Source organism: Aegilops tauschii, chromosome 1, assembly GCF_002575655.3.
Source record: "Aegilops tauschii subsp. strangulata cultivar AL8/78 chromosome 1, Aet v6.0, whole genome shotgun sequence".
Lineage (NCBI taxonomy): Eukaryota > Viridiplantae > Streptophyta > Magnoliopsida > Poales > Poaceae > Aegilops > Aegilops tauschii.
This window is the reverse complement of record NC_053035.3, coordinates 303,303,261-303,879,976: the sequence shown is the minus strand read 5'-3', so window position 1 is coordinate 303,879,976 and position 576,716 is coordinate 303,303,261. Positions and strand designations below refer to the sequence as shown.

Sequence of the window (576,716 nt, the reverse complement as noted above, 5' to 3'; positions counted from 1 at the left end):
TATGTTTATTTTTAGTATCGGGTCTAGCAATTCTAGCAGCTTCATCACAGAAGTAAATAACATGCCCATCAATATTATCAACCGAGAGATCTTTAACCATAGCAATACTAGGTTGAACTTTAATTTACTCAGAGGGTTTGGGTGTTATAATATTACTTTTGTTGATCACAGTTGAATCTTTAGCACGATCCTTTATTCTAGCAGGGAAGGTGGTTTCTCAATATAAGCGGTAGGAACAATAGGATCAACATTATAAGTGATAGTCTTTTCTTCAACTTTAATAGGTTCAACTACTTTTACTTCAATGGGAGGATGATATTTAAACCACTTATCCTCGGGAAGATCAACATGAGTACCAAATGATTCACAGAAAGAAGCTACTATCTCAGAGTCAAGTCCATATTTAGTGCTAAATTCACGGAAAACATCGGTATCCATAAAAGATTTAACACAATCAAACTTAGGCGTTATACCTGACTCCTTACCTTCTTCGAGTTCCCAATCTTCAGAGTTGCGTTTAATTATTTCCAATAAATCCCATTTAAATTCAATAGTCTTCATCATAAAAGAACCAGTACAAGAAGTATCGAGCATGGAGCGATTATTGAGAGAAAGTCGAGCATAAATTTTTTGGATAATAATTTCTCTTGAGAGCTCATGATTGGGGCATGAATATAACATTGACTTAAGCCTCCCCCAAGCTTGAGCGATGCTTTCTCCTTCGCGAGGCCAAAACTTATATATATAATTACGATCACGATGAACCAGATGCATAGGATAAAACTTCTGATGAAATTCCAATTTCAATCGGTTGTAGTTCCATGATCCAGTATCATCGCATAGCCTAAACCATGTCAATGCCTTTCCCTTCAAAGATAAAGGGAAGACCTTGTTCTTGATAACATCCTCGGGCATACCTGCAAGCTTAAATAATCCACAAACTTCATCCACATAGATTAGGTGCAAATCGGGATGCAATGTTCCATCTCCTGTAAAAGGATTAGCTAGCAGTTTCTCTATCATACCCGAAGGAATTTCAAAGTAAAAAATTTCAGTAGGTTCAGTAGGTTGAGGAGCAACTCTTTGCTCTACTGGTCGGGGTGAAGATACCCTGAACAAGCCCCTCAAAGGATTATTTTCCATAGTAACAAGTGACAGTAAATTTCAGCACACTATATAAATTTTTCCTTACCAAATTCCACTTACCAAAGGCGCTTCACTCCCCGGCAACGGCGCTAGAAAAGAGTCTTGATGACCCACAAATATAGGGGATCTGTCATAGTACTTTCGATAAGTAAGAGTGTCGAACCCAACGAGGAGCAGAAGGAAATGACAAGCGGTTTTTCAGCAACGTATTCTCTGCAAGCACTGAAATTATCGGTAACAGATAGTTTTGTGATAAGGTAATTCGTAACGGGTAACAAGTAACAAGAGTAAACAAGGTGCAGCAAGGTGGCCCAATCATTTTTGTAGCAAAGGATAAGCCTGGACAAACTCTTATATAAATGAAAACGCTCCCGAGGACACATGGGAATTATCGCCAAGCTAGTTTTCATCATGCTCATACGATTCGCGTTCGTTACTTTGATAATTTGATATGTGGGTGGACCGGTGATTGGGTACTGCCCTTCCTTGGACAAGCATCCCACTTATGATTAACCCCTCTTGCAAGCATCTGCAACTACAAAAGAAGTATTAAGGTAAACCTAACCATAGCATGAAACATATGGATCCAAATCAGCCCTTACGAAGCAACACATAAACTAGGGTTTAAGCTTCTGTCACTCTAACAACCCATCATCTACTTATTACTTCTCAATGCCTTCCCCTAGGCCCAAATAATGGTGAAGTGTCATGTAGTCGACGTTCACATAACACCACTAGAGGAAAGACAACATACATCTCATCAAAATATCGAACGAATACCAAATTCACATGACTACTTATAGCAAGACTTCTCCCATGTCCTCAGGAACAAACGTAACTACTCACAAATCATATTCATGTTCATAATCAGAGGGGTATTAATATGCATAAAGGATCTGCACATATGATCTTCCACCAAATAAACCAACTAGCATCAACTACAAGGAGTAATCAACACTACTAGCAACCCACAGATACCAATCTGAGGTTTTGAGACAAAGATCGGATACAAGAGATGAACTAGGGTTTGAGATGAGATGGTGCTGGTGAAGATGTTGATGGAGATTGACCCCCTCCCGATGAGAGGATCGACGGTGATGACGATGGTGATGATTTCCCCCTCCCGGAGGGATGTTTCCCCGGCGGAACAGCTCCGCCGGAGCCCTAGATTGGTTTCGCCAGGTTCTGCCTCGAGACAGTGGCGCTTCTTCCTGAAAGCTTCCTTCTGATTTTTTCCAGGGAGAAAGACTTCATATAGCAAAAGATGGGCATCGGAGGCCTGCCAGGGGGCCCACGAGGCAGGGGGCGCGCCCAGGGGGGTAGGGCGCGCCCCACCCTCGTGGACGGTGGGTGGCCCCCTCTGGTGCTTTCTTTGTCCAATATTTTACATATATTCTAAAACTGACTTCCGTGGAGTTTCAGGACTTTTGGAGTTGTGTAGAATAGGTCTCTAATATTTTCTCCTTTTCCAGCCCAGAATTCCAGCTGCCGGCATTCTCCCTCTTCATGTAAACCTTGTAAAATAAGAGAGAAAAGGCATAAGCATTGTGACATAATGTGTAATAGCAACCCATAATGCAATAAATATCGATATAAAATCATGATGCAAAATGGACGTATGAGACTCCCCAGTCCAAGTAGGATTCCCTCCTCTTTCCTATTGCTACTAGGAGAAGGAGGGAAGGAGGAAGAGGGGAGAAGGAAAGAGGGGGGCGCCGCCCCCTCCTAATCCAATTCGGACCAGCCCATTGGGGGGGGGCGCTGCCTCCCCTTGTGGTCCTTCTCTCCTGTCCACTAAAGCCCATTAAGGCCCAATACTTCACCCGGCGAATTCCCGTAACTCTCCGGTACTCCGAAAAATACCCGAATCACTCGGAACCATTTCGATGTCCGAATATAGCCTTCCAATATATGAATCTTTACCTCTCGACCATTTCGAGACTCCTCGTCATGTCCGTGATCTCATCCGGGACTCCGAACAAACTTCGGTCATCAAATCACATAACTCATAATACAAATCATCATCGAACGTTAAGCGTGCGGACCCTATGGGTCCGAGAACTATGTAGACTTGACCGAGACACATCTCCGGTCAATAACCAATAGCGGAACCTGGATGCTCATATTGGCTCCTACATATTCTACGAAGATCTTTATCGGTCAAACCGCATAACAACATACGTTTGTTCCCTTTGTCATCGGTATGTTACTTGCCCGAGATTCGATCGTCGGTATCATCATACCTAGTTCAATCTCATTACCGACAAGTCTCTTTACTCGTTCCGTAATGCATCATCCCGCAACTAACTCTTTAGTCACATTGCTTGCAAGGCTTATAGTGACCACTACAAAAAATACACTTCCGTGATGATACATGTTTGTCATAGTAGGTCACGTTTTCTGTCATGCATGTACATCCATGACAAATTTATGACAGAATCAAGATAGTCATACCTATGCTGTCGTAGAAGTGTTCCATGACATTACCAAAATTATCATCACGGAAGTGTCCACTTCCATGATGATAAATCGCGCGTCACAGAAGTGCTTTCGTCAAAGGTGACCGACACGTGGCATCCACCATAACGGAACGCCATTAAGCTATCGGGTCCGGTTTTGGATCCGATAACCCGTTAACAGCCCCAACCAATGGGGATTTTCTCTGTGTAAAATCATCATTGGCTGGAGGAAACACGTGTCGGCTCACCGTTGGGACAGATGTCATCCCCTCATTGGACCCGAAGGGCCTATGATACGTCGACACGTGGCACGGCCCAACAGAGGCCCATTCCTGTGAAAAGGCCGGCCTGTTTGACTTGGTCAAAAGGTGGCGGGCCGGCCCACGACAAGCCTGTTAACGACCTGTTCGCATATAGCCCATTTACATCCCGCTAACCCAGGGCCTGTTTACGGCCTATCCGAATTAGGCCCAGTAGCGACATCTGGGTCGTCCAATATAATTCCAGCCCGTTTTAACTTCCGGCCCATGTATGGCCCATGACGTCTTTCGGCCCATATGAGGCCCTTTGTAACTCTCGGCCCATGTATGGCCCATGACGTCTTTCGGCCCATATGAGGCCCTTTGTAACTCTCGGCCAATTAACGGCCCATGGTAAAACTGGCCCGTAATGAACAGTGTATCACTTTATACCCATTAACGGCACGTGGTGAAACTGGCCCGTAATGAAGAGTGTATCACTTTATACCCATTAACGGCCCGTTATTCCGTTGGGCCGTTTCCAGCCCATGTTATCTTTCGGCCTTCTCAGGGCCCATTTTTCTTGGGCTCGTTTCCAGCATTCGTTTACTTACAGCCCGTTACTGTCATTTTCTGCTTGTGGGGCAAATTCAGCCCGTGGTTACAGTCGGCCCGTTTGTGGCCCGTTAATACATTGGGCCGTTTTTATAGCATCATCAAATACGGCCGATTAACGACGGCCCGTTATGGTCGGCCCATGAACGGATGATTTCAACTCTAGCCCATTTGCGGCCGTAATGTGGTCTGTTATTGGCCCATGTTTGGCCAACCGATCATACGGCCCGTAGAAGGCCCATTGATGATACGACCCGTAGAAGGCCCATCGCGTCTACGGCCCGTATAGGCCCATTGTTTCTACGCCTCGTAGAAGGCCCATTGTTTCTATGGCCCGTAGGAGGCCCATGTTAACTACAGTAAATGTGTAGCCCATGGTTATTGTGGCCTAGTTTTAAAAAATAGGTTATTGCGGCCATTAGCAAACCACGGAAAAATAATTGCACTGACTACAAGAAAACAAATAAACAAGACAATAAGGAAATAAATTAGCAAGCAACTTATGCTAGGCTATCACGGCTATTACACATATTACATCCACTGGGCATCACAGTCCGCCACCAGTGCAAATATAGGAACAAAGCAGCATATAAACGCCGCAGCAAAACAAGTCCAGAACTGAAACCACTTCAGAAGAGCTCAAGAAACAATATCCTGGGTACCCATAATGCTGGCAAGATGCTTAGCAAGCTTATTAACTTTCTCTTGTTTGGCGCTTAAATCCTCCAGCACTTGCTGTTGCACCAGAAAGTATGCATCTGAATTCTGCAGGGACTTCCTCAGTCCTTCGGCTTCCTGTCGCATAACATATGATCGATGTCTTTCAACTTGAAGTTGAGACTCAAGAAGCCGAACTGATTCAGGCATCTAGTTCGAAGAGCTGGTGCCAGCAGTAGTAGCCAATAACTCGAACACTACATCAAGATAGGACTTTGGGGTTGTCTCAGTGTCTTCAATATAGTTTTTATCAGCTTTCTTGGAGACCAACAGGGATGTCTCACTACCTTGAACCTTATCTGCATTACTTCCTTTACCATTGCATAATGGGGTACTCTTCTCCAATATTTTATCCGCGTTCTAAAAGAGAAACAAAAAACACATCACAGGTTTACAATGTAGTATATGAAACTCATTTTGGTAAACCAGTTCAGTAGTAAGGTGGACAGGATAACAACATGAAACAAACATATATCTATGTAGTATGGTCATTGTATGGTCTATATCATTCTAGTTTATGTTGCCAAATCAAGATAGATACAGTTCGAATCATATCTATTTAAGACAAAGCAGCATAGACAGAATATAAGTGTGGGAAACTACATAGCAATAACAACACTTGTAATGTGCATGGCATGAGAACATAACTGTTTATTCAATTGAAACTGAAATCAACATAGAGCAAGTTACAACAGCAAACACGTTAAAGAAACAGGTTTAAAACATAACTGTTGCGCCACTGGAGTTTGAATTGCATCCTTCAAATTTGAAATTAGTTGGTATGAGTAAATACAGTGATGCAAGAGCAAAGTAGTATGAACCATAGCTACGGAACCTGACCTGAGAACAATTCTTCTTCTGCTTTAAGCGTTGACTTGGGGTTCGGAGTGGTGGTCCTCGTGCTTTGGGCACTGCAGTTGCCTTACTAATTGCTCATGTTTGGGTTCTCTGTGGTGGAGACGGTGCTGTGTCAACTGGAACTGGGTTACTATCTGCTGGGGTTGGGGTTAGAAGGGGCGTAGCTGGTTCTCTGTCCAACTAGGTAGGGGTACAATCTGCGTGAGTCTGGGTTATGTGTGGTGGGGCTGGTTCTTGGGCAAGTACAACCGTGGTTCTATCTCCATAGACAGGTAGCACGATCTTTTCTAAAGACCGTGTGTTTACTCCCACAGATATTGCCATCACCCCCTCCAATTGAAATGGCTGATAAACAAGAAAAGTAATTGAATGTACAGACATTGTAAGATAGACAGGTGCAATGGATAGGAGGGAAGAAAACAGTGCATGAAATAATTCACATTTATGTTGTCTAACCAAACAGAATAGCAAGACATAATTTCACATATATGATGGCTAATTCAACAGGATAGCATGACACAATTTCACATGTATGATGGCTAACTAAACAGGATAGAATGACATACTTCAAAATATGGTGACTATGTAAACATGATGACATGATATAACTATACGATGTGTCTATTAAAGTGGTTGGCATGCCATAAATCACAAACATGCCATCGATGGAAACATGATGGCATGATATAATTCACGGATAGAATGACATAATTCAAAATATGATGACTATGTAAACATGATGAGATCATATAACTATATTATGTCTTTAGAAAATGGGTTGGCATGCCATAATTCAGATACATGCTGTCTATGTAAACATCATGGCATGATATAATTCAAATATATGATTTATGTACTAAGGAAGTGAGCAGAGGGCAATCGCATATATGATGTCAACTAAGGAGATGGCATTCAATATCGTGTATATGATGTGAAAACTAAGCATTGCAATACAACATATGCATGATGTGAGTAATATAACCCTGCCAAGTTTGATCATACACCTCAGGGGGATAATAGGACTGTTCATCTCCCTCTGAATCCTCCTCTGAAGAGCTATCTGTAACCAGTAAGATATCTGCTTCAGCAGGTAGCATTGTCTGCTCTGAAGACCTTGTTTTCACTCCAGATTTCTCCATCACCAATTCAAATGGCTGATGCACAGGAAGAGCAGTTGAATATACAAACATTACCGACAAAAGCAATGAGAAATACAAAAAAAGGACGGCATGATATAATTCACATATATGACACTTGGCTAAACAGCATGGCATTGCATAATTCACATATATAATGCCTTGCAACAAGATAGCATTGCATAATTCACATATATAATGTCTTGCAACAAGATGGCATTGCATAATTCACATATATGGTAATTAGACACTGAACAGGTGGCATTCACACAAACCATGTCTAAACTAAGCAAATGACATAGCAATGCAAGATACCATACACACGATATGAGCAACATAACCCTGCCAAGTTAGAGCATGCACCTCGGGGGGGGGGGGGGATAGGACTGGTCATCTGTCTCTGAATCCTCCTCTGAGGAGCTATCTATAACCAGTAAGGCATGCGCTTTGTCAGATAGCATTGTCTGCTCTGAAGACCTTGTTTCCACTCCAGATTTTTCCATGACCGTGCCGAATGGCTGATGCACAGGAAGAGTAATTGAATGTACTAAAATTGTTGACAAATTTAACACGTAATAAAAAATGATGTCATGATATAGTTCACATATAAGATGACTGGCTAACCAGGGTGGCATTGCAAAATTCACATATATGATGCCTGGCTAAACAAGATGGCATTGCATGATTCACATATACGATAAAGAAACTAAACAGATGGCATTGACACAAAGCACGTCTAAACTAAGCAGATGACATCTTTGATGTATACAGTAAGCAATGCAAGGCACCATATGCATGATACTACCAACATCAGCATGCCAAGTTAGAGCGAAGACCTCATGGGGTAAATAGGAGTGGTCTTCTGCTTCTGAATCCCCCTCAGAACAGTTATCTTCCTCTTGATTACGATCCGAAATGGGTGGAGGGAGGCTGCCTTTGCGCCCACCATGGAGCGACGTCTGCATGAAATTTTATTGCCACACAAGGCTCGTCTCTTTTGCTATGCATGTTCAGTTCCATTGTGTACAATAACTGACATGCATAGGAATAAAACATAGTGAGATCATGTAAGGAGTGCATGCACAAATCCAGAGTGATGGTAGCAAACTGTGGATACACCTAAAACCAATGATAGCAGGCAGATAATAGCTTTAGTTAAAAAATACAGATAATGGCTCCTTTAATGTTTGTTTGCACCCAACATGAAACTCATAGTAGACACCCGAGATTAACCAGATAGTAGACAGATAGTACTGATTGCTGCCCCAATATGTACCCCAGAACCATTTAAAAACTCAAGTTTCAGCATAAGTTTGAACCTGACTCGGAGTCTAATAGGTGAACACGACGATAAAGTAGCATGTCATCATATTAAGCGATGCATAATGTAAGCAGACACGGAAGAGTGCAACCTCTCTTGCGGACTCGTGTAGTCCTCAAGGTCATCTACTCAGTTGATGATGGTAATGCAGTTGTCGTGGCTGCCGGCGGCGGGGAAGAAGATCTAAGGCGGCGAAAGACAGTCTGGAGAGCGGATCCCTGCTGTGGTGAACCCTTCCGTCGTTGGAGCAGCTGAGCTGGGGTGGAACACATCACTGCAGGAGCAGGACAAACCACACAAGGTTTTCTTTGACACATATCTGTAACAAAAGTAATTGTGCAAGGGCTTGTTTGAATTTGAGGATTCTAACAATGTAGGGATAGGAAATAGACAGGAATAGGATAGGAATGCACGTGCAAAACAGAGAATTTAAAACACAGGATTTCTGCCAATCTGGGTGTTTGGTTCACAAGAATTGGAAGATCACAGGATGCAGAGAAGTATGGTGAGATTAAGTCAAACCACAAGAAGTGTACAACCTCTTTGGCGAAGCCATGCCGATCTCAGCGTGATTGGGTTGGCCCATGAGGATGCTCCGGCTGACTTGGTTGTCGGAGGAGGGGAATAAGACCTTAGGCGTCAGGAGATGGAGCCTGAGGTACTACTCCGCTGTGATGGAGGGTTTCGTCATTGGAGCAGCTCCGGTGAGTTGTACGACGCCGAGGCTGAAGCAGGACAAGAGAGACAACGTTAAACTGAGTGGAATTCTAATAGCATCTCCAATAGATGATGTAAAATACATAACCACAAAGTGCTAGATGTATACATCAGTCGCTCATCTCTGAACTTAACTGTCAAAACTGAATTTAACTTTCGAAACTGAACTTAACTGTCGAAACTGAATTTTGCTGAAGAAACTGAATTTTACTGTCGAAACTGAACGCACTAGAGGTGAGGGTACACGCCAGTCGACTGACTTTTTCATCTTTGGTCAGTCGATTTTGCGGCCGTTGGATACGAAATCAAGGGCCTGCAGTTCATCTTCAACCTCCACCCCCTGAGCCGCCAGCCACCAGCGGCCAAACAGCCGCCCCCCGTCGCCGGCGGTGCGCTGCCCCGCCCGCCTCGAAAACACTCCCCACCGCCGGTCCGCCGCCGCCCCGGCCATCCCTCTAGGCCCCCCGTGCCGAGCTTTTTCTCCGGCGATCCCCACGCCACCGCCCCACCACCGCCGGTGACCACCGCCCCCATCCTGAACCCTAAGATAGATAGTGGGGCACCTCTCCGGCGAGCCCCCCTCCCCGCTGCGGCTAGTTCTTCCTTAACTCGGGCAAGCCCCCCCACCCCCTGAAAATCGACTGACCCAAAAGTCGATTCAGTCGACTGAAGTGTAGCTAAATCGGAGTAGCATCGAAAGCAAGAGCAAGAGCGAGAGCAGCAGCGCGAGCAAGAGCAGACCAGGCAGGGGACCGAGAGCAAGAGCAGAGAAGCAGCGCAAGCGAGAGCTAAAGCAGCAGCAGCTCCTACTGATGTGGACACCGCCGCCGAGGGAGCGACACCATGGAGGAAGTGGCCGGCGACGCCGCCGTGGATGGAGCCGCGCCGTGTCGGGTCGGGACCGAGCGCCGGCAGCACCGTGAGATCGAACCAAGAAGAAAATGCCGCGATTAGTGTACAACCTCTTTGGTGGCGCCGATTAGGCCGCAGCTTCATCCGAGGAAATGGTGATGATGATGCTCTTCCGGTGGTGTAGGTGAAGACGGCAGTGTGGGAATGGAGGTGGTGCGAAAGACGAGGGGAACATCGGGGCAGCTGCTTGGGGGTGGAGGACGGGGTGGCTGAACCGGCGGGACGACCAGATTGACGACGGATCCTCATCCGGTACGGTGGATGAGGGACGTCGAGGTGTTGCTGTGGACGACATCGTCGGGGAAGAGGCTCCGGCTGGGTGGCGGATGGAGGAGAGTGTGGGGCTTCGCAGGTTTTCCCGGCCTCGGTTTACGAATGGGTAGGCGGATGGGATGGGAGTGGGGAACCATGGCTTAGGGACGCGCTTGTCCGAAATGTGGGGTAAGTTACGAAAGTACCCCCACCGATTTGAGGCGGTTCTTTCGGTTCAGGGGTATCACGGGCATTTCGCATGTCGGGATTTCACAGGAGGTGGGAGTTTTTGCGCGCGTTGTAATTTTGGAATAGCAAGGCACGGGTTGAGATGGAGGGTGTTGTCGGAGCACAACTAGACAAAGATATATCTTAAATATTTCGAGCTAACAAGGCGCGGGTTGAAATTTCCGGAAAAGCCTAACGTGTACTGTACCAAATCAATTCGCACTACAAATGTCATTCAAAACTTTGAATTCATGTTATGTTCAATTAAAATATTTCGCTACGTGTATAATGCATGCAACCTACTACTCAAATAAACGTTTTAGTGCATTCCAAACATATATACTACCGCTTCAATATGAACTAAATTTGAATTCGTTTCTCTATTTGGATAAGATCTACAATAATGATTGTTGTGAAGTCAAAGCATTTGAATTCGTTTCTCTGTTTTAATAAGATCTAGAATCATCATTATTGTCAAGTTAAACCATCGATTATGTATTACCTTCATAGCACACCACATGATTAGTCTCGAGTTACATATGAACTATGTGTACTATATGAACTCGAACTCGATTTTTTGAACCCAGTTTATGTTGTTTCAAATCACAGTACATTTCAAGCTCTAGCTAGATCTTCATAATCTAAACCATGTCTCATATGTATAATGTGTTTATCACATTATGTATGGTGCCCCGCCCCCTACGCCTACAAGTATTTAGATGTGAGTTGCAAACACCACACATTACCACAAATTCAAATAAAATGTGAGAATGTTCTATATATAGTATTGTTTAGATTGTTTGATATTTAGTTGTAAGCTGCAAACGCCACACATTATCACAAACTCAAATAAAATGTGAGATTGTTCGATGTATATATAGTATGGTTTAAATTGTTCGACATTTAGCTGTGAGTTGCAAACGCCATGCATTATCACATTATGGTATAACATGTGCAAAACCACAACACGCGTATCACCTCTATATTCATGCATGCATATGTTTAAAACACGATGATATCCTATTCAAATATATGAATCCACTTCCATATCAAATTATGATCTTTGTTAGTCTCTTACACCCACACAATCCTCTAACCTTTGTAGCTACCACTAACTTTCTCTTGTGCATGCACACGCCCTCCTCGCCCTCCCCCTCCCTCAGCATTCTATCCATCGCGCACATTCGTTTTTTTCTTTAGGTCGTTCTCCCACAGTCTCCACAACATTTTTCCGACACACACCGATCGATAAACCTCTCCAGCGATGTCTGCCTACAACATACACATGCACCTTCAATCTCCTCCTATATGTGTCCTTGCCTCGTGTCTCTCATACGGTCCCACACACGTGTAAACTCTCGCCCCTCTTTTCATCGGTCTCACAACCGCACACTCCTCCCCTATCTAGCTAGTAGCTGGGCCTCTCGCACCACCTCCTAGCTCCATTCTCTCTGTCTATCTGTCTCGCCGGGCCTTATTTGCCTCTAACAAATGGACGTACACCGACCGATCTCCCGCTATACATATAGCTAGCTTGGTCCTTATAACTCGTTTTCCCCACGCGTCGATCGATCTACCTCATTAGTTATGTCTCTCCCTTCCTCCGAAAAACAACACTTGATCTACCGATCTAGTTAGGTTTGCTTACCAAACACATGGTTTCCCTTCATCATCCATGGATGCGTCCCGACAGATCTATCACGCACGGGCACACATAGAAACACATCCCCACTCTTATTGATAATATTGCAGTTCTACCCTCAGTTTGTCTAGTAGGCCTCTCCCACCATCTTCGAGAAGCAACTCCATCACCCATCCAACACTCTACCCCTCTCCCTCCCTCCCTCCCTCTCTCCTCTCTCTCTCTGTCCCATCCTATTTCCCATCCTTCAGTTATGTACGGATGTCGACCGATCTCCCTCAAGACATAGCTGGGTCTCTCCTTCTCAACACATATACGAGTCGTTCTACCTCTATAGTAAGGCCTCTGCCTACCCCTCTCCCCACCCCCTCCCACACACACACACACACACTGATACATCGAGCGCTCTAGTCATGTCTCCCTGCCACACACAAACTTGACCAGTGCCCTCTGACGTTCCGATAGGTCAGTCGCCCTATATCTTTGACTTCCACACACAGACAATTTCGATGGCTCTCTTCATCGATCTCGCACCCACCCACTTGATCCTCTCTTCGACTCTACCGATACCTATGACCCTTCCCTCTCTTCTCGTGGATCGCCCGACCCTCTATATATGATATGGATAGGCCTCCATTTCACAGACGACATTGCATGCAAAATTTTGTTTGAGATGTCATCGACACATATTCCCACAAATACATTCACGAAATCAAACCCCCCCCCCCCAAACAAAAAATACTCACGAACGCACAAGCCATCTGTCTAGGTTTGTTTCTCTCACACACACCCACATAGGTGGGGGACGTGCACGAAGAGAAGAGGTGCACGCACGGCGCACGTACTCCTGTCTCTTTCCCAACCACACCCGCGCGGGTACACGGTGGAGCTCATTTCTGTACGAAAAGGCAGCCCACGTGGTAATTTGACACGTGTACTGGTTGTCCACTTGATGGAGGGAGGATCGTCTATCATGGGTGAACAAACAAATTGAGACTTGACGCGTTATGTTAAAAAAGAGGCAAACCATGTGGGGCCTACCTTAGAGGCAAGGCTCTATACTCTGGAGTACTTTTGATGTGTCCCGTCAACTCGCAGAACGAGGAGAAGCTTGCTTAGTAAGCCATCTCCCCCGCCCAAGGGCGTGGTGGCTCGCAGGATGAGGTGAAGCTTGCTTACTAGTAGTAGTACTGTACGCCTTACGCCCGCTCCCTCACCCACGCGCGCGGTGGCTCGCAGGACGAGGAGAAAATTTTACTACTCCCTCCGTTTACTCCTTGTCCCTACAACCTTTGTTAGAGAGATTATCATATTGTTTGGAATATATATGTCCTTTAGTAGATTTCAATATGAACTACTAGTACATACTCCAAACACTGATGTATATAGACATATTTTAGAGTGTAGATTCACTCATTTTGCTCCGTATGTAGTCCATATTGAGGCCCTGTTTGGTTCATAAGTCCCATGACTTTTTCGAGTCCCAACTAAAAAGTCCCTACTCCTTAAAAAGTCCCTCCCTGTTTGTTTTCAGGGACTAAAAAGTCCCTAATCCCTCCCTAGAGGTTATTGAATGACCATGTTACCCCCAGTATACAGAAAAATAACAACCAAACAACACCATGGGGCGGCGGGGCAATGGGTGCAGGGAGGGGCATTGTTGGAAAAGTCCCAAGAAAGACTCTCCTTGAGAGTCTTCTTCATTAAGTCCCAAAAAGCAAGTTTTAGTCCCTAGTAGTCCCTCCTGTTTGGTTAAGAAGTCTCTAAGAGGGATTTTTTCTAGTCCCTACACTAAAAAGTCCCTGGAAACAAACACCCCCTACATAAAGTTGAGACACTTATTTTGCAACGGAGGGAATACATATTTGCTATGATCTTTTTGAGGAACCGATATTTGCTATGATCTGTCAATCATTGAGATGCAATAGCATGCATGTTAGTCTCCTTTGTATTTGATGAAATGTTGCAACGGGCAACCTTGGACGCAAGATACATGTAACAGAAGCTGGAAGCTTCATAGCATTGTACTATCTCGCTGATAAATTACAGTACGTACTATACAAGTACTTCCTCCGTTCCTAAATATAAGTCTTTGTAGACATTTCACCATGAACCACATACGGATGTATATAGATGCATTTTAAGTGTAGATTCATTCATTTTGTTCCGTATGTAGTCCACCTAGTGAAATCTCTACAAAGACTTATATTTAGGAACGGAGGGAGTACTATGTAAAGAGTTAGGTGTCGCACGGTGTCTAGAAAATATGGTGATAGTGTGAGGTGGGCCATGTAATCACTGAGCCTGCGTGTTTTCACTTCTCTTGCACTCCTCCACCGTAAGAATGGAGAAAATTGTAATCTAGTAGTACCTCCTTTCGCCGAAAGCGTGGGACATCTAGTAGTCCTACCACCTCAGTAATAATGACCAATGAGCCGTCAAATCACATAGACCCAACAGTGAGTTGGACGGACGAAGCAACCATCACTCTCGAATCCGCTTCTCCCTTCAACGCAGGTGCCAGTGAGAGGTCACATCCGCTCTGCCCGTGTCGGATGTGTGGTTCCGGCAAACCCTTAAGGTTCGAACACTGGGGTGCGCGTGAAGTCTTTCCCTCCTAGCGATCTACGCCCTGGCTCGCTAAGATCTCGCGGACGAACTCGACGAACTCACGGCATAGAAAGGCACGAGATTTATACTGGTTCGGGCCACCGTTGTGGTGTAATACCCTACTCCAGTGTGGTGGTGGTGGATTGCCTCTTGGGCTGATGATGAACAGTACAGAGGGAAGAACAGCCTCCTGAGGTTGAGGTGTTCTTGTGCTTGGTGTCTTAGCGGGTGAGAGCTGGATGAACTGCCCCATCCCCCCTACTATGGTGGCTAGCTCTACTTATATAGGCCCTGGTCCTCTCCCCAAATATTGAGCGGGAAGGGAGCCAACAACGGCGGGCAAATTTGAAGGGGGACAGCTAGTACAAGCTATCCTGACAAAAGTGGTCTTCGCCTGCAAAAGGCTCTAGTGATGACGCCGTCTTGGGCTCCACGATGACCTCCGTCTTGCCGTCCTCCTAGTCTTGGTCTCGTTGCACCGATATAGCAACCTTTGCCTGATGCCTCGGTACTCCTCGCCTGCGCTGGCTTCCTTAGCACCAAAGAGGAAACAAGGATGCTGCGCGCTCTGGTGCCCGCCTGGCGCCCGCCTGGTGTCGATCGTCATGGCTCACGTCATGAGAGCCTCGTGAGGTTTGCCCTGCCTTGATATCTCCGCTCCTCGTGAGCTTGCCTGACTAGGCCACTCCTGAGGAGGTCTTGCATCGTCCGCCTCGCGAGGCTTGGCCCCTCGCGAGGGTCTTGGATGCCTTGTTGATGAAGATGGGCCGTACGGCCTGCTGGCTTAGCCACGCCGCGGGCCGCAGGTAGGCAAGTCTGGAGACCCCCCTTCCCAGAACGCCGACAGTAGCACCTCGGGCTCGGCTTCGCGGCGAAGCCAAGGGTCAAGTTCGGAGCGCTGCAGGCCCCAAAAGCCCGCGGCCTCGGTTGACGCGTGGCGGTTGATTGGACGAGGGCGTCTCTGCTTCCCCATGCTGCCTCGGCAACTGCTTGACTTCACAAGTCACTGCGACATGCAAGGAAAACCATCATTACCTGTGATCGTGGGAGGCGCTGGCTGGCCTTCTCTTGCTATAAATGGGGAGGGGGCGGAGCCCCCGTTCCCCATCTCTTCCTTCCTTGCTTGCCCTTCCTCCTCGCTCTGTTTCTTGCTGTGCCACCAATGGCGCCACGAAGGAAGGTCTCTGCCGAAGAAAAGGGGAAGGCCCCCCGGGATGACCCGGGGCCACTTCCGCCGAAGAAGAGGTCGGTCCACCGCCGTGACGAAGCGGCGATGCAGGTGGTGACGAGGCCTTAGTGCGAGGGGCCTTTTCCAGGGTATCCGCTACCCTTGTATGCCCGAGCCGAGGGCTCAGGAGGACGGAGCAACGAGCAGCGTCGCACACGCCACGCCCGTGGTCGCCGCGCCACGGCGATATGCGCCGTCGCCCCTGGAATCCACGCCGCGGACTCCTCGCGCGAGCTGGTGCTATGGGCGCCGATGCCTCCAAGCTCTTGGATCCGCTTCCTGCGGTTCTTCTCCGACGTGATGCCGCTGAGGGGGCCTCTCGAGCTCTGGTTGCAGCACGCCGACTGCAGCGCTCTGGCGACCGGAGCAGAGATCGAAGCGGTCCCCACCGACAAGATCTTCATGACTCGCGACTGGGCGAGATCACGCGGGTCTGCCATGCGAGGGGCGCCCTCGCGATCCACTTTGAGTACGACGGCGCCTTCACGCTCTTCTTCAAGGTCTTCGATGCGGAGGGCCGCCGCCTGGAGTGCTGCTCCGGAGAGGAGCGTGAGGCTGACGCGTGTTCCGCTCGCGGCCACTCCAGCAGCTGCAGCCCTTGGGAGTCCAGCAGCTCTCCTGAGCTCTATGAGACTCCAGAGACGAGCGATGACAGCTACGTGCCCCCGAGCTCTCGCCGCGCTCGGAGTAGAGCTACGGTGTCCGGCCGTCACCGCCGCTAATCTGGATGGGGTCGGCGCCGGCCTCCCGTGGCCCACTGTTGATGATGGCGTCCGCCACGGGTGGGTGTAGATAGGATCCCCCTTAGTTTTAGCTTTTGTTCCCTGCGAAGAGTCATGAAGTGCCCCGTGGAGGCATGTAAGGGTCTGTAATGTCTTTTGTGCTTATCTTCCCTGTTATGAAAATTTGGTGAACGCATGTCCCGTTAAGGCTCGGTCCCCCCTTTCTTTCCTCGCGATAGCTTGTTGCTCTACACTGACGGGTCCCGGTCCCCAGGCAGGCTACAGCCATCACTGGTATGCCAGGTCATGTGCCGTGGTCAAGGCCAGGAGGTGTGCAGCCCGAGGTCCAGTAAGAGCCCCTGAGGCGCGACGCTCAGGAGGTCCCCCTTAGCACCCAAACATTTAGCCGATCCGAGAGCGGGACTTATCTTGTTGACTTCGTGGCGATTCCTGACGTTGCGCTAGGGCTGCGCGCCAACTTGTGCGTCATAGCTAGGCCGGACCATACGAGTTTCCCTTCTCCCGTGCTCTCCTTAGTGCTCTACGTCCTCAGGTCCCGGCCCTCGAGCGAGCTCAGCCGCCGCTGGTATGCCAGGTCGCGATGCCGTGGTCAAGGCCAGGGGGTGAGGGCTGGAGAGCCAGTAAGAGCTCCTGAGTCGCGATGCTCAGGACCCCCCCTTTAACGCGCAAGCGAATTGCACGAGAGAAAAGGAGACTCGCGGTGCCGCCTGCTATGCTCCCCACGGGATCCCTGTGAACAGGCACAAGAAGAACATGGTTTGCCGTTATAGCTGCCAGCCCGCCGCTGGTTGTTCTGGATGAAGTGAAGGCACTGAGGGCCTGGTGAGATGACGTGCGCGGGGCGTGCCGCGAGCCAGAGCTCGACCGCTCAGATTTGTCGACGTGGCAGGGACGAACCCATGCACCAGCGCCGTGCCTGTGAGAAGGCCTCGTGGGAGGCGATGGTCGAGCAGGCGATAGCCGTAGGCAGGTTAAGCATGGAAAGAAGATCAACTTGGGTAAATGCAGGAAAATACATGCGACTGGGGTCCGGCCCGAGCGGCTTGGGGATGATGCAGCCCAAGGGGCGCTCCCAGCTAAACGAGCTTGGAAGATGTCACCTGGTTCTGTAGACGAAGCAGAGTTGGTGCAGCTGAAGGCGTGCGTCGAAGGAATGACTCTTCACGAGCCACGGGGGCCCTGAGACTCGGGAGGCTCTGGGGGCTCGGGAGGTTCCCTAAAGACCGTCTCCATCTCTTCCAGGACGGCATGGTACCTGGCCTCCTGAGCCGCCAGGACACGCCGCATGTTGCGCTGATAGGCTGACGTCAAGCTCGGCAAGCCGAAGGGCATGCGAACGTAGATGTGTGGAGGGCCCTCGCAGCGGCCCACACGCGAAGGCCAGAAGCGCTCCTGAGATGCGGCCCTGTTGAGCCCTGGGACGTCGATGCAGACACGCAGCCCAGCATCCTCGCCTGGATGGGGAGCTGCGCCTCGTGAGCGGCCGTCGCCGCATGGCTCTTGCGTCTTGCAGCTCCTGAGTGGTCTTGGTGATGAACTCCTGAGTGGTGGGCACTCCTTGCCCTATGCTCTCCTAAGGGACACATGCCGCGAAGCACGCCTCCAAGTGGTGCCCAAGCGCCTCCCTCGTGATGTTGGCAAGGTCTGAGCCCTCCAGAAGAGAGCCCCCGAGCCCTGCCCGAGGAGGGCGCCGGGCGCGCCTTCCTATGCGATGGAGGGAGGCGCCCCTGGAGCGGTCGCTGACCCGGACGTGGTTCCAGTTACGACGCCATCCTCCTGAGATCCTGCATGGTGCAGCTTCTTCTTCTTGGGGAGGGCCTCACGAGGGCCCTCGCCTTTGCTGTCGGGGTCGTTGATTGCTGCAACTTGGAAGGCGCGCTCGAGGGAGCACACTGCATCTCTCTCTTCACATGGGACCGTGATGATTCCTCCGCTTCCTGGCATCTTGAGGACGTTGTAGCCGTGATGGGTGACTGCCATGAACTTGGCCAGGGACGGATACCCGAGGATGGCGTTGTACGGCAGGCGGATGTGCACGACGTCGAAGTCGATGAGCTCGGTGCGGTAGTTCTTGCGCTCTGCGAAGGTGACAGGCAGGCGGACCTGCCCTATCGGTGTGGTGGAACCGTCGGTCACCCCTGATAAAGGCTTGGTAGGCTGGAGCTGCTCATACGGCACTTGGAGGTTGTCGAACGTGTCGATGGATAGGACGTTGAGCCCTGCGCCGCCGTCGATGAGGGTTTTGGTAACCTGCACATTGCTGATGACTAGGAGCACAGCATCGGGAGGGCGCCAGCGGTGGCCGCGCACTTGAGCTGATCTGCCGAGTTGAAAGTGATGGCGCATTGGGACCACTTGAGCGGGCGCGTGGCCTCGAGCTTGGGGAGCACCACGTTCACCTCGCGAGCGAACTGTTTGAAGATGCGCTGAGAGGCTGGGGCCTGGGCGCCGCCCAAGATGCAGGCGATTGCACGCGGCGCCTGGAAGCCCCCAGCCCCCTCGTCCTGATGGTGGTCGTCGCTCCTTCTTGGTGGCGGCAGTGAGGGAAGACCAGCGTTGCTTTGGGGGCGATCCTCACGAGGCTGGTCCCTCCAGGCCCCCTCGCGAGGATGGTCCTGCCAGCGGTCCTCACGAGGCCTGTCGCGCCACTCCTGGCGCGGGCCACGGTCGTCCCGACGTCCTCCTCCACGGCCGTAGCCCCGGTCGCTGCGCTCGGGGCGTCGACCGAAGCGTCCTTCTCGTATGGCTCTGAGCTCTTGACAGTCACTGGTGTTGTGGGTGTTCAGGTTGTGGAAGGCGCAGAACGGTCGACTGTTCTTGGATGACTCGGGCTGATCTCTGCCCCGCTTGGTGTCGGGCTCCGCTCCGAGCACTGCCGCTTCCTTGCGCTTCACGTCCTTGGCCTTGGCTTTCTTCTCCTCCGCTCCCGTAGCTGGCAGCTCGAGGAGGGAGAGGCGCCCCTCCTCAGCTCTTGCGCACTTGGTCGCCAGGTTGAACAGCTCCTGAGATGTGCAGAGCTCCTCGTGGATAGAGAGCTCTTCCTTCATCTTGACGCCACGGACACCGTCGGAGAACGCGGAGATGATGGCCTCATCCGTGACCTTGGGGATCTTGAGGCGAGTGCTGTTGAAGCACTGGATGTACTTCTGGAGGGTCTCTCCTGGTTGTTGCTTGATGCGGCGCAGGTCGCCCATGGCCGGCGGGTGGTCGTGAGTGCCCTGGAAGTTGGCGACGAAGCGGTCGCGCATCTCGTCCCAGGAGGAGATCGAGCCGTGCTGCAGGTTAAGGAGCCAGGAGCGGGCTCCATCCTTGAGAGCCATGGGAAACCAGTTCGCCATGACTTTCTCATCGCCGTTGGCGACTTCGATGCTCAGCTCGTAGAGCTGCAGGAACTCCGCGGGGTCGGCAGTGCCGTCGTAGCGAGGAGGCAGATCCGGCTTGAACTTGCCTGGCCAGGCGACGCTACGCAGCTCGGGGGTGAAGGCGCGACAGCCAGCCGTGGTTGCTGGGGCCCGCTTCGAAGGTGGAGCTTGGTCTTGATGAGGTCCGCGCGGCGCCGCTGTGGGCGGTGCGCGGTCTTGACGAGGCGGCGTGGAAGCGCGGGTGCAGCTTCTCGTGGCTGCGGGATTTCTTGGCAGCTTCTCTCTTCGCGCGCGGGCGCCGGGCGTGGCGGATCACGCCGCCGGGCCACGCGCCTTGGTGCCAAGGCACCGTCTTGGGGCAGAGGTGGTGGAGGCACGCCATGAGCCTCGTCGCCCGTGGCCGGCTGAGGGTGAGGAAGAGAGAGAGACGACGCTAGGGAGCCCCCTGCGGCACGGACGAGCTCGGCGACGCGGTCGAGCCACTCCTCGTAGAGGTCGTCGACTGGGCGGTAGCACAGGAGTTCGTTTGCGGTGAGGAGTGCGGCCCGCGCCTCCATGGGAGCGCGGCGTGCATGAGACGAAGAACCGGCCGGGGTCAGCGACGGAGTGGCGGTGCGACCGTCCTGCCGCACCGAAGGATGCAGCAAGGACGCCTGCTGCTCGTTCCCCGCTGGGCCGGTGGCAGCGTTGGCGGCGGGAGATGGAGAGCGACGAGGTGGCCCACCGACGGGAGTTGTCTGAGCAACGTGGGCGGTGAGGGCAGCCCGGCGCTCAGCTCGAGCTCGGCGAGCGTCCGCCATGGAGACGACGGAGCGACGGATCGACTGATCGACTAGAGGGAAGCTACGGCGCACCCCTACCTGGTGCGCCAAATGTTGGATGTGGGGTTCCGGCAAACCCTTAAGGTTCGAACACTGGGGTGCGCGCGAAGTCTTTCCCTCCTAGCAATCTACGCCCTGGCTCGCTAAGATCTCGCGGACGAACTCGACGAACTCGACGAACTCACGGCACAGAAAGGCACGAGATTTATACTGGTTCGGGCCACCGTTGTTGTGTAATACCCTACTCCAGTGTGGTGGTGGTGGATTGCTTCTTGGGCTGATGATGAACAGTACAGAGGGAAGAACAGCCTCCTGAGGTTGAGGTGTTCTTGTGCTTGGTGTCTTAGCGGGTGAGAGCTGGATGAACTGCCCCATCCCCCCTACTATGGTGGCTAGCTCTACTTATATAGGCCCTGGTCCTCTCCCCAAATATTGAGCAGGAAGAGAGCCATCAACGGCGGGCAAATTTGAAGGGGGACAGCTAGTACAAGCTATCCTGACAAAAGTGGTCTTCGCTTGCAAAAGGCTCTGGTGGTGACGCCGTCTTGGGCTCCACGATGACCTCCGTCTTGCCGTCCTCCTGGTCTTGGTCTCGTTGCACCGATATAGCAACCTTTGCTTGATGCCTTAGTACTCCTCGCCTGCGCTGGCTTCCTTAGCACCAAAGAGGAAACAAGGACGATGCGTGCTCTGGTGCCCGCCTGGCGCCCGCCTGGTGTCGATCGTCATGGCTCACGTCATGAGAGCCTCGTGACGTTTGCCCCGCCTTGATATCTCCGCTCCTCGTGAGCCTGCCTGACTAGGCCACTCTTGAGGAGGTCTTGCAACGTCCGCCTCGCGAGGGTCTTGGATGCCTTGTTGATGAAGATGGGACGTACGGCCTGCTGGCTTAGCCACGCCGCGGGCCGCAGGCAGGCAAGTCTGGGGACCCCCGTTCCCAGAACGCCGACAGCCCGGGCATGAATGCGGCACTAATTCTTTGGAGCGGTGCTGACCATTTCTGGCGGGAAGTGCGCGCGCGATGGAGGGGCTTTGGGTGGGCCAGGCTGGTCAGGAGCGGGCGTGGCAGCTGTCCGCCTGTCCCTACGGGACGCCCGGAAACGAGAGGATGCACCGACTCTCGCGGCTAAAATCATACAGTACACACCATCTCTCTGTAGAGTAGGTCAATCTGTCGCTCTCTCTAACACACACATGTTGTTAAACACACACACGCACACATAGGTTCATAGAATAGGAAAATCGTGAGAGTGCGAAGCCACAGGAAGTGAGATAGAAATGGACTACGTACAAGAAGGGAAGAGGTGATGAATATTCCATCAAACCTGGACTGAGGAGTAGTACTCCCTCCGTCTAGGTGTTAAGTCATCATACGGAAATAAGATATTCCCAAAATGTTTAGGCGTCGTCCATTAACTTTGCATCTCAATCCCCTCCTAGCCTCGTTGCTAGCGAGCGTTGTTACTTAGGGAGCGTTTGGATCCTTAGCAAGAACAACTTATAGCAGAGCCGGGCAAGGTTAGGCGTTTGGAAATGTTAAAATATGTTAGCTTTTGTGGGCCAGCTAGCTTGGGTGGGCTAGAAAAACCTTGCTAGCTCAGGAGAGCCAGATCGGCTCGCTTCCGACGGCAAACTTCGCGTAGTAGTAACATAGACTAGTAACATATGCATGTTACTAGTCCAAGTTACTCACCACTATGACCAGCCTAAGCAATGTAACCAAACGCTCCTTACTCTGCCTTGTTATCTCCCCCGGAAACCCAATGCATGGAGCGCAACTACGCGTTGATCAGTCAAGAAATCAAAGTCGGCTTGCATGTGAGTTAATACGTGGCCCTCCATGGTAGCTAAAACGGAATCTCTTAGTTGTTTGGATTAATTGTTGTGTTTAGAGATAGAAATCAGGGCTTTGATTGGAGGAATGACCGGTCAAGTTTCTCCTTCTCCTCCAATCTGCTTGCACCTTGGTCCCGATGCACCTTCTAACGTGACTTATTACACCTAGACGGAGGGAGTCGTACGAGATACGGTGGCACACTGACTTAGGTCGAATACAAGAGCCCAAAATTGTGTGCATGTTATAATAAGGATTCACTTAAAATAGTACGTGAGCGAACAGAGGGATCAATTGGATAGTGTTCCCGAGCAGTAGCGAGATGTGTGAGGTAATATACACTGCTGGCGCTTCTAATTTTTCTTATTAATTTGTTTGTTTCACCCTCTGACTGGTGGGACCCAACATACTACGTGGAGTGAGGTTAGGTGACTAAGGCTACATTATTTCTGCACCACTGTGGATAGTCTTACCACCAAAGCCACATGACACGATTATGATTTAAATCCCAATGACTCTCACACACACAAAAAAACACGGCATGCTTGTCACACGAATGCAGGAATGTATAAAAGGTTATTTTCCTCTCGTTGAACATAATGAGAGGGTTGTGTAGCTGGTTAGCCTGTTCGCTCATCAAACTTGAGGTCTCGGGTTCGATAACTACACTTGAGCATAATTCGTGCCAGGAGGATTCTTTGACTGGTCAAAATGGATGGATACGGAGCTATACGATCTCGTAGTGACCGTATAATCACCTCATCACGTATAAGCTGCAGCCTCGGCGCTTGTTTTCTAGGGTTTGCACTCTTCACACTCTCTCCAGTATATATATACACGCTGGAGCCTCAGCGCTTGTAGTTGCTCTCTTCACACTCTCTCACCCTCTCCAGATCTAAAAAAGACTTCGTTGGCCTCTCTCTCTCCCCTCACTGCTCGTGTGCTTGTAGTTGCTCTCTTCACACTCTCTCACCCTAACCAAATCTAAACAAGACTTCGTTGGCCTCTCTCTCCCCTCACTGCTCGTCTGCTTGTAGTTGCTCTCTTCACACTCTCTCACCCTCTCCAGATCTAAACAAGACTTCGTTGGCCTCTCTCTCCCCTCATTGCTGGTCAAAGAGCTGGCAGGATCCGTCCACCGGGAAGGGAAGGAGGCTTAACACTGTCACCGTCGGCGAGGGAGGGAATCCACTACCGGCGCAGCTGTTCACTTTCACCCAGCAGCGGCGCGGGAGGGCCTCCGACCCCTTCTTATTCGCTGCCGTACATAGTGTGGGTCGAACGGCCTCCGGTTGCCCACCGAACCACACCCCAAGAACCTTAAGGTATAATTTACTTATTGCACATGCATTGCTCTAGCTGCATGTGGGCCTTTTCCGCTTCTGCACTCGAATCTAGGTGTTGGATCAAACAGGAAAGTAGTGGGGAAAGTTGTATACCATGAATCTAGGACGTGGTTCAAAGAGATAAGGAATGGGGAAAGTAGTGGGAAAAGTTGTGTAGCATGAATCTAGGACGTGGTTCAAAAAGGAAAGGAAGGAGGAAAGTAGTGGGGAAAGTTGTATCGCATGAATCTAAGACGTGGTTCAAAGATGACAGGAATGGGGGAAAGTAGTGGGGAAAGTTGTATAGCATAAATCTAGGACGTGGTTCAAAGAGGAAAGGAAGTGGGGAAAGTACTAGTATAGACTGGCTATCCAGCACCTACGTTGGTCGAAAAGGGAAAACAATGACAAACGCAATATGCATATCTGTAACGAACTGATCTTTTGTTTTGGGGGACAAGGCTGTAGAGTTTGAGTAGGACTAGATTTGCTGCGCTCACATAGGGAAAGGTGTCTAAAGATAACAAAACTGGGACCAACACAAATATGCTCCTTGGTTGTTTGTTCTTTGTTGCAACAGACTGTGCATCACCCCAGTACATCGGTAGATGCACATGCTGCTGGTGCGTCCACTGTCCCGTGCAACTCTTTAGCTGTTGTTAATCTAAGGCCCTGTTTGGTTAAAAACTCCCTAGTCCCTACCTGCTTGGTTCCAGGGACTAAACATGGACTAGAGGTTATTAAATGACGTGCTAAAAGACCATGTTACCCCTAGTAATGAACTAATAGAGAGAAGGTGCGATGCATGGCAGGGGTAACTGTTGGAAAAAGTCCCAAAAAGACTCTCCCTCGGGGTCTTCTTTCTTTAGTCCCAAATGCCCACTTTTAGTCCCTAAAAGTCCCTCCTATTTGGTTTAGATGGGACTGACATGGAGTTTTTTTAGTCCCTCCACCAAAATGTCCCTGAAACAAACACCCTCTAATAATGCCGCTGGAAAATTGATGCAATGCCACAGTTAAAAGAAAATTACATGTTTAACGAATTTTATTGTTAATATAATCTCTCTGTTAATATAAATCAATGCCACCGTTTGAGAAATGCTACTGTCTTGCTTTCTTTCCCATTTAGATAAGGTAGATGCTTCTTTTTGTTGGCTTCTGTGTCATCCACCATTATTGACCACTAGTTGTTTCTTTTGCACCTCTGTGTAAACAAGGTTATCTACTTCACCTCGTTGCCATTGTGACCTTTTGTTGCACTGCACAAAACACTTTTGTTTTAAGAGTGTTTTGTGCAGTTCAACCAAAATGTCACACCGACAACGTTGCTTGATTGCTTGATCTTAGTGGAACAACACAAGAGGAGATCTTACTTCCTATCCGTGTTGGAAAATTTGGTTCAGATCTTCTTCTTGTGAGTTGTTTGAATTCCGCGTCATGAGAGGTCAGTACTAGCCTTCTTTCACATGATTCTGCATTGTGCTTTCATATGTTGTGCTACTTGTATGGTAATGTTGCTTGATTTTAGTGAACTGCACAAATGGAGACAAGACTTCCAATCTGTAGGTGCACCGTAATATCCCATTGAGGTAAGATAAGGATATTTCACAACTGTTGGCCTGTATTTTGCCACTTTCATCAGAAAATTAATGTCATTGTTTAGTGCTATACTTGTGCAACCTAATTGACATGCCAAATCTTACATTGAAGGCGAAGCTTGTCTGTTATTGAACCAAGTGATGAAGGGGAAGAACAAGCGGAAGAAAAACAAAAATCAACTCCCGGTGCTGTAATGAAGCACTGGAATTGTGATGACACAAGTAATGATATAGTTTTGCATCTTAATTTATTGCTATGGATGGAATGAGAAATTGTTTTGCCACTGATTTGATGCCACTCTTAATGTAATATGTAATTATCTCTACTTGTGCAAACAGGGATCTTCTTTGAAGATACCATATATTTTAGTCGAACTACACAAGAAGATGTTGGAAACATTAAACTAATCGAGGAGTATATAGTAAGCATGGCCACCACAATAGATAGCAACAGATGGTTTCGGAGAAGTGCTTCATCTGTATGCTCTACACAATAAGCCTCTTGACAAAGGTTGGTACTCGCCCACTGATTTCATCCATATGATTGAGCTTTGTCATCTCTATTGGTGTTGAGCTACTGTTTAGATACTATCATCAAAAAGTGGTATTGTCCTTGAGAAGTGCTTCATCTGTGTTGTTTTAAATATTTCCTTTCCTTTTTTTTCGAGCAAACAGGCATGCTAGCATTTAGTTGTCCTCTTGTCTTTGCACAACAGGATCATCCTCCTCTGAAGAAGAATATGGAGTACGTGAAGTGAATAGTTCCGATTATGCCAGGATGAAGAAGCCCTGTCTATCTTCTCATCAGAAGGAGCAGTTGAAGGATGGTTACATTACTCCCCACAAGACCAAACTAACTTCATCTTAGAAGGACTGGCAAATCTCCATTTTCTTGCTATGATGCGCGAGTACAATGTTGTTCTAGGATTCTTTCCCGTGAGTTCCATTTTTCTAAAAGTGTGCTCTACATGGACCATGTAGGTGCCTGTTTAAACTGTCAATTCATAGTACAATTTGCTTTATACTAATCACTTTTTTTGTATTTTTGCAAACAGGGGTGCTCAGCTTGATTTCAATGGGAACTGCACAAAATGTTCATGAATACATCGAATCATTCATTTCCACCACAAGAAAGGAGTTCAAGGCGTTGCAACATATAAGGGCGAAATCATACAAGCTACGCGCGAATTTGGTTGATTTTGGTGGAACTGCACAAAAAGAACAGCTGGTTTATTTAGCACGAGGTGCCATGTCAATGTCAGAACTGATGGCAAACCCTACCCATTCCACAATCGTAGGCATTTGATATTTTGGAATGGGAAAACCTTGTCAAATTTTGCTCATTGATTTTAGCAAGAAGACATGTGTTTGGTATTTTCGGATGGGACGCCCTTTGCTGTCAGCAGCGTCGATCGATTTTTTCTTTATTCTTTAGTTGTGAAGTAAATATTGGCTCTGACATGTGAATCGCTAAGATGCATAATCATCGATTGTTTTGAATGTTCTCTATGAATTGCCAGGCCTCTGTGTTTGATTGCAATGTACAGGAACGCTAAAAAGCTGTTCAAACTCTTTGTACTCCTTCTGTTCCTTTTTACTTCACACACTGTGAAAGTACATACTTTTTTCTATAAGATTGGTCAAAGTAGAGATACTTTGACTGCAGACAAAACTTGTATGCAGACTAGAAAGGACCGGAGGGAGTACATGTGAAACTGCTACAAACGAGGTGATCACCCTGGGAATAATGCTAGTACGTATTGTTTTGCATGTTCATCCAATGCCAGTGATACAAGAATTCGAACTAATCGAAATAAATTCATTCATACATGGTCGGATTTCATATAAACATGCCGGATTTCATTACATTTCATACATTCTTCAACTAAAAAGGGGTGCGCTGGAGGTATTATTAATTAACCGAAGCTACCCACCTGTGTCCGGCTGAGCCGAACAGAAGCTTCAGTGACTTAACTGTAGGTGTAGTTGCGTAACTGACATGTGGCCTAGATGCCTGTTGGGCCCACGTGTCAGTCAGCCAACTGCACCAGCAGTTAAGTAGAAGCACCATCCTTCTCCAACATAGCTCTCCGACTCCACGTCGCCGCCAAGAAGCTAACCGGCCGTCAGTGGTCAACCCGCCTAGCTTGGCTTCAACCGGAGGGTAGCAGCGGTGGCCTTACTTGGACCCGAGCGGCGGCGACCTATTGTGTTCCTCTTCCTCATTTTCTGTGTGGCGCGGCCTCGCTGGCAGCGGGGCAGGGCCTCGCCGGAGCCGGCGATGTCCTTTATCTCTTTTCCGGCGGGCGGCGCCTCGGCGGAGTGGGGGAAATCCTCCCCCTCGTTGCCGGCAGGGTGGGGCCTCAGTGGAGCCGGCGGTGTCCTCTGCCTCGTTGTTGGCGCCGTGGGGCCTCAGCGGAGCAGGGCCTCGTCGACGCCAGCGAAGCGGGGACTCGTCAGAGCCGGCATTGTCCCCTGCCTCGTCCTTGGTCTCGCCAAACAGCGCCTCGCCCGCTTCATCGCCCTCTTTGTAGGCGGCCCTCGCGGGCGGAGCGGTACAAGTCGAGCAGCACCTCCTGCTCTGCCCGCTCTGCGGCGATCTGCTCCTCTGCCTGCAGGTGCTCCTGGAGGAGATGGTGGTTGTAGGCAGCATCGGCCTGCGCCTCCCGGAACTGCTCCTCATGCTTCTGCCTCACCGTGTCCATATATTGGGCACAGGCCTCGCCGATGGTCATGGTGTAATGCACCGGCGAGGATGGCGCGGAAGAGGGGGTTGGCGCCGGATCGTCGACTACCATGTTCTCCATTGGGACATCGTCGTCCTCCGGCTGCCTGCCGGCCAGCCAGTCGGCAGCAACGGATGCCATCTCCTTGTGGTCCGTTGTCCGCCCGTCCCGAAGAGCGCTGGAGCGCGAGGAAGCCATGGTGGGCAGTAGTGGTGTGGACAGGAGAAAGGGAACGGATGCGGATGATTGCGGCTATGGCCGGCATAGCAGTTTAGCAATGGTGGGCGGCAGAGGGACGGACGTGCGGTGCCGGACTAGCCACCTCGGCAACCGCGTATCATTAATGTGGGCGGCAGAAGGACGGACGGACGACACTTGTGTCGTTTGAAGGCGGAGCAATCGCCTGCACCGGGAAGCGGGGCGGGCCGTGCTGACCGTTTCAGGCGGAAAGCACGCGCGAGCGAGGGAGGCGGTCTGGGTGGGCCAAGGCAGTCAGACTCGTGCTTGGCAGCGGGTCGGTCCAGCAGCCGGACATGCTGGCTCGCCAGCTAGCTTGCCAAGCTGAGCAATGACAATCAGACGATGGACGTGGCTTCCGACCAGGAGCCGGCGCCACTGTCCAGGCCGGTTCATGCCGTGTTCAACATAGAGCAGGTGCGGCCGAACTTCGACGCCCTAATGGCGGAAGAGCTACCAGCGCAGGAGGACCTGTTTTGCAACCTCCGTCTCCTCAACAAGCACCGGTGAACAAGCGAATGACAATGCCGTCGCGGACATGTGGCCCTATGATCCTGGCTTCCCGAATGAGCAGCGGGCGCTGTATCAGACCATCCGCAGGGCTCGTGAGGCCCTCTAAGTCATCCTTCGAGTTGTTGCGCTCGCCGTGGCGCCGCCGTCTTGCGTTGTCAACATGGTCAACGGACATGAGGATGAAGAGATGACTTCACTTGGAGAGGATGACAGTGGGGGCCCAGCAGGGCCATAGCCGCACGTACGCAAGTGCCTCCTTATTAGTATATAAAACTATAATTTTTGTGCTTCCTCCTAGTTTCCTGACATCACGGTCCCACACCATTGTCAACCTATGTAGTCAATAAACGAGAGAATTGCACAAGAAGCGGCCGACAGCTGGGACCAAGCAGCTCGAGCACTATTTGTGTTTTTGAGGTGTGAGCACTTCAGAGTTTTTCTTGAGCGATGTTTAGCCCAGATATTAATTTTTCTCCTCTGAACAACAACGAAAACATCGCTGCAGGTATTAACTGGGCAGGCTATGGCCCGTCTAGCCCAGACCAGATATCCAGCCCAGATATTAATTTTTTTTCAAGCTGAAAATGGCTAGCCAAGCTATACTTTTTTTAGGAATACCCAGGCAAGGTCAAGTTGTTATTCTCCGCTTCGCTGGGTTGCAAATCTTTCCTAGGAGGGATGCATTAGGCTTAATAAGAAAATGGGCTTTAAGAAATAATAAATGGGATGTAATTATAAAAACTGGGCAGTAACTATAAAAAATGCACCAAACACGTAATTACTTTATAAAATATTGTTTTTGGATATTGAAAATTTTAATTTCATTAATTGTTGCGAGCACAATGTTTCGTTGGATTTTTACGTAATATAAATTTATATTGAAATTGTATTTAATCTGACTAGAAATTTCGGGAGAAAAATATTTCGGATCCCATCAAAATGTGGGAAATTTTATTGAATTATGTTTTGAACGGTTGGTTGAAATGGGTTGTACTTTTAACAAACTATAAATGGGCTGTAGTAAATTCCATTAGAATTCAAAAATTGGCTGCACATTCTTACAAATCTCAAATGGGCTATAAGTTCTCCACCACACACTTGTGGCCTTACTAAGTTGTCGCGTCCCTTAAAAAAAAGAGTTGACGCGTATGAAAGGCTTTGTCAACTTATAGTCAACACACGGTTCTAGCAGCAGTGGCCGTTGGATGTCCATCCAACGGATGCCGTGCTTCTTCTTCAATCTCGGATATTCTAGCTTCACCCACCCAAAAAATGATTCCTCCCCGTGACATCTAGGGCGCACTGTTTCAGAAGCTGACATGTGGGCCTACTAAGTTGACGCGTACCAAGGGCTTTGTCAACTTAGTCAATATAAACGATTCTAGCTCCAGTGACCGTACGATGTCCATCCAACGACCGTCGTGCTTCTTCAACCTCTGGTCTTCTTGCTCCAGCCGCCCAAAGCAGCGCCGGTCGTGCCGCCTGCTCCTGCCTCCCGTGGCCGGCTGTACTGCCGTGCAGGCCTCACCGCCCCCTACTACTCCCACCGCTGGCCAGTGCATCCCTCTACTCACCCACACCCCCTGTTATTCTGCGGCGACGGTAGCCTCACACCGCAGCCGAACCAGTGAACCCTCGTACCCCTCTCCGCGTGGGCATCCACTGCCGCGTCTTCCCCGGCTCCGCATAGTCCCATTCCTAGGCCTCGCCGTCGTCCACCGCCCTGGTGCTCTCGGCGCGGCGTGGTCAACGTGGTCAATGAACGACTTCCATCGGAAGAGTACTGTACGTGGAGAGGCTGCCAGCTGGGTCCACGGTAGCCGCAAGGAAGTGCCTCCTTATTACGCGGAAAATAATTATTCCTCCACCTGACAGCAGGGACCCACCGGACGGGCCACCGTATTTGGCGAAAAACGTTTCCCCCTGACTGCTGGGACCCACTGGATGGGCCACCGTATTTCGCAAGAGAAACGTTCCCCCCGCTGTCAGCTCGGACCCACCGGAAGTGCCTCCTTATTACGCACAAAAAAATGAATACTCCCCCTGCTAGTTGGGACCCACCTTTGTGGGAGGCTGACTTGTGGGCCTACTAAGTTGACGGGGACGGAGTGCTTTGTCAACTTAGTCAATATGAACGATTCTAACTCCAGTGACCGTACGATGTCCATCCAACGGCCGTAGTGCTTCTTCAACCTCTAGTCTTCTTGCTCCAGCCGCCCAAAGCAGCGCCGGTCGTGCCGCATGCTCCTGCCTCCCGTGGCCGGCTATGCTGCCGCGGAGGCCTCACCGCCCCCTACTATTCCCACCGCTGGCCAGGCCCTGCAGCGACGGCAGCCTCACACCGCAGCCGAACCAGTGAACCCTTGTACTCCTCTCCGCGTGGGCTTCCACTGCCGCGTCTTCCCCGGCTCCGCGTCGTCCCCTTCCAAGGCCTCGCCGTCATCCACCGCCCTGGTGCTCTCGGCGCGGCATGGTCAATGTGGTCAAGGAATGACTTCCATCGGAAGAGTACTGTACGTGGAGAGGCTGACAGCTGGGTCCACGGCGGCCGCAAGGAAGTGCCTCCTTATTACGCGCAAAATAATTATTCCTCCACCTGACAGCAGGGATCCACCGGACGGGCAAGGAACTGCGCCCGGGCAAAAAAATGATTCGCCCCCCTGACTGCTGGGACCCACCAGCTACATCTTCGCACGCAAGGAAGTGCCTGATAGTCGGGACCCACCTGGTCGAAGCGTACGTAGCGTTGTCATTCTGGTTGCGAACGTGTACGTACATACTGGTCGATGTAGTGGCGCGCACGTGTCATAGTAGAGGCGCGCATGTAGCATGTACACGTACGTAGAGCAGCCAGGGTGCAAGAAGGAAAATACGGCCACGTACGTACATACGGCCGGGGTCTCGAATGCCTACTCGCGCATACGTACGGCCAGCGCTCGTGTACATGGCCGGGTCGGAACGGAGAAACAGCGTCGTCGTGTTCATGGGGAGCCAACCGGCTGGGTCGGAACGGAATGCATCATTGTGTTCATCAGGAGGGCTTGGACGGAACAGTCGATGGAAACGAGTCCTAGCGTACCGCAGAACGGAGGAAACGGGCTTGTGTTCGACCGACCACGGTCGAAACAGGATCCTGTTCATCGAGAGGGGTCTGGCGTACCGCAAAACGGAGGAAGCGGACCTCCTACGGTTGAAACGGGGGTCCTGTTGATCGCGAGGGGTGTGGCGTACCGCAGAACGGAGGAAACGTCCTTGTGTTCGACCGGCCACATTCGAAACATGATCCTGTTCATCGGGAGGGGTCTGGCATACCGCAAAACGGAGGAAACAGACCTCCTAAGGTCGAAACGGGGGTCCTGTTGATCGGGAGGGGTGTGGCGTACCACAAAACGGAGGAAACGGACTTGTGTTGGAGCACTACGGTCGAAACGGGTGTCCTATTCATCGGGAGGGGTGTGGCGTACCGCAAAACGGGACTCCACGGGATACTGTTCATATCCACCGTCAACCCCCTCCAGCCTCCACGGGCTACCGTTCATCCACCGTCGACCTCCTCCAGCCTCCACCCGCGACTGCTCATCCACGGGCTCCTGTTCATCCAGCCTCCACCGTGCGCTACTCCACCGACTACTGTTCAACCAGCCCTCTCCACGGGCTCCTGTTCAACCACCCCTCCACGGGCTACTGTTCATCCAGCCCTCCACCATCTACTGTTCATCTAGCCCTCCATGGGGTGGTCCTGTTCATCCAGCCCTCCACGGGGTCATGTTCATCCAGCCCCAACTGGCTCGATCGATCAGGATCCTGTTCATCCAGAGGAAACACCACGGGGTCATGTTCATCCACCCCCACCGGGAACTGTTCATCCAAACCCCCCAGCAACTACTGTTCATCCAGAGGCAGCATCGATCGGCTTCAGTTAGCTGCAGTAGTGAAGGAATCGCTCGATCGGGTTCAGTTAACAGCCATCGATCGAACGCTCGGGTTCAGTAATGCGTAGCCTGCAGTGCAATCGCTCAGGTTCAGTTGGAGCCCAACGCCTCGCTCGGGTTCAGTTAGAGCCCAATGCCTCGCACCCACGTGCGTGCGTGTACGAGTGAAACACGCATCGCTCGGCCCCGACCACCCGCCGTAACCGGGAACACCCCGATATTTTCCTCGCCCTCGCTTCTACCATGGTTTTTTTCGTCATGGACGGCCTAAAGAATGTCATGCAGCTGCGTCTCCGGCCTGCCCAGGATAAAAAGCCCATTTTCTGTCATGATTTTTTGTCATAGAAGTAGGAGCCCACCACATCTATGATGATACCGAGTTTTGTCACAATTATCGTCATAGAAGTGTCGTAAGTATGACAATTTTTTTTCATTCGGCCCAAAATGTCACGGATGTGTCTTTTTTTGTAGTGGATGTGCATTACCGAGAGGACCCAGAGATACCTCTCCGATACACGGAGTGACAAATCCTAATCTTGATCTATGCCAACTCAACAAACACCTTCAGAGAAACCTGTAGAGCATCTTTTTAATCACCCAGTTACGTTGTGACGTTTGATAGCACACAAGGTGTGTCGGATTTCGGGTTCCGGCAAAACCCTTGAGGTTCGAACACTGTGGTGCGCGCGAAGATTTCCTCCTACCTAATCACGCCCTCAACCTCGCCACGATCTCAAAGGCTAGCTCGACGAACTCGCAACACAAGAGACACAAGATTTATACTGGTTCGGGCCACCATTGTGGTGTAATACCCTACTCCAGTGTGGCATGGTGGATTGCCTCTTGGGCTGAGGATGAACAGTACAAGGGGAAGAACAGCCTCCTGAGGAAGGTGCTCTTGTGCTTGGTGGGTGTGAGGATGGGTTGGATCTAGTCCAAGATGAGATGCCTCCTACTATGGTGGCTAGTCCTATTTATAGAGGCCCTGGTCCTCTTCCCAAATATTGAGCGGGAAGGGAGCCAACAATGACCAATTTGAAAGGGGGCAGCTAGTACAAGCTATCCTGACTAAAGGTGGTCTTCGCCTGCCAAAGGCTCTAGTGGTGATGCCGTCTTGGGCTCCACGGTGACCTTCGTCCTGCCGTCCTGCTGGTCTTGGTCTCGTTGCACTGGTATGGAGACCTTTGCCTGATGCGTCGGTACTCATCGCCTGCGCTTGCCTCCTTAGAACCAAAGAGGAAACAAGGACACTATGCGCGTTGGCGCCCGCCTGATCTTGGCCGTCATGGCTGACATCATAGGAACCTCGCGAGATTCGCCTCGCCTTGATCTCTCCGCCCCTCGCTAGCTGGCCTGGCGAGACCGCTCCCGAGGAGGTCTCGTGTGGCCCGCCTCGCGAGGCATGGCCCCTCGCAAGGGTCTTGAGTGCTTGCTGGTGAAGATGGGCCGTACTGGGCCGCGAGTGGAGCCACGCCGTGGGCCGCAGGCAGCCAAGTCTGGGGACCCCCTGAGGGAGTCCTGGATTAGGGGGTCCTCGGATAGCCGGACTATATACTTTGGCCGGACTGTTGGACTATGAAGATACAAGATTGAAGACTTCGTCCCGTGTCCGGTTGGGACTCTCCTTTGCGTGGAAGGCAAGCTTGGCGATTCGGATATGTAGATCTCCTTCTCTGTAACCGACTCTGTGTAACGCTAGCCCCCTCCGGTGTCTATATAAACCGGAGGGTTTAGTCTGTAGGACAAGGCCAACAACCATAATCATAGGCTAGCTTCTAGGGTTTAGCCTCTATGATCTCGTGGTAGATCAACTTTTGTAATACTCATATCATCAAGATCAATCAAGCAGGAAGTAGGGTATTACCTCCATCGAGAGGGCCCGAACCTGGGTAAACATTGTGTCCCCCGCCTCCTGTTACCATTAGCCTTAAACGCACAGTTCGGGACCCCCTACCCGAGATCCGCTCGTTTTGACACCGACATTGGTGCTTTCATTGAGAGTTCCACTGTGCCGTCACGGTAAGGTTTGATGGCTCCTTCGATCATCGGTAACGATGCAATCCAGGGTGAGGTTTTTCTCCCCGGAGAGATCTTCGTATTCGGCGGCTTTGTACTGCGGGCTAACTCGCTTGGCCATCTGGAGCAGATCGATAGCTACGCCCCTGGCCACCAGGTCAGGTTTGGAAGCTTGAACTATACGGCCGACATCCGCGGAGACTTGATCTTCGACGGATTCGAGCCCATGTCAGGTGCGCCGCACAGTCACGACGAGCATGACTTAGCTCTGCCATCGGACGGTGTTCGGGAGATCACACCTGCGGCTACTCCGGCCCTCAATCCGGAGCAGATCGTGCCATCCGAGGACGGGTGGATGGACCCCGCCGTGGAGGCCGCACACTCAGCGGCGATAGAGCCGAATACTGACTTCACCTCCTACGAGAGTTGTGTCACCGGACCCTTGGATTCGTCCCTGGCCATAGGCTCCGAACCGCTTGCGTTCGTGCCTATCGAATCTGATTGGGCACCAATCATGGAGTTTATCTCCGCGGATATCTTTCAGCACTCGCCCTTGGGCGACGTGCTAAATTCATTGAGGGCTCTCTCCCTGTCGGGAGACCCTTGACCAAACTATGTCCGGCTTGAGTGGGAAGCGGACGACAAAGAAATTCGTTCCCCACCCACCACCCACTTAATAGCCACTGTCGACAACTTAACCGACATGCTTGATTTCGAATCCGAAGACATCGACGGTATGGACGACGATGCAGGAGAGGAACAGGAACCACCGCCCGCAGGGCGTTGGACAGCCACTTCATCATATGATATATACATGGTGGATACACCCAAAGAAAACAACGACGGGGAATGGAAGGATGCAGGGAAGGATAATTCCCTCGAGAAGCAACCAAAGCGACGACGTAGGTGCCGCTCCAAACCCCGCCTCAGCAAAAACATCGATAACAGCGCAAGAAAGAATAATACCCCGGTCGACTCCAAAGAAAACGACGACCACATGGACCCATCGATGGAGCAGGATGAGCCAGGGGACGGCGAACATAGCACGGAGCCGCTGTCCAATCACGGCGATGCCGAGGGTGAAACTCATCAACCTGTCTCCGGAGAGGAGAACAGTCCGGACGATGATGCACACATCATCCCGGAAAGGCACTTGGAACAAGAGAACCTCTATAAAAGGCTTATTGCCAACGCGAGGAGCCTGAAGAAGCAGAAGCAAAGGCTTAAGGCCACGCAGAATACGCTCAACAGCAGATGGAAAAAGGTGCTTGACACCGAAGAAAAATAGGGTGGCAGTCGCCACACAAAGAGCTATCCAAAGCGCAAACTGCTGCCTGAATTCGACGACGGGCTTTAGAGCCCATTCAGCCGAAAAATAAAACGGCCGATCAGCCGGACCGACCACCCAGTGGCCGCGACAGGGCGGCTAACGACATCGCACACAAGTCACGCACGATTTACGTGAGGACATGCATAAAAAAGCCGGTATGGCCAGGTCCATCTACGGATCTAGGAAGCGCGCTCCGGCACAGAATCACGGCCGCCCAAACGACTATACTGACCAAATAACAGCTCGGAATCAAAACCGAACACCACAACCGTCAGAAGAATGCCGTGACACATCCAAATACAGGGGTGCCGCGCACCCCCTATGCTTCACCGATGAGGTGCTGGATCATGAATTTCCAGAGGGATTCAAACCCGTGAACATAGAGGCATACGACGGAACGACAGACTCTGGGGTTTGGATTGAGGACTTTATCCTTCACATCGACATGGCTCGTGGAGATGATCTCCACGCCATCAAATACCCGCCCCTCAAGTTGAAAGGACCAGCTCGGCACTGGCTGAAAAGCCTCCCCAAAAACTCAATTGGAAGTTGGGAAGAGCTTGAGAATGCTTTTAGGGCTAATTTTCAAGGGACCTATGTCCAACATCCGGATGCAGACAATTTAAGTCACATAATTCAACAGCCTGGAGAGTCAGCCCGAAAGCTTTGGAACAGATTTCTCACGAAGAAGAATCAAATCATCGACTGCCCGGATGCCGAAGCCTTAGCGGCTTCCAAACACAGTGTCCGGGACGAATGGCTCGCTAGACACCTCGGCCAGGAAAAACCGAGGGCAATGGCAGCCCTAACAAGCCTTATGACCCGCTTTTGCGCGGGCGAAGACAGTTGGCTAGCCCATAGCGGCACCAGCGACCCAGGCACATTCGAAGTCAGGGATGGCAACAGGAAACCACGATGAAATAAAAGCAAGCGTCGAAACAATGAAGACAGCCCAGACAACACAGCGATAAATGCCGGATTCAGGGGCTCTCGACCCGGTGAATGGAGAAAGCCACTTAAAGGCAGCAGAGATGGACCGTCCAGCCTAAACAAGATTCTAGACAGATTATGTCAGATTCATGGCACCTCCGACAAACCTGCAAATCACACCAACAGAGAATGTTGGGTCTTCAAGCAGGCCGGCAAGCTAAACGCCGAACATAAGGGGAGGGAGACACCAAGTGAAGACGAGGACGAACCTCCCCAGCCGAACACTGGGGGACAGAAAAAATTCCCACCAGAGGTCAAAACAGTAAACATGATTTACGCAATTCACATACCGAAGAGGAGGCGCCAACGCGCACTCCGAGACGTATACGCCGTGGAGCCCGTCACCCCCAAGTTCAACCCTTGGTCAGCCTGCCCGATCACTTTTGATCGCAGGGATCACCCGACTAGTATCCGGCACGGAGGATCGGCTGCCTTGGTGCTAGACCCAATAATTGACGGATACCATCTCACCCGAGTCCTTATGGACAGCGGCAGTAGTCTTAATCTGATATATCAGGACACCATCCGCAAAATGGGGATAGACCCGACAAGAATCAGCCAAAGCAATAATACCTTTAAAGGAGTAATACCAGGCCCAGAGGCCCGCTGCACGGGCTCTCTAGTGCTAGAGGTTGTATTTGGTTCTCCCGACAACTTCCGACGCGAAGAATTAACCTTCGACATCGCTCCATTCCGAAGCGGCTTTCACGCACTACTCGGAAGAACGGCCTTCGCTCGTTTTAATGCAGTACCGCATTACGCTTATCTTAAGCTTAAGATGCCTGGTCTACGTGGCATCATCATAGTTAGCGGAAACACAGAGCGTTCCTTATGTGCAGAGGAGTATGTGGCGGCTCTAGCAGCCGAACACTGAACGGCCTCTCCAACCAGAATGAATGATCGGTCGTCAAGACCGCGGACGTGGTTAGATGAGTCCGGCGCACCACTAGCTGTAGCAGCTCAGATAAACCTGAGATTGGGTCGAGGGATATACCCCCATAGGCGGTGCTAGGGGCTTCCCGCATGTAAAAAGGGCTACAGTTCGGCTTGACCCTATTAATACAATAATAGATCGCATTTTAATGGTTCATTAAGAATAACAAATTTTTCGCATGAAGACTTTCACCTGGGGTTTTCTCTTTTACAGATGATCACCGTGCTACACCCTTCCAGGATACGGCACAACGGAGACACAGGCGCAGACGTGCAGCAGGGCCCCGCTCAAAGGTTTCCTTTTAGATTAAGACCCTGTGTAAACCGTTTTTACTGTCTCTTGTTGCTTCACACCCTCCGGATACTCAACACAACCGAGAGGGATGCTGGCATTATTGGCATTTTTGTCATGTCAGACTAATGCACGTACCTGGAAATGCAGGGCCCATTATCGAGGGCGTTACTCAGCCCAGTATATGTTGTAAAGTCCGAATACCTTAGGGAGTGTTTGGCGTCGTGAGTTTGGCCTTATATGCATCAGCTCCGAATCATGTCTTTTGTCAATAGTTGGGTTTGCCCGGCTCCCGTCTTTTGCTACCTTACGTTCCACTCTATCGGCTAAGGTGGCACCGGGAGAACTACAGCGATTGTGCCCTGGTTCATCTGGATGAGCACCTCAGTAGAGAAAGCCGAAAACCGACTTTCATGATAAAGCGCGAGACTGGTCAACCACTCGATGACTCAGCGGAATCCTCGCGATTCCTCCGCATTAACGAAGGACCGGTTTCCCGGTCATGTATGTACGCGCACCATATTCGGATGAGCGCGAAAGTACCAGGGGCTATATAGTAGCCCCACCATCAAACTCCTATGGCTAAGTGAAAGTGTTAAAGCTATATAGTCCGATTGCCTTGTTCGCTGCACTATCACCTCCTTAATGGACCAAGACGTTGGATAAAGTGTGAATACGTGTTTTTCTGAACACCCCTGCATTATATGCGTGGGGGCTGAAGCCGACGACTGCAAACTTTCAGGTTATATACATACATAAACGGCTGCACAGGAGGCATCATAATACTTTCAGGCAAAAGTATAAACACAGCCTTTACAATCCAAATAGCATTGTTTTTACAATTGGGATACATGTCACTCGAAGATGATACTCTTCGAGCACTGAGCCTCTATTAAACAAGCGCCTTCTCGGACTTCTTCAAAATAGTGCTCGGTCGGGACCTGGCCTACGGCCGGACCCCGGGTTGCAATAGCGGTGGCCTCCATCTCTGCCCAGTATGTCTTAACACGGGCAAGAGCCATCCGCGCACCCTCTATGCACGCCGACCTCTTTACAGCGTCGATATGTGGCACAACACCAAAGAATCGTTGCTCTAAACCAAAATAACTATTCGGCCTTGGTCCCTTTGGCCAAAGATGATCCACGACAGACCTCATGGCAAGTCCGGACAACCTATGAAGCTCGGCCCACTCAGCCATTTGTTCAGCTAGCAGCAGCGGACGCGTTGGAGCACTAAACTGCGACCAGAACAACCTTTCCACTTCATGATCTTCCTGATCTTTGAAAAACTCAGTCGCATCAGCAGCACTCATTGCCAAGTCCAAGTACATGTCTGCAGCACTCCATAATTGATCCAGAGGAGCATACTTCGGATCTCCGAACTTCGTCCGCAACAAAAAGGGCTTCCCAGCCGTGATATCTCTGGCTTGACGGAGCTCCTCCTTCGCCGCTCTGATTTTAGAGCGGGTTTCCTTGGCTGCTCCATGGCTTTCTTCTGGTCAGCTGTTTTCGCTTGGCTTTCCTTTTCAAGAAGCTCATATCGGTCGGCGGCATCTTTCAGCTCAACAGCCATCTTGGCTATTTTATCTTCGCTTTGGCGATGAGCAGCCTGTTCGGCTCTTAACTCTTCGGCCGCCTTTAGGGCGGCCGCATTACTTCTCCTGGCTTGTTCCTTGGCTCGGGCAAGTTCCGCCTGAAGGGTCTCCACGGCGGCAGCCCCATCGGCAGTCATAGCATATTATAGATACTAGCCTCATGCTCCTCTTAATATTTATTGACCACCCGAAAATACATACCCTGTGCCTCGTCAAACCGCTTGTTCACAACCGCGATGTCGGCATCTGCCGCGTCAAGTTGCCGCCTTAGTTCGGGAAACTCAGCAGTCCGGCCAGCCACCGGATCCTCAGCCGCCTGCACATGAAAGCAGCGCGATCATTACCTGGGACTATGATCCTCTGTTTGCTGCCTCTGGACGGCAACCAGAGTCTCAGGGGCTACTATCTGTATAGAGCACACCTAGCGTGTGCGGTACCGTCAATATATATATATACATATATATAGGGATTGACTATTCGTCACCGTGGGTGAGGAATAGTTATTCTTCACCCCCCTCAATTTTACCATCAATGCATCGTAATTTTACGTTTTGTAAGTTTTGTCTTATTTCTGACGTAAAAAGAGACCGTAAGAAAATATATAATCGTCGTAAAAAATATTTTATGTTATGTAAAATTACAAACGTAAAAACATAGTGTAAAATACACATAAACTGCAAATTTTCTTGTCTTATGCCCTATATTTTTTATTTTTTATGTCAAATTTTACGTAATGAATCAATAAGAATGTAACTATTTTAATTCCAAACGTAATTTAATTATGAAATAATCGTAAGATTACCTCGGGTGAAGAATAATTTATTCTGCACCCTGGGTGATGAATAGTAACACTATATATATATATTACTTTGCGTACCTCAAGGCCTCTTAGCAGGCTCATAAAAGCTTCATGCAACCCAATGTTGGCGGATGAAATCCTCTCAACCACCGTACCCATTAAAGTACGATGCGCCTCTGAGATAGCCGCTTGCTCCAGAAGACTCATCAACGTGTCCGGTTGGGTACCGGACAGTCCTAGACTCTTTGTGTTGCTCTCCTTAGGAGCCGAGTACTCCGGACTTCGGGTGGCCAAAGGGTTACCTTCTGGCCTTGGCGGATCAGGAGAAATCCTCCGTGACGACGCCTCAGGGTCGTCCGCCCCATGAGGGGAGGCAGGGGGAGGCGTTTCGCTCTCCATCATCTTCGGAAGAAGATCCCCCGAAGACAAACTCTGTTGAGAAGGGCTATGAGCCGGGTTGCAAGATATATGTCTCGGTTACTGTCCCCGGAGATAAAGCAGGATATATTTACCAAAGTACTCTTGTTCACTTACAGCTCGGTGGAGGGCTGGCCCCCTTGCGGGTGCTGTGCGGTAAGGACGCCCTTCGGGGCAGGGCCCCCTGGCGAAGGTTTCGTCCCTCGTTTGGAAACCCTCGTTTCCAAGTCTTCAGAGGCGGTCCTTTTCCTTCCTTGGGGAGAGGGGATTTTAGATTCTTCTCCCCGACTATCCTCCTTCGCGGAGACACTAATTCCCCTGGTTTGGATGTATAATGTGTGAAGCCCGCTTTCGGCTTCTTTATTCCTCCCTTTATCTTCCCCTGATGGTACTTGATAAGGTGCGTGCTCAAGCATCCTGGCTAGTACAGGATCCGGTGAGCCTTCGGGAAGGGGGGCTGAACACCTGATCCTCTCCGCCTTCCTTATCCAGTCCTGGATGAGAGCGATTTTTTCAGAATGATGTTGTGAATGATAAAAGACAGCATGTTCGGCCGCAGAATTACTTACGTGGGTGTCTAGACGGTTGCAGCTGAGACCCGCATCCTCGGTGGTGTCCGGACACTTTATTCGTGATCTGAAGAATAATCCATACATATCTTCGAGCGTCGCGCCAAAGAATTGTTGAATGGTTCGCGATCCTTCCGGATTGAACTCCGACATACGGAGAGATCGACGTTGGCATGGCAGGACCCGACGAACTAGCATAACTTGCATTACCTTGATAAGACTGACATCCCTCTTGAGGAGATCTCGGATGCGACTTTGCAATGTCAGCACGTCATTAACTGGCCCCAGTCCAGCCCCTCGTTGACCCATGACGCCAGTTGCGCCGGAGGGCCCGAGCGGAAGGCGGGGGCAGCCGCCCACTGTGTACCTCAGGGAGCTGTGATGTAAAACCACTCCCGTTGCCATAAGTTGGACGCCTCCGGGAAGGAACCCTTTGGCCGTAGAGCGTCGGCGCCTTTGCTTATTATGGCACCTCCGCATTCTGTGTGTTGCCCATCGATCGTCTTCGGCTTCACATTGAAGGTCTTGAGCCATAAGCCAAAGTGTGGGGTGATGCGGAGGAAGGCCTCACACACGACGATAAACGATGAGATGTGAAGGATGGAATCTGGAGACAGATCGTGGAAATCGAGCCCGTAATAGAACATAAGCCCTCCAACAAAGGGATCAAGACTAAAGCCTAGCCCTCGGAGGAAGTGGGAAACAAATACGACACTCTCGTTGGGTTCGGGAGTGGGGATGACCTGCCCTTGAGTAGGCAGCCTGTGTAGGATTTCGGCGGTCAGATACCTGGCTTCCCTTAGCTTCTTGATGTCCTCCTCAGTGACAGAGGAGGCCATCCACCGACCTTGAAGGTTGGATCCGGACGTGGTTGAAGGTCCGAAGCGCTTAGCCTGGGCCTTGGGTGTTGGAACTCGAGGTGGGGGAAGACAAGGATCGAGCGTGGGAAGAAAAGGACAGGCCTCGGCCCCCTTTATAAAGAGGGTAAATATGAAGCGTCCTTCGCGTGGCCGTTTGTAACTTGCCTAAAATAGAGGAGTCATACTAACAAGCATTATTGGGTTACCCACGCCCGTATTGATGAGAATCCCGTGATAAGGGGAACACGATCTCTGCTTCGACAAGACGTGCCAATAAAACCACCTCGTAACACGTGCAGTGGCAGGCTGGAAAAAATGGTTCGTATTGACCGGGCCACGGCAGGATGTCACGTTATGAAAAGTTGTCGGCAGATTAGATTTGTGGAATATTATACTCTCTACGGTGGTATGTGGAATTTGTTTTGCAGAGCCAGACACAATCCATGTGTTCAAAATCTTCTATGGAGTATTCGGAGAAGGAACCCGCCTTGCAATGCCGAACACAATTTGCGCGCCGGACTCATCGTCATTGAAGCCTGGTTCAGGGGCTACTGAGGGAGTTCTGGATTAGGGGGTCCTCGGATAGCCGGACTATATACTTTGGCCGGACTGTTGGACTATGAAGATACAAGATTGAATACTTCGTCCCATGTCCTGTTGGGACTCTCCTTTGCGTGGAAGGCAAGCTTGGCGATTCAGATACGTAGATCTCCTTCTGTGTAACCGACTCTGTGTAACCCTAGCCCCCTCCGGTGTCTATATAAACCGGAGGGTTTAGTCCGTAGGACAAGGCCAACAATCATAATCATAGGGTAGCTTCTAGGGTTTAGCCTCTGCGATCTCGTGGTAGATCAACTCTTTTAATACTCATATAATCAAGATCAATCAAGCAGGAAGTAGGGTATTACCTCCATCGAGAGGGCCCGAACCTGGGTAAACATTGTGTCCCCCGCCTCCTGTTACCATTAGCCTTAGACGCATAGTTCGGGACCCCCTACCCCAGATCCGCCGGTTTTGACACCGACACCCCCATTCCCAGAACGCCGACAGTAGCCCCCGGGCCCAAGGCACGCTCGGACTTGGCTTCGAGGCGAAGCCAAAGGGCAAGTGCGGAGCGCCGCGGGCCCCAACAACATGCAGCCTTGGTCAACGCATGGCGATTGATTGGACGTGGGCGTCTCCGCTTCCCCACGCTGCCTCGGCAACTGCCAGACTGACAAAAGGCTGGCGCGGGCAACGCTTGCCTTCATTGCCTCCTTTCGCCTTGCTCCAGATCCCCTTCCTTGCTCCTTGCTTCTGAAATATCCAGATCTGCTCCCATCCCCTTCCGCATCAACGACCAATGGCGCCACGGAAGGTCAAGGTTTCTTCGCCGCCGCCTGGTTCGAGCCGGCTCTGGATGTGCCCAACGTCTCGGAGAAGAGCCTCATCGCCACGTGCCTTCTGACGGCGGGGGAGAGCAACTGTCACATCCCTAGTTCTGGTATGCCTAGTGCTAGCATCTGGTGTTGCATCATGTTTAAATCTCCTAGAAAGTTGAAATGGGGATGACAGAAACCCCCAGCACCACTTAAACCAACTAGGGTTTACTAAAATTCTTTTCAATGAACCTAAAATGCCCTTCTAAAATGTTTATCATCTTTGCCTTGGTCTAGAACGTCTGACAAAAATGGTGCACAATTTTCTAGGACAGCATAAGGTCACTGGTTTAAATCATATGTTATTTGCATTTGGACATTTAAATGCTATAAAATATTTTAAATGTCCAAATAATCATAAACCAAAATGTTTCCTGTTGGATATATTCTATACAGTGGGCATGAGTAGTTTGATGAGTTTTGAAAGTGCTTAGGAATTTTTAGAAAAGCCACAAACCTAGAGAAAGAAAAGAAAAACAAAATAAAAAGGGAAACTAACCTACCTGGGCTTACCTCCTGTGCAGCCCACCTGGCAGTCCAGCCACCTGGCCTGGCACCGTTGGCCCAGCCCACCAGCGCCACCGTCCTCAAGCTCCTGCCAGGACGACGCCAAGCGCGTGCTTGCCACGCGCACGCGCCTCCTCCTGCCTGCCTGTCTGCGTCCCCGACGCCCTGGATGTAGCCACGCGATCCCCCTCGATCCCCTCTCATTTCCCATCTCTCCCTGGACCTCCTCCCCTCCTCTTCTCTCGGCCCCAAGCGAGATCGAGAATCACCATTGCCGCGCCCAAAGCCACCCCCCGCCCCTCTGATGTGCCCATGAGCTCCGCCTCCGTCGTCTACGCCTCCTCGACGAGCCAAGCAACCGGGGACGCGCCGTATCGCCGCCATCGACATCATCTTCAACCTCGGGCATCGCCGATCGCCGTTGCTGATTCGGCGTCCACAGCCCGTCCCCGAGCCCGCTGAGACCGCCGTCCGACTCCCTGTGAGCTCCGCCGTCGCTACCCACTCTTCCCCGCGTCGATTCCTTGCCGTAGCGCCGTTCCCCGCCGTGACCGAAGCTCACCGCTGCCCGACTTTGTCGCCGCCGTGTCCTGAGCTCGAACCACCCGCGCCCTTGCACCGCATCGTGATCCTGGTGCCTCCAGGAGGCCGCCTAGCCCCTCTAGTCGCTCGTCTGCTTGCTCTAGCGCCACGCTCGCACGGAGCCGAGCTCCGACTGCCGTTTAGCTCGCCGCTGCCGATGCCACGCCCCACCCCAGCACTTACCACGGGCACCTCCCGAAGCACCGCAGCAGCCGCTCTCGAACGCACCCATCCGCGCAAGCTCTCGTGGCCGGAGATGGCCGGACGAGGAGCGCCGCCGCGTCTGCTTATCGCTGGCGATTAGTCACCGGATTAGATGATGTGGCACCTACTCAATTAGCGCTAATCACCAGTTAGCTTAACCCCAAGGGTCAATGACAGTCAGGGCCCACCGGTTTAATTAACCAGCTAACAAAATTAGTTAGGATTAGTCTAATTCGACTGGACCCACGCGTCAGTATTGACCCTGCTGATGTGGCCGTTGACCAGGCCCACCTGCCAGCGACACTAACCAGCCCTGTGTCACTGACATGTGGACCCCACACGTCAGGTTTGACCTGGACTAGCACCATTGACCTGCTGACGTCATGGTTATGTCATGCTGACGCTGTAAATAATTTCTGTATTTAAAATAATTCAGAAATTCTAGAAAATAGTTAAAACTTCTAAAATTCATAGAAATTAAACCGTAACTCCAAATGAAATAATTTATATATGAAAAATTATCAGAAAAATCCAATCTATCCATTGGTACTGCTTCCATGCATGTTAGAACAACTTTTGTTCACTGTTTAGGACAAATCTTATAAATGGCATTTGAATTCTCACATATGGAGTTTGAATTTGAACCTTGGCTTCAAACCAACTTCATTTAAATCGTTGCTAGATGCATTAGCTCAAATCACATCATATTGCCATGTCATGATCATGCATCATATTGTTGCATTGCATTGATTGTGTTCTTTCTCTGTTGCCGGTGTTTGTCCCCTCTCAGTAGACATGGTTTCGACGATGAGTTCGATGACACCGATGAAGAGCTATTACTATCTACCTACCTGGGCTTACCTCCTGTGCAGCCCACCTGGCAGTCCAGCCACCTGGCCTGGCACTGTTAACCCAGCCCACTAGCGCCACCGTCCTCAAGCTCCTTCAAGGAGGACGCCGAGCGCGTGCTCGCCACGCGCGCGCCACCTCCTGCCTGCCTGTCTGCGTCCCCGACGCCCTGGACGTCGCCACGCGATCCCCCTCAATCCCCTCTCACTTCCCCTGTCTCCCTGGACCTCCTCCCCTCCTTTGTCTCTCGGCCCCAAGTGAGACCGTGAATCGCCATCGCCGGCGCTCACCGTTGCCGCGCCCAAAGCCACCCCCTCGCCCCTCTGACGTGCCCATGAGCTCCGCCTCCGTCGTCTACGCCTCCTCGATGAGCCAAGCAACCGGGGACACGCCGTATCGCGCGACATCATCTTCAACCTCGGGCGCCACCGATCGCCGTCGATGATTCGTCATCCACAGCCTGTCCCCGAGCCTGCTGAGACCGCCGTCCGACTCCCTGTGAGCTCTGCCATCGTTACCCATTCTTCCCCGCGTTGATTCCTTGCCGTAGCACCATTCCCCGCAGTGACCGAAGCTCACCGCCGCCTGGCTTTGTCGTCACCATGGCCTGAGCTCAAACCACCCGCGCCCTTGCACCGCATCGTGCTCCTGGTGCCTCCAAGAGGCCGCCTAGCCCCTCTAGTCGCTCGTCTGCTTGCTCTAGCGCCACACTCGCATGGAGCCGAGCTCCGACCGCCGTTTCGTTCGCCGCTGCCGACGCCCCACCCCACCCCAGCACTTACCACGGGCACCTCCCGAAGCGCCGCAGCAGCCGCTCTCGAACGCACCCATCTGCGCAAGCTCTCGTGGTCGGAGATGGCCGGACGAGGAGCGCCACCGCATCTGCTTACCGCCAGCGATTAGTCACCGGATTAGATAACGTGGCACCTACTCAATTAGCGCTAATCACAAATTAGCTTGACCCCAAGGGTCAATGACAATCGGGCTCCATCGGTTTAATTAACCAGCTAACAAAATTAGTTAGGATTAGTCTAATTCAACTGGACCCACGCGTCAGCATTGACCCTGGTGACGTGGCCGTTGACCAGGCCCACATGCCAGCGACACTAACCAGCCCTGTGTCACTAATGTGTGGACCCCACATGTCAGGTTTGACCTGGACTAGCGCCGTTGACCTGATGACGTCATGAGCCCACCAGCGCCACCGTCCTCAAGCTCCTGCCAGGAGGATGCCGAGAGCGTGCTCGCAATGCACGCGCGCCACCTCCTACCTGCCTGTCTGCGTCCCCGACGCCCTGGACGTCGCCACGCGATACCCCTTGATCCCCTCTCACATCCCCTCTCTCCCTGGACCTCCTCCCCTCCTCTGTCTCTCGGCCCCAAGTGAGGCCGAGAATCGCCGCCGCCGCCGCTCACCGTTGCCGCGCCCAAAGCCACCCCCTCGCCCCTCTGACGTGCCCATGAGCTCCGCCTCCGTCGTCTACGCCTCCTCAATGAGCCAAGCAACCGGGGACGCGCCGTATCGCCGCCATCGACATCATCTTCAACCTCGGGCACCGCCGATCGCCGCCGCCAATTAATCGTCCACAGCCCGTCCGCGAGCCCGCTGAGATCGTCGTCCGACTCCCTGTGAGCTCCGCCGTTGCTACCCACTGTTCCCCGCATCGATTCCTTGTCGTACCGCCGTTCCCCGCCGTGACCGAAGCTCACCGCCGCCCGGCTTTGTCACTGCCGTGGCCCGAGATCGAACCACCCGCGCCCTTGCACCACATCGTGCTCCTGGTGTCTCCAGGAGGCCGCCTAGCCCCTCCAGTCGCTCGTCTGCTTGCTCTAGCGCCACACTCGCACGGAGCCGAGCTCCGACCGCCGTTTCGCTCGCCGCTGCCGACGCCACGCCCCACCCCAGCACTTACCACGGGCACCTCCCGAAGCGCCGCAGCAGCCGCTCTCGAACGCACCCATCCACGCAAGCTCTCGTGGCCGGAGATGGCCGGACGAGGAGCGCCGCCACATCGGCTTACCGCCGGCGATTAGTCGCCGGATTAGATGATGTGGCACCTGCTCAATTAGCATTAATCACCAATTAGCTTAACCCCAAGGGTCAATGACAGTCGGGCCACACCGATTTAATTAACCAGCTAACAAAATTAGTTAGGATTAGTCTAATTCGACTGGACCCATGCGTCAGCAATGACCCTGCTGACGTGGCCGTTGACCAGGCCCACCTGCCAGCGACACTAACCAACCCTGTGTCCCTGACGTGTGGACCCCACACGTCAAGTTTGACCTGGACTAGCGCCGTTGACCTGCTGACGTCATGGTTATGTCATGCTGATGCAGTAAATAATTTCTGTATTTAAAATAATTCAGAAATTCCAGAAAATAGTTAAAACTTCTAAAATTCATAGAAATTAAACCGTAACTCCAAATGAAATAATTTATATATGAAAAATTATCAGAAAAATCCAATCTATCCATTGGTACTGCTTCCATGCATGTTAGAACAACTTTTGTTCACTGTTTAGGACAAATCATATAAATGGCATTTGAATTCTCACATATGGAGTTTGAATTTTAACCTTGGCTTCAAAGCAACTTCATATAAATCGTTCCTAGATGCATTAGCTCAAATCACATCATATTGCCGTGTCATGATCATGCATCATATTGTCGCATTGCATTGATTGTGTTCTTTCTCTGTTGCCTGTGTTTGTCCCCTCTCAGTAGACGTGGTTTCGATGATGAGTTCGATGACACCGATGAAGAGCTATTACTATCTTCAGAAGTGCCAGGCAAGAAAAAACCCCTTGTTCATTCTGATACAATCCCACTCTCTCGCTCCTGCTCTCTTTTACTGCATTAGGACAGCAACGATTCAACTATTACATGATGCGATAGTTGAACCCCTTTCCTCTGCATGACCTGTCATTGCCACCGTAAATAGATGAAACCCACTAGCATGAGTAGGAGTTGCTTGAGCCCTGATGTGCCTACTCATTCATGCTTGTTGTCATGCCTGCTACTGCTTAGAGTTGAGTCAGGTCTGATTCATCGGGGATGAATTGGAATGTGGTGAACATGTCCTACTATTGAGAGCTAAGTGTGTGAACACGATTTGGTAAAGGTAGCGATGAGAGGCCATGTAGGAGTACATGGTGGGTTGTCTCATTGCAGCCGTCCTCAGGAACTGAGTTGTGATCCATGAACAGCTACTACCACGCATTGGAATGCTTAAGTGCCCCTCTCGACTTATTAATCGCCTTGATCTCTGTCCAGGAGTTGCAACTAGTTTCTAGTGTTTGTAGGATATGTGTTGGGTGCCGTGCGTAGCGCTGACCCTAGGGGTGGGCTATGATGCGGTAGAGACACGAAGCACGGTGTACCGGGACGCCCGTTTGGTGCCTCGGGAACCCTGCTCTCATTGTTTGGTGCCATGAGCGAAACCCCGGCCGGATCTCCTTGCGGATGGAACCCGAATAGGCGATAAACCTGGACTAGAGACTTGTGTGGTTAGTCAGGTCGTGGCCGACTCCCTCACCAGGCTTTCGCTTCAAGGTTGCCGAGATACACGACGTGTACATGGTGGTAAGTGGCGAGAGCATGTGTGAAGAAGTACACCCATGCAGGGTTAACATCATCTATTCGAATAGCCGCGTCCGCCGTAAAGGACTTCTGGGTTGCCTATACAGTTCATAGACAAGTGAAAGTGGATACTCTAAAATGCGCAAGATAAGCGTGAGTGCTATGGATGGCGTTCTCGTAGGGATACGGGAGCGGATCCATAGTGGTGTATTGAAATGGTGAATATGTGGACTCGTGTGCACCACCTCAAAAGAGTTACTTGCAGTAGTAGTTCAGGTTAGCCACTGAGTCGAAGCTGGCTTGCTGCAGTTAAACCCCACCATCCCTTTGTTGATAATGATGCATATGTAGTTAGTTCTAATGTAAGTATTGCTGGGTACAATTGTACTCACGTTTGCTTAATTTATGTTTTTGCGGAGAGACTTCAGTCTCGCTAGTAGTTCCATGTAGACTTCGACGTTTAGCTTGACACCTCAGCTATGATCTTGTGCCCTCGGCAGGATCTGGTAGATAGTCAGGCTTCTCAGCCTTTTTATTTGTAGATGTTTGTACTCAGACATGTTAAGCTTCCGCATGTGCCTTGACTTGTATGCTCTGAATGATGGGTCATGAGACCCATGTTTGTAATATCTCACTCCTCGGAGCCTATTGAATAAATACTTGAGTTTTAGAGTCATGTTGTGATGCCATGTTGTATTTGCACATATTGAGCATATTGTGTGTATGATTGAAATGCTTGGTATGTGTGGGATCCGACAACCTAGTTGTCTATCCTTGGTAGCCTCTCTTATGGGGAAATGTAGTCTAGTGCTTCCACTGAGCCATGGTAGTCTGCTACAGCCCGGTTTACCGGAGTCCTGCTAGCCCAGTTGCTACTACTCCGGAACACTTAGACTGGCCGGCATGTGATCCACTTCGTTCCTGTGTCTGTCCCTTCGGGGAAATTTCACGCGGTGACCTCCGGAGTCTTGCTAGCCTGCTACAGGCCGGGTTCCCGGAGTCCTGTTAGCCCAGTTGCTACAGCCCGGATTCACACGCTGATGACCGATATGTTCGATGTTGGTTCATGTATGCCTGTCCCCATAAGTTAGTGCCACTTTGGGTTCATGACTAGTCATGTCGGCCCGGGTTCTCTGTCATATGGATGCTAGCGACACTATCATATACGTGAGCCAAAAGGCGCAAACGGTCCCAGCCAAGGTAAGGTGGCACCCATGGGAATACTGTGCGTGAGGCTGCAAAGTGATATGATGTGTTACATGCTAGATCGGTGTGACTTAGGATCGGGGTCCTGATAGCTTTGGTATCAGAGCCTGACTGCCTGTAGGATTACCAAGCCAAACTGGTCGAAGTTGAGTCTAGAAATGCTTTAGTTATATGTAGGGGAATTGATTCTGGGATGGAACGTAAGGCTGTTTTTACTCCTTTACCTTATGCCCTTCTGATCAGAGTCATCTTATCTTTCCTACGGGGTTAAGGAACTAGGCCTTCTATTCTTTCTATCAGGATCACGTGTTACTAATCTGTAGACTTATATGATTGTTGGTTTCAAGCCCCAGTTCAGTTCCTACTATTTCTGTGTGTTGACAGTTGATCTCATTACCCTGATAGTGTGATGTTAAGTGGTCATGCCACTATTTTGCAGGATGTCTCCAATCTTTTTGAGCATTTACAGCCGTTATGCTGTCCGAGTCATCCCAGGTCTCAAAATAGTCTGATGCATTTGCAACTCCTTTCTTTCCGTTCCCGATGTTTCTTTGGGCCAGATTAACCACACTAATCGCCAAGTTGAGGTACTCTGTTGCCTTGGTATATATGTTGAAGCCATTATTATGACCCTAGGCGTCCTAGAGAACCACCCACTAATCTAGCAATGCTTTATATTCCCAGTGTGATGATTCTGGCCGTCATTCTCGAAAGCATCCCGTGATGCCATTTAGTTAGTAGGCATTCCATTCCTGGGTTCTTGAACCCGAGATTCACTCTACTCATTCGTGTTGGTAGTGTTTGCTAGTTCCTTTATGATATTAGTAACCTTTGCGATAGTCCCCGAGGTCCGTGGTATCTCACTCTTACAATACCATGAACCATCATGGCAGAAGTTCTTTTGAACAAAAAGATCACAACTAGGGTGCTCTTGAGGAGTACCCCATTCATATTGTGAATCTGCCAGTTCTACCTTTCTGCATGGGTTATCCGGAAGAAATATGTTGAACTCTTTCGACATGCTAATCTATGCGTCCACAACTCAGAAAATTATATGTTCCTTTGAGTTGTTCTCTTTAGTTGTATCCTGACCTCCGTCTATCATTTGATAGTCAAGAGCATGTCATGCATTCATGCTCATCGATACCTCATATTCTTGTGGTCCGCCAAGCCATTCTATCCCGGACTGACTAGGAGAAACAAAATCCAGTACGTCATCCATATCTAGGATTGGGTCAAAGTAGTTGTATTCCGTAGATCAAAATGCCAAACCAGCTTTTGTTCTGTTCTACCTTCGAGTATTAACCCCTTTATGTCGAGAATATCATACGAATTGCACCACCTCTTATGAATTCTTGACGCAGTGATACTCCTCGCCATCATCATTCATTTCTTGGTCCCGTGTTGTTGCAACCGGAATGCTGACAAGTGAACTATGATGTGTGAAATCAATACTCCTAGCAACCCCGTTGCTTGGTAGTTAATGGACAATAAACTCATTCTTAGCGTGTTGGTTATTGGATTATCATTCTAAGATTGATCGTGCTTCCTAGTCCATATTTCTGGTGCACACTTTGATCAATGAGTTAGGATTGTGTAATCCATCACTCTCCTGATCACATCGTCTTGCCCTAAAAAGCAAGATTGTTTTCAAGCTTAATAACATATCGGTGGTTCGTGATTTTCCAGATATCTTCTCAGAAGTATTACCAGGTTGTCACCTGACCGCTATGTTGAGTTCATGACCAAGTTGGTTTTTCCATAAACCACCCTTTCTCCAAGGATCTGTGTTGGTTACCCCTGAACTAGTTGTATAAGCTAAACACTAACTTGGAGAGTTGGAAGATAAAAGCTTTACCCGACTTAGTTCATTTTAGGGGATATCTTGTATGTGTGTTGAAGGAAGATGGTATTTTCATCGATTGACCCTCGTGATCAGTTAATGGACCTATCATGTTATATCTTTTGGGTCTTACCAATGCTATCACCTTGTTCACATAATTGTGGAATTCCACTTATATGGAAGCCTGGATGAATTGTTGTTGAGCCCATCGACAACATCCTTGTCTTCTCCATGATTTTGTTGGATATTAAGCTAGTGTTGGAAACTTGGGTAAGCATTTTCTTCGTGATCCGTTCATGAAGGATATGTTGGTTGAAAGAAGTGAGTTCCTCTAATTCATGTGCATTTGATGCAAGTTTCCGCCATGAATTCGAGGAGGCTTGTTTTTACCTCCTCTGGAATCATTCCAAGTCAGCCATGCACATGAAAAGTATTATGTGGTCTGTTAGATTGATCATCTTTGTTCCATATGAATTCCGTAGCACACCAAGCCACTGATTGATTTGTTCAAGGAAAAGAAGTTCCTTCTTAAGAGCAAGACTTATATAAGGACTTCGATATCCTTGATGATGATTCCCCACCTAAACTCGGTAGTGTTTTGTTGTAAGACTTCTACGTGATCATGCTTGTCTTGGACATCATGTTCACATGTATGTAGCGGAATCAACTCATGTTTTGGAGCTTGCTATCGTAGTTCATTTCCTGAGAATCTCGCAACATCATCCCGTCGGTTTGTGTTGCAAAATTTCTTTTCCAGACATGCTATCTGAAATGTTCCATTACCAACCAGATCTGAATCTCAGGTAGATATGATGGTTGGAGCTATTCCAAGATCTATGATGTAGGTCCCGACAAGGTTGATGTTCTGGCCGACACACCTAGCCGGAAGATCTATCATTGTAGTGTCTTGATTGAGCAATTTTTTCCAACTTCTCTATGAGGACTTCGTGCGACTTATTGTAGAAGTTGCTCCCTAGGAATTCTTGTGCTTTCAGTTCCCTCGATTATACTATAACCATTCAAACAGTGGAACCACTCTCGACTGTTGAGTTTTTCCCTAGTTACTAGAATCATTCCCAACATTTACATTTTGTTCCCAGGATGCACCCGTCGTTGTGCTAGTCTACCATGGGTCCCACCCATTTCCGATGATAAGCAAAAATCATTCCTTGCGTTGTCTTCAACAAGGTAGTCCACATCATCCATTCTAGTCCGGGTATGCCATCCTTTCGTACCCCGCCAAACGATTGTTGGTGAATTGCCTCAGGTTGGTATAGAGAATTTCAATGTTCTCTAAATCAAAATTAATTCTTTTTGCCACTTAAGGGATGATTCTACGGGTCACCCTCCTCCAAGATGTCTCGTTTTGGGGTCATAGCAACTCAACTCCTCGCTATGTTGGCAACCGTTCACCACCCTCTTAGGTGTGGAATTGTTGCCTACCTAGTGAACCTTTGTCATGTGTTTCACTCCATCCCTCTAGACATATGCTTCGTGTCTCAGCTCGAGAGTTGTTTCAACGTCTCGCTCCATGAGTTGATCCTGAGTTGTTCGATCTTCGATAAGATCGATCCTTCCAGAGTTTTCCCTTTCCTCTCATTGTCATGTTAGTTGGAGTTCTCGGAGCAAGACATCGAGACAATGACGGTGATCGAATCAACGTTCTTATGAAGTGCCACCTGGATCATGAAGATTGTGTTAATTTGCGTTCCCCCTTCATCTTACCCTATGCTTGAATCTCGGGACGATATTCTTGTTTAGTGGGGTGAGTTGTCACATCCCTAGTTCTGGTCTGCCTAGTGCTAGCATCTGGTGTTGCATCATGTTTAAATCTCCCAGAAAGTTGAAATGGGGATGACAGAAACCCCCAGCACCACTTAAACCAACTAGAGTTTACTAAAATTCTTTTAAATGAACCTAAAATGCCCTTCTAAAATGTTCATCATCTTTGCCTTTGTCTAGAACCTCTGACAAAAATGGTGCACAATTTTCTAGGACATCATAAGGTCACTGGTTTAAATCATATGTTATTTGCATTTGGACATTTAAATGCTATAAAATATTTTAAATGTCCAAATACTCATAAACCAGAATGTTTCCTGTTGGATATATTCTATACAGTGGGCATGAGTAGTTTGATGATTTTTGAAAGTGCTTAGGATTTTTTAGAAAAGCCACAAACCTACAGAAAGAAAAGAAAAACAAAATAAAAAGGGAAACTAACCTACCTAGGCTTACCCCCTCTGCAGCCCACCTGGCAATCCAGCCACCTGGCCTGGCACTGTTGGCCCAGCCCACCAGCGCCACCTTCCTCAAGCTCCTGCCAGCAGGACGCCGAGCGCGTGCTCGCCACGCGCGCGCGCCACCTCCTGCTTGCCTGTCTGTGTCCTCGACGCCCTGGACGTCGCCACGCGATCCCCCTCGATCCCCTCTCACTTCCCCTCTCTCCCTGGACCTCCTCCCCTCCTCTGTCTCTCGGCCCCAAGCGAGACCGAGAATCGCCATCGCCGCCGCTCACCATTGCCACGCCCAAAGCCACCCCCTCGCCCCTCTGACGTGCCCATGAGCTTTGCCTCCGTCGTCTAAGCCTCCTCGACAAGCCAAGCAACCAGGGACGCGCCGTATCACCGTCATCGACATCATCTTCAACCTCGGGCGCCACCGATCGCCGTCGCCGATTCGTCATCCACAACCCGTCCCCGAGCCCGCTGAGACTGCCGTCCGACTCCCTGTGAGCTCCACCGTCGCTACCCACTCTTCCCCACGTCGATTCCTTGCCGTAGCGCCGTTCCCTGCCGTGACCGAAGCTCACCGCCGCCCGGCTTTGTCGCCGCCATGGCCTGAGCTCGAACCACCCACGCCCTTGCACCGCATCGTGCTCCTGGTGCCTCCAGGAGGCCGCCTAGCCCCTCTAGTCGCTCGTCTGCTTGCTCTAGCACCACGCTCGCACGGAGCCGAGCTCCGACCGCCGTTTGGCTTGCCGCTGCCGACGCCACACCCCACCCTAGCACTTACCACGGGCACCTCCCGAAGCGCCGCAGCAGCCGCTCTCGAACACACCCATCCGCGCAAGCTCTCGTGGCCGGAGATGGCCGGACGAGGAGCGCCGCTGCGTCTGCTTACCGCCGGCGATTAGTCACCGGATTAGATGACGTGGCACCTGCTCAATTAGTGCTAATCACTAATTAGCTTAACCCCAAGGGTCAATGACAGTCGGGCCATACCGGATTAATTAACCAGCTAACAAAATTACTTAGGATTAGTCTAATTCGATTGGACCCACGCGTCAGCATTGACCCTGCTGACGTGGCCGTTGACCAGGCCCACCTGCCAGCGACACTAACCAGCCCTGTGTCACTGACGTGTGGACCCCACACGTCAGGTTTGACCTGGACTAGCGCCGTTGGCCTGCTGACGTCATGGTTATGTCATGCTGACGTAGTAAATAATTTCTGTATTTAAAATAATTCAGAAATTCCAAAAAATAGTTAAAACTTCTAAAATTCATAGAAATTAAACGTAACTCCAAATGAAATAATTTATATATGAAAAATTATCAGAAAAATCCAATCTATCCATTGGTACTGTTTCCATGCATGTTAGAACAACTTTTGTTCACTGTTTAGGACAAATCATATAAATGGCATTTGAATTCTCACATATGGAGTTTGAATCTGAACCTTGGCTTCAAACCAACTTCATTTAAATCGTTGCTAGATGCATTAGCTCAAATCACATCATATTGCCATGTCATGATCATGCATCATATTGTCGCATTGCATTGATTGTGTTCTTTCTCTGTTGCCGGTGTTTGCCCCCTCTAAGTAGACGTGGTTTCGACGATGAGTTTGATGACACCGATGAAGAGCTATTACTATCTTTAGAAGTGCCAGGCAAGCAAAACCCCCTTGTTCATTCCGACAAAATCCCACTCTCTCGCTCCTGCTCTCTTTTACTGCATTAGGACAACAACGATTCAACTGTTACATGTTGCGATAGTTGAACCCCTTTCCTCTGCATGACCTGTCATTGCCATAGTAAATAGATGAAACCCACTAGCATGAGTAGGAGTTGTTTGAGCCCTGATGTGCCTACTCATTCATGCTTGTTGTCATGCCTGTTACTGCTTAGAGTTGAGTCAGGTATGATTCATCGGGGATGAATTGGAATGTGGTGAACATGTCCTACTATTGAGAGCTAAGTGTGTGAACACGATTTGGTAAAGGTAGCGGTGAGAGGCCATGTAGTAGTACATGGTGGGTTGTCTGATTGCAGCCGTCCTCAGGAACTGAGTTCTGTGTTTGTGATCCATGAACAGTTACTACCACGCATTGGAATGCTTAAGTGCCCCTCTAGACTTATTAATCGCCTTGATCTCTGTCCAAGAGTTGCAACTAGTTTCTGGTGTTTGTAGGATATGTGTTGGGGGCCGTGCATAGCGCTGACCCTAGGGGTGGGCTATGATGCGGTAGAGACACGAGGCACGGTGTACCGGGATGCCCGTTTGGTGCCTCGGGAACCCTGCTCTCATTGTTTGGGGCCGTGAGTGACACCCCAGCCGGATCTCCTTGCGGATGGAACCCGAATAGGCGATAAACCTGGACTAGAGACTTGTGTGGTTAGTCAGGTCATGGCCGACTCCCTCGCCAGGCTTCCGCTTGAAGGTTGTCGAGATACACGACGTGTACATGGTGGTAAGTGGCGAGAGTGCAGGGTTAGCATCATCTATTCGAATAGCCGCGTCCACGGAAAGGACTTCTGGGTTGCCTGTACAGTTCATAGACAAGTGAAAGTGGATACTCTAAAATGCGCAAGATAAGCGTGAGTGCTATGGATGGCGTTCTCTTAGGGAGACGGGAGCGGATCCATACTGGTGTATTGAAATGGTGAATATGTGGACTCGTGTGCGCCACCTCAAAAGAGTTACTTGCAGTAGTAGTTCAGGTTAGCCACTGAGTCGAAGCTGGCTTGCTGCAGTTAAACCCCACCATCCCTTTGTTGATAATGATGCATATGTAGTTAGTTCTAATGTAAGTATTGCTGGGTACAATTGTACTCACGTTTGCTTAATTTATGTTTTTGCAGAGAGACTTCAGTCTTGCTAGTAGTTCCGTGTGGACTTCGACGTTTAGCTTGATACCTCAGCTACGATCTTGTGCCCTCGGCAGGATCTGGTAGATAGTCAGGCTTCTCAGCCTTTTTATTTGTAGATGTTTGTACTCAGACATGTTAAGCTTCCGCATGTGCCTTGACTTGTATGCTCTGAATGATGGGTCATGAGACCCATGTTTGTAATATCTCACTCCTCGGAGCCTATTGAATAAATACTTGAGTTGTAGAGTCATGTTGTGGTGCCATGTTGTATTTGCACATATCGAGCATATTGTGTGTATGATTGAAATGCTTGGTATGTGTGGGATCCGACAACCTAGTTGTCTATCCTTGGTAGCCTCTCTTATGGGGAAATGTAGTCTAGTGCTTCACTGAGCCATGGTAGTCTGCTACAGCCCGGTTTACCGGAGTCCTGCTAGCCCAGTTGCTACAACTCCGGAACACTTAGACTTGCTGGCATGTGATCCACTTCGTTCCTGTGTCTATCCCTTCGTGGAAATGTCACGCGGTGACCTCCGGAGTCCTGCTAGCCTGCTACAGCCCGGGTTCCCGGAGTCTTGTTAGCCCAGTTGCTACAGCCAGGATTCACACGCTGATGACCGACATGTTCGATGTTGGTTCATGTATGCCTGTCCCCATAAGTTAGTGCCACTTTGGGTTCACGACTAGTCATGTCTGCCCGGGTTCTCTGTCATATGGATCCTAGCGACTCTATCATATACGTGAGCCAAAAGGCGCAAACGGTCCTGGGCCAGGTAAGGTGGCACCCATGGGAATACCGTGCGTGAGGCCGCAAAGTGATATGATGTGTTACATGCTAGATCGGTGTGACTTAGGATCGGGGTCCTGATAGCAATGAGAGGGGGAAGACTGAGCTCCGGGCTGGCTCTGCCGTGCCGGAGCCCGAGGGAAGCACCTTCTTCCCCTTCTTCATGAGCAGCATCGTCACGGGGCTGGTCCCCCCTTCTCTGACTTCTTCTATGAGGTCCTCGGCCATTACGGGCTGCAGGTGCTGCATCTTCACCCCAACCCTATCCTTCTCTTGTCGATCTTCGCCTTCTACTGCGAGGCGTACCTCGACGTGATGCCGTCCGTGGCTCTGCTGTGCCACTTCTTCTTCCTCAGCATCAACGAGGGTCGTACCTCTAGGTGCGCCAACTTCATCGCGGCCAGCAAGGCCAACTCGATCTCGAAGGCTGGGAAGAAGGCCGACGCCTTCAGGAGCAAGTGGGTCATGATGGATGCCAAGTGCGTCCACCCACGCTTGGTGCTGCCAACGGAGATGCCTCACTCTGACAAGGGGTGGTCTCGCGTGAAGCTCACTGACGACCGGGCGACGTTGGTGCTGGAGAAGATGAACGCCGACCTGAAGCCGGGAAACGCGAAGGCGGCGAAGGTCACAAGGGCCATGCTCCTGAGGGAATTCCTGATGCTGCGCGTGGCCCCGCTTCAGGCACGCTCGCGCCCCTTGTGGAGGCTCGGGGACAAAGAAGACAAGGTTCGCCTGAGCCCGGAAGCCTTGCCAGGAAAAGAGCTGGCCGCGGCCCTCTGCCTCCTGGTCGGGGAAGGACCAGGAATACCCGCCGAGCATCTTCGTTCCCTTGTTCTGCCACAAGGACGGGGAGCAGGTTGTGGCTGCCATGCCATCCTTTGATGGGCGCGGGCTGGTGCCGCCAGCGCCTCCTGTAGCCTCGGCTGTGCTGGTGCCGGTGGAGGTGTCTTCTGACGACTCCCGCCAGGAGGAGGAGGAGGACGACGAGGAGCGCGACTCGGAGGCGACCGTCGAGGGGATGGGGGAGACCTCCCCCCTGAGCAAGGCCGACATCCTGCGCTTCCTTCCTGATGACGACGAGGCTGACGCCCGCCAGGAGAAGGGAGAGCCGCCCGTAATCCCGATGAGGGGCCGATCGGCGCTGATCTCCCGAGATGCTACTTCTGTTCCAGCGCCGCCTGGAGCCGCTTCCGGCCCACCTGCTGCTCCTTCTTCTGCTCCTGAGGCTTGTGCGCCTGCACCCCGGGCTGGGAGGCTCTTGGGCTTCAAGCTTAGCAAGAGGAGGGTGGACTACACCGCGGTGGACCAGTAAGTGTTTGTGCTCTGTCTTGTTCTTGATTATGCCGCTGATTCTTGACATTCACCGTTGATCGGCTAGGCCGCTGCCTGTGGCGAAGAAGAGGAAGGAGGAGGCGGTGGTGCTTCTCGGGACCAACCTGCCTGCTCCGGCTGCGTCTCCCTCCGTGGAGAAGGGCAGCATTGGCGCTCGTGTCTCTCCGGCCCGGTCGTCCTCGCGAGGCATGGGGGAGAATCCTTGGGAGGAGTTAGCCCCCGTGGCCCCGCTAGCTCCGGAGGCACCAGCTTCCGGCCCGGCTGCTGAGGCCTCCAGGGCTCAGGAGCCCCCAGTCTCCCGGGCTCTGGTGACGATACATTCTCCTTCTCCTCCAACTACACCGCTGATTCCAGGCCCTTCTGCCTCCCCTGACGTCTTGGAGCGCGCTCTTCTTGAGATGACCCGACTGCGAGAAGATCTTCAGGGCGCTGACCCCCTCCTGGTGGCCGGGTGCCTGGAGCTGGTCTCCGGCTGGCTCCATTCCGACGTGTCTGTTCGGATGGCGCTGAGCCAAGCCACGGCGACCTCCGAGAAAGAGAAGCAGGCCGCAGCCCAGGCGGCGGCTGCTCGCGAGGCGGCGCTGAAGGACGTCGAGGCCACCAAGAGTCGCTGCCGGGCGCTGGAGGCCGAGCTGAAGACCCTGCGCAGCGAGCGTGCAGAGGAAGCCCGCAGCCGCAAGGCGGAGGAGGAGAAGATGAAGGCTCGGGAAGATGCCATCAAGGGCCGCGACGCCGAGCTGGAGCAGTGGCGAAGGCGCAGGCCACTGAGCGCGGCCGGCTGGAGCAGCTGGAGCGGAAGGTGAAGGCGGAGGAAGCCGAACTTGACACGAAGGCGAAGGTTTTGGCCGAGGACCACGCGGCCTTCGCGCTCCTCGAGGAGAGGTCTCGCGTGGCGCTGAAGACACTCTATGAGAAGGGCTTGGAGAAGCCCCTGACCACCGACAAGGACGGCCCCGCCCAGCTTCTTCCCTACTTGGTCGAGGTGCTCGAGGAAGTCGTGAGCGGCATCGGCCCCATGGCAGAGGAAGAAGCTCGTATCCTTTCTTCAGCTGCGCTGACGCGCGTCTTCAGCCACCTCCATCTTCGTAACCCTATCGCCAACCTTGACGAGCTGCTAAAGCCTGTGGACGATGAACACTGCGCAGCCGCAGCCGCAGCCGTGAAGGGTCAGGTTGAGGCCCTGCTAAAGAAGTTTCGCGCCTTCTCTCCCGCGCCTTTGACCGGCGGTGCTACCGATCCTACAGCTCCGGCTGGTGGTTTATACATCTCCAACGTATCTATAATTTTTGATTGCTCCATGCTATATTATATTCTGTTTTGGACATTATTGGGCTTTATTATTCACTTTTATATTATTTTTCGGACTAACCTATTAACCGGAGGCCCAGAATTGATGTTTTTTGCCTATTTCAGAGTTTCGCAGAAAAAGAATATCAAACGGAGTCCAAACGGAATGAAACCTTCGGGAACGTGATTTTTGGAACGAACATGATCCAGAGGACTTGGACCCTACGTCAAGAAACAAAAGAGGAGGCCACTGTCACAACCTAGCTAGTTCATGCATTAGAGTGTTGCATCATGTTTACTTTTCCAGAAACTTGAAATGGGGATGACAGAACCCCCAGCACCCCCCTGAAAACAACTAGGGTTTACTAAAATCAATTTCAATGAACCTGAAATGCCCTTCTAAAAAGTCCACCCTTTTTGTCTTGGGTTAGAACCTCTGACAAATTGGGTTCACAATTTTCTAGGTCATCTTAAGATCATTGAATTAAATCATATGTAACTTGCATTTGGGCATTTAAATGCTAGTAAATATTTTAAATGCCCAAATAATCCCAAACTCAAATGTTCCATGTTGGATATGTTCCATACAGTGAGCATGTGCAGTTTGGTGAATTTTGGAAATGTCTAGGTATTTTTAGAAATGCCAGAAACTTGCAGAAATAAAAGAAAACAGAAAATAAAATAAGGAAACGACTTACCTAGCCGCAACCCACCAGCCGGCCCACCTGGCGGCCCAGCGCTGTGCTGGCCCGTGCCAGCCAGCTGCTTCGTCCCCGCCACGCAGGCAGGGAGGTGACGCAGGCGTGCACAAGCTCGCCACGGCGCCACCTGCTTGCCGCCCGCGCCCCTGGACACCTGGGGAGCTCAACGTCGCCGCCCCGACCCCCTGGACACATCCATTCGCCCCTGCCTCTCTCCCTCGCCCTCTCCCGCCATGGCCGACGCACCTACCGCCACACCGCCGACGTAGCCGCGCTCTTCGTCGTCCTCGCTCCGCTCCGTCTTGTCCACGAGCTCCGCCGCCGTCCGCTACGCCGAGCTAGCCGAGCCCCGAGCGCTCACAAGCTCTGCACTGCCTCCTTCGACCTCGTCTCCACCGAACACCACCGGAGATCCCCTTCGCCGTCCTCGCCGCACCAGCTCGTCCCCGACCTCGCCGACTGCTTCGACGTGATCGCCGTGAGCTCAGCCACCTCCCCATCCTCTCCGTTCTCGCTCTCGAGCACCATAGCGACCGCACGAAGCTTCACCGCACGCGCCGCCGCCGAGCTCGTCGCCGACGATGCTCCGGCCACCCAACCGCCACACAACCACGTCTAACACACTCACCGCATCCCCAGGAGTCCGTAGCACCACTCCGCACGCCTCGCCGTGCCCCCTAACGATGAGCTCGAGCTCACCCGAACTCTGGCAGCCGCACAGCTCGTCACCGGCGTTGTTTCCGGCGACCCCGAGCCCAACTACCACCCTCACTCGACGCGGCTCGCTCCTAGCTACTCGTAGATGGCCTCCGCCACCCATTTGGTCGCCGGAGCACAAAACCCGCATCACCCCGCCGCGTCTGGCCTCGCCGGCGGCTAAATGCCGGCGAGTTGACCCCGCTGACCGTTGACCGGTGGGCCCAGTTTGACCCCCTGGGTCACTGACGTGTGGGCCCCAGGCCATTAACTAAACTAAGTTAGTATTAGTTTAACGCTAACTAAACTTAGTTAGTTTAACTAACTACTGACAGACGGGACCCACAGGTCAGGGTTGACCTGGACTGTCTCCGTTGACCGCTGACGTCACCCTAACGCTATGCTGACGCAGTAAATCATTTACTGGAATTGTTCTTATATAGGAAATTCCAGAAAATGCTACAAACTTCAAAAATTCATAGAAATTAATCTGTAACTCCAAATGCAAAGATTTATATATGAAATTTGATCAGAAAAGTCCAATCTTTCCATCCGTACTAGTTTCATGCATGTCAGAACACTTTAACCTTGCTGTTTAGGTGAAACAAGTAAATTCACTAATGTGACCTCTTATTTTGGGTTAGCATTTGAATCCTTGATTCAAATGAACTCAAACCAATCTGTCCTAAGTTGCATTAGCCAAAACACACTCATTTTGCCATGTCATTACATGCATCATATTGTTGCATATTGCCATGTGATGATTGTGTTTCGATGTGTTCTTCGTGGTAGGTTCTGCCTCCGAGGATATTCACGATTATCCAACTGAAGGGCAGTATCCCACTACCACTCTGTCAGGCAAGCAACCCCTTTGATCATTTCGATACAAACCCATCTTCTCGCTTCTGCTCTCTTTTACTGCATTAAGACAACGTGTTTCAAACTGCATTGTGTTGCGGTAGTTGAACCCACTTCCTCTGCATGACCTGTCATTGCCACAGTAACTAGATGAAACCCACTAGCATGTGTAGGAGTTGATTGAGCCATGTTCGTGTTTCCTACCATGCTATGCCTGCTATGCTTAGAGTCGTGTCAGGTCTGGCTCATCGGGGTGATGAACTAGAGTGAATGGTTGTGTCGGTAATGAGAGTGAAGTGTTGAACATGATTTAGTAAAGGTATCGACGAGAGGCCATGTAGGAGTACATGGTGGGTTGTTTCATTGAGGCCGTCCTTAAGAACTGAGATCTGTATGCATGATTTAAGATTCAGCTACTACCACACATTGGGATCCTTAATTGACTCTCTCGAATTATTAACCACCCCCGTCCTCTGTCCAGGAGTTGCAAGTAGTTTCTGGTGTTTGTAGTTGCTGGAGGCCGTGCGCAGCGCTGACCTTAGGGGTGCGCTGTGATGCGGTAGGCTCATGGAACGGTGTACCGAGTCGCCCGTTTGGTGTCTCGGGAACCCTGCACACATCGTTTGGGGCCGTTGAGGACACCCCGGCCGGATTTCCTTGCGGATGGAACCCGAATAGGCGATAAACCTGGACTAGGGACTCGTCTGTTTAGTCAGGTCGTGGCCAACACCCTCGCTGGGCTTCCGCTTGAAGGTTGCCGAGTACATGTCGTGTAGCGGCGATAAGTGGTGAAAGCGTGTGTGAAGAAGTACACCCCTGCAGGGTATAAAACTATTCGAATAGCCGCGTCCGCGGTAAAGGACTACTTGGTCGCTTATGCAGTTCATAGACAAGTTAATGGTTACTACTAAAAGACTCAAGATAAGTGTGAGTACCGCGGATGGCCCTCTCGTAGGATGACGAGGGAGGATCCACGGTGGAGTATTGTGTTGGTGATTAGTGGACTCGAGTGCGAAAACTATTTTACAAGTGGTGTCTCGTAGGATAGCTTAGCCAAGAGTCAAAGCTGGCTTGATGCAATAACTCCACTACCTTCTTGAGAATGTGCATGTATAGTAGGATCTGTTGTAAGACTTGCTGAGTACCTTTGTACTCATGTTGCTTTAATTACTGTTTTCAGATGACAACACCGCCCCTCCGATGGGTTCTATGTAGATCTCGATGTTGACGAGTGACTTGCCACCCAGGTGGTGATCTGAGCTTGTGAAGGGCCCTATGTAGATAGACAGGCTTCGTCAAGCCCTCTTGCTTTCTAGTTGTCTGAACTCAGACAAGTTTGCTTCTGCATGTGCTTGTATGTTTGTATGACTTGTGTGTCGGGTCATGTGACCCCTATCTATATGAACATGTTATGTATGGCTCTCCGGAGCCTTTAAATAAAGTACTTTGAGTTGTAGAGTTTTGTTGTGATGCCATGTTGTATTTACACATATCGAGCATATTGTGTGTATGATTGAAATGCTTGGTATGTGTGGGATCCGACAATCTAGTTGTTTATCCTTGGCAGCCTCTCTTATGGGGAAATATAGTCTAGTGCTTCCATGAGCCATAGTAGTCCGCTACAGCCCGGTTCACCGGAGTCCTGCTAGCCCAGCACTACTGCTCCAGAACACTTGACTGGCCGGCATGTGTTTCACTTCATTCCTGTGTCTGTCCCTTCAGGGAAATGTCATGCGGTGACATCCGGAGTCCTGCCTAGCCTGCTACAGCCCGGGTTCCCGGAGTACTGATAGCCCAGTGCTACAGCCCGGATTCACACGCTGCTGACCGACATGCTCGATGTTGATTCATGTATGCCTATCCCCGTAAGTTAGCGCCGCTTCGGGTTCACGACTAGCCATGTCGGCCCGGGTTCTATATCATATGGATGCTAGCGACACTATCATATACGTGAGCCAAAAGGCGCAAACGGTCCCGGGCCATGGTAAGGCGACACCCGTGGGAATACCGTGCGTGAGGCCGCAATGTGATATGAGGTGTTACAGGCTAGATCGGTGTGACTTAGAATCGGGGTCCTGACAGCCACGAGGTAGGGGGGCGCGCCTACCCCCCCAGGCGCACCCTCCACCCTCGTGGGCCCCCTGTTGCTCCACCGACGTACTCCTTCCTCCTATATATACCTACGTACCCCCAAACGATCAGATACGGAGCCAAAAACCTAATTCCACCGCCGCAACCTTCTGTACCCACGAGATCCCATATTGGGGCCTGTTCCGGAGCTCCGCCGGAAGGGGCATCGATCACGGAGGGCTTCTACATCAACACCATAGCCCCTCCGATGAAGTGTGAGTAGTTTACCTCAGACCTTCGGGTCCATAGTTATTAGCTAGATGGCTTCCTCTCTCTTTTTGGATCTCAATACAATGTTCTCCCCCTCTCTCGTGGAGATCTATTCGATGTAATCTTCTTTTGCGGTGTGTTTGTTGAGACCGATGAATTGTGGGTTTATGATCAAGTTTATCTATGAACAATATTTGAATCTTCTCCGATTTCTTTTATGTATGATTGGTTATCTTTGCAAGTCTCTTCGAATTATCAGTTTGGTTCGGCCTACTAGATTGATCTTTCTTGCAATGGGAGAAGTGCTTAGCTTTGGGTTCAATCTTGTGGTGTCCTTTCCCAGTGACAGTAGGGGCAGCAAGGCACGTATTGTATTGTTGCCATCGAGGATAAGTAGATGGTTTTTTTTTATCATATTGCATGAATTTATCCCTCTACATCATGTCATCTTGCCTAAGGCGTTACTCTGTTCTTATGAACTTAATACTCTAGATGCATGTTGGATAGCGGTCGATGTGTGGAGTAATAGTAGTAGATGCAGGCAGGAGTCGGTCTACTTGTCTCGGACGTGATGCCTATATACATGATCATACCTAGATATTCTCATAACTATGCTCAATTATGTCAATTGCTCAACAGTAATTTGTTCACCCACCGTAAAATACTTATTCTCTTGAGAGAAGCCACTAGTGACACCTATGGCCCCCGGGTCTATCTTCATCATATTAATCTTTCAACACTTAGTTATTTCCGTTGCTTTTTACTTTGCTTTTATTTTACTTTGCATCTTTATCACAAAAAATACCAAAAATATTATCATATCATATCTATCAGATCTCACTCTCGTAAGTGACCGTGTAGGGATTGACAACCCCTTATCGCATTGGTTGCGAGGATTTATTTGTTTTGTGTAGGTGCGAGGGACTCGCGCGTAGCCTCCTACTGGATTGATACCTTGGTTCTCAAAAACTGAGGGAAATACTTACGCTACTTTGCTGCATCACCCTTTCCTCTTCAAGGGAAAACCAACGCAGTGCTCGAGAGGTAGCAAGAAGGATTTCTGGCGCCGTTGCCGGGGAGGTCTACGCAAAAGTCAACATACCAAGTATCCATCACAAACCCTTATCTCCCGCATTACATTATTTGCCATTCGCCTCTCATTTTCCTCTCCCCCACTTCACCCTTGCCGTTTTATTCGCCCTCTCTTTTTCGTTCGCCTCTTTTCCGTTTGCTTGTCGTTATGGCTAGTCCCTTATCTACTCCATTGTCCCCTGAGTTTCAAGTCTTTCACTTCAAACAAAGACAAGGAGAAAACTTAAAAGATGCCTGGTTGAGAATAATGGAGTCTTACGTAATTGTACCTTTGAAGTGAACTTGAGAATTTTGCTTCGCAATTTTTATGTTGGATTAAATATGTCTCATAGACAACTCTTGGATTGCGTTGCCAAAGGCAATTTTATTGAAATTGATCCCCATATTGCGCATGAAGTTATTGAAAAAAATTGCGAAGTAACTAAGATTTTACAGAAATCTCTTGAACCTCTTAAGAACGTTAGCAGAAATATTCACCGCATGAATATGTCGATTACTCTTTGCAATAAGCGGTTGGATTCTTTAGATCTAAAAATTTCAGAATATGAAGGGAAACGTAAAGAACCCCCTGGATTCGAGCTTGATTCCGTTAAAAAGTTGAAAACCAAAGATGGCAATACTTAGATCTATCCTTGCTTTTATGCCTAGCTAGGGGCGTTAAACAATAGCGCTTGTTGGGAGGCAACCCAATTTTATTTTTAGTTTTTTTTTGCCTTTTGCTTCTGTTTAGGAATAAATATTTGATCTAGCCTCTGGGTAGATGTGTTTTTATGTTTTAATTAGTGTTTGTGCCAAGTTAAACCTATAGGATCTTCTTGGATGATAGTTATTTGATCTTGCTGTAATTTCCAGAAACTTTCTGTCCACAAAAATAATTGTTAAAAATCACCAGAACGTGATAAAATACTGATTCCAATTGCTGCTGATCAATAAAGCAATTGCCTAGGTCTTCCAATTTTGGCTTATTTTTTGGAGTTCCAGAAGTTTGCGTTAGTTACAGATTACTACAGACTGTTCTGTTTTTGACAGATTCAGTTTTCCGTGTGTTGTTTGCTTATTTTGATGAATCTATGGCTAGTAAAAGAGTTTATAAACCATAGAGAAGTTAGAATACAGTAGGTTTAACACCAATATAAATAAAGAATGAGTTCATTACAGTACCTTGAAGTGGTCTTTTGTTTTCTTTCGCTAACGGAGCTCACGAGATTTTCTGCTGAGTTTTGTGTTGTGAAGTTTTCAAGTTTTGGGTGAAAGATTTGATGGATTATGGAACAAGGAGTGGAAAGAGCCTAAGCTTGGGGATGCCCATGGCACCCCCAAGATAATCTAAGGACACCAAAAAGCCAAAGCTTGGGGATGCCCCGGAAGGCATCCCCTCTTTCGTCTACTTCCATCGATAACTTTACTTGGAGCTATATTTTTATTCACCACATGATATGTGTTTTGCTTGGAGCGTCTTGTATGATTTGAGTCTTTATTTGTTAGTTTGCCACAATCATCCTTGCTGTACACACCTTTTGAGAGAGACACACATGATTCGGAAATTATTAGAATACTCTATGTGCTTCACTTATATCTTTTGAGTTATATAGTTTTGCTCTAGTACTTCACTTATATCTTTTAGAGCACGGTGGTGGATTTGTTTTATAGAAACTATTGATCTCTCATGCTTCACTTAGATTATTTTGAGAGTCTTAAATAGCATGGTAATTTTCTTAAAATAATCCTAATATGCTAGGTATTCAAGATTAGTAAAAACTTTCTTATGAGTGCGTTGAATACTAAGAGAAGTTTGATGCTTGATGATTGTTTTGAGACATGGAGGTAGTGATATCAAAGTCGTGCTAGTTGAGCAGTTGTGAATTTGAGAAATACTTGGGTTGAAGTTTGCAAGTCCCGTAGCATGCACGTATGGTAAACGTTATGTAACAAATTTGAAACATGAGGTGTTCTTTGATTGTCCTCCTTATGAGTGGCGGTCGGGGACGAGCGATGGTCTTTTCCTGCCAATCTATCGCCCTAGGAGCATGCGCGTAGTGCTTGGTTTTTCATGACTTGTAGATTTTTGCAATAAGTATGTGAGTTCTTTATGACTAATGTTGAGTCCATGGATTATACACACTCTCACCTTTCCACCGTTGCTAGCCTCTTTGGTACCGTGCATTGCCCTTTCTCACATTGAGAGTTGGTGCAAACTTTGCCGGTGCATCCAAACCCCGTGATATGATACGCTCTTTCACACATAAACCTCCTTATATCTTCCTCAAAACAGCCACCATACCTACCTATTATGGCATTTCCATAGCCATTCCGAGATATATTGCCATGCAACTTTCCACCATCCCGCTTATCATGACACGTTCATCATTGCCATATTGCTTTGCATGATCATGTAGTTGACATAGTATTTGTGGCAAAGCCACCGTTCATAATTCTTTCATACATGTCACTCTTGGTTCATTGCATATCCCGGTACACCGCCGGAGGCATTCATATAGAGTCATACTTTGTTCTAGTATCGAGTTGTAATCATTGAGTTGTAAATAAATAGAAGTGTGATGATCATCATTTTCTAGAGCATTGTCCCAAGTGAGGAATAAAAAAAAGAGAGAAAGGCCATAAAAAAGAGAAGGCCCAAAAAAATGAGAGAAAAAGAGAGAAGGGACAATGTTACTATCCTTTTACCACACTTGTGCTTCAAAGTAGCACCATAATCTTCATGATAGAGAGTCTCTTGTTTCGTCACTTTCATATACTAGTGGGAATTTTTCATTATAGGACTTGGCTTGTATATTCCAACAATGGGTATCCTCAAGTGCCCTAGGTCTTCGTGAGCAAGCAAGTTGGATGCACACCCACTTAGTTTCTTTTGTTGAGCTTTCATATATTTATAGCTCTAGTGCATCCGTTGCATGGCAATCCCTACTCCTTGCATTAACATCAATCGATGGGCATCTCCATAGCTCATTGATTAGCCTCGTTGATGTGAGACTTTCTCCTTTTTTGTCTTCTTCACATAACCCCCATCATCATATTCTATTCCACCCATAGTGCTATGTCCATGGCTCGCGCTCATGTATTGCGTGAAGGTTTATAAGTTTGAGATTACTAAAGTATGAAAGAATTGCTTGGCTTGTCATCGGGGTTGTGCATGATGAGAGCATTCTTGTGTGACGAAAATGGAGCATGACTAAACTATATGATTTTGTAGGGATGAACTTTCTTTGGCCATGTTATTTTGAGAGGTCATAATTGCTTAGTTAGTATGCTTGAAGTATTATTATTTTTATGTCAATATGAACTTTTGTCTTGAATCTTTCGGACCTGAATATTCATTCCACAATTAAGAAGAATTACATTGAAATTATGCCAAGTAGCACTCCGCATCAAAAATTCTGTTTTTATCATTTACCTACTCGAGGACGAGCAGGAATTAAGCTTGGGGATGCTTGATACGTCTCCAACGTATCTATAATTTTTGATTGCTCCATGCTATATTATATTCTGTTTTGGACATTATTGGGCTTTATTATTCACTTTTATATTATTTTTGGGACTAACCTATTAACCGAAGGCCCAGCCCAGAATTGCTTTTTTTGCCTATTTCAGAGTTTCGCATAAAAAGAATATCAAACGAAGTCCAAACGGAATGAAACCTTAGGGAACGTGATTTTCGGAACGAACATGATCCAGAGGACTTGGACCCTACGTCAAGAAACAAAAGAGGAGGCCACGAGGTAGGGGGCGCGCCTACCACCCCCAGGCGTGCACTCCATGAGCCATAGTAGTCCGCTACAGCCCGGTTCACCGGAGTCCTGCTAGCCCAACACTACTGCTCCGGAACACTTGACTAGCCGGCATGTGTTTCACTTCGTTCCTGTGTGTGTCCCTTCGGGGAAATGTCATGCGGTGACATCCGGAGTCCTGCCTAGCCTGCTACAGCCCGGGTTCTCGGAGTACTGATAGCCCAGTGCTACAGCCTGGATTCACACGCTGCTGACCGACATGCTCGATGTTGATTCATGTATGCCTGTACCCATAAGTTAGCGCCGCTTTGGGTTCACGACTAGCCATGTCGGCCCGGGTTCTCTGTCATATGGATGCTAGCAACACTATCATATACATGAGCCAAAAGGCGCAAACGGTCCCGGGCCATGGTAAGGCGACACCCGTGGGAATACCGTGCGTGAGGCCGCAATGTGATGTGAGGTGTTACAGGCTAGATCGGTGTGACTTAGAATCGGGGTCCTGACAACCACGAGGTAGGGGGCGCGCCTACCCCCCCAGGCGCGCCCTCCACCCTCGTGGGCCCCCTGTTGCTCCACCGACATACTCCTTCCTCCTATATATACCTACGTACCCCCAAACGATCAGATACGGAGCCAAAAACCTAATTCCACCGCCACAACCTTCTGTACCCACGAGATCCCATCTTGGGGCCTGTTCCGGAGCTCCGCCGGAAGGGGCATCGATCACGGAGGGCTTCTACATCAACACCATAGCCCCTCCGATGAAGTGTGAGTAGTTTACCTCAGACCTTCGGGTCCATAGTTATTAGCTAGATGGCTTCATCTCTCTTTTTGGATCTCAATACAATGTTCTCCCCCTCTCTCGTGGAGATCTATTCGATGTAATCTTCTTTTGCGGTGTGTTTGTTGAGACCGATGAATTGTGGGTTTATGATCAAGTTTATCTATGAACAATATTTGAATCTTCTCTGAATTCGTTTATGTATGATTGGTTATCTTTGCAAGTCTCTTCGAATTATCAGTTTGGTTTGGCCTACTAGATTGATCTTTCTTGCAATGGGAGAAGTGCTTAGCTTTGGGTTCAATCTTGCAGTGTCCTTTCACAGTGACAGTAGGGGCAGCAAGGCACGTATTGTATTGTTGCCATCGAGGATAACAAGATGGGGTTTTTGTCATATTGCATGAATTTATCCCGCCGCCGGAGCGCCCGCCTCGCCGGGATCGAGCCTCCGGAGTACGTCTCCATCATCCAGAAGGCCACTCAGCGCATGCGTGTCTTGAAGGAAGGAAAGATTTCTGCTGGTGGAAAGGCGCTCCTCCCAATTCAGCTCATCGACATGGCGCCCGAGGTCTCCTCGCCCCTCCCTCGGCAGGACGTGCTAGAGCTTGCCGCTGCCTGTGACGTGCCCGCCTCGGCTCTCCTTGATGACACCGCATGTGTCTAATGTTGCGTCTTCAACTGTCAGCCCCGGATCCCCTCGCGGTCCTTCTCTGCCATCGCGCTTCGGCTTGTATCAGTCTGTCGTCTGTATCCCATTTTAGTCCTAGCTTTGCTCCGACCATAGGTCTTAGCTCTTCTGAGCTTGGTCGCAACCTCTTTCCTTTGCTACTTTCACGTCTAGTTGCAGCTGTGGGTCTCAACCCGGCTCTACTTGGTCTAGACTTGCTCCATGTATCTGTTTGTAGGTGGCCCTGTCCGGCCATGTTTCGTTATGTATTCGTTGCCCTTTATAGTTTCCATGAATCGTAAAACTCGTTTCATCTCTTGGAATGTTCGTGGTCTCGGTAGAAACAAAAAATGTACTGATGTCAAAGCTGCTCTCTTCGGCCTCGACCCCTCTTTTATTTGCTTGCAAGAAACAAAGCTTGATGATATCTCTACTTTCAAAGCCAGCTCCTTCTTACCCACTAGGTTGAAATCATTCCATTTCTTGCCTTCAAATGGTTCTGCTGGAGGAATACTAACAGCTTGGAATGATCAAGACTACCCCTGCACTTCTGTCACTGCTCTTAAGTTCTCCTTAACCTTACACTTCTCGGCCAGAGCTAGCAACGATGATTTCTCGATCTCTAACATTTATGGTCCTTGCGTTAGCTTTGAGAAGCAAGCGTTTGTTGACGAACTTCTTCTCTTAGGCTCCTTCGTAACTGGCCCCTGGGCTCTTTTAGGCGATTTCAACTTTACTCGAAAGCCAAACGAGCGCTCGAATGACAACTTTAACCATTCCGAAGCCTTGCTCTTCTCGTCTACCTTAAACCGTCTTAATCTTCAGGAGCTTCCCCTTCTCGATAGGCTATTTACTTGGTCTAACCAACAAGACTCCCCGACTTTGGTGCGCTTGGATAGGGCTTTTGTCAACACAGCTTGGAGTTTCCTCCTCCCGGACTCCACACTCACGTCCGCTTGCCGGTCAACTTCTGATCATGTGCCGCTTGTTCTCATTGCTGCGTCCAAAGTTCCCACGCCTTCGGTCTTCTGGTTCAACAACGGCCTTCTGCACTTACAACCTTTCATGAACATCATTTTGCAAAATTGGAATAGTGTTGTCCCATCTACCCACTTGGGCCACTTATGTTTCAAACTTAAGAGAGTGCGCGCAGCTGCTAAGGCCTGGGCCAAGCAAGCTAGATCTCCTCTTGTGATCACTAAAAACTGCCACACGGTCATCACCTTCCTAGACAAAATAGAAGAATTCCGCTCGCTCTCCTCCTTAGAACGCTCTCTTCGCACGCAGGTTTCTCTGTCCCTTCACCGGCACAACGCCCTAGCTGCTGTTTACTGGCGGCAACGGGCTAAAATCAAGGACTGTGTGCTCGGTGATGAGAACACGGACTACTTCCACCTTTGCTCTACGATCAGGCTGCGTAAAAACCAAATTAAATCCCTCAACATAGATGGTAGCGAGGTCTCTTCCCACTCCGGCAAGCATCGTGCTCTTCGTGACTACTTTAAACTTGTCATTGGTACCCCTATAGCCTGTTCTATTCCTCCCAATCTAAACGAGCTAGTATCCGGTTCTCGTCTAAGACCCTCTCAGTCTCTCAATTTGACTCGCCCCTTCTCTCTCGAGGAGATTAAAACGGCCCTCTTCTACATGAACGATAATGCTAGCCCCGGACCAGACGGTTTTGGGCCAGCTTTCTACAAGGCCAATTGGGACCTAGTTAAAAACGACCTTCTATCCCTTCTCAACAGTTTCTACTCCTGCTCTGCAGATCTTAGGCGTATCAACAAAGCTTACATTGTCCTCATCCCCAAAAAACCTGGCACAACTGACCCTGACCAGATGCGTCCGATTTCCCTTCAAAACTGCTCGGTCAAACTCTGCTCCAAGTGCCTTTCTATTAGAGTTCAGCCGGTTATTCGTGATCTTGTCCATGCGGATCAATCCGGCTTTATCAAAGGACGGTGTATCTCGAAAAACTTCATTCTCGCAGCTGATATTGTGCAAGCTTGCCACAAAAGAAAATGCCCGGCCTTAGTCTTAAAATTGGATTTTAGGAAAGCCTTTGACTCTGTCTCTTGGGAGAGTCTTTATCGTATCCTTCAAGCCCAAGGCTTTTCAGAAACTTGGATTCGTTGGATTATGATGCTGAATGACTCTGGCCAATCGGCTATTCTTATTAACGGCGTTCCCGGGAACTGGATTCAATGTAAAAATGGTCTCAGACAAGGCGACCCCATTTCACCTTACCTCTTCATCATTATTGCCGATATCCTCCAACGCATGATCCTAGAGGCCTCAGCTCAGGGGCTGCAGCAGCACCCAATTGTTCCCAACTCACCATGTCCTGTCCTTCAATACGCGGATGACACTCTAATTATCATAAAGGCAGACGAAGATAACCTTGCCTCCCTAAAATCTATCCTGCTCAATTTCTCCCTCGCCACGGGTCTCCACATCAATTTTGCTAAAAGCACTTTTGCCCCAATCCATGTTGACCCTTCTGTGGCCGCTCGCATGGCAAGTATGTTGGGTTGCTCGGTCGCTACTTTCCCGCAGAACTATCTTGGTCTCCCTTTGTCTACCCACAAACTTCGTCTAATAGATTTCCACCCGTTAATTGCTAAGGTTGACAAAAGGTTAGCTGGTTGGCGAGGACACCTTCTCTCTGCGGCCGGTAGGGCAGTTCTTGTCAACTCTGTAATTCGAGCTCTTCCCACCTATGCTATGAGCGTTATGCTGCTTCCTGTTGGTTCTATTCAGGAGATTGACAAGCGGTGCCGTGCTTTCTTTTGGGCTGGCGATGACCACGTGAATGGGGGTCAATGCAAAGCTGCTTGGGCAGACGTCTGTGCCCCCACTAAGAAGGGCGGCCTGGGCTTTAGATGCCTTCGTACTCATAATATTTGCCTGCTTCTAAAATCCCTCAGTAAAATACACCATCCCGGTCTTGGCTCTTGGGGCTCTTGGCTTGCCTCCACGTATGGTTGGGAAGGCGGGCACTACATTGGTGACACTCATAGACTACACACAATTGTTTGGAAGGACCTCCTGTCTGGTTTCCTTTCTTCCGCTCTATTACCCACGTCAAGATCGGTAACGGTGTCTCAACCGCGTTTTGGTTGGATCTATGGATCGGCAACGATACCTTGGCTGCTCGCTTCCCAAGTCTTTTCTCCCATGTTACAAAACCTAATGTATCTGTTGCGTTTGTTCTTTCGGCGGAGGATCTTCGTCTTTCGTTACAACCACGTCTGACCATCGCTGCTACTAACGAGCTTCTTTGCCTGCGTACTGTTTTAGCCACAGTTAACTTGATGCCGCAGGTACCGGATAACCGTTTATGCAGGATCAACGATAAGCCTCTTTCTGTTGCTTCTGCGTATGGAGCTGCTTTCTCATCTCGGCCGGATGATTCTCTGAATTCATCTGGAGGAATAACTATGTGACTAATCGGTGTAGGTTATTTATCTGGCTGGCGCATCAAGGAAGACTGTTTACCAACGAGCGTCGCTTCCGGAGGGACCTAACGGACTCCGATACCTGCCCTTTCTGTTCGGAAACGGAGTCTACTTCCCACATGCTAACTCATTGCCATGTTGCCGCTCAAGCTTGGATGACTGTGGAGTCGCTTAACATCAACCCTTCAGATTGTTCTTCCATCCAAGACCTGCAAGGGCGTTCACCTGCTTGCAACTTTCGCAATACGGTTACTATGTCCATCCTCTGGAGCCTGTGGAATAGAAGGAACGCTAAAGTTTTCAAGCAAGAAGATGAGTCTTTGGGCTGCGTTCTTCGGCGGGCATCGCAAGACCTCTTTCTTTGGGCTCATCGATGTGGAAAGGAGAATCGCAAACAAATTCTGATCGACTGGGGAATCATGTTGTCCCGGCTAGATGTAGCATAGTAGTTTTTATTTGATGTTTCCCTCTTTTCCTTTGCCTCTCCCTCTGTATATATTCTCTTTTAAACTTTAAAATTAATAAATGAGTTCAGGCTGGCTTTTGCCCGCCGTAGTTCCCTCAAAAAAAATACATCATGTCATCTTGCCTAAGGCGTTACTCTGTTCTTATGAACTTAATACTCTAGATGCATGTTGGATAGCGGTCGATGTGTGGAGTAATAGTAGTAGATGTAGGCAGGAGTCGGTCTACTTGTCTCGGACGTGATGCCTATATACATGATCATACCTAGATATTCTCATAACTATGCTCAATTCTATCAATTGCTCAACAATAATTTGTTCACCCACCGTAAAATACTTATGCTCTTGAGAGAAGCCACTAGTGAAACCTATGGCCCCCGGGTCTATCTTCATCATATTAATCTTTCAACACTTAGTTATTTCCGTTGCTTTTTACTTTGCTTTTATTTTACTTTGCATCTTTATCACAAAAAATACCAAAAATATTATCCTATCATATCTATCAGATCTCACTCTCGTAAGTGACCGTGTAGGGATTGACAACCCCTTATCGCGTTGGTTGCGAGGATTTATTTGTTTTGTGTAGGTGCAAGGGACTCGCGCGTAGCCTCCTACTGGATTGATACCTTGGTTCTCAAAAACGGAGGGAAATACTTACGTTACTTTGCTGCATCACCCTTTCCTCTTCAAGGGAAAACCAATGCAGTGCTCAAGAGGTAGCAGTGGTATAGGTGAAGGCGATGCCACCAAGGAGGGAGCACCCCTTGCGGGCGACGGCGACGCCCAGGGGTGACTTGCTCGCGGTTGCTTTCCTATTTTACTCCTGCAACATGCATCGTGCCTCGTGGAGGTGTTTAAACTTGCGTTTGGCATTATGAGAACGATATGTCTTGTAATATTTGCTTGAGATTTTGCGATTTTCTTCCTATTTGCTTTTCGTTCTACGTCGGCAGGGCCCGGCCCTGCGCATACCTCAGCCGCCGTTGGGTCGTCCGGAGACCAGGACGAGACCAAGGAGTGAGGGGCTACGTGACTAGTTAGGCTCCCGAGTCGCGATGCTCAGGAGTCCCCCTTGACGCGCAAACAACTTATAGGAAGGAAGCACGGGAATAGGTTTAGTGTTCTACATCGGCAGGGCCCGGCCGTGCGCATACCCTAGCCGCCGTTGGGTCGTCCGGAGACCAGGACAAGACCAAGGAGTGAGGGGCTACGCGACCAGTTAGGCTCCTGAGTTGCGATGCTCATGAGTCCCCCTTAACGCTCAAACGACCTCCATACCTTTTTCCTCGCCGAGGCTCGGCTCGGGAGGGGCGCGCGACGTCTAGGTCCGGGGGACCTGGCTGGGTGGTGTACACTTGGGCGTGGCCCGAGCGCAGCCCCCGTGCCTAGCCCCCTCGCGCGACTCTCCCGAGGGGAGGCGTGGCAATGGGGCCAGACACTGAGCTCTAGGGCTTCCTGAGGTTGATATGGCAGGGGGCCACCCTCAGTTGTTTATCACCAGCGTGGAGCATAGCGCTTCCGCACTTGCACGGGCATAGCCGCTCCTCGGCAGTGTCGATGGCCAGCGCGGAGCATGGTGCTTACACTGGTGCGTGGGAGGGGACTCCCTACTGCGGAGAGCCCCCGGGGCGTGTACAGCCCCGCCCTGGCACGTGGCTTGCACGACAGGGATAGACGAGGTGTGTCTGGGCACTCGTGAGCCAACGCGGGACTCACGAGGCCCTACCTCAAGGCGAGTTGCACCTGGTCTTGATTCTTGATAGCAGTGGTGGCCCTGCGGGATGGTTAGACAACCTGCACCGAACGAATCTTCTGAGGTTACCGTGTGAGAAGGCCAAGCACCAACGACCCCAGGAGGTGACGTGAACGGGGCTGGCCCGCCAGACAGAGATCAGCCGTTGGATTTATCGACGCTGCAGGGACGGGCCCGAGCACAGACGTCGTGCCTAACCCTCTCACGTGAAATGTCCTGACGAAAGACGATCGGCGCGCGGCTCCCGTGGTGGGTGATAGTCAAGCAGGTGATAGCCATAGATAGGTGATGCATGAAAAGTAGACTAGCTTAGGTAAATGCAAGAAAGATACATGCCACTGGGCTGGACCCGAGCGACTTGGGGATGATGCAGCCCGAGGGGCGCCCCCAGCAAGGTAAGCTAGAAATGTAAAGGGATACATGCCACAGGGACGGACCCACACGACCTAGGAACAATGCAGCCCGAGGGGCGCCCCCAGCAAGGTAAGCTAGAAATGTAAAGGGATACATGCCACAGGGACGGACCCACGCGGCCTGGGAACAATGCAGCCCGAGGGGCGCTCCCAGCTAAACAAACTTGGAAGATGTCACCTGGTTCTGTTGATGAAGGAATGTTGAGGCAGCTGAAGACGCGTGGTGAAGGGGGTCGCTCCTCACGAGCCACCGGGGCCCTGAGCCTCAGGAGGCTCTGGGGGTCCAGGCGGCTCCTTGAGGACCGCCTCCATCTCGGCCAGGACTGCGTGGTGCCTAGCCTCCTGAGCCACTAGGATGCTCCGTAGGTTGCACTAGAAGGTGGACGGCATGCTCGGCAGGCCAAAAGGCATGTGAACGTAGTTGTGGGGTGGGCCCTCGCAGCACCCCACGCGCGTAGGCCAGAAAAGCTCCTGAGATGCGGCCCTGTTGAGCCCTGGGATGTCGATGCAGACGCGTAGCCCGCCATCCTCACCTGGATGGGGAGCTGCGCCTAGAGGGCGACGACCGCCGCACATGGCTCTTGCATCCTGCAGTTCCTGAGTGGTCCTGGTGATGAACTCCTGAGCGCCGGGCGCTCCTCGCCCGGCGTCCTCCTGCAGGAAACGTGCTGCGAAGCACGCCTCCACGTGGTGCCCGAGCACCTCCCTCATGATGTTGGCAAGGTCTGAGGCCCTCCAGAAGAGAGCCCCCGACCCCTGCCTAAGGAGGGCGTTGGGCGCGCCTTCCTATGCGCGGGAGGGAGGCGCCCCAGGCGCGGGCGCTGATCCTGATGTGTCCCCACCTGCGGCGCCGTTCTCCTAAGGCCCAGTGCGGAGCAACTGCTTCTTCTTCTTGGGGACGACCTCAGGAGGGTACTGGGCTGCATTGCTGTCGGGGTCTTCGATTGACGCTGCTTGGAAGGCACGCTCGAGGGAGCACACCGCATCTCTTTCTTCGCAGGGGACTGTGATGATCCTGCCGCTTCCTGGCATCTTGAGGACGTTGTAGCCGTGGTGCGTCACTGCTATGAACTTGGCCAGGGCCGGATACCCGAGGATGGCATTGTACGGGAGACGGATGTGAGCGACGTCGAAGTCGATGAGCTCGGTGCGGTAGTTGTCGCGCTGTCCGAAGGTGACAGGGAGGCGAACCTGCCCTATCGGCGTGGTGGAACCAACAGTCACTCTGAGAAAGGCTTGGTAGGTTGAAGCTGGTCGTAGGGCACTTGGAGGATGTCGAACGTCTCGACGGACAGGACGTTGAGCCCTGCGCCGCCGTAGATGAGGGTCTTGGTAACTTGCACGTTGCTGATGACGGGTGAGCAAAGCATCGGGAGAGCGCCAGCGGTGGCCGCGCACATGAGCTGATCTGCCGAACTGAAAGTGATGGCGCACTTGGACCACCTAAGCGAGCGTGTGGCCTCGAGCTGAGGGAGGACTGCGTTCACCTCGCGAGCAAACTGCTTGAAGATTCGCTGAGAGCCTGGGGCTTGAGCTCCACCCAAGATGCAAGCAATCGCTCGCGGCTCCTAGAAGCCACCAACCCCTTCGTCCTGATGGTTGTCGTTGTTCCTTCTTGGTGGCGGCGGCAGCGGAGGAAGCCCAGCATTGCCCTAAGGACGGTCCTTGCGAGGTTGATCCCTGCAGGTGCCCTCGCGAGGCTGGTCCTGCCAGCGGTCCTCACGAGGCCGGTCGCGCCACTCCTGCCGAGGGCCACGTTCGTCCCAGCGTCCTCCGCCACGTCCTCCTCTGCGGCCGTAGCCCCGGTCGTTGCGCTCGGGGTGTCGACTGAGGAGTCCATCCCGAATGGCCCTGAGCTCCTGACAGTCGTTGGTGTTGTGGCTGTGAACGTTGTGGAATGCACAGAACGAACGGCTGCTCTTGGATGACTCAGGCTGGTCCCGGTCGCGCTTTCTGTCCGGCTCTGCCGCAAGGACGACCGCTCCCTTGCGCTTCACGTCTTTGGCCTTGGCTTTCTTCTCCTCCAGGTCGGCAGCTGGGAGCTTGAGGAGGGAAAGGCGCCCTTCCTCAGCCCTTGCGCACTTGGTCGCCAGGTTGAACAGCTCCAGGGATGTGCACAGCTCCTCGTGGATGGCGAGCTCCTCCTTCATCTTGATGTCACAGACGCCATCAGAAAACGCGGAGATGATGGCCTCGTCCGTCACCTTGGGGATCTTGAGGCGAACGTTGTTGAAGCGCTGGATGTACTTTTGGAGGGTCTCTCCTGGCTGCTGCTTGACACGGCGCAGGTCACCCGCGGCCGAAGGATGGTCGCGAGTTCCCTGGAAGTTGGCGACGAAGCGGTCGCGCATCTCGTTCCAGGAGGAGATGGAGCCTGGAGGCAGGTTCAGGAGCCAGGAGCAGCACCATCCTTGAGAGCCATGGGGAACCAGTCCGCCATGACTTTTTCGTCGCTATTGTCCGCCTCGATGCTCAGCTCGTAGAGCTGCAGGAACTCCGCAGGGTCGGGGGTGCCGCCGTAGCGAGGAGGCAGGTCTGGCTTGAACTTGCCTGGCCATGCAATGCTACGCAGCTCGGGAGTGAAGGCGCGGCAGTCGGCGGTGGCCACCGGGACCCTTAGCTGATGTGGAGCCTGCCCTTGGTGTCCGCTGATACGTCTCTGTCGTATCTACTTTTCCAAACACTTTTGCCCTTGTTTTGGACTCTAACTTGCATGATTTGAGTGGAACTAACCCGGACTGACACTGTTTTCAGCAGAATTACCATGGTGTTATTTATGTGCAGAAACAAAAGTTCTCGGAATGACCTGAAACTTCACGGAGATTATTTTTGGAAAATATAAAAAATATTGGTGAAAGAATCAAGGCCAGGGGGCCCACACCCTTTCCACGAGGGTGGGGGCGCGCCTGCCCCCCTGGGCGCGCCCCCTGCCTCGTCGGCCCCCTGGAGCTCCACCGACCTCAACTCCAACTCCATATATTCGTGTTCGGGGAGAAAAAATCAGAGAGAAAGATTTATCATGTTTTACGATACGGAGCCGCCGCCAAGCCCTAAACTCTCTCGGGAGGGCTGATCTGGAGTCCGTTCGGGGCTCCGGAGTGGGGAATCCGTCGCCATCGTCATCATCAACCTTTCTCCATCACCAATTTCATGATGCTTACTGCCGTGCGTGAGTAATTCCATCGTAGGCTTGCTGGACGGTGATGGGTTGGATGAGATTTATCATGTAATCGAGTTAGTTTTGTTAGGGTTTTATCCCTAGTATCCACTATGTTCTGAGATTGATGTTGCTATGACTTTGCTATGCTTAATGCTTGTCACTAGGGCCCGAGTGCCATGATTTCAGATCTGAACCTATTATGTTTTAATGAATATATGTGAGTTCTTGATCCTATCTTGCAAGTCTATAGTCACCTACTATGTGTTATGATCCGGCAACCCCGAAGTGACAATAATCGGGACCACTCCCGGTGATGACCATAGTTTGAGGAGTTCATGTATTCACTACATGTTAAATGCTTTGGTCCGGTACTCTATTAAAAGGAGGCATTAATATCCCTTAGTTTCCGTTAGGACCCCGCTGCCACTAGAGGGTAGGACAAAAGATGTCATGCAAGTTCTTTTCCATAAGCACGTATGACTATATTCGGAATACATGCCTACATTACATTGATGAATTGGAGCTAGTTCTGTGTCACCCTATGTTATGATTGTTACATGATGAACCGCATCCGGCATAATTCTCCATCACCGATCCAATGCCTACGAGCTTTTCACATATTGTTCTTCGCTTATTTACTTTTCCATTGCTACTGTTACAGTCACTACAAAACCCAAAAATATTACTTTGTTACCATTACCGTTACTTCCATACTACTTTGCTACTATATACTTTGCTGCAGATACTAAGTTATCCAGGTGTGGTTGAATTGACAACTCAACTGCTAATACTTGAGAATATTCTTTGGCTCCCCTTGTGTCGAATCAATAAATTTGGGTTGAATACTCTACCCTCGAAAACTATTGCGATCCCCTATACTTGTGGGTTATCAAGACTATTTTCTGGCGCCGTTGCCAGGGAGCATAGCTCTACTCTTTGAGTCACTTGGGATTTATATCTGCTGGTCACTATGAAGAACTTGAAAGACGAGAAAACTAAAATTTATCCCTCAACTACGAGGGGATGTAAGGAACTGCCATCTAGCTCTGCACTTGATTCACCTTCTGTTTTGAGTAAGCTTGCGACACCTAAACCTGCTTCTGCTATTAATTCTGATATGTCGCATGTTATTGATGATGCCACTTCTGCTATGCATGATACTTATGATGAAACTACTTCTATGCTTGATACTACTGTGCCACTTGGTGAATTTGTTGATGAACAACTTGCTAGGGCTAGAGAGAATGAAATTATTGAAACTGATAATATTGATGAAAGTGATGATGAAGACTCTCCCAATAAATATGAATTTCCTATTGTGCCTGAGGGCTATGTTATGGATGAAGAAACTGCTAGAGACTTTCTTGCTTGCAATGATAGAAGTGATCTTAAGAAATTATTAGCTAAGCTTAAACAAAAAACGTTGAATGCTAGAATGAAATATGATCCTGCTTACGCTACTTCACCCATCTTTGTTACTGATAAGGATTATGAATTCTCTATTGATCCTGATATGATTACTTTGGTTGAATTTGATCCTTTCTATGGCTATGAATCTGAAACTGTTGTGGCACATCTTACTAAATTAAATGATATAGCCACCCTGTTCGCTAATGATGAGAAAACTCGCTACTATTATATCCTTAAAATATTTCCATTCTCATTAAAGGGTGATGCTAAGATATGGTTTAATTCTCTTGATCCTAGTTCTGTGCGTAGTCCCCAGGATATGATTTATTACTTCTCTGCTAAATATTTCCCCGCTCATAAGAAACAAGCTGCTTTAAGGGAAATATATAATTTTGTGCAAATTGAAGAAGAGAGTCTCCCACAAGCTTGGGGGAGGCTTCTCCAATGACTTAATACTTTGCCTGATCATCCTCTCAAGAAAAATGAAATACTTGATATCTTTTATAATGGACTAACCGATGCTTCCAGAGACCACCTGGATAGTTGTGTTGGTTCTGTTTTCAGGGAAAGAACACAAGATGAAGCTGAAATTCTGTTGAATAATATGTTGACCAATGAAAATAATTGGACACTTCCTGAACCAACTCCTAAGCCAACTCCGAAGAAAAGGGGTGTTCTATTTCTAAGTCCTGAAGATATGCAAGAGGCAAAGAAATCTATGAAAGAAAAAGGTATTAAAGCTGAAGATGTTAAGAATTTACCTCCTATTGAAGAAATACATGGTCTTAATTTACCGCCTGTTGAAGAAATATATGGTCTTAATTCATCACCTATTGAAGAAACTCATGGTCTTGATAACCCGACACAGGTAGTAAAGGTAAATTCTCTCTATAGATATGATAAAGCTGAAATCCCTCCTACCAAGTTTGCTAGCCAATGTTTGGATGAGTTTGATAACTTTATGGTTAAGCAAGAAGATTTTAATGCTTATTTTGGTAGACAATTAAAACAAAATGCTTATATTATTGAACACTTGAGTGATTATATGTCTAGAGTTAAAGCTGAACTTAAACTCATTAGTAAACATGCTTCTATGGTTACCACTCAAGTAGAACAAGTACTTAAAGCTCAGAATGATTTGCTCAATGAATTAAATAGTAAGAATAATGACTATGCTGTTAGAGTGGCTACTAGAACTGGTAAAATGACTCAGGAACCTTTGTATCCTGAAGGCCATCCTAAGAGAATTGAGCAGGATTCTCAGAGAAATAATTTAGATGCACCTAGTCCTCCTAAAAAGAAGAAAAAGAAAAATGATAGGGCTTCCCATGCTTCTAGTGAACCTGTTGCTGACACACCTGAGAATCCCAATGATATTTCTATTTCTGATGCTAAAACACAATCTGGTAATGAACATGAACCTAGTGACAATGTTAATGATGATGTTCATGTTGATGCTCAACCTAGCAATGACAATGATGTAGAAATTGAACCTGTTGTTGATCTTGATAACCCACAATCAAAGAATCAACATTATGATAAGAGAGACTTTGTTTCTAGGAAACACGGTAAAGAAAGAGAACCATGGGTTCAGAAACCCATGCCTTTTCCTCCTAAACCATCCAAGAAAAAGGGTGATGAGGATTTTGAGCGCTTTGCTGAAATGATTAGACCTATCTTTTTGCGTATGCGATTAACTGATATGCTCAAAATGAATCCTTATGCCAAGTGTATGAAAGAAATTGTTACTAATAAAAGAAAGATACCGGAAGCTGAAATTTCCACCATGCTTGCTAATTATACTTTTAAGGGTGGAATACCAAAGAAACTTGGAGATCCAGGAGTACCAACTATACCATGCTCCATTAAAAGAAACTATGTTAGAACTGCTTTATGTGATCTTGGAGCCGGTGTTAGTGTTATGCCTCTCTCTTTATATCGTAGACTTGATCTGAATAAGTTGACACCTACTGAAATATCTTTTCAAATGGCTGATAAATCAACTGCTATACCTGTCGGTATTTGTGAGGATGTGCCTGTTGTGGTTGCAAACGTTACCATTTTAACGGACTTTGTTATTCTTGATATTCCCGAGGATGATAGTATGTCTATTATTCTTGGAAGACCCTTTTTGAATACTGTAGGGGCCGTTATTGATTGCAACAAAGGCAGTGTCACTTTTCATGTTAATGGTAATGAGCATACGGTACACTTTCCGAGGAAACAACCTCAAGTCCACATTATCAATTCTATTGGAAAATTTCCATAAATTATTATGGAGGTTTTGAATTTATCCTTCCTACTGTCAAAAAGAGATATGATATTCTTATTATTGGGGATGTGCATATCCCCGTTGAGGTAACATAGTGTTATTCGAAATTTCTCCGGTTCCATGTTATTCGGAATGAGTATGTTAACAAGACTTGATCAACCTTGTTAGTGAATTCCTTTTGATGAGCATGAGATGGATGAAGTTAGAAGGCACAACCTTCTGTACCCTCTTTTTACTTTCTGTTATTTAGTTGAAATAAAGTAAAAATAGTATTTTTCTGTCTGTCTTCTGAATTATCCGTGCAATAAAAAATACCCCGAAAATAAAAGTTCTCCAAATGCCCTGCCAATTTAATATGATTTTTTCTGGAATATTTGAGAATATTTGGCACTGAGAACACAGCAGGGGAGCAAGCACCTGGGCACGAGGGTCCAGGGCACGCCCACCCCCCTGGGCGCGCCCCCTGCCTCGTGGGCCCACGGTGGCTTCCCTCCACTTATTCCTGCACCCACACACTTCTTCTTCCTCCCAAAAAAATCACCATCCAGCTCAAGCACGAGTTCTAGCTCATTTTGCTGCGATTTTCGATCTCCTTGCTCGAAGCACCTCTCACAAAACTGCTTTGGGGGATTGTTCCTTGGTACATGACTCCTCCATTGGTCCAATTAGTTTTTGTTCTAGTGCTTTATTCATTGCAAATTTTTGCTGCCTAGGTAACCATGTTCTTGAGCTTGCATGTCAAATTTATATGGTTCCAAGTAGTTCTAATGCATGATATATTCTCTAGGCACTTGTGGGAGTAGTTGCTATCAAGTTAGTTGAGCTTGGTTCACTTTTATTTGAAGTTACTAAAAATTTCAGAATTTTTTAGAAAATGATGAAGAGATTTTTGAGGGGCTCATCGAGCCGAAGATCGAAGGAAAAGCAAAGTGAAGAAGCAAAAGGCCCAAATATAATCTGCCTCGCACCACGGAAGTTCGGCTGTGTGAATGGCCTTGTGATGATTTCTTGAGAGCAGCCGGGATTTATGATGATTTTTATAAATTGGCTGAGAATGCAGGCCTTACCAACTTCCTCCGTGACCAACGCGAACAGTATCTCTTACTCACCAATACCTTTGTGCAAAATTTTCATTTCCATTCTAGGAGGGCACCACCTACGGTGGATTTCTATTTATATGATGAGTATAAGGAGATGACGCTTCGTCAATTCTGTGAGGTTTGCAAGTTACCTTTTCCGAGTATCATAGAGGAACCACATAGTAACGATGTGGAGGGGTTTATTGATACAATTGCTGTAGGGGAAACGAGGAAAGTTTCCGATGCACGAATCACTAGCATACATTTTCCTGTTCTACGTTACTTTGCTATATTTGTTAGTAGCTGCTTAATTGGTCGCGGAAACTGTGGAAACTTGAGTGTCCCTGATATTATTATTTTGTTCCATGCCTTGTTTCGAGATGACACATTTAGTATGGGCGCTATTGTTGCAAAGCGGTTAAATCTTAACCGTACTAAGGGCCCCATCTTGGGAGGCATCTTCGCCTCGCGCCTCGCTGCATACTATAACATACCTATTAGGCACTATGAGAAAGAAGAAAAGTTGTTGCCTATTGTTTTTCTAGACTATAAGAGTATGGTAGCGCATGATTTTATTGTTAAGAATAGGGAAAGGGAGCTTAAATACAAACTGTTATTTGATAAAAATCACCCTCAGACTATTACCTTGCCTGCTCCTTCCTTGTTTGATTTGTCTGCAGGCAAGTATCTCGTTCCGCTGGCGGCCATCCACGCCTACTGGAACCCTACATCAGCTACAGAGCCAGAGCTGGAACCACAATTTGATCCTGTTTACCAGTGGGATCCGGAGGCGATTGCCAACCAGTGGCAATTCGAGGCTTCTTCTTAGTACGACCCCAACTACAACTATGGATATCCGCCAGGCCAGCCGTGGCAATAGACCAACTTAGGCCAAAAGCCTAAGCTTGGGGGAGTACGTATTTCTCGCCGACATTACATTTATGTTCACACACTCATTTCTAGATGTCGGTGCTCATGCTTTTTCATTGTACTATCCATGCTAGATTATTTTCCTTTTTATGCTTTCTTCTTGTGTGTTTGATTAACCTTAAGAAAAACAAAAAAAATTAGTAGTAGCTTTTAGCTAGTTTACTTTTCTTGCTGTAGTAGTAATAATTAAAAGAAAACCCAAAAATATTTCATGTTCTTCTTTTTCTTGTTGGGGGCTTTCCCATGTAAATAGTTTTTATTTCTTTTCTTTCCTTTGGGGGTCGATAGGAGAAGACCATGATTAAATTGTTAAAGTGGCTCTTATATGCATTATTGTTGATTTAACCAGGAGCCCATATTACCTTGTCTTCTACTGTTTATTGAATGCTCGCAAATTCCAGCTTAGTCCAATGCACGTGCACTATTATTATTATTCACATCATTCAGTCGTGCAAGTTAAAGGCAATAGTGATGATATATGATGGACTGATTGAGATGAGAGAAGCTGGTATGAACTCGACCTCTCTTGTTTTTGTAAATATGATTAGTCCGTCGTTCCTGATTCAGCCATTATGAAAAAACATGTTTGCAATGACAATTAGAGATTATAGTTGCTTATGCCATGCTTAATTAGCTAGGAGTTTATAATGGTTTACCTTGCGTGCCAACATGCTATTAAAATGGTTGTGATGTGGTATGATGGGGTGGTATCCTCCTTTGAATGATTTAAGTGACTTGACTTGGCACATGTTCACACATGTAGTTGAAACAAATCAACATAGCCTTCATGATATTTATGTTCATGGTGGATTATATCCTACTCATGCTTGCACTCAATGTTTATTAATTTTAATGCATGTTCATGACTATTGTCGCTCTCTAGTTGGCCGCTTCCCAGTCTTTTTCTAGCCTTCACCTGTACTAAGCGGGAATACTGCTTGTGCATCCAATCCCTTAAACCCCAAAGTTATTCCATATGAGTCCACCATACCTTCCTATATGCGGTATCTACCTGCCGTTCCAAGTAAATTTGTATGTGCCAAACTCTAAACCTTCAAATGAAATTCTGTTTTGTATGCTCGAATAGCTCATGTATCAACTAGGTTGTCCGTATCTTCCATGTTAGGCGGGTTATTCTCAAGAGGAGTGGACTCCGCTCCTCACTCACGAGAAAATGGCTGGTCACCGGGATGCCGAGTCCCATGCTTTATGCAAATCAAATCAAATAATTGCAAACAAAACTCCCCCGGGACTGTTGTTAGTTGGAGGCACTCGTTGTTTCGAGCAAGCCATGGATTGATGCTTGTTGGTGGAGGGGGGTATAAACTTTACCATTATGTTTGGGAACCGCCTATAATGTGTGTAGCATGGAAGATATCGCCATCTCTTGGTTGTTATGTTGACAATGAAAGTATGCCGCTCAAAATATTATTTATCTCTACTTTAAAACCGAGCTCTGGCACCTCTACAAATCCCTGCTCCCCTCTGCGAAGGGCCTATCTATTTAATTTTATGTTGAGTCATCACCCTCTTATTAAAAGCACCAGCTGGAGAGCACCGCTATCATTTGCATTCATTATTGTTAATTTATATTGGGCATGACTACGATTGGATCTCTTTTACCATGAATTACAATATTTAGTCAGTCCTTGATCTTTAAAGGTGCTCTGCATTTATGTTTTGCGGTCTCAGAAAGGGCTAGCGAGATACCATCTTGTTATATCATATCATGATCGTTTTGAGAAAGTGTTGTCATCCGAGATTTATTATTATTGCTCGCTAGTTGATTATGCCATTGATATGAGTAAACATGAGACCTAAGAGTTATTATGAATATGGTTAGTTCATAATCTTTGTTGAAAACTTGAATGCTGGCTTTACATATTTACAACAACAAGAGCAAACAGAGTTTGTAAAAGTTTTTCTTTATCACTTTCAGTTTATCAACTGAATTGCTTGAGGACAAGAAAAGGTTTAAGCTTGGGGGAGTTGATACGTCTCCGTCGTATCTACTTTTCCAAACACTTTTGCCCTTGTTTTGGACTCTAACTTACATGATTTGAATGGAACTAACCCGGACTGACGCTGTTTTCAGCAGAATTACCATGGTGTTATTTATGTGCAGAAACAAAAGTTCTCGGAATGACCTGAAACTTCATGGAGATTATTTTTGGAAAATATAAAAAATATTGGCGAAAGAATCAAGGCCAGGGGGCCCACACCCTTTCCACGAGGGTGCGGGGCGCGCCTGCCCCACCTGGGCGCGCCCCTGCCTCGTGGGCCCCTGGAGCTCCACCGACCTCAACTCCAACTCCATATATTCGTGTTCGGGGAGAAAAAATCAGAGAGAAAGATTCATCGCGTTTTACGATACGAAGCCGCCGCCAAGCCCTAAACTCTCTCGGGAAGGCTGATCTGGAGTCCGTTCGGGGCTCCGGAGAGGGGAATCCGTCGCCATCGTCATCATCAACCTTCCTCCATCACCAATTTCATGATGCTCACCGCTGTGCGTGAGTAATTCCATCGCGGGCTTGCTGGACGGTGATGGGTTGGATGAGATTTATCATGTAGTCGAGTTAGTTTTGTTAGGGTTTGATCCCTAGTATCCACTATGTTCTGAGATTGATGTTGCTATGACTTTGCTATGCTTAATGCTTGTCACTAGGGCCCAAGTGCCATGATTTCAGATATGAACCTATTATGTTTTCATGAATATATGTGAGTTCTTGATCCTATCTTGCAAGTCTATAGTCACCCACTATGTTTTATGATCCGGCAACCCCGAAGTGACAATAATCGGGACCACTCCCGGTTTTGCCCATAGTTTGAGGAGTTCATGTATTCACTACGTGTTAATGCTTTGGTCCGGTACTCTATTAAAAGGAGGCCTTAATATCCCTTAGTTTCCGTTAGGACCCCGCTGCCACGGGAGGGTAGGATAAAAGATGTCATGCAAGTTCTTTTCCATAAGCACGTATGACTATATTCAGAATACATGCCTACATTACATTGATGAATTGGAGCTAGTTCTGTGTCACCCTATGTTATGATTGTTACATGATGAACCGCATCCGGCATAATTCTCCATCACCGATCCAATGCCTACGAGCTTTTCACATATTGTTCTTCGCTTATTTACTTTTCCGTTGCTACTGTTACAATCACTACAAAACCCAAAAATATTACTTTGTTACCGTTACCGTTACTTCCATACTACTTTGCTACTAAATACTTTGCTGCAGATACTAAGTTATCCAGGTGTGGTTGAATTGACAACTCAACTGCTAATACTTGAGAATATTCTTTGGCTCCCCTTGTGTCGAATCAATAAATTTGGGTTGAATACTATACCCTCGAAAACTGTTGCGATCCCCTATCATCCGCGCACCACCACTACAGGCGGCGCCCGGTCTTGCCGCAGTGGTGCTGGGAGCGCGGGAGCGTTTTCTTGTGGACGGGGAACTTCTTGGCAGCTTCCTTCTTCATGCACGAGCGCCCGACGCGGCGGGTCGCGCCGCGGGGCCGCACGCCTTGGCGCCAGGACGCCGTCTTGGTGCGGAGGTGGTGCTCCATGGGCCACGTCACCCGCAGTTGGTGGAGGGCGAGGCAGCGAGAGGGACGGCATGAGGGAGCCCCCTGCGGCGCTGACGAGCTCGGTGATGCGGTCCAGCCAGTCCTCATAGAGGTCGTCAATGGGGCGGTAGCGCAGGAGTTCGTGTGCCATGCACAACGCAGCCTGCGCGTCCGTGGGGGCGCGATGGGCGTGAGACGACAAGCCGGCCGGGGTCAGCGACGGAGTGGCGGTGCAACCGTCCCGCCACACCGAGGGGTGCAGAGAGGACGCTTGCTGCTCGTTCCCTGCCGGGCCGGTGACGGCGTTGGCGGCAGGCGACGGAGAACGACGGGGAGGCCCGCCGACGGGATCCGTCTGAACGGCGCGGGCGGCAAGGGCGGCCCGGCGCTCAGCGCGAGCTCGGTGAGCGTCCGCCATGGAGACGACGAAGCGATGGGGCGCGGATCAACGGAAGGAAAGCTTCGGAACACCCCTACCTAGCGCACCAAATGTCGGATTTCAGGTTCCGGCAAAACCCTTGAGGTTCGAACACTAGGGTGCGCGCGAAGATTTCCTCCTACCTAATCACGCCCTCAACCTCGCCACGATCTAAAAGACTAGCTCGACGAACTCGCAACACCAGAGACACAAGATTTATACTGGTTCGAGCCACCGTTGTGGTGTAATACCCTACTCCAGTGTGGTGTGGTGGATTACCTCTTGGGATGAGGATGAACAGTACAAGGGGAAGAACAGCCTCCTGAGGAAGGTGCTCTTGTGCTTGGTGGGTGTGAGGATGGGTGGCTAGTCCTATTTATAGAGGCCCTGGTCCTCTTCCCAAATATTGAGCGGGAAGGGAGCCAACAACGGCCAATTTAAAAGGGGAAAACTAGTACAAGCTATCCTGACTAAAGGTGGTCTTCGCCTGCCAAAGGCTCTGGTGGTGACGCCGTCTTGGGCTCCACGGTGACCTCCGTCCTGCCGTCCTGCTGGTCTTGGTCTCGTTGCATCGATATGGAAACCTTTGCTTGATACCTCGGTACTCATCGCCTGCGCTTGCCTCCTTAGCACCAAAGAGGGAACGAGGAAACTGTGCGCGCTGGCGCCCGTCTGGCGCCTGCCTGATCTTGGTCCTCATGGCTGACGTCGTAGGAACCTCGCGAGGTTCACCTCGCCTTGATCTCTCCGCCCCTCGCGAGCTCGCCTGGCGAGACCGCTCCCGAGGAGGTCTCGTGTGGCCCGCCTCGTGAGGCTTGGCCCCTCGCGAGGGTCTTGACTGCTTGCTGGTGAAGACGGGCCGTACTGGGCCGCGAGTGGAGCCATGCTGTGGGCCGTAGGCAGGCAAGTCTGGGGACCCCCGTTCCCAGAACGCCGACAAGGTGTTCCTCTAGTATTCGGGAGTTGCACAATCTCATAGTCAGAGGAACATGTATAAGTCATGAAGAAAGCAATAGCAATAAAACTAAACGATCATTATGCTAAGCTAACGGATGGGTCTTGTCCATCACATCATTCTCTAATGATGTGATTACGTTCATCAAATGACAGCACATGTCTATGGTTAGGAAACTTAACCATCTTTGATTAATGAGCTAGTCAAGTAGAGGCATACTAGGGACATTCTGTTTTGTCTATGTATTCACACATGTACTAAGTTTCTGGTTAATACAATTCTAGCATGAATAATAAACATTTATCATGATATAAGGAAATATAAATAACAACTTTATTATTGGCTCTAGGGCATATTTCCTTCATGATCAACATAGAGATGTTCACCATTGAAAACTGCTGCATCTCACGTGATGATCGGACATGGTTTAGTTGATATGGATCACGTGACCATTTAGATGAGTACAGGGATGTCTATCTAAGTGGGAGTTCTTAAGTAATATGATTAATTGAACTTTAATTTATCATGAACTTAGTCCTGATAGTTTTTGCATATCTATGTTGTTGTAGATAAATGGCCCGTGCTACCGTTCCCTTGAATTTTAATGTGTTCCTAGAGAAAGCTAAGTTGAAAGATGATGGTAGCAACTACAAGGACTGGGTCCGTAACTTGAGGATTATCCTCATTGCTGCAAAGAAGAATTATGTACTGGAAGCACCGCTAGGTGCAAGGCCCGCCGCAGGAGCAACTCCGGACGTTATGAACGTCTGGAAAACTAAAGCTGATGACTACTCGATAGTTCAGTGTGCCATGCTTTACGGCTTAGAATCGGGACTTCAAAGATGTTTTGAACGTCATGGAGCATACGAGATGTTCCGTGAGTTGAAGTTAATATTTCAAGCAAATGCCCGAGTTGAGAGATATGAAGTCTCCAACAAGTTCTAAAGCTACAAGATGGAGGAGAATAGTTCTGTCAATTAACACATACTCAGAATGTCTGGGTACCATAACCACTTGACTCAGCTGGGAGTTAATCTTCCTGATGATAGTGTCATTGACAGAGTTCTTCAATCACTACCACCAAGCTATAAAGGCTTCATGATGAACTATAACATGCAAGGGATGGAAAATACAATTCCCGAGCTCTTCGCGATGCTTAAGGCTGCGGAGGTAGAAATCAAGAAGGAGCATCAAGTGTTGATGGTTAACAAGACCACTAGTTTAAACAAAAAGGGCAAAGGGAAGAAGGGGAACTTCAACAAGAATAGCAAGCAAGTTGCTGCTTGATACGTCTCCAACGTATCTATAATTTTTTATTGTTCCATGCTATATCCATCTAGGATGTTTTATATGCATATATATGCTATTTTATATGATTTTTGGGACTAACATATTAACCCAGAGCCCAGTGCCAGTTTCTGTTTTTTCCTTGGTATTGAGTATCGTAAAAAAGGAAAACCAAACGGAGTCCAATTGACCTGGAATTTCACGGAGATTGTTTTTGGACCAGAAGAAGCCCACGGAGTATCGAAGATGGGCCAGAAGAGTCCCGAGGCACCCACGAGGGTGGGGGGCACGCCCCCTACCTCGTGGCCGCCTCGGACACCCCCTGACTTGTTCCCGACGCCAAAACCTCTTATATATACAGAAACCCCCAGAACATAACCTAGATCAGGAGTTCCGCCGCCGCAAGCCTCTGTAGCCACCAAAAACCAATCGGGGCCCTGTTCCGGCACCCTGCCGGAGGGGGGATCCCTCACCGGTGGCCATCTTCATCATCCCGGTGCTCTCCATGACGAGGAGGGAGTAGTTCACCCTCGGGGCTGAGGGTATGTACCAGTAGCTATGTGTTTGATCTCTCTCTCTCTCTCTCTCTCTCTCTCTCTCTCTCTCTCGTGTTCTTGATTTGGCACGATCTTGATGTATCGCGAGCTTTGCTACTATAGTTGGATCGTATGATGTTTCTCCCCCTCCACTCTCTTGTAATGGATTGAGTTTTCCCTTTGAAGTTATCTTATCAGATTGAGTCTTTAAGGATTTGAGAACACTTGATGTATGTCTTGCATGTGCTTATCTGTGTTGACAACAGGATATTCACGTGATCTACTTGATGTATGTTTTGGTGATCAACTTGCGGGTTCAGTGACCTTGTGAACTTATTCATAGGGGTTGGCACATGTTTTCGTCTTGGCTCTCCGATAGAAACTTTGGGGCACTCTTTGAAGTTCTTCGTGTTGGTTGAATAGATGAATCTGAGATTGTGCGATGCATATCGTATAATCATACCCACGGATACTTGAGGTGACATTGGAGTATCTAGGTGACATTAGGGTTTTGGTTGATTTGTATCTTAAGGTGTTATTCTAGTACGAAATCTATGATAGATCGAACGGAAAGAATAGCTTTGCGTTATTTTACTACGGACTCTTGAATAGATCGATCAGAAAGGATATCTTTGAGGTGGTTTCGTACCCTACAAAAATCTCTTCGTTTGTTCTCCTCTATTAGTGACTTTTTAGTGACTCTTTGTTGCATGTTGAGGGATAGTTGTATGATCCAATTATGTTATTATTGTTGAGGGAACTTGCACTAGTGAAAGTATGAACCCTAGGCCTTGTTTCCTAGCATTGCAATACCGTTTACGCTCACTTTTATTACTAGTTACCTTGCTGTTTTTATATTTTCAGATTACAAAAACCTATATCTACCATCCATATTGCACTTGTATCACCATCTCTTCGCCGAACTAGTGCACCTATACAATTTACCATTGTATTGGGTCTGTTGGGGACACAAGAGACTCTTTGCTATTTGGTTGCAGGGTTGTTTGAGAGAGACCATCTTCATCCTACGCCTCCCACGGATTGATAAACCTTAGGTCATCCACTTGAGGGAAATTTGCTACTGTCCTACGAACCTCTGCACTTGGAGGCCCAACAACGTCTACAAGAAGAAGGTTGTGTAGTAGACATCACTGCTCAAGGGAAGAAGCCCAAGTCTGGACCTAAGCCTGAAACTGAGTGCTTTTACTGCAAAGGAACTGGTCACTGGAAGCGGAACTGCCCCAAGTATTTGGTGGATAAGAAGGATGGCAAAATGGAAAGTATATTTGATATAGATGTTATTTATGTGTACCTTACTAATGCTCATAGTAGCGCCTGGGTATTTGATACTGGTTCTGTTGCTCATATTTGCAACTCCAAACAGGGGCTATGGATTAAACGAAGATTGGCTAAGGACGAGGTGACGATGCGCGTCGGAAATGGTTCCAAGGTTGATGTGATCGCCATCAGCACGCTACCTCTACATCTACCTTCTTGATTAGTTTTAGACCTGAATAATTGTTATTTGATGCCAGCGTTGAGCATGAACATTATATTTGGATCTTCTTTGATGCGAGACGGTTATTCATTTAAATCAGAGAAAAATGGTTGTTCTATTTATATAGGTAATATCTTTTATGGTCATGCACCCTTGATGAGTGGTCTATTTCTTTGAATCTCGATTGTAGTGATACACATATTCATAATGATGAAGCCAAAAGATGCAAAGTTAATAATGATAGTGCAACTTATTTGTTGCACTGCCGTTTAAGTCAATTGGTGTAAAGCGCATCAAGAAACTCCATGCTGATGGGTTTTTGGAATCACTTGATGCTTGCGAACCATGCCTCATGGGCAAGATGACTAAGACTCCGTTCTCCGGAACAATGGAGCGAGCCACTGACTTGTTGGAAACAATACATACCGATGTATGCGGTCCAACGAGTGTTGAGGCTCACGGCGGGTATCATTGTTTTCTGAATTTCACAGATGATTTGAGTAGATATGGGTATATCTACTTGATGAAACATAAGTCTGAAACATTTGAAAAGTTCAAAGAATTTCAGAGTGAAGTAGAGAATCATCGTAACAAGAAAATAAAGTTTCTAGGATCTGATCGTAGAGGCAAATATTTGAGTTACGAGTTTGGCCTTCAATTAAAACAATGTGGAATAGTTTCACAAACTCATGCCACCTGGAACACCACAGCATAATGGTGTGTCCGTCATAACCGTACTTTATTAGATATAGTGCAATCTATGATGTTTCTTACCGAGTTACCACTATCGTTTTGGGGTTATGCATTAAAGACAACTGCATTCACGTTAAAAGGGCACCATCTAAATCAGTCAAAGAAAGGGTTCTTGCCTGTGTTACAAGGTGTGAAGTTGAGTCAGACTCAATGCCCGACCACTGCAGAAGATAGAGAGAAAATGAAAGTCATTCCCTATGCCTCAGTCATAGGTTCTATCATGTATGCAATGCTGTGTACCAGACCTGATGTGTGCCTTGCTATAAGTTTAGCAGGGAGGTACCAAAGTAATCTAGGAGTGGATCACTGGGCAGCAGTCAAGAACATCCTGAAATACTGAAAAGGACTATGGATATGTTTCTCGTTTATGGAGGTGACAAAGAGCTTGTCGTAAATGGTTATGTTGATGCAAGCTTTGACACTGATCCGGATGACTCTAAGTCACAAACCGGATACGTATTTATATTGAATGGTGGAGCTGTTAGTTTGCGCAGTTCCAAGCAGAGCATCGTGGCGGGATCTGCGTGTGAAGTGGAGTACATAGCTTCTTCGGAAGCAGAAAATGAAGGAGTCTCGATGAAGGAGTTCATATCCGATCTAGGTGTAATACCTAGTGCATCGGGTCCAATGAAAATCTTTTGTAACAATACTGGAGCAATTGCCTTAGCGAAGGAATCCAAATTTCACAAGAGAACCAAACACATCAAGAGACGCTTCAACTCCATCCGCAATCAAGTCAAGCAGGGAGACATAGAGATTTGCAAAATACATACGGATCTGAATGTTGCAGACCCGTTGACTAAGCTTCTTCCATGAGCGAAACATGATCAACACCAAGACTCCATGGGTGTTAGAATCATTACTATGTAATCTAGATTATTGACTCTAGTGCAAGTGGGAGACTGAAGGAAATATGCCCTAGAGGCAATAATAAAGTTTTTATTTATATTTCCTTATATCATGATAAATGTTTATTATTCATGCTAGAATTCTATTAACCGGAAACTTAGTACATGTGTGAATACACAGACAAAACAGAGTGTCCCTAGTATGCCTCTACTTGACTAGCTCGTTAATCTAAGTTTCCTGACCATAGACATGTGTTGTCATTTGATGAACGAGATCACATCATTAGAGAATGATGTGATGGACAAGACCCATCCGTTAGCTTAGCATAATGATAGTTAAGTTTTATTGCTATTGCTTTCTTCATGACTTGTACATATTCCTCTGACTATGAGATTATGCAACTCCCGAATACCGGAGGAACACCTTGTGTGCTATCAAACAGCACAACGTAACTGGGTAATTATAAAGATGCTCTACAGGTGTCTCCGAAGGTGTTTGTTGGGTTGGCATAGATCAAGATTAGGATTTGTCACTCTGAGTATTGGAGAGATATCTCTGGGCCCTCTCAGTAATGCACATCACTATAAGCCTTGAAAGCAATGTGACTAATGAGTTAGTTGCGGGATGATGCATTACGGAACGAGTAAAGAGACTTGCCGGTAACGAGATTGAACTAGGTATGATGATACCAACTATCGAATCTCGGGCAAGTAACATACCGATGACAAAGGGAATGACGTATGTTGTCATTGCGGTTTGACCGATAAAGATCTTCGTAGAATATGTAGGAACCAATATGAGAATCCAGGTTTCTCTATTGGTTATTAACCGGAGATGTGTCTCGATCATGTCTACATAGTTCTCGAACCCGTAGGGTCCACACGCTTAACGTTCGATGACGATTTGTATTATGAGTTATGTGTTTTGGTGACCGAAGATTGTTCGGAGTCCCGGATGAGATCACGGACATGACGAGGAGTCTCAAAATGGTCGAGAGGTAAAGATTGATATATTGGAAGATGGTATTCGGACACCGAAATGGTTTCGAGTGGTTCGGGTATTTTTTCCGGAGTACCGAGGGGTTACCGGAACTCCCCCCCGGGGGGAAGTCATGGGCCTCATGGGCCACGGGAGAGAGAGGGGACAGCCCACAAGGGGTGGTCGCCCCCAAAAATGGGAGTCCGAATTAGACTAGGGGAGGGGGCGGCGCCCCCCTTTCCCTCTCCTACTCCCTCTCCCTTCCCCCTTTCCCACTCCGGAGAAGGAAAGGGGAATCCTACTGGGACTAGGAGTCCTAGTAGGACTCCCCCCTTGGCGCGCCCCTCTAGGCCGGCCGCCTCCTCCCCTCCTCCTTTATATACGGGGGCAGGGGGCACCCCAAAGCACAACAGTTGTTCTCTTAGCCGTGTACAGTGCCCCCTCCACAGTTTCCTCCTCCACTCATAGTGTCGTAGTGCTTAGGCGAAGCCCTGCGCGGATCACACGTGCTCAACTCGGAGGTGCCGTACGTTCGGTACTAGATCGGTTGGATCGTGAAGACGTTCGACTACATCAACCGCGTTAACCTAACGCTTCTGCTTTTGGTCTACGAGGGTACGTGGACACACTCTCCCCCTCTCGTTGCTATGCATCTCCTAGATAGATCTTGCGTGATCGTAGGAATTTTTTTGAAATACTACGTTCCCCAACATGTGGATACATAGACAAAACACAGTGTCCCTAGTAAGCCTCTACTAGACTAGCTCGTTAATCAAAGATGGTTAAGTTTCCTAGCCATAGACATGTGTTGTCATTTGATGAAAGGGATCACATCATTAGGAGAATGATGTGATGGACAAGACCCATCCGTTAGCTTAGCATAATGATCGTTAAGTTTTATTGCTATTGCTTTCTTCATGACTTATACATATTCCTTTGACTATGAGATTATGCAACTCCCGGATACCGTAGGAATACCTTGTGTGCTATCAAACGTCACAACGTAACTGGGTGATTATAAATATGCTCTACAGGTATCTCCAAAGGTGTTTGTTGGGTTGGCATATATCGAGATTAGGATTTGTCACTCCAAGTATCGGAGAGGTATCTCTGGGCCCTCTCGGTAATGCACATCATAATAAGCCTTGCAAGCAATGTGACTAATGAGTTAGTTGCGCGATGATGCATTACAGAACGAGTAAAGAGACTTGCCGGTAACGAGATTGAGCTAGGTATGTGATGTCGGCTAGGACTACGTCGGTATTTCCCCAAAGAGGAAGGGATGATGCAACACAGTGACGGTAGGTATTTCCCTCAGTGAAGAAACCAAGGTTATCGAACCAGTAGGAGAACCAAGCAACACAACGTAAACAACCCCTGCACACAGATAACAAATCCTCGCAACCCGACGTGTAAAAGGGGTTGTCAATCCCTTTCGGGTAGCGGTGCCCCAAGATGGGCAAACGGACGTGAGCAAATCGTAGTAGATTGATAGATTGAACGCCAAATAAAATAAATAAGAATAAAATGCAGCGAGGTATTTTTGTGTTTTTGGTTTAATAGATCTGAAAATAAATGCAAAGGAAAAGTAGATCGCAAAGGCAAATATATGAGAAAGAGACCCGGGGGCCGTAGGTTTCCTAGTGGCTTCTCTCGAGAAAAATAGCAAACGGTGGGTAAACAAATTACTATTGGGTAATTGATAGAACTTCAAATAATCATGACGATATCCAGGCAGTGATCATTACATAGGCATCACGTCCAAGATTAGTAGACCGACTCCTGCCTGCATCTACTACTATTACTCCACACATCGACCGCTATCCAGCATCCATCTAGTGTATTAAGTTCATGGAGAAACGGAGTAATGCAATAAGAATGATGACATGATGTAGACAAGATCTATCGATGTAGAGCTAGACCCCATCGTTTTATCCTTAGTAGCAACGATACATACATGTCGGTTCCCCTTCTGTCACTGGGATCAAGCACCGTAAGATCAAACCCACTACAAAGCACCTCTTCCCATTGCAAGATAAATAGATCAAGTTGGCCAACCAAGACCCAAATATCGGAGAAGAAATACGAGGCTATAAGAGATCATGCATAAAAGAGATCAAAGAAACTCAAATACTTTCATGGATATAAAAAGATATAACTGATCATAAACTCAAATTTCATCAGATCCCAACAAACACACCGCAAAAGAGTTACATCATATGGATCTCCAAGAGACCATTGTATTGAGAATTCAGCGAGAGAGAGGAAGCCATCTAGCTACTAACTACGGACACGAAGGTCTAGAAAGAACTACTCATGCATCATCGGAGAGGCACCAATGGAGGTGGTGAACCCCATCCGTGATGGTGTCTAGATTGGATCTGGTGGTTCTGGACTCTGCGGCGGCTGGATCAATATTTCGTTGACTCCCCTAGGGTTTTGGGAATATTGGGGTATTTATAGAGCAAAGAGGCAGTCAGGGTGCACCCGAGGTGGGCTCAACCAACCAGGGCGCGCCTGGGCCTCCTGGCGCGCCCTGGTGGGTTGTGCTGTCCTCGGAGCACCCTCGAGGCACAGCCAGGGCCCATTATGTGTCTTGTGGTCCATAAAAAATATCTGTGAAGTTTCATTGCATTTGGACTCCGTCTGATATTGATTTCCTGCGATGTAAAAAACATGCAGAAAACAACAACTGACACTTAGCACTATGTCAATAGGTTAGTACCAAAAATGATATAAAATGACTATAAAATGATTATAAAACATCCAAGATTGATAATATAATAACATGGAACAATAAAAATTATAGATACGTTGGAGACGTATCAGTGTCCCCAAGCTTAACTCCTACTCGTCCTCGAGTAGGTAAGTGATAAAAACAGAATTTTTGATGTGGAATGTTGCCTAACATGTCATATCATATTATTTTCTTTATAGCATGGATATTTGGACTTTTATGTGATTCAAAGCAATACTCTAGTTTTGACATGATAATTTAAATACTGAAGCATATCAACAAGCAACCATGTCTTTCAAAATATCAACGCTAAAATAAGTTATCCCTAGCCCATCATGCTCAACCATTGATCCATTCATGAAACACACTCGCATATTAGCTACACCCAATACTTAAGTACGATCATATTGCCTCCTAGTTAGTGCTTTTATAAGAGAAGATGGAGACTCAAATTCAAAATAAAAATTGCATAAAGTAAAAGAAAGGCCCTTCGCAGAGGGAAGTAGGGATTTGTAGAGGTGCCAGAGCTCAAAGCGAAAAATTTAGAGATAAAAAGATTTTGGGAGGTGTATCCATCCCACCAACGAAAACGACTTAGAGTTCCCAACACTTTCCATGCTAGATATATCATAGGCGGTTCCCAAACAGAAAATAAAGTTTATTCATTTTCCACCATACTTTCACTTTCCATGGCTAGCCGTATCCATGGTTGCCCTCCATACCAACACTTTCCAAGGAATTTATTATTTGACAACATAAAGTAAATTCATTTTTCATTTCAAGACTGGGCATCCCTAAAACCTTTGCCTTACTCCCGTGCAATGACAAGTGAATAAACACTCATCGTGGGAATAACACATCCAGCATGGAAAATATTAGCTACCCCTCACCGCTCCGCGAGCGAAACGAACACACAAAAGAGACGTTTATTTTGAAAACTAGAGATGGCACATGCAAATTTGCTTAGAACGGAAAAAGAATACCGCATATAGGTACATATAGTGGACTCATGTGGCAAAACTGGTTTAAAGGATTTTGGATGCACAAGTAGAGATCATACTTACTGAAAAATGAAGGCTAGCAAAAGATTGAGAAGCGACCAACCAAGAAACGAATAATCTCATAAGCAAGCATTAAGCATAATTAACACCGAATAATGCACCACACGTAGGATATAATTTCATTGCATGACTATTGACTTTCGTGCTTGCATAGGGAATCACAAACCTTAACACCAATATTCTTACTAAAGCATAATTACTCATCAACATAACTCACATATCACATCATCATATCTCAAAACTATTACTAAGAATCAAGTTTATTTTGTCCAATGATCTTCATGGAAGTTTTTATTATATCCTTCTTCGATATCTATCACTTTGGGACTAACTTTCATGTGTTGCTTTTCATAAGCTCAAACAAATATAAGTGAAGATGATGAGCATAATTTTTTTTCTTTCTCTCAAATGATTTAAGTGAAGCAAGAGAGAATTTCTTGAAAAATACTAAAGCACACCGTGCTAAAAAAAGATATAAGTGAAGCACTAGAGCAAGTCCATAGCTCATAAAAATTTAAGTGAAGCACAGAGAGCAATTCTAACAAGTCATGACATAATTTTGACTCTCTCAAATAGGTGTGTACAGCAAGGGATCAAGACTTAAAATCAAAATAAAACAAGCAAAGACTCATATCATACAAGAGGCTCCAAGCAAAACACATAGAATGTGACGAATAAAAATATAGCTTCGAGTAAAATACCGATGGTCGTTAGAAGAAAGACGGGATGCCACTCGGGGGCATCCCCAAGCTTAGTTGGTTGCTCATTTTTGGATAATAGCTTAGGATGCCAGGGCATCCCCAAGCTTAGGCTCTTCTATTATTCCTTCATCCATCGTAAGATAACCCAAAACTTGAAAACTTCAATCGCACAAAACTCAACAAAACCTTCGTGAGATCCGTTAGTATAAGAAAGCAAACCACTACTATAAGTATTGTATCAAACCAATTCATATTTTGTTTTTTCATTATATCTACTGTATTCCAATTTTTCTGTGGCAAAAACTCATCAAAGAAAACCATAGAGCCATCAAAATAAGCACACAACGCAAAGAAAACAGAATCTGTCAAAACAGAACAGTCTGTAGCAATCTCACATTCGAATACTTCTGTAACTCCAAAAATTCTGAAAAATCAGGAAGACCGGGGTAATTTGTATATTAACCTTCTGCAAAAATAATTGACATTTTATCACGCTCTGGTGATTTTTAACAATTGTTTTCGTGAGCACATAAGTTTTTGTTTTTCAGCAAGATCAACCAACTATCATCCAAGAAGATCCTAAAGGCTTTACTTGGCACAAACACTAATTAAAACACAAAAAACACAATCATAACAGTAGCATAATTGTGCAAACACACAGGAACAGAAAAGCAAAAAGCAAAAATAAATTGTATTCATTGGGTTGCCTCCCAACAAGCGCTATAGTTTTACGCCCTTAGCTAGGCATAAAGCAAGGATCTAAGTTTTGTCTTCCAAAGTTTTGGCAACTTTTGAAAGGGTTTTCTCAAACCCGGGAGGCTCTTTACGCTTCCCTAAATTCTCCGGGAAATAAACCATCTTAAGATCCAAAATATCCAATCGCTTGTTGCAAAGAGTAATCAGGGTATTCATGCGATTGATACTACCATTGAGGTGTTTGAGGGGTTCATTATATTTCTGTATTTCAACCATATGTTTATGCAAATCACCAAGTTTGTCCAACATTTGAGCTCCCTCAGGTGTAAAAGAAAACCCCTTCTTTTGAGGTGGAATTCCCAAAATTCCTTCTAAAATTTCATAGGCAGCATTGGCATCAAGCTCAATAAAATTTCCTTTAGCGGCAAAATCTAGAAGTTGTCTATGATGCAAAGCCAATCCTATGTAAAAATTACGAAGCAGAACCTTAGCATCCCCCTTTAAATTGGAAATACGATACGATTCCATAAGCCTATACCAGGCATCTTTCAAATTTTCTCCTTGTCTTTGCTTGAAGTAAAGAACTTCAAAATCTGGTGACAAAGGAGGAGTAGGAACGCTAGCCATCAAGATTGGAAAGCAGGAGAACGGTGAACGAAAAAGAGGGGTGAATAAAACGGCATTTTTTGTGAAGTGGGGGAGAGGAAACGAGAGGCAAATGGCAAATAATGTAAATTGTGAGGAGATGAGATTTGTGATTAGGAACCTAGTATATGTTGAAGATCCTCCCCGGCAACGGCCCCAGAAATTCCTTTTGATGTCGGCTAGGACTACGTCGGTATTTCCCCAAAGAGGAAGGGATGATGCAGCACAGCGACGGTAGGTATTTCCCTCAGTGAAGAAACAAGGTTATCGAACTAGTAGGAGAACCAAGCAACACAACGTAAACAACCCCTGCACACAGATAACAAATCCTCGCAACCCGACGTGTAAAAGGGGTTGTCAATCCCTTTCGGGTAGCGACGCCCCAAGATGGGCAAACATACGTGAGGAAATTGTAGTAGATTGATAGATCGAACACCAAATAAAATAAATAAGAATAAAACGCAGCGAGGTATTTTTGTGTTTTTGGTTTAATAGATCTGAAAATAAATGCAAAGGAAAAGTAGATCGCAAAGGCAAATATATGAGAAAGAGACCCGGGGGCCATAGGTTTCACTAGTGGCTTCTCTCGAGAAAAATAGCAAACGGTGGGTAAACAAATTACTGTTGGGCAATTGATAGAACTTCAAATAATCACGACGATATCTAGGCAGTGATCATTACATAGGCATCACGTCCAAGATTAGTAGACCGACTCCTGCCTGCATTTACTACTATTACTCCACACATCGACCGCTATCCAGCATCCATCTAGTGTATTAAGTTCATGGAGAAACGGAGTAATTCAATAAGAACGATGACATGATGTAGACAAGATCTATCTATGTAGAGGTAGACCCCAACGTTTTATCCTTAGTAGCAACGATACATACATGTCGGTTCCCCTTCTGTCACTGGGATCAAGCACCGTAAGATCGAACCCACTACAAAGCACCTCTTCCCATTGCAATATAAATAGATCAACTTGGCCAAACAATACCCAAATATCGGAGAAGAAATACGAGGCTATAAGAGATCATGCATAAAAGAGATCAAAGAAACTCAAATACTTTCATGGATATAAAAAGATATAACTGATCATAAACTCAAAGTTCATCAGATCCCAACAAACACACCACAAAAGAGTTACATCATATGGATCTCTAAGAGACCATTGTATTGAGAATTCAGCGAGAAAGAGCAAGCCATCTATCTACTAACTACGGACACGAAGGTCTACAAAGAACTACTCACGCATCATCAGAGAGGCACCAATGGAGGTGGTGAACCCCATCCGTGATGGTGTCTACATTGGATCTGGTGGTTCTGGCCTTGCGGCGGTTGGATCAATATTTCGTCGACTCCCCTAGGGTTTTGGTAATATTGGGATATTTGTAGAGCAAAGAGGCGGTCCGGGGGGCACCCCAGGTGGGCACAACCCACCAGGGCGCGCCTGGGCCTCCTGGCGTGCCCTGGTGGGTTGTGCTCTCCTCGGAGCACCCCCCCCCCGGGACAGCCAGGGCCCGTTATGTGTCTTCTGGTCCATAAAAAATCTTCGTGAAGTTTCGTTGCATTTGGACTTCGTCTGGTATTGATTTCCTGCTATGTAAAAAACATGCAGAAAACAGCAACTGGCACTTGGCATTATGTCAATAGGTTAGTACCAAAAAATGATATAAAATGATTATAAAACATCCAAGATTGATAATATAACAGCATGGAACAATCAAAAATTATAGATACGTTGGAGACGTATCACTATGAAGATACCGACGACCGAATCTCGGGCAAGTAACATACCGATGAGAAAGGGAATTATGTATGTTGTCATTACGGTACGACTGATAAAGATCTTCGTAGAATATGTAGGGACCAATATGAGCATCCAGGTTCCGCTGTTGGTTATTGACCGGAGAGGTGTCTCGGTCATGTCTACATAGTTCTTGAACCCGTAGGGTCCGCATGCTTAACGTTCGATGACGATTTGTATTATATGAGTTATGTGATTTGGTGACCGAATGTTGTTCAGAGTCCCAGATGAGATCACGGACATGACGAGGAGTCTCGAAATGATCGAGAGGTAAATATTAATATATAGGACGATAGTATTTGGACAGCGGAAGTGTTCTGGGGGTGCCGGGTACGTATTGGGTCACTGGAAGGGGTCTCGGGCAACCCCCGGCAAGCTATATGGGCCTTATGAGCCAAGAGGGGGACCTTTCCCTTGCCCTTTTACTAGATGCTTTTTCTTGATTTCTACCTTCGCCGATTTCGGCATCGCGAAGAGCTTGGGAATCGTTTCCGTTATCCCTTGCATATTATAGTTCATCACGAAGTTCTAGTAACTTGGTGATAGTGACTAGAGAACTCTGTCAATCACTATCTTATCAGGAAGATTAACTCCCACTTGATTCAAGTGATTGTAGTACTCAGACATTCTGAGCACATGCTCACTCGTTGAGCTATTCTCCTCCATCTTGTAGGCAAAGTACTGTCAAAGGTCTCATACCTCTTGACACGGGCATGAGTATGTGATACCAATTTCAACTCTTGGAACATCTTATATGCTCCATGGTGTTCAAAACATTTTTGAAGTCCCGATTCTAAGCCATAAAGCATGGTGCACTAAACTATCAAGTAGTCATCATACCGAGCTTGTCAAACGTTCATAACGTCTGCATCTGCTCCTGCAATAGTTTTGTCACCTAGCGGTGCATCAAGGACATATTTCTTCTGTGCAGCAATGAGGATAATCCTCAGATCAGGGACCAAGTCCTCATCATTGCTACTAACATCTTTCAACTTAGTTTTCTCTAGGAACATATCAAAAATAAATGGGGAGCTACATCGCGAGCTATTGATCTACAACATAGTTATGCAAATACTATCAGGACTAAGTTCATGATAAATTAAAGTTCAATTAATCATATTACATAAGAACTCCCACTTAGATAGACATCCCTCTAGTCATCTAAATGATCACGTGATCCATATCAACTAAACCATGTCCGATCATCACATGAGATGGAGAAGTTTTAAATGGTGGACATCACTATGTTGATCATATCTACTATATGATTCACGCTCGACCTTTCGGTCTCAGTGTTCAGAGGCCATATCTGCATATGCCAGGCTCGTCAAGTTTAACCCGAGTATTCTGCGTGTGCAAAACTGGCTTGCACCTGTTGTATGTGAACGTAGAGCTTATCACACCCGATCATCACGTGGTGTCTCAGCACGATGAACTGTCGCAACGGTGCATACTCAGGGAGAACACTTATACCTTGAAATTTAGTGAGATATCATCTTATAATGCTACCGTCGTACTAAGAAAAATAAGATGCATAAAAAGATAAACATCACATGCAATCAAATAAGTGTGATATGGCCATCATCATCTTGTGCCTTTGATCTCCATCTCCAAAGCACCGTCATGATCACCATCATCACCGGCTTGACACCTTGATCTCCATCGAAGCATCGTTGTCGTCTCTCCAACTATTGCTTCTACGACTATCGCTACTGCTTAGTGATAAAGTAAAGCAATTACATGGCGATTGCATTTCATACAATAAAGCGACAACCATATGGCTCCTGCCAGTTGCCGATAACTGTTACAAAACATGATCATCTCATACAACAATTTATATATCATCACGTCTTGACCATATCACATCACAGCAAGCCCTGCAAAAACAAGTTAGACGTCCTCTACTTTGTTGTTGCAAGTTTTACGTGGCTGCTACGGGCTTCTAGCAAGAACTGTTCTTACCTACGCATCAAAACCACAACGATTTTTCGTCAAGTGTGCTGTTTTAACCTTCAACAAGGACCGGGCGTAGTCACACTCGATTCAACTAAAGTTGTAGAAACAGACACCCACTAGCCACATGTGTGTGAAGCACGGCGGTAGAACCAGTCTCATGAATGCGTTCATGTAATGTCGGTATGGGCCGCTTCATCCAACAATACCGCCGAATCAAAGTATGACATTCTAGTAAGCAGTATGACTATTATCGCCCACTACTCTTTGTGTTCTACTCATGCATATAACATCTACACATAGACCTGGCTCTGATACCATTGTTGGGGAACGTAGCATGCAATTTCAAAAAAAAATCCTATGATCACGCAAGATCTATCTAGGAGATGCATAACAACGAGAGGGGGAGAGCATCTTCATACCCTTGAAGATCGCAAAGCGGAAGCGTTTATCAATGCGGTTGATGTAGTCGCACACCTTCACGATCCGTCCCGATCAAGTACCGAACGTACGGCACCTCTGCGTTCAGCACACGTTCAGCTCGATGACGTCCTCACCTTCTTGATCCAGCAAGACGGGCGAAGTAGTAGATGAGTTCCGGCAGCACGACGGGTGGTGATGGTGTTGGTGAAGAACAATCTCTACAGGGCTTCGCCATGCACTAGGGAAACTATGAAGGAGGATAAACTAGAGGGGACGGGGTTGCCGGCACACGGCTTCGTGATTCTTGATGTGTGTTTGGTGCTAGCCCTGCCCCTCTATTTATATGTTGAGCCCTGGGGTCGAAACTTGGAGCAAAAGCCTCCTCAAAGTCGGTTTTGCCCGAAAGGCAAGAGTCCCACTCAGACTCCAGGACCAAACGCCACAATCCTTGGCATCTGGCCCAGACGCCATGGGCCGCGGCGTCTGGCCCAGGGCCAGACGCCAGGGTCTACGGCGTTTGGCCCCCTGGCCTCCGCGAAACTCCTTTTGCACTGACCTAAAGCCTTGTGAGCTTCACCCCTTGGCCGAACCATATCATCCTACATATCAATCTTCACCTCCGGACCATTCCGGAGCTCCTCGTCATGTCCGTGATCTCATCCGGGACTCCGAAAAACATTCGGTCACCAACATACATAACTCATATAATACTATATCATCAACGAACGTTAAGCGTGCGGACCCTATGGGTTCGAGAACTATGTAGACATGACCGAGACATCTCTCTGGCCAGTAACCAATAGTGGAACTTGGATGCCCATATTGGCTCCTACATATTCTACGAAGATCTTTATTGGTCGAACCGCATAACAACATATGTTGTTCCCTTTGTCATCGGTATGTTACTAGCCCAAGATTCGATCATCGGTGTCATCATACCTAGTTCAATCTCATTACCGGCAAGTCTCTTTACTCGTTCCGTAATGTACCATCCCGCAACTAACTCATTAGTCACATTGCTTGCAAGGCTTATAGTGATGTGCATTACCGAGAGGGCCCAAAGATACCTCTCCAACAATCAGAGTGACAAATCCTAATCTCGATCTATGCCAACTCAACAAACACCATCGGAGACATCTGTAGAGCATCTTTATAATCACCCAGTTACGTTGTGACATTTGATAGCACACAAGGTATTCCTCCGGTATTCGGGAGTTGCATAATCTCATAGTCAGTGGAACATGTATAAGTCATGATGAAAGCAATAGCAATAAAACTAAATGATCATTATGCTAAGCTAACGGATGGGTCTTGTCCATCACATCATTCTCTAATGATGTGATCCCGTTCATCAAATGACAACACATGTCTATGGTCAGGAAATATAACCATCTTTGATTAACAAGCTAGTCAAGTAGAGGCATACTAGGGACACTCTGTTTTGTCTATGTATTCACACATGTACTAAGTTTCCGGTTAATACAATTCTAGCATGAATAATAAACATTAATCATGATATAAGGAAATATAAATAACAACTTTAGTATTGCATCTAGGGCATATTTCCTTCATAATACCCAACTCTAGTGTGGTGGGGTGGATTGCCTCGTGGGCTGAGGATGAACTAGTACAGTGGATGAATAACCTCCTGAGGAGAGGTGTTCTTGAGCTCGATGAGCTGGTGAGATGGCTTTGGTGGAGTGGATCCGATCCAAGATGAGCCGATGCTTGACTACGGTGGTGGCTAGTCCTATTTATAGAGGCCCCGGTCCTCTTCCCAAATGTTAGGCGGGAAGGGATCCCACAACGGCCAATTTTGAAGGGAGACAACTAGTACAAGCTATCCTGACAAAAGGTGGTCTTCGCCTGCCAAAGGTTCTGGTGGTGACGCCACCGTGGGCTCTGCGGTGACCTCCATCCTGCCGTCCTGCTGGTCTTGGTCTTGTTGCACCGATATGGAAACCTTTGCCTGATACCTTGGGACTCCTCGCCTGCGCTTGCCCCTTTAGCACCAAAGAGGAAACAGGTACTCTGCGCCCGGTGTCGCCCGCCTGGCCTTGGTCGTCATGGCTCACATCACGCGGACCTCGCGAGGTGCCTCTTGCATAGATATCTCCGCTCCTGAGGAGGACGCCCCTGAGGAGGTCTTGGCATCGTCCGCCTCGCGAGGCTTGGCCCCTCGGAAGGGTCTTGAGTGGTTGCTGCTGAAGGTGGGTCGTACCAGGCCGTTGGTGGAGCCACTCCGTAGGCCGCAGGCAGGCAAGTCTGGGTACCCCCATTCCCAGGACGCCGACAGTAGCCCCCGGGCCCAATGCGCGGTCGAACTTGGCTTCGAGGTGAAGCCAAAGGGCAAGTACGGAGCGCCGCGGGCCACAACAACCTGTAGCCTCGATTGACGCGTGGCGACTGATGGGACGTGGGCGTCTCCGCTTCCCCATGCTGCCTCGGCAACCACGTGACTGACAAAAGGCTGGTGCGTGCCGCAGTGCCTTCTTTGCCTTCCTTCGCCTTGCTCCATATCCCCTTTCTCCTTCTCGCCCCGAGAGGCTCCAGATCCACACGAACCCCCCTCCGAGCCCGCGGCCAATGGCATCCAATAAGGCTAAGGCCGCGAACTCGCCTTCCTGGTATGAGCCAGCCTTGAGGCCTAGCGTCTCGGAGAAGAACCTCGCTGCCACGCTCCTAATGACGGCGGACGGCACCAACGAGGGGGGAAAGACCACACTCCGGGCTGGCTCCATCGAGGCGGAGCCCTCAAGCAGTACCTTCTACCCCTTCTTCATGAATAGCGTTGTTGCGGGGCTGGTCCCCCCTTTCTCCGACTTCTTCTACGCCGTCCTCAGCCACTACAAGCTGCATGCCCTTCATCTCCATCCCAACTCCGTGCTCCTCCTGTCGATCTTCGCCTTTTATTGTGAGGCATTTGTGGGGGTGATGCCGTTCGTGGTGTTGCTTCGCCACTTCTTCTACCTCCGGCTCAAGGGGGGCCATTGCTTGGGGTGCGCCAACTTCGTCGTGGCTAACGGGACCAACGCAATCTCGAAGGCCGAGAAGTAGGCTGAGGGCTTCAGGGGAAAGTGGGTCCTGATGGACGCCAAGTGCGTCGACCCTCGATTGGCGCTACCGACGGAGATGCCCTTGCCTCACGACAAGTGGCTCCGCGCGAAGCACATCGACCCACCGGGCGAAGCAGGTGCTGGAGAAGATGACCGCCGACCTGAAGCCTGATGACCCAAGGGCAGAGAAGCTGATGGGGGCCATGCTCGTGAAGGAGTTCCTGGCGCAGCGCATAGCCCCGCTCCAGGCGCGCTCGCACCCGCTGTGGAAGCTTGGGGGCGAGGGGGACGACCTCCGACTGTGCCTGGATGCCTTGTCCAAAGAGGAGCTGGGCATGGCCATCCATCTCCTGGTCGGGGACGATCTGGGGTACCCGCCAGATTCCAATCTTCCTCTGTACCGCCGCCTAGATGGGGCAAAGGTGGCCGCTGCCATCACTGTCTTCGATGGGCGCGGGTTCGTGTCGCCAGCGCCTTCCGAGGCCACAGAGGTGGTGGCCCCACTACTGGTGTCTTCTAGCGATTCCGGCGAGGAGGAGAGGCCTGACTCCGAGGCGACCCTCGAGGGGGAAGGGGAGAGTTCTCCCCTCGCGGCGGACCTCCTCCGCGCCCTCCCCGACGATGACGAGGCCGGCGACCATCCGGTGAGGGAGTCCCAGGCCCCCGCCGGAGTCACTACGAGGTCCAGGGGCACCCCCCCCGAAGAAGCCATCGGCCGGGGTCCCGACGAAGAGCAGGTCGGCTGGTCTCCCGAGGCGGCGCCCCTGTTCTGACGTCGACCGGTGTTGCCGCACGACCGGCTGTCGCAGCCTCGTCCGCTCCTGGGACTCGTGTGCCGGTGCCCCAAGCTGCGAGGCCTCCGGGCTCCGTGCTTTTGAAGAGGCCGCGGGACTACGCCGTCGTGGACCAGCAAGCACCTCGTCCTGATTTTGTTCTTGCTCCTGCTGCTGCTACTTGACATTCTCCTCTTGCACCGCCAGGCCGACGCTGGTGGCGAAAAAGAAGAGGGAGGGAGCGGCCGCTCCCCCAAGGACCCAGCAACCTAGCCTGGTCGCACCTCCTCCGGCGCGGAAGGGCGGCAACAGCCCACGCGCTTCTCCGGCTCGGTTATCCTCGCGAGGCCCGGTGGACAAACCCCAGGAGAAGGCGACCTCCGCAGCCAAGCCGGCTCCGAAGGCGCCCGCTCTCAGCTCGCCGACCGAGGTCCCACAGGCCCAGGGGCTCCTGGCCTCTTCTTCTGCCGCCATCAATTCGCATGTCTTGGCGATGAAGCTGCCTCCTCCTCCTTTCGTACCGCTAGCTCACGATCCTTCTGCTTCGCCCGACGCCCTGGAGGAGGCTCTTTCTGCGCTGACACGCACTAGTACAGCGAGCTCCTAAACAAACGGTCTTTAACCCCTTTACGCGACGGCATTTGGAACCATCGCCAAGTGAGTGTGGGCGATAGGGGGGTCCTTCCCACACGACCCATAAACCGTCGGGGATATGCCCTCCTGGCACACACGTTCAGCAAAATGAGGTCGTGTGCGACCGGCTAGCGCTCAAATATGGAAATACGTACAGTAGAGCTAAAAAAATACAATTATACGGCAAAATTGTTTCCGGTCGCAAGTACATCCCACACAGTCAGTCCCTGCTAAACGTTTCCGTTCGTATGTACATCCCACACAATCGCTCCAAAGAAAACGTTTTCGTTCACAGGTACATCACACACAATTTTTCCCGTTAAATCGTTTGCGTTATTGAATATATCACAAACGGTCCGTGGAAGAAACTGTGTGGCAAAGGTTGTCCATCACACACAGTTTTCATGTGGTAAACGTTTGCGCAAGGTGGCCTAACGCAAACAGTTTTCAAGGGAAAGTCGTGTGTGATTGTTCATTGATCCAACATGGTTTATTCCTAGAAACTGTGTGCGTTGCCTAAGGTCATCGCCCACGGTATTTTTTCAACAACCATTTGCAATAGCAAAACCCAATTAGCAGGCTAATTCGCCACTACTAGGCTAATTATCCGATTATTCATAATCCATTTATTAATCTAATTGACATTTCATATTAAGCACACAATATATTTCATTTTCATAATTGAAATACATCAGAGTACACCATCATATAGCTTAAGCACTCAGCTACCCCATTACAGAACTACACCAGGACCAAGTTTCACATGCAACATCTATAACCTTTCGAAATTAGCATCATAGACGGTAGATAGACAGATGTATCTCATCTGGAAAACAGCTAAAGCAGAAGGCGAATATTGAGCCTTCATTGATGTTGAAGGTCTTTGTAACTTTAGGCCAGTGCCTGTGGATGATTGACCGTCCATCCTTCGTCCTCTTCAGGAACACTTCAATATTGAACTGTGGGTGTTGTATGAATACCTTCCTTGCCTCCTGACCATACAGGTGGTTTGAGAGGTAATCATCAGTGAACTGCTTTGGAAAGGCCTGAAAACAAGGATGTGCATAAATATCTTCTCTATATTGGAAATGGGGCAAAGGAATAAAAAGGCAAGGTATAATAGTTAGTACCATCCTGCAGTGAACTGATGTCTTCTTCATTGTGCAGACAAAGATCTTGTTGGTTTCTGTCGCTAATTTCTTTATCCTAACAATCTTTCTGAGTTTCTTGACTTGACTGATATTCATGGACAACATAGATTTGCAAATACTATCAGGACTAAGTTCATGATAAATTAAAGTTCAATTAATCATATTACTTAAGAATTCCCACTTAGATAGAAATCCCTCTAGTCATCTAAATGATCACGTGATCCATATCAACTAAACCATGTCCGATCATCACGTGAGATGGAGTAGCTTTCAGTGGCGAACATCACTATGTTGATCATATCTACTATATGATTCACGCTCGACCTTTCGGTCTCAGTGTTCCGAGGCCATATCTGCATATGCTAGGCTCGTCAAGTTTAACCCGAGTATTCTGCGTGTGCAAAACTGGCTTGCACCCATTGTATGTGAACGCAGAGCTTATCAGACCCGATCTTCATGTGGTGTCTCAGCATGAAGAACTGTCGCAACGGTGCATACTCAGGGAGAACACTAATACCTTGAAATTTTAGTAAGGGGTCATCTTATAAAGCTACCGTCCGTACTAAGCAATATAAGATGCATAAAAGATAAAAATCACGTGCAATCAAAATATGTGACATGATATGGCCATCATCATCTTGTGCCCTTGATCTTCATCTCCAAAGTACCGTCATGATCTCCATCGTCACCGGCATGACACCATGATCTCCATCATCTTGATCTGTATCAACGTGTCGTCACATGGTTGTCTCACCAACTATTGCTTTTGCAACTATTGCTATCGCATAGCAATAAAGTAAAGCAATTATATGGCGCTTGCATCTTATGTAATAAAGAGACAACCATAAGGCTCCTGCCAGTTGCCGATAACTTTAACAAAACATGATCATCTCATACAACAATTTATATATCATCACGTCTTGACCATATCACATCACAACATGCCCTGCAAAAACAAGTTAGACGTCCTCTACTTTGTTGTTGCAAGTTTTACATGGCTGCTACGGGCTTAGCAAGAACCGTTCTTACCTATGCATCAAAACCACAACGATTTTTCGTCAAGTGTGCTGTTTTAACCTTCAACAAGGACCGGGCGTAGTCACACTCGATTCAACTAAAGTTGGAGAAACTGACACCCGCCAGCCACCTGTGTGCAAAGCACGTCGGTAGAACCAGTCTCGCGTAAGCGTACGCGTAATGTCGGTCCGGGCCGCTTCATCCAACAATACCGCCGAATCAAAGTATGACATGTTGGTAAGCAGTATGACTATTATCGCCCACAACTCTTTGTGTTCTACTCGTGCATATAACGTCTACGCATAGACCTGGCTCGGATGCCACTGTTGGGGAACGCAATATTTCAAAATTTTACCTACGATCACGCAAGATCTATCTCTGTGATCCATAGCAACGAGCGGGAGAGTGTGTCCACGTACCCTGGTAGACCGAAAGCGGAAGCGTTAAATCAACGCGGTCGATGTAGTCGTACGTCTTCACGATCCGACCGATCCTAGCACCAAATGTACGGCACCTCCGTGTTCAGCACTCGTTCAGCTCGATGACGTCCCTCGTACTCTTGATCCAGTTGAGGCCGAGGGAGAGTTTCGTCAGCACGACGGCGTGGCGATGGTGATGATGAAGTTACCGGCGCAGGGCTTCTCCTAAGCACTACGACGATATGACCGAGGTGTGTTTCTGTGGAGGGGGCACCGCACACGGCTAAGAGAAACTTTGTTGTGCCTTTGGGGTGCCCCCTCCCTACGTATATAAAGGAGGGAGGGGGGAGGAGGCTGGCTTAGGAGGAGGCGCGCGCCAAGGGGGGGCAATCCTACTCCAAGTAGGTTTGCCCCCCCCCCTTTCCTATTCCTACTAGGAGAAGGAGGAAAGAGGAGGAGGGGAGAAGGAAAGAGGGGGCCGCCCCCCTAACCCTAAACCAATTCGGTTTGGGCCTAGGGGGCGCGCCCCACACCTTGCTTGCTGCCCTCTTTCTCCACTAGGGCCCAATAAGGCCCATAGACTCCCCGAGGGGTTCTGGTAACCTCCCGGTACTTCGAAAAATACCCGATACACTTCGGAACCTTTCCGATGTCCGAATATAACCTTCCAATATATCAATATTTATGTCTCGACCATTTCAAGACTCCTCGTCATGTCCATGATCTCATCCGGGACTCCGAACAACCTTCGGTACACCAAATCACATAACTCATAATACAAATCATCATCGAACGTTAAGCGTGCGGACCCTACGGGTTCGAGAACTATGTAGACATGACCAAGACACATCTCCGGTCAATAACCAATAGCGGAACCTGGATGCTCATATTGGCTCCTACATATTCTACGAAGATCTTTATCGGTCAAACCGCATAACAACATACGTTGTTCCCTTTGTCATCGGTATGTTACTTGCCCGAGATTCGATAGTCGGTATCTCAATACCTAGTTCAATCTCGTTACTGGCAAGTCTCTTTACTCGTTCCATAATGCATCATCCCGCAACTAACTCATTAGTTACATTGCTTGCAAGGCTTATAGTGATGTGTATTACCGAGAGGGCCTAGATAATTCTGTATGGAGAAACAAAAAATCTCTCATACGCGTTACTCACCCGTTCGCCACTGGAAACACCACTGGTCTCGCTGCTAAGGGAGAAGGAGACCTCTGTCGGAGCAAGCTAAAGAGCCCTCTCCGACAATTGGAGTAACAAACCCTAATCTTGATCTATGCCAACTCAACAAACACCATCGGAGACACCTCTAGAGAATCTTTATAATCACCCAGTTACGTTGTGACGTTTGATAGCACACAAAGTGTTCCTCCGGTATTCGGGAGTTGCATAATCTCATAGTCATAGGAACATGTATAAGTCATGAAGAAAGCAATATCAACAAACTAAACGATCATCGTGCTAAGCTAACGGATGGGTCAAGTCAATCACATCATTCTCTAATGATGTGATCCCGTTAATCAAATGACAACTCATGTCTATGGCTAGGAAACTTAACCATCTTTGATTCAATGAGCTAGTCAAGTAGAGGCATACTAGTGACACTCTGTTTGTCTATGTATTCACACATGTACTAAGTTTCCGGTAAATACAATTCTAGAATGAATAATAAACATTTATCATGAAATAAGGAAATAAAGAAATAAATAATGACTTTATTATTGCCTCTAGGGCATATTTCCTTCACATCACTGGACAACGGTCAAAATTATCCTTAGAGGACTAAGGAAATATTTCTCGGTTATGGAGGTGATAAAGAGTTCATCGTAAAGAGTTACGTAGATGCAAGCTTTAACACCGATCTGGATGACTCTGAGCCTCAATCTAGATACATATTGAAAGTGGGAGCAATTAGCTAGAGTAGCTCCATGCAGAGCATTGTAGACATAGAAATTTGCAAAATACATACAGATCTGAATATGGTAGACCCGTTGACTAAACTTCTCTCACAAGCAAAACATGATCACACCTTAGTACTCTTTGGGTGTTAATCACATGGTGATGTGAACTAGATTATTGACTCTAGTAAACCCTTTGGGTGTTGGTCACATGACGATGTGAACTATGGGTGTTAATCACATGGTGATTTGAACTATTGGTGTTAAATCACATGTCGATGTGAACTAGATTATTGACTCTAGTGCAAGTGGGAGACTGAAGGAAATATGCCCTAGAGGCAATAATAAAGTTGTTATTTTATATTTCCTTATAACATGATAAATGTTTATTGTTCATGCTAGAATTGTATTAACCGGAAATTTGATACATGTGTGGGAACATAGACAAAACATAGTGTCCCTAGTAAGCCTCTACTAGACTAGCTCGTTAATCAAAGATGGTTAAGTTTCCTAGCCATAGACATGTGTTGTCATTTGATGAACGGGATCACATCATTAGGAGAATGATGTGATGGACAAGACCCATCCGTTAGCTTAGCATAATGATCTTTAAGTTTTATTGCTATTGCTTTCTTCATGACTTATACATATTCCTTTGACTATGAGATTATGCAACTCTCAGATACCGAAGGAATACCTTGTGTGCTATTAAACGTCACAACGTAACGGGTGATCATAAAGATGCTCTACATGTATCTCCAAAGGTGTTTGTTGGGTTGGCATAGATCGAGATTAGGATTTGTCACTCCAAGTATCGGAGAGGTATCTCTGGGCCCTCTCGGTAATGCACATCATAATAAGCCTTGCAAGCAATGTGACTAATGAGTTAGTTGCGGGATGATGCATTACGGAACGAGTAAAGAGACTTGCCGGTAACGAGATTGAACTAGGTATGAAGATATTGACGATTGAATCTCGGGCAAGTAACATACCGATGACAAAGGGAATTACGTATGTTGTCATTACGGTACGACCGATAAAGATCTTCGTAGAATATGTAGGAACCAATATGAGCATCCAGGTTCCGTTGTTGGTTATTGACCGGAGAGGTGTCTCGGTCAGGTCTACATAGTTCTCGAACCCGTAGGGTCCGCACGCTTAACATTTGATGACGATTTGTATTGTATGAGTTATGTGATTTGGTGACCGAATGTTGTTTGGAGTCCCGGATGAGATCACGGATGACGAGGAGTCTCGAAATGACCGAGAGGTAAATATTCATATACAGGACGATAGTATTTGGACACTGGAACTGTTCTAGGGGTACCGGGTACGTATCGGGTCACCGGAAGGGGTTCCGGGCAACCCCCGGCAAGCTATATGGGCCTTATGGGCCAAGAGGGGAAACACACCAGCCACAAAGGGTCTGGTGCGCCCCCCCCCCCCCCCATATGGGCTGGCCAAATTGGAGAAGGAAAGGGGAAGGAGGAAAGGAAAAGGGAATAGGATTCCTCCTTCCCCCTCTTCCCTTCCTACTCCGAATAGGAATAGGAAAGGGGGGAGGTCGAATTGGGAGGTGCCCAAGTAGGATTCCTCCTACTTGGGGCGCCCCCTTGGCTGCCTCTCCTCCCCTCCAACCTATATATATAAGGGGGCACCGCTAGAACACACATCAAACATTGTTAGCCGTGTGCGGCGCCCTCCTCCATAGTTTACGCCTACGGTCATATTCACGTAGTGCTTAGGCGAAGCCCTGCGCGGATCACTTCACCATCATCATCACCACGCCGTCGTGCTGACGTAACTCTCCCTCGACACATTACTGGATCAAGAGTTCGAGGGGCGTCATCGAGTTGAATGTGTGCAGAACTCGGAGGTGTCGTACGGTCGGTGCTTGATCGGTCGGAACGAGAAGAAGTTCAACTACATCAACCGTGTTGTCAAATGCTTTCGCTTTCGGTTTACGAGGGTACGTGGACACACTCTCCCCCTCTCGTTGCTATGCATCTCCTAGATTGATCTTGCGTGAGCGTAGGAAAATTTTGAAATTGCATGCTACATTTCCCAACATGCGTGTGGTACGAGCCAAGCACAAGAGGGGAATGTCAGGAGGTACGGTGTTGCCCCGCACGATCCACGATGTCCGGAATCACCGGCCCTTGCATTGGCTCCTCGTCCCATCTACGCTTGGCTTCCTGGTAGATGTTGTAGATGCCTTGCTCCTAGGCACAGTGCGGTTGTTTGCAGAGATCCCCTTCGGTGCTCCCGCTGTTTGAAGAATGGTCATTGTGCGCATGAGTTTCGCAACCCCTGGCGTCCACTCAGCTCGCAAGCGTGCATGCCTTGTCATGTCGCACCTCGACATCGAGCATCTTCAAGCTCCAGCTTTCTATGAAGGTCCGGTGAAGTCCGGGCTTCCCTCTGAGGCGCTTTGTCGTGGGTCTTGGGCATCTGTTGTCTCTAGTTTAGCTAGCTCGACTGCCATGTCTGGTGTGGAGCTATAGTCCGCTCTGGTAGATCAGTCCAAGTTGTTGCGAGGCTTGCTGGCGCGTGTTTGGAGCTTTCTAGAGCGGGGCTGCTTTGGGAAAGCTCTCCCTTGTGCAGGCTATGTTGCCGACTGCTCCCACGTCGCGTCCTCCTGGTGTTTCCCGTGTCGGTTCTGTGGAAAGGGGACATAGCTCTTCCGTTGTTTCTCCCCTCGTGTTCAGGTCAGTTCTTCGTCATTGTCTGCCTTGCCGCTTGCGCAGTCTACTACAGAGGGAGAGGTCATTGTTGTGGTCGCCGCCCCTGTGCTTTAGATCATGCCCAGGTTTCAACATCTATGCGTGAGACCTGCGTGCTTCGCCTATCTGTGGAGCATATGGAGGCCGACTCGCCAACGACCACGTATGAGGGACATGATTCACCTATGTCATGTGAGGAACTGGATGCGCCTGAGTCCGTCATGTCGGTGGTACATGTGGCTGATGCTATTGAGGCGGTTGGTATGTTGGCACCTGATACTTTGGCGCCCAGCCGACCGCTCACCTTTGTGGACCGTGGAGGTTTCGACGATGCGGTCACCGACTCACACGTGGCCGTTGGACAGGTGGTGTCCGTGCGTGACAAGGCGATGAGAGTCTCTTCCCGTTAGAGCTTCACAGCTTGCTCGCACGTTTGAAAGCGTCTAGCCCTGGATCTAGCAAGACGATTATGGAGGAGGCTCTCAGGAGCAAAAGAAATAAGAGTGAGGCCACAGGAAGACGTCTGCAACTGCTTGATGGATGGTCATCAGTCTCTTGGGTTGTCCTTATGTCCTAGCTTGTCTCCATGGATTTGCTGGTGCATGTGGTCTTCAGCCGATGTACTCCTGTTGGGGGTTTCTTTGCGATGTAGCAGTATGGGGGTTGGTGGTCGTTGCGTCTTGGGTTTGATTGTCGGGCTGATCGTGCACTTATGGAGTTGCATGCTCTGGGAGTAGTCCATATATGATGGGTTTGTATCGGTTTTTGCTTGGTTTTCTGTAATTAACTGGCCAATTCTCTTCTGCTTAATTAATCGATGAGGCAAATCTTTGCCTCCATTTCGGAAAAAAGTATGAGCCTGGTATTTTGTTTTTGTCAGGTAATATGAGCCTAGTATAAAACATAGCAAATCTGCTTTGTGCAACTTCATGCGTTTGTAATAAAAGAACATCCCAAAATTTTAATATGAATCATTTCTACGGAGGACATTGCCTATTGTTATTAAGCTAGTTATAATATTTATCTGATAATCTGTCAAATATGAAACTGAATGCACAATTATAAGCATCATTATGTCCTCGTCACTCTGGATCAACATTTCAGGTGGGTTGAATGATTCTGGTGTGCCATCTCACTGATTTCGTATCCATTACATCCTTGATCATGTCATGTATTACGTTTCTTCCGTGTATTATATAGCGTCGTTTTCACTGTGAAGCCTTTTCCAGTGAACGATACCCTGAGATGAAGGAAAATATGCCCCCTTTGATGCTTATGGTGATACTTGTTTGTTTGCGTACTTTTGCAATAGCCCCAGCTTAGTCATTTTAGTCGCGCGTAACTCGCAATTGTTTTTCGAAAAAGATATGCTTTTCAGTTATGAAGAAACTAGAATGCTCTTGCTCTCTCAACAGAGCAAGAAGATGCTCAAATCTCTCTCATCTAACCCGTACCGTATAAATTTATCGATGGCTCTTCTGAAAGCCCCTACCTTCTTGCAAATATGTGGCTTTGTACTTTGATGTTTTTGTAAGAAATGCTCAGGCAAGGCTTTCGCCCGCTAAATTCGTTGTAAGAAAAAACGATCACACCCATCGCTGCTTTCCAAACTGAAATAATCAATAAAAGTAAGTATATGTAGCTAATCATATTTTTAAAGTCGCCAAATAAAATTTAGCAGTAAAAAAAGTTGCTGAACAAGAACTATATTTAGTAATCATGTAGTAGTTCTGAAGAGGGGAGAACCAGGCCAAGGAGAAAATGCTGAAGCCGGCCAAGGACTTGATCTACTTGTCTCTGCACTACAGACACAGGTTCTGTACTATAAATTCTTCATTCCAATGCCTAACTTTCCTACAACCCCAAGCAAAACGAGCTAACAAACCTTAAACCATGGAGGTATCCACCTTACCCTGCTTGCTACTTGTGTCAACTGCACTGGCACTCTGTCGTGCAGCTGCAGCACGGCCTGAAAGTGCAACAACAAACCTTGATGCAGCCACAATGGCCGCGCAAGAGCGTGACCGTGTCGCGTCGCTGCCGGGGGCGCCGAGCTACCCATATGCGTTCAAGCACTACTCCGGGTACGTCACGACCGATGAGCGCCTCGGCAAGGCACTGTTCTATTGGTTCTTCGAGGCTATGGAGAAGCCTGACGAGAAGCCACTGGTCCTATGGTTAAATGGAGGTTGCTAACTGATTTACTGAATTTTAACTTGGAGCTTCAGAAAACTTTGTGGGTGAAAGATGTACATGTAATGTAGCTGTACATCGTGTGGTTTTGCTAAATTTTCAGGACCTGGCTGTTCTTCCGTTGGGTTTGGGCAGGCGCAGGAGCTCGGGCCATTTCTTGTGAAGAAAGATGTGCCTGAACTTGAGCTCAATCCGTATGCCTGGAACCAAGGCAAGTGCCAACCAAGACTAACATATTTATAGACTTACAATTTTCATAACAATGGAAGCATGCTTAGCTTACTGTCTGGTGAACTTTCAGCTGCCAACTTGCTGTTCCTGGACTCTCCAGCGGTGTTGGATTTTCGTACACGAACACGTCTTTCAAAATAGATCCACCGGGAGACAATTCCACGGGTATGCAACACAGATATATGTTTCCTCTTCTATATAGAAACAAGGAAGGGTTTTCTTTCATCCTTTGCAGCACACGGTTCATACGCTTTCCTCGTCAGGTGGTTTCAGAGGTTCCCCCAGCACAAAATGAAAGAGTTCTACATAGCAGGAGAGAGCTATGCAGGTCTGCCAACTTATTCATAGCTAGCTAGATAGTAGTAGAATGTATTGTACTCAAGCTAGATAGATACAATACATTCTACTACTATCTAGCTTACTACTATCTAGCTTATACATTCTACTACTATCTAACTTACTACTCATGATCTGACTTTTGCTAATTCTGATTTTACATTCACTAGGACATTACATTCCCCAACTTGCCAATCTCATCGTGGACGAGAACAAGAAAGCCTCCAACGAAAACTACATAAACTTGAAAGGCATCCTGGCATGTACATACATGCAGCTATAATAAGCTACCCACTTCACCATCCTGTGATTGCGATTGCCTGAATGTTCAGTAATAACTTAACTAAACAAAATGAATTGCAGATCGGGAACGCGTACATGGACGGGGACACGGATCTGCAGGGGATCGTCGACTCGTCGTGGCACCACGCCATCATCTCGGACACGCTCTACGAAACCTACCTGAGGTCCTGCAACTTCAGCGCGGAGATCCTGTCTCGCGAGTGCGAGGTGGCCCTGGGCGAGTTCAGCGTCCTCAACAACCTCATCGACATCTACAGCCTCTACGCCCCCAACTGCGAGCGCGGGTACCCGGACTTCAACACCTCCTCCTCGCCGCAGATCGGACCGACCACCAGCCGTGTAAGCAAAGCGTCTTCCTAAAAGTTTCAGCCATTTTCGTCTCCTGATTGATCGGTCCGCGTGGTCAATAAATCTGCTCATGCACACACACAAAAACAGTTTGATCTTCTCAGGATACCGATGGGCTACGACCCGTGCACGCAGACGTACGCCACCGAGTATCTGAACCGGGAGGACGTGCAGAGGGCTCTGCACGCCAACACCACGGGCGTGCCCTACCCCTACTCTCTCTGCCGGTAATTGTTCTCCTCCTAGCTGAAATGCTTGGACTCGGGATCATGTCGTTTCGGTGGCTGAGCTGAACATTGCTCAGCTTGTATGCAGCGACTCTATCAACGTCTTGTGGCACGATTCTGACAAGACCGTGCTTCCGATCGTCAGGAAGCTCGCGCAGGAGGGGCTCCGCATATGGATCTTCAGGTAGAGCATCTGAGATGTATTTGGCCTTTAGGTTTTGTCTTCGTCTATACAAGTTCAGGTGGACATAAATACTTAGTGTCATTTTCCGTTGCTCTTTCGGCTGAGCAGCGGCGACACGGACGGAAGGATCCCTACGACGTCGACGAGGTACACGCTGAAGAAGCTCGGCCTGCCCATCAAGGAGGACTGGTCGCCATGGTTCACTCACAAGCAGGTACTACTACTGCTTTAACTAATTGGACAACCCCATCGACCGGTTGCTTCCAATTGGTTGCTAACCAATCTTATCAGATCTTATATAGAGTATGTCATTATCTCACACGTTACATCTGTGTGTTTTTTTGGTTGCAGGTTGGTGGATGGAGTGTGGTGTATGATGGCCTGACATTTGTCACGGTGAGAGGAGCCGGACACATGGTGCCAACCTCGCGGCCCGAGCAGGCGCTTCAGCTCTTCGAGCACTTCCTCGCCAACCACAACCTCCCCTCCAAGCCCTTCTAGAAAAATACTGTATATGCCATGGTTGATTCGCACGTTTCCTGAATAAGGCATAGATCGAGGTGATTGATTTCATGGTTGTGTAGTATACTAGCTAGCTCTGCTCTCTACGCTGCCTCTGGTTTCCAATCGAGCAGGCCGAGGATGGATTTCATTGTAGAACACATCTTGTACAACTTGTGGATTTTGTTGCCAAGATTAGAGGATGGACGGTGTTTCCTGGCTATGATGTAGACATCCGAAACCGAGATTAATAATAACCCCATCCACCATTCCAAGTTTCTAACCATTCATTCCAACGTGCCAAGCTTGGCACAACGGCTAGGATAGGATCGTGCAGCACAGGTGATTCTGCATCCACGATGCCATCGGCCGGAGTCATGTGGCGTCTTACCTGCAAGGGGGAGGCAAAAGAACAGCCGAAAAGTTCCACGCGCGCAGCATGCCATTCGCCACCCCGCCATGCATGCACCATTTGCATTTTTTCCCTTGTTCCGGGCGACGGCAGAGGCAAGCAGAGCGAAGGTAATTGTGCTCACGAGCACGATGCCATGTGAAACGAAAGGAAAGGAATTCTGATTTGACTTTTGGGTGCCAGCTGTTATGGGCATCTCCAACGGCAACCCGTAAATTTCCTCACGCATCCATCGACGGACAGAGGAGAATCAGTCCACGGACACGGATGCGAGAGGACGTCATTCAACACTAGCCGCATACATTTTGACAACAACTCGAACCGAACGAAATTCGATGAAACCGGACGAAATTTGATATAAGCATGGCGGATTTCATTGAAAATAGGATAATTTGTACATAAAATCGGACGATATTTCGTCCGGTAAACTAAAAACCTTAAAATAAAACCCTAACTAGCATATACTTCACAGTGACCTCGTAAGTCATGCCAGGCTGGCCGGCGGCTCCTCCTCCGTCATCGGCGCCTAATCCGGCGTCATCGTCGTCGTCGGGCTTCGGGCGACGGAAGGTGACGGCGTTGCGGCAGGGCTTCCCGACGGCTGCCTGGCGCTCGTGCATGATCCTCTCCGGTTTCTCCTGCGCCGTGCGCACTGCGGCCACGGCCACTGAGGATGTGGGCTGGGGGAAAGGACAGCGGTCATTGGAGGAGGAATTGGTGGCGGCATCGATCTCGACGAGGGACCATTCCTCGCTGTACCTGGCCATCTCCCCGTCGAGGCGGTGGAGACGGCGCTTGGCCGTCTCCGACGTCGTCACCGACCGGTCTAGAGCCCATGCGTATGCCAGGTCTGGGTCCGCCGCGATGTGTGGCGTGGGGACGTTCGAGTTCGCGAACTTGGACAGGCACGCGATGTTGCGACTGTCCCGCCGGCGCTGCTCCCCGTCGGCGTAGTCCTGCGCCGTCATGGCGGTCCGAGAGGACAAACAGCTTCCCCAGGTACCGCCGCTGCCGAGGTAGTGGAGAATGCGACCGCGCACCTTGGGCGGGGGGGGGGGGGGGGGGGGGTGGGGGGGTCACGCTGCGCTCATTGATGCCTATTATGCAACTTTATTCTTGTAGACACGTGTTGGGCCTCCAAGCGTAGAGTTTTGTAAGACAGTAGCAATTTTCCCTCAAGTGGATGACCTAAGGTTTATCAATCCGTGGGAGGCGTAGGATGAAGATAGTCTCTCTCAAACAACCATGCAACCAAATACAAGAAATCTCTTGTGTCCCCAACACACCCAATACAATGGCAAATTGTATAGGTGCACTAGTTCGGCGAAGAGATGGTGATAAAAGTGTAATATGGATGGTAGAAATATATTTTTATAATCTGAATAAATAAAAACAGTAAGGTAGCAAATAGTAAACGGGCACAAAAACCGTATTGCAATGCTTGAAATGAGGCCTAGTGTCCTTACTTTCGCTAGTGCAATCAACAATCCTAACATAATTGGATCATATAACCATCCCTCAAAGTGCGATGAAGAATCACTCCAAAGTTCCTATCTAGCGGAGAACATAAGAATAAATTGTTTGTAGGGTACGAAACCACCTCAAACCTATTCTTTCCGTTCGATCTATTCAAGAGTTCGTACTAAAATGACACAAAGCAATTCTTTCCGTTTGATATATCCTAGAGTTCGTACTAAAATAACACCAAAGCAAATTCATATTCATAATACTCATTCCAAACAAAGAACTTCAAAGAGTGCCCCAAGATTTCTACCAAAAAACTAAAGACAAGAACGTGTATCAACCACTATGCATAGATTACCCCAATGTCACCTCGGGAATCCGCGAGTTGAGTGCCAAAACATATATCAAGTGAATCAATATGATACCCCATTGTCACCATGAGTATTCAATTGCAAGACATATATCAAGTGTTCTTAAATCCACAAAAGTATTCAATCCGATAACAACGAAATCTCAAAGGGAAAACTCAATTCATCACACAAGATAGAGAGGGGAAAACACCATATGATCCGACTATATTAACAAAGCCCGCCATACATCAAGATCGTGCCATCTCAAGAACACGAGAGAGAGAGAGAGATTAAACACATAGCTACTGGTACAAACCCTCAGCCCCGAGGGTGGACTACTCCCCCCTCATCATGGTGGCCGCCGGGATGATGAAGATGGCCACCGGAGATGATTCCCCCTCCGGCAGGGTGCCGAAACGGGGTCTAGATTGGTTTTCGGTGGCTACAGAGCCCTGCGGCGGCGGAACTTCTGATCTAGGTAACCCCGATGGGTTTCGGGATATTTGGGAATTTATAGTGCAAAGAAGGGGTACGGGAGGCCACCGAGGTGGGCACAACCCACCTGGGCGCGCCAGGTGGGCCTGGCGCACCCTGGTGGGTTGTGCCCCCCTCGGGGCACCCCCCAGGTGCAGCTCTGGCCAATTGGGTTCCTTCTGGTCCATCAAAAATCTCCATGGAGTTTCGCGGTGTTTGACTCCGTTTGATATTGATTTCCTGCGATGTAAAAAACAAGCAAAAACAGCAACTGGCACTGGGCACTGGGTCAATAGGTTAGTCCCAAAAAATAATATAAAGTTGCTATAAAATGATTGTAAAACACCCAAAAAGATAGAATAACAGCATGAATACTTCATAAATTATAGATACGTTGGAGACGTATCACTCATCCTTGACAAAGCGCCGGGCGACGGCGAGCGGCGCTCCTCCTTCACGACGCGTCGGGGCGGCAGCGGGAGCCGCTCCTCCTTGACCCCGCGGCTGCGCGGGAGCGGAGGGCGTGGAGGGGACGCCGGCTCCGGCTCCATGGGGAGGAGCGCCCCCGGTGGCGGAGCCGGGCCGTTGATGTGGACGACGGAGTGACGGAGCATTAGCTCCATCTGCTCCTCGAAATCAGCGTCGGTGGCGGCGTAGACCTAGCCCGGCACCGCCAGCGCGGACTACAGTTGCGGCGACTACTGGTCCTCCTCGTCGCCGATGACGATCTCCGCCCATGTCGAGGAGCCGCCAGCCGATGAGGACGACGGCCCTAGAGTTCGAGGGCGGCGTCGCCATGATCGCCAGATCCCACAACGGAACCGCCTGCGGCGCCGACGCCCAGGACTTGCCCATCGCCGGAGATGTGGAGGGAGATGGGCGGGAAGAGGGGAGGAGGAGGAGGATGCGATGTGAACGGCGCCGGAGGGCGGCTTAAATAGCCGCGGCCAGGCCATGCTAAGGGCTGGTCAGATGCTTCAATGCGGGCAGCGGGCGAAGCTGGTTTCTCGGGATCCCGTGTCCGCACTGAAGCGGCTGCTGTCGAGAGATCGCGTTGGTCAGCGCCGCCCTCCCACCTTCCGGTCACATCGCAGCATCAATGCCGGCCTCGTCGTGCTCTGGGCCGGCATGAATGCGGCATGGTAAGCGACGCGTGCATCGAAAGGAAAGCGTGGGAGGGGCGGGTGACGGGTTTTTGATGGGGCAGGGCGGTCAGAAGCAGGCGTGGGATCGGTCCGGACTCCCGTAAACCTTCCCACGTTTGTCTCCGATTTGCGGGAGAAATCGCGCCCATACCGCCCTGAGGACCGATACAGGACCGCAATGGATGCCTTTCGCGATCCAGACAACACGATTCGGACGGTTGCAGGAGATTTGAGGGTCGGGCGATGACGCGGTTTGGACGGTTACAGAGGGTTTGAGGGTCGGATTGGGGATACCCGTACTATATCAATCTGCCATGGCCGAGGTGCGCGAGGGAGAGGAGAGAGACGAGAGTAGGTCGTTCGCAGCGGGGCAGAGAACCGCGCCGGAGTGTTGAATGAGCCCCTGTTCCGGTTGTTCCCCTTCTCCCGTGCAATCATGCTTCTGATCTCTGATCGGCGGCCTGCCTGCCGCATTTGGGCTCCGGTCAGCAGGCCAGGTGCACGGGTGCAGTCGTCTCACATGGCTACAGCCATGGTGGGAAAAACAACGGTCCAGACTGAAGACAGATCACGAATGCTGCACGTATGTAGTACCGCGAGGCGGCTGTGGCCTGTGGGGGCGAACGGGCTGCCTCTCACGCCGGCCGGCCGATTTCACTTAATTGGTGATTTTATTAGATGTCGATCGTCAGACCAAAAAATAAACACCACAACACCTCGTACGACAAAATTCATATATAAAAAGGAAATCAAACAGATTTCAAAAAAAAAATCAAACATGCGAATGCAAAGAAAAAGTGTGCATGCAAAACAAAAGACACGCATCAACAAATTTCTACTACTTACCAACAAACCATTAACATATTACGGAGTACAATACAACATAGCATGTATCGCCAGCGGCCGCTCGTAGCATGCACCAAGCGTTCTAAGGTTTCTCCTGCCTCCCACTGGCGCTGCCGCCGGTCTACCTCGTCTTTTGTGGTTTTAGAACCATGAAGACGCGGTGGATCCCTTTTTTGATATTTTTTTGAGTTTTGCTAGGATTCGTGTCCTGCTCAAATATGCGAGGAGGCGGCGGGCCTCCTGTGTATGGAACATGGTCCTCCCGTCTAGCCCCCGTTTCGGTGGTGTTTCTAACATTGTTGGAGGACGTGTGGAGGTTTATCTCTGACGGATCTCATGAGATTCGGTCGGCGTTTGTCTTCGATGGGCCCACGTGGATCTAGTCTTCGTTGGTCTGTGTTCATTTGTCTACAGGTTGGGTCCCTCGATCTATGCTTCTCTTCTTCGGCGGCAGTTGTTGTTCTGGTGCGCTGGTCCTATGGGGTCTTAGCACGACGACTTCCCGACAGTCTACTACAACAAGGTTTGTCTGACTCCGATAAGGAAGGGGCGATGATGGCGGCGTGCCTTCGGCTCGCTTCAGTGCTTGCAGTCGTCGCTAGGTGGTCTACGGGCCTGGATGTATTTTTTATTTCTGGTGTTCTTTGTACTACCTTAACAGTTGATGAATACTAGATCAGAAGTTTCCCTCGCAAAATTGAACATAGTATGCAACATAATATGTTTACACAGCAATGCAATAACACATTTGCAACATGAAGCAATCCCTTGCAGTGGACACCAACAACACTTGTATTGTTTGTCTACATGCAGCAAAACATATTTGTGCTTGCAACATATCGAAACAACATGTGCAACATAAAACAATCTCAAAAACTGCTAACCTCACACGATCCACATCTAAGACACCAACCTCACAGCTCAGGTTTGTCGATGATGTATTTGGATAATCAAAGCCACCCATCACCGGATCTACAAGTCCAAACCCATCAAACACTCCGGTGCACCATCTTCCGCAAACTCAAATGCAAGAAGAACTCTTCCAAGGCTCAACGGTGCGGGTCTGCTACCTCTTTGTTTATCTACACACGGAGGAGGGGCCCTTGTGGAAGATGAGGTAATGATTTCGTCATAGAGTAAGCGAAGAAGACACGCGAGAGTAGCACCATGACCAAAAGAAGCAGTATTGGAGGAGTTAGGTAGGTAGCATTGCCATTCTATGACATTAACCGAGTGGAGTTTCTCTGAAACTATGTATCGCCACGAGCTTCTTAAATTTTCTCTCTTTACATGGGGTACACGTGTTATTTATATATTTTAGGCCACGTTTGAAGCAAAAAAATGTAGAAATTTGGGAGAACTGGGTTCCTATAGGAAAATTTTGTACGAAGTCATTTGGATCAAAGGAATGGCTCACCCAAATTCTTATGGAATGGGGCAATCAATACATTATGTTTTTCTTCTCCTTTTATCAGTTCATGTGGTTTTTCTTATATGGTATCAGGGATTTCGTTACCGGACAGAAAATTTAAGTTACTGCCCGGTAACCGTGTCTCTTTGTAGCCCATGAGAAAACGACTTTCTGAGCAAAATATACCAATTTTTTTTATTTTGAATGGATTTTGGGCTGATTTAAAATTAACTCAAAAGAATGGTGTGGTATCCTTTCCATTTTTCCGGTTATCGTGCTGCCCCACGAGAAAACACAAAACAGCCTTTGGAAGCGAGAACCTTGTGTTGTATTCAGACGACAGTTTAATTGTTATTGAGCCATCGTACAGGTGCTGTGAGGTAGGAATCCACGAGAGACCCAACGAGAGTTTTTTTTTCTTTCCGGAAAAATAGTGACGGTTAGCGGTTGATGTAACTGAACAAGAGAGAAAAAAGGATATGCGCCTTAGATTATGGAATTGCATGCGAAAACTTACATTATGGGATTGCACGAAGACTTCTCTATGGTCATCGACATAAACAAGCCGGCTCCAGTGAGCGGAGTCTGGCGGCAATAGTGGTCGTTTAGTGGTCTAATGACCTCCATGTAATATTTACTATGTTTGACGTGCTTTATACTTCTGGTGAACTTTTATAATATATTTAGATCATTTTCACGCACAAAAAACTTCATTAAATTTGACCAAGTTTATACAAAAATATATCAACATGTGCAACAAGAAGTTTGCTTCATTAGATTTATTATGAAATATGTTTTTATATTATATATATTTGTTACTGAAGATATTAGCGGACACTCCCTCCGTAACATGATATAAGCCTTTTTTTACACTACCGTGGACTCTACAGAGGGAGTAATTTTTAGACTTGATTAAACATTAAAACCCCGCAAAATAAATTTTTAAAAGTTTGATTTAAGACAACCCTAGAACTTTAGTTATTTTGAAACAGAGGAAGGACTCCATACATTTGCTTGGTCGGAGCTCGATGATGTGTTGCACAGGAGGAAAATGGTCCGGCAAAACCTTTCTCCTCCGGTCAGATTTTCAGGTCTCAAGTAAGCATGTAAGCAGCATCCCGTACGTCATGCTACAAGCACAGTAAGCAAACTGTAGATATGTATGGACGTACGTACGTGGACGGCAAAGAGAATCAGAGCGTGGTAACTGGGGAGTGCGTGCGCAGGTCATGATGCGCCGCATGATCCGCTCGGTTTGCCCTGCACGCCATGATGGTAAGACCGATGTTCTGCTGCTCCACTGCTGGCTCTCTATCCCTGTCAGCAACTGGGGACTTCAAAGAAATCAAACCAGCATATGCGAAAGTTTCGGCAGGATGGACCAATGCTCACCAGGGATAGTTGGATTGCTCTTTGTTTCATACATACAATGAACCACACGAAATCAGGGTTTGTCTGGAATGTAGGAATATTAAGTCTCATGACGTAGTCTATTAAAGGGAATCTGAAGCTCGGGAATGTATGATTCGTGCTCGTCAGCTTGAAGGCTGCTAGTCCTGGGTTTGGAAGGGTGATTGCTTGCCTTCTAATGGGGAAGACAATCAGGAACAAAAGTGAAAAGATGGACTCGGACCTGCATCCTTAAGAAGAAGTCATTCAAGCGCAAAGGTAAAAAGGATGGCGTCATTGGAAAGGCGCACACGACTGCTTGATGAAAGATCTTTGGTCCCTCGGCTCGTCATCATAGTTTGGGTCGCTACTATGGTTTTACTTACACATTGTTTTTTTGTTGAGGGTTTCTCATTAAGAGGATCCTACTGCATCGTGACGTTCCTACCTCTCTGCGTTGTACAAGTGTTAACGGTTGCGGTTGTTGATTGTTGGGAGAGTTTGATGGGTTGCATCTGTAGTCGTGTTGTTTCATACTTTTTGAGTAGTTCGCTCCTGATCAAATTGTACCCATTTTCACATGATTTTTCATAAATTAATTGGACAATTCTTTTGTTAATTAATCGATGAGGCGAAACTTTCATTTAAAAAAAATATTTGGTTACACCTTGAAGAAATCCCAAGAATTTTTCTTTGGTAGGTCCATGCTATGTCTGTTGTAACACAACAGAAAATTTCCAAGATCTCTATCTTTTCTCCGTAAAACCTACATAGACCCAGTTTACAAAAAAAGAACATCTATAGGTTGGTCCCTGCCATATTGCGGTGCACCTTCTTTGCGAAACTATTGCAACATAGTGGCAGGTGTTTTCCCCTCATTGTTATAGTATTTATGCCAATGATATGCCACATCATGTACTCCGCTCCTAAGTAATATTTTAATAAAATTATGATTGTTCATTTCTTTTTGCAAAAACGACAAGGCTTAACACAAACATTTAACAAACACCTTTATAGAAATTGAAGAAAACATTTAAATCTTTTAGGGTGTCAAAGTCTTCTTCCTCCTGCATCCATGGCGTCAAGCCATGAGCAAATCTCATTGTCGCCTATGGGCCTCCATCTCGGCGGAGCAAACTTGTTTAAACCCCCAGAGCTTATAAAACCAATGGCCGGGAATTTGTTGATGTAGACTTGAAGACGTTGGTGGCCGTGATCTACATAAGAAATCGCCGCCCCAAAGAAAAAAAAACTAACGAAGAGGGCCTCTAGAACGCCCCAGTTCTGTCCAAACGAAGTCGGGGAACACAAACTTCAGACGCTCCCATCTTCCACACGTCTTTCAGTGATACAAAGAAGCATCACCGGAATGGGAACGAGGCAGGGATACTTTATTCCACGCCGGCGATGGCATCATCGGAGACCAACCTAATACCCCAAGAGAGGGAAATTCTGGCTCCCATTGGGCCTCCCAACACACCCACACTGGCAAGCCGGTGGAGGAGGATGACGGCTTGGGGGGGCCTATATCACTATTGGGGCTAGGGTTACTTCCGCCCCGTGTAAACTATTGTAATAAGTTTGTATAAAATTATGATTGTCCATCCAAGGAAGTAGATATGGGGGTTTGTGGACAGTCGGGGCATATGACGACAAAGTGGGGTCTGGTTGAGTGATTTTTTTTTCTTCTCTCTCCAGTCCGAACAATGACGGGGTTATCCGATTAGGCGTTTGATGGGTCAGTTGTAGATGCTCTTATGTACGGACTGAAACTTGTAAATGTCATTTAAAAATGAACCACGAAGACCTTTTTATTTGTAGGCGAAAATTAATTTCAATTTGTCAATTCTATACCATATATGCATGGTCCTTAAAGTGTCGAAAATAGATAGATTTGGTATCTTGCTTTATTAAAAGTTATTTTCACAATGACCGATCAACACAATAATTTGAAAAGCGGGATAAGTGAACGAAAGAACATAAAATAAAAATTTGGAGAAGGAAAACATAGGCTTTTGGCCTGCTTTATAGATAAAACAATAACCAAGGTTCATACACCCATGCAAACAAATGTCCGGAAGAAAAAGCATATACTCCCTCCATCCGGGTTTATTAGGCCCCTTTCATTTTTGGCTTAGAGTTTGACCAGCAAATTTAACTAATAAAATGTAAATGACATGTCACAAAATTTATACCTCCAAAAAGCTCTTTCAAATACAAATCTAATAGTGTACCTTTTTAGCATATATTTTATATTTTATTAGCCATAAGGATAGTCAAAGTCTCGCTCAAAATGCTAGGGGGCCTAATAAACCTGGACGGAGGTAGTAGTTGTTGGGATAACGGCACAAGACATGTCCAAAAATTCATGCCCCCCTTTCACCGTATTAAACATTGATATTTGTCATAATTTTAAGTGGAAACTTAAGTAGAAATGAGCCCCCGCCCACACCCTCGCCCCTAAAAAAATAGATTACCCTCCTCAACTCCTAAACACTTGAACAAATTTTTCATATTAGCAAAAGAGCCCGTGCATTGCAGCAGTAGAGAAATAACACACGCTCTTAACCCAATAACCATTACTCAAGACCCTAATAGGTGCACGTCTTCTTTTTCACATGGCATCACATTTATGTTGCCGATGGTGAGGGAGTCCTGGATTAAGGGGTCCTCGAGCGTCCGGGTTGTGTGACATGGGCCGGACTAATGGGCCATGAAGATACAACACAGAAGACTTCCTCCCGTGTCCGGATGGAAATCTCCTTTGCGTAGAAGGCAAGCTTGGCATTCGGATATGAAGATTCTTTCCTCTGTAAACCGACTCTGTACAACCCTAGGCCCCTCCGGTGTCTATATAAACCGAAGGGTTTATTCCGTAGAGGCAATCACAATCATACAGGCTAGACATCTAGGGTTTAGCCATTACGATTTCGTGGTAGATCAACTCTTGTAATTCTCATATTCATCAAGATCAATCAAGCAGGAAGTAGGGTATTACCTCCATTAAGAGGGCCCGAACCTGGGTAAACATCGTGTCCCCCGTCTCCTGTTACCATCGACCTTAGACGCACAGTTTGGGACCCCCTACCCGAGATCCGCCGGTTTTGACACCGACATTGGTGCTTTCATTGAGAGTTCCGTTGTGTCGTCATTAGAAAGTTCGATGGCTCCATCAGTCATCTACAACAATACCGCCCTGGGGGAGGTTTTTCTCCCCGGCCAGATCTTTGTATTCAGCGGCTTCGCATTGCGGGCCAACTCGTTTGGCCGTCTAGAGCAGATCGACAGCTACGCCCCAGATCACCAGATTAGTTTTGGAAATTTGGACTATGTCGCTGAGATCCGAGGAGACTTGATCTTCCAAGGGTTCACGACCCCAACCTCCGCTTTGGCCTTAGATCCGGAGCGCATCGCCGGGTCCGAAGACGGGATTCCTGAGCCAGCCGGACTATCTGCGACTACTAAGCCCAGTACGGGAGAGCCGGAGGAAGTAGTGTCGCTGGCAACCATCATGAAGCCGGACTCTTCTCCGGACACTGGCTCCGAACCCTCGGAGTCAGCATCGTGTGAGCTCGGCCAATGAGTCTCCTTCCCGCCGTACTCCACGGACTCTCTTCTCCCTGGCCAAACCTCGCCTTTAAGCGAGGCCCTGGACTTGATGCGATCCCTCGTCATTACGCAGGAGCAACGTCCGAACTACGCCCAGCCCAGACTAGGGGCTGAGAGCGGGGAATTTTATGTCCCACCCACCACCCACTTCGTAGCCACTGTCGAGGACTTAACTGACATGCTCGATTACGGCTCCGAAGACATCGATGGTATGGACGACGATGCCGGAGAAAAGCAGACCCAAAACCCGCCGTTTACCGTACGCTGGACGGCCACCTCTTCGTATGACGTCTACATGGTGGATACACCCAAAGAGGGTGACGACGATAACGAGAAAAATTAGTAGAGGATAAACCTCCTGAGATACAACCAAAGTGTCGATGGCGCCGCTCTAAATCACGCCGTGGAAGAGACAGCAATACCGGCACGAGAGACAACAATACTCCGGACGATGCCGAAGACCAAGAAAACCCCGTCGAACCAACCTCCGAACAGGACGATCGGGAAGATGGGCAAGTTAGCGCTGATGAACAGGCCGTAAACGAAGACTCGAAGGAAAGCAATTATCTTCCACTCTCCAAGGATGAGGTTAGCCTCGGCAACGAAGACTTTATCGTGCCTGAGGAACCCCTCGAGCAGGAGCGCTTTAAGTGTCGGCTGATAGCCACTGCAAGGAGCCTGAAAAAGAAGCAACAACAGCTTCAAGTTGATCAAGATCTACTCAACGACAGGTGGACCAATGTCTTGGCAGCCGAGGAATACGGCCTCGAGCACCCAACTAAAAGTTACCCGAAGCGTAAACTGCTACCTCAATTCGACGATGAGGCACTTGAGCCCGTACCATTAGCACGTAACGCGACTGACCGACCAACACATGGCCGGGACAAAACGGCAACTCAAGCCGAACACCAGCCCATACTACCTCGCCATAAATGTAGAGACACAACAGCCCGGGGATATACATATGACCTGCGGCAGGACCTGAAAAATAGAGCAGGCCAGACCAGATCGATCTACAGATCGTGGGGGTGTGCCCCGGCGAGCGACGACGACTATCTAGCCGGACGCGACAAGCACAACCACGTCCGGGCCGAAAACCCCAGACGGACTCCATCAGAGCTACGTCACGACTTGGCCCGATATAGAGGCGCCGCACACCCCCTTTGCTTCACTGATGAAGTAATGGAGCACGAATTCCCAGAAGGGTTTAAACCCGTGAATATCAAATCATATGATGGAACAATAGATCTCGCGGTATGGATTGAGGACTTTCTTCTCCATATTTATATGGCCCGCGGTGATGATCTTCATGCCATCAAATACCTCCCGCTAAAGCTCAAGGGACTGGCTCGGCACTGGTTAAACAGCCTGCCTGAAAACTCCATTGGCAGCTGGGAGGACTTGGAAGACGCCTTCCGCGACAACTTCCAAGGTACATACGTCCGACCTCCGGATGCCGATGACTTAAGTCATATAGTGCAACAGCCCGGAGAGTCAGTTAGGAAACTCTGGACTAGGTTCCTAATTAAAAAGTACCAAATTGTCGACTGTCCGGATGCCGAAGCACTCGCGGCCTTTAAACATAGTGTCCGCGATGAGTGGCTCGCCCGCCACCTCGGCCAAGAAAAGCCAAAATCCATGGCAGCTCTTACCGCACTAATGACCCGCTTTTGCGCGGGAGAAGATAGCTGGCTCGCTCGTAGAAGCAGTAGCGCGAGCGATCCTGCGACCTCCGAAGTCAGGGACCGCAACGGCAAGCCACGACGCAATAAAGACAAGCCTTGCAACAATAATGCAGGAACCCTAGACACAATGGTCAACGGGATTCAGTGGCTCGAAAGCCGGTCAACGGAAGAAGCCATTTAAGTCAAACAGAGATGGTCCATCCAGTCCAGACAAGATACTGGATCAGCCCTGTCAGATCCATGGCAGCCCTGACAAACCCGCCAACCATACCAACAGAAATTGTTGGGTTTTCAAACAAGCCGACAAGGTCAATGCCGAACACAAAGGGAAGGGGCCGCTCAGTGACAGTGAAGAAGAGGAGGCTCGCCTACTGAGCACCGGGGGACAGAAGCAATTTCCCCCCAAAGTAAAAACAGTAAACATGATATACGTGACGCATACCTCTGAAAGGGAGCGCAAGCACGAACTACGAGACGACCACGCCGTAAAGTCGGACGACCCTAAATTTAACCCACGGGCGGCCTGCTCGATCACTTTTGATCACAAAGACCACCCAACCAGTATCCGTCACGGAGGTTCGGTAGCTCTAGTCCTCGATCCAATTATTGGCGGATTCCATCTCACGCGAGTCCTCATGGACGACGACAGTAGCCTTAATTTACTCTATCAAGACACTGTCCGCAAAATGGGCATTGACCCATCAAGGATCAAGCCCACCACAACTACCTTCAAGGGAGTAATACCCGGCGTAGAAGCTCACGGCACAGGCTCAATCTCACTGGAGGACGTCTTCGGTTCACCGGAAAACTTCCGATGCGAAGACTTGATCTTCGATATTGTCCCATTCTGAACTGGCTACCACGCACTGCTCGGGCGGACCACTTTTGCTCGTTTCAATGCGGTCCCAATCTACGCCCATCTAAAGAATAAGATGCCCGGTCCACGCGACACCATAACGGTCAACGGAAACATGGAACGCTCCCTCCGCACTGAGGGGCATACTGTGGCAATCACAGCCGAAGTACAAAGCGGCCTCCTCAAGCCACATATCTCATCGCTCATTAAACCGTCGACCTCTACTGCACAGGACCGGCCAATTTTAGAGCTGGATTAGCAGCTCCGCCTCCGTCGTTCGCCTCTTATACCCGCGGAGTTTGCGCCGCGCATACATAATTATGCACTCAAAATACCTTGGTCATCGGCGGAGGCACAATACAGGCAGGCCTACAAAGCGGCTCGTCCGAACTTTAAACTTTTCTCTTTTTCCTAACTACTTTCTTATCTTTCTGCCACAGGTGAATCAATACCTGTCCGTCCTATAGACTTGAAAGGAATCTTCATGAGCTCGGCTTTCCTACAAAATAATCGGGGATTGCTCCATTTAAGGAAGCCTTTTTCGCGGAAGCACACGCAGCGCAGACGTGCGACAGGAGGTCCAAAAGATTTTTTGTAGACAGAAAACTCTATTTTAAACCTGTACAGAGCCTTTTTTTCTCAGCCCTCGACCCCTGGCACGTAAGATGGCCTGGGTGGTGGTGTCATAATCTGTAAAATTACGTTCGACGTATCAATCAGATTTTAGTGAACATATTCCGTCTTCAGCATTTGCTTTTCCGCATACAAGAGTACTGTCGGCATTCTGGGAACGGGGGTCCTCAGACTTGCCTGCCTGCGGCCCGCGGCGTGGCTATGCTAGCAGGCCTGTATGGCCCATCTCCGTTGATAAGGCATTCAAGACCCTCGCGAGGGGCCAAGCCTCGCGAGGCGGACGACGCAAGACCTCCTCTGGAGCGGCCTCACCAGGCTGCCTCGCGAGGAGCGGAGAAATCAGGGCAGGGCAAACCTCGCGAGGCTCTCGTGACGTGAGCCATGACGATCAAGATCAGGCGGGCGCCAGCGCGCGCAGCGTCCTTGTTTTCTCTTTGGTGCTAAGGAGGCAAGCGCAGGCGCGGAGTACCGAGGCATCCAGCAAAGGTTTCCATATTAGTGCAACAAGACCAAGACCAGTAGAACGGCAGGACAGAGGTCACCATGGAGCCCAAGACGGCGTCACCACCAGAGCCTTTTGCAGGCGAAGACCACTTTTGTCAGGATAAGCTGTACTAGCTGTCCCCTTTCAAATTGGCCGTTGTTGGCTCCCTTCCCGCTCCATATTTGGGGACAGGACCAGGGCCTATATAAGTAGGACTAGCACCACAGTAGCAGGAGATCCAAGGAGACCGGGCATCGAATCCTCACCCACACAAGCTCGCAGAGCACAAGAACACCTCAACCTCAGGAGGTTGTTCTTCCCCTTGTACTGTTCATCATCAGCCCAAGAGGCAATCCACCACCACCACACTGTAGTAGGGTATTACACCACAACGTTGGCCCGAACCAGTATAAATCTTGTGTCTGTGTTTAGAGTTTGTCGAGTTCGTCCGCGAGATCTTAGCGAGCTAGGGCGTAGTTCCTTCCGCCGCTCCGCGCCCCGTTGCTCCGTCGTCTCCATGGCGGACGCTCGCCGCGCTCGAGCTGAGCGCCGGGCTGGCCTCACCGCCCGTGTTGCTCAGACGGCTCCCGTCGGCAGGCCACCTCGTCGTTCCCCATCGCCTGCCACCAACGCCGCCACCGGCCCGGCGGGGAACGAGGAGCAAGCATCCTCGTTGCACCCCTCGGTGCGGCGGGACGGCCGCACCGCCACTCCATCACTGACCCCGGCTGGTTCCTCGTCCCATGCACGTCGCGCCCCCATGGACGCGCGCGCCGCGCTCCTCATGGCGAACGAGCTCCTGCGCTACCGCTCGGTCGACGACCTCTACGAGGACTGGCTCGACCGCGTCGCCGAGATCGTCCGCGCCGCAGGGGGCTCCCCGGTGCCGTCCCTCTCTCTGCCTCGCCCTCCGCCAACTACAGGCGACGTAGCTCACAGAGCACCTCCACCTCCTCTGCCCCAAGACGGTGCCCTGGCGCCAAGGCGCGCGACCCCACGACGCGACCCACCGCGCCCAGCACCTGCGCGTGAAGAGAGAAGCTGTCAAGAAGCCCCTCCGCCACAAGAAAACGCTCCGACCACCGCGCCAGGACCGGCTGCTGCGGCAAGACCGCGCGCAACCTGTAGCGGCGGGGCGCGGACCCCATCAAGACCAAGCTCCCCCTCCAAGACGGGCCCTGGCGACCACGGCCGGCTGCGGCGCCTTCACCCCCGAGCTGCGTAGCGTCGCCTGGCCGGGCAAGTTCAAGCCGGATCTGCCTCCTCGCTACGACGGCACCCCCGACCCCGCGGAGTTCCTGTAGCTCTACGAGCTGAGCATCGAGGCGGCCAACGGCGACGAGAAAGTCATGGCGAACTGGTTCCCTATGGCACTCAAAGACGACGCCTGTTCGTGGCTCCTGAACCTGCCTCCAGGCTCGATCTCCTCCTAGGACGAGATGCGCGACCGCTTCATCGCCAACTTTCAGGGCACTCGCGACCGCCCGCCGGCCGCGGGTGACCTGCGCCGCGTCAAGCAACAACCAAGAGAGACCCTCCAGAAGTTCATCCAGCGCTTCAACAACATTCGTCTCAAGATCCCCAAGGTGATGGACGAAGCCATCATCTGCGCGTTCTCTGATGGCGTCCGCGACGTCAAGATGAAGGAAGAGCTCGCTATCCACGAGGAGTTGTGCACATCTCAGGAGCTCTTCAACCTGGCGACCAAGTGCGCAAGAGCTGAGGAGGGGCGCCTCTCCCTCCTCGAGCTGCCGGCTGGGGACCCGGAGGAGAAGAAAGCCAAGGCCAAGGACGTGAAGCGCAAGGGAGCAGTCGTGCTCGCGGCAGATCCGGACACCAAGCGAGGCAGAGACCAGCCCGAGTGGTCCAAGAGCAGCCGCCCGTTCTGCGCCTTCCACAACCTGAACACCCACAACACCAGCGACTGTCAAGAGCTCAGAGCCATTCGCGAAGGACACTTCGGTCGACGCCCCGAGCGCAGCGACCGGGGCAACGGCCGAGGAGGAGGACATGGAGGCGGGCGCTGGGACAACCGTGGCCCGCGCCAGGAGTGGCGTGACAGGCCTTGTGAGGACCGCTGGCAGGATCATCCTCGCGACGGCGCCTGGAGGGACCAACCTCGTGAGGATCGTCCTCAGGGCAACGCCGGTCTTCCCCCGCTACCGCCACCACCAAGAAGGAATGAAGACCACCATCAGGACGAGGAGGCTGGGGGCTTCCAGGAGCCGCGCGCTATCGCCTGCATCTTAGGCGGAGCCCAGGCCCCAGCCTCGCAGCGCATCTTCAAACAGTTTGCTCGGGAAGTGAATCCAGTCCTCCCCAAGCTAGAGGCCACACGCCCGCTCAGGTGGTCCCAGTGCGCCATCACCTTCAACTCGGCAGATCAGCTCAAGTGCGCAGCCACCGCTGGCGCCCTCCCAATGCTTTGTTCACCAGTCATCGGAAACGTGCAAGTTACCAAGACCCTCATCGATGGCGGTGCAGGGCTCAATGTCCTGTCCGTCGACACGTTCGACAACCTCCAAGTGCCATATGACCAGCTTCAGCCTACCAAGCCTTTCTCGGGAGTGACCCACGGTTCCACCACACCGATAGGGCAGGTCCGCCTCCCTGTCACCTTCGGGGAACGCAAGAACTACCGCACCGAGCTCATCAACTTCGACGTCGCGCACATCCGTCTGCCATACAACGCCATCCTAGGGTATCCAGCCCTGGCCAAGTTCATGGCGGTAACACACCACGGGTACAACGTCCTCAAGATGCCAGGAAGCGGCGGGATGATCACGGTCCCATGCGAAGAAAGAGACGCGGTGTGCTCCCTCGAGCGCGCCTTTCAAGCTACAGCAATCGACGACCCCGACAGCCAGGGCAATGGCCCTCCGGAGGCCATCCCCAAGAAGAAGAAGCAGTTGTGCCGTGCCGGACCTTAGGAGGGTGGCGTCGTGGCTGGAACCTCGTCAGGATCAGCGCTCGCTCCAGGGGCGCCTCCCTCCATCGCATAGCAAGGCGCGCCCGGCGCCCTCCTCGGGCAGGGCCCGGGGGCTCTCTTCTGGAGGGCCTCGGACCTTGCCAACATCAAGAGGGAGGCGCTCGAGCACCACTTGGAGGCGTGCTTCAAGGCACGTTTCCCTCAGGAGGACACGGGGCAAGGAGCACCCACCGCTCAGGAGTTCATCACCAAAACCACTCAGGAACTGCGAGACGCAAGGGCCATGCGCGGCGACCGCCGCTCACGAGGCGCAGCTCCCCATCCAGGCGAGGATGCCGGGCTGCGTGTCTGCATCGACGTCCCAGGGCTCAACAGGGCCGCTTCTCAGGAGCTTTTCTGTCCTTCGCGCGTGGGCCGTTGCGAGGGTCCACCACACAGCTACGTTCGCATGACTTTCGGCCTGCCGAGCGTGTCGTCAGCCTATCAGCGCAACCTGCGGCGCGTCCTGGCGGCTCAGGAGGCCAGGCGCCACGCCGTCCTGGCAGAGATGGAGACGGTCCTCAGGGAACCGCCTGGGCCCCCAGAGCCTCCCGAGGCTCAGGGCCCCGGTGGCTCGTGAGGAGCAATACCTTCACTGCGTACCTTCAGCTGCCTCGACAACCCTCCATCAACAGAATCAGGTGACATTTTCCAAGTTCATTCAGCTGGGAGCGCCCCTCGGGCTGCATCATTCCCAGGCCACGTGGGTCCGTCCCTGTGGCATGTATCCCTTTTGCGTATGTCTTTAGCTTACCTTGTTGGGGGCGCCCCTCGGGCTGCATCATCCCCAAGCCGCTCGGGCCTGACCCAGTGGCATGTATCTTTCTGCATTTACCCAAGCTGATCTGTTCTCCATGCTTAAGTTGTCCATGACTGTCGCCTGCTCGACTATCACCTCCCACGGGGGCTACTCACACTGGCGCGGCGCTGGTGCACGGGTCCGTCCCTGCCACGTCGACAAATCTAAGCGGTCGAGCTCTGGCTCGCAGCATGCCCCGCGCACGTCACCTCACCAGGCCCTCAGTGCCTTCATTTCCTCGCGGAGCAACCAGAGGTAGGCTGGCAACCATAACGGCAGACCGTGTTTCTCCTTATGCTGGTTCGCAGGGATCTCATGAGGAGGATAGCAGGTGGAACTGCGAGCTTCCTCTTCTCCCGTGCAATTCGCTTGCGCGTTAAAGGGGGGCTCCTGAGCATCGCGACTCAGGAGCTCTTACTGGCTCTCCAGCCCTCACCCCATGGCCTTGACCACGGCATCGCTGTTGGATATCGTAGCATAATTTTAAAATTTTCCTACGCTCACCAAGATGAATCTATGGAGTATACTAGCAACGAGGGGAAAGGAGTGCATCTACATACCCTTGTAGATCGTGAGCGGAAGCGTTCCAATGAACGTGGATGACGGAGTCGTACTCGCCGTGATTCAAATCACCGATGACCGAGTGCCGAACGGACGGCACCTCCGCGTTCAACACACGTACGGTGCAGCGATGTCTCCTCCTTCTTGATCCAGCAAGGGGAAGGAGAGGTTGATGGAGATCCAGCAGCACGACGGCGTGGTGGTGGATGTAGCGGGTCTCGGCAGGGCTTCGCCGAGCTTCTGCGAGAGGGAGAGGTGTAGCAGGGGAGGAGGGAGGCGCCCAAGGCTGTTATCTTGCTGCCCTCCCTCCCCCCCTTTATATAGGCCCCCTGGGAGGGGGGGGCGCCGGCCAAGATCCATTTGATGGGGGGCGGCGGCCAAGGGGGTGCCTTGCCCCCCAAGGCAAGTGGGGCGCCCCCCACCCTAGGGTTTCCAACCCTAGGCGCAGGGGTGAGGCCCATGGGGGGCGCCCCAGCCCACTATGGGCTGGTTCCCTTCCCACTTCAGCCCATGGGGCCCTCCGGGACAGGTGGCCCCACCCGGTGGACCCCCGGGACCCTTCCGGTGGTCCCGGTACAATACCGATAACCCCCGAAACTTTCCCGGTGGCCGAAACTTGACTTCCTATATATAATTCTTCACCTCCGGACCATTCCGGAACTCCTCGTGACGTCCGGGATCTCATCCGGGACTCCGAACAACTTTCGGGTTTCCGCATACTCATATCTCTACAACCCTAGCGTCACCGAACCTTAAGTGTGTAGACCCTACGGGTTCGGGAGACATGCAGACATGACCGAGACGCCTCTCCGGTCAATAACCAACAACGGGATCTGGATACCCATGTTGGCTCCCACATGTTCCACGATGATCTCATCGGATGAACCACGATGTCGAGGATTCAATCAATCCTGTATACAATTCCCTTTGTCAATCGGTATGTTACTTGCCCGAGATTCGATCGTCGGTATCCCAATACCTTGTTCAATCTCGTTATCGGCAAGTCTCTTTACTCGTACCGTAATGCATGATCCCGTGACCAACGCCTTAGTCACATTGAGCTCATTATGATGATGCATTACCGAGTGGGCCCAGAGATACCTCTCCGTCATACGGAGTGACAAATCCCAGTCTCGATCCGTGCCAACCCAACAGACACTTTCAGAGATACCCATAGTGCACCTTTATAGTCACCCAGTTACGTTGTGACGTTTGGCACACCCAAAGCACTCCTACGGTATCCGGGAGTTGCACGATCTCATGGTCTAAGGAAAAGATACTTGACATTGGAAAAGCTCTAGCAAACGAAACTACACGATCTTTTTTGCTATGCTTAGGATTGGGTCTTGTCCATCACATCATTATCCTAATGATGTGATCCCGTTATCAACGACATCCAATGTCCATAGTCAGGAAACCATGACTATCGGTTGATCAACGAGCTAGTCAACTAGAGGCTTACTAGGGACACGTTGTGCTCTATGTATTCACACATGTATTACGATTTTCGGATAACACAATTATAGCATGAACAATAGACAATTATCATGAACAAAGAAATATAATAATAACCATTTATTATTGCCTCTAGGGCATATTTCCAACAGTCTCCCACTTGCACTAGAGTCAATAATCTAGTTACATAGTGATGAATTGAACCCCCATTGCGTCCTGGTGTTGATCATGTTTTGCTCTAGGGAGAGGTTTAGTCAACGGATCTGCTACATTCAGGTCCGTATGTACTTTACAAATATCTATGTATCCATTTTGAACACTTTCACGAATGGAGTTGAAGCGATGCTTGATGTGCCTGGTCTTCCTGTGAAACCTGGGCTCCTTCGCAAGGGCAATAGCTCCCGTGTTGTCACAGAAGAGAGTCATCGGGCCCGACGCATTGGGAATCACCCCTAGGTCAGTAATGAACTCCTTCATCCAGACTGCTTCCTGTGCTGCCTCCGAGGCTGCCATGTACTCCACTTCACATGTAGATCCCGCCACGACGCTTTGCTTGCAACTGCACCAGCTTACTGCTCCTCCATTCAAAATATACACGTATCCGGTTTGTGACTTCGAGTCATCCAGATCTGTGTCGAAGCTAGCGTCGACGTAACCCTTTACGACGAGCTCTTCGTCACCTCCATAAACGAGAAACATATCCTTAGTCCTCTTCAGGTACTTCAGGATATTCTTGACCGCTGTCCAGTGTTCCATGCCGGGATTACTTTGGTACCTTCCTACCAAACTTATGGCAAGGTTTACATCTGGTCTGGTACACAGCATGGCATACATAATAGACCCTATGGCCAAGGCATAGGGGATGACACTCATCTTTTCTATATCTTCTGCCGTGGTCGGGCATTGAGCCGTGCTCAATTGCACACCTTGCAATACAGGCAAGAACCCCTTCTTGGACTGATCCATATTGAACTTCTTCAATATCTTGTCAAGGTATGTACTATGTGAAAGACCAATGAGGCGTCTTGATCTATCTCTATAGATCTTGATGCCTAATATATAAGCAGCTTCTCCAAGGTCCTTCATTGAAAAACACTTATTCAAATAGGCCTTTATACTTTCCAAGAATTCTATATCATTTCCCATCAATAATATGCCATCCACATATAATAAGAGAAATGCTACAGAGCTCCCACTCACTTTCTTGTAAACACAGGCTTCTCCATAAGTCTGTGTAAACCCAAACGCTTTGATCATCTCATCAAAGAGAATGTTCCAACTCCGAGATGCTTGCACCAGCCCATAGATTGAGCGCTGGAGCTTGCATACTTTGTTAGCATTCTTAGGATCGACAAAACCTTCCGGCTGCATCATATACAACTCTTCCTTAAGGAAGCCGTTAAGGAATGCCGTTTTGACGTCCATCTGCCATATCTCATAATCATAGTATGCGGCAATTGCTAACATGATTCGGACGGACTTCAGCTTCGCTACGGGTGAGAAAGTCTCATCGTAGTCAACCCCTTGAACTTGTCGATAACCCTTAGCGACGAGTCGAGCCTTATAGATGGTCACATTACCATCCGCGTCTGTCTTCTTCTTAAAGATCCATTTATTTTCTATGGCTCGCCGATCATTGGGCAAGTCAGTCAAAGTCCATACTTCGTTTTCATACATGGATCCTATCTCGGATTTCATGGCTTCTAGCCATTTGTCGGAATCCGGGCCCGCCATCGCTTCTTCATAGTTCGAAGGTTCACCGTTGTCTAACAACATGATTTCCAGGACAGGGTTGCCGTACCACTCTGGTGCGGAACGTGTCCTTGTGGACCTACGAAGTTCAGTAGTAACTTGATCCGAAGCTTCATGATCATCATCATTAACTTCCTCCCCAGTCGGTGTAGGCACCACAGGAACATTTTCCCGCGTTGCGCTACTTTCCGGTTCGGAAGGGGTGACTATCACCTCATCAAGTTCCACTTTCCTCCCACTCAATTCTTTTGAGAGAAATTCCTTCTCCAGAAAGGGCCCGTTCTTGGCAACGAGGATCTTGCCTTCGGATCTGAGGTAGAAGGTATACCCAATAGTTTCCTTAGGGTATCCTATGAAGACACATTTCTTCGACTTGGGTTCGAGCTTTTCAGGTTGAAGTTTCTTGACATAAGCATCGCATCCCCAAACTTTTAGAAATGACAGCTTAGGTTTCTTCCCAAACCATAATTCATACGGTGTCGTCTCAACGCATTTCGACGGAGCCCTACTTAAAGTGAATGCGGCAGTCTCTAAAGCATAGCCCCAAAATGAGAGCGGTAAATCGGTAAGAGACATCATAGATCGCACCATATCCAATAGAGTGCGATTACGATGTTCGTAAACACCGTTTCTCTGAGGTGTTCCAGGCGGCGTGAGTTGTGAAACTATTCCACATCTCCTTAAGTGCGTACCAAACTCGTGACTTAAATATTCTCCACCACGATCTGATCGTAAGAATTTTATTTTCCTGTCACGTTGATTCTCAACCTCACTCTGAAATTCCTTGAACCTTTCAAAGGTTTCAGACTTGTGTTTCATTAGGTAGACATACCCATATCTACTTAAGTCATCAGTGAGAGTGAGAACATAACGATATCCTCCGCGAGCCTCAACACTCATTGGACCGCATACATCGGTATGTATGATTTCCAACAAGTTGGTTGCTCGCTCCATTGTTCCGGAGAACGGAGTCTTGGTCATCTTACCCATGAGGCATGGTTCGCACGTGTCAAATGATTCGTAATCAAGAGACTCCAAAAGTCCATTTGCATGGAGCTTCTTCATGCGCTTGACACCAATGTGACCAAGGCGGCAGTGCCACAAGTATGTGGGACTATCGTTATCAACTTTAAATCTTTTGGTATTCACAATACGTGTAACATCACGTTCGAGATTCATCAAGAATAAACCATTAACCAGCGGGGCATGACCATAAAACATATCTCTCATATAAATAGAACAACCGTTATTCTCGGATTTAAATGAGTAGCCATCTCGAATTAAACGAGATCCAGATACAATGTTCATGCTCAAAGCTGGCACTAAATAACAATTATTGAGGTTTAAAACTAATCCTGTAGGTAGATGCAGAGGTAGCGTGCCGACGGCGATCACATCGACCTTGGAACCATTCCCGGCGCGCATCGTCACCTCGTCCTTCGCCAGTCTCCGTTTATTCCGCAGTTCCTGTTTTGAGTTCAAATATGAGCAACCGCATCGGTATCAAATACCCAGGAGCTACTACGAGTACTGGTAAGGTACACATCAATTACATGTATATCACATATACCTTTGGTGTTGCCGGACTTCTTGTCTGCTAAGTATTTGGGGCAGTTCCGCTTCCAGTGACCACTTCCCTTGCAATAAAAACACTCAGTCTCAGGCTTGGGTCCATTCTTCGACTTCTTCCCAGTAACTGGCTTACCGGGCGCGGCAACTCCCTTGCCGTCCTTCTTGAAGTTCTTCTTACCCTTGCCCTTCTTGAACTTAGTGGTTTTATTCACCATCAACACTTGATGTTCTTTTCTGATCTCCACCTCCGCTGATTTCAGCATTGAATATACCTCAGGAATGGTCTTTTCCATCCCCTGCATATTGAAGTTCATCACAAAGCTCTTGTAGCTTGGTGGAAGTGACTGGAGGATTCTGTCAATGACCGCGTCATCCGGGAGATTAACTCCCAGCTGGGATAAGCGGTTGTGTAACCCAGACATTCTGAGTATGTGCTCACTTACAGAACTATTCTCCTCCATTTTACAGCTGAAGAACTTGTCGGAGACTTCATATCTCTCGACCCGGGCATGAGCTTGGAAAACCATTTTCAGCTCCTCGAACATCTCATATGCTCCATGTTTCTCAAAACGCTTTTGGAGACCCGGTTCTAAGCTGTAAAGCATGCCGCACTGAACGAGGGAGTAATCATCAGCACGCTGCTGCCTAGCGTTCATAACGTCTTGGTTCTCTGGGATTGGTGCTTCACCTAGCGGTGCTTCTAAGACATAATCTTTCTTGGCTGCTATGAGGATGATCCTCAGGTTCCGGACCCAGTCCGTATAGTTGCTGCCATCATCTTTCAGCTTGGTTTTCTCTAGGAACGCGTTGAAATTGAGGACAACGTGGGCCATTTGATCTACAAGACATAGTGTAAAGATTTTAGACTAAGTTCATCTAATCAAATTACTCAATGAACTCCCACTCAGATAGACATCCCTCTAGTCATCTAAGTGAAACATGATCCGAGTTAACTAGGCCGTGTCCGATCATCACGTGAGACGGACTAGTCAAGATCGGTGAACATCTCCATGTTGATCGTATCTTCTATATGACTCATGCTCGACTTTTCGGTCCTCCGTGTTCCGAGGCCATGTCTGTACATGCTAGGCTCGTCAAGTCAACCTAAGTGTATTGCGTGTGTTCCGAGGCCATGTCTGTACATGCTAGGCTCGTCAACACCCGTTGTATTCGAACGTTAGAATCTATCACACCCGATCATCACGTGGTGCTTCGAAACAACGAACCTTCGCAACGGTGCACAGTTAGGGGGAACACTTTTCTTGAAATTATTATAAGGGATCATCTTACTTACTACCGTCGTTCTAAGCAAATAAGATGCAAAACATGATAAACATCACATGCAATCAAATAGTGACATGATATGGCCAATATCATTATGCTCCTTTGATCTCCATCTTCGGGGCACCATGATCATCTTCGTCACCGGCATGACACCATGATCTCCATCATCATGATCTCCATCATTGTGTCTTCATGAAGTCGTCACGCCAACGATTACTTCTACTTCTATGGCTAACGCGTTTAGCAACAAAGTAAAGTAATTTACATGGCGTTATTCAATGAAACGCAGGTCATACAAAATAATAAAGACAACTCCTATGGCTCCTGCCGGTTGTCATACTCATCGACATGCAAGTCGTGATTCCTATTACAAGAATATGATCAATCTCATACATCACATATATCATTCATCACATCTTCTGGCCATATCACATCACATAGCACTTGCTGCAAAAACAAGTTAGACGTCCTCTAATTGTTGTTGCAAGTTTTTACGTGGCTTGTATAGGTTTCTAGCAAGAACGTTTCTTACCTACGTAAAACCACAACGTGATTTGCCAATCTCTATTTACCCTTCATAAGGACCCTTTTCATCGAGTCCGTTCCGACTAAAGTAGGAGAGACAGACACCCGCTATCCACCTTATGCAACTAGTGCATGTGAGTCAGTGGAACCTGTCTCACGTAAGGCCGCTTCATCCTACAATACCGCCGAAACAAGATACGACTAGTAGCGGCAAGAAGAATTGGCAACATCAACGCCCACAACTGCTTTGTGTTCTACTCGTGCATAGTAACTACGCATAGGCCTGGCTCATGATGCCACTGTTGGATATCGTAGCATAATTTTCAAATTTTCCTACGCTCACCAAGATGCATCTATGGAGTATACTAGCAACGAGGGGAAAGGAGTGCATCTACATACCCTTGTAGATCGCGAGCGGAAGCGTTCCAATGAACATGGATGACGGAGTCGTACTCGCCGTGATTCAAATCACCGATGACCGAGAGCCGAACGGACGGCACCTCCGCGTTCAACACACGTACGGTGCAGCGACGTCTCCTCCTTCTTGATCCAGAAAGGGGAAGGAGAGGTTGATGGAGATCCAGCAGCACGACGGCGTGGTGGTGGATGTAGCGGGTCTCGGCAGGGCTTCGCCGAGCTTCTGCGAGAGGGAGAGGTGTAGCAGGGGAGGAGGGAGGCGCCCAAGGCTGTTATCTTGCTGCCCTCCCCCCCTTTATATAGGCCCCCTGGGAGGGGGGCGCCGGCCAAGATCCATCTGATGGGGGGGGGGGGGGCGGCGGCCAAGGGGGTGCCTTGCCCCCCAAGGCAAGTGGGGCGCCCCCCCACCCTAGGGTTTCCAACCCTAGGCGCAGGGGGGTGGCCCATGGGGGGCGCCCCAGCCCACTATGGGCTGGTTCCCTTCCCACTTCAGCCCATGGGGCCCTCCGGGACAGGTGGCCCCACCCGGTGGACCCCCGGGACCCTTCCGGTGGTCCCGGTACAATACCGATAACCCCCGAAACTTTCCCGGTGGCCGAAACTTGACTTCCTATATATAATTCTTCACCTCCGGACCATTCCGGAACTCCTCGTGACGTCCGGGATCTCATCCGGGACTCCGAACAACTTTCGGGTTTCCGCATACTCATATCTCTATAACCCTAGCGTCACCGAACCTTAAGTGTGTAGACCCTACGGGTTCGGGAGACATGCAGACATGACCGAGACGCCTCTCCGGTCAATAACCAGCAGCGGGATCTGGATACCCATGTTGGCTCCCACATGTTCCACGGTGATCTCATCGGATGAACCACGATGTCGAGGATTCAATCAATCCTGTATACAATTCCCTTTGTCAATCGGTATGTTACTTGCCCGAGATTCGATCGTCGGTATCCCAATACCTTGTTCAATCTCGTTACCGGCAAGTCTCTTTACTCGTACCGTAATGCATGATCCCGTGACCAACGCCTTAGTCACATTGAGCTCATCATGATGATGCATTACCGAGTGGGCCCAGAGATACCTCTCCGTCATACGGAGTGATAAATCCCAGTCTCGATCCGTGCCAACCCAACAGACACTTTCGGAGATACCCGTAGTGCACCTTTATAGTCACCCAGTTACGTTGTGACGTTTGGCACACCCAAAGCACTCCTACGGTATCCGGGAGTTGCACGATCTCATGGTCTAAGGAAAAGATACTTGACATTGGAAAAGCTCTAGCAAACGAAACTACACGATCTTTTATGCTATGCTTAGGATTGGGTCTTGTCCATCACATCATTCTCCTAATGATGTGATCCCGTTATCAACGACATCCAATGTCCATAGTCAGGAAACCATGACTATCGGTTGATCAACGAGCTAGTCAACTAGAGGCTTACTAGGGACACGTTGTGGTCTATGTATTCACACATGTATTACGATTTTCGGATAACACAATTATAGCATGAACAATAGACAATTATCATGAACAAAGAAATATAATAATAACCATTTATTATTGCCTCTAGGGCATATTTCCAACAATCGCGACCTGGCATACCAGGGGCGGCTGAGCTCGCTCGAGGGCCGGGACCTGAGGACGTAGAGCACTAAGGAGAACATGGGAAGAGGGAGACTCGTATGGGCCCGACCTAGCTACACTGCGGAATCTTGCGCATCAGCCTGGCGCATCACAAGGGACCGACCCCAAACCACCAAGATAAGTCTCGCGCTCAGATCGGCTAATCGTTGGAGCCTAAGGGTCACGCTCGCTGCAATCCTGTTGCGGCCACGTCGACTTCCTTTCCTGCCTTACCATAGCTGCTTGAGCGCTAAAGGGGACCTCCTGAGCATCGCGCCTCAGGGGCTCTTACTGGACCTCGGGCCGCTCACCTCCTGGCCTTGACCACGGCACGCGACCTGGCATACCAGCGACGGCTGCAGCCTGCCTGGGGACCGGGACCTGTCAGCGTAGAGCAACAAGCTATTGCGAGGTTGGAAAGGGGAGACCGAGCCTTAACAGCACATGCGTTCGCAGGTTTTCATAATAAGGAAGACATACACAAAAGACATTGCAGGCCCTTACACACCCCCACGGGGCACTTCTTGGTTCCTCGCAGGGAACAGGAGACGAGAACCTAGGGGGATCCTATCTACACCCTCTCGCGGCAGACGCCATCATCAACAGTGGGCTGCGGGATGCCGGCGCCAACCCCATCCAGATCAGCGGCGGCGGCGGCGGCTGGACGCCGCAGCCCTGCTCCGAGCCTGGCGAGAGCTCGGGGGCACGTAGCTATCATCGCTCGTCTCCGGAGTCTCGTAGAGCTCAGGAGAACCGCTGGACTCCCGTGGGTCGCTGCTGCTAGAGTAGCCACGAGCGGAGCGCGCGTCATCCCGGCGCTCCCCTCCAGGGCAACACTCCAAGCGGCGGCCCTCCGCGTCGAAGACCTTGAAGAAAAGCATGGAGGCGCTGTCATACTCAAAGTGGATCGCGAGGGCGCCCTTCACATGGCAGACCCGTGCGACCTCGCCCCAGCCATGGGTCATGAAGATCTTACCGGTGGGGACCGCTTCGACCTCTGCTCCGGTCGCCGGAGCATCGCAGTCAGCATGCTGCAACCAGAGCTCGAGGGGCCCCCGCGGCGGCATCACGTCGGAGAAGAACCGCGGGAAGCGGATCCAAGAGCTTGGGGGCATCGGCGCCCATAGCACAAGCTCGCGCGAAGAATCCGCGGCGTGGACTCCCGGAGCAACAGCGTGTGCCGTCATTGCACGGCGACCGTGGGCGCGGCGCGGGCGGCGCCGCTCGTCGCTCCTTCCTCCCGGGCCCTCAGCTCGGGCGTACAGGGGTAGCGGGTACCCTGGAGGGGGCCGCTCGCACCAAGGCCTCGTCACCACCTGCATCGCCGTTTCATCACGACGATGAACTAGCCTCTTCTTCGGCGGGAGCGGCCCTGGATCATCACGGGGGGCCTTTCCTTTCTCGTCAGCGGAGAACCTTCAGATCGGCGCCATAGGAGCTGCAACTAGCAATGGAGCAGAGGAGGAAAGAAGCAAGCAGACAAGGAAGAGATGGGCGACGGGGGCTCTGCCCCCCTCCCATTTATAGCGGAAGAAGGCCAACCGGCGCCTCCCACGATCACAGGTAATGATGGTTTTCCTTGCATGTCGCAGGGACTTGTCAAGTCGAGCAGTTGCCGAGGCAGCGTGGGGAAGCAGAGACGCCCACGTCCAGTCAACCGCCACGCGTCGACCAAGACCGCGGGATTTTGGGGCCCGCGGCGCTCCGCGCTTGACCTTTGGCTTCGCCTCGAAGCCAAGCCCGAGCGCGCCTTGGGCCCGGGGGCTACTGTCGGTGTTCTGGGAACGGGGGTCCCCAGACTTGCCTGCCTGCGGCCCGCGGCGTGGCTATGCTAGCAGGCCTGTACGACCCATCTCCGTCGACAAGGCATTCAAGACCCTTGCGAGGGGCCAAGCCTCGCGAGGCGGACGACGCAAGACCTCCTCTGGAGCGGCCTCACCAGGCTGCCTCGCGAGGAGCGGAGAAATCAGGGCAGGGCAAACCTCGCGAGGCTCTCGTGACGTGAGCCATGACGATCAAGATCAGGCGGGCACCAGCCAGGCGCTAGCGCGCGCAGCGTCCTTGTTTCCACTTTGGTGCTAAGGAGGCAAGCGCAGGCGCGGAGTACCGAGGCATCCAGCAAAGGTTTCCATATTAGTGCAACAAGACCAAGACCAGCAGAACGGCAGGACGGAGGTCACCATGGAGCCCAAGACGGCGTCACCACCAGAGCCTTTTGCAGGCGAAGACCACTTTTGTCAGGATAAGCTGTACTAGCTGTCCCCTTTCAAATTGGCCGTTGTTGGCTCCCTTCCCGCTCGATATTTGGGGAGAGGACCAGGGCCTATATAAGTAGGACTAGCCACCACAGTAGGAGGAGATCCAAGGAGACCGGGCATCTAATCCTCACCCACACAAGCTCGCAGAGCACAAGAACACCTCAACCTCAGGAGGTTGTTCTTCCCCTTGTACTGTTCATCATCAGCCCAAGAGGCAATCCACCACCACCACACTGGAGTAGGGTATTACACCACAACGGTGGCCCGAACCAGTATAAATCTTGTGTCTTTGTGTTGTGAGTTCGTCGAGTTCGTCCGCGAGATCTTAGCGAGCTAGGGCGTAGATCGGTAGGGAGGAAATCTCCGCGCGCACCCTAGTGTTCGAACCTTGAGGGTTTTGCCGGAACCCGTGATCCGACAAGTACCTTGCTTCTTCGGTTGTTTCACGTAGACACCTCGGCACAAATCGCCAGGGGCCTTATACGGCAACATATGGGTTGCCGAAAAGAAGTTCGAATAGCTCTATAGCATACTTCGGCGTCACGAGTTTGGCATTATATGCATCAGCTCCGAATCATGTCTTTGGTCAATAGTTGGGTTGCCCGGCTCCTGTGCTTGCTACCCTACGTTCCGTCTTATCGGCTAGGGTAGTAAAGGGAGAACTACTGTGATTGTGTTTCCGGTTCACCTGGTCAAACACCTCACTAGAGAAAGCCGAAAACTGACTGTCATGATGCAGCGAGAGCTGGTCAACCACTCGGCAACTTATCAGAATCTTTTGCGATTCCTTCTGTATTACACGAAGGACCGTCTTTCTGGTCACCTATGTAATGCAACCGTATTCGGATAATTGCGTACATACCAGGGGCTACATCATTGACCTACCATAAAACTCCTATGGCTAAGTGAAGGTGTTAAAGCCCTATAGTCTGATTGCCTAGTTCGCCGCACTGACACCTCCGTTTCGGACCAAGACATTGGGTCAAGAGTGATCAGGTGCTATTCCGAACACCCCCGTATTATATGCGAGGGGGCTGAAGCCGACGACTGGCAAACTTTCAGGTTATAAGAAACGACCGCACAGGAGGAAATAAATGGCAAAGGTATACAACACAGCCTTAATGTATCATAATATTGTTTTCACAATTCTGGTACATTTATTGAAACATAATATCCTTCGAGCATTGACCCTCTATCAAGCGGGCGCCATCTAGGACGTCCTCCAAATAATGCTCCGGCGTGCGATGGTCCTTGCCTCCAGGCGGATCCTTGGTTGCAACATCGGTGGCCTTCATCTTTGCCCAATACGTCTTGACGCGGGCGAAGGCCATCCGGGCACCTTCTATGCACACTGACCGCTTGACGGCGTCAATACGCGGCACTGCATCGACAAGGCGCTGCACCAAACCGAAATAGCTGCTCGGAACGGGTTCGGCTGGCCATAGCCGAACCACGACGTCCTTCATGGCGGCTCCGGACATCTTGTGCAACTCGGCCCACTGAGCCATCTGCTCGTTCAGCAGCACCGGACGCCTTGCCACGTTGAATTGCGACCAGAAAAGCCTCTCCGCAGCACGTCCTTCCTGTGTTTGGAAGAACTGCGCCGCTTCGGAAACACTCTTCGGCAGATCCAAGAGCGCGTTTGGAGAACCCCACATCTGGTTAAGCAGAGCATACTTTGGGTCGCCGAACTTAGTCTGTAAAAGAAAGGGCTTACCAGCCGCTATCTCCCCAGCCTGTCGGATCTCCTCCCGAGCCGCTCTGGATTCGGATCGCGCTTCTTTCACCTCTAGTAAGGCCTTGTCGAGTTTGGATGCCTTGGTTTTGTTATCTTCTTCGAGAGATTGGCACCTGCTAGTGGCATCCTTCAGCTCCCGCTCCATGGTAGATATTCTCTCCGGGCACTGGCGCTGAGCGGCCTGTTCGGCCTTTAAATCCACAGCCGCCTTCTTGGCAGCCACGTCGCTCACTCTGGCCTGCTCCTTGGTCCGGGCAAGCTCAGCCCGAAGGGTCTCAACCGCGGCAAGATCATCTACAGTCATGCACGTCACAGTATATGATTTTCAGCCCAGTGATCATACTAGTATACATGCATAAACAAGCTGCCCCACCACATACCTTGTGCCTCATCGAGCCGCCTATTAATAAGAGTGATGTCCTCATCTGCTAACTCAATTTTCTGCTTTAGATCTGCAACTTCCGTAGCTTGGGCGGTCGTCGTGGACGTAACAGCCTGTGTTCGAATTAATTAGGTTACTTCATGAGCATCTCTTTTTGATCCTCTGATCGCCTCCCTGTGGAATCCGGCCAGAGCCTCAGGGGCTACTATCTGTACACGGGCGCATTGTGCATGTAAAAATAGTTTAGCTATTACATTACATACCTCGAAGCCTCTCAACAGGCCCATGAAAGCTTCATTCAATCCGATTCTCGCGGACAGAACCCTTTCAACTACCGTACCCATTAAGGTATGATGTTCCTCTGAGATGGACACACTTTGTAATGTGCTCATCAGAGTATCCGGCACCTCCGGATTCCTAGAGGCTGATGCGGGAGTATGCATTCCCTTCAAAGGGGTACATCGGCTTGACCCTAGAGTCGTCTTCGGCGGCATGCCGGATAGTTCGGGGCCTTCATTGTTGGCCCCCGTAGGGGCTACGCCCCTGGACCCTTAACAATCGAAGTACCACCCTCGGGCGTTATTTTCATTGTCCCCCACGCCGCTTGACGGTCAGGGGAGATTCTCCGAGATGACACCTCGAAGTCGTCCACCCTAGGAGGCGAGGAAGCATGAGAAGGCGTCTCGCTTTCCATCATCCCTGGAGTTAACTCTCCTGATGAGGATGACTGTCGGGGTGGACTGTGGGCCGAACTGCAAGCATATAGTTTGAATGTTACCCCAGCAACCCGAAAAGAACGAGATATGTCTAAAGCATCCTTGTTCACTTACGATTCGGCAAGGGGCTTGTCCCTGGAGAGGTGCCTGGCGACGACATCGGCTTCAGAACCCGAACCATATGGTAGGGCTACCTTCCCTCTCTTGGGTGCTTCCACCTCCAAGTCTTCGGATGCAGTCCTTTTCCTCCCATGAGGGGAAAGGATATCACCTTCTCCCTCCCCTTCGTCTGTCGAAGAGGGAGCTTCAGTCTCCCCGGACATAGTGCCCGGCATACCTGTAGAGTGGAGGCCGCTTTCGGCCTCTTCGCTCTTCTTCTTGTCCTCTGGCGCTGACACTTGATACGGCGCCGGGACCAACATCCTCGTCAACACAGGATCGGCTGAGTCTTCGGGAAGTGGAGCTAAACACCTAGTTCGTTCCGCCTTCTTTATCCAACCCTGGTCAAAGATAGAGATCTCATCACATCGCTATGGGATAATCAACCGAGTTGCTATCAGAAATTGGGTGCTTACCGGGGTATCCGGATGGTTGCAGTCAAGACCGATGTCCTCTAACGTGCCCGGCCACCGCTTTCGAGTCTTGAAGAATAGTTTCCACATCCCTTCGTGCGTTGTGCCGAAGAATTGCTGAAGTGCCCGCAGTCCTTCTGGATTAAACTCCCACATACGGAGAGGCCGTCGCTGGCATGGGAGGATCCGGCGGACTAGCATCACTTGGATCATGTTAATAAGGCCAACATCCCTTTCGAGGATACTCCGGACACGATTTTGCAGCATCTGAACTTCATCAGCTGATCCCCAGTCTAGCCCCTTATTTATCCACGATGCGAGCCGCAATGAAGGGCCGGATTGGAACACAGTTTCAGCTGCCCATTTGGTGCCGCGGGGTTCGGTGATATAGAACCACTCCTGTTGCCATGAATTGGAGGTTTCCGTGAAGGTGCCTTTCGGCCAGGTAGTGTTGGCAAGCTTGCTCACCATAGCACTGCCACATTCCACTTGCTCCCCGTTAACTAGCTTCGGCTTCACGTTGAAAGTCTTGAGCCATAGGCCGAAGTGTGGAGGGATGCGGAGAAAGGCTTCGCACACGATGACGAACGCCGAGATGTGAAGAAAAGAGTCCGGAGCTAGATCATGAAAATCTAGCCCATAATAGAACATGAGGCCGCGAACGAAGTGAAGGAAATATGCCCTAGAGGCAATAATAAAGTTATTATTTATTTCCTCATATCATGATAAATGTTTATTATTCATGCTAGAATTGTATTAACCGGAAACATAATACATGTGTGAATACATAGACAAACATAGTTCACTAGTATGCCTCTACTTGACTAGCTCGTTGATCAAAGATGGTTGAGTTTCATAACCATAGACACGCGTTGTCATTTGATTAACGGGATCACACCATTAGGAGAATGATGTGATTGACTTGACCCATTCCGTTAGCTTAGCACTTGATCATTTAGTTTACTGCTATAACTTTCTTCATGACTTATACATGTTCCTGTGACTATGAGATTATGCAACTCCCGAATACCTGAGGAACACTTTGTGTGCTACCAAACGTCACAACATAACTGGGTGATTATAAAGGTGCTCTATAGGTGTCTCCGATGGTGTTCGTGGAGTTGGCATAGATCAAGAATAGGTTTTGTCACTCCGATTGTCGGAGGGGTATTTCTGGGCCATCTCGGTAATGCACATCACTATAAGCCTTGCAAGCAATGTGACTAATGAGTTAGTTGCGGGATGATTCATTACGGAACGAGTAAAGAGACTTGCCGGTAACGAGATTGAGCTAGGTATTGAGATACCGACGATCGAATCTCGAGCAAGTAACATACCGATGACAAAGGAAACAACGTATGTTGTTATGCGGTTTGACCGATAAAGATCTTCGTAGAATATGTAGGAACCAATATGAGCATCCAGGTTCCGCTATTGGTTATTGACTGGAGACGTGTCTCGGTCATGTCTACATAGTTCTCGAACCCGTAGGGTCCGCACGCTTAAAGTTCTGTGACGATCGGTATTATGAGTTTATATGTTTTGATGTACCGAAGGTAGTTCGGAGTCCCGGATATGATCACGGACATGACGAGGAGTCTCAAAATGGTCGAGACATAAAGATTGATATATTGGAAGCCTACATTTGGACATCGGAAGAGTTTCGGGTGAAATCGGGATTTTACCGGAGTGCCGGAGGGGTTACCGGAAACCCCCGGGGGTTAATGGGCCTTGTTGGACCCTAGTGGAGAGAGAGAGGGGCTGACCAGGGCAGGCCGCGCGGCCCCTCCCCCTCTGGTCCAAATTGGACTAGGAAGGGGGGAGGGGCGGCGCCCCCTTTCCTTCTCCTTCTCCCCCTTCCTTTCCCCCTCCTAGTAGGAGTAGGAAAGAGGGGAGTCCTACTCCTACTAGGAGGAGGACTCCTCCTCCTGGCGCGCCCTACAGGGCCGGCCGGCCTCCCCCCTTTCTCCTTTATATACGGGGGCACCCTAGAACACACAAGTTGATCATTGATCTCTCCCAGCCGTGTGCGGTGCCCCCTCCACCATAATCCACCTCGGTCATATCGTAGCGGTGCTTAGGCGAAGCCCTGCGTCGGTAGCTTCATCAACATCGTCACCACGCCGTCGTGCTGACGAAACTCTCCCTCGAGCTCTACTGGATCGTGAGTTCACGGGACGTCACCGAGTTGAACGTGTGCTGAACGCGGAGGTGCCGTACGTTCGGTACTGAGAATCGGTTGATCCGGAAAACATACGACTACAGCAACCGCGTTGTCATAACGCTTCCGCTTAACGGTCTACGAGGGTACGTGGACGACACTCTCCCCTCTCGTTGCTATGCATCACCATGATCTTGCGTGTGCGTAGGAAAATTTTGAAATTACTATGTTCCCCATCACGAAGGGGTGAAGAGCGAACCCTAGCCCACGGAGGAAGTGGGAGATGAATACAACCCTCTCGCCGGATTTTGGTGTGGGAATGACCTGCCCTTTAGTAGGGAGCATGTGGGGGATCTCCGCAGTCAGGTACCTCGCCTTCCGAAGTTTCGCATATCCTCCTCGGTGACCGAGGAGGCTGCCCACCTACCTTGGGAGATGGATCCAGACATAACTAGAGGGCCTGATAACAATGGAAGAAATCTAATCCTGGGCGCTCGAGCCTGTGGTTGGGAAGAGTGAGGAAGAGGTAGGCGTGGGGGAGAAAGACGGGTCTGTACCCCTTTATAAAGGCAAAGAATATCGAATGCCCCCTCACGGGCCTTAAAGCTCGCCTATTCCCAAGAAATCGCCAACAGCACGGTTGGATTACCCACGCCCATATTGATGAGGAACCCGTGATAAGGGGACACGATCTCTGCTTCGAGAAGACGTGCCAATGGAAACCGCACCTCAAAACACGAAGCAGGAGGATAAAACACGGTTCGAAATAATGACCGGGCGGAGACGTGGCGTCTCACTACAGAAGATGTCGGTAGATGGGACTTGTTAAATATTATGCTCTTTGCGGGGCTTGTTTTGCAGAGTCGGACACGTTCTCTGTGTTCGAGGGCTATTTTGGATTATTCTGAGGAGGAACCCGTCTTGCAATGTCGAAGACAATCTGCGCGCCGGACACATCGTCATTGAAGCCTGGTTCAGGGGCTACTGAGGTAGTCCTGGATTAAGGGGTCCTCGGGCGTCCGGGCTGTGTGACATGGGCCGGACTAATGGGCCATGAAGATACAAGACAAAAGACTTCCTCCCGTGTCCGGATGGGACTCTCCTTTGCGTGGAAGGCAAGCTTGGCGTTCGGATATGAAGATTCTTTCCTCCATAAACCGACTCCGTACAACCCTAGGCCCCTCCGGTGTCTATATAAACCGGAGGGTTTAGTCCGTAGAGGCAATCACAATCATACATGCTAGACATCTAGGGTTTAGCCATTACGATCTCGTGGTAGATCAACTCTAGTAATTCTCATATTCATCAAGATCAATCAAGCAGGAAGTAAGGTATTACCTCCATTAAGAGGGTCCGAACCTGGGTAAACATCGTGTCTCCCGTCTCCTATTACCATCGACCTTAGGCGCACAGTTCGGGACCCCCTACCCGAGATCCGCCGGTTTTGACACCGACAGATGGTGTCCTAAGTGCTCACACAACGAAAGCGCATTTGAACGCGCGCGCACACACACTCTCTCGGAATAAGATGAGGAATATGTTGTTTTTCCCCACGAGATTTTTTAGAGGTGTGCACACACACAATTCAGATCTACGAAAGAAAAACGGACCGTGCACTATAGATTAAGTTTGCACCAAAAATAGTATTTTATAAATATTTAACAGCTAAAAATAATAACATATTAAGATTATACACATTTTTAATCAAATTTCTTATAGGACATGTTTAAATCGGAGTTACGGTTTAAAAGATATTGATAATTTTGTTTTAGATAAATTACGGATTGATTAACCAAAAATTCAGGGGGTTTTCTGTTAAAACAAAAAAACGATTCGGCTTACTTAAATATGAACAGCGGATTGATTACCTGAAACATCAGAGGGTTTTTGAGAAAATGCAAAAAAAATGGTTCCCTATGATTTAAACGTCTACATCGGGTTAATTTACAGGAAACAGATGAATTTTTTGTAAAATGGCACGGTGGTGAGCGGGCAAAAGCACTCCGTGCTTTAGTATTAGGCAGAGTTGCCCCATCCCTCAAGTTTACAAGGTTTCCGTCTACGTCAGGGTAACACTATCACTAACACATCATCTTCTATATCCTTGGAATAGTCCATGTCACCACCCCAAGTTGTATAAATAGGCTTAATTTGGGGTAGAAAAGTAATCGTGGTGTTTATCCAAAATTGCTTGTCAAAATGATGTCAATTTTTACCATTTACTAAGTGAATAATGAATCTTTCGATGGATGTTTTCAATTTTCATATTTGTCTAAGATTTCTAAATTCATTTATCAACCTTTTTTCAGATTAGCTAACTTTACCTTCTCCCAATTTTTATGTTTTTTTTCTTTTCTAATGACTCATTTTCCTGATTGATTTTTCAATCTTCTATGATGGCTGAGTTGGCACACCTGCGAAATCACTGCCACGTCATCATTAAAACTACCTTGAGTGTGCAAGCCGCTTGCCGAATCTTGAGAATTTTGACATATAGAAGCCAAAAATTCCGTAATAAAATCGACTGTCGAAACCTAGACATTTGCAATAGTGACTAGTGAGGGACAAAAGTTGGCTTCTATTTCATTCCTGTCACTATTTATGCTCTCGTTTCAGTTTTCTACGCCCTCCCTCGTTTTAGAGGACAAGACCTTGGTTTTATTTCATATCTTCTTAATCTGACAATACACAAGGCATGGGAAACCCAATGATGAAGCCAGGCAGATATTACTTGCACCATCATCAATACTAAGTAGCATTGACTGATTAGTTAACTGGTGTCAATGGGGTTAACTTGATCTGTGGTGGTCTCGTTGATCCTTGCTGCACCAACAACTTTTCAGACGATATTGAATGCTGAGAGTGTAGCAGACTGCAATCAAACCGCATCCAACGCAGTGTTTGCCGGTATGTGATGTACTTACTCTCTCTCAGCATTACCATGTAAAAACCCACAGTAACTTCTCCCATATAACCCAGGCTCAAAAAAAGACCAACCAGAGGCGCGCACTGTGGAACTCTGCGCCGAGTCAGGCATGCAAAAGGAATTTTCACAAGCGCCCGCCCAACAAACCCGCACTGTTCGCCGTCCACGAGACCTGCATTTTCTACCACCCACTTGGGATGGATGACAAGATGAGCACCACTTCGGTGGTTCTTAGGGGGTGTTTGGTTCAGGGACTTTTTAGTTCCAGAGACTAGAAAAAGTCCCTAGGAACCAAACGGGAGGGACTTTTTCTACAGGGACTAGAAAAAGACTCTACAAGAGAGTCTTTTTTATTAGTCCCTGGGACTAGAAAAAGTCCTAGGACTTCTGAACCAAACACCCCCTTAGAGCAATTCCAACGGGCCGACCCAAACGACGGCGATTTCGTCCGCTTTTTGTCCGTTTGGGTCGGCCAGACGGACACGGATGCCCGCTTCCGCATTTGGATCGGCGCGTGCGCCCAACGCTGACCTGAGACCCATTTTGACGGCGCCAAAAAAATGAACGCATGCATATTAAAAAGGGAAAAACAACATTAATTAAACATTAAAGCCGGCCACGAAAGCCGGCGAGAGTCCACGCGTCCACATTTGAATTTAAAAAAACAACCTAAACTACGAGGCGGCGCGCTGTTCTAGGCGCCGTCGTCGTCGTCCTCGGGGTCCGTAAGGTCGATGAGCATCGGCGCCGGCCCGGCCCAGGTGAACGCCGTGTTCCAGAGCGCCGCCATGTCGGGCTGTGCCGGCGCAGGCAGTGCCGGGGGGGGGGTGCGGCCGCCTGTGCAGCCGCGGCCTGGCGCGCCTCCTCCTCGGCCTCGCGCTGCTCCTCCTCGAGGTCGTGCTCGAGCATCTCCTCGTACTCGCCGCGACGGCGCTCCTCTGCCAGCCGGCGCTGGCGCCACATCTCGAGATACGCCTGCTCCTGCGCCGGCGTCGCCCCCAGCCAAACCGGTGGCGCGGACACCCACTCGCGCACCACTCCCCTCCAGGAGAAGCGCGCGATGGGCTCGGGCTGCGGCTGCGGCTTGATGGGGCGGCGGGGCCACCGGCGGCACCACGCTGTCGCCCGCCGCGGAGAGGGCAAGGGCCTGCGCCATTGCCGCCTCGTACCGGGCCTCCTCTTCCGCCTCCGCCGCCTCCGCTCTGCGCCGCTCGTCCTCCTCGCTCTCCCGGTAGACGGCCGCAAGGGCCGCCTGGTAGGCGTCCTCCGCCGCCTGGTCCTCCTCGCGGACGACGAGCGGCGTTGGCGGCGACCTCCGGTCGACCTCGCGCACGCCCTGTCGCCTTGCCTCCTCGTGCTCGAAAGCGAACCACCTCGCCCAGTTGGGCGAGTCGGTTGCGTAGGCCTTGTCGAGGCGCTGCTCCGGCGTCAGCAGCGCCCGCCGGCGCCGCCCCTCCTCCGCGTGAGCACGAGCCGTCCGCGGCGCCGCCGGCACTGGGATCCTATCTGGATCCAAATGCCAGTCGTGCGGCAGCGTCACGTCCGGATACGGCAGAGGCTGGCAGTTCTGCCAGTGCCACTCCGCCTGGTGCACTGGCACGTTCACGCGCTGCCTCTGCCGGCGAGGCGCCGGCGGAGGTGGGAGGAACTCTGAGAGGAAAGGGGTGGCGGGGGACTTGCCCTTGGCCTTGCTGCCGCTGGCGCCGGAGAAGAGGCCCATCTCGCTGTGGTTGTGGTGGCTAGGGTTTGCCGGCGACGAGGGAGCAAAGGTGGGCAGATGTGGACGGCGAGTTTAGAGGACGGCCCCGTCGCACGGTCGGCTTAAAAAAGGACGAGCGCTGTCGCTGACGCATGGACCCGTCATCATAAATTAAGCTGACCGCGTGGGCAGTGGGTAGTTGGACGGCCGCCATGTGGGGACGCGGCGGATAGCGAGAAGGCGCGCGAAGCGTCCGTTCGGCGTCCGCGCCGACGCATTTGGGGCGCAAATTTGGGCCGCAAATGCGTCGGCGCGGACGCGACGTGAACGTGATTTGGGTTTGGGTCGACGCGTTGGGCCGCCACTTTTGTCCGCGCCGACCCAAACAGACGCAGACGGATGAAATGGGTCGGCTCTTTAGAGTTGCTCTTAGACGCTTTCTGTTCTTGTTTTGACTACTGAACATCGTCCATGCTCTCTCCCCTCTCAACTTTACATTGGGGAGCATCGGTGTCCGAATCTATTTGCCCTGCACTGGCGATGTTGCGCTCGTGGATTGAGCTCTAAGTGTTCGGTTAATGGCGTGTTAATCCCGGGTACTGGTACTACTATGTACTAGGAACACATTCTGCAGTGAGTTCAGATGGACCGAGAGAGGAGCAAGCGAGGCGAGGCGAGGCGCGGCAGGGCAGGCGGGTGTCAGCGGCGAGGTACTTGGGCATGCAGCGTGCTTCCCTTTCCTCGCGTCCTGTTGTGTGCTTGGGGTCAACACCTCTGCCCCAATCTCATAATTATCCCCCCTCTGCGGCAAATGGCATGATCACATCTGAAGACGCCTGAGCAGCTGTTTTGTCTCCGACCTTTTGTCTCTTCCTCCCCCTCCCCCTCCCCCTCGCTCTCTCTATCTCTCTCTCTCTCTCTCTCTCTCTCTCTCTCTCTCACACACACACACGCACTTCTCTGTCATGCAAGGAACAAACTGCACTGGTTATTTATGGAGAACCTCCTCGCTTTGTCGAGCGCTGGAGTTCATATGCAAGTTTTGGTCCCCTGTGTGCAGGTGCAAGGGTCTGCATAGACTAGAGTGAGAGCAGCGTGCCGGTATAGCATACCTAGCTAGCTCTGAAGAGTGAAGAAGCCCGACTTGTTTCCAAGGTGATCTTGGGACATGACAATGGCGGCCGGAAGGGATCAGAGGGTCGAAGGGGTGAGGCAGTACAACAGGTCCAAGGTGCCCCGCCTGAGATGGACGCCCGATCTCCACCGCTGCTTCGTCCACGCCATACACACTCTTGGAGGCCAGTACAGTACGTATAGGCAGCAAGCATACCCCTCTAAGCCACTTCATCTCTTTGCTTGCTTTCTCTCTTGTTTTTCTTGCGTTCAACTTCAAGCTTGGCTAGCTGTTGCTAACTGCTGGCATTTTGTTTGTGCGATGCGTGCGGATGATTCTTCAGGGGCTACACCTAAGAGGGTTTTGCAGCTGATGGGGGTGGCAGGGCTCACCATATCTCATGTCAAGAGCCATCTACAGGTTTGCATGCGCTTGACGATGCTCACTGGTCTTTGTGCAATGTTATCCTCTCTTGCTGTGTGGTTGATAATGATATACCGTGTGTACTTGTTAAAAACAGATGTACAGGAACATGAGGGGTAATGATCTTGACATGATGCAAGGTATGCGCTAGTATGAGATGACTGATCATTTTCCTATAATCATCATGAAGTTTGGTTTGTGCTTTATCTATAAAGTGGGGCGAGAGCCTGTTTCCAAAGAATCATCGTGAACTTTTTATGAGATTATTAATCTTTTTCTTCGACAGGTTAATTAGGCTACCATGAGCTAGATTAGGCTACCTAACTAATGCTAACCTAATTAACTTGTCAAAGAAAACAACATGCAGTTTTCCTCTCTTCTGCTGATAACGCAACAATAAGCTAGCTGCTACACGGAAGCACGTCATTAGGCCTCATTCTCATGTCATAGATACATGTGCATGCATGCCTGGCACACTTCTAAACAGCCATCTGCACATTCTTTGTGTCCTAAAGAAAAGCCATAATTAATTAAATGGCAAGCAAAAAATATTACAAGAAGGTGGTACTTTTATTCTCCATGCATGCATGCATGCATGCAGCAATGAGCCAAAAGCCTAAGCAGTTCTACCAATCTCTTTTCTTGTGATGGCCAGGCATTCAGCAAATGGATCAGGAGCACACATTCGCAGGAGGAGGCATGGAAGTTTGGACAGATATGCAGCAGGTTCATCATCATAGTGAGTACTGCGACGGACCCTGTTGCCGGTGCCACTCTCCAAAGCATACAAAGGGGTCACTGCTCCACCACCCCCAACTGAAAAGGTCATTGCCTTTCCTCTCTCTTGCGATCCATGTTTTGCCAATATCCCTAGCTCATCAGTCACATCATGAACCATTCCTTGATTCTTTCACCCCCTCTCACATGGCATGACTGAATGAATGCATGCATGATGACAAGAGAACAGCAACACCTGTGTTGACACTGCAGAAACTTTGCATTCCTTTTGCATGCTTGCTGCATGAGGGCTCCATCACATGCATATTCCTACCTAGGATGCCTAGAGATGCATACTGTGCTGATGTTTGGTACATGGGCGTTTGCATGCCTACAAGTAGAAAGTGAGGTAGCTTTCAGAGACTGTAGTATACTGGTGCACTCTGGTAGGAATATCCAGAGTGAAGAATTATTGACCAGCCTACTTTGGTCACATCATCACTACCTCTTTTTTCTCATTATTATTTATCCATTTCCCTTTATAAACTACTATTGGTTTAGCTTACATTTCTTTTCAAAATTTATTGCTTCACTCAACTCCCTAGATAATCATATCTGAGATCCATTTACCCCCAATCCAGTTTTTATAACACAAAAAATGCTTCTGGAATTTTTCCAAAAAACTAAAATATTTGTTTAAATTGGCATCAAGTATTTATACCTATTTTAACGACGCAAGCGAAAAAAAATACTCCCTCCATCTCAAAATATTTGAAGTTTTAGGTTTCTCCTAAGTCAAGCATCTATAAGCAAGTGTCACCCGCGAAAAAAAGCATGTATAAGTGTTAAAGTCTATTGAAAAATATAGCAACATCTGAAACTCCAAATCAGTTTTGTATTTCATTATATTCATAATAAAACTTACCAGGCTTACATGGTCAAATTTAAAGAAGTTTGACTCAGGACAAAGATAGAATTTCAAATATTTTGAAACGGAGGGAGTAGTATTTTTATGTTTACGCACTCGGCAAATTCCTTAGCAGGCTCACCTCACCACTCAGGCATGTAAAATCTGCTGAAAAAATAATGGAATCACTATGTTGGTTATATATATTTGAGCTAGCTTTTCATACAATTTGAACTTAGGGCATTTTTCAGATATGTATCTGTGCAGCTTAATCAACTAGCAAAGGTATCACAGCATTTCCAAATAAAACTGAAGAAAAGTAATTATGCAGGCCATCCGAGATGGAGACCGCACACGAGGCCGGAGCAAGCCCCCAGGAAAACTTGGTCAGGGGCCAAGGAATATGCGAGAGGGACGTGACCTCGGGCACGTACGGCCTCGCCGCTGCAGGCCAAGCATACTACTACCACTCCCACTGCATGCAGACGACGACGACGACGCACGAGCAGGGCCACCACCTGCCGCCGCGCTCCCGGACATGGCAGCGCACACCTGCAGCAGGCGGTGGTGGCGAACAATCCGCTCGCCCCGGCTGCACGCCCGCGCCGCGGGAGCGGGAGCGGGACCTCGCCGCGCCAAGGCGTGGTCGTGGTGGTGACCTCGCACCCTACTGCGAGGTAAGTATAGCCGTCTATCAGCCCGTCTCGTCTCGCTGAGCCCGGCCCACCGCTGCAAAAGCGCTCGGGGCGAGTCGCATGCGCGCGCGGCGCGTGGATCCTTGTGGCCCGTCGAGCCTCGCGTCGCCAATCGCCATGCATGCCCTTGTACCAGTTGGTAGCTGAGTCGATAGGTGGCAGCGTGCGTGCGTGCACTGAGGCACTGACAGAAGTGCTGCGTTTTGCAGGAGCGGAGCGGCGAGCTAGTCCACGGCCACCACGGTGTCGCGCCGGCGAGCCACGGGAGGCCGAGGGGGGCGGCGGCGGAGCGGGCCGACGGCGAGCCGTCTCTGTCGTTGACGCTGGAGCTGGACTCCGGGCGCCTCGGCGGGAGCGGCGTGGGGCAGTGCCGCACCGACGTCAGCGAGCAGGGCAGCTTCCTGACGTCGTCGTCGGCGAGTCTTGGCGGCTCCTGCTCGGGGCTGCGCCGCGGCGGAGTTAGCCTGGACCTATCCCTTTCGCTGTACAACTGACTCCGGCTTTTTTTTTCATGATAATACTGTTGAGAAACCGGGTCAGCCCGGAGGGGTGGCGGCGGCCGCGTTCAAAACGCACGAGCCGGCCCCTCCCGTTTCTCCTCTTTTGTTAAGTGGGTACTTATCCCTTGTCCACCTACCCCCTATATAAAGCAACGAGGAGCCATCATTGTACGACCTGATCATTGATTAATAAAGCTGGTCTCCTCCATCTCCCTGTGTCACTTTTACTTTCGCATACTTCGACTACTTCGACTACTTCGTCTACGACGCTCGCTCTCGCTCCGCAACCTCGGACCGGACTCGCCGGCGGAGTTGCGGAACACGTTATCAGCACGCTTCGCTCCATCAACTCTCCGTCAAGCCTGCGTCAAGCCTGCATCACGCAGGCTTTCGTCGATCCCGCGGAGGTATAAGATCCGATCCCCACTTTTTGCAAAAATGGATCCCTCTCGTTCCTACGTTTCCGTTTTTTGCGATTAGATTATTTTTCGGATTTGATCTACCTATGGTGCGGATTTTCCTCCCAAGAACCGAGCGGACGAACACGTCGCCGACCAATGTCGATGTTCTTGGACTAAGAGGAACTTGTTGACCGCACTATAGGGAGTCGGTACAAATCGCGATCCAGATGATCGTGGTACCGCCGCAAAAGCACCAGATGTGTCATGCGCCGCCGTTTTTCCGGATGAACGCGACGAAGAACGCATCCCGAGGCCGGCGTCCGGATGGCGCCGCGCTGGCCGCGACCCTGCTGGTCGCACGCGCCCCGTCGCGTCCCGCTGACCCCGCCGCCGCAGCCGTCCCGCTGGCCGGCTCGTCGCCGAGGCCCGATGGCCGGCCTGGCAGCTGCCGCCGCCGCGTGCCCAGCTGGCCGCGGCTCCGCGAGTCGCCGCCCAGCTGGAGGTCGCCGCCGCGTGCGCGCCGCGCCGGGGCCTCGCGCCGTGGCCGGGCGCCGCGCGCCGTGGCCGCGCCTCGCGCCGCGCCGGGGCCGAGCGCCTCGCGCCGTGGCCGCGCCTCGCGCCGCGCCGGGGCCGAGCGCCTCGCGCCGTGGCCGGGCGCCGCACGCCGTGGCCGAGCGCCGCGCCGGGGCCGAGCGCCTCGCGCCGTGGCCGCGCCCCGCGCCGTGGCCGTGCGTGCTCTGGCCGCCGCCGCCGCTCCCACACTGCGGGCGCTAGGGGAAACCCTAGCGTCGCCCCTTGGCAAGCAGCGCAGCGCCTGGGCCGGCCCGCTGGCTGTTGGGCCGGATGGGCCGCGGCCGTGGGATCCCTTCTCTAAAAAAAAAGGGGGGCGCCGGCTGTCGCGTAAAAATTGCGGTTTAGCCCCTGTAGTTTTCAGTTTTCGCGCGATTTTTATTCCTGCAGCAAATATTTCGCGTAGACCCCCCTGGAACTGTCTGTTTTCGCTGAAAATGCGTTTTTGGGCTTAAAAATACCTCGGGAATTCAATTTTTGGGCTAGTTTTCACATACTAGATGTGCTTAACATGCTATTTTTTTTGTAACATGATATTATTGTATGATTTTACTGCTGGAGATTAATTGTTTAGCACTCTTAATCATTTAGTAAGTCATATAATAGCATGTTTTAAATAGTGGAACGTCATTTTATTGAATAAGTTTATCAACATCGCTTTGTGCAAAAGATTACCTGCTGTAATCTCATGATTTTTGCATAAATCGCAGATGGCCGGAATTGCCCACAAGGAGTTTCCTGAGTTGGCCCAGACAGGGCTGAACTACCTGTCATGGTCCTCGGACTGCGAGATTTTTCTCCAGGGCAAAACCCTCCTGAGGGCGATCGGTAAGGGGGCCCAGCTGGCCGTCACTGATCCCAAGTTCGAGACTGAGAATGCGCAGGCTCTGCACTTTCTCCGTCATCACCATGTCACCTACTCTGAAAGATGAGTATATGGCTGAGCGCAGTGCTTCTGGCCTTTGGACCGCTCTTAAGCAGCGGTTCGAGCGGCTGAAGTACACTGTGAAGCCACGTGCGGAGGCAGAGTGGATCCGTCTGAGGTTTGCGGACTTCAAGACGGTTGGGGAGTACAATTCGGCTCTGCACCGGATTTGTACGACTCTTCGGTTGTGTGGTACTGAGATTACCGACTCCCAGAAGATTGAGAAAACCCTATCCACTTTCCACCCCGACGCGGTCCAGTCCTCACGGAACTACCACCAGGGGAACTACACGAGGTATTCAGAGTTGATTGACGTCCTCCAGGTGGCGGAGGCGCAAGACGAGGTTCTCAAAAAGAACTTTGTCGCGCAACCACTTGGGGGGAGTTCTCGCCAGGAGGTGAACGCTCTCAAAGTCCGCAAGCCTCAACAGAAGAAGAGGGGCCGGAAGGGCAAGAAGAAGGGCCCTCACCCCCCCCCCGCCCCGGCTAAGCAGAACAAGCCGGGCAAGGGAGGACAACGGCCTCAGGACTGCTTCCGTTGTGGCTCGGTGGAGCATTTCTCCCGCCAGTGCCGCGCACCACCGGAGGTCGTTGCTGCATACAAGGCTCGGAAGGCACGTGAGACGCACCTCGCCTTGGTTCAGGAGGGAGCTCCACCGGCGCCCATGGCGGCACCCGTGATGATTGCTACCCCCCCTGCTGCGCCTATAGATGCGACCCCCGTGGTGCCCATCGCGGCAGCTTTGGCGGTCTCTACCGAGGCCCACGTCGCCATGGAGGTTGACCATATGGCCGCCTCGGCAGCGCCGCCACTAGACATTGATGCTGCCTCCAAGATAATTTCTGAGGAGGATCAGCTCACTAGTATGGAGATTGCGGCGGAAGTGAATGGCTTCTTCACCGAGTCCACTTAGCATACCTCTTTGGTTATCACGATTCCGTGCTTTGCTACAATAAAATTGAATAAATTCGATTTGGTTGTAAGCTCTATGAGAGCATAAACTTATTCTTTACTTTGGCGATTGGATGACATTTATTCATTTATTCCATTATTTATACATGATAGCATGTTATGTTCTGAGATGTGTGCATTTATTTTTAATGTATTTTCTTCCTCATTACATTAATTAGATGTCATATTTTAGAACGCGTGTGGCGCCCGAATGGAGGAAACGTGCCTTGCCGATAGCGCCACCACTCATACCATTTTACGAGAAACTAAGTACTTTGAGTCCATTAAAAAATCTCCGGGAAGTATTATGACAATCGCCGGCTGCGGTTCTCACATAGTTGGCTCCGGACGAGCCACTATTATACTCCCCATGGGAACAACTTTGCTCATTAATGATGCGTTGTTGTACCCGGAGTCGACTCGTACTCTATTGAGCTTTAGAGACATCCGCGCTAATGGTTTCCATGTTGAGACCGATGATGAAAACGGCAAGGAATGCCTACTCATCACAAAGCGGGATGAAGGTGGTAAACATGTTATCGAGAGGCTTCCTTCGTTTGACACAGGGCTATACTACACTAAGATAGTAGCACCGCCCGTGTACACTACCCTCAAGACCGTCTTTCGAAGCTCTGAACTCTTCTGCCTCTGGCACGATAGGTTAGGCCACCCCGGACTTAGGATGATGAGAAATATAATTAACAACTCGCATGGCCATAATGTTAACGTGAAGAACTTCCCGAATCCTGATGATTTCGTGTGCTCCGCATGCGCTAAGGGGAAGTTAGTCATTAGGCCATCACCCCTCAAGGTGAGGGATGAAATCCCCGCGTTCTTGGAACGTATCCAAGGGGACATATGCGGTCCAATTCAGCCCCTCACGGGGCCGTTTCGGTACTTCATGGTGCTCATTGATGCTTCCTCTAAATGGTCCAATGTTTGCCTGCTGTCAACAAGGAAACATGCCTTTGCAAAATTGATCTCACAGATCATACAAATGCGGAATAATTTCCCGGATTATCGTATAAAGTCTATTCGAATGGACAACGCCGGCGAATTTACTTCAAAGGCGTTCGATGATTATTGCATGGCAATGGGAATCAAAGTGGAGCACTCGGTACCACATGTTCATACACAAAATGGACTTGCCGAGGCATTGATTAAAAGAATTAAATTCATTGCCCGACCGCTCCTTCAGGGTTGTAATTTACCAACTACATGTTGGGGTCACGCGGTGTTACACGCGGCTAATCTCATCAACTTTCGACCGTCGGCCTACAACATCCACTCTCCTGTTCAACTTGCGCAAGGGTCGGCACCGAAAATTTCCCACCTTCGTAGGTTCAGTTGCCAGGTATATGTGCCAATACCACCCCCTCAGCGATCGGCGATGGGCCCGCTCCGTAAGTCGGGGATATACGTTGGTTATGAGACTGTGTCCATAATCAGGTATCTGGACCCCATGACAGGAGACTGTCACACGGCTCGTTTTGCCGATTGCATTTTTGACGAGGATCTTTTTCCAACTTTAGGGGGAGAGAATCAACCCCTTGATGCTAAAAGTCGAGAAATCACGTGGCAAGCCACGGGGATCCACGCTCATGACCCGCGCACTGCTGAGACTGAGAGAGAAGTCCAAAAGATAATAGATTTGCAGTCTTTAGCAAATCAACTGCCCGACCATTTTAGTGACTTAAAGACTGTGACAAAATCGCATGTGCACGCGCGCAATGCACCGGAAAGTGTTGAAATACCGAAGAAAAATGATGGTATGCCCGCTCCCGTCCAAAGGCCTAAAAGGACGAGAAATCCGGCTTCTCAAATCCCAAGTACTCGGGGACGCCCGACGAAAAAGGATAAGAGAGATTTATCACAGCCTGTCACCAAAGTACCCCAAATTGAAACGGGGAGCCAGTCGAGACCTGGCACAAGTACGGAAAATTCAGTGCACGAAATTCCGGACTTAAACTTTCCCATAGGGGAAACACCCAGCGGAGATGTGAGCGCACACATCGGCGCGGGAAACCTAAAGGACCTTGCTCCCATAATGGGAAATTTGGTAGAGCAAGTGTTTGCGCCTGATGCGCTCCATGACGAAATGGCCATAAATTATATTGATACGGGGGAGTCCCTAAACCGAGCAACGGTGATTGTCGACATCAACTTTGCTACGAAAATTGCCTCAATCATAGATCTTGACCCTGAGCCTAACACGCTCGCTGATTGCAAGAAAAGGTCGGATTGGAAAGATTGGCAGCAGGCAATTACTGCCGAATTATTATGTCTCAACAAAAGGAAGGTGTTCGGACCAGTTTGTCGAACTCCTCCCCACATTCGCCCTGTTGGCCATAGGTGGGTTTTTGTTCGAAAGAGAGATGAAAATAATAAGGTAGTACGGTACAAAGCAAGGCTCGTTGCTCAAGGGTTCACTCAACGACCAGGTGTCGATTTTGAGGAGACTTATTCCCCAGTCATGGATGGAGTTACCTTTAGATACTTGATCTCGATGGCAGTAAACATGGGCTTGAAAATGAAACTAATGGATGTTGTCACTGCTTACCTATATGGTAACTTGGATTCGAACATATACATGAAGGTTCCAGAAGGTATCCCTGTTCCGAACCATGATAGAGCAAATAGGGGTCTATACAGTGTTCAACTTCAAAAGGCACTGTACGGACTCAGACAGTCCGGTAGAATGTGGTACAATCGCTTAAGTGATTTCCTTCATGAGAAGGGCTACACGAGCAATAAAGATTGCCCATGTGTTTTTATACGGCGATCCCAAGATGGATTCTGTATAATCTCGGTGTACGTGGACGATTTAAACATAATCGGTACACCTGAGGATATTGAGGAAGCGAGTTCCTACCTGATGTCGGAATTCGAGATGAAGGATTTGGGTAAAACCAAGTTCTGTCTAGGTCTGCAACTTGAACATTCCCCTGATGGAATTCTAGTGCACCAGTCGGCCTACACCCAGAAGGTGTTGGAAAGATTTGGATTTGATAAGGCATATCCTTCTAAGACCCCGATGGTCGGAAGATCTTTACAGCCAGACAAGGACCCGTTCAGGCCAAAGGAAGAGGGGGAGGAAACTCTGGGACCAGAGGTTCCTTACCTGAGTGCAGTTGGAGCACTCATGTACCTCGCAAATTGTACACGGCCAGACATTGCGTTCGCCGCCAGTTTGCTTGCTCGGTACAGTTCTGAACCTACCAAAAGACATTGGAAAGGTGTCAAGGACGTCTTCTGTTACCTGCAAGGGACCAAAGATCTTGGTCTATTTTATAAGAGGAATCAAGACCTATCTATTATAGGCTATGCCGACGCTGGGTACCTGTCGAACCCGCATGATTGCAAATCGCAGACTGGCTATGTTTTCCTTTGTGGTGAAACTGCGTTTTCCTGGAAATCGTCCAAGCAAACACTTGTGTCGACTTCCACGAACCACTCGGAAATCATGGCACTATTCGAAGCGTCAAAAGAGTGTGTATCGCTTCGGCGGATGATCGGCCACATTCAGCAGACATGTGGGCTGAACACCGTACAAACCCCTACCATTATCTATGAAGATAATGCTGCTTGTGTTGCACAAGTCCAGATGGGTTATGTGAAGAGTAACCTCACAAAGCATATTAGTCCCAAGTTCTTCTATGTGCATGAGCTGCAACAGTTGAACGAGGTGAGAGTTTTGCATACTAAGTCCTGTGACAATCTTGCTGATATGTTCACTAAATCATTACCGGCATCAACCTTAGAGAGGTGTGTGCGTGGAATCGGTATGATGAGACTTAGAGAGATACAAGGTTCAGGGGGAGAAACTTCACAAACTCGTCGCTAAAATCTCAATCCTGATGATCGAGTACTCAACTTGATGGTTGAGTGGATTGTACTCTTTTTCTCTTGAGTGAGTTTTCCTGATGTTTCTCACACGAGGTTTTTGACGAGGCAATTCGTGCAATACAACAACGTATACTGTGTGCTCTTTCTCCACTTTTTTTCCCACTGGGTTTTTCGGAGTTTTGAGGCATGGATATACGGATAATTACCCAAGGGGGAGTGTTGAGAAACCGGGTCAGCCCGGAGGGGTGGCGGCGGCCGCGTGCAAAACGCACGGGCCGGCCCCTCCCGTTTCTCCTCTTTTGTTAAGTGGGTACTTATCCCTTGTCCACCTACCCCCTATATAAAGCAACGAGGAGCCATCATTGTAAGACCTGATCATTGATTAATAAAGCTGGTCTCCTCCATCTCCCTGTGTCACTTTTACTTTCGCATACTTCGACTACTTCGACTACTTCGTCTACGACGCTCGCTCTCGCTCCGCAACCTCGGACCGGACTCGCCGGCGGAGTTGCGGAACAAATACGTGTCTCATTCATATCATAAGCGAGGGATCGAAAGTACGGATGCGGGTTTCGAAGAGATGGCGTACGTATTGGTGTACCGATCCTCCTGTGTATGTGTACATTTGAACGTTTGGAGCTTCACTCCGATGCAAATTTCCTCACGGGCGGGCCGCGGTCACCGCACGCGTGCACGTCGCGCACCGGTACGGGTTGCGCGTGCTCTGCTCCCCTGGGCTGGGCCTCCCCGCTCCCGCCCGGCGCTGTGGGCACGCTACAGGTGGAGCGCGAGTTCCACCAGCATAGGGATAGCAATGGAAGAGGGGAGTAATTACTTGATGCAACCAACAAGCGGTGCTACCTTCACTAAATTGGCTGGACTATGAGCAACACTATTTTGATTAGAATATATTTTCAGCAAAAATCCCCTCTTTATGATCAGTTAGAAAGTGGAAGAGAGGAGTAATTACTTGGCCTTTCCTGCAAAATCCCCTCTTTATTTTTGTGAGGCCATGAAAGCACTATATAATGAAACAGTAAAGGTACCCCCGATACAAAGGTGAACATGATTCCACGTGCACCCATGTGAATAGTAAATTTGAAAATAATATAAGAAAAAAAATTATAATCCTGAAATTTTGGGATATGAAATTTAGTCGACATTCTACTCACGTGTGAAGTTTCGTGATGTATTGACATCCATGGTATTTTTAGTGAAGAAAATATAATTAGGACTATACTATTCATCAAACAGTATTTTTTAATATAGCTTCGATTTTGTCATTTTTGCTCAGATTACCATGGACGTGGTTTCTTCGTGAAACTTCTTACGTGAGTATACCGGTTGACTATGTATGTTAAAAAAAGTTCAGATTTTTTATTTTGTTTCTAGTATTTTTTTTTTGAATTTACTATTTGTAAGGGGTGCGTGAGGAACCATGTTCACCAAATCCACGTCCAGGTACCCCTTGCAAATAAAGGGCACCCTTTGCAAAAAAAATTAGACAAATGACGAATGACGAATCAAAAGTGGACGACTTGTTGCAATTAGAGAGCTTTGATGAAATTTCTTTTCACGCGCAGAGGAGATTGATGGGTCTACTTGTGTTTTTTTTGTTGATTCGATTTTTTAAACGATCTACCTCTCGAACTGTGCATCCAAATCACAAAACATTTTCAGCTTTGTGTTCCTAGCATCGAGATCTTTAAAACTAGATCTCATGTTGGTAGGTTTCAATGAATTTTTTGACAAACGTTATACTCTAAAATTGTACAAACTTGTTGAAAGATCGTGGATGTCGCCTAGAGGGGGGGTGAATAGGCGCTTTAAAATAATTATGGTTTAGGCTTGAACAAATGCGGAATAAACCTAGCGGTTAATTTGTCAAGCACAAAACCTACAACAACTAGGCTCACCTATGTGCACCAACAACTTATGCTAAGCAAGATAAACAACTAAGTGATAGCAAGATATATGACAAGAAACAATATGGCTATCACAAAGTAAAGTGCATAAGTAAAGGGCTCGGGTAAGAGATAACCAAGGCACGCAGAGATGACGATGTATCCCGAAGTTCACACCCTTGCGGATGTTCTGTTTGGAGCGGTGTGGAGGCACAATGCTCCCCAAGAAGCCACTAGGGCCACCGTAATCTCCTCACGCCCTCGCACAATGCAAGATGCCGTGATTCCACTAAGGGACCCTTGAGGGCAGTCACCGAACCCGTACAAATGGCAACCCTTGGGGTCGGTCACCGAACCCGTACACTTTGGCAACCCTTGGGGGCGGTCACCGGTACCCGTCAAATTGCTCGGGGCGATCTCCACAACCTAATTGGAGACCCCGACGCTTGCTCGGAGCTTTACACCATAATGATTGAGCTCCGAACACTACCAACCGTCTAGGGCGCCCAAGCACCCAAGAGGAACAAGCTCAAGGGTACCAAGCACCCAAGAGTAATAAGCTTCTCAACTTGTAACTTCCACGTATCACGTGGAGAACTCAAACTGATGCACCAAATGCAATGGCAAGGGCACACTTAGTGCCCAAGTCCTTCTCTCTCAAATCCCACCGAAGCAACTAATGCTATGGAGGAAAATGAAAGGAAGAACACGAACGAGAACACCAAGATCTAGATCCAAGGGGTTCCCCTCACAAAGAGGAGAAAGTGATTGGTGGAAATGTGGATCTAGATATCCTCTCTCCTTTCCCCCAAAACTAGCAAGAATCCATGGAGGGATTGAGAGATAGCAAGCTCGAAGAAGGTCAACAATGGGGGAGAACACGAGCTCAAAGGATAAGGTTCAATGGGGAAGAAGACCCCCTTTTATAGGTCCCCACGAATCTGCCCGTTATGTGCAGAAAACTGTAGGACCGGTACAACCGGTGCATGAACCGGTACATCCGGTCAAAGCAGTAGAAAAACCATCCTGTAGGAAAAAGTCCTAAGCGGTACAACAGCCCGGGGAACCGGTAGTACCGGTTAAACTGAACTAACCAGTACAACTGGTCAACAACCGCCCAAGAACCGCTTCAGAACAGAAACTAGTCCGATGGTAGAGCGGTACATGGCCGGTACAACCTTCGGATCAATTCTTGAGCGGTACAACCGCTCCAAACACCGGTTGTCAACCGGTACAACCGCTCTAAGGGGCGGTACAACCTCTGTATGTAAAACATGTAAGAACAAAACAGCCACAACTTTCGCATACGAGCTCCGAATTTGACGAAATCAAGTTTGTTGGAAAGCTAAAGACAAGAGCAAACACAATCTTGATATAAATATCAAGAAATAGAAATTGAGAAAATACCCAATATAAAATGGTGAGAACCCTTTCTCAATCAAGACCGGTAAAAACTCCAACACCGAAAACACAAAAGAAGATGCATACGAAAATAGTTTTCGATGAACTCGAACTTGTCATGAAGATGACCATAAGCTCCAAATCTCACAAGGAGAAGAACCAAACAAGAACCAAGAGAGATGATGCAAGGATGCAATGGTTTTAGCTCTCGACAAACGATACGATCAAGCTACACACTAGAGAGCCCCCTTGATAGTACGGCAATCGATCCTACAACCCGGTCTCCCAACTACCACCATGAGACTAGTAAAATAGAAAACCTATCAAGGGCAAACCTTTGCCTTGCACATAGTCCACTTGAGCTAGATGATGACGATCTTGACTTCCTCAAGTTGGACCACCTTTCTTGATTGCGTTGGCTCGATGAAGATTAGTTGATTGCTTCCCCATACTCCACTATGGGTGAGCCACTCTTCAGCACATCTTCACAAGTCCATTGCCACCACAATTGACAGCAAGCTTTAAGCATGATTGCTCCCCCATACTCCATTATGGGTGAGCCACTCTTCGTGTTGCTCCACTTGAACTTGCACACTGCAAACTTGATGACGAACACCACTTGTCATCCTCCATGGGTTGTATGAGATCTTCCTCTTGACGCAAGCCCATGAAAACATACCTAACCCCACACAGAACTCTCCCGTAGACCATGGGTTAGTACGCAAAGTGTAATGGACAATGCTTACCATACCATGGGATCACTTGATCCCTCTCGGTACAACTTGTGTGCTTTGTGTGTTGATCAACTTGAATCACTCTTTATAATTAGTTTTGATCAACCTTGAATCTTTCCAACTCTCTTCATTAGGATGATGTATTGAAGTTAAACTTGAATGTTCACACAATGTTCTTCTTCAAGACATGCTTGCAATAAGCTCAACACTCACATGACCAATCTTTAGATAATTCCTTAATAGCACCTTGGTCAACACATAAACTCCTTGAAACCAACACATGGACTTCAAGAAAAGCCTATGGACAAATCCTTCAAATATAACTCAATGCAACCATTAGTCCATAGAAAATGTCATCAATTACCAAAACCACACATGGGGGCACCGCATGTCCTTTCAATCTCCCCCATTTTGGTAATTGATGACAATCACTTTCAAGAGAGTTTATATAAGGAATTATGCATCACCATGCAATGCAACAACCAATAGTGCATGTGTATGAGATGCAAATGCTAAGGAACAAAACCAAAGCAAGAGGAGATAACTCTCTAAACTTCTCCACAAAACTCTCTGAAACTTCTCCCCTATTGGAATCGATTGCCAAAATGGGCGAAAAGCTTAGAAGGCCAATATAAAAAGTGTTCCTCCATAAATTGTGTATTTCTCAACAAGAGAGTGGAATGCAATACACATATCCAACAGTAAATACTTGGAGGATGACAAACTGTATTGAGGCCCAAAGATTGCAAAAGAATGATATGCCACAAAGACATAACAAAGAGAGAAATAAGCAATCAAGCAATCAAAAGATACCAATGGAAGCAAGCTATCAAAAGATACCAATTGAACCAACTAGACCAATGATCCTAAGTGCCACATGAATAAAAGATATTATGATATGAGCAAAGGAGTGTTCTAGAGAAACTAGAGAAGCTCCCCATGATTTGTGCATAATTTAGTTTTGTAATTTGATACAACGAGCACAAAATAGGATCGCCACTCCCCCAAGATCAATAGAATCTCACGACAAGTGCAAGAGGGCAATGGAGTGTTATAAAGACACTAGTGAAGCTCCCCATGATTTGTGCACTCCTTAGAATATTTGCATTATGATACCAAGTGCACAAAATAGGATCATCACTCCTCGAAAATCAATAGAAACTCACAACAAGTGCAAGTGAGCATGTAGGAAACAAAGCCTAGCACTTGCAACAAACAAATGGTTGAGCAACATATAAAAGAGGCAACTTAAGAGTAGGCTCGACCAAAATGATGTGTGTGAGTCATGGCAAAGCACTTGAGAAGACTAATGTAAGGGTGAGCATTAAGCATCAACATAGTCTTGAGTAGTGGAGATACAAGGTGCATGACATGTCCTTCCCACACACACCAAGCAAATGGGTTCACAAGCACACTAAATATGAAAAATGAATAACCAACACTTGTGACAACCCATGGTGAAGAAAGAAAATGATAGCTTTGTCAAGAGGAGGGATACCAATCAAAATGGCAAAAGCCTCATCAAGACAGGCAAGGGGAAAAATATCTTCACCACAAAAGAGTGCATCAAGATGCAACGATATAAGATCCGCACTCAAGATAAATCCTTTCACATGACCACCAAGGAAAGGTGGACGTGAAAGAATAAGGATATCAGCTACATATGTAACTTCTCTCAAGTGTATAAGATTCTAGGTAGATGAAAATCATGATGATATCAATCCACAAAGAAGGATATACACACAAAATAGTTACAAAAAGGAAAGAACAAGATATCCACAAGGAAGTCATAAATATACCAATAAGAAATTTGCTTGAGAGCATAGCACATGGCTAGATATGGTCTTATTGTATTTAAATGAATTCCAACCACACGAACATCAAAGACATCACAACTAGCAACAAGAGATCATTGTTGGCATGCTTTGAGAAAGGAAACACGTATCTCAAGAAAGAATGAATAACATGCCATGATGCAACCTACACAAGGTTGATGCAAGAAATGTGTGCATGAAGTATATGAAGATATTTGTTACCGAGTTGACATTGGAAGGATGTAGTAGATACCAACTGAAGGTAGTAGATAGTAGTTCATTGAGCATCCTAGCTTGACTCCAATAAGCACATGGTGACACCACCTTCCTTGTGAGTGAGCTGAGCATCCAATGCATCTCCAATTGTTCCTAGACGAACAACACAAACAAAATGGTACCCGAACTCATTAGGACCAAAGAGTTAGAGATTCAACAATAGATAGGACAAACTCTACATAAATATGTGCATATAGGTATGAAAATAAATATCATGCATATCTCATCCAATTTGAGACTTGGTGAAGTTTCCCCTATATATTGGGTCAAAGAAAGAAAGCATGGCAAAGAAACTACATGAAGTTAATATGCATGCTCAAGACTTTCAAGAATCGATACCAATTGACAAAGAAAAAAAAAGTGAAGAAAAGATACCAAATGAATAAATCAACACTTGGAGGATATCCATAATAGATACATCGAGGAATGAGGTATCCATTGATACACACTAAATAAAAGATATCAAACTCCCAAAAGAGAGAATGGTTCCAAACAAAACCAAGCCCTCTACAAAGTTTCATGATGGCACAAAGTTTCAAAAAGAAACGACTTGCCTTCCACCAACACACACTTGATAAGGATCATAAGATGAGTGTTTTATAGAAAATAGGATAGCTCCCCCATGAGTAGTGCATTATGTTGGAAATATGCCCTAGAGGCAATAATAAAATGGTTATTATTGTCTTTCCTTGTTCATGATAATTGTCTATTGTTCATGCTATAATTGTATTAACTAGAAACCGTAATACATGTGTGAATACATACACCACAACATGTCCCTAGTGAGCCTCTAGTTGACTAGCTCGTTGATCAATAGATGGTTATGGTTTCCTAGCCATGGACATTAGATGTCATTGATGACGGGATCACATCATTAGGAGAATGATGTGATGGACAAGACCCAATCCTAAGCATAGCACAAGATCGTGTAGTTCGTTTGCTAGAAGCTTTTCTAATGTCAAGTATCATTTCCTTAGACCATGAGATTGTGCAACTCCCGGATATAGTAGGAATGCTTTGGGTGTACCAAACATCACAACATAACTGGGTGGCTATAAAGGTGCACTACAGGTATCTCCGAAAGTGTCTGTTGGGTTGGCACGAATCAAGACTGGGATTTGTCACTCCGTATGACGGAGAGGTATCTCTGGGCCCACTCGGTAATGCATCATCATAATGAGCTCAATGTGACTAAGTAGTTAGTCGCGGGATCATGGATTATGAAATGAGTAAAGTGACTTGCCGGTAACGAGATTGAATGAGGTATTGGGATACCGATGATCGAATCTCGGGCAAGTAACGTACCGATTGACAAAGGGAATTGTATACAGGATTGATTGAATCCCCGACATCGTGGTTCATCCGATGAGATCATCGTGGAACATGTGGGAGCCAACATGGGTATCCAGATCCCGCTGTTGGTTATTGGCCAGAGAGCTGTCTCGGTCATGTCTGCATGATTCCCGAACCCGTAGGGTCTACACACTTAAGGTTCGGTGACGCTAGAGTTGTTATGGGAATTAGTCTGCATTTACCGAATTTTGTTCGGAGTCCCGGATGAGATCCCGGACGTCACGAGGAGTTCCGGAATGGTCCGGAGGTAAAGATTTATATATGGGAAGTCCTATTTTGGCCACTGGAAAATGTTCGGGATTTTTCGGTATTGTACCGGGAAGGTTCTAGAAGGTTCCGGAGTGGGGCCCACCTGCATGGGGGGACCCACATGAACGTGGGTAGTGGGGGCAAGGCCCCACACCCCTGGTCAAGGCGCACCAAGATCCCCCCTTAGAAGGAATAAGATCATATCCCGAAGGGATAAGATCAAGATCCCTAAAAAAGGGGGATAATAATCGGTGGGAAAGGGAAATGATGGGATTTCTTTCCCCCATCTTTGCCAACGCCCAAATGGACTTGGAGGGCAAGAAACCAGCCCCCTTCACCCCTATATATAGTGGGGAGGTGCATGGGTGCCGCAGCCCTTCCGCTGGCGCAGCCCTCTCCCTCACCAACACCTCCGTAGTAGTAGTAGTAGTGCTTGGTGAAGCCCTGCCGGAGAACTGCAAGCTCCACCACCACGCCGTCGTGCTGCCGGAGCTCTCCCTCAACTTCTCCTCTCCCCTTGCTGGATCAAGAAGGAGGAGACGTCCCCGGGCTGTACTGTGTTGAACGCGGAGGCGCCGTTGTTCGGCGCTTACATCGGAATCAACCGCGATCTGAATCACTGCGAGTACGACTCCTTCATCCGCGTTCTTGTAACGCTTCCACATCGCGATCTTCAAGGGTATGAAGATGCATTCCCCTCTCTCTCGTTGCTAGTCTCTTCATAGATTGATCTTGGTGATGCGTAGAATTTTTTTTAATTTCTGCAACGATCCCCAACAGTGGCATCATGAGTTTGGTCTATGCGTAGATTCTATGCACGAGTAGAACACAAAGTAGTTGTGGGTGATGATTTGTTCAATTTGCTTACCGTTACTAGTCTTATCTTCATTAGGCGGCATCGTGGGATGAAGCGGCCCGGATCGACCTTACACGTACGCTTACGTGAGATAGGTTCCACCGACTGACATGCACTTGTTGCATAAGGTGGCTAGCGGGTGCCAGTCTCTCCCACTTTAGTCGGATCAGATTCGATGAAAAGGGTCCTTATGAAGGGTAAATAGCAATTGGCATATCACCGTTGTGGCTTTTGCGTAGGTAAGAAACGTTCTTGCTAGAAACCCATAACAGCCACGTAAAACATGCAACAACAATTAGAGGACGTCTAACTTGTTTTGCTGGGTATGCTATGTGATGTGATATGGCCAAAAGGATGTGATGAATTATATATATGTGATGTATGAGATTGATCATGTTCTTGTAATAGGAATCACGACTTGCATGTCGATGAGTATAACAACCAGCAGGAGCCATAGGAGTTGTCTTAATTTATTGTATGACCTGCGTGTCATTGAAAACGCCATGTAATTACTTTACTTTGTTGCTAACCATTAGCCATAGTAGTAGAAGTAATAGTTGGCGAGACAACTTCATGAAGACACGATGATGGAGATCATGGTGTCATGCCGGTGACGAAGGTGATCATGTCGCGCCTCAAAGATAAAGATCAAAGGCGCGAGATGATATTGGCCATATCATGTCACTCTATGATTTGCATGTGATATTTGTCATGTTTACATCTTATTTGCTTAGAACGACGGTAGCATAAATAAGATGATCCCTCATAAAATTTCAAGAAAGTGTTCCCCCTAACTGTGCACCATTGCGAAAGTTCGTTGTTTCGAAGCACCACGTGATGATCGGGTGTGATAGATTCTAACGTTCGCATACAACGGGTGTAAGCCAGATTTACACATGCAAAACACTTAGGTTGACTTGACGAGCCTAGCATGTATAGACACGGCCTCGAAACACAAGAGACCGAAAGGTCGAACATGAGTTGTATAGTGGATACGATCAACATGAAGATGTTCACCGATGATGGCTAGTCCGTCTCACGTGATGATCGGATACGGCCTAGTTGACTCGGATCATGTATCACTTAGATGACTAGAGGGATGTCTATCTGAGTGGGAGTTCATTAAATAATTTTATTAGATGAACTTAATTATCATGAACATAGTCAAAAGGTCTTTGCAAATTATGTCGTAGCTCACGCTTTGGTTCTACTGTTTTAGATATGTTCCTAGAGAAATTTAGTTGAGAGTTGACAGTAGCAATTATGCGGACTGGGTCCGTAAACTAAGGATTGTCCTCATTGCTGCGCAGAAAGATTATGTCCTTAATGCACCACTCAGTGTGCTGAACCTCGAGCGTCGGTTGTGGATGTTGCGAACATCTGACATACACGTTTTGATGACTACATGATAGTTCAGTGCGTAATGCTAAATGGTTTAGAATTGAGGCACCAAAGACGTTTTTGAAACATCGCAGAACATATGAGATGTTCCAAGGACTGAAATTGGGGTTTCAGGCTAGTGCCCACGTCAAGAGGTATGAGACCTCTGACGAGTTTCTTAAGCCTGCAAACTAAGTAGAAAAGCTCAATCGTTGAGCATGTGCTCAGATTGTATGAGTACTACAATTGCTTGAATCGAGTGGGAGTTAATCTTCCAGATGAGATAGTGATGGTTCTCCAAAGTCACTGCCACCAAGCTACTAGAGCTTCGTGATGAACTATAACATATCAGGGATAGATATGATGATCCTTGAGCTATTCGCGACACCGCGAAAGTAGAAATCAAATAGGAGCATCAATTGTTGATGGTTAGTAAAACCACTAGTTTCAAGAAGGGCAAGGGCAAGAAAGGGATACTTCATGAAACGGCAAATCAGTTGCTGCTCTAGTGAAGAAACCCAAGGTTGAACCCAAACTCGAGACTAAGTGCTTATGAAATAAGGGGAACGGTCACTGAAGCAGAACTACCCTAGATACTTGGTAGATGAGAAGGCTGGCAAGGCCGACAGAAGTATATTGGATATACATTATAATGTGTACTTTACTAGTACTCGTAGTAGCACCAGGGTATTAAAATACCGGTTCGGTTGCTAAGTGTTAGTAACTCGAAATAAAAGGCTACGGAATAAACGGAGACTAGCTGAAGGTGAGATGACGATATGTGTTGGAAGTGTTTCCAAGGTTGATGTGATCAAGCATCGCATGCTCCCTCTACCATCGAGATTGGTGTTAAACCTAAATGATTGTTATTTGGTGTTTGCGTTGAGCATAGACATGATTGGATTATGTTTATCGCAATACAGTTATTCATTTAAGGAGAATAATGGTTACTCTGTTTATTTGAATAATACCTTCAATGGTCTTGCACCTAAAATGAATGGTTTATTGAATCTCGATCGTAGTGATACACATGTTCATGCCAAAAGATATAAGATAGTAATGATAGTACCACATACTTGTGGCACTGCCATTTGAGTTATGTTGGTATAAAACGCATGAAGAAGCTCCATGTTGATGGATCTTTGGACTCACTCGTTTTTTGAAAAGTTTGAGACATGCGAACCATGTCTATTGGTTTATACGCATGAAGAAACTCCATGCAGATGGATCATTTGGACTCACTTGATTTTGAATCACTTGAGACATGCAAATCATACCACATGGGCAAGATGACTGAAAGGCCTCATTTTCAGTGAGATGAAACAAGAGAGCAACTTGTTGGAAGTAATACATTTGATGTGTGCAATCCAATGAGTGCTGAGGCACGCAGTGAATATCGTTATGCTCTTACTTCACAGATGATTTGAGTAGATTCTAAGTATATTTACTTGATGAAACACAAGTCTGAATTATTGAAAGGTTCAAGTAATTTCAGAGTGAAGTTGAAGATCGTCGTGACAAGAGGATAAAATGTCTATGATATGATCATAGAGATGAATATCTGAGTTACGTGTTTGGTACACAATTAAGACATTGTGGAAATTGTTTCACAACTAATGCCGCCTGGAACACCATAGTGTGATGGTGTGTCCGAACATCATAGCTGCACCCTATTGGATGTGGTGCATACCATGATGTCTCTTATCGAATTACCAGTATCGTTTATGGGTTAGGCATTAGATACAACCACATTCACTTTAAATAGGGCACCACGTAATTCCGTTAAGATGACACCGTATGAACTATGGTTTAGAGAAACCTAAGCTGTCATTTCTTAAAAGTTTGGGGCTGCGACGCTTATGTGAAAAAGGTTTAGCCTGATAAGCTCGAACCCAAAGCGGATAAATGCATCTTCATAGGACACCCAAAACAGTTGGGTATACCTCCTATTTCGGATCCGGAAGCAAAAGTGATTGTTTCTAGAAACGGGTCCTTTCTCAAGGAAAAGTTTCTCTCGAAAGAATTGGGTGGGAGGATGGTGGAGACTTGATGAGGTTATTGAACCGTCACTTCAACCAGTGTGTAGCAGGGCACAGGAAGTTGTTCCTGTAGCGCCTACACCAATTGAAGTGGAAGCTGATGATAGTGATCATGAAACTTCGGATCAAGCCACTACCAAACCTCGTAGGTCGACAAGGATGCGTACTATTTCAGAGCGGTACGTAATCCTGTCTTGGAGGTCATGTTGCTAGACAACAATGAACCTACGAGCTATGGAGAAGCGATGGTGGGCCCGGATTTCGACAAATGGCTCGAGGCCATAAAATCCGAGAGGATCCATGTGTGAAAACAAAGTATAGACTTTGGAAGAACTACTTGATGGTCGTAAGGCTATTAGGTACAGATGGATTTTAAAAGGAAGACGGACAATGATGGTAAGTATCACCCTTAAGAAAGCTCGACTTGTCGTTAAGATGTTTTCCGACAAGTTCAAGGAGTTGACTACGGTGAGACTTTCTCACTGGTAGCGATGCTAAGAGCCTGTTGGAATTGTATTAGCAGTTACTGCATTATTTATGAAATCTTGCAGATAGGATGTCAAAACATTGTTTCCTCGACAATTTTCTTGAGGAAACATTGTATGTGATACAACCAGAAGGTTTTTGTCAATCCTAAAAGATGCTAACAAGTATGCAAAGCTCCAGCAATCCTTCTAAGGACTGGAGTAAGCATCTCGGAGTTGGAATATACGCTTTGATGAAATGATCAAAGATTTTGGGTTTATACAAAGTTTATGAGAAACTTGTATTTCCAAAGAAGTGAGTGGGAGCACTATAGAATTTCTGATGAGTATATGTTGTTGACATATTCTTGATCAGAAATGATGTAGAATTTCTGGAAAGCATATAGGGTTATTTGAAAACTGTTTTTCAATGGAAAACCTGGATTAAGCTACTTGAACATTGAGCATCAAGATCTATAAGGATAGATAAAAAACGCTTAATAGTACTTTCAAATGAATGCATACCGTGACAAGATTTTGAAGGAGTTCAAATAGATCAGCAAAGAAGGAGTTCTTGGCTGTGTTATAAGGTGTGAGCATTGAGTAAGACTCAAGATCTGACCACGGCAGAAGAGAGAGAAAGGACGAAGGTCGTCCCCTATGCTTTAGACGTAGGCTCTATAGTATGCTATGCTGTGTACTGCACCTGAAGTGTGCCTTGCCATGAGTCAATCAAGGGGTACAAGAGTGATCCAGGAATGGATCACATGACAGCAGTCAAACTTATCCTTAGTAACTAGTGGACTAAGGAATTTTCTGGATTATGGAGGTGGTAAAAGAGTTCATCGTAAAGGGTTACGGTGATGCAAACTTTGACACTAATCGGGATGACTCTGAGTAGTAAACCGGATTCGTATAGTAGAGCAGTTATTTGGAATAGCTCCAAGTAGCGCATGGTAGCTGCATCTACAAGATGACATAGAGATTTGTAAAGCACACACGGATCTGAAAGGTTCAGACCCGTTGACTAATAACCTCTCTCACAAGCGAGATATGATCACACCCCATCGGTGTTGGATTCATTACAATCACATAGTGATGTGAACTAGATTATAGACTCTAGTGCAAGTGGGAGACTGTTTGGAATATGCCCTAGAGGCAATAATAAAATGGTTATTATTGTATTTCCTTGTTCATGATAATTGTCTATTGTTCATGCTATAATTGTATTAACTGGAAACCGTAATACATGTGTGAATACATAGACCACAACATGTCCCTAGTGAGCCTCTAGTTGACTAGCTCGTTGATCAATAGATGGTTATGGTTTCCTGACCATGGACATTATATGTCATTGATAACGGGATCACATCATTAGGAGAATGATGTGATGGACAAGACCCAATCCTAAGCATAGCACAAGATCGTGTAGTTCGTTTGTTAGAAGCTTTTCTAATGTCAAGTATCATTTCCTTAGACCATGAGATTGTGCAACTCCCGGATACCGTAGGAATGCTTTGGGTGTACCAAACGTCACAACGTAACTGGGTGGCTATAAAGGTGCACTACAGGTATCTCTGAAAGTGTCTGTTGGGTTGGCACGAATCGAGACTGGGATTTGTCACTCCGTATGACGGAGAGGTATCTCTGGGCCCACTCGGTAATGCATCATCATAATGAGCTCAATGTGACTAAGTAGTTAGTCGCCGGATCATGCATTACGAAACGAGTAAAGTGACTTGCCAGTAACGAGATTGAACGAGGTATTGGGATACCGACGATCTAATCTCGGGCAAGTAACGTACCGATTTACAAAGCGAATTGTATACAGGATTGATTGAATCCCCAACATTGTGGTTCATCCGATGAGATCATCGTGGAACATGTGGGAGCCAACATGGGTATCCAGATCCCGCTGTTGGTTATTGGCCAGAGAGCTATCTCGGTCATGTCCGCGTGATTCCCGAACCCGTAGGGTCTACACACTTAAGGTTCGGTGACGCTAGAGTTGTTATGGGAATTAGTGTGCAGTTATCGAATGTTGTTTGGAGTCCCGGATGAGATCCCGGACGTCACGAGGAGTTCCGGAATGGTCCGGAGGTAAAGATTTATATATGGGAAGTCCTATTTTGGCCACCGGAAAATGTTCGGGATTTTTCGGTATTGTACCGGGAAGGTTCTAGAAGGTTCCGGAGTGGGGCCCACCTGCATGGGGGTACCCACATGAACGTGGGTAGTGGGGGCAAGGCCCCACACCCCTGGTCAAGGTGCACCAAGATCCCCCCTTAGAAGGAATAAGATCATATCCCGAAGGGATAAGATCAAGATCCCTAAAAAAGGGGGATAACAATCGGTGGGGACGGGAAATGATGGGATTTCTTTCCCCCACCTTTGGCAACGCCCAAATGGACTTGGAGGGAAAGAAACCAGCCCCCTCCACCCCTATATATAGTGGGGAGGCGCATGGGAGCCGCAGCCCTTCTGCTGGCGCAGCCCTCTCCCTCCCCAACACCTCCTCCTCCTCCTCCTCCGTAGTGCTTGGCGAAGCCCTGCCGGAGAACTGCAAGCTCCACCACCACGCCGTCGTGCTGCCGGAGCTCTCCCTCAACTTCTCCTCTCCAATTGCTGGATCAAGAAGGAGGAGACGTCCCCGGGCTGTACGTGTGTTGAACGCGGAGGCGCCGTTGTTCGGCGCTTAGATCGGAATCAACCGTGATCTGAATCGCTGTGAGTACGACTCCTTCATCCGCGTTCTTGTAACGCTTCCACATAGCGATCTTCAAGGGTATGAATATGCACTCCCCTCTCTCTCGTTGCTAGTCTCTCCATAGGTTGATCTTGGTGATGTGTAGAAATTTTTTTAATTTCTGCAACGATCCCCAACACATTATAGAGAATTTGCATTTGAATACAAAATGCACAAGGTAGGATCACCACTTTCACTATCTCTAGAAAACACTAGACAAGATCAAGAAATTAACAAGATCCACAAGTGGTATGGAAGACAAGGGAGTTGACCCAATCCTTGGCAAGAGATAAGGAAAATAAAGGCAAAAGCCAATGTAAAGATGATCAATAATTTCACCACACAAGTGAGTACCAATTGTCAAAAGACAAGAAGTATTTGGAAATAATTCCCGGTGGTAGATAGCAAGGATATCCAACATCGTCTTTACACCAAACACAACCAAATTTGCAGCTTGTAGAGCTAACATGCCACCTAGGAACAAGATAATCTACAATATCAACTCTAGGTGACAATATCTCAAATGTGCACATTTTCTAGGCTAGTAATATACACATAGCATATTACTCCCCCATAATGTGATACCAATTAAAGATAAACAAGAGGCAAATAAAATGATCCAACAAGATATAATTAATGGACTATTTAGAATTTGAATTTCTCATGAGAAGACATACCACATAGCGACTAGATAATCTTGAAATATCAAAACTAGATGGTATTCCTCATGTACACACATTTATAAGATTGTGAGGTGCACAAAGCACTTCACTCTCCCAAAATGGGACGTTCCATTAATCTCTCACAAGAGCCAAAAGGATACAAACAAGATGCAAAAGGCTCAACACAACTCTCACATGTACATGATGTGCAAACCAACATACACATACTTGATTACTCAAGACAAGCAAATTGGAAGCACAACATATACAAAGACATGCAAGGTACAAAACCAAAACATGCAATAGGGGCAAGTAACTTTCAATGTAAAGAATTTAAGTACAAGTTACCGCAAGGAGGCACATTGGATATAAGATAGAAACTTGATAACCCAATTGACTTGGCTTGAGACAATATGAATGATGAAGATCCCTTAATTCTTCATGATGTAGCCAAGTCTCCAATGCCCTCCAACAACACCTATTGATCAAGTTTGAGCTAGTTGGTCCCCAACCAAGTTGGGTGATACGTCTCCGTCGTATCTATAATTTTTGATTGTTCCATGCCAATATTCTACAACTTTCATATACTTTTGGCAACTTTTTATACTATTTTTGGGACTAACATATTGATCCAGTGCCCAGTGCCAGTTCCTGTTTGTTGCATGTTTTTTGTTTCGCAGAAAATCCATATCAAACGGAGTCCAAACGGGATAAAAAATGACGGAGATTTTTTTGGAATATTATTGATTTTTGGGAAGAAGAATCAACGAGATACGATACCCGAGGGGGCCACGAGGCAGGGGGCGCGCCCTAGGGGGTCAGGCGCGCCCTGGACCCTCGTGGCCACCCCGTAAGGTGGTTGTAGCCCTTCTTTCTCCACAAGAAAGCTAATTTCCAGATATAGATCGTGTCCAAAATTCAGCCCAATCGAAGTTACGGATCTCCGGTTATAAAAGAAGTGGTGAAAGGGCAGAATTCAGAACGCAGAAACAGAGAGAGACAGAGAGACGGATCCAATCTCGGAGGGGCTCTCGCCCCTCCCACGCCATGGAGACCAAGGACCAGAGGGGAAACCCTTCTCCCACCTAGGGAGAAGGTCAAGGAAGAAGAAGAAGGAGGGGGGCTCTCTCCCCCTCGCTTTCGATGGCGCCGGAACACCGCCGGGGACCATCATCATCACCGCGATCTACACCAACAACTTCACCGCCATCACCACCGACTCTTCCCCCCTCTATGCAGTGGTGTAACCCCTCTTTTACCTGCTGTAATATCTACTTAAACATGGTGCTCAACGCTATATATTATTTCCCAATGATGTATGGCTATCCTATGATGTTTGAGTAGATCCGTTTTATCCTATGGGTTAATTGATGATCGTGATTGATTTGAGTTGCATGTGTTATTATTGGTGCTGTCCTATGGTGCTCTCCATGTCGCGCAAGCGTGAGGGATCCCCGCTGTAGGGTTTGCAATATGTTCATGATTTGCTTATGGTGGGTGGTGTGAGTGACAGAAGCACGTACCCGAGTAAGTAGGTTGTTTGCGTATGGGAATAAAGAGGACTTGATACTTTAATGCTATGTTTGGGTTTTACCTTAATGATCTTTAGTAGTTGCGGACGCTTGCTAGAGTTCCAATCATAAGTGCATATGATCCAAGTAGAGAAAGTATGTTAGCTTATGCCTCTCCCTCGAATAAAATTGCAATAACGATTACCGGTCTAGTTATCGATTGCCTAGGGACAAATAACTTTCTCGTAACAAAAAGCTCTTTGCTAAAACCAATTTAGTTGTGTCTTTATCTAAACAGCCCCTACTTTTTATTTACGTGCTCTTTACTATCTTGCAAACCTATCCGAAAACACCTACAAAGTACTTCTAGTTTTATACTTGTTCCAGGTAAAGCGAACGTCAAGCGTGCGTAGAGTTGTATCGGTGGTCGATAGAACTTGAGGGAATATTAGTTCTACCTTTAGCTCCTCGTTGGGTTCGACACTCTTACTTATCGAAAGAGGCTACAATTGATCCCCTATACTTGTGGGTTATCAAGATTGGGTCCTAAGAGGTTAGTGACAATAGGCTTGGCAACCCAAATGGTTCTTTGCTTGAAACCACTTTGAGTACCAAGAAACTTGGCAAACACGTTGCCAACCTTATCCTTCCCAAGAGAATAGATATCATCAATAATAATTGGGTTGGATAAGTTACCACTAGTGCATGAGGAAGCAAGGTGACCTTTCTCATGACATAGGTAGGAATGTCTACTCTTCACTTTCTTCTCACTTGATTTCTCAACTTGAGAAGCATTAACTTGAGTTTTCTTGGGAAGTGGCCTTTCTTCAACTTGAGGTTGAGCATGACAATTAACTTTTGGCCGCTTCCCTTGTTGCTTTTCACTAATGGCCTTCTTCTTCAATGGGCAAGATCTAACATGATACCCTTCAATTTGCACTTGAAGCAAATAATCTTGGCCAAATTCTTGACTTGTTTTTCGCCCTTCTTCTTGTCCATCTTGGACTTGTTCTTCTTTTTGGAGTTGAATCCAAGTCCACCTTTGTCATTGGGGGATTTTTGCACACTCAAGATATTGTTGAGTATGGATTTCCCTCCATGACACTTTTCCAAGTCTTTCTTCAAAGAAGTGACTTGGGCCTTGAGCTCTTTGATTTCCTCTACATAGTTAGTTTCAACACAAGTACTAGAGGAAGTATAAGCTTCATCGTTAGAGCAACAAGGCAAGGAAAGCAATTCATCACAAGATGTACCAACATTGTGAACAGATGAATTAGAAGGACTAGCACATGGCAATATAGCATTTTGACTTGAAGTAGTGCTAGTATCCACATGAGGCTCACTAGATGTTACCTTAGCAATCATTTCCTCATGAGCTATCTTTAGCACATTATGGGATACTAGAAGATCATCATGAGAGCTTGAGAGCTTTTCATGACTTTCTTCCAATTTCCCGTAATTGCTAGATAGCAACTCAAGCTGAGCCTGTAGCTCAACATTCTCCTTCAAAATGGATGCTTCACAAGTAATAGAGTTAGTAGCACAAGCATCATCATTAACAACAAGAGGATAGGACAACTTGGCAAGCTCTTTTAAATAAGAATCTTCAAGTTGAGCATGAGACTTGGTGAGTTTGATGAGCTCACCCTTGATGACCCTTGAGCCATTTTTGAGGTGCTCAAAATCCTCAAGGAGTTTAGCATGAGCAACTTCAAGCTTAGCATTTTCAGTTTTGAAATCATTGCCCACCTCAAGTGCTCTATCATGAGATTCCTTTATTCTAGATAATTCCAAAGCAAAGGTCTCCTCAAGAGATTCCTTGGTAGTTTGTTCAAGTTCAAGAGCTTGAGAGAGGTCCGCGATCTCATTAGCGTAATCACGCTCATGACCTTCCATTTTATCAATGGTGACCTCATGCTCCTCAAGATGAGATTCCAACTCCTCAATGCATTTCTTGCCCTCAATGGCAATAGACATGATTTCCATGAAGTTGGAATGAGCAATTTTATTCTTATGAAGAGCTTTAAAAATCATTTCCCCCTTAATTTTTAAGGAGGCAACATTATCATTCTCTTCATCATAATCAACATCATCACCATTCTTGCCATCATCAATATCATCACAATATATATTGGGATTCAAAGTGGGAGATACCTTTGAAGCCTTGGCCATAAGGCAAAATGCAATAGATGATGATGTAGGATCCCTTGAAGCACCATTCAAGACCACATCTTGTTCCATGGGGTGTTGGGTTTCCTCTACATTGTTAGCACAGCAACTCGAGAAAATACATACATTTTTATCATGGCAACAAGATATAGAAAGCATATCATCATGAGATTTAGTCAAGAAATGTATACATGATATGCACGGACTATCAACACAAGCATGTGAAACATGTAAGGTGCATGAAGTGTTAAAGTCCAAAGATGGAGCATTGCAACAAGATAGTGATGAAAAGTCATCAACGATAAGCACACTATCATCATTGCAATGACCAACACTACTCACCATAGCATTACCTTGTGGTAATCCACATGTAGGTGAAGTAGAAGAAGTTGAGAAGGTAACACAGCCGGAGGTGGAGGGAGAACAATCATCCCCACAAATCTTGGACACGCCATATTTATCTTGAAGCTTTGTCCACAACTCATGAGCATCCCGAAATGGCATGAGTTGAAATATAACTACATTGCTCAAAGCATCAAAAAGCACATTAGAAGCTTGAGCATTGAGATAAGAGTTTTTCTCATCCTCTAAAGATAATCGTTGAGGATCCTTTGGAGGAGAAAAACCCATATCTACAATTCGCTCTAAATTTGGGTCCATGACCCTAAAGAGAATAAGCATGAAAATAACCCAAACATCAAACTTTGTGCCATCAAAACTAAGAGTGTCAGAGAATCCTAATCCCCTAGTCGACATCTTTACTCTCTAGGCGGTAAAGCCTAACAAAAAGAGACGAGGCTCTGATACCAATTGAAAGATCGTGGATGTCACCTAGAGGGGGGTGAATAGGCGCTTTAAAATAATTATGATTTAGGCTTGAACAAATGCGGCATAAACCTAGCGGTTAATTTGTCAAGCACAAAACCTAAAACAACTAGGCTCACCTCTGTGCACCAACAACTTATGCTAAGCAAGATAAACAACTAAGTGATAACAAGATGTATGACAAGAAACAATATGGCTATCACAAAGTAAAGTGCATAAGTAAAGGGATCGGGTAAGAGATAACCAAGGCACGCAGAGACGACGCTGTATCCCGAAGTTCACACCCTTGTGGATGCTAATCTCCGTTTGGAGCGGTGTGGAGGCACAATGCTCCCCAAGAAGCCACTAGGGCCACCGTCATCTCCTCACGCCCTCGCACAATGCAAGATGCCGTGATTCCACTAAGGGACCCTTGAGGGCGGTCACCGAACCCGTACAAATGGCAACCCTTGGGGGCGGTCACCGAACCCGTACACTTTGGCAACCCTTGGGGGGCGGTCACCGGTACCCGTCAAATTGCTCGGGGCGATCTCCACAATCTAATTAGAGACCCCGACGCTTTCCCGGAGCTTTACACCACAATGATTGAGCTCCGAACACCACCAACCGTCTAGGACGCCCAAGCACCCAAGAGGAACAAGCTCAAGGGTACCAAGCACCCAAGAGTAATAAGCTTCTCAACTTGTAACTTCCACGTATCACATGGAGAACTCAAACCGATGCACCAAATGCAATGGCAAGGGCACACTCACTACCCAAGTCCTTCTCTCTCAAACCCCACCGAAGCAACTAATGATAGGGAGGAAAATGAGAGGAAGAACAAGAAGGAGAACACCAAGATCTAGATCCAAGGGGTTCCTAGGAGAAAGTGATTGGTGGGAATGTGGATCTAGATCTCCTCTCTCCTTTCCCCAAAAAACTAGCAAGAATCCATGGAGGGATTGAGAGATAGCAAGCTCGAAGAAGGTCAACAATGGGGGGAGAATACGAGCTCAAAGGATAAGGTTCAATGTGGAAGAAGACCCCCTTTTATAGGTCCCAATCTGCCCGTTATGTGCAGAAAACTGTAGGACCGGTACAACCGGTGCACGAACCGGTACAACCGGTCAAAGCAGTGGAAAAACCAACCTGTAGGAAAAAGTCCTAAGTGGTACAACAGCCCGGGGAACCGGTAGTACCGGTTAAACTGAACTAACCGGTACACCGGTCAAGAACCGCCCAAGAACCGCTCCAAAACAGAAACTAGTCCGGTGGTAGAGCGGTACATGGCCGGTACAACCTTCGGACCAATTCTGGAGCGGTACAACTGCTCCATGAAGGAAGTATGCCCTAGAGGCAATAATAAAGTTACTATTTATTTCCTTATTTCATGATAAATGTTTATTATTCATGCTAGAATTGTATTAACCGGAAACATAATACATGTGTGAATACATAGACAAACATAGTGTCACTAGTATGCCTCTACTTGACTAGCTCGTTAATCAAAGATGGTTGAGTTTCCTAGCCATAGACATGAGTTGTCATTTGATTAACGGGATCACATCATTAGGAGAATGATGTGATTGACTTGACCCATTCCGTTAGCTTAGCACTGGATCGTTTAGTATGTTGCTATTGCTTTCTTCATGACTTATACATGTTCCTATGACTATGAGATTATGCAACTCCCGTTTACCGGAGGAACACTTTATGTGCTACCAAACATCACAACGTAACTGGGTGATTATAAAGGTGCTCTATAGGTGTCTCCAAAGGTACTTGTTGAGTTGGCGTATTTCGAGATTAGGATTTGTCGCTCCGATTGTCGGAGAGGTATCTTTGGGCCCTCTCGGTAATGCACATCACTATAAGCCTTGCAAGCAATGTGACTAATGAGTTAGTTGCGGGATGATGCATTAAGTAACGAGTAAATAGACTTGCCGGTAACGAGATTGAACTAGGTATTGAGATACCGACGATCGAATCTCGGGCAAGTAACATACCGATGACAAAGGGAACAACGTATGTTGTTATGCGGTTTGACCGATAAAGATCTTCGTAGAATATGTGGGAGCCAATATGAGCATCCAGGTTCCGCTATTGGTTATTGACTGGAGACGTGTCTCGGTCATGTCTACATAGTTCTCGAACCCGTAGGGTCCACACGCTTAACATTCGGTGACGATTTGTATTATGAGTTTATGTGTTTTAATGTACCGAAGGTAGTTCGGAGTCCCACATGAGATCGGGGACATGACGAGGAGTCTCAAAATGGTCGAGACGTAAATATCGATATATTGCACGACTATATTAGGACATCGGAAAGGTTTCGAGTGGTTCTGGTATTTTTCGGAGCACCGGGGAGTTACCGGAATACGGGGGAAGAAGTATATGGGCCTTATTGGGCTTTAGGGGAGAGAGAGAGGCAGGCCGCGCCCCCCCCCCCAATGACTAGTCCGAATTGGACTAGGGGGATGGGTGGCGGCCCTTCCTTCCTTCTCTTCCCTCTTCCCCTTCCTTGTCTCCTACTCCTACTACTTGGAAGGGGAGGAATCCTACTCCCAGTGGGAGTAGGACTCCTCCAGGGCGTGCCATAGGGGCCGGCCCTCTCCCCCTCCTCCACTCCTTTATATACGGGGAAGGGGGCACCCCATAGACACAAGAATTGATCTCTTGATCTTTTAGCCGTGTGCGGTGCCCCCCCTCCACCATAATCCACCTCGATCATATCGTAGCGGTGCTTAGGCGAAGCCCTGTGTCGGTAGTAACATCATCACCGTCATCACGTCATCGTGCTGACGGAACTCTCCCGTGAAGCTCTGCTGGATCGGAGTTCGCGGGATGTCATCGAGCTGAACGTGTGCTGAACTCGGAGGTGCCGTACGTTCGGTACTTGGATTGGTCGGATCGTGAAGACGTACGACTACATCAACCGTGCTGTGCTAACGCTTCCGCTTTCTGTCTACGAGGGTACGTGGACACACTCTCCCCTCTTGTTGCTATGCATCACCATGATCCTGTGTGTGCGTAGGAATTTTTTTGAAATTACTACGTTCCCCAACAGTGGCATCCGAGCCAGGTTTTATGCGTAGATGTTATATTTACGAGTAGAACACAAGTGAGTTGTGGGCGATACAAGTCATACTGCTTACTGTTGGGGATCGTAGCAGAATTTTAAAATTTCCTACGCATCACCAAGATCCATCTATGGAGTATACTAGCAACGAGGGGAAAGGAGTGCATCTACATACCCTTGTAGATCGCGAGCGGAAGCGTTCCAATGAACGGGGTTGATGGAGTCGTACTCGCCGTGATCCAAATCACCGATGACCGAGTGCCGAACGGACGGCACCTCCGCGTTCAACACACGTACGGAGCAGCGACGTCTCCTCCTTCTTGATCCAGCAAGGGGGAAGGAGAGGTTGATGGAGATCCAGCAGCACGACGGCGTGGTGGTGGATGTAGCGGGATCTCGGCAGGGCTTCGCCAAGCTTTTGCGAGAGGGAGAGGTGTTGCAGGGGAGAGGGAGGTGTTGGAAATATGCCCTAGAGGCAATAATAAATGGTTATTATTATATTTCTTTGTTCATGGTAATTGTCTATTATTCATGCTATAATTGTATTGTCCGGAAATCGTAATACATGTGTGAATACATAGACCACAACGTGTCCCTAGTAAGCCTCTAGTTGACTAGCTCGTTGATCAACAGATAGTCATGGTTTCCTGACTATGGACATTGGATGTCATTGATAACGGGATCACATCATTAGGAGAATGATGTGATGGACAAGACCCAATCCTAAGCATAGCATAAAAGATCGTGTAGTTTCGTTTGCTAGAGCTTTTCCAATGTCAAGTATCTTTTCCTTAGACCATGAGATCGTGCAACTCCCGGATACCGTAGGAGTGCTTTGGGTGTGCCAAACGTCACAACATAACTGGGTGACTATAAAGGTGCACTACGGGTATCTCCGAAAGTGTCTGTTGGGTTGGCACGGATCGAGACTGGGATTTGTCACTCCGTGTGACGGAGAGGTATCTCTGGGCCCACTCGGTAATGCATCATCATAATGAGCTCAATGTGACTAAGGCGTTAGTCACGGGATCATGCATTGCGGTATGAGTAAAGAGACTTGCCGGTAACGAGATTGAACAAGGTATTGGGATACCGACGATCGAATCTCGGGCAAGTAACATACCGATTGACAAAGGGAATTGTACACGGGATTGATTGAATCCTCGACACCGTGGTTCATCCGATGAGATCATCATGGAACATGTGGGAGCCAACATGGGTATCTAGATCCCGCTGTTGGTTATTGACCGGAGAGGCGTCTCGGTCATGTCTGCATGTCTCCCGAACCCGTAGGGTCTACACACTTAAGGTTCGGTGACGCTAGGGTTGTAGAGATATATGTATGCGGAAACCCGAAAGTTGTTCGGAGTCCCGGATGAGATACCGGACGTCAGGAGAGGTTCCGGAATGGTCCGGAGGTGAAGAATTATATATAGGAAGTCCAGTTTCGGCCACCGGGAAAGTTTCGGGGGTTACCGGTATTGTACCGGGACCACCGGAGGGCCCCATGGGCTGAAAGTGGAAGGGAACCAGCTCCTAGTGGGCTGGGCGCCCCCCATGGGCCTCCCCCCATGCGCCTAGGGTTGGGAACCCTAGGGTGGGGGGACTTCCCCCTTGCCTTGGGGGGCAAGGCAACCCCTTCCCCCCTTTGGCCCCCCCCCCCTTGAGATCCCATCTCTAGGGCCGGCGCCCCCCCCCAGGGGGCCTATATAAAGGGGGGAGGGAGGGAAGCAACCTACAGCCTTGGGCGCCTCCCTCTCCTCCTGTTACACCTCTCCGTCTCGCAGATGCTCGGCGAAGCCCTGCCGGAGACCCGCTACATCCACCACCACGCCGTCGTGCTGCTGGATCTCCATCAACCTCTCCTTCCCCCTTGCTGGATCAAGAAGGAGGAGATGTCGCTGCACCGTACGTGTGTTGAACGCGGAGGTGCCGTCCGTTCGGCACTCGGTCATCGGTGATTTGGATCACGGCGAGTACGACTCCGTCATCCACGTTCATTGGAACGCTTCCGCTCGCGATCTACAAGGGTATGTAGATGCACTCCTTTCCCCTCGTTGCTAGTAGACTCCATAGATGCATCTTGGTGAGCGTAGGAAAATTTTAAAATTATGCTACGATTACCAACAGTGGCATCATGAGCCAGGCCTATGCGTAGTTACTATGCACGAGTAGAACACAAAGCAGTTGTGGGTGTTGAGTTTGCCAATTCTTCTTGCCGCTACTAGTCTTTTCTTGTTTCGGCGGCATTGTAGGATGAAGTGGCCCGGACCGACCTTACACGTACGCTTACGTGAGACAGGTTCCACCGACTGACATGCACTAGATGCATAAGGTGGCTAGCGGGTGTCTGTCTCTCCTACTTTAGTCGGAACGGATTCGATGAAAAGGGTCCTTATGAAGGGTAAATACAAATTGGCAAATCACGTTGTGGTCATACGTAGGTAAGAAACGTTCTTGCTAGAAACCTACAAACCACGTAAAAACTTGCAACAACTATTAGAGGACGTCTAACTTGTTTTTGCAGCAAGTGATATATGTGATATGATATGGCCAGAAGATGTGATGAATGATATATGTGATGTATGAGATTGATCATATTCTTGTAATAGGAATCACGACTTGCATGTCGATGAGTATGACAACCGGCAGGAGCCATAGGAGTTGTCTTTATTATTTTGCATGACCTGCGTGTCATTGAATAACGCCATGTAAATTACTTTACTTTATTGCTAAACGAGTTAGCCATGTAAGTAGAAGTAATCGTTGGCGTGATGACTTCATGAAGACACAATGATGGAGATCATGATGATGGAGATCATGGTGTCATGCCGGTGACGAAGATGATCATGGTGCCCCGAAGATGGAGATCAAAGGAGCATGATGATATTGGCCATATCATGTCACTATTTGATTGCATGTGATGTTTATCATGTTTTTGCATCTTATTTGCTTAGAACGACGGTAGTAAGTAAGATGATCCCTTATAATAATTTCAAGAAAGTGTTCACCCTAACTGTGCACCGTTGCGAAGGTTCGTTGTTTCGAAGCACCACATGATGATCGGGTGTGATAGATTCTAACGTTCGAATACAACGGGTGTTGACGAGCCTAGCATGTACAGACATGGCCTCGGAACACACGCAATACACTTAGGTTGACTTGACGAGCCTAGCACGTACAGACATGGCCTCGGAACACGGAGGACCGAAAGGTCGAGCATGAGTCGTATAGAAGATACGATCAACATGGAGATGTTCACCGATCTTGACTAGTCCGTCTCACATGATGATCGGACACGGCCTAGTTAAACTCGGATCATCTTTCACTTAGATGACTAGAGGGATGTCTATCTGAGTGGGAGTTCATTAAATAATTCGATTATATGAACTCAATTATCATGAACTTAGTCTAAAATCTTTACACTATGTCTTGTAGATCAAATGGCCAACGTTGTCCTCAATTTCAACGCGTTCCTAGAGAAAACCAAGCTGAAAGATGATGGCAGCAACTATACGGACTGGGTCCGGAACCTGAGGCTCATCCTCATAGTAGCCAAGAAAGATTATGTCTTAGAAGCACCGCTAGGTGATGCACCAATCCCACAGAACCAAGACGTTATGAACGCTTGGCAATCACGTGATGATGATTACTCCCTCATTCAGTGCGGCATGCTTTACAGCCTAGAACCGGGTCTCCAAAAGCGTTTTGAGAAACATGGAGCATATGAGATGTTCGAGGAGCTGAAATTAGTTTTTCAAGCTCATGCCCGGGTCGAGAGATATGATGTCTCCGACAAGTTCTTCAGCTGTAAAATGGAGGAGAACAGTTCTGTTAGTGAGCACATACTCAGAATGTCTGGGTTGCACAACCGCTTGTCTCAGCTGGGAGTTCATCTCCCGGATGATGCGGTCATTGACAGAATCCTCCAGTCGCTTCCACCAAGCTACAAGAGCTTTGTGATGAACTACAATATGCAGGGGATGGAAAAGACCAATCCTGAGGTATATTCAATGCTGAAATCAGCGGAAGGGGAGATCAGAAAAGAACATCAAGTGTTGATGGTGAATAAAACCACTAAGTTCAAGAAGGGCAAGGGTAAGAAAAACTTCAAGAAGGACGGCAAGGGAGTTGCCGCGCCCGGTAAACCAGTTACTGGGAAGAAGTCAAAGAATGGACCCAAGCCCGAGACTGAGTGCTTTTATTGCAAGGGAATTGTTCCGCTTCCAGTGACCACTTCCCTTGCAATAAAAGCACTCAGTCTCAGGCTTGGGTCCATTCTTTGACTTCTTCCCGGCAACTGGCTTACCGGGCGCGGCAACTCCCTTGCCGTCCTTCTTGAAGTTCCGCTTACCCTTGCCCTTCTTAAACTTAGTGGTTTTATTCACCATCAACACTTGATGTTCCTTTCTGATCTCCACCTCCGCTGATTTCAGCATTGAATATACCTCAGGAATGGTCTTTTCCATCCCTTGCATATTGAAGTTCATCACAAAGCTCTTGTAGCTCGGTGGAAGCGACTGAAGGATTCTGTCAATGACCGCGTCATCCGGGAGATTAACTCCCAGCTGAGACAAGCGGTTGTGTAACCCAGACATTCTGAGTATGTGCTCACTAACTGAACTATTTTCCTCCATTTTACAGCTGAAGAACTTGTCAGAGACTTCATATCTCTCGACCCGGGCATGAGCTTGGAAAACCATTTTCAGCTCTTCGAACATCTCATATGCTCCATGTTTCTCAAAACGCTTTTGGAGACCCGGTTCTAAGCTGTAAAGCATGCCGCACTGAACGAGGGAGTAAACATCAGCACATGATTGCCAAGCGTTCATAACATCTTGGTTCTCTGGGATTGGTGCTTCACCTAGCGGTGCTTCTAGGACATAATCTTTCTTGGCAGCTATGAGGATGATCCTCAGGTTCCGGACCCAGTCCGTATAGTTGCTGCCATCATCTTTCAGCTTGGTTTTCTCTAGGAACGCGTTAAAGTTGAGGACAACATTGGCCATTTGATCTACAAGACATATTGTAAAGATTTTAGACTAAGTTCATGATAATTAAGTTCATCTAATCAAATTATTCAATGAACTCCCACTCAGATAGACATCCCTCTAGTCATCTAAGTGAAACATGATCCGAGTTAACTAGGCCGTGTCCGATCATCATGTGAGATGGACTAGTCAAGATCGGTGAACATCTCCATGTTGATCGTATCTTCTATACGACTCATGCTCGACCTTTCGGTCCTCCGTGTTCCGAGGCCATGTCTGTACATGCTAGGCTCGTCAAGTCAACCTAAGTGTATTGCGTGTATTCTGAGGCCATGTTTGTACATGCTAGGCTCGTCAACACCCGTTGTATGCGAACGTTAGAATCTATCACACCCGATCATCACGTGGTGCTTCGAAACAACGAACCTTCGCAATGGTGCACATTTAGGGGGAACACTTTCTTGAAATTATTATAAGGGATCATCTTACTTACTACCGTCGTTCTAAGCAAACAAGATGCAAAACATGATAAACATCACATGCAATCAAATAGTGACATGATATGGCCAATATCATTTTGCTCCTTTGATCTCATCTTCGGGGCACCATGATCATCTTCGTCACCGGCATGACACCATGATCTCCATCATCATGATCTCCATCATTGTGTCTTCATGAAGTTGTCACGCCAACGATTACTTCTACTTCTATGGCTAACGCGTTTAGCAATAAAGTAAAGTAATTTACATGGCGTTATTCAATGACACGCAGGTCATACAAAAAATAAAGACAACTCCTATGGCTCCTGCCGGTTGTCATACTCATCGACATGCAAGTCGTGATTCCTATTACAAGAATATGATCAATCTCATACATCACATATATCATTCATCACATCTTCTGGCCATATCACATCACATAGCACATGCTGCAAAAACAAGTTAGACGTCCTCTAATTGTTGTTGCATGTTTTTACGTGGCTTGTATAGGTTTCTAGCAAGAACGTTTCTTACCTACGTAAAACCACAACGTGATATGCCAATTTCTATTTACCCTTCATAAGGACCCTTTTCATCGAATCCGTTCCGACTAAAGTGGGAGAGACAGACACCCGCTAGCCACCTTATGCAACTAGTGCATGTCAGTCGGTGGAACCTGTCTCACGTAAGCGTACGTGTAAGGTCGGTCCTGGCCGCTTCATCCCACAATACCGCCGAAACAAGATAAGACTAGTAGTGGCAAGAAAAATTGACAACATCTACGCCCACAACTGCTTTGTGTTCTACTCGTGCATAGTAACTACGCATAGGCCTGGCTCTGATACCACTGTTGGGGATCGTAGCAGAATTTTAAAATTTCCTACGCATCACCAAGATCCATCTATGGAGTATACTAGCAACGAGGGGAAAGGAGTGCATCTACATACCCTTGTAGATCGCGAGCGGAAGCGTTCCAATGAACGGGGTTGATGGAGTCGTACTCGCCGTGATCCAAATCACTGATGACCGAGTGCCGAACGGACGGCACCTCCGCGTTCAACACATGTACGGAGCAGCGACGTCTCCTCCTTCTTGATCCAGCAAGGGGGAAGGAGAGGTTGATGGAGATCCAGCAGCACGACGGCTCGGTGGTGGATGTAGCGGGATCTCGGCAGGGCTTCGCCAAGCTTCTGCGAGAGGGAGAGGTGTTGCAGGGGGAGAGGGAGGCGCCAGGGGCTGTGGTGCTGCTGCCCTCCCTCCCCCCCCCCACTATATATAGGACCCCTGGGAGGGGGGCGCCGGCCTGGATCCCATCTATGGGGGGGGCGGCGGCCAAGGGGGGAAACTTCCCCCCAAGTCAAGTGGGGCGCCCCCCCCCCCCACCCCAGGGTTTCCAACCCTAGGCGCAGGGGGGAGGCCCATGGGGGGCGCCCCAGCCCACTAAGGGCTGGTTCCCTTCCCACTTCAGCCCATGGGGCCCTCCGGGATAGGTGGCCCCACCCGGTGGACCCCTGGGACCCTTCCGGTGGTCCCGGTACAATACCGATAACCCCCGAAACTTTCCCGGTGGCCAAAACTAGACTTCCTATATATAATTCTTCACCTCCGGACCATTCGGGAACTCCTCGTGATGTCCGGGATCTCATCCGGGAGTCCGAACATCTTTCGGGTTTCCGCATACTAATATATCTACAACCCTAGCGTCACCGAACCTTAAGTGTGTAGACCCTACGGGTTCGGGAGACATGCAGACATGACCGAGACGCCTCTCCGGTCAATAACCAACAGCGGGATCTGGATACCCATGTTGGCTCCCACATGTTCCACGATGATCTCATCGGATGAACCACGATGTCGAGGATTCAATCAATCCCCTATGCAATTCCCTTTGTCAATCGGTATGTTACTTGCCCGAGATTCGATCATCGGTATCCCAATACCTTGTTCAATCTCGTTACCGGCAAGTCTCTTTACTCATACCGTAATGCATGATCCCGTGACTAACTCCTTAGCCACATTGAGCTCATTATGATGATGCACTACCGAGTGGGCCCAGAGATACCTCTCCGTCACACGGAGTGACAAATCCCAGTCTCGATCCGTGCCAACCCAACACACTTTCAGAGATACCCGTAGTGTACCTTTATAGTCACCCAGTTACGTTGTGACGTTTGGCACACCCAAAGCACTCCTACGGCATCCGGGAGTTGCACGATCTCATGGTCTAAGGAAATGATACTTGACATTGGAAAAGCTCTAGCAAACGAACTACACGATCTTTTGTGCTATGCTTAGGATTGGGTCTTGTCCATCACATCATTCTCCTAATGATGTGATCCCGTTATCAATGACATCCAATGTCCATAGTCAGGAAACCCATGACTATCTGTTGATCAACGAGCTAGTCAACTAGAGGCTTACTAGGGACACGTTGTGGTCTATGCATTCACACATGTATTACGATTTCTGGATAATACAATTATAGCATGAACAATAGACAATTATCATTAACAAAGAAATATAATAATAACCATTTATTATTGCCTCTAGGGCATATTTCCAACACTTACCAGCATGTCATACTTTGGTTCGGCGGTATTGTTGGATGAAGCGGCCCGGACCGACATTACGCTTACGCGAGACTGTTTCTACCGACGTGCTTTGCACATAGGTGGCTGGTGGGTGTCAGTTTCTCCAACTTTAGTTGAACCAAGTGTGGCTACGCCCGATCCTTGAGAAGGTTAAAACAGCACAAACTTGACGAACTATCGTTGTGGTTTTGATGCGTAGGTAAGAATGGTTCTTGCTCGGCCCGTAGCAGCCACGTAAAACTTGCAACAACAAAGTAGAGGACGTCTAACTTGTTTTTGCAGGGCATGTTGTGATGTGATATGGTCAAGACATGATGCTATATTTTATTGTATGAGATGATCATGATTTGTAACCGAGTTATCGGCAACTGGCAGGAGCCATATGGTTGTCACTTTATTGCATGCAATGCAATCGCCCCATAATACTTTACTTTATCACTAAGCGGTAGCGATAGTCGTAGAAGCATAAGTTGGCGCGACGGCAACGATGCTACAATGGAGATCATGGTATCGCGCCAGTGACGATGATGATCATGACGGTGCTGAAGGAAATATGCCCTAGAGGCAATAATAAAGTTATTATTTATTTCCTTATTTCGTGATAAATGTTTATTATTCATGCTAGAATTGTATTAACCGCAAACATAATACTTGTGTGAATACATAGAGAAATAGAGTGTCACTAGTATGCCTCTACTTGACTAGCTCGTTGATCAAAGATGGTTATGTTTCCTAGCCATAGACATGAGTTGTTTTTTGATTAACGGGATCACATCATTAGGAGAATGATGTGATTGACTTGACCCATTCCGTTAGATTAGCACTCGATCGTTTAGTATGTTGCTGTTGCTTTCTTCATGACTTATACATGTTCCTATGACTATGAGATTATGCAACTCCCGTTTACCGGAGGAACACTTTGTGTGCTACCAAACGTCACAACGTAACTGGGTGATTATAAAGGTGCTCTACAGGTGTCTCCGAAGGTACTTGTTGGGTTGGCGTATTTTGAGATTAGGATTTGTCACTCCGATTGTCGGAGAGGTATCTCTGGGCCCACTCGGTAATGCACATCACTATAAGCCTTGCAAGCATTGCTACTAATGAGTTAGTTGCGGGATGATGTATTACGGAACGAGTAAAGAGACTTGTCGGTAACGAGATTGAACTAGGTATTGAGATACATACGATCGAATCTTGGGCAAGTAACATACCGAATACAAAGGGAACAATGTATGTTGTTATGCGGTCTGACCGATAAAGATCTTCGTAGAATATGTAGGAGCCAATATGGGCATCCAGGTCCCGCTATTGGTTATTGACAAGAGAGGTGTCTCGGTCATTTCTACATAGTTCTCGAACCCGTAGGGTCCGCACGCTTTAACGTTCGTTGACGATATGGTACTATGAGTTATGTATGTTGGTGACCGAATGTTGTTCGGAGTTTTGGATGAGATCACGGATATGACGAGGAACTCCGGAATGGTCCGGAAGTAAAGATTGATATGTGGATAGTAGTGTTTGATCTCCGGAATGGTTCCGGAATCCATCGGAAGGGGTTCCGGATGTTTCCCGAAATGTTTGGGCACGAGAACACTTTATCTGGGCCAAAGGGGAAAGCCCACGAGGTTTTTGGAAAGCACAAAAGGAAGTTTTGCGGAGTCCAGGGGTCAGACGCCAGGGTCCCTGGCGTCTGGCCCTGGAGTCCGAGAAGGACTCTTGCCTTCCGGGTGAAACCGACTTTGTGGAGGCTTTTGCTCCAAGTTTCGACCCCAGGGCTCAACATATAAATAGAGGGGCAGGGCTAGCACCCAAGACACATCAAGAAACACCAAGCCGTGTGCCAGCAACCCCGTCTCCTCTAGTTTATCCTCCGTCATAGTTTTCGTAGTGCTTAGGCGAAGCCCTGCGAAGATTGTTCTTCACCAACACCGTCACCACGCCGTCGTGCTGCCGGAACTCATCTACTACTTCGCCCCTCTTGCTGGATCGAGAAGGCGAGGACGTCACCGAGCCGAACGTGTGCAGAACTCGGAGGTGCCGTGCTTTCGGTACTTGGATCGGTCGGATCGTGAAGACGTACGACTACATCAATCGCGTTGATAAAACGCTTCCGCTTACGGTCTACGAGGGTACATAGACAACACTCTCCCCTCTCGTTGCTATACATCACCATGATCTTGCGTGCGCGTTGGAATTTTTTGAAATTACTACGTTCCCCAACAGTGGCATCCGAGCCTGGTTTTATGCGTAGATGTCATATGCACGAGTAGAACACAAGTGAGTTGTGGGCGATATAAGTCATACTGCTTACCAGTATGTCATACTTTGGTTCGGCGGTAGTGTTGGATGAAGCGGCCTGGACCGACATTACGCGTATGCTTACGCGAAACTAGTTCTACCGACGTGCTTTGCACACAGGTGGCTGGCGGGTGTCAGTTTCTCCAACTTTAGTTGAACCGAGTGTGGCTACGCCCGGTCCTTGCGAAGGTTAAAACAGCACCAACTTGACAAACTATCGTTGTGGTTTTGATGCCTAGGTAAGAACGGTTCTTGCTCAGCCCGTAGCAGCCACGTAAAACTTGCAACAACAAAGTAGAGGACATCTAACATGTTTTTGCAGGGCATGTTGTGATGTGATATGGTCAAAGCATGATGCTAAATTTTATTGTATGAGATGATCATGTTTTGTAACCGAGTTATCGGCAACTGGCAGGAGCCATATGGTTGTCGCTTTATTGTATGCAATGCAATCGCTCTGTAATGCTTTACTTTATCACTAAGCGGTAGCGATAGTCGTAGAAGCATAAGACTGGCGAGACGACAACGATGCTACGATGGACATCAAGGTGTCGCGCCGGTGACGATGGTGATCATGACGGTGCTTCGAAGATGGAGATCACAAGCACAAGATGATGATGGCCATATCATATCACTTATATTGATTGCATGTGATGTTTATCTTTTATGCATCTTATCTTGCTTTGATTGACAGTAGCATTATAAGATGATCTCTCACTAAATTTCAAGATAAAAGTGTTCTCCCTGAGTATGCACCGTTGCCAAAGTTCGTCGTGCCCAGACACCACGTGATGATCAGGTGTGATAAGCTCTACGTCCATCTACAATGGGTGCAAGCCAGTTTTGCACACGCAGAATACTCACGTTAAACTTGACGAGCATAGCATATGCAGATATGGCCTCAGAACACTGAGACCGAAAGGTCGAGTTGAATCATATAGTAGATATGATCAACATAGTGATGTTCACCATTGAAAGCTACTCCATCTCACGTGATCACTTAGAGGATTAGAGGGATGTCTATCTAAGTGGGAGTTCTTTAATAGTTTGATTAATTGAACTTTAATTTATCATGAACTTAGTCCTGATAGTATTTTGCAAATATGTTGTAGATCAATAGCTTGCGTTGATTGCTTCCCTATGTTTTATATGTGTTCCTAGAGAAAACTAAGTTGAAAGATGATAGTAGCAATGATGCGGACTGGGTCCGTGATCTGAGGTTTATCCTCATTGCTGCACAGAAGAATTATGTCCTTGATGCACCGCTAGGTGACAGACCGATTGCAGGAGCAAATGCATACGTTATGAATGTTTGGCAAGCTCTATATGATGACTACTTGATAGTTTAGTGCACCATGCTTAACGGCTTAGAATCGGGACTTCAAAGACATTTTGAACGTCATGGACCATATGAGATGTTCCAGGAGTTGAAGTTAATATTTCAAGCAAATACCCAAGTTGAGAGATATGAAGTCTCCAACAAGTTCTATAGCTAAAAGATGGAGGAGAATAGCTCAAGTAGTGAGCATGTGCTCAGATTGTCTGGGTACTACAATCGCTTGAATCAAGTGGGAGTTAATCTTCCAGATAAGATAGTGATTGACAGAATTCTCTAGTTACCATCACCAAGTTAGTAGAACTTTGTGATGAACTATAATATGCAAGGGATAACGGAAACGATTCCCAAGCTCTTCGTGATGCTGAAATCGACGAAGGTAGAAATCAAGAAAAGCATCAAGTGTTGATGGTTGACAAGACCACTAGTTTCAAGAAAAGGGGCAAAGGGAAGAAGGGGAACTTCAAGAAGAACAGCAAGCAAGTTGCTGCTCAAGTGAAGAAGCCCAAGTCTGGACCTAAGCCTGAGACTAAGTGCTTCTACTGCAAAGGGACTGGTCACTGGAAGCGGAACTGCCCCAAGTATTTGGCGGATAAGAAGGATGGCAAAGTGAACAAAAGTATATTTGATATACATGTTATTCATGTGTACTTTACTAGTGTTTATAGCAGCCCCTCGGTATTTGATACTGGTTCAGTTGCTAAGAGTAGTAACTCGAAACGGGAGTTGCAGAATGAACAGAAACTAGTTAAGGGTGAAGTGACGATGTGTGTTGGAAGCAGTTCCAAGATTGATATGAGCATCATCGCACACTCCCTATACTTTCGGGATTAGTGTTGAACCTAAATAAATGTTATTTGGTGTTTGTGTTGAGCATGAATATGATTTGATCATTTTGATTGCAATACAGTTATTCATTTAAATTAGAGAATAATTGTTGTTTTGTTTACATGAATAAAACCTTCGATGGTCATACACCCAATGAAAATATATTTTTTGGATCTGGATCGTAGTGATACACATATTCATAATATTGAAACCAAAAGATGCAAAGTTAATAATGATAGTGCAACTTGTATGTGGCACTGCCGTTTAGGTCATATTGGTGTAAAGCGCATGAAGAAACTCCATGCTGATGGGCTTTTGGAATCACTTGATGCTTGCGAACCATGCCTCATGGGCAAGATGACTAAGACTCCGTTCTCCGGAACAATGGAGCGAGCCACTGACTTGTTGGAAATAATACATATCGATGTATGCGGTCCAACGAGTGTTGAGGCTCATGGCGGGTATCATTGTTTTCTGACTTTCACAGATGATTTGAGCAGATATGGGTATATCTACTTGATGAAAGATAAGTCTGAAACATTTGAAAAGTTCAAAGAATTTCAGAGTGAAGTAGAGAATCATCGTAACAAGAAAATAAAGTTTCTACGATCTGATCGTAGAGGCAAATATTTGAGTTACGAGTTTGGCCTTCAATTAAAACAATGTGGAATAGTTTCACAAACTCATGCCACCTGGAACACCACAGCATAATGGTGTGTCCGAACATCATAACCGTACTTTATTAGATATAGTGCAATCTATGATGTTTCTTACCGATTTACCACTATCATTTTGGGGTTATGCATTAAAGATAACTGCATTCACGTTAAAAGAGCACCATCTAAATCCGTTGAGACGACACCATATGAACTGTGGTTTGGCAAGAAACCAAAGTTGTCGTTTCTTAAAGTTTGGGGTTGCGATGCTTATGTGAAAAAGTTTCATCCTGATAAGCTCAAACCCAAATCGGAGAAATGTGTCTTCATAGGATACCCAAAGGAGACAGTTGGGTACACCTTCTATCACAAATCCGAAGGCAAGTCATTCGTTGCTAAGAATGGATACTTTCTAGAGAAGGAGTTTCTCTCGAAAGAAGTGAGTGGGAGGAAAGTAGAACCTGATGAGGTAACTGTACCTACTCCCTTATTGGAAAGTAGATCATCACAGAAATCTATTCCTGTGACTCCTACACCAATTAGTGAGGAAGCTAATGATGATGATCATGTATCTTCAGATCAAGTTACTACCGAACCTCGTAGGTCAACCACAGTAAGATCCGCACCAGAGTGGTACGGTAATCCTGTTCTGGAGGTCATGTTACTTGACCATGACGAACCTACGAACTATGAGGAAGCGATGATGAGCCCAGATTCCACGAAATGGCTTGAGGCCATGAAATCTGAGATGGATTGATGTCTACTACGCAACCTTCTTCTTGTAGACGTTCTTGGGCCTCCAAGTGCGGAGGTTTGTAGGACAGTAGCAAATTTCCCTCAAGTGGATGACCTAAGGTTTATCAATCTGTGGGAGGCGTAGGATGAAGATGGTCTCTCTCAAGCAACCCTGCAACCAAATAACAAAGAGTCTCTTGTGTCCCCAACACACCCAATACAATGGCAAATTGTATAGGTGCACTAGTTCGGCGAAGAGATGGTGATACAAGTGCAATATAGATAGTAGATATAGGTTTTTGTAATATGAAAATATAAAAACAGCAAGGTAAGAACTAATAAAAGTGAGTGTAAACGGTATTGTATTGCTAGGAAACAAGGCCTAGGGTTCATACTTTCACAAGTGCAAGTTCTCTCAACAATAATAACATAACTGGATCATATAACTATCCCTCAACATGCAACAAAGAGTCACTCCAAAGTCACTAATAGCGGAGAACAAACGAAGAGATTATGGTAGGGTACGAAACCACCTCAAAGTTATTCTTTCTGATCGGTCTATTCAAGAGTCCGTAGTAAAATAACACGAAGCTATTCTTTCCGTTCGATCTATCATAGAGTTCGTACTAGAATAACACCTTAAGACACAAATCAACCAAAACCCTAATGTCACCTAGATACTCCAATGTCACCTCAAGTATCTGTGGGCATGATTATACGATATGCATCACACAATCTCAGATTCATCTATTCGACCAACACAAAGTACTTCAAAGAGTGCCCCAAAGTTTCTAACGGAGAGTCAAGACGAAAACGTGGGCCAACCCCTATGCATAGGTTCATGGGCGGAACCTGCAAGTTGATCACCAAAACATACATCAAGTGGATCACGTGAATATCCCATTGTCACCGAAGATAAGCACGGCAAGACATACATCAAGTGTTCTCAAATCCTGAAAGACTCAATTCGATAAGATAACTTCAAAGGGAAAACTCAATCCATTACAACAGAGTAGAGGGGGAGAAACATCATAAGATCCAACTATAATAGCAAAGCTCGCGATACATCAAGATCGTGCCAACTCAAGAACACGAGAGAGAGAGAGAGAGATCAAACACATAGCTACTGGTACATACCCTCAGCCCTGAGGGTGAACTACTCCCTCCTCGTCATGGAGAGCGCCGGGATGATGAAGATGGCCACCGGTGAGGGATCCCCCTCCGGCAGGGTGCCGGAACATGGTCCCGATTGGTTTTTGGTGGCTACAGAGGCTTGCGGTGGCGGAACTCCCGATCTATTCTGTTCCCCGATGGTTTTAGGGTATATTGATATATATAGGCGAAAGAAGTCGGTAAGGGGAGCCACGAGGGGCCCACGAGGGTGTAGGGCGCGCCCAGGGAGGGTGGGCGCTCCCCCCTGCCTCGTGCTCTCCTCGTTGATCCCCTGACATGCACTCCAAGTCTCCTGGATTGCTTTCTTTCCTACAATAACTTCTCCCGAAGGTTTCATTCCGTTTGGACTCCGTTTGATATTCCTTTTCTTCGAAACACTGAAACAAGGGAAAAACAGGAACTGGCACTAGGCTCTGGGTTAATAGCTTAGTCCCAAAAATAATATAAAAGTGTTTAATAAAGCCCATAAACATCCAAAACAGACAATATAATAGCATGAATACTTCATAAATTATAGATACGTTGGAGACGTATCAGGGATCCATGTATGAGAACAAAGTGTGGGCTTTGGTTGACTTGCCCGATGATCGGCAAGCCATTGAGAATAAATGGATCTCCAAGAGGAAGACGGACACTGATAGTAGTGTTACAATCTACAAAGCTCGAATTGTCGCAAAAATGTTTTTGACAAGTTCAAGGTGTTGACTACAATGAGATTTTCTCACTTGTATCGATGCTTAAAAGTCTGTCCGAATCATGTTAGCAATTACCGCATTTTATGAAATCTGGCAAATGGATGTCAAACCTGCATTCCTTAATGGATTTCTTAAAGAAGAGTTGTATATGATGCAACCAGAAGGTTTTGTCAATCCAAAAGATGCTAACAAAATGTGCAAGCTCCAGCGATCCATCTATGGACTGGTGCAAGCATCTCGGAGTTGGAATATACGCTTTGATGAGTTGATCAAAGCATATAGTTTTATACAGACTTGTGGTGAAGCCTGTATTTACAAGAAAGTGAGTGGGAGCACTACAGCATTTCTGATAAACATATGTGAATGACATATTGTTGATCGAAAATAATGTAGAATTTTCTGGAAAGCATAAAGGAGTATTTGAAAGGAGTTTTTCAAATAAAGACCTCGGTGAAGCTGCTTACATATTGAGCATCAAGATCTATAGAGATAGATCAAGACGCTTGATAAGTTTTTTTTCAATGAGTACATACCTTGACAAGATTTTGAAGTAGTTCAAAATGGAACAGTCAAAGAAAGAGTTCTTGCCTGTGTTACAAGGTGTGAAATTGAGTAAGACTCAAAGCCCGACCACGGCAGAAGATAGAAAGAGAATGAAAATCATTCCCTATGCCTCAGCCATAGGTTCTATAAAATATGCCATGCTGTGTACCAGATCTATTGTATACCCTACACTGAGTTTGGCAAGAGGGTACAATAGTGATCTAGGAGTAGATCACTAGACAGCGGTCAAAAATTGACCTTAGTGGAATAAGGAAATATTTCTCGGTTATGGAGGTGATAAAGAGTTCGTCGTAAAGAGCTACGTCGAGGCAAGCTTTGACACCGATCTGGATGACTCTAAGTCTCGATCTAGATAAATATTGAAAGTGGGAGCTATTAGCTAGAGTAGCTCCGTGCAGAGCATTGTTGACATAGAAATTTGCAAAATACATACGGATCTGAATGTGGCAGACCCGTAGACTAAACTTCTCTCACAAGCAAAACATGATCACACCTTAGTACTCTTTGGGTGTTAATCACATAGCGATGTGAACTAGATTATTGACTCTAGTAAACCCTTTGGGTGTTGTTCACATGACGATGTGAACTATGGGTGTTAATCACATGGTGATGTGAACTATTGGTGTTAAATCACATGGCGATGTGAACTAGATTATTGACTCTAGTGCAAGTGGGAGACTGAAGGAAATATGCCCTAGAGGCAATAATAAAGTTATTATTTATTTCCTTATTTCATGATAAATGTTTATTATTCATGCTAGATTTGTATTAACCGGAAACATAATACATGTGTGAATACATAGACAAACATAGTGTCACTAGTATGCCTCTACTTGACTAGCTCGTTAATCAAAGATGGTTGAGTTTCCTAGCCATAGACATGAGTTGTCATTTGATTAATGGGATCACATCATTAGGAGAATGATGTGATTGACTTGACCCATTCCGTTAGCTTAGCACTTGATCGTTTAGTATGTTGCTATTGCTTTCTTCATGACTTATACATGTTCCTATGACTATGAGATTATGCAACTCCCGTTTACCGGACGAACACTTTGTGTGCTACCAAATGTCACAACGTAACTGGGTGATTATAAAGGTGCTCTACAGGTGTCTCCAAAGGTACTTGTTGAGTTGGCGTATTTCGAGATTAGGATTTGTCACTCCGATTGTCGGAGAGGTATCTTTGGGTCCTCTCGGTAATGCACATCACTGTAAGCCTTGCAAGCAATGTGACTAATGAGTTAGTTGCGGGATGATGCATTACATAACGAGTAAAGAGACTTGCCGGTAACGAGATTGAACTAGGTATTGAGATACCGATGATCGAATCTCGGGCAAGTAACATACCGATGACAAAGGGAACAACGTATGTTGTTATGTGGTTTGACCGATAAAGATCGTCGTAGAATATGTGGGAGCCAATATGAGCATCCAGGTTCCGCTATTGGTTATTGATCGGAGACGTGTCTCGGTCATGTCTACAAAGTTCTCGAACCCGTAGGGTCCGCACGCTTAACGTTCGGTGACGATTTGTATTATGAGTTTATGTGTTTTGATGTACTGAAGATAGTTCGGAGTCCCGGATGAGATCGAGGACATGACAAGGAGTCTTGAAATGGTCGAGACGTAAAGATCAATATATTGGACGACTATATTCGGACATCGGAAAGGTTCCGAGTGGTTCGGGTATTTTTCGGAGTACCTGGGAGTTACGGGAATACGGGGGAAGAATATGGGTCTTATTGGGCTTTAGGGGAGAGAGAGAGGCAGGCCGCGCCCCCCCCCCCCCCAATGACTAGTCCGAATTGGACTAGGGGAGGGGCGGTGCCCCCTCCTTCCTTTTCTTCCCTCTTCCCCTTCCTGAGGGGCGGTGCCCACTTGGAAGGGGAGGAATCCTACTCCCGGTGGGAGTAGGACTCCTCCAGGGCGCGCCATAGGGGCCGGCCCTCTCCCCTCCTCCACTCCTTTATATACGGGGGAGGGGGCACCCCATAGACACAACAATTGATCTCTTGATCTTTTAGCCGTGTGCGGTGCCCCCCTCCACCATAATCCACCTCGATCATATCGTAGCGGTGCTTAGGCGAAGCCCTGCGTCGGTAGTAACATCATCACCGTCATCACGTCGTCGTGCTAACGGAACTCTCCCATGAAGCTCTGCTGGATCAGAGTTCGCGGGACGTCATCGAGCTGAACGTGTGCTGAACTCAGAGGTGCCGTACGTTCGGTACTTGGATCGGTCGGATCGTGAAGACGTACGACTACATCAACCGCGTTGTGCTAACACTTCCGCTTTCGGTCTACGAGGGTACGTGGACACACTCTCCCCTCTCGTTGCTATGCATCACCATAATCTTGTGTGTGCGTAGGATTTTTTTTTGAAATTACTACGTTCCCCAACACTCCAAACACCGGTTGTACCGGTCAACCGGTACAACCGCTCTAAGGGGCGGTACAACCTCTATATGTAAAACATGTAAGAACAAAACAGCCACAACTTTCGCATACGAGCTCCGAATTCGACGAAATCAAGTTTGTTGGAAAGCTAAAGACAAGAGCAAACACAATCTTGATATAAAATATCAAGAAATAGAAATTGAGAAAATACCCAAAATAAAATGGTGAGAACCCTTTCTCAATTAAGACCAGTAAAAACTCCAACACCAAAAACACAAAATAAGATGCATACGAAAATCGGTTTTCGATGAACTCAAGCTTGTCATGAAGATGACCATGAGCTCCAAATCTCACAAGGAGAAGAACCAAACAAGAACCAAGAGAGATGATGCAAGGATGCAATGGTTTGAGCTCTCGACAAACGATACGATCAAGCTACACACTAGAGAGCCCCCCTTAATAGTACGGCAATCAATCCTACAACCCGGTCTCCCAACTACCACCATGAGATCAGTAAAATAGAAAACCTATCAAGGGCAAACCTTTGCCTTGCACATAGTCCACTTGAGCTAGATGATGACGCTCTTGACTTCCTCAAGTTGGACCATCTTTCTTGATTGCGTTGGCTCGATGAAGACTAGTTGATTGCTCCCCCATACTCCACTATGGGTGAGCACTCTTCGACACATCTTCACAAGTCCATTTCCACCACAATGGACAGCAAGATTTAAGCATGATTGCTTCCCCATACTCCATTATGGGTGAGCCACTTTCGTGTTGCTCCACTTGAACTTGCACACCGCAAACTTGATGACGAACACCACTTGTCATCCTCCATGGGTTGTATGAGATATTCCTCTTGAGACGCAAGCCCATGGAAACATACCTAACTCCACACAGAACTCTCCCATAGACCATGGGTTAGTACACAAAGCGTAATGGACAATGCTTACCATACCACGGGATCACTTGGTCCCTCTCGGTACAACTTGTGCGCTTTGTGTGTTGATCAACTTGAATCACTCTCTGTAATTAGTTTTGATCAACTTTGAATCTTTCCAACTCTCTTCGTTAGGATGATGTCTTGAAGGTAAACTTGAATGTTCACACAATCTTCTTCTTCAAAACATGCTTGCAATAAGCTCAACACTCGTATGACCAATCTTTAGATAATTCCTTAATAGCACCTTGGTCAACACATAAACTCCTTGAAACCAACACATGGACTTCAAGAAAAGCCTATGGACAAATCCTTCAAATATAACTCAATGCAACCATTAGTCCATAGAAAATGTCATCAATTACCAAAACCACACATGGGGGCACCGCATGTCCTTTCACTTGTGCTTCAAAACTGTACAAAGTAGTGCTTCTAAAACTATACTAACTGTGCTTCACTTTTGGGAAAACGCGGTTGTGCTTTTTCACTCGAGAAGCACACCTATGCTTCACTTGTTTTGGAAGCACAATTTTTCTTTTCCATGCGAGGAACACAATTGTGCTTCACATGGAAGTTGATTTTGCTTTTCCATGCGAGGAGCACAATTGTGCTTCACATGGAAGCACAACTATGTTTCACTTTGGGAAAATCACAAAAGTACTTTCATGCAGAAGCACAATTATGCTTCACTTTAGGGAAAGCACAACCGTGCTTTTCACGTGAGAAGCACAATTATGCTTCACACAAAAGCACAACTTTGCTCCACACCCCTAACATGTAAAAACCGAAATAGTCGAACAAATAGATGAAAAAAATGATAAAATTGGGAAAAGGGAAAAACAAAAAAAAAAGTGAAACCCCCAAAAAACTAGAAAAATAACGTTCCGGTGGGAGAAGCGCCAACACTTGATACGTGGCAATGCTGGGACACGCCACTTGGCATCGGGGCGCTCCCGAGCTAGGGAAAGTGCCCCGGGGGGTACCCTCGAGTTAGTTGCTCCCCCGAGGCCACCTCCGAGACCTTCTCTACAAAGCTTCTGACGTTGGATCGCCGACCATCACTCAAACGTAGCTCGATCTATCCATGGGCTGACATTCACGAATGCACGTTCAAATTGAAAATAGTCCATGAATAATAAAGTCGGTGAATTTTAAAAAAAAGTTCACAAATTTGAAACATATCCATGAATTTGAAAAAAATACGAGAATTTGAAACAATAGTTCACAAATTCGACAAAAGTTCATGAATCTAAAAAGATATTTGTGAATTTAAAAAATAATGAATTTGAAAATTGTTCACGCATTTGGAAAACACTTTCACGAATTAGAAAAAAGGAAAAATAAAAATAAAAAATAGGATAAAATAAGGGAAAAGTAATCAAACAAAAAACCATAAAATATGGTCAAAATAGAAATAAAAAAACGAAAACTTCCCAAAACTGGGACGAGCTTCCATAGAAATGTGCCTTAGATGGGCCGGCTAATTGGCGGCACCTCTGCTTATGATTCGATAGATTTTGTGAGCAGGATGGAAATAGGGTAATCCCTATTGGACACCCACTTCATCAAGTAGTCGAGGCTTCGCACAAGAGAACGACTGAGTGATAGAGATTTGGGACGACCATTTAGCAGGTTCGCGCTCTACACAAACTCGGTTATAGGAACTTTCCAAAAGACTAGTTCAAGTTCGTTTTTTTCTTGTTATTTTCTTTTACTGATTTTCTGCGGTTTCATTTTTATTTTTTCTCTTTCAAAAAATTCATTTAAAAAATGTCCTACTTTAAAAAAATATTTGGAATTTATAAAATGTTTGGGATTTTATTAAATTGTGTTCCAAATATTTGTTTGGAATTTTTTAAAATTATTTAGAAAAACACAGATTCATATGTTTGGGGATTTTCAAAACAATGCTCACATTTTCAATTTCTTGAGATTTCATAAAATGTTTCTTTTTTAAAAAATTGTTCGCAAAATCAAAAAATATCCGTATTTTAAAGAAATGACCAAGGATTTAAAAAACGTATTTCATTTTTTGAATTTAAAAATTGAATAAAAACGGTTGCTACTGTGTGTCGTCGCTACAATGTGCGCCAAATTGGTCGGCCCAGTCGTGGCCTCCCGTCCTAGCGCCGGGTCCCTAACTTTTTTTTTTGCGATGATAAGAGAGTTTTATTCCATATGAGTAGGGTTACAATCGAGAGGCACCAACTCCTCAATACAAGGTGGACCTCTATCAAGCCATACGACAGTAGTACTTTCCGTACGGCTATACAATGCCAAACGATGTGCTACCCTATTTTGTTCCCGTTTGATTTTAGACGGAATAAACTCCCGCTCCATCATGTGATGCCGAATCTCCGCTACCAGATGGCCATACGCTGATCTGGTTAGACTTTCGCCCTTCATAGCCGCCAATGCCTCCACGGAATCAGACTGAATGATGACCGGAAGGGAACAATGCTGAATAGTAAGTGCCATACCTGCATTATTGCAAGTAGTTCCGCTTCCAAAGCATCATTGCAGTTGAAGATGCAACGGTATGCAGCAAATAACACGCTGCCATCCTGCTTGCGCGATACCATTCCGGCCGCCGCCGATCCATCAGAAGGTGAGCACGCTCCGTCAATAGATAGTGCAGCCCAGTCCGCGGGTGGGTGCGGCCATGGCAGTGACGGGGCCGCAACCCGCTGCTCGACAGGCGCGTCATGAAACATTGGCATTTTTCCTTTGATAATCCCCTCCGTTGTGAACCTCCTGCTTACATGTATCGACTTCATATAACTCTGAAGATATTCAGCCGTTGCCACCAAGGATGGAGTATCCTTCCCGTGAGCCAGGTCTGACCGCAATGACCAAATTCTCCAGATCAACATTATTGTGCAATCACGCATCAAATCATCACAGTTCGCCAGTATGTTCAAGAGCCAATCTTTCCCCGTGTCCTGCAGCCATTCTTGAGCTGGCAATTTCCAAACTGTACGCATTTGTTCCAAGATGTTCCTTGCATGAACACACGAAACCAAGGCATGGAAGCTTGACTCTTTTTCACGTCCACACAACGGGCAGCCGTCTCTAGTAGAAATATGCCTATATTTTTTGCACGCATTTGTGGCCAGGGCTCCAGAGACAACTTTCCACGCCATAATCCTCATTTTTAGCGGCACCTGGGCACTCCAAATCCGCTGCCAAACAGGTCTCTGGCCCGACGGTTGAGTACTAGATGAGCCCAGGCTTAACGCCAGACGATCCTCAGTTGCCAAACGGTAAGCACTCTTAACCGAAAACTGTCCGCTCCTCTCCGGGTACCACGCAAGAAAGTCCTGGCCGTTCCTTGGTGAGGTGCGGATCTTCAAAATCTCATGTACATCCAAATCCCAGAAGTGCTCTCGTAATCTTTGGACATTCCAAGCACCATGATCATCCAGAAAGTCAGCAACCCAATTGAAGCGGCAATTTCTCTTAGGTGTGACAGGCTGGAAGTCATGTCTCCTCGGTATCCAAGCATCCCTCCATGTTTTGAGCAAAGTACCATCGCCAACGCACCAAATAATACCTTCTTTCAGAAGCTCCAAACCATAAACAATTCCTTTCCAGACCGCAGACGAGTTCGTAGAAAAGACAGTGTCCAGCAAATTTCCACGTGGGTAATATTTAGCCCTCGGTAGCCGCGCACATAGGCTCTCCGGGCTATCCAACAGACGCCGGGTCCCTAACTGACAGATTACACGATCGTATATGAGCTTCCCAGGATGATCAGGACCCAAGAATCTCTGGTTGTTCAGTGGGTTTATAGTAATAAAAATCACCGTAGAAGAATTGCTCTACGGTTCGGGGACTAAAAAATGCGTCAGAAGCACGCGAATTAACATACTTTGCTCCGGTCAGAGCCTGCACTTAAGGTGAGAAGAATCTGGTCAGGGAAGGCCGTGTTCCAAGGAGTACAAGGATAAATTCGATCCCTTATTCCGATTCTTTCTCCCCTATAAAAAAAAAGAAAATTCCGATTCATTCTGAAATGTAAACGAGCACCCAAACAAGACCCTTCAACCCAACGACTCACCGGTCACCAGTCACCAGAGTTGACCTTCGCCACTCATCAAAAAAAAAAGTGCACTTCTGCAACACTGCGTCGAGTGAGACCTCAAGATGGAACGAGGGATTATATGGTTTTGAAGTTCCAAAATCAATGCAGTTCAGGGGAAAAAACATCCCAGAAATGATCAAATTCGTCGCACTTGATCATCGCTGTGCAGCCACACGATCGGCATCGCAGGGCAAGCTGCAAGCAGAGGAGTCAGTGGAAGTGTTGCAATACAAGAAAATATTTGCAACTTTGAGTAGATCTATGTTAAGTCATGGGTCTGGTAGGACTAGGGTTCCTACCGGGCCTCCGGCGTAGATTGTATGGACAAGGGGGAGGAGGATGAGGGCTGGAGCGGGCGCGCCGGTGATGAGGCGCCGTCGTGGCTAGGGTTAGGTGCGGCGGCTAGGGTTCCGGCTCCTTGGGGAGCCGGGCAACAGAAGATTATAATATCTTTATTGCTTGCCTCAAACGGTGTCTTACAACTAGTATTTATAACTTTAGCCTAAGATAACTTGCCTAATATAACTTGCCTAAAATAACTTGTGGGTCAAGCCCCTAATACTAATGCCCGGTGGGCCTCTTTCTGGTATAGACCAAACCGGTCATAACATCTCTCCCCACCTGCGCAAACAGCTCGTCCTCGAGCTGAAAGTCTGGATAGTGTTGGCGGAATTCGTCACGCTGCTCCCAAGTAGCCTCCTCCTCCGGAAGGCCCGCCCACTGAACGAGGACGAACCAGACGCCACGACGGAGCTGCGCCTGCAACACCTTTGCCAGCTCGGGAAGAATGCGACCATCAGCGAGTGGAGGAAGCGCCGGAGGAGCCGCCGGTGGCTCACCACGGAAAGGCTTGAGCAGCCCAACATGGAAGACGTCGTGGATGCGAGCGCGGGCTGGAAGCTGAAAACGATAGGCCACCTTCCCAATGCGCTCCAAGATAGGGAAGGGCCCGACGTAGCGAGGGCCGAGCTTGTGCTTCGCGCGCGGGTCGAGTGACTGCGTAGAGCGGTGGAGGAGACGCAGCCACACCCAATCACCCACCGCGAACTCCGCCTCGCGATGATGATCGTCGTAGTAGTGCTTGGCCAGCTGCTGTGCCTGAAGGAGACGCTGACGAACCTCAGCAAGCATCTCGTCACGAGTGCGGATAAGGTCACCCGCAACCTCCGTCCGAGCCGTCTCCGGGTCCACCGGAAGTATAGGCGGGGGTGGTCGACCATAGACCACCTCAAACGGCGTCGCGCGCAGGGCGGAGTGATAAGAGGTATTGTAGCAGTACTCCGCCCAAGAGAGCCAATCCACCCAAGCGCGAGGCCGATCACCTGTCACACAACGCAAATACATGGCAATGACCTTGTTAACCACCTCGGACTGACCATCTGTCTGAGGATGGAACGCCGTACTCAGGCGGAGTTGGACACCCGCCATCCTGAAGAGATCGCGCCAGACATGGCCCGTGAACACTGGGTCCCGATCACTGACGATCGAAGCAGGGAACCCGTGGAGACGGACGATGCCGTCGAAGAAGGCCCGGGCCACTGACGCCGCCGTGTACGGATGGCCGAGCGCGATGAAGTGGGCATACTTGGAGAAGCGGTCGACCACCGTGAGAATGACCGACTTGCCGCCCACCTTGGGAAGGCCCTCGATGAAGTCCATGGAGATATCCGCCCAAACCTGAGACGGCACCTCCAAAGGCAGAAGTAAGCCAGCCGGCCTCAGGGTCTCCGTCTTGTTGCGCTGGCATGTCTGACAAGACCGAACCCAGTCGCGGACCAGGGCGCAATCGCTAGGGATGTAGAAGTCGGCGCGAAGACGATGGAGGGTTTTCTGCACACCCTCATGACCCGCCGAGTGGGCGAGCTGTAACACCTGGTGACGGAGATCATCATGCGCCGGAACAAAGATCCGGCGCCCATGGAGAAGCAGTCCGTCAGAGAAGCGCCAAGGCTCCTCCAGGTCGCCGGTCGTGAGCTGCTGCTGATGAAGGACGGCGTCGTCGGCCGTCGCAGTGGCGCGGCGAATGTCGGCGAAGAGACCGAACGTCGGCCCGGAGCGGATGCACAGGGCCGCCCCGGCGGACTCGTCGGTGGAGGAAGCAAGGTCGGAGTCGCGACGGGACAGCGCGTTGGCCACGATGTTAAGACGGCCCGGCCGATACTCGACGGAGAAGTCGAAGCCGAAGAGCTTGCTGATCCACTGGTGCTGCGGCACGGTCGACAACCGTTGGTCCAGCAAGAACTTCAGGCTGTAGTGGTCCGTGCGAATGTGGAAGGACCGTCCCCACAAGTACGGCCGCCAATGACGAACGACCTGTACAAGGCCAATGAGCTCCCGCTCGTATGCCGCCAGCTTAAGATGGCGTGGAGCGAAAGGCCGGCTGAAGAAAGCGAGGGGCCCATCGCCCTGATGAAGCACGGCGCCGAACCCGGCGCCCGAGGCGTCACAGTCCACCACGAACGGGCGGTCGAAGTCGGGCATCTGGAGGACGGGGCCCGTCGTGAGGGCCCCCTTGAGGGCCTCGAACGCCGTCATCGCCTCGTCGTCCCAGGCGAAAGCGTCGCGGCGAAGCAACCGCGTGAGGGGCGCCGCGATGAGCCCGAACTCCCGGATGAATTTCCGATAATAGCCGGCGAGGCCGAGGAACCCGCTGAAGGAAATATGCCCTAGAGGCAATAATAAAGTATTATTTATTTCCTTGTATCATGATAAATGTTTATTATTCATGCTAGAATTGTATTAACCGGAAACATAATATATGTGTGAATATATAGACAAACAGAGTGTCACTAGTATGCCTCTACTTGACTAGCTCGTTAATCAAAAATGGTTATGTTTCCTAACCATAGACATGAGTTGTTATTTGATTAACGGGATCACATCATTAGGAGAATGATGTGATTGACTTGACCCATTCCGTTAGATTAGCACTCGATCGTTTAGTATGTTGCTGTTGCTTTCTTCATGACTTATACATGTTCCTATGACTATGAGATTATGCAACTCCCGTTTACCGGAGGAAAACTTTGTGTGCTACCAAACGTCACAACATAAATGGATGATTATAAAGGTGCTCTATAGGTGTCTCCAAAGGTACTTGTTGGGTTGGCGTATTTCGAGATTAGGATTTGTCACTCCAATTGTCGGAGAGGTATCTCTGGGCCCACTCGGTAATGCACATCACTATAAGCCTTGCAAGCATTGTGACTAATGAGTTAGTTGCGGGATGATGTGTTACGGAACGAGTAAAGAGACTTGCCGGTAACGAGATTGAACTAGGTATCGAGATACCGACGATCAAATCTCGGGCAAGTAACATACCGGTGACAAAGGGAACAACGTATGTTGTTATGCGGTCTGACCGATAAAGATCTTCATAGAATATGTGGAAGCCAATATGGGCATCCAGGTCCCGCTATTGGTTATTGACCGGAGACGTGTCTCGGTCATGTCTACATAGTTCTCGAACCCGTAGGGTCCGCACGCTTAACGTTACGATGACAGTTTTATTGAGTTTTGATGTACCGAAGGAGTTCGGAGTCCCGGATGAGATCGGGGATATGACGAGGAGTCTCGAAATGGTCGAGACGTAAAAATCGATATATTGGACGACTATATTCGGACTTCGGAAAGGTTCCGAGTGATTCGGGTATTTTTCGGAGTACCGGAGAGTTACGGGGAATTCGTATTGGGCCTTAATGGGCCATACGGGAAAGGAGAGAAAGGCCTCAAAAGGTGGCCGCACCCCTCCCCATGGTCTGGTCCGAATTGGACTAGGGAAGGGGGGCGCACCCTTCCTTCTTTCTCCTTCCCCCTTCCCTTCTCCTACTCCCACAAGGAAAGGAGGAGTCCTACTCCCGGTGAGAGTAGGACTCCCCCCTATGGCGCGCCTCTCCCCTTGGCCGGCTGCCTCCCCCTTGCTCCTTTATATACGGGGGCAGGGGGCACCCCAGAGACACAACAATTGATCCTTGAGATCTCTTAGCCGTGTGCGGTGCCCCCCTCCACCATATTACACCTCGATAATACCGTTGCGGAGCTTAGGCGAAGCCCTGCGTCGGTGGAACATCATCATCGTCACCACGCCGTCATGCTGACGAAACTCTCCCTCAACACTCGGCTGGATCGGAGTTCGAGGGACGTCATCGAGCTGAACGTGTGTAGAACTCGGAGGTGTCGTACGTTCGGTACTTGATTGGTCGGATCGTGAAGACGTACGACTACATCAACCGCGTTGTGATGACGCTTCCGCTGTCGGTCTACGAGGGTACGTGGACAACACTCTCCCCTCTCGTTGCTATGCATCACCATGATCTTGCGTGTGCGTAGGAAAATTTTGAAATTACTACGTTCCCAACAGTGGTATCAGAGCCTGGTTTTATGCGTTGATGCTATGCACGAGTAGAACACAAGTGAGTTGTGGGCGATATAAGTCATACTGCTTACCAGCATGTCATACTTTGGTTCAGCGGTATTGTGAGATGAAGCGGCCCGGACCGACATTACGCGTACGCTTACGCGAGACTGGTTTCACCGTTGCGAGCACTCGTTGCTTAAAGGTGACTGGCGGGTGTCTGTCTCTCTCACTTTAGTTGAACCGAGTGTGGCTACGCCCGGTCCTTGCGAAGGTTAAAACAGCACCAACTTGACAAACTATCGTTGTGGTTTTGATGCGTAGGTAAGAACGGTTCTTGCTAAGCCCGTAGCAGCCACGAAAAACTTGCAACAACAAAGTAGAGGACGTCTAACTTGTTTTTGCAGGGCATGTTGTGATGTGATATGGTCAAGACATGATGTGATATAATTTGTTGTATGAGATGATCATGTTTTGTAACCGAGTTATCGGCAACTGGCAGGAGCCATATAGTTGTCGTTTTATTGTATGCAATGCAATCGCCATGTAATGCTTTACTTTATCACTAAGCGGTAGCGATAGTCGTAGAAGCATAAGATTGACGAGACGACAACGATGCTACGATGGAGATCAAGGTGTCGCGCCGGTGACGATGGTGATCATGACGGTGCTTCGGAGATGGAGATCACAAGCACGGTGCTTCGGAGATGGAGATCATAAGCACAAGATGATGATGGCCATATCATATCACTTATATTGATTGCATGTGATGTTAATCCTTTATGCATCTTATCTTGCTTTGTTTTGACGGTAGCATTATAAGATGATCCTTCACTAAATTATCAAAGTATAAGTGTTCTCCCTGAGTATGCACCGTTGCGAAAGTTCTTCGTGCTGAGACACCACGTGATGATCGGGTGTGATAGGCTCTACGTTCAAATACAACGGGTGCAAAACAGTTGCACACGCGGAATACTCAGGTTAAACTTGACGAGCCTAGCATATAACAGATAGGGCCTCGGAACACGGAGACCGAAAGGTCGAGCGTGAATCATATAGTAGATATGATCAACATAGTGATGTTCACCATTGAAACTACTCCATCTCACGTGATGATCGGACATGGTTTAGTTGATATGGATCACGTGATCACTTAGAGGATTAGAGGGATGTCTATCTAAGTGGGAGTTCTTAAGTAATATGATTAATTGAACTTGAATTTATCATGAACTTAGTACCTGATAGTATTTTGCTTGTCTATGTTAATTGTAGATAGATGGCCCGTGCTGTTGTTCCGTTGAATTTTAATGCGTTTCTTGAGAAAGCAAAGTTGAAAGATGATGGTAGCAATTACACGGACTGGGTCCGTAACTTGAGGATTATCCTCATTGCTGCACAGAAGAATTACGTCCTGGAAGCACCGCTGGGTGCCAGGCCTGCTGCAGGAGCAACACCAGATGTTATGAACGTCTGGCAGAGCAAAGCTGATGACTACTCGATAGTTCAGTGTGCCATGCTTTACGGCTTAGAACCGGGTCTTCAACGACGTTTTGAACGTCATGGAGCATATGAGATGTTCCAGGAGTTGAAGTTAATATTTCAAGCAAATGCCCGAATTGAGAGATATGAAGTCTCCAATAAGTTCTTCAGCTGCAAGATGGAAGAGAATAGTTCTGTCAGTGAGCATATACTCAAAATGTCTGGGTATAACAATCACTTGATTCAACTGGGAGTTAATCTTCCGGATGATAGCGTTATTGACAGAATTCTTCAATCACTGCCACCAAGCTACAAGAGCTTCGTGATGAACTATAATATGCAAGGGATGAGTAAGACAATTCCCGAGCTCTTCGCAATGCTAAAGGCTGTGGAGGTAGAAATCAAAAAGGAGCATCAAGTGTTGATGGTCAATAAGACCACCAGTTTCAAGAAAAAGGGTAAAGGGAAGAAGAAAGGGAACTTCAAGAAGAACAGCAAACAAGTTGCTGCTCAGGAGAAGAAACCCAAGTCTGGACCTAAGCCTGAAACTGAGTGCTTCTACTGCAAGCAAACTGGTCACTGGAAGCGGAACTGCCCAAAGTATTTGGCGGATAATAAGGATGGCAAGGTGAACAAAGGTATATGTGATATACATGTTATTGATGTGTACCTTACTAATGCTCGCAGTAGCACCTGGGTATTTGATACTGGTTCTGTTGCTAATATTTGCAACTCGAAACAGGGGCTACGGATTAAGCGAAGATTGGCTAAGGACGAGGTGACGATGCGCGTGGGAAATGGTTCCAAAGTCGATGTGATCACGGTCGGCACGCTACCTCTACATCTACCTTCGGGATTAGTTTTAGACCTAAATAATTGTTATTTGGTGCCAGCGTTGAGCATGAACATTATATCTGGATCTTGTTTGATGTGAGACGGTTATTCATTTAAATCAGAGAATAATGGTTGTTCTATTTATATGAGTAATATCTTTTATGGTCATGCACCCTTGAAGAGTGGTCTATTTTTGTTGAATCTCGATAGTAGTGATACACATATTCATAATATTGAAACCAAAAGATGCAGAGTTGATAATGATAGTGCAACTTATTTGTGGCACTGCCGTTTAGGTCATATCGGTGTAAAGCGCATGAAGAAACTCCATACTGATGGACTTTTGGAACCTCTTGATTATGAATCACTTGGTACTTGCGAACCGTGCCTCATGGGCAAGATGACTAAAACACCGTTCTCCGGAACTATGGAGAGAGCAACAGATTTGTTGGAAATCATACATACAGATGTATGTGGTCCGATGAATGCTGAGGCTCGTGGCGGATATCGTTATTTTCTCACCTTCACAGATGATTTAAGCAGATATGGGTATATCTACTTAATGAAACATAAGTCTGAAACATTTGAAAAGTTCAAAGAATTTCAGAGTGAAGTTGAGAATCATCGTAACAAGAAAATAAAGTTTCTACGATCAGATCGTGGAGGAGAATATTTGAGTTACGAGTTTGGTCTACATTTGAAACAATGCGGAATAGTTTCGCAACTCACGCCACCCGGAACACCATAGCGTAATGGTGTGTCCGAACGTCGTAATCGCACTTTACTAGATATGGTGCGATCTATGATGTCTCTTACTGATTTACCGCTATCGTTTTGGGGTTATGCTTTAGAGACGGCTGCATTCACGTTAAATAGGGCACCATCAAAATCCGTTGAGACGACGCCTTATGAACTGTGGTTTGGCAAGAAACCAAAGCTGTCGTTTCTTAAAGTTTGGGGCTGCGATGCTTATGTGAAGAAACTTCAACCTGATAAGCTCGAACCCAAATCGGAGAAATGTGTCTTCATAGGATACCCAAAGGAGACTGTTAGGTATACCTTCTATCACAGATCCGAAGGCAAAACTTTTGTTGCTAAATTCGGAAATTTTCTAGAGAAGGAGTTTCTCTCGAAAGAAGTGAGTGGGAGGAAAGTAGAACTTGATGAGGTAACTATACCTGCTCCCTTATTGGAAAGTAGTTCATCACAGAAACCAGTTTCTGAGACACCTACACCAATTAGTGAGGAAGTTAATGATGATGATCATGAAACTTCAGATCAAGTTATTACTGAACCTCGTAGATCAACCAGAGTAAGATCCGCACCAGAGTGGTACGGTAATCCTGTTCTGGAAGTTATGTTACTAGACCATGACGAACCTACGAACTATGAAGAAGCGATGGTGAGCCCAGATTCCGCAAAATGGCTTGAGGCCATAAAATCTGAGATGGGATCCATGTATGAGAACAAAGTATGGACTTTGGTTGACTTGCCCAATGATCGGCAAGCCATTGAAAATAAATGGATCTTCAAGAAGAAGACTGACGCTGATGGTAATGTTACTGTCTATAAAGCTCGACTTGTTGCGAAAGGTTTTTGACAAGTTCAAGGGATTGACTACGATGAGACCTTCTGACCCGTAGCGATGCTTAAGTCTGTCCGAATCATGTTAGCAATTGCCGCATTTTATGATTATGAAATTTGGCAAATGGATGTCAAAACTGCATTCCTGAATGGATTTCTGAAAGAAGAGGTGTATATGATGCAACCAGAAGGTTTTGTCGATCCAAAGGGAGCTAACAAAGTGTGCAAGCTCCAGCGATCCATTTATGGACTGGTGCAAGCCTCTCGGAGTTGGAATAAACGCTTTGATAGTGTGATCAAAGCATTTGGTTTTATACAGAATTTTGGAGAAGCCTGTATTTACAAGAAAGTGAGTGGGAGCTCTGTAGCATTTCTGATATTATATGTGGATGACATATTACTGATTGGAAATGATATAGAATTTCTGGATAGCATAAAGGGATACTTGAATAAGAGTTTTTCAATGAAAGACCTCGGTGAAGCTGCGTATATATTGGGCATCAAGATCTATAGAGATAGATCAAGACGCTTAATTGGACTTTCACAAAGCACATACCTTGACAAAGTTTTGAAGAAGTTCAAAATGGATCAAGCAAAGAAAGGATTCTTGCCTGTGTTGCAAGGTGTGAGGTTGAGTAAGACTCAATGCCCGACCACTGCAGAAGATAGAGAGAAGATAAAAGATGTCCCCTATGCTTCAGCCATAGGCTCTATCATGTATGCAATGCTGTGTACCAGACCTGATGTATGCCTTGCTATAAGTCTAGCAGGAAGGTACCAAAGTAATCAAGGAGTGGATCACTGGACAGCGGTCAAGAACATCCTGAAATACCTGAAAAGGACTAAGGATATGTTTCTCGTATATGGAGGTGACAAAGAGCTCATCGTAAATGGTTACGTTGATGCAAGCTTTGACACTGATCCGGACGATTCTAAATCGCAAACCGGATACGTATTTACATTGAACGGTGGAGCTGTCAGTTGGTGCAGTTCTAAACAAAGCGTCGTGGCGGGATCTACATGTGAAGCGGAGTACATAGCTGCTTCGGAAGCAGCAAATGAAGGAGTCTGGATGAAGGAGTCTGGATGAAGGAGTTCATATCCGATTTAGGTGTCATACCTAGTGCATCGGGTCCTATGAAAATCTTTTGCGACAATACTGGTGCAATTGCCTTGGCAAAGGAATCCAGATTTCACAAGAGAACCAAGCACATCAAAAGACGCTTCAATTCCATCCGGGATTTAGTCCAGGTGGGAGACATAGAAATTTGCAAGATACATACGGATCTGAATGTTGCAGACCCGTTGACTAAGCCTCTTCCACGAGCAAAACATGATCAGCACCAAGGCTCCATGGGTGTAAGAATCATTACTGTGTAATCTAGATTATTGACTCTAGTGCAAGTGGGAGACTGAAGGAAATATGCCCTAGAGGCAATAATAAAGTATTATTTATTTCCTTGTATCATGATAAATGTTTATTATTCATGCTAGAATTGTATTAACCGGAAACATAATACATGTGTGAATGTATAGACAAACAGAGTGTCACTAGTATGCCTCTACTTGACTAGCTCGTTAATCAAAGATGGTTATGTTTCCTAACCATAGACATAAGTTGTCATTTGATTAACGAGATCACCTCATTAGGAGAATGACGTGATTGACTTGACCCATTCCGTTAGCTTAGCACTCGATCGTTTAGTATGTTGCTATTGCTTTCTTCATGACTTATACATGTTCCTATGACTATGAGATTATGCAACTCCCGTTTACCGGAGGAACACTTTGTGTGCTACCAAACGTCACAACGTAAATGGGTGATTATAAAGGTGCTCTACAGGTGTCTCCAAAGGTACTTGTTGGGTTGGCGTATTTCGAGATTAGGATTTGTCACCCCAATTGTCGGAGAGGTATCTCTGGGCCCACTCGGTAATGCACATCACTATAAGCCTTGCAAGCATTGTGACTAATGAGTTAGTTGCGGGATGATGTGTTACGGAACGAGTAAAGAGACTTGCCGGTAACGAGATTGAACTAGGTATCGAGATACCGACGATCAAATCTCGGGCAAGTAACATACCGGTGACAAAGGGAACAACGTATGTTGTTATGCGGTCTGACCGATAAAGATCTTCGTAGAATATATGGGAGCCAATATGGGCATCCAAGTCCCGCTATTGGTTATTGACCGGAGACGTGTCTCGGTCATGTCTACATAGTTCTCGAACCCGTAGGGTCCGCACGCTTAACGTTACGATGACAGTTTTATTGAGTTTTGATGTACCGAAGGAGTTCGGAGTCCCGGATGAGATCGGGGATATGACGAGGAGTCTCGAAATGGTCGAGACGTAAAAATCGATATATTGGACGACTATATTCGGACTTCGGAAAGGTTCCGAGTGATTCGGGTATTTTTCGGAGTACCGGAGAGTTACGGGAATTCGTATTGGGCCTTAATGGGCCATACGGGAAAGGAGAGAAAGGCCTCAAAAGGTGGCCGCACCCCTCCCCATGGTCTGGTCCGAATTGGACTAGGGAAGGGGGGGCGCACCCTTCCTTCTTTCTCCTTCCCCCTTCCCTTCTCCTACTCCCACAAGGAAAGGAGGAGTCCTACTCCCGGTGGGAGTAGGACTCCCCCCTATGACGCGCCTCTCCCCTTGGCCGGCTGCCTCCCCCTTGCTCCTTTATATACGGGGGCAGGGGGCACCCCAGAGACACAACAATTGATCCTTGAGATCTCTTAGCCGTGTGCGGTGCCCCCCTCCACCATATTACACCTCGATAATACCGTTGCGGAGCTTAGGCGAAGCCCTGCGTCGGTGGAACATCATCATCGTCACCACGCCGTCGTGCTGACGAAACTCTCTTCATCGAGCTGAACGTGTGTAGAACTCGGAGGTGCCGTACGTTCGGTACTTGATCGGTCGGATCATGAAGACGTACGACTACATCAACCGCGTTGTGATGACGCTTCCGCTGTCGGTCTACGAGGGTACGTGGACAACACTCTCCCCTCTCGTTGCTATGCATCACCATGATCTTGCGTGTGCGTAGGAAAATTTTGAAATTACTACGTTCCCCAACACCCGCGGAGAGCCTGCGGCGAGTGAGGCGTCGGCCATGCAGAGACGGCCGCCACCTTGTCGGCGTTCATAGCCACCCCGTCGGCCGAGATGACATGGCCGAGGTAGGCGACGGTAGGTGTCCCGAACGAGCACTTCGAGCGCTTAAGGTGGAGGTGGTGCGCCCGAAGCTCGTTGAAGACGATGGCGACGTGCTGGAGGTGCTCGGCCCAGGTGGCGCTGTAGATAAGAATGTCATCAAAGAAAACAAGCACAAACCGCCGTAAGTAGGGTCGAAGGACGTCGTTCATCAGGGCCTGGAAAGTCGCCGGGGCGTTGGCGAGGCCGAAGGGCATCACCAAGAACTCGAAGTGGCCATGGTGGGTGCGAAACGCCGTCTTGGCGATGTCGTCTGGATGCATGCGCACCTGATGATAGCCCGACCGGAGATCGAGCTTGGTGAAGAAGCGCGCCCCATGGAGCTCATCCAAGAGCTCGTCAACCACCGGTATAGGGAACTTGTCCTTGAGCGTGAGCGCGTTGAGGGCGCGATAGTCGATGCAGAAACGCCACGTGCCGTCCGACTTACGGACGAGAAGCACCGGCGCGGAGAAGGGCGACGTGGAGATCCGAATGATGCCTGCCGCGAGCATAAGGGCACACTGTCGCTCCAACTCATCCTTCTGCAGCTGAGGGTAGCGGTAGGGCCGAACCGCCACGGGGGTGGAGCCCAGTACGAGGTGAATATGATGTTCGTACACCCGGGCGGGTGGAAGACCCCGTGGCTCGTCGAAGAGGTCGTTGTGCTGCTGCAGAAGGGGATCCAGTAGGGGGTGCTCGGCCTCCTGGGACGCGGCGGCCAGCTGGAGGTGTGGCACGGCTGGCGCGGCGCCCCCAAGGCCGTCCCACCGGATGCGGCGGCCCAGCCGCCAGAACGTCATCGAGAGTGCGTCGAAGTCCCACAGGATGGGCCCGAGGGTCCGGAGAAAATCCACCCCGAGGATGAAGTCGAAGTAGCCGAGGTCGATGCCTGCACATGTAATGGAGAAGTGCTCGCCACCGATGGAGATGGGAACGTCGCGAGCGAGCCCATGGCACAGGAGGCGATCGCCGTTTGCCACCGTGATCTGCAGGCGCTCCCCGCCCGTGGTCGGCAGTGCTAGCCGACGCATGGTCGCCGCGGGCAGGAAGTTATGGGTGGAGCCAGTATCCAGCAGGGCCACCAGCCGCTCGCCATGGACCGTCACCGGTAACAACATGGTCCGTTCGCCATGGATGCCGGCGAGAGCGTGGAGGGAGACGACGCACGCCGTCGCCGTGGAATCCGCGGGCGTGTCCGCGGCCGCCGCGGTTGGTGGCTCGTCGGTCGAGTCGTCCGCCTCGGTGTAGTCGACCGTCTCCAAGTAAAATAGGCGGGGGCGGACGTGGGTCGGCGTGTAGGGCTCATCACAGTTGAAGCAGAGGCCCTGACGGCGACGCTCCTGCTGCTCGGCCGGTGACAACCGACGGAAGGTCCGGGTGGTGGCCGGAGGTGCGGTCGTCGTGGCTGGAGGAAGCCGGCCCGGTGATGGTGGAGTCGGCGCTGGTCGACTGGGATGGCGGCCGCCCCGGCCGGCCGGTTACTGCAGCGCCTGAGCCCGCTGTTCGAAGGCCCGGGCGTAGTACATGGCCGTCTGGAGGTCGGGGGGATCCCGGAGCTCGACGTCCACGCGAATATGGTCCGGTAATCCGCCCACAAATAACTCGGCGCGCTGAGTCGCGGAGACGCCCGGCGCATGGCATGCCAGGGCCTGGAAGCGGTCGGCATAGTCCTGCACCGTGGATGTGAAAGGCAAGCGGCCGAGGGCCGCCAGTCGGCTCCCGCGGATAGGAGGCCCGAATCGGAGGAGACAAAGCTCCCGGAAGCGCTCCCATGGTGGCATGCCGCCCTCGTCCTGCTCGAGGGCGTAGTACCAAGTCTGCGCCGCGCCTCGGAGATGATAGGACGCGAGCCAGGTACGATCCGAAGCGAGCGTCCGCTGCCCTCGAAAGAACTGCTCGCACTGGTTGAGCCAGTTAAGGGGGTCCTCCGTGCCGTCGTAAGTGGCGAAGTCCAGTTTGGCGAAGCGAGGGGGTGTCGGGCCACCGTGCCCGGGAGCTGCAGTCAACGGTAGTGCGTGTGCCGGGTCGGGAATCTCTGGGGCGTAGTTCGCCGAGCTGGAGGGACGGTCAAATCGGAGGGAGGGCATTGGGTGTTCCCGCGCCGTAGTATACACCGGGTCCGGAGACGAGCCGGCCGCCCACGCGGGAATCGGCGATGGCGAGGGCGGAAATTGCACCTGGTGAAGGGGCCGGCCAGTAGGGCGGGACGCGGGTGGTGGTGCTGTCGATGGCGGCGGCGCCTGGTGGTCGTGGGGGCCGGCGGTGGCGCTGGGAGGAACTGCTGAGGCGGGGCCCCCAGCGATGCGGTGGCGGTCGGCCACGCTGGCCAAGGCGTTCCCGCGGCCGGGTAGTGCGGCAGCAGGAGCGGCGGCGGAGGCGCCCCTCCGTAGGGCGCCTGGAAGGCCGGGGCGGGCCACTGTAGCGGCGGCGGCCCATAGGCGGTGGTGGCGGCGCTCGGCGGCGGGGGCTGGTTCCCGGCGAGGTAGAGGGTGATGCCCCGGACGGCTTGGACGAGCTCTCGCAGGGTGCCCGACACCTCCTCGGGCGTAAGGAGCGGGGGCGGATCCGCCGTGGTGGTGGTCGTCGCTGGCGCGGTGGTGGTGATGGTCCCGGACATGATCGCCGTCATCGGCGAGGAGGTGGCCGGCGGCAGCGGTGGTGGGGCGGAGGTGGATGGCAGCGGCGGCGGTGATGGAGGAAGCGACATGATCAGCCTGGTGTCTCTGGATACCAAATTGGTAGGACTAGGGTTCCTACCGGGCCTCCGGCGTAGATTGTATGGACAAGGGGGAGGAGGATGAGGGCCGGAGCGGGCGCGCCGGCGATGAGGCGCCGTCGCGGCTAGGGTTAGGTGCGGCGGCTAGGGTTCCGGCTCCATGAGGAGCCGGGCAACAAAAGATTATAATATCTTTATTGCTTGCCTCAAACGGTGTCTTACAACTAGTATTTATAACTTTAGCCTAAGATAACTTGTGGGTCAAGCCCATAATACTAATGCCCGGTGGGCCTCTTTCTGGTATAGACCAAACCGGTCATAACAGGGTCCATCAATGAGCCTCGTACTACTACAGTACTATCTTCCCAAGAATTGATGCAAGCTATGTGCATGGCATCGTTGGACTTGAACTTACAATGCTACCATCAGAGAATACTATATGGAGCAAGGATTAAAAGTTCATTTCTCTGTCAGGTTTATCAACGCAAATATGATCTCATTTATCATCTGAGGGATAAGAGTGAGTTCATAATTTAGACCAGTATAACTCCGGAGTAGAGCAAAATTGATCAGCTATAATAACTGTCATTTGTACCAGAATAAGAATGCCGGGCATTGCCCAATTACACTCTGGACAATCAAACGCTAGCCGGTACAAACAGAGCATTGCCTTCGCAAAATGATTAGCCTACACCTCAACAAAATTTGGAACATGATTCTACACAACTTATTCCGGGACCTATAGTGGCGAGACCTGGGCAAAACTTTCAAGGAACAACAACAAATAATATAAGATCATACAACAAAAGGGTTACGCAAGGGAGGAAGACATGTTTTGAGAGGGAGGTCAGGCATTACTGTCGAGAGCACCCTTTAGCATATGCAACCCTTCCATCGAAATACTTCTCCGTACCCGGAATCTTGGGACCTCAATTTGAGGAGGTGGGTCTGCTGAGAAGCATACAACCACCGCAGTTAGGTTGTCGCAAGTGTCTCGTCTGAGCGCTTCCTGAACAAGTTCTCTTGAGCACCTTTCCGGATCGTTGTGAGCCATCAGCTCTTTCCGTACCATTGACACGGCACATTGACTGGTCATCACATCCCAAAGGCCATCACATCCTATTATCAAGAACTCGTCTTCCTCGGTGAGTCTAACCTCCTGAAATTCAGGTTCTGGAGTGAGAGGGCTTATAGACCCTTTGGAACCTTTGACGTGCCAATCACCGATTGCCCTTGCTACAGATAGCTGACCATTGAGATAGCCATCAAAGACTATGCCACCAAGGTTCTCAATCCTGAGCTTTTCACTCTTGCAGCTGGGTTTGTGATCTTTTGACAGCTCAACAGCTCGTCCTCGCTTTCCTAACACAGCTCGACAATCTCCTGCATTTGCAACAAGCAATGTCCTGTACCATCGAACGAGGTGGATGAGAGTATATCATAAGATGCAAATAACCAATCTAAAGATTGCAAACACAATACAGGTTCTACTCTGGTAATGTGTCAACTAATAAAGGCAAGGAGGCCCAGAGGACAGCTTGGTACAGCAAAGAACCTTGTGTTCGGTTGAGACATTGGGGGTTGAAGCAATAAATGTGAAGTAGCTGTCAGATATAAAGGATATGAAGTAGCCTCTATAATTTCAAAAATAGGAAGGAATAGTGTCCAATTATTTACCACTAAAGTCACAAAAATGCCTAACCAACAACCCAGTGAGTTCTTCTAACCAAGAATAACACAATACCCAGATTCAAATCAGTTTCTTTTCTATGTCAACAAACTGTTTTGATTTAATTCTTTGCAATATTATACAATGAATGGAAAACATTATTACAAACTCCCTCCAGTTGGAAGTCAGGCATGGATTTTTAGGTCTTCAATTTACTAATAAAATATGTGTTATATGTCACAAAATAATATATTTAGAAACTTCATTCGACGACAAATCTAAAGATATATTTTTTGTGGCATTTAACACATGTTTCTTTAGGCAAATTGAAGACCAATACCCGTACCCGACTTATAAACCCAACCGGAGGGAGTACAATAACATTGACAGGTAAACCCAACCGGAGGGAGTGCAATAACATTGACAGGTGTCTTCTTAGGATGCCTTGTGTCAGTAAAATTAAAAGTTTTGGTACCAGCACCAAAACTTAGTAACTTACCTGCCAAAAATAAGGGCCGTCAATGCTGTGGTCCCTGAATTGCGGTCAAGAGAATGGGAATCCGCAATCGCGTGATCAGCCTTTACAAATGCACTTCTGATTGCTTTCTCCATGCTGTTGGGGAAGTGACCATCTTCGATTATGAACTTCAGTAAGTTCTTCCGAACGAAACAGACTGCATCTGTACCACCATGACCATCAAACACCTGCAAATTATGGCAAGAAAATGTATTATTAAACATTAGTTGTGCTATGTAAAGTCAAATGCCACAAAAAAATCCCCCCATAAAACAAATAATTACTGCACTCAAGAACCAGGAGACACCATTCATATGCAAGGCGTGGTTTTTCTTTAACTGAATACAGGGCCCAGTTTAGCATAAAAAACTGTAGAATTTCAATCCACAATACAGCTCTTACTGTTTACAAAGAACTATTTCTCCTTCTGTTAAAAGCATGATTCAAGAAAGACGCTTTTTGTTTGCAGCGGTTTCCATTGTACTAGCAAATAAGAAATGAAACTAAAAGCATCTATCAATGCTTATAATGAACTGATTCGCCTCAACGCAATCATTCAACCACACTAGTACAATCATTTCCACCATCATACGTCCACAACCGACATAATCTTGCATTTCCAAGTTGAGCAAATGAACACATCTAGAAGCTATTATCGCAGCATTAGTGCTACACACAAGTCAGAATGGGTGGCATTATTATCACAGAAAAGTCACACCAGACTAAATCATTGATTCATAATGAGCACATGCATTGTCAAACAGTTAATGGGACAAGAACAGCGAGGAACCGCCGGAGCGAAATTTATGGTAACTGTAATCCAACTCACCCCATAGAAAGCGCCCGGCGCAGGGATAGCAGGAGTAGGCATTCCGAGGTGCTCGATGAGACTGTCGATGCAAACATGCTCGTCCTCCATGTAGGACTTTGGCCCGATATTGGCGCAGCTCCCGGACCGGAAGACCGGCAGGAAGCTGGGACGGATGTCTGCTGGTGAGATCAAGCTCAGTGTCCCCGAATCCAAGCCCTGCAAGAAAACAAAAGAGAAACACATAGTAGTTTGAGGAAATGGCCAGGCAATGAGCTGGAGGGGATAGTCAGTGTGGTTACCAAGTCTGTGGAGGCCGCGGCGATGCGGGCACTGCTGGCGCAGTGGCGTATGGCCGTGAGCTGGTGACGCGGCGGCTTGCGGGCCATGGGGCTACCGGTGGCGCTGCCGCCGCTACTGGGTGGGGTCTCCGGCTCGACGCCTCCGCTCATGATGTCTGGGGCTCTTGGCTACTCTGTTGGTGATCAGAGACAGTACAAGAAACAAAATCATTTGAGAAAAAAAGATGCAACTTTCCGCTCCTGAAAGTGAGGAACGATTAGAGACGAAGAACATTTTCGGATTGCTGAGAGATTAAAAGCAGTCCTTCCGATCGGCCATGATTTGAGCCGTACCAATTACGCCGCCATGATAATAATATCTAATCGAGCGAAAAAAGGAAACACACATAGCATCAATAACAGGAAAGAATTGAAATCCGCTTCCCTCCCGCCCGTGCAACGATTGGAACCAATAACCACGCCCGGAGCGGCGCCATTTCCGCCGCCCCGGCGGGGCCTCCGCCTCCGCGGGCACAGACGAGCAACGCAAATCCCTCCTCCCCCGGCAGCCGACCAAGAACGATCCGATTTTCTCCCAACGACCGCGAGGAATCCGTCCATCCATCAGGACGGACGAACGAACGAACCGAAGATGCAGAGTTGCGGACAAGGCATATCAGATCAGGGAGGTGCCGGGCAGGCAGGGAGGCAGGGAGGCAGGGAGGAGCGCTCACCACCGGAGAAGGGCTGTGGCCGAAGCCGCACCGTGCGACGGGCCGGGTAGGAGGAGGAGCTGGTGGCGACGATGGGGGAGGAGCGTGCAGGAGGTCGTGAAGGGGGGGAGGAGGAGCTCGTGGCGGATTTGGGGACGGGGGCGGGGCGAGGAGGGAGAGGGGGCTGGTCTTTGGGGCGGGCGGGCGAGATGGTTCGTGTGATGTGATCCCATCTGCGGCGCAGCTGTGCACGGCTGGATGTGGGTGGGGTGCGGCTCCGGTGTGCATTCCGTGTCTCTGTCGGGTCCGCCCGTCCGTCCCTTCCCTCGTTTTCTTTCTGCGTGCATAAAATAATGCTTGGCCGTCTACTACTGCTTGGACCTTTTCGCCCCTTTCCCTGCTGTCTTAGATTTTTCTTGTCTCTACTGCCACTGCTTCTTATCAAGATTGGGAAACTGAAACCTTCGCCAGAAAACTAGTCTTTTTAAATCATGAAACTTGTCCTCTCTCTGTCCCAAAATAAGTGTCTCAATTTTATGCTAATTTAATTATAAAATTATACCAAGGTTAAGAAACTTTTTATGAGATGAAGGGAGTATTATTCACCAACATCGTGGCATTACAAAAACACAAGAACGAGCCGAAGTCATATACCGATGTTATCGTTCTTCTTTCATTGGGGTCAAGCAAACCTTTGTTGTACTAGATAGTTAGCCAGTTGTCGTGCTAAGATCTCAAAGGATCAATGCATCAGAATGTCAGTCATCATTGATTAAGTTAAATATAAATTAAGAATCCAACATGTAGACATAAAAACTCAGACGAACAAAGAACCAATCCAAGCAGGTCCATCAAAAACAAATCACGGGAGACAAATCACGGAAGATCTGTCGGAGAGACACCTCCACACACCCTTTGACGATGCTGGACGCACCGCTAGGACATGGGCTAGCTGGGAGAACCTTATTTCATTTTTAGGGAGACGTCGTCACCTCGTTTTTCTGAGCAGGATACAAACCCTGAAACCACCTAAAAACGAAGTAGGAGCCCTCCCTTCGATAAAGAGCGAGGTCCACCGTGCGTCCATGGCACTAAGAGCATCTCCAGCCGTTTGCCCCCCCAGGAGGCATTTTTTTCGCCTCCTGGGGGGCTGCCGGCGAGAACTTTGGCCTGGGGGGCCAAACTTTTCCACTCGTTGCCTCCCCACGAGCAGTGTTGGACTCACACAAACGGAGCGGCATTTCGTCGAGCACCTTGACCGCGGCGGCGTCGACGACCTCCAGCCAGCGGAGGAGCGCGAGCGTCGACGGGGAAGGAGACGCGCCTCCACCTCGCCGGGTCCGTCAAGCTGCACGGGCTGGAGACGCGCTGCTCGCCGCCTCGCCACGTGTAGGAGATGGAGATGCAGCTCGCGGCCGTGCTCGCCACGCTCGCCCTCGGCGGCGCGCTCGTCGTGCTCTTCTTCGGCAAGTGGTGGCAGCCGCTGGCCGACGGCGACAAGCGCGTCAAGGAGCTCGACGACGCCGTCGAGGCCCTGCTGCAGCTGCGGGCCGACGTGCTCAGGCAGCTGCACGGCGCGCCGGAGCCGAAGCAGCCGCGCGTGTGGCTGCGGTGCGTGCAGGACGGCGCGCGACAACCAGGGCGAGGCGCGCGGCGAGCGGTAGCGGCAGGCGGCGAGCTCGAGCTGGGCTGCGTGGTGGCCGGCGAGGGGAGGGCGAGAGGAGGCCGCGGAGGCGCGCCCCCTGGCGTGCGGCGGCGAGGAGGAGGCGACGGCAGCCGGCCGCGCGAGCTCTTCGCTCCGGCAGCGCAGGAACTCGAGGCTCGGCTTGCCGAACTTCATGCAGTTCTGGTGGTCTTCGATGAAGGGGCACGTCAGGTTCGTGTAGTACCAGGACGAGCAGGAAGGCCACCGGCGCGGCAAAAGCGGCCGACCGCTTCGGAGAGGACGGCCGGCTCTTGCTCTTGTGGGACTTCATGGCGGGGCAGCGCGACGGCGCGGACGGGCCGGCGTGTGGGCCGATGCAGGCGCGCGGGGACGCACGCGACACGGCCGAACCAGGCGCGCAGAGCGGGAGCAAAGAAGCGTGGATGCGCTGCCGAGCGCGGCCAGCGCGACGTGGTTGAAGGAGCGGCGACAGGGCCGGGGGCGACAGCAAGTCGGCGGCGACGCGCGGGCAGCTCTGCTGGGCGCCTCTACTCAACGGTGCGAGCGACGGAGAGAGAAGAGAGCTTCTTGCATGCTGCATGCGGTGGGCCTACGCAGGAGAAAGAAGGAGAGAGGCTGGCAGTGGGCCTTGCAGCAGCTAAATACAGCGTCGGCGCCCCCAGCTGAACACCAGCTTTTTGTGTTTCTGTTGCCAGCGCCGGCCGTAGTTTTTGCTAATACCGGCGCAAAACGAGGCCGTGGGAGTGCGGCTGGGACCGTTTTTACCCGCCGGCGCTGAAAATTTGCTTCTGGGGGACCTAGTGGAGATGCTCACAAAAGATGAGGTAAAAGATCGACGATGACACCAATAGGAGATGAGGAAACCATAGTCGGTTTGGAAACCCTCGTGACGAAGGTTTGAGGAGAGTCACGAGACCGTAGATCTACCGAATTGACGCACGCTCAAGTGCATGTGAAATGACCACTATTTCTTTACGGAGGGAGTACCAAATTACAAGGCAGTGATCTGCGCCGGCGCACCGGCCCAACTGTTGGGCCGGTCGAGGCCCAGCCGTCCGATGCGGTTAGCGTGAACCGTTAGATCTGCGCGCGAGTGTACCGAACCAACCGTTGCAGCAAAAAAAGAACAGTTTTGTTGCAACCGTTGTACGAACAGCCACAACGAGAAAAACAGGGGAGCTGGATCCCCCGCGTCTGCCCGTCCCCGATCCGCGGCGGCGGCGGCCGGATCCGCCAGTTTTAAGTTCCCCACGGCCGAATCACGTCGAGGAGGGGCTCCCCCATCTATCAAGCGACCTTGGAATTGCTTCAATCATGTCTTACATCCGTAATGACCTCCTTGCCTCCATGGATTTGGGCTCGAGCTCCGCTGCCGTTCATGGCCGAAGTCCCCTGAGGCGGCAAGGCCCTGGTGGTAGTGGACCGGTGCTGCAACGGTACTACAACCCTGATGTGGTCTTCCAAGATGCAGCACGGCATGGCCGGGATGAAATTGATCTGGTATGAATTCCAATTGCAAATCGTAGATCCTTTTGTTCACAAAAAATGTTGCAACCTTTGATTTCAATTGATGAGCGTGAGATTAAAAAGAGATGTTCTCAACATACTTGTGTTTGATTTTTGTGTAATGTTTCTGAGATGTTGTCAATTAATGCAAGCATCTTCCTGTTGTCTGCTAGTAAAATGTTACAAGTATGTGTTGCACTTGCTACATGCGTCTTGCTGGATGTTGCATGCTACATCCTAAAATGCTGCATGCAGGAATTGTTTTGGAATTGTGATTGACATGCTGCGTCCATTTTTTTTGTTCACGCTTTTTGCGTGTTTTTTCAGGCAGCAAAAAAATGACTTGGGTGCTGATTTTGTTGCAGAATGTTGCTGTGGAGCCATCAATTTTCCTTGATGATGATATGCAAAATGTTGCGCACGAAGAAGATGATGATGGAATTGATCTGAATGGTACTCCGGGAAATGATAGTGACGATTCGTTGCATCTGAACACGGATGGTGTAGCTCCAAATCATGGCAATGCCCGTGTGGCTAGTGACAATGCCAATGGAAATGCTGCAACACTTGTTGACGAACCAGATGAAGAAATATCATCATAGCCAGTTGTCCCTTTTCTTGGAATGGTTTTTGACAATGTTGAAGAAGCTCAGCGTGTTTACAATGAATATGCCTCGAAGATGGGCTTTGAAACTCGCATTGTGACATCAAAGCATAGTAGGAAAAATAGCTCGGAGCATAAGCGCATTCTAATATATAGAGTTTTTGAGTGCGTACACTCACGGAAAAATCCTTCAAAGAATGTTGGTGGTAGCATTTCTGACGGGGCTGCAACAAATCAGTGTGAAGATGTTGATATGAGCTATTCTAGTAACAAAAAATCTGCAAGCAAACAAGCTAGCATCTATATGGATGTGAGTGACAAGAGGATAAGAAACCGGTTGGAGCGGTATGATTGCAAGGCTCGTAGGGGTGTTAACCTAAAAACGGTAGCTGGGTTGTGACAGTTTTTGAGGCCGATCACACACACCAGCTGATTTTGCAAAGGGGGCGTCGGAGATTTTGCCGCTCTCACAGAAAGATCCCGGATGCAGACATGCAGTACATCACTTCACTGCACTATCGCAACATATCAACGGCTAATATGATGGGCTTGCTTGGAGATGCACGGTGTTGCGATCCAAGGAGTTTGCCGTACATGAAGACTGATGTGACAAATGCAAGAGCAAAGCTGCGAAGGGGCCTGTCAGAGCGTGATTTGGAGCTGACAATCGAGTACTTTGAGAGAAGACAAGTGGAGAATCCCAACTTCTTTTTCTCGAAGCTAGAAGAAGATGGAGCTGTTAGGGCGCTTTTCTGGGTTGATGGGAGAAGGCCTTGTATCCAAAGTACAAAGATTGTGTGTTTTTCGACACCACATTCTGCACAAATCGCTACAACTTGCCCTTTGCTCCGATTGTTGGCATTAACAACCACACACATACTGTTTGCTTGGGGTGCGCTTTGTTGCCTGATGAGACCATCAAAACTTTCAAGTGGGTCTTCGAGCAATGGATGTTGGCAATGAATAATGAGCATCCGTTGAACATTATGACTGATCAAGACCAGGCAATGGCTAAAGCCATCTCAATGGTATTTCCATATTCAACACACAGATGTTGCAAGTGGCACGTCTTCCGGGTTGCAAGGACGAAACTAGGGAAGATGCTGGGCAAGGATGAGCCTTTTGCTGAAGCATTCTATGGTTGCATCAATGATTCAGATACCGTTGAGGAGTTTGAAGAACGGTGCAAGCAGATGGTTGAGTCATTTGGTGTGGCTGATAAGAAACACCTCAAGAACATGTGGGACAGCAGGGAGATGTGGGCTCCTGTGTACTTTAGGAATAAGTTCTTCCCATTCACAGGAACAACCGGGCGGTCCGAGGGCCTGAATTCCTACTTCAAGACTTTAAATCATCATGGAGACTCGGTTTGGACATTTGTCCAGCAGTTTGAGCTTTGCCAGGAGCTAATGCTTGATCGTGAAGACAATGTTGGCTTCATCAATGAAGCGACGAGGCCGCCACTCTGGGGAAAGTAAGTCCAAAGTCATGTAGCATTTTTTTTAGTTTTCCAGTACAGTGGGGTTGCAGCATTTCTTTGAAACATATGTAGCAATTCTTATTGATGTTGGAAGCTTTTTTGTTTGCAGTTACAACATTGAAAAGCAAGCTGCAGATTTCTATACCAGAGAGGTATTTTCCAAGTTTCAAAAAATGTTGGCTAAATCAACAGGCTATGGTCTGCAATATCAGCTGCAAGGGTTACACGGTGTCGTCTGGTTTCGCATTGTTGCAAATTATGGCGTCAACCCTAAAGTGTACACGGTGCGTGTTGCCCCTAAAGATCAGACATACATGTGCACCTGCAACATGTTTGAGATGTGTGGGCTGATCTGCCCACATATCATCCGTGTCATGGTGCACCTGAACGTGCAAACGATACCTACGACTTACATGCTTCCAAGATGGTCTAAGAGAGCAACCGACCTTGCGCCTGAACCGGGCGATGGACATAGAGCTATGCATTTCGGCGTCCCCACGACAAACACCCTAAAGTTTAACTCTCTATGCCGGAAGTTTGGGAAACTCGCTTCTGATGCATGCTTCAATGATGAAGTTTATAGTTTTGTCTCTGGGCTAATTGATCAGGGTAGTGTTGGGGTTGCTGCAATAAAAACTAGAGCAACTGATGGGGTTGCAGGAGACGAAGAAGCCCAAGGTCATGCAGAAAAATGCACAAGTCTCAGGGGGTCCAAGTACAGGTCAGCGGGATCCACCCCCCGTAGGACAGCGGAACCCACCAAAGTCAGCAAAGAAAGGGAGGCCAAAAGAGAAAGAGAAGCGCAGGAAGCCACTAATTGAGATTCGAGAAGATGAAATGAAGAAGAAAGCAAAGAAGGACGCAGCGAAAACGAAGAAAGCTCCAAAGCCAAGGGAAAAGAAGACTCCATGCAAATATTGTGAAGATGAAGATCACAACGTGAAGGATTGCCAACTCCTTGCAGCTTTTCTTGCTGTGAGTGCGAGCGCGAAAGCTCCGGGCGTCGAAACAATCCTTACACTTTAGGATATTTTCATGAGGGAAAAATGATGAATTGCCTTGTAACACCCCATGACTTATGATAAAAAGTTGTGTTGACTAGCTCAATGGTTGTTGTAAAAAAAAGCAGAATGTGGGTTTTTCCTTATATATATTTTTAGAATAGTACTCAATGGTTGTTGTAACCACAGCTTGATTCATGTTTATAATGAACATGTTTTAAGCTTTTGAAAAGCATGGGGTAAGCTTTTTGAAAACATGGTTGAAGCTTCTGTAAACAAGGTTGCAGCTTTTAGGAAACATGTTTGAAGCTTTTGAAAAACATGATTGAAGCTTTTGGAAAACATGGTTGAAACTTTTTCAAAATATGGTTGAAACTTTTTCAAAATATGGTTGCAGCTTTAAGGAAACACGGTTGAAGCTTTTTAAAACATGGTTGTAGCAAAATAACAAGTTTGAAAAGGAAAAATCCTTGAATGATTTAAAGTGTTGATTTAGCTGTACAGCAAAAGTTGGGAAAGGAAGCTTATTTACATTATGCTTCCAGCAAAAATATTGTAGGGATGTAGCTAATTTGCATGTAAAAATGTATATTTTGGCTCTGCAACAAATCTAACAGAAGGTTGTAGCTATTTCCTGTGAGCTTCCAGCAATTTAAGTGTGTGACAAAAGTAGCATTCACATATTATTTTTTCAGAAAATATGTTTTGAGGGAAAAAATGCACATAGATTCCCTTGAAACTTCGATGGATGAAGTTTGAAATATTATCATATTTCAGAACCAGCGAAACAAAAAACAATTGTCAATGCATGATCAAGTTGGCAAACAGAAGAACGCATCCATTAAAAACATAAGTGCATCATCCAAAATATGAAGTTGTCATCGGCTTACATACCAAAAGGACACATATGTTTACTGGAAGTATCAACAGTTTACATACGAACGCGCACTACTCTAATCCTATGAGAACGCTACCACCTCGGACATGATCTAGACCTAACGAAGAAACAAGCTTGTTGGTCTTGAACCTTCCAGAAAATCAAGCCGCCAACTCATCCTTGAACGCCCGCTCCTTTGGGGCATTGTTCATTGGGTGACTGAAAAGGTTGTATGCCACATCGATGCGGTATCGCGCCATGTCTTCCTGTAAAAAATGAATACAAAAAGTAAGCAAGTATGATACTAGTTATTCTTGTGTTGCATGAGTATTGAAAACAAAAGGTAAAACAAGTATGATACTAGTTATTCTTGTGTTGCATGAGTGGTGAATGCAAAAAGTTCACATCCATCCACCGCAAAAAATTGATATGGATGTAGCAAAATTATTATATGAATGAAGCAAAAGCAGAATGTAGTTGTAGCACACTAGACATATGGATGTAGCAAAAAAGCCTAGTAGGTACGAACTTAAACCACATATGAAGCAAAAACAACACATGGTATTCTTCTGTTGCATGAGTATTGAAAACAAAGAAAGTAGATTGTAACAAAATGACAAGACAAAAAATTAAAAATGTGTACATGCTTGAACTCTCTCATTGACTTCCCATCATAGTTCTCCACATATTTGAGCCCAAAAAAGCCACAATCACATCTGTGACATAAAAAAAGTTCAAAAAGTTTGTGATCTAGTTTGATGATGATATGCAAAAACATGATTGAAGCAAAATTCAAAAAGAAAACTCACAGGGTATCTTGCTTTGGGTAATCCTCTAGGTCAACACGGGCGAAGGATCCAACATTGACATCGAATTCGTTGCACTCTTGTGCGAGGGTTGTAAAGTTTGTGATCTAGCACCGAAAACACACACAAAACTTTCAAATAAAATAAAATGAGGTGTGTAAAGATGACAACAGGGCATTTATGTAGATGAATCAGAAGGGTAAACAGAAAAAAAAATAGAGAGCATGAGCCTACCAGGTTATTGGCTTGCTTCTTCAAAGGAGATTGTTTTCCTTTTGAATGGATTGAGTCAAATACATTCCACTGCTTGTGAAGCAAGTTTGCGCAGACAACTATCCAATGGCGATCATGCACAATTGTGAAAAAAAGCTGGAAAAAACAAAAGAAAGGCAAAAAGGTACTCAGAACATGTAAAAAATGTTACAGCCGCGTCACATCATTGGATCATATTTGTTAGTATTTTGTGGTGTGGAACAAAAGAAAGCTTCGTGAAACTTACGAGGTCAAACTTTTGAACCTTGAACAATTTCATAGCCCTTTCAAGCTCAGCCATGAGTTTTGCTGGTTGGAAGGTTGATGGGTCTTGTTTTAGTAGGATCTACTTGAAAGATACAACAAAATGGTTAGTGTGTGTTGCAACGAAAATGTGAAAGTAAGAAAGGAATGAAGCATTGCTTGTTTTTACAAAAGCTTACCCCTGCGTGGACTGAGAACATGTATTTCTTCACATCCCTTTCTTTTGCTGCACGGGATGCGAGGTTGTTCATCTCGATACATAGGGACATAACCTCATCATTCATATCCCCGCGAGGCTTGAAGCATACAAGGAATTTCTTGTATCCAATGAAAAATCCACCTAGCTTGATGAAAGGTGTCCTGTTACCATAGATGCAACCGAATGAATCATTTGTTTCGAGCAGAAAAAAATAGAAAGCAAAAACAGATAGGGCTTAGGTAGCTCACACTTGTTCATTGGGTTGTGATTTCCTCAATGGTTTTCCATGCTTTACAAACTTCTCATACATTTCTGCAGCCTTGTCGACCTTTTGCTTCTTTGCCCTGGTATTTTTTATGGCTGGAACTTTGGCCATCCTCTTCTTCCTAGTGTTCTTGTCATGTGTGCTAGGGCCACTGCTTGCATCAGCAAAATGCTCTTCTATAGCGACCATCTTAGGAGTTGTAGCAAAAAAAAATAAAAATGGATGAGTTTGCAAGAGATTGTACAAAAAGAATTTGTTGGAATCACACAAATGTGAAGAAAATGATATGGAGAAAAACAAAAAGAAATGATGCAAGAGGAAGGAAGCATACTTAGGCTGTCATCATCGTCTGAAACAGGAAACACGGGGATGTTTGCATAGATGGGGCTGACTGTGCTCTTCTTAATTGTAGGCTCATCCGTGGAATGCATCATCTCATAGTCTTCGGAGCCCTTTGGGAACAACTCACAAGATGGCTCGCCGTCCCAAATGCCGGCTGTCGCACTCCTGGGTGCATCATAGAAGAGTGGGGGGCTGTGAGGTGAGGCGTTGCCTTCCATCTCGAAACTCACTCTTTGTTGCTCACGAGTTTCCGCAGGCTCTGTTGCCACTTCTTGGTTCAATCCGGTGACTTCATCCTTGTTGATGCTAGGTGTTGTACCTTGAGCTTGAGCTTGAGCACCAATGTCGGCATTTGCAGCTTTAGCATCATTCTCTTTTCCGCGACATTCGTCCATGATAGGTGCTTCAAAGGAAAAGTTGGGCTCATTGGTAGCTGTGATGGCGTCTCCAACATCACGAAGGAGAGCGGCCATCCGGTTGCACTGCAATCCCTTTAAACACTGTCCAAACTTGCCTACTACACCATCCACCTCTGCTGCAAAATACCCTTGTGCTTGTCGTAGAGCATTTGAAACTGAGTTGGTACCTACAAGAAGGCAAGTGTCCAACATTTTTAGTGACAAGTATATCCAGATTTTGAGAAGTATGGATGTAAAAAAACACAAATGTGGGTGTAGCACCTTAGAGGTATGGATGAAGCAAGAAACAAGTAGGTGTGGTGCTGTGTCACTATGTATCAAATAAATAGTGTGATTGTAGCAATTTACTGTCATGGATGAAGCATAAAAAACAAATGGTCTATACCTCTAGGTAGCAAATTATTGATATGGATGTAGCAAAATTATGATATGTTTGAAGCAAAAACAGAATGTAGTTGTAGCACACTAGACATATGGATGCAGCGAAAAAGCCTAGTAGGTATGAACTTAAACCACATATGAAGCAAAAACAGAACATGGTTGTAGCACATCAGAATGAGGGATGCAGCAAACAAAATATACACTTGCAACTGGGTATAGTAAATAATGCAAAGCCAAAGGTAAACAGGAAATGAATACAAAGAAAAAGATAGTGTAGATTGTGAAAGAGTACCCTTAGATCTTGCATGCTAGGGAATGATTGCTGCAGCCAATCGTTGAGCGATGATGATAGGTGTGGTTCAGTATCAACATTTTGTTGAGCCTCGTTTGATTGAGAGTCCTTTGCTTGAATGTCAGCACCTTGAATTTGGCTTCCTTGGCCACTAGTTCCTTGGCCACTAGGTGCTTCAGCACCAACTCCCTGCCCACTGGCTGCTTCAGCACCAACTTCCTGTCCCATGAGTTGTGCTGCATAGGGGGTGTTGCACAAACTCCGGATCTAGGAAAACAAAACATGAGGGGAGACAAATAAGAAGGCCGCCATAACCTAAATGGAAAAGCAAAGATTGCTACATGCAAATTCAGTGAGCAAAAAACATGGGGGTGTAGCAAAATTACTTGGGTGTGTTTCCCGTAGAAAGGTTGGACAAGAGTGAGCTTGTTCTTGTCAACTTTATCCAACCAATCAAAATCCTTTTGGCAAACAAAGCGTATCCTCGGCACGGAATAATCAATGGCATGCTCATTTGGGAGGCCGGGCGGGATATCAATATGATCCATGTATATGATCTGCATGGAATGTAAAAAGGACATTAGCCAACAAAAACATAAATGCGAGCTATAGAAAATGTACAGAAGGTTTCATGCAGCAAAGAAAAAAGATGGAGGTATTTCATAATGTTGCGTTGCATACCGCTAACATGGGAAGGCATGAAGCGATCTGAAACTCTGCTGCTTTTTCTGTATTTGCTTGCATCCTCTTCTTCTCTTGAAAGACTCCAACCTCCTCCATCGCTCGTGCCAACAAGTGCTCATCCCAAGCGAATTCATGCACCAAAGACATATCTTCCAGGGAAGCAAGATACTCGAGATTCACCATATTGCCCGTGCCTGGGCACAAAACTGTTGCCAACGCAAGGAATGCCCAAGTCCTATTTATCATAACCACGTCCTCCTCACTGCAACTAGTGAGCAACTTGACAACATGGGCGGTTGGAGCCCTGTTCCCCTCCTTGTAGATGCTGCGAAGATCATGTTCATCACTCTTCTTTAGAAGCTTCACGGGTCTATCACCGGATGGCACGTTGAAAATCCTTTTCACCATAAGCTTGCTGAAGGTGATAGATTTGTTCTTGTGTTTGAACTCAGAGAGTATGTGATTCGTGTTCATCGCAACAAACTCAATGAGCTCATGGGGCACCTTGAAAGACCAGATGTCCAACAAGTCTCCAAACGGTCCCTCCCTTATGATTCTCTGTTTTTCCGGTGATACTTGCTTCCCAATCTCAGCCAGCCTTTTTGAGTTAAACCTTGACTTAAAGCCACATAGATTGTACTTCTTCTTATTCTTCTTCTTAGCCTTCTTACTCCCCTCATTCTCACCAGAGGTGCCTGCAACATCTACAAAAAGGAAAAATGTATAAGCATATATAAAAATATACATCATCAGTTGGACAGTGCTTAATTTAAGCTACTAACACCACTTCAAAATGCTACTAACACCACTGAAAAAAGCTACTAACGACAACATTTTGAACTTATCACAGGCCACAACATTTTGCATCTAAAAATGTTACATATATGTGGAACAAACAAATCCTAATGGGATCCTAATCCCATCCCAAATCCCTAGCCACCATAACACCACCCCCGCCCCCTCCCACAACCCTGCGGGAACACCACCCCGCCCGCTCCCTCGACCCGCGGGAACACCACCCCATCCCCGTCCGCGCCGGCGCCGGCGGCGGCCCGCGGGAACCTCGCCCCGCACCATAACCCGCCCTAACCCTAAAGCCAATTGGGGAGGGGGAGACAACACAAAGATAGGGAGAGGACGAGGGGAGAGTTACCATCCGGGGGCGCCATAGATCGCCGGAGAATCAAGATCCGCCTTGGGCCGCCGCCGCCGCTCCTGATCTCCAGGCGCCAACAAGCCAGCCGCCCGCCGGTCGCCCTGCCTCCTCGCACCAAAATGACCCCCCCGTGCGGTTGCAGCAAAAACACGGGAAGGGATAACCCGTGCGTGTTTAAAAAAAATAACGGGTCTGGTAACACGTGGCGCAAACAACGTCCTTGGATCAAAAGGGATCCAACGCACGGAGCGCGACCGGCCCGAGCGGCCACCAACACTTTCCATGTTGTTTTGTGTCGCTGGTGAAAAAAATGCGGGGAGGGGGGGGGGGGGGCAATCCGAGAGCGGAAGCCACGGTACGCATGCTTTTCAGGGTGAGATCCCATTCTACATATACACGGCGTTGTTCCACTTCGAACCTAACACTACAATAATATCCCGTCCACGATGGCCTGGCCTGTCCCTAGCGTCCGACGTCGCGCCGTGCCGGTGCCGGTGTCGATGCCTGCCGATGTGTAAAATCTTACCCAGCGTCAAACAACGGACGCAATGGGAAGCCGATCTGTTCCGCAACCATCCATGTCAGGACAGGAGAAGTGCCGCATGCAGCTGCGTGCGTTTTGGTTGCGGGTGGGTTGGCCCCTCCCTGGCGTGGAAAGGGGCCGGAACCCCAGGCCAGTCGGTACGCACGGCGTCGACGGCGACGGCAACGGGATTGGGACCGGAGGCCGCTCCCGGACGCAGTGGATCCTGGATGCGTGATCCATGTGCCTGGCCCGAAACAGCAGCGTCATCCACTCCACCATCCAATTGAACGCCGTGTTTATCGATCTCCCTTTTAGTGGATCGCTTTCTGCCTTCTTTCCCCGCCTCCGCCCCTGTCGGCTTCCTATTGCCTGGCCGGATCCTCCCTCCATGTATGTGCGGATATATGCTTTGCTTTGCTGCAGGTGAAAGCGGCGGATGCGGTGGATGCGACTATGGAGAGTCGCGAAGATGGGTGTTTTGGTTCTTACTGCTGGTTTCTTTTTCTTTTTTGAGATGTCGTATTGCTGGTTTCTGGTTGGATGGAAATGGTCCAAGTCTTGTTTACGGGACTAAAATGATGATCGATGGTTGGCCGACCCATGCTGCAAGTAGAGTGTCCAGGTTGAACTGCTTCCATCTTTACCTAGATTTTAAGTCTCTGTCACCGACCTAACCAAGTGGGAGGAGATTGTTAGAGTAGTCATTATGGTATACGACTTCTAGTCCAAGTCAGTTTTGTACCCCTATCCCAAGTCGGTTTGTACCCTCTTATATATTCTTGTATGCCGCACCGAATCATCAATAAGCAACAGTTTTATTCAGCTTTCATGGTATCAGATACCGGTCCCAGGGTTTAGGGTATGGCTCCGCCGCCGCCGCCGCCCGGCTACTTCGAGCGCCGGGCCGCACTCATCACCAAGGCTGCCAACGCCGCGGCCGCTTCTCTCTCGGCCCTCACCATAGCTCCACAAAACTACCCTGCACCCATCCTCGCCGCACCAATATCTCTTGCTGACACAATCTCCGACGTCAGCCCCTACATCCCCATAGTTCTTGATCTCGCCGCCCACAACTACTACCATTGGAGACATCTCTTCGATCTCCACCTCGGCCGCTGCAACCTGCGCTCGCATGTCGCCGCCAACTGTCTTCCCCGCCCCGACGATCCGCAATGGTTGAAAGACGATCTCGCGATCGTCCAGTGGTTCTACACCCGCATCACCACTGAGATCTTCAACATGCTCGATCACGACGGCGCCACCGCTGTCAACATCTGGCACTCCCTCCGTCAGCTCTTCCAAAGCAACACCGACGCTCGGAAAAACGCTCTCCACACCGAGCTTCGCAATATGGTGCAAGGAGACGCCCCGGTGAACCTGTTCTGCCAGCGCGTTAAGACCATTGGTGATGAGCTCCGCGAACTCGGCGATACAGTTAGCGACTCACAGCTAATCAATATCGTCGTCGTCGGCCTCAGCGAAGACTTTGACAACCAAGCCTCGTTCATACCGATGATACGGCCCCCTCCTACCTTCGCTGAAGTTCGTTCCTTGCTACAACTCGCGGCGGAAACACAAGCTCGCAAGGACTCTCGCCCCAAGGTCTTTCATGCTGCGGCTCGTCCTCCTCTGTCGTCTACACCAGCGCCGCCTTCCATGGCGGCTCCTGCCGCTGGGCCGTCCGCATCGTCATCTGTTCAACCGCCCCCAGGCTGGCGTCCTAGTCCGAACTACCGCGGCAAAAACCCTATCTACAGGCCGCTGTCGACTCGTTCGGTTCCGCCTACGACATCACCAGCACCGAGTCCTGCACCACCCACCAGTGCTCCATCTGCGGTTGCATGGCGGCCTCCTCATGATCCTTGGACGGGGCTTGTTCAAGCATGGCCCATGCCCTGGTCCGCTCCGTCCACCCTCGGTGCTCCGCCGGCATACTCAGGTGCCTGGCAACCCGGCCTTCGGCCGCCTACTGGTGCTCCCGGGGTTCTCAACCCCCGACAGCCGGCCACTGCCTATCACGCCGCCCCGACGTATGCTCCTTATGGTCATTACACCACCGACGGCGCCGCCTACTACACACCTCAGCCGGCCCTGCTCCCGACGCCACCCCCACCACAGCCGGCCAATGCCTACTACACTCCCCAGCCGGCCCTACTGCCTTCACCATCGTATCCGCCGGCACTGCTTCCGACGCCACCCTCACCTGCGACGCCGAGCTGGGATCAAGCTGCCTTTCTCCAGGCCATGAATAACTTTGCTGCACAAGGAAACTCAGGTACGGATTGGATCTTTGATTCAGGGGCCTCTAGTCATATGTCTGCATCTAGTAATCGGTTATCTTCTTGCACTAAATCTCCTTTCCCTTCCATTATCCTTGGAGATGGATCATCTATTCCTATATATTGTGTTGGTCAGGCTCAACTCCCCTCTTCCACCAAACCCCTTTTACTTCGCGATGTTCTAGTTGCACCCGCCCTCATTAAAAATCTTATCTCTGTTCGCCAATTTACTTGCGACAATCTAGTTTCGGCTGAATTTGACCTTTTTGGTTTATCTGTGAAAGATTACCTGACCAAGGCCGAGATCGCTCGCTTCAATAGCTCCGGTGATCTTTATTCTCTTAATGGAGTTCCTGCCGCCACCCCTCCAACATCCATGCTGGCCTCCGTCGATCTCTGGCATCGTCGCCTGGGCCATCCCAACCCCGCCGTCTTAGCTTCTATGCTTAGTGAATTTACCATACCATGTAATAGGGACTCTCATAATTCTGTGTTTTGCGAGTCTTGTCAATTAGGCAAACATGTGCGTCTTCCCTTTAGTTCCTCTAGTTCTTGTAGCACTTATCCCTTTGAATTAATACATTGTGATTTATGGACCTCTCCCATTGCAAGTGTTTCGGGTTTTAAATACTACCTTGTTATCCTAGATGATTTCACCCACTTTGTCTGGACTTTTCCTCTACGCAACAAATCCGAGGTCCATTCTCTTTTCCTTAATTTTCAACGCTATGTGTCTGTTCACTTCTTCCTCCCAATTCGCTTTATCCAATGTGACAATGGTCGCGAGTTTGATAACATTAAAAATCGTACTTTCTTCTTACAACATGGCATCCTGCTTAGGTTCTCATGTCCCTACACCTCCCCTCAAAATGGTAAAGCAGAACGCTCTCTTCGCACCCTCAATGATATAGTTCGCACTCTCCTCATTCAATCATCTATGCCTCCCAAGTTTTGGGCTGAAGCCCTACACATGGCCACCTTCCTTCTAAATATTCGACCTTCTAAAACTAAACCCAACACTACTCCCTATTATTCCCTCTTTCTTTCCCACCCCGACTACTCCGCGGTTCGTGTTTTCGGCTGTCTCTGTTTTCCCAATGCCTACGCCCCTTCTGCAAATAAATTGTCACCACGCTCTATCCCATGTGCTTTTCTCGGCTTCTCTGACGAGCACAAAGGCTATCGCTGTCTCGACCTTCACACTGGACACGTTCATGTCTCTCGTCATGTCACGTTTGCTGAGCACATTTTTCCTTTCTCACAACGCACTACTACACCATCCAACACCCGTAGCTCTGCAAACACCCCCTCTCCCCGTCCTTTCCAACTATATACTCCCCTATCTGCCGAACACAACTTATCACCACCACCATTAACACCCACCATAGCCAATCCCAACCATACACTCACCCCACCCGAGACGTCCCCAACACCCCTGACCCCTGCTCTCTCCCCAACACCCAGCCCTGCTCCCACTCCACCACCCAGCCCTGCTCCCATTCCACCACCCAGCCCTACTCCTTCGTCCGACTCTTCCGCTGCGCCGGACTCACCAGTACCCACCTTACCCCCTCGTGCTATTCCTACAGCAGCCCCGATTAATGATCATCGCATGCGTACTAGGGCCAAATCAGGATTTCATCAACCCCAAGACCGCCTAAACCTTCATACTTCCGTATCTCTCACTTCTCTTCCAAAGAATTACAAAACTGCTCTACTTGATCCCAATTGGGCCGCTGCCATGCAAGAAGAATATAATGCTTTACTTCAAAACAACACCTGGCAACTTGTTCCTCGTCCTCCCAATACCAATATTGTTTCTGGCAAATGGATTTTTCGCCAAAAGTTCCACTCCGATGGGAGCCTCTCACGATATAAAGCCAGGTGGGTTTGTCGTGGCTTTTCTCAGCAACAAGGAATTGATTACGAAGAAACCTTCTCTCCTGTTGTTAAACCTAGCACCATTCGCACCGTTCTTAGTGTTGCTGTCTCCTCTTCATGGCCCATTCACCAACTTGATGTTAAAAATGCTTTCCTCCATGGTTCCCTTCAAGAAACTGTCTACTGCCAGCAACCTCTGGGTTTTGAAAATCCATCCTTTCCAACTCATGTATGTCTTCTTCAGAAATCTCTCTAAGGTCTTAAACAGGCCCCACGAGCTTGGTTTCAATGCTTCTCCTCCTTCATTCAAACAATAGGCTTCACTCCATCTCTCTCCGACACCTCTCTTTTTGTGTATCATCAAACTTCTGACACTGCCTATTTACTTCTCTATGTAGATGATATCATTCTTACCGCCTCCTCTCAAAAGTTCTTAGATCATATTGTCTCTCTTCTTAGATCTGAATTTTCTATGACTGACCTAGGACTCCTTCATCATTTCTTAGGCATTGCTGTTGTTCGAGATTCCACCAGCCTTTTTCTTTCCCAACGCCAGTATATTCTTGATCTTCTTAATCGTGCTGGTATGCTTGACTGTCAATCATCTCGCACTCCTGTCGATACTAGTTTTAAACTTTCGGCTACCGGTGAACCCTTTTCCGATCCTACTCTCTATCGTAGCCTAACAGGTGCTCTCCAATATCTCACCATTACTCGTCCTGAAATCTCTTTTGCTGTTCAACAAGCATGTCTCTATATGCATGATCCCCGGGTTCCTCACTATAATCATGTTAAACGCATTCTTCGGTATTTAAAAGGAACTCTCAATCATGGTCTCCACCTCAATAATTCTTCTCCAAACTCGCTTACCGCATACTCTGATGCAGACTGGGCTGGTTGTCCTGACACTCGAAGGTCCACTTCCGGTTTTTGTGTTTTTCTTGGTAACAATTTGATTTCTTGGTCTTCGAAAAGACAGGTTACAGTCTCACGTTCGTCGGCCGAGGCTGAGTATCGCGCTGTGGCACATGCCATTGCAGATACAATCTGGATTCGGCAGTTACTCTCCGAGCTACACAGGCCTATTGAGCAGGCCACTATTGTCTACTGTGACAACATATCAGCAGTCTACATGACCAGCAATCCAGTTCAACACCGACGCACAAAGCATATTGAGATTGATATTCATTTTGTTCGTGAAAAGGTTGCTCTTGGTCAGGTTCGGGTGCTTCATGTTCCCTCTACGGCTCAGTTTGCTGACATTTTCACCAAGGCACTGCCTACTAAGCCGTTTCAAGATATCTGTTTCAGTCTCAACATCGTCGAGCCTGCCGTTGATACTGTGGGGGGATGTTAGAGTAGTCATTATGGTATACGACTTCTAGTCCAAGTCAGTTTTGTACCCCTACCCCAAGTCGATTTGTACCCTCTTATATACTCTTGTATGCCGCACCGAATCATCAATAAGCAACAGTTTTATTCAGCTTTCAGAGATCAATCCTTGGCCATTCTTTTCCTCCATGCCATTTCCCCGGAGGAAGATAAGAAAAGAAAAATAAAATCTTCGCATTCGTATTTTGCTCATTCATAGCTGACCGAAAAACATTAGAGCATCTCTAGCGGATCCCCTAAAAACAGTTAGAGTAGTAAAAATCCCAATTTGCTCCTCCAAGCGGCACCTGACCGAAAAACGGTTAGACGAGTAAAAAATAATACTCCTAGACACCACAGACCTAAAAATACTCGACCTCCACCAGGCCGAGTAAAAGTCACGACCTCTTACCCACGTCCCCACTAACCATTGCGTCATCACCGGCGCAGCTGCCAACGACTACCCACTGCCTCCGCCGCTACCTCGCCGCCCTTCTGCCCAAGAGCCGGTCGCTGGAGTCAAGCTGAAACGCCACAGCCGCCGCATCGAGCGAGTCGACAGAAACGCCTCAGATCTTCTTCCTCGTCGGCTAGCTGGCACCTCACCATGCTTACACACATTTGTCGGTCATCTCCACGCCTTGCCGATCGCTAGTATCGCCTCGACGGCACCGGCGACCGTTACACCTCCGCCGCTTTGCAAGTGTTCGACGGTTTACCGGAGAGGCTCCTCGTTGCAACTATACGGTCAATGGCCGTGAATACACGATGGGTTACTACCTTGCTGATGACATCTATCCTCCATGGGCCACATTTGTTAAAACAATTCCGCGTCCAAAAGATAACAAAATATCTCACTTTGCAACACGGCAATAGTCAACTAGGACGGATGTGGAGAGAGCTTTCGGTGTGCTTCAGAAGCGTCTTGCCATCCTTCGTGGCCCTGCCAAGTATAGAAACTCCAAGGTTCTATGGCAAATCATGACTTATTGTATCATCTTGCATAGCGTGATCATTGAAGATGAGAGAGGCATGCCTGAGAACTATGGTACATCACCAATTAAAATCCTGTTGCGCAAGAGCATGATGAGATTCCTCGAATCACATCGCATGATCGAGAACCGAGAAGCTCATACCCAACTTGGAGATGTTCTTGTTGAGTGCTACTTCTTGAGCTTGCGTTGGTTTTTCCCTTGAAGAGGAAAGGGTGATGCGGCAAAGTAGAGATAAGTATTTCCCTCAGTTAAGAACCAAGGTATCAATCCAGTAGGACAAGAACGCGCAAATCACCAATACCTGCACAAACAATCAAACACTTGCACCCAACGCGATAAAGGGGTTGTCAATCCCTTCACGGTCACTTGCAAAGGTGAGATCTGATAGAGATAGATAAATAAAACTAAACAAGATAAAATATTTTTGGATTTTTTGGTTTATAGATCTGAAAGTAAAATATTGCAAAATAATAGATCGAAACCTAATATGATGGAAAATAGACACGGGGGCCATAGGTTTCACTAGAGGCTTCTCTTTTGAAGGCAAATAATACGGTGGGTGGACAAATTACTGTCGAGCAATTGATAGAAAAACGCAAAGTTATGACGATATCCAAGGCAATGATTATGTAATATAGGCATCACGTCCGTATCAAGTAGACCGACTCCTGCCTGCATCTACTACTATTACTCCACACATCGACCGACTCCTCCCTGCATCTAGAGTATTAAGTTCATGAAGAACAGAGTAACGCTTTAAGTAAGATGACATGATATAGAGGAATAAATGTTGGGAAACATAGCATGCAATTTCAAAAAAAAAATCCTACGCTCACACAAGATCTATCTAGGAGATGCATAGCAACGAGAGGGGGAGAGTGTGTCCACGTACCCTCGTAAACCGAAAGCGGAAGCGTTTGACAATGCGGTTGATGTAGTCGAACTTCTTCTCGTTCCGACCGATCAAGCACCGAACGTACGTCACCTACGAGTTCTGCACACATTCAGCTCGATGACGTCCCTCGAACTCTTGATCCACCAAAGTGTCGAGGGAGAGTTCCGTCAGCACGACGGCGTGGTGACGGTGATGGTGAAGTGATCTGCGCAGGGCTTCGCCTAAGCACTACGTGAACATGACCGGAGGCGTAAACTGTGGAGGGGGCGCCGCACACGGCTAGGAATCAATGTTGTGTGTTCTAGCGGTGCCCTCCTCATATATATAGGTTGGAGGGGAGGAGAGGCAGCCGAGGGGGCGCCCCAAGTAGGAAGAATCCTACTTGGGCGCCTCCCAATTAGGCCTCCCCCCTTCCATATTCATCCGGAGGCGGAAGGAAGGAGGAGAGAGGAGAGAAGGAAGGGGGAGGCCGAATCCCTCCCCTTCCTTTCCCTCTTCTCCTCTTTACTTCCCCCCTATTTCGCCCTACATGGGGTGCACCAGCCCCCTAGGGGCTGGTCTGTCCCCCTCTTGGCCCATTAGGCCCATGTAGTTGCCGGGGGGATGCCCGGAACCCCTTTCGGTGACCCGATACGTACCCGGTACCCCCGGAACATTTCCGGTGTCCGAATCCTATCGTCCTATATATGAATCTTTACCTCTCAACCATTTCAAGACTCCTCGTCATGTTCGTGATCTCATCCGGGACTCCGAACAACATTCGGTCACCAAATCACATAACTCATATAATACAAAATCATCATCGAACGTTAAGCGTGTGGACCCTACGAGTTCGAGAACTATGTAGACATGACCGAGTCACCTCTCCGGTCAATAACCAACAGCGGAACCTGGATGCTCATATTGGTTCCCACATATTCTACGAAGATCCTTATCGGTCATACCGCAGTGACAACATACGTTATTCCCTTTGTCATCGGTATGTTACTTGCCTGAGATTCGATTGTTGGTATCTTCATACCAAGTTCAATCTCGTTACCGGCAAGTCTCTTTACTCGTTCTGGAATACATTATCCCGCAACTAACTCATTAGTCACATTGCTTGCAAGGCTTATTATGATGTGCATTACCGAGAGGGCCCATAGATACCTCTCCGATACTCAGAGTGACAAATCCTAATCTCAATCTATGCCAACCCAACAAACACCTTCGGAGATACCTGTAGATCATCTTTATAATCACCCAGTTACGTTGTGACGTTTGATAGCACCCAAGGTATTCCTCCGGTATCCGGGAGTTGCATAATCTCGTAGTCAAAGGAATATGTATATGCCATGAAGAAAGCAATAGCAATAAAACTGAACGATCAATATGCTAAGCTAACGGATGGGTCTTGTCCATCACATCATTCTCCTAATGATGTGATCCTGTTCATCAAATGACAACACATGTCTATGGTTAGGAAAGTTAACCATCTTTGATTAACGAGCTAGTGTAGTAGAGGCTTACTAGGGACACCTTGTTTTGTCTATGTATCCACACATGTATCAAGTTTTCGGTTAATAAAATTCTAGCATGAATAATAAACATTTATCATGATATAAGGAAATATAAAATAACAACTTTATTATTGCCTCTAGGGCATATTTCCTTCAGTCTCCCACTTGCACTAGAGTCAATAATCCTGCTCACATCGACATGTGATTTAACACCAATAGTTCACATCGCCATGTGATCAACACTCGAAAGGGTTTACTAGAGTCAATAATCTTGTTCACATCGCTATGTGATTAACACCCAAAGAGTAATAAGGTGTGATCATGTTTTGCTTGTGAGAGAAGTTTAGTCAACGGGTCTGCCATATTCAGATCCGTATGTATTTTACAAATTTCTATGTCTACAATGCTCTGCATGGAGCTACTGTAGCTAATTGCTCCCACTTTCAATATGTATCCAGATTGAGACTCGGAGTCATCCGGATCAGTGTCAAAGCTTGCATCGACGTAACCCTTTACGACGAACTCTTTGTCACCTCCATAACCGAGAAACATTTCCTTTGTCCTCTTTAGGTACCTAAGGATAATTTTGACCGTTGTCCAGTGATCTACTCCTGGATCACTATTGTATCCCCTTGCCAAAGTCATGGCAAGGTACACAATAGGTCTGGTATATAGAATGGCATACTTTATAGAACCTATGGCTCAGGCATAGGGAATGACTTTCATTTTCTGTCTATCTTCTGCCGTGGTCGGGTTTTGAGTCTTACTCAACTTCATACCTTACAACTCAGGCAAGAACTCCTTTTTGACTGATCCATTTTGAACTCCTTCAAAATCTTATCAAGGTATGTACTTACCGAAAGTCTTATCAAGCGTCTTGATCTATCTCAATAGATCTTGATGCCCAATATGTAAGCAGCTTCACCGAGGTCTTTCTTTGAAAATCTCCTTTCAAAAACTCCTTTATACTTTCCAGAAAATTCTACATCATTTCCGATCAACAATATGTCATTCACATATACTTATCAGAAAGGTTGTAGTGCTCCCACTCACTTTCTTGTAAATACAGGATTCACCGCAAGTCTGTATAAAACTATATGCTTTGATCAACTCATCAAAGCGTATATTACAACTCCAAGATGCTTGCACCAGTCCATAGATGGATCGCTGGAGCTTGCACACTTTGTTAGCACCTTTAGGACTGACCAAAAACTTCTGGTTGCATCATATACAACTCTTCTTTAAGAAATCCATTAAGGAATGCAGTTTTGACATCCATTTGCCAGATTTCATAAAATCCGGCAATTGCTAACATGATTCGGACAGTCTTAAGCATCGATACGAGTGAGAAAATCTCATCACAGTCAACACCTTGAACTTGTCGAAAACCTTTTGCGACAATTCAAACTTTGTAGATAGTAACACTACCATCAGCGTCCGTCTTCTCTTGAAGATCCATTTATTCTCTATGGCTTGCCGATCATCGGGCAAGTCAACCAAAGTCCGTACTTTGTTCTCATACATGGATCCTATCTCAGATTTCATGGCCTCAAGCCATTTATCGGAATCTAGGCTCATCATAGCTTCTTCCTTGTTCGTAGGTTCGTCATGGTCTAGTAACATGACTTCCAGAATAGGGTTACCGTACCAATCTGGTGCGGACCGTGCTCTGGTTGACCTATGAGGTTCAGTAGTAACTTGATCTGAAGTTTCATGATCATCATCATTAGCTTCCTCTCTAGTTGGTGTAGGCATCACGTGAACAATTTTCTGTGATGAGCTACTTTCCAATTCAAGAGAAGGTACACTTACTTCATCAAGTTCTACTTTCCTCCCACTCACTTCTTTCAAGAGAAACTCCTCTCTAGAAAGGATCCATTCTTAGCAATAAAGATCTTGCCTTCGGATCTGTGGTAGAAAGTGTACCCAACAGTTTCTTTTGGGTATCCTATGAAGACGCACTTCTCCGATTTGGGTTCGAGTTTATCAGGCTGAAGCTTTTTCACATAAGCATCGTTACCCCAAACTTTAAGAAATGACGGCTTACGTTTCTTGCCAAACCACAGTTCATACGGTGTCGTCTCAGCGGATTTAAACGGTGCCCTATTTAACGTGAATGCAGCTGTCTCTAATGCATAACCCCAAAACGGTAGTGGTAAATCCGTAAGATACATCATAGATCGCACCATATCTAATAAAGTACGATTACGACGTTCGGCCACACCATTACGTTGTGGTGTTCCAGGTGGCGTGAGTTTGTGAAACTATTCCACTTTGTTAAATGAAGGCCAAACTCGTAACTCAAATATTCGCCTCCGCGATCAGACCGTAGAAACTTTATTTTCTTGTTACGATGATTCTCCACTTCACTCTAAAATTCTTTGAACTTTTCAAATGTTTCAGACTTGTGTTTCATTAAGTAGATATACACATATCTGCTGAAATCATCTGTGAAGGTCAGAAAATAACGATACCCGCCGCATGCCTCAACATTCATCGGACCGCATACATCGGTATGTATTATTTGCAATAAGTCATTGGCTCGCTCCATTGTTCCGGAGAACGGAGTTTTAGTCATCTTGCCCGTGAGGCATGGTTCGCAAGTATCAAATGATTCACAATCAAGTGATTCCAAAAATCCATCCATATGGAGTTTCTTCATGCGCTTTACACCAATATGACCTAAGCGACAGTGCCACAAATATGTTGCACTATCATTATCAACTTTGCATCTTTTTGGCATCAATATTATGAATATGTGTATCACTACGGTCGATATTCAATAAAACATTCACATTGGGTGTATGACATTGAAGGTTTTATTCATGTAAACAGAATAACAATTATTCTCTGACTTAAATGAATAACAGTATTGCAATAAACATGATCTAATCATATTCATGCTCAATGCAAACACCAAATAACATTTATTTAGGTTCAACACTAATCCCGAAGGTAGAGGGAGTGTGCGATGGTGATCGTATCAACCTTGGAAACACCTCCAACACACATCGTCACTTCGCCCATAACTAGTCTTTGTTCATTCTGCAACTCCTGTTTTGAGTTACTAATCTTAGCAACTGAATCGGTATCAAATACCCAGGGGTTACTATGAACACTAGTAAAGTACACATTAATAACATGTATATCACATATACATGTGTTCACTTTGCCATCCTTCTTATCCACCAAGTATTTGGGGTAGTTCCGCTTCCAGTGACCATTTCCTTTGCAGTAGAAGCAATCCGTTTCAGGCTTGGGTTCAACTTTGGGCTTCTTCACGGGAGTGGCAACTTGCTTGCCATTCTTCTTGAAGTTCCCTTTCTTTCCATGTTCCCTTTGTCTTGAAACTAGTGGTCTTGTTTAACCATCAACACTTGATGCTCTTTCTTGATTTCTACCTTCATCGATTTCAGCATCGCGAAGAGCTCGGGAATCGTTTTCATCATCCCTTGCATATTATAGTTCATCACGAAGTTCTAGTAGCTTGGTGATAGTGACTTGAGAACTTTGCCAATCACTATTTTATCTGGAAGATTAACTCCCACTTGATTTAAGTGATTGTAGTACCCAGACATTCTGAGCACATGCTCACTGGTTGAGCTATTCTCCTCAATCTAATAGGCAAAGTACTTGTCAGAGGTCTCATACCTCTCGACACGGGCATGAGTCTGAAATACCAATTTCAGCTCTTGGAACATATCATATGCTCCATGGCGTTTCAAAACATCTTTGAAGTCCTGGTTCTAGGCCGTAAAGCATGGTGCACTAAACTATCAAGTAGTCATCATTAGGAGCTTGCCAAAACGTTCATAACGTTTGCATCTGCTCCTGCAACAGGTCTGTCACCTAGCGGTGCATCAAGGACATAATTCTTCTATGCAGCAATGAGGATAATCCTCAGATCACGGACCCAGTCCGCATCATTGCTACTATCATCTTTCAACTTATTTTTCTCAAGGAACATATCAAAAAATAAACGGGGAGCTACAACGCGAGCTATTGATCTACAACATAATTTGCAAATACTATCAGGACCAAGTTCATGATAAATTAAGTTAATTTAATCAATTACTTAAGAACTCCCACTTAGATAGACATCCCTCAAGTCATCTAAATGATACGTGATCCAAATCAACTAGACCATGTCCGATCATCACGTGAGATGGAGTAGTCATCAATGGTGAACATCTCTATGTTGATCATATCTACTATATGATTCACGTTCGACCTTTCGGTCTCCAGTGTTCCGAGGCCATGTCTATACATGCTAGGCTCGTCAAGTTTAACCAGAGTATTCCGCATGTGCAAAATTGTTTTGCACCCATTGTATGTGAACGTAGAGCCTATCATACCCGATCATCACATGGTGTCTCAGCACGAAGAACTGTCGCAACGATGCATACTCAGGGAGAACACTTATACCTTGAAATTTAGTTAAGGGATCATCTTATAATGCTACCGCCATACTAAGGAAAATAAGATGCATAAAAGATAAACATCACATGCAATCAAAATATGTGACATGATATGGCCATCATCATCTCGTGCTTTTGATCTCCATGTCCAAAGCATCGTCATGATCTCCATCGTCACCGGCTCTACACCTTGATCTCCATCGTAGTGTCGTGGTCGTCTCGCCAACTATTGCTTCTACAACTACCGCTAACGCATAGTGAAGAAGTAAAGCAATTACATGGCGTTTGCATTTCATACAATAAAGCGACAATCATAAGGCTCTTGCCAGTTGCCGATAACTTTTACAAAACATGATCATCTCATGCAACAACGTATATCACATCATGTCTTGACCATATCACATCACAACATGCCCTGCCAAAACAAGTTAGACATCCTCTACTTTGTTGTTGCAAGTTTTACGTGGCTTCTACGGGCTTCTAGCAAGAACCGTTCTTACCTACGCATCAAAACCACAACGGTGATTTATCAAGTTTGCTGTTTTAACCTTCAACAAGGACCGACCCCAGTCAAATTTGATTCAACTAAAGTTGGAGAAACAGACACCCGCCAACAACCTTTATGCAAAACTAGTTGCATGTCTGTCGGTGGAACCGGTCTCATGAACGTGGTCTTGTAAGGTTGGTCCGGGCCGCTTCATCCAACAATACCGCCGAATCAAAATAAGACATTGGTGGTAAGCAGTATGACGATCACCGCCCAGAACTCTTTGTGTTCTACTCGTGCATATCATCTACGCATAGACCTGGCTCGGATGCCACTGTTGGGAAACGTAGCATGCAATTTCAAAAAAAAAATCCTACGCTCACGCAAGATCTATCTAGGAGATGCATAGCAATGAGAGGGGGAGAGTGTGTCCACGTCCCCTCGTAGACCAAAAGCGGAAGCGTTTGACAATGCGGTTGATGTAGTCGAACTTCTTCTTGTTCCGACCGATCAAGCACCGAACATACGGCACCTCCGAGTTCTGCACACGTTCAGCTCGATGACGTCCCTCGAACTCTTGATCCAGCAAAGTGCCGAGGGAGAGTTCCGTCAGCACGACGGCGTGGTGACGGTGATGGTGAAGTGATCCGCACAGGGCTTCTCCTAAGCACTACATGAATATGACCGGAGGCGTAAACTGTGGAGGGGGGCACCGCACACGACTAGGAATCAATGTTGTCTGTTCTAGCGGTGCCCCCCTCATATATATAGGTTGGAGGGGAGGAGAGGCAACCAAGGGGGCGGCCCCAAGTAGGAGGAATCCTACTTGGGCGCCTCCCAATTCGGCCTCCCCCTTCCATATTCATCCGGAGCGGGAAGGAAGGAGGAGAGAGGAGAGAAGGAAGGGGGAGGCCGAATCCCTCCCCTTCCTTTCCCTCTTCTCCTCTTTCCTTCCCCCTATTTCGGCCTACATGGGGCGCACCAGCCCCCTAAGGGCTGATCTGTCCCCTTCTTGGCCCATTAGGCCCATGTAGTTGCCGGGGGGATGCCCGGAACCCCTTCCGGTGACCCGATACGTACCCGGTACCCCCGGAACATTTCCGGTGTCCGAATACTATCGTCCTATATATGAATCTTTACCCCTCAACCATTTCAAGACTCCTCGTCATGTCCATGATCTCATCCGGGACTTCGAAAAATATTCGGTCACCAAATCACATAACTCATATAATACAAAAACATCATCGAACGTTAAGCGTGCGGACCCTACGGGTTCGAGAACTTTGTAGACATGACCGAGACACCTCTCGGGTCAATAATCAACAGCGGAACCTGGATCCTCATATTGGTTCCCACATATTCTACGAAGATCCTTATCGTTCGTACCACAATGACAACATACGTTATTCCCTTTGTCATCGGTAAGTTACTTGCCCGAGATTCGATCGTTGGTATCTTCATACCTAGTTCAATATCGTTACCAGCAAGTCTCTTTACTCGTTCCGGAATACATCATCCCGCAACGAACTCATTAGTCACATTGCTTGCAAGGCTTATTATGATGTGCATTACCGAGAGGGCCCAGAGATACCTCTCCGATACTCGGAGTGACAAATGCTAATCTCGATCTATGCCAACCCAACATACACCTTCGGAGATACCTGTAGAGCATCTTTATAATCACCCAGTTATGTTGTGACGTTTGATAGCACACAAGGTATTCCTCCGGTATCCGGGAGTTGCATAATCTCATAGTCAAAGGAATATGTATATGCCATGAAGAAAGCAATAGCAATAAAACTGAACGATCAATATGCTAAGCTAACGGATGGGTCTTGTCCATCACATCATTCTCCTAATGATGTGATCCCGTTCATCAAATGACAACACATGTCTATGGTTAGGAAAGTTAACCATCTTTGATTAACAAGCTAGTCTAGTAGAGGCTTACTAGGGACACGGTGTTTTGTCTATGTATCCACACATGTATCAAGTTTCCAGTTAATACAATTCTAGCATGAATAATAAACATTTATCATGATATCAGGAAATATAAAATAACAACTTTATTATTGCCTCTAGGGCATATTTCCTTCAATAAACTCAAGCAATATGATGTAAACCCCATCTTTTTATCCTCGATGGCAACAATACAATACGTGCCTCGCTACCCCTACTTTGTCACTGGGTGAGGACACCACAATATTGGACCCAAAGCTAAGCACCTCTCTCATTGCAAGAAAAACCAATCTAGTTGGCCAAACCAAACTGATAGTTCGAAGAGAAATACAAAGATATCAAATCATGCATATAAGAATTCAGAGAAGATTCAAATACATTTATAGATAAGCTGGTCATAAATCCACAATTCATCGGATCTCGACAAACACACTGCAAAAGAAGATTACATCGGATAGATCTCCAAGAACATAGAGGAGAACATGGTATTGAGAATCAAAGAGAGAGAAGAAGCCATCTAGCTACTATGTATGGACCCGTAGGTCTGTGGTAAACTACTCACGCTTCATCGGAAGGGCAATAGAGTTGATGTAGATGCCCTCCGTGATCGAATCCCCCTCCGGCAGGATGCCGGAAAAGGCCCCAAGATGGGATCTCACGGGAACAGATGGTTGCGGCGGTGGAAAAGTGTTTTCGTGGATGCTTCTGGTGGTTTGGAAATGTATGTGAATATATAGGAGGTAGAACTAGGTTATGGGGGTCACAAGGGGCCCACAAGGTATGGGGCGCGCCCTACCCCCCTAGGCGCGCCCTCCACCCTTGTCGCCGCCTCGTGGCTCTTCTGACTTGAACTCCAAGTCTCCTTGGTGTCTTCTGGTCCAAGAAAAATCACCGCAAAAGTTTTATTCCGTTTGGACTCCGTTTGGTATTCCTTTTCTGCGAAGCTCAAAAACAAGGAAAAAACAGAAACTGGCACTGGGCTCTAGGTTAATAGGTTAGTCCCAAAAATAATATAAAATAGCATATTAATGCATATAGAACATCCAAAACAGATAATATAATAGCATGGAACAATCAAAAATTATAGATACGTTGGAGACGTTCAAGCATCGCCAAGCTTAATTCCTACTCGTCCTCTAGTAGGTAAATGATAACAACAAAAAATTTGATGTGGAATGCTACCTAACATATTTATCCATATAATTTCCTTTATTGTGGCATGAATGTTCAAATCCATAAGATTCAAAACAAATGTTTAATATTTACATAAAAACGATAATACTTCAAGCATACTAACAAAGCAATCATGTCTTCTCAAAATAACATGGCCAAAGAAAGCTATCCCTACAAAATCATATAGTCTGGCTATGCTCTATCTTCATCACACAAAATATTTGAATCATGCACAACCCCGATGACAAGCCAAGCAATTGTTTATACTTTTGTGTTCTCAAACTTTTTCAACTTTCACGAAATACATGAGCGTGAGCCATGGACATAGCACTATAGGTGGAATATAATATGGTGGTTGTGGAGAAGACAAGAAGAAGGAGATAGTCTCACATCAACTAGGCATATCAACGGGCTATGGAGATGCCCATCAATAGATATCAATGTGAGTGAGTAGGGATTTGATTCGTCTCCAACGTATCTATAATTTTTTATTGTTCCATGCTGTTATATTATCATTCTTGGATGTTTTACAATCATGTTATAACAACTTTATATCATTTTTTGGGACTAACCTATTGACCCAGTGCCCAGTGCTAGTTGCTATTTTTGCTTGTTTTTTACATCGCAGGAAATCAATATCAAACGGAGTCCAAACACCGCGAAACTTTTTATGGATTTTTTATGAACCAGAAGACCACTAGTGGGCAGAGCAGCACCTGGGGGGTGCCCCCGAGGGGGGCACTGAAGGAAATATGCCCTAGAGGCAATAATAAAGTTATTATTTATTTCCTTATTTCATGATAAATGTTTATTATTCATGCTAGAATTGTATTAACCGAAAACATAATACATGTGTGAATACATAGACAAACAGAGTGTCACTAGTATGCCTCTACTTGACTAGCTCGTTGATCAAAGATGGTTAAGTTTCCTAACCATAGACATGAGTTGTCATTTGATAAACGGGATCACATCATTAGGAGAATGATGTGATTGACTTGACCCATTCCGTTAGCTTAGCACTTGATCGTTTTAGTTTACTGCTATTGCTTTCTCCATGACTTATACATGTTCCTATGACTATGAGATTATGCAACTCCATATTACCGGAGGAACACTTTGTGTGCTACCAAACGTCACAACGTAACTGGGTGATTATAAAGGTGCTCTGCAGGTGTCTCAGATGGTACTTGTTGAGTTGGCATAGATCGAGACTAGGATTTGTCACTCCGATTGTCGGAGAGGTATCTCTGGGCCCTCTCGGTAATGCACATGACTATAAGCCTTGCAAGCAATGTGACTAATGAGTTAGTTGCAGGATGATGCATTACGGAACGAGTAAAGAGACTTGCCGGTAACGAGATTGAGCTAGGTATTGAGATACCAACGATCGAATCTCGGGCAAGTAACATACCGATGACAAAGGGAACAACGTATGTAGTTATGCGGTTTGACCGATAAAGATCTTCGTAGAATATGTAGGGACCAATATGAGCATCCAGGTTCCGCTATTGGTTATTGACCGGAGACGTGTCTCAGTCATTGTTGGTGTCAAAACCGGCGGATCTCGGGTAGGGGGTCCCGAACTATGCGCCTAAGGTCGATGGTAACAGGAGACAGGGGACACGATGTTTACCCAGGTTCAGGCCCTCTCTATGGAGGTAATACCCTACTTCCTGCTTGATTGATCTTGATGAATATGAGTTTTACAAGAGTTGATCTACCACGAGATCGTAATGGCTAAACCCTAGAAGTCTAGCCTGTATGACTATGGTAATGAGTATCTCCTCCTTTCCGGACTAAGTCCTCTGGTTTATATAGACACCGGGGAGATCTAGGGTTACACAAGATCGGTTACAAAGGAAAAGAATCTACATATTTGGTCGCCAAGCTTGCCTTCCATGCCAAGGAGAGTCCTATCCGGACACGGGTGCAGTCTTCGGTCTTCGTATCTTCACAGCCCATCAGTTCGGCCCATGGCTAACAGACCGGACGCCCGAGGACCCCTTGGTCCAGGACTCCCTCAGTAGCCCCTGAACCTGGCTTCAATGACGAGGAGTCCGGCGCGCAGATTTGTCTTCGGCATTGCAAGGCGGGTTCCCTTCTTTCCAAACTCCAAGATAGTCTTCGGACGTAATGATTGTATCCAGACCTGTAACACACACCAAACACAACTGCAGAGAGAATATAATATTCCATGGGACCAATCAGCTGACAACTTTTTACCACATGACATCACGTCTGCCCGGTCATAATTTCGGACTGTTTTGTTCTGCCGTTCCTCGTTCCAAAACGTGGTTGTCATTGACACGTCTTATCCAAGCAGAGATCGTGTCCCCTTATTAAGGGATTCTTTTATTGACACGGACATGGGTAACCCAACCGCCCGTAAGGTACATCTCCTTGGGAATAGGCAAATTTTAAGGCCCGGGAGGAGGCGTTGGATATTCTTGGCCTTTATAAAGGGGCATAGACCCGCCTTTCCTCTCCACGCTTGCTTCTTCCTTGACTCTTACTACCTCAAGTTCCAGCACCCAGGTTTCACCCTCCGTAAGCCTCAGTCATGTCCGGATCCAGCCGTTAAGGCCGATGGGTGGCTTCTTCTGTTACAGAGGAGGATATTGCAAAGCTTCGGGCGGCAAGATATCTGACCGCAAAAATCCTCCATCGGCTTCCCGCGGAGGGGTAGGTTATCCCTACCCCTAGATCCAGCGAGAGGGTCGTGTTCGTTTCTCACTTCCTCCAAGGATTAGGGTTTGCCCTCAATCCCTTTGTTCGGGGGCTCATGTTCTATTACGGATTAGATTTTCACGACCTCGCCCCGAACTCTATTCTTCTCATCTCGGCATTTATCGTTACGTGTGAAGCCTTCCTCCGAACTCCTCCACACTTCGGCTTGTGGCTCAAGACCTTCAATGTGAAGCCGCAAATGATAGAGGGGGAGCAGGCGGAGTGCGGTGGCGCCTTAGTGAGCAAGCTTGCCAGCGCTGTCTGGATAAAAGGATCTTTCAAAGAATCTCCCAACTTATGGTAGCAGGAGCGGTTCTATATCACCGAGCCCCACGGTTCCAAGTGGGCAGCTTGCATCATGGATTAATAAGGGGTTGGACTGGGGATCAGTTGATGAGGTGCGGACTCTGCAAAGTCGCATCCGAAGCCTCATTGAAAAGGACATCAATATTGTCAACGTTATTCAGGTAATGCTAGTCCGCCGGACCCTGCCGTGCCAGCGACGGCCTCTCCGCCTGTGGGAGTTTGACCCAGAAGGGCCACAGACTCTTCAGCACTTCTTCGGCACTACGCACGAAGGAATGTGGAAATTATTCTTCTGGAGGCGAAAACAATGGCCGGACACCACCGAAGATACTGGCCTAGACTGTAACCATCCGGACACCCCGGTAAGTACTCATCCGCCGAACACCTCATAGTTAGATATTCTGTGGTAAGATGCTAAGCAAACCATCTTCTTCCAGGGCTGGATAAAGAAAGCGGACGGATTAGGTGTCCGGCCTCTCTTCCTGAAGACTCAGCGGACTCCTTGTTAACAAGGATGCTGGCACCAGCACCGCATCAGGCGTCGGCAGGGGAGGGCAAGGTGGAGAGTGCGAAGACTCAGGATGACCTTCGTTCCGGAGGTAAATCAGATACTGAGTCCGGAGAAATTGACATTTCCTCGCCCGAACGCGAAGGCGAAAGAGAAGTCCGTATCCCTTCTCCATTCAGGAGGAAAAGGGCCGCCTCCGAAAGTTGGGAGGGGCGGTCTCCTAAGAGAGGCAAGATGCCACCGTCGAGCGGCTCGGGATTGGAAGGCGACGCCGGCGAACGGCTCCATCATGAGGACAAGCCCTCAACCAAACTGTAAGTGAATCTGGGATACTTTGATAGCGTCCCGCTTCTTTCTTGTTACCGAAGAGATACGTAATGTGCATGTGTATTTTTTACAGCCCAGCACAGAGTTTTTCTGGGCAATCCTCTTCTTCAGGAGATCTCCTCCCCGAGATGATGGAAAGTGAGATGCCTCCCCCTACCTCCTCGCCCAATAAGGTGAACGACTCCGAAGTGTCATCTTGGAGGGTTGTTCTTGATCAACAAGCTGTGCAGGGGATGAAAGAGGCGGTACCCAAAGGCGGACCTCCGACCGTCCGAGATTTGGGGGCCAATAATGAAGGCCCGGGACTATCCGGCTTTCAGCCAACGATGATTCTGGAGACGGGTGAACGGGTTCCTTCAAAGGATGGACATGCTCCCAGAGCGACTTCCGGAGACCCGGCGACGCCGGATATATTGCGGGATAAGCTGCGAAACGCATCCGTCTCGGAGGAACAACGTACCTTGATGGGTACGGTGGTTGAGAAGATTCTGTCCGCGAAGAGCGGGTTGAATGAAGCCTTCATGAGCCTGCTAAAAGGCTTCGAGGTTTGTGATGTAGTTTTTTAAACTATATTTTATTTGCAAAGATGCACCTGTGTATAGGTAGTAGCCCTTGAGACTCGGGTTGGCTTCCCATGGGAGGCGAACAGAGGATCGAGAAGAAATATTCAAGGACTAACCTAATTAACTTGAACACAGGCTGCTTCCCCCTGGCTACTTCCCAGAGTACAGAAATTACCGAGCTGCAGCGGAAGCTTGATGTGGCAGGGGATGACATTGCGTTAATCAATATGCGTCTTGACGAGTCGCAAGGTATGTATTCGGGGCAGCCCCTTCACATACTTTTTGTTATATAAGCATGACGATGAATGTTATATACTCGAATATGCATGACTGTAGATGGTGCCGCCGCCGTTGAAATTCTTCGGGCGGAGCTGGCCCGGGCCAAGGAGTAGGCCCGGTTTAGTAATGCGGCTGCCGAGAAGGCATCGGCTGAGTTATAAGCCGAACAAGCTGCTCGGCGCCAAGACGAGGAGAAGATATCCACGATGGTGCTCGAATTAAAAAAAGTTGCTAGCCGCTGTGAACTTCTTGAGAAGGAGAATTAAGCCAAAACGGCTGAACTTGACAAAGCCTGACGAGAGGCGAGAGAAGCGCGGTCTGAATCCAGAGCAGCCCGTGAGGAGATCCGGCAAGCTGGGGAGATTGCGGCTAGTAAGCCCTTTTTGCTACAGACTAAGTTCGGCGATCCGAACTATGCTCAGCTTAACCAAGCGTGGAGTTCTCCGGACGAGTTTTTAGACTTGCCGAAGAGTTCTTCCGATGCGGCGCAGTTTTATCAAGCGCGAGAGGGATATGCAACGGAGAAGCTTTTTTGGTCACAACTTGGTGCGTCAAAGTGCCCTCTGTTGCTGAATGAACAAATGTCTCAATGGGCCGAGCTTCATAGGATATCCGGCGCTGCCATGAAGAACGTCATAATCCAGCTATGGCCGACTGAGCCTGTTCCGAATAGCTACTTCGGCTTGGTGCAGCGGCTCGTTGATGCGATGCCACGTATCGACGCTGTGAAGCGGTTGGCGTGCATTGAGGGTGCACGGATGGCCTTTTCCTGAGTCAAGACATTCTGGGGGAAGACGAAGGCCATCGAAGTTGCGGCGAAGAGTCCACCCAAGGGCAAGGACCGTTATGCACCGGAGCATTATTCTGAAGACGTCTTAGAGGCCGCCCGCTTAATAGAGGGTCAATGCTCGAAAGACATAATGTTCGAGTGAGGTGTATGAGAATTGTAAAAGATAATTTTATAGTTAATCTATTTTTATGTTTTGCATGAAAGCTTATGTTCCTCCTGTGCGGCCGTTTTAATATAATCTGAAAGTTTTCCAGTCGTCGGCTTCAGCCCCCTCGTAGGAAGTACGGGGGTGTTCGTGAAAGCATTTAATCACTCTTGATCCAACGTCTTGGTCCATGAAGGAGGTGATGATGCGGCGAACCAGGCAATCAGACTATAGGGCGTTAACACTTTCACTTAGCCATAGGAGTTTCATAGGGGGGACTACGATATAGCCCATAGTATATGTACGGCTTATTCCAGTATGGTGCGCTACATATATGACCTGAAAAAAGGTCCTTCGTGTAATACGGAGGGAATCGCGACAGATTCTGATAAGTCATCGAGTGTTTGACCAGCTCTCGCAGCATCATGACAGTCGGTTTTCGGCTTTCTCTACTGAGGTGCTTGACGAGATGAGCTGGAAGCACAATCGCAGTAGTTCTCCCTTTACTACCCTAGCCGATAGAGCGGAATGTAAGGTAGCAAGCACAAGAGCCGGGCAACCCAACCATTGACCCAAGACATGATTCGGAGCTGATGCATATAAGGCCAAACTCGCGACGCCGAAGTACGCTGTGAAAGTTGTTCGGACTTTGTTGGCAACTCATTTGTTCCCATACCGAGCCCCTGGCAGGTTATGCCGAGGTATATCTGTGAGACAACCGTAGGAGCCATATTCATTGGCGAAAAGACACGAATGATTAATTCGGATAATGTTTACTGGGACCTGAGCGATATGCCGATGATTACTTTATATATATAAAAACCACAACCCCGGCTATTTGACATGCCCGGGGTCGAAGGCGGAGGAAAAAGGCATATTACAGGCTCGAAATAAAGAGTGCGGTCTACAAAAAGTTATTTTGGACCTCCTATCGCACGTCTGCGCCGCCTGTCCTCGGCGAGAGGGAATCCTTGACGGAAGTAGCCCCTGAGGTGAGTGTACGGCTCCGAACTCCGATATAGTCAGTTTGGATTTTTGTCCTTTGCATCACCTGTTTTTAAGACATAAAAAAGAAAGAAAAATGAGAGTAGATAAAAATGTTACGGGAATACTTGCAGGCTTGTCCGTATTGTGCTTCCGCCTATGCCCATGGTATCTTGAGTGCGTAGTGGTGTATGGGCGGTACACTTTTTGCAGGTATACGCAGTGGGCGGCGGAAGCCGGACTGCTATTTCTGCTCCGGGATTGGTCGATCCTCTCAGTCGTCCCTATTGCTTGGCGGCCTCCTCCCCTTGTGTTCGGCGTTGAGCTTGCCGGCCTGCTTGAAGACCCAACAGTTTCTGTTGGTATGATTAGCTGGTTTATCGGGGTGGCCGTGAATCTGGCAGGGTCGGTCCAATATCCTGTCTAGGTTGGATGGTCCATCTTGGTTTGCCTTGAGTGGCTTTTTCCGTTGACCGGGTTTGGGATTGCTAAATCCGGCATTGACCGCTGTGTCGCGTGATCTGTCATTGCGACTGTTGTGTTTGCTTCGTCGTGGCTTGCCATTGCTATCCCGGATTTCGGAAGTGCCCGAGTCGCTGGTGCTGTTACTTCTACGAGCGAGCCAACTGTCTTCTCCCGCACAAAAGCGGGTCATTAGAGCGGTAAGGGCTGTCATGGACTTAGGTCCTTCTTGACCGAGGTGGCGTGCAAGCCATTCATCCCGGACGCTGTGTTTGAAGGCCGCGAGGGCTTCCGCGTCCAGACAGTCGACGATTTGGTTCTTTTTAACTAAGAACCTAGTCCAGAGTTCCCTGGCTGACTCTCCAGGCTGCTGGACAATATGACTTAAGTCACCGGCATCCGGTGGCCGGACGTATGTTCCTTGGAAGTTGTCGCGGAAGGCATTTTCCAAATCTTCCCAGCTGCCAATAGAATTTTCGGGCAGACTGTTTAACCAGTACCGAGCTGGTCCTTTGAGTTTTAATGGTAGGTATTTGATGGCATGAAGGTCGTCTCCGCGGGCCATGTGGATATGGAGGAGGAAGTCCTCGATCCATACCGCGGGATCCGTTGTTCCGTCGTATGATTCGATATTTATGGGATTGAACCCGTCTGGGAATTCATGCTCCATTACTTCGTCTGTGAAGCAAAGAGGGTGTGCGGCGCCTCTATGTTGGGTCACACTGTGACGTACCTCCGATGGGGTCCATTTGCGGTTTTCGGCCCAGGCGTGGCTAGGTTTACCACGTCTGAATAGGTAGTCATCGTCGCGTGTCGAGGCGTGTCCTCGCGATTCGTAGAGCGATCTTGCGTGCCCTGCTCTACTGTCCAAGTCATGTCGAAGGTCGTATGTAAGACCCCGACCTATTATTCTTGCCTTTATAGCGGGGTGGAGTGGTCTGGTGTTCGGCTGAGTTGCCGCTTTATCCGGACCAAGTTGTGGTCGGCCTGCCGCATTGTGCGATGATGTTACGGGCTCCAGCGCCTCGTCATCGAGCTGGGGTAGCAATCTACGCTTCGGGTAGCTTTTGGCTGGGCCACTAAGGCCGTATTCTTCGGCGGCCAGGACCTCGGTCCACCTATCATTGAGCATATCTTGGTCCGCTTGAAGCTGCAGTTGCTTCTTTTTCAGGCTTCTTGTAGTGGCTATTAGTCTGCGTTTGAAGCGCTCCTGCTCGAGAGGTTCCTCGGGCACGATGAAATCCTCGTTGCCAAGGGTTTCCTCCTCCTCGGAGAGCGGAAGATAGTTACCATCCTCCGAGTCTTCGTGTATGGCTTGTTCATCCTGTTCGGAGGTTGTTCCCACAGGGTCTTCATTGTCTTCGGCGTCGTCCGGAGTATTATTTTCTCCGGTACCGGTGTTGTTGTCTTTTGTACGACGTGACTTAGAGCGGCGCCGCTGACGTCTGCGACTGAGCTTTGTCTCAGGAGGTTTGTCTTCAACTGGGTCCTCTTTGTCATCGTTGTTAGTTTCTTTAGGCGTATTCACCATGTATATGTCGTAGGAAGAAGCGGCCGTCCATCGCCCGATGAATAGCGGGTTGTGGCCCTGCTCCTCATCGGCATCGTCGTCCGTACTGACGATGTCTTCGGAGTCGTAATCAAGCATGTCAGTTAAGTCCTCGACTGTGGCTATGGAGTGGGTGGTGGGTGGGAAGCAAAATTCCCCACCATCAGCCCCTAGTTTGAACCGTACGTAGTTCGGCTGTGAGTCCCCCGCCAAGGACAAGTTCTTTACTGAGTTCAGCACATCGCCCAAAGGCGAGTGCTGGAAGATGTCTGCGGCACTGAACTCGAAGATCGATAAACGATCAAGCTTGGTATCCGCGGACTCACATGGTTCGAAACTTATGCCCGGAGAAGAGTCCGGAGTTCCGGTGACACAGATATTGTGTGAGGTTAAGTCCATGTGCGGCTCCAATGCCAGGAAATCCGTGGCCTCCGTGGTGGGGTCGAGCCTCCCATCCTTGGATGCCGCAGTGTGCTCTGGATCTATGGCCAGAGTGGTTGCAGGAGCTATCTCCTGGATGCGGTCTGACAACAGATTTAGGTCATTCTCGTCAAGGTGACCAGGAGCGGTTGCCGCGGTCTCGAATCCGGCGAAGATCAAATCTCCACGGATGTCCGCAACGTAATTCAAGCTCCCGAACCCGACCTGATGGCCAGGGGCGTAGCTGTCGATCTGTTCCAGGTGGCCAAGCGAGTTGGCCCGCAGTGCGAAGCCACCAAACACGAAGATCTGTCCGGGGAGGAAGGTTTCTCCTTGGACAGCGTCACTATCGATGATTGAAGGGGCCATCGAACCTTTTTGTCGACGGCACAGTGGAACTCTCAATGAAAGCACCAATGTCGGTGTCAAAACCAGCGGATCTCGGGTAGGGGGTCCCGAACTATGCGTCTAAGGTCGATGGTAACAGGAGACAGGGGACAAGATTTTTACCCAGGTTCGGGCCCTCTCTATGGAGGTAATACCCTACTTCCTGCTTGATTGATCTTGATGAATATGAGTATTACAAGAGTTGATCTACCACGAGATCGTAATGGCTAAACCCTAGAAGTCTAGCCTATATGACTATGGTAATGAGTATCTCCTCCTTTCCGGACTAAGTCCTCCGGTTTATATATACACCGGGGAGATCTAGGGTTACACAAGGTCGGTTACAAAGGAAAAGAATCTACATATTCGGTCGCCAAGCTTGCCTTCCAGGCCAAGGAGAGTCCTATCCGGACACGGGTGCAGTCTTCGGTCTTCGTATCTTCACAGCCCATCAGTCCGGCCCATGGCTAACAGACCAGACGCCCGAGGACCCCTTGGTCTAGGACTCCCTCAGTCATGTCTACATAGTTCTCGAACCCGTATGGTCCGCACGCTTAACGCTCGGTGACGATCGGTATTATGAGTTTATGTGTTTTGATGTACCGAAGATAGTTCGCAGTCCCGGATGTGATCACGGACATGACGAGGAGTCTCGAAATGGTCGAGACATAAAGATTGATATATTGGATGACTATATTCGGACACCGGAAGTGTTCCGGGTGGTTTCGGAGAAAATCGGAGTGCCGAAGGGGTTACCGGAACCCACCGGGGAAGTATTGGGCCTTAGTGGGCCTTAGGGGAGAGAGAGGGCAGCAGCCCAAGAGGTGGCGCCCCCCAAGGGGAGTCCGAATTGGACTAGGGGAGGGGGGCGCGACCCCTCTTTCCCTCTCCCTCTCCCTCTCTTTCCTTCCCCTTCCCTCTTCCTAGTTGGACTAGGAAAGGGGAGTCCTACTCCTATTAGGAGGAGGACTCCCCCTTCCTTGGCGCGCCCCAAGGGCCGGCCGGCCTCCCCTTGCTCCTTTATATACGGGGGCAAGGGGCACCCTAGAACACACAAGTTGATTGTTCCAAGCCGTGTGCGGTGCCCCCTCCACCATATTCCACCTCGGTCATATCGTAGCGGTGCTTAGGCGAAGCCCTGCGTCGGTAACTTCATCATCACCGTCATCACGCCATCATGCTGACGAAGCTCTACTGGATCATGAGTTCATGGGACGTTGCCGAGCTGAACATGTGCAGTCCGCGGAGGTGCCGTACCTTCGGTGCTAGGATCGGTCGATCGTGAAGACGTACGACTACATCAACCGCGTTGTCATAACGCTTCTGCTTACGGTCTACGAGGGTACGTAGACAGCACTCTCCTCTCTCGTTGCTATGCATCATCATGATCTTGCGTGTGCATAGGAATTTTTTTGAAATTACTACATTCCCCAACAGTGGCATCAAAGCCAGGTTTATGCATAGATGTTATATGCATGAGTAGAACACAAGTGAGTTGTGGGAGATACAAGTTATACTGCTTACCAGCATGTCATACTTTGATTCGGTGGTATTGTTGGATGAAGCGGCCCGGACCGACATTACGCGTACGCTTACGCGAGAATGGTTCTACCGACGTGCTTCGCACACAGGTGGCTAGCGGGTGTCAGTTTCCCCAACTTTAGTTGAATCGAGTATGGCTACGCCCAGTCCTTGTGAAGGTTAAAACAACACTAACTTGACGAAATATCATTGTGGTTTGGATGCGTAGGTAAGAACGGTTCTTGCTCAGCCCGTAGCAGCCACGTAAAACTTGCAACAAAGTAGAGGACGCCTAACTTGTTTTTGCAGGGCATGTTGTGATGTGATATGGTCAAGGCATGATGCTATATTTTATTGTATGAGATGATCATGTTTTGTAACGGAGTTATCGGCAACTGGCAGGAGCCATATGGTTGTCGCTTTATTGTACACAATGCAATCACCCTGTAATTGCTTTACTTTATCACTAAGCGGTAGCGATAGTCATAGTAGCAATAGTTGGCGAGACGACAACGATGCTTCGATGGAGATCAAGGTGTCAAGCCGGTCATGATGGTGATCATGATGGTGCTTTGGAGATGAAGATCAAAGGCACAAGATGATGATGGCCATATCATATCACTTATATTGATTGCATGTGATGTTTATCCTTTATGCATCTTATTCTGCTTTGATTGACGGTAGCATTATAAGATGATCTCTCACTAAATTTCAAGGTACAAGTGTTCTCCTTGAGTATGCACCATTGCCAAAGTTCGTCGTGCCGAGACACCACTTGATGATTGGGTGTGATAAGCTCTACGTTCACATACAATAGGTGCAAGCCAGTTTTGCACACGCAGAAATACTCGGGGTAAACTTGACGAGCCTAGCATATGCAGATATGGCCTCGGAACACTGAGACCGAAAGGTCAAGCGTGAATCATATAGTAGATATGATCAACATAGTGATGTTCACCATTGAAAACTACTCCATTTCACGTGATGATCGGACATGGTTTAGTTGATTTGGATCACGTGATCACTTAGATGATTAGAGGGATGTCTATCTAAGTGGGAGTTCTTAAGTAATATGATTAATTGTACTTTAACTTATCATGAACTTAGTACCTGATAGTATTTTACTTGTCTATGTTGTTGTAGATAGATGGCCCGTGTTGTTGTTTCATTGAATTTTAATGCGTTCCTTGAGAAAGCTAAGTTGAAAGATGATGGTAGCAATTACACAGACTAGGTCCATAACTTGAGGATTATCCTCATTGCTGCATAGAAGAATTACATCCTGGAAGCACCGTTGGGTGCCAGGCCTGTTGCAGATGCTGCTAATGACGTTAAGAACGTCTGGCAGAGTAAAGCTGATGACTGCTCGATAGTTCAGTGTGCCATGCTTTACGGCTTAGAACCGGGACTTCAACGACGTTTTGAACGTCATGGAGCATATGAGATGTTCCAGGAGTTGAAGTAAATATTTCAAGCAAATGCCTGGATTGAGAGATATGAGGTCTCCAATAAGTTCTACAGCTGTAAGATGGAGGAGAATAGTTCTGTCAGTGAACATATACTCAAAATGTCTGGGTATAATAATCACTTGATTCAATTGGGAGTTAATCTTCCGGATGATAGTGTCATTGACAGAATTCTTCAATCACTGCCACCAAGCTACAAGAGTTTTGTGATGAACTATAATATGCAAGGGATGGATAAGACAATCCCCGAGCTCTTCGCGATGCTAAAGGCCGCGGAGGTAGAAATCAAAAAGGAGCATCAAGTGTTGATGGTCAACAAGACCACTAGTTTCAAGAAAAAGGGTAAAGGGAAGAAGAAGGGGAACTTCAAAAAGAACGACAAACAAGTTGCTGCTCAGGAGAAGAAACCCAAGTCTGGACCTAAGCCTGAGACTGAGTGCTTCTACTACAAAGGGACTGGCCACTGGAAGCGGAACTGCCCCAAGTATTTGATGGATAAGAAGGATGGCAAGGTGAACAAAGGTATATGTGATATACATGTTATTGATGTGTACCTTACTAAAGCTCGCAGTAGCACTTGGGTATTTGATACTGGTTCTGTTGCTAATATTTGCAACTCGAAACAGGGACTATGGATTAAGCGAAGATTGGCTAAGGACGAGGTGACGATGCGCGTGGGAAATGGTTCCAAAGTCGATGTGATCTACCTTCGGGATTAGTTTTAGACCTAAATAATTGTTATTTGGTGCCAGCGTTGAGCATGAACATTATATCTGGATCTTGTTTGATGCGAGACGGTTATTCATTTAAATCTAAGAATAATGGTTCTTCTATTTATATGAGTAATATCTTTTATGGTCATGCACCCTTAAAGAGTGGTCTATTTTTGTTGAATCTCGATAGTAGTAATACACATATTCATAATGTTGAAGCCAAAAGATGCAGAGTTGGTATTGGTAGTGCAACTTATTTGTGGCACTGCCGTTTGGGTCATATTGGTGTAAAGCGCATGAAGAAACTCCATACTGATGGACTTTTGGAATCACTTGATTATGAATCACTTGGTACTTGCGAACCATGCCTCATGGGCAAGATGACTAAAATGCCATTTTCCGGAACAATGGAGTGAGCAACAGATTTGTTGGAAATCATACATACTGATGTATGTGGTCCGATGAATATTGAGGCTCGCGGCGGGTATCGTTATTTTCTCACCTTCACAGATGATTTGAGCAGATATGGGTATATCTACTTAATGAAACATAAGTCTGAAACATTTGAAAAGTTCAAAGCATTTCAGAGTGAAGTGGAAAATCATCGTAATAAGAAAATAAAGTTTCTACGATATGATCATGAAGGAGAATATTTGAGTTACGAGTTTGGTCTTCATTTGAAACAATGCGGAATAGTTTCGCAACTCACGCCACCCGGAACACCACAGCGTAATGGTGTGTCCGAACGGAGTAATCGTACTTTACTAGATGTGGTGCGATCTATGATATCTCTTACTGATTTACCGCTATCGTTTTGGGGTTATGCTTTAGAGACAGCTGCATTCACGTTAAATAGGGCACCATCTAAATCCATTGAGACGACACCTTATGAGCTATGGTTTGGCAAGAAACCAAAGTTGTCGTTTCTTAAAGTTTGCGGCTGTGATGCTTATGTGAAAAAGCTTCAACCTGATAAGCTCGAACCCAAATCGGAGAAATGTGTCTTCATAGGATACCCAAAGGAGACTATTGGGTACACCTTCTATCACAGATCCGAAGGCAAGACATTTGTTGCTAAGAATGGATCTTTTCTAGAGAGGGAGTTTCTCTCGAAAGAAGTGAGTGGGAGGAAAGTAGAACTTGATGAGGTAACTGTACCTGCTCCCTTATTGGAAAGTAGTTCATCATAGAAACTGGTTCCTGTGACACCTACACCAATTAGTGAGGAAGCTAATGATATTGATCAAGAAACTTTAGATCAAGTTACTACCGAACCTCGTAGGTCAACCAGAGTAAGATCCGCACCAGAGTGGTACGGTAATCCTATTCTGGAGGTCATGTTACTTGACCATGGCGAACCTACGAACTATGAAGAAGCGATGGTGAGCCCAGATTCCACAAAATGGCTTGAGGTCATAAAATCTGAGATGGGATCCATGTATGAGAATAAAGTGTGGACTTTGGTTGACTTGCCCGATGATCGGCAAGCCATAGAGAATAAATGGATCTTCAAGAAGAAGACTGACGCTGACGGTAATGTTACTGTCTACAAAGCTCGACTTGTTGCGAAAGGTTTTCGACAAGTTCAAGGGGTTGACTACGATGAGGCTTTCTCACCCGTAGCGATGCTTAAGTCTGTCCGAATCATGTTAGCAATTGCCGCATTTTATGCTTATGAAATTTGGCAAGTGGATGTCAAAACTGCATTCCTGAATTGATTTCTAGAAGAAGAGTTGTATATGATGCAACCATAAGGTTTTGTCAATCCAAAAGGTGCTAACAAAGTGTGCAAGCTCCAGCGATCCATTTATGGACTGGTGCAAGCCTCTCAGAGTTGGAATAAACGTTTTGATAGTGCAATCAAAGCATATGGTTTTATACAGACTTTTGGAGAAGCCTGTATTTACAAGAAAGTGAGTGGGAGATCTGTAGCATTTCTAATATTATATGTGGATGACATATTATTGATTGGAAATGATATAGAATTTCTGGATAGCATAAAAGGATACTTGAAAAAGAGTTTTTCAATGAAAGACCTCGGTGAAGCTGCTTATATATTGGGCATCAAGATCTATAGAGATAGATCAAGATGCTTAATTGGACTTTCACAAAGAACATACCTTGATAAAGTTTTGAAAAAGTTCAAAATGGATCAAGCAAAGAAAGGGTTCTTGCCTGTGTTACAAGGTGTGAAGTTGAGTCAGACTCAATGCCCGACCACTGCAGAAGATAGAGAGAAAATGAAAAGTGTTCCCTATGCTTCAGCCATAGACTCTATCATGTATGCAATGCTGTGTACCAGACCTGATGTGTGCCTTGCTATTAGTTTAGCAGGGAGGTACCAAAGTGATCCAGGAGTGGATCACTGGACAGCGGTCAAGAACATCCTGAAATACCTGAAAAGGACTTAGGATATGTTTCTCGTTTATGGAGGTGACAAAGAGCTCGTCGTAAATGGTTACGTCGATGCGAGCTTTGAAACTGTTCTGGACGATTCTAAATCACAACCGGATACGTGTTTATATTGAATGGTGGAGTTGTCAGTTGGTGCAGTTCTAAGAAAAGCGTCGTGGCGGGATCTACGTGTGAAGCGGAGTATATGGCTGCTTCGGAAGGAGCAAATGAAGGAGTCTGGATGAAGGAGTTCATATCCGATCTAGGTGTCATACCTAGTGCATCGGGTCCAATGAAAATCTTTTGTGACAATACTGGTGTAATTGCCTTGGCAAAGGAGTCCAGATTTCACAAGAGAACCAAACACATCAAGAGATGCTTCAATTCCATCCGCGATCAAGTCCAGGTGGGAGACATAGAGATTTGCAAGATACATACGGATCTGAATGTTGCAGACCCGTTGACTAAGCCTCTCTCATGAGCAAAACATGATCAACACCAAGACTCCATGGGTGTTAGAATCATTATTGTGTAATCTAGATTATTGACTCTAGTGCAAGTGGGAGACTCAAGGAAATATGCCCTAGAGGCAATAATAAAGTTATTATTTATTTCCTTATTTCATGATAAATGTTTATTATTCATGCTACAGTTGTATTAACCGGAAACATAATACATGTGTGAATACATATACAAACAAAGTGTCACTAGTATGCCTCTACTTGACTAGCTCGTTGATCAAAGATGGTTAAGTTTCCTAACCATAGCCATGAGTTGTCATTTGATAAACGGGATCACATCATTAGGAGAATGATGTGATTGACTTGACCCATTCCGTTAGCTTAGCACTTGATCGTTTTAGTTTACTGCTATTGCTTTCTCCATGACTTATACATCTTCCTATGACTATGAGATTATGCAACTCCCGATTACCGGAGGAACACTTTGTGTGCTACCAAACATCACAATGTAATTGGGTGATTATAAAGGTGCTCTACAGTTGTCTCCGATGGTACTTGTTGAGTTGGCATAGATCGAGACTAGGATTTGTCACTCCGATTGTCGGAGAGGTATCTTTGGGCCCTCTCGGTAATGCACATCACTAGAAGCCTTGCAAGCAATGTGACTAATGAGTTAGTTACGGGATGATGCATTACGGAACGAGTAAAGAGACTTGCCGGTAACGAGATTGAGCTAGGTATTGAGATACCGACGATCGAATCTCGGGCAAGTAACATACCGATGACAAAGGGAACAACGTATGTAGTTATGCGGTTTGACCGATAAAGATCTTCGTAGAATATGTAGGGACCAATATGAGCATCCAGGTTCCGCTATTGGTTATTGACCGGAGACGTGTTTCGGTCATGTCTACATAGTTCTCGAACCCGTAGGGTTCGCACGCTTAACGTTCGGTGACGATCGGTATTATGAGTTTATGTGTTTTGATGTACCGAAGATAGTTCGGAGTCCCGGATATGATCACGAACATGATGAGGAGTCTCGAAATGGTCGAGACATAAAGATTGATATATTGGACGACTATATTCGGACACCGGAAGTGTTCCGGGTGGTTTCGGAGAAAACCGGAGTGCCGGAGGGGTTAACGGAACCCCCTGCGTAAGTATTGGGCCTTAGGGGAGAGAGAGGGCAGCAACCCAGGAGGTGGCGCGCCCCCCAAGGGGAGTCCGAATTGGACTAGGGGAGGGGGGCGCGGCCCCTCTTTCCCTCTCCCTCTCCCTCTCTTTCCTTCCCCCTTCCCTCTTCCTAGTTGGACTAGGAAAGGGGAGTCCTACTCCTACTAGGAGGAGGACTCCCCCTGGTTGGCGCGCCCCAAGGGCCGGCCGGCCTCCCCCTTTGCTCCTTTATATACGGGGGCAGGGGGGCACCCTAGAACACACAAGTTGATTGTTCCAAGCCGTGTGCGGTGCCCCCCTCCACCATATTCCACCTCGGTCATATCGTAATGGTGCTTAGGCGAAGCCCTGCGTTGGTAACTTCATCATCACCGTCATCACGCCGTCGTGCTGACGAAGCTCTCCCTTGAAGCTCTACTGGATCATGAGTTCATGGGACGTCGCCGAGCTGAACGTGAGCAGTCCGCGGAGGTGCCATACCTTCGGTGCTAGGATCGGTCGATCGTGAAGATGTACGACTACATCAACCGCGTTGTCATAACGCTTCCGCTTACGGTCTACAAGGGTACATAGACAACACTCTCTTCTCTCGTTGCTGTGCATCACCATGATCTTGCGTGTGCGTAGGAATTTTTTTGAAATTACTACGTTCCCCAACAGGCACAACCCACCAGGGCACGTGTGGGGGCCCAGGCGCGCCCAGGTTTGTTGTGCCCACATCGATGGCCTCCCGACCCTCTCTTTGCCCTATAAATTCCAAAAAATTCCAAAACCCTCGGGGTTAACCTAGATCAGAAGTTCCGCTGCCGCAAGGCTTTGTAGCCACTAGAAACCAATCTAGACCCCGTTCCGGCACCCTGCCGGAGGGGGAGATCATCACCGGTGGCCATCTTCATTATCCCGGCGGCCACCACGATGAGGAGGGAGTAGTCCACCCTCGGGGCTGAGGGTTTGTACCAGTAGCTATGTGTTTAATCTCTCTCTCTCTCTCTCTCTCTCTCTCGTGTTCTTGAGATGTCACGATCTTGATGTATCGCGGGCTTTGTTAATATAGTCGGATCATATGGTGTTTTCCCCTCTCTATCTTGTTGTGATGAATTGAGTTTCCCTTTGAGATTTCGTTTTATCGGATTGAATACTTTTATGGATTTGAGAGCACTTGATATATGTCTTGCATATGAATACTCATTGTGACAATGGGGTATAATATTGATTGACTTGATGTATGTTTTGGCACTCAACTCGCGGATTCCCGAGGTGACATTGGGGTAATATATGCATAGGGGTTGATGCACGTTCTTGTCTTTGTTTCTTCGGTAGAAATCTTGGGGCACTCTTTGAGGTTCTTTGTGTTGGATTGAGTATTATGAATCTGAAATTATTTGGTGTTATTTTAGGACGAACTCTTGAATAGATCGATCGAAAAGAATAGCTTCGAGGTGGTTTCATACCCTACAAACAATTTCTTCTTATGTTCTCCGCTAGATAGGAACTTTGGAGTGATTGTTCATCGCACTTTGAGGGATGGTTATATGATCCAATTATATTAGCATTGTTGAGAGGTTGCACTAGTGAAAGTACGGACCCTAGGCCTTGTTTTCAAGCATTGCAATACCGTTTGTGCTCACTTTTATCGATTGCTACCTTGCTATTTTTATTAATTCAGATTATAAAAATATATTTCTACCATCCATATTACACTTTTATCACCATCTCTTCGCCAAACTAGTGCACCTATACAATTGCCATTGTATTGGGTGTGTTGGGGACACAAGAGATTTCTTGTATTTGGTTGCAGGGTTGTTTGAGAGATACCATCTTCATCCTACGCCTCCCACAGATTGATAAACCTTAGGTCATCCACTTGAGGGAAAATTGCTACTGTCCTACAAAACTCTGCGCTTGGAGGCCCAACACGAGTCTACAAGAATAAAGTTGCATAGTAGACATCAAGCGCTTTTCTGGCGCCGTTGCCGGGGAGGCTAGGTAAGCGGCACTCACATCCCGTCGATGAAGCTCTTTTCTGGCGCCATTGCCGAGGAGGTGAGTGCTTGAAGGTATATCTTTAGATCTTGCAATAAAATCTTTTAGTTTCTTGTTTTATCACTAGTTTGGTTTATAAAAGAAAACTACATAAAAAATGGAATTGTGGTTGCATCATATTATTGATCATCTTTATAATATCTTTCTTGAAAATGATGGTTCAGAAAATTGTGCTCAATTGTTAGAAGAAGAAGTCAATAAAATGTTTGGCACAAAATATTTGAATGATGAGCATGATTCCAATGTTGTTAGTATGAATTCTTTGAATATCCAAAATGCTAATGATGATTGCACAAGTCATGACAAAAATGTTTCTTATAAGCATGTCAATTTTTGTGGAGTGCATAAAGTTTGTGAAGACGTGCCTTATAGGGAAGATAGATTTTGCAAGAAACATAAACATGATAGAACCAATTCTTTGCTCAAAGTGATAGATGAATTTGCTACAAAATTATGTTCTCTTTGTCCTATTACTTGAGAACATTGCAATAAGGTTGGTCGTCTTAATTTCCAATGCAAACTCTTTCATGATCGAATCGTGTCCAAATATTGCAATAACTTGATCACCCTAGAACTTTATAATGAACTTTGTTTATTTTTGGGGAGTGAAGAGTTGACACATAAAAATAGTTGGTTTGAAGTATTCATTCTCACGGATGCCATTGGAACTAAACTAAAAAATATCTATATGTTTTGCATGGTAAATTGCAACGAGAATGCTTATATTGCCAACTATAGAAAGATGGAAAAACTAATAGAATATAACGGGAATACTAGTGAAAGGGTAAATATTTCTACTTTCCCTCCTGTTGTCTCTCATGATGAAATAGGTAACGAGGAGGAGCTTCCTATCCAATCAATCTCTTCAACAAGAAGCTTGAAAAAATTAGTTAAACCCACACATGATGTGGTGAAGAAGAAGGGGAGAAGAAATAATAGAGGTAAAAAGGTATCTCCCCCAAATAGTGTTTCTCCTATTATTGTTGTGCCTCATGAAAATGAATCAAAAATAATTGTGGAAGATGATGAACTTGATGATGATATTGCTTTTTTGTCTTATGGCACAATGTCCGAGAGCACTATTGATGATGATTTTGTTATGCCTATTGCTTGTTGTGATGATTATGATTGGGAAGATAATGATACTTCTTATAATCTTGGAAATCATTTTGGCACCAACTTGGAAAATTATGATGATAGCAATTGTTATACCGTTGGTGCTATTCATACTATTAATGATGAGAGTGATTATGCTTATGATATGCCAAGCCACAAGCTTGGGGATGCTATGTTTGATGATAATGACATATTTGAGAATTTATTCGCTGCAATTAATGTTTTTCTCAGCCTTGGGGATGCTATGTTTAATGAAGATGATCTTTTTGGTCCCATTACTTTGAATGATCAAATTTGCTATGATGATTGCATGCCTCCCACTTATGATGATTATTGTGATGATGCTTATGTTATAAAAAGTAGTGATAATTGATAACCCACAAATATAGGGGATCAATAAGTAAGAGTGTCGAACCCAACGAGGAGCTAAAGGTAGAACAAATATTCCCTCAAGTTCTATCGACCACCGATACAACTCTACGCACGCTTAACGTTCGCTTTACCTAGAACAAGTATGAAACTAGAAGTACTTTGTAGGTGTTGTTGGATAGGTTTGCAAGAATATAAAGAGCGCGTAAATAAAAGCAAGGGGCTGTTGTAAGTAAAGAAGCAATAAACTAAATATAGCGAGTGTGGAAAAGTGGTGGTAGGAGTTGCGAAATTGTCCCTAAGCAATTGACTACCTTACTAGACCGATAGCAAGTTTCATGTGGGAGAGGCCACTGCTAGCATGTCATCCCTGACTTGGAATTCTATGCACTTATGATTGGAACTATTAGCAAGCGTCCGCAACTAATAACGTTCATTAAGGTAAAACCCAACCATAGCATTAAGATATATTGGTCCCCCTTCAATCCCGTATGCATCAATTTCTATGCTAGGCTGAAGCTTCTGTCACCCTTGCCCTCCAATACATAGTCCTATCAACATACAACTAACCCTAAGGTGTGATCCACACGCGCGCTCATATGATGGGCGCCAAAGGACAGCAACATAACCACAAGCAAATTAAATCAATCATAGCAATTCATCAACCACCGATAGGACAACGAAAATCTACTCAGACATCATAGGATGGCAACACATCATTGGATAATAATATGAAGCATAAAGTGTTGGAAATATGCCCTAGAGGCAATAATAAAAAGGTTATTATTATATTTCCTTGTTCATGATAATTGTCTATTGTTCATGCTATAATTGTGTTATCCGGAAATCGTAATACATGTGTGAATACATAGACCACAACATGTCCCTAGTGAGCTTCTAGTTGACTAGCTCGTTGATCAACAGATAGTCATGGTTTCCTGACTATGGACATTGGATGTCATTGATAACGGGATCACATCATTAGGAGAATGATGTGATGGACAAGACCCATTCCTAAGCATAGCACAAGATCGTGTAGTTCGTTTGCTAGAGCATTTCCAAATGTCAAGTATCATTTCCTTAGACCATGAGATTGTGCAACTCCCGGATACCATAGGAGTGCTTTGGGTGTGCCAAACGTCACAACGTAACTGGGTGGCTATAAAGGTGCACTACGGGTATCTCCGAAAGTGTCTTTTGGGTTGGCACGGATCGAGACTGGGATTTGTCACTCCGTGTGACGGAGAGGTATCTCTGGGCCCACTCGGTAATGCATCATCATAATGAGCTCAATGTGACTAAGGCGTTAGTCACGGGATCATGCATTGCGGTACGAGTAAAGTGACTTGCCGGTAACGAGATTGAACAAGGTATTGGGATACCGACGATCGAATCTCGGGCAAGTAACATACCGATTGACAAAGGGAATTGCATACGGGATTAATTGAATCCTCGACATCGTGGTTCATCCGATGAGATCATCGTGGAACATGTGGGAGCCAACATGGGTATCCAGATCCCGCTGTTGGTTATTGACCGGAGAGTCATCTCGGTCATGTCTGCATGTCTCCCGAACCGGTAGGGTCTACACACTTAAGGTTCGTTGACGCTAGGGTTGTAGAGATACTAGTGTGCGGTAACCCGAAAGTTGTTCGGAGTCCCGGATGAGATCCCGGACGTCACGAGGAGTTCCGGAATGGTCCGGAGGTGAAGAATTGTATATAGGAAGTCCAGTTTCGGCCACCGGGAAAGTTTCGGGGATCACCGGTATTGTACCGGGACCACCGGAAGGGTCCCGGGGTCCACCGAGTGGGGCCACCTATCCCGGAGGGCCCCATGGGCTTAAGTGGGGAAGGGAACCAGCCCCTGGTGGGCTGGTGCGCCCCCCTTGGGCCTCCCCCGCGCCTAGGGTTGGAAACCCTAGGGGTGGGGGGGGGGGGCGCCCACTTGACTTGGGGGGCAAGTCCCCCCCCTTGGCCGTCGCCCCCCTTGGAGATGGGATCTCCTAGGGCCGGCGCCCCCCCAGGGGCCCTATATATAGAGGGGGGGAGGGAGGGCAGCAACACCCAAACCCCTGGCGCCTCCCTCTCCCTCCCGTGACACCTGTCCCTCTCGCTGTGCTTGGCGAAGCCCTGCCGAGATCCCCGCTACTTCCACCACCACGCCGTCGTGCTGCTGGATCTCCATCAACCTCTCCTTCACCCTTGCTGGATCAAGAAAGGAGGAGACGTCTTCCCAACCGTACGTGTGTTGAACGCGGAGGTGCCATCCGTTCGGCGCTCGGTCATCGGTGATTTGGATCACGACGAGTACGACTCCATCAACCCCGTTCACTTGAACGCTTCCGCTCATGATCTACAAGGGTATGTAGATGCACTCCTCTCTCTCGTTGCTAGATGACTCCATAGATTGATCTTGGTGATGCGCAGAATTTTTTTTAATTTCTGCTATGATCCCCAACAGTGGCATCATGAGCTAGGTCTATGCGTAGTTTCTATGCACGAGTAGAACACAAACTTGTTGTGGGCATAGATGTTGTCAATTTTCTTGCCACTACTAGTCTTATCTTGTTTCGGCGGCATCGTGGGATGAAGCGGCCCGGACCGACCTTACACATACGCTTACGTGAGACAGGTTCCACCGACTGACATGCACTAGTTGCATAAGGTGGCTAGCGGGTGTCTGTCTCTCCCACTTTAGTCGGAACGGATTCGATGAAAAGGGTCCTTATGAAGGGTAAATAGAAATTGGCATATCACGTTGTGGTTTTGGCGTAGGTAAGAAACGTTCTTGCTAAGAAACCTATAGCAGCCACGTAAAACTTGCAACAACAATTAGAGGACGTCTAACTTGTTTTTGCAGCATATGCCTTGTGATGTGATATGGCCAAAAGGATGTGATGAATGAAATATATGTGATGTATGAGATTGATCATGTTCTTGTAATAGGAATCACGACTTGCATGTCGATGAGTATGACAACTGGCAGGAGCCATAGGAGTTGTCTTTATTTTTGTATGACCTGCGTGTCATTGAACAACGCCATGTAAATTACTTTACTTTATTGCTAAACACGTTAGCCATAGAAGTAGAAGTAATCGTTGGCGTGACAACTTCATGAAGACACGATGATGGAGATTATGATGATGGGATCATGGTGTCATGCCGGTGACGAAGATGATCATGGCGCCCCGAAGATGGAGATCAAAAGGAGCAAAATGATATTGGCCATATCATGTCACTATTTGATTGCATGTGATGTTTATCATGTTTTACATCTTATTTGCTTAGAACGACGGTAGCTTAAATAAGATGATCCCTCGCAATAATTTCAAGAAAGTGTTCCCCCTAACTGTGCACCGTTGCGAAGGTTCGTTGTTTCGAAGCACCACGTGATGATCGGGTGTGATAGATTCTAACGTTCAAATACAACGGGGGTAAGCCAGATTTACACACGCAATACACTTAGGTTGACTTGATGAGCCTAGCATGTACAGACATGGCCTCGGAACACGGAAGACCGAAAGGTCAAGCATGAGTTGTATAGAAGATACGATCAACATGAAGATGTTCACCGATGTTGACTAGTCCGTCTCACGTGATGATCGGACACGGCCTAGTTGACTCGGATCATGTTTCACTTAGATGACTAGAGGGATGTCTATCTGAGTGGGAGTTCATTGAATAATTTCATTAGATGAACTTAATTATCATGAACTTAGTCTAAAATCTTTACAATATGTCTTGTAGATCAAATGGCCAACGCTAATGTTGCCCTCAACTTCAACGCGTTCCTAGAGAAAACCAAGCTAAAAGATGATGGCAACAACTATACGGACTGGGTCCGGAACCTGATGATCATCCTCATAGCTGCCAAGAAAGATTATGTCCTAGAAGCACCGCTAGGTGACGCACCCATCCCAGAGAACCAAGACGTTATGAACGCTTGGCAGCAGCATGCTGATGATTACTCCCTCGTTCAGTGCGGCATGCTTTACAGCTTAGAACAGGGGCTCAAAAGCGTTTTGAGCAACACGGAGCATATGAGATGTTCGAAGAGCTGAAAATGGTTTTCCAAGCTCATGCCCGGGTCGAGAGATATGAAGTCTCCGACAAGTTCTTCAGTTGTAAGATGGAGGAAAATAGTTCTGTCAGTGAGCACATACTCAAAATGTCTGGGTTACACAACCTCTTGTCTCAGCTGGGAGTTAATCTCCCGGATGACGCGGTCATTGACAGAATCCTTCAGTCGCTTCCACCGAGCTACAAGAGCTTTGTGATGAACTTCAATATGCAGGGGATGGAAAAGACCATTCCTGAGGTATATTCAATGCTGAAATCAGCGGAGGTGGAGATCAGAAAGGAACATCAAGTGTTGATGGTGAATAAAACCACTAAGTTCAAGAAAGGCAAGGGTAAGAAGAACTTCAAGAAGGACGGCAAAGGAGTTGCCGCGCCCGGTAAGCCAGTTGCCGGGAAGAAGCCAAAGAATGGACCCAAGCCTGAGACTGAGTGCTTTTATTGCAAGGGAAGTGGTCACTGGAAGCGGAACTGCCCCAAGTACTTAGCGGACAAGAAGGCCGGCAACACCAAAGGTATATGTGATATACATGTTATTGATGTGTACCTTACCAGCACTCGTAGTAGCTCCTGGGTATTTGATACCGGTGCGGTTGCTCATATTTGTAACTCAAAGCAGGAGCTGCAGAATAAACGGAGACTGGCAAAGGACGAGGTGACGATGCGCGTCGGGAATGGTTCCAAGGTCGATGTGATCGCCGTCGGCACGCTACCTCTACATTTACCTATGAGATTAGTTTTAAACCTCAATAATTGTTATTTAGTGCCAGCTTTGAGCATGAACATTGTATCTGGATCTCGTTTAATGCGAGATGGCTACTCATTTAAATCCGAGAATAATGGTTCTTCTATTTATATGAGAGATATGTTTTATGGTCATGTCCCGCTGGTCAATGGTTTATTCTTAATGAATCTCGAACGTGATGTTACACATATTCATAGTGTGAATACCAAAAGATGTAAAGTTGATAACGATAGTCCCACATACTTGTGGCACTGCCGCCTTGGTCACATTGGTGTCAAGCGCATGAAGAAGCTCCATGCTGATGGACTTTTAGAGTCTCTCGATTATGAATCATTTGACACATGCGAACCATGCCTCATTGGCAAAATGACCAAGACTCCGTTCTCCGGAACAATGGAGCAAGCAACCAACTTATTAGAAATCATACATACTGATGTGTGCGGTCCAATGAGTGTTGAGGCTCGCGGAGGCTATCGTTATGTTCTCACTCTCACTGATGACTTGAGTAGATATGGGTATGTCTACCTAATGAAACACAAGTCTGAGACCTTTGAAAAGTTCAAGGAATTTCAGAGTGAGGTTGAGGATTAACGTGACAGGAAAATAAAATTCTTACGATCAGATCGTGGGGGGGAATCTTTGAGTCACGAATTTGGCACACACTTAAGGAAATGTGGAATAGTTTCATAACTCACGCCGCCTGGAACACCTCAGCGAAATGGTGTGTCCGAACGTCGTAATCACACTCTATTGGATATGGTGCGATCTATGATGTCTCTTACCGATCTACCGCTCTCATTTTGGGGCTATGCTTTAGAGACTGCCGCATTCACTTTAAATAGGGCTCCGTCGAAATCCGTTGAGACCACACCGTATGAATTATGGTTTGGGAAGAAACTAAGCTGTCGTTTCTAAAAGTTTGGGGATGCGATGCTTATGTCAAGAAACTTCAACCTGAAAAGCTCGAACCCAAGTCGGAAAAATGCGTCTTCATAGGATACCCTAAGGAAACCATTGGGTATACCTTCTACCTCAGATCCGAAGGCAAGATCTTTGTTGCCAAGAACGGGTCCTTTCTGGAGAAAGAGTTTCTCTCGAAAGAAGTGAGTGGGAGGAAAGTGGAACTTGATGAGGTGATAGTCACCCCTTCCGAACCGGAAAGTAGCGCAGCGCGGGAAGATGTTCCTGTGGTGCCTGCACCGACTGGGGAGGAAGTTAATGATGATGATCATGAAGCTTCAGATCAAGTTACTGCTGAACTTCATAGGTCCACAAGGACACGTTCCGCACCAGAGTGGTACGGCAACCCTGTCATGGAAATCATGTTGTTAGACAATGGTGAACCTTCGAACTATGAAGAAGCGATGGCGGGCCTGGATTCCAACAAATTGCTTGAAGACATGCAATCCGAGATAGGATCCATGTATGAAAACGAAGTATGGACTTTGACTGACTTGCCCGACGATCGGCGAGCCATAGAAAATAAATGGATCTTTAAGAAGAAGACAGACGCGGATGGTAATGTGACCATCTATAAGGCTCGACTTGTCGCTAAGGGTTATCGACAAGTTCAAGGGGTTGACTACGATGAGAGTTTCTCACCCGTAGCGAAGCTGAAGTCCGTCCGAATCATGTTAGCAATTGCCGCATTCTATGATTATGAGATATGGCAAATGGACGTCAAAACGACATTCCTTAACGACTTTCTTAAGGAAGAATTGTATATGATGCAGCCGGAAGGTTTTGTCGATCCTAAGAATGCTAACAAGGTATGCAAGCTCCAGCGCTCCATCTATGGGCTGGTGCAAGCATCTCGGAGTTGGAACATTCGATTTGATGAGATGATCAAAGCGTTTGGGTTTACACAGACTTATGGAGAAGCCTGTGTTTACAAGAAAGTGAGTGGGAGCTCTGTAGCATTTCTCATATTATATGTGGATGACATATTGTTGATGGGAAATGATATAGAATTCTTGGGAAGCATAAAGGCCTACTTGAACAAGTGTTTTTCAATGAAGGACCTTGGAGAAGCTGCTTATATATTAGGCATCAAGATCTATAGAGATAGATCAAGACGCCTCATTGGTCTTTCACAAAGTACGTACCTTGACAAGATATTGAAGAAGTTCAATATGGATCAGTCCAAGAAGGGGTTCTTGCCTGTATTTCAAGGTGTGCAATTGAGCACGGCTCAATGCCCGACCACGGCAGAAGATAGAGAAAAGATGAGTGTCATCCCCTATGCCTCGGCCATAGGGTCTATTATGTATGCCATGCTGTGTACCAGACCTGATGTAAACCTTGCCGTAAGTTTGGTAGGAAGGTACCAAAGTAATCCCGGCATGGAACACTGGACAGCGGTCAAGAATATCCTGAAGTACCTGAAGAGGACTAAGGATATGTTTCTCGTTTATGGAGGTGACGAAGAGCTCATCGTAAAGGGTTACGTCGATGCTAGCTTCGACACAGATCTGGATGACTCTAAGTCACAAACTGGATACGTGTATATTTTGAATGGTGGGGCAGTAAGCTGGTGCAGTTGCAAGCAAAGCGTTGTGGCGGGATCTACATGTGAAGTGGAATACATGGCGGCCTCAGAGGCAGCACAAGAAGCAATCTGGGTGAAGGAGTTCATTACCGACCTAGGAGTTATTCCCAATGCGTCGGGCCCGATGACTCTCTTCTGTGACAACACTGGAGCTATTGCCCTTGCCAAGGAGCCCAGGTTTCACAGGAAGACTAGGCATATCAAGCGTCGCTTCAACTCCATTCGTGAAAGTGTTCAAAATGGAGACATAGATATTTGTAAAGTACATACGGACTTGAATGTAGCAGATCCGTTGACTAAACCTCTCCCTAGAGCAAAACATGATCAACACCATAACTCTATGGGTGTTTGATTCATCACAATGTAACTAGATTATTGACTCTAGTGCAAGTGGGAGACTGTTGGAAATATGCCCTAGAGGCAATAATAAAATGGTTATTATTATATTTCCTTGTTCATGATAATTGTCTATTGTTCATGCTATAATTGTGTTATCCGGAAATGGTAATACATGTGTGAATACATAGACCACAACATGTCCCTAGTGAGCCTCTAGTTGACTAGCTCGTTGATCAACAGATAGTCATGGTTTCCTGACTATGGACATTGGATGTCATTGATAACGGGATCACATCATTAGGAGAATGATGCGATGGACAAGACCCATTCCTAAGCATAGCACAAGATCGTGTAGTTCGTTTGCTAGAGCTTTTCCAAATGTCAAGTATCATTTCCTTAGACCACGAGATTGTGCAACTCCCGGATACCATAGGAGTGCTTTGGGTGTGCCAAACGTCACAACGTAACTGGGTGGCTATAAAGGTGCACTACGGGTATCTCCGAAAGTGTCTGTTGGGTTGGCACGAATCGAGACTGGGATTTGTCACTCCGTATGACGGAGAGGTATCTCTGGGCCCACTCGGTAATGCATCATCATAATGAGCTCAATGTGACCAAGTGTTTGGTCACAGGATCATGCATTACGGTACGAGTAAAGTGACTTGCCGGTAACGAGATTGAACAAGGTATTGGGATACCGACGATCGAATCTCGGGCAAGTAACGTACCGATTGACAAAGGGAATTGTATACGGGATTGATTGAATCCTCGACATCATGTTTAATCCGATGAGATCATCGTGGAACATGTGGGAGCCAACATGGGTATCCAGATCCCGCTGTTGGTTATTGACCGGAGAGTCGTCTCGGTCATGTCTGCATGTCTCCCGAACCCGTAGGGTCTACACACTTAAGGTTCGGTGACGCTAGGGTTGTAGAGATACTAGTATGCGGTAACCCGAAAGTTGTTCGGAGTCCCGGATGAGATCCCGGACGTCACGAGGAGTTCCGGATGGTCCGGAGGTGAAGAATTGTATATAGGAAGTCCAGTTTCGGCCACCGGGAAAGTTTCGGGGGTCACCGGTATTGTACGGGGACCACTGGAAGGGTCCCGGGGGTCCATCGGGTGGGGCCACCTATCCCGGAGGGCCCCATGGGCTGAAGTGGGGAAGGTAACCAGCCCCTGGTGGGCTGGTGCGCCCCCCTTGGGCCTCCCCTGCGCCTAGGGTTGGAAACCGTAGGGGTGGGGGGCGCCCACTTGACTTGGGGGGCAAGTCCCCCCCTTGGCCGCCGCCCCCCTTGGAGATGGGATCTCCTAGGGCCGGCGCCCCCCAGGGTCCCTATATATAGAGGGGGGGAGGGAGGGCAGCAGCACCCAAGCCCCTGGCGCCTCCCTCTCCCTCCCGTGACACCTCTCCCTCTCGCTGTGCTTGCCGGAGCCCTGCCGAGATCCCCGCTACTTCCACCACCACGCCGTCGTGCTGCTGGATCTCCATGAACCTCTCCTTCACCCTTGATGGATCAAGAAAGGAGGAGACGTCTTCCCAACCGTACGTGTGTTGAACGCAGAGGTGCCGTCCGTTCGGCGCTCGGTCATCGGTGATTTGGATCACGACGAGTAGGACTCCATCAACACCGTTCACTTGAACGCTTCCGCTCGCGATCTACAAGGGTATGTATATGCACTCCTCTCTCTCGTTGCTAGATGACTCCATAGATTGATCTTGGTGATGCATAGAAAAAAAATTAATTTCTGCTACGATCCCCAACATAAAGCACCATGTTCAAGTAGAGGGTACAACGGGTTGCGGGAGAGTGGACCGCTGTAGATAGAGGGGGGAAGGTGATGGAGATGTTGGTGAAGATGGCGAAGGTGTTGTTGTAGATCGCGGTGATGATGATGGCCCCCGGCGGCGTTCCGGCGCCACCGAAAGCGAGGGGGAGAGAGCCCCCCTCCTCCTTCTTCCTTGACCTTCTCCCTAGATGGGAGAAGGATTTCCCCTCTGGTCCATGGTCTCCATGGCGTGGGAGGGGCGAGAGCCCCTCCGAGATTGGATCTGTCTCTCTGTCTCTCTCTGTTTCTGCGTTCTCTTCTGCTACCCTTTCACCGTTTCATGTATATATGGAGATCCGTAACTCCAATTGGATTGAAACCTTCGCCGTGATTTTTTTACCAAAAATTAGCTTTCTTGCGGCCGAAGAAGGGCATCAACCGCCTTACGGGTGGACCACGAGGGTCAGGGGCGCGCCCAGGAGGGTGGGGCGCGCCCCCTGCCTCGTGCCCACCTCGGACACCGTTTCGCGTTGATCTTTCTCCCATATTTTCCAAATATTCCCAAAAAAGCTCCATCCGTTTTTATTCCGCTTGGATTCCGTTTGATATGGGGTTTCTGTGAAACATAAAACATGCAACAAACAGGAACTGGCACTGGATCAATATGTTAGTCCCAAAAATAGTATAAAAAGTTGCCAAAAAGTATATGAAAGTTGTATAATATTGGCATGGAACAATCAAAAATTATAGATACGACGGAGACGTATCAGCATCCCCAAGCTTAATTCCTGCTCATCCTCGAGTAGGTAAATGATAAAAAAGATAATTTTTGATGTGGAATGCTACCTAGCATAATCTTGATCATGTATCTAATCATGGCATGAATATTAAGACACGAGTGATTCAAAGCAATAGTCTATCTTTTGACATAAAAACAATAATACTTCAAGCATACCAACCAAGCAATTATGTCTTATTGAAATAACATAGCCAAAGAAAGCTCATCCCTACAAAATCATATAGTCTGGCTATGCTCCTTCTTCTTCACACAAAATATTCACATCATGCACAACCCCGATGACAAGCCAAGCAATTGTTTCATACTTTTGACGTTCTCAAACCTTTTCAACTTTCACGCAATACACGAGCGTGAGCCATGGACATAACACTATAGGTGGAATAGAATATGATGATGGGGGTTACGTGGAGAAGACAAAAAGGAGAAGATAGTCTCACATCAACTAGGCGTATCAACGGGCTATGGAGATGCCCATCAATAGATATCAATGTGAGGAGTAGGGATTGCCATGCAACGGATGCACTAGAGCTATAAGTGTATGAAAGCTCAAACTGAAACTAAGTGGGTGTGCATCCAACTTGCTTGCTCATGAAGACCTAGGGCATTTGAGGAAGCCCATCATTGGAATATACAAGCCAAGTTCTATAATGAAAATTCCCACTAGTATATGAAAGTGATAACTCAAGAGACTCTCTATATGAAGAACATGGTGCTACTCTGAAGCACAAGTGTGGTAAAAGGATAGTAACATTGCCCCTTCTCTCTTTTTCTCTCATTTTTTCGTTTTTTTCTTTTTTTGGGCCTTCTCTTTTTTTTGGCCTTTCTCTTTGTTTTTTATTTTTTTATTTTTATTTTTTCCGTCCGGAGTCTCATCCTGACTTGTGGGGGAATCATAGTCTCCATCATCCTTTCCTCACTAGGGCAATGCTCTAATAATGATGATCATCACACTTTTATTTACTTACAACTCAATATTACAATTCGATACTAGAACAAAGATATGACTCTATATGAATGCCTCCGGCGGTGTACCGGGATGTGCAATGATCTAGCGTAGCAATGACATCAAAAAATGGACAAGCCAAAACATCATGCTAGCTATCTTACGATCATGCAAAGCAATATGACAATAAATGCTCAAGTCATGTATATGATGATGATGGAAGTTGCATGGCAATATATCTCGGAATGGCTATGGAAATGCCATAATAGGTTGGTATGGTGGCTGTTTTGGGGAAGATATAAGGACGTTTATGTGTGACAGAGCGTATCATATCACGGGGTTTGGATGCATCGGCGAAGTTTGCACCAACTCTCGAGGTGAGAAAGGGCAATGCACGATACCGAAGAGGCTAGCAATGATGGAAGGGTGAGAGTGTGTATAATCCATGGACTCAACATTAGTCATAGAGAACTCACATACTTATTGAAAAAATCAATTAGTCATCGAAAAAAAGTACTATGCGCATGCTCCTAGGGGGATAGATTGGTAGGAAAAGACCATCGCTCGTCCCCGACCGCCACTCATAAGGAAGACAATCAATAAATACCTCATGCTCCAACTTCGTTACATAACGGTTCACCATACGTGCATGCTACGGGACTTGCAAACCTCAACACAAGTATTTCTCAATTTCACAATTACTCAACTAGCACGACTCTAATATCACCACCTTTATATCGCAAAACTATTGCAAGGAATCAAACATATCATATTCGGTGATCTACAAGTTTTATGTAGGATTTTATGACTAACCATGTGAATGACCAATTCCTGTCATCTCTCTAAATAGATATAAGTGAATCAAGAGAGTTTAATTCTTTATAAAAAGATATGCCCACGCTCTAACAAGTATAAGTGAAGCAAAAGAGCATTCTACAAATGGCGGTTGTCTAAGTAAAGAGAAACAGGCAATCCAAACTTCAAATGATATAAGTGAAGCACATGAAGCATTCTATAAAGCCATACTCAAAGAATATAAGTGAAGTGCAAAGAGCATTCTATAAATCAACCAAGGACTACCGCATACCAGCATGGTGCATAGAAGAAAAATGAAAACTAAATGCAAAAGACGCTCCAAGATTTGCACATATCGCATGAACGAAACGAATCCGAAAACATACCGATACTTGTTGAAGAAAGAGGGGATGCCTTCTGGGGCATCCCCAAGCTTAGACGCTTGAGTCTCCTTGAATATTTACTTGGGGTGCCTCGGGAATCCCCAAGCTTGAGCTCTTGCCTCTCTTCCTTCTTCTCACATCGAGACCTTCTCGATCATCGAACACTTCATCCACACAAAACTTCAACAGAAAACTCGGTAAGATCCGTTAGTATAATAAAGCAAATCACCACTCTAAGTACTGTTGCAAAGCAATTCATATTTTGTTTTGGCATTTTGTCTACTGTAGTATAACTTTTTCATGGCTTAATCCACTGATATATATTGATAGTTTCATCAAAACAAGCAAACTATGCATCAAAAACAGAATCTGTCTAAAACAGAACAGTCTGTAACAATCTGAACATTAACCATAATTATGATACTTGAACAATTATGAAAAAATTAGGAAAAATAAAAAATTTGTATAGAAAGACATTGCAAAAAGTTTCAGAACCATTTGATGTTCCAGTAAAAAATGTAAAATCGCGCACTACAGCCAAAGTTTCTGTCCTGCACCGTACAAACCAACAAGCATTGTAAACATCCTAAAGGCAAACCTTGGCACATTATTTTTATTTCTAAACTTTATAAAAGCACACAAAAGAAATAAATGACTCTCTAAAACTTCCGGGTTGTCTCCCTGGTAGCGCTTTCTCTAAAGCCATTAAGCTAGGCATATAGTGCTCAAGTAGTGAATCCACCCGGATCCCAAGGTATATCAAAGCCAATTTTAATTAGCAATGATTTGGCATTTAGTAGTGAGCACAAGGCAACATATATCAAACAATGACGAAGTCTAACTCTCTTCCTATGCATCGGCATGTCATAAAAGAACAATTCATGCACACAAAGTAAAGGCCAATGCATAGTATAAACAGTATCTTGCAATTTTATCGTATTGGAAACATAGAGAGGTGGAGATATAGTTCCTCTCTCATAATAATTGCAAGTAGGAGCAGCAAGAACATGCATATTATATTCATCAAAATCATCATGTGCAACGGTAAAAGGCAACCCATCAATATAATCCTTAATAAAAGCAAACTTCTCCGATATAGTGTAGTTTGGAGAATTCAAAGAGATAATAGGACTATCATGTGTGGGTGCAATAGCAAAAATTTCATGTTTAACATAAGGAACTATAGCAAGTTCATCTCCATAAGCATAATTCATATTGGCATCTTGGCCACAAGCATAGCAAGCATCATCAAAAAGGGATATTTCAAAAGAATCAAAGGGATCATAACAGTCATCATAGCAATCATCCTTCGGTAAGCACGAAGGGGATTTAAATAGTGTATGAGTTGAAGAGTTACTCTCATTAGAAGGTGGGCACGGGTGATCAATCCGCTCTTCCTCCTTTTGTTCTTCACTCTCCTCCTCATCTTTTTCATCCAATGAGCTCATAGTTTCATCAACTTCTTCTTCCATAGATTCCTGCAAAATATTAGTCTCTTCTTGGACAGCGGAGACTTTCTCAGTAAGCGCATTAATATAGGAATTGTATTCATAATTCTCATAGCAATATTTGAGGATAGCTAAATTTTCAGGTCTATAAACAGCATCATCAAAATCTTCAAACTCTTTAAACATAGATTAAATTTCATAAGCACCCATAAAAGCAACAAATTCTTCTATTTGTTCCACATCATAGTAATCATATATACCATTAGCATAAGAAGCTAAGGTTTTATTATTATTAAATTTGCATGAAAAGGGAAGGTGTGGAGCCTTCATCCTAGAGCAACAAGTATAATCATAACTCAAGCATAGTTGCCTAGCATACCACTTCAATATATGAATTTGATCCCATAATAGTTTCCCTTTTTGTGTCAAGCGATAATCCCTAAAGTATTCACGTTGATCCAACGTTACTCCCATTACATAATTGAATGGGGTTTTCTCAGGATTATTAAAGTAGTACATAATATCTTTCACATAACCAGCATCGAGGGTTTTAGGAGGTTCCCCATCTCCATGAGCAGCAAGTACACCTAATTTTTTTGGCATTTCGTGTTCCATATCCATAACTAATGATAAAGAACAACTAAGAACAACAAATAAAAATTACTTAGTGATAAAGCAAACAAGCACACACGAGAATATTCACCCCACGCTATTGCTCCCCGGCAACGGCGCCAGAAAAAGGTCTTGATAACCCACAAGTATAGGGGATCAATTGTAGCCTCTTTTGATAAGTAAGAGTGTCGAACCCAACGAGGAGCTAAAGGTAGAAAAAATATTCCCTATGGTTCTATCGACCACTGATACAACTCAACGCACGCTTAACGTTCGCTTTACCTAGAACAAGTATGAAACTAGAAGTACTTTGTAGGTGTTGTTGGATAGGTTTGCAAGAATATAAAGAGCGCGTAAATAAAAGCTAGGGGCTGTTGTAAGTAAAGAAGCAATAAAGTAAATATAGCGAGTGTGGAAAAGTGGTGGTAGGAGTTGCGAAATTGTCCCTAGGCAATTGACTACCTTACTAGACCGATAGCAAGTTTCATGTGGGAGAAGCCATTGCTAGCATGTCATCCCTGACTTGGAATTCTATGCACTAATGATTGGAACTATTAGCAAGCGTCCGCAACTACTAACGTTCATTAAGGTAAAACCCAACCATAGCATTAAGATATATTGGTCCCCCTTCAATCCCGTATGCATCAATTTCTATGCTAGGCTGAAGCTTCTGTCACCCTTGCCCTCCAATACATAGTCCTATCAACATACAACTAACCCTAAGGTGTGATCCACGCACGCGCTCATATGATGGGCACCAAAGGACAACAACATAACCACAAGCAAATTAAATCAATCATAGCAATTCATCAACCACCGATAGGACAACGAAAATCTACTCAGACATCATAGGATGGCAACACATCATTGGATAATAATATGAAGCATAAAGCACCATGTTCAAGTAGAGGGTACAGCGGGTTGCGGGAGAGTGGACCGCTGTAGATAGAGGGGGAAGGTGATGGAGATGTTGGTGAAGATGGCGAAGGTGTTGGTGTAGATCGCGGTGATGATGATGGCCCCCGGAGGCGTTCCGGTGCCACCGGAAGCGAGGGGGAGAGAACCCCTCTCCTTCTTCTTCTTCCTTGACCTTATCCCTGGATGGGAGAAGGGTTTCCCCTCTGGTCCATGGTCTCCATGGCGTGGGAGGGGCGAGAGCCCCTCCGAGATTGGATCTGTCTCTCTGTCTCTCTCTGTTTCTGCGTTATCTTCTGCTGCCCTTTCACCGTTTCGTGTATATATGGAGATCCGTAACTCCAATTGGATTGAAACCTTCACCGTGATTTTTTACCAAAAAAATAGCTTTCTTGCGGCCGAAGAAGGGCATCAACCGCCTTACGGGTGGACCACGAGGGTCAGGGGCGCGCCCCCTGCCTCGTGCCCACCTCGGACACCGTTTTGCATTGATCTTTCTCCCAGATTTTCCAAATATTCCAAAAATAAGCTCCGTCCGTTTTTATTCCGTTTGGATTCCGTTTGATATGGGGTTTCTGCGAAACATAAAACATGCAACAAACAGGAACTGGCACTGGATCAATATGTTTGTCCCAAAAATAGTATAAAAAGTTGCCAAAAAGTATATGAAAGTTGTATAATATTGGCATGGAACAATCAAAAATTATAGATACGACGGAGAAGTATCAATAATTATTGTCATAATTTTGAATATCCTTCTACTGAACATTACTCTTTTAATGTGGGAACAATTTATAGTATTTGAGTTTTATATGATACTCCCACCATTGTGAATAAGAAGAAATTTTCTTATGTGAAGAGTAATAAAATTTCTACACTTGTGGATCATGAAAAGAATGTTTTATGTGATGGTTATATTGATGAATCTAGTCATGATGCTACTGAAAATTATTATGAGAGAGGAACTTATGATTCATGATGCTCTTGTTATGTTTCAATCCGTATCTTTTATGCGAGCATCATTGAACTCATCATGCCTAGCTAAGAGGCACTAAAGAAGAGCGCTTGTTGGGAGAAAACCCACACTTTTACCTACTGTTTTTGTGTGTTCACATGATTATGCTACTTTAGTAATCATGTTTTATAGCTTTTGTTTAAATAAAGTACCAAGTAAAGCCTTTGGGATAGTGTGGATGATAGTTGACTTGATTCTGTCCAAAAACAGAAACTTTTGCGCTCAGTCCAGGAATTTTGAAAGTTCACTTTAACGTGCTTTTGATCTGAATTTTTACAGGTGATATATATATACAAATTACCCAGGTTTTCCTATTTTTTTAGAATTTTTGGAGTTGCAAAAGTATGGTAGTTATCCAGATCATTACAGACTGTTCTGTTTTTGACAGATTCTGTTTTCAATGCATAGTTTGCTTGCTTTCTAGTTTCTATGGCTTAAATTGCTCAATATAAATTGTGGAAATGATATGCTACAGTAGGAATTGTGTGGAAACAATTATTAATCTTGTCTTTGATAGTACCAAAGTGAAATGGTTTGTTCTTTATCATACTAACCTATCTCACGAAGTTCCGTTAAGTTTTGTGTGATTGAAGTTTTCAAGTTTTGGGTGAGATGTCGATATGAGGAGAATAAGGAGTGAAAAGACCCTAAGCTTGGGGATGCCCAAGGCACCCCAAGGTAATATTCAAGGAGGATCCAAGCAACTAAGCTTGGGGATGCCCCGGAAGGCATCCCCTCTTTCGTCTCCAACATTATCGGTAAGCTCACTTGGAGCTATGTTTTCATTCGTCACATGATATGTGTTTTGCTTGGAGCATCTTTTTATTTTGTTAGGATTTTCTTGCTGTTATTTAGAATAATGTTTTGCATCTTTTATTTCAATAAAAGTGGCAATGATATCCTTTACTATGCTTATTTTGCAAGCCTACATGTTGTTGTTTCAAAACAGAAAGTTTATCGCTGTTGCAAAAATTTCCGCGAAAAGTCAGAATGTGCTAAAATGTTGAATTTTTTTTGCAAAATAAGCTCTGATAAATTTTCTACAGTGTGGTAAAATTTTCATAATTTTTGGAGTTTAAGAAGTATTGATACTCTTGCATTCTTTACAGACTGTACTGTTTTGGCAGATTGCTGTTATGTTTGCATTGTTTGAATATGTTTGCTTCTTTAATGATTTTATTTGAGGATAGGAGTATTAAATATGCAGAGGCATTTAGTATGCAATGTTGAAATATTTTTTTGTGATTTTCTACAGTAGAGAATGGTAAGGTTTTTGCATTGGGTTATACTAACTTATCTCACGAGTTCTTGTTGAGTTTTGTGTGGATGAGGCTTTTGAGATTTAGGAAAGCCGTGATATGAGAAGAATTAAGGAGACACAAAAGCTCAAGCTTGGGGATGCCCAAGGCATCCCAAGATAATATTTCAAGAAGTCTCAAGCATCTAAGCTTGGGGATGCCCCGGATGGCATCCCACCTTTCTTCTTCAACAATTATCGGTTAGTATCGGTTGAGCCTAAGTTTTTGCTTCTTCACATGACTGGAGCTATTCTTGGAATGCCATTTTGTTTTGTCTTGCTTGATGTTTTAATAAAATACTTAGATCTGAAAGTTTTTAAATAAGAGAGAGTCCTCACATAGCTACCTATTTACTTAACTACTCACATGATCTTCACTTATATCCTTTTGGAGTAGTTTGTCATTGCTCTAGTGCTTCATTTATATCCTTTTGATCACGGTGTGCTTTAGTATTTTTGAAGAAATTCTCTCTTGCTTCACTTAAATTAATTTGAGGGAAAGAAATATTATGCTCATGATCTTCACTTATATGTTGGGAACGTAGCATGCAATTTCAAAACATTTCCTACGATCATGCAAGATCTATCTAGGAGATGCATAGCAACGAGAGGGGGAGAGTGTGTCCACGTACCCTCGTAGACCGAAAGCGGAAGCGTTAGTTTAACGCGGTTGATGTAGTCGAACGTCTTCACGATCCAACCGATCCTAGTACTGAGCGTATGGCACCTCTGTGTTCAGCACACGTTCAGCTCGATGACGTCCCTCGAACTCTTGATCCAGCAAAGGATCGAGGGAGAGTTCCGTCAGCACGACGGCGTGGTGACGATGATGGTGATGTGATCCGCCCAGAGCTTTGCCTAAGCACTACGACATTATGACTGGAGGAGTAAACTGTGGAGGAGGGCACCGCACACGGCTAAGAATCAACTGTTGTGCTTTGGGGTGCCCGCCTGCCCCCGTATATAAAGGAGGAGAGGGGAGGCCGGCCGTCCCTAGGGGCGCGCCAAGTGGGGGGAGTCCCACTAGGACTCCTAGTCCTAGTCGGCTCCCCCTTCCTTCCAACGGAGAGGGGGAAAGGGGAAGGAGGAGAGGGAGAAGGAAAGGGGGGCCGCGGCCCCCACCCCTTGTCCAATTAGGACTGCTATGGGGGGGGGCACCTCTTGTGGCCTGCCTCCTCCTCTCCACTATGGCCCATGAGGCCCATTAACTTTCCTGGGGGGTTCCGGTAACCTCCCGGTACTCCGAAAAATCCCCGAACCTCTTCGGAACCATTTCGATGTCCGTATATAACCTTCCAATATATGAATATTTACCTATCGACCATTTCGAGACTCCTCGTCATGTCCGTGATCTCATCCGGGACTCTGAACAAACTTCGGTCACTAAAACACATAACTCATAATACAAATCGTCATCGAACATTAAGCGTGCGGACCCTACGGGTTCGAGAACTATGTAGACATGACCGAGACACATCTCTGGTCAATAACCAATAGCGGAACCTGGATGCTCATATCGGTTCCTACATATTCTACGAAGATCTTTATTGGTCAAACCGCAATAACAACATACATTATTCCCTTTATCATTGGTATGTTAGTTGCCCGAGATCCGATCGTGGGTATCATCATACCTAGTTCAATCTCGTTACCGACAAGTCTCTTTACTCGTTCCGTAATGCATCATCCCGTAACTAACTCATTAGTCACATTGCTTGCAAGGCTTATATTGATGTGCATTACCGAGAGGGCCCAGAGATACCTCTCCGATACTCGAAGTGACAAATCCTAATCTCGATCTATGCCAACCCAGCAAACACCTTCGGAGACACCTGTAGAGCATCTTTATAATCACCCAGTTATGTTGTGACGTTTGATAGCACACAAGGTGTTCCTCTGGTATTTGGGAGTTGCATGATCTCATAGTATGAGGCATATGTATAAGTCATGAAGAAAGCAATAGCAATAAAACTTAACGATCATTATGCTAGGCTAACGGATGGGTCATGTCCATCACATCATTCTCTAATGATGTGATCCCGTTCATCAAATGACAACTCATGTCTATGGTCAGGAAACTTAACCATCTTTGATTAACGACCTAGTCAAATAGAGGCATACTAGGGACACTCTGTTTTGTCTATGTATTCACACATGTACTAAGTTTTCGGTTAATACTATTCTAGCATGAATAATAAACATTTATCATGATATAAGGAAATATAAATAACAACTTTATTATTGCCTCTAGGGCATATTTCCTTCAGTTTCCTACTTGCACTAGAGTCAATAATCTAGATTACATAGTAATGATTCTAACACCCATGGAGTCTTGGTGCTGATCATGTTTTGCTCGTGGAAGAGGCTTAGCCAACGGGTCTGCAACATTCAGATCCGTATGTATCTTGCAAATCTCTATGTCTCCCTCCTTGACTTGATCGCAGATGGAATTGAAGCGTCTCTTGATGTGTTTGGTTCTCTTTGTGAAATCTGGATTCCTTCGCCAAGGCATTTGCTCCAGTATCGTCACAAAAGATTTTCATTGGACCCGATGCACTAGGTATTACACCTAGATCGGATATGAACTCCTTCATCCAGACTCCTTCATTTGCTGCTTCCGAAGCAGCTATGTACTCCGCTTCACACGTAGATCCCGCCACGACGCTCTGCTTGGAGCTTCACCAACTGACAGCTCCACCATTCAATATAAATACGTATCTAGTTTGTGACTTAGAGTCATCTAGATCAGTGTCAAAGCTTTCATCGACGTAACCATTCACGACAAGCTCTTTGTCACCTCCATAAACGAGAAACATATCCTTAGTCCTTTCAGGTATTTTAGGATGTTCTTGACCGCTGTCCAGTGATCCACTCCTAGATTACTTTGGTACGTCCCTGCTAAACTTATAGCAAGGCACACACATCAGGTTTGCTACACAGCATTGCATACATGATAGAACCTATGGCTGAGGCATAGGGATTGACTTTCATTTTCTCTCTATCTTCTGCAGTGGTCGGGCATTCAGTCTGACTCAACTTCACACCTTGTAACATAGGCTAGAACCCTTTCTTTGACTGATCCATTTTGAACTTCTTCAAAACTTTATCAAGGTATGTGCTTTGTGAAAGTCCAATTAAGCGTCTTGATCTATCTCTATAGATCTTGATGCCCAATATATAAGCAGCTTCACCGAGGTCTTTCATTAAAAAATTCTTATTCAAGTATCCTTTTAGGCAATCCAGAAATTCTGTATTATTTCCAATCAATAATATGTCATCCACATATAATATTAGAAATGCTACAGAGCTCCCACTCACTTTCTTGTAAATACAAGCTTCTCCAAAAGTCTGTGTAAAACCATATGCTTTGATCACATTATCAAAGCATATATTCCAACTCCGAGAGGCTTGCACCAGTCCATAAATGGATCGCTGGAGCTTGCACACTTTGTTAGCACCTTTAGGATCGACAAAACTTTCCGGTTGCATCATATACAACTCTTCTTTAAGATATCCATTAAGGAATGCAGTTTTGACGCCAAATTTCATAATCATAAAATGCGACAATTGCTAACATGATTCGGACAGACTTAAGCGTCGCTACGGGGATGCTGATACGTCTCCAACGTATCTATAATTTTTTATTGTTCCATGCTGTTATATGATCATTCTTGGATGTTTTACAATCATTTTATAGCAACTTTATATCATTTTTTGGGACTAACCTATTGACCCAGTGCCCAGTGCCAGTTGCTGTTTTTTGCTTATTTTTTACATCGCAGGAAATCAATATCAACAAGAGTCCAAACACTGCGAAACCTTTTGTGGATTTTTTATGAACCAGAAGACCACCAGTGGGCTAGAACAACACCTGGGGGGGTGCCCCGAGGGGGGCACAAGCCACCAGGGCGCGCCTGGGGGCCAAGGCGCGCCCAGGTGGGTTGTGCCCACCTCGGTGGCCTCCCGCACCCCCTCTTTGCCCTATAAATTCCCAAAAATTCCAAAAACCCTCGGGGTTAACCTAGATCAGAAGCTCCGCCGCCGCAAGGCTCTGTAGCCACGAGAAACCAATCTAGACCCCGTTCCGGCACCCTGCCGGCGGGGTAGATCATCACCGGTGGCCATATTCATCATCCCGGCGGCCACCACGATGAGGAGGGAGTAGTCCACCCTCGGGGCTGAGGGTTTGTGCCAGTAGCTATGTGTTTAATCTCTCTCTCTCTCTCTCTCTCTCGCGTGTTCTTGAGATGTCACGGTTTTGATGTATCACGGGCTTTGTTAATATAGTCGGATCATATGGTGTTTCCCCTCTCTATCTTGTTGTGATGAATTGAGTTTCCCTTTGAGATTTTGTTTTATCGGATTGAATACTTTTATGGATTTGAGAGCACTTGATATATGTCCTGCATACGAATACTCATGGTGACAATGGGCTATCATATTGATTCACTTGATGTATGTTTTGGCACTCAGCTCGCGGATTCCCGAGGTGTAACATCCCAATTTTCAATTTGGATGTTATTATTTTGTTCATTCATATGCGTTCATAATTTGTGCATTTTTTTGAATTTTTTTGTTGGAAATTGATCCAAGGGACTTTAAGCAACTCAAGGACCAATTGAGAGAGTTGGAAGTTTCCCAAAAGACCCATGTTTTATTTTCCAAAGTGGGGTTTGGATCAAATTTGATTTTCATCAATTTTCAATTTCCAATATTTTCAAAATAAATAAAATAAAGAGAGAAGATAACATGACTTCTTCAAAAATAGAAAAGAAATATTGGAAATTGAATTTTGAATCAAAATATGTTTACTTGATTTTATTTGCAAAAATATTCATTTTAAGCAAGTTTTATTAGTACTAAAAAGTTTGTTTTTAAAATAGGCATTTAGGTCCAGTAAAATATTCACAAGGTCAATAATAAGGCCCTAAGTATATGTGAATTTTTCTGTTATTTTTACATATATATTTATTATAGTTTTCGTATTTCTGGAAAAGTTTTTTTTTATATATTTCCCCCTGAACTGGGCCGGCCTAGCCAACCGGGCCAGGCCAGCCGTAGCCGAGCCCAACGCCGCACCGTCTCCGCCCCGACTCCACGCAGGAGTCCGCCGCCCGTACGTCGCCCCGCCTCCGTGGCCGAGTCGGTCTCCTCGCCGCCTCGCCTTTGCCCCTCCTCCAAGCAGCCGCCCTTCCTCCTATATATAGCCCCGACCCCGGCCCGTCTCTCCTCCTCCCAAAGCAGCAGCAGCCGCTGCCGCATCTCAAGCCGCCGTAGCTCCGCCGCCCTGCCCCGTGCTCCACCGCCGCCCTCGACCGACGCCGACGCCGCTGTTGGTTTCGCCGCGTCGAGCTGCACCTCCCCGACTGCTCCGCCGACCACCGGAGCCGCATCCCCGCTCGAAGCCGCCACCGCCGCCGCTATTTTTCTCGCCGCCGCGGTAAACCCCGCCTCTCTCTCGTCCGTTCGATCTCAGATCGACGGTCCAGATTAGATCGCGTGTTTTTTTTATTTCGAATCGGTATCTGTTAGTTGCGAACGTTTGCTAGTTTAGCCTCTTTAGTGAACGTTTTCGTTTCTTAAGCTTCTGTAGCGCACGTTTGTCCTTTAGTTTCTTTTTCTCGTAGTCAGGGACCCAGTAGCAAATATGTTTCTTACATATCAGTCCCTGTTTCTCAATCTAGCACAACTTTTAAACCGTTTGTCCAAATTCAACGAAACCAACGCCAAATTCTTCGTCATGATCCCCTCTATCCAGATAACCAATCTAAAAATATTTTTGTAAGTTTTAAAATTTGAATTTGTTCAGATCTGATTTAAACTTTGTTTGGCTATAATTTGAGTTTCGTAACTCTGATATGAGCGATTCTTTTTGCAAATCGAAGCTCATCACATGTACCTTCTGTTAAGATCAAAACCACACAATTTTACTACTGTTAAAATTTCATGCTGTACAGAAGTTTTATTTGGATATTTTTGGAGTTTTCATAAGTCTTTTCTTCGGTTTTCTTTTTGATTCTTTGTTTGTGTGCTTATGTATGTTATGGTTTGCTTCGTTAGATTATCTGGAGTGCGAAGCTTGCTACTACGAATCTCTAGGGTTTACCGATCATCAGCAAGGCAAGTTACACTTTGATTATACTCTTTCATACCCAGATTTATTATGCATTAGTTTCACCCTCAAAGATTGCATGAGTAGGATTGGGAACATGTGGCTATTGCTATGTAGTTCATGAGGTAGGAACCTATTACCTTTGATCACCTCGGGAATATACGTTATGCTCATAAATAGCTTAGCCATGCTCGTAGACGGGGATTGGTATGAGAGATTCATGAAAGTTGCGAGAGTAATAATAACTAAGGGAAAATCACTACAAAAAAAGACACATCCGTGACATTTTGGGTTGAACGAATTTTTTTCCTGTCATGCTTATGACACTTCTATGATGATAATTGTGACAAAATCCGGTATCATCATAGATGTGGTGGGCTCCTACTTCTATGACAAAAAATCATGACAGAAAATGGGCTTTTTGTCCTGGGCGGGTCGGAGACGCAACTGCATGACATTCTTTGGGCCGTCTTGACGGAAAAAACCGTGGTAGAAGCGAGGGCGAGGAAAATATCGGGGAGTTCCCAGTTACGGTGGGTGGTCGGGGGCCGAGCGATGCGCATTTCTCTCGTACACGTACGCGCGTGGGTGCGAGGCGTTGGGCTCTAACTGAACCCGAGCGAGTGATACGTCTCCAACGTATCTATAATTTTTGATTGTTCCATGCTATTATATTATCTGTTTTGGATGTTTAATGGGCTTTATTATACACTTTTATATTATTTTTGGGACTAACCTACTAACCAAAGGCCCAGTGCAAATTGCTGTTTTTTTGTGCCTATTTTAGTGTTTCGCAGAAAAGGAATATCAAACGGAATCCAAACGGAATGAAACCTTCGGGATTGTGATTTTTGGAACAAATGTGATCCAGGGGACTTGGAGTGGACGTCAAGAAAGAAGCGAGGAGGTCACGAGGCAGGGAGGCGCGCCTGCCCCCCTGGGCGCGCCCCCACCCTCATGGGCCCCTCGCAGCTCCACCGACCTACTTCTTCCTCCTATATATACTCATATACCCCGAAAACATCCAGGAGCACCACGAAACCATATTTCCACCGCCGCAACCTTCTGTACCTGTGAGATCCCATCTTGGGGCCTTTTTCGGTGCTCCGCCGAAGGGGGAATCGATCACGGAGGGCTTCTACATCAACACCATGGCCTCTCCGATGATGTGTGATTAGTTTACCACAGAACTTCAGGTCCATAGTTATTAGCTAGATGGCTTCTTTTCTCTCTTTGGATCTCAATACAAAGTTCTCCTTGATCTTCTTGGAGATCTATTCGATGTAATTCTTTTTGCGGTGTGTTTGTCGAGATCCGATGAATTGTGGGTTTATGATCAAGATTATCTATGAACAATATTTGAATCTCCTCTGAATTCTCTTATGTATGATTTGTTATCTTTGCAAGTCTCTTCAAATTATCAGTTTGGTTTGGCCTCCTAGTTTGATCTTTCTTGCAATGTGAGAAGTGCTTAGCTTTGGGTTCAATCTTGTGTTGCTCGATCCCAGTGACAGCAGGGGAAACGACACGTATTGTATTGTTGCCATCGAGGATAAAAAGATGGGGTTTATATCATATTGCTTGAGTTTATCCCTCTACATCATGTCATCTTGCCTAATGCGTTACTCTGTTCTTATGAACTTAATACTCTAGATGCATGCTGGATAGCGGTCGATGTGTGGAGTAATAGTAGTAGATGCAGAATCGTTTTGGTCTACTTGTCGCGGACGTGATGCCTATATACATGATCATGCCTAGATATTCTCATAACTATGCACTTTTCTATCAATTGCTCGATAGTAATTTGTTCACCCACCGTAATACTTATGCTATCTTGAGAGAAGCCACTAGTGAAACCTATGGCCCCCGGGTCTACTTTCCATCAAATAAGTTTCCAATCTATTTTACTTTGCAATCTTTACTTTCAATCTTTATCATAAAAAATACCAAAAATATTTATCTTATTATCTCTATCAGATCTCACTTTTGCAAGTGGCCGTGAAGGGATTGACAACCCCTTTATCGCGTTGGTTGCAAGGTTCTTATTTGTTTGTGTAGGTACGAGGTGACTTGCGTGTAGTCTCCTACTAGATTGATACCTTGGTTCTCAAAACCGAGGGAAATACTTACGCTACTTTGCTGCATCACCCTTTCCTCTTCAAGGGAAAAACCAACGCAGTGCTCAAGAGGTAGCAGCGAGGCGTTCGCCTACTGAACCCGAGCGATTGCACTGCGGGCTACACGTTACTGAACCCGAGCGATCGATCGATGGCTGTTAACTGAACCCGATCGAGCGATTCCTTCACTACTGCTGCTAACTGAAGCCGATCGATGCTGCCTATGGATGAACAGTGAGCGTTGTTGGGGGGGGGGGGTTGGATGAACAGTTCCCGGTGGGGGGTTGGATGAACAGGACCCCGTGGTGTTGCCTCTGGATGAACATGACCCGATCAATTGAGCCGGTTGGGGGTGGATGAATAGGACCCCGTGGAGGGCTGGATGAACAGGACGACCCCGTGGAGGGCTGGATGAATAGTAGCCGGTGGAGGGCTGGATGAACAGTAACCCGTGGAGGGGTGGTTGAATAGGACCCCATGGAGAGGGCTGGTTGAACAGTAGCTGGTGGAGGAGCGGTGGAGGCTGGATGAACAGGAGCCCATGGATGAACAGTCGCAGGTGGAGGCTGGAGGAGGTCGACGGTGGATAAACAGTAGCCCATGGAGGAGGTCGACTGTGACGCCCCCGATTCAACCATACACTAATCATACACGCAAATGTGTACGATCAAGATCAGGGACTCACGGGAAGTTATCACAAGACAACTCTAGACACAAATTAAGATAATACAAGCTTTATATTACAAGCCAGGGGCCTCGAGGGCTCGAATACATAAGCTCGAATACGAACGAGTCAGCGGAAGCAACAATATCTGAGTACAGACATGAGTTAGACAAGTTTGCCTTAAGAAGGCTAGCACAAAAGCAACAACGATCGAAAAGGCAAGGCCTCCTGCCTGGGAGCCTCCTAACTGCTCCTGGTCGTCGGCGGCCTCCACGTAGTAGTAGGCACCCTCAGTGTAGTAGTTGTCGTCGTCGAAGGTGGCGTATGGATCCTCGGCTCCACCATCTGGTTGCGACATACGAGAAGAATGGAAAAGGGGGAAAAAGGGGGAGCAAAGCAACCGTGAGTACTCATCCAAAGTACTCGCAAGCAAGGATCTACACTACATATGCATCGGTGTCAATGAAATGGGTAGTATATGTGGACTAAACTGTAGAATGCCAGAAGAGAAGGGGAAAGCCTAGCCTATCGAAGACTAACATCTTCAAGCAACACCAAGCATCTTGCAGCATCAGAAGAGAGATAAGAGTAGCATAAAGTAAAGTAGTAGTAGTGTTATCAACCTCGGCCAGAGATCCTTTCTCGACTCCCTGCGAGAAAGCAATCCCAGAGCCATACTATCCAGTTATCACCTCAAGTATCCAGTTCTAGTTGTATCGATTGGGATATAACTCCAAGTGTCCGTTACCGTAGGACAGGCTATCGATAGATGTTTTCTTCATTGCAGGTGTGCACCAACTTACCCACCACGCTCGATTAACTCCGGCCGGACACACTTTCCTGGGTCATGCCCGGCCTCGGCCAAACAATACGCTGCAACCCGACCTAGGCTTAATAGAGAGGTCAAGCACGCCAGACTAAACCTATGCCCCCAGGGGTCATGGGCCATCACCCCGGGAACTCCTGCACGTTGCGAACGCGACCGGTGAGCAGACCTGGAAACCTCCTTAAAAAGGCAGGTGCTTACGCAGTCCAACCCGGCGCACGCCGCTCAGTCGCATGACGTCTATTAAGCTTCGGTTGATGCATACGACGCAGAACGCCCATACTATGCCCACGTGATGGTTAGTGCTATCAGACCAGAGGCCCCTCGTATCAAATATCCAAATCGTAGTGGATTAGGAACGCGCGGTAACAAGCAGAGACTCGCGAAAGATGTGACCCCGTTGCCCTGTCTCGAGGACTTGCGGCAAGGGCTAAGAATGCCCGGCCACGCCTAGTAATTATCTTGCGGGCACCCTCCAGGTCAACCCGACTCCTCATCACTCACAAAAATGCTCGCGCGGGTACCCCTCAGTGCCGACCCGTCTTTAGTAACATGGTTCAGTGTAAAGTCCAAGTATCTATGGTAACCGTGCAATCATCAAGGTGAACATAAGAGGATCCACCCTCGAGGTTCACACTTGAGGGGTTGCACGACAGAGTCGTATCGGAAGTGGTTAAGGCGGAATCACCCTCGATGACCACGACCGAATAGCTACACCACAGGGTTAACATCAAAAGTGCTGATGAGGTCTCACCGTCGGCACTCGATAGTAACCCAGTAGTCGATCACTAAGGGGAAAGTGATGTGCGGTGCCGGGGCCTGGTCTTCGATCCCGTTGATCGGGTCTTCGATGATGAAGCAGGGGCAACAAGAACAAGGTGGGGGTCAATGATGGATCACTAACCAACCTATACTAAGCAGTTTAGGATAAGCAGGTAGGTAACAATAAGCAGGCCACAAAAACAGGCTATGCATCAGAATATGAGCAAACAATTACAGTAGCAAAATCTAATGCAAGCATGAGAGAAAGGAATGGGCGATATCGGGATGATCAAAGGGGGGCTTGCCTGGAAGCTCCGCTGAAAGGGAAGAAGGGTCGTCGTCGACGTAGTCGATCACAGGGGCAGCATCAGTCTCGGGGTCTACCAGAGAGAAGAGGGGGAAGAAACAGTAAATATAAGCAAACAGAGGTACCACTAAGCATGACATGACAAAAAGCAGAACTAGGGTGTTCTAACATAGTGCTGCACGATATAGGTGAAGGGGGAATTCAACCGGGAAGGTATTCTTGATTCCGGATCTGTGTCAGACAGATGACTCGAGGGGGAATGTTCCATGTTCAGATAGTTAGATGCATCTGACATGTAAACGGGCCGCGCATTCGGATTGGTCTCGTCATTCTGAGCAACTTTCATGTAGAAAACATTTTCATCCGAGTTACGGATTATTTTATACGAATTTCTAAAGTTTTAGCACTATTCTAAAATTATTACTTATTTGAAAATTAATAACAAAATGCTACGGGTACCCAGCTCTGTGTACACAGAGGATGACATGTGGGCCAGGGGGACCCGGTTGACCAGTCAACTATTGACTGGTCAACAGGGGGTGGGGCCCTCCTGTCATAGACTGCTTTGCTAACAACAAAATTAACCTAGTTTAATTAGCAAACTAATTAATCTTAATTAGTGTTTTAAACCGGATTTATTTATTTATTTATTTAAAACACCTATTTTTTAAGAAAAGGGGTTGTGGGGCCCCGCTGGCAGTGGCCCATCTGGCCACTGGAGCGGGTGGTTAACGGGGCGGGCGCGGGTTGCTCGTCGGGGCGTGGCCCAGGCGTAGCGGACGGTGCCCCGGGACGCCGGCTGGACGGGGCCCCGTCTGACAGCTGCGACGAGCTGCGTGGAGCGGGGCGGGGAAGTGGTCCGCGGCGACAGGGGAGCCCAGTAGGGCCACGGGGGGGGGGGCACGCGGCCGAGGCAGCATATGGGCACGGCGAGGCGGACGCGGTGGGGGAGGTGTTCGCGAGCACAAGCACGGCGCGGGCGTGGCTATGCGCCGACGGGCGCAGCGGCGGCGGCGGCCGCCGCATGGGAAGCACCAGCAGGAAGAGCCAGCGAGGCGAGGACGCGCAGGGGAGGAGGCCGCGTGCACGCGCGGCGCGGGGCTTGGTCGTCGTTGCACGCGACAAGCACGGCAGAGCGAGGCAGGCGGGGTGTGCTGGGCGCGGGCCAGAGTAGAGCGCAGTGGGGAAGCACGCGGGCGCGCACGGCGGTGCATGGGCAGGGCGAGCGCGGGGAGCGACCGACGCAGGGAGGGGAAGTGCGCGCGGCGGGCGGTGTAGCCGCGGGGATCGCGGGAGTTGGAGGTCTTACTGGCCAGCGGCTAGCGGGTGGCGAGAGCGGACGGTAGGAGCACGAGCAGGAATAGTACGCAGCAGCCGCGCAGCAAGTAGCAGCATGGGGAGCTGAGCGGTGGAACGCGGCGGACGACTTTCTACAACGGGACAGAGAGGACAGGGGGAACGAACGCGGGGACGGGGAGCTCATAGTGTGGCACACGGAGGCCGGCGAGGGTTTAGTAGCTGCCGGGGAGGTCTGATTTGACGGAGAGGGCCGGCGACCGAAGCGGACGAGGGCGACACAGATCCGACGAAGGAGGGGGGCTTCGGCTCGTTTTCATCTCCATAGTGGACGCAGCGGACGACGTCGGTCTTCGTGGATGCAACAACGAGGCGAGAGGTGGCCGGTGGCCACGGCAGAGTGAGTCGGGCGGCGACGGATCTGGAGGAGGGGGGCGCTCGGCGAGAGAGAGCGCGAGGGGAGTGGAGTGGGGGAAAATATCTGGTGGGGGGGCAGCTGACGAAGCCGAGGGTACTCGGTCTTGTCCCCTCGGCGGCGAGACGCGGAGTGGCGAGGTGGTCGGGCGGCGACCGCGCGGGAAAGCGCCCGGTCGCGTGAGCAGTGAAGACGACCGGGGAGGGGGCAGCTAGGTTTGGCCGCCCAGGTGGGCCTGTCCCTGGTGGGCCGAGGCCCGGGGAGCAGGGGAGGCTTTTCTCTTCTTTTTTTTTGCCTTTGCTTTTTATTCTTTTAGTTTTCTGATTTCTTTAGATTAGGGCATTAAACTACTTTGCTAAAATTGTTGGTTCACCACCAATATTAACAAATGAAAAATTTGCCACATGATGAACATTTTATTTTAGACATTTGAAAACTTTTGAGTTTGACTTGACTTTGAATTTGCACCGGATTCGAACAAACGCGAGTTTAACAACAGTAATCATGATGACGTGGCATCATTAGCAGGGAATTACTGTAGCTTAATTATCCAGGCTTCACATCGACGGTGGAGATGAACAGTATCTCATGGAGTCCCGTTTTGCGGTACGCCACACCCATCCCGATGAACAGGACCCCCGTTTCGACTGTAGCGCTCCAACACAAGTCCGTTTCCTCCGTTTTGCGGTATGCCACACCCCTCCCGATCAACAGGACCCCGTTTCGACCATAGGAGGTCTAAGAGAATTCCGTTTCCTCCGTTTTGCGGTATGCCAGACCCATCCCGATGAACAGGATACCGTTTCGACTGTGGCCGGTCGAACACAAGGCCGTTTCCTCCGTTCTACGGTACGCCAGGCCTCGTTTCGATCGGTTGTTCTGTCCAAGCCGGTTGGCTCCCGATGAACACGATATATTCCGGTGCCTCCCGGTGAACATGATGCATTTCGTTGCCTCCCCATGAACACGACTGCGCAATTTCTCCGTTCCAACCCAGCCATGTACATGAGACCTGGCCGTATGTATGCGCGAGTAGGCGTTCGAGACCCCGCCCGTATGTACGTACGTGGCTGTATTTACTTTCTTGCACCCTGGCCGCTGTACATACGTGTACACAATATTAACGGGACTGCGTGACATGCTACGTGCATGCCTCAACTACGACACGTGCCCTTCCTTACATGGCCATGGTTCATCGCTGTAGCCTGCAGACAGACCAGTCGTATGTACGTACACGTTCGCGACCAGAATGACAACGCTACGTATGCTTCGACCAGGTGGGTCCCGACTGTCAGGCAGTTCCTTGCGTGCGAAGACGTAGCTGGTGGGTCCCAGCAGTCAGGGGGCGAATCAATTTTTTGCCCGTAATATGGACGCACTTCCTTGCGTGCGAAGAAGTAGCTGGTGGGTCCCAGCAGTCAGGGGGAAACTTTTTTTGTTGTGAAATACGGTGGCCCGTCCGGTGGGTCCCCGCTGTCAGGTGGGGGAATCATTATTTTCCGCGTAATAAGGAGGCACTTCCTTGCTGCGGCTGTGGACCTAGCTGTTAGCCTCTCCACGTACAGTACTCTTCCGATGGAAGTCGTTCCTTGACCACGTTGACCACGCCGCACCGAGAGCACCAGGGCGGTGGACGACGGTGAGGCCTAGGAAGGGGACGACGCGGAGCCGGGGAAGATGTGGTTGTGGAAGCCCGTGCGGAGAGGAGTACGAGGGTTCACTGGTTCGACTGCGGTGTGAGGCTACTGTCGCTGCAGAATAACAGGGGGTGTGGGTGAGTAGAGGGATGGCCTGGCCAGCGGCGGGAGTAGTAGGGGGCGGTGAGGCCTCTGCGGCAGCACAGCCGGCCACGGGAGGCAGGAGCAGGCGGCACGACCGGCGCTGGTTTGGGCGGCTGGAGCAAGAAGACCAGAGGTTGAAGAAGCACTACGGCCGTTGGACGGACATTGTACGGTCACTGGAGCTAAAATCATTCATATTGACTAAGTTGACAAAGCCCTCCGTCCCCGTCAACTTAGTAGGCCCACAAGTGAGCCTCCCACTATGGTGGGTCCCAGCTAGCAGGGGGAGTATTCATTTTTTTGTGCGTAATAAGGAGGCACTTCCTTGCGTGCGAAGATATAGCTGGTGGGTCCGAGCTGACAGCGGGGGAACGTTTTTTCGTGAAATACAGAGGCCTTTCCAGTGGGTCCCAGCTGTTCGGTGGAGGAATCATTATTTTGCGCGTAATAAGGAGGCATTTCCTTGTGTGGGCCCCTACTGTTAGCCTCTTCCGATGGCTGTTGTTTGTTGACCATGTTAACCTCGCCACGCCGAGAGCACAAACGCGGTGGACGAGGGCGAGGCCCAGGAAGGGAACGACCCAGAGCCGGCGAGCCACCGCAGCTGATGCCCACGCTGAGGGGAGTACGAGCGCTGACTGGTCGGCTGCGGGGTGAGGCTGATGTCGCCGGAAAATAACAGGATGTGCGGGTGGGTAGAGGGATGGCCTGGCGGCAGCATAGCCAGCCACGGGAGGAGGGAGCAGGCAGTCCCGCCGGCGCTGGTTTGGGTGGCTGGAGCAGGAAGATCAGAGATTGATAAAGCACGACGGCCGTTGGATGGACATCCAACAGTCACTGCTCTGTGTTGACTAAGTTGACAAAGCCTTGCATACGAGTCAATTTTTTAGGACAACGTCATCGTCAACCTAGTAGGCCAAGAAGTCAGCGTCCAAATCTGTGGAAAACTGCATACAACCCATTAGCCATTATTTTCAATAATTTACAGCCCATTTGCTAATTCTTAAGGATATTTGAAGCCCATATTCTTTTTATTAGCATTACAGACCATATATTCTGGGCACTGCTAAAAAATTCAATGAAACTTTGCATATTTCGGTGGGGTCAGAACTCTTTTAATCACAAAATTTTGAGTCACGTTAAAAATAATTTTTAAAAAATTATATCAAAATAAAATTCAAAAAAAAATTCTCCACAAAAAAATGAATGAAATTTAAAATCTTAACTAGCAAGATGCCCGTGCGTTGCACGGAACATGAAGATGCATTTGTATGAGTAGTTTATCTTCTGGGAGAAAAGACGACATTTTAATGTAATTGCCAGTTGGCTTTTGTCTTTATAAGAGTAGAGAGTAGAGAAATCCAGAAAAATGATATTTTAATGTAATTGCCGGTTGGCTTTGGTTTAAAAATTTACAGCCCATTTCTTACAACTTATAGCCCATTTTCTAGGGAAGCCCATTTCTTACTACTTACATCCCTCCTCGTCTTGAAAGATTTGCAGCCCAGCAGGGCTGAGAAAAGCAAGTAGGCCTCGGTTTTGGTATTCTCCAAAAAAAAAAGAACTGGGCTAGCCATTTTCAGAAAGAAAAAAGATATCAACTGGGCTCGTCATATGCTTAAATAAAAGCGTAAGCATGGGCTAGACGGGCCACAGCCCCCGCATAGCACGCAGTTGAGCTCCGTCTCTGAAACTAAAAAACAACTGGGTGAGCTGCTGGGTCCCTAGTGTTATCCGCTCGTTGTGTTATTTTCTCGTTTACTGACTACATTGACAATGGCGTGGGACCTAGTTGTGAAACAATTAGGAGGAAGTATTTTTTTTGGCTTGTAATAACGAGGCACCTGCTTGCGTAATGCAATGACCCTGGTGGGTCCCTACTGTCAGCCTCTCCACGTACAGTCATCTCCTGATTCCTCTTGGTTGTTGACCATGTTGAGAACGCCAGACGGCGGCGGGCACAGTGAGCGAACCAAGGCGGAGAACGACGGCGAGGCCTCGAACGGGAACGAATAGCAGCCGTGGAAGATGCGGCAGTGTAGTGGCAGGTGGAGGGGAGTACGAGGGCAAAAACATGCAACTCAAGCTTACAAACGGTACAAAAATCCCAAGGATTAATTGTTCATCAAATTTTTAGACAAAACCCAGATTGAACATGGTAGTAACATCTAACCCAACCACTCTTTTTCGCAGTCACAAACAAATGGATCGGTCTGATCCATAAAATCAACATCCTGTGCAAAAAAAATTATTTCAGGATGACTACAACTTGTTGTAAAGAGAAGCCAGGCACGTTTAGAAGCCCATTTGTCCACCTGAAACTTCTTTTTTTGTTGTTCAACGTGTCCGTCCATGAGAAATCTCTTGTGGTAAAACTTAAGCCTCATGGACAATAGTAACCTCGCATTCAACATGAAGAATGTGACAGAGCTTCTGTTTGCCTGGTTGGATGCATATCCTTCCATTGTTATTGTCCTCAAACGAATGTCATGAGAACTGAGAAAATCCTGGTGCTTATTACGCCACTGATTGGTTATACGTTTTTCTCCATGTGGTTGCAGTACCTAAGTAGACATGAAGATTTGAAAATAGTTAAGGTCTGAAAAAAGAGTATGTCGAAAGAGCAACAACTGAACGGTTAATTCTAGTACAATATATACGGTCTTTCAATGTGCATGAAATCATCACCTTTATATATAAATTCTCCAGAGACCGAAAGCATCGCAGCAAGCCAATAATTATGTTCAGATCATAACTAAACATTCGGATATATAAGATCTTGACAGAATCCAGCAGCATTGATAGGCTATCCATGGACGAACTCTTCATTGAGCATATAACATAATATTAGTACCCAAAGTGTACTCCAAGATGATATAAAACTTATGCGCACAAATGAAAAATGCAGCTTATGATTACAAATGTGTAGATGATAATATACGGTACCTGAAAAAGTGAGGATCCAAACACCAACTTGTTGTGATCATCAAACGAAGCACTAATTAGACCCAAGGTCTCTAGTTTTGGCGCAGAGACAACAATTATTTGCGAAGGTTTATAACAATCATCAAGGAACAACCTTTGAAGTGAAGGGGCATCTTCGATGATGAGTTGCCGTCCTTCAAAACAAATTCCAATGCTTTTAAGGTGAGGCGACTTTATTTGGAGACAACAGATAGGGATTTCTATTCCCAAAACAATCAGCAAGCGCTCCGGGGCAGGGCAACTGGAGTGGATGATGCTGTGCAGTGAGGCCTCCGACAGATAAACCACCACACGCGAATTTTTTTTAGCAATGGGAGTTGAAGCATTTATACCAGATCGTCTGGTAGATGGCACCGGGTGAAGGTGGCGGTGTGGAGAGAGGAGGAAAACCGCGAGATGGACAATGGGGGTGTGGGCACGAATTGTTGGTGTGTTCGTGGTATGAAACTTTCGTGGTAATGGTAGAACTCAAACAGCTACAGTTTTCCGAATTAAGGGGATGTCAGCCAAGCATCCACCATGCCGGGTATGGACAGCAGGTAGCATGTCGGGATGCAGAGGTGTTGAACGTGGCCCTGCTGGTGAGAGGAGACGATGGCTCTGAGGATATCAAATTCAGGAAGGACAGATATCTGACGACGGTCGAGATTGAGGGGTGCGGTGCGCCATAAAGGGTGCCACCGAGTTGAGAGGACTTGTGTGCGGCATCAATCCTTGGTGGGGAGAAGCGAGATGATCTCCTCAAGGATGACGTCCGGGAGATCGCTGATGTGGCCCACCAGAGATTCTACCGGTTCCTCAGATCCGGGTGGTGGGGGGGGGGGCTCGCCGCTTCTCCCCGTGCTGCCGGGTGTGGGATCTACAACCGGCGTCGCCGCTGGTGGGAGCCTCATCTTCTTGGCGCTGGGGCCAGCCGACTCCATTTTCCTTGTGGGCATCGCGCCGAGCTCATGGGTTTGAGTAGAGTAGCCAGAGACGAGCCTAGTGGCAGTGCGAATGGGGAAGCAGGAGGGCTGGGGTTTTCTGTAGGAGTGGAAGAAGAGGAGCAGACGTTTTCTGTACGAGTGAGGAAGAAGGTGAGTGGGGGTTTTCTATACGGGTGAGGAAGATGGGGAGCAGGGGGAATTGGGGGGCGATGGAAGAGGGAGAGTCCAGCAAGCTGCAGTATAAGTGGAAGCGAGGAGGAAGGAGGGTTTTTCTGGGATCGCCCCGTCATCAAGAAATATGGGCTTCTCCTCGCAAAAAACAAAAACAAATGGGCTTTAAGATGGATAGGCTTTTCTATCGGCCCAGTCGGCTGCCTGTGTTTCGTACTGGAGGGCCTTAACACTAGAGGCAGCCCATTAGAGACACTCTCCAGCTCTCCAGCTTATTGCCCATTCGAAAGAAAATAAGAGACGCCTCCAGCTTAATTATGGCTCCTCATCGGTAACATTTTTCAACTAGAAAAAAAGTTATTGCTCCTTTTGGGCCGGCTTGGCATCCACCAAATTAGAGGATGGTGTACTGCATGCAGACACTCACAATGGTCGTAGCGCGGCAAAATGAGGGGTCAAATAACATGCCCACAATATACATAGAGTAACAGGGATTGTGGGGGATTAAATCATGTACAAGCCAAATTCCCCTCCATTCCTCTCCAAACCCCTTGGGAGGAGGTTGAACCGAACAAGGCCTAAGACTAACCACAGTGGGAGTAACTTAGGCTAGTCAGGCTAGTCATAGTGGGAGTAACTTTGGTAACATAGCGCACTTCAAGAAATTTTTGCTTATGTGGCATGTAGTTAATGAGGAAAGAGGTGTTTAGAGTAACATAATATGTTACTGTAACATAGCGCTTCCCGAAAATGGATGAGTCTACAAGCTAATAAATGAACCCATCTATGACACTACTATTATGTTACTTTGCAGTATGGAGGTAGTAACTTAGACTAGTGTCATATGCATGACACTAGTATAAGTTACTCCCCACTATGACCAGCCTCATAGTGGGAGTAACTTAGGTAGTAACATAGCGCACTCCAAGAAAATTTTGCTTATTTGGCATGTAGTTAATGAGGAGAGAGATGTTTAGAGTAACATAGTAATATGTTACAGTATAAGTTACTCCCCACTATGACCAGCCTTGGCCTCTCCCAGTGTTCCACTATGTATAGGTGCTAAGCCTGCCACATAGGCATCAAATATGATGTGGCAAGTTAATTAAGAAGAGAGAGACTAGTTTGGTGACCCGAGGAAGAAACGGTGCTCAGCGCGTGTACCTAGGTGGAAAGACAGTTTTGAGTCTATAGCTAATTAAATGAAGCAAGCTTAGCAACAACAAACTAAGCACCTATGCATTGGAGACTTGAGTTACTAAGCCATTTAATGCACTTAGCACATCATCTAAGCACATTTGCATTGGAAGAGGTCTTAATTCCATACGGTATCATAATATGATACTCAACCCTCTCTTTCTTCATTTAATTCTACACCACCTCATCCAATTTGCCTACTCATAATAGTTGGAGTACTAGTAGTTGGCATGCATGATACTACTTATAATACTCCCATTACAACCAGCCTGGTAGAATTAAAATACCTAATCTAAATGGTTGCCGCCTGATCTCTTTGTCCTCCTCTAGCATCCGACAGAAGAAGAATCATGCAAGACACCGACTGTATTCGCCAGGGTTGCCTCGGCGGTGGCCTTCATGGGATACAATCGGCGGCGGCCTCCTGTGTTCTACTTCTCCTCGATGATGGCGGCAGGCGGGGATGTGCTGCCCGTCACCTTGTCGACATCTGCGTAGCCGCATCACCTCGTCGACATCTACGGTGGCTTCTTTCTCTGCTTGCATGTCGCGGCTACGCGCGCGTCGATGGCGGATGGCGGAGTCGCAGACACTGGAGGCGCTGTACGACACGGCGACGTTGAGGGCAACAACGATGCCCGTGTCGCCGTGCTCCCTGACAAGCCAGCGTGGAGCAAGTCGGCACTCTTCCTCGAGCTGTATTGGAGAGGCCAGCTACGGAACCACGCACTGGCTTAGTGCGGCAACTGCCTCCGACGGGCTAGGCGAGGTAGGTGGAGAAGCGAGCTGCCTCGCTCGTAACTGTCGGGCTCGGCGGGCCACCCAGACGGCTTTTATGCCGGAGAACCACTCTTCCTGCTCGTCGGATGCCGCCGAAAGAGTGGACAAAATGGTGGAAGGAGGATCTTGGCCAGCGTCCTGCTCCTGAATGGACGTGTGTGGCCGGAGTTGGTTTCTCGCATTCCACGCGGGTTTAAATGTAGGTTTTTGAATGTGGCGAGGAGGCGGGTATAGCTGGGAGTGCAGCGGGCGGCGCCCTGGGCCGGCGCGCCGCTTCAAATGGCGGACGCAGTGAGAGGTCGCGTCCACCCTGACCCCGTTGACCGTGGACCTTGACGGTGTACGTCACCTTGTGTCCAGATCTGAGATGCCACGTGTACCGAATGTATGACTCCAAGCTCGACCACCGTGATGCAAGAGGTGCGAGCCGAGGAACACTATTGGAGACAACACTTCATTTATTAGGCTATAGACACATCTTGCCTTGATATGTGTGATATTACTCATACTACTAGTAACTAGCTATGTTACTACTTTCCTCTCTTTCTTCATTTATTGCTTGCAACATCATCTACTTTATCTAGATATGTGTGATGTTAGTACCTATGTTACTCCCACTGTGGGAGTCCCGTAATTTTCCTCGTCATCATGTGAGACCAAGAAGATCTCACCCACATCATCATTAGGCATGCAGCCGCCTTCATAGACAACGTGCGCAGAAGGAGTAGAGGCGACTGGGGACGCACCACGCCGTGGGCACTCCGTACGTGCTCGTGTGCGTGCAGCGTGCGTGCTTTTCCATCAGTGCTAGCTCTAAGGCCGAGGCGGCGGTCGTCTTCGTCTCCGGCTAGTCGTTGAGCAACGACGGCAAAGAGGTGTTGCAAGAGATGCGTAGGCGCCGTTGTGTGCGAGCTTCGCCGCAGCACGACAAATCGGACGTTGCCGCAGATGGCGCATGCCTCCATGCAGCCGAGTGTGTGCGCATGCATGTTTTATTCACGTGCATTCTGCGGCCGAGTGTGTGTGCATGCATGTGTTGTGTACGTGTGTTGTGTGCTCCATGTTGTGCGCATATGTGCATAAGTTGGATCGTCATGAGTTAGTGCGTTGGCGTGTGTACATGCGTGGCTGCATGCGTCCTGTACATGTGTGACTTCTTGCGTGGTTATCAATATAAACTATAAAATATCTTCAACTTAGCATCCTGATGTATCGTCTCTAGTGGTTAGCGAAGAGTTCATGTTCTTTTATTTGTTTATAGGTGGGCAGGCGGCAAAAAACAGGGAAAACGCGCAGGGTTCCTTGCAGACGCTCCACCGCGAGGTTCTTGCTCCTCCTCGGTCATCAGGAATCTATGTTCTTCCACTTTTTTTTACGTGAGCTTTGTTCATCCTTTTGCCAACACGTGAGACATCTAGCATCAAGGTGCACGTGTCATGCAAGAAAATGGAGATAATCAGATAAGCAGTGCGTAAGTGAGTCGTGCACTTCGATGGAACCTACTATGCAATAGTTTTTCTCCTCGATGGCACATGAATAGTGCACGTACTCAACGACGGAGCACGGGATGGTAGCCATGACATGGTCAGCCCTTTTTTGGAGAGAGTACGTACTAAATAACTTTGCTGTGTCCCATCAACTCGCAGAACGACGAGAAGCTTGCTTACTACGCCTTCTTCCTCGCCAATGCGTGCGCGGTGGCTCGCATCACGAGGAGAAACTTTTGCTTACAAGCGGTGGACGTGCAGCAGTTCATTTTCTGTCAGATTGCCAGAAGTACTACTGTAGTACCATCATTATTGTTCGACTTCCGGAAGAGGCGAAGAGCCAAGCGCAAGGTCACCTACTAACCTTAGGCTAGCCATAGTGGGAGTAACATAAGTAGGAGTACCTCCTCTTTTTATTCTAGAAACAACCACACGCGAATATTGGATGGTAGCAGCACAACAACTGAATCAAAAATCGAAACCAACCAATGAACTACTACTACCGGCGAGCGTTTGCTAGTATCATGTACTCCGTTTGTGCATGTATATAGGGCTTAATGCGTTTTCCGAGACTAACTTTGGCCCTGTTTGGTTCCATGGGTTAGAGTTAGTTTGAGCTAGTTGGGGCTCAAATAGCCCTAAAGTATCCAAACATGAGGGTTAAATTGCAGCAAGTTGCCCCAAACCCACCAAAAAAACTATCCCACCCAAGAGTCGCTAACATGTGATGAGTTAACTGACCTCAATAGACGGCAAAAACGCCAGCCCGCCGCACTTTGAGAGAGATGAGGAGCGAGAAGCGATACGAGCTGCTGGATTACTAGAGCTAAGTGTCGCACGGAGTCTAAGAAATATGGTGATAGCGTAGGTTAGCCATGTAGTATGATGTAACTACACTGGGCTGCCGTGTTTCGTACTCTTCTGGTCTACTTTGGAGATGGTTGGTTGATTTTATATCGCTGAATAATATAAAATATTATCAGTGCAGACGCTCCGCCACGAGCTCCTTCTCGGTCGTCGGGAATCTATGTTCTTCCACTTTTTTTGACGTGAGCTTTGTTCATCCTTTTGCCAACACGCGGGACATCTAGCATCAAGGTGCACGTGTCATGCAAGAAAATGGAGATAAGCAGTGCGTAAGTGTTGGGGAACGCAACAATAATTCAAAATTTTCCTACGTGTCACCAAGATCAATCTAGGAGATGCTAGCAACTAGAGAGAGGGAGTGCATCTTCATACCCTTGAAGATCGCTAAGCGGAAGCGTTACGAGAACGCGGTTGATGGAGTCGTACTCGCAACGATTCAAATCGCGGAAGATCCGATCTAGTGCCGAACGGACGGCGCCTCCGCGTTCAACACACGTACAGCCCGGGGACGTCTCCTCCTTTTTGATCCAGCAAGGGGAGAGGAGAAGTTGAGGGAGAACTCCAGCAGCACGACGGCGTGGTGGCAATGGAGCTCGTGGTTCTCCGGCAGAGCTTCGCTAAGCACTACGGAGGAGGAGGAGTATGAGGAGGGAGGGCTGCGCCAGGGAAGAGGTGCGGCTGCCCTCCCACCCCTGCACTATATATAGGGGGAAGGGGAGAGGGGGAGGCGCCCTAGGGTTTCCCGTAGGGGGCGGCGGCCAAGCAGATTGGATCTCCCTAGGGAAAATACTAGGGAGACTTGCCCCCCAAGCCAAGCAGGTGGAGGCTTGCCTCCCAAGCCAGGTGGAGGCGCCCCACCTCCCCAAGTAACGTGGGAAAGGGTGTGGGGGGCGCACCACCCCTTAGTGGGCTGGTTTGCCCCTTCCCCTTTGGCCCATGAGGCCCTCCAACACTTGCCGGGCTCCCGAAACACCTTTCGGTCATGCTGGCCATAGCCTGGTACCCCCGGAACACTTCCGGACTCCAATACCCTTCGTCCAATATATCGATCTTCACCGCCGGACCATTCCGGAACTCCTCGTGATGTCCGGGATCTCATCCGGGACTCCGAACAACCTTCGGTAACCACATACTATTTCCCATAACAACTCTAGCGTCACCGAACCTTAAGTGTGTAGACCCTACGGGTTCGGGAACCATGCAGACATGACCGAGACACCTCTTCGGCCAATAACCAATAGCGGGATCTGGATACCCACATTGGCTCCCACATGTTCCACGATGATCTCATCGGATGAACCACAATGTCGGGGATTCAATCAATCCCGTATACAATTCCCTTTGTCTATCGGCATGTTGCTTGCCCGAGATTCGATCGTCGGTATCCCAATACCTCGTTCAATCTTGTTACCGGCAAGTCTCTTTACTCGTTCCGTAACGCATGATCCCGTGGCTAACTCCTTAGTCACATTGAGCTCATTATGATGATGCATTACCGAGTGGGCCCAGAGATACCTCTCCGTCATACAGAGTGACAAATCCCAGTCTCGATTCGTGCCAACCCAACAGACACTTTCGGAGATACCTTTAGTACACCTTTATAGCCACCCAGTTACGTTGTGACGTTTGGTACACCCAAAGCATTCCTACGGTATCCGGGAGTTGCACAATCTCATGGTCTAAGGAAACGATACTTGACATTAGAAAAGCTCTTAGCAAACGAACTACACGATCTTGTGCTATGCTTAGGATTGGGTCTTGTCCATCACATCATTCTCCTAATGATGTGATCCCGTTATCAATGACATCCAATGTCCATGGTCAGGAAACCATAACCATCTATTGATCAACGAGCTAGTCAACTAGAGGCTTACCAGGGACATGTTGTGGTCTATGTATTCACACATGTATTACGGTTTCCAGTTAATACAATTATAGCATGAACAATAGACAATTATCATGAACAAGGAAATATAATAATAACCACTTTATTATTGCCTCTAGGGCATATTTCCAACAGTAAGTGAGTCATGCACTACGATGGCACCTAGTGCTACGCAATATTTATCCTCCTCGATGGCACGTGAATAGTGCACGTACTCAATGAGTGAGCACGGGATGGTAGCCATGGACATGGTCGGCCCTTTTTGGAGAGAGTACTAAATACGTATTAACTTTGATGTGTCCCGTCAACTCACAGAACGACGAGAAACACACACTGAATGAAGGAGCACGGGATGGTAGCCATGGACATGGTCAACCCTTTTTGGAGATTAATGCACTACTTTTGATGTGTCCAGGCCCCATGCTCATGTATGCCAACGTGGTACTAGTCAATTATTTTGCCAGAGTCAGCTATCACACCCTTTCGATGCCACACCAATGTACCCACTAGAAACAAGTTAGACTTGTTCGGTTCAACCGCCTCCCTAGGTGTTTGGAGAGGAATTGGCCAGCGCGAGGCGGTTCTATAGGTGGGCAGGCGGCTTAAAACAAGGAAAACATGCGAACCAGCTAAGATGAGGGAGGGAAACTTCTACATTCGCAGGGGACGTGGCATTGGCTATTGGGCGGCAACATGCGGCCATCCGGGTACGCCATAAAGGATACGAAGAGGCATCCTATATCAGCAAGGACCAACTTCCCTACCGATAGCTCATCTAAGAGCATGGTTAATAGTATAGCCAACTGATGGCTATAAGGTGTTGCCATGTCACATATAGCCAAGCTTATAGCCTTCAAGTACAACAGTTTAATATAAGGATGTGCCACTTTATTCATGCACACTACAAAAAAAATACACTTCCGTGATGATACGTGTTTGTCACAGTAGGTCGCGTTTTTTGTCATGCATGTACATCCATGACAAATTTATGACAGAATCAAGATAGTCATACCTGTGTTGTCGTAGAAGTGTTCCATGACATTACCAAAATTATCATCATGGAAGTGTCCACTTCCATGACGATAAATCACGCGTCACAGAAGTGCTTTCGTCAAGGGTGACTGACACGTGGCATCCACCGTAACGGAACGCCGTTAAGCTATCGGGTCAGGTTTTGGATCCGATAACCCATTAACAGCCCCGACCAATCCGGATTTTCCACGTGTAAAATCATCATTGGCTGGAGGAAACACGTGTCGGCTCATCGCTGGGACAGATGTCATCCACACATTGGACAGAAGGCGCCTATGATACGTCGACACGTGGCACGGCCCAACAGAGGCCCATTCCTGTGAAAAGGCCATCCCATTTGACTTGGTTAAAAGTTGGCGGGCCGGCCGATGGAAAGCCTGTTAACGGCCTGTTCGCATATAGCCCATTTACAGCCCGCTAACCCAAGGCCCGTTACGCCCTATTCGAATTAGGCCCAGTAGCGTCATCTGGGCCATCCAATATGATTCCAGCCCGTTTTCACTTCTGGCCCATGTATGGCCCATGACGTATTTCGGCACATATGAGGCCCTATGTACCTCTTGGCCTATTAACGGCCCGTGGTGAAACTGGCCCGTAATGAACAGTGTATCACTTTACACCCATTAACGACCCGTGGTGAAACTCGCCCGTAAAGAACAGTGTATCACTTTATACCCATTAACGGCCCGTTATTCCGTTGGGCCGTTTCCAGCCCATGTTATCTTTCGGCCTTCTCAGAGCCCATTTATTCTTGGGCTATTTTCCAGCATTCGTTTACTTACGGCCCGGTACTGTCATTTTCTGCTTGTGGGCCAAATTCAGCCCGTGGTTACAGTCGGCCCGTTTGTGGTCCGTTAATACGTTGGGCCGTTTTCATAGCGTCATCAAATACGGCCTATTAATGATGGCCCGTTATGGTCGGCCCATGAACGGACGATTCCAACTCTAGCCCGTTTACGGCCAGAATGTAGTCTGTTTGGCCCATGTTTGGCCAATCGATCATACGGCCCGTATAAGGCCCATTGATGATACGGCCCGTAGAAGGCCCATTGTTTCTACGGCCCGTAGAAGGCCCACTGTTTCTACGGCCCATAGAAGGCCCACTGTTTCTACGGCCCGTAGAAGGCCCACTGTTTCTACGGCCCGTAGAAGGCCCACTGTTTCTACGGCCCGTAGAAGGCCCACTCTTTCTACGGCCCATAGGAGGCCTAGTGTCACTACAGTAAATATTAGCCCATGGTTATTGTGGCCTAATTTTAAAAAATAGGTTATTGCAGCCACTAGCAAACCGCAGAAAAAGAACTGCACTGACTACAAGCAAACAAATAAACAAGACAACAAGGAAATAAATAAGCAAGCAACTTACACTAGGCTATCACGGCTATTACACATATTACATCCACTGGGCATCAAAGTTCGCCACCAGTGCAAATATAGGGAACACAACAGCATATAAACGCCTCAGCAAAACAAGTCCAGAACTGAAACCACTTCAGAAGAGCTCAAGAAACAATATCCTGGGTACCCATAATGCTGGCAAGATGCTTAGCAAGCTTATTAACTTTCTCTTGTTTGGCGCTTAAGTCCTCCAGCGCTTGCTGTTGCACCAGAAAGTATGCATCTAAATTCTGCAGGGACTTCCTCAGTCCTTCGGCTTCCTATCGCATAACATCTGATCGATGTCTTTCAACTTGAAGTTGAGACTCAAGAAGCCGAACTGATTCAGGCAACGAGTTCGAAGAGCTGGTGCCAGCAGTGGTAGCCAGTAAATCGAACAGTACATCAAGACAGGACTTTGGGGTTGTCTCAGTGTCTTCAATATAGTTTTTATTAGCTTTCTTGGAGACCAACAGGAATGTCTCACTATCTTGAACCTTATCTGCATTACTTCCTTTACCATTGCATAACAGGGTACTCTTCTCCAATATTTTATCCGCGTTCTAAAAGAGAAACAAGCAAACACATCTCAGGTTTACAATGTAGTATATGAAACTCATTTTGGTAAACCAGTTCAGTAGTAAGGTGGACAGGATAACAGCATGAAACAAACATATATCTATGTAGTATGGTCACTGTATGGTCTATATCATTCTAGTTTATGTTGCCAAATCAAGATAGATACAGTTCGAATCATATCTATTTAAGACACAATAGCATAGACAGAATATAAGTGTGGGAAACTACACAGCAATAACAACACTTGTAATGTGCATGGCATGAGAACATAACTGTTTATTCAATTGAAACTGAAATCAACATAGAGCAAGTTACAACAGCAAACAGCCAAACACGTTGAAGAAACAGGTTTAAAACATACCTGTTGCGCCATTGGAGTTTTAATTGCATCCTTCAAATTTGAAATTAGTTGGTATCAGTAAATACAGTGATGCAAGAGCAAAGTAGTATGAGCCATAGCTATGGAACCTGACCTGAGAACAATTCTTCTTCTGCTTTAAGCGTTGACTTCTGGTTCGGAGTGGTGGTCCTCGTGATTTGGGCACTGCAGTTGCCTTACTAACTGCTCGTGTTTGGGTGCTCTGTGGTGGAGACGGTGCTGTGTCAACGGGAACTGTTTGTCTATCTACTGGGGTTGGGGTTAGAAGGGGTGTAGCTGGTTCTCTGTCCATCTGGGTAGGGGTACAATTTGCATGAGTGTGGGTTATGTGTGGTGGGGCTGGTTCTTCGGCAAGTACAACCATGGTTCTATCTGCATCGACAGGTAGCACGATCTTTTCTGAAGACCGTGTTTTTACTCCCACAGATACTGCCATCACTCCCTCCAATTGAAATGGCTGATAAACAAGAAAAATAATTGAATGTACAGACATTGTAAGATAGACAGGTGCAATGGATAGTAGGGAAGAAAACAGGGCATGAAATAATTCACATTTATGTTGTCTAAGCAAACAGAATAGCAGGACATAATTTCACATATATGATGGCTAATTAAACAGGATAGCATGACACAATTTGACATGTATGATGGCTAACTAAACAGGATAGAATGACATACTTCAAAATATGATGACTATGTAAACAGGATGACATGATATAACTATACGATGTGTCTATTAAAGTGGTTGGCATGCCATAAATCACAAACATGCCGTCGATGGAAACATGATGGCATGATATAATTCATGTAAACAGGATGAGATGATATAACTATATTATGTCTTTAGAAAATGGGTTGGCATGCCATAATTCAGAGACATGCTGTCTATGTAAACATCATGGCATGACATAATTCAAATATATGATTTATATACTAAGGAAGTGAGCAGAGGGCAATCACATATATGATGTGTCAACTAAGGAGATGGCATTCAATATTGTGTATATGATGTAAAAACTAAGCATTGCAATACAACATATGCATTATATGAGTAATATAACCCTGCCAAGTTTGAGCATACACCTCAGGGGGATAATAGGACTGGTCATCTGCCTCTGAATCCTCCTCTGAAGAGCTATCTGTAACCAGCAAGATATCTGCTTCAGCAGGTAGCATTGTCTGCTCTGAAGACCTTGTTTTCACTCCAGATTTCTCTATCACCAATTCAAATGGCTGATGCATAGGAAGAGCAGTTGAATGTACAAACATTGTCGACAAAAGCAATGAGAAATACAAAAAAAAGGACGGCATGATATAATTCACATATATGACGCTTGCCTAAACAGCATGGCATTGCATAATTCACATACGTAATGCCTTGCAACAAGATAACATTGGATAATTCACATATATAATGTCTTGCAGCAAGATGGCATTGCATAATTCACATATATGGTAATTAGACACTAAACATGTGGCATTCACACAAAGCATGTCTAAACTAAGCAAATGACATAGCAATGCAAGATACCATACGCACGATATGAGCACCATAACCCTGCCAAGTTAGGGCATGCACCTCGGGGGGGGGGGGGAATATGACTGGTCATCTATCTCTGAATCCTCCTCTGAGGAGCTATCGGTAACCAGCAAGACATGCGCTTCGTCAGATAGCATTGTCTGCTCTGAAGACCTTGTTTCCACTCCAGATTTTTCCATGACCGTGCCGAATGGCTGATGCACAGGAAGAGTAATTGAATGTACTAAAATTGTTGAGAAATTTAACACGTAATAAAAAATGATGGCATGATATAATTCACATATAAGATGACTGGCTAACCAGGGTGGCATTCAAAATTCACATATATGATGCCTGGCTAGACAAGATGGCATTGCATGATTCACATATACGATAAAGAAACTAAACAGATGGCATTGACACAAAGCATGTCTAAACTAAGCAGATGACATCTTTAATGTATACAATAAGCAATGCAAGACACCATATGCATGATATTACCAACATCAGCAAGCCAAGTTAGAGCGAAGACCTCATGGGGTAAATAGGAGTGGTCTTCTCCTTCTGAATCCCCCTCCGAACAGTTATCTTCCTCTTGATTACGATCCGAAATGGGTGGAGGGGGGCTGCCTTTGCGCCCACCATGGAACGATGCCTGCATGAAAATTTATTGCCACGCAAGGCTCGTCTCTTTTGCTCTACATGATCAGTTTCATTGTGTACAATAACTGGCATGCATAGGAATAAAACATAGTGAGATTATGTAAGGAGTGCATGCACAAATCTAGAGTGATGGTAGCAAACTGTGGATAGACCCAAAACCAATGATAGCAGGAAGATAATAGCTTTAGTTAAAAAATACAGATAATGGCTCCTTTAATGTTTGTTTGCACCCAACATGAAACTCATAGTAGACACCGGAGATTAACCAGATAGTAGACAGATAGTACTGATTGCTGCCCCAATATGTACCCCACAACCATTTAAAAACTCAAGTTTCAGCATTAGTTTGGACCTGACTCGGAGTCTAATAGGTGAACACGACGATAATGTAGCATGTCATCATATTAAGCGACGCATAACGTAAGCAGACACGGAAGAGTGCGACCTCTCTTGCGGACCCGTGTAGTCCTCAAGGTCATCTGCTCAGTTGATGATGGTAATGCAGTTGCTGTTGCTGCCGGCGGCGGGGAAGAAGATCTGAGGCGGCGAAAGACAGTCTGGAGAGCGTATCCCTGCTATGGTGAACCCTTCCGTCGTTGGAGTAGCTGAGCTGGGGTGGAACACAGCGCCGCAGGAGCAGGACAAACCACACAAGGTTTTCTTTGACACATATCTGTAACAGAAGTAATTGAGTAAGGGCTTGTTTGAATTTGAGGATTCTAACAATGCAGGGATAGGAAATAGACAGGAATAGGATAGGAATGCACATGCAAAACAGAGAATTTAAAAACACAGGATTTCTGCCAATCTGGGTGTTTGATTCACAACAATTGGAAGATCACAGGATGCAAAAAAGCATGGTGAGATTAAGTCAAACCACAAGAAAATGTACGGTTATAATGCTATTATGCTACTATCTCTTAGTCTTGTGCTTGATGAATAGGAATATGAAAAGGAGGAGAAGTGGAAATTAGAATTCCTATGGTTTTTCTTTCAAGGAGACACTAAAGGAACAAATCCTACAGTTTTCCTTTGCTCCATTCCTTTGCACCAAATTCATGAAAAGTAGTACCATAGGAAACTTTCCAATTCCGATGTTTTTCATTCACTTTTCCTTTCAAGCACTGGCGATTCTATTAGGCAGGCTTGAGCAAGGAAAATCCTACACTAAAAAAATGTTTTTGTGCTACTTCTATTACTTTAGACCCAGGCCACTGCCGTACTAGCTCAACTCCCAGGCCCATCGACAAATGCACAGCTCAAACGCGCAGAGATAAATAATGATGGCGTTCAAGAGAGTCCATCACGGATAGCTAAGTTGCCTGGTACCTCACTGCTTGTCATATAGTAGGATAAAATAATCGTATTTCCTGTTACTACGAGTGCTCAGTGGACAATATAATATAACATGTATAGTAAAAAAGAGATGCAACAAGTGTACAACCTCTTTGGCGAAGCCATGTCGATCTCAGTGTAATTGGGTTGGCCGGTGAGGATGCTCCGGCTGACTTGGCTGTCGGAGGAGGGGAAGAAGATCTTAGGCGTCTGGAGATGGAGCCCGAGGTACTGCTCTGCTGTGATGGAGGGTTTCGTCGTTGGAGCAGCTCCGGTGAGTTGTACGGCGCCGAGGCTGAAGCAGGACAAGAGAGACAACGAACAATGTTAACCTGAGTGGAATTCTAATAGCATCTCCAATACATGACGTAAAATACATAACCACAAAGTGCTAGATGTAAAATACATCATCCGCTCATCTCTGAACTTAACTGTCGAAACTGAATTTAACTGTCGAAACTGAACTTAACTGTCGAAACTGAACTTTACTGTCAAACTGAATTTTGCTGTCAAGACTGAATTTTGCTGTCGAAACTGAACGCACTAGCAAGGTGAGGCTACACGTCGGTCGACTGACTTTTTCATCTCTGGTCAGTCGATTTTGCAGCCGTTGGATACGAAATCAAGGGCCTGCGGTTCATCTTCAACCTCCACCCCCCTGAGCCGCCAGCCACCACCGGCCAAACAGCAGCCCCCCGCCGCCCGCGGCCGGCGGTGAACCGCCCCGAAAACACTCCCACCGCCGGTCCGTCGCCGCCCCGGCCATCCCTCTAGGCCCCCCGTGCCGAGCTTTTTCTCCGGCGATCCCCACGCCACTGCCCCGCCACCGCCGGCGACCACCGCCCCCATCCTGAACCCTAAGATAGATAGTAGGGTACCTCTCCGGCGAGCCCCCCTCCCCGCTGCGGCTGGTTCTTCCTTCACCCCGGCGAGCCCCCCACCCCATGAAAATCGACTGACCCAAAAGTCGATTCAGTCGACTGAAGTGTAGCTAAATCGGAGCAGCATCGCAAGCAAGAGCGAGAGCAGCAGCGCGAGCAAGAGCAATAGCAAGAGCAGACCAGGCAAGGGACCGAGAGCAAGAGTAGAGCAGCAGTGCGAGCGAGAGCTAAAGCAGCAGCAGCTCCTACTGATGTGGACGTCGCTGCCGAGGGAGCGACGCCGTGGAGGAAGTGGCCGGCGACGCCGCCGTGGATGGAGTCGCGCCATGTCGGCTCGGGACCGAGCGCCGGCAGCACCGTGAGATCGAATCAAGAAGAAAATGCGGCGATTAGTGTACAACCTCTTTGGTGGCGCCAATTAGGCCGCAGCTTCATCCGAGGAAACGGTGATGATGATGCTGTTCCGGTGGTGCAGGTGAAGACGGCGGTGTGGGAATGGAGGTGGCGCGAAAGACGAGGGGAACGTCGGGGCAGCTCCTTGGAGGTGGAGGACGGGGTGGCTGAACCGGCGGGACGATGAGATCGACGACGGATCCTCATCCGGTACGGTGGATGAGGGACGTCGAGGTGTTGCTGTGGACGGCGTCATCGGGGAAGAGGCTCCGGCTGGGTGGCGGACGGAGCAGGGTGTGGGGTTTCGTCGCGGGTTTTCGCGGCCTCGGTGTACGAATGGGTGGGCGGATGGGATGGCAGTGGGAACCATGGCTTAGAGACGCGCTTGTCCGAAATGTGGGGTAAGTTACGAAAGTACCCCCATCGATTTGAGGCGGTTCTTTCGGTTCAGGGGTACCACTGGCATTTCGCGTGTCGGGATTTCACAGGAGGTGGGAGTTTTCGCGCGCGTTGTAATTTCGGAATAGCAAGGCACGGGTTGAGATGGAGGGAGTTGTCGGAGCACAACGAGACAAAGATATATCTTAAATATTTCGGGCTAACAAGGCGCGAGTTGAAGAGGCGGGAGTTTCGCAGCACGATAGACAGAGACGCTAGCTTGAATTTTCGGCATAACAAGGCGCGGCTTGAAATTTCGGAAGAACAAGCTTAACGTGTACCCAAAAAAAGACAATTTGCACCTCAACACGCACAACACACACACAAACACCATTTAGACTAGAGTAAGGTACACGTGCATTGCACGCATGAGATTTGGCAACCAAATTATGAATAAATACCACATTATAGCATGCAAGCTTTGAGTCATATATGCATGATGTAGATGTTCGTTTAATTCTTATAGTCATTTCATTCAAAATCATCTAGTTTTTATAAGAAAGCTAATCTATTTTAAGATTCATGGAATTGTGCATCGTAAGACATAAAGTAAAAAACAAATAATGGCAAATCATGTAGAAAAACATTTGGGCAATTCTGATACGGAAGATTCTACAACAAATAAGAAGTGCTTGTGTTTTGATGTTTGTGCATTATGCTTAAGTTCAACCATGGAGTCTTCTAGATTATACATGTGACGAAATCTGGTGGAATTTAGATAATATCCAACGGCTAGTAGTGCTCAAATTTGCCATCTTTGGACCATCGGACTCGCCTCATCCAACGACCATCTTTCAAAGTTAAAGTTACCCGCACACAATAAAAAAATATAAAATATAATATATATATATATAGGGGTATAGATATAGATATGTGATGCGAAAGCCGCCCATCATCTCCAATTAGAATAGTGTGTCCATGCACGGATGCGACGTGGCCAAATGATGTCTGCCATCGGTATCTCAAATTCAAATCAGTCTGACCTTGTTCTATGTGTATACATTACAACATGCTCGTTTCCAAACCACACCGCGCAGATCTCCGATATATTCATGCATGCATGGGTTTCAAACATCAGGATCTCTTATTCAAACATTTGAATTCAACTTTACATTGATTATGACCTCACCTATTCTTTTACACCCACACAGTAGTCTTCTCTTTATAATTGTACCACTAACTTTCTCTCGTGCATGCATGCACACACACTACCAGTCGGCATTATCCATCGCACGCATACAATCTTTTTCTTTAGGTCGGTCTCCCATGAAGGCACACACCCACACGCATCCCCCTCTCCATCATATCGGGCATTCTTTATCAATCACGCGTGCATGCGCAACAACCGATGTTCCTCTATGTATGTGTGTATATAGCTAGGTCTTTCATAGTTTTCCACACAAACCGATCAATCGATATATCCAGTGAGGTCTCACCCTCTTTCCCACGTCCACATCGATCAATCTATACCTCTCTATATAGGATTAACATATATAGCTAATACACCCACATTAATTATATATCCAACGTCCCCCTCTCATCATCCATGCCTTCCGCTTCATCTCTCAGACGCGTGCACAATGGCGAAGACAGGGGGCAGTAAGGGCCCTGCCCCCCTCCCCCCTAACATCACTATATATCGAGGCTAATATGAATGTGATCATTAGACAATTGCTGCTAAAAACGGTTTAAGTTCATGAATTGACCCTCCTCGTAAAGGATTAGCAATGCTTGGCCCTCTAGCTCATTTATTTTTCATGGCTCCGCCACTGCGCGCAACAGCGCACGTGTTCGCCCCCTCTCTCTAAATATCGATCTCGCACTTGTGCATTCCTTCATAGTCTCCCTCCACTCGGCCCCTCGCACCATCTTCTAGCCCCCCACCGGATTTTGCCACGTGTACAATCTAGCAGACTCCATGGTTGAACTTAAGCATAATGCACAAACCTCAAAACAATAGTGGTTCTCTTTTGTTCTAGAATCTTCCATATCATAACTGCCCAAACTTTTTTTCTAGTTGAATTGCCATTATTTGTTTTTACTTTATGCTATACAACGCACAATTCCATGAATCATAAAATAGAAGGGTTTCTTTGATTCAAAGGATTCTCAAAGGAATTTTGGAGGATTCTAATCATTAGGAATTTTTCCTATCTTGGTTGTTTGATTCGTAGGATTGTAAACCATAGGAATTTTTCCATATGATTCATTTGCACTAGATTTCATAGGAAACATCCCATCCACTCAAACCTCTTTGAAAGAATTCTGCGTTTTTTCTATGCACAATCAAACACTCGTACAATCCTGTAGGATTCAAGATGACATTCCACTATAATCCCATGTTTTTCCTATTCCCGCGTTCTTAGCTTTTTTATAAAAACTAATTGATTTTGAATGAGATGAACTATAAGAATTAAACGAAGGGCTACATCAGGCATATATGACTCAGAGCATACATGCTATAGTGTGGTATTTATTCATAATTTGGTTGCAAAATGTGATGCATGCAATGCACGTGTACCTTACTAGTACTTCGAGTATGTGCAAAACACGTAAATTAGAATACCAATGGCACGCTACACAGTGTCTCTCTTACAGTTTCATGAAGCCACGTGGCACATGTGGAGGCGTTGTCGTGACCTCCTTGCGTGGATTGATCACAGTGACGTGCTGCTGGTTCCAGAAGAATGTACTCGTCCTCCCTGAGCCATACTGGCGGTACATGCAGGAAACGAAGATGTGCACGCACGCCACGCACGCACTCATTCCCTCGCACGCACACGCGGGTACATGGGCGGACGCAATTTTGTACCAAGATCCACCCCATTTGATAATTTGACGTGTGTAAAGTCGTTCACTTCATTGATGGTCAATTAATACAGCGCATGCAAATTGAGTGGACGTGAGGGCGGAAGAAAGACATTATTACTCCACTGCGCGCATGCGAGTAGTTAAATCGTGGGTTGCTAGTAGTACTTCCATTGGTCTCCTTCGTATTTTGTGCCAACTTTTGACAGTAACATAATATTTACGCATTTGAGCAGTGTAGTACTTGAAATTTATGTTCCGCTAAACTCATCGGGAGCCGTTTCGGGCCTCGAAACCAAAACCATCAATTAATCTTTACCTTGTTCCCATCACATTCGAAAGCCTGCTCACACCTACTAGTACGTACCAAACCTGAACGTGTTCCCACTATGCAGGTACTAGTACTAGTGCTAGTACTTAGGTTATAAAAAGGGGAACTACCTAACCGAAAATTACTCTACCTTTCCTCCTCATAAGTGCTTCATCTTTGTCCGTCGTTGCCATGGCCGGTGAGCAGAGCTCTAGGTCGAGAACTACTCGTAACAAGGGAGCGGCAACCAAGGCTGCGGAAAAAAAGAGGGCTCGCCGCCATGCAGAGACCTCGAAAGATGTCTCACGGGCAGGCGATGGCTCCCAGGAGCGCCCTAGCCGCGGAGGCGAACATGCCGAGCCGGCGGAGCTGGAGTCGTTATCCCTCGACGGCATGCCCGATCAGCTCAATAAGCAGAAGGAGTTCATCCAAGGTTTGATGGAGTTGCTGAAGGAGAGCCTCGACGACATGCCCGCTGAGCTCAATCAGCAGGGGGAGTTAACCGCCGGCTTGGTGATGCTGCTGAAGAAGAGCATTGCCTCGGAGAAGAAGGCGACCGGCGAAATCCTGCGACTTCAGGAGGACAAGGCGAAGCTCTGCCACGAGATCAACCTATTTAAGGAGAAGAACGCCGGCTGGAAGAAGCTGCATGAGAATAGTAGTTCCTCGATGAAGATGCTGCAGGCCCTCGTCATGGAACAAAAGGAGGAGTTGGCGAAGCTCCGCATCGAGCACCCGGCTGCTGTCAAGGTACGTAATGCGGCTGTGGAACAGATGATGAAGGCTCGCGTCGAGAAATCCCGCGTCACAAACAAAATGAAGAAGATGGCGGAGGAGACGCGCAAGGAGATGGAGGTCGTGGAGGCGATGAAGAAGCAGTTACGACTCCGCGGCGAATTAGATCATTTGGGGTGATAATCTTCCTTCTTCTTTTGCTCCTGTGTTTCATCTTTTGCTTCGGGTGTTTCGCCGCACGTGTCACGTACTCTGCGAGGCATGAATAGAACAATGTTTTTTTGAGGGAATGAATAGAACAATGCTAACAATGAGATGACCAGCAAATTAGATCATTTTTTATCGCCATATGGCACTGGGCTGCCGTGTTTCGTGCTCCTCCGTCGCAGTACTACTCCAGTGGAAAACTTGAGTATACCGCACGGTTCTTTGCTCCTCCTCGATCAGGTCGTCGGCGTATTTATACGAGCAGTCAAATCACAAGGCCCCGCCTTCCAGCAGTAATGAGCCGTCAAATCACAGAGGCCCTCGCCTCTCGTGAAACCGGCCAAGCTAGACTGCCCCGCCCTCTAGCCTTTTAAAAAATGTATACTTTTGCACAGCAGTAGTATCGATGGATTGCGCCATGGAGCAAAACATGAAATTAAAAAAAAGGTGGTACATATAGAGAGAGCTCGTCGCCAAATTATGCATATAGTACTATTAAAAAGGCGAGTCACAATAATGGTGTCCAACACAACCCACCCCTCAAATAAAACTAAGAGGGTGCTTGGATACGTTTTAGTCCCATGACTAAAAGTAGTGGTACTAAAACATGCTACCCTCACACATGCTTGGATCCAAATACTAAAAAGGCTAAAATCAAGTTAATGAGCATTTATTATCCTCCAAACCCTCCAATCCAGAACTCGCTTGTGTTAAAGGAGAGGAGTTAAATGAGTAGAGAGAGGACTAATCCACATTTAGTAGGGGTACCCCTGACTAAAAACATTTATTCTCAAGACTAGTTTTAGCCCCTCTTTAGTCAGGGGTGCTTGGAACTTTAGCCTCTTAAAGAGACTATTTTTAGTCAGACTAAAATAAGTCCCTCGGATCCAAGCACCCTCTAAGCATCCTGGAATTCTTTGACAAAACTAAGCACCCTGAAATTCTTTGACAACTAAACTGCTGGCTATATGATGTTGGCCATATATATTGTACGTATATAATGTGAAGAAACGAGTGGTAGTACTATACCAACTAAAAGATGAAATGTAAGAAATACTAGTATGTACGTACTGAAGAGTTAAAGTAACAAGAAGAAACATAACATAGTTCTGCTGGGGGCTCAGCACAACACACACCTCAAATTAAATTAAGCACACCTGAAATTAAACTTTGCAACTATTCCGGTAGACACTGCATTAGAACCACCATGAGCAACGACACTGCCACCTTACTCGGAGTCCTCGTCCACGTCCTCGACTTCGTCCTTGTCCCTCTTCCTCTTGGACGATACTTCTTTGCTTGAACCGCACACTTGGCTGTTGCTCTTCATCCAACCCTTGTAGATATTGAAGCAAAGGTAGCCATCCATTGCAGCGTAGTGGATGTGGTCTATATCTAGTACATTCCGCTGCCATGCATGACGATGAAACGTGTATGGAGGTTTCTCCAGTTTACCATACGAAGGATGAACCATGGCTCCTGCCAGGGTCAGCATTGAAGGCTGACAAGAGGACACCAGCCGATTCTTCTGGAGGTCGAAGGTGTTGCCTACAATGAGGCCTATCCGACGCAGGACTTCTTTGTCGTTACCAAAGTCTACAGTAACGAATTTGACTAGGTTGCTCTCGAGGGAGTCCTTAAAATCCTGGCACTCAACGTCGGCATGGCATATGTGTTAGACCAAGCATAAGTCATGCACGCAAACCTGGATCACGGCGGGCTTCTTCCTCTCTTCGTCCTTTAGATCCTTCTCTCATCCCAGGACTGTGGTGTACTCAACATCTAGCCCAGCGACCCACTCATCATCTGAGTCTTCGAACATGCGTCTGAAGCGAGAAAGGCATCCTTTCACCGTCGCGGAAGAACGGGTGTAGATGATGTCGAACTCATCGCCGGTGATGGTTCTAACCTTGTACTCACCGCCGATCGTGGAGATTTGGGACGCCATGGATTTGGGAGGAGGGTTAGGATTAGTGGAACTGCCGTAATGTGAATGGACGGGACGACTAGGAGCAAACCGCCGTAGTATTGAAGGACGTGCGGGGACGAGTAGGAGCGAACTGCCAGCGTGCGAACGGCAGGATAGTGGCTTTCCATTCTCCCATGATACGGGCTTCCGAGAGCCCTTGGATCTGAGATCGAACGGTTGCATGGTGTGATTCTAGACCTATGGGTGAATATCCTATCCTGGAGGGTTATTCTGCAAATTTTCAGCAACTTAGCATGCGACCGTTTGATCTCAGATCCAAGGGCTGTCAGCAGCCCGTATCATGGTCGCACCTACCACGACCGTCGCGTCGCTCGCGCGGTCGCGCCCTTGGAGATTTAACACGGTGCGTTAGGCTATCTGATGTTGGCATGTCATACATAGTCATCACTTAGTCACTCATACTACAACAAGGTTGGCTATAAGTGTAAAAAAAATTACTCCTCTCTATCTCTTTCTTCGTACTCCCTCAGTCCCATAATATAAGAACGTTTTTGACACTAGTGTAGTGCCAAAAACGTTCTTATATTATGGGACACAGGGAGTACTAGTATTTATTGCATTTGCCAAGGAGTGACCTCTTCCAATGAAATGGTGTTGCTAAGTTTGCTTCATTTAATTAGCTATAGACTCAAAATTGTCTTTTCACCTAGGTACACGCGCTTAGCACCGTTTCTTCCTTGGGTCACCAAACTAGTCTCTCTCTTCTTGATTAACTTGCCACATCAGACTATGCCTATGTGGCAAGCTTAAGCACCTGTAGGAGCAAGTAAAAGTAAGTACAATAGTGCACTTTACATGGCATTTTTGCATATGTGGAGGAAAGAGAGGGAAGGAAAAAGTGGAGAAGTGGGCTCGCATGCAAGAGCCAGCCTCTACTACAAGGTGGAGCATTGGGAGAGGCTCCTGTATGGAGGTGGTCAGGAATCGGGAGACTCACGCCAGTCGTAGCGCCGCAGTTAAAATGATAATGGCAAGTCAAATCACGGGGCCCCACCTGTCCAGCAGTAACTCGCTGTCAAATCACACAGCCCTACGTTTGTAGCAGCCTACTCCCTCGTCTTCTCGCGTCTCTGTCGAACCGACTAGGCGGAACTGCCCCGCCTACCGCGCAGGAAAAGCCCCGCCCTCGACTTTTAAATAGTATACAGTATACTAATTTTGTATCCATGGATTGCGCCCGTGCCATGGAGCAAAGCGTCTAGAAAACGGCGGTACACATGTACGGAGTATACAGCACGCCCGTCGCATTCGCGTCGCACCCCAGACGGTCGGTCGGTCTGGCACGCTGCTCTCCGAATGGAACGCGTGTCATATTGCATTTGCACACACATGTGGGACGACAATTGAGAACCGACCATAGGCACACTCCCCGGCCCCGCAAGTCGGGTGACATAATAGAAGAGGGAGACGAGCGATAGTACTAGAGAAGTGTTGTACTACGTTGGTGCCTGGACGATCCCTGCAAGACACGGAAGATCAGTTCGTCCATGCATGTGACCAGACTCCAGCAGACACGCCTGGATTGGCTATCGTCTACATATCGTGCAGGCTGTGTTGTACATGGCTGTAGTTGTGGTGAGAAATCTAAAAAAAGGTTTCTTGTCATCTCGCAAAATTAGGTGTCATGTGCTTCGGATCACTGCGAGGGTTAAACAGCGACAACTGAGTTAGGCTAGTCATTGGGGGCACATGCACGAACAGTGACTACTCGGCTGCCATCTAGGTGAAGCCGGCTATGTTAATTAGGACATCTATCGACGGACCCCTTTTCTATGAGTTTATCTTTAATTTGAGCTTTGTTCCTCGTCTAGTTTGTCCGTCGGGATTCATGTTGTCTCCTTTGGGCAGTGAGGTTATGATTTCTTGTCATGTGGCATTTTTTCGTGTTATATGTTATAATCCGGCGCTTCATATCAAAATGACGACAACTGCGCCTCCGGGCCACGTGCATGAAGACTTCTCGACAGTCATTGACGAGGTCAAGCCGGCTTCGGTAGACAAAAGAAAACTAGTACTACTCCACTATATAGGCAGGAGCCTCCGCGCTTGCTTGCTAGTGTTGCTCTCTTCACACTGTCTCGGCCTCTCCAGATCTAAACACGACAGCGGTGGCCACACACTCTCTCTCTCTGCTCACCGCTGGTCACAGATCCAGCCGGATCCTCTCCGCCGGGGAAGGTGAGAAGGTGCAACGTTCACGCGGTCGTCCTCAGCGACGGCTCTTACCCACTGCTGGGCGCGTCCCGATCAGCCTGCCTTGCCGTTCTCTCCCAAGCACCGCTGGCGAGGGAGGGCCTCCGACCCCTTCTTCCTCGCTGCCGTAGTGTGGGCAGATCTGGCCTCCCGCCGCCCACCTAGCGACATCCCGACGACCATCAGGTATAACTTCCTTCGAAACCGGCCTTGCTCTACTTCCCGAGCTCCTGACGTCGCTGCATTTATATCTTTTACTATTTCTCAGGCCCCCTCGTAGATAGGATCGATCGGCTGTTCGAAAACCACCTATTTTTTTACGTTTAAGAGGTAAAACTAGTTCATGCACTCGAATCTAGCACTACTTGGTTCAAACAAGGAAGAAAGGGGTGGGGTGGGGGAGGATTTGTTACCTGAATCTAGGACTTGGTCGAAAGAGGAAATAATGGGGGCGAAAAGTAGCAGAGAGTGGCTATCCAACTGGTCTCTAGGTCTAATAGGGAAATAAAGGGAAACGCAGTACAAACTCAATATAAACCCAATCTATTGGTTGAAAAAGGAAAGAAAGTGGGGACTGGGGGACAAGTCAACAGAGTAAGTCCAGCACTAGATTTGCTAGCCTCACACAGTATAAGGTGGCTATACCGAACAAAAATGGGACCAACCCAGATATCCTGTTCTGATGTTTGTTGCCCCGAGCCACTATTATGTAATGCCACTGGTAAAATGTAGCAGTCGCACTGTTAAAAGTAAGGACACGTTAAACCAATGTTGTTTTCAATGTAATGCCTCCAGTAATATGAATCAATGGCACTTCTTTACATGTCCTGCTAAAATTTCCCATTAAGATAAGTTGGTTCTTTTCGTTAGAAATGCAACTGTCCTGGTCCGCCTAATCTCCCGTGCCCAAAGTAATGTCGTATTTAACGGTTGTCATAGTTAATCCTAATGCCCACACTAATATCTAGCAATGCCAGTGCTTTAGAAATTGCTACTGTCCTTGTAGGATTGCCATTCAGATAAGGAACATGCTTCTTTTCATTTGATGCATGTTTCATCACTTGTTAGTCACCCTCCTTTCCACCTTTTTTGTGCAAACAGAGATATACATTTCACGCTCGATCTTAGTTGAACTGCACAAATGATATCCAAATTATAATTGAGCATTCCAGGAGCTTCACAACCAACCTTGATGTTGCTCAATTTTATTGCAACTAATGAAGAAGAAGCTCTGTGGGTTTCGTTTTCTGATGGAAATGGAACCGGGGCTGGAGCCCTTTTCTTAAAAAAATGAAGAAGCTGCTAGCTCACGGGACATTGCTTCATTTTAGGTGAACTGCACCAAAAGGTCCCATGAATTGAATCATCCATGTTGGTGACTGAAAGTGCCAGCTTCAGCATCCCAGTCTAAGCACCCCCGGCTTCCATCCTTGCGACGCACGGTACACCTCCATTGCCACCTACTCGACCCTAGTGTCACTGATAAAATGAAGTAATAATACAGTTAAAATAGAGCGAGTGTCATCTCTATCATTTCATTTCCAATGTAGATAAAGAAAGTGCTTCTCTTTGTTAATGTATGTTTCATCAACTAGTCCCATTGTTAATGTTTAAGCGTTTCTGCAAACTAGGGTGCTTAATTTTAGTTGATATGTACAAAAATAGAGATTTGAATGTCTCAAGGCGCCTCCTTGTACTACCGCTGTACACTGATGTTCATCACTGGCAGAAGGTGTATCTGGCAGACTTGGGACGATGTCCAGTATGAGGCGTACCGTATGAGGCGTCGCAGGGCCCATCTGGCCCTCGCAGCATGGCATACTATGATACTATCGCAATATTTTCTTCTATTTATTTTGTGTGTCATCAACTAGTGCCACTATAATGTAATCACGCTTTTCCATTATCTGTGCAAACAGGGTTATTCAGCTACATTTTGGTGCAACTGCACAAATGTACGTATGGAACCGGCATATATGCAGAGTGCGAGGTGTGCCAAGTAAAAATTACCGACACCAACCATGCTGCATGCACGCATTGGCATCCACCACCACCAGTGGGATGTGTGGTGCTCTCTGTGGACGGATCTTTCTCGGCAGCAAATCATCTAACCAAATACTAGTAGCTTATATTGGCAGTTTTCTAGGGAGTACTCTTTTCTGAAAGAAGCACCAATCTATTTTTCTTTATTTGTACACTGTGGAACAACTTTGACCCAAAGGTCCAGAGCTATTTTAGGGTGATTGGCGTAGTTCTTGGAGACTGATTGTAAGCATGATTTTCATTAGTTGTCACACTGATTGTAAGCATGACCAGGTGGAAGATTAGGTTAGTGCGAAGCTTACCTTAAACCCTACCGCCGCCGTTGAAACGAGGCGAGCGTCGAGGGAACCATGGAGAACGGCGGGGAAGCGACGTCGCGCCATCCGGCCTCCTCTTGCGGTGGGAGAACGAATACTCCTGTGGCTCCGGCTGGCTTTGCACCCTCACGAACAACACACCATACTCGATCGATTCGTTATCCTCTGGGTGCTCGACCTTCGACCTGTACGCCCACCACCTCCGCCTGACTGTCGCCTCGGGCGAATCTGTCTGCTCCATCGCCCAGAGGAGATACTCGATGAAATCGGAGGACTGTGGCGTGACTGGCGCCGAGGAGTACATGTACATCGCCGCCCTCATCGCCGCCATCTCGCTCTTTCGCATACATTGCCACATGGCCCGCACCGTCCTCGAAATCTCCCACTCATTGTCAAACCAACTAAGGATCTCCTTCAACCTGGCTAACTTTGCCTGGTCGCCGCCGGCGATCTGCCTGATTCGCTGCTGCATCCTCTCCATAGATGTCCTTCTGAGTGGTCCGGTGCTAGCTTTGGAAGATGGGAGGAGAGACGGTGGTCTTGCAATAGAGAAGAGGGAGAGGCGAGACGGTGGTTTTGGAATGGAGATGATGGAGAGGAGAGGAGGTGGTTTTGCAATGGAGAAGATCAGAAGAGGGAGAGGCGAGACAGTGGTTTTGGAATGGAGATGATGGAGAGGAGAGGAGGTGTTTTTGCAATGGAGAAGATCAGAAGAGGGAGAGGCGAGACGGTGGTTTTGGAATGGAGATGATGGAGAGGAGAGGAGGTGGTTTTGCAATGGAGAAGAGGGAGAGGAGCGTGCGGCAGCGATTTAGGATTGGACGAGAGGGCCGGCGCGCTGTGACTGGATCAAAATCAAAATCAATTTACCCTTCAATTAAGAAAGCGACCCCACATTAACTAGTCTCCCTTTTTTTGTGGGTCATAATTTACCATGATTCTCGCACATAAAATATATGTTATACATTGCAAAAATAATATAATTTGAAAGTACATTCAGATACGAACCAAACGATACAATTTTTGGTGACATGCATTCACATTTTGCTTGTCAAATACAGTACGTGGTCAAACTTTGACCCAAAATACGCAAAACAACAAAAAATACTTCCAAGACCAGCGCCGCTCTTCCGCTCTTCTCCTCTTAAACCACCGCCGCTCCTCTCCTGTTCCAATCTAAATGTAGCGCCGCTCCTCTCCTCTTCCATTTCAAAACCACCGCCCCTCCTCTCCTGTTCCAGTCCAAAACCAGCGTCGCTCCTCTCCCGTTCTGATCCAAAACCAGCGCTGCTCCTCTCCTCTTCCATTCAAAAACCACCGCCGGCAAGTGAAGGTGCTGTGGAGAAGTAGATCGATAGAGGAGTACAACCGATACGTGAGGATCGCAGACGACGACCCTGTGAAGCTAGCTAGGATGTTGGAGATACAGTCTTGGTTTGACAACAAGGACTAACTAGCGGCGACGGCGACATCCATGGCCAAATATCTGCAACAGAGCGAAAAGGCGGCGATACTCCCGGAGGGAGTCACGCCGGAGTACATAGAGCTGCTCCTCTGGGCCATGGAGCAAATAGGTTCACCGAATCCGATCATGAGGGAGCGGTGGTGGGAGTATCGATCCCAGATGGAGCATCCACCAGAGATTGAAGGATCGAGCATCTACAGGGTGCCGTTTGCGAGGGTGTCCTTCCAGAGCGAGCCGGTGGAGTCTTCGTTGACCGAAACCAACTGCAAGAGGAGAAAAGCAGTTGGCCCGACGAATCTTCCCCGCCATCGTCTCCCTCGCCGTTCACATCGTCTCACGGGGCGACTGTCTGCTGCCAAGGAATAGGAGGGGGCTGCCCCCCCAGCCCAATAGTCGGGCAGGATGTGAATTGTCAGGAGGAGCTTAGGGTTGTCAGTATTTGCAGGTTGTGAATTGTGTTTTGTGTTGTGTATTTTGAGAGTACTTTCAGATATGAATGTCTTTTGAATTTCGGATTTGGAGTATTGAGCATATGAAGTATTTTATGAATTCTAGAGATCTATTTTTAGCACTTAAAAAATGTAGTTTCATAGGAGTATAAAAGTGCAGACAATGTGATCCTCAGAGAAGAAACTGCAAGTTTCAGTTTCAGATAAGAAACTGCAAGTTCAGTTTCAGATAAGAAATTGCAACTTTCAGAGGCAGAGCATTTATATTAACACGGCCTTTTCAAACAGGGTTAACATCATGTTGGAAGTTTTATTCATGGTCAAAAATGGAACTACCAGCCAGTTAACATCATGCCGATCAACATTCATGCATAGCACATCTTCATATGATGCACAGTCAAAATGCCCACACAATGTCGAGTGTGCGAAACACAGAGAAAACGAGGGACGACGTTTTGGCAAGTGTTGGACGTGGTTTTGGGCTGCCCCGTCTAGGCCTGCTCCCTCCTTTCCGCGGCCGGCTCAGCTGCCGCGCAGGCCTCACTGCCCCACCGTACTCCCATCGCTGGCCTAGCCATCCCTCTACTCACCCACACCTGCTGTTATTCTCCGGCGACGGCAGACGAACCAGTAAACCCTCGTACAGTCGTACTCCCCTCTGCGTGGGAAACAACTGCCGAGTCTTCCCTGTCTCCGTGTCGTTCCCTTCCTAGGCCTCGCCGTCGTCCACCGCCCTGGTGCTCTCGGCGCGGCCTGGTCAACGTGGTCAACGACCGACATGCATCTGAAGTGGACTGTACGTGGAGAGGCCGACAGCTGGGTCCACGGCCGCACGCAAGGAAATGCCTCCTTATTACGCACAAAATAATGATTCCTCCACCTGACATCAGGGACCCACCGAAAGGGCCTCTGTATTTCGCGAAAAAAACGTTACCGCCGCTGACAGCTCGGACCCACCAGCTATATCTTCGCACGCAAGGAAGTGCCTCCTTATTACGCACAAAAAAATGAATACTCCCCCTGCTAGCTGCGACCCACCATGGTGGGAGGTTGACTTGTGGGCCTACTAAGTTGAATGGGACGGGGGCCTTTGTCAACTTTAGTCAATATGAACGATTCTAGATCCAGTGACCGTACGATGTCCATCCAATGGCCGTAGTGCTTCTTCAACCTCTGGTCTTCTTGCTCCAACCGCCCAAAGCAGCGCCGGTCGTGTCACATGCTCCTGCCTCCCGTGGCTGGCTGTGCTGCCGCGGAGGCCTCACCGCCCCCTACTATTCCCACCGGTGGCCAGGCCCTGCGGCGACGTCAGCCTCACACCGCAGCCGAACCAGTGAACCCTCGTACTCCTCTCCGCGCGGGCTTCCATTGCCGCGTCTTCCCCGACTCCGCGTCGTCCCCTTCGCCTAGGCCTCGCCGTCATCCACCGCCATGGTGCTCTCCGCACGGCGTGGTCAGCGTGGTCAAGGATCGACTTCCATCGGAAGAGTACTGTACGTGGAGAGGCTGACAGCTGGGTCCACGGTCACAGCCCAGTTTTTTTGATTTGCCAAGTAAGTCGCTATGTCAGGCCTGTTGGGCTGCAAATCTTTCAAGTCGAGGAGAGCTTTCATTCGGCTAGCCGAGAAAATGGCCCATCAGTAATGAGAAATGGGTTGTACATTTTTAAAACACATCAAACCGGCAATTAGTTTCAAATATCTTTTTTTCATTTCGAGATTTTAAATTACATTAATGTTTATGCGTGGAGAATTTGTTGGATTTTATATTGATATACATTTATTTTTAAAACCAGTTTGAATGTGAGTCGAAATTTCGGGATTAAAAACAGTTCGGACCGCACCGAAACAAGCTTTTAAATCTAGGCCGATACGACCGATATATAGGCCGATATATCACTTTTGGGGCTTTACCGATATAAACATAGCATATCATTTTGGAAATATCATTTTCGAACATATCACCGATATGGACCGAAATATCGACCGATATGGCCGATATCTAGCCCGATATGTCCACCGATATAAAACGATATGTAGATGACAACAATTCTTTATTAGAAAGCAGTGAAATATGATTATTCATTTACAACTTCATTATATATTATGAAAGTCATGCACAATGTTCCGTACAAATCCATATATATCGTATTGTTTTTAATCATAGAGTAAGGATTTTGTGAATCTTTCCTTAATAATTTCTTAACCAACAAATTAATAAACTAGGAACCAAAAAGCGTTATGTTAAAGCATTGGCGTCATACTTTCTTTACTAAAAATAAAATGTTTTGAACAAGAATAATGAAAAAAAACTAGACATATTTTCTCGGATATATCTACATATCGTCCGATATATCACCCGATATCCTACATCCGATATGTCAAAGCGAAACTGATATGAACCCGATATCCGATATTTTGAAGCTTGCACCGAAATATGCAAAATTTCGTATAATTTTTTAACCGTGGCCACAATATGGGCTCTAATGCTAAGAAAAAGAATATGGGCTCCAAAAAAACTTAATAATTAGCAAATGGGCTGTAAATTATTAGAAATAATGGCAGATGGGCTGTATGCTGTTTTCCACAGATTTGAGGCTTTCCTAAAAAAAAAGGTTGACGCACAAGCAGTGACTGTTGGATGGCCATCCAACGGCCGTCGTGCTTCTTCAATCTCTGCTCTTCCTGCTCCAGCCACTCAAACAAGCGCCGGCGGGCCTGCCTGCTCCCTCCTCCTCACGGCCGGCTCTGCTGCCGCGCAGGCCTCACCGCCCCACCATACTCCCATCGCTGGCCTAGCCATCCCTCTACTCACCCACACCTGCTGTTATTCTTCGGCGACGGCGGAGGAACCAGTAAACCCTCGTACAGTCGTACTCCCCTCCGCGTGGGAAACAATTGCCGAGTCTTCCCTGCCTCCGTGTCATTCCCTTCCTAGGCCTCGCCGTCGTCCACCGCCCTGGTGCTCTCGGCGCGGCCTGGTCAACGTGGTCAACGACCGACATGCATCTGAAGTGGACTGTACGTGGAGAGGCCGACAGCTGGGTCCACGGCCGCACGCAAGGAAATGCCTCCTTATTACGCGCAAAATAATGATTCCTCCACGTGACATCAGGGACCCAGTGAAAGGGCCTCTGTATTTCGTGAAAAAAACGTTACCGCCGCTGACAGCTCGGACCCACCAGCTATATCTTCGCACGCAAGGAAGTGCCTCCTTATTACGCACAAAAAATGAATACTCCCCCTGCTAGCTGGGACCCACCATGGTGTGAGGCTGACTTGTGGGCCTACTAAGTTGACTGGGACGGGGGCCTTTGTCAACTTTAGTCAATATGAACGATTCTAGATCCAGTGACCGTACGATGTCCATCCAACGGCCGTAGTACTTCTTCAACCTCTGGTCTTCTTGGTCCACCCGCCCAAAGCAGCGCCGGTCGTGCCGCATGCTCTTGCCTCCCGTGGCCGGCAGTGCTACCGCGGAGGCCTCACTGCCCCTACTATTCCCACCGCTGGCCAGGCCCTGCGGCGACGGCAGCCTCACAGCGCAGTCGAACCAATGAACCCTCGTACTCCTCTACGCGCGGGCTTCCACTGCCGTGTCTTCCCCGACTCCGCGTCGTCCCCTTCGCCTAGGCCTCGCCGTCGTCCACCGCATTGGTGCTATCCGCGCGGCGTGGTCAACGTGGTCAAGGAACGACTTCCATCGGAAGAGTACTGTACGTGGAGAGGCTGACAGCTGGGTCCACGGCCACATCCCAGTTTTTTTTATTTGCCAAGTAAGTCACTTTGTCAGGCCTGTTGGGCTGCAAATCTTTCAAGACGAGGAGAGCTTTCATTCGGCTGGCCGAGAAAAGGGCCCATCAGTAATGAGAAAATGGCTGTACATTTTTAAAACACATCAAACCGGCAATTAGTTTCAAATATCTTTTCTTCATTGCGAGATTTTAAATTACATTAATTTTTATGCGTGGAGAATTTGTTGGATTTTATATTGATATACATTTATTTTTAATACCAGTTTGAATGTGAGTCGAAATTTCGGGATTAAAAACAGTTCGGACCGCACCGAAACAAGCTTTTAAATCTAGGCCGATACGACCGATATATAGGCCGATATATCACTTTTGGGGCTTTACCGATATAAACATAGCATATCATTTTCGAACATATCATCCGATATGGACCGAAATATCGACCGATATGGCCGATATCTAGCCCGATATGTCCACCGATATAGAACGATATGTAGATGACAACAATTCTTTATTAGAAAGCAGTGAAATATGATTATTCATTTACAACTTCATTATATATTATGAAAGTCATGCACAATGTTCCGTACAAATCCATATATATCATATTGTTTTTAATCATAGAGTAAGGATTTTGTGAATCTTTCCTTAATAATTTCTTAACCAACAAATTAATAAACTAGGAACCAAAAAGCCTTATGTTAAAGCATTGGCGTCATACATTCTTTACTAAAAATAAAATGTTTTGAACAAGAATAATGAAAAAAAACTAGACATATTTTCTCAGATATATCTACATATCGTCCGATATATCACCCGATATCTGACATCCGATATGTCAAAGCGAAACCGATATGAACCCGATATCTGATATTTTGAAGCTTGCACCGAAATATGCAAAATTTCGTATAATTTTTTAACCGTGGCCACAATATGGGCTGTAATGCTAACAAAAAGAATATGGGCTCCAAAAAAACCTTAATAATTAGCAAATGGGCTGTAAATTATTAGAAATAATGGCAGATGGGCTGTATGCTGTTTTCCACAGATTTGAGGCTTTCCTAAAAAAAGGTTGACGCACAAGCAGTGACTGTTGGATGGCCATCCAACAGCCGTCGTGCTTCTTCAATCTCTGCTCTTCCTGCTCCAGCCGCTCAAACAAGCGCCGGCGGGACTGCCTGCTCCCTCCTCCCCGCGGCCGGCTCTGCTGCCGCGCAGGCCTCACTGCCCCACCGTACTCCCATCGCTGGCCTAGCCATCCCTCTACTCACCCACACCTGCTGTTATTCTCCGGCGACGGTAGACGAACCAGTAAACCCTCGTACAGTCGTACTCCCCTCCGCGTGGGAAACAACTGCCGAGTCTTCCCTGCCTCCATGTCGTTCCCTTCCTAGGCCTCGCCGTCGTCCACCGCCCTGGTGCTCTCGGCGCGGCCTGGTCAACGTGGTCAACGACCGACATGCATCTGAAGTGGACTGTACGTGGAGAGGCCGACAGCTGGGTCCACGGCCGCACACAAGGAAATGCCTCCTTATTACGCGCAAAATAATGATTCCTCCACCTAACATCAGGGACCCACCGAAAGGGCCTCTGTATTTCACGAAAAAAAGTTACCGCCGCTGACCGCTCGGACCCACCAGCTATATCTTCGCACGCAAGGAAGTGCCTCCTTATTACGCACAAAAAAATGAATACTCCCCCTGCTAGCTGGGACCCACTATGGTGGGAGGCTGACTTGCGGGCCTACTAAGTTGAGTGGGACGGGGGCCTTTGTCAACTTTAGTCAATATGAACGATTCTAGCTCCAGTGACCGTACGATGTCCATCCAACGGCCGTAGTGCTTCTTCAACCTCTGGTCTTCTTGCTCCAGCCGCCCAAAGCAGCGCCGGTCGTGCCGCATGCTCCTGCCTCCCGTGGCCGGGTATGCTATCGCGGAGGCCTCACCGCCCCCTACTATTCCCACCGCTGGCTAGGCGGCGACGGCAGCCTCACACCGCAGCCGGACCAGTGAACCCTCGTACTCCTCTCCGCGCGGGCTTCCACTGCCGCGTCTTCCCCGGCTCCGCGTCGTCCCCTTAGCCTAGGCCTCGCCGTCGTCCACCGCCGTGGTGCTCTCCGCGCGGCGTGGTCAACGTGGTCAAGAAACGACTTCCATCGGAAGAGTACTGTACGTGGAGAGGCTGACAGCTGGGTCCACGACCGCAGCAAGGAAGTGCCTCCTTATTACGCGGAAAATAATGATTCCTCCACCTGACAGCCGGGACCCACCGGACGGGCCACTGTATTTCGCGAAAAAACATTTCCCCCTTACTGCTGGGACCCACCAGCTACATCTTCGCACGCAAGGAAGTGCGTCCGGGCAAAAAAAACAATTCGCCCCCCTGACTGCTGGGACCCACCAGCTACATCTTCGCAGGCAAGGAAGTGCCTGACAGTCGGGACCCACCTGGTCGAAGCGTACGTAGCGTTGTCATTCTGGTCGCGAACGTGTACGTACATATATACTGGTGGATGTAGAGGCGCGCACGTGTCATAGTAGAGGCGCGCACGTAGCATGTACACGTACGTACAGCGGCCAAGGTGCAAGAAAGATAATACGGCCACGTATGTGTACATACGGGCGGGGTCTCGAACACCTACTCGCGCATACGTACGGCCAGGGCTCGTGTACATGGCTGGGTCGGAACGGAGAAACAACGTCGTCGTCGTGTTCATGGGGAGGCAACGGAATGCGTCGTGTTCATCGGGAGGCAATGGAACGCGTGGGAGCCAACCGGCTGGGTCGGAACGGAATGCGTGGTCGTGTTCATCGGGAGGGCTTGGACGGAACAGGCGATGGAAACGGGATACTGTTCATCTCCACCGTCGACCTCCTCCAGCCTCCACGGGCTACCGTCGACCTCCTCCAGCCTCCATGGGCTACCGTCGACCTCCTCCAGCCTCCATGGGCTCCTGTTCATCCAGCCTCCACCGCGCGCTACTCCACCTGCTACTGTTCAACCACCCCTCCACGGGCACCCCTCCACCATCTCTGTTCATCCAGCCCTCCACACCACGGGGTCCTGTTCAACCACCCCTCCACGGGCACCCCTCCACCGTCTACTGTTCATCCAGCCCTCCACCACACCACGGGGTCCTGTTCATCCAGAGGCAACGCCACCGCTCACTGTTCATCCAACCCCCCCCCCCCCCCCCCCCGCAACGCTCACTGTTCATCTTAGAGGCAGCATCGATCGACTTCAGTTAGCAGCAGTAGCGAAGGAATCGCTTGATCGGGTTCAGTTAACAGCCATCGATCGATCGCTCGGGTTCAGTAACGCGTAGCCTGCAGTGCAATCGCTCGGGTTCAGTTAGAGCCCAACACCTCGCTCGGGTTCAGTTAGAGCCAACGCCTCGCACACACACGCGTACGTGTACTAGAGAAACGCGCATCGCTCGGCCCCTGACCTCCCACCGTAACCGGGAACTCCCCGAAATTTTCCTCGCCCTCGCATCTACCACGGTTTTTTCCGTCATGGACGGCCCAAAGAATGTCATGCAGCTGCGTCTCCGGCCCGCCCAGGACAAAAAGCCCATTTTCTGTCATGATTTTTTGTCATAGAAGTAGCAGCCCACCACATCTATGATGATACCGGGTTTTGTCACAATTATCGTCATAGAAGTGTCATATGTATGACAGAAAAAAATTTCGTTCGGCCCAAAATGTCACGGATGTGTCTTTTTTTTGTAGTGGCATGACCCACCTCTCACTCTCACATAGTGCCTAGGAGCATGTGCTGCAGCTGGCTCTTATTCTGCAGCCGGCTCCTCTTCTCTCTCCTCCATGTCAGTAGAAAAATATTATTTTAACTCTTATAGCCCACTTACATAAGCTTATTAGACTTGCTCTAATAGAACTCCTAGTTAACTGTGCTGAGGCTAGTGTAGTCATGAGATGGGTGGCCAGATGGGAAGTGGACTTGATGTTAACTAGAGGGATGGGTTACTGCAAAGGTTTATTATAAACCTTTGTAGTGACCCATCCGTCTAGTTAATATCGAGGTCTTTGTTTTGTAATTTTTGACATTTTGTTGTTGTTTGAACACATGTTAATCGAAGGTTTTTCGAACATAACGCATCCCAAGACATATATGCTTATGTGGCATGGAGTTAATGAGGAGAGAGGTGTTTGTAGTAACATAATATGTTACCGTAACATAACTCACACCAATGCAAAATGAGTCTACAACATAATAAATGAAGGCTTGCATGACACTACATTTATGTTATTACCCACTATGATGATAGTAACATAAACAAGTAACATGCATATGTTACTAGTCTAAACTACTGCCCACTATGACTAGCCTTAGCATGGTTAATAATATAGCCAACTGATGCCAACAAGGAACCGCCATGTCATCTACAACCATCATCTATCTGCACTCATGCAATAGTGTGGGCTATAAGGTTGGCTATTAGTACATTAGTACCTGTTCCATCTTCTCTCTATCTCTTTCTTCACATTTATTGCATTTACCTAGGAATGCATATATAGCTAGGCTCTTGCATGAGAGCCCACTCCCCTTACTTTTTCACATCTCCCTCTCCCGCAAGTATAATAGTGGGCTTATAGCCCGCTTACATGGCATTTTTTGCCTATGTGGAGGAGAGAGTGATGAAAAGTAAGACTAGTCACAATGGGTACTAACTTAGAGTACTACCTCTATAGTGGGGAGTATGTGTGGTGTCGTGCAACACTTCATTTATTAGGTTGTAGACACATCTTGTCTTGGTATGTCTGATGTTACAGTAACTAGCTATGTTACCACATGCTTCTCTTTTCTCATTAATTACTCGCCACCTCTGTCGGATTTCGGGTTTCGGCAAAACCCTTGAGGTTCGAACACTGGGGTGCGCACGAAGATCTCTCCTCCCTCTAGCTCGCTCGCATCATGATCTGATGGCCTAGCTCGATGAACCCAAAGAACAAGGGGACACAAGATGTATACTGGTTCGGGCCACCGTTGTGGTGTAATACCCTACTCCAGTGTGGTGTGGTGGATTACCTCTTGGGCTGAGGATGAACAGTTACAAGGCAAGAACAGCCTCGCGAGGAGAGGTGTTCTTGTGCTTGGTGAGCTTGTGTGGTGGTTGGTGAACTGAGTGATCTCCCCCCTACGATGGTGGCTAGTCCTATTTATAGAGGCCTTGGTCCTCTTCCCAAATATTGAGCGGGAAGGGATTCCACAACGGCCAGTTTGAAGGGGGACAACTAGTACAAGCTATCCTGACTAAAGGTGATCTTCGCCTGCCAATGGCTCTGATGGTGACGCCGTCTTGGGCTCCACGGTGACCTCCGTCCTGCCGTCCTGCTGGTCTTGGTCTCGTTGCACCGATATGGAAACCTTTTCCTGCTGCCTCGGTATTCCTCGCCTGCGCTTGCCTCTTTAGCACCAAAGAGGAAACGAGGACACTGTGCTCGCTGGCGCCCGCCTGGCGCCCACCTGGTCTCGGTCGTCATGGCTTACGTCATAGGAACCTCACGAGGTTCCCCTTGCCTTGATCTCTCCGCTCCTCGCGAGCCAGCCTAGTGAGGCTACCCCCGATGAGGTCCTGTGTCGTCCACCTCGCGAGGCTTGGCCCCTCGTGAGGGTCTTGAGTGTTTGCTGGTGAAGATGGGCCGTACAGGGCCGCTGGTGGAGCCACGCCTTGGGCCGCAGGCAGGCAAGTCTGGGGACTCCCGTTCCCAGAACGCCGATAGTAGCCCCCGGGCCCAAGGCGCGCTCGGACTTGGCTTCGAGGCGAAGCCAAAGGGCAAGTGCAGAGCGCCGCGGGCCCCAACAGCCTACGGCCCTGGTCGACGCGTGGCTATTGATTGGACGTGGGCGCCTCCGCTTCCCCACGCTGCCTCGGCAACTGCCCGACTTGACGAGTCCCTGCTGCATGCAAGGAAAAACCGTCATTACCTTTGATCGTGGGGATCACCGGTTGGCCTTCTCCTGCTATAAATGAGGAGAGGGGCGGAGCCCCTGTCGCCCATCTCTTCCCGTTCTGCTTGCTCCATCTCCCTTGCTCCATTGCTAGCAGCGACTCCCATGGCACCTGCAAAGAGGTTCTCGGCCGAGGACAAGGGGAAGGCTCGCCAAGAGGGGCCCGGCTCTCCGCCGCCCAAGCGTGGGCGTGGCCGTCCTCGTAAACACACTGCGACCCCCGCCATGGCCTCTCGCGGCCACGGTGGCGCCTCTTCGCATGGTGGGAGCCGCCCAGGTTATGGCAGCCCCGTCGATGAAGGGAGGCGCGCCATGGTCGCGCGGCCTCCCAGGCCGCGCTTCCACTCGTCGGAGGTGCTGCCGGAGTTTGTCGTGTGGTCAGAGAACCCGGCCGGCACCTGGCTTCAGCTCCCGCGCTCCTTCGTCGGCGAGCTCCGGCCACAGGTCCAGGCGGGCTCTGGCTACTGCAGCAAAGCTTCCTAGGTCACGGTTGAGGTCTCCGTTGCGGGCAACGCAGCCCTAGCCCGCGGCCAGCAGACGTTTGCCAGCGCGCGCGGCCTGGGCAGGCGGTGCACCCTCTACTTCAAATACGACGGCAACGCGACCCTCTACGTGAGGGTGTTCGGAGAAGACGGCCGGCGCGTCGGGTGCTGCCCCGAGGACAACGACGGCGGCGAGATGCTCGACCTTGGCGACGGTCGTGACGAGGGTGAGGATGGCCTTGCCCTCGGCGCCGGCCGCTACTCGTCCAGTTACGACAGTTCTTCCTTCGGCGACAGCTCCAGCAGCGGCGGCTACGACCAGCCACCACGCTGCGGCACCCGCTTCGAAGGTGGCAGCGGGTCGTCTCGTCGCCATGCTCCAGTGAAGCGCAAGGAGGGGTCTGGCTGAGCTCAGGAGAGTGCCACAGGCCCATCCTCGCGAACTGGTGCAGGAGCACGTGTCGCTTTTGTTTCATTTTTCCCTTCCTTCCTGCATTAAGAGAGAGACAAGTATGGGGCCCCGCTGGGGCGTGCAACAACTATGATTTCCAAGTGGCTATGCTATGTTTATCTTTCCTATGTCATGTTGCAGCATCAACATTTTATGTAGGTGCATAGGAATAACTTAGCTTGACGCGCTCGAATTAGTAGTTTTCTTCCTCGTGAGGCGCGCATTAGCACCCGACGAGGCCTCCATGGCTCGGGAGGCGTCTAGGCACTGCAAAAATTCATTAGGAAATTCTTATCCTCCGAGCTCTGGTTGCTGGCACAGCCGGCCATGACTCAGCGCCTCACATCGTGGTACCCGGGGGGCACGGATTGAGAGAGGTGCACCATCTTACGAGCTCGAGCGAGGGTGTCTTGCGAAGAACAGGAAAACGCTCACGAGGCACCTGTCCAACCCCCTCGCGAGGCATGCGAGGGAGAGAACGGGTCGAAACGAGGAACCAAGAGTAGAAAAAGGGGGCAAAAAGGCAGGAGAACCAAGCCAGCGAGGAACACCGGAAAGCAAATTCTCATTAAAGAGGGGCAAGCCAACTACGGAAAGCAAATGAAAAGCCGTGTCTGGCACCTAGTCTAGTCTTCATGTCTTCTCACCAGCGCGGAGCTAAGTGCTGCCACTAGGACGTGGGAGGGAGCCCCCGAGGCCCGAGGGTGGCACTCCTGAGACTCCGGGGCGTGTACAGCCCCACTCATTATTACGTGAGAGTGTCACGAGCGGAGACCTTCACAGGCACCGGGACTTCTTTCGGAGGTGCTGGATGTTCCAGGCATTTTGGATGGGGATCCCGTCCTGCGTCTCCAGGCACGCTGCGCCAGGCCTGGAGACGTGGGCGACCCGAAACGGGCCCTCCCACATGGGTGAGAGCTTGTGAAACCCTTCCCTGGAGAGCACCCGCCTCAGGACGAGATCACCCACCTCGAGCGTCCTGGAGCGGACGCTGCGGCAGTGGTACCGCCGCAGCGCCTGCTGGTACCTTGCGGCTCGGAGTGAGGCTTCACAGCGGCATTCCTCCCCCAGCACAAGGTCCATCCCCCGTATGGCGTCCTGCTGCGTTTCATCTAACGCCAGGACCCGCGTGGAGCGATGCCTGACCTCGTGTGGGAGAACCGCTTCTGATCCGTAGACGAGGAAGAACGGGGTCTCGCTTGTTGGCTTGGTGGCGGTGGTGCGGATGGACCACAACACGGACATGAGCTCGTCGTGCCAGCCCCTGCCGCAGGCCTCAAGCTTCTTCTTGAAGGTCCTGGTCTTGAGAGCCCTCAGGACTTCCGCGTTGGCGCGTTCGGCCTGGCCGTTGCTCCTGGGGTGCGCCACGGAGGCATAGCAGATCTGCGTTCCAAGGTTAGCACAATATGTTTTGAAGAGATTGCTAGTGAACTGTGAGCCGTTGTCGGTGATGATGCGGTTAGGGACTCCAAATCGGCTGACGAGGCCCTTGATGAACTTGACTGCTGACCCGGCTGGGATGGTGCGGATGGCTTCCACTTCCGCCCACTTTGTGAATTTGTCGATGGCGACATAGAGGTAGTGGTAACCTCCAGGCGCTCGAGGGAATGGGCCCAGGGTATCCAGCCCCCAGACCGCGAATGGCCATGAGAGCCGGATAGTCTGGAGGCCCTGAGCTGGCTGGTGGATCTGCTTGGCGTGGAATTGGCAGGCCTCGCAGGATTTCACCAGCTCGGCCGCGTCGTTGAGTGCCGTGGGCCAGTAGAACCCACTGCGGAAAGCCTTGCCGACTAGGGTGCACGACGATGAGTGGTGCCCACAGTCTCCGCCATGTATGTCAGCCAGCAGCTCATTCCCCTGTTCCCTGGAGATGCATCATAGAGAAACATCATTTGGCCGCTTTCTGTATAGCTCACCGTCCTGAATGCAGTACGCCGTAGCCTGCCGGGCCACACGCTCCGCGTCTTCTTCCTTCTCCGGCAACATGTCTTGCGTCAGGTATGCCTTGAACTACTCAATCTAGCACCCCTCCTGAGGCTCGAGCGCCAGGAGCAAGCGCGCTCCCGAGGTCGGGCCGCAGGCGGGGGCTCCCGAGGCTGGTGGCTGGGGGAGTTCCTCCTAAGGTGGTGCCGGTTCCGCAGGTGGAGGTGCTGCTGAAGGCTTGAAGAGCCGTTCCTCGAAGACGCCAAGCTCTTGGGGTAGCCGCTTGGATGCTCTCTTGGCGATGTCGTCAGCATCCTTGTTGGTGCCACGAGGCACATGCTGTAGCTCCAGGCCCAGGAACTGCTTCTCCATTTTGCGTACCTCCATGAGGTATGCTTCCATGATCTCATCCTTCGGCTCGTACACCTTGTTGGAGTAGTTGACGAGGAGCTGCGAGTCTCCCTTGATGGTGAGGCGTTTCACCCCCAGGGCCACCGCAGCCCCGAGGCCGGCGAAGAGGCCTTCGTACTCTGCGATGTTGTTGGAGACCTTCTCGCCCTGCTTGAAGCAGAGCTGCACGGCGTAGTAAAGCTTGTCCTGAGCGGGCGAGATGAGCACGGCTCCAGCCCCCGCGCCCTGGCGTGCGAACGTGCCGTCGAAGTACATGACCCAGGCATCTGGTGCTTCACTTCCTGGCGAGAGGGATCGGTTCTTGCCTGCTTCGAGCCCCGGGGTGTCGGTCCATTCTTCCACGAAGTCGGCGAGCGCAGCCCCCTTGATGACTCTGGTTGTGCTGAACTCCAAATCAAAAGCTTGCAGCTCGATGTCCCATTCGGCAACCCTTCCTGCAGCATTGGGGCTCCTGAGCACTCCCTCCAGCGGGTAAGCCGGGACGACCTTGATGGGGTGACCCTGGAAGTAGTGGCGCAGCTTACGCGAGGCTACTAGGAGCGCGAGCAAGAGCTTCTGAGGCATGGCGTATCATGCTCTCGCATCCCGTAGCACTGTGTTGACGAAGTACACCGGATGCTCGACGAGGGCGGGAGAGCTGGCGGAGTCTTTTGCTCTCAGGGGCTGAGGTGTTTCCTGTGGATCTCCAGCTTCAGGGGCTTGATGATTTGCGGGGGCGGCTGGCACCTCAGGAGCATCGCCTTGGTGTTGCGCTACCTCGTCCGGCTTGGTGACTTCACTTGGCGGGCCCTTGACCTGACGCTCTTCTCTGAGGGCAACCAGTGCCGCGCTGGCGGAGTGAGGTGTGGCAGATAGGTGGAGTACCAAGGGCTCGAGAGGACGAGGTGCCACCATCACCGGCGGGCTGGTCAAGTATCTCTTGAGGTCTTGAAACGCTTGGTCAGCCTCCGGGGTCCACTCAAATGGGCCCTTCTTCTTCATTAGCTTGAAGAATGGTAGGGCGCGCTCTCCCAACTTGGAGATGAAGCGCCCCAGCGAAGTCACGCAGCCGGCAAGCTTCTACATCTCTTTGAGGGTTTGCGGTGGGCTCATGTCTTCGATCGCCTTGACCTTCTCCGGGTTGGCCTCGATCCCCCTGTGGGACACGAGGAAGCCCAGCAACTTGCCGGAAGGGACACCAAACACGCACTTCTCCGGGTTGAGCCGCAGGTGCACCTGGCGCAGGCTCGCGAAGGTCTCCTCCAGGTCCTGAATCAAAGTTCTCGCCTCCCGAGACTTCACCACAATGTCGTCAACGTAGGCTTCAGCGTTTCTCCCGAGCTGTCGCCCCAAGGCGATGTGCATCAGCCGCTGAAAGGTTTCTCCTGCATTGCGCAGTCCGAATGGCATGCAAGTGGAGCAGTATACCCCGCACGGGGTCAAGAAAGTCGTTTTCTCCACATCTTCCACCGCCATCTTGATCTGGTGGTAGCCTGAGAACACATCTAGGAAACATAGCAGGTCGCACTCGGCGGTGGAGTCGACAATCTGGTCGATGCGCGGCAGCGGGACTGGGTCTTTAGGGCAGGCCTTGTTGAGGTTGGTGAAGTCAACACACATGCGCTCCTTTCCTCCTTTCTTCGGCACGACGACGGGGTTCGCCAGCCATTCTGGGTACCGGACCTCGCGAATGACACCTGCTGCCTTGAGCTTGCGAGTTTCCTGGACGATGAACGGCTGCTTCTCCGTGGACTGTCGCCGCGCCCTCTGCTTCACAGGGCGCACGTTGGGGCATACCTTCAGATGATGATCAATCACTTCTCTCGGGACCCAAACTAGCTGCTTGGGCTCCCAGGCGAACACCTCCTTGTTCGCCCGAAGGAAGCCCACCAACTCCCTTTCTTGATCTGGGGCGAGGTTGGCGCCTATAGTAAAGGTGGCGCCTGAGGCCCCGTCCTCGTCGACTGGTATTTGCTTCGTCTTGGCCTGGCCTTGAGTGAATTGCTGCTTCTTCTTGGTTGGCGCAGCCCCCTTGGCCCGGGGCACGGCCTTGCCGGCCGGGCAAGCTGCCGCCATGGCCCTGAAAGCGAGTTTGAGGGCAGCCAAGGCTTCCTTGGTGTCCCCGGCCATAGTGAGGACACCCTTGCTCCCTGGCATCTTCATGAGGTTGTAGGCGGGATGAGTAGCTGCCATAAACTGGGCCAGCGCCGGGTACCCGAGGATGGCGTTGTACGGTATGTCGATGCGGGCGATGTCGAAGTCGATTAGCTCGGTGCGGTAGTTTTCGCGTGTACCGAAGCTCACGGGGAGACGGATCTGCCCCAGGGGGTAGGAGCCGCCACCGACTCCGGAGAAGGGCTTGCTAGGGCGGAGCCGCTCAAGCGGTATGTGAAGGAGGCTAAAAGCCTCCACGGAGAGCACGTTGAGGCCGGCGCCGCCGTTGATGAGGGTCTTGGTAACGGCTACACCGCAGATGGTGGGCGTGCAAAGCATCGGGAGCACGCCCGAGCCGATGGTGGTGACTGGGTGATCCCCCGAGTCAAAGATCAGGTCGGCCTTGGGTGCCACCCAACCCAGGGGAGCCCCTTGCCGCGTGGAGGCGGCGCCGATTTGGCGAAAGAACGGCTTGGCGTGACGATCCGAGGGCGGCGCCTGCGAGCCGCCGAGGAGAGCCGCGACGACGGGGGGTGCTGGTCCCCCGAAGCGCGCGATGAAGAGGTCGCGCAGCTCCTCGTCGCCCCCGGCCTCCAGAACTGCCTCCTCGTATGCCAGCAGGAAGGCCGCCGGATCCGCCGCGCCATCGTAGTGGGGCGGCATCTCCGGCTTGAACTTGTGCGGCCACCACACTCGCCGCAAGGCGGGGGTGAACGCCCGGAGCCCCACGACGCTGCTGAGGGCGCCCGTCGATCCAGTCGGGGAAGAGGCGGCGTCCATGAGAGCCGGTGGGGAAGCGAAGCCGTCGGGGGGGGGGGGGGGGCAAAGCCTCGGCGCACCCCTACCTGGCGCGCCAAATGTCAAAATTTGGGTTCCGGCAAAACCCTTGAGGTTGGAACACTGGGGTGCGCACGAAGATCTCTCCGCCCTCTAGTTCGTTCGCATCATGATCTCACGGCCTAGCTCGACGAACCCAAAGAACAAGGGGACACAAGATTTATACTCGTTCGGGCCACCGTTGTGGTGTAATACCCTACTCCAGTGTGGTATGGTGGATTGCCTCTTGGGCTGAGGATGAACAGTTACAAGGGAAGAACATCCTCGCGAGGAGAGGTGTTCTTGTGCTCGGTGAGCTTGTGTGGTGGTTGGTGAACTGAGTGATCTCCCCCCTATGATGGTGGCTAGTCCTATTTATAGAGGCCTTGGTCGTCTTCCCAAATATTGAGTGGGAAGGGATTCCACAACGGCCAGTTTGAAGGGGGACAACTAATACAAGCTATCCTGACTAAAAGTGGTCTTCGCCCGCCAAAGGCTCTGATGGTGACGCCGTCTTGGGCTCCACGGTGACCTCCATCCTGCCGGTCTTGGTCTCATTGCACCGATATGGTATCCTTTGCTTGTTGCCTCAGGATTCCTCGCCCGCGCTTGCCTCTTTAGCACCAAAGAGGAAACGAGGACACTGTGCTCTCTAGCGCCCGCCTGGCGCGCACCTGGTCTTGGTCGTTATGGCTTACGTCATAGGAACCTCCCGAGGTTCCCCTTGCCTTGATCTCTCCGCTCCTCGCGAGCCAACCTAGTGAGACTGCCCCCGATGAGGTCCTGTGTCGTCCACCTCGCGAGGGTTGGCCCCTCGTGAGGGTCTTGAGTGTTTGCTAGTGAAGATGTGCCGGACAGGGCCGCTGGTGGAGCCACGCCTTGGGCCACAGGCAGGCAAGTCTGGGGACCCTCGTTCCCAGAACACCGACAACATCATCTAGTTTGCCTTGAGATGTGTGATGTTACCATCTATGTTACTCCCACTATGGGTAGTCTAAGGGGAGTTGGCTCTCATGCAAGAGCTTAGCTATATGCGGATTCCTAGACAAATAGAATAAATGTGAAGAAAGAGAAAGAGAGAAGGTTGAAAAAAGTAGTAATGTTATAGCCAACCTTGTAGCCCACACTACTATATGAGTGACTATAAATGATGGCTATACATGACATGGCAGTTTCTTATAGCCATCAGTTGGCTATACTATTAACCATGCTCTTAGGCTGGTCATAGTGCAGAGTAACATAGACAAGTGTCATGCATATGACACTAGTCTAAGTTACTACCTCCATAATGCAAAATAACATAGTAGTAGTGTCGTACTAGTTGGCTTCATTTATTACCTTGTAGACTCATCCTCTCTTGGAAAGCGCTATGTTACAGTAACATATTATGTTACTCTAAACACATCTCTCCTCATTAAATACATGCCACATAAGCAAACTTGTCTTGGACTGCACTATGTTACTACCTATGTTACTCCCACTATGACCAGCCTTAGTAGGTGACTTTGCGCTTGGCTCTTCGCCTCTTTCGGAAGTCGAATGAACTGCTGGCAATATGACACCAAATGAACTGCTACACGTCCACCACTTGTAAGAAAAAGTTTCTCCTCGTGCTGGGAGCCACCGCGCACGCATTGGTGAGGGAGAAGGCGTAGTAAGCAAGCTTCTCGTCGTTCTGCGAGTTGTCACGTGTTGGCAAAAGGATGAACAAAGCTCATGTAAAAAAATAGTGGAAGAACATAGATTCCCTATGACTGAGAAGGAGCAAGGAACCTCGTGGTGGAGCGTCTGCACTCATAATATTTTATATTATTCAGCGATATAAAATCAACCAATCATCTCCACAGTAGACCGGAAGAGTACGAAACACGGCAGCCCAGTGTAGTTACATCATACTACATGGCTAACCCACGCTATCACCATATTTCTTGGCCTCCGCGTGACACCTAGCTCTAGTAATCCATCAACCCATATTGCTTCTCAATCCTCATCTCTCTCAAAGTTCGGCGGGCTGGCGTTTTTGCAGTCTATTGAGGTTGGTTAACTCATCACATGTTAGCTACATGCCAAGAGAATTTTGAAAAAATTACTGTACTCTATTGTTATGCCAAGAAGGGGAAGCGTTTTGACCGACGGACCAAACGAGACAGGCGTGCCGTGCTGTGAGTGGGTCCAGTTTCTCATTTTGAACTTGTTTGGTGTCTTAGTAACACTTTTTTTAACTATTGATAAGATTTTATATAGGGCCTAATGTATTCTTCAAGGATGCCTTTGACTATAGATAAGATTTTATATAATTTGAAAATTATATCATTCGAAAATCCTTTCACGTTTCATTAAAAAAGATCCTTTCACGTACGATGTTGGGTGGTAGGTGCGACATATGCCAACGGGTGGCTTATCATTGTGGGAGCCAGTAAGACGTCGCCGGTGCCTGGAAACGGGATAAGGCGAAGACATGCACGCCGGCGGATCTTACCCAGGTTCGGGGCTCTCCGTGGAGATAACACCCCTAATCCTGCTCTGCGGGGTCTCCGCATGATCACTAGATCAACACAAGTAGCTACAAGTGCTCCTTGAGCTGTTTGGCTAGAGGAGGAAGAAGGGCAAGGCTAGCTCTCCTCTTCCCTCTACATGGTGTGTAAAACTATCTCAGAGATCAACCCTTTGCATGGGTGCCCTGGGGGGTTTATATAGGCCTACCCCCAGGGATACAATGGTAATCCGGCTGGGCGCGGGTCCCAGCCGTCAGTGTCTGTGTTCGCCGGCTTCTCCGCCGACCGTTGGGGCCCGCCGACAGGCCGGCCCTACCGCCTGGGGGTCTTGTCGGTGGCTGGTTACTGTTGCCTCGCTCCTGATGACGAGGGCTTTGTCGAGGTAAGCATGGCTACAGTGCCGCCGCCTGGCGGGCTCTCACTGTAGCCTTACCTCATCTTGTCTCCTTAATGATGCACATACTTCGAGGGAGGGAGGTAGCCGGCTACGCCCTAGGCCGACTAGGGGAGGCCTGGCCGCCTTCGAGTGTCTCTCTGGCTGAAGGGGCCGCTCGTCTTCCGACGGCAGTTTCTGCACGTTGTTAGGGCGCAATAATCGCGGGATGTGGGGGAGTGGGCGCAGTTAATCCCACGTTCCCCTCCACGCCTCACCTCCTCGGCTTCGCCGCACGAGGCTATAAGTAGGGGGAGGAGGGGGAGCGGCAGGCGCTCGCACGCTCACCCTCGCTCCGCCATTTTCTTCCTTTCCTTCTCCGCCGCAGCAGCCCTTCGCCGCCGCGCCGTCCCTCTAGTGTTCGCACTACCCCGCAACTTCGCCGTCGCGGGGCCGTGGTTTTGCCGTCGCCGCGCCCTGTCTCATCAGCTTCCTGCCGTCATGCAGCACCGCGGAGACTGGGATGGCTCCAACGTCCACGCGGACCACATCGACTTCCTCCGCAAGACGCGGCGGCTGCCCAGCGAGGACCAGGTGCGGGTCCGTCTTGCGCCGAAGAAGGAGATCTCGCCGGCGCCGGAGGAAGGCGAGCAGGTAATCTTCCGCTCGCACTTCCTGCGTGGCCTCGGCCTGCCCGCGAGTGCCTTCTTCCGCTCCTTCCTCGAATTCTACCAGCTCCAGCCGCACCACCTCACTCCAAACACGGTGGTGCTGCTGTCCGCCTTCGTCACCCTGTGCGAGGGCTTCCTCGGCGTCCTTCCCACCCTCGAGCTCTGGGAGGAATTCTTCCAATCCAAGCTCGGCACCCGCATGCAGGGCGTGCCGGCTCGGAGCGGCGCCTTCATCATGGTGCGGAGGCCGGCAGCCGACAACCCCTTCCCTACCATCACGCTGATCCATTCGGTGAAGCTTTGGCAGAAATCGTACTTCTAAGTGAATAACGTCGCCCCGCAAGGCGACTACGTCAATTTGCCGGCTTACGTAGCCGGCCTGCCGGCTGGGAGGCGGCCCCGGTGGTCCTATCGGGCCAGGACGCTGTCGCCGGCTCGAGTCGCCGCCTGGCTCCGGGTAATGATCCAGTCGGAGGGCCTGACTGGGTCCGACCTGCTGGCCGCCTTCATGGTGCGCCGGGTGCTCCCGCTTCAAGGCCGCCCTCGTTTGATCTGTCAAATGACCGGCCAACTCGATCCGAGTCGGATGTGCACCAAGGAGATGCCTCATGACGAGGTGGCTCACATGGTGAACTATCTCGCGAACTGCAAGCTCTCCGAAGAGTGGCAGTTTGGCAAGGAGCCGTACTCCCGTGCCAATCCCCCGCCTATGGTATGCTTTCTTTATCTTCTCTTCTTTAGTTTTGTCACCAAGTTTTTCTTGGCCGACTCTGACCAGTCGGCTTGTCTTGGCAGAGCCCTCTCCTTCGACCTGCGGCCAGGTCAGCGGGGGCGGATCGCCAATTTCTCCCCGACCGGGCGGAGCATGACTTGGAGGACCCCGACTTGGGGGCGGCCGCTATGGACGATAACACCGAGGCAGGAGGCGGCGAAGCAGGCGGCTCCGGGCTTGGAGCCGGCTTCGACGACTGGCCGGATGATGACGAGGCAGAAATCGTCCCGCGCCGCTAGCCGGCGTCCGACCATGGCGCGGGTTCATCCGCCGCGCCGCCTGCTCGAGGCGGCGCGCAGAAGCGTCGGGCCGCGTCGGGCTTGTTCGGCAGTCGGCCAAAGAAGCCCAAGAGCGGGGCGGCGGCGACCAGGCGGGATGAGGCGGCCGTGAAGGCGGCCTGCTTCCGCAAGGTGGTGAAGCAGCCGCAAAAGGTTTCGGCGTAAGTGTCGATTCTCTTGCGTATTCGTTCTTCTTTTCTTGTCGGTTTCTGAATCCTTGTCTTGACTTATCAAACTGGGCTCCGCTCTCTCTTGAGCGGATCGCTGCCGCCTCCGTGGTTGGATCGGCGGGAGGATCCGCAAGCACCCGTCGCGTGGACCCCCGTGCCGAGCTTCAAGCGGCAACGGAGCGGAACGCGCGGGAGGCGCAAGAGGAGCGGGAGGCGGAGGAGCTGAGGGCGGCCACTGTCAAGGCGGCGCAGGAGATGGCGGAGGAGTCGGCGAAGGCACAAGCCGACGCGGCGGCCAAGGCTCAGGCGGAGGCTGCAGCCGCAGAGACAGCGGCCGGGGCCTTGTTTGTCGTCCCCCTGCGCGCCGTGGCGCCCGAGATCCCGGAGCCCCCGCCGGAGGAAGCCGGTGGCGACCTGCCGGGGATGGAGAGGGAGGAGGACGATGTCGTCGTCCGGGAGAGGGAGGTGGCGCCGCCATCGCCGACTAGGGCGGACCGAGGCAACTGGCTTGACGCGGCACCCGTGCGGCCGGCTGAGGTGAGCCGGCTGCGAGGATGGACCTGGTGGTCCGGTCGCCATCATGCCAGTGCGCGGGGAAGGCGACTTCGGCGCCGGACCCGCAGAAGGCCGCGGGATCTAGCTCGTCGACCCAGGATCTGGAGGCGGCCAGCTCGGGGTGGACGCTAGGTGGTGGGACGGCCGTGGTGAACGTGGCGGCGCAAGAAGTCCGGAATCGGCTTCAATCCCAGGCCGCCGTGCTGAGGCAGTACAATCAAGAGTTCCTCGCGACACGGGCGGCCATTCGGGTGAGTCTTCCCGCTTTTCTGTTTCTTGATCTTGATTTCTTCCGTGGCGGCACGTCAGTGCACCCACTGGGTGTAGTCCCCAAGTTCCGAGTCGGCTGCTGAGCAGGCGGCTTGGAACTTCTTATAGACTTTGATTGCTTATCTTGCTCTTGTTCGTTTCTCTGTTTGACTTGCAGGACTACCATAACCTCCGTGCGGCTGCCTTCAACTCCCAGGCTCGGGAGCTGACCCAGAAGACTGCTGATCTAACTGAGAGCCGGAGTAAGTGCTTCATCTTTTATCTCACGTGGGGGCGCGTCAGCGCACCCACTGGGTGTAGTCCCCGAGATTCGGGCCGACTGCTGAGCAGTCGGGTCGGATCTTTCCTGGCGACTTCTTTCTTATTGCTTTTTTCTTCTTTGCCATATCTGCAAAGGCCAATGCCAACCTGAGGGAGCAGCTGGGTGGGACCCAGACCGCCCTTCGCGCCAAGGAAGCCGAGTTCGACGCCTTGGTTCAGGAGCGTGACCGCTTGGTCAAGAGGCTGGCCGACTAGGAGGAGAGCCACAAGGCGGCCCTGAAGGCGGTGCAGGATAGCGAGGCCGCCCTCCAGGACGAATACGAGACCGAGGCGGCGAGCTGGGCTGAGGCAAGGCAGTCGCTGATCAGCGGCCACGGCCAGATCGAAGACTTGGTTGACGGTAGGCCTCCTTCTTCTTCGTTTCTTGCTTGCCGCTTGCCATTTGGTCCATTCTCTGACTTTGTGTTTTTTCTCTTCCTTTCTTTCTTGTGCAAAGTACTTCCCTGGTTACTCTACCGCCGCCAACCAGGTCGTCGAGGCCCACCGCGAGGCACGAAGGCAAGCTGGTGTGGAGATGGCGCCGAATGCTCATTGGTCGCTTGAGCAGCAGCTTCTGGCGATCCAAGCCCGCCTCCAGCCGGCTCACCGCATGCTCCGCCGTCTTCAGCGCGTTGGGGCGCAAGTGCTGGCCGCCCTCTGGCCCGGCGAGGTGATTCCCCGTACCCCCAGTCGGACTGCCGACTGGCTGGAGGTAGCGGTTGGCCGCTTCGAGGCCTGGAAAGCTTCTGCAGCACGGTCAGGCGCCAGGCGGGCACTGGAGTTCGTCAAAGCCTGGTATCCCGAGTTGAGCTTGGACCAGCTGGCCACCTGGCGACAGGAGGCCGATGAGGAGTTGGAGGCGGTGCGGCCGGATATCATCCAGCGCGCCTCGGCAATCGCCGACTACACCGACACCAGCGCCTTTCCTCCTGAGGTGGATAACAACAGCATTGCTCAGCCGGAGGAGTGGTTCGGGCTGAACCCGACGGATGGTGAGGACTCGGCGGAGGAGATCGACTCCAGCAACGAGGGCGATGAGGAGGAGGGAGAGGATGGTGAAGACGCCGTGCCAGACGGTGGAGCAACCGGCCAGCCTCAACTTGATCGTGCCTCCAGCAACGAGGCGTGTGCGAGCGCGCTGCCTGCAGCCGGTGATGATCAAGCCGAGACTCGCCAGCCGGCCACTCCTCCAGCCGGTACTGCCGTCTCCACCGACCAGCCCGGCTCGCCTGTTGCGCCCTTAGTCTGATCCGCCGCCTTTGCTTTCCTGTTTATTGCTCTTCAAACAATATTTTGTTAAGTTTATGGAGTTCCACCCACTGGGGGGGTGTTCAAACTATGTTGACTGCCGGCCTGTTGAAGGCCTTTTGTGTAAATATAATCATGCATGTGTTTGGCTTCCCATTGTTCTTGCTTTTCATCCTTTGGCTGTTTCCTTTGCCGCCCTCCCTTGGTTGCCGCCTTCCCAGCCGGACAGCTACTCTGCAGTCTGTGGCTGGAGAAGTGCTTGGCCGGTTGGGAGGGCGAGTAGTCTAGCTTTCTTGGATTGTAGCAAAGTGAATGGGATGCCGGCCGGCCGGCTGTTCTGTCAGCCAGTAGGCGTGGTGGGAGGCCGGCTTGTGTTATATAGGTTCGTTAGTCCTTAGCCGTTTTTCGTGTGGGCAACCTTTCCTGCCTTTGGCTCTTGCCAGTCGGGCAGTCGGTTCTTCGAGCTGCGACTTTCAATAAGAGAGGGCTCGGGTGCTGGCACACTACTTGTCTGACTGCAGGTAGAACTTTAATATAACTCAAGGCGGCAAGTCCCCGGGCTGACTGGTCGAACCCGGTGCCGGACAGAAAATCAAATGTAATAGTACATTCATAGGTATGACACTCGTCATTCATAGATAAAAGAGGGTAGTCCCTGAGTGTGCCTCGGGGGGCCCGTTGTCTTGTAGTTAATACAAAAGGTAGCATGGTACATACTGCTTTTAACTATAAAATCTTCTCAGGAGATTGGCGTTCCATGGTCGTTCCGACTCCTTGCCGGAATCATCCCTCGTGCGTGTCTTCGGCTTCTGTGCGTCGATCAGGTAGTAGGACTCGTTGCCTAGGGCCTTGCTGATGACGAATGGGCCTTCCCAAGGGGCCGAGAGCTTGTGTTGGCCGGCTGTTCGCTGGATCAGCCGGAGCACAAGATCGCCTTCTTGGAAGGATCTTGGCTTGACCTTCCGGTTGTGGTAACGGCGCAGACCCTGCTGATAGATGGCGGACCGGCTGAGTGCTAACAGCCGGCCCTCTTCCAGCAGGTCGACACCGTATTCTCGCGCTTCCTTGGCCTCCGCCTCCATGTATATGGTGACCCGAGGCGAGTCAAACTCGATGTCAGTTGGGATGACAGCCTCGGCACCATATACAAAGAAGAAAGGAGTGAAGCCGGTTGACTTGTTCGGGGTAGTACGCAGACTCCAGAGGACAGCCGGCAGCTCATCGAGCCAGCAGCCGGCCGAACGCTCCAGTGGTACGAGCAGTCGGGGCTTGATGCCGGAGAGGATGAGGCCGTTTGCTCGCTCGACTTGGCCGTTTGACTGTGGGTGGGCAACGGACGCTAAGTCCAGTCGGATGCCCTGTGCTGCGCAGAAATGTGCCAGTGCTCCCTTGGCAAAATTCGTGCCGTTGTCGGTGATGATGCTGTGTGGTATACCATACCGGGTGGTGATATCTATGATGAATGTCACGGTAGTTGGCCCGTTCAGCTTCTTGATTGGCTTCGCTTCAATCCACTTGGTGAATTTGTCCACGGCGACAAGCAGATGTGTCATGCCGCCGCGCGCCATCTTGAATGGACCCACCATGTCCAGCCCCCAGACGGTAAAGGGCCAGGTGAGGGGGATGGTCTTGAGTGAGAAGCCGGCAGGTGTTGCTTGGAGCTGAAGACTTGGCACCCTTTGCAACATTTGACTAATTCCTTGGCGTCTTCCAAAGCAGTCGGCCAGAAGAAACCATGGCGGAAAGCTTTGGCGACAAGTGATCTTGAGGCCGCGTAGTGGCCGCATTCGCCTTGGTGGATATCCTTGAGGATTGCTATGCCCTTCTCTGGCTCGATGCAGCGCTAGAAGACTCCAGTGATGCTACTCTTAACAAGTTCTCTGTTTATTATTGTGTATGCTCCGGCTCGTCGTTGAACTTGTCTTGCCAAGATCTCATCAGTTGGCAGCTCTCTGTTTACTAGGAAGTGGAGGATGGGTTGGGACCATGATGGAGTTGTGAATTCTTCTATTGTCAATACGGCTACTGTGACCCGGGTGGGTGGGTTGGGTGGTGAAGAGTTGGAGTCGGCCATCGCCTGTTGTGTCGTTGCAGTCCCCGGGCCGGGTTCTGAAGTCCCCGAGCCAGGTGCGACTACGGCAGTCCCCGGGGCGCCTGTCGAAGTCCCCGAGCCGCCTGCTGGGTTCCCCAAGTCGGATCCGACTGCATCAGGGGCAGGCGGTACAAAGATGGAGTCTGATTCTGGAGACGGCTTGACAGACGGTTTGAGGAGGCGTTGGAGAGAGACGCCGGTTGGTATAGCTTGTCGGGTGGAGCCGATCCGTGCCAGGGCATCTGCTTGCTCGTTGTCGGCCCGTGGCACATGGAACTCACATCCTTCAAAGTATCCGCTGATTTGCTGGACGAGGAATCGATAGCTCGCCATGTTTGCGTCCTTGGCGTCCCAGTCGCCGGATGACTGCTGGACTACCAAATCCGAGTCGCCATAGCCAGGATCCGGCGTATGCCGAGCTCTTTGGCTAGCCGGAGCCTGTGTATAAGCGCCTCGTACTCGGCCAAATTGTTGGAGGCGGCAAAATGAATTTGCAGTGTGTATCTGAGTTTGTCGCCCTTGGGAGAGGTGAGGACGATGCCGGCTCCCAAGCCGGTGCGCATCTTGGATCCATCGAAGTGCATCCGCCAATGAGTGGAGTCGGGAGCCAGCGGTAGGTACTGGGTCTCTGCCCAGTCGACAAGGAAGTTGGCCAATGCTTGGGACTTGATGGCGGTGCGGGGCTGGTAGAAGATCGTGTAAGGAGCCAGCGCAATGGCCCACTTAGCCACCCGACTGGATGCATCCCGGCTGCCTATGATCTCGGCAAGCGAGGCAGTGCATACGACCGTGATGGGATGCTCTTGAAAGTAGGGCTTCAGCTTCTTGGCGGCAAAGTACACTCCATAGCACATCTTCTAGTAGTGCGGGTAGTTTTGCTTCGAGGTGGACAGTACTTCGCTCAAATAATATACCGGCCTCTGGACTAACTGAGCCCGGCCTTCTTCTGGGCGTTGGACCACGATAACTGTACTGACCACTCGGCTAGTCGCGGCAATGTAAAGGAGCATGGGCTCTTTCTCAGTCGGCGCTGCCAAGACAGGCGGTGTGGTCAGTATCTTCTTCAACTCGTGGAAAGCTTGGTCTGCTTGGTCATTCCACTCGAAGTGGGTGGACTTCTTCATGAGTCAGTACAGGGGGAGAGCCTTCTCTCCTAGCCGGCTGATAAAGCGGTTTAGGGAGGCGAGGCACCCGGTAAACTTCTGAACGTCTCGTAGCTTGGTAGGAATCTCCATTCTTTCTATGGCCTTGATCTTCACTGGGTTGCACTCGATGCCGCGTTCGGAGACCAAAAAGCCTAGAAGCTGGCCGGCTGGTACTCCGAACACGCATTTCTCAGGGTTGAGCTTGATCTGAAACCGGCGCAAGTTGGCAAATGTTTCTCTGAGGTCTTCCAGCAGGGTGCCGCGCTTCTCCGTCTTCACCACAATATCGTCTACATAGACGTGGGCATTTCTGCCGAGTTGCTTGAGGAGGCATTTCTGCATGCAATGCTGAAAAGTGGCACCGGCATTTCTCAAGCCGAATGTCATAGTCAGGTAGCAGAAAGCTCCGAATGGTGTGATGAAGGCGGTCTTCAGGCGGTCGGCTGGATCCAACTTGATCTGGTGGTAGCCTGAGTAAGCATCCAAGAAACTCAACAGCTCGCATCCGGCTGTGGAGTCTATCACACGATCGATTCGTGGTAAGGCAAACGGATCTTTGGGGCAGGCTTTGTTGAGGCTGGTGTAATCTATACACATACGCCATTTATTATTTTTCTTCAACACTAGGACCGGGTTGGCAAGCCATTCTGGAAAAAAACACCTCCATAATGAAGCCGACTGCCAGGAGCCGGGCTATTTCTTCTCCTACGATCCTTCTCTTCTCCTCTGACAGTCGGCGGAGAGGTTGCTTGACTGGTTTTGCGTCCGCTCGAACGTGTAGCTTGTGCTCGGTGAAATCCTTCGGAACACCCGGCATGTCCTTCGGTGACCATGTAAAGATGTCCCGATTCTCACGGAGGAAGTCGAGGAGCTCGCCTTCCTATTTGCTGTCCAGGTTTGCACCAATGACAGCTCTCCGGGTTCTCCGGGTCCAGAGGTATCTTCTTTGTTTCCTTGGCCGGCTGGAAGGAGCCTTGAGCATCATATTCCTTGGGGGTCAGGGGACAGGGCCGGCTTCTTGCCGGCCATGGCCACAACTCGGTCCAGCATCTTCTTCTCTTCAGCAATCACGAGGGACGCGGCCAGCCAGCTGCTGGCTGCAGCACACTCGGAGGATTTCTTGTAGTCTCCGGCTATGGTGATGATCCCCTTTGAACTCGGCATCTTCATCTTGAGGTAGGCGTAGTGGGGCACAGCCATGAACTTGGCCAGGGCAGGTCGGCCAAGCAATGCGTGGTAAGGGCTCTCTAGATCCACTACTTCAAACCAGATCGGTTCTCGGCGGAAGTGATCCTTGTCTCTGAAGAGAACATCCATCTTGATCTTGCAGATTGGGGAACAGGACAGGCCGGGTACGATGCCATGGAACACAGTCCGGCTTGGCATGAGTTGCTTCGTCTTGAGGTTCAACTTCTCCATGGTGTCGCGGTACAGTATGTTGATGCTGCTTCCACCGTCAATCAGCACATGGGAGAAACGAGCAGCTCGCCTTTCTGTCGCGAGGGTGGCATCCAACACCAATGCATAAGAGCCAGGAGACGGCATCACCTCTGGGTGATCGGCCCGGCTCCAGCTGATAGGCTTCTCAGACCAATGCATAAACTCGGATTTGTTGGAGGCCACTGCGTTGACTTCTTGGTGCTGTCGGCGCCGACTGCGCCTGTCTTCAATTTGGCTTGTGAAGACGACGTAGGCGGCGTGCTCATCTGGGAACTCATCTTGAATGGCTCCGACTGCTGGTCGAACAGCCGGCTGCTGAGGGGCTGGAGGCGGCGGGCCAGCAGGTGGAGGCGGCACCAGCCCCCGCCCTTGGAGATCCGCGTGAGCCAATGGCACTTCCGGGTCGTGTGGTTGGACGGCTTCGCGCCGCTGTGAAACTTGCAGGGGGCATCCAGGGTTTGCTCGTAGGAGAAAGCCGGCTGCCAAGCCGGCCTGCCGCCCTTCTGCTTCTTGGGCACGGGCCGCTCTTCGCGCTGTTCGTCTTCGATGGTGGCTACTTGCCGACTGGTGGAAGGCGGCATAGGGGCCTTGCGCTTGTTGTCGTTCTGGTAAGGGCGTCGGTTGGAGTCACCAGCCGGCGTCTTGGGAGCCGGAGCGAGCACCTTTCCAGAGGCGTCCACTCGAAGCTCGGTCTTCATCGAAGAGTCGGCCGTGGCGTACTTGTCTGCTATGATCAGCAGCTCGTCGAGGGTAGTCGGCTCGTCGCAGAGATGTCGATGCTTGAGGAGGGTGCCCTCTCGGCACCCGGCGGTGAAGTACTCTATGGCTTGAACCTCGTGCACACCCTCGTAGGAGTTGTGGAGCTCGGCCCAACGCGTGAGGTAGTCGCGAGTTGATTCGCTGGGCCCTTGGACACACAAGGAGAGCTGGCGGGGCTTGGGAGGCCCCTTGTACGTGCTGGTGAAGTTGCGGATGAAGACTTCCATGAAGACCAGCCAGCTGTTGATGCTGTAGGGCTTGAGGCTGTTCAGCCAAGTGCGTGCCGTGCCTTGAAGCATGAGCGGGACGTACTTCACGGCAACGCGCCTGTTGCCGTTTGCTATGCTGACTGCGGTGGAGTAGTCGATCAACCAGTCTTCCGGCTTCACGGAGCTGTTGTATTTTGGCGTGTCTCTTGGGAGTGAGAACCCTTTGGGGAAGGGCTCGTCGCGGATGCGGGGGCCAAAGCAACGCGGGCCGACATCATCTTCTTCTTCTAGTGCCAGGGATCGCGCTAGGCGATCGATCCGATGGCGGGCGTCATTCTCGCCGACTCCTTCATGGTGGCCTAGTCGGCCACCGAGAGTCGGATGCGTGACAGGCGGCGGGCTGGGATATCTCTCCCCATGAGGCGGGGGAGGAGGCGGATCGCCTCGTCGTTCCACAGCTCGGGGCGGCCTTCTGCGTCGCGCTCAATGGTGAGCCGAGTCCGACTGCGGCTAGCAGCCGGCTCCTCGTCTTTTCTTGCGTGGGCGCTGTCCGCAGTCGGCGTCCGGGATGTTGCGCTGTGCTCTCGGCGTGGGGGAGGACTTTCAGCGCGGGCGCCAGCTTCATGCCACTCTGCGGCCGCATCGATCAGCTGCTGGATGCGTCTAGTCATGTAGGGGAGCTCGCCGGCCCCCAGCCCGTTCAGCTCGTCTACGGCCGCCTGAGCGGCACACAGGTTCTCGAGTGGCGTGGAGTAGACTGGGCGGTCTGCTCCCAGCATGCCGGCGATGGCTGCGCCGCGCTTCTTGACGAAGCCGGCTCGGCTCGGCCCGCCATGAGGCGGCGTACCGAAGGCGGCGTGGTCGACTTCGTGCTGGTGAGCCTCAGTGAGGCGTCTCATGGATGCTATCTTCTGGCCTTCCACGACGAGGGCGAGGCGGCATGCCTCCAGTGTCTCGGCGTCGGCGTCGGCCGGGATGGGGACGGACAAGTCGTGCAGCGCCGCTTGTAGGGCATCGTGGGCGTTCTCGCCTGAGACGGCGCCGTGGCTGATGACCAGCACCTCAGTGACAGTGCTGCTGCCACTGTCGGCTCGAGGGGTCGATGATCACCACGTTGGTGGGGAAGGCGTCAAGCGATGCCGTGTCGGAGTCGACAAGCATCGGGTCGGTGGAGCCGACCGACTCCAAATCCATAGCAGGCTCGCTGGAGACGTGAAGCTGGTCGAGGAGGCTGACGAGGCGGCTCTCGGGGCAGTCTGTGCCCGCGTCAGACGCATGCTCGTCGGAGATGCGAGCCTCGCCAAGAAGATCGGCGAGGCAGCTCGCCGCGCAGGCGTCGTCGACGCCTTGCAGCGCGTCGGGGCAAGCGCCATCGGGCATGGCGGGCTGGCTACGCTCGCGGGGAAGGAACAGGGTTCCCGTCTAGAACAGGTCTCCGGACGACGGTGCACCTGGCCCCATGGTGGGCGCCAAATGTCGGGTGGTAGGTGCGACATATGCCAACGGGTGGCTTATCATTGTTGGAGCCAGTAAGACGTCGCCGGTGCCTGGAAACGGGATAAGGCGAAGACATGCACGCCGGCGGGTCTTACTCAGGTTTGGTGCTCTCCGTGGAGATAACACCCCTAATCCTGCTCTGCGGGGTCTCCGCATGATCACTAGATCAACACAAGTAGCTACAAGTGCTCCTTGAGCTGTTTGGCTAGAGGAGGAAGAAGGGCAAGGCTAGCTCTCCTCTTCCCTCTACGTGGTGTGTAAAACTATCTCAGGATCAACCCTTTGCATGGGTGCCCTGGGGGTTTATATAGGCCTACCCCCCAGGGATACAATGGTAATCCGGCTGGGCGCGGGTCCCAGCCGTCAGTGTCTGTGTTCGCCGGCTTCTCCGCCGACCGTTGGGTCCCGCCGACTGGTGGGTCCCGCCGGCTGCCGGCCTCTTGGCCGACAGGCCGGCCCCACCGCCTGGGGGTCTTGTCGGTGGCTGGTTACTGTTGCCTCGCTCCTGATGACGAGGGCTTTGTCGAGGTAAGCATGGCTACAGTACCGCCGCCTGGCGGGCTCTCACTGTAGCCTTACCTCGTCTTGTCTCCTTAATGATGCACATACTTCGAGGGAGGGAGGTAGCCGGCTATTGGGAGCTAGCTACGCCCCAGGTCGATTAGGGGAGGCCTGGCCGCCTTCGAGCGTCTCTCTGGCTGAAGGGGCCCGCCGCCCGCGGGCCGTACTGGCGCCTGTCGTGGATGGCGTCACGGTCAACATGGCAATAGTGTCGCGCCGGACGGGGGATGGCTGACCCGTATGGCGCACTGTGGCCAGGCGTGCTCCGGGATTCGGGGGTGGCAGGCTGTACTGTGGCCACGCCCCGTCTCATCACTGTTATGTGGGTGCAGCCCTTGAGGGTGCAGTCTTGGCCGGCTTCCGGGAGTCGGTCTTCTTGCAGCCGGCTTCTGGGAGTCGGTCTTCTTGTGGCCGGCTTCTGGGAGTCGGTCTTCTTGTGGCCGGCTTCTAGGAGTCGGCCATCTTATGGTTATCTTTGGGAAGGTTTTTGAGGTCGGGTCGCCTTCCGGTAGTCGGCCTGTGAGATAGCCGACCAGGGGAAGGCGGCCTTGTGTTTTGGATGCTTGAAGGCCCGAACGGCCTGATAATTTTTCAAAGAGCCAGGGGGAGTCGGTTAGGCTACCCGTGGCCATTTACTCTGACATATGAATTTGACTGTATGCTTTGAGCAACTTGCATGTCCTATACTGCTCCTGTTTGGATACTCTAACTTAGCTAGAGGTTAGACTAACTCATGGCTAACCCTGAACTAACTGTTGCCAAAGAGGTGTTTGGGTGACAGGGTTAGATTGACAATAAATGCACTTGATGGAGAGAGAAAAGTGATCTTTCAGTGGTCCCAATGAGAACTATCTCCAATTAGCACCTCTTGGGTGGGATACTTTTTTGGGTGGGTTCGGTGCAACTTGCTCCAATTTAACCCTCATGCTTGGATACTTTAGGGCTATTTGAGCCCCAACTAGCTCAAACTAACTCTAACCCCTGGATCCAAACAGGGCCAAAGTTAGTCTCGGAAAACACATTAAGCCCTATATACATGGACAGACGGAGTACATGATACTAGCAAACCCTCACCATTAGTTGTAGTTCATTGGTTGGTTTTGATTTTTGATTCAGTTGCTGTGCTTCTACCGTCCAATATTCGCGTGTGGTTGTTTCTAGAGTAAAAAAAGGAGGTACTTACTGTGGGGAAGGTGAAGTGATGGTTGCTTCGCCCGAGCAACTTATTACTCTGGGAATATGGGAGTACCAGCGGATTCAAGGAACAGAGAAATGATGGTTGCTTCGTCCGAGCAACTTACTGTGGCGAAGGTGGGGCTCTGTGATTTGACTGCTCACTAGTCATTACTACTGCGGCGCAATGACCCGGGTGAATCTTTCCCTGCAGTTGTGCACTCAATATTGCTACATGGCAGGTGGAGCCGGATGAAGGATGGCCCACATGTCGGCGAAACGAAGTTGAATTGTTTTCGGCATTGCTATCAATCCTTCAGGATTTGTTTATATGTACGCATAATTTTCATGAAATTGTACTGTGATGCTATGAAGGTTTCAACTTTGGTTCCCGTAGGAAAAAAAGGTTTCAACTTAGGATTCATGTGTCCTCTTGCCTCAAAATTATCTCGTTACAACATTCCATCAAATACAAATGAAACTACCATGGCTGCTAATGCATCTCAATGGTTCGCAGATCAGCGCAAATATTCACATCACAACTGAAGACAAAGTTGTGAGAAGGTGTACAAATAAAGAAAAATATATAATTGATCGATGTTGTTCGTAGGCATGGCTCCATTTCCTGGGCACAGTGTTCATTGCTTGGCAACTAGTTTCACCCAGCTCTGTAGCCAAAAAGGAGGTGTATGGAGGACACCACAATCCGATCATTTTGTGCAGCTCCACTAGAATCGCGCTGACCATCCCTGTTTGCAAAGATATCCAGTCACTGTGATTACAATAATAGTGGAACTAGATGATGAAACATAAGACACACAAATAGAAGCCGATCACCTCTGCGATCTCTCTTTAGGACTAACTACTTGTTGGAGAAGATTAGGCACGGAGTTGGATGAGGAGGATAGCAAAACCAATCTCCCTTTATGCAGTCCCAAAGAAATGTAAAAATGTTGCCCGTGTGACATTTTGGTGGAATTGCACAAAACACTCTTAAAAAAGTGATTTGTGCAGTTCACCAAAAGGTCGCAATAGCAACGAGGTGAAATGGATAGCCCTGTTTGCAAAAGGAGGTAGAAAGGAAACAATTACTTCCCAATAACACGAGTTGAAGACACATACGCCGACAAAAAAGAAGCATATTCCATGTAATAAGGGAAAGATAGCAGCATGGTGGTTTGTCAAAAATGGTTTGAGGACAAGATTGCAAGATGGAAAGTACGCCGACCGAGATACGTTTTAAGCAAACAACTAAAGAAGATCCACATGCAGCAACGTGGGAAGATGGGCAGTGGAGCAAGGCCGAAGGAAGTTGTACCCGAGGGTCGTCGGGATGTTACTAGGAGGGCGCCGGCGGCCGGGATCTGCCCATACTGTGGCAGCGAGCAAGTGGTGAAGGCCCTACTGCGCCGGAGCTTGGTCAGAGAGAACGGCGGGTATCGCAGATCGGGACGTGCTGCCTCAACACCATCGAACGGAGAAACGATGCACATCCTCCCTTTCCACCGGCGGATGGGATGCGGCCGGATCACTGACCAACGGTGAGAGAGAGAGGCCACCGCCGCCTTGTGTGAGATGGTGTGACGAGAGACAAACCTCGGCAGGCAGGCTCCGTTGTATATAGTGGAGCGGATTTTTCCATTTTCCCCATGACAATCATTTTATATTCTGTACGTGCTATTGAGGAATATATTAATTTATTTAATACTAACGCCTCAAGTCGAACTTTGTTCCGTCTACACGTGGTACACGACCCTCCTTCGAGTAAACAACCGCTACACGCGTCAAATTATCACGTGGGCTGCCTTTTCATACAGAAACGAACTCCACCGTGTACCCGCGCGGGTGTGGCCGAGAACGAGATGTGAGTACGTGCGTCCTGCGTGCACCTCTTCTTTAGGTGCAGGTACGTATGTGGGTGGGTGTGAGAGAGATGGTTTGTGCGAAACAGATGCAATGTGTCGATGATATCTCAAACAAAAAAACGTAACATATGCAATGTCTGTGAAACAGAGTCATGGATATATCATATATAGAGGGAGCGATCCATGAGAAGAGAGTGGAGGGATCATCGGCGTGAGTTATCGATAGAATCAAAAATAGGGATGAAGTGTGTGGCTGCGCGATCGATATAGAGTGCGATCGAATTTGTGCTTGCCCACGTCAAAGATACAGGGCGGCTGGCCTACTGGAATTTGAGAGGGCAGAGGTGCAGTTTTTCTCTGTGGCATGGATACCTACCTACAATGTTCGAATATCGGTGTGTGTGTGGGGGGGGGGAGGGGCAGAGACCTAACTATAGAGAGGTAGATCGACTAGTATATGTGTGGAGAAGGAGAGAGACCTAGCTATGTATTGAGGGAGATCAATCGACATCCATGCATATGTGTAGCAGAGGAATAAGGTTGGGAGAAACACAATGGTAGAGTGTCGGAGGGTTGGTGGTGGAGTGGCGTCTCACAAATGGTGGGAGAGGCCTGCTAGACAAACGGAGGGTACGAGTGCAATATCAATAAGAGAGGGCTGGGGATGTCTGTCTGTCTATGCATGTGTGTGTGAGACGGGTCAGGAGGTATGCAAGGATGATGAGGGAAGACGATATGGTTGTGGTAAGCATACGTAACTACATAGGAAGATCAACTGTCGTGTGTCCAAGAAAGGGAGAGACATAAGTAGTGAGGTAAGTCTATCGGTGCGTGGGGAAAACGAATTATAGTTGACCTGGCTATATGAAGGGAGATCGGTACGTATACATGCATGCATGTGTTAGAAGCAAATAAGGTCCGGAGAGACAGACATGGGGAGAGGGGTGCGGCTAGGAGGTGGTGCGAGAGGCCTACCATGTCGAGGGGGAGGAGTGTGCGAGTATGAGATCGATGAAAAGAGGGGCGGGAGTGTGCACCTGCGTGGAACCGTATTGGACATAGGGGGGCATGGACGGTGAGAAGAGAAGAGGGGAAGTATGTGTTTGTGGAAGGCACACTTGGCTAGAGAGGTATATCGACCAGTGTTTGCCGGAAAGAAGGAGCCGGGGGGCCTACATACACCGCGGGTGAACGACCTAAAGAGAAATAACGAACGTGCGCGATGGAGGGGACGCCGAGGGAGGGTGAGAGGGGGGCGGGCGTGTGCATGCACGATAGAAAGTTAGTGCTAGCTAGCTACAAAGAGAAGAGGATCGTGAAGGTGTAAAAGACGAACAGAGATCATAATTCATTATAAAAAAGTGGATACAGATACTTGAAGAAGATATCATAATGTAGAACATTGATTATAATTTTGGCTAATGTGTGGCTTTTGCAGCTCAGGGCTAAATACTTGTCATAATGTAGGGGGCGGGGCACTATACTTTGTGTGATAAACACGGTGTACGTATGGAACATGGTTTAGATTATGCATATATAGTTAGTACATCAAATGTACTATTATTTGGAATCAACATCAAGTGTATTCAAAAAATTGAATTCGAGTTCATATAGTACACATAGTTCATATCTATCTCTATAGTAATCATGTGGTGTGTTGTTAAGGTAATACACGAATGATGGTTGAAGTTGGCAGCAATCACGATTGTAGATTCTTATTGAAATAGAGAAACGAATTCAAATTTAGTTTGAATTGCAGTGGTAGTATAGACATTTGGAATGCACTAAAATGTTGGTATGAGTAGGTTACATGCATTATACAGCCAGCGAAAAAATTTAGTTAGACATAACATGAATTCATACTCTCTCCTTCCATCTATATAGGGCCTAATGCGTTTTTTAAGACCGCCTTTGACTATTGACAAGATTAATAGTACATGACATGCACAATGTGAAAAATATATCATTGAAAGCTCCTTTCACACACGAATTTAACGGTGTGCTTTGTGTAAGTTGCATGTCATATATTATTGCTCTAGTATTTGGTCAAAGTTAGCCTCGAAAAATGCATTAGGCCCTATATAGATGGAAGGAGGCAGTAGCTTTGAATAGCATTTGTATATTAAAACGGGACAAGACTCTCTCTTTGTGTGGTGTGAATAGTTTTTATTTTTTCATTTTTTTCATTGAGAGAAGTGCGAATTGATTTGCTACATACAAGTACAATATTACACGTTAGGCTTGTACCTAAAATTCAACCCGCGCCTTGTTATATCCCGAAAATTCAGATATCGTGCTTGTAAGTGCATCTAGTGCCCCTTAGTGATTTTGGTGTATTGAAGACTTATAGGTTAAGGGACTGATGCGTTTGTGAGTGTACACAGGTCTATATGTCTATGAGGAGTTTGATATTTACAGAGAAAGTCGACCCTTAAAAATGAATGTCTTCAACTCAAGACTTTGGATTTCTGAAGACTTTGAAAGTGAAGAAATTGGTGTGACCGTGAAGACTTGGTATTCATAGGAGGAACATGAAGCGTGAAGACTTTTGTTTTGTAGTTTCATTTTCTCTTTCTTGAGTCATAGGAAACACGGTACTGTTAAAGGGGGTCGAGGAAAAACTAAGGAAAAATTTCCAAGTGATGCTCAACTCAAAATCCTACACCTACCAATCCCTTCGAGTGAAGCCATTGGAAATGTCATACAGTTCAGTCAATTTCTTCAGCGACAGAGACGAAGTTCTTCTGGTCTCTGAGGAATTTGTTCTGACTGAGGAGTTAGGAATTCGCCAGTGCCGATTGCCTACAAGTGAGGAACATGATAGCCCTGAGGAATTTGAACCTCAAATTTCTGACCGTTGTTGTGCTATGCGCCAGCTGTCCCAAAATATCTTCTCCACCTAACGGTCATATCATTGAAGGGCATTTATGTCTTATCATGTCGGGCTGCTTCCTAGGCTATAAATAGCTGCCCCCTACAACCACTAGTCAGTTGGCTGCTCCGAGAGAAACTGACACTTGTCATTGAGAGCATCCCATCCTCCGAGGAATTTGAGCGAAAATCATCAAGCCAGGAAAACCCAAACCCAAACACCTACAAACCCAAAGTGATTGAGCATCACTGATGAAATTGTTCCTGTGTGGATCCGACGCTTGTTACCTTTGAAGACTGTGCATCTTCCAGACGGTTAGGCGTCATGGTCTAGAGCATCCAAGAGGAAATTGTGGATCGCCGAGTGACTGAGTTTGTGAAGGTTTGGAAGTCGCCTGAAGACTTACCACGGGTGATTGGGCGAGGTCTGTGTGACCTTAGCTCAAGGAGAATACGGTGAGGACTGTGTGTCCTCAGGTTTAAATACCTAGCCGCTCCAACCAGACGTACAACTGTCACAGTAGTTGGAACTGGTTTACCAAATCACTGTCTTCACCAAGCCTACTGGTTCTATTTCCTCAACCCTTCCAATTCCTCATTACTGTGTTGTGTGCTTGTTCATATCTGTTTGAAGACTTTGACTGAAGACTTTATCAATTTCCTCAGTTCAATTTCTTCAGTCTGTTTGTCTTCATCCTGTTTATCCTCTGCTTACGCTTTCTGTACTCTGTGTTTGTTTTCATTTCATCATGATGACTGTGCTTATGTTATGTTATGTCTGCATCTGAGTACTTATTCCGCTACAAGTAGTTCTTTGCTTAGGAATTTCCTCACCTTGAAATTCCTCAGTGAAGAATTCATAAAAATTGCCTATTCACCCCCCTCTAGTCGACTTAACGCACTTTCAATTGGTATCAGAGCAAGGTACTCTCTTGTTCTGTGTGATTTTGGTTTAACCGCCTGGAGTTTTAGTTATGTCGACCGCAGGTATGATCAAGGTCTCTGCTGGGTGTCCTACCTTTGATGGGACGGACTACCCCTACTGGAAGAATAAGATGTGAATGCATCTTGAGGCAATTGATAATGATCTCTGGTATGTCATGGAAAATGGTGTCCCCTCTGTCACTCCTACCATCAACGCTGCTGACATGAAGAGATTCAAGCAACTCGACTCACAAGCGAAGAACATCATATGTGGCCATCTGAGCAAAGGGCAGTATGGCAGAGTGAGTGTTTTGGAGACAGCTAAGCTTATCTGGGATAGGCTGTCCAAGGTCAATGAAGGAGTCTCAACACAGCGTGACTCTCGAGTTGACGTTCTTCACAATCTCTTCAACCGCTTCAAAAGACTCGACAATGAAAATGTTCAGCAATCCTTCGATCGCCTCACTGACATCTCAAATGAGCTTCAAGCACTTGGTGCCACTGACATCACCGACCATGAGGTGGTGAGGAAATTGCTGAGATCGCTTGATTCCTCATTTGACACTCTTGCACTGATGATACAAGAACGTGGAGACTACAAGTCACTTGATCCCGCTGATATCCTTGAAAGGCTAAACACTCATGAGTTCCAGCTTACTGAGAAGAGAGATCTCTATGGACCGAGCTATGGAAGATCACGTGCTCTGAAGGCCAAGGCAGTGTCTGAATCTGCAGGTGAAGATTCTGGTAGCAGCCTTGGTAATCCTGAAGAACTGAGCAAGGAGCTAGTAATGCTTGTGAAGAAATTCCAGAAGTTCCCAAGACGTGGTCGCTTTGGAAAACCCTCAAGAAGTGATGATTCATCATCCCGTGACTACAAGAAGAGACTGTGCCACAAATGCAAGAAACCAGGTCACTACATTCAAGACAGTCCTCAGTGGGAAAAGGAATCAAAGAAGAAGAAATACAAGGATTACAATTCTGATGACTCAAAGAAGAAGAAGAAATCTTCAAAGTCCTGATCATCAAAATCCTCGAAGTCTTCATCTCACAAGAGGAGCAGCTCCAAGAAGGCTCGGGCATTCATTGGCAAGGAAATGGACTCTGAAGCTGAATCTGAGGAACATGAGGAAGAGGAGGCATCTGAGGAGTCAGAATCTGGTGTGGCGAGCCTAACCCTCGCTACTGCATTTGTCAACAAGTCCATCTTCAACTCTGAGGAAAATGGCTTCCACAACAATGCTGATGACGACGATGATGACTACGCCCCCACCTATGGCTTCATGGCAAAGGGTACCAAGGTACTCAAATATCCCTCCTCTGAATCAAGTGAGGATTGATACGTCTCCAACGTATCTATAATTTTTTATTGCTCCATGCTATATTATCTTCTGTTTTGGACATTATTGGGCTTTATTATACACTTTTATATTATTTTTGGGACTAACCTATTAACCGGAGGCCCAGCCCAGAATTGCTGTTTTTTTTTGCCTATTTCAGAGTTTCACAGAAAAAGAATATCACGAGATTTTTTGCTGAGTTTTGTGTTGTGAAGTTTTCAAGTTTTGGGTGAAAGATTTGATGGATTATGGAACAAGGAGTGGCAAGAGCCTAAGCTTGGGGATGCCCATGGAACCCCCAAGATAATCTAAGGACACCTAAAAGCCAAAGCTTGGGGATGCCCCGGAAGGCATCCCCTCTTTCGTGTACTTCCATCGGTAACTTTACTTGGAGCTATATTTTTATTCACCACATGATATGTGTTTTGCTTGGAGCGTCTTGTATGATTTGAGTCTTTGCTTTTTAGTTTACCACAATCATCCTTGTTGTACACACCTTTTGAGAGAGACACACATGATTCAGAAATTATTAGAATACTCTATGTGCTTCACTTATATCTTTTGAGTTATATAGTTTTCGCTCTAGTACTTCACTTATATCTTTTAGAGCACGGTGGTGGATTTGTTTTATAGAAACTATTAATCTCTCATGCTTCACTTAGATTATTTTGAAAGTCTTAATAGCATGGTAATTTGCTTAAATAATCCTAATATGCTAGGTATTCAAGAATAGTAAAAACTTTCTTATGAGTGCATTGAATACTAAGAGAAGTTTGATGCTTGATGATTGTTTTGAGACATGGAGGTAGTAATATTAAAGTTGTGCTAGTTGAGTAGTTGTGAATTTGAGAAATACTTGTGTTGAAGTTTGTAAGTCCCGTAGCATGCACGTATGGTAAACGTTATGTAACAAATTTGAAACATGAGGTGTTCTTTGATTGTCCTCCTTATGAGTGGCGGTCGGGGATGAGCGATGGTCTTTTCCTACCAATCTATCCCCCTAGGAGCATGCGCGTAGTGCTTGGTTTTTGATGACTTGTAGATTTTTGCAATAAGTATGTTAGTTCTTTATGACTAATGTTGAGTCCATGGATTATACGCACTCTCACCTTTCCACCATTGCTAGCCTCTTCGGTACCGTGCATTGCCCTTTCTCACATTGAGAGTTGGTGCAAACTTCGCCGGTGCATCCAAACCCCGTGATATGATACGCTCTTTCACACGTAAACCTCCTTATATCTTCCTCAAAACAGCCACCATACCTACCTATTATGGCATTTCCATAGCCATTCTGAGATATATTGCCATGCAACTTTCCACCATTCCGTTTATCATGACACGTTCATCATTGTCATATTGCTTTGCATGATCATGTAGTTGACATAGTATTTGTGGCAAAGCCACCGTTCATAATTCTTTCATACATGTCACTCTTGGTTCATTGCATATCCCGGTACACCGCCGGAGGCATTCATATAGAGTCATACTTTGTTCTAGTATCGAGTTGTAATCATTCAGTTGTAAATAAATAGAAGTGTGATGATCATCATTTTCTAGAGCATTGTCCCAAGTGAGGAATAAAAAAACAAAGAGAAAGGCCATAAAAAAAAGAGAAGGCCCAAAAAAATGAGAGAAAAAGAGAGAAGGGACAATGTTACTATCCTTTTACCACACTTGTGCTTCAAAGTAGCACCATAATCTTCATGATAGAGAGTCTCTTGTTTTGTCACTTTCATATACTAGTGGGAATTTTTCATTATAGAACTTGGCTTGTATATTCCAACAATGGGCCTCCTCAAGTGCCCTAGGTCTTCGTGAGCAAGCAAGTTGGATGCACACCCACTTAGTTTCTTTTGTTGAGCTTTCATATATTTATAGCTCTAGTGCATCCGTTGCAAGGAAATCCCTACTCCTTGCATTAACATCAATCGATGGGCATCTCCATAGCTCATTGATTAGCCTCGTTGATGTGAGACTTTCTCCTTTTTTGTCTTCTCCACATAACCCCCATCATTATATTCTATTCCACCCATAGTGCTATGTCCATGGCTCACGCTCATGTATTGCGTGAAGGTTGAAAAAGTTTGAGATTACTAAAGTATGAAACAATTGCTTGGCTTGTCATCGGGGTTGTGCATGATGAGAGCATTCTTGTGTGACGAAAATGGAGCATGACTAAACTATATGATTTTGTAGGGATGAACTTTCTTTGGCCATGCTATTTTGAGAGGACATAATTGCTTAGTTAGTATGCTTGAAGTATTATTATTTTTATGTCAATATTTAACTTTTACCTTGAATCTTTCAGATCTGAATATTCATACCACAATTAAGAAGAATTACATTGAAATTGTGCCAAGTAGCATTCCACATCAAAAATTCTGTTTTATCATTTACCTACTCGAGGACGAGCAGGAATTAAGCTTGGGGATGCTTGATACGTCTCCGACGTATCTATAATTTTTGATTGCTCCATGCTATATTATCTTCTGTTTTGCACATTATTGGGCTTTATTATACAATTTTATATTATTTTTGGGACTAACCTATTAACCGGAGGCCCATCCCAGAATTGCTGTTTTTTTGCCTATTTCAGAGTTTCACAGATAAAGAATATCAAACGGAGTCCAAATGGAATGAAACCTTCGGGAACGTGATTTTTGGAACGAACGTGATCCAGAGGACTTGAACCCTATGTCAAGAAATCTACCAGGAAGCCATGAGGTAGGGGGCGCGCCCTCCACCCTCGTGGGCTCCATGTTGCTCCATCGACGTACTCCTTCCTCCTATATATACCTACATACCCCCAAACTACTAGATACGGAGCCAAAAACCTAATTCCACCGCCGCAACCTTCTGTACCCGTGAGATCCCATCTTGGGGCCTGTTCCGGAGCTCCGCCGGAGGGGGCATCGATCACGGAGGGCTTCTACATCAACACCATAGCCTCTCCGATGAAGTGTGAGTAGTTTACCTCAGACCTTCAGGTCCATAGTTATTAGCTAGATGGCTTCCTCTCTCTTTTTGGATCTCAATACAATGTTCTCCCCCTCTCTTGTGGAGATCTATTTGATGTAATCTTCTTTTGCGGTGTGTTTGTTGAGACCGATGAATTGTGGGTTTATGATCAAGTTTATCTATGAACAATATTTGAATCTTATGAATTCTTTTATGTATGATTGGTTATCTTTGCAAGTCTCTTCGAATTATCAGTTTGGTTTGGCCTATTAGATTAATCTTTCTTGCAATGGGAGAAGTTCTTAGCTTTGGGTTCAATCTTGCGGTGTCCTTTCCCAGTGAAAGTAGGGGCAGCAAGGCACGTATTGTATTGTTGCCATCGAGGATAACAAGATGGGTTTGTATCATATTGCATGAGTTTATCCCTCTACATCATGTCATCTTGCTTAAAGCGTTACTCTGTTCTTATGAACTTAATACTCTAGATGCATTCTGGATAGCGGTCGATGTGTGGAGTAATAGTAGTAGATGCAGGCAGGAGTCGGTCTACTTGTTTCGGACGTGATGCCTATATACATGATCATGCCTAGATATTCTCATAACTATGTTCAATTCTGTCAATTGCTCAACAGTAATTTGTTCACCCACCGTAAATACTTATGCTCTTGAGAGAAGCCACTAGTGAAACCTATGGCCCCCGGGTCTATTTTCCATCATATTAATCTTCCAACACTTAGTTATTTTTATTGCTTTCTATTTTACTTTGCATCTTTATCATAAAAATACCAAAAATATTATCCTATCATATCTATCATATCTCACTCTCGTAAGTGACCGTGTAGGGATTGACAACCCCTTATCGCGTTGGTTGTGAGGATTTATTTGTTTGTGTAGGTGCGAGGGACTCGTGCGTGGCCTCCTACTGGATTGATACCTTGGTTCTCAAAAACTGAGGAAATACTTACGCTACTTTGCTGCATCACCCTTTCCTCTTCAAGGGAAAACCAACGCAGTGCTCAAGAGGTAGCAAGGATGAATCTGATGAAAACTTCAAGCCTAGCTACTCTAAACTTGCTAAGATTGCTGTGAAACAACAAAAGGCTTTTGAAAAGGTTCAAAACATGCTAGATAAAAGTGATGATATGTTGGGTGAAGAAATGGATCGCACCAAAACTTTGACTGAAAATCTTCAGAGACTTCAGTCCAAGTTTGACAATCTTCAGAGTCATCATAACACTCTCTTATCTGATCATGAGAAGCTTTCTTATGAATTTCTTCAAAGAAATCAAGATCTGGAGAAGCTAAGGGAGAGTTATGAAGATCTTCAGAAGGAGCATGATTCATTACTTGCTCAACAAATCCGCGCTGCTCAGGAAGAATTTATTCCTCCATGTTTGAAGTGGATTGAACGTGAATCTGCTAATTCTTCACCTGAATGTTCAAACGCTTCTGTTGCTGCAAATTCTTCACCTGTCTCTGCTATCACTAATTCCTCGTCTGAGGATATTGCTAGTATCACTGACAATGCAGGGCTGAAGGAATTGTATATGACAGGCATGTAAAAAAGCCTCAAAGGTCATCAGGCTCTTTGTGATGTGCTTCAAAAGCAGATCCTCAACAGGAACCCTAGGAAAGAGGGTATTGCCTTTGAGAGGAAACTCAATGCTGATGGAACATACTGGAAGCCTGAGCAGTATCCCAAAACCTCATGGGTTGTTGCAAATGGACCTCCAGTAGATCCATCTACTCTATCTGGCTTTATATGTGAATCTCCTTATTCTTCTGATGAGTCATTTGACTCCAACTATAAGCTGTTCAAAAATCAGAATGGTGAAGTATTTGCTAGATATGTTGGCACTAACTGCAGGAACGGTTCCCCTATGAAGAAAATCTGGGTTCCTAAAAGGTGCCTTGAAAGTCTTCAGGTGAATGTCATCATGACACCACCTGTGAAGAATAGGAACCCCAGACCAAATTCTTCATATGGACCAAAATTTTCATATGGATCCAAGTCCTCATACGGACCAAATTCCTCAAAAGGATCAAAGTCCTCATATGAACATCATCATGCTAACACTTCTATTTCACAGGGAAGATCTAAGGGTTATGAATATGTGCATTATTCTTCAAATCATTATGTTCGTAAATCCTCGAAGAATTTCTCTGCTTATTCATATGCTTACCCTAACCCCTCTTACGTGAAACGAAGTGGATTGGCATCTATGCCACATTTCTCTTATGGAGCTCGCAGAATGATGAACTCTTTGCCACCCCTTCAGATGTGGGTGGTGAAGAAAAAGAACTAATCTCTTGTGCAGGGTCTGGTCTCCAGACGAACTTAAATGTCTAAAGACTTTGCTGGAGACCTGAATATGCTTGAAAGGACGCAAGCTAATCATGAAGAAATGAATCTTTATTTCTCACGTCCTCATATTGCTATATCAATTCTATTGCTTGATGAAATAGGTCCAATGAATTTGATATCATATTCTTCACTGATGAAGTATATGAGTTCGTAAGTTGCACTAATTCATCTGCAGGATGATCAACCCAACGCCACTGAGTGGGTCCTTGATAGTGGATGTACAAATCACATGACTGGTGACAAGAATCTATTGATGGACGCTCCCTTATCTCCATCACATCTGAAGCATATCACCTACGCTGACAAAGGCAAAAGCAAGGTATTGGGTCTTGGTAAGGTTGCGATCTCAAAGGATCGATACATGAACAAAGTCATGCTTGTCGAGTCCTTAGGATTCAACCTCATGTCAGTCTCAATGCTTTGTGATCTTGATATGGTTGTTATCTTTGGCAAGTATCGTTGTGTTGTGATCATGGAAGCTGACCATTCCAAAGTCTTCGAAGGCTTTAGGAGAGGAGATCTGTATATTGTTGATTTCTCTACAGGACCACAGCCTGCTATATGTCTACTTGCAAAAGCTTCAGAAGGCTGGCTATGACATCGACGACTCGGTCATGCTGGCATGAGGAACCTGCACACGCTCGTGAAGAAGAAGCATGTCATAGGCATTGAGAATGTCAAATTCCTAAAGGATCACTTGTGCGGAGCCTGTGAAGCTGGAAAGATGACCAAGGCCAAGCATCCCGCGAAGACTATCATGACTACCACTCGTCCGTTTGAATTGCTTCACATGGATCTCTTTGGTCCTAACTATTATTCTCCATTCACCAATGAAGCATCTCTATATGGCTTTGTTATTGTTGATGATTACTCCCGTTACACATGGGTGCATATCGTCACTTACAAACGTGAAGTGCAGGAAGTCTACAAACGATTTTCCTCGAGGGCTTCAACCAACTTTGGTGTGAAGATCAAGCACATCAGAAGTTACAATGTAACTGAGTTCAAGAATACTGGTCTTGATGACTATCTTGATGAACTTGGTATTACTCATGAGTTATCTGCTCCTTATACTCCTCAGCAAAATGGCGTCGTGGAGCGCAAGAACATGACTCTTGTTGAGATGGCTCGCACTATGTTTGATGAATACAAGACGCCCCGTCATTTCTGGATTGAGGCAATTGATATTGCGTGCCACATCATCAATAGGGTATATCTTCACAAATTCTTCAAGAAGACTGCCTATGAACTCCTCACTGACAAGAAACCCAATGTGAGTTATTTCAAAGTCTTCGGTGCTAAATGCTGGATTAGAGATCCTCATCACAATTCTAAATTTGCACCGAAAGCACATGAAGGTTTTATGCTTGGTTACGAAAAGGACTCGCACACCTACAGAGTCTTCAACAACGTTCACCACAAGGTTGTTGAAACTGTAGATGTGCGGTTGATGAAACTAATGGCTCACAAAGAGAGCACCTACCTCCTGTGCTAGATGAAAAATCACCTGAGGAAACAATCAAGTTCAAGGCTACTGAGGATGTCATTCCTACCAAAGAATCTGCTGAAGAAGTCATTCCAGACCGTGAAGAACATCATGCTGGTGCACCTGAAGAAAATGGTTCTGAAGAAAACGTTGATCCAATTCCTCGTCGCCAATCCGCTCATCCTTGCGTTGCAAATGAAGTGCAGATTGAGAAAATCATGAGCGACATCAACGCACCAGGTCCTCTCACACGCTCAAAAGCTTCACATTTATCTAACTTTTGTGGGCACTTTGCTTTCGTCTCTATCACAGAGCCCACTAAGGTAGATGAAGCATTTCTGGAGCCTGAGTTGATTCAAGCTATGCAAGAGGAATTACATCAGTTCGAGCTCAACAACGTCTGGGAACTTGTCAAGCGACCAGACCCTTGCAAGCACGATATCATTGGCACAAAGTGGATCTACCGCAACAAGCAAGATGAAAATGGCCTTGTGGTGAGGAATAAGGCACGACTTGTAGCTCAAGGCTACACACAGGTTGAAGGAATTGATTTTGATGAAACTTTTGCACATGTTGCTAGACTTGAGGCTATTCGCATATTACTTACTTATGCTAACCATTATGACATCATCTTATATCAAATGGATGTGAAAGTGCATTCCTCAATGGTAAGCTTGAGGAAGAAGTATATGTTGCTCAACCCCCAGGTTTTGAAGATCCAAAGCATCCTGACCAAGTCTACAAACTCAATAAGGCCCTCTATGGCCTCAAGCAGGCCCCTCGGGCGTGGTATGATACTTTGAAGGAAGTCCTCATGAAGAAAGGCTTCAAACCCGGTTCACTTGACCCAACTCTTTCCACCAAATCTTATGATGGTGAACTGTTTGTGTGCCAAATATATGTTGATGATATTATCTTTGGCTGTACTGACCAATGTTACACTGACGAATTTTCCTTTATGATGAGTGAAGAATATCAAATGTCTATGATGGGAGAATTGAAATTCTTCTTAGGTCTTCAAATTCGTCAATAGCGCAATGGCATATTCATATCTCAGGAGAAATAGCTCAAGGATGTATTGAGGAAATTTGGCATGCAAGATTGCAAAGGCGCCAAAATCCCTATGCCCACAAATGGCCATCTTTGCACTGATGAAAATGGTATTGACTTTGATCAAAAGGTATACCGCTCCATGATTGGCTCTTTATTGTATTTATGTGCACCTAGGCCAGATATTATGCTTAGTGTTTGCATGGAGTTAATTGCATGGAACTACCACACTTGGGCACGTTGTAACGGATTGGTACCACTAGTCATTTTTTTGCATGTCAGTACCATCTCTGCGGCTAATTGTTGCAATACGGACTAAGCCACGTATAAACACGTATTGACGCTGTATCTGACCGGCGGGACCCTCCTGTCAACAGCCCACTTGGCATATTTTTTTGCAAAAAAACCCTTTGGTATAAATTTAATCACTCAAACCCCCAACCTCGCCGGAGCCCCGACGCTGGCTCGTCGGAGCCCCGTCGCCTCGACCTCGTTGGCCTCCCATCGACGGAGCCCCGTCGCTGGCTCGCCGGAGTACCGGTGCCCCTCTCCCTTCTCTTTCCTTTCCTCTCCTCTTCGCTGGCTCGCCGGGGCGGTGGTGGTCGGCGACGCTGGTGGGGCGCACGGGTGGGTGATGTCGTGGCGGTGTGGGCGAAGAGGGTTGACGGCGTCTTGGCGTCGTGGTTGCCCGCGGCCGAAGGAACCACCGTGGGATTCAAAATCCGCCGCCCCTGTGTGCCTCGTCCTCGAATCCTCTCGATCCGCTCGACCTGAGACTCGCTCGAGACCTAGACGAGCCAGCGTCGCGTGGGCCGCAGGACAGCCCAACCGCGGCCCAGCGAGGCTAGCACATTTTTTCTGAGGGGAGTGAGGTCTGCGATTAGTATACTATTATTTAGTGCCAAGCACCAAACTAGAACCAAGGCACGGCAAGATTTTATGTGGGTTAGTATTATTTAGTGCCAAGCATGAACTTTTTTTCTAAAATTTATGTGGATTAAAAACAAATGTAAGATAATTTTATTTGTCTTCGCTTAGTTCCACACACATGCACAATTATAATGGATCCTCATTGTATTTTTCAAATACACAATTAAACAAATTATATGCCCAACTCACAGTTACTACATATATTGATTCTATTTTTTCTAAATGCATAGTTACTCAAAAATTTGATAACATGTATTGGTTTGCAATAATAATAAATTTATAATGCATGACGAACTTTTTTTTACTATTTTTAGTTTCGAATTGTTTCTTCAATCCCACTGACAAGAGGGACCCACATGGGTCCGCTACCACGTTGTTGTACCTGACACAATAGATTTGAAAAAAGTGTATAAATACCACGCTAAATCTTTTTCTAAAATCGAGGGAATTTGCGTGATTAAAAATTTGTATTAAATGTTATACGACCTAAAAAATTATACGATATTAATTTTTTATTGCATTGTATAAATATAAAGATATTCATTGCATCATGTATTAAAAGGTTCGTCATGTAAAAGCGTATCATATATGATTTTTTTTTCATCACATCCTTTAATATATATACTGAAAAAAATCAATATAAAATTATGATGAACTTTAAAAATTATGATGAACTTTTTTCGTATTATAAAAAACATTCATCGCAAACATAATTAACATTTTTTAATATATGATGTATGTATATATATGCATAATTTTTCCAATATTTGATATAAACAGTGTGTACGGTCCGAAGAATACCCATGATCTAAAAGAAGATAAATGAATTCAGGAAAATAAACATATACTTGTCACAGAAAAAGGAAAAGAAACATATACACAAAAAAGGGAACCGCTGCAAAAAATCATGATAAATAGTACTAACATATAATTGCAAAAAGAGCTGATAAGAATTATCCTTTTTAGGGTTGTATGCGTGTGGTCCTGGGCCGCGGTTGGGCCGTCCTGCAGCCCATCAAGCTGCATCTTCTAGTTCGATCGGATCTGGGATTCGTGGACGAGCCACACGGGCGGCGGGTTTGACTCCAGCGGCTGTTCCCGTTCGGCGACCGGCGACCACGCCGCCCTCAGCCCTCGTCGCCCACACCTCCACCATCACCCACCCGTGCGCCCCACCAGCGTCGCCGACCACCACCGCCCCGGCGAACCAGCGAACAGGAGAGGAAATGAAGGAGAAGGGAGAGGGGCACCATGCTCTGGCGAGCCAGCCGCTGCTCCGGCGAGACAGCGACTGGGCTCCGGCGACCCACCGACGGGGCTCCGGCGAGCCAGCCCGGCAAGGTCGAGGCGGCGGGGCACAGGGGAGGCGGCGGGGAGTGATTACATTTACAACAAAGGTGTTTTCTGCAAAAAAAATATGCCAAGTTGGCTCCTGACACGCGGGTCCCAGCGGTCAGATACACCGTCAATACGCATTTATACATGACTTAGACTGTTTTGCAACGATTAGACTCAGAGATGGTACTGGCTTGCAAAAAAATAATTGGTGGTACCAATCTGTTACGACGTGCCGAAGTGTGGTACTTCCATGCAATTAACTCGTTTGCATGTGTGCCCGCTTTCAAGCTACACCGAAGGAATCACACCATAAGGCTGTGAAGCATATTCTTCGATATCTAGCTCACACTCCAACACTTGGATTATGGTATCCCAAGGGCTCGGCTTTTGATCTCATTGGATATTCAGACTCTGACTATGCTGGTGATCATGTGGACCGCAAGTCAACATCTGGCACATGCCATTTCCTCGGATGATCCTTGGTCTGTTGGTCCTTGAAGAAACAGAGCTTCGTATCACTTCTACTGCTGAAGCTGAGTACATTGCTGCTGGTTCGTGTTGTGCTCAATTGCTATGGATGAAGCAAACCCTCAAGGACTAAGGCATCAACATGAAGAATGTGCCTCTCTACTGTGACAATGAGAGTGCCATCAAGATTCCTCATAACCCAATTCAGCACTCGAAGACAAAGCACATTCAGATCCGTCATCATTTTCTTCATGATCATGTGTTGAAGGGCGACATCTCTATCGAGCACGTGAAGATTGAGGAACAGCTGGCCGATATCTTCACAAAGCCCTTGGAGGATAAGAGATTTAGCAAGTTGCGGTGTGAGCTAAATATCTTAGAATCTTTGAATGTCCTTTGAAAAGGACACACATCCTAACACTTATGCTAAATTGACGACTTAGATGTGCAACAGACGAAGTAACATTTTTCTTCAATCAATGAAGACTAACAATGTAAGTGTGAAGAAATTAACGAAGAATTTGATTCTCGGAGCCCTACGACAATTGTACGCGGCGTCTGAAATCATCATTCTTACACGATGGGTCACGCCACCAACAAAAGTTGAAAATCTTAAAATTGAGTTTTTCTTCATTTTGAAATTCCTCAGTTGTTCAATTTCTTCAACTTTGCATTATCTTCATTGTTTCCGTCATTGTTCTTCATTGACTATATATATATACATATATGAGTTTATGTCCTCTACAGCATTCACTTATTGCTATTTCTTCAAGTTGCTTTTTCTGCTAAGTGAATGTGATCGAACCCTTCCCCCTCTATTCTAAACTCAACCTAGTCTGTTCACAAAATCTTCACTGTGTCCTTGTCAGCTGAAGAATTTGCGAACGAAACGTTAAAATATTCTAATCAGAATTTTCAGCTTTTGCCGAACTGTTCCACATTCTACGATAGGACTTATCTATTCACCCACGATCTCACACAATCTTCACCTCTCTGTACGTGGGTGACACGTGTCACAAGAATGAGAAGGGTCAGGGGCACGTTCGTCCATTTTTCCTCGGGCGAACGGTTTTACACCTCGGCTATATATACCCCTCCCCTTCCTTAGACTGTTTTTACTCCGCTCGACCTCACTCCCTCGCTCGAGCTCTCAATACCTAGCGCCGCCGCTACTTCCATCATCGCCGGTGAGAAAGAGCTTCGCTGCCTCGACCTCATCGCCGTCGTACTCGCGCCGGCTGCGGAAATCTTCACTCCGCCGCCGCCGTAGCTGTCTTCCTCTGCCAAGTTAGGGCGTGGAAGATCTGGACTGACGAACTTCTAAATCTACACCTCTTAGTTCGTCGTGTTCTTCATCAAGGGTAATTAAAAGTCACTTTTACTTCCCTTGTTGATTCTTATGATCTCTACAAAATCTTCAAAAGGTGTTTATTCTTAAATCTTCACATACTAAACACCTCACACAAACATCTGTTCTTGATCTATTTATCTTAAGCTCAATTCTCTTCAAGATTCCTCAATTGTGTGGATTCGCAATCTATACAATTCTGGAACCTAGGACAAAACGCTTAGTGAAATTCCTCAAGACACCACTGGTTAAATTCCTCAAACTTGATCTTTTTGCAAAAACTTCTGAGAACGCATATGACCTCTCCAAATTCTTCGCACCTATACTCTCTTCACAGGTACACATGTCCGCTGCTGAATCACTAGGTTATCATCAACTTAACTCATTTGCAGCGTTCGTCGAAGAAAAGTTGCATACCTCTTCAGAGAACTCAATCGTTCAAAATCCTCAGCTGAAGAAAATGGCTGACGGCAAGAAACCTCAGAAGGGAGGGAAGAAATTGGAAGTCAACAATGGTTTTGAGATACCTGAAGACATCTATGCAGGGTACTGCACTCCTCCTCATGAAACAAAGAATGAGCGCAAAATGCGCATTCAGAGGATAGAGAGGAGATGGGCCGGGGAATGGAGGGAGTACAGATATGTGACTCCCAAGTATATGAAGAAATTCGCAGTACACCCTCCATGCCCAAGACCTACATTGGCACTAGGCCAAGTTGCTGATCCCTCTAGCATCAGAAGAGGTGATGATTTCCCCAAGGAACGGGCCAAGCGTCAAGCTAAACTGGCCAAAATGGCAAAAGAGGCAGTGAAGAAATTCAATGAAGACTTTGCTACTGCCACTGCTGAGGCCTCTGCTAGCAAGCCTAAGAAGGCCATGCCCAAGAAGCCCGCACATAAGCCAAGTGCCTCTGGTTCAATGCCCTCACGGCCAAGCACCTCAGAAATGCCCTCTCGGCCCAGTTCTGCAAACACTACTACAGGTTGCTACTAACGCGACACTACGATTAGAGACTCTTCGACGAAACTATGTGCGATGCCATAATCGCAAACGGTGGTGTAAAATAACCGTAAAAAAGGTGCAAAACATTTGCGATGGAGGATTCATCAAACACGGTTCAGATTTTAGTTGCGTGTGTGATGCAGGGCATACGGTTCAGCTCAATTAACTGTTTGCGGTGAGGAGGAACAAAAGAAACAGGCAGCCAGATGAAGGTATGTGCGATGTACAGCATATGGTTCACTCGGATGAACTGTTTGTGATTAGGCAACACAAAAGAAACGGTCAGCCCGATCAAGGTGTGTGCGATGTACAGCATACGGTTCACTCGGATGAACTGTTTGTGATTAGGCAAGAGAACAGAAACGGTTCAATATAACAAGATGTGTGTGATATGCAGCAAACAGGTCTGTAATCAGAAATGTGTGCGGAGACCGATAAAAACACAGACAATTGCTTCTAATAAGACTATGTGATATGCTCTGTCTACACAACATCTATTGGCCATTGGGGGACGGCCGATCATCCAAATACGCCATAAGGATGCGAAGAGGCATTCCTATCAGCAAGGACTAGCTGTTCCACCAGTAGCTCATGTAAGAAAACTATCAAGTTAAGTGTGCTCAGCCTGGAGCAGCCATCAGAGGGGTGACTGGATGGGAAGTTGTGTTGATGTTAAATTAACTGATAGGATGGGTCATTTCGGTCAAATGAACGAAATGACCCCATTCCCTCAGCTAATTTAACCTCGAGGTCCTTTTTTTAACACATATTAAAGAAGGTCTACCGCACTACTTTTTGACAATGTGCGATACGTGGCATACACTTGATCCATCCGACCTGTTTGTGATGGAATAGGCCGTGTGTGTTGTGGGCAAATGCTTGCTAGTATTCAACTGTTTGGGATTGATGAATTCATCACCGACGGGTTCCCTAGTGTGGTCCGTGTTCATCTGATCATCATCTACTTCTTGTGCTAGCTCGATGTTCCTTCTATGCTAAGTTTCCATTAATTGATGGCGTTTTATGAACATGCCACCGTTTCCTGCCATTTCCTCACCTGTTTCCCGCCACCCTACTATATTGCGCATAGGCAGCGTGCGACGCACGGAGGCGACAAGCGCAACCTGTAGCACATCCACCTTTTCCAAGCATGACAACCCATCTAAGCGTCGCCTCTGCCATCAACCTCGTCGACAAGGAAAACGAGTAGGCGCCATGGCCCGTCGAGGCCGAGGCGCTCCCCGGCAACGCGATGGACGACGCCGTGATGCGCGTCATCGCCAGGGTTGAGCAGACCTTTGGCGCATGGCGCTTGAGCGCCGCGGATCAAGATAGGCATGTCAGCCCCGACAGGCTGCAGCTCGCCACACAACATGATCGATGGCGCGCCGTAGAGCAAGCTAGGCGCGTCCGTGCCGATAGGCTGCGGCTCGCCGCACAGCGAGACCGTTGGAGCGTCGCAGAGCGAGAGGCGCGGCGCGCCGCACAGCAAGAGCGGATTCATCGGCGCTTGCCTGCTGTCGACACGGTGTCGCAGCTGGGTACATGTCCCATCAGTACCACCATTCCTCGCCAAGAGTGGGTAGAGGCCCTCAACGTCATACTTGCACCAAAGGCCGACCGCGTTGTACTTGCACCGGACGTACGCCGCGCCGTTCGCATGGGTGCCGCCGTTCGCCTTGTCCGCGGCCCGCTGGATGCCAACGCGCTGGTCCATAGGCTCGACCGCCTCCTTGGCCCAGGTGTCCACCTGGCGCAGTAGAGGAACATGGCCATCACATCCTCGAGCTGGTGATCTCCAATGAAATAGCCAACTTGGAGCTCAAGATCGCGCTCCAGATGTACCGCGAGCGTGTCGACCGCTTGGACGAGCGCCTGCACGAGTTCAGGCAGAGCCAAGAGCTACCCTAGGCAAGGGCTGCTGGTCATGGTCTCATGGACGCATTTTATTTTGAAAAGTCGTTTCGACGTGGTTAGCTATGTATTCACAGCAATCATAGTATTGCACTATTTATTGCTCTGTTTCAATATGTGTACTCTGTTTTCCATTCTTATATGTTCTGTTTCAATGTGTGTATATACGCTTTCCATTCTATATATGTGGATGATAACAGCTAGATTCAAATTAGTATACAAAAACAGATAGAAAATGGAATTCATAATATATATATTAATTGTTCATTAGTTCATCACAGAATATTTATATATACATATATAATATCATCACATATACGTGATGATACTTAACTACTAGGTCCAATGCATAAAATTGAAAACGAACAATACTAAAACTAATAATCCCTCCTGGGGCCAGTATTCCGGCAGCCCCTCGCCAGCAGCTCCCTGGTGCGCGGCGTCTTCGCAGTGCGGAGGCAGTACTCCGACTCCTCTGCCTCGCAGCGCTTGATGTACCGATCTGCCTCTTGCTGGCGGACGCGCGCGGCCGATCTTGCCATTTCGTTGGGCGCCCATCGGAGCTCCTCGTCGGTGGCACGCTGGAGCTTATCGGCCCACCTCCACGCAGCGACGAGGCGCCCAACGCCTATGACCTTCCTCGCGAAGTACCCGTCTTCGTACACCTCCTCGGCACGACGACGCGCCTACCCCCAAAGCTCCGCCACCTCCTTTTTCCAGGCGGCATCACGGGCTTCACAGGCTGCCTGGTACCTGGCTTCCTACTCCGCCATCTCCTTCTTGAACGCCACTTGCCTGGCTTTCTCAGCCAGCGGTAGCGACTTCCACAGACAAAGATTGTACTGGCCCCAAAACCAATCCAAAGTTGGGGGGTGCAGCGCAACCTCGTCAGGCGGCGCGTAGGGATCCTCGTCGCTGCTAATCAAGTGAGCGTCCTCGGGGGGCGGCGACTCCTCGTCGGCGCGTGGGCAGACCGGCGGCGCCATGGCAGAGATTTGAGAGAGAGAGAGAGGGCGAGCGAGAGGAGGATGTAGATGAGAATGCAGGTGGGACGACGTGAGCAAGGTAGTATTTATTGGTGGCCGGAATCTAGATCGACGGGGACAGTACACACGCCGGTCGCCGGAATTTACGAGTACTATAGTTTGAATTACACACGATTCCTGCAGCAAAATCCGTGTGTGAACATAATAGCTGACGGTTTCCAATACAGAACTGTGTCTGATTAATGATCCCCGCCAATCACCTACCAAACCTCGAGCCGCGATATAGAGTGCCAATCGTGTGGGGGCCGGTTGTCTTGCCAGATCTTTACATTTTCTTTTTGAACACCAGATATTTACATCATCTGATGATTTTTTAACTCGCACACAAGTACACAAAAATATGATTTTTCAAACCGTTTTGGTTAGACGTTGCATGTAGATGTAGTTCAAATTTGAATTACGGTCATTAAATGGTTAGAAAATGACTTAAATGTCTTTAAAAGGTCAAATGACCCCTGAAAATTTTCCAAATTTTCACATGACAGTTGTATTAGTGCACGTTAAACGTAGGAAAAAATTTGAAGGCCGTGAGAGGAAGCTATCTCCCGTTCGTCATCAAACATGCATTGTTCCCTCTCGGAACCACGAACCTTCTAGCGAGTTGCTCCAGTTTGTGAGGGGTGTGTGTCCAAACTTTCGTCAAACAGGCCAATTTCTTTACCACATCATCTTGGCGGCATGACATTAAATCAAGCAAGGTTTCATGTTTTCTGATCATTTTTTAATTTTTCGGAATTAAAATGCCATGGCACTCCATGCATGTGCCCATGCCTTGAGACCAATATGTTTGAAAATTCCTTCTAATTTATTGCACATGGAATTAACTCGCACACAAGTACACAAATATATGATTTTTCAAACCGTTATGGTTAGGCGTTGCATGTAGATGTAGTTCAAATTTGAATTACGGTCATTAAATGGTTAGAAAATCACTTAAATGTCTTTAAAAGGTCAAATGACCCCTGAAAGTTTCCAAATTTTCACATGACAGTTGTATTAGTGCACGTTAAACGTAGGAAAAAATTTGAAGGCCGTAAGAGGAAGCTATCTCCCGTCCGTCATCAAACATGCATTGTTCCCTCTCGGGACCACGAACCTTCTAGCGAGTTGCTTCGGTTTGTGAGGGGTGTGTGTCCAAACGTTCGTCAAACATGCCAATTTCTTTACCACATCATCTTGGTGGCATGACATTACATCAACCAAGGTTTCATGTTTTTCTGATCATTTTTTATTTTTTGGAATTAAAATGCCATGTCACTCCATGCATATGTATGCATGTGTCCATGTCGTGAGACCAATATGTTTGAAAATTCCTTCTAATTTACTGCACATGGAATTAATTCATACACAAGTACACATATATGATTTTTCAAACCGTTTTGGTTAGGTGTCGCATGTAGATGTAGTGCAAATTTGAATAACGGTCATTAAATGGTTAGAAAATCACTTAAATGTCTTTAAAAGGTCAAATGACCCCTAGAATTTTCCAAAATTTCACATTACAGTTGTAGTAGTGCACGTTAGACGTAGAAAAAAATTGAAGGCCGTAAGAGGAAGCTATCTCCCGTTCGTCATCAAACATGCATTGTTCCCTCTCGGAACCACGAGCCTTCTAGTGAGTTGCTCCGGTTTGTGAGGGGTGTGTGTCCAAACTTTCGTCAAACATGCCAGTTTCTTTACCACATCATTTTGGTGGCATGAAATTAAATCAACTAAGGTTTCATGTGTTTCTGATTTTTTTGGAATTAAAATGCCATGTCACTCAATGCATACGTATGCATGCATGTGCCCATGTTGTGAGACAAATATGTTTGATAATTCCTTCTAGTTTACTGCACATGGAATTAACTCGCACACAAGTACACAAATATGATTTTTTTTAACCGTTTCGGTTAGGCGTTGCATGTAGATGTAGTTCAAATTTGAATTACGGTCATTAAATGGCTAGAAAATCACTTAAATGTCTTTAAAAGGTCAAATGACCCCTAGAATTTTCAAAAATTTCACATTAAAGTTGTAGTAGTGCACGTTAGACGTAGAAAGAAAATTGAAGGCCGTAAGAGGAAGCTATATCCCGTTCGTCATCAAACATGCATTGTTCCCTCTCGAAACCACGAACCTTCTAGTGAGTTGCTCCGGTTTGTGAGGGGTGTGTGTCCAAACTTTCGTCAAACATGCCAATTTTTTTACCACATCATCTTGGTGGCATGACATTACATCAACCAAGGTTTCATGTGTTTATGATTTTTTTTATTTTTTGGAATTAAAATTCCATGTCACTCCATGCTTAATTGTGTCATAGCCGTTAGACCAATATGTTTGAAAATTCCTTCCAATTTACTGCACATGGAATTAAATCTCACACAAGTACACGAAATATGAGTTTTCAGACCGTTATGGTTAGCTGTTCAAATTTCAATTACGACCATTAAATGGCTAGAAAATCACTTAAATGTCTTAAAAGGTCAAATGACCCCTAAAATTTTCCAAAATTTAACATGACAGTTGTATTAGTAGTACAAAATTTCTCGTTCATTTAAAACACCATCCGTTGGCACTTTACTCGAAATTCGTCTTTGACAGCTAATAAAAAATATCTACAACATCACACACGGTTGTTTTCTAGGAACCGTTGGCGATGAAAATATCTGGGTCTATTTAAGTCTCCCTCCTTAAGCTTCACCGGCTCGTCTGCTCTAGTGCCGGCAGCCCCCCAATCCACGAATCCCGATCCCCATTCCCGCACCCCCTGCTTGCAAAGATGACGCCGTGGAAACGCTTCGTGAAGGCCCGTACGATGGCCGCGTCCCCCCAAGCATGGCCACCTGCGCCGAGAGCGCGACCGCCTACGCCGAGAGTGCCGCCGCATCCGCTTCCGCCGAGAGGACGTCTGCGGCAGCCGACAGGGCAGCTGCAGCAGCCGAGACGGCTGCAGCTCCTGCTGCGGCGACGACGACTGCAAACGCCGAGAGCGCTCGAGCTCCCGTCCGTGCCGCTGATGTCTCCCTGGCCCGGGTCGAGGCCATCCACGAAACCCCACCCTCCTCTGTTCGCCACCTCACCGCTGCCCATCCGGAGGCTCTTCCCCGACGACGTCGTCCACCGCAACAGCTCGACGTCCCTCGTCCACCTCCCCGAATGAGGATCTGTTGTCCATCTCGTCGTCCCGCCGGTTCAGCCGCCCCGTCCTCCACCTCCAAGGAGCTGCTCCGATGATTGACTCGTCTATCGTGGCTGCTCCATCCCCACAGCGCCGCCTTAACGTGCTCCACTCGAACCGCAGCATCCTCACCGACTCCTCGGATAAAGCCGAGGCCTACTCGGTGCCACCAAAGAGGTTGTACCCTCATCGCATCGCACATTCTCCTTAACTCGACCTCCCGGCGCCGACGGTGCTCCATCCCGCACCCCCATGGAGCGGCTACCTCAAAGCCGGCGCCGCGGGCGACATCTCCATGGCGGCTCACCCCTAGTGCGAGGCCCCTTCGGCGATGGAGTCCATACCAGCCAGATCTGCTATTGCTGCTCTGGCTCTCGCTCGCTCGCGCTGCTGCTTCGGCTCCCGCTCGCTTGCTCGCTCGCGCAGCTGCTGCTGCTCCGGCTCTCGCTCGCGCTGCTGCTGCTCCTTCGGCTCTCGCTCGCTCACTCGCACTGCTGCTCCTGTTGCTCCGGCTCTCGCTCGCACTGCTGCTGCTGCTCTCCCCCTTGCTCGTGATGCTGCTCTGCTCCGATTTAGCTACACTTTAGCCGACTGAATCGACTTTTGGGTTAGTCGAATTTCAGGGGGGGGGCTCACCGGAGTTAAGGAAGAACCACCCGCAGTGGGGAGGGGGGCTCGCCGGAGAGGTACCCCACTATCTATCTTAGGGTTTAGGGTGGGGGCGGTGGTCGCCGGTGGTGGGGGCGCAGTGGTGGGGCGGTGGCGTGGGGATCGTCGGAGAAAACGCTCGGCACAGGGGGGCTAGAGGGCTGGCCGGGGCAGCGGCGGACCGGCGATGAGGAATTGTTTCGGGGCGGCGAGGCGGCGGCGGACCGGCGGTGGGGAGTTGTTTCGGGCCGGCGAGAGGCGGCGCGGGGGCCGGCGGTTCGGTGGCTCAGGGGGTTGCAGGTTGTAGATGAACTGCAGGCCCTCCCTAAACTACATGTGAAGTGCCTCTCTGCTACCATTGCGTTCAGTTTCGGCAGTAACATTCAGATTGCACAGTAAATTTCAGTTTTGACAGTTAAGTTCAGAGTCAACAGTTTTTACCTCATCTGTTGTAGTCAGGTGGTTTTTGGTGATGTAAATTTTCCATTTATCACTTTTTGGTAATGTATTTTACATCATCTATTGGAGATGCTATTAGAATCCCACTTGAGATTAACGATGTCTGTCTTGTGCTGCTTCAGCCTTGACGTCTTACGGCTCACCGGAGCTGCTCCAACAACAGAATGATCCATCACAACAGAGTAGTGCCCTGGAGACCGTCTACAGATTCCTTAGATCTTCCTCCACACCTCCGACAGCCACCTCTGCCTCAACTTCTTCAGCGACCAACCCACTGATGCTGAGGTCGACACGTCTACAGCAAAGAGGTTGTACACTTGTTGCATCACTTATTACTCTACATTCATGTTGATCCATTAGGGCTATTTTGGTTCAACGAAAAAACATAGCAATACAAAATTTTCCTATGGCACTCTACTATTCAATTATTCATACATTTTGTTGAAAGGAATGGAGCAAAACATCCACCTGGACCTACTTTTCAAAATCCTATGCATGAAAACAAGACCAAGTGCATCAGTGGCAGAATAACATTCTAACTGTACACGTTTCATATGGTTTTACTTTATTTTGGCCATGTTTCTTTGCATTCCTCTGCTCTTCCAATTCCTGTGAACCAAACACCCAAGTTGATAGAAATCATGTGTATACAAATGCTCTATTTACCATGTGCTTTCCTATCCTATTCTGGTGTTTTTTCTATCCCTGCGTTTTTAGAATCATGCTAGCCAAATGAGCCCTTACAGAATTACTTCAGTTACAGGTAGGTGTCGAAGGAAACTTTGTGTGGTTTGTCCTTCTCCTGCCGCAACGTCGTCCACCTCACCTGAGCTGCTCCATCGACAGAAGCATCCACCAAACCAGACATCACGACTCCTGACCGTCTTTTGCCGCCTCAGATCTCCTTCCCTGCCGCCAGCACCCACCGCAACGGCATCACCATCATCGACTCAGCAGATGAACCTGAGGAGTACACGGGTCCACAAGAGAGGCCGCACTCTTTTGTTTCTGCTTATGTTATGCATTGCTAAAATTACCTGCTATTTTATCGTCATGTTCACCTCTTAGACTCCAAGTCAGGTCCAAATTAATGTTCAAACTTGAGTTCTAAATTAGTTGTGGGGCACATATCGAGGCAGCAATGAATAGTATTGCTGTCTAATATCTGGTTCACCTAGGGTATGCCTATGTTGTTCATCTTGGGTGGGAAACAAATAGTAAGGCAATCATCATCTGTCTTTTTATTAAATTAAAGCTATCATCAGCCTGCTATCATTATTTTTGGATCCATCCACTAGTTGTTACCATCACTCTAGATTTCTGCATGCTCACCTTACATAATCTCACCATATTTTTTCGTATGCATGTCAGATATTGTACACAGTCATGCTGAACATGTAGAGAAAAAGAGAAGAGTTTTGTGCGGCAATACAGTGTCATGCAGACATCGCTCCATCGTGGGTTCAATGGCATACCCTCCCCCCTCTCCAGATGGTAATCCAGAGGAAGATATCTATTCTGAGGCGGATTCAGACGCAGCTACCCACTCCTATTTACCCCCCAAGGTGTTTGCTCTACCTTGGCATGATGATGTTAGTCATATCATGCATATGTTGCCTTGCAGTGCCTACTTTTGACATCATATATGTCATCTGCTTAGTTTAGACATGTTCTGTAATGCCACCTGTTTAGTTTCTATATCATATATGGGAATTATGCATTCTCATGTCTTTTAGCCAGCCATAATATATGTGAAATGTGCAATGCCATCCTGTTTAACCAGACATCATATATTTGAATGATATCTTGCCCATCCTTTTCTTCATTACATTTCCATTTGTCGACAATGTTTGTACATTAAACTACTCTTCCTGTGAATCAGCCATTTGGGTGGGAGATGGAAAAATCTGGAGTGAAAACAAGGCCTTCAGAGCAGACAGTGCTACCTGTCGAAGCAGATCTCTTGTTGGGTCCCGATAGCTCCTCGGAGATGGATTCAGAGACAGATGACCAGTCCTATTCCCCCACCAAGGTGTATGCTCTAACTTGGCACGGTTATACTGCTCATATGATGCATATGGTGTCTTGCATTGCATAGTCTAGACATCATATACACAATATTCAACACCATGTTCTTAGTTCAGACATCATATATGCGAATGCCCTTAGCATATAAATCACATGTGTGAATTAAATCATGCGATCCTAATTACTTAGATAACATGTATGTGAATTATGTCATGCGATCATGTTTAGTTATTCATCATATCTTTGAATTATGTTATGCTATGCTATCCAGTTTAGATAGACATCATATATGTGAAATTATGTCATGCTATCCATTTTAGTTAAACAATATACGTGTCAACTATTTAATGCCCTTTTTCCACACTATCTATTGCATCTGTCTCTCATACAATGTCTGTACATTCAACTATGTTTCCTGTTTATCGACCATTTGATTGGAGCTGGTGATGCCAGTATCTAGCGGAGTAAAAACACGGTCTTCAAATAAAACAGTGCTACCTCTTGGTGGAGATAGCACCCCGGTTGTACATGCACGAGAACCAGCCCTACCACACATAACCCAGACTCTCACAGATTGTACCCCTACTGTGATGGACAGAGAACCAGCTTCACCCCATCTAACCCCAACCCCAGCAGATAGTAACCCAATTCCTGTTGACACATCACCATCTCCACCACAGAGCTCCCAAACAAGAGCAGTTAGTAAGGCAGCTCCAGTGCCCAAAGGGCCAGTACTACCACGGCGAACCCCAACTCCACCAGTTAGTACGCCTATTCCCGTGGAGGAAGCACAACCAGTCAGTCGTAATTTAGCATCTATCACATTTGATGTTGTTAAATCCTATGTGCGTATCTTCCCATCTTGGAAATATTATACTGAAGATGAAGGAAAATGCCAGTTGCTGGTGTTTGTCCAGGAGTTATGTGTAAGTAATGTTATTCATGGCAATGACCTTGCTTTGTCCCACACATTCTACCTCCATGATGGTTATAATACAACAAATTTTCCCATTTTTCTCTATAGAGAAGGACCGATTTGTAAACTCAGGATGAGGTAACCTGTGCTAATACCTCTACTATCTTCAAGAATGATTGGTGGCAGTATCAAAATTACCTGAAGAAAACGTACTTCACTGGCAAAGAAGCTCATAAAATTCCCTTACGTTCTCCTGAGATACATTTCTGGACGATGACTAGGAACGCCTTGTTCTGTACTGGTCCCGAACCAAGAATGTGGTAAGGTCTATGAGCTCATTTTCTATTTTTAAGCACTATATTCTTGCGTCTTACTGTACTCTGTTCATGTAGAACAAGTGCTTAAACCTGAAGAACAACTGTTCTAATTTAAGATTCCATTGCTATCATGCATACTGCTTTGCTCTTGTATCACTATATTTACTCATACTAACTTATTTTTAAATTGAAGGATCCAATCGAAACTCCAATGGCACAGCAGGTATGTTCACGCATGTTTCTTAACAGGTTTGCTCTTATCAATAGCTCTGTTGATTTCAATTTCAATTGTGTATACAGTTGACTTCTCATATCATGCACATTACTAGCATCACAACAGAGCCAATGGTGTTGTTGTACATGTAGACCCGTAGTACCCATCTAAAATCTTGTTGTGCCGTGTAGTTTCCCACGCTTTGTATTCTTTCACTGCTCCTTTGTCTTGAACTGATATGATTTGAACCGTGTCTCTATTTTGATTTGGCAAGACAATGTAGTGACCATAGGACATAGATATATGTTTGTTTGATGCTTTTATTATGTACTACTTGGCAATAGAAGACTTGGTAGTTTAATCCTGTCCACCTTACTAATGAACTGGTTCAACGAAATGAGTTTCATATACTAGTACATGCTAAACCTATTATGTGTCTGCTTGTTTCTTCTTTTAGAATGCTGACAGAATATTGGGGAAGAGTGCCTTATTAAGCAATGGTAAAGGAAGTAATGCAGATAAGGTTCAGGATAGTGAGACATCCTTGTTGGTCTCCAACAAAGCTGATAAAACAACTAAGGAAGACTATCTTGAAGACAGTGAGACAACCCCAAAGTCTTGTCTTGGTTTAGTGTTCGAGTTACTAGCCACTACCGCTTGCACAAGCTATACAAACTCACTGTCTGAATCAGTTTGGTTTCTTGAGTCTCAACTACAAGCTGAAAGACATCGATCAGCTATGCTGCGACTAGAAGCGGAAAGACTTCGGAAGTCCCTGGAGCATTCAGATGCATACTTTCTGGTGCAACAACAAGCGTTGGAGGATTTTAGCGCCAAACAGGACAAAGCTAATAAGATTGCTAAGCTTATTGCCAGCATGGTGGATACCAAGGATAACGTTTCTTGAGCTCTTCTGAAGTTGTTTCAGTTATGGACTTGTTTTGTTGCCGCATTTATTTGCACTGGTGGCCAATTTAGACGGCCAGTCTATGTAATATGCTGCTTTGTTCCCTATATTTGCACCGGTGGCGAACTTTGATGCCCAGTGGATGTAATATGTGTAATAGTCGTAATAGCTTAGCGTTAGTTCCTTGCTTATTTATTTCCTTATTGTCTTGTTTAGTTGTTTGCTTGTAGTCACTGTAGTTCTTTTTCCGCGTTTTTCTAGTGGCCACAATAACCATGGCAACACACGGACTGTTGTGACCATGGTCCTGCTACCTGCGTAGTGACCATGGCCCTCCACGGGCTGTACGATCCATGGGCCTTCCACGGGCCGTAGGATCCATGGGCCTTCCACGGGCCGTAGGATCCATGGGCCTTCTACGGGCCGTAGGATCCATGGGCCTTCTACGGGCCATATAATCGTTTTGCCAAACATGGGTCGTACTATTCGTGGACCAATGACGGGCCGCAAAATGGGCCGTAAAAGGGCTAGAGTGGAAATCGTATGTTTTATGGCCCGACCATAACGGGTCGTTAATAGGCCGTAATTGATGACGCAATGAAAACAGCCCAATGTGTTGACGGGCCACAAGTAGGCCGACTGTAACCACGGGCTGAATTTGGCCCACAAGCTGAACAGGCCAGTAACGGACCGTAAGTAATCGAATTCTAGAAATGAGCCCAAGAATAAATGGGCCCTTAGAAGGCCGAAAGTTAACACGGGCTGGAAACAGCCGACAGACTAATGGGCTGTTAATGGGTATAAAGCGATAGACTGTTCATTACGGGCCAGTTTCACAACGGGCCGTTAATGGGCCAAGATTTACAAAGGGCCTCATATGGGCAGAAAGACATCATGGGCTAGACATGGGACGGAAGTTACAACGGGCTGGAATCATACTGGACGGCCCAGATGACGCTACTGGGCCTAATTTGGGTAAGCCGTAATGGGTCGTGACCTAGCGGGTTGTATATGGGCTATATGCTAACAGGCCGTTAACAGGCTTTCTGTGGGTCGGCCCGCTATGTCTTTGACCAAGTCAAACGGGCCGGCCTTTTCACTGGAATGTGCCTCTGTTGGGCCGTGCCATGTGTCGACATATCATAGGCGCCTCATGTCCAGTGAGTGGATGACATCTGTCCCAGCGGTGAGCCAACACGTGTTTCCTCCGGCCAATGAGAATTTTACACGTAGAAAATCCCCATTGGTCCGGGCTGTTAACGGGTTATCGGATCCAAATCCGGACCCGATAGCTTAACGGTGACCCTTTATGGTGGATGCCACGTGTCGATCACCCTTGACGAAAGAACTTTCATGACGCGCCATTTATCGTCATGGAAGTAGACACTTTCGTGATGATAATTTTGTTAATGTCATGGAACACGTACTTCTACGATAGCACAGGTATGACTATCTTGATTCTGTCATAAAATCGTCATGGATGTACATGCATGACAGAAAATGTGACCTACTATGAAAAACACGTATCATCACGGAAGTGTATTTTTTGTAGTGAATTAAGGTGGCAACTCTAATACACATCTAGGTGGATTGTTTGGGGCACCTGGAGAAACCAGTGCTTGCCCAAGGGAATCCCGGAGTACCCGTGTGATTACCCTAGGTCCGCCACCCAGGCTCAAAGGGATCATACGACATTTCATGCCTAGAAACTTCCGCGTGCAACCACAAGCCATTATGGGCTCTGGCATAGTTGAGTAAGTTGTGTGACCTCTTTCAGTGGTAGACTAGCTGATGTAGGGGAAAGTAGGTGTACCGGTCTACGCAGAGTAAAGAGTAAATACTTAAGAAAGACTATGTCTCGATCTTCCGATCTCGGAGGTGGTCGAGTCTTGTGGGGAAAAGTGCGCAAACCTCTGCAGAGTGTACAAACTAATCATGATTAGATGTGTCCCCGGTTATGGACAACTTTGAGTATCTAGAAGTGAATTATTGGTTGATCTCATTACTCTATTTAATTAATGAATTGGGTTATTATTATTACTTGGTAATTTTGGGATTGAGTTGGAGGAACCTTCTCAATAATGGCATAAACTTGGTAGTAAATAAAATTATTCCTTTGTTGTAGGGAAAAATTAGCTTTATGCAAAAATTAAACTTAGTGCCTCCACCAGCCAAATATGCATGTAGTGATAGATATTGTTCATCATTGCTCTATAGTGTGATTTTGCTAGCATATTCCATGTGCTGACCTACACGGCTGCAACGTCTCATGTTGCAGAGTTTTCAGACAAGGATTAAGGTGCGATATGTCGTTGTCATGCACTCAGTTTTGCCGTGGAGTTGGATGGACTCATTTATCTTTGAAGCTTCCGCAGTTATTTTATTTAGTTGGCCTTCAGCCATATTTATGTAATAAATACTCTTTATGAGGACCTCGATGTAATAAGTGTGTGATTGAACTCTGTTATAAATCCTCAAGTACTGTGTGTGTCAGCATACCGATCCCTTGGGATCGGGTCACTACAAGATGGTATCAGAGCACACGCTGACTGTAGGACGCGACCACTAGGAAAAGCCACAGGATACTCTTCTCTATTCACTTCTAATCCTTCTCTATTTCTACACTATAGATGTCGGACCCTAGGAACAAGTTCACTCAGCCTGATGACGACACCCCTTTCGGACGACACTTGAAGGAAGTCACGAAGAACCTGGACATGGGCCTACCAAGCTTCACTGGAACCTTCACTACAACTTTACCAGAAGAGGAGCGCTGGAGGATCAAAGTTTGTGTTCCTGGAAGGACTTTTGCACCAACTACCGAGCCCATCGAGTTTACCTTTGATGCACCAACTTGGAGCTTAGGAAAGAGCATGGCCGCCCACATCACCTTTGGACGCATTTGCGAGGTGTACAACAAGTATCTCGAAGACACCGTCTACCAGATATGTGGACATCGGGATGAGCAATGGGAGATGATTCGCACCAGGAAGGATGGATCTATTGCAGCATACATAGAGGAGATGGATCAGCACATTCGTCAATATGAGAATCAGATGTGCGCTATCATGAAGAAGACCAAGAAGGTGATGACCCGGAATAACGAGCTAGAGGACAAACTCAAGGCAACCCGCGATGGATATGAAGAGGAAATTGTTGTACTGCTGGAGCAGTATGAAGACCTGAAGAAGAGGCTAGGAGTAGCCGAGGTGAAACCAGAACATGAAGTGAATATTCATGAGGACGACTACATCATACTAGATGACATAGACAGTGATGATGAGGACGAAGACAGTGATGATGAAGAAAACAATGATGAAGAAGAAGACAGTGATGATGACGCTGGTGATGATGATTATGAGCCAATGGAGTCTTCCATCGATCAAAACTTCTAGTCGACCACCATATTACTATTAGAGTTCTTCCAAGTAGTTAGAAATCATTCGTGAGATTTTGTAATAGTAGCTTAGATCGATTGTGTGAATCTTGTTTGAATTTGAGTGGTGTGATTTGAATATGTTTGTCTCATATGCATATGGGTAGTGAAATATCACATTAGACCTTATTCTATTCTGTTTTCCACCCCTCTAACCTATCAGATGCCTCCGAGACGTGACCCCGGATTCACTTTCTCGCCGGAGTTCACCCAGTTGATCCAACAGTAGAATGACTTGATGCAGATGCTCATCCAGAACCAAGGCAACAACAACAACAACCCACCGCCACCACCCCAGTTGACAACCTGGCCCGTTTCCTAAGGTTGAATCTGCCGGTGTTCTCTAGCAGCATTGAGCCGATTGTCGCTGATGATTGGCTCCGCAAGATCGGAAGAGAGCTAACAACTGTTGGATGCACGGATGCGGAGAAGGTGCACTTTGCCGCACATCAGTTTGATGGACCCGCAGTCTCTTGGTGGGAGAATTTCACCGCCACGTACCCCATTGCTATAGTTACATGGGATCAGTTTCAGCAGGCCTTCCGCACCACACATGTCTCAGCTGGAGCCATGAGTTTGAAGAAGCTTGAGTTCCGCAACTTACGCCAGGGGAATCATAGTGTGGGGCAGTACGTGGATGAGTTCACCAAGTTAGCTCGCTATGACCCAGATGATGTGGCCACAGATGCCGCGAAGCAGGAGAAATTTCTTGAGGGACTGAATGATGAGCTGAGTATGCAGTTGATGGTGGCAACTTTCAACAACTACCAAGAGCTGGTAGACAGGGCCCTTATGATTGAAGGCAAGCAGCAGCAGATAGAGAGCCGCAAGCGGAAGTATGGACAGGGGAAGTACAACTCTGGAGCTCAGCAGAAGCCCCGCCATTCCCCGTACTCGGGAGGACACACTCATCATACCCATGTAGGACATAACCATGGAGGCCATTCTCACAATGGTGGAAATTCACACAACCATAGTGGCCCTAAGAATGTAATGGGAATGGTGGAAACAGCAGTCAGAGCCGTTCCAACTCCGCGGCACCCGCAAAGAAAGATCTGAGTCACATTACCTATTTCAAGTGCGGGAAGACCGGACACTACGCCAGTGAATGTCCTAACACTACAAAAAAAGACATATCCGTGACATGTTAGGTCAAACGAAATTTTTTTTCTGTCATACTTATGACACTTCTATGACGATAATTGTGACAAAATCCGGTATCATCATAGATGTGGTGGGCTCCTACTTCTATGACAAAAAATCATGATAAAATATGGGCTTTTCCTCCTGGGCAGGCTGGAGACGCAGCTGCATGACATTCTTTGGGCCATCCATGACAGAGAAAACCGTGGTAGAAGCGAGGGCGCGGAAAATATCGGGGAGTTCCAGGTACGATGGGTGGTCAGGGGTCGAGCGATGTCGGGTGGTAGGTGCGACATATGCCAACGGGTGGCTTAACATTGTGGGAGCCAGTAAGACGTCGTCGGTGCATGGAAACGGGATGAGGCAAAGACATGCACGCCGGCGAATCTTACCCAGGTTCGGGGCTCTCCGTGGAGATAACACCCCTAGTCCTGCTCTGCGGGGTCTCCGCATGATCACTAGATCAAAATGAGTAGCTACAAGTGCTCCTGGAGCTGTCGGATTCGAGGGAGAAAAAGAGCAAGGCTAGCTCTCACTTTCCTCTCTATATGGTGTGTGTGTAACTCTATGAGACCAACCCTTTGCATGGGTGCCCCAGGGGGTTTATATAGGCCTACCCCCCGGGGGTACAATTGTAATCCGGCTGGGCGCGGGTCCCAGTCGTCAGTGTCTGTGTTCGCCGGCTTCTCCGCCGGCCATTGGGGCCCGCCGACTGGTGGGTCCCGCCGGCTGCCGGCCTCTTGGTCGATAGGCCGGCCCCACCGCTTGGGGGTCTTGTCGGCGGCTGGTTACTGTTGCCTTGCCCCTGATGACGAGGGCTTTGTGGAGGTAAGCGTGGCTACAGTGTGCCGCCTTGCGGGCCCTCACTGTAGCCTTACCTCGTCTTGTCTCCTTAATGTGGCGCATGTTTCGAGGGAGGGGGTAGCCGGCTTCTGGGGGCCGGCTACGCCCCTGGCCGACTAAGGGAGGCCGGGCTGCCTTCGAGCGTCTCTCTGGCTAAAGGGGCCCGCCGCCCACGGGCCGTACTGGCGTCTGTCGTGGATGACGTCGAGGCCAACATGGCTACAGTGCCGCGCCGGACGGGAGATGGCTGACCCGTACGGCGTCCTGTGGCCATGCCTGCTTCAGGATTCGGGGGTAGTGGGCTGTACTGTGGCCACGCCCCGTCTTATCTCCGTTATGTGGGCGTAGTTTTGGTGGGTGCGGTCTTGGGCGGCTTCTTGGGGTCGGCGCTCTTCATGGCCGGCTTTTGGGAGTCGGTGTTCTTCATGGCCGGCTTTTGGAAGTCGGTCCTTTTGGAGCCGGCTTCCTGGAATCGGCCATCTCGTAACTATCTTGGGGGAAGTTTTTGGGAATGGGTCGCCTTCTGAGAGTCGGCCCCTGGGATAGCCGGCCGGGGGAAGGCGGCCCTGTGCTTCGAATGCTTGAAGGCTCAAATGGCCTGATAGTTTCTTGAGAAGCCAGGGGGAGTCGGTTAGGCTACCCGTGGCTATTTACTCCGACAGTAGTCCACGAAGCTGATTGAGCTTTGAGGTGGGGTGGGAGTCGAGAAGCTCGGTCAGCTTCCTATCTTGACAAACCGGCAGCTGGGAGCCAGCTTCGGCTAGGCACGCCGTCTTGGCGAAATTTTTTGAAGTCGGAGGGCGGGAGTCTGCCGGCGCGTGCACCGGGCTGCGGGCCGACCACTTGCCGCGTGCGAAACACGTGGCATCCCCTGGCTAAAAAGCCTGCCAGCCCACGCGCGCGACGAGACGTCGCCGCAGGTCGGGGCCCACCACTCCTACGCCCGGGCCCAGACACGGATTCTCTGCGGCCCAAAGCCGCCCGCACGTCTTCCTGCGGCGGTTTCGGCACGCCTTTAGGGCGTAATAATCGCGGGGCGTGGGGGGAGTGGGTGCAGTTAATCCCACGTCTCACCCCACGCCTCGCCTCCTCGGCTTCATCGTACGAAGCTATAAGTAGGGGGAGGGGGGAAGCGGCAGGCGCTCGCACGCCCCTCTCCTCTGCGCCATCTTCTTCCTTCTGCTCTTTCTTGCAACAGCGCCTCGCCGCCGCACCATTCTACCACTCGATTCTCCGCCGCCGCGCTCATTCTCGCCAGCCCTACACCGCGATGCAGTACGGCGGGGATTGGGATGGCTCCAACGTCCATGAGGATCACGTCGAGTTCCTCCGCACGACGCGGCGGCTGCCCGGCGCGGACAAGGTGCGGGTCCGTCTCGTGCCGGAGAAGGAGATCACGCCGGAGCCGGACGAAGGCGAGCGGGTAGTCTTCCGCTCGCATTTCTTGCGCGGCATCGGCTTGCCCGCGAGCGCTTCTTCCGCTCCTTTCTAGAGTTCTACCAACTCCAGCTGCACCACCTCACCCCGAACACGATGGTGCTGCTGTCCGCCTTCGTCACCTTGTGCGAAGGCTACCTCGGCGTCCTCCCCACCCTCGAGCTCTGGGGGGAGTTCTTCCAGTCCAAGCTGGGCACGCGTATGCAGGGCGTGCCAGCTGAGAGTGGCGCCTTCATCACGATGCGGAGGGTGACTGCTGACAACCCCTTCCCCGTCATCACGCTGATCCAGTCGGTGAAGCTATGGCAGATGTCATACTTCTATGTGAAGAACGTCGCCCCGCAGGGCGACTACGTCAATTTGCCGGCTTACGAAGCCGGCCCACCCGCGGGCAGGCGGCCCCAGTGGTCCTATCGGGCCGTGACGCTGACGCCGGCTGGAGCCGCAGCTGTCGCCCGACTGCGGGTGATGATCCAGTCGGAGGGCTTATCGGGGCCCGACCTGCTGGCCGCCTTCGTCACGCGCCGGGTGCTCCCGCTCCAGAGCCGCCCTCATCTGATCTGTCAGATGAGCGGCTAGCTCGATCCGAGTCGGATGTGCACCAAAGACATGCCGCACGACGAAGTGGCCCATTTGGTGAACTACCTTGCGAACTGCAAGCTCTCCGCAGAGTGGCAGTTTGGCAAGGAGCCGTATTGCCAAGCTCACCCGCCGCCCACGGTATGTTCTCTTTTTCTCTTTCTCCTCTCTCACTTTTGTCGCCGAGTTCCTTTTGGCCGACTCTGACTAGTCGGCTTGTCTCGACAGAGCCCTCTTCTTCGACCTGCAGGCGGGTCGGACGCGGAGCGCCGATTCGTCCCAGACCGGGCGGAGCACGATCTGGAGGACCCCAACTTGGGGGCGGCCGCCATGGACGACAACACCGAGGCGGGCGGTGGCCAAGCCGGCGGCGAAGCAGGTCGCTCCGGGCTTGGAGTCAGCTTCGACGACTGGCCGGACGATGACGAGGCGGAAGTCGTCCCACGCCGCCAGCCGGCGCCTGGCCACGGCGCGGGTTCCTCCGCCGCGCCGCCTGCTCGGGGCAGCGGGGAAAAGCGTCATGCCGCACCGGGCTTGTTCGGCAGTCGGCCAAAGAAGCCCAAAGGCGGGGCAGCGGCGACCAGGAGGGAGGAGGCGGCCGCGAAGGCGGCCCGCTTCCGCAAGGCGGTGAGGCAGCCGCAAACGGTGTCGGCGTAAGTATATACTCCTTCGTGTATTCTTTTTTCTTTTCTCTGGTAGTTCCTAAATCCTCGTCCTTTCTCCAAAAAAACCAGAGCTCCATTGTCGCTCGAGCGGGCTGCTGCCGCCTCCGTCGTTGGGTCGCCGGGAGGATTTGGGAGCACTACTCGCCGCGTGGACCCCCATGCCGATCTTCAAGCGGCGACGGAGCGGAACGCGCGGGAGGCGCGGGAGGAGCGGGAGGCGCGGGAGACGGAGGCATTGAGGGCGGCCGCCGCCAAGGCGGCGCAGGAGTAGGAGGTGGCGAAGGCGCGCGCTGACGCCGCGGCCAAGGCCCAAGCAGAGGTTGCGGCTGCGGCGATGGCGGAGGCGGCCTCGCTGGTCACCCCACTGCGCGTCGCGGCGCCTGGGGCCCCAGAGCCCCCGCCAGAAGAAGCCGGCGGTGACCAGCCGGGGCTGGAGAGGGAGGACGACGTCGTCATCCTGGAGAGGGTGGCGGCACCGGTCCCGCCGACTGGGGCGACTCAAAGCGGCCGGCCTGACCTGCCGCCCGTGCAATCGGCTGGGGGCGAGCCGGCCGCGAGGACTGATCTGGTGGTCCGGACGCCGTCGCGCCAGCGCACGGGGAAGGCCGCATCAGAGCCGCAGAAGGCTGCATCAGAGCCGCAACCGGCTGTGGGCTCCAGCTCGTCGGCCCAGGATATGGAGGCGGCCAGCGCCAGCTCGGGGTGGATGCCGGGCGGAGGGACGGCCGTGATGAATGTGGCCGCGCAGGACGTCCGGACCCGGCTTCAAGCCCAGGCTACGGCGCTGAGGAAGTACAATGACGAGTTCCTTGCGACGCGGGCGGCCATCCGGGTTAGTCTTCTTGTCTTTGCTTTTTTTATCTTGATTTCTTCCGTGGGGGCGCGTCAGCGCACCCACTGGGTGTAGTCCCCGAGTTCCGAGTCGGCTGCTGAGCAGGCGGCTTGGAACTTCCTAGCAGACCTTGTGTTGCTATTCTTGTTCTCATTCGCTCTCCTTCCTGACTTGCAGGACTACCACAACCTCCGCGCGGCTGCCTTCAACTCCCAGGCTCGGGAACTGACCCAGAAGACTGCTGACCTATCTGAGAGCCGGGGTAAGTGCTTCGTCTTTTATCTCACGTGGGGGCGCGTCAGCGCACCCACTGGGTGTAGTCCCCGAGATTTGGGCCGAGTGCCGAGCAATCGGGTCGGATCTTTCTTGACGACTTCTTCTTATTGCTTCTTTTACTCTGTCATCCCTGCAGCGGCCAACGCGAGTCTAAGGGAGCAGCTCGGAGGGTCTCAGGCCGCCCTTCGTGCGAAGGAGGCCAAGTTTGCCGCCTTGGCGCAGGAGCGTGACCGCCTGGCCAAGAGGTTGGCCGACCAGGAGGAGAGCCACAAGGCGGCCCTGAAGGCGGTGCAGGATAGCGAGGCCGCCCTCCAGGCCGAGTACGAGACAGAGGCGGCTAGCTGGGCCGAAGCGAAGCAGACGCTGATCAATGGCTATGGCCAGATCGAAGATTTGGTTGACGGTAAGCCGCCTTCTTCTTCGTCCTTTCTTGCCGCTTGCCGTTTTGGCTCGTTTTCTGACTTGGTGTTTTCTCTTCTTTCTCTTTCTTTCTTGCGCAGAGTACTTCCCTGGCTACTCTACCGCCGCCAACCAGATCATCGAGGCCCGCCGCGAGGCACAGAGGCTGGCTGGCGCCGAGATTGCGCCAAACGCTCGCCGGTCGCTGGAGGAGCAGCTCTTGGCAATCCAGGCCCGCCTCCAGCCGGCTCATCACCTGCTCCGCCGGCTTCAATGTGTCGGGGCGCAGATGTTGGCCGCCCTCTGGCCTGGCGAAGTGGTTCCCCGCACCCCCAGCCGGACTGCCGACTGGCTGGAGGTGGCGGTCGGCCGCTTCGAAGCCTGGAAGGCTTCGGCGGCTCGGTCCGGCGCCAGGCGGGCGCTGGAGTTCGTCAAGGCCTGGTATCCCGGGCTAAGTCTAGACCAGCTGGCTACCTGGCGGCAGCAGGCCGACACGGAGCTGGAGCCAGCGCGGCCGGCTATCATCCGGCGGGCTTCAGCGATCGCCGACTACACCGACACCAGCACCTTCGCCCCTGAGGTGGACAACAACGGTGTTGCCCAGCCGGAGGAATGGTTCGGGCTGAACCCGGCAGACAGCGAAGACTCGGCGGAGGAGATCGACTCCAGCAACGAGGGCGAAGAAGAGGAGGAGGAGGGTGAAGACGCCGGGCCGGATGGTGGAACGACCGGCCAGCCTCAGCTTGACCGTGCCTCCAGCAATACGGCACGCGCGGGTGCACCGCCTGCCGCCGGCGATGATCAAGCCAAGACCCGCCAGCCGGCCACTCCTTCAGCTGGTGGCGTCGTCTCCACCGACCAACCCGGCTCCCATACCGCGCCTTTAGTCTAGTCTGCTATCTTTATTTTCCTGTCTTATCACTTTTAGAACAATATTTTGTTAAGTTTGCACAATTCCACCCACTGGGGGTGCATTCGAACTATGTTGATGCCGGCCTGTTGGGGGCTTTATATGTAGATATGACTATGCATGTGTTTGGCTTTTCCTTGTTCTTTGCTTTTCATCCTTCTGATGTTTCCTTTGCCGCCCTCCCTTGGTTGCCGCCTCCCCAGTCGGATAGTTGCTCTGCAATCTGTGGCTGGAGAAGTGCTTGGCCAATTGGGAGGGCAAGTACTCGAGCTTTGTTGGACTATAGCAAAGTGTTTGGGAAGCCGGCCAGCCGGCTGTTCTGACAGCCGGCAAGCATGGTTGGAGGCCGTCTTTTCACTATACAAGTTCATTAGTCCTTAGCCGTTTTTCGTGTGGGCATCCTTTCTGCCTTGGCTCTTGCTAGTCGGACAGTCGGTTCTTCGAGCTGCGACTTTCAACCAGAGAGGACTCGGGAGCCGGCACACTACTTGTCTGACTTCAGGTAGAACTTTAATATAGCTTAAGGCGGCCAGTCCCCGGGCCGACTAGTCGAACCCGGTGCCAGACAGAAAATCAAATGTAATAATACATTCATGGATATGACACTCGTCACTCACAGATAAATGAAGGCAGTCCCCGAGTGCCCCTCGGGGGGCCTGTTGTTTTCGTACTTAATACAAAAGGGTAGCATGATACATACTGCTTTTAACTGTAAAATCTTCTTAGGAGGTTCGCGTTCCATGGTCGCTCCGACTCCTTGCCAAAATCATCCCTCTTGCGTGCTCTTGGTTTTTGCGCGTCGATCAGGTAGTACGAGTCGTTGCCTAGTGCCTTGCTGATGACGAAAGGGCCTTCCCAAGGGGCCGAGAGCTTGTGCTGGCCGGCTATTCGCTGGATCAGCCGAAGCACATGGTCGCCCTCCTGGAAAGATCTTGGCTTGACCTTGCGGTTGTGGTAACGGCGCAACCCCTGCTGGTAGATGGCGGACCGGCTGAGTGCTAACAGCCGGCCTTCTTCCAGCAGGTCGACACCATCTTCTCTTGCTTCCTTGGCCTCCGCCTCCGTGTATATGGTGACCCGAGGCGAGTCGAACTCGATGTCGATTGGGATGACAGCCTCGACACCATATACAAGGAAGAACAGAGTGAAACCGGTTGACTTGTTAGGGGTAGTATGCAGACTCCAGAGGACAGCCGGCCGATCGCTCCAGTGGTACGACCGGTCGGGGCTTGATGCCGGAGAAGATGAGTCTATTTGCTCGCTCGACCTGGCCATTTGACTGCGGGTGGGCAACGGACGCTAAGTCCAGTCGGATACCCTGCGTCGCGCAGAAACGTGCCAGTGCTCCTTTGGCAAAGTTTGTGCCGTTGTCGGTGATGATGCTGTGCGGTACGCCGTACCGAGTAGTGATGTCGGTGCCGAACGTCACGGCAGTCGGCCCGTTAAGCTTCTTGACCGGCTTTGCTTCGATCCACTTGGTAAACTTGTCCACGGCGACAAGCAGATGTGTCAAGCCGCCGCGGGCTGTCTTGAATGGGCCCACCATGTATAGTCCCCAGACGGCAAAGGGCCAGGTGAGGGGAATGGTCTTGAGTGCGGAAGCCGGCAGGTGTTGCTTGGAACTGAAGACTTGGCATCCTCTGCAGCTCTTGACTATCTCTTTGGCATCTTCCAAAGCAGTTGGCCAAAAGAAACCGTGGCGGAAAGCTTTGGCCACAAGCGATCTTGAGGCTGCGTGGTGGCCGCATTCGCCTTGATGGATATCCTTGAGGATTGCCACTCCTTTCTCTGGCTCGAAGCAGCGCTGGAAGACTCCAGTGACACTGCGCTTGACAAGCTCTCTGTTTATTATTGCATATGCTCCGGCTCGTCGTTGCACTAGTCTTGCTGAGATCTCGTCAGCCGGCAGCTCTTTGTTGACTAGGAATTTGAGGATGGGCTGGGCCCATGATGGAGCTGTGACTTCTTCTACTGTTAGTACGGCCACCATGACTCGGGTGGGTGGGTCGGGTGGCATGGAATTGGAGTCGGCCACCGCTTCTTGTGTTGCTGCAGTCCCCGGGCCGACTGCTGCAGTCCCCGGGCTGGGTTCTGAAATCCCCGAGCCAGGTGCGACTACGGCAGTCCCCGGGCCGGTTGTCAAAGTCCCCGTGCCGCCTGCGGGGTTCCTCCAGTCGGATCCGGCTGCATCGGGGGCAGGCGGTACAAAGATAGAGTCCGACTCTGGAGACGGCTTGATGGACGGCTTGAGGGGGCGCTGGAGGGAGACACCGGTCGGTATAACTTGTCGGGTGGAGCCGATCCGTGCCAGGGCATCTGCTTGGTCGTTGTCGGCCCTAGGTACGTGAAGGAACTCGCACCCTTCGAAGTACCCACTGATCTGCTGGACGAGGAATCGATAGCTCGCCATGTTTGCATCCTTGGCGTCCCAGTCGCCAGATGACTACTGGACCACCAAGTCTGAGTCGCCATAACACAGGATCCGGCGTATGCCGAGCTCTTTGGCTAGTCGGAGCCCATGTATGAGCGCCTCGTACTCGGCCACGTTGTTGGAGGCGGCGAAGTGGATTTGCAGCGTGTATCTGAGTTTGTCGCCTTTGGGAGAGGTGAGGACGATGCCGGCTCCCAAGCCGGTGCGCATCTTGGACCCGTCGAAGTGCATCCGCCAATGGGTAGAGTCGGGAGCCGGCGGTAGGTACTGGGTCTCGGCCCAGTCGACGAGGAAGTCGGCCAACGCTTGGGACTTGATGGCGGTGCGGGGTTAGTAGAAGATTGTGTACGGTGCCAATGCAATGGCCCATTTAGCCACCTGGCCGGATGCATCCCGGTTGCCTATGATCTCGACAAGCGGGGCGGTGCACACGACCGTGATGGGATGCTCTTGGAAGTAGGGCTTCAACTTCTTGGCGGCAAAGTACACCCCATAGCACATCTTCTGGTAATGCGGGTAGTTTTGCTTTGAGCTGGACAGTACTTCGCTTAGATAATACACCGGCCTTTGGACTAGCTGGGCTCGGCCTTCTTCCGGGAGCTGGACTACGACAACTGTACTGACCACTCGGCTAGTCGCGGCAATGTAGAGGAGCATGGGCTCCTTCTCAGTCGGCGCCGCCAGGACAGGTGGAGTGCTCAGCATCTTCTTTAGCTCATGGAAGGCTTGGTCGGCTTGGTCATTCCACTCGAAATGAGTGGACTTCTTCATGAGTCGGTACAGGGGGAGAGCCTTCTCTCCTAGTCGGCTGATAAAGCGGTTTAAGGAGGCCAGGCACCCAGTGAACTTCTGCACATCTCGTAATTTGGTGGGAATCTCCATCCTCTCGATGGCCTTGATCTTCACAGGGTTGCACTCGATGCCGCGTTCGGAGACCAGAAAGCCTAGCAGCTGGCCGGCTGGTACTCCGAACGCGCATTTTTTGGGGTTGAGCTTGATCTGGAATCGGCGCAAGTTGGCAAATGTTTCTTTGAGGTCCTCCAGCAGGGTGTCGCGCTTCTCTGTCTTCACCACAATGTTGTCTACGTAGACGTGGGCATTTCTGCCGAGTTGCTTGAGGAGGCATTTCTGCATGCAACGCTGAAAAGTGGCACCGGCATTCCTTAAGCCGAATGTCATAGTCAGGTAACAGAAAGCTCCGAATGGTGTGATGAAGGCAGTCTTCAGGCAGTCTGCTAGGTCCAACTTGATTTGATGGTACCCTGAGTAGGCATCCAAAAAACTCAACAGCTCGCATCCGGCCGTGGAGTCTATCACTTGGTCAATCCGTGGCAAAGCAAACGGATCTTTGGGGCAGGCCTTGTTGAGGCTGGTGTAGTCTATACACATGCGCCACTTGTTGTTCTTCTTCAATACCAAGACTGGGTTGGCAAGCCACTCTGGAAAAAATACTTCCATAATAAAGCCAGCAGCAAGGAGCCGGGCTATCTCTTCTCCTACGATTCTTCGCTTCTCTTCTGACAGTCGGCGGAGGGGCTGCTTGACCGGCTTCGCGTCAGCTCGGACGTGTAATTTGTGCTCGGCGAAATCCTTCGGGACACCCGGCATGTCCTTTGGGGACCATGCAAAGACGTCTCGATTCTCACGGAGGAAGTCGACGAGCTCACCTTCCTATTTACTGTCCAGGTTTGCCCCAATGACAGCAAACCTTTCCAGATTCTCCGGGTCCAGAGGTATCTTCTTCGTCTCCTTGGCCGGCTGGAAGGAGCCCCGCGCATCATAATCTTTGGGGTTGGGGGACAAGGCCGGCTGCTTGCCGGCCATGGCCACAACCCGTTCCAGCATCTTCTTCTCTTCTGCCACTACGAGGGACTCGGCCAGCCGACTGCTGGCCATAGCGCACTCGATGGACTTCTTGTAGTCGCCGGCTACAGTGATGATCCCCTTCGAGCTCGGCATCTTCATCTTCAGGTAGGCGTAGTGGGGCATAGCCATGAACTTGGCCAGAGCAGGTCGGCCAAGCAAAGCATGGTAGGGGCTCTCCAGATCCACTACCTCAAACCAGATCGCTTCTCGGCGAAAATGATCCTTGTCTCCGAAGAGAACATCCATCTTGATCTTGCCGATCGGGGAACAAGACAAACCGGGCACGATGCCATGGAACACGGTCCGGCTTGGCATGAGCTGCTTCGCCTTGATGTTCAGCTTCTCCATGGTATCGCGGTACAGTATATTGATACTGCTTCCGCCATCAATCAGGACGCGGGAGAATCGGGCAGCTCGCCTCTCCGTCGCGAGGGTGACATCCAATACTAGTGCGTAGGAGCCAGGGGATGGCATCACCTCTGGGTGGTTGGCCTGGCTCCAGTTGATGGACTTCTCGGACCAGTGCATGAACTCGGGGGTGCTAGAGGCGACTGCGTTGACCTCTTGGTGCTGACGGCGCCGACTACGCTTGTCTTCAACTTGGCTTGTGAAGACGACATAGGCGGCGTGCTCGTCAGGGAACTCATCTTGAATGGCTCCGACTGCTGGTCGAGCCGCCAGCTGCTGGGGGGCTGGAGGCGGCGGGCCGGGAGGCGGAGGCGGCACCAGCCCCTCGCCCTTGGAGATTCGCGTGAGCCAGTGGCACTTTCGGGTCGTGTGGTTGGACGGCTTCGCGCCGCTGTGGAACTTGCAGGGGCCGTCGAGAGTCTGCTCGTAGGAGAAAGCCAGCTGCCAAGCCGGCCTGCCACCCTTCTTCTTGGGAGCGGGCCGCTCTTCGGGCTGCTCATCTACAACTGTGGCCACTTGCCGACTGGTGGAGGGCGGCATAGGGGCCTTGCGCTTGTGATCGCTCTGGTAGGGGCGCCGATTGGAGTCGCCAGCCAGCGTCTTGGGAGCCGGAGCGATCACCTTCCCAGAGGTGTCCACTCGAAGCTCGGTCTTCATAGAGGAGTCGGCCGTGGCATACTTGTCCGCGATGATCAGCAGTTCGTCGAGGGTAGCCGGCTCGTCGCAGAGGAGTCGGTGCTTGAGGAGGGTGCCCTCTCGGCACCCGGCGATGAAGTACTCGATGGCCTGAACCTCGTGCACCCCCTCGCAGGAATTGCGGAGCTCGGCCCACCGTGTGAGGTAGTCGTGGGTCGACTCGTTTGGCCCTTGGACGCATAGGGAGAGTTGGCGGGGCTTGGGAGGCCGCTTGTACGTGCTGGTGAAGTTACGGACAAAGACTTCCGTGAAGTCCAGCCAGCTGTTGATGCTGTAGGGCTTGAGGCTATTGAGCCAGGTGCGCGCCATGCCCTGTAGCATGAGGGGGACGTACTTCACGGCTACACGCCGATTGCCGTTGGCTATGCTGACAACAATAGAGTAGTCGATGAGCCAATCCTCCGGCTTCACAGAGCCGTTGTACTTAGGCGTGTCTCTGGGGAGCGAGAACCCTTTGGGGAAGGGCTCGTCGTGGATGCGGGGGCCAAAGCACGGCGGGCCGACATCATCTTCTTCTTCTAGCACCAGGGACCGAGCCAGGCGGTCGATCCGGTGGCGGGCGTCGTTCTCGCCGACTCCTTCGCGGTGGCGTAGTCAGCCACCATGAGTCGGATGCGTGACAGGCGGCGGGGTGGGGTATCTCTCCCCTCGAGGCGGGGGAGGAGGCGGATTTCCTTGGCGCTCCACCGCTCGAGGGCGGCCTTCCGCGTCGCGCTCGATGGTGATACGAGTCCGGCTGCGGCTAGCAGCCGACTCCTTGTCTTTCCTCACGCGGGCGCCGCTCGCAGTCGGCGACCGGGATGTCGCGGCGTGCTCCCGGCGCGGGGGAGGACTCTCAGCGCGGGCGCCGGCTTCGTGCCGTTCTGCGGCCGCGTCGATCAGCTGCTGGATCCGCCTTGTCATGTAGGGGAGCTCATCGGCTCCTAGCCCATTTAGCTCTTCAGCGGCCGCCTGAGCGGCTCGCAGATTCTCGAGCGGGGTGGCGTAGACGGGGTGGTATGCCCCCAGCATGCTGGCGATAGCCGCACCGCGCTTCTGGACGAAGCCGGCTCGGTTCGGCCCGCCACAAGGCGGCGTGCCAAAGGCGGCGCGGTCGACTTCGCGCTGGTGAGCCTCGGTGAGGCGTCTCATGGAGGCTATCTTCTGGCCTTCCGCGATGAGGGTGAGGCGGCGTGCCTCCAAGGTCTCGGCGTCGGCGTCGGTCGGGATGGGGACGGATAAGTCGTGCATCGCCGATTGCAGGGCGTCGTGGGCGTTCTCGCCCGAGTTGGCGACGTGGCTGATGACCAACACTTCGTAGACAGCGCTGCTGCCGCTGTCAGCTCGAGGGAGAGGGTCGTCGAAGACCACCACGTCGGAGGGGTAAGCGTCGAGCGATGCCGTGTCGAAATCGACAAGCATCGGGTCGGTGGAGCCGACCGACTCCAAGTCTACAACAGGCTCACTGGAGACGTGAAGTTGGTCGAGGAGGCTGATGAGGCGGCTCTCGAGGTAGTCTGTGCCCGCGTCGGACGCGGGCTCGTCGGAGATGCGAGTCTCGCCGAGTAGATCGGCGAGGCAGCTCGCCGCGCAGGCGTCGTCGACGCCTAGCAGCGCGTCGGGGCAAACGCCATCGGGCGCAGCAGGCTAGCTGCGCTCGCGGGGGAGAAAAAGGGTTCCCGTCCATAACAGGTCTCCGGACGACGGTGCACCTGGCCCCACGGTGGGTGCCAAATGTCGGGTTGTAGGTGTGACATATGTCAACGGGTGGCTTATCATTGTGGGAGCCAGTAAGACGTCGCCGGTGCCTGGAAACGGGATGAGGCGAAGACATGCACGCCGGCGAATCTTACCTAGGTTCGGGGCTCTCCGTGGAGATAACACCCCTAGTCCTGCTCTGCGGGGTCTCCGCATGATCACTAGATCAAAATGAGTAGCTACAAGTGCTCCTTGAGCTGTCGGATTCGAGGGAGAAGAAGAGCAAGGCTAGCTCTCACTTTCCTCTCTATATGGTGTGTGTGTAACTCTATGAGACCAACCCTTTGCATGGGTGCCCCGAGGGGTTTATATAGGCCTACCCCCGGGGGTACAATTGTAATCCGGCTGGGCGCGGGTACCAGCCGTCAGTGTCTGTGTTCGCCGGCTTCTCCGCCGACCATTGGGGCCCGCCGACTGGTGGGTCCCGCCGGCTGCCGGCCTCTTGGTCGACAGGCCGGCCCCACCGCTTGGGGGTCTTGTCGGCGGCTGGTTACTGTTGCCTTGCCCCTGATGACGAGGGCTTTGTCGAGGTAAGCGTGGCTACAGTGTGCCGCGTTGCGGGCCCTCACTGTAGCCTTACCTCGTCTTGTCTCCTTAATGTGGCGCATGTTTCGAGGGAGGGGGTAGCCGGCTACGCCCCTGGCCGACTAAGGGAGGTCGGGCTGCCTTCGAGCGTCTCTCTGGCTAAAGGGGCCCGTCGCCCACGGGCCGTACTGGCGTATGTCTTGGATGACGTCGAGGCCACCATGGCTACAGTGTCGCGCCGGACGGGAGATGGCTGACCCGTACGACGTCCTGTGGCCATGCCTGCTTCGGGATTCGGGGGTAGTGGGCTGTATTGTGGCCACGCCCCGTCTTATCTCCGTTATGTGGGCGTAGTTTTGGTGGGTGCGGTCTTGGCCGGCTTCTTGGGGTCGGCGCTCTTCATGGCCGGCTTTTGGGAGTCGGTGTTCTTCATGGCCGGCTTTTGGAAGTCAGTCCTTTTGGAGCCGGCTTCCTGGAGGCGGCCATCTCGTAACTATCTTGGGGGAAGTTTCTGGGAATGGGTCGCCTTCTGAGAGTCGGCCCCTGGGATAGCCGGCCGGGGGAAGGCGGACCTGTGCTTCGAATGCTTGAAGGCTCAAATGGCCTGATAGTTTCTTGAGAAGCCAGGGGGAGTCGGTTAGGCTACCCGTGGCTATTTACTCCGACAAGCGATGCGCGTTTCTCTCGTACACGTACGCGCGTGGGTGCGAGGCGTTGGGCTCTAACTGAACCCGAGCGAGGCGTTCACCTACTGAACCCGAGCGATTGCACTGCAGGCTACGCGTTACTGAACCCGAGCGATCGATCGATGGCTGTTAACTGAACCCGATCGAGCGATTACTTTGCTACTGCTGCTAACTGACGCCGATCAAACCTGCTGCCTCTTGATGAACAGTGAGTGTTGTTGAGGGTTTGGATGAACAGTTCCTGGTAGGGGGTTGGATGAATGGGAACCCGTGGTGTTGCCGCTGGATGAACAGGACCCCGATCGAGACGGTGGAGGGGTGGATGAACAGGATCCCGTGGAGGGCTGGATGAACAGGACGACCCCGTGGAGGGCTGGTTGAACAGTAGCCGGTGGAGGGCTGTATGAACAGTAGCCCGTCGAGGGGTGGTTGAACAGGACCCCGTGGAGAGGGTTGGTTGAATAGTAGCCGGTGGAGGAGCGCATGGTGGAGGCTGGATGAACAGGAGCCCGTGGATGAACAGTCACAGGTGGAGGCTGGAGGAGGTCGACGGTGGATGAACAGTAGCCCGTGGAAGCTGGAGGAGGTCGACGGTGGAGATGAACAGTATCCCGTGGAGTCCCATTTTGCGGTACGCCACACCCCTCCCGATGAACAGGACCCCCGTTTCGACCGTAGCGCTCCAACACAAGTTCATTTCCTCTGTTTTGTGGTACGCCACACCCCTCCCGATCAACAGGACCCCGTTTTGACCAAGAGAAGTCTGTTTCCTCCGTTTTGCGGTACGCCAGACCCCTCCCGATGAACAGGATCCCGTTTCGACCGTGGCTGGTCGAACACAAGGCCGTTTCCTCCGTTCTGCGGTACACCAGGCCTCGTTTCCATCGGCTGTTCCGGCCAAGCCGGTTGGCTCCCGATGAACAACACGCGTTCAATTGCCTCTCGCTGAACACGACGCATTCCGCTGTCTCCCCATGAACACGATGACGACGCAGTTTCTCTGTTCCGACCCAGCCATGTACACGAGCCCTGGCCATACGTTTGCGCGAGTAGGCATTCGAGACCCCGCCCGTATGTACGTACGTGGTCGTATTTACTTTCTTGCACCCTGGCCGCTCTACGTACGTGTACATGCTACGTGCGCGCCTCTACTACGAGACGTGCCCTTCCTTACACGGCCACGGTTCATCGCTGCAGCCTGCAGACAGACTGATCGTATGTACGTACATGTTCACGACCAGAATGAAAACGCTACGTACGCTTCGAGCAGGTGGGTCCCGACTGTCAGGTACTTCCTTGCGTGCGAAGATGTAGCTGGTGGGTCCCAGCAGTCAGGGGGCGAATCATTTTTTTTGCCCATAATATGGACGCACTTCCTTGCTTGCGAAGATGTAGCTAGTGGGTCCTAGTAGTCAGGGGGAGAAAACGTTATTTTTCAGGGTAAAAAGGATGCAGTTGCATGCATGCGTCCATGGGCGTGGTGGGTCCCCACTGTCAAACTCTCACGTACAGTCATCTTCCGATGACTCTCGTTTGTTGACCACGTTGACCACACCGTGCTGATAACCCACAAGTATAGGGGATCAATTGTAGCCTCTTTCGATAAGTAGGAGTGTCGAACCCAACGAGGAGCTAAAGGTAGAACAAATATTCCCTCAAGTTCTATCGACCACCGATACAACTCTACGCACGCTTGACATTCGCTTTACCTAGAACAAGTATGAAACTAGAAGTACTTTGTAGGTGTTTTTGGATAGGCTTGCAAGAATATAAAGAGAGTGTAAATAAAAGCTAGGGACTGTTTAGATGAAGACACAACTAAATTAGTTTTAGTAGAGAGCTTTTTGTTACGAGAAAGTTATTTGTCCCTAGCAATCGATAACTAGACCGGTAATCACTATTGCAATTTTATTTGAGGGAGAGGCATAAGCTAACATACTTCCCTACTTGGATCATATGCACTTATGATTGTAACTCTAGCACGCATCCGTAACTACTAAAGATCATTAAGGTAAAACCCAACCATAGCATTAAAGTATCAAGTCCCCTTTATCCCATACACAAACAACCTACTTACTCGGGTCTGTGCTTCTGTCACTCACGCCACCCACCATAAGCAAATCATGAACATATTGAAAACCCTACAGCGGAGAACCCTCACGCTTGCGCGACATGGAGAGCACCATAGGACAGCACCAATAATAAAACATGCAACTCAAACCAATCACGATCATCAATTAGCCCATAGGACAACACGGATCTACTCAAACATCATAGGATAGCCATACATCATTGGGAAATAATATATAGCATTGAGCACCATGTTCAAGTAGAGATTACAGCGGGTAAAAGAGGGATTACACCGCCGCATAGAGGGGGGGAAGAGTTGGTGATGATGGCGGTGAAGTTGTTGGTGAAGATTGCGGTGATGATGATGGCCACGGCAGCGTTCCGGCGCCACCAAAAGAGAAGGGGAGAGGGGGCCCCTTCGTCTTGTTCTTCCTTGACCTCCTCCCTAGATGGGAGAAGGGTTTCCCCTCTGGTCCTTGGCCTCCATGGCGTGGGAGGGGCGAGAGCCCCACCGAGATTGGATCTGTCTCTCTGTCTCTCTCTTTGTTTCTGCGTTCTGGCTGCTGCCCTTTCACCGTTTCGTATATATATATATATATATATATGGAGATCCGTAGCTCAGATTGGACTGAAATCTTCGCCGTGATTTTTTCCTAAAAATTAGCTTTCTTGCGGTTGAAGAAGGGCATCAACCGCCTTACGGGGAATCCACGAGGGTCAGGGGCACGCCCAGGGGGGTGGGGCGCGCCCCCTGCCTCGTGCCTCCCTCGGGCACCGTCTCACGTGGAATTTTCTTCCCATATTCTCTAAATATTCCAAAAATAATCTCCGTCCGTTTTTATCCCGTTTGGACTCCGTTTGATATGGATATTTTGCGAAACAAAGACATGCAACAAACAGGAACTGGCACTAGGCACTGGATCAATATGTTAGTCCCCAAAAATAGTATAAAAAGTTGCCAAAAGATTATGAAAGTTGTAGAATATTGGCATGGAACAATCAAAAATTATAGATACGACGGAGACGTATCAGCATCCCCAAGCTTAATTCCTGCTCGTCCTCGAGTAGGTAAATGATAAAAAAGATAATTTTTGATGTGGAATGCTACCTACCATAATCTTGATCATGTATCTAATCATGGCATGAATATTAAAACACGAGTGATTCAAAGCAATAGTCTATCTTTTGACATAAAAACAATAATACTTCAAGCATACCAACCAAGCAATTATGTCTTATTGAAATAACATAGCCAAAGAAAGCTCATCCCTACAAAATCATATAGTCTGGCCATGCTCCATCTTCACCACACAAAGCATTCAAATCATGCACAACCCCGATGACAAGACGAGCAATTGGTTCATACTTTGTAACGCGCTTCAGCCTTTTCAACCCTCACGCAATACATGAGCGCAAGCCATGGACATAACACTATAGGTGGAATAGAATATGATGATGGGGGTTATGTGGAGAAGAATAAAAAGGAGAAAGTCTCACATCAACGCGGCTAATCAATGAGCTATGGAGATGCCCATCGATTGATGTCAATGTGAGGAGTAGGGATTGCCATGCAACGGATGCACTAGAGCTATAAGTGTATGAAAGCTCAAACTGGAAACTAAGTTGGTGTGCATCCAACTTGCTTGCTCATGAAGACCTAGGGCATTTGAGGAAGCCCATCATTGGAATATACAAGCCAAGTTCTATAATGAAAATTCCCACTAGTATATGAAAGTGATAACTCAAGAGACTCTCTATATGAAGAACATGGTGCTACTCTGAAGCACAAGTGTGGTAAAAGGATAGTAACATTGCCCCTTCTCTCTTTTTCTCTCATTTTTTTGGGCCTTCTTTTTTTTGCCTTTCTATTTTTTTATTTTTTTATTTTTTTTCGTCCGGAGTCTCATCCCGACTTGTGGGGGAATCATAGTCTCCATCATCCTTTCCTCACTGGGGCAATGCTCTAATAATGATGATCATCACACTTTTATTTACTTACAACTCAATATTACAACTCGATACTAGAACAAAGATATGACTCTATATGTATGCCTCCGGCAGTGTACCGGAATGTGCAATGATCTAGCGTAGCAATGACATCAAAAAACGGACAAGCCATGAAAACATCATGCTAGCTATATTACGATCATGCAAAGCAATATGACAATAAATGCTCAAGTCATGTATATGATGATGATGGAAGTTGCATGGCAATATATCTCGGAATGGCTATGGAAATGCCATGATAGGTAGGTATGGTGGCTGTTTTGAGGAAGATATAAGGAGGTTTATGTGTGATAGAGCGTATCGTATCACGGGGTTTGGATGCACCGGCGAAGTTTGCACCAACTCTCGAGGTGAGAAAGGGCAATGCACGGTACCGAAGAGGCTAGCAATGATGGAAGGGTGAGAGTGCGTATAATCCATGGACTCACATTAGTCATAAAGAACTCATATACTTATTGCAAAAGTTTATTAGCCCTTGAAGCAAAGTACTATTACGCATGCCCCTAGGGGGATAGATTGGTAGGAAAAGACCATCGCTCGTCCCCGACCGCCACTCATAAGGAAGACAATCAATAAATACCTCGTGCTCCGACTTCGTTACATACGGTTCACCATACGTGCATGCTACGGGAATCACAAACCTCAACACAAGTATTTCTACTAGTCCACAACTACCCACTAGCATGACTCTAATATCACCATCTTTATATCGCAAAACTATTGCAAGGAATCAAACATAGATATTCAGTGATCTACAAGTTTTATGTAGGATTTTATGACTAACCATGTGAATGACCAGTTCCTGTCATCTCTCTAAATAGATATAAGTGAAGCAAGAGAGTTTAATTATTTCTACAAAAGATAAGCCCACGCTCTAACAAATATAAGTGAAGCAAAAGAGCATTCTACAAATGGCGGTTGTCTAGGTAAAGAGAAACAGGCAATCCAAACTTCAAATGATATAAGTGAAGCACATGAAGCATTCTATAAAGCCATACTCAAAAGATTTAAGTGAAGTGCAAAGAGAATTCTATAAATAAACCAAGGACCATCTCATACCAGCATGGTGTATAAAACAAAAATGAAAACTAAATGCAAAAGACGCTCCAAGATTGCACATATCGCATGAAAGAAACGAATCCGAAAACATACCGATACTCGTTGAAGAAAGAGGGGATGCCTTCCGGGGCATCCCCAAGATTAAGCGCTTGAGTCTCCTTGAATATTTATTTGGGGTGCCTTGGGCATCCCCAAGCTTGAGCTCCTGCCTCTCCTTCTTCTCCTCACATCGAGACCTTCTCGATCATCGAACACTTCATCCACACAAAACTTCAACAGAAAACTCGGTAAGATTCGTTAGTATAATAAAGCAAATCACTACTCTAAGTACTGTTGCAAACCAATTCATGTTTTGTTTTTGCATTGTGTCTACTGTAGTATAACTTTTTCATGGCTTAATCCACTGATATAAATCGATAGTTTCATCAAAACAAGCAAACTATGCATCAAAAACAGAACAGTCTGTAATAATCTCAACATTCACCATAATTATAATACTTGAAAAATTCTGCCACAATTAGGAAAAAAAAAGTTGTATAGAAAGATAGTGCAAAAAGAATCAGAACCGTTTGATGTTCAAGTAAAAAATTAAAAATCACGCACTACAGCCAAAGTTTCTGTCCTGCACCGTACAAACCAACAAGTATTGTAAACATCCTAAAGGCAAACCTTGGCACATTATTTATATTTTTAAGCTTTATAAAAGCACAAAACAGAAATAAATGACTCTCTAAAACTTTTGGGTTGTCTCCCTGGCAGCGCTTCCTTTAAAGCCATTAAGCTAGGCATATAGTGCTCAAGTAATGGATCCACCCGGATCCCAAGGCATATCAAAGCCAATTTTAATTAACAATGATTTGGCATTTAGTAGTGAGCACAAAGTAACATATATCAAGCAATAAAGAAGTCTAACTCTCTTCCTATGCATCGGCATGTCATAAAAGAACAATTCATGCACACAAAGTAAAGGCCAATGCATAGTATAAACAGTTTCTTGCAATTTTATCGTGTTCGAAACATTGAGAGGCGGAGATGTAGTTCCTCTCTCATAATAATTGCAAGTAGGAGCAGCAAGCACATGCATATTATATCTATCAAAATCATCATGTGTAGTAGGAAAATGCAACCCACCAATATAATCCTTAATAAGGGCAAACTTCTCCGATATAGTGTAGTCGGGAGAATTCAAAAAGATAATAGGACTATCATGCGTGGGTGCAATAGAAACAATTTGATTTTTAACATAAGGAACTATAGCAAGTTCATCTCCATAAGCATAATTCATATTGGCATCTTGGCCACAAGCATAGCAAGCATCATCAAAAAGGGATATTTCAAGAGAATCAACGGGATCATAACAATCATCATAGCAATCATCCTTCGGTAAGCACGAAGGGGAATTAAACAATGTATGAGTTGAAGAGTTACTCTCATTAGAAGGTGGGCACGGGTAGCTAATCCGCTCTTCCTCCTTTTGTTCTTCACTCTCCTCCTCATCTTTTTCATCCAATGAGCTCACAGTTTCATCAATTTCTTCTTCCATAGACTCCTGCAAAATATTAGTCTCTTCTTCGACAGCGGAGACTTTCTCAATAAATGCATCAATATCGGAATTGAATTCATAATTCTCATAGCAATATTTAAGGATAGCTAAATTTTCAGGTCTATAAACAACATCATAAAGATTTTCAAACTCTTTGAACATAGACTCAATTTCATAAGCACCCATAAAAGCAACAAATTCTTCTATTTATTCCACATCATAGTAATCATATATACCATTAGCATAAGAAGCTAAGGTTTTATTATCATTAAATTTGCATGAAAAGGGAAGGTGTGGAGCCTTCATCCTAGAGCAACAAGTATAATCATAACTCAAGCATACTTGCCGAGCATACCACTTCAATATATAAATTTGATCCCATAATAGTTTCCCTTTTTGAGTCAAGCGATAACCCCTAAATTATTCACGTTGGTCCAACGTGTCTCCCATTACATAATTGAATGAGGTTTTCTCAGGATTATCAAAGTGGTACATAATATTTTTCACATATTGAGAATCGAGGGTTTTAGGAGGTTCCCCATCTCCATGAGTAGCAAGTACACCTAATTTTTTTGGTGTTTCGTGTTCCATATCCATAACTAAAGATAGAGAACAACTAATAACAGCAAATAAAAATTACTTAGTGATAAAGCAAACAAGCACACACGAGAATATTCACCCCACGCTATTGCTCCCCGGCAACGGTGCCAGAAAAAGGTCTTGATAACCCACAAATATTGGGGATCAATTGTAGCCTCTTTCGATAAGTAGGAGTGTCGAACCCAACGAGGAGCTAAAGGTAGAACAAATATTCCCTCAAGTTCTATCGACCACTGATACAACTCTACGCACGCTTGACGTTCGCTTTACCTAGAACAAGTATGAAACTAGAAGTACTTTGTAGGTGTTTTTGGATAGGCTTGCAAGAATATAAAGAGAGCGTAAATAAAAGCTAGGGGCTGTTTAGATGAAGACACAACTAAATTAGTTTTAGTAGAGAGCTTTTTGTTACGAGAAAGTTATTTGTCCCTAGGCAATCGATAACTAGACCGGTAATCACTATTGCAATTTTATTTGACGGAGAGGCATAAGCTAACATATTTTCTCTACTTGGATCATATGCACTTATGATTGGAACTCTAGCAAGCATCCGCAACTACTAAATATCATTAAGGTAAAACCCAACCATAGCATTAAAGTATCAAGTCCCCTTTATCACATACGCAAACAACCTACTTACTCGGGTCTGTGCTTCTGTCACTCACGCCACCAACCATAAGCAAATCATGAACATATTGCAAACCCTACAGCAGGGATCCCTCACGCTTGCGCGACACAGAGAGCACCATAGGACAGCACCAATAATAAAACATGCAACTCAAACCAATCACGATCATCAATTAGCCCATAGGACAAAACGGATCTACTCAAACATCATTGGATAGCCATACATCATTGGGAAATAATATATAGCATTGAGCACCATGTTCAAGTAGAGATTACAGTGGGTAAAAGAGGGATTACACCGCTGCATAGAGGGGGGAAGAGTTGGTGATGATGGCGGTGAAGTTGTTGGTGAAGATTGCGGTGATGATGATGGCCACGGCAGCGTTCTGGCACCACCGGAAGAGAAGGGGAGAGGGGGCCCCTTCGTCTTGTTCTTCCTTGACCTCCTCCCTAGATGGGAGAAGGGTTTCCCCTCTAGTCCTTGGCCTCCATGGCGTGGGAGGGGCGAGAGCCCCTCCGAGATTGGACCTGTCTCTCTGTCTCTCTCTCTGTTTCTGCGTTCTGGCTGCTGCCCTTTCACCGTTTCGTATATATATGGAGATCCGTAACTCCGATTGGACTAAAAACTTCACCGTGATTTTTTCCTACAAATTAGCTTTCTTACGGCCGAAGAAGGGCATCAACCGCCTTACGGGGAGTCCACGAGGGTCAGGGGCGCGCCCAGGGGGTGGGGCACACCCCCTGCCTCGTCCCTCCCTAGGGCACTGTCTCGCGTGGATTTTTCTTGCCATATTCTCTGAATATTCCAAAAATAATCTCCGTCTGTTTTTATCCCGTTTGGACTCCGTTTGATATGGATATTCTGCGAAACAAAAACATGCAACAAACAGGAACTGGCACTAGGCACTGGATCAATATGTTAGTCCCCAAAAATAGTATAAAAAGTTGCCAAAAGTTTATGAAAGTTGTAGAATATTGGCATGGAACAATCAAAAATTATAGATACGACAGAGACGTATCACGTGCCGAGCGCACCAAGGCCGGTGGACGACGGCGAGGCCCTAGACTGGAATGACCCGGAGATGGGGAAGATGCGGCAGTGGAGTCGCAGATGGAGAGGAGTGGGAAACTTGACTGGTTCGGGTGCACGGCAGCACTGCCGCCCATGGGAGACGGGAGCAAGAACAGAGGTTGAAGAAGGAGCACGGCTGTTGGATTAACATCCAACGGTCCAGCTGCTAGAATCATTTGTTGATTAAGTTGACAAAGCCCTGCGTACACGTCCGCTTAGTAGGCCCACAAGTCAGCCACCAAATCTGACGGGTCCTAGCTGTGAACGGGAGGAATAGTTTTTTCGCATAACAAGGAGGCACCTCCTTCCGTGCGATGATACAGCCGGTGGGTCCCAGCTGTCAGGGGGAGAAAACATTTTTTTCAGGTTAATAAGGAGGAACTTTCCTTGCGTGCGACCCTGGACCTCGTGGGTCCCAGCCGTCAGGCTCTCCACGTACAGTCCTCTTCCAACGACTCTCGTTTGTTAACCATGCCGCACCGAGCGCAGCGAGGCGGTGGACGACGGCGAGGCCCCGGACTGGAACGACACGGAGATGGGAAGGCGCGGCAGTGGAGTCGCAGATTGAGAGGAGTACAAGGGTTAAAACTGGTTCTAGTGCGGCGTGGGGCTGCAGTTGGTGGAGAATAACATGAGGTGTGGAGGGGTGGAGGGATAGCCTGGCCGGCGATGGGCTAGCGCTTCGCAGTGATGCATGCTAAGCAGAGCCGCTAGCCGCCGGAGGCCGGACCAGGCGGTCCCGGCGCCACTGGAGGAAGAAGACGAGAGATTGAAGGTGCATGTCGGTCGTTGGATATAAATCCAATGGCTGTGGATGTCATAATCATTTGTTGACCAAGTTGACAACGCCCTGCGTAGGCTTCGACCTATTGGCCCACATGTCAGCCTGCATAAATGTGGCATATATTTAACCCATGTTTTCTAGAATGTGAAATCCATTTGCTAGGCCGGGTGAACAAATAATTTCACATCAATGCGGCCCATTTAATATTTTCTAAGAAATCCCAGCCCATTTGCACTTCCTTGAAATACATGAATTAGCTGGGCTCGTCCTATATATAATGTTAGGTTAGAAGGAGCAATTAATATCAAAAAATAAACCGTTGCGACACATTTATATATATATATATATAATTAACAAATTAGCGAGTTATTGCTCAAAATAAAAATGAGCATGTTATTATTACATTGGTCCTTAAAATATTCCCAAGCTTTTGTACGCAATCACCAGGATTTTCCTACCTGTGAGTCAAAAACAACCAAGATTTTCCTTGCCAACTTCTGTTAAACATTAATTTTATAAGTTAATAACACATGGGATGGTTTTATAATGTATATATAAGTCTCTATAAAATATACGATAATAGTAATAATATAAATATATATAATGTGGTTAGAAGGGAAAATATAAATTGGACACAGGATTATTATTCTTATATATAGATAAATAGAACAGAGATCTACGTTTTATTAAGAAAATACATTGGGCTGCCGATCTTTAAGAAAAAGTAAAACCTACGCTGGGAGGCCCATAGGCCGGTATGGACCTCAAAAAATAAGTTGAAACCACTGTCTCCGTATGTCGTGGGCTACGCATACCTAGGCCTAGCTGATACTTGTTCGCCCTCTGGAAAAAAAGATACCAGCTAGATCCCCGAGCGAACTGGATTAAAGAGGGGGCCGGCGGCGCGACTGAATAAGCACATCAGATGCGATATTTTTCTTCAGTGAATGGTTCTCGATGGCATTTTTTTACTTGCCTCTACACCATACAACTTGTATTTTTAGCTTCCCAGTCCGTGGTGGACCAGCAACCCATTTGCTGGGTGGGCCAACCTACAGAAACCAGCACTCGATTTTTCATCAAGCCCCAAAAACAATGCAGTACTATGCTTGTTTTGAGGCCGAAAACATTACGGCAGGGGTTGAGCGGGCGAGGGGGGAAGACAGAGCAAAAATATTAAAAAGAGCTGATGCGCCATTGCTACCCTAACAAAGCAGGTGCAATTCTTCTCAGGAAGAAGGTGTGCCGTTGACACCCACACGTCACAAATCCCACAGTAGACATACTAACAAGTTCACACACAAGTACAACAGAACAGGTAAACATTCGTATCAAACTCAGGTTCACAGGACACGTTCATATTCATAGCCAACATTCACAATCAACAACTCAAAAGATTCATATATACACAAGTTCAGCATGTCTATGCATCCAAATGATTGATAGATCACACGACAATATTCATAGATAATTAACAAAAAGATTCAGATATACACATATTCAGTATGTTTATGCAACCAAATGATTGAGATCACAGCCAATATCATCCATGGATGAACTTTAATTACCTAGGGTACAAACTGGTAAATGGTGTTCAGTCGGAGGTACTTCTTGCTAAAATTAATGCTTGTACGAGTAAACTTTCGAGTACATAAGAGGCAGCACAAACAATAGGAACTTTGCTTGTAGGTTTATCCTCAGATAGTGGCCTCGTGCCGAGGGAGGTTTGAGCAACTTGGCCACTACTTTCATCCAACTAGTTTACTGGCTCATCTTGGTCCTGTAGCTCGCCAAAATTCTACATTGCAGACAAGAAAGGAGGCGGTTGAGAAAATGAACCACCCAAATTTTTTGTGCAGTTCAACTGAAATGGAGCATCCCTGGCGTGTAGACTGATTAAGTGCCAGATGAATATACGCATCAACCAACTTGTCTGGAATCTTTAGACTCCATGCCATACAGTTCGCTACCATATGTGTCGATAACCAAAAGGCACAAGTTGGGACCAAAGACTGGACTGCGTTTTTCTGGGCTATGCGCCAAGCAATATTTTTGGCGTTCACTCTCCTAATACTTGGAGTTTGACAACTGGTTGTTGCCGGTTGATACTCGAATGAATATAGGCACTTCTTCTTGTCAACATCGATGCTTGTCTGAGTGAACTTTGGAGTACATAGCAGCAGCATAAGTACATGTCCATCTGATCTTTTTGTGCAGTTCTACTGAAATCACCCAATGTAATGATTTGTCTGCGAGTTCAGGCTCCAAGTTACTCCTTTATGAAATCGGCAAACAGTAGCACAATACCAAATTACCAATACATATGACAAGCACAATAATCAGGATAAAGACCAGTACCAACCTGTGTGAGGTAGCATATCAATTACTATTTCCTTTGACAGGAAGCTGAGATAAGCCAAGTGACTGACATGAAAGGAAGGAAGCTGTCGAGGCAATGAAGCACCCAAAGTTTTTGTGCAGTTCCACCAAAATTGAGCATCCCTGTTGGCACATATATTGAGAGAGTGAGATTACTGTAATAGTGGGACTAGTTGATGAAACACACACTAACAAGTAGAAGCACCTTCATTATCTTAATGGGTAAAGTTAGCAACATAGTAGTCTTGCTTAAAGAGAGGTATTGGTTTATTTAATCAGTGCCAATTAGCTCAACACTCAAAGCATTGCCATGTATCATAGGTTGCAAAACTTTAACGTGCAAAGATAAAGGAGTTTCTCATGACTGTAGCACGATACAAATAGAGATGACGGCAAACTAATATGGATGAAGGCCTTAGGCCGGTACCAACCTGAGCAAAAAAGCTTATTCATGTAGTCCCAGAAGAGATGATAAAGCACTCACCGGAATCACTCAGTAGTATATATTTTTGTGCACTTCAAATGTATGGTTGAAATCACTCTTGTTTACTAGTGCTGAGATTATATCGAAAGATTATCAAGAACTTCCAGCAGACTTAAAGCACTGGCTGGGATACAGTTCATTATATTGTCTTGTGTAGTTCCACTAAAATGTATGATTGGCACAACATGATCCCTGTTTGCACAAGTAGGAACAAGGTGAAACCTTCATTAGCTTACTGAGAAAGGATAGAAAGACATTAGCATATTACTCTAACAGTAGCATCAAATTCATCATGGACAATACGCAGAAGTGGAAGGGCTCCCTAGAGGATCGTCTCACATGTAAGGTAGACGTTGCCGGAGCCCTTGAATGGCCTCGGCTTCAGCAAGATCACCTTGGCACTGTTTATTCTTCTTCTTCTTCTTCTTCCTCTTCATGCTCTGTTTCTCTTTCTCCTCACGAGTTGGTGAAACCAAGTACATGATTGGCCTTCTATTTCAGAATTGGTTTTGTCAGTGAGGTAGTACAAGTGTACTAGTAAACAATAGCATTATTTTCTCATGGCGGTCGCAAAATAAAGATGAAAACATGCACTAAATATCATTCTTACCTAAAGGAAGGTTATGGTGCCAATATGGATGATGAGGATTGGAACACATATCTCCCTTTGTGCAGTTCCACCGAAATGAACCAACTGTTCCATTCTGACATTCCAGTTAAACAGCACAAAAGTCACTTCTTTTAAAAGTGTTTTGTGCAGTGCACCAAAAGGTCACAGCAGTAACCAGGTGAAATGGATATCCCTGTTTGCACAAATAGCTATAGAGGAAACAGTCAGAGTCTCAAACAATTACAGGCAAAAACATTTGGCTAAACTTGTCATGGATTATAATAGTGGCATGGCTTCATTTTACCAGGGGCATTAGATTAAGAACAGCTAAATATTTGGTATAAGGGCAAGGGACAGTGGGTGCACCAACAGTCCAGCACCATGTACCTAAACCGGGGCATAAGGTGGTGATTCAGAGTTTGTTGCCCCGAGAAACAAACATCCAAGAAACATATCTGGGTTGGTCCCATTTTTGTTCAATCTAGCCACCTACTCCTATGTTTTTTTGGAAATGGAGGCATGCCCCCGGCCTCTGCATCATAATGATGCATGCAGCCATCTTATGTGGGGATAGCAAATCTAGTCCTGGTCATACCACTGTGTACAACGTTTCCCCTATATTTCCCTTTTCGACCAAGAGACCGGTTGGATGACCAGTCTATACTACTTTCACCCCCTATCCTTCCTGTTTGTACCAAGTCCGATGTACATACTAAATTCCCCCACCCCCACTTTATTTCTTGTTTGAACCAAGTACAAGATTCGACTCCATGAAGTAGCTTTACCTCAAACAATAGAAGAAGAAAAATATGTGTCATTGGACCATCCGATCAAGAGGGGCTGAGAGGTAGAAAATGATGCACATGCAGCGACGTAGCGAGCCGGGGAAGTAGAGCTAGGGCGGTTTCGAAGGAAGATATACCTGAAGGTCGTCGGGATGTGGATAGGTGGGCGGCGGGAGGTCGGATCCGCCCACACTAGGGAAACGCTGAAGGGTTCGGAGGACCTCCCGCGCCGGCGCTCGACCAGAGATAACGGTGCGGCCGGCAGTGGGTATCCTCCCCGCTGTCGATGACAGCCTAAACGCTGCCCCTCCTCCCCTTCACCGGTGGAGGGGGATATGTCCGGATCTGTAACCAGTGGTGAGGATAGAAAGGCAATGTTTTTTGAAGGGATAAAGACAGTGTTACCACCGCTATCTTGTTTAGATCTAGAGATGATGAGAGTGTGTGAATAGAGCAACCCTAGCAAGCAAGCGCGGAGGCTCCGGCCTATATATACGTAGTGGGGTAGTTTTCCTTTTTTCATTCCATCAAAACAATCGTTTAAAATTGTGCACGTGCTAGGTCGCCGTTTTTTTGAGTTGTTGATTTTTTTTAGATAGCTACCCGCTTATTCCAAGTGGTGTTACGGTGTGCCAGGTCGCACTTTATATCGTTCAAGTCTGGTACAAGCCCTCCATTAAATGAACAACCACCCCCTCGTAAAATTTGTGAACAAGCCCACGGCTAAAATTATCGGAAACGTGGGCTGCCCCAACATGCATTATTATTTATATTTTCTATGTGGGAGTATCCTCAAAACAAAGCGTGAGAGTACAATATTTAGTGGGCCCCTTTGTAATTGGTGCTAAATTTTGACCAAAGATTTAACTGACAAAATGTTAGTGCATGTTAACAAAAATTATATCGTTCGATTCATATTTGAACATAGTTTTCAATTATGTAATTTTTTGTGAGATGCATGAACATTTGGTTAGTTAAATTTATAGTCAAAATTTGGTAAGGTGCATTAAATCAACACATGCAAGTATCAAAAGGAGAGTCACGGCATGCATGCATGCATGCATTGTAATTAATGCATCGGTAAACGCAAATTACTGAAATATATCGAGTGCAGTGCTTTGATGTGTCGCGTCAATTCATACAACAAGAAGTTTGATTACTACAACGCCCTCTCGCCTTAACCGCACCTGCCTTACTGGTTAGTGTGCGGCGCGGTGGCATGAACGACGCTTGGTGAGAGCTCTGGGGTGGAGTGGCCGGACAACCGTATAGTGCATTGGTTTGTCAAGAGCTCAAGGATAGAAGACGAAGCAAATTTGGATTCCCCTTCAATCCTGGTCATTTATTACCGAGTAAAATGCATTGGCGGTCATCGAACTTGTCTTGATAGCTCACTTTGATCATTGTATACGAGATATGGAGATTATACGGTCACTGGCTCAGCGTATAGCTTCGTATTTGTCTGGTTGACCAGTCAAACAGTCCGCATGCGCCTCATCAGCTCGTGTTCTTTATCTATCTACACGGGCCTACCTGTCAATGGAGAAAGAATTACTGTAAAAACCAAAATTATGCGTATGTGGGGAATCAAACCATGGACTCGTCGCTGCAACACACCCTAGTCAGCCAGATGAAAATGAAATACTTCACGTCAGACACACACGCTCACGCTGTCAAAGCATGCTAATGCATGCACGTCGCCCTCTAAATGAAAGTCCTGCTCATGGCGCAACACAAACGGCGAGCCCATCACCTGCGCGCCCGGCGTTGCCTTACATTACTGTTTAGACGTTTGATGGAGGCCTATGCGAACGCCGAGCATGTATTCACCTGGCTCAACACCAATGGTCATACTCGGACCGCCTTGCTCATGTATATCGTCCATCACAACGACAATCTATAAAATAGCCTAAGCTAGAGAGGGTACTATGGTAGTATGGTACGGAGTATGTACTATCGTGAGCGACCGATCTTAGTGCCACTGTACACCAAAACCCCTTCCATCGCTAGCGCGCGCTTCCCGCCTGAAACGGTCAACTTCTCTCCAGAATGTTAATGCCGCATTCACCGGACTTAACTGCAGGTGCAATTGGTGTGTCACTGACATGCGGGCCACATGCCCGTTGGGCCCACATGTCAGTAACCCAAACGCATCTGCAGTTAAACCACTGAAGCAGCGTCCGCATTCACGCCCGACGAACCTACTCCGGCGCCAATTGTCCATCCGTCTGCCGCGGCTCATTGCCATTCGCCCGCTATATTAACTTGAGCCCCAGCTCCCAGCCATAGCCAAAGACCCACACTTATTCTCCTCCGATCCCTTCCTTCTGTCGGCACCACTTCAACCATGGCCTCCTGGCGCTCCGAAGCTCTCTTGGACGTACTGTCACAGGAGCAGACGAGGGACATCGGTGGCTCCGCTCCGGGCGCGCTCCAAAGCTCTCTTCGACGTACTGTCGCAGGAGCAAACGAAGGAGATCGCCGGCACCCCCCCCGGCCGCGCACCGCTGCCACGACCACGAAGCCGGCGCGCGTGCGCGGGCGCAGCCGGCAGCGAGGAAGAATAGTACACGGTAGGTCGCCGCCGCTCTGGTCCCGGGAAGGCCACCGCTACTCCACTCAGTCGACGCCAAGCTTGGTGGGGTAAACATCAGCGGCCGATTAGCCGCTTGACGGCGACGTGGAGGCGGAAATCTTCAGAACCTTGTGCTCCGGAGGAGGAGGTTATCGAGGCGGATGAGGAGGGGGCAAAGGCAATGGTCGGCTTTCTCGGGTTCATGGCCGGACATGGTGGTCGGGCACCGGCGATTGTTTAGATTAGGTTTACAGTAGGTTTTAGTACGGTTTGTGCGAAATATGTAATGAATTTCGTCCAGTTTGTAGGAAAAGTTTTCGAAATGTAATGAATTTCATCCGGTTAATTTGAAATTTGCTTTGTTTGCACGAATTTCGTCCGGTTAGTTCATATAGTTGTCGAAAGGTATGCGGGCAGCATTGGATGGCATCCATCAGTGTCCTCGGACAGATGCCGGTGTAAATTTGTGGGCCAGTGCTGGAGATGCCCTAACTATCATGATATAATCGCTAACAATCCTCCATTATTTGGCAGGGAACAGTTATCCCTCGATAAAAATCAGATCCGCGGTGTTTCGCACTCCTCCCGCGTAAGAGTGTAAACTCTTGCTTACATAAAAATGGAGCAAGTGGACGGCACTGTAGCACGTCATATCACTCGAACTAGCCCGCCTAACGAGCGGGAAAGCACCGCCCTCGTCAGTTTGTTCTGGATTTCTATCGATCGATCGCGCGAAAATGTTACGCTTCACAACTTCTAAAGGAAAAGGCGGCACACTTACGATTCGTACGCGTCGCAACCCCGACAGTCCGGCTCGCGCGCCGCTCACAAGAGGGGACACGCGTTGTCTTGCAATTTCATTGACATGTGGGACCGTAATTGAATAAACCGTCGATAGCCGAAATCTAATCGCTCGGCGGGCGTTGGCTGAGAAGAGAGAAACGGGGGAGGGCGAAGAGATCTGTAACGCCCACGATGCGGCTATATCTCCCACGTGTCGAGGCACGACTTATAGTCATAACCGCATTGTAGGTATTGTCGCAAGAAGGGTCATCTTCACACAATCCCATGTAATGAACAAGAATGGGATAACGAGAGTTGGCTTACAATTGCCACTTCACACAATACATAAATTAATTCATACAACATCCAAAATCCACACATAGACCGACTACGGTCAAATCCAAATGAAAATAAGATAACCCCAAATGCTAGATCCCCGATCGTCCCAAATGGGCTCCACTACTGATCATCAGGAAAAGAAACATAGTAACGACCACGTTCCTCGTGGAACCCCCACTTGAGCTCGGTTGCGTCAACTGCACTGGCATCGTCGGCACCTGCAACTGTTTTGGTAGAATCTGTGAGTCACGAGGACTCAGCAATCTCACACCCGCGAGATCAAGACTATTTAAGCTTATAGGAAAGGATGGTGTAATGAGGTGGAGCTGCAGTAGGTACTAAGCATATATGGTGGCTAACATACGCAAATGAGAGCGAGAAGAGAAGCAACACAACGGTCGCGAAGCTAGAAATGATCAAGAAGTGATCCTGAAACTACTTACGTTCATGCATAACTCAAACCGTGTTCACTTCCCAGACTCCGCCGAGAAGAGACCATCACGGCTACACACACGGTTGATGTATTTTAATTAAGTCAAGTATCAAGTTCTCTACAACCGGACATTAACAAATTCCCATCTACCTCATAACCGCGGGCATGGCTTTCGAAAGATAATACCCTGCAGGGGTGTCCCAACTTAGCCCATTATAAGCTCTCACGGTCAACGAAGGATAAACCTTCTCCCGGGAAGACCCGATCAGTCTCGGAATCCCGGTTTACAAGACATTTCGACAATGGTAAAACAAGACCAGCAAAGCCGCCCGAATGTGCCGACAAATCCCGATAGGAGCTGCACATATCTCGTTCTCAGGGCACACCGGATGAACAGTCCGTACAACTAAAACCAGGCCTCAAGTTTCCCCGAGGTGGCGCTGCAAAGGGCTCTAGTTTGGACCAGCACTCAGAGGAACACTGGCCCGGGGGTTTAAATAAAGATGACCCTCGGGCTCGCGAAAACCCAAGGTAAAAAGGCTTAGGTGGCAAATGGTAAAACCAAGGTTGGGCCTTGCTGGAGGAGTTTATTCAAGGCGAACTGTCAAGGGGGTCCCATAAATCACCCAACCGCGATGCATATGCGTGCTCCGGAAGAAAAATGATGAACAAGTCAGTAACTTGGCAAACCAAGCATGCCACTGGAAATATGAGATGATTTCGGTCGAAATCGATATAAAGATCACCGGAAACGGATGCACGGTTTGCAAATGGCGAGCAAAACGAGAATGACACGATTCTGCGATTAACAGCATGATAGCACTTAGAACACATCAAGTAACTATGCTACAGCACCCCAACATAGCAACAAAGCATATGGCAGTAATCTAAAGGAGATGCTTGACAAAAAATGAACACTGAGCTACGGCTAGATCATAATATAACAGGTTCAAACAAGCATGGCAAAAATGCAAAAGATATCAGCTTCACAGACTTGGTGAAATTACTGAACATGGCTGAAACAGCATCAGGTAGCAATGTTCAGAGCAAGCAAAACGCACGCTACCGGAACTTAACATAGTAAAACAAGGCATGGCATTAATCTACTCAATGCATAGAACAAAAGTCCCTTACTTACCATGAGTCAAAAAGGATCAGAAGATATGATGGCACCCATGTAAACAGAGCAAGTTTTGTTAACAGGTTCCAGACTTGGCAGAAAACAGAGCATGGCATTAACAGCATTACGAAGACATATTTGTGAGCTTGATTCACTCATCACAAAGAAATGCATGACAAAACAAGCATACCTACAGCAAGGTGGCATGTTTATGAAGCTAACCATGGCAAGAGCAAGTTCATAGCATGAAAGGGTCAACTACAACAACCTTGACAAAATTGAATATCATGTTAACAATCTGCCAGGAATATTTTATAGCAAAAGTAGAGCAATATTAAGACACGCTATGTCACTCCATAATTGCAAAATGGGGCGTGGATGGGTACAGCACAACTATATCTACAAAACATCCTTACTGAACATACTGAAAATAAGCATAGATCTCTCTATAGCCACATGGATACGTAGCAACAAAATAACAGCAGATAAAAGAGCAAAATCCTAAATACCTGAAAACAGAAACATCACGAAGCCTAGTTTGCATGCTTGTGCTAGTCACCACATAGATCACAAAAATACATGGAATACACCTCTGTAAGGATGGCATGGCATAGATCAAAAGACCTGTAGCGCTCATGCTCATAAGATGCACACATCAATTGCAACAAAAATAACAAATCACCAAGTTCTGATAATTAACAGCAGTAAACATCATATAGCACTCTTGCACCAGATATTTGGGCATCAAGATGGACTCAAACGAGCATGGCACAATGGAACAAAATGAAGAGCATCTCGAGCCGAACATTTAGATATATCATGCATGCAAAACGGAGCAGTATGCAATGAGATATTATGCAATGAACAGAGCAATATATCGTGAAAACTTCGGGACGAGGATTTCGGGGTCAACCTGCAGATCTAGGGTTCCTCGCGCGGATCGAGGTTCGCCGGAGGAGAGGGCGACGGCGGCCGGAGTACTTGCCAGAGAAAAGCTCGGAGAGGTCGGGGAAGACGCCGGCGACCGGAGCGGGTGCGGCGGCGAGCTCCAGGCGCGGGCGCGGGCGGCGGCGTTCGCGGGCACGGGCGGGGCGTCGGGGCACGCCGGCGCGGGGCGTGCGGGTCCCGGCGACCGGGGCGGCGAGGCGCGGCACGGGCGAGGTGGCGGCGGTCGGCGGCGGACGGCGGACGCGGCCGCGGAGGAGGGGAGACAGCGGGCGGCGGCGGGAGCCTGGGGCGCGGGCGACGGGGCGCGCGGGATCTGGGTCGGGAGGGCCTCCCGCGGGCTCGCGGGCCGGCGGCGGCAGGGAGCGGCGATGCGCCACGTGTCGCCCTCTGGTTTGCTCGGGGCGGCGGCAGCTTCTGCCCGGCACGCGGAGGGAGCGGGGCTAGTGTTTATCTGCGATTTGGAATGGGGAGGCACACATATATATAGGTAGAGGGAGCTAGGAGACTCCAAATGAGGCACGGTTTTCGCCCACACGATCGTGATCGGATGGCCAATAGCATGGAGGTGACTTAGGTGGGTTATTGGGCTGTTTGGAGGGGGGTTTTGCTGCAACACACAAAAGGACTTTGCGGTTACCCGGTTAACCGTTGGAGCATCAAACGACATCCAAATGGAACGAAACTTGCCAGGTGGTCTACCGGTGGTATACCAAGGCCACTTGGCAAGACTCGGTCCATTCCAAGAACGTTTAACACCCGCTCACGGAAAGAGACAAGAGGGGTGCGCCGGTGCATGTGGGAGTGTCGGATTGCAAAACGGACAACGGGGAAAATGCTCGGATGCAAGAGATGAACACGTATGCAAATGAGATGCGCATGATGACATGATATGAGATGCATGACAAGAAAAAAATGCAAAACGAAAGACAAAACCCAACCACGGAGGGAATATCATAACACATAGCCGAAAATGGCAAGAGTTGGAGTTACAACTATGGAAAGTTACATCCAGGGTGTTACAAGATCGCCCGCCCGCCGTGCACGGACTCCAAGAAATATATGGTGATAATGTGAGGTGGGCCATGCTGGAGTCCGGACCTCTTCCGGAGCCCGCTCTCACCGCCCTGGCCCCTCAAGACGCCAGCTGCCCGCCGCATGCATGCATAGCAAGTAGTACTCCTTATGTGGAGGAGAGAGAGGCATTGACAAAGTCAAGGAGTGGGCTCTGCAAGAGCCCGTCTCTACACGTGCTCCTAGGTATAAACATAATAATTCTAAAAAAGGCATAAGAAACAATTGTGTCTTAAAAAAGTGAGAAAAAGCTGTAACCTGGGCATTACATGAGGAAGGAGGGAGTGGTGCACATGCCAAGTTCACTGGGCTGCCGTGTTTCACACTCCTCCGTCGTAACAGTGGAGAGAATAGCTTTCATAAAAAATAAACAATGAATACTCGTTTCTCGTCCTCTATATCGGAAAGAATACTTTCATTCGCCGACATGTGGGATGTCGACCATCCTGGTCCACCTGCCATGCACAAAATTATCCTGGTCTACCCCGGTCGTATCGCAGGCCCAACCTTTCCCGCTGTAAGTTGTTCGGACGAAGGAACCATCATGACTTCGTTGAATTCCACTTCTTCAAGAAAACTTACTGTACCCGCAATACTGCTACCACACGCAAAGACTAGACGGCACTGTACCACGTCATATCACTGAAACCCACCAGGCCAAACTAGCCCGCCTAGGTCATCTATTTTGGAACGGAGGGAGTACGTCTCTGCACTGCTATGATTTTGTGTTGCACGTTCTCTGTACTTTTGCTACGATTTTCCTACCCTATGAACCAAATGAGGCCTGAATGTATGTCGACTATTGTCTGAACGATCGCTGAGCCTACAATTTTAGGAGCTAGGGCTATTGGTCGATCGACAAGGGATAAGTATAAGCGTACCACGAGCTCATCAGCCCCAACGTTTCTCTTCGGTGAGTGTTTTGCAAGTACTATAGCTCGCACAGTAGCTAGCCTACTAACACCAAGAATCATCAAACAAGCCCTGCTGATATGATAAACAGTTCAAACTTACATCTAAGCATGCCATATATTACATCAAAAGCTGGTCAGGATACATCTGTTTCCATAACTCGGAGAGGGATCGCATGATTCATCGCATGATTCACTATCAAAGAAAAGTAGCAAGATCCGCCCACACAAGACAGTGCACTAGCCCTAAGATGGTTTGATAACACGCATCGTTCTGGTAATTAAACACAGGGCAATGCAAACTACCCTAAAGGATTAGCGCGACCAACTATTTCTTGTCATCGATCTCTCGGGCAATGACCACATCACGGACAGCGGGATGGGAATCGATTTCTGGGGCGATGTCCACAGGACTGACCGCGACATCGGAATCGATCTCTGGGGCGATGTCCACAGGATGGACAGCGGCATCGGAATCGATCTCTGGGGTGATGCCAATAGGACGGGCCACGACATCGGAATCATCAAGGACGTCCACCGGCACCTGCACAACCCTAACATATTAGCAAGCACATTGCAAATAATCAAAAACCACAACTATGGTAATAAGCCATTATTTTTTACCTTGTGCAGCTCACCGGGGGATCTCATCCCTCCGGGGGCCATCTCCTCGTCCTCGATGGGGGCCATCACCTTGCTAGGGGAATACTGCTTCTCAACGGCGACTATCTCCTCAAACTCGGTCTTGAGCCTCACATAGGTGGCAATCAGAGTTCCTGGGGTAGGCACGGTGGGGGCCTTGTTGTTCTTCCAACTTTCTTTGAGGAGTTCGTCCGCCAACGTCCTCAACTCTTTGGCCAGTGCTTGTTTGTTGGAGTTCTTCGTCTCCATGGGTTGGCCCGCCAACATGGTCAACTCGTTGGTCGGTGCTCGCTTCCTGGAGATAGCTGTCTCTAGTGGGTTGTCCGCCGGCAACTCTTTGCCTAGTGTTCCAGGATTCATCAATGAACTGACAAACAAAAAGCAATCGAAAGGAAACCACAATCGCAATGAAAACGGGAAATGAATAGGATGTGAGAATCGGTCGGTGCTTCGCAAAAAGAAGATTCTTGGAATGAAAATATAGCAGCATAACTGATTCGCCAACCTTTCCTTCATCGGTACAGAAGAAAAATGGCAGAAGTGAGTAGCCTGGAGTGAGGTTTTCTTCAAGAAAGGGAAGAAAGGGCTTGAACGAGCGTTCCAGTGAAATGATGGTTGCTTTGTCCAGTCCAACTTGGAGGCCACCTTACCACTACTGGTAAAGGTGTGGGTTTTGTGATATGATGGGTCATGACGGCCACACCGGGGTGACAGGTGAGTCTCGACTGTAGCACCTCGCTGTGATTTGGTGGATGGCACGCGGGCCCGGATGCTTTGAAATGTCCCGCATGTAGATAGAGCGACTTGTCACATAGGAGTGCTCAATATTGTGCACCGTGACTAAGGTGGAGAGGAAAATGAGAGAAGTACGTAATTAATGCATGAGTTTAATTAGGGTAGTTTTGTAAAGTATGAGATACATTCCTCCAATCGCAAAATGCCTTGGTTCATGAGATTTGAGATTTGAGCCCTATAAACCGGAAGGGAGGGAGTACTGCACACGGTGTAGTCTAGTCACTTGTTGAAATATCTAGAAAGGCAAATCCTCCTTTCCGGTTTATAGGGCTATACTACTCCCTCCGTCTAGGTGTGTAAGTCATCTTACGAAAACCAAATAGTCCCAAATCACTTAGGCGCGGTGCATTAACTTCTACCTTGTTTCTTGTTTCTTGACATATCAACCAATAAGTGATGAGAGATGTGCATGCTTTTAATGACTTGCAATGGCTAGTTCATTGCATGCAATGCTATTAATTAGCAAATAAATATTGGTGACCCCAGGAGGAAACGGTGCTAAGTGCGTGGACCTATGCAGAATGAGTATCAACCAATGGATAATGGAGTTTAATTGTTAAACAATAGCAATTTTGTCTCATGCAAGAGCCTGGCTAGTACTCCAAGGAACCGCACCACGCGAGCGTTCGCAACTGCCACGTTCGGGTTGCGCTTGGCTCTTCGCCTCTTCGAGAAGACGAACAATGATGTTACTCCTACTTCTACAGTATCGAATCCACTGCTGCATGTCCGTCCACCTCGTGCGGGAGGGATAGCGTGTAGCGAAAGCTTCTACTTACTGCTCCTGCCTTTGCGTCTATGATAGGTGGGCCCAACAGGTGGTTGGCCCTCCTGTCATGCAGCCAAAGGCAGGTGCAGTTAAGGCACCGGAGCTCAGTCCGCGAGGGAGAGGGCATTGTAGTAATCAAATTTCTCGGTCTTGTACGAGTTGACGCGACACATCAAAGCATTGCACTCGATATAAGTCTTTTTACACATTTCAAATGGGCTACTTCGTATGTAGGAGTAGACATATTCTGCTTCGTATGTAGTCACTTGTTGCAATCTCTAAAAAGACTTATATTTGGAAACGGAGGGAGTACAACGCATGCATGCATGCTGTGACTTTCCTTTTGATACTTGCATGTGTTGATTTGATGCACCTTGCCAAATTTTGACTATAAATTTAACTAACCGAATTTTCATGCATGTCACAAAAAATTACGGGGCCGTTTGGATTGTGACTATGTTTGTCTTATGTTGCCACATTATATTTCCCACACTTGCCACACTTGCCTAACCTGAGTTGCTCAAATTGTTAGACACACTTTGGCTTGCCTAAGGGAATCTTGCCACAATTTTTGTGTCTATGACATGTGGGGTTCACTGCTAATAAAAAAAATTCTTGTCTTAGGTGTGGCTTATAAAAAAGACTTATATTTAGGAACAGAGGGAGTAGAAAATATAAATAATAATGCATGTTGGGGCAACCCACGTTTCCGCTAATTTTAGCCGTGGGCTTGTTCACAATTTTTACGAGCGGGTGGTTGTTCATTTAATGGAGGGACTTGTAGTACCAGACTTGAATGATACAAAGTGCGACCTGGCACACCGTAACACCACTTGGAACAAGCAGGTAGCTATCTCAAAAAACAATCAACAACTAAAAAAACCGCGACCTGGCATGTAGTAGTACACAATTTTAAACGATTGTTTTGATGGAGTGAAAAAGGAAAACTACCCCACTGCGTATATATAGGCCGGAGCCTCCGCGCTTGCTTGCTAGGGTTGCTCTATTCACACACTCTCATCCTCTCCAGATCTAAACAAGATAGGGGTAGTAACACTGTCTTTCTCCCTTCAAAAAACACTGGCTTTCTATCCTCACCACTGGTTACAGATCCGGACGTATCCCCTCCGCCGGTGAAGGGGAGGAGGGGCAGCGTTTAGGCCGTCGTCGACAGCGAGGGAGGAGACCCACTGCCGGCCGCACCGTTATCTCTGGCCGAGCGCCGGCGCGGGAGGTCCTCCGATCCCTTCGTCGTTGCCTGTGGGCAGATACGGCCTCCCGCCGCCCACCTATCCACATCCCGACGACCTTCAGGTATATCTTCGTTCGAAACCGCCTTAGCTCTACTTCCCCAGCTCGCTACGTCACTGCATGTGCATCATTTTCTACCTCTCAGCCCCTCTCGATCGGATGGTCCAACGTCACATTTTTTTCTTCTATTGTTAGAGGTAAAGCTACTTCATGGAGTCGAATCTTGTACTCCCTCCGTCCGAAAATACTTGTCATTGAAATGGATGTATCTAGATGTATTTTAGTTCTAGACACATCCATTTTGATGACAAGTAATTCCGGACGGAGGGAGTACTTGGTTCAAACAAGAAATAAAGTGGGGTGGGGGAATTTAGTATGTACATCGGACTTGGTACAAACAGGAAGGAAAGGGGGTGAAAGTAGTACATATTGGTCATCCAACCGGTCTCTTGGTCGAAAAGGGAAATATAGGGGTAACGCTGTACACAGTGGTATGACCAGGACTGTTATCCACACATAGGAGTAGGTGGCTAGAGTGAACAAAAATGGGACCAACCCAGATATGTTTCTTGGATGTTTGTTTCTCGGGGCAACAAACTATGAATCACCACTTTATGCCCCTGTTTACGTACATGGTGTTGGACTGCTGGTGCACCCACTGTCCCATGCCCTTATACCAAATATTTAGGCTCTGTTTGGAATAAAGGGGCAGAAAATATAGGTCTTGATGAAAATAGAGGAATAGGAAAGGAATGTAGGTATAAAACTATGGAACAGCGAACCGGAGGAAACTCTCAAGAGAATGTGTTCGGATGGACTAAGAAATGTACAGATTTGTTTTTTTAGAGTAGCATGCTTGGCAGTATGAGATGCTATTTGTTTATTCAGCTGCACAGTGACTACTCTTGTCCTCACCTCACGTACCACACATAGGTTGATTTTTTTATTCCGGCAACACAGCACAGCAACCTGTCTAACGCATGGCAGTGAGCGCCTGCCTCGGGCTTCCGCCCAAAAAATGAGCAGCGCGTGGATGTTTCTAATCCTATGGAATCAGTACTACCAGACCAGCTTTCCTATGAAACACTATTCACCTTTCCCGTGTTCCGAACGGTTGGAAGGGAAAGAATACCGTAGGAATTGTGTTCCTACAAAAATCATGCACCAAACCTGTGAACCGAACGCAGCCTTAGCTGTTCTTAATCTAATGTCCCTGGTAAAAATGAAGCCATGCCACTGTTATAAGCCATGACAAGTTTAGCCAAATGTTTTTGCCTGTAATTGTTTGAGACTCTCACTGTTTCCTCTGTGCCTTTTTGTGCAAACAGGGATATCCAATTCACCTGGTTGCTGTTGTGACCTTTTGGTGCACTGCACAAAACTCTTCTTAAAAGAAGTGACTTTTGTGCTGTTTAACTGGAATGTCAGAATGGAACAGTTGGTTCATTTTGGTGGAACTGCACAAAGGGAGATCTGTGTTCCAATCCTCATCATCCATATTGGCGCCATAACCTTCCTTTAGGTAAGAATGATATTTAATGCATGTGTTCATCTCTATTTTCCGACTGCCATGAGAAAATAATGTTGTTTTTTACTAGTACACTTGTACTCCCTCACTGACAAAACCAATTCTGAATTAGAAGGCCAATCATGTACTTGCTTTCACCAACTGGTGAGGAGAAAGAGAAACAGAGCATAAAGAGGAAGAAGAAGAAGAATAAACAGTGCCAAGGCGATCTTGCTGAAGCAGAGGCCTCAGTCGAGGCCATTCAAGGGCTCCGGCAATGACTACCTTACATGTGAGACGATCCTCCAGGGAGCCCTTCCACTTCTGCTGTCTCACTTAATTAATTAGGAGTACTTAAGTACCACTAATTTATTACTGCCTAATTTTCCTGTTGGAGTTAAACAAATCTTTAGTAGGACCCTATGTTGAATCATGTACGTGTGTATGTTTGTCTATGGAGGTGAATCATGTGGTGGAGCAGGGAGGGAATATTATTAGTGTCATGACATAATAGTGCTATTGTTTTGCATGTCAATTTATTGCCATTGGTTCAATGAGGCAATGTTTTGTGTATTGTCCATCATGAATTTGATGCTACTGTTTGAGTAATATGCTAATGTCTTCCTATCCTTTCTCACTAAGCTAATGAAGGTTTCACCTTGTTCCTACTTATGAAAACAGGGATCATGTTGTGCCAATCATACATTTTAGTGGAACTACACAAGACAATACAATGAATTGTATCCCAGCCAGTGCTTTAACTCTGCTGGAAGTTCTTGATAATCTTTCGATATAATCTCAGCACTAGTAAACAAGAGTGATTTCAACCATACATTTGAAGTGCACAAAAATATATACTATTGTGTGATTCCAGTGAGTGCTTTATCATCTCTTATGGGACTACATGAATAAGCTTTTTTCTCGGGTTGGTACGGGCCTAAGGCCTTCATCCATATTAGTTTGTTGTCATCTCTATTTGTATCGTGCTACTGTCATGAGAAACTCCTTTATCTTTGCACGTTAAAGTTGTGCAACCTATGATAAATGGCAATGCTTTGAGTGTTGAATTGAGCTAATTGGCACTGATTAAATAAACTAATACCTCTCTTTAAGCAAGACTACTATGTTGCTAACTTTACCCATTAAGATAATGAGGGTGCTTCTATTTGTTAGTGTATGTTTCATCAACTAGTCCCACTATTACAGTAATCTCACTCTCTCAATATATGTGCCAACAGGGATGCTCGATATTGGTGGAACTGCACAAAAACTTTGGGTGCTTCATTGCCTCGACAGCTTCCGTCCTTTCCTGTCAGTCGCTAATCTCTGCTTGCTTTCTTTCTTTGCTGTCAGTCGCTTGGCTTATCTCGGCTTCCAGTCAAAGGAAATAGTAATTGATATGCTACCTCACACAGGTTGGTACTGGTCTTTATCCTGATTATTGTGCCTGTCATATGTATTGATAATTTGGTATTGTGCTACTGTTTGCCGATTTCATAAAGGAGTAATTTGGAGCCTGAACCCGCAGGCAAATCATTACATCGGGTGATTTCAGTAGAACTGCACAAAATGATCAGATGGACAGGTACTTATGCTGCTGCTATGTACTCCAAAGTTCACTCAGACAAGCATCGATGTTGACAAGAAGTGCCTATATTCATTAGAGTATCAACCGGCGTCAACCAATTGTCAAACTCCAAGTATTAGGAGAGTGAATGCCAAAAATATTGCTTGGTGCATAGCCCAGAAAAACGCAGTCTAGTCTTTGGTCCCAACTTGTGCCTTTTGGTTATCGACACATATGGTAGCGAACTATATGGCATGGAGTCTAAAGATTCCAGACAAGTTGGTTGACGCGTATATTCATCTGGCACTTAATCAGTCTGCACGCCAAGGATGCTCCATTTCAGTTGAACTGCACAAAAAATTTGGGTGGTTCATTTTCTCAACCGCCTCCTTTCTCGTCTGCAATGTAGAATTTTGGCGAGATACAGGACCAAGATGAGCCAGTAAACTAGTTGGATGAAAGTAGTGGCCAAGTTGCTCAAACCTCCCTCGGCACGAGGCCAATATTTGAGGATAAACCTACAAGCAAAGTTAAGATTGTCTGTGCTGCCTCTTATGTACTCAAAAGTTTACTCGTAGAAGAACTAATTTTAGCAAGAAGTACCTCCGATTGAACACCATTTACCAGTCTGTACCCTAGGTAATTAAAGTTTGTCCATGGATCATATTGGCTGTGATCTCAATCATTTGGATGCATAAACATACTGAACATGTGTATATCTGAATCTTTTTGTGAATTATGTATGAATATTGTCGTGTGATCTATCAATCATTTGGATGCATAGATATGCCGAGCTTGTGTATATATGAATCTTTTGAGTTGTTGATAGTGAAAGTTGGCTATGAATATGAACGTGTCCTGTGAACCTGAGTTTGATATGAATGTTTACCTTTTCTGTTGTATTTGTGTGTGAACTTGTTAGTATGCCTACTGTGGGGTATAAAACGCAGGTCTCTTATAAAAGTAATGCTGTGTCCAATTTATGTTTTCCCTTCTAACCACATTATATATATTTATATTATTACTATTATCGGATATTTTATAGAGACTTATATATACATTATAAAAACATTCCATGTGTTATTAACTTATAAAAGTAAATGTTTAACGAAAGTTGGCAAGGAAAATCCTGGTTGTTTTTGACTCACAGGCAAGGAAAATCCTGGTGATTGCGTACAAAAGCTTGCGAAGATTTTACGGACTCATTTTTATTTTGAGCAATAACTCGCTAATTTCTTAATTATATATATATATATATAATGTGCCTCTCCGGTTTATTCTTTGATATTAATTGCTCCTTCTAACATAACATTATATATATAACGAGCCCACCTAATACGTGTATTTCAAGGAAGTGCAAATGGGCTGGGATTTCTTAGAAAATATAAATGGGCCTGATTGACGCGAAATTATTTGTTCACCCAGCCCAGCAAATGGACTGTACATTCTAGAAAACATGGGTTAAATATATGCCACATTTTTGCAGGCTGACATGTGGGCCAATAGGTCGAAGCCTACGCAGGGCGTTGTCAACTTGGTCAACAAATGATTGTGTCATCCACAGGCATTGGATTTATATCCAACGGCCGGCATGCACCTTCAATCTCTTGTCTTCTTCCTCCAGCGTCGCCTGGACCGCCTGGTCCGGCCTCCGGCGGCTAGCGGCTCTGCTTAGCACGCATCGTTGCGAAGCGCTACCCCACCGCCAGCCAGGCTATCCCTCCACCCCTCGACACCTCCTGTTATTCTCCACAGACTACAGCCCCACACTGCAACAGAACCAGTTATAACCCTTCTCCTCCTCTCAATCTGCGACTCCACTACCACGTTTTCCCATCTCCGAGTCGTTCCCGTCCAGGGCCTCGCCATCGTCCATCGCCTCGCTGCGTTCGGTGCGGCATGGTCAACAAACGAGAGTCATCGGAAGAGGACTGTACGTGGAGAGCCTGACGGCTGGGACCCACGAGGTCCATGGTCGCACGCAAGGAAAGTTCCTCCTTATTAAGCTGAAAAAAAATGTTTCCTCCACCTGACAGCTGGGACCCACCGGCTGTATCTTCGCACGGAAGGAAGTGCCTCCTTGTTTTGCGAAAAAAATTATTCATCCCGTTGACAGCTGGGACCCGTCAGATTTGGTGACTGACTTGTGGGCCTATTAAGCGGACGTGTACGCACGGCTTTGTCAACTTAATCAACAAATGATTTTAGCAGCTGGACCGTTGGATGTTAATCCAACAGCCGTGCTCCTTCTTCAACCTCTGTTCTTGCTCCTGTCTCCCATGGGCGGCACCGCGGCTATGCTGCCGCGCACCCGAACCAGTGAAGTTTCCCACTCCTCTCCATTTGCGACTCCACTACCCCGTCTTCCCCATCTCCGGGTCGTTCTAGTCTGGGTGCGCTCGGCACGGTGTGGTCAACATGGTCAACAACCGAGAGTCATCGGAAGATGACTGTACGTGAGAGACTGACAGTGGGGACGCACCACGCCCATGGACGCATGCATGCAACGGAACGCGGCAAGGTCAACGTGGTCAAGGAACGACTTCCATCGGAAGTATACTGTACGTGGAGAGTCTCAGTTGGGTCCACGGCTGCAGCAAGTAAGTGCCTCCTTATTACGCGGAAAATAATGATTCCTCCAACTGACAGCAGGGACCCACTGGACGGGCCACCGTATTTTGCGAAAAAAACATTTGCCCCCTGACTGCTGGGACCCACCTGACGGGCCACCGTATTTCGTGAAAAAAACGTTCCCCCCGCTATCAGCTCGGACCCACCGGAAGTGCCTCCTTATTACGCACAAAAAAATGAATACTCCCTCGGCTAGCTGGGACCCACCTTGGTGGGAGGCTGACTTGTCGGCCTACTAAGTTGACGGGGACGAAGGGCTTTGTCAACTTAGTCAATATGAACGATTCTAGCTCCAGTGACCGTACGATGTCCATCCAACGGCCGTAGTGCTTCTTCAACCTCTGGTCTTCTTGCTCCAGCCGCCCAAAGCAGCGCTGGTCGTGCCGCATGCTCCTACCTCCCGTGGCCGGCTGTGCTGCCGCGGAGGCCTCACCGCCCCCTACTATTCCCACCGCTGGCCAGGCCCTGCGGCGACGGCAGCCTCACAGCGCAGCCGAACCAGTGAACCCTCGTACTCCTCTCCGCGCGGGTTTCCACTGCCGCGTCTTCCCCGACTCCGCATCGTCCCCTTCCTAGGCCTCGCCGTTTTCCACCGCCGTGGTGCTCTCCACGCGGCGTGGTCAACGTGGTCAAGGAACGACTTCCATCGGAAGAGTACTGTACGTGGAGAGGCTGACAGCTGGGTCCACGGCCACAACCCAGTTTTTTTGTGATTTGCCAAGTAAGTCGCTTTGTCAGGCCTGTTGGGCTGCAAATCTTTCAAGACGAGGAGAGCTTTCATTCGGCTGGCCGAGAAAATGGCCCATCGGTAATGAGAAATGGGCTGTACATTTTTAAAACACATCAAACCGGCAATTACTTTCAAATATCTTTTTTTTCATTTTGAGATTTTAAATTACATTAATTTTTATGCGTGGAGAATTTGTTGGATTTTATATTGATATACATTTATTTTTAAAATCAGTTTGAATGTGAGTCGAAATTTCGGGATTAAAAACAGTTCGGACCGCACCGAAATATGCAAAATTTCGTATAATTTTTTAACCGTGGCCACAATATGGGCTGTAATGCTAACAAAAAGAATATGGGCTCCAAAAAAAACCTTAATAATTAGCAAATGAGCTGCAAATTATTAGAAATAATGGCAGATGGGCTGTATGCTGTTTTCCACAGATTTGAGGCTTTCCTAAAAAAAAGGTTGACGCACAAGCAGTGACTATTGGATGGCCATCCAACGGCCGTCGTGCTTCTTCAATCTCTGCTCTTCCTGCTCCAACCGCTCAAACAAGCGCCGACGGGACTGCCGGCTCCCTCCTCCCCACGGCCGGCTCTGCTGCCGCGCAGGCCTCACCGCCCCACCGTACTCCCATCGCTGGCCTAGCCATCCCTCTACTCACCCACACCTGCTATTATTCTCCGGCGACGGCAGACGAACCAGTAAACCCTCGTACAGTCGTACTCCCCTCCGCGTGGGAAACAACTGCCGAGTCTTCCCTACCTCCGTGTCGTTCCCTTCCTAGGCCTCGCCGTCGTCCACCGCCCTGGTGCTCTCGGCGCGGCCTGGTCAACGTGGTCAACGACCGACATGCATCTGAAGTGGACTGTACGTGGAGAGGCTGACAGCTGGGTCCACGGCCGCACGCAAGGAAATGCCTCCTTATTACACGCAAAATAATGATTCCTCCACCTGACATCAGGGACCCACCGAAAGGGCCTCTGTATTTCGTGAAAAAAACGTTACCGCCGTTTACAGCTCGGACCCACCAGCTATATCTTCGCACGCAAGGAAGTGCCTCCTTATTACGCACAAAAAAAATAATACCCCCCCTGTTAGCTAGGACCCAGTATAGTGGTAGGCTGACTTGTGGGCCTACTAAGTTGACGGGGATGGAGGGCTTTGTCAACTTAGTCAATATGTACGATTCTAGCTCTAGTGACCGTACGATGTCCATCCAACGGCCGTAGTGCTTCTTCAACCTCTGGTCTTCTTGCCCCAGCCGCCCAAACCAGCGCCGGTCGTGCCTCGTGCTCCTGCCTCCCGTGGCCGACTGCGATGCGGCGGAGGCCTCACCGCCCCCTACTACTCCCACCGCTGGCCAGGCCATCCCTCTACTCACCCACACCCCCTATTATTCTGCGGTGACGGCAGCCTCACACCGCAGCGAACCAGTGAACCCTCGTACTCCTCTATGCGTGGGCATCCACTGCCGCGTCTTCCCTGGCTCTGCGGCGTCCCCTTCCTAGGCCTCGCCGTCGTACATCGCCCTGGTGCTCTCGGCGTGACGTGGTCAACGTGGTCAAGGAACGGCTTCCATCGGATGTGGACTGTACGTGGAAAGGCTGACAGCTGGGTCCACGGCCGCAGCAAGGAAGTGCCTCCTTATTACGTGCAAAATAATTATTCCTCCATCTGACAGCGGGGACCCACCGGACGGGCCACCGTATTTCGCGAAAAAAAAACGTTTGCCCCTGACTGCTGGGACCCACCAGCTACATCTTCGCACGCAAGGAAGTGCGTCCGGGCAAAAAAACAATTCGCCCCCCTAACTGCTGGGACCCACCAGCTACATCTTCGTAGGCAAGGAAGTGCCTGACAGTCGGGACCCACCTGGTCGAAGCGTACGTAGCGTTGTCATCTGGTCGCGAACGTGTACGTACATATATACTGGTGGATGTAGAGGCGCGCACGTGTCGTAGTAGAGGCGCGTACGTGTCGTAGTAGAGGCGCGCACGTAGCATGTACACGTACGTACAGCGGCCAGGGTGCAAGAAAGAAAATACGGCCACGTATGTGTACATACGGGCGGGGTCTCGAACTCCTACTCGCGCATACCTACGGCCAGGGCTCGTGTACATGGCTGGGTCGGAACGGAGAAACAGCGTAGTCGTCGTGTTCATGGGGAGGCAACAGAATGCGCCATGTTCATGGGGAGGCAACGGAATGTGTCGTGTTCATCGGGAGGCAACGGAACGCGTGGGAGCCAACCGGCTGGGTCGGAACGGAATGCGTGGTCGTGTTCATCGGGAGGGCTTGGACGGAACAGGCGATGGAAACAAGGCCTGGCGTACCGCACAACGGAGGAAACGGACCTCCTACGTTCGGAACGGGGTCCTGTTGATCGGGAGGGGTGTGGCGTACCGCAAAACGGAGGAAATGGACCTCCTACGGTCGAAACGGGGGTCCTGTTAATCGGGAGGGGTGTGGCATACCGCAAAACGAACGAAACGGACCTCGTACGGTCGAAACAGGGGTCCTGTTGATCGGGAGGGGTGTGGCGTACCGCAAAACGGACGAAACGGACCTCCTACGGTCGAAACGGGGGTCCTGTTCATCGGGAGGGGTGTGGCGTACCGCAAAACGGGACTCCACAGGATACTGTTCATCTCCACCGTCGACCTCCTCCAGCCTCCACGGGCTATCGTCGACCTCCTCCAGCCTCCACGGGCTCCTGTTCATCTAGCCTCCACCGCGCGCTACTCCACCGGCTACTGTTCAACCACCCCTCCACGGGCACCCCTCCAACGTCTACTGTTCATCCAGCCCTCCACACCATGGGGTCCTGTTCAACCACCCCTCCACGGGCACCCCTCCACCGTCTACTGTTCATCCAGCCCTCCACCACACCACGGGGTCCTGTTCATCCAGAGGCAACGCCACCGCTCACTGTTCATCCAAACCTCCCCCCCCCCCCCCCGCAACGCTCACTGTTCATCCCAGAGGCAGCATCGATCAGCTTCAGTTAGCAGCAGTAGCGAAGGAATCGCTCGATCGGGTTCAGTTAACAGCCATCGATCGATCGCTCGGGTTCAGTAACGCGTAGCCTGCAGTGCAATCGCTCGGGTTCAGTTAGAGCCCAACTCCTCGCTCGGTTTCAGTTAGAGCCAACGCCTCGCACACACGCGCGTACGTGTACGAGAGAAACGCGCATCGCTCGGCCCCCGACCTCCCACCGTAACCGGGAACTCCTCGAAATTTTCCTCGCCCTCGCTTCTACCACGGTTTTTTTCCGTCATGGACGGCCCAAAGAATGTCATGCAGCTGCGTCTCCGGCCCGCCCAGGACGAAAAGCCCATTTTCTGTCATGATTTTTTGTCATAGAAGTAGGAGCCCACCACATCTATGATGATACCGGGTTTTGTCATAATTATCGTCATAGAAGTGTCATATGTATGATAGGAAAAAAAATTGTTCGGCCCAAAATGTCACGGATGTGTCTTTTTTTTGTAGTGCATAGTAGCACAACATTTAATATGATACGATATCATGATATGATACTCAACCCTCTCTTTCTTCATTTACTTCTATGCCACCTCATCAAATTTGCCTAGTTGGCATGCATGATACTCCCTCCGTTCCTAAATATTTGTCTTTTTAGATATTTCAAATGGACTACCACATACGGATGTATATACATATTTTAGAGTGTAGATTCACTCATTTTGCTCCCTATGTAGTCACTTGTTGAAATCTCTAAAAAGACAAATATTTAGGAATGGAGGGAGTACTACCTATGATACTCCCATTACAACTAGCCTTATAGAGTACTACAACAAGCTATCCCTCCCGCACACGGTGGACGGACATGTAGTAGTGGATTCGATACTGTAGTAGTAGTAACATCATTGTTCGTCTTCTCGAAGAGGCGAAGAGCCAAGCGCAACCCGAATGTGGCAGTTGTGAACGCTCGCCACAGTGTGTTTGGTTGCATTCTCATCTCAGCATAGTTGTTCCCTCTTCGTGCATTCTCATCCCAGCACCCCTCTTCATGCATGCTCTTCTCATGCATGCTCCTAGTGTATTTGTGTTAAGCTAGTGTGGTCTCATGCACCCTTCATACACCCTACCAAACACCCAAAAGTGGGTCGAGAAGGGCTTGGAGCACGCATATAGCCAGGCTCTTGCATGAGACAAAATTGCTATTTGAGCCCACTATTATAGTACTACTTGCTAGTATAGCCGTGTAAACCGGAAAGGAGTATTTGCCTTTCTAGATATTTCAACAAGTGACTAGACTACACCCTAGATGAGTAGTACTAGAGCAAAATGAGTGAATCTACACCGTAAATAAATGCGTAGTTCTCTCATTTTCCTCTCCGCCTTTGTCACGGTGCACAATATTGAGTACTCCTATATAACTAGCTGCTCTATCTACATGCGGGACATCAAATCATCCGGGCCCGCATGCCATCCACCAAATCATAGCGAGGTGCTATAGTCGAGACTCACCGGTCACCCCGGTGTGGATGTCATGACCCATCATATCACAAAACCCACACATTTACCAGCAGTGGTAAAGTGGCCTCAAAGTGGCCTCGAAGTTGGACTGGACGAAGCAACCATCATTTCACTGGAACGCTCGGTGAAGCCCTTTCTCCCCTTTCTTGAAGAAAACCTCACTCCAGGCTACTCACTTCTGCCATTTTTCTTCTGTACCGATGAAGGAAAGGTGAGCGAATCAGTGATGCTACTATATTTTCATTCCAAGAATCTTCTTTTTGCGAAGCACCGACCGATTCTCACAGCCTATTCTTTTCCTGTTTTCATTGCGATTGTGGTTTCCTTTCGATTCCTTTTTGTTTGTCAGTTCATTGATGGATCTTGGAGCACCAGGCAAAGAGTTGCCGGCGGACAACCCACTGGAGACAGCGCTCTCCAGGAAGTGAGCACCGACCAACGAGTTGACCATGTTGGCGGGCCAACCCATGGAGACAAAGAACTCCAAGAAACAAGCACTGGCCAAAGAGTTGACGACATTGGCGGACGAACTCCTCAAAGAAAGTTGGAAGAATAGCAAGGGCCCCACTATGCCTACCCCAGAAACTCTAATGGCCACCAATGCGAGGCTCAAGGCCGAGTTTGAGGAGATAGTCATCGTTGAGAAGCAGTATTCCCCTGTCAAGGTGATGGACCCATCGAGGGCGAGGAGATGGCCCCCGGAGGGTTGGGATCCCCCGGTGAGCTGCACAAGGTAAAAAATAATGGCTTACCATAGTTATGGTTTTGATTATTTGCAATGTGCTGGCTAATATGTTAGGGTTGTGCAGGTGCCGGTGGACGTCCTTGATGATTCCGATGTCGCGGCCCGTCCTGTGGACAACGCCACAGAGATCATTTTTGATGTCGCGGTCCGTCCTGTTGACATCGCCCCGGAGATCGATTCTGATGCCGCTGTACATCCTGTGGACATCGCCCCAGAGATCGATTCCGATGTCGCGTTGGACATCGCCCTAGAGATCGATTCCCGTGCCATTGTCCGTGCTGTGGTCATTGCCCGAGAGATCGATGACAAGAAATAGTTGGTCGCGCTAATCCTTCAGGGTAGTTTGCATTGTGTTTAATTACCAGAACAATGCGTGTTATCAAACCATCTTAGGGCTAGTGCACTGTCTTGTGTGGGTGGTACTTGCTACTTTTGTTTGATAGTGAATCATGCGAACCCTCTCCGAGTTGTGGAAACAGATGTATCCTCACCAGCTTTTGATGTAATATATGGCATGCTTAGATGTAAGTTTGAACTGTTTATCATATCAGCAGGGCTTGTTTGATGATTCTTGGTGTTAGTAGGCTAGCTACTGTGCGAGCTATAGTACTTGCAAAACACTCACCAAAGAGAAACGTTGGGGCTGATGAGCTCGTGGTACACTTATACTGATCCGTCATCGATCGGCCAATAGCCCAAGCTCCTAAAATTGTAGGCTTAGCGATCGATCAGACAATAGTCGACACGGATACATTCAGGCCTCATTTGGTTCATAGGGTAGGAAAAATCATAGCAAAAGTACAGAGACGTACAACACAAAATCATAGCAGTACAGAGATGTACTCCCTCCGTTCCAAAATAGATGACTCAACTTTGTACTACTAACTTTGAAACGGAGGGGGTACAGATCCTAGGCGGGCTACTTTGGCCTAGTGGGTTTCAGTGATATGACGTGGTACAGTGTCGTCCAGTCTTCGCGTGTGGTAGCAGTACTGCGGGTACAGTAAGTTTTCTTGAAGAAGTGGAATTCAATGAAGTCATGATGGTTCCTTCGTCCGACCAACTTACAGTGGGAAAGGTTGGGCCTGCGCTACGACCGGGGTGGACCATGATAATTTTGTGCATGGCAGGTGGACCAGGATGGTCGACGTCCCACATGTCGGTGAATGAAAGTATTCTTTCCGATATAGTGGACGAGCAACGAGTATTCATTGTTTATTTTTTATGAAAGCTATTGTCTCCACTGTTACGACGGATGAATGTGAAACACGGCAGCCCAGTGAACTTGGCATGTGCACCACTCCCCCCTTCCTCATGTAATACTACCGTAGTGTTGACATAAGGTTGGCTATAAGGTACAACTTTTTCTCACTTTCTCTCTATCTATTTCCTCTCGAATGTTTTTTACCTTTCTTTTTTTAGACACAATTGTTTTTTATGCCTCTTTTTTTAGAATTAGTTTTTTTATACCTAGGAGCATGTGTAGAGACGGGCTCCTGCAGATCCCACTCCTTGACTTTGTCAATGCCTCTCTCTCCTCCACATAAGCGGGATTAGGGCATGTACAATGGTTCTATTGTAGGGATGCCACATAGGATAAATGATGTGGTGGAGGAAAGAGAAATCATAAGAAAAGGCTTGTCTTCTCTTATTTAAGAGAAGACAAGAGATGATCTCTTAGCACAATATGTTTAACCAAGTTTTTAGGAATAACTAGTTATTGAAGATAAGGCTAAGAGATGATCCATTGTACACATGTGTTTTTGTTATCTCTAAATTACATGCAAGACTTATGATAAGACTATCTTATCAACCATTGTACTTGCCCTTATAGCCCAGAATTTTACTCGTACTACTTGCCATGAATGCGGGCAGCTGGCGTCTGAGGGGGGAGCGCGCACGGGGAGGTGGTGGGTTGGGGGGTTCTGGTGGGCCAGGGGGTCAGAAGCGGGCTTGGAAGCGGTCCGGACTCCCGCATGGCCCACCTCACATTATCACCATATATTTCTTGGAGTTCGTGCGCGGCGAGCGGGCGATCTCTTCTCCCTCCCCCGTCTCTCTCTTCTCAGCCGACGCCCGCCGAGCGATTAGATTTCGTCTACCGACGGTTTATTCAATTGCAGTCCCACATGTCAGTGAAAATGCAAGACAACGCATGTCCCCTCTGGTGAGCGGCGTGCGAGCCGGACTGTCGGGGGTGCGACGCGAACGCGACGCGTATGAGTCGTAAGTGTGCCGCCTTTTCCTTTTGAACTTGCAAAGCGTAACATTTTTGTGTGATCGATCAATAGAAATCTAGAACAAAATGACGAGGGCGGTGCTTTCCGCGCGTTAGGCGGGCTAGTTTGAGTGATATCATGTGCTACAGTGCCGTCCACTTGCTCCATTTTTATGTAAGCAAAAGTCTACACTCTTACGTGGGAGGAGTGCAAAACACGACGGATCTGATTTTGATCGAGGGATAATTGTTCCCTGTGAAATAATGGAGCACTGTTAGCAATTATAGCATGATAGTTAGGGCATCTCCAATGCTGGCCCTCAAATTTACACCGGGATCTGTCCGAGGACACTGATGGATGCCATCCAATGCTGCCCGCATACCTTTAGACAAATATCTGAACTAACCGGACGAAATTCATACAAACAAAGCAAATTTCAAATTAACTAGATGAAATTCATTACATTTCAAAAACTTTTCCTATAAACTGGACGAAATTCATTACATATTTCGCACAAACTGTACTAAAACCTATTGCAAACCTAATCTAAACGATCACCGGCGCCCGACCACCATGTCCGGCCATGAACCCGAGAAAGACGGCCATTGCCTTTGCCTCCTCCTCATCCGCCTCGATAACCTCCTCCTCCGGAGCACAAGGTTCTGAAGATTTCTGCCTCCACGTCGCCGTCAAGCGGCTAATCGGCCGCCGATGTTTATCCCACCAAGCTTGGCGTCGACTGAGTGGAGGAGCGGTGGCCTTCCTGGCACCAGAGCTGCGGCGACCTACCATGTACTACTCTTCCTCGCTGCCGGCTGCGCCCGCGCACGCGCGCTGACTTCGTGGTCGTGGCGGCGGAGGGCGGCCGGGGGGGGGAGCCGGCGATCTCCTTCGTCTGCTCCTATGACAGTACGTCCAAGAGAGCTTTGGAGCGCGCCCGGAGCGGAGCCACCGTTGTCCTTCGTCTGCTCCTGCGACAGTACGTCCAAGAGAGCTTTGGACTGCCAGGAGGCCATGGTTGGAGTGGTGCCGACAGAAGGAAGGGACCGGAGGAAAATGAGCGTGGGTCTTTTGCTATGGCTGGGAGCTGGGGCTCAAGTTAATATAGCTGGCGAATGGCAATAAGCCGCGGCAGACGGATGGACGGCTGGCGCTGGAGTAGGTTCGTCGGTAGCCGCGTGTCATTAATGTGGGCGGCGGACGAAAGGATGGTCGTGGTGTCGTTAATGCGGAACAGTCGCTTGCACCGGAATGCCGCGCGGGTGGCGCTCTCTCGGCCGTCGCGCTGCTGCAATGCTGGCGCCAGTGAGAGGTTGCGTCGGGCATGAATGCTTATGCTGCTTCAGTGACTTAACCGCAGGTGCGTTGGATCACTGACATGTGGGCCTAACGAGCAACTGGCCCGCATGGCAGTGACACACCAACTGCACCTGCAGTTAATATCGGTGAATGCGGCATTGACGTTCTGGAGAGACGGTGACTGTTTTAGGCGGGAAGCGCGCGCTAGCGATGGAGGGGGTTTCGGTAGGCCAGGGTGGTCAGAAGCTGGCGTGGTGGTAAAATGTGAACTCATGGATGACGAGCCTTTGGAGCGTATGCGGCACGTATTGACAACCAGGCGTCCATGCAACCGCTCTTGTCGCCAGCTAGCCTTCGACGGCCACCATTTACACCACACAACCAAGCATAACTTACGAATTATGGACGAATCGATCAGACACACACTTGTGTGCAGTGGCACTATGATCGGTTGCTCACGATAGTACATACTCGATACCATAGTACCCTCTCTAGCTAGGCTATTTTATAGATTGTCGTTGTGATGGACGATATACATGAGCAAAGCGCCGAGTCACGAGTATGACCGTTGGTGTTGAGCCATGTGAATACATGCTTGGTGTTCATGGAGGCCTCCAGCAAACGTCTAAACAGCAATGTCAGGCACCGCTGGGGCGCGTAGGTGACGGGCTCGCCGTTTGCGTTGCGCCATGAGCAGGACTTTGATTGAGAGGGCGATGTGCATGCATTAGCATGCTTTGACAGCGCGAGCGTGAGTGTCTGGCTGTCTGCACGCGTACATGCTACTTGCCTCTATGGACGGTGTGCGCTAATGTGTGCATCACGTATAATATAAAAAATCCGTTTGTGCATTTAACGCAAAGTATTTCATTTTCATTTGGCTGACGAGTGTGCGTTGCAGCGACGAGTCCGTGGTTTGATTCCTCACATACGCATAATTTTGGTTTTTATTTCTTTCTCCGCTGACAGGTAGGCCTGCATATATAGATAGATAAAGAACACGATTTGATGAGGCACATGCGGACTGTTTGACTGGTCAACCAGACAAATACGGAGCTATATGCTGAGCCAGTGACCGTATAATCACCATATCTCGTATACAATGATCAAAGTGAGCTATCAAGACAAGTTCGATGAGCCCCAATGCATTTTACTCGGTAATAAATGACCAGGATTGAAGAGGAATCCAAATTTCCTTCGTCTTCTGTCCTTGAGCTCTTGACAAACCAATGCACTATACGGTTGTCCGGCCACTCCACCCCAGAGCTATCACCAAGCGTCGTTCATGCCACCGCGCCGCACACTAACCGGTAAGGAAGCGATGGCATCCCGCCGCGCCGAGTTCCTCGCCGCCCACGACCGCACACAGAATGGTAGGGAAGCGATGGCATCCCGCCGTGCCGAGTTCATCGCCGCTCGCGACCTCACACCTATGTGGGCGGGATTTGAAGCTGCCAAGGCCGAATGGGCGGTAGAGCAAGAGGCGGCCAAAGCCGCACAGAGGGGGCGCAAAATTCAAAAAGCACCCAAGAAAAGAGAGGCCCGCCGCCGCAAGAAAGAAGAGGACGCACACGCTGCTGCGGAGAGGTCAGCGGAGATCCAAGCACGGTGGGGTGTCACCGACAAAGCCATGAAGGAGAAAGACGGCGTCTGGCCAGCATGTGAGAAGTAGTAGTACTAGTAGTTAGTGTGTGTGTCCGTGTCGCCCGTATGTTTGTTTAATTAATTACGAGCATGTACCAGTACTAGTTACTACTGTAGTTTTTAGAGCAAATTACCAATACATTAGCCTAGACTCAATGGAGAAATTCCTATCCTATGCATCAAATGGCATCCCTTTCTCTATAGGAATTTAGATGCATGTCATCTCACTTCCTATGATTTTCATGTTCCTATAAAATTCCTATCCTATGAACCAAAGGAGGCCTCTGCTGGAGTAACTACTGTAGCTAGCAGTACTGCTAGTACAGTAGTTTTCTTCAAGAAGCGGAATTCAACGAAGTCATGATGGTTCCTTTGTCCGAGCAACTTCAAAGTGGGAAAGGTTGGGCATGTGATTTGACAGCTCATTAGTAATTACTGTGGCGCGACGACCGGGGTGATTCTCCCTTGGAGTCTGCGGGCATGGCAAGTGGACCAGGATGGTCGATGTCCCACATGTCGGCGAATAGAAGTATTCTTTCCGATATCGAGGAGCAAGGAAACCGCGTGGTATAGTATCACTGCTGATTTATATTTATTTTTTATTTCTGATGAATGCTAGCATTTCAACTCTTACAACAAAGGAGTGCCAAACATGGCACGTGCTGGATGTCCCACATGTCAGCGAAAGGAGTGGGACATGAACAGCGTCATAGAGCGTCTCTGCTTCTGGGTCGGAGACCACACATAGTAGTACTAGTGGTATGAACGATACAAAGTGCGACCCGGAGATAAAGACACGTCTAGTTGGTAGGTCTCGGGGCATACACATAAACAAATATAAAACCTAATATGTGCCTCCAATTAATATAGTAGTAGTAGAGTACTTAGGCACGTACTCCATAACATCATCAGGCATTGCACGTACAACATTTAGTGGTAGTAAGAGACAAATGCCTATATGCCATGCATGTTCATACTATTTGTGTCTTTCTACTTCACTTACTGCGCTACATTACTCAGGTTCGTACGTCCATTCCTGGGTACATGTCCGTCTCGTAGTTCCAGTCCCACGTGTTCTTCATAGATGGAACGATCCATAACTGTGGGCAACGGGAGTCCATATCATCGCAGTTAGTGTGGCTCCCCATGATGGAGACTCATCGAAACTATGGCCAGCCTCAACGCGGAGCAGTCGCGTGCACCGAGAAGCGGCGCTCTCTCGGCCGTCGCGCAGCTTCAAAGCCGCGCCGGTGAGAGGTCGCCTCCACTCTGGCCGGGCATTAATGCGACAATGACGCTCCGGGGCGACGTTGACCATTTCACACGGGAAGCGCGTGCCGGCAAGGGAGGGGGATTGGGTCGGCCAGGGCGGTCAGACGCGGGCGTGGTGGTGGTATTGGTTTTGAACCGTTTCAGGTGTAGTACTGTTAGTTTGCAAAACTACTCAATTATTGCACTCAGTTTCCTAAGAAAATGTGGTAAAAAAACATTACTCCATAGCCCATCTTCCCTTCTCCTTCCTCTTCCACCGCCCGCGCACGTCCGCGGGAAGCGACCGGTCAACCCTTATATAGGAGTGCTAGCACAAAAAGATGCATGCATGACCACTAAAATTTCTAGATTAAAGCGCCGATCCGGCGGGAGAATGGCGTATGTCGTTACCTTCGGCCGGGCCATGGCTACCGGGCTACGGCGACCAGAGACGAGGCGGCGGGAGGGGAATGAATGCAGCTACTATTTGGGTTCGACGTCCGGCTTAAATAAATGCGCAGCATCACATGTACCCGCGGGTGCACAAATTGTAACATACGTGTCTGCTTAAGTAGGCGTCACGTAACTGGTGTGTGAGAGAGATTCTGAGAGACGGGGTGCGTGTGTGCAACTCTACTCTTCGGACATGTATTCAACCTTTTGCATCGGGATATAAGTATAATGGTATTACACTTTAGCTAGTGATTTACGTGGCCATGTTAACATGGTTGTGTAAAAAAATGTCACTTCCTGCTCGTGATTTGTGTTATATAATTACTAGCAAGATGCTCGTGCATTGCACGGAACATCAATATGCAGTTTTTTTACAAAACACCTATTGTGATTGACCCATCCAGGAGTAACCCCATGTGTAAAAACTAATGATATCTCGAGAATTTTATCAGAAAACTGGTATCTCAACAATCTCATCAAAAAAATGAAAGATGAGAGATAAGGTGAGGAGGAGTGGAGCATGGTGGTGACTGGTGGTCGGATTGGGCGGAGGCATGGGGATGGATGGCTCCGGCAGCGGCCACCACGCTAGATTGTTCCAGAGACTTCCTTTTTAAATTGCTCAGCAATGAGGTTGTGGGAGATAAGGACGATGAACGAGGCAAGGCCTTGTCTGTAAATTTGGAGAGACGTGCGGGTATCTTTTGTAAAATTGTCATAGTTTGCTTTCTATCCATTAGATATAGATCGAACGGTCTATATTACAAGATGGCAGGCACACCATCATCACCAACTCATTTTTTTATAAGAGTAGAGATGATAAGTTTGCTAACTACTAAAGTAAAGTGGAATTTGTGCATGTTATACAAGTAAATTAATGTGATTGCTTATCATACGGGTAAGGTTGGACGAAGGGTGGTAGGAACAAATGATCCGCCTAGAGCATGTGTGTGTGAGAAGGAGTCTTAGTGTGTGTGGGGTGGGGTGGGGTGGGGGTGGGTGTGTGTGCGTGTGTGACGCGGGGTCCTCGGTGGCGGATGTAATTTAAGTGTGTGTGGCTTCATCATAGTGTATGACAGAGGCCACCAACGAGGGGGTGCGAGAGAAAAAAGGCCCGTAGAGAGGGAAGAGAAGGCGTGTGCGCGTGAGAGGAGTCGACATCGAGAAAACGTGTTTGTTCGAGAGGCACCGAGGAAGACTACTATATATCGATGGTGCATGTAGGAGGGAATTAAACGAAGGGATGGTCTTATTGGTTTTGTGGATATAGGGGAAAAGTGAGAGACGGGGCGGGGGTAGCTAGAAGGAGATTGTTAAGTGTGAGTGTGTGTTTTACCCATCCAGGCGGAAGTTATGTGCACACAAGAAGAGAACGATTCGATGTGGCATTAGGGTTGAGGGTAATTAACTATGTATGGAGACATAGGAGACCTTGAACGTGCATGTGCGAGAGGTATACATGTATACGTGGGATATGTGTGTGCGCGCGCAAGCATGATCGAGATAAAAGAAAGAAGACATAAGTCATAAGATCAACGATATGGGAGAGATCGGTATGACAATATGCATGCATGTGAGAGTGCATGGAAGAAGGATCAATAATTGAGCATGTGTTTTTGTCTTTAAGAGATAGTGGCGTGGCCTGGAGCATGCATCTATGGCGAGCAGAGGGAGCGAGACACAACGATTGTGCAAAAGAGATCAACCTATAAATGCATGTATGGAGAGACATATATAGTGTGGGTGATAGGAAGCAAGAGTGCGTGTGAGAAAGAAATGTTGACGGAGAAACTACAGATAGATACAGAGATAGAGATGCTAGCTAGAGGGACATCGGCTAGTTTGAGTGTTGGAGATGACCGTCGGGTGCTTTAGAGGGTGAAGTTATGTGTGTGTGAGAGAAAGATAAAAAGAGGGCACTTGACTGCATGTAGAGAGAAACATATATAGTGTGCGTGATAGGAAGCAAGAGTGAGGGCGAGAAACAAGGTTGATGGAGAAACAGATAAATAGAAAGATAAAGATGCTAGCTAGTGTGTGTTAGAGATAGGAGTCGAGTGGATCAGAAGGCTGAGTTATGTGTGTGGGTGTGAGAGAGATAGAGAGAGTGTGCATGTGAGTCACATACAAACAAATATCAGAGAGAAATGAGATCCCGAGAGATGGAGTTTTGTGTCTGTGAGAGAGAAAGATATTTCACAACGAGAGTGGTAGCTAGAGAGACATATGAGGGAACGCAAGATATCTCTAGGGAGAGAGAGTGTGTGTGAGCGACATACAAGAGAATGGTGGAGAGATATGATACCCTGGGAGACAGATTCTGTGTTTGTGTGTGAGAAAGAGATATTTAAGAGGAAGAGTCGTAGCTTCTCAGATCTAAGGAGCGAAAGACATCTCTGTGTGAGAGGGGGTGCGCGAGTGGCACACAGGGGAATAGTAGAGAGAAATGAGACCCCGGGAGACGAAGTTTGAATTTGTGTGAGAGAAAGAGATTTCACATGGAGAATCATAGTTAGAGACACATAGCAGGGAGCGAGATATACTTAGAGAGAGATAGAGTGATGAAGGTCGAGGGAGAGAGTACCGTCAGTGTGTTGCGAAGATAAAAGATCACTGTTGACATACAGATAGCACGAGAGATACCCGAGAGATGATGAACGCGTATAGGTCTAGAGAGATACTCCTATATAAGCATGAGTGATAGCTATATGAGACAAATATCTCGATTAAAGGGGATTCAAATATTTAAATTGGAGATCACGACATCGATAATATCATAACGCAAATTGGTGTATCAAACATGCATATTCATTTGAATTTGGGGACACGTGTAATGTTATATAGTTTATCAATATTAGTGATCCATAGATTCTTTAATTAGAGACAATGCATGATTTATATGCAATTAATGTCTAAACGGGATTACACTATATGTTGCGTGTGTGAAACACATTATACATGTTTGAGAAGTAAAAAAACCCGCATGAAACACACATTAATTGGAGAGAGTTAGCGAGGAATGCATACATTGGATTTCAACATAAAGTGGTTTCAAATATTTGGAAATCCAAATTAAGATGGATACAGCCTTATGAATCTGAGATCATGCCATTTGTAAACCATATTTATGTATAAAGGGTGTTGTGCTTTTGAAAGTATATATAAAAAATGATGTATATAGAATTTTATTCCAATCGCAAATGGATCCTGCCCGAACAAAAAAATACAAACTAGATTCAAATTGAGTTGGCATGGTAAACGTGCACTCTTGCTCTGCAAAAATTTGAACGAAGCAGGGAAAGTCGCAGTAACCGCCCAAAACCAAAATCTGCGAGATGGAAATTACTGCCTATCCCTGACACGCAAAGCCTATCGGCTCGATTTCTATAGGTTTCGATAGGGGTAGGTTTGTAATTTCACTCAAACGTGACATAACCGCCTCTCACTCGGATTCATACACGGTGGGCGCCAAAACACAGTGTCTCCTCGGCCGAAATCGACTCCCTCCCCGATTCATACATGGTGGGCGCCAAAAACAAACTCTCGTCGACAAATATTTGGTGTATGTGAGATTACCGTCCTATCCCCAACCGACTAATATTGCTGTGATGTAGGAAATTTTAAACCGGGGCTAAGTTTGTAAATTTCCTCGCATTTGAGACAAGCGCGCTCTGAAGACATGGTTCCCCCCTTCCACTCTCCCTCCATTTCCCCATTCGTACACCGTGGGCGCCAAAACACCCTCTCCACCCCAGCCTCCTCCGTCTGCCACCCCATCCACCGCCGTCCTCCTCCACCATGCCGGAGCTGATACCCCGACGCCGTCGTCCATTACAAGAGATCGACCTCTCTCATCCGCGGCTTCGGACCGGGATCCTTGCATCCCGTCCTCTCACTTCATCCCCGCCGTCATCCACCTTGCCGACGTCGCTCCTACGACTGTCTCGTCCACCGCGCCCTGCCGCCACCGTCTACCCTCCTAGATCTGCTTCCATGCCGCCGACAGCCATTGCTACCGCAGCACCGTCAAATTCTCAGCAGATGCATACACGACATCGCACAAGAGGCAGTACTCTTTTGTATCTGCTCAACTTATTTATCGCAGCAAGAAAATAGATCGCCACTGCTTTACTCTGATTTCTTGTCCATCACTTACTTGTTAGTTGAAAGCAAACATTGGTTGCGAAGTTGCCTTTGCCCGATTTACACCTTCAGATCCGCCATGGCACGCTCAACATTTCCCTTTTATATTCCACACTAGTTAAATGACAGTAGACTAAATTTCAAAATTGGGTCAGTCAATTTTTGAGAGCTCGCCGGAGTTCGCCGGTGCAAAGGAAGGGGCTCAGGTGGGGACGGTGGTTGTGGGGGGCAGTGGTGGGGCCTCGCCGAACGAAGAAAACTCGACGTGGGTGGGGCGGGGGTGGGGGTGGCAGACGAACACAGGCGGTGGGGGCCGGTGGTTCGCCCAGTAGCCCGTGTGGTGTTCTGTATGGGAAGAATCAGAGGCGAGGAAGAAGAAGGGTTAGGAGACGTAGGATCTTCATCCAACCGCCTGAAATGGTCGACTGACCCAAATGACAAAAGTCACGCGACTTGCATGCAGACATGCACAATATGCTTCCTCTTCTGTTCTTTAACATGTTCCTCTTCTGTTCTTCTTTAGTAAGCACAGTATGTTCCTTGTCAGGAAGGGGAGCAGGGACATCTGCAATCGACACATCTATTGGGCCGGTTCTGCTAAATGATTTCGCACTTTGAGTTGGTCTGCCATAATACCCCGAAAATGGTGGGAGCCGCGCGGTCTTTGATAGACTAAACTGATAGTAATAGTTGTGCACCTTCAGATGAATAGAGTTGGCCTGTAGGTGATCGATAGGCTGAGTAGCGGCAAAACCCTATGTTTTCCAGCCAGTTCCGCTTTCCCAATTTATTTATGGTTGTTATGGTGTACCCCTATTATCTACACTACAATCTGCCTACTGGCTCTGCGCTCTCGTTATCATGGTTTGGCAATAAACTTTCTATACGGTATATTATGAACCTATTGTCTGCCAACTATCCTTACATCTGGGGCCCCCAATAGGGAGCTTATTTTTTGTGTAGTTGTGCCAGATTATATTAATCTACTCACCATATTACAGCACACATGGGCTCTCTCATCAGAATCCAGTGATAGCACACAAGGGTTTACAGGGAGCCTCTATTATATTACAATATCCTCTGCATTACAAAGATAATCTCACTGCTATTTGTGTTTTCATGCTTTACAGATATTGTACATAATCACAATGAATATAAGAATGCGCACATCAAAAGAATATTGCGGAATAGTTCAATGGGTAACAAACTTGGCATCAAGGGATTGAGGTCCATTGTGGATGCAATGAAACCCACATGCTCCCGACCTATAGATTCGTATTCAGAATATGATCCTAATGACTATTCTGAGCTCAAGAAGTCAAAGGCAGATAGCCTATCATGTTCACCCAATAAGGTGCCTGTTCTAACTTGGCAAGGTTTTATTGGTTGCACATATCTTGCATAAGGTGTCTTGCATTTCTTTTGCTTCGTTGCACCACCATCTGCTTAGTTTACTCATGATATATGTGAAGATGCCATGCCCATCCATTATCAACACCTATTCCATTTGTCGTCATACCATGTTTTTCCATTCAAATGTTGTTCTTGTGTTTTAGACATCCAAAAGGAAGAGGGTGATTGCAGAACCTGAAGGAGTACAAGCAAATTCCTTGAAAAAGGTGCTGCTACCAGAGAAATCACACAGCACCCGACGTATATTGGCAATAGAACCAGCGCTGCAAAACCTAGGATATCGCAACTATGCTGGTCGCTGATTTGCTCTTGTGAGTACCTATTGTCCTATCGCTGTCCTTACATTCATACCTGGTGGATTCTATGACATCATTGTGCATTATAGCTTGCTTATCCACTGTTCGCTCCAAATTATCAGATCTATATTAGTGCTTAAATTAATGTAGAATAAACACAATGCCTATGAAGAAATTTAGTTCTGCATTGTTCTTGTAAGTATCTGTTGTCCTTCATCACTGTACTTATATTTGTCAGCTAGTTCTTCATGTACACTTTGCAGCTTATTTTCCCTTGTCCTCCATTTTTTTACACATCAGATCTACATCTACTCTTGCCAAAATACTGAATAAAACCAATGTTACTGAAGAAGTTTAGCTCCGCATTGCTCTTGTCAGTGCCTTCTACCTGTATGCTGTATTTACATTTGTACTCTGCATCTTAAGTTAAATAATTGCCATTTGTTCCTATATTTTCACATCTATATTTACTCTTAACAAAATGTAGAATAAAGGCAATACTCTTGAAGAAGAGTGTGCGGTAAACTTCTTGAATTGCCCCCCCATCAATATGGACAAGGCTTTTATAGAGCCTGTCTTCACTATTAATGTAAGTTTGTCCTCCTCGAGCCTTCAAACTTTGTTGTTTATATTTGGATAGCTATGAGTGCAAATGCTGTTTATTTTTGTCGTCTGCATCAAATTGCTTGTTCAAAGTTTATAAAGTAGAAGTACATAAACATAAGTTTGTTCTTCTCAATTTCAGTCTTCAGTTGTACAATCTAGTTCCTTATTCGTACCATGTAAATTAAACTAAACATAGCAAGTTATCTTCTTTAGCACTATGTGTATGCTTGTGTTCTTGATCTGTAATCTAGTGGTGTGGTGAGACTACCAACAACAGCACAATGTCATATCCTGCTATGTCTCAACTATGAACAATGCCATATTATATTAACGTTATTTAAATCGTGTCTCTTTATTTACCAATCTAAAATGGTATAAATTGACAGTGCACTCACCATTCATGCTTATACATTGTTTAGAACTACATCTTTGCTTGTGTTCTTGATCTGTAATCCAATGGTCTGTTGAAGTTGGCCGCTCCTGCACAATGCCATTTCCTGCCGTCTTAACTATGAACAATGCCTATTATGTTAATGCTATTTTAAACCGTGTCTCTTTATTTCTGACAAAGAAATGAGATGAATTGACAACGCTAATGCTTATACGTGCAAAACCTGTTATCTACCTACTTGTTTCTCTTTCAGGGTGACAACACTGCTGCTAGGAAGAACTACCACAATGATAGTGAGATGAATCCATTGTTTGTCCCTCTAACACATATTCCAGAGGAGAAGGCAACACATATTGAGGGTAGGGATACAACCACGAAGTCACATCTTGGTGAAGTGTCAAACTTACTCAGTGACACAAGCTCGATGAAATCGCAGCCTGAATCTGTTCGACTTCTTCAGTCTGAAATTTAAGCAGAAATACATGCTTCCGCTCAAATACGACTGGAACTCCAATCTCTATGCAAGATTAACCATAAGTGCAGGATGTTTATTGATGCTATGCAGCTTAAGTTGGTGGATATGAGCGCCAAAGAAGCACAGTCCCATCAGGTTGCTAAGCTGCTTGCGCTGCAGCTCCTGGGTCGGGCTAACCTTTCTTGAACTGGGTTGAAGTGTTGTTGGTTCTGTCTATTATTTTGTCCGCCTGTTAACTTCCACTGGTGGCGGCCTGCCCAGTTTATGTAATCTGCTATCTGGTTGCCCTTTATTATCACTGGCGGTGAACTTGATGCCGAGGGGATGTAATATGTTGTAATTTCTTTGTTGTATAGTCTAGGTTTATTCTTGGTCGATATGCTGTAATTTAGGCCGGAAGGTTCAGTAGATCTCAGTGTTGTCGGTCTTCAGGCCGGCCCGTTACTCATATGGGCCAAAACCTGGGCCTATAATCATCTTTTGGACAAGGGCAGGTCTAAACCTATAGTTGTTTCCCGCCTTTAACAGGCCGAGTAAAGTTTTGTCCAGCTGGGCCAGAGAATACCATGGGCTTTTAACATGCTAAAACCTAGAATGGGCTAGCGTTGAGCCGAAAAATTCACGGGCCAATACAGGCCGAAACTGCCTAAGGCCCATGTTTGGCCCAAATAGGACGAGCAGTTAACAACCCAAAATATATCTCGGGCATGTTTGGCCCAATAAAATTATGGGCTTTAAGCTGGCCGGTATCTACGCGGGCCATAGGCCTAAAAGTGTCACGGGCCATTATCATATGGGCTATAAGCAGGCCGGATTCAATGCGGGTTGTAATTAGGCCCAACTGTTACACGGGCCATTAACAGGCCGATAGGCCAGTTGGGCTGAAATTTATCCACGAAGACTATGGGCCGTTAAGAGGCCTAAAGTTACTTCGAACAAGAAATAGCCCAGTTTCTACATGGGCCGTTAAATGGCCTAAAGTTAAACCGGGTTGACAACGTCCCAGATGCACCATGGGCCTCTAAGAGGCCGAAACTATTATCGGGCCGAACTGGTAAACGGGCATTTAACAGGCTGAAATACAAACCTGTCTTAGTATGGGCCCAAAAGAACAGTGGCCTGTTAACGGGCCTGATCCGATATGGGCCGTAATTTGGCCCAAAACACGGCAGGCTGTGAACGGGCCTGATCTGGTATGGGCCTCAATTTGACCCAAAACATGGCAGGCTGTTAACGGGCTAGCCCACTAGTGTCTGAAAAAACATGGTGGGCCTTTAGCTGGGCCGGCCTTTTTGTCGGAATGGGCCTCTGTTGGGCCGTGCCACGTGTCGACATATCATAGGCACCTCCGGTCCAATGACATCTGTCCGAACGTTGAGCCAACACGTGTTTCCTCCGGCCAATGAGAATTTTACATGTGGAAAATCCCCATTGGTCCGAGCTGTTAATGGGTTATCGGATCCAAAACCGGACCTGGTAGCTTAACGGCAACCCATTACGGTCGATGCCACATGTCGGTCACCCTTGACGAAAGCACTTCTATGACGCGCGATTTATCGTCATGGAAGTGGACACTTCCGTGTTGATAATTTTGGTAATGTCATGGAACACTTCAACGACAGCACAGGTATGACTATCTTGATTCTGTCATAAAATCGTCATGGATGTACATGCATGACAGAAAACGTGACCTACTGTGACAAACACATATCATCACGGAAGTGTATTTTTTGTAGTGTGAGGCAAAGAATGGTAATGGCAATGGAAGCTCAGGAAAGAAGCCCAATCCCTTCACCAGAGGTTAGGTGAATCACGTTAATGTGGAGGAAATTGACGAGCAGCCTGACGCAGTTGTTGGTAAGTTTTTGATTAATTCATTTATAGCCCTTGTTCTTTTTTACACTGGTGCATTACATTCATTCATATCAAGGGGATTTGTGGACAAGTTTAAGTTGCCAACCGTAGCCCTTAAGTCACCTATGTTAGTGAGCTCACCAGGAGCGGAGTATATGGCTAGCCGGGGATGTCGTGGAGTTGACACGGCAGATGTCCTAGCGGAAGGACTTAGTCATGGAGCCATCACAACTAGGTTAGCTTAAAGGGGTTAATCTGGACAAAGGACACAGAGAGTTTATACTGGTTCGGCCCCTCACGGTGGAGGTAAAGGCTTACTCCAGTTTTGGGATTGTATTGCTTAGGTCTCGATTACCAGGGGCGAATATGCTTGACCTAGTTCTCGATCTCTTGTTTCTTGCCTTTAAATCGCCGCCGGGTCACCCCTTTATATACACAGGTTGATGCTTGGTGGCATACAGAGTCTCGGCCGGCTCATACACAACGTGTCCGGCTCGGTGACTAACTAAGCTTGCCTTACTATACAAGTCATACATATGGCGGTTCATCCTCTTGGGCCTCAAATCGCCTCTGGGTCTTGGGACCGTCAATAAGCTTGCTATGACCCGCCATCTTCATCGATAAGTCGCCAGTGGTATGACACGGCCCCTCCTGGGTGGTTCATACCCGGTAGTTATATCCCCAACATTAGGCCCAGGTTGATTTGAACTTGTTCATATCAATCTTCAATACCTGACTTGTCAAAAACTTGTTGTAACCCGCCATGACGTCAGCTGACGGAATCTTCTTAAACCGCCATGACGTCATTTCACATTAATTTCACACGAGGCCCAAAATATCTTTAACTGATCCTTATCTTAATGACCATCTCAAAAATCGAGGAGTCCATATAGCCACATGATGATTTCAGCCTCCTTGATTCCCGTGCATGCCTTGTATCCACCCTCTTATAAATAGGGATGGCAGTCTTTATCATTTTCCCCCATTGCCTCCTCGCCTTCGTCTTCCTCTCACGTCTCCTCTGTCGCCCGAGCTCCGCCGTCGCGACCTCCGACCGCTGCACCAACTCAGGCCGCTGCATCGACCTGACCAGACCAGAGAACTCCGGCGCGCCACCGTGATACATCTCCAACGTATCTACTTTTCCAAACACTTTTGCCCTTGTTTCGGACTCTAACTTGCATGATTTGAATGGAACTAACCCGGACTGGCGCTGTTTTCAGCAGAATTGCCATGGTGTTATTTTTGTGCAGAAATAAAAGTTCTCGGAATGACCTGAAACTTCACGGAGAATATTTTTGGAATTTATAAAAACTACTGGCGAAAGAATCAAGGCCAGGGGGCCACACCCTGTCCACGAGGGTGGGGGCGCGCCTACCCCCCTGGGCGTGCCCCACTGCCTTGTGGCCCCCCTGGAGCTCCACCGACCTCAACTCCAACTCTATATATTCACATTCGGGGAGAAAAAAATTAGAGAGAAGGATTCATCGCGTTTTACGATACGGAGCCGCCGCCAAGCCCTAAACTCTCCCGGGAGGGCTGATCTGGAGTCCGTTCGGGGCTCTGGAGAGGGGAATCCGTCATCGTCATCATCATCAACCTTCCTCCATCACCAATTTCATGATGCTCACCGCCGTGCGTGAGTAATTCCATCGTAGGCTTGCTGGACAGTGATGGGTTGGATGAGATTTATCATGTAATCGAGTTAGTTTTGTTAGGGTGTGATCCCTAGTATCCATTATGTTCTGAGATTGATGTTGCTATGACTTTGCTATGCTTAATGCTTGTCACTAGGGCCCGAGTTCCATGATTTCAGATCTGAACCTATTAGTCACCTACTATCTTGATCCTATCTTGCAAGTCATTAGTCACCTACTATGTGTTATGATCCGGTAACCCCGAAGTGACAATAATCGGGACCACTTCCGGTGATGACCGTAGTTTCAGGAGTTCAAGTATTCACTATGTGTTAATGCTTTGGTCCAGTACTCTATTAAAAGGAGGCCTTAATATCCCTTAGTTTCCAATAGGACCCCGCTGCCATGGGAGGGTAGGACAAAAGATGTCATGCAAGTTCTTTTCCATAAGCACGTATGACTATATTCGGAATACATGCCTACATTACATTGATGAATTGGAGCTAGTTCTGTGTCACCCTATGTTATAACTATTGCATGAAGAATCGCATCCGGCATAATTATCCATCACTGATCCAATGCCTATGAGCTTTTCACATATTGATCTTTGCTTAGTTTCTTTTCCGTTGCCACTGTTACAATTACTACAAAACTGCTACTGTTACTTTTCCCACCATTATCGTTACTTCCATACTACTTTGCTACTAAATACTTTGCTGCAAATATTAAGTTATCCAGGTGTGGTTGAATTGACAAGTCAACTACTAATACTTGAGAATATTCTTTGGGTCCCCTTGTGTCGAATCAATAAATTTGGGTTGAATACTCTACCCTTGAAAACTGTTGTGATCCCCTATACTTGTGGGTTATCACACCGCTGTTCCTCATCACCTGTAAGTGCTCCTCTCTTTTTATCTCAGATCTGCATTAGGGTTTCCTCTGTTCATCAGTGTTCTTCACCGTTCTTTGTAGTTTCCTTCAACTCAAGCAGCTTTTAATCTAAATAGGTCAGGAACCTTGTGCGGTAGTAGTTTAGCATTCATTTTTATCATCAGAATAGCATCTCTCCTTAAAGATCTCATCGGAGCACCCAAACTCTTCTGCTGCCGCCACCTCAGGTTTAGAATTTACCATCTTTTCTGAACCGCTGTAGATCCAAAATTATATCTTCAGTCTATGAAATCTGTTTGTCCATCACTTAGCAAAATTTTCACTGATAAATTTGAAGTATCATAACTGTCATGGCGGCTTATACCATAAACCGTGATCCATCATATAACATGGGCCCTGTTAAAACCGTCATCACATGCTTCATAGCATGCATAACCTGGCAATACTCTCCGGTTTAACCATGCTTTATTATTCCGGTAGGTACCATTAGTCCCCTTTTAAGCCGCCAACTATGAATATCTACGTACTTCAATGTTCAAATGGGCAAAACTGTCACTGCTTGCAATTGGGTCGTTTACCGGGTCACCGAGGAAGATTTGAACGAATATGTTCAGACAGGTGTCCTGGCCAAAAAGGACTTCATCCATTGGAGGGTCCCAGGCACTGAAACTCCTCCTGAGCCTAAGGATGGTGAAGTAGTTGTCTTTGTTGATCATATGAACCGCGGCTTCAGCCCTCCCGGCTCAAAATTCTTCTGCGATGTGCTGCATTTTTTCAAGCTCCATCCACAAGATATCAGACCCAACTCCGCTTCGAACATCTGCAACTTCCAAGTATTCTGTAAGGTGTACCTTCAACAGGAGCCCACCATAGAACTATTCGGAGAGTTGTATTACTTAAACTGGCAGAACGAGTTCACAGACGGGCCTGGCCTAGAGCTAGGCGGCATTTCGATACAGCACCTGAAAGAAGCCACTTTCCCAGCTGCCACTCTTCCCAATCATCCCAAAGACTAGAACCAGACTTGGTTTTATTGCAAAGATACTTCTCGAGAAGGGGAAAATCCCTTGTCGGGTTATCGCGCCAGCCGGCTTAGTAACATACATCATCTTGCAGACCACATCAGCACAGCAGAGCGGAAGAAATACATGCCGGTTTTTTCAAAGGTCCGGGCCTTCATGGCCAACGGCTTGACCAGAATTGATCTAGTTTGATGCTGGGTCGCCTGGAGAGTCTTGCCTCTAAGCCGCCGTCCTGGCTTAATGCATGAATACACCGGCGAGTTATCAGATCCTCAAGGCCACTGTCAGATTGAATTGACTGATGAAGACATCAATAATATGACCAAAACTCTGTTGAATGAGAGCTTGGAAGACTACAATAAAGTTGGACTAAATCCTTTCTGCGTTCTGAACAAGCTGCCAGCTGTAAGCTTTTCACCAATTTCATGATTGAAACATTTCTTCACTTATACTGCCTTTTCATACCCGTTTAATATTTGCAGGACAATTCACCTTTTTGGAGTAGAAAGCTGCAGGATAAGCCGGCCAAGAAAACCTGGACGAAGAGTAAGGCTATCAAAAAGCCTGCTAAGAAGAAGACCAATCCTGCCGAGTTAATCAATTTGGATGATAAAGATGATGATGACGAGTCGGAGGTAGAACTTGATTCCCTTGGCTCATTCTGTGTACATCTTATTGACAATGATCATTACCAGGATGATGCGGAGGCCACCCGTACAGATGATGAAGAGGTAATTACCCTTTCCTCTGGCTCAGAACCTCTGCCAACACAGAAAACTCGACAAGCAAGCCGGAAAGTAAGATTTTCTCGCCCTTTAGCTCACTTGGATCCCAAATTTATTTTGAAGAAATAGCAGCATGAAGCTCGACGCACGACCCGGAATAGCGGCGGTGGAGTTTTATCATCCGGTTTTCCCAACACACCGGTCCCTCGCAAGCGTCGTGCCAAGGTTTCACATATTTTTGACTTAAATTATCCCAAGGCGGGTTTCTTTCGTCAACCTCTTAATCCATCTGATTCAAACTACCAGGGAACATCTCACTCCTCATCCGGCGAGTCAACTGGGACTCAAATCCCGGCCTTCAAAACTGTGCCTGGGTGAGAACATTAAATCTTACCCACTTTTGAACTATACACTTCATTGTCATACTAACTCTGTCTCATGCTTCCTTTTCAGTGCTATGGCCAAGCCTAGCAAGAAGCAGAAAATTGGCAAACTGGCTGAAGAGCCCAAAACTGTTGAACCGGAACAACATGCCACCACTGAGACCTTGCATTAAGAATCAGAAGCTGTTATGGATGATCCCCCTCTAGAGGATCACCCCGTCACTCAAGATGCCAAGGACACTGATCCAAAAAATGATAAGTCGCCCAGCCCTGCTCAACCGACTCATGAATCTGATGATATAATGATTATTGGGACGGCTTCCCAAGCCCAGGCAATCCCATCGCCCTGTCCAAACACAGCGCCAAGGAGGAATTCTCTTCCGTTGACAAAGGAAAATGGAAGATTGATTTGGAAGCCTATTCTCAATTTAGCGCTCAAGAGATTCACTCTGGTTATCTGAACCGCCTTCACACCAGCCCTGATTTCGAAGCCGTCTTGGTCAACTTGCTGAAGGAGCGTTTCGAGGTAATCCAGCACAATCCTCTTCATAAATATATCGCTATCAGCCTCGAAGTTTATAGAATGTGATAGAATCGAATATACTGTAGACTTTTAGATAGCCAAAAATAGATAAACATCATCATTAGTAGCCACCAAGGGCCGGCTTAAACTATCAAGTTAAGCCGGGCCTTTAATTAGCAGTGATCTACTTTGCATCTGTAGCCCCCAAGGGCCGGCTTAATCAGTATGAATAAACTGGGACTTATCACCACTGGCTGAAACCAATATCCCAATATGTAGCCTTTATAAACCGGATCATATCATTTTGCTTGGGTCATCAGATAAATTTGTCTTGAGAAGAACAATAGGCATTAGCCCCCAAGTGCCAAGGAAAATACTTGCATTGTGCTTGGGACTTAAAAAATAGTTATAATCATAATACCTTCCATGTTTGTTCATGTCGCAGGCTGAACTGACTGAGAAGGATTCGCAAATCAACGATCTGAGGGCCAATATAAAAACTCAGCAATCTAAGACGTCCAAGGCCAAATCAGAACTGAAGACTGCATTGGAAAACATTGAGCAATGAAAACAGAGCTTCAGCGCTGATAAAACCGGCTGGGAGACCGAGAAGGCGGCTCTATTAAAGAGAGCAGAAGATGTCGAGGCAGCCCTTAAAACGGTGACTGACGAGTTGTCTGGTTTAAAGCATCAGATCAATAGCATGACATCAGCCATCTTCGGTAAGTAGTAAAAATTGACTCCTTTACACCAGCAGGCATATCATAATCATTTGTCGGTTTATCAATAACTTTACTGATACAGGCTCCCGAAGCGTCAAGTTGGGCTCAAACATGCGCATCAAACTTAAGGTTGTCTATACTCTGGTAGAGCAGCTATGCACCGGTGCTCAACAGATAATATCTGCTGCTATCCATAAGAAGCCTCCGCCCACCCTCATCAAGGAAACACTGGAGAGGCTATCGGTGCTGCCCCCAAAGGATTGAAGACTTAAAGCGAGCCGCTGCTAGAGCTGGTACCATGACTGCCTTAAGCCGGGCAAAGGCATGGCAAGCAGATCTTGATCCAGAAGACTTCGCCAACGGTTGCCCTAGTGTGAAAGAAGATGGGTCTCCCTTCAGCGCTGATGATTTTGCTCAAATAGCAAGGGAAATGCGTCCGTTAGCAAGCAAGCTGGCTGAAGAAACCAATCTCTCCCAATACCAGACGGCTTATGATGCTGATAACAAGAAGGTGAAGGCGCCGGTTCATCAAGAGGTGGATCTCATCCCACCGACTCGTAAGCACACCTTCGCTCCTGACATTGATCCATCAAGTCTTATAGATGATGAGGCTGTGTTTAGAGCTTTAACCGGCATCAACTGGGCTTCGCCTGACTTCCAGCCAATGGATAACCAAGGAGAAGAAGAAGCAGTGCAGGATGACCCGGAGGCTTCGACCCGCCAAGACTAGAAGTCTTAATCTATTAACCGGTTTACCAGGCATAGCTTTTGAATGCTATGTCTCAAAAAATACTTGTCCTTTTGGGCCATCAGATGCCTTGTAATAGGCTAGTTAAACAATTCTGATCTATCACGCCATCGTGCGTGTTTATTTGCATAACACTGCCGATCCATCATTTAAAGATCCGCCACTTATGCTTTATAATATTATAAGTTATGCAGGTTAGACTTATTATTTTTTCCTGCACATAAACAGATAACAAGTGCCCTGGCGATTTACCCCAGGGCGGGTCACAATACCCCATATAAAAACCACTGATGACTAAATAGTCCATAACCAGGGCCGGTTTATCAAAACCTCATATAATCTTAACAGAAGAAATATCATACATGTGATATTTGTTCACACTGTCGGCTTATCATGCATCGTGCAGTAAGGGTCATAGCCCAAAGATGAGAGCACAACACCCTCTTCAATTTATTCATACCGCCGGCTTATCACGCCATATGCAGCAAGGGGTAACATCCAAAGCTTAGAGCCAGAACTCCAAAGCACAAAATCATCATATATTGGCGACTTAAAGTCCAAAGCCAGTCCAGGTTAACAAAACTCTGGATAGATTCATATATGAACCGTAAGGCAACATGGACCTAATCAATTGTCAACCATATGGCAATATGGCAACAAAAGATGAACCTCAAACAATTTTCAAAGAAAACATAAATAAGAAAAAACAAGGCGTTCATAGGCTGCCAAGCCTCAATATCAAGTGCTATTCAAGGGCCGCATAGCCGCTGAGTTAAACCTTAATTCAAACCCGTAAGCTGGGCCTCACATGACCAATCGTCATTTTAACTTTGAAAATTTCAGGGTCTTTATAAGAGTGATTGTCAAGAGTACGGCGAGTCATTCCAGGATTACCTGGTTGGAGTGGCAGGCAAACTAAGGCAGGATAACCCGGATTTTTGGTGAATACACCTGGCGTCCAAGCCTATCACAAGGGTCAACAAAGTTCTGTTCAGTAACAAGGAGCCCCCAAGTAATATTTCATTTCAGGCGTATAAGCCGGATTATAGGGTAGTCATGGCTATGCTCAATGAGCAGGAAGCCCCCAAGTATTTTGTAATCATGGCATACAAGCCGGATCAAGAGGGTAGTCATAACTATGCTTCAATAAGCAGGAAGCCCCCAAGTGATTGTATGAAGGGACAATAAAGACTCATATTCTCATAAATGAAATGACAGAGGCCCTGAATTATCAGGGATGCCGGCTTTATTATATTCATCATAATATATACATGGACAAAGTATGTACATCATAGGAGCCAGTGGCTCAGGTGTAATAAGGCCGAAGATGAGCAATATTCCACGGCCGGTGGGTCTCTTCCTCCGACGTGCATGAGTCCTTCTGGTCTCGAACATCGATAAGGTAGTATGAACCGTTGTTCAGATTTTTGCTGACCACAAAAGGCCCTTCCCAAGGTGGGGATAGCTTGTGCATATCAGTTTGATCCTGGATAAGCTGGAGCACCAAACCTACTTCTCAAAAGGTTCTGGTTTTAACTCGGCGGCTGTGATAACGACGCAGATCTTGCTGGTAAATCGCCGAACAAGCCGCCGCAAGGTCACGCTCCTCATCCAACAGGTCAAGTGCATCCTGATGTGCTTTCTCACTATCAGATTCAACATAAGCCGCCACACAGGGCGAGTCGTGACGGATGTCACTAGGGAGAACCGCCTCTGCTCCGTAAACCATGAAGAAAGGCGTGTAACCCGTAGATCTGTTGGGGGTAGTATGGATGCTCCATAACACTGAGGGTAATTCCTCCACCCAACAACCCGACGTGCTCTGCAAAGGGACCATAAGCCGGGGCTTGATGCCTCTCAAAATTTCTTGATTGGCTCTTTCAGCTTGGCCATTGGACTGGGGGTGAGCCACTGATGATACATCAAGATGAATATGCTCTCGTTGACAGACTTCTTTCATAGCACCCTTGGACATATTAGTGCCATTATCAGTTACAATGCTGTGGGGATAACCAAAACGGAAAGTTACCTTTTTTATGAATTGAACTGTTGTCGCCGCGTCACACTTACTGACCGGCTCTGCCTCAACCCACTTTGTAAATTTGTCAACCGCCACCAAAAGGTGGGTCTTTTTATCCTTGGACCTTTTGAAAGGTCCAACCATATCAAGCCCCCAGACTGCAAACGGCCAAGTGATTGGAATCATCCTCAATTCTTGAGCCGGCACATGAGCTCGCCTTGAAAATTTCTGACAACCGTCACATTTACTGACCAAATCTTCGGCATCAGCATAAGCCGTCATCCAATAAAACCCATGACGGAAAGCCTTGGCTATAAGAGACTTAGAGCCGGCATGATGACCACAATCCCCTTCATGAATCTCTCATAGAATCTCACGGCCTTCCTCAGGAGAAACACAACATTGAAACACCCCTGTGACACTGCAGCGGTGCAACTCTCCATTAACAATAGTCATTGACTTAGACCGCCGGGTTATCTGCCTGATCAAAGTTTCATCTTCAGGTAACTCGCCCAGGGTCATATAAGCCAAATATGGACCTGTCCAATCAGGAATAGCATGAAGAGCTGCCAACAATTGTGCCTCCGGGTTAGGAATAGCAAGATCTTCCTCTGTAGGCAATTTGACTGAAGGATTATGCACAATATCAAGGAAAACGTTAGGTGGCACCGGCTTACATTGGGACCCTAACCGGCTCAAAGCATCAGTCGCCTCATTTTTCCTACGATCAACATGTTCCACTTGATAAACTTTGAAATGACCAGCAATAGCATCAACCTCACAGCGGTAAGCCGCCATGAGTGGGTCCTTAGAATCCCAAGTGCCTGAAACTTGCCGAGCCACCAAATCCGAGTCACCAAAACACCTCACCCAGCTTAGATTCATCTCCTTAGCCATCCGAAGACCATGGAGTAAGGCTTCATACTCAGCTGCATTGTTAGTACAAGGGAACACCAACCTAAAAACATAACAAAATTTATCACCTCGTGGGGAAGTCAAAATAACTCCAGCCCCCGAGCCTTCCAACTGCTTGGATCCATCGAAGTGAATAGTCCAATATGTGCTATCCGGCTTCTCCTCAGGCATCTGCAGCTCTGTCTGTCGGATCATGGGTTCCGGCAAAACCCTCAAGGTTCGAACACTGGGGTGCGCATGGAGATTTCCTCCCACCGATCTACGCCCTAACTCGCTAGGATCTCGCGGACGAACTCGACGAACTCGTAACACAAAGGCACAAGATTTATACTGGTTCGGGCCACCGTTGTGGTGTAATACCCTACTCCAGTGTGGTGGTGGTGGATTGCCTCTTAGGCTGATGATGAACAGTACAAGGGGAAGAACAGCCTCCTGAGGTTGAGGTGTTCTTGTGTTCGGTGTGTGGCTAAGGATTGGCTCAAGATCATATGCCTCTACTGTGGTGGCTAGTTCTACTTATATAGGCCCTGGTCCTCTTCCCAAATATTGAGCGGGAAGGGAGCCAACAACGGCGGCCAATTTGAAAGGGGACAGCTAGTACAGCTTATCCTGACAAAAGCGGTCTTCGCCTGCAAAAGGCTCTGGTGATGACGCCGTCTTGGGCTCCATGGTGACCTCCGTCATGTCGTCCTGCTGGTCTTGGTCTCGTTGCACTGATATGGAAACCTTTGCCTGATGCGTCGGTACTCCGTGCCTACGCTCGCTTCCTTAGCACCAAAGAGGAAACAAGGACGCTGCGCACGCTGGCGCCTGCCTAGCGCCCGCCCGATCTTGGTCGTCATGGCTCACGTCACGAGAGCCTCGCGAGGTTTGCCCCGCCTTGATTTCTCCGCTCCTCGCGAGGCTGCCTGGTGAGGCCGTTCCTGAGGTGGTCTTGCGTCATCCGCCTCGCGAGGCTTGGCCCCTTGCGAGGGTCTTGAATGTCTCGCTGATGAAGATGGGCCATATAGGCCTGCTAGCAAAGCCACGCCATGGGCCGCAGGCAGGCAAGTCTAGGGACCCCCGTTCTTAGAATGCCGACAGTAGCCCCCGGGCCCAAGGTGCGCTCGGGCTTGGCTTCATGGCAAAGCCAAAGGTCAAGCGCGGAGCGCCGCGGACCCCAAAAGCCTGCGGCCTCGGTCGACGCGTGCCGGTTGATTAGACGTGGTCGTCTCCGCTTCCGCACGCTGCCTCGGCAACTGCTCAACTTGACAAGTCCCTGCGACATGCAAGCAAAACCATCATTACCTGTGATTGTGGGAGGCGCCGGTTGGCCTTCTTCCGCTATAAATGGGGAGGGGGTAGAACCCCGTCGCCCATCTCTCCGCGGTTCGCCTGCTTCCTCCTCCTTGCTCCTCTCCTTAGCAGCAATGGCGCCGTCGAAGAAGTTCTCCGCCGCGGAGAAGGGTAAGGCCCCTCGGGAGGGGCCCAGCTCCCCGGCGCCCAAGCGTGGACGTGGCCGTCCCCGCAAGCACGCCGCGACTCCCGCCGTGGCCCTCAGCTCCCGGGGTGGCGCCGCTGCGCGCGGCAGGAGTCGCTGTGGTCGCGGCAGCCCCGTCGACGAAAGGAGACGCGTTGTGGTTGCGCGGCCTCCCAGGTCGCGGTTCCACGCGTCAGAGGTGCTGCCGGAGTTTGTTATCTAGTCGGAGGATCCGGCCGGCAGCTGGCTCCACCTTCTTTGTCGACGAGCTGCCGGCCTCCGGTCCGGGCGGGCTCTGGCTGCAAGCAGATGGTTGCTGCAGCCGGGCTTCTTGGGTCGCGGTCGAGGTCTCCGTCGCGGGCAACATAGCTCTGGCCCGCGGTTGGCAGACGTTCGCCCGCGCGCGTGGCCTCAGCAGGCGGTGCACCCTCCACTTCAAGTTTGACGGCGACGCGATCCTCTACGTGAGGGTGTTCGGGGAACATGGTCGCCGTGCCTTGGCGATGGTCGTGGTGAGGAGGAGGGTGAACCCGTCGGCCGCGCCTCGTGCGGTTACGGTGGCTCCTCTCTCGGCGACAGCTCCAGCAGTGGCAGCTACGACCAACCGCCGCGTCGTCGCGCCCGCTTCGAAGGTGGTGGCGGGTTGTCTCGTCGCCGCGCATCCGTGAAGCGCGAGGAGGGTCCGACTAAGCCCGCGGACTGCTGTAGGGGCGACCGCCGCTTTTGTTTTGTTCCTCTTTTCCTTCCTGCATCAAAACGAAACCAGTATGGGCCCGGAGGGGCGTGTATCGAACCATGACTCCTTAACCATTATGCTATGTTTGTTGCTCTCGCGTTGTGTCGTTATTCTGTGCAGAGATAACTTAGCTTGGCGTGTCTGGGGCAACCTCCCCTTCACAAGGCATTTGTTTTCTCGTGCCCGTCTTGACTTAGAGGTCGCTCAGGAACTGCAAAAAATTTGTTCGGAAGCTCGCTAGGAAACTTATCGTTCGCCCAAGCCTTGACCCAGCGCTTCATATCACGGTACCCGAGGGGCACGGATTAAGGGAGATGCACCAAATTGTGGGCTCGAACGAGGGCGCCTCATAAGAAAACAGACGGAAGGCAGAGAGAAGGAAAAAAGGCTCGCGAGGGCACCTGTCTAGCCCCCTCGCGAGGTGTGCGAGAGAGAAAACAGGCCAACTAGAGCCGGAAATAGTGACAAAAGGCGATAGAACCAAATCAGCGATGGACGCTAGAAGCAAACTTCGATTAAAAAAGGGCGAGCCAACTACGGAAAGCAGATGAAAAGCCGCGACCGGCACCTAGTCTAGTCTTCAAGTCTTCTCACCAGCGCGGAGCTAAGTGCTACCACTAGGCGTGGGAGGGAGCCCCCGAGGCCCGAGGGCGGCACTCCTGAGACTCTGGGGCGTGTACAGCCCCACTCATTATTACGTGAGAGTGTCACGGGCGGCGATTCTTCACAGGCACCGGGCCTTCTTCACAGGCACTGGGCCTTGCTTTACAGGCACCGGGCCTTGCTTCACAGGCACCGGGCCTTGCTTTATGGACCACAACACGGACTGGAGCTCGTCGTGCCAGCCCCTGCCGCAGGCCTCGAGCTTCTTCTTGAAGGTCCTGGTCTTGAGGCCCCTCAAGACCTTTGCGTTGGCGCGTTCGGCCTGACCATTACTCCTGGGGTGTGCCACCGAAGCGTAGCAAATCTGCGTTCCAAGGTTAGCGCGGTAGGTTTTAAAGAGGTTACTAGTGAACTGCGAGCCGTTATCTGTGATGATGCGGTTGGGGACCCCGAAATGGCTCACGAGGCCCTTGATGAACTTGACAGCGGAGTCGGCTGGGATGGTGCGGACGGCTTCCACTTCCGCCCACTTGGTGAACTTGTCAATGGCGACGTAGAGGTAGCGGTAGCCCCAGGCGCTCGAGGGAACGGGCCCAAGATGTCCAGCCCCCAAGCCGCGAACAGCCACGTGAGTGGGATGGTCTGGAGGCCTTGAGCTGGCTGATGAATCTGCTTGGCGTGGAACTGGCAAGCTTCGCAGGACTTCACCAGCTCAGCTGCGTCATTGAGCGCAGTGGGCCAGTAGAACCCACTGTGGAATACCTTGCCGACGAGGGTCCGTGATGACGAGTGGTGCCCGCAGTCCCCACCGTGTATGTCAATTAGCAGCTCCTTCCCCTGGTCCCTGGAAATGCAGCGCAGAGTAACGTCATTTGGCCGCTTCCTGTACAACTCACCGTCCTGGATGCAGTACGTCGTGGCTTGCCGGGCCACGCGCTCTACGTCCTCGTCCTTCTCCGGCAGGGGCCCTTGCATCAGATACTCCTTGAATTCCTTGGTCCAGCATCCCTCCTGGGGCTCGAGCGCCAAGAGTAGGCGAGCTCCTGAGGTCGGGCCACAGGCTGGGGCTCCCGTGGCAGGTGGCTGCAGGAGCTCCTCCCGAGGTTGAGCTGCGCTTGAAAGTGGTGGTGTCGCCGATGGCTTGAAGAGTCGTTCCTCAAAGACGCCGGGCTCTTGTGGCTGCCGCTTGGATGCCCTCTTGGAGATGTTGTCAGTTTCCTAGTTGGTGCCCCAGGGCACATGCTGTAACTCCAGACCCAAGAACTGCTTCTCCATCTTGCGCACCTCCGCGAGGTATGCCTCCATATGTTCGTCCCTCGGCTCGTATACTTTGTTGGAGAAGTTGACGAGGGGCTGCGAGTCGCCCTTAACGGTAAGGCGCTTCACCCCCAGAGCTGTCGTGGCCTTCAGGCCAGCTATGAGGCCCTCGTATTCCGTGATGTTGTTGGAGACCTTCTCGCCCTGCTGAAAGTAGAGCTGCATGGCATAGTAGAGCTTGTCCTGAGTGGGCGAGATGAGTACTGCTCCAGCCCCTGCACCCTGATGCACGAAGGCGCCATCAAAATACATGACCCAACCGTCTGGGGCCTCGCTTCCTGGTGAGGTGGACCAGTCTTCGCCTACTTCAAGTGTCGGGGCATCCGCCCATTCCTCCACAAAATCAGCGAGCGCGACTCCCTTGATGACCCTGGTAGTGCTGAACTCCAACTAGAATGCTTGCAGCTCGATGTTCCACTCAGCGACCCTTCCGGCAGAATTGGGGCTCCTGAGCACCCTCTCCAATGGGTAGGCTGAGACGACCTTGATGGGGTGGCCCTGGAAGTAGTGTCGCAGCTTGCGCGAGTCCACCAAGAGCGCGAGCAGGAGCTTCTGGGGCATGGGATATCGCGCCCTTGCGTCCCGCAACACTGTGCTGACAAAATACACCGGGTGTTCGACGAGGGCTGGCGCGCTGTTGAGGCTCGTGTCTTGCGGAGGTTGGGACGTCTCCTGAGATGGAGGGACTCCCGACGCCTGATTGCTTGCGGGAATCTCGGTGATGTTGTCCTGCCGAGCTTGGTCTTCTGTTGACGCTGCTAAGGCTCTTGCGGCGCCTTCCTGATCTTGCATTGCTTCAGCTGTAGCTTGGCGCGACGCGCCCTTGGCTTGGTGCTCCTCCCGAACCGCCACCAGAGCTGCGCTGGCGGAGTACGGGGTAGCGGCAAGGTAGAGTAATAGGGGCTCGAGAGGTCGTGGTGCCACCATCACCGGAGGGCTAGTCAGGTATCTCTTGAGGTCTTGAAAAGCTCGGTCGGCCTCTGGAGTCCACTCGAATGGGCCCTTCTTCTTCATCAGCTTAAACAAGGGTAGGGCGCGCTCTCCTAGCTTAGAGATGAAGCGTCCCAACGCAGTTACCTGACCAGCCAGCTTCTGCATCTCCTTAAGGGTCTGTGGTGGGCTCATGTCCTCAATGGCCTTGATCTTCTCTGGGTTCGCCTCGACCCCTCTATGGGACACGAGGAAGCCCAGCAGCTTGCTGGAGGGGACACCGAACACGCACTTCTCCGGGTTGAGCCGCAAGTTCACCTGGCGCAGGGTCGCGAAGGTCTCCTCCAGGTCTTGAATCAAGGTCCTTGCCTCCCGAGACTTTACCACAATGTCATCGACGTAGGCCTCCGGGTTTCTCCCGAGCTGCCGCCCCAAGGCGATGTGCATCAGCCGCTGAAAAGTTGCACCTGCGTTGCGCAGTCCAAAGGGCATGCAGGTGTAGCAGTACACCCCACACGGGGTCAGGAAGGTTGTGTTCTCTACATCTTCTACTGCCATCTTGATCTGGTGATACCCTGAGAACGCATCCAGGAAGCACAGTAAGTCGCACTCGGCGGTGGAGTCGACGATCTGATCGATGCGTGGGAGCGGGAACAGATCTTGGGGGAAGGCTTTGTTGAGGTTGGTGAAGTCGACGCACATCCGATCCTTCCCGCCTTTCTTCGGCACTACGACGGGGTTCGCCAGCCACTCGGGGTACCGAACCTCGCGATTGGCACCCGCTGCTTCCAGCTTGCGGGTATCTTGGACAATAAAGGCCTGCTTCTCCGTGGACTGCCGTCTCGCCCGCTGCTTCACAGGGCGCACATTGGGGCATACCCTTAGATGATGCTGAATCACCTCTCTCGGGACTCCCACCAGCTGATTGGGCTCCCACGCGAATATATCCTTGTTCACGCGCAAGAACTTCACCAACGCTTCCTCTTGGCTTGGGTCGAGGCCGACGCCTATGGTAAAGGTGGCTCCTGAGGGCCCGTCCTCCTCGACTGGCACCTGCTTAGTTTCTGCCTTGTCTTGTGTGAACAACTACTTCTTCTTGGTCGGTGCGGCTCCCTTGGGCTCGGAGGTGCCTGCATCGGTAGGCTGCGCTGCCGTAGCGGACTTGAGGGTGAGCTTGAGCGCCGCCAGGGCCTCCTTGGCGTCCCCCTTGACAGTGAGGACGCCTTTGCTTCCAGGCATCTTCATGAGGTTGTAGGCCGGATGAGTCGCCGCCATGAACTGGGCCAGAGCTGGGTACCTGAGAATGGCATTGTACGGGAGGCCGATGCGGGCGATGTCGAAGTCGACCAGCTTGGTGCGGTAGTTGTCGCGCGTGCCGAGGGTGATGGGGAGGATCTGCCCCAGGGAGCGGGCAGTGCCACCACCAACTCCTGAGAAAGGCTTGCTGAGGCTGAGCCGCTCGAGTGGCACATGAAGAAGGCTGAAGGCCTCCACGAAGAGCAAGTTGAGGCCGGCGCCGCCGTCGATGAGGGTCTTGGTAACAGCCACGTTGCAGATGGTGGGCATGCAGAGCATTGGGAGCATGCCCGAGCCGGTGGTGGAGTCGGGGTGGTCTTCTCAGCTGAAGGTGAGGTCAGCCTGAGGCACAGCCCAGCCGGGCGGAGCCCTCGAGCGCTTGAAAGTGGCGCCGATCTGGCGGAGGAATGGCTTGACGTGGCATTCCGAAGGCGGTGCTTGAGAGCTGCCCAGCAGGGTCGCGACTGTGTGGTGCGCCGGTACCGCGTAGTGCACAGTGAAGAGGTCGCGGAGTTCCTCCCAGGATGCCACCGTGGATCCAGGGAGGTTGAGCAGCCAGGCGCGTGGCTCACTGGCGAGGGCTATGGGGAACCAGTTGGCGATGACCTTGTCATCTCCCCGGCCTCGAGGACGGCCTCCTCGTATGCCAGCAGGAAAGCCGACGGGTCCGCCGCGCCATCGTAGCGCGGCGGCATCTCCGGCCTGAACTTGGGTGGCCATCGCACCTGCCGCAGGGCGGGGGCCAGGGCTCGGAGCCCCCTGGCCCCGTCGTCAGCGCCGGCCGTCGGAGCCGGTAGCGGGGCGTCTGCCATGAGGGCGAAGTGCGGTGGCGGCGGAGTGTAGATTGGCGGGGAGGAACTACGGCGCACCCCTACCTGGTGCGCCAAATGTCGGATCATGGGTTCCGGCAAAACCCTCAAGGTTCAAACACTGGGGTGCGCGCGGAGATTTCCTCCCTACCGATCTACGCCCTAACTCGCTAGGATCTCGCGGACGAACTCGACGAACTCGTAACACAAAGACATAGGATATATACTAGTTCGGGCCACCGTTGTGGTGTAATACCCTACTCCAGTGTGGTGGTGGTGGACTGCCTCTTGGGATGATGATGAACAGTACAAGGGGAAGAACATCCTCCTGAGGTTGAGGTGTTCTTGTGTTCGGTGTGTGGCTAAGGATTGGCTCAAGATCAGATGCCTCTACTGTGGTGGCTAGTTATACTTATATAGGCCCTGGTCCTCTTCCGAGCCAACAACGGCGGCCAATTTGAAAGGGGACAGCTAGTATAGCTTATCCTGACAAAAGCGGTCTTTGCCTGCAAAAGGCTCTCGTGATGATGCCGTCTGGGCTCCATGGTGACCTCCGTCCTGTCGTCCTGCTGGTCTTGGTCTCGTTGCACTGATATGGAAACCTTTGCCTGATGCCTCGGTACTCCGTGCTTGCGCTCGCTTCCTTAGCACCAAAGAGGAAACAAGGACGCTGCGCACGCTGGCGCCTGCCTAGCGCCTGCCTGATCTTGGTTGTCATGGCTCACGTCACGAGCGCCTCGTGAGGTTTGCCCCACCTTGATTTCTCCGCTCCTCGCGAGGCTGCCTGGTGAGGCCATTCCTGAGGTGGTCTTGCGTCGTCTGCCTCGCGAGGCTTGGCCCCTCGCGAGGGTCTTGAATGTCTCGCTGATGAAGATGGGTCATACAGGCCTGCTAGCAAAGCCATGCCGTGGGCCGCAGGCGGGCAAGTCTGGGGACCCCCGTTCTCAGAGCACCGACACTGTCCAATCATTGATGAAATCCACAAGTGCTTGAGACTTAATGGTTGTGCGAGGCATGTATTTCAAACCATGGGGTCCAAGCTCAATGGCCCACTTGACTACCCGACCTGTGGCCTCTCTGTTTTCAATAATATCCCCTAAAGGAGCAGAACTAACCACAGTGATGGGATGCCCCAGAAAATATTACTTGAGTTTTCGACTAGCCATGAACACCCCATATACCAGCTTCTGCCAATGCGGATACCTTTGCTTGGACTCAATGAGCACCTCACTGATGTAATAAACCGGCCGCTGAAACGGATATTCTTTGCCTGATTCCTTCCTCTCCACAACAATTGCCATGCTAACAGCTTGGCTCTTGGCAGCCACATATAACAACAAGGGCCTTTTATCAATGGGAGCAGCAAGGATCGGCAGCTCTGCTAACTGTTTCTTCAAGGCTTCAAACGCCTGATCAGCAGCATCACTCTAGACAAAGTGATCTGTTTTCTTCATCGTCTGGTATAGAGGGATAGCTTTTTCTCCCAACCGGCTTATGAATCGGCTTAAGGCCGCAATACGACCCACCAGACGCTGAACATCATTGATACACACCAGCTTAGCCAAGGAAGTAATAGCCTTGATCTTTTCTGGGTTAGCCTCAATGCCTCTTTCAGAAACCAGAAAACCCAAGAGCTTGCCTGCTGGTACACCAAAGACACATTTGGCCGGGTTAAGCATCATCTTGTAGACCCAGAGATTGTCAAAGGTCTCTTTCAAATCATCTATCAAGGTCTCTTTCTTCCTTGATTTCACCACAATATCATCCACATAAGCATGAACATTGCACCCAATCTGATCATGAAGGCAATTTTGCACACATCGCTGGTAAGTCGCCTGGGCACTCTTGAGCCCAAAAGGCATAGACACATAACAGAAGGCTCCAAAAGGAGTGATGAAGGTTGTCTTCTCCTGGTCCTTAACTGCCATCTTGATTTGATGATACCCAAAATAAGCATCCAAAAAACTCAAATGCTCACAACCCGCCGTAGCATCAATGATCTAATCAATACGAGGGAGAGCAAAAGGATCAGCCGGGCAGGCTTTATTAAGGTCTGTGTAGTCCACGCACATGCGCCAAGTACCATTTTTCTTAAGCACCAGCACCGGGTTAGCCAACCATTCAGGATGAAAAAATTCAACAATGAACCCAGCTGCCAAGAGTCGGGCCGCTTCTTCACCAATGGCCTTACGCTTCTCTTCGTTGAAGCGACGAAGGAATTGCTTGACCGGCTTAAACTTCGGATCAATATTGAGAGTGTGCTCAGCGAGTTCCCTCAGTACACCTGGCATGTCTGAAGGCTTCCATGCAAATATGTCCCGGTTCTCACGGATGAACTCGATGAGCGCACTTTCCTATTTTGGATCCAAATTAGCGCTGATATTAAACTGTTTAGATGAATCGCCAGGAACAAAATCAACCAGCTTAGTGTCATCTGCCGACTTAAATTACAACAGGGGGTCATGCTCTGTGGTTGGCTTCTTCAAAGGTGTCATATCCGTCGGGTCAACATTATCTTTATAAAATTTCAACTCTTCTGTTGCACAAACAGACTCAGCATAGGCGGCATCACCTTCTTCACATTCCAATGCTATCTTCATGTTGACGTGCACAATGATGGTGCCCTTGTAACCCGGCATCTTGAGCTGCAGATAAACATAACAAGGCATTGCCATAAACTTGGCATAAGCCGGCCTCCCAAACAAGGCATGATAAGGGCTCTTAATCCTAACCACTTCAAAGGTCAATGTCTCCGCTCTGGAATCATGCTCATCACTAAAAACCACCTCCAAAGCTATCTTGCCCACTGGATACACCGACTTGCCAGGCACCACTACATGAAAAACAGTATTAGACGGCTTAAGATCCTTATCAGTCAAGCCCATACGACGAAAAGTATCATAGTAAAGGATATTGATGTTGTTGCCTCCATCCATGAGTACTTTAGTGAACTTGTACCCTCCAACCTGAGGTGCAACCACCAAAGCCAACTGACCCGGATTGTCAACCCGGGGCGGGTGATCCTCATGGCTCCAAAGAATAGGATGTTCAGACCATCGCAAGAAACGGGGAACCGCCGGCTCAACTGCGTTTACCGCCCTTCTATGAATTTTCTGGTCTCGTTCACATAAACTCGTGGTGAACACATGATACTGTCCACCATTCAACTGCTTCGGATTACTCTGATAACCAGACTGCTGCTGCTGATTTCCTTGACCAGACTGCTGATTAAAACCACCTTGATTGCCTTGGCCCTGGAAACCAGAATTTGAGCCACCACCACCAAAGCCAGGCCCGTGAGAGCCGGATCCTGAACCGCCATTCGGGCCATGATTGTTCTGGAAAAAATTGGAATTTCTATACTCCCTCATGATGAAGCAATCCTTCCATAGATGATTGGTCGGCTTCTCGTGGGTACCATGCTTTGGGCAAGGCTGATTCATCATCGCCTCCAAGTTGAACTTTGGCCCACCAAGCCGGGGCGGCTTTCCCTTCTTATGCTGATTATTGTTCTGCGTGTTGGTGTTGGCCACAAAGTCTGAACCGCCCTCAGCTTTGCGCTTACTATTGCTGCTACCTCTTGAGCATGCGTTGGTTTTCCCTTGAAGAGGAAAGGGTGATGCAGCAAAGTAACGTAAGTATTTCCCTAAGTTTTTTGAGAACCAAGGTATCAATCCAGTAGGAGGTTACACACAAGTCGCCATGTACGTGCACAAACAAATAAGAACCTTGCAACTAACGCGATAAAGGGGTTGTCATTCCCTTCACGGCCACTTGCAAAAGTGAGATCTGACAATGATAATAAGATAAATATTTTTGGTATTTTTGTTGTATAGATTGAAAAGTAAAGATTGCAAATGAAACAGCGGCATAAATAGCAAATTGATAGGAAAATAATATGATGGAAGATAGACCCAGGGGCCATAGGTTTCACTAGTGGCTTCTCTCAAGATAGCATAATTTAAGGTGGGTGAACAAATTACTATCGAGCAATTGATACAAAAGCGCATAGTTATGAGAATATCTAGGCATGGTCATGTATATAGGCATCACGTCCGTGACAAGTAGACCGAAACGATTCTGCATCTACTACTATTACTCCACACATCGACCGCTATCCAGCATGCATCTAGAGTATTAAGTTCATAAGAACAGAGTAACGCATTAGGCAAGATGACATGATGTAGAGGGATAAACTCAAGCAATATGATATAAACCCCATCTTTTTATCCTCGATGGCAACAATACAAGCCTTGCTGCCCCTACTGTCACTTGGAAAGGACACCGCAAGATTGAACCCAAAGCTAAGCACTTATCCCATTGCAAGAAAGATCAATCTAGTAGGCCAAACCAAACTGATAATTCGAAGAGACTTGCAAAGATATTTCAATCATGCATAAAAGAATTCAGAGAAGAATCAAATATTGTTCATAGATAATCTTGATCATAAACCCACAATTCATCGGATCTCGACAAACACACCGCAACAAGAATTACATCGAATAGATCTCCAAGAAGATCGAGGAGAACTTTGTATTGAGATGCAAAGAGAGAGAAGAAGCCATCTAGCTAATAACTATGGACCCGAAGGTTTGTGGTAAACTACTCACACATCATCGGAGAGGCTATGGTGTTGATGTAGAAGCCCTCCGTGATCGATTCCCCCTCCGGCGGAGCGCCAGAAAAGGCCCCAAGATGGGATCTCACGGGTACAGAAGGCTGCGGTGGTGGAAATAGGGTTTCGTGGTGTCCCTGGATGTTTTCGGGGTATATGGATATATATAGGAGGAAGAAGTAGGTCGATGGAGCTGCGAGGGGCCCACGAGGGTGGGGGCGCGCCTAACCCCCTAGGCGCGCCCTCCTACCTTGTGGCCGCCTCGTTGCTTCCTTGACGTCCACTCCAAGTCTCCTGGATTGCGTTTGTTCCAAAAACGATCCTCGCGAAGGTTTCATTCCGTTTGGACTCCGTTTGATATTCCTTTTCTGCGAAACACTGAAATAGGGAAAAAACAGCAATTTGCACTGGGCCATCGGTTAATAGATAAGTCCCAAAAATAATATAAAAGTGCTTAGTAAAGTCCATTAAACATCCAAAAAAGATAATATAATAGCATGGAACAATCAAAAATTATAAATACGTTGGAGACGTATCAAGCAACCCCAAGCTTAATTCCTGCTCGTCCTCGAGTAGGTAAATGATAAAAACAGAATTTTTGATGTGGAATGCTACCTAGCATAATTGTCAATGTAATTTTCTTTATTGTGGCATGAATATTCAGATTCGAAAGATTCAAGATAAAAGTTCAATATTGACATGAAAATAATAATACTTCAAGCATACTAACGAAGCATTCATGTCTTCTCAAAATAACATGGCCAAAGAAAGTTATCCCTACAAAATCATATAGTCTGGCTATGCTCTATCTTCACCACACAAAATATTTAAGTCATGCACAACCCTGATGACAAGCCAAGCAATTGTTTCATACTTTTGATGTTCTCAAACTTTTTCAATCTTCACGCAATACATGAGCGTGAGCCATGGACATAGCACTATATGTGGAATAGAATGGCGGTTGTGGAGAAGACAAAAAGGAGAAGATAGTCTCACATCAACTAGGCGTATCAACAGGCTATGGAGATGCCCATTAATAAATATCAATGTGAGTGAGTATGGATTTCCATGCAACGGATGCACTAGAGCTATAAGTGTATGAAAGCTCAACAAAAGAAACTAAGTTGGTGTGCATCCATCTCGCTTGCTCACGAAGACCTAGGGCATTTTTGAGGAAGCCCATCATTAGAATATACAAGCTAAGTTCTATAATGTAAAATTCCCACTAGTATATGAAAGTGACAACATAGGAGACTCTCTATCATGAAGATCATGGTGCTACTTTCAAGCACAAGTGTGGTAAAAGGATAGTAACATTGTCCCTTCTTTCTTTTTCTCTCTTTTTTGGGCCTTCTTCTCTTTTTTATGGCCTATTTTCTTTTTATTTTTAGTCCGGAGTCTCATCCCGACTTGTGGGGGAATCATAGTCTCCATCATCCTTTCCTCACATGGGATAATGCTCTAATAATGATGATCATCACACTTTTATTTACTTACAACTCAATACTTAGAACAAAATATGACTCTATGTGAATGCCTCCGGTGGGGTACCGGGATAATGAATCAAGAGTGACATGTATGAAAGAATTATGAATGGTGGCTTTGCCACGAATACGATGTCAACTACATGATCATCAAAGCAATATGACAATGATGAAGCGTGTCATAATAAACAGAACGGTGGTAAGTTGCCTGGCAATATATCTCGGAATGGCTATGGAAATGACATAATAGGTAGGTATGGTGGCTGTTTTGAGGAAGGTATATGGTGGGTGTATGATACCGGCGAAAGGTGCGCGGTATTAGAGAGGCTAGCAATGATGGAAGGCTGAGAGTGTGTATAATCCATGGACTCAACATTAGTCATAAAGAACTCACATACTTATTGAAAAAATCTATTCGTTATCGAAACAAAGTAATACGCGCATGCTCCTAGGGGGATAGATTGGTAGGAAAAGACCATCGTTCGTCCCCGACCGCCACTCATAAGGAAGACAATCAATAAATAAATCATGCTCCGACTTCATCACATAACGGTTCACTATACGTGCATGCTACGGGAATTACAAACTTTAGAACAAGTATTTCTCAAATCTACAACTACTCAACTAGCATGACTCTAATATCACCATCTTCATATCTCAAAACAATTATCAAGTGTCAAACTTCTCATAATATTCAATGCACTCTATATGATAGTTTTTATTATACCTATCTTGGATGCTCATCAATTTCGGACTAAAATTTTAACCAAAGCAAATTACCATGCTGTTCTAAAAGACTCTCAAAATAATATAAGTGAATCATGAGAGATCAATTATTTCTATAAAATAAAACCACCGCCGTGCTCTAAAAGATATAAGTGAAGCACTAGAGCAAAATTTTCTAGCTCAAAAGATATAAGTGAAGCACATAGAGTATTCTAATAAATTCTGATTCATGTGTGTCTCTCCCAAAAGGTGTGTACGGCAAGGATTATTGTGGTAAAAAAAATGCAAAGACTCAAATCATACAAGACGCTCCAAGCAAAACACATATCATCTGGTGAATAAAAATATAGCATCAAGTAAAGTTACCGATGGACGAAGACAAAAGACGGGATGCCTTCCGGGGCATCCCCAAGCTTAGGCTTTTGGTTGTCCTTGAATTTTACCTCGGGGTGCCTTGGGCATCCCCAAGCTTAGGCTCTTTCCACTCCTCGTTCCATAATCCATCAAATCTTTACCCAAAAACTTGAAAACTTCACAACACAAAACTCAACAGAAAATCTCATGAGCTCTGTTAGCGAAATAAAACAAACCACCACTTTAAGGTATATGAACTCATTCTTTATTTATATTGGTGTTAAACCTACTGTATTCCAACTTCTCTATGGTTCATAACCTCCGATACTAGCCATAGATTCATCAAAATAAGCAAACAACACACGAAAAACAGAATCTGTCAAAAACAGAACAGTCTGTACTAATCAGTATCTAACGCAAACTTCTGTAACTCAGAAAATTCTACCAGAATGGGACGACCTAGATAATTTGTTTATTGATCTACTGCAATTGGAATCAGTATTTTATCACGTTCTGGTGATTTGTAACAGTTGTTTTCGTGAGCAGAAAGTTTCTGACTTTTTCAGACAGATCAAATAACTATCATCCAAGAAGATCCTATAGGTTTCACTTGGCACAAAAACTAATTAAAACATAAAACCACATATAACCAGAGGCTAGATCAATGATTTATTACTAAACAGAACCAAAAAGCAAGGAACAAAAATAAAATTGGGTTGCCTCCCAACAAGCGCTTTTCTTTAAAGCCTTTTTAGCTAGGCATTGAGATTTCAATGATGCTCACAAGAAAGACACGAATTGAAGCACAAAGAGAGCATCATAAAACACACGACAAACACATCTAAGTCTAACATACTTCCTATGCATAGGCATCTTATAGGCAAACAAATTATCAAGGTAAGCAAAAACTAGCATATGTAAGGAAGCGGAAAGAAACAATAGCAATCTCAACATAACGAGAGGTAATTTAGTAACATAAAAATTTCAACAACCATATTTTCCTCTCTCATAATAATTACATGTAGGATCATAAGAAAATTCAACAATATATCTATCACAAAACATATGCTTAACACGATCCACATGTATGCAAAGTTGACACTCTTCCAAAATAGTGGGATTAACATTAACTAAAGTCATGACCACTCCAAACCCACTTTTATCAGAAACTTCATAAGATTGAGCATCCTCCAAATATGTGGGATCTAAAGTTGACACTCTTCCAAACCCACTTTCAATATTATTGCAAACACTATTATCAATCTCATATTCATCATGGGGCTTAAATAAATTTTCAAGATCATAAGAAGAATCACCCAAATCATTATCATTACAACAAGTAGTAGACATAGCAAAACTAGCATCCCCAAGCTCAGGGTTTTGCATATTATTAGCATAATTGACATCAAGAGAATTTATAGCAAAATCATTGCCATCATGCTTTTTATTCAAGGAGCTATCGTGAATCTCTTCATAAATTTCTTCATCACAATTTTCAGATTCACGGATTTCAAGCAAAACCTTATAAAGACAATCTAGTGCACCCAAATCACTAGGAATTGGATCTCTTAAAAAGATTGGCAAGCGGATGAGGATCCATAGATCTTAGGTTCTCTGTTTCGCAATAAATAAACAACTATTCCAACCAAGTGAGCAAACGAGCCAAGTAAGACATCAAAGCAAATGAAAAGACGAACAGAAGAAGGGCGAAGAAAAGGAAAAGGTGAAGTGGGGGAGAGGAAAACGAGAGGCAAATGGCAAATAATGTAATTCGAGGGATAAGAGTTTGTGATGGGTACTTGGTATGTCTTGACTTGTGCGTAGACTCCCCGGCAACGGCGCCAGAAATCCTTCTTGCTACCTCTTGAGCATGCGTTGGTTTTCCCTTGAAGAGGAAAGGGTGATGCAGAAAAGTAACGTAAGTACTTCCCTCAGTTTTTGAGAACCAAGGTATCAATCCAGTAGGAGGTTACACGCAAGTCGCCTTGTACGTGCACAACAAAATAAGAACCTTGCAACCAACGCGATAAAGGGGTTGTCAATCCCTTCACGGCCACTTGCAAAAGTGAGATCTGACAAAGATAATAAGATAAAATATTTTTCGTATTTTTGTTGCATAGATTGAAAAGTAAAGATTGCAAAATAAACAGCGGCATAAATAGCAAATTGATAGGAAAATAATATGATGGAAGATAGACCCGGGGGCCATAGGTTTCACTAGTGGCTTCTCTCAAGATAGCATAATTTACGGTGGGTGAACAAATTACTGTCGAGCAATTGATACAAAAGCGCATAGTTATGAGAATATCTAGGCATGGTCATGTATATAGGCATCACGTCCGTGACAAGTAGACTGAAACGATTATGCATCTACTACTATTACTCCACACATCGACCGCTATCCAGCATGCATCTAGAGTATTAAGTTCATAAGAACAGAGTAACACATTAGGCAAGATGACATGATGTAGAGGGATAAACTCAAGCAATATGATATAAACCCCATCTTTTTATCCTCGATGGCAACAATACAAGCGTTGCTGCCCCTACTGTCACTTGGAAAGGACACCGCAAGATTGAAACCAAAGCTAAGCACTTATCCCATTGCAAGAAAGATCAATCTAGTAGGCCAAACCAAACTGATAATTCGAAGAGACTTGCAAAGATATTTAAATCATGCATAAAAGAATTCAGAGAAGAATCAAATATTGTTCATAGATAATCTTGATCATAAACCCACAATTCATCGGATCTCGACAAACACACCACAAAAAGAATTACATCGAATAGATCTCCAAGAAGATCGAGGAGAACTTTGTATTGAGATCCAAAGAGAGAGAAGAAGCCATCTAGCTAATAACTATGGACCCGAAGGTCTGTGGTAAACTACTCACACATCATCGGAGAGGCTATGGTGTTGATGTAGAAGCCCTCCGTGATCGATTCCCCCTCCGGCGGAGCGCCGGAAAAGGCCCCAAGATGGGATCTCACGGGTACAGAAGGCTGCAGCAGTGGAAATAGGGTTTGGTGGTGCCCCTGGATGTTTTCGGGGTATATGGATATATATATAGGAGGAAGAAGTAGGTCGGTGGAGCTGCGAGGGGCCCACGAGGGTGGGGGCGCGCCCTCCTACCTCGTGGCCGCCTTGTTGCTTCCTTGACGTCCACTCCAAGTCTCCTGGATTGCGTTTGTTCCAAAAATGATCCTCGCGAAGGTTTCATTCTGTTTGGACTCTATTTGATATTCCTTTTCTGCGAAACACTGAAATAGGCAAAAAACAGCAATTTGCACTGGGCCTTCGGTTAATAGGTTAGTCCCAAAAATAATATAAAAGTGCTTAGTAAAGCCCATTAAACATCCAAACCCGGTAATATAATAGCATGGAACAATCAAAATTTATTGATATGTTGGAGTCGTATCAAGCATCCCCAAGCTTAATTCCTGCTTGTCCTCGAGTAGGTAAATGATAAAAACAGAATTTTTTATGTGGAATGCTACCTAGCATAATTCTCAATGTAATTTTTTTTATTGTGGTATGAATGTTCAGATCCGAAAGATTCAAGATAAAATTTCAATATTGATATGAAAATAATAATACTTCAAGCATACTAACAAAGCAATCATGTCTTCTCAACATAACATGGCCAAAGAAAGTTATCCCTATCAAATCATATTGTCTGGCTATGCTCTATCTTCACCACACAAAATATTTAAATCATGCACAACCCCGATGACAAGCCAAGCAATTGTTTCATACTTTTGATGTTCTCAAACTTTTTCAATCTTCACGCAATACATGAGCGTGAGCCATGGACATAGCACTATATGTGGAATAGAATGGCGGTTGTGGAGAAGACAAAAAGGAGAAGATAGTCTCACATCAACTAGGCGTATCAACGGGCTATGGAGATGCCCATTAATAGATATCAATGTGAGTGAGTACGGATTGCCATGCAACGGATGCACTAGAGCTATAAGTGTATGAAAGCTCAACAAAAGAAACTAAGTGGGTGTGCATCCATCTCGCTTGCTCATGAAGACCTAGGGCATTTTTGAGGAAGCCCATCATTGGTATATACAAGCCAAGTTCTATAATGTAAAATTCCCACTAGTATATGGAAGTGACAACATAGGAGACTCTCTAGCATGAAGATCATGGTGCTACTTTGAAGCACAAGTGTGGTAAAAGGATAGTAAAATTGTCCCTTCTCTCTTTTTCTCTCTTTTTTTTGTTTGCGCCTTCTTCTCTTTTCTTATGGCCTCTTTTCTTTCTTTTTTAGTCCGGAGTCTCATCCCGACTTGTGGGGGTATCATAGTCTCCATCATCCTTTCCTCACATGGGACAATGCTCTAATAATGATGATCATAACACTTTTATTTACTTACAACTCAAAAATTACAACTCAATACGTAGAACAAAATATGACTCTATGTGAATGCCTCCGGCGGGGTACCGGGATAATGAATCAAGAGTGACATGTATGAAAGAACTATGAATGGTGGCTTTGCCACGAATACGATGTCAACTACATGATCATGCAAAGTAATATGACAATGATGAAGCGTGTCATAATAAATGGAACGGTGGTAAGTTGCATAGCAATATATCTCGGAATGGCTATGGAAATGACATAATAGGTAGGTATGGTGGCTGTTTTGAGGAAGGTATATGGTGGGTGTATGATATCGGCGAAAGGTGCGCGGTATTAGAGAAGCTAGCAATGGTGGAAGGGTGAGAGTGCGTATAATCCATGGACTCAACATTAGTCATAAAGAACTCACATACTTATTGCAAAAATCTATTAGTTATCGAAACAAAGTACTACGCGCATGCTCCTAGGGGGATAGATTGGTAGGAAAAGACCATCGCTCGTCCCCGACTGCCACTCATAAGGAAGACAATCAATAAATAAATCATGCTCCGACTTCATCACATAACGGTTCACCATACCTGCATGCTACGGGAATCACAAACTTTAGAACAAGTATTTCTCAAATCCACAACTACTCAACTAGCATGACTCTAATATCACCATCTTCATATCTCAAAACAATTATCAAGTATCAAACTTCTCATAATATTCAATGCACTCTACATGATAGTTTTTATTATAACTATCTTGGATGCTCATCACTTTAGGACTAAAATTTTAACCAAACCAAATTACCATGCTGTTCTAAAAGACTCTCAAAATAATATAAGTGAAGCATGAGAGATAAATTATTTCTATAAAATAAAACCACCGCCGTGCTCTGAAAGATATAAGTGAAGCACTAGAGCAAAATTTTCTAGCTCAAAAGATATAAGTGAAGCACATAGAGTATTCTAATAAATTCCGATTCATGTGTGTCTCTCCCAAAAGGTGTGTACAGAAAGGATGATTGTGGTAAAAAATCAAAGACTCAAATCATACAAGACGCTCCAAGCAAAACACATATTATGTGGTGAATAAAAATATAGCATCAAGTAAAGTTACCGATGGACGAAGACAAAAGAGGGGATGCCTTCCGGGGCATCCCCAAGCTTAGGCTTTTGGTTGTCCTTGAATTTTACCTCGGGGTGCCTTGATCATCCCCAAGCTTAGGCTCTTTCCACTCCTTGTTCCATAATCCATCAAATCTTTACCCAAAAACTTGAAAACTTCACAGCACAAAACTCAACAGAAAATCTCATGAGCTCTGTTAGCGAAATAAAACAACCCACCACTTTAAGGTACTGTAATGAACTCATTCTTTATTTATATTGGTGTTAAACCTACTGTATTCCAACTTCTCTATGGTTCATAACCTCCGATACTAGCCATAAATTCATCAAAATAAGCAAACAACACACGAAAAACAGAATCTGTCAAAAACAGAACCGTCTGTAGTAATATGTATCTAACGCAAACTTCTGTAACTCAGCAAAAATCTACCAAAATAGGAAGACCTAGATAATTTGTTTATCGATCTACTGGAATTGGGATCAGTATTTTATCACATTCTGGTGATTTTTAACAGTTGTTTTCGTGAACAGAAAGTTTCTGACTTTTTCAGCAAGATCAAATAACTATCATCCAAGAAGATCCTATAGGTTTTACTTGGCACAAACACTAATTAAAACATAAAACCACATCTAACCAGAGGCTAGATCAAACATTTATTACTAAACAGAAACAAAAAGCAAGGAACAAAAATAAAATTGGGTTGCCTCCCAACAAGCGCTTTTCTTTAAAGCCTTTTTAGATAGGCATTGAGATTTCAATGACGCTCACAAGAAAGACAAGAATTGAAGCACAAAGAGAGCATCATAAAACACATGACAAACACATCTAAGTCTAACATACTTCCTACGCATAGGCATCTTATAGGCAAACAAATTATCAAGGCAAGCAAAAACTAGCATATGCAAGGAAGCGAAAAGAAACAATAGCAATCTCAACATAACGAGAGGTAATTTAGTAACATAAAAATTTCTACAACCATATTTTCCTCTCTCATAATAATTACATGTAGGATCATAAGCAAATTCAACAATATAGCTATCACAAAACATATGCTTAACACGATCCACATGTATGCAAACTTGACACTCTTCCAAACTAGTGGGATTAACATTAACTAAAGTCATGACCTCTCCAAACCCAATTTTTTCAGAAACTTCATAAGACTGAACATTCTCCAAATATGTGGGATCTAAAGTTGACACTCTTCCAAACCCACTTTCAATATTATTGCAAACACTATTATCAATCTCATATTCATCATGGGGCTTAAATAAATTTTCAAGATCATAAGAAGAATCACCCCAATCATGATCATTACAACAAGTAGTAGACATAGCAAAACTAGCATCCCCAAGCTTAGGGTTTTGCATATTATTAGCACAATTGACATCAAGAGAATTTATAGTAAAATCATTGCCATCATGCTTTTTATTCAAGGAGCTATCGTGAATCTCTCCATAAATTTCTTCATCACAATTTTCAGATTCACGGATTTCAAGCAAAACCTTATAAAGATAATCTAGTGCACCCAAATCACTAGGAATTGGTTCATCATAATTGGATCTCTTAAAAGGATTGGCAAGCGGATGAGGATCCATAGATCTTAGGTTCTCTGTTTAGCAATAAATAAACAACTATTCCAACCAAACGAGCAAACAGCCAAGTAAGACATCAAAGCAAACGAAAAGACGAACAAAAGAAGGGCGAAGAAAAGGCAAAGGTGAAGTGGGGGAGAGGAAAACCAGAGGAAAATGGCAAATAATGTAATTCGAGGGATAAGAGTTTGTGATGGGTACTTGGTATGTCTTGACTTGTGCGTAGACTCCCCGGCAACGGCGCCAGAAATCCTTCTTGCTACCTCTTGAGCATGCGTTGGTTTTCCCTTGAAGAGAAAAGGGTGATGCAGGAAAGTAACATAAGTATTTCCCTCAGTTTTTTAGAACCAAGGTATCAATCCAGTAGGAGGTTACACGCAAGTCGCCTTGTGCGTGCACAAACAAATAAGAACCTTGCAACCAACGCGATAAAGGGGTTGTCAATCCCTTCACGGCCACTTGCAAAAGTGAGATCTGACAATGATAATAAGATAAATATTTTTGGTATTTTTGTTGTATAGATTGAAAAGTAAAGATTGCAAATGAAACAGTGGCATAAATAGCAAATTGATAGGAAAATAATATGATGGAAGATAGACCCAGGGGCCATAGGTTTCACTAGTGGCTTCTCTCAAGATAGCATAATTTACGGTGGGTGAACAAATTACTATCGAGCAATTGATACAAAAGCGCATAGTTATGAGAATATCTAGGCATGGTCATGTATATAGGCATCACGTCCGTGACAAGTAGACCGAAACGATTCTGCATCTACTACTATTACTCCACACATCGACCGCTATCCAGCATGCATCTAGAGTATTAAGTTCATAAGAACAGAGTAACGCATTAGGCAAGATGACATGATGTAGAGGGATAAACTCAAGCAATATGATATAAACCCCAACTTTTTACCCTCGATGGCAACAATACAATATGTGCCTTGCTGCCCCTGCTGTCACTGGGAAAGGACACCGCAAGATTGAACCCAAAGCTAAGCACTTCTCCCATTTCAAGAAAGATCAATCTAGTAGGCCAAACCAAACTGATAATTTGAACAGACTTGCAAAGATATTTAAATCATGCATAAAAGAATTCAGAGAAGAATCAAATATTGTTCATAGATAATCTTGATAATAAACCCACAATTCATCGGATCTCGACAAACACACCGCAAAAAGAATTACATCGAATAGATCTCCAAGAAGATCGAGGAGAACTTTGTATTGAGATACAAAGAGAGAGAAGAAGCCATCTAGCTAATAACTATGGACCCGAAGGTCTGTGGTAAACTACTCACACATCATCGAAGAGGCTATGGTGTTGATGTAGAAGCCCTCCGTGATCGATTCCCCCTCCGGCGGAGCGCCGGAAAAGGCCCCAAGATGGGATCTCATGGGTACAGAAGGTTGCAGTGGTGGAAATAGGGTTTCCTGGTGCCCCTGGATGTTTTCTGGTATATGGATATATATAGGAGGAAGAAGTAGGTCGGTGGAGCTGCGAGGGACCCACGAGGGTGGTTGCGCGCCTACCCCCTATGCGCGCCCTCCTACCTCATGGCCGCCTTGTTGCTTCCTTGACGTCCACTCCAAGTCTCCTGGATTGCGTTTGTTCCAAAAACGATCCTCGCGAAGGTTTCATTCCGTTTGGACTCTGTTTGATATTCCTTTTCTGCGAAACACTGAAATCGGCAAAAAACAGCAATTTGCACTGGGCCTTCGGTTAATAGGTTAGTCCCAAAAATAATATAAAAGTGCTTAGTAAAGCCCATTAAACATCCAAACCAGATAATATAATAGCATGGAACAATCAAAAATTATAGATATGTTGGAGACGTATCAAGCATCCCCAAGCTTAATTCCTGCTCGTCCTCGAGTAGGTAAATGATAAAAACAGAATTTTTGATGTGGAATGCTACCTAGCATAATTCTCAATGTAATTTTCTTTATTGTGGCATGAATGTTCAGATCCGAAAGATTCAAGATAATAGTTCAATATTGACATGAAAATAATAATACTTCAAGGATACTAACAAAGCAATCATGTCTTCTCAAAATAACATGGCCATTGAAAGTTATCCCTACAAAATCATATAGTCTGGCTATGCTCTATCTGCACCACACAAAATATTTAAATCATGTACAACCCCGATGACAAGCCAAGCAATTGTTTCATACTTTTGATGTTCTCAAACTTTTTCAATCTTCACGCAATACATTTGCGTGAGCCATGGACATAGCACTATATGTGGAATAGAATGGCGGTTGTGGAGAAGACAAAAAGGAGAAGATAGTCTCACATCAACTAGGCGTATCAACGGCCTATGGAGATGCCCATTAATAGATATCAATTTGAGTGAGTACGGATCGCCATGCAACGGATGCACTAGAGCTATAAGTGTATGAAAGCTCAACAAAAGAAACTAAGTGGGTATGCATCCATCTCGCTTGCTCACGAAGACCTAGGGCATTTTTGAGGAAGCCCATCATTGAAGTATACAAGCCAAGTTCTATAATGTAAAATTCCCACTAGTATATGAAAGTTGCAACATAGGAGACTCTCTATCATGAAGATCATGGTGCTACTTTGAAGCACAAGTGTGGTAAAAGTATAGTAACATTGTCCCTTCTATCTTTTTCTCTCATTTTTTGTTTGGGCCTTCTTCTCTTTTTTTATGGCCTCTTTTCTTTTTATTTTTAGTCCGAAGTCTCATCCCGACTTGTGGGGGAATCATAGTCTCCATCATCCTTTCCTCACATGGGACAATGCTCTAATAATGATGATCATAACACTTTTATTTACTTACAACTCAATACTTAGAACAAAATATGACTCTATGTGAATGCCTCTGGCGGGGTACCAGGATAATGAATCGAGAGTGACATGTATGAAAGAATTATGAATGGTGGCTTTGCCACGAATACGATGTCAACTACATGATCATGCAAAGCAATATGACAATGATGAAGCATGTCATAATAAACGGAACAGTGGTAAGATGCATGGCAATATATCTCAGAATGGCTATGGAAATGACATAATAGGTAGGTATGGTGGCTTTTTTGAGGAAGGTATATGCTGGGTGTATGATACCGGCGAAAGGTGCGCGGTATTAGAGAGGCTAGCAATGGTGGAAGGGTGAGAGTGCGTATAATCCATGGACTCAACATTAGTCATAAAGAACTCACATACTTATTGCAAAAATCTATTAGTTATCGAAACAAAGTACTAAGCGCATGCTCCCAGGGGGATAGATTGGTAGGAAAAGACCATCGCTCGTCCCCGACCGCCACTCATAAGGAAGACAATCAATAAATAAATCATGCTTCGACTTCATCACATAACGGTTCACCATACGTGCATGCTACGGGAATCACAAATTTTAGAACGAGTATTTCTCAAATCCACAACTACTCAACTAGCATGACTCTAATATCACCATCTTCATATCTCAAAACAATTATCAAGTATCAAACTTCTCATAATATTCAATGCACTCTATATGATAGTTTTTATTATACCTATCTTGGATGCTCATCACTTTGGGACTAAAATTTTAACCAAAGCAAATTACCATGCTGTTCTAAAAGACTCTCAAAATAATATAAGTGATGAACGAGAGATCAATTATTTCTATAAAATAAAACCACCGCCGTGCTCTAAAAGATATAAGTGAAGCACTAGAGCAAAAATTTCTAGCTCAAAAGATATAAGTGAAGCACATAGAGTATTCTAATAAATTCCGATTCATGTGTGTCTCTCCCAAAAGGTGTGTACAGAAAGTATGATTGTGGTAAAAAAGTAAAGACTCAAATCATACAGGACGCTCCAAGCAAAACACATATCATGTGGTGAATAAAAATATAGCATCAAGTAAAGTTACCGATGGACGAAGACAAAAGAGGGGATGCCTTCCGGGGCATCCCCAAGCTTAGGCTTTTGGTTGTCCTTGAATTTTACCTCGGGGTGCCTTGGGCATCCCCAAGCTTAGGCTCTTTCCACTCCTTGTTCCATAATCCATCAAATCTGTACCCAAAAACTTGAAAACTTCACAACACAAAACTCAACAGAAAACCTCATGAGCTCCGTTAGCGAAATAAAACAAACCACCACTTTAAGGTACTGTAATGAACTCATTCTTTATTTATATTGGTGTTAAACCTACTGTATTCCAACTTCTCTATGGTTCATAACCTCCGATACTAGCCATAGATTCATCAAAATAAGCAAACAACACACGAAAAACAGAATCTGTCAAAAACACAACAGTTTGTAGTAATCTGTATCTAATGCAAACTTCTGTAACTCAGCAAAAATCTACCAAAATAGGACGAACTAGATAATTTGTTTATTGAACTACTGCAATTCCAATCAGTATTTTATCACGTTCTGGTGATTTTTAACAGTTGTTTTCGTGAGCAGAAAGATTCTGACTTTTTCACCAAGATCGAATAACTATCATCCAAGAAGATCCTATAGGTTTTACTTGGCACAAACACTAATTAAAACATAAAACCACATCTAACCAGAGGCTAGATCAAAGATTTATTACTAAACAGAAACAAAAAGCAAGGAACAAAAATAAAATTGGGTTGCCTCCCAACAAGCGCTTTTCTTTAAAGCCTTTTTAGCTAGGCATTGAGATTTCAATGATGCTCACAAGAAAGACAAGAATTGAAGCACAAAGAGAACATCATAAAACACATGACAAACACATTTAAGTCTAACATACTTCCTATGCATAGGCATCTTATAGGCAAACAAATTATCAAGGCAAGCAAAAACTAGCATATGCAAGGAAGCGAAAAGAAACAATAGCAATCTCAACATAACGAGAGGTAATTTAGTAACATAAAAATTTCTACAACCATATTTTCCTCTCTCATAATAATTACATGTAGGATCATAAGAAAATTCAACAATATAGCTATCACAAAACATATGCTTAACATGATCCACGTGTATGCAAAGTTGACACTCTTCCAAAATAGTGGGATTAACATTAACTAAAGTCATGACCTCTCCAAACCCAATTTTACCAGAAACTTCATAAGATTGAACATTCTCCAAATATGTGGGATCTAAAGTTGAAACTCTTCCAAACCCACTTTCAATATTATTGCAAACACTATTATCAATCTCATATTCATCATGGGGCTTAAATAAATTTTCAAGATCATAAGAAGAATCACCCCAATCATGATCATTACAACAAGTAGTAGACATAGAAAAACTAGCATCCCCAAGCTTAGGGTTTTGCATATTATTAGCACAATTGACATCAAGAGAATTCCTAGTAAAATCATTGCCATCATGCTTTTTATTCAAGGAGCTATCGTGAATCTCTTCATAAATTTCTTCATCACAATTTTCAAATTCACGGATTTCAAGCAAAACCTTATAAAGATAATCTAGTGCACCCAAATCACTAGGAATTGGTTCATCATAATTGGATCTCTTAAAAGGATTGGCAAGCGGATGAGGATCCATAGATCTTAGGTTCTTTGTTTAGCAATAAATAAACAACTATTCCAACCAAACGAGCAAACGAGCCAAGTAAGACATCAAAGCAAACGAAAAGACGAACAGAAGAAGGGCGAAGAAAAGGCAAAGGTGAAGTGGGGGAGAGGAAAATGAGAGGCAAATGGCAAATAATGTAATCGAGGGATAAGAGTTTGTGATGGGTACTTGGTATGTCTTGAGTTGTGCGTAGACTCCCCGGCAACGGCGCCAAAAATCCTTCTTGCTATCTCTTGAGCATGTGTTGGTTTTCCCTTGAAGAGGAAAGGGTGATGCAGCAAAGTAACGTAAGTATTTCCCTCAGGTTTTAGAACCAAGGTATCAATCCAGTAGGAGGTTACACGCAAGTCGCCTTGTACGTGCACAAACAAATAAGAACCTTGGAACCAACGCGATAAAGGGGTTGTCAATCCCTTCACGGCCGCTTGCAATAGTGAGATCTGACAAAGATAATAAGATAATATTTTTGGTATTTTTGTTGTATAGATTGAAAAGTAAATATTGCAAAATAAACAGCGGCATAAATAGCAAATTGATAGGAAAATAATATGATGGAAGATAGACCCGGGGGCCATAGGTTTCACTTGTGGCTTCTCTCAAGATAGCATAATTTACGGTGGGTGAACAAATTACTGTCGAGCAATTGATACAAAAGCGCATAGTTATGAGAATATCTAGGCATGGTCATGTATATAGGCATCACGTCCGTGACAAGTAGACTGAAACGATTCTGCATCTACTACTATTACTCCACACATCGACCGCTATCTAGCATGCATCTAGAGTATTAAGTTCATAAGAACAGAGTAACGCATTAGGCAAGATGACATGATGTAGAGGGATAAACTCAAGCAATATGATATAAACCCCATCTTTTTATCCTCGATGGCAACGATACAATATGTGCCTTACTGCCCCTGCTGTCACTGGGAAAGGACACCGCAAGATTGAACCCAAAGCTAAGCACTTCTCCCATTGCAAGAATAATCAATCAAGTAGGCCAAACCAAACTGATAATTCGAAGAGACTTGCAAAGATATTTAAATCATGCATAAAAGAATTCAGAGAAGAATCAAATATTGTTCATAGATAATCTTGATCATAAACCCACAATTCATCGGATCTCGACAAACACACCGCAAAAAGAATTACATCGAATAGATCGCCAAGAAGATCGAGGAGAACTTTGTATTGAGATCCAAAGAGAGAGAAGAAGCCATCTAGCTAATAACTATGGACCCGAAGGTCTGTGGTAAACTACTCAAACACCATCGAAGAGGCTATGGTGTTGATGTAGAAGCCCTCCGTGATCGATTCCCCCTCCAGCGGAGCACCGGAAAAGGCCGCAAGATGGGATCTCACGGGTACAGAAGGCTGCGGCAGTGGAAATAGGGTTTCGTGGTGCCCATGGATGTTTTCGGGGTATATGGATATATATAGGAGGAAGAAGTAGGTCGGTGGAGCTGCGGGGGGCCCACGAGGGTGGGGGCGCGCCTACCCCCTGGGCACGCCCTCATACCTCGTGGCCGCCTTGTTGCTTCCTTGACGTCCACTCCAAGTCTCCTGGATTGCGTTTGTTCCAAAAACGATCCTCGTGAAGGTTTCATTCCGTTTGGACTCCGTTTGATATTCCTTTTCTGTGAAACACTGAAATAGGCAAAAGGATATTAACATTGTCCCTTCTCTCTTTTTCTCTCATTTGTTTTTGTTTGGGCCTTCTTCTCTTTTTTATGGCCTCTTTTATTTTTATTTTTAGTCCGGAGTCTCATCCCAACTTATGGGGGAATCATAGTCTCCATGATCCTTTCCTCACATGGGACAATGCTCTAATAATGATGATCATAACACTTTTATTTACTTACAACTCATAAATTACAACTCAATACTTAGAACAAAATATGACTCTATGTGAATGCCTCCGACGGGGTACCGGGGTAAAGAATCAAGAGTGACATGTATGAAAGAATTATGAATGGTGGCTTTGCCACGAATACGATGTCAACTACATAATCATGCAAAGCAATATGACAATGATGAAGCGTGTCATAATAAACGGAACGGTGGTAAGTTGCATGGCAATATATCTCGGAATGGCTATGGAAATGACATAATAGGTAGGTATGGTGGCTGTTTTGAGGAAGGTATATGGTGGGTGTATGATTGTGCGGTATTAGAGAGGCTAGCAATGGTGGAAGGGTGAGAGTGCGTATAATCCATGGACTCAACATTAGTCATAAAGAACTCACACACTTATTGCAAAAATCTATTAGTTGTCAAAACGAAGTACTACGCGCATGCTCCTAGGGGGATAGATTGGTAGGAAAACACCATCGCTCGTCCCCGACCGCCACTCATAAGGAAGACAATCAATAAATAAATCATGCTTCGGCTTCATCACATAACGGTTCACCATACGTGCATGCTACGTGACTTGCAAAGATATTTAAATCAGGCATAAAAGAATTCAGAGAAGAATCAAATATTGTTCATAGATAATCTTGATCATAAACCCACAATTCATCGGATCTCGACAAACACACCGCAAAAAGAATTACATCGAATAGATCTCCAAGAAGATCGAGGAGAACTTTGTATTGAGATCCAAAGAGAGAGAAAAATCCATCTAGCTAATAACTATGGACCCGAAGATCTGTGGTAAACTACTCACACATCATCGGAGAGGCTATCGTGTTGATGTAGAAGCCCTCCGTGATCGATTTCCCCTCCGGTGGAGCGCCGAAAAAGGCCCCAAGATGGGATCTCACGGGTACAGAAGGCTGCGGCGGTGGAAATAGGGTTTCATGGTGCCCCTGGATGTTTTCGGGGTATATATATATATATAGGAGGAAGAAGTAGGTCGGTGGAGCTGCAAGGGGCCCACGAGGGTGGGGGCGCGCCTACCCCCTGGCCGCGCCTCCTACCTCATGGCCGCCTCGTTGCTTCCTTGACGTCCACTCCAAGTCTCCTGGATTGCGTTTGTTCCAAAAACGATCCTCGCGAAGGTTTCATTCCGTTTGGACTCCGTTTGATATTCCTTTTCTGTGAAACACTGAAATAGGCAAAAAAAACTGCAATTTGCACTGGGCCTTCGGTTAATAGGTTAGTCCCAAAAACAATATAAAACTGCTTAGTAAAGTCCATTAAACATCCAAAACAGATAATATAATAGCATGGAACAATCAAAAATTATAGATACGTTGGAGACGTATCAGTTGCCACTGTGACCCGCCGTGTTATGTTGTTGTCCCTTCGCACTTCCACTCTTCTTCCCCTTACCCGTCTTCTCGTCATCAGAGTCGGGATCTTTGGTACTATCAGAGTTGGCATATTTGACGAGAGCCGCCATGAGCTCTCCCATGTCATTGCAGTGGCGTTTAAGACGCCCCAGTTTCTGCTTAAGGGGGAGAAAACAACAATTCTTCTCCAACATCAGGACTGCTGAACCGGCACTGATACTGTCCGATGAGTGTATAATAGCTGAGATTCGGCGTACCCAATTGGTTGTTGACTCGCCCTCACATTGGACACAAGAATCCAAATCCAGGATCGATATAGGCTGCTTGCACGTGTCTTTAAATTTTTGGATGAAATGAGTTTTCAACTCCGCCCATGATCTAATGGAGTTAGCAGGCAGCCCTTTCAACCAAGTACGAGCCGGCCCATCCAACACCATGGTGAAATACTTAGCACATGGAGCATCACTAACATCCAACATCACCATAGCCATCTCATAGCTCTCAATCCAAGCCTCAGGGGGCTGATCCGCCGTGTAATTAGGCACCTTGCGAGGACCCTTGAAATCCTTAGGTAAGCGCTCATTACGCAAAGCCGGCACTAAACATGGCACACCCAAGGTTCTAGAGGTCACTCCCGCTTCCACCGACGCTGATGGATAAACCAGAGATTGTTGTTGAGCCGCCAGCTCATCCTCCCGACGTGCTCTGCCCTGATCCACCAAGGTCTGAGCATCGACACCACCGCGCGCTGGGTCATGCCCACGAGGTTGGTTACGGCACTGTTCACTGCTTGAAACTGCTGGTGAATCAATGTGTCGGCTATAACTCTGGCTTGGTCGAGGGGTTGAGTGAATCCTTTCACGGCTGTACGAATAACCTGCCTATTGATCCAGTGCTGTCTGAAGAAGCTCTCTGGCCCTCTGTGTCTCTATCACAGCTGGAGACTCGCCTTCAACTGGGAGAGCCGCCAATCGTGTCGCCACAGCAATCATATTATCCAGAGGGTTAGAATAAAGAACCGGCGGTGTCGGAACATGCTGAGGCGGAGTATTATTGAAACAAGGCGGATCCATCGTACGCGGCTGAACCGGCGCTCCAGTTACGGGCGCCTCAACTGCCCGGTTTACCACCGGTGGGTCACTAGTCCCTGCACCAGGTGTGTTGAAGAGGTTTCTCGCATCATAAACTGGGGGTAAACGACTCTGGTGCCTCCTTCTCATGATTTCATTTGAAGCGTTTTGATCCAGGGTGAGCCGGAAAGAGTCTGACTGAATCCGCGGTGCCTGAGCGTCCAACGCAGCTCGCTCCGTGGCCATCCTAGCGTTCTCAACCGCCAGTTCCTCCTTAGCTTGAGCTATCTCATCCTGTAGCTTCGCAACATCCACCTTATGCTGTTCCTGGTTGTCAGGGGTCACCTCCACCCCCATCAAAGTCGCCAAAGCCTCCAATAATTCTGTCAGAACTTGAGCCAGCGGGCGTGCAGTGCCGCTAGCACCAGCCGTCGCCACAGCAGTTGAGCTGGAGGTCATAGCCGCGGCGGTCGTTGAGCCGAGCGCCGGTTGTGTGCCGGCCATGAAAATCGCAATCCTTTTCGGTGGCTCATAGGGGTCCGGAATACTGTCGCCATCGGAACAGACCCCAAGCCGGCCGTCTTGCACCTGATACATTGAATTAGTCTCACCTGTGGATGATTCACCATCAGAGTAGATGGCCGTCTCACCACCAGACACAGATCCTTCCTCGAATTCCGCCCCATGGATGAAACCAACAAAGGTATGCTTCACGGTGGGTTGAACCCGGGCGGGTCGTGCACGCTGAGCCGTCTCGATGATGTCGGTGCAGGTGTCCGGCTCAGGGCCCGGTTCACCGATCTTGCCGATGAAGACATGGATTCCGCCGAAGGGGACCCGATACCCGTACTCAATTGAGTCAGCCTCGGGGCCCCAGTCCGCGTCGTCGATGTAGAGCTTGCCGCGACGACTCTTTGGTCATCCGGCCCACAGCGTATCCCTTGATCCCTTCGAAGCTGCCCTTCAAGAACTCGAAACCACCATGCACTGGCCCCATGGTGGGCGCCAACAGTCGTGGAGTTGACACGGCAGATGTCCTAGCGGAAGGACTTAGTCGTGGAGCCATCGCAACTAGGTTAGCTTAAAGGGGCTAATTGGGACAAAGGACACAGAGAGTTTATACTGGTTCGGCCCCTCGCGGTGGAGCTAAAGGCTTACTCCAGTTTTGGGATTGTATTGCTTGGGTCTCGATTACCAGGGAGCGAATATGCTTGACCTAGTTCTCGATCTCTTGTTTCTTGCCTTTAACTCGCCGCCGGGTCACCCCTTTATATACACAGGTTGATGCCCGGCGGCTTACAGAGTCCCGGCCGGCTCATACACAACGTGTCCGGTTCGGTGACTAACTAAGCTTGCCTTACTATACAAGTCATACATATGGGGGTTCATCCTCTTGGGCCTTAAATCGCCTCTGGGTCTTGGGCCGTCAATAAGCTTGCTATGACCCGCCATCTTCATCGGTAAGTCGCCAGTGGTATGACCCAGCCCCTCCTGGGCGGTTCATACCCAGTAGTTATATCCCCAACAGGGGATGTTTTCAGTTACCATTGGCCATAGGTAGGCATGTTTTTCCCACAGACCTCATTATCCTGGAATCACAAGGATTGGATGTGATACTAGGCATGGATTGGCTATCCAAGTACGAGGGAAACATCGATTGTGCTAGTAAGTCGATTCTTCTCACCACCCCAGAGGGAAAATGGGTCAAGTATGTGTCTAGGCATGCGCCAAGGAGGACTCAAGTAAAATCCCTTTCGGAGTTGTTCAGGAGGAAGTACCAGTTGTGAAGGATTATCTCGATGTATTCCCGGAAGAACTATCAGGCATGCCACCAGACCAAGACATAGAGTTTTTGATCAAGTTGTTACCGGGCACCGGACCAATATCCAAGAGACCTTATCGGATGCCCGCGAATGATCTGGAGGAAATTAAGAAGCAGATTAAGGAATTATTGGAGAAAGGTTAAATTCGACCAAGTTCATCACCTTGGGGAGCCCCAGTGCTTCTAGTTGAGAAGAAGGATGGATCCTTGAGAATGGTTGTTTATTATCGTGCGTTGAATGAGGTGACGATCAAGAAAAAATATCCTCTACCGATGATCAATGATTTGTTTGACCAGCTACAGGGAGCTAGAGTTTTCTCCAAGATCGACCTTCGATCAGGATATCACCAGCTGAAGATCCGAGAACAGGATATACCTAAGACAGCTTTTACCACAAGGTATGGGTTGTATGAGTACATGGTCATTTCCTCTGGTTTGACTAACGCCCCTGCCTATTTTATGAGTATGATGAACAAGGTATTCATGGAGTTCTTGGATAAGTTTGTCGTGGTGTTCATTGATGATATATTGATTTACTCGATGTAACGCCCCGGATCTGATGCGCCAGGTGTCTCCCAGTTATTCGTCATTGTTGCCATGTCATTTGCTTGCGTGTTGCATTTTGCCATGTCATCATCTGCATTTCATCTGCATGCTTTTCAAAACTTGCATCCGGTCCTTTTCCCCGTTGTCCGTTTCGCGATCCGACACTCTCCCTCGCGCCCGTCGCCCCTCTCAGACCTTGTTTCGTGAGCGGGAGAAAAACGTTCTCGGAATGGGCCGAGATTTGCCGAGTGGCCTTGGTATATCACCGGTAGACCGCCCGTCAAATTTCGTTCCATTTGGAGGTCGTTTAACGCCCCAACGGTTAACCGAGCTAACCGAAAGCCCCTTTTGTCTTGCAGCCCAACACCCCTCCAAATCAGCCCACTAACCCAGCAAAACCCCCTCCATGCTCTCGGTCGTTCGATCACGATCGTGTGGGCGAAAACCGCACCCCATTTGGACTCTCCTAGCTCCCTCTACCTATAAATAAGCCATCTTCCCCGAAATTTGCGGATGAATCCACCCCTAACCCTAGCCCTCTTCCTCCTCCCGCCGCCGGACATGTCCGCGTCGTCACCGGACGTGTCCGCCCATCGCCGCCGGCCAATCCGAAGCCGCCACGTCGCCCCGCCGGCCCTCTCTCTCCTCCCTCCGCCGCCGGGCCCGCGGAGCCCAGATCGGGCCCGTCCCGGGCCGCACCGGGCCCGAGGGAGCCCGCGCCTCCACCGCCCATCGCTCCGCCCGCCGCCTCGGCAGTGCGCCGCCGCCGGCCCCGCCGTCGCCGCCCCGCCACCTCACCGCGCCGGTGACTCCGAGCCCTTGCCGGAGGCCACGCCCTCCAACCCCGCCGCTCGAGCGCCCCGGTCCCGCCGCTCGTCGCTCCGGCCGCGGCCTCGCCGCCCCGCGCCGGGAACCGCCCCGCCGTCCGCCGCCTCGTCGCCGGCGCCTCCCCGCCGCCCGCCTTCGCCGCCATGCCGCTGGAGCCGCCGCCTTCGAGCATCGTCGTCCGCCCCGACCCCGGTGGCCATGGATCCGGCCGGAGGAGGTCTCCCCGGCCCCGGATCCGCCTCCTGCGCCTCTTCCCCGCCATCTCCGGCCACCTCCCCGGCCAACTCCGGCGAGGTCCCCCGGATCTGGATGAGATCCACCACCACCACCAACCAAACGCCCCCGCCGTCCCGGATCTGCTCGTCCCCGAACCGCCCCGTCCAACTTTCCCCGAGGTCCATTTTTTTTCCGTCCCAGATTTTCAACATCAGTTGCATATGTTTGACCTACTATAACTTCTTGCACATAGCTCCGTTTTGCGTGCATAATATACAACAGTGTTCAGTGTGAGATGCTATTCATTTTGTTCCATTGGGTCATGTTCATTAGAGTTCATCTTGATGCCCTAATCGTCGTTGCAAGAGTGCCATATGATGTTAACCTGCTGAAACTGTTATAACTTGGTGATTTGTCTTTTTCGTTGCATTTTGTGTCTGCATCCTATGAGCATGAGCTCTACATGTGTTTAGAACTACATCATGTCATCTTTACAGGGGTGCTTCTCTTGTATTTTTGTGTTTTATGTGGTGACTGGCACAAGCATGCAAAGTAGCCTCCGTGATGTTGCTGATTTCTGTGACAGTAATTTCTGCTAAGTCTGTAGCTGTAACATTGTGATGCCATGTAAACCTGCTGTTACCATGAGTTCTGTGCGTAATCTGGAGATGTTCACTAAGGATGTTTTGTTATACATGTTATTATTTATCCATCCATGCCCTTGGTTGCATTTATAGCCTGATGTAGCTTGTCGTTATCATGCTCTAAACTTGCTAAATAATGTTGCTGTCAGCCTGTTAATATTAAGTCCAGTTCTTTCCATGTGTTTTGCTAGTGATCCATGTAACCTTTGACTATGCTATTGCCATTCTTAGCTTCATATTTATGCCATCTTACTGTTGGTTACCTTTTCATGCCATGTATTGCTCTGTGGTGAGTGGTTCAAGCTCACCAACATGCCTACTTATCGTTGTTTCTGCCATGCACTGTTATTATCACTAAGTCTGAATCTGTCATATTACTTGCTATGTTTACATGGGTGCCATCATATCTTCTGTGCCTTTTTGGCTCGTGATCATTAAGGGACTTTCGTTCTATGCAATCAGTAGATGCATTCCATGCCTTTGTTTGCTATGATCTGTTCCTGTAACATGTTGTTTGATAGCTCTAAATATTGCAACCTGATGTTATTTCTGCCATGCCCAGTGATTTTCTGCCAAGTCTGTGAAACTGTTATTATTTGCAATCTTGCCATGTCCTTTTGAGCATGCTCTAGTGATTTCTGGAGATAGCTCAGTGTTCATGTTTTGTTGTGATTTACCTGTACATCATGCCCATGCCTTTTGTTTTCATGTTGATGTGCTGTAGCATACTGTTTTGATGCTTGCTAGATACCTAGTTGCTGTTTTGGACAGATTGTTGCTATATCTTGTTTGGAGTGTATGTGTTGCACCGTTGCTCCGTTTTGAGCATGCTCTATATGAAACTTGCTTAGAATTGCATGTAGTTTCATATTATCATGTTGCATCCTTATTTTGAGGTGTTTGCTTGATGTTTGGATGCATTTTGCATCAATGCCATGTTTAACTTGTTTTGCTCATATCTTCTAGGTCGTAGCTCCGAATCTAATGAACTTTATATGTAACTTGACTATAATTTTGTGTAGATCATCTTGGTGCATCTTAACTTGCTATTTAACCACTTGAACATAAGGTTTATTCAATTCTGGACCAATTTCGAAATTTGCATATGAGGACTTACCGGATTTGTTATATGTTGTTTCCGGCCTCATTTAAACTTGCTTTGATGTGTTGTTTTTGTATGCATCATCTCTTGTCCTGAGTAGCCTCATGTAGCCTTGTCATGCATCATACTTGGTTGAGCATCATGCCTTGTTCATGTGTGGTGTGTTTACCATGTTGTGTGCTTCTTCTCGATAGTTCTCGTTTCGTTGCGATCGTGAGGATTCGTTCGTCTACGCGTGGTTCGTCTTCGTGGCTTCATCTTCTTCATGGACTCGTTCTTCTTCCTAGCGGGATTTCAGGCAAGATGACCGTCACCTTGGATCTCACTACTATCATTACTATGCTAGTTGCTTCATTCTATCGCTATGCTGCGTTACCTACCACTTGCTTATCAAGCCTCCCAAATTGCCATGAACCTCTAACCTTTGTCACCCTTCCTAGCAAACCGTTGTTTGGCTATGTTACTGTTTTTTTCTCAGCCCCTCTTATAGCGTTGTTAGTTGTAGGTGAAGATGAAGTTTGCTCCATGTTGGAGTATGTTTATGTTGGGATATCACAATATTTCTTATATTATTAATGCATCTATATACTTGGTAAAGGGTGGAAGGCTCGGCCTTATGCCTGGTGTTTTGTTCCACTCTTGCCGCCCTAGTTTCCGTCATACCGATGTTATGTTCCTTGATTTTGCGTCCCTTACGCGGTTGGGTGATTTATGGGACCCCTTTGACAGTTCGCTTTGAATAAAACTCCTCCAGCAAGGCCCAACCTTGGTCTTACCATTTGCCTATCACCTATTTCTTTTCCCTTGGGAGTCGCGCTCCCGAGGGTCATCTTTATTTAACCCCCCCGGGCCAGTGCTTCTCTAAGTGTTGGTCCGAACCGAGCAGCCTGCGGGGCCACCTCGGGGAAACTCGAGGCCTGGTTTTACTCGTAGCTTGACTTATCCGGTGTTGCCCTGAGAACGAGATATGTGCAGCTCCTATCGGGATTGTCGGCACATCGAGCGGCTTTGCTGGTCTTGTTTTACCATTGTCAAAATGTCTTGTAAACCGGGATTCCGAGACTGATCGGGTCTTCCCGGGAGAAGGAATATCCTTCGTTGATCGTGAGAGCTTATAATGGGCTAAGTTGGGACATCCCTGCAGGGTATAAACTTTCGAGAGCCGTGCCCGCGGTTATGTGGCAGATGGGAATTTGTTAATGTCCGGTTGTAGAGAACTTGACACTTGACTTAACTAAAACGCATCAACCGCGTGTGTAGCCGTGATGGTCTCTTCTCGGCGGAGTCCGGGAAGTGAACACGGTTTTTGGGGTTATGTTTGACGTGAGTAGGAGTTCAGGATCACTTCTTGATCATTACTAGTTTACGACCGTTCCGTTGCTTCTCTTCTCGCTCTTATTTGCGTATGTTAGCCACCATACATTGCTTAGTCGCTGCTGCAACCTCACCACTTTACCCCTTCCTTACCCATTAAGCTTTGCTAGTCTTGATACCCATGGTAATGGGATTGCTGAGTCCTCGTGGCTCACAGATTACTACAACACCAGTTGCAGGTACAGGTTTTGTGATGATCCTGACGCGAGAGTGATGTTACTTGTTTTGGAGTTCTTCTTCTGCTTCTTCTTCGATCAGGGGATAGGTTCCAGGTCGGCAGCCTAGGCTAGCAGGGTGGATGTCGTTTGAGATTCTGTTTGTGTTTCATCCGTAGTCGGATGTTGATCTTATGTATGATGTATTGATGTACTCTTGTGGCATTTGTATGCCTTGTATGTATCCCCATCTATTATGTAATGTTGATGTAATGATATCCACCTTGCAAAAGCGTTTCCAATATGCGGGTCTATCCTTGGTGGGACCTTCGAGTTCCTCTCGGATAGGGTCGCATATTGGGCGTGACACTCGAAGAATGAAGAAGAACACAAGGAACATTTGCGCTTGGTTCTCGAGAAGCTCAGGGAACATCAGCTATATGCCAAGTTTAGCAAATGTGAGTTTTGGTTGAAGGAAGTCGGATTTCTCGGACATGTTATATCAGGAGAAGGAATAGCAGTAGACCCTTCCAAGGTTGAAGCCGTTACCGAATGGATGGCACCCACCTCAGTTGGAGAGATACATAGTTTCCTTCGACTGGCAGGATATTATCAGAGATTTATTGAGAATTTCTCCAAGATCACGAAGCCCATGACAGAGTTATTGAAGAAGGACACCAAGTTTAATTGGACCGAGGATTGTGAGGCCAGTTTTCAGCAGTTGAAGGAACGTTTGGTTACAACCCCAGTGCTAATTCTTCTGAATATATGCAAGGATTTCCAAGTATATTGCGACGCTTCTCGTCAGGGACTTGGAGGCGTTCTTATGCAAGAAGGAAGAGTTGTTTCATATACCTCACGTCAGCTTCGACCTCATGAGTTGAATTATGCCACGCATGATTTGGAGTTAGCAGCCGTAGTGCATGCGCTCAAGACCTGGAGGCATCTTCTTATTGGAAATCGTTGTGATGTTTACATGGATCATAAGAGTTTGAAATACATCTACACACAGAAGGAGTTGAACCTCGGGCAGAGGAGATGGTTGGAGCTCATAAAGGATTATGATATGAGACTGCATTATTATCCAGGAAAGGCCAATGTCGTGGCAGATGCTTTGAGCCGCAAGAGTTATGTTAATACGCTCACAGCCGGAGGATTACCTCAGGAGTTAGCCGATGATCTCCGAGAACTTCGCTTGGAGATAGTTCCGAGAGGTTTTGTTACGGCATTGGAAATTCAGTCCACTTTGTTGGGAAGGATCCGAGAAGCCCAGAAGACGGACAAGGAAATTGCAGAGATAAAAAACAGGATGAGTAATGGAAAGGATAAAGGTTTTCGTGAGGATGAGCACAGAACTTTATGGTTTGAGGATCGTATCTATGTGCCCGATGACCCAGAGATCAGGAAGTTAATACTTCAGGAGGCTCATGATTTGCCTTACTCGATCCACCCAGGCAACACCAAGATGTATCTGGACTTGAAAGAAAGTTTCTGGTGGATAGGTATGAAGAAGGATATTGCCGAGTATGTAGCAGTATGCGACGTATGTCAAAGAGTTAAGGCAGAGCATCAGAAACCAGCAGGATTACTTCAGCCTTTGCCGATACCCGAATGGAAATGGGATAAGCTTGGCATGGATTTCATCACTGGATTGCCCAGGACTCATTCAGGTTATGACTCCATCTGGGTTGTAGTTGATTGCTTGACCAAGCTGGCTCACTTCATCCCCGTGAAAACCACTTATACGAGCGCTAAGTTGGCCAAGATATACGTGACCAGGATCGTATGTCTGCATGGAGTTTCGAGGACCATCGTATCAGATAGAGGAAACACAGTTTACCTCGAAGTTTTGGAATCAGCTACACGAAACTTTGGGTACCAGGCTAGAGTTCAGTACAGCCTTTCATCCGCAGACAGATGGGCAGACCGAGAGAGTCAACCAGATTCTGGAGGACATGTTGAGATCTTGTGTGGTAGATTATGGATCTAGTTGGGATGACAATTTGCCTTACACAGAGTTCTCATATAACAACAGCTATCAAGCTAGTTTGAAGATGGCCCCTTTTGCAGCTTTGTAAAGAAGAAGGTGCAGGACACCATTGATGTGGGATGAAGTTGGAGATCAAAAATTGTTCGGACCAGATTTAATCAAAGATTCTGAGGAGAAGGTCAAGTTGATCCGTGATAGACTCAAGATAGCCCGGTCCAGGCAAAAGAGTTATGCTGATACCAAACGCAAGGAGGTAACCTATGAAGTCGGAGATAGAGCATATCTTCGTGTGTCACCACTTCGAGGAGTTAAACGGTTTGGAGTCAAAGGAAAGTTAGCGCCACGATTTGTGGGGCCATACAGAGTCTTGGAATGTATGGGTGAATTTGCCTACAAGTTGTAATTACCCGAAGGTTTGTCAGGAGTTCATGATGTGTTTCACGTTTCCCTGTTGAAGAAGTGCCATGCAAAGATGGCCGATATTCCTTTGAGAGATATAGTGCCCTTGGAGGCAATTCAGTTGGAGAGTAACCTGACTTATGAGGAGAAGCCCGTCAAGATTCTCGAGTTTGCCAACCGAGTTACTCGCAGTAAGGTCATCAAGTTTTGCAAGGTTCAGTGGAGTCACCATACCGAGGAGGAAGCCACCTGGGAACGAGAAGAAGACCTCAGAAAGGACCATCCACACCTTTTTGCTAGCCAACCCGAATCTCGAGGGCGAGATTCATCTTAGGGGGGTAGGTTTGTAACATCCCAATTTTCAATTTGGATGTTATTATTTAGTTCATTCATATGCATTCATAATTTGTGCATTTTTTGAATTTTGTTTTTGTTGGAAATTGATCCAAGGGACTTTAAGCAACTCAAGGAGCAATTGAGAGAGTTGGAAGTTTCCCAAAAGATCCATGTTTTATTTTCCAAAGTGCGGTTTGGATCAAATTTGATTTTCATCAATTTTCAATTTCCAATATTTTCAAAATAAATAAAATAAAGAGAGAGATAACATGACTTCTTAAAAAACAGAAAAGAAGTATTGGAAATTGAATTTTGAATCAAAATATGTTTATTTGATTTTATTTGCAAAAATATTCATTTTAAGCAAGTTTTATTGGTACTAAAAAGTTTGTTTTCAAAATAGGCATTTAGGTCCAAAACAATGTTCACAAGTTCAATAATAAGGCCCTAAGTATATGTGAATTTTTCTGTTATTTTTAGATATATATTTATTATAGTTTTCGTATTTCTGGAAAAGGTTTTTTAAAATAAAATCTTTTCCTGCCGAACTGGGCCGGCCCAGCCAACCGGGCCACGCCAGCCGCAGCCCATCCCAACGCCGCCCCGACTCCAGGCGGGAGTCCGTCGCCCCGCCTCCGTGGCCGAGTCGGTCTCCTTGCCGCCTCGACTTTGCCCCTCCTCCAAGCAATCGTCCCTCCCTCCTATATATAGCCCCGACCCCGGCCCGTCTCTCCTCCTCCCAAAGCAGCAGCCGCCGCATCTCAAGCTGCTGCTACCGCCGCAGCTCCGTCGCCCTGCCCCGCACTCCACCGCCGCCCTCGACCGACACCGACGCCGCCGTTGGTTTCGCCGCGTCGAGCCGCACCTCCCCGACTGCTCTGCCGAAGCCGCCGACCGCCGGAGCCCCCTCCCCGCTCGAAGCCGACGCTGCCACCGCCGTTTTTCTCTCCGCCGCCGGCCACCGCGGTAAACCCCGCCTCTCTCTCATCCGTTCGATCTCACATCAACGGTCCAGATTAGATCGTGTGTTTTCTTATTTCGGACCGGTATCTGTTAGTTGCGAGCGTTCGCTAGTTTAGCCTCTGTAGCGAACGTTTTCATTTCTTAAGCTTCTGTAGCGGACGTTTGTCCTGTAGTTTCTTTGTCTCGTAGCCAGGGACCTAGTAGCAAATATTTTTCTTACATATTAGTCCCTGTTTCTCAATCTAGCACAACTTCTAAACCATTTGTCCAAATTCAATGAAACCAACGCCAAATTCTTAGTCATGATCCCCTTTATCCCGATAACCAATCTAAAAATATTTTTGAAAGTTTTAAAATTTGAATTTGTTCAGATCTGATTTAAACTTCGTTTGGCTATAATTTGAGTTTCGTAACTCCGATTTGAGTGATTCTTTTTGCAAATTGAAGCTCATCACATGTACCTTCTGTTAAGATCAAAACCATACAATTTTACTACTATTAAAATTTCGTGCTGTACAGAAGTTTTATTTGATATTTTTGGAGTTTTCATAAGGCTTTTCTTTGGTTTTCTTTTTGATTCTTTGTTTGTGTGCTTATGTATGTTATGATTTGCTTCGTTAGATTATCCGGAGTGCGAAGCTTGCTACTATGAATCTCTAGGGTTTACCGATCGTCAGCAAGGCAAGTTACACTTTGATCATACTCTTTCATACCCAGTTTTATTATGCATTAGTTTCACCCTCAAAGATTGCATGAGTAGGATTGGGAACATGTGGTTATTGCTATGTAGTTCATGAGGTAGGAACCTATTAACTTTGATCACCCCGGGATTATACGTTATGCTCATAAATTGCTTAGCCATGCTCGTAGACGGGGATTGGTATGAGAGATTCATGAAAGTTGCGAGAGTAATAATAACTAAGGAAAAATTTAGGTGGCAACTCTAATACACATTTGGGTGGATTGTTTGGGGCACCTGGAGAAACCAATGCTTGCCCAAGGGAATCCCGGAGTACCCGTGTGATTACCCTAGGTCCGCCACCCAGGCTCAAAGGGATCATACGATATTTCATGCCTAGAAACTTCGGTGTGCAGCCACAAGCCATTATGGGCTCTGGCATAGTTGAGTAAGTTGTGTGACCTCTTTCAGTGGTAGACTAGCTGATGTAGGGGAAAGTAGGTGTACCGTTCTACCTAGAGTAAAGAGTAAATACTTCAGAAAGACTGTGTCTCGATCTTCCGATCATGGAGGTGGTTGAGTCTTGTGGGGAAAAGTGCGCAAACCTCTGCAGAGTGTACAAACTAATCATGATTAGCCATGTCCCCGGTTATGGACAACTTTGAGTATCTAGAAGTGAATTATTGGTTGATCTCACCACTCTATTTAATTAATGAATTGGGTTATTATTATTACTTGGTAATTTTTGGGATTGAGTTGGAGGAACCTTCTCAATAATGGCATAAACTTGGTAGTAAACAAAATTATTCCTTTGTTGTAGGGAAAAACTATTTTTATGCAAAAATTAAACTTAGAGCCTCCACCAGCCAAATATGCATGTAGTGATAGATATTGTTCATCATTGCTCTATAGTGTGATTTTGCCAGCATATTCCATGTGCTGACCTACATGGCTGTAATGTCTCATGTTGCTGAGTTTTCAGACAAGGATTAAGGTGCGATAGGTCGTTGTCATGCACTCAGTTTTGTCGTGGAGTTGGATGGACTCATTTATCTTCAAAGCTTCCGCGGTTATTTTATTTAGTTCACCTTCAGCCATATTTATGTAATAAATACTCTTTATGAGGACCTCGATGTAATAAGTGTGTGATTGAACTCTGTTATAAATCCTCGAGTACTGTGTGTGTCAGCATACCGATCCAGGGATGACACTTAAGCGCAGAGACTTCGATCCATTGGGATCGGGTCGCTACAAGAGGTGACATTGGGGTAATCTATGCATAGGGGTTGATGCCCGTTCTTGTCTTTGTTTCTCCGGTAGAAATCTTGGGGCACTCTTTGAGGTTCTTTGTGTTGGATTGAGTATTATGAATCTGAAATTATTTGGTGTTATTTTAGTATGAACTCTTGAATAGATCGATCGGAAAGAATAGCTTCGAGGTGGTTTCGTACCCTACAAATAATTTCTTCTTATGTTTTCCGCTAGATAGGAACTTTGGAGTGATTCTTCATTGCACTTTGAGGGATGGTTATATGATCCAATTATAATAGCATTGTTGAGAGGTTGCACTAGTGAAAGTACGGACCCTAGGCCTTGTTTTCAAGCATTGCAGTACTGTTTATGCTCACTTTTATCGATTGCTACCTTGTTGTTTTTATTTATGCAGATTATAAAAATATATTTCTACCATCCATATTACACTTTTATCACCATCCCTTCGCCTAACTAGTGCACATGTACAATTTGCCATTGTATTGGGTGTGTTGGGGACACAAGAGATTTCTTGTATTTGGTTGCAGGGTTGTTTGAGAGAGACCATCTTCATCCTACGCCTCCCACGGATTGATAAACCTTAGGTCAACCACTTGAGGGAAAATTGCTACTGTCCTACAAAACTCTGCGCTTGGAGGCCTGACACGAGTCTACAAGAATAAGGTTGCGTAGTAGACATCAGGATTGTCATCCAACGGATGCACTAGAGCTATAAGTTTATGAAAGATCAAAAAAGAAACTAAGTGGGTGTGCATCCAACCTGCTTGCTCATGAAGACCTAGGGCAATTTGAGGAAGTCCATCGTTGGAATATACAAGCCAAGTTCTACGATGAAAAATTCCCACTAGTATATGAAAGTGAGAACATAGGAGACTCTCTATCATGAAGATCATGGTGCTACTTTGAAGCACAAGTGTAGAAAAATGATAGTAACATTGCCCCTTCTCTCTTTTCTCTCATTTTTTTGTTTGGCTTCTTTGGCCTCTCTTTTTTGTTGGCTTCTTTGGCCTCTTTTATTTTTTCCTCACATGGGACAATGCTCTAATAATGAAGATCATCACACTTTTTATTTACGATGACTACAGAATTAGAACTCGATACTTAGAACAAAATATGACTCTATATGAATGCCTCCGGTGGTGTACCAGGATGTGCAATGACTCAAGAGCGACATGTATAAAAATGACGAATGGTGGCTTTGCCACAAATACGATGTCAACTACATGATCATGCAAAGCAATGTGACAATGATGAAGCGTGTCATAATAAACGGAACGGTGGAAAGTTGCATGGCAATATATCTCGGAATGGCTATGGAAATGCCATAATAGGTAGGTATGGTGGTTGTTTTGAGGAAGGTATATGGTGGGTGTAAGGCACCGGCGAAAGTTGCGCGGTACTAGAGAGGCTAGTAATGGTGGGAGGGTGAGAGTGCGTATAATCCATGGACTCAACATTAGTCATCAAGAACTCACATACTTATTGCAAAAATCTATTAGTCATTGAAACAAAGTACTATGCACATGCTCCTAGAGGTATAGATTGGTAGGAAAAGACCATCGCTCATCCCCGACCGCCACTCATAAGGAAGACAATCAATAAATGAATAATGCTCCGACTACATCACATAACGGTTCACCGTACGTGCATGCTACGGGAATCACAAACTTTAACGCAAGTATTTCTACCAAACCACAATTACTCAATAGCATGACTCTAATATCACCATCTTCATATCTCAAAACCATCATAAGGAATCGAACTTCACATAGTATTCAATGCACTTTATATGAAAGTTTTTATTATATCCCTCTTGGATGCCCATCATATTAGGACTAAATTCATAACCAAAGCAAATTACCATGCTGTTGAGAGAGATTCTCAAAATAATATAAGTGAAGCATGAGAGTTCAATAATTTCTATAAAATAAAGCCACTGCTGTGCTCTAAAAAGATATAAGTGAAGCACTAAAGCAAAATTGCCTAGCTCAAAAGATATAAGTGAAGCACATAGAGTATTCTATTAAATCACGATTCATGCATGTCCCTCTCAAAAGGTGTGTACAGCAAGGATGATTGTGGCAAACTAAAGAGCAAAGACTCATATCATACAAGACGCTCCAAGCAAAACACATATCATGTGGTGAATAAAAATATAGTCTCAAGAAAAGTTACCGATAGACGAAGACGAAAGAGGGGATGCCTTCCGGGGCATCCCCAAGCTTAGGCTCTTGGTTGTCCTTGAATATTACCTTGGGGTGACTTGGGCATCCCCAAGCTTAGGCTCTTTCCACTCCTTATTCCATAATCCATCAAATCCTTACCCTAAACTTGAAAACTTCACAAAAAAATCAACAGAAAATCTCATGAGATCCGTTAGTATAAGAAAATAAATCATCACTTATTGTACTGTTGTGAACTCATTCTTTATTTATATTGGTGTAATATCTACTGTATTCCAACTTCTCCATGGTTCATACCCCCGGTACTACCCATAGATTCATCAAAACAAGCAAACAACACAAAGAAAATAGAATTTGTCAAAAATAGAACAGTCTATAGTAATCTGTAACTCTCGAATACTTTTGTAACTCCAAAAATTCTGAAAAGTTAGGACAACAGAGGCAATTTGTATCTTAATATTCTTCAAAAAGAATCAGTATTTTATCACGCTTCTGTTAAAAATGAGAATTATATTACTGAGCGCAAAAGTTTCTGTTTTTCAGCAAGATCAAATCAACTATCACCGTAAGCTATCTCAAAGGTCACAAACACTAATTAAAACACAAAAACACATCTAACCAGAGGCTAGATGAGTTATTTATTGCAAAACAGCAAGGAAAAATATTGGGTTGTCTCCCAACAAGTGCTTTTTTTTAAAGCCTTTTAGCTAGGCAATGATAATTTTGATGATGCTCACATGAAAGATAGAAATTGAAGCACAAAGAGAGCATCATATAGCATGTGAAAATAAGTTTAAGTCTAACATACTTCCTATGCATAGGTATTATATAAGAAAACAAATTATGAAGACAAGCAAAATCTAGCATATGCAAAGAAGAAGAAAGAAACAATAGCAATCTCAACGTAACGAGAGGTAATTTAGTAACATGAAAATTTCTACAACCATATTTTCCTCTCTCATAATAATTACATGTAGGATCATAATCAAATTCAACAATATAGCTATCATATAAAATATTCTCAACATGATCCTCATGCATGCAAAGTTGACACTCTTCCAAAATAGTGGGGTTATCATCAAGTAAAGTCATGACCTCTCCAAACCCACTTTTATCAAAAAAATCATTCTCCAAAGTAGTGGGATCATTATTACCTAGAGTTGACACTCTTACAAACCCACTTTCAATATTATGGCAAACATATTCATCATGAGGCTTAAATAAATTTTCAAGATCATAAGAGTATTATCACCCCAATCATGATCATTGCAATAAGTAGAGGACATAGCAAAACTAGCAACCCCAAGCTTGGGGTTTGGCATATCATTAGCATAATTGACATTAATAGAATTTATAATAACATCATTGCAATCATGCTTTTGATTCAAGGAACTATTGATGACCCACAAGTATAGGGGATCTATCGTAGTCCTTTCAATAAGTAAGAGTGTCGAACCCAACGAGGAGCAGAAGGAAATGATAAGCGGTTTTCAGCAAGGTATTCTCTGCAAGCACTGAAATTGTAGGTAACAGATAGTTTTGTGATAAGATAATTTGTAACGAGCAACAAGTAACAAAAGTAAATAAAGTGCAGCAAGGTGGCCCAATCCTTTTTGTAGCAAAGGACAAGCCTGGAAAAACTCTTATATAGAGAAAAGCGCTCCCGAGGACACATGGGAATTATCGTCAAGCTAGTTTTCATCACGTTCATATGATACGCGTTCGGTACTTTGATAATTTGATATGTGGGTGGACCGGTGCTTGGGTGCTGTTCTTACTTGAACAAGCATCCCACTTATGATTAACCTCTATTGCAAGCATCCGCAACTACAACAAAAGTATTAAGGTAAACCTAACCATAGCATGAAACATATGGATCCAAATCAGCCCCTTATGAAGCAACGCATAAACTAGGGTTCAAGCTTCTGTCACTCTAGCAACCCATCATCTACTTATTACTTCCCAATGCCTTCCTCTAGGCCCAAATAATGGTGAAGCATTATGTAGTCGACGTTCACATAACACCACTAGAGGAGAGACAACATACATCTCATCAAAATATCGAACGAATACCAAATTCACATGACTACTAATAGCAAGACTTCTCCCATGTCCTCAGGAACAAACGTAACTACTCACAAAGCATATTCATGTTCATAATCAGAGGATTATTAATATGCATAAAGGATCTGAACATATGATCTTCCACCAAATAAACCAACTAGCATCAACTACAAGGAGTAATCGACACTACTAGCAACCTACAGGTACCAATCCGAGACTTGGAGACAAGAATTGGATACAAGAGATGAACTAGGGTTTGAGAGGAGATGGTGCTGGTGAAGATGTTGATGGAGATTGCCCTCTCCCGATGAGAGGAGCGTTGGTGATGACGATGGCGACGATTTCCCCCTCCCGGAGGGAAGTGTCCCCAGCAGAACAGCTCCGCCGGAGCCCTAGATTGGTTCCGCCAAGGTTCTGCCTCGTGGCGGCGGAGTCTCGTCTCGAAAGCTTGCTTATGATTTTTCTTCGGACGAAAGACTTCATATAGCAGAAGATGGGCACCGGAGGGCCAACAGGGGGCCCACGAGGCAGGGGGGCGCGCCCAGGGGGTAGGGCGCGCCCCCACCCTCGTGGCCAGGTGGAGGCCCCCCCTGACATATTTCTTCCGCTCAATATTTTTTATTATTTCCAAAAATAACTTTCGGACTTTTGGAGTTGTGCAGAATAGGTCTCTAATATTTGCTCCTTTTCCAGCCCAGATTTCCAGCTGCCGGCATTCTCCCTCCTTATGTAAACCTTGTAAAATAAGATAGAATAGGCATAAATATTGTGACATAATGTGTAATAACAACCCATAATGCAATAAATATTGATATAAAAGCATGATGCAAAATGGACGTATCAACTCCCCCAAGCTTAGACCTCGCTTGTCCTCAAGCGAAAGCCGGTAACGATAAATATGTCCACATGTTTAGAGGTAGAGGTGTCGATAAAAATAAAATACGGACATGAGGGCATCATGATTATTCTTATAACAGCAACATATATGAATATTGTCATATGATCTCTTATGCTCAAGTAATAATCTATTCACAATGCAAAGTATGAATCAAAAACTTTATTGAGAACTAACAAACTATAATCTCAGTCATTGAAGCAATTGCAATTTATCATAACATCAGAAAGATTCTATGTTAGAGCTTTCTAGCAAGTCCACATACTCAACTATCATTTAGTCTTTCATAATTGATAACACTCACGCAATACTTGTGGTTACGGAGTTTTAACCGGACACAGAGAAAGATATGGGCTTATAGTTTCGCCTCCCAACCTTTTACCTCAAGGGTAATGTCAACAATAATAGCTCATGCTAACTTACATCCAATTAGATATATCTATCAGGATCTTTCCAACACACTGTGCTTGCCAAAGGATAAAATATAAAAAGGAAAGGTGAAGATCACCATGACTCTTTCATAAGGTAGAAGATAATAATAAAAGATAGGCCCTTCGCAGAGGGAAGCAGAGGTTTCCATGCGCTTTCAGGGTTGGATGCACAAAATCTTAATGCGAAAGAACGTCACTTTATATTGCCACTTGTGATATGAACCTTTATTATGCAGTCCGTCGCTTTTATTTCTTCCACATCACAAGATCGTATAAAGCTTATTTCCTCCACACCAATCAATCATACATATTTAGAGAGCAATTTTTATTGCTTGCACCGATGACAACTTACTTGATGGATCTTACTCAATCCATAGGTAGATATGGTGGACTCTCATGGCAAAATTGGTTTAAGGGTTTTTGGAAGCATAAGTAGTATCTCTACTTGGTGCAAAGAATTTTGCTAGCATGAGGGGGAAAGGCAAGCTCAATATGTTGGATGATCCATGACAATATACTTTATCTCAGATATAAGAAAACATAACCCATTACGTTGTCTTCCTTGTCCAACATCAACTCTTTAGCATGTCATATTTTAATGAGTGCTCCCAATCATAAAAGATGTCCATGATAGTATATTTATATGTGAAACCTCTCTTTCTTTATTACTTCCTATTAATTGCAACGATGACCAAAGCTACGTTTGTCAACTCCCAACAATTTTTAATCATCATACTCTTTCTATGTGAAGTCATTACTCTCCATAAGATCAATATGATCTCTTTATTTCCTTTTTTTATTCTTTTCTTTTATTCACTCAAGATCATGGCAAAATAATCAAGCCCTTGACTCAACACTAATCTTTATTATATAGCTCACAGACTCGATTACATAGAGAGACAATAAAGCAAAACTCAAAACTAAATCATACCAAAACTTTATTCTACTAGATCAAGATACTACTAATAGGATCGAACTAAGAAAAACGGTAAAGAAAGGGGATGTGGTTGTGATACGATACCGGGGCATCTCCCCCAAGCTTGGCAGTTGCCAAGGGGAGTGCCCATACCCATGTGATCATGTCTCCTTTTTCGGTGATGGTGGTGATGGTTTAGTTGATGGCGTAGGCTTCTTCCTTAATTTGCGCTTGAGGACAGAATTTTGATCCCTCAAATCATCAATCTCCTGCTCCAGGCTTAATATCTTTTTGCATAGTTCCTGCTTGTTTTCCCGCAAGAGACGAAAAGGGATAAACTCGATCTTAAGTTTCTTTGCTCTATCAGGGAGGCTTGACTTTTTGAACTCCACATGCATGTCCCCAGGTTGAGGTAATGGGACTTCATCTTCATCTGAGCTCGTCTCCTCCTTTCTCTTGGGTTCATAGTCCTCTTCTTCTTCCGTAGTCCAACCACAATGCTCCACATCTCCATAGACCTTAGGATTTGCAAGGTAATCAGCCACATAACTTTCTCCTTCCGAATCCTGGGACGACATGTTGCTCTAATCTGCAGCAGGACAGCTCGAAACGAAAACAGAGGATAATTGCGTGATACAGGAGTCAAAACCTTCGGGAGATTATATAATGAATTTTTACCAACCAAAATGCGTATCGTGCAAGAAAACGGAGTCCGGAGTGCACACGAGGTGCCCACGAGGTAGGGGGCGCGCCCTCCACCCTCGTGGAGCCCTCGTGTCCTTCCCGCACTGCTTCTTAATTTTCTATTTTTCTAAATATTCCAAAACAGAGAAAAATTGCCATGGGAACTGTTTTGGAGTCGGTTTACTAACCATACCACATACCTATTCCTTTTCGGAGTCTGAAACGTTCTGGAAGGTGTCCCTTATGTATTCCTCCGGGGTTACGGTTTCAATAACATTGGTTTCAACATTTATAGGATTACCTGAGATATAATGTTTGATTCTTTGACCGTTCACCACCTTCGGATTTGTGCCTTCGAAGTTGTTGATTTTTATGGCACCGGAACGATAGACCTCCTCGATAACGTAAGGGCCTTCCCATTTAGAGAGAAGTTTTCCTGCAAAAAATCTTAAACGAGAGTTGTATAGCAATACATAATCACCTACATTAAACTCACACTTTTGTATTCTTCTGTCATGCCATCTTTTAACTTTTTCTTTAAACAACTTGGCATTTTCATAGGCTTGGGTTCTCCATTCATCAAGTGAGCTAATGTCAAATAACCTCTTCTCACCGGCAAGTTTGAAATCATAATTGAGCTCTTTAATGTCCCAATAAGCCTTATGTTCTAGTTCAAGAGGTAAGTGACATGCTTTTCCATAAACCATTTTATACGGAGACATACCCATATGATTTTTATATGCAGTTCTATAGGCCCATAATGCATCATCAAGTTTCTTGGACCAATTCTTTCTAGATCTATTGACAGCCTTTTGCAAAATTAATTTGAGCTCTCTATTACTCAATTCTACTTGACCACTAGACTGCGGGTGATAAGGAGATGCAATTCTATGTTTAACATCATACTTAGCAAGCATTTTACGGAAAGCACCATGAATAAAATGTGAACCACCATCAGTCATTAAATATCTAGGGACTCCAAACCTCGGAAAAATAACTTCTTTAAGCATCTTAATAGAAGTGTTATGATCAACACTACTAGTTGGAATAGCTTCTACCCACTTAGTAACGTAATCAACAGCAACTAAAATATGTGTATATCCATTAGAGGCAGGAAAAGGTCCCATATAATCAAAGCCCCAAACATCGAATGGTTCAATAACAAGTGAATAATTCATAGGCATTTCTTGACGTCTACTAATGTTACCAATTCTTTGGCATTCATCACAAGATAGGACAAACTTAAGGGCATCTTTGAAGAGAGTCGGCCAATAAAAACCGGATTGCAATACCTTATGTGCAGATCTATCTCCAGCGTGGTGTCCTCCATAAGCCTCGGAGTGACACTTGCATAGGATCGGTTCCTGTTCATGCTCAGGTACACAACGTCTAATAACACCATCTACTCCTTCTTTATAAAGATGTGGGTCATCCCAAAAGTAATGTCTCAAATCATAGATTTTTTTCTTTTGCTGGTATGTGAAACTAGGTGGTATAAATTTAGCAACAATATAATTAGCATAATCAGCATACCATGGAGCAGTACGAGAAGTATTTATGACATTTAATTGTTCATCCGGAAAGCTATCATCAATAGGTAGTGGGTCATCAAGAACATTTTCTAACCTAGACAAGTTGTCTGCAACGGGGTTCCCAGCTCCTTTTCTATCAACAATATGCAAATCAAATTATTGTAGCAAGAGAACCCATCTAATAAGTCTAGGTTTAGCATCTTTCTTTTCCATAAGATATTTAATAGCAGCATGATCTGTGTGAATCGTTACTTTAGAATCAACAATATAAGGTCTGAACTTATCACAAGCAAATACGACTGCTAAGAATTCTTTTTCAGTAGTAGCATAATTTCTCTGGGCATTGTCTAGAGTTTTACTAGCATATTGAATAACATTTAATTTCTTATCAACTCTTTGCCCTAGAACAGCACCTACGGCATAATCGCTAGCATCACACATAATTTCAAAGGGTAAATTCCAATCAGGTGGCTGAACAATAGGTGCAGAGATCAATACTTTCTTAAGTATTTCAAATGCTTCTACACAATCATCATCGAAGACAAATGGTATATCTTTTTGTAATAAATTAGTCAGAGGCCGAGAAATTTTTGAGAAGTCCTTGATGAACCTCCTATAAAATCCGGAGTGACCAAGGAAACTTCTTATACCTTTGATGTCCTTGGGACATGGCATCTTTTCAATAGCATCAACCTTGGCTTTATCAACCTCAATACCTCTTTCAGAAACTTTATGCCCCAAGACAATACCTTCATTAACCATAAAGTGGCACTTTTCCCAATTCAAGACAAGATTAGTTTCTTCACATCTCTGCAAAACTCGATCAAGGTTGCTCAAGAATCATCAAAAGAGGATCCATAGATGGAAAATTCGTCCATGAAAACCTCACAAATCTTTTCACAAAAGTCAGAGAATATAGCCATCATGCATCTTTGAAAGGTAGCAGGTGCATTACATAAATCAAAAGGCATACGTCTATAAGCAAAAGTACCAAAAGGGCAAGTAAAAGTAGTCTTTGATTGATCATTGGCTAACACAGGTATTTGAGAGAAACCAGAATAACCATCTAGAAAGCAAAAAATGTGTATGTTTGGATAATCTTTCTAGCATTTGATCGATAAAAGGTAAGGGGTAATGATCTTTTTTAGTACCCTTATTTAATTTGCGGAAATCAATTACCATCCTATAACTTGTAATAATTCTTTGCGGGATCAACTCATCTTTATCATTAGGAACGACGGTAATACCTCCCTTCTTAGGGACACAATGGACAGGACTTACCCACTGACTATCAGCAATGGGATAAATTATACCTGCCTCAAGGAGCTTTAGTATTTCTTTTCTTACCACTTCCTTCATCTTAGGATTCAGCCGTCGTTGATGATCACGAACTGGTTTGGCATCTTCCTCCAAATTTATTTTATGTTGACATAGAGTGGGACTAATGCCCTTAAGATTATCAAGAGTATATCCAATAGCAGCACGGTGCTTCTTCAGAGTTTTCAATAATCTCTATTCTTCATGCTCTGAAAGGTTAGCACTAATAATAACAGGATATATCTTTTTCTCATCAAGATAAGCATATTTAAGAGTATCAGGTAACGGTTTAAGCTCAAACACGGGATCACCCTTGGGTGGAGGAGGATCCCCTAGGATTTCAATAGGCAAATTGTGTTTCAGGATGGGTTCCTGTTTAAAGAATACTTCATCTATTTCCCTTCTTTCATTCATAAACATATCATTTTCATGGTCTAGCAAATATTGTTCTAAAGGATCACTAGGAGGCACGGCAATAGAAGCAAGACCAATAATTTCATCCTTACTAGGTAATTCCTCTTCACGGTGTTGTCTACTAAATTTAGAGAAATTAAACTCATGAGACATATCACCCAAACCAATAGTAACAACATCCTTTTTGCAGTCTATCTTAGCATTAACAGTGTTCAAGAAGGGTCTACCAAATATAATGGGACAAAAGCTATCTTGTGGGGAACCAAGAACAAGAAAATCGGCAGGATATTTAGTTTTCCCACACAAGACTTCAACATCTCTAACAATTCCCATTGGTGAAATAGTATCTCTATTGGCAAGTTTAATTGTGACATCAATATCTTCTAACTCAGTAGGTGCAATATCATGCTTAATTTCGTTGTATAAGTCAATAGGTATTGCACTAGCACTAGCACCCATATCACATAAGCCATGATAACAATGATCTCCTATTTTAACAGAAATAACAGGCATGCCTACCACAGGTCTATGTTTATCTTTAGTACAAGGTTTGGCAATTCTAGCAGTTTCATCACAGAAATGAATAACATGCCCATCAATATTATCAGACAAGAGATCTTTAACAATAGCAATATTAGGGTCAACTTTAATTTGCTCAGGAGGTGTATAAGTTCTAATATTGCTTTTACGGACCACAGTTGAAGCTTTAGCATGATCCTTTATTCTAACAGGGAAAGGTGGTTTCTCAACATAAGTAGTAGGAACAATAGGATCATTATAAGTGACAGTCTTTTCTTCAACTTTAATAGGTGCAACTACTTTTACTTCTATGGGAGGATGATATTTAAACCACTTCTCCTTGGGGAGATCAACGTAAGCAGCAAAAGATTCACAGAAAGAGGCTACTATCTCAGAGTCAAGGCCATATTTAGTGCTAAATTTACGGAAAACATCGGTATCCATAAAAGATTTAACACAATCAAACTTAGGTGTCATACCTGACTCCTTACCTTCGTCGAGGTCCCAATCTTCAGAGTTGCATTTAATTCTATCCAATAAATCCCATTTGAATTCAATAGTCTTCATCATAAAAGAGCCAGCACAAGAAGTATCGAGCATGGTGCGATTGTTATCAGAAAGCCGAGCATAAAAACTTTGAATACTTATTTCTCTTGGGAGCTCATGATTGGGGCATGAATATAACATTGATTTAAGCCTCCCCCAAGCTTGAGCGATGCTTTCTCCTTCGCGAGGCCAAAAATTATATATATAACTGTGATCACGATGAACAAGATGCACAGGATAAATTTTTTGATGAAATTCCAATTTCAATCGTTTGTAGTTCCATGATCTCGTATCATCACATAGCCTATACCATGTCAATGCATCTCCCTTCAAAGATAAAGGGAAGACCTTCTTCTTAATAACATCACCGGGTATACCTGCAAGCTTAAATAATCCGCAAACTTCATCCACATATATTAGGTGCTCGTCAGGATGCTTTGTTCCATCTCCTGCAAAAGGATTAGCTAGCAGTTTTTCTAACATACCCGAAGGAATTTCAAAGTGAACATTTTCATCTTCAGTAGATTCAGTAGGTTGAGGAGCAACTCTTTGCTCTACTGGTCGGGGTGAAGATACCCCGAACAAGCCCCTCAGAGGATTACTTTCCATAGTAACAAGTGACAGTAAATTTCAGCACACTATATAAATTTTTCCTTACCAAATTCCACCTACCAAAGGCGCTTCACTCCCCGGCAACGGTGCCAGAAAAGAGTCTTGATGACCCACAAGTATAGGGGATCTATCGTAGTCCTTTCGATAAGTAAGAGTGTCGAACCCAACGAGGAGCAGAAGGAAATGATAAGCGGTTTTCGGCAAGGTATTCTCTGCAAGCACTGAAATTGTAGGTAACAGATAGTTTTGTGATAAGATAATTTGTAACGAGCAACAAGTAACAAAAGTAAATAAAGTGCAGCAAGGTGGCCCAATCCTTTTTGTAGCAAAGGACAAGCCTGGACAAACTCTTATATAGAGAAAAGCGCTCCCGAGGACACATGGGAATTATCGTCAAGCTAGTTTTCATCACGTTCATATGATTCGCGTTCGGTACTTTGATAATTTGATATGTGGGTGGACCGATGCTTGGGTGCTGTTCTTACTTGAACAAGCATCCCACTTATGATTAGCCTCTATTGCAAGCATCCGCATCTACAACAAAAGTATTAAGGTAAACCTAACCATAGCATGAAACATATGGATCCAAATCAACCCCTTACGAAGCAACGCATAAACTAGGGTTTAAGCTTCTGTCACTCTAGCAACCCATCATCTACTTATTACTTCCCAATGCCTTACTCTAGGCCCAAATAATGGTGAAGTGTTATGTAGTCGACGTTCACATAACACCACTAGAGGAGAGACAACATACATCTCATCAAAATATCGAACGAATACCAAATTCACATGACTACTAATAGCAAGAATTCTCCCATGTCCTCAAGAATAAACGTAACTACTCACAAAGCATATTCATGTTCATAATCAGAGGAGTATTAATATGCATAAAGGATCTGAACATATGATCTTCCACCAAATAAACCAACTAGCATCAACTACAAGGAGTAATCAACACTACTAGCAACCTACAGGTACCAATCCGAGACTTGGAGACAAGAATTGGATACAAGAGATGAACTAGGGTTTGAGAGGAGATGGTGCTGGTGAAGATGTTGATGGAGATTGCCCTCTCCCGATGAGAGGAGCGTTGGTGATGACGATGGCGACGATTTCCCCCTCCCGGAGGGAAGTGTCCCCGGCAGAACAGCTCCGCCGGAGCCCTAGATTGGTTCCGCCAAGGTTCCGCCTCATGGCGGCGGAGTCTCGTCCCGAAAGCTTGCTTATGATTTTTCTTCGGACGAAAGACTTCATATAGCAGAAGATGGGCACCGGAGGGCCAACAGGGGGCCCACGAGGCAGGGGCGTGCCCAGGGGGGTAGGGCGCGCCCCCCACCCTCGTGGCCAGGTGGAGGCCCCCCTGACATATTTCTTCCGCTCAATATTTTTTATTATTTCCAAAAATAACTTTCGTGGAGTTTCAGGACTTTTGGAGTTGTGCAGAATAGGTCTCTAATATTTGCTCCTTTTCCAGCCCAGAATTCCAGCTGCCGGCATTCTCCCTCCTTATGTAAACCTTGTAAAATAAGAGAGAATAGGAATAAGTATTGTGACATAATGTGTAATAACAGCCCAAAATACAATAAATATTGATATAAAAGCATGATGCAAAATGGACGTATCAACTATCAAGTATGGGTGCAATAGCAATAATCTCATGTTTAACATAAGGAACTATAGCAAATTCATCTCCATAAATATTGGCATCATGGCCACAAGAATAGCAAGCATCATGTTCATCAAGGGATATTTCTATCAAACCAACGGAATCATAATTATCTATAGATTCATGCATATATGTAACATCCCAAATTTTCAATTTGGAATGTTATACATAGGTCATTCATGCATATCATATTTTATTGCATTTTCGTTTGCGATCCTCGAAATTCTAAGCAACTCAAGGACCCGCGGAGAGAGTTGGGGATTTCACCGTTTTCATATTTGAATTTTATCAAATATTGAAACAAGGATCATTTTGGTTTTCATTAATTTTTCTCTCCAAAAATATTTCGAATTTAAAATATATGAGAGGAGATAATATGACTTCTCAAAATAGATGAAATATTGGAGGAAAAATATTAAAATCAAATAAATAGTTTTATTTGGACTTTATTGCTATTTTGTTCGAATTAGGCAAAATACGCGTTTTTCAAAATTGCATTATAGGCCCAAATAAATGTTCACCTTGTCTGGCACATTTTTAGAGGACGGGAAAAATTTCTTTCGGGATTTTTGGACTCCGTTAGTATTTCTTTTCTTCATTTTTCTATGCGTAAGAGTTTTTTTTTTTAAGTTCGAACCGACTTACGGGCCGTGGGCGACCCGGACTCCCGCCACCCCGGGCCTTATAAGCCGCGCCCCCGACCCCGCAGCCCACCACCAGCCCTACCGCTGAAACTCTAACCCAAACTCGCGTCGCCTCCGCCACCGCGCCGCGACGTCCCGACCCCGCCGCATGACGCTGACCCCGCCGCCCGCCGCCGCCGGACACCGCCTCGCCGGAGTTGCCCGCCGCCGCCTCACGCGTCCCGAGCTAGCCGCCGGTTTTCGTTAGAAAACCGTATGTTTTTTTAGAAACCCTTGGTTATTTTTTTAGATCGGTTTTTTCCCGGTTTAGTTATTTAGCAGACGTTCGCCCGTACGTTCGTTTTAATTAACTCCGTTCACACGTTACCCGCAGACAGTGAACGCTCGTTCGTTAGCCTGTTCGTCAGTTTTTCTTTTTCCAGGGTTTTTCCGCGATTATTTTCGATCGCGATTTCTGCCCTGATTTTCGTTTTAATGTATCTTTTCGCTCGTTTATCGTAATCAGGCGATTCAAGCGCCTAGATCTTCGTCTCGAAGCCCTCTTTCTGTTTAACCAACTTGAACAAGATTTTGGTACTGTAAAATTTGACTTTAGTCCAGATTAGTAATCGGATCTTGTTTCTTTCGCAGTTTGAGTTTCGTTGCTCCGTTTGATTTGATTATTTTTGCAAACCGGAGTTCTTCAGCTGAACTTTCCGGTTAGATCTTCTTATTTGAGTTTTACTCGTTCATCTTTGCTTGATTGCTTATGTATGCTATTGTTTGTTTGCGATAGAATTCCCGGAGTGCAAAGCGTACTATTACGAGTCGCTAGGTTTTGCGGATCATCAGCAAGGCAAGTAACACATTGATCATACTTTTTTCATACCCGGTTTTTATGCATTAGTTACAATCCTCAAACACTGCATGATTAGGATGTGATTAACTTATGGGTTTGGGAAGTAGTTGATGAGGTAGAACCTATTGTCCTATTTATTATCAAACCCTGGGAGTTACTTCTACGTTATGCTTATATTGCCATGCTATGCTCGTAGACGTGGATTGGGTTTGAGTGTATCCATGACAGATGTGAGCTTTTTAATTAATGGTTCAACTTAAGGTGGCAACTTTAATACACATCTGGGTGGATTGTTTGTTTTGGGCACCTGGGGAATCTAGTGTTGTCCTAGGATATCCCGGGGTTATACCGTGTGATCATCCTACGGTCCGCCACCCAGGCTCAAAGGGATCATAAGATTATTCATGCTAGAAACTTCCGTGTGCAGCCACAAGCCATTATGGGCTCTGGCATAGTTGAGTATGTTGCGTGACCTCTTTCAGTGGTGGGCTAGCAGATGTAGAGGGAAAGTAGGTGTAACTGTCCACCCAGAGTAAAGAGTTAATGCTTCTGAAAGACTATGTCTCGGTCATCCGTTTCTCAAACACCATGTAGTGCGAGAAATCCAACGGAGGAGATCGAGTCTTGTGGGGAAAAGTGCGCAAACCTCTGCAGAGTGTATAAACTAATCATGGTTAGCCGTGTCCCCGGTTATGGACATCTTGAGTATCTGGTACTTGAATTATTGATTTGATCTCATCACTCTAAATTAATTTGTTGGGTTGTTAATGATTACCTTAATTGGGATTGAGTTGGAGGAACCTTCTCAATGATGTTTCAACCATCATGATAGTTAAATAAAATTTATTCCTTTGTTGTAGGGAAAAATTGGCTTTTCGCAAAAATCATATAACCATAGAGCCTCCACCGGCCATATATGCATGTAGTGATAGCATTTATCTGTTCATTGCTCTACTGTGTTATATTACCAGCATATTCCATGTGCTGGCCCGTTTTCGGGCTGCGACGTGTCATGTTGCAGACTTTTCAGACGACGAGTAAGGTGCCATAGGTTGTTTGTCGTGCACTCAGCTATGCCGTTGGAGTTGATGGACTCACTTTATCTTCAAGCCTTCCGCTGTTATCTTATTTAGATGGCCTTAAGCCATATTTATTGTAATAAGTTCTCTTTTGAGGCATTCGATGTAATAAGTGTGTGATGGCTACTCTGTTATAAATCCTTTGAGTACTGTGTGTGTCAGCATTACCGATCCAGGGATGACACTGAAGCACAGAGACTTGACCGCCTGAGGTCGGGTCGCTACAAGATGGTATCAGAGCACATGCTGAATGTAGGACACGACCACTAAGAAAAGCCATAGGTCACCCTTCTCTACTCATTTCTGACTCCTTTCCATTTTCTACTCTTTAGGATGACGGACTCGAGGAACAAGTTTGCACAACCGGATGAAGACACCCCCTTTGGACGACACTTGAAGGAAGTCACTAGATACCTGAACATTGGAATACCAAGCTTCACCGGGACCTACACCGCCACTCTACCAGAAGAGGAGCGCTGGATGATTCGAGTTCAAGTTCCAGGAAGGATGTAACGCCCCGAGACCGACGCTTCAGAAGACTTCCTTATTTTCGTGATCACCGCGTGTTTCTTTCGGTGCTTGCTCTTTTATTTTTGCATTGCATCATGTCATCATGCCATCATGTCATTAATCTTTGCATAAAAACCCACCTAAATAAATTGCATGGATCTTCGGTCCATTTAAATCGAGGGAATTCACATGGTGATTTCTCTTTATAACATATCCTCCTAATATTTATGGAGCTATTTTAAATATTCCATTCGTTGGAGTTCACCATAACACACTTGCAAATATCTCAATGCCTTTGTTATCTTAATTCTTGGTCTCCAACCTCGCATTATATTTTTTCATCTTATTCCGGAGCTCCACCAAAAATCCGAACATTTTTGGACCTTCCCAACCCTCACTTCCTTCAAATCATTTGAATTAAATTCAAATGCATTTGAATTTATATCGTCCAATCAGGCCACTTCTATTTTTCCTGGATCAAGCGCATTTTTGTGAGTCCGGGAAAATTGTCCGCATGCGCAAATTCCTTCTCTAACAATCTCTTTCTTTTCCTTTTCTCTATTTATTTTCTGCCAAAGAAATAAGGGAGAGACCCCCGCAGCCGGCCACTTGGGCCTCCTGTTAGCCGCAGCACGGCCTTCTCCAGCAGTCGGCCCAGGCCGGCCCATCCTTCTCCGCAGCCCAGCCAGCCTCCCAGGCCCAGCCCGCGCCCTCTCTAACCCTAGCCGCCAGGAGACCGACTCCTCTCCTCTCGATCTTTCCCTCGCGCCGCCGCCCGCAACACGCTCGCATCGAGCCAGGGAGAGGAGCTCCCTGCGCTCGATCCCCTCGCCGCCTTCGGCGTGAGGCCCCCACACCCGACCACCTCCTCGCCGCTGCTTGCTCCGGCGACCAGCACCAACGAGCACTGTCGCCTTGCGCCGCCCCTCTCCCTCGCGTCCTCGCCGTGGACCTGCACGCTGCCCGGTGCCCCGCCGCCGGAAATCGCGAGGCCGCAGCCTCCACCTCGTCCAGAGACGCAGCGCCATCCCTTCCTCGAGCCGGTCTCCCCACCTCTGGCAACGGTCGCCGTCCCGCACCCAAGCTTCGCCGCTCGCGAGCCTCCTCCTCTGCTTCGCCTCCTCCTCTGCTCTCTCAGCCATGGCGCTCCGCCGCCCCTCGCCTGGACCCGTCAAGCCCCGCCACCAGCTTGCTGCTCTGCTCGACCCCGACCTCGCCGGCTTCGCGCGCCTGCTCGCGTCCAGCCCCGTGGCCCGGGAGCTGGTCGTCGCGTCGTTCCCCGACCTCCACCATCCCGCAGTGCTCTGTCTCGCGCCGCGTCCTCCCTCTACCTCCTCGCCATGGCCGCCGCGTCTCCCTCTGCAGGACCAGGCCGCACCGCAGGACCTCCTCGTCGTGTCTCTGCCTCCACTAGCAGCCTCCTGCTGCCTGCCATCTTCATGGCCTTGAGCAGCCCAAGCCGCCGGGCGTCCTGGCCTTTGCACATCGCTGTTGACCCGAGGAGACCACCGAAGTCCAAGGACTATCCCCAAAGATTTTGGATGCGCCAAGTTCCACGACGCCGCATAAGTTTCTTCTCGAACGTGTACGACTACGCAGTTTTGCCAAGTACCACGACATCCGGAGCCCCGGATACACCAAGACCGTCCCGGATAACGTCAAGTACCTCTACCAACGACCCCGATCATCTACGAAAACATGTACCACTACCGTCGCCGAAGACCCGTGTAACGGAACCGTCAAGTCCGACTACCTTCGTGTACCACTACTTCCCTCGGCGACCCGTGAACAACTACTTCCACTTCGGACGCGTTCCGCCCTAATGCACGCTTTGAAGGTATAACCCCGAGACGACGTCCGTGGACCGAATGCATGTGTGTTGTATGAGATGCTCGTGGTCGCACCGTTTCCGAGTTGTCATCCCATGTTCCTCCTCGTTGTCTTGCCACCGTCATGTGGGAACCCGGTAACCGGGAGCACCCCACCATTCTTTTGCGTGTTTCACACATCCGCACAATTCTCCTTGCGCCGGTATCTCCGTGAGCTACCGGAACCGATATGTTGCCGTGGCACCATTTTCGGATTCGTTGCCGTGGCACCCTTTTTCGTTCCACCACGGTAACAAATGCTTCATAACATGCTCGTGTCCACGTTTTATAAAATTGCATATACCTTGCTTATGTCATCTGCATCATGATAACAACATTTAAATGTAAATAATTGATGGTTGCATTAAAATTGCTAAATGACATGAGGATTTTTCGGTATTGTCGTTTGTTATTTCTGGCCTCATTTAAACTTGCCTTCATAGATAGTTTCCATATGCCTCACCTCTTGCCATGGTTAAAAACATTTAATATTGTTGGGTCCATAAACGAGAGAGAACTAAATAATTGATGTGGTGTTTCGTCAATATGCAACTCGTTGCATATTGAGCTCCACTTAATTTGTAGTGTTGTTTGTTGCATTTTGCCATGCCATGCCTCATTAAACCGGACATGCATCATATTTGTTTTTGCATCATGCCATGTGTATGTGGTGGTTGTTTACTATGTTGTTTGTTTCTTTCCGGGTTGCTTCTCTCGTTAGCTTCGGTTTCTTTCCGGAGTTGTGAGGATTCATTCGACTACGTCCGTTTGTCTTCTTCATGGACTCGTTCTTCTTCCTTGCGGGATCTCAGGCAAGATGACCATACCCTCGAAATCACTTCTATCTTTGCTTGCTAGCTGTCCGCTCTATTGCTATGCCGCGCTACCTACCACTTGCTTTTCAAGCCTCCCAAGTTGCCATGAACCTCTAACCTTTGTCACCCTTCCTAGCAAACCGTTGTTTGGCTATGTTACCGCTTTTGCTCAGCCCCTCTTATAGCATTGCTAGATGCAGGTGAAGATGAAGATTGCTCCATGTTGGATTATGTTTATGTTGGGATATCACAATATCTCTTATTTAATTAATGCATCTATATATTTGGTAAAGGGTGGAAGGCTCGGCCTTATGCCTGGTGTTTTGTTCCACTCTTGCCGCCCTAGTTTCCGTCATACCGGTGTTATGTTCCTTGATTTTGCGTTCCTTACGCGGTTGGGTGATTTATGGGACCCCCTCGACAGTTCGCCTTGAATAAAACTCCTCTAGCAAGGCCCAACCTTGGTTTTACCATTTGCTACCTAAGCCTTTTCCCCTTGGGTTCTGCAGACTCAAGGGTCATCTTTATTTTAAACCCCCGGGCCAGTGTTCCTCTGAGTGCTGGTCCAAACTAGAGCCACTTGCAGCGCCACCTCGGGGAAACTCGAGGTCTGGTTTTAGTTGTACGTAGTGTTCATCCGGTGTGCCCTGAGAACGAGATATGTGCAGCTCCTATCGGGATTTGTCGGCACATTCGGGCGGCTTTGCTGGTCTTGTTTTACCATTGTCGAAATGTCTTGTAAACCGGGATTCCGAGACTGATCGGGTCTTTCCGGGAGAAGGTTTATCCTTCGTTGACCGTGAGAGCTTATGATGGGCTAAGTTGGGACACCCCTGCAGGGTATAAACTTTCGAGAGCCGTGCCCGCGGTTATGTGGCAGATGGGAATTTGTTAATATCCGGTTGTAGAGAACTTGACACTTGACCTTAATTAAAACGCATCAACCGCGTGTGTAGCCGTGATGGTCTCTTCTCGGCGGAGTCCGGGAGGTGAACACGGTTTCTGGGTTATGTTTGACGTAAGTAGGAGTTCAGGATCACTTCTTGATCATTGCTAGTTCACGACCGTTCCGTTGCTCCTCTTCTCGCTCTTATTTGCGTATGTTAGCCACCATATATGCTAGTGCTTGCTGCAGCTCCACCTCATTACACCATCCTTTCCTTTTAGCTTAAATAGTCTTGATCTCGCGGGTGTGAGATTGCTGAGTCCTCGTGACTCACAGATACTTCCAAACAGTTGCAGGTGCCGATGATACCAGTGCAGGTGACGCAACTGAGCTCAAGTGGGAGCTCGATGAAGATCTTGTTCATTACTATGTTTCTATTCTTGTTGATCAGTAGTGGTGCCCAGTTGGGACGATCGGGGATCTAGCAGTTGGGTTGTCTTCTTTTATTTTGGTTCCGTAGTCGGACCTATGTGTGTATCTCTGAATGATGTATGATTTATTTATGTATTGTGTGAAGTGGCGATTGTAAGCCAACTCCTTATCCCTTTCTTGTTCATTACATGGGATTGTGTGAAGATGACCCTTCTTGCGACAAAACCACAATGCGGTTATGCCTCTAAGTCGTGCCTCGACACGTGGGAGATATAGCCGCATCGTGGGCGTTACAAAGGACATTCACGCCAGTCACTGAACCTATAGAGTTTTCCTTTGATGCCCCAACCTGGAGTCTAGGAAAGAGCACGGCAGCTCACATCACCATGGGGCGCAATGGTGAAGTTTACCACAAGGATCTCAAGGATACTATCTACCAGATATGTGGGCGCCGAGATGAGCAATGGGAGATAGTCAGCACCAGGAGGGATAGCTCCATTGCAGCATTCGTCCAGGAGCTAAACCAGCACATTCGACGCCAGGAGAACCAGATGTGCGCAAGCATGATAGATTTGAAGAAGGCGATGACAAGGATCACCGAGCTAGAAGAGGAACCCAAGTCTACATGCGATGGATATGAGGAGGAAATCGCAATACTATTGGAGAAGAATGACGACCTGATAAAGAAGATCGGAGTATTCATGGGAGATCCCGCGCCAGGAGGAGAAGACGATGAACCCAAGGAGATTCGTTCCGAAGACTACATCATCATCGATGACACCGACTCCGACCCTGACGATAGTGATGATGATTATGAAGACGAAGCTGGAGCGGACATCATGGAGTCTTCCACCGATCAAAATTTCTAGATGACCACCATATGACTAGTAGTATTTCCCCATGTATATAGTAGTAGTCTGAGCACTTTTGTAATGATAGTTCTAGACCGATTGTATTCCCTTGCTTGATTGATTGAGTGATATGATATGATTGTGTTTGTCTCATGTGCATATGGGTAGTGCTTTCTCACTAGACCTCTTTCTATTCTAATCTCTTCCCTCTAAACCCATCAGATGCCATTGACCATTGGAAGCCATGTTTTCCCCTCAGACCTGATAATTTTGGAGTCACAAGGATTGGATGTGATACTAGGAATGGATTGGCTATCGATGTATGGGGGAAACATCGATTGCACCAGTAAGTCGATTTTGCTCACTACCCTGGAGGGAAAAAGGATCAAGTATGTATCCAGGCATGCGCCGAGGAGGACTCAAGTAAATTCTCTCACGGGAGTTGTTCAGGAGGAAGTGCCGGTAGTAAAGGATTACCCGGATGTATTTCCAGAGTTACCAGGCATGCCGCCAGATCGAGACATCGAGTTTTTGATAGAACTATTGCCAGGCACCGGACCAATATCTAAGAGACCATACCGGATGCCCGCAAATGATCTAGAGGAGATCAAAAAGCAGATTAAGGAGTTGTTGGAAAAAGGTTACATTCGATGAAGTTCATCACCATGGGGAGCCCCAGTGCTTTTGGTCGAGAAGAAGGATGGATCGTTAAGGATGGTGGTTGATTATCGTGCGTTGAATGAAGTAACAATCAAGAATAAGTACCCACTGCCGATGAACAATGTTTTGTTTGACCAGTTGCAAGGAGCTAAGGTGTTTTCCAAGATCGATCTGCGATCAGGATATCACCAGCTAAAGATTAGGGAAAAAGATATACCTAAAACAGCTTTCACCACAAGGTACGGGTTATACGAGTATACGGTTATGTCATTTGGACTAACTAACGCCCCTGCCTATTTCATGAGTATGATGAACAAGGTGTTCATGGAGTTCTTGGATAAGTTTGTCGTGGTGTTCATTGATGATATCTTGGCATACTCGAAGAATGAAGAGGAACACAAGGAGCATTTGCGTTTAGTTCTCGAGAAGCTCAGGGAACATCATTTATATGCCAAGTTCAGCAAGTGTGAGTTTTGGTTGAAGGAAGTTGGATTTCTTGGACATGTTATATTAGGAGAAGGTATAGCGGTGGATCCCACCAAGGTTCAGTCAGTCACTGAGTGGTTGGCACCCACCCCAGTTGGAGAGATCCGCAGTTTTCTTGGACTCGCGGGATATTATCGGAGATTTATTGAGAATCTTTCTAAGATTGCAAAGCCTATGACGGCATTGTTGAAGAAGGACACCAAGTTCCATTGGACTGAAGAATGTGAAGCAAGTTTCCAGGAGTTGAAGAAACGTTTGACTACAGCCCAGTGCTGATTCTGCCAGATATATGCAAGGATTTCCAAGTGTACTACGACGCCTCTCGCTTAGGACTTGGAGGAGTACTTATACAAGATGGAAGAGTTGTTTCGTATGCCTCAAGGCAACTTCGACCGCATGAGTTGAATTATGCCACACATGATTTGGAGTTAGAAGCTGTAGTGCATGCGCTCAAGACCTGGAGACATTTTCTTATTGGAAACCGTTGCGATGTGTACACGGATCACAAGAGTTTGAAGTATATTTTTACTCAGAAGGAGCTGAACCTCAGGCAGAGGAGATGGTTGGATCTCATAAAAGATTATGATATGAAGTTGCACTATCATCCAGGCAAGGCCAATGTCGTAGCAGACGCTTTGAGCCGGAAGAGTTACGTCAATACCCTCGTAAGCGGAGGAATGCCAAAGGAGTTGGTAGAAGATCTCAGGGAGCTACGTTTGGAGATAGTCCCTAGAGGTTTTGTTGCAGCGTTGGAGGTTCAGTCAACATTATTGGGAAAGATTCGAGAAGCTCAGAAAGATGACAAAGAAATTGCCAAAATAAAGGAGAAGATGAGTGAAGGGAAAGCCAAAGGTTTTCGTGAGGATGAGCACGACACCTTGTGGTTTGAGGACCGTGTATATGTGCCCAATAATGCAGAGATCAGGAAGTTGATACTACAGGAAGCTCATGACTCGCCATACTCGATACACCCCGGAAACACTAAGATGTATTTGGATTTGAAGGAGCATTCCTGGTGGACTGGTATGAAGAAAGATATTGCCGAGTATGTAGCCATATGTGATGTATGTCAGAGAGTGAAGGCAGAGCATAAAAAACCAGCAGGATTACTGCAACCTATGCCGATACCCGAATGGAAGTGGGACAAGCTTGGCATGGATTTTATCACCGGATTACCCAGGACCCGATCGGGATATGATTCTATCTGGGTAGTAGTGGATCGCTTGACCAATGTAGCTCACTTTATCCCAGTGAAAACCACCTATACAGGTGCGAAGTTGGCCAAGATATATATGACCAGGATCGTATGTCTGCACGGAGTTCCGAGGACCATCGTATCAGATAGAGGAACACAGTTTACTTCAAAGTTTTGGCACCAGTTGCACCAGACCTTGGGTACCAGGCTCGAGTTCAGTACAGCTTTTCACCCACAGACAGATGGACAGACCGAGAGAGTCAATCAGATTCTGGAGGACATGTTGAGAGCTTGTGCGCTAGATTATGGATCTAGTTGGGATGACAACTTGCCCTACGCGGAGTTCTCGTACAACAATAGCTACCAGGCCAGTTTGAAGATGGCACCGTTCGAATCCCTGTATGGAAGAAGGTGCAAAACACCGTTGATGTGGGATGAAGTTGGAGACCGTCAGTTGTTTGGACCAGATTTCATTAAGGAGTCCAAAGAGAAGGTTAAGCTGATTCGAGATAGACTAAAGGTAGCTCAGTCCCGACAGAAGAGTTATGCAGATTCAAAACGCAAGGAGGTAGTCTATGAAATCGGAGATAGAGCGTATCTGCGAGTGTCACCTCTTCGAGGAGTTAAACGTTTTGGAGTTAAGGGAAAGTTAGCTCCGAGATTTGTGGGATCGTACCGTGTTTTGGAACGCATGGGAGAGGTTGCCTACAAGTTGGAGTTACCCGAAGGTCTGTCGGGAGTACATGATGTGTTTCAGGTTTCCCAATTGAAGAAGTGCCATACAGAGATGGCCGATATTCCTCTGAGAGGTACAGTGCCCCTGGAAGCAATACAGTTGGATGGTGATTTGACATATGAGGAGAAACCTGTCAAGATTCTTGAGTTTGCCAGCCGAGTTACTCGCAGCAAGGTTATCAAGTTTTGCAAAGTTCAGTGGAGCCACCATACCGAGGATGAAGCCACCTAGGAACGAGAGGATGATCTACGCAAAGACCACCCGCACCTATTTTCTAGCCAACCCAAATCTCGAGGACAAGATTCATCTTAAGGGGGGTAGGTTTGTAACATCCCAAATTTTCAATTTGGAATGTTATACATAGGTCATTCATGCATATCATATTTTATTGCATTTTCGTTTGCGATCCTCGAAATTCTAAGCAACTCAAGGACCCACGGAGAGAGTTGGGGATTTCACCGTTTTCATATTTGAATTTTATCAAATATTGAAACAAGGATCATTTTGGTTTTAATTATTTTTTCTCTCCGAAAATATTTCAAATTTAAAATATATGAGAGGAGATAATATGACTTCTCCAAAATAGATGAAATATTGGAGGAAAAATATCAAAATCAAATAAATAGTTTTATTTGGATTTTATTGCTATTTTATTCGAATTAGGAAAAATACGCGTTTTTCAAAATTGCATTATAGGCCCAAATAAATGTTCACTTGTCCGGCATATTTTTTGAGGACGGGAAAAATTTATTTCGGGATTTTTGGAGTCCGTTTAGTATTTCTTTTCTTTGTTTTTCTGCGCATTAAAGTATTTAAAAAAAGTTCGAACCGACTTACGGGCCGTGGGCGACCCGGACTCCCGCCACCCCGAGCCTTATAAGCCGCGCCCCGACCCCGCAGCTCACCACCAGCCCCGCCGCCGAAACCCTAACCCGCGTCGCCGCCGCCGCCACGTCCCGACCCCGCCGCCGGACGTCGACCCCGGTGCCGACCCCGCCCGCCGATGCCGGACGCCGCCTCGCCGGAGTTGCCCGCCGCCGCCGCTGTCACGCGGCCCGAGGTAGCCGCCGGTTTTCGTAAGAAAACCGTATGTTTTTTTAGAAACCCTCGGTTATTTTTTTAGATCGGTTTTTTTTCCGATTTAGTTATTTAGCGGACGTTCGTCCGTACGTTCGTTTTAACGAACGCCGTTCACCGGTTAGCCGCAGACAGCGAACGTTCGTTCGTTAGCCTGTTCGTCAGTTTTTCTTTTTCCTGGGTTTTTCCGCGATTATTTTTTATCGTGATTTCTGCCTTGACTTTCGTTTTAGTTTATCTTTTTGCTCGTTTATCGTAATCAGGTGATTCAAGGGTCTAGATCTTTGTCTCGAAGCCCTCTTTCTGTTTAACCAACTTGAACAAGATTTTGGTACTGTAAAATTTGACTTTAGTCCATATTAGTAATCGGATCTTATTTCTTTCGCAGTTTGAGTTTCGTTGCTCCGTTTGATTTGATTCTTTTTGCAAACCGGAGTTCTTCAGTTGAACTTTCTGGTTAGATCTTCTTATTTGAGTTTTATTCGTGCATCTTTGCTTGATTGCTTATGTATGCTATTGTTTGTCTGCGATAGAATTCCCGGAGTGCGAAGCGTGCTATTACGAGTCGCTAGGTTTTGCGGATCGTCAGCAAGGCAAGTAAGACATTGATCATACTCTTTTCATACCCAGTTTTTATGCATTAGTTACAATCCTCAAACACTGCATGATTAGGATGTGATTAACTTGTGGGTTTGGGAAGTAGTTGATGAGGTAGAACCTATTGTCCTGTTTATTATCAAACCCTGGGAGTTACTTCTACGTTATGCTTATATTGCCATGCTATGCTCGTAGACGTGGATTGGGTTTGAGTGTATCCATGACAGATGTGAGCTTGTTAATTAATGGTTCAACTTAAGGTGGCAACTTTAATACACATCTGGGTGGATTGTTTGTTTTGGGCACCTGGGGAATCTAGTGTTGTCCTAGGATATCCCGGGGTTATACAGTGTGATCAACCTACGGTCCGCCACCCAGGCTCAAAGGGATCATAAGATTATTCATGCTAGAAACTTCCGTGTGCAGCCACAAGCCATTATGGGCTCTGGCATAGTTGAGTATGTTGCGTGACCTCTTTCAGTGGTGGGCTAGCAGATGTAGAGGGAAAGTAGGTGTAACTGTCCACCCAGAGTAAAGAGTTAATGCTTCTGAAAGACTATGTCTCGGTCATCCGTTTCTCAAACACCATGTAGTGCGAGAAATCCAACGGAGGAGATCGAGTCTTGTGGGGAAAAGTGCGCAAACCTCTGCAGAGTGTATAAACTAATCATGGTTAGCCGTGTCCCCGGTTATGGACATCTTGAGTATCTGGTACTTGAATTATTGATTTGATCTCATCACTCTAAATTAATTTGTTGGGTTGTTAATGATTACCTTAATTGGGATTGAGTTGGAGGAACCTTCTCAATGATGTTTCAACCATCATGATAGTTAAATAAAATTTATTCCTTTGTTGTAGGGAAAAATTGGATTTTCGCAAAAATCATATAACCATAGAGCCTCCACCGGCCATATATGCATGTAGTGATAGCATTTATCTGTTCATTGCTCTACTGTGTTATATTGCCAGCATATTCCATGTGCTGGCCCGTTTTCGGGCTGCGACGTGTCATGTTGCAGACTTTTCAGACGACGAGTAAGGTGCCATAGGTTGTTTGTCGTGCACTCAGCTATGCCGTTGGAGTTGATGGACTCACTTTATCTTCAAGCCTTCCGCTGTTATCTTATTTAGCTGGACTTAAGCCATATTTATTGTAATAAGTTCTCTTTTGAGACATTCGATGTAATAAGTGTGTGATTGCTACTGTTACAAATCCTTTGAGTACTGTGTGTGTCAGCATTACCGATCCAGGGATGACACTGAAGCACAGAGACTAGACCGCCTGAGGTCGGGTCGCTACAATATCATTATTTTCTTCCAAAGCAACGATCATTCTCTCAATAAATTCCTTGACATAGGCATTGTGAGCATAGTTTTCATAGCAATATTTAAGTATGTCAAAATTTTCAGATTTGTAGAGAGCAATATCATACTTTTCAATCAAATAAGCAACTTCATAAGCACCCTTAAAGCAATAAGTTCTTCAATTTGTTCGATATCATAGTAACTATAAACACCCTTTTCATAAGAAGATAAATTTTCATTATCATTAAAATCACATAGGTAGGCAAGGTGTTTTTTAGGGTTCTTAGAGCAACAAGTAAAATTAGAAAGTTCACAAAGATTCCAAGCATAGCATAGCAAACAATTTATTTGATTCCATAGGAGTCTCCCTTTTTCAGACAAACGGTGATGCACAAAATGATCATGCTCATCTAAAGATTTTTCCCTCAACTAAACTAGTTGGGGTTTCAGCACGAGCACATATGGATCGAAGATGATCCAAGTAGAAAACTTTAAGTGGATCCATAAACTTTGTTTCTGATTTTCAATAAACACACAATTGTACCAAGAAAAAGAGCAAACAATCCAAGTAAGACATAAGGGCAAACGAAAAAGATGAACGGAAGAAGGGCGAAGAAAAGGGCGAATCTTTTCGAAAAACGTTTTAGAAGTGGGGGAGAGGAAAACGAGAGGCAAATGGCAAATAATGTAATGCAAGAGATGAGAGTTTATGATGAGTACTTGGTAGGCTTGATGTAGATCTTGACTTGGCGTAGATCTCCCCGGCAACAGTGCCAGAAATTCTTCCTGCTACTTCTTGAGCTTGCGTTGGTTTTTCCCTTAAAGAGGAAATGGTGATGTAGCACAGTAGAGATGAGTATTTCCCTCAGTTAAGAACCAAGGTATCAATCCAGTAGAAAAAGAACACGCAAATCACCAATACCTGCACAAACAATCAAACACTTGCACCCAACGCGATAAAGGGGTTGTCAATCCCTTCACGGTCACTTGCAAAGATGAGATCTGATAGAGATAGATAAATAAAACTAAACAAGATAAAATGTTTTTTTGGGTTTTTTGGTTTATAGATCTGAAAGTAAAAGATTGCAAAATAATAGACCAGAAACTAATATGATGGAAAATAGACCCGGGGACCATAGGTTTCACTAGAGGCTTCTCTCTTGAAGGAAAATATACAGTGGGTGAACAAATTACTGTCGAGCAATTGATAGAAAAGCGCAAAGTTATGATGATATCCAAGGCAATGATTATGTAATATAGGCATCACGTCCGTATCAAGTAGACCGACTCATGCCTGCATCTACTAGTATTACTCTACACATCGACCGACTCCTGCCTGCATCTAGAGTATTAAGTTCATGAAGAACAGAGTAACGCTTTAAGTAAGATGACATGATGTAGAGGAATAAACTCAAGCAATATGATGTAAACCCCATCTTTTTATCCTCGATGGCAACAATACAATACGTGCCTCGCTACCCCTACTTGTCACTGGGTGAGGACACCGCAAGATTGAACCCAAAGCTAAGCACCTCTCCCATTGCAAGAAAAACCAATCTAGTTGGCCAAACCAAACCGATAGTTCGAAGAGAAATATAAAGATATCAAATCATGCATATAAGAATTTAGAGAAGATTCAAATAATATTCATAGATAAGCTGATCATAAATCCACAATTCATCAGATCTCAACAAACACACCGCAAAAGAAGATTACATCGGATAGATCTCCAAGAACATCGAGGAGAACATGGTATTGAGAATCAAAGAGAGAGAAGAAGCCATCTTGCTACTAGCTATGGACCTGTAGGTCTGTGGTAAACTACTCACGCTTCATCGAAAGGGCAATAGAGTTGATGTAGATGCCCTCCGTGATCGAATCCCCCTCCGGCAGGATGCCTGAAAAGGCCCCAAGATGGGATCTCACGGGACCCGAAGGTTGCAGTGGTGGAGAAGTGTTTTCGTGGATGCCTCTGGTGGTTTGGGAATATATGTGAATATATAGGAGGCAGAACTAGGTCAGGGGGGTCACGAGGGGCCCACAAGGTACGGGGGCACGCCCTACCCCCTGGGCGCGCCCTCCACCCTTGTCGCCGCCTCGTGGCTCTTCTGACTTCCAAGTCTTCTGGGTGTCTTCTAGTCCAAGAAAAATCATCGCGAAAGTTTTATTCCGTTTGGTATTCCTTTTCTGCGAAGCTCAAAAACAAGGAAAAAACAAAAACTGACACTGGGCTCTAGGTTAATAGGTTAGTCCCAAAACTAATATAAAATAGCACATTAATGCATATAAAACATCCAAAACAGATAATATAATAGCATGGAACAATAAAAAATTATAGATACGTTGGAGACGTATCATTGAGCATTAGTAGCATCTCCATAGCACTTCATAGATGTGCTTTTATCATGCTATTTACTTTATTTCAAACCTTTGGCGTGTTTGAATTTGAATAATTTGGTTCGTAAACTATGAATTTTGTAATACTTGTGAATTGTGTGAACCTTAATTATTATGTTGGGTTTTAATGCGTGTGCAAATATATAGTTCAAATGTACTATCTAAACTAGAATTGGAATAATTTGGTAAAAATGAAATTTTACTCCGCTAAGTTGCGGGGATCGGCTAGAAATGACCAAAATTTAGAGGAGTAAAAGTACTCCTCTAAAGGATATTCGGCCGAATACTCCTCCAAATTTTAGGGGTTGGCTTGAGATGCCCTTAGATCTCCTTCATCTAAAGAAAAAAAGTTTGGAGTCGTATGAAGATGCCCGACGATTGCAGGTTGATCCAAAACCCTACTAGTGTGACTAAGATTTATTTACTTTTGAATAATAGTAGGCAACCCATGAATAGACTATGCCATTATATTCTTTTCATTTGATCAAATATCGCTGGAAGATAAAGTGTCGACCTCTTCCCTTCCTCTCCTTCCCCTTTCTTAACCAGGCATACCTCGCATGTTTCTCAATGATGATGTGCCAACACCCTCCACATTTGTGACGCCCGGATAATTAGACTACATTAATTCCCTGCTAATGATGCCACATCACCTCTATCACTGGAGTTAATCTCGGTTTAGTTGAAAACCGATTCAAATTCAAAATTAAATTAAAGGCAAACAACAAATATTTTCAAACATCAAAACTAAAATGTTCGGTTTGTGCCAAATATTACATAGGTAATTATAGTAAATAAAACACTTGTTTATAAAATACTAAAATGCTCTAAAATAATCAAAACAGGAAAGTAAAATAAAACAAAAGGTAAACCCCTAGCCCAACTGGGCATTAACCCAGCCGGCCCACCGCGCCCCTGGCCTATATGGCCTGCGGTGCCCAACCCTAGCTCGACCGACATCCCCACAACCCCCACTCACCCGCACATCCCCTCCCCTCGATCTCCCACGATCCCCTCTCTCCCTCGGTCGCTCCTCCCCCCTCTCCCGATCCCATCTGGATCGGGCCAACCGCCCCGCACTCGCCCGACACCGCATCGGCGCCACCTCGCCACGACTTCGCCCCGCTGTACCCGGCCGCGGTCGTCGCTGCTCCCGGCGAGCCGCCCCGCGCCGCCGCCACCAACGGGCCCCCCCTTGCTGGCCCGCATCGTTCTAGCTCGAGGCAACCGCCTCGACCTCGCCGCCGGACACCACTCGCCGGAGCCGCTCCGCGTCGCCTCGCCTCCTCACCTCTCCCTCGTCGGCTTCGTCGAGCCTCGCCGCCCCGTCCGCGACAACGCCGTTGCGGGATCCCGCTGGACTGCCTCATCCCCGCACCCGCACCGCCGCCTGGACCTCGCCAGAGCCTCCCCACCGGACCTCGTCGTCTCCTCCCCAAGCCCCACTGCCCTGTCCCTACACCAGCGATGAGGCCCCCGGCCTCCTCTTCCCTCTGCCGTTGCGCTCGTCGTTGCCTGCGCCGACTGCCACTGCTCTGGCTCGCACGCGCTGCACCGCACCTCCGCGCGTGCCTGCGCCACGCCTAGCCGCGCCCCGTGCGTCCCAAACGCGCCCCGACCCTGAGCCCACACCGCGTCACCGCCGCCTCCGCTGTGTGCTCACACGCCGGCGACCGCCCTCGCCCGGCTCCGTCGCCCCTGCCCCTCGTGGCCTCGCCTCCCCCTCCCTGCCGGCACCGTGCCCGTCGGCGCCCCTCTGGGTTCCGCGGCGCATGCACCCGCCTACCTGTTGTGCCCGCACCCATTTGGCCCTATGGACCAATGACAACTGGGCCCCATGCCCAGAACGAAAAAAAGGGGATTAAAATAATAATAAAAAAATTAATTAATTAAATTAATTAATCATGTTTAGTTAACTAAGTAACTCTAATTAACCTGCTGATTAAATGTTAACAAATTGTTAGTCTTCAACCAATGACATGTGGGACCACCCTGGTTAATTACCATATTATTAAACAAAAGACAATGACACACGGCACCCACTTACACTATTCATATGTTGACCCGTCAACCTTTGACCGGGTCAACCCAACCCCACTAGCCCCATTGTCATACTCACATGCTAGGGTAGCACTAGGTGACAAAAGTATATTCTGTTTTTAATTTGAATTAATATAAAACCAGAAATTCCAGAAATTGTTTAAATCTTTGAAAATTAATATAAAATAATCCGTAACTCGGATGAAAATACTTTGTACATGAAAGTTGCTCAGAACGACGAGACGAATCCGGATACGCAGCTTGTTCGTCCGCCACACATCCCTAGCATAGCAAACACGCAACTTTCCCCCTCTGGTTCGTCTGTCCGAAAACGCGAAACACCGGGAATACTTTCCCGGATATTTCCCCCCTTCGCCGGTATCACCTCGCACTGCGTTAGGGCACACCTAGCACCGCGTATTGACATGTTATGCTTTGTGATGCTTTGATTGCTCTATTATTTATTGTGTTCCCATCCGTTACTTCTTTCCGGTAGACCCCGAGACCGCTGCCGGTACCCCTGTGATCGACAACATCGACGACGAACCCTTATTGCTAGAGCAACCAGGCAAGCCCCCCCCCTTGATCACCAGATATCGCCTATTCTTCTCTATACTGCTTGCATTAGAGTAGTGTAGCATGCTACTGCTTTCCGTTAATCCTATCCTAATGCATAGCCTGTCATTGTTGCTACAGTTGTTACCCTTACCTGCTATCCTACTGCTTAGTATAGGATGCTAGTGTTCCATCAGTGGCCCTACACTCTTGTCCGTCTGCCATGCTATACTACTGGGCCGTGATCACTTCGGGAGGTGATCACGGGTATATACTATATACTTTATATACATGACACATGTGGTGACTAAAGTCGGGTCGGCTCG

The 576,716-nt window shown here is 47.7% G+C and overlaps 2 protein-coding genes and 1 pseudogene across 2 annotated transcripts; 2 read left to right on the top strand and 1 right to left on the bottom strand.

Annotated features, from left to right (window-relative positions):
• Positions 1-122,047: 122,047 nt before the first annotated feature.
• On the top strand, positions 122,048-124,590 carry LOC109768439 (serine carboxypeptidase-like 34; annotated as a pseudogene).
• Positions 124,591-165,516: 40,926 nt separating this feature from the next.
• LOC109768435 (uncharacterized) lies at positions 165,517-169,103 on the top strand. The gene is made up of 6 exons (XM_040394381.1): positions 165,517-165,846; positions 165,997-166,073; positions 166,174-166,216; positions 166,732-166,900; positions 168,032-168,377; positions 168,605-169,103. Exons 1-6 carry the CDS (start codon positions 165,708-165,710, stop codon positions 168,887-168,889), a joined length of 1,059 nt encoding a protein of 352 aa, XP_040250315.1. The 5' UTR covers positions 165,517-165,707; the 3' UTR covers positions 168,890-169,103.
• Positions 169,104-237,531: 68,428 nt separating this feature from the next.
• LOC109756267 (probable protein phosphatase 2C 47) lies at positions 237,532-241,280 on the bottom strand. Its single transcript, XM_020315122.4, has 5 exons — positions 240,986-241,280; positions 240,273-240,445; positions 239,992-240,189; positions 239,145-239,350; positions 237,532-238,382 (listed from the first exon to the last, which is right to left on the bottom strand). Exons 2-5 carry the CDS (start codon positions 240,420-240,422, stop codon positions 237,824-237,826), a joined length of 1,113 nt encoding a protein of 370 aa, XP_020170711.1. The 5' UTR covers positions 240,423-240,445; positions 240,986-241,280; the 3' UTR covers positions 237,532-237,823.
• Positions 241,281-576,716: the final 335,436 nt, after the last annotated feature.

Bases quoted from the DNA above. Each gene is read 5' to 3' on its own strand.
- LOC109768435 (XM_040394381.1), top strand. From the start codon at position 165,708: ATGACAATGGCGGCCGGAAGGGATCAGAGGGTCGAAGGGGTGAGGCAG. The intron at 166,074-166,173 runs GTTTGCATGCGC...TGTTAAAAACAG, and splicing joins ATGTCAAGAGCCATCTACAG to ATGTACAGGAACATGAGGGG. The intron at 166,901-168,031 runs GTCATTGCCTTT...GTAATTATGCAG, and splicing joins CACCACCCCCAACTGAAAAG to GCCATCCGAGATGGAGACCG.
- LOC109756267 (XM_020315122.4), bottom strand. From the start codon at position 240,422: ATGAGCGGAGGCGTCGAGCCGGAGACCCCACCCAGTAGCGGCGGCAGC. The intron at 239,351-239,991 runs GTGAGTTGGATT...CATAATTTGCAG, and splicing joins CGCCGGGCGCTTTCTATGGG to GTGTTTGATGGTCATGGTGG. The intron at 238,383-239,144 runs GTAAGTTACTAA...TCGATGGTACAG, and splicing joins ACGGCCCTTATTTTTGGCAG to GACATTGCTTGTTGCAAATG.